A 504,886-nucleotide genomic window follows, 5' to 3' on the forward strand; every position below is an offset into this window, starting at 1 on the left:
GGGATCGACAATGACAACTTCATTAGGTTGTGGGGAGTTCAATGAAATAGCGCGTGTGAAGAACCTAGCATAGGGGGCGGGAACCGTGGCTCGTGAGCCAGATGTGGCTCTTTTGATGGCTGCATCTGGCTCGCAGACGAATCTTTAATAAAAATAATAATAACGTTAAAAATATAGCCTGACCTGTGGTGGCACAGTGGATAAAGCATCGACCTGGAATGCTGAGGTCGCCGGTTCGAAACCCTAGGCTTGCCCAGTCATGGCACATATGGGAGTTGATGCTTCCTGCTTCTCCCCCCCTTCTCTAAAATGAATAAATAAAATATATATATATATATATATATATATATATATATATATATATATATATATATATATAAAACATTCTCATGTATTACAATCCATTCATTTTCTACCGCTCATGTTCATGGTTGCGGGTGGCTGGAGCCAATCACAGCTGTCCTCCGGGACAACACCAAATTTTTATTGGATAATGCATAATGTACACGAGTTGTTGTATGGCTCAAATGGAATTACATTTTAAAATATGTGGCGTCCATGGCTCTCTCAGCCAAAAAGGTTCCCGCCCCCTGACCTAGCAGGTGACGAAGAGGGAGCTATCACCGTTGTTGTTGTCATCACAATGTTTAAAGACATAGGGTAAGGAGCTTTCTGGCATGCTTGGGAACTGCAAACAGTTTGGCAGAATGTAACAGAATGTAAATGTGGGGGGGGGGATCAGGAAGCAGGTGGGAATAGGTGACAGGATGCTCACCCTGCATTCCACTGAATTCAGAGATGCCCAAGATGAGGGGTCCAGCTCATACATAAGTGTCTCCACTCACTGGACCGTCAGGCTGGGAGAATCATTCAGGCCTCTGATCTTGGCTCACAGGATGCAGGTCCTCACAGAATGGACAAATCCAGGCGAAGGGAACCCCGGGGATAACGCCTAGGAAACCCTCCAGCCATTCATCACTGCCGTGACCTGCTCTGCTTCCCTGACATGGCAAGTCAAAGCCTAGTGTCCCCATCAGTTGGGGCGGCTATTACAAATACCGGATTGTGGGACTTATACAACAAACGTTTATTTCTTATGATTCCGGAGGCCTGAATATGCGAGATCAAGGCGTCCACAGAGTTGGCGTCTGGTGAAGATCCACTTCCTGGTTCATGGATGGCCGTCTTCGCAGTGTCCTCGTGTGACAGGAGTGGGGACGGAGCTCTCTGGGGTCTTTATTATAAAGGTGTTCATCTCACTCATTAAGGCTTTGCCCTCATGACTTCCCAAAGGCCCCACCTCCCAATGTCATGGGAGACATGGGGGACTAGGTTTCAATGTATGAATTGGGGGGACAGTCCATTACACCTAGCATCCTGTAAAAAGCGCTGATTTGGAGTCAGGAAGGACAGCCTACAATTTTCAGCTCTGCAACCCTGGGCGAGTCATTTAACTTCTGACTAATTTCCTCATCTGTAGAACGGGAATAATAGTATTATCTTCCATTGAGACACCATAAAAGATGATGAATATTTAATGCTTTGTAAGCTGTGAAACAGCCTGCACATTGTAGTTTCTTTCTTTCTTTTTTTTTTTTTTTTTACAGACAGAGAGAGAGTCAGAGAAAGGGATAGACAGGGACAGACAGACAGGAATGGAGAGATGAGAAGCATCAATCATTAGTGTTTTGTTACGCATTGCAACAGCTTAGTTGTTCATTGATTGCTTTCTCATATGTGCCTTGACCGCGGGCCTTCAGCAGACCGAGTAACCCCTTGCTTGAGCCAGCGACCTTGGGTCCAAGCTGGTGAGCTTTTGCTCAAACCAGATGAGCCCGCGCTCAAGCTGGCGACCTCAGGGTCTTGAACCTGGGTCCTCAGCATCCCAGTTTGACGCTCTATCCACTGCACCACCACCTGGTCAGGCCACATTGTAGTTTCAACCTTAGAATCCTGTTCCCCCAGACAGCATTGCAGTCCTGCAGTCCACACAGCTTGCAAGCCAAGGAGCCAGCTCCTTCCATCCCCAAAGCAAAGACGTGCATTCCCCTGCGGCGAGTTTGTTCGCAGAAAATAGGAAAGCCAGGAGACAGGGCGACTCAAGTTTTGTCCTGCTGGTTAGTATTTTGCAATTGAGCAGATTCCATATCCCACGAGGATAAAAGCAAACTCAGTGACATGCCACTTACCTGGCTGCCAGGGTCCTGGCACCTTCAGCCTCTCAGAATGAACAGACCAAATGGAGGAGACTCACAACCTGAGCCCGCTGGGGGCTGCTCTCTGAAACGGCAGGAGGGCCACGTGGAGGGGCTTGCAGGTGGCTCAGAAAGCCCCTTGAGGTTGGGAAATCCTGCTTTGGTAGGTGAAGAGAGGTGGAGCAGCGATCCCTACCTGGGTACAAAGAAACTAGTGAGTGATGGCTTCTGGTGACGGGCTGTGTGTGTGTGTTTGTGTAGAATGGGGGTAACTTCTTAATGGATTTGGGGTGACGAAAACCTCCCGGACTAGATTGGGGTGGCGGCGGCATAGCATAGTGAGGTAGTAAGTGCCATGAATTGCTCACTTGACAGCGGTTAACCATCGGTTATAAGAGTTTCAACTGAATTTACAGACAAGGGAGAAAGGAAGGAAAGGTTTGGTGGAGGGGCAGCTAATGAGCGGGACCTTTCAGTACGTGCTCCGAGTTTCAGTGTCTCCACCGTACAGCTGCGCAGATGACCCACCATGTCAGGATCTTAGTCTCGGGGCGCTCTGACTCCTTGTGAGCGGCCGTTTCCATGAGCGATCCTTTAACCATGGACAGTAAAAGGAATTCGAGTCGAAGGCTGCTGTTCTGGTCGTCTTCCTATGCACTTGATTCGTGTTGCTGATACAAGAGTGTGGCAAAGCGCAGGGCGGAGCTGGGGAGACCTGGAGGCAGGCCTGCCTGCAGTTCCCGTCAGCGCCAGGCCCCCGGGAGCGGCAGGTAGCCTCTCTGTGCCTCGTGTTTCCTCCTTACATACAATGGGGAGACGGCGACATCGCCACCATTGGGTTGGTGTGGGGACCAAGTGAGATAACATGATGGGGTTTCACCTGGAAGGCGCTTACTAAATGTCTGCCATTATTGTTACTTTTGTTACTAGACGACATACACAGTCTTTCAGAACATGGGTCCAGGGGGGAAACAAACCGAAGGAGTTCTCAGGGGAAACTGTAGAGACCACAAACCAGACCCTGGGCCTGGGACCAGCCCAAATGACAGACCCGCCACAGGACGCCTGGTACCCTGAGCACGGGAGGTGTCGTGAGGAAGAGGAAGCCGAGCGTGTCAGTCGGGGGCAACGTGAGAATACATCAGACTCCCTGGGACCGTGCAGTGGAGACGCGGCCCGCCCATGTCCTCCAGGAAAGCTGGGACACGTGGTGTTTTAGAGACATTGCTGTGAAACGGTTGCTTAAGAGGAAAATGCTGTGGAAATGGGTCAACTTTCACTGTCTAGAAAAAACTTAACTAAGTGGAGGGGTAGTCTTGGGTCAGTGATACGTTCAGGGAGAAGTCAAATGGTCCTAGATGATAAAGGACAGAAATGTCCCCCCTCTGATGACACAGAAAGAGAAACCACTCTAAACTTATTACGTATAAGTCATTTCTCTATGCAGAAAATGTCTTTCTACCCTGGTCCGCAAGCATAGGTGTGTGTACACTAACTAACGCACACCCACCCACGTGCGTGCACACACAGGAAGGGACAGAGTTTATGTGCCTTATTTTTTCCTAATTATGAAAGTAATACATGTTCATTAGAGAAAACACAAGAAGGCTAATGGGGGGAAGTGAATTCACTTGAAACATGGTGTTGGCCCTGGCTGGTTGGCTCAGCGGTGGAGCGTCGGACTGGCGTGTGGGGGACCCGGGTTTGATTCCCGGCCAGGGCACATAGGAGAAGCGCCCATTTGCTTCTCCACACCCCCTCCTTCCTCTCTGTCTCTCTCTTCCCCTCCCGCAGCCAGGGCTCCATTGGAGCAAGGATGGCCCGGGCGCTGGGGATGGCTCCTTGGTCTCTGCCCCAGGTGCTGGAGTGGCTCTGGTCGCGGCAGAGCGAGGCTCCGGAGGGGCAGAGCATCGCCCCCTGGTGGGCAGAGCGTCGCCCCTGGTGGGCGTGCCGGGTGGGTCCCGGTCGGGCGCATGCGGGAGTCTGTCTGACTGTCTCTCCCCATTTCCAGCTTCAGAAAAATACAAAAAAAAAAAAAAAAAAGAAAGAAACACGGTGTTGGAGGCGAGCTCTGCGGAGACCCTGGACCACTGGAAAGATGGAAGGTGGGTCCGGGAGCAAACGAAGCCAGAAAGGTCGCTGGAGGCAAACATGACAAGCCTGAAGCTTTGGGCACATCACGAGCAGGCAGGGTTCTTTGGAAGACAATAGCACTGGGAAAATCAAAGGCAGCAGGAGAAGGGGAAGACCAAATGGGAGCTGGACCGACTCCCCGGAGGAAGCCTTCCGCAGGCGTCTACAGGAGCTGAGCAGGCTGGGAGGACGGGGCACGTGGACTCATTCACAGGGTCGCCAGGAGCTGAGCAGGCTGGGCAGGCTGGGAGGACGGGGCACGTGGACTCGTTCACAGGGTCGCCAGGAGACGGAGCTGACTCAAAGGCACGTAACACCCACTCAGTCATCTGTCTCTTCTTTTCTTGAAGTTAACTGGGCCAGAAAAGTGTGTGTGCGCATGGTTGTGCGTGCACACACACACACACACACACACACACACACACACACACACACACACACGAGTTGAGGGTTCTAGCTGGAAGCATTCTGGCTACTTTAGAATCTGATTTGGTTTGCTTTACTAGTGAAAGGTTTGGGAAACAGGACCTGGCACTCAGACCCCAAAGACTCTAAACTTCAGTTTACTGAGCAGTAAAATGGGGGTGACCACACAGGAGGGATCAACAAGACAGCGCTGCTCAAGTCCTGAGCTCGGCACACAGCGCACCAAGCCTTACCAAAGAGGCCAGTGGCCGTCCCTCCTCCCCATTGTCGCTATTTGGAGAGAAAAGTGCACGTGTAAGAATTATTCTTCTGTCACACTCATGCAAAAGGACAAGCCCCCTGAGAGTTCTTAGAAAAGCGTCTGTCGTGAAAGTTTTGGTTATATATGCAAATGAAAACCAGGATGTGGCAAATGGTACAGATGATCCTCAAAAGATTAATGCCGCATGTAATTTATACCATTTACCTTTGTCTTTGACACATATGATTTTTTAAAAAAATATATTGGAATTGCTTTTCATTTTGATTAATGATTATTGATTGCTTAAGCTACTATCAAACTATTCCCTGAGCTCCAGCCTCATTTGGATGATAGGAGTAAGCGTATAAAAACAGCTAATAAAAAAGACCTTGTGATTAATTACACAGGACTTCCGAGTCTACAGAGGGATTTTACACACATTCTCTTTAACCCTCCTACCCTGGCCCCCCCTCCCCCAAGGTGAGACAGGTACAGTGCCTGACACCTGGCAGATGAGGAGCCGTGGGTCCCAGGGACCCACCCAGAGTCATCTCTGTAGTAGCAGAAGCTGACCTTGAATGTGGTCTCCAGACTCCAAGCCTGTGGTTAGCTGCATTAGGAGAACTGACTCTGGAATTCGATTCACCCACAGACACCTAGTAACCAAGTCACTGAGAAGCCACCTTCACGTGATGGTGGGGATCACCTGCAGGAAGAGGTTTTGCCAGTAAACACAGATTTGGGGGGACTTCTAGCCCAGATGGGGTAACAACAGGGACTGGATTGATCCTCCGGCCTTAAAGAACTGGAAAGAAACGGAAGAAGTACTGCTTTGAGACATTTGGAAGTAGGCAGCAAGGACAGGGACTCCCGAGAGGACAGAAAGGGTCAGGCCCCCAGCTTCTGGGCCTCATCTGGGAACCCTTTCTAACCTCCACACCCCGCTGCCCCCGAGCCCCTGAGTCTGCCTTCACTGCCGCTGTGGGAGGTGACCTCTCCCTCCTCCCCTCTCCCCCACCTCCCTCCTTCCCTCCCTCCCCGCAGGAAGAGGCAGGACAGGGAACCCTGAGTCACCTGCCATGCCCGTCAGCCCCTCCCTCCTCGGAGACAACCACTACCCAGAGTTTGGAGTTAATCATCCCTGTGTATCCATAAACAATATGTAGACTTTCTTAGATATTAAAAACTCCATGCAAGTAGTTTCATTTTGTGTGACTCCCTCTTCAATGCTCTTTTTTGCTCGACACGGTCTGTTCATGTTGCTGCCTGTAGCCCAGGCCTGTTTGTTCGGTGATTCATGGCGCTCACCCCTGGCACAGGAAACCCCTCGAGTCTCTGTCCTCCAACTCTATTCCCCACCCGCTCATCAGAGTGCGAGCCCTGCGGGAGGGGGAGGGGTCCCTGGAGGTCTCAGAGCAGTGCTTGGGGCATCGCATACGTGCTCTGAAAAATTGGCTAATTCATTCCAACAGTTCATCTGTGCTGGTGAGTATTATTACACTGTATCCACTTTTCAGATTAAAAAAAAATTATTGATTGATTTTAGTGAAAGAGGAAGGAGAGAGAGAGAGAAAGAGACAGGAACAACGAGCTGTCCTATATGTGCCCTGACCGGGGATCGAACCGTCAGCCTCTGCACTTCCAGCCGATGTTCTAACCCAGTGTCCCCAATCCCCGGGCCGCGGACCAGTACCAGTCCATGGGCCATTTGGTACCGGTCTGCAGAGAAAGAATAAATAACTTACATTATTTCCATTTTATTTATATTTAAGTCTGAATGATGTTTTATTTTTTAAAAATGACCAGATTCCCTCTGTTACATCCAAGACTCACTCTTATTTATTTTTATTTTTTTATTTATTTTGCGACACCTTAGTTGTTCATTTATTGCTTTCTCATATGTGCCTTGACCATGGGTCTCCAGCAGACCAAGTAACCCCCTGTTCAAGCCAGTGACCTTGGGTCCAAGCTGGTGAGTTTTTGCTCAAACCAGATGAGCCTGTGCTCAAGTTGACGACCTCAGGGTCTTGAACCTGGGTCCTCGGCATCCCAGTCCGACGCTCTATCCACTGTGCCACCGCCTGGTCAGGCCCAAGACTCAATCTTGACGCTTGTCTTGTAAGTTCGACAATTATATTTAAAAATACCACAGTTTTTACGCCGGTCGCATAATTTTATTTTGTGCATTTATCTGTCCCACTCTAAAGGCCGGTCCGTGAAAATATTTTCTGACATTAAACCGGTCCGTGGCCCAAAAAAGGTTGGGGACCACTGTTCTAACCAACCAAGTTATCCAGTCAGGGCCTCGACTGTATACACTTAACACACTTATTTTCCTTATGTTGCCACGGGGTGACATCTGTCCTATTCCAACATTTTGATCTTTTAAAAGTGCTTTTGCAGGGATTTTTTTCTCTATTTCCTTATACACAGGTAGGAAAGAATCTCTTTACACGCAGGGATACAAGGCTGGGTAATAGGCAGGTAGGTATGTGTGTGTAGCTTCCAATTTATTAAATATTACTACCCACTTTCCAAAGTGTTTATGCCAAGACTTGTCAACACCAGTTTAGTGTGTATATGTTATATCTAATATATAAAATATATTACACATATATTTATAATATAATTATATATAACGTATCTTAAAACCTGCAGATATATAGTTCTAGCCTCAGAACTATGGCACTCAAATCTTTCCAGAACTTTCCCGCATATAAGCCATGTACATAATAGAGATCTTCCTCTTTCGTCACATGGAGAACTTCCAACTTCTTCTTTTTGACAACTGTTAGCATTTCATGGTCATGGTGCACTTGAATTTGAAAACTCAGTCCTCTGTTGGTGGTGGTCAGGGTTATGCCCTGAAACATCATATATTAAGCACGTCTGTCTGTTCTGTAGTTCTGGTGGTTTTTCTTGTGTGTGTGGCTACATATTATTTTATTGGGAGGATGTACCATAATTAACTAGTCACATGTATTTTTAAAATCATAGCATAGTATAACTCTTTTATTTTTCTTAGGAAAGATTCCCAAGAGTTGGAGCTGTGGTCAGTGTATTAATATTTTTGTACCTCTTATGTGCTGCCAAGAGGATTATTCCCATTTAGACTAGCCCCCTCCTGGAAACGGCTTCACTTAAGTGTTGCGGGTACTGGTTTTGCTGACTCGACTCCGAGGGGCCACAGAGGCACAGATGGTGTTTATTATGCGCGTGTCCCTGGGGCCTGGCACACAGTAAGCGCACACAGTAAATGCTCCTGGAAAGAGCGAGGCTGTTAGGAAGGGGATTGGGTGCGAGTCCAGGAAGATGGGGCTCTGGGCACTAGGACGGGTGCCTCAGGCTGGGAGGAGGTGAGAGACCTGGTAAGCAAGGCCACAGTTTCCCCGAAGGCCCTCTGGGGGCCCCCTGGGGTGCCTCAGTTAGCTGGCTGGCTGGGACGACTATCGGGTAACCAGGCAAGGGCAGAGCAGTGAGCGAGTCCAACCCGCGTGCTGCCAGTCTGACAGCTGCCGGGCAAGAGAACAGGGTGGAGCTCACAGGTCTCAAGCGTGTAGTCACAAGGGATTTGAGGAAGCTAGCTAGCCACCTGGGCATCATCGGACTGAAGAATACCTACTCTCTAGCTGGGTGACTTTGGGACAGTTGTTGAAGCTCTCTGTGATAGACAGAGTAATCCCCCATCCTCTCCCCCCCAGAAGAGGTCCACACCCTTATCCCTGCCACGTGTGAATATGTTCTCCTACACGGCAAAAGAGATGTTGCCAATGTGATTAAGGATCTCGAGGTGGGAAGATTATTCGGGTGGGTCCAATGTAATCACAATTACTTACAAAGGGGAGGGAGAGGGTCAGTGTCAGAAAAAGATGTGACAAGGTAACCAGAGGTTGGACTGACACACTTGGATGATGGAGGAAGGGGCCACAAGCCAGGGAATGCAGGCAGCCTCTCAAAGCTGGAAAAGCCGAGAAAATGGATTCTCCTCTGAAGCCTCCAGAAGGAGCACAGCCCTGCCGACACCTTGATTGCAGGCTCCTGACCTCCAGAACAATGAGAGAGTAAACTTGTGCTGTTGTGAACGACAGAGTCTGGGGTCACCTGTTACAGCAGCTGTAGAAAACTATACTCTCTAAACCCCAGTGGCCTCATCCATAGAGTGGAAATAATGGTAGAACCTACTTTATACAGTTGCTTAGAAGCTAAAACACATTAAGCATTTTAAGTGTTTAGAAGGGAGCCCGGTAAGTGTTAATAAACACGTGGGTAAGAGTAAGAGTCACTATTACCTCTCTGGGCCCCGGGACACCTAAGATCAGAGAGGGTTCCACCTGCGTGTGAATGTTTTCGGGGAGTCCAGCCGACTCGGACCTCCTTGGACAGTGAGCAGGGGCCAAAGGCCCTGTGGTCAGGAGGCCCTGGAAGTGTCAGCACAGGGTTCTTCCTGCAGCACGGGGGAGTTCACACCCTTGACCCCCTTCCCCAGGGCACCTAGGGGAAGCTAACAGGGGCTCAGCTGCATTGAGAAGGAGCCCTAACCCCGACTTTCCTGCAGGGACGCATTACAACAGAGCAGCCAGGAGAGCAACAAGGGACCACCCACCTTCCAGGGGTCAGCCTACAGAGCTGTCATTCATTCACCATGCTCAAATCTGTGTGTAGAGCAGCCAGGAGAGCAACAAGGGACCACTCACCTTCCAGGGGTCAGCCTACAGAGCTGTCATTCATTCACCATGCTCAAATCTGTGTGTACGGGCACACACACTACTGTCTTACACCGCTGTCTTACTCTGTTGGGGCTGTGTCCACAGACGACCACAGACTGAGCTGAGGGGCTTATAAACAACAGAAATGTGTTTCTGACAGTCCTGGCGGCTGGCGAGTCTAAGGTCAAGGCCAGCGGATCCCGCATCTGGTGGGGACCCACTTTGGAAGAGGGTCTTCCGCTCACTGCGTCCTCACAGGCTGAGGGAGCTCTCCAGGGTCTTTCTCTCTCTCTCTCTTTTTTTTTGTGTGTGACAGACACAGAGAGAGGGACGGACAGACAGACAGGAAGGGAGAGAGATGAGAAGTGGCCTCTTAGTTGTTCATTGATTACTTTCTCATATGTACCTTGACTGTAGGCCTTCAGCAGACCGAGTGACCCCTTGCTCAAGCCAGCGACCTTGGGTCCAAGCTGGTGAGCTTTGCTCAAACCAGATGAACCTGCACTCAAGCTGACGACCTTGAGGTTTCAAATCTGGGTCCTCCGTGTCCCAGTCCAACACTCTATCCACTGCGCCACCACCTGGTCAGGCTCCCGGATCTCTTTTATAAGGGCACTGATCCTGTTCATGAGGGCTCCACCCAAGGCCCCATTTACAAATACCCTCACATGGAGGGGTTAGGGTCTCAGGCATGAATTTTGGGTGGGCACAAACATTCAGTTTATAACAAGAGCATATATATGCACACATGTGCACACACATGTGTATGTGCAAACACACACACACACACACGCACGCACACACACACACACACGCTCCCAGTAGCACCAGGATACAGACAAAGCTATGTTTGGCCTGTTTTCAAAGAAGAAGAATCTAAAACAGAGAAGCCTGGTGCGAGGCCATCCTGTTGGTTGGAGCCAAGCCAGGCCAGCACCCGGCTCCCCCTGGTTCAGCAGTCCCGCGGGTGGTGATCTCAGGGGCGCCCCATTTCTCTGCCCGGCTGCCCAGCAGTGCCCTCCTCATTTCTTCTCCCCTTCTAACTGGATGGAGGCACAAAAAGGATTGTATTGCCTGACTTGTGGTGGCGCAGTGGGCCAAGCGTCGACCTGGAACACTGAGGTCGCGGGTTCAAAACCCTAGGCTTGCCTGGTCAAGGCACGTGTGGGAGTTGACGCTTCCTCCTCCTCCCCCTTCTCTCTCTTTCTCTCTCTCTCTCTCTCCTCTAAAATGAATAAATAAATAAAAATAATTTTAAAAAGCATTGTATTTATAATAGTTCAAATGGATTTGACTTCCAGAGCAGACTGCTCCTTTTCTTTTTTTTTAATTTCCCACTGATTGGAGAGAAGGGGGGGGCAGAGAGAGGCAGACGCACCAACTCGCTGTTCCACTTAGTCCACTTAGTTGTACGCTCACTGCACTCACTGACTGCACTTGTGTGTGCCCTGACTGCGCGTCAACCCCACGACCTAGGCGTGCCCACTGACCCGCCCGACCAGGGCCAGAGACTGCTTCTGCATACCGTCCGTCAGACCGGAAAGAAAGGCAGTCACTGTAATGCTCGCGGTGTTCTTCTCGCCGCATACCTTTGGGAAGATGGGTCAGGTTTTTACTGACCACCCCCTCTTAAAAGTTTTTGAGGGCCTACTGTGTACTCCGCATGGCCGCGAGCGGGAAGAGCAGACCTCGGCTCCGCGGTGGTCAGCGGCCTGAGCCCCAGGACCTGCTGGAGGAGGTCGCGGGGTGCGGGGAGCCTGTGCAGAGACAGCACCAGCCTGGGCCGGAAGGAGCTCCGGGTGACCAGTGTGCTGACCCGAGGGAGGCGGGCCTGGCAGGGTGCAGGCCACGCCGACCTGACCACCTCTTTCCGCTTGAATATCCACATGTTACTTTGATTAAAACTATGTGCAAGTTATTTTCCAGAGGCCAGGCTGTCACTGCCCACCTAAGAGTCACCTGAATGGATCTGCCGGATGTACGGATTCCTGGGCCCCGCCCGCCACCCCCGAACTGCTGACTCAAGGTCCCAGAGGCTGGGTTTCTGGGTGTGCATTTTTCACACTCGAGTTTTCTGGTCCCTGCCCCCTGCCCCCGAAGGTGAAGTAGAGAAAAAAACAAGATGCAGAGATTAAACAGCGAGTACTGGGTTGGTTGGCAGGGGAGCACGGCGGGGGTGGGGGCTCCCCAAGGACCTCCTGCCCCCGAGGGCCCGGGCATCCAGGGCACAGGGAGCGCCGGCCCAGCTGGGTGTGTCTGGGCCCCAGGAATCCTGCCTCGCAGGCAGGTCCTCTGAGCAGAGGCGGTGCCTTCTGCTGCTATCAGCACCTCCCAGGACCCCCTGCCCCCGAGGGCCCGGGCATCCAGGGCACAGGGAGCGCCGGCCCAGCTGGGTGTGTCTGGGCCCCAGGAATCCTGCCTCGCAGGGCAGGTCCTCTGAGCAGAGGCGGTGCCTTCTCCTGCTACCAGCACCTCCCAGGACCTCCTGCCCCCGAGGGCCCGGGCATCCAGGGCACGGGGAGCGCCGGCCCGGCTGGGTGTGTCTGGGCCCCAGGAATCCTGCCTCGCAGGCAGGTCCTCTGAGCAGAGGCGGTGCCTTCTCCTGCTATCAGCGCCTCCCAGCCCGAGCCAGGAAGGGAGGGACTTCACCATGAAGGGCCCCAAGGGGCACAGATGAGGAACCTCTCTTAGAGAGGGTTTCATTTTTATTTTCACACTCACAGCTCAGACTTTGGCTGTGTGTTCATGACTCCCGAATAAGCCTGTGTGTTAAAGGGAGTCCAGCTTCAGAGCCCCCAGGAGGGGAGCCCACCTCCCCTACCCCAAGGACCCTTAGCCACCTAGCTCGCAGAGCAAACTGGCAGCTTGGGGAGTCATTGGGCTGGTGACAGGCAGGGCAGTCCCGGCTCTTCCTGTGGGGTGGGGTGGGGTGGGGTGGTGGGTGCCGGGGGCGGGAGGGGGGCTGAGAAACTCTCCCTGGGCCGAAGGGCTGTTTCCTCTCGGAAGGAGAGAAAAATGAGACTTTCTTTTGGTTTCGATTGTTTGGTAGAGTTCTTATTAATAGACCCCAGAAGCTGAGAACGCATCTGTCTCTCTTTCCTAATGACAATAATAAGCAGGAGCAGTGACAGGGCGCCCTTTCGGCCTCGGAGCGTCCCGAGAGGAAGCCGCTCGGGCGGGTCTTCTCCACAGGCAGCAGCTAGGAGCCGCCAAGGACACCCGGCGGCCGGCCGTGGCGGGGGCAGCGAGCTGGCTGGGCGGGCTCTCGGCATCCGCTGCAGGGTGAGGGGTGGGTTATCATTTCTGGAACCCTTCATATATACCAGCTACGGGTCTTACATTTTATTTTTTAGAATAGTTCTCAGGGTACAGGATGGCACACAGAGGTGTGTTGTAGAATAGGGCCCCTGAGACCTGTGTAATTATGTTAACCGGTGAATTTTATTTTATTTATTTTATTTTATTTTTTTTAACAGAGGCAGAGAGAGAGAGAGTCAGAGAGAGGGATAGACAGGAACAGAGAGATGAGAAGCATCAATCATTAGTTTTTCATTGCGCGTTGCAACACTTTAATTGTTCATTGATTGCTTTCTCATATGTGCCTTGACTGTGGGCCTTCAGCAGACCAAGTAACCCCTTGCTCGAGCCAGCGACCTTGGGTCCAAGCTGGTGAGCCTTGCTCAAAGCAGATGAGCCCGCGCTCAAGCTGGAGACCTCAGGGTCTCGAACCTGGGTCTTCCGCATCCCAGTCCGACGCTCTATCCGCTGCGCCACCGCCCAGTCAGGCAACCGGTGAATTTTAAAAATTCCATTTAAAAAATACTTGTCAAAGTAAAATGGGCAACACAGTAAAAAATGACACAGGAGGGAGTCCTCCAAAATGTTCCCTGCTGTCTGTCTGCCGGGCACCTTGTGAGGGCAGCGGAAGTGCCCACAGGTGATGGACAATCACATGTAGGGCTCAGAGAGGCCGGCTGACCTGTCCACGTTTGTGCAGCCATGGAGGGGCCGTGAAGTGTTGAACCCAGGGCCGGAGAACTTAAAGTCCACATCTGGGCTTCCAGAAAGCCACAGAGACGCTTGGCTTAGCCTGAACAACAGGGTTACCTGAGAAGAGCCAACGGCTGCCTCACATAGTTAGCTTATTTGAAGGCTTTGGGGTCTGTGATTTCTGCAAGTTCCACTGTCTTGAAGACAAGCCCGTGTTCAAAAGAACAGAAGGAAAGGACAAGCCACAGAGTGGGAGAAAGTTTCTGCACATCATATATCTGCTAAGGCACCTGTATCGAGAATATAGAACGGACTCCTACAACTCAATACCGAAAAGACATATAGTCCCAATTTTAAAATGGTCCAAGGCTCTCTCTGCCACATCTCCAAAGAAGATCTACAAATGGCCAGGAAGGAAGCACATCAGAAGATGCTCAACGTCACCAGTCATCAGGGAAGTGTAAATAAAACCACAGCCAGTCACGGCTGCATTCCCACTTGTCCCGCTCCACCAAGAACAAGGACAGGTCGTCACAAGCGGTGTCGAGGGGGGTGGAGGAATTGGGCCCCTCAAACTGCTGACGGGAATGTAACACAGGACAGGTGCTTTGGAAAACAGTCCGGCAGCTCCTTGGATGGTTCGTTACGGACTTACCCTGTGACCCAGCAACTCAACTCCCAGGTACCCGTCCGAGAAAAAGGAAAACACGTCCACACAAAAATGGAATCACAAATCTTCAGAGCGGCATTATTCGTAAGAGTCAAAATAGCCGAAACAAGCCTAATGCTCACCAGTGGATAAACAGAGAGAAGTATAATCGCACAGCGTAATATCACTTGGTAATAAAAAGGAAGGAAGTATTGATACGTGCTGTAAGACGCATGAACCTTAAAGACACGATGCTAAGTAAAGAAGCCAATCACAGAGGACCACATAGTGGATGAGGTCACCGATAGGACATTTCCAAAAGAGACAAGTGTATAGAGACAGGAAGGGGGACTAGTGTCTGTCAGGGGCTGGGGGGAAATGGGAAGCGGCTGTTGATAGGTAGGGGGTTTCTTTTTGGGGAGAAAATGTTCTAAAATTGATAGTGCTGATGGTTGCACAAGTTTGTGAACATAACAAAAACCATTGAAACATACACTTTATCTGGGTGAACTGGATGGGTATATGAATTATATCCCCATAAAGCTGTTACAAACTTAAAAAAAAAACACTGTAGGGAGGTGGGAGGTACGTAATGGGTGTTGCTAGCATGGTCTAGGCAGGTAGCTAGGACAGAAGGGGCTTACTCTGACCGACCATTAGTTTCTCAGAATTTTAGCAGCTTTATTTAAAAAAAAAAAAAACTTGCTCTGGCCAGGTTGCTCAGTGGATAAAGTGCCAACCCAGTGCACCAGAGGTTGGTCAGGGCAAGTACGAGAAGCAATCAATGGAACAACTAAATGTAACAATTAAGTAAAACGAATTGATGCTTCTCTCTCATTCCCTACCCCCTCTTCTCTCTCTCTCTCTCTCTCTCTCTCAAAACAATGGACAAATTAATAAAGTGGGTTTTTTTTATTGATGTATAACCAGTAATCTGCTAGAGCTGTTTCAATTGGTATTCAGCCACATCACCTTGGTGCTTATAATCAGCCGTGGCAAAATATTTACACTAAGCAATTGGCAAATGCTACAAATAAGGGGGAGGGAGGGTGGGAGGGAGGGAGGGAGGGAGAGAGAGAGAGAGAGAGAGAACTGGTTAAACATTTATTAACATACCACCAAGAATAACACACACACAGAAAAGTGCAGTATCAGAAGTGAATCGCTCTGTGAATTTTCACAAACTGGAAAAAACCTGTGTGACCAGTGCCCAGAGAAAGAAATAGAACCGTATCCGTAACTCTAAGATCACTCTCCCCAGCATCTCCCACAAGTTCCCCTTTGGGTAGACAGGATTCTGTCCTGTCACCATAGAGATTGCCTATTTTTGCGCATTATGAAAACTAGAAGAGGAATTATTTTGAGTGTGGCTCTTTCACTTGACATGGCCTGTGACATTCATCCATGTTGTTGTGGGTGGTTGTACAGTGTTCATTCTCATTACTGGGCACATTGTGTGAGTAATGACCAATGTATACAGCCAGTCTACCGTTGAGAGACAGTGGCGCATTACGAAGCTCGTATTAGTAGAAACAGTCCCGCTACGGACACGCTAGCACGTTCCTTTGTCCTATATATGCACACATTCCGACCTGGGAGTCCGCAGGTCCCAGGGCGCGCCTGTGGTCAGGAGTCTGACAGGCTCTCAGCTGAGTTCACTCTGTTCCTCTTCTCTGCCTCCTTCCCGACACCCTTCACTTCCTCTCTCTCTCTCCTGACAAGCTGGCTCACCAACCTGGCACCCTCCACTTCGGCACAGACAAGAGCAGGACTTGCCTGCAGGTGGGAAAGCGGCACGAGCCCGGGAGGAAAGCAGTCAGCCTGGGTGCACTGGCTACCCCGTGGGCTCTAGAGCTTTCTTACGGCAGAGACGAAAGGAACTGCAGGTAGGGAAGGGGTTGACGGGTACTCAGAGCTGGAGTGGACTGGGAGTCCCGGGGTCTGAGGTCTCCAGCCGGCTCCAGCTGAGCGGGAGCTCAGCGTGCACATTCAGACAGTGTGTTCTTGTGACCTCGGTTCAGCGGCTCCGTAAAAAGAGGCCCATTGTCCTGGCGCCTGTGTACTGGGCGGGAGTCGGCATTGTTCGTTCAGTGCGAGTGGGCAGCGCCCACGGCGACCAGAGGCTCCGGCTTTGACCCTCGGTTGGCATGAGGTGCTGCCTGTGCCTTTGAAAGTGTGATGCTCCCCAGTGTAACATCACCACCTTTTCAACCATGGGTGCTCTTCTAGAAGCTTCTGCTGGGTTTCATGTGATCACCAACTGCATGTCAAGCATTAAGTAGATTGGTGTCTGATGGTTCCCTTGTAACCAGGGTCAAGGGATGTTTGAAGTTCTGTAATTTTTGAAAAGGACAAGTGCTCATTATTCTGAGCTGCTACGAGTCCAGCGTTGGGCCAACCACTTTCGGTTTCCCACCTCATTATTATTTAATTCTCACGCTCATTCCACGACACCAGTGTTATGATTATCCCTTTGGGCAGAGGGAGAAACTGAGGCTTGGCGAGACGAAGGCTCAGTGCCTGTGTTTTTCTGATTCTCAAGCCTGACGTTTAACCTCCCCGCATCCTGCTCCTCTGGACCCTGGTAACAAATGGCCATGGCCAGCCAAGCCAGGCCCCAAAGTTGCTTCTCTTAGGGATGGGCAGCAGCTGTGGCAGGTGCCGGGGTTGGCAGGCCCCGAAAGCTGGCTCACACTGGACCCAGGAAGCCAGTGGCTGAGCCTGAGAAAAGGCACGCCAGGCCTTTTAGGAATGGGCACAGGGCACCCGGCAGGTGACCGGAGCGTTGCTCTATCTGCAAGGCCATGACCTCCAAGCTCCCTGGGCATCTAAGGAAACTGGATGTTTGTTGTATGGCTTAAGTGGTGGCCCAGGTCATATAGGGAGGGGCCAGTCCCCTGAGAGCCTCTCGATACCGGTTGGTGGCCTGGGCAGAAGGCGGACTAGTTCTACCAAACTCCAAATCCTACCTCCTGTCACTGTGCCTTAACATAGCAAGAAAGTGACTGCTGGAGGTGTGTCGGGGTGGAGCCATAGGAGGGGCCTCATTATGATTAGAAGAGGCCCCTGGGCAGAGGTTCTGAACTCTGGGCGATCCTCCCTTTTTGGCTCAATTCTGGATTCTTAGAAGCTGAGCAGTGGTCCAGGGTGGGCCTGAGCCTCCTGTGTGGCATGAGACTCAGCAGGGAAAGCTGATGAAATGCAGGTTTCTAGGCTTACCCCCACCAAGACTCCCAGGACAGGTCAGGACAGGGCCCAGGAACCTGATTTTAGAGCTGAAGACACAGGTGAAGCCGCCCAAATCCAAAAGCGTGGCCCTAATGTGGCTTCAGGCCAGCGTGCAGAGCACACATTGGCCATCCCCTTGTCCTCAAATCTGCTTGGACCCATAAGGCAAAATTTTAAATCCTGCCCCCCACAGTGTGAAGCCGAACAAGGCTTCTGTCCTGGCGGTTCTGCAGAAGGCCGTAGTTCCGGCCTCTGGGCCTCTGACCGGGGGGTTTGTTGGGTGGTAAGATTTTTGCAAAGCAGCTGTGTTTATCTGAGCTTTAATTCCCGTCTTCAGGAGCTTAGAGCATCAACGTCTGCCTCCGGGGCCGCTGTGTGCCCAGAGCGAGGCTCGCCCACTCCCGGCCTTCTCCTCGGCCACACTCTCCAGGCAGCCGGGGGCCCCGTGTGCCACCCTGACCTCCGGCTCCTCCAAAGCAGCGCAGCTGTCCAAGAAACACCCGTGGCGGGGCCCCCTGGCAGGCGCCTCACCTTCTCTGCACGGGGAACGTCACTGCGCTTCACGGTTCACACTCCCCTGGCCGGCTGACCTGTCTGTAGGCGGCGGGCCAGCTTTGACCCAGTTTCTCTTCCGAAAGGGCAGCCAGGGAACACAGTGGCTGCAGAGGTGGCTCCGGGCTACGGCTGGGAGCCTCCTGAGCCCTGACCTCAGGGTTCAAGTCCAGCCTCTGCCCTTCACGAGCAACGTGAACCTGACTTCTGGCAAGTCACGCCTGAACTTACAGAAGTCTCCTAAATGGTAGAACGGGGGACAGAAGAATTCTACCGCACAGTGTTGTCGATGGACGTGCGTGTGCTGCTAGGGCACCTGGCCCGGTGTTCCCGGGGGGGCGCGCTGTCATCAGTGCAGGGGGTGGTGCAGGCGGGGCCCTGCTGCTCCCCGCCCCAGCTGTCTCAGGGACGCCACACTGTCCCTCCCGCCTTGTGTCAGCTCCTGGCCTCACCTGCTCAGCCCAGCAGGCCTAGGATGAGCGCAGACCAGCTTTCTCCCAGGAAGCTCCCCACCCAGTAAGCCCCAGCCTGTGACCTTCTCAGGGACAGAGCGTAGGCCACGTGTTTGCAACCACAGGCCTGGCATTGCCTTAACAGAATGTTTAGGATTTTGAAACGTGGTTGGGCTGAGCTCAGCTCCACCCCAGGCCGCGGGCTGCAGAGGTCAGACCGAACAGAGAACGCAGGTTAAACATGTCTGTTCCCTCCGTCGTCCGCGGTCAGGCACCCCTGATGGAGAGGGGAGCCCATCGGCCCCGGAGTACGCACACACTGCTGAGTCTGGAAATAAGACTGTCAGTCAGGACCACTGAGCACACGTGTGGGGACGAAGTGCAATAGGTGGAGTGGAATTATCCTAGCAATGATCACTCCCAGCCACCCCAGCCACACGTACACCCACATCCTGGCAGTGGGGGAGGAGGACGCAGGGTTAGGGGAGCAGAGAAGAAAGGAGGTGGGGACGGAGGGGGAAGGGTGAGGAAGGGGAGAAAGGGGGGAGGGAGGGGAGGCTATTGCCAAGTGCGCAGAGACGTGGGCTCACACACCGCTGCCGTGACTCACAGAGACCCGGAGCGGTCGCTGCCCCCTCTGAAGACACACCTGTAGGGACTGCACCTCACAGAGCACGGAACACACGCATGCACAGGACACACGGGCCCCTCCGCCCTAAGTGCTCAAAGGGCCGAGACAGTGACCAGGGCACCCCGGCTCTCAGCATCCCTGGGAGAGGGAATTTGGGGGCCCGGTGCACTGGAGGGGCAGCTTGTAATGAGGCCGAGTCCGTTAATTTCAAACAGATCCTGCCCGGGTTTGAAACAATGCCCACGTGTTGTAATGAGATGGGGAGCTGGCTGCCCCCTTGCCCCAATCATCCAGGTAATGTCACCGGTTTCCAGGCCCAAACCCACTGCCCCGGCAGCACAGCTTGTGGAGTTTGCCCTGTCTAGTGTGAGCAGGTGTTCAAATCTACCACTTTGTTGACAGGAAGCAAGGAGATCCAACAGCTCACAATCCTCGGGGCCGTAGTCTCGGTCAGCTCTCCACCACGGCTTCTCTGGCCACAACTCTGGGACTGTCTTCCAGGTGGCAGGAATCCCCACAGTGGCCCCAGAGCTGGAGCCGCTCGTCTGGACTCCTGACGTGGTCACTTACTAACCATGACACCTCCGGCACGGGCACGGTCGTGAATCTGAGCCTCCCTTTCATGCTCCGGGGGGCTGAGGGGTACCCGCCTCTGACAGGCCTGGTGAGGACGAGACGAAGCAGGCAGGTGCCCGGCCCGGGCAGCACCAGGAGGAAGAGCTCCGGGGACACACACACAGTATGTGGCCCGAGCTGGTACCTCCTCCGCTTCTTCCTGCTCTGCTCACACAAACAGGACCAGGCGTGGGTGCTAGCAGAGGAGGTGGGAGTGTGTGTGTGTGTGTGTGTGTGTGTGTGTGTGTGTGTGGCGGACACCAAACTGCTGAGGGCCATGCTCTACAAGCCAAGAAAGCGGGTGCACACTTGATGTATGCAAAGCGAGCTTCTAATAGGAGTTGTACTGACGTGTGTACCTATGCCACGTGTGTTACCTATGCACTGACGTGTGTTACAGCAGCGGCAGGCTGGGCTTTCTCTAAGCGGGAGAGGAGAGACAACTCACAAAACGGCCTGATTTCAGATGTTGGGGATCAACTGAGAATATGTTTATTTAAAAGCAATTTTAAATATTAAAAAAAGTAGAAATGAGCACATACAGTACTGAAAAAAAACTGTCACATTACATACATGTGGAATGACAAGTGTACTGATGTTGGAGCGGAACACCCAGATGAGAACTCGGAGTTGAACTAGCACTACAGGGTTCCTATACAACAGGCTGGAGTTCTAGGCAATAAAAAAATAAATAGCAATTGCTGTTCAACAGTAAAATAAGACACACACACTATTTGCAGAACATACCTTTCCCCTCTGGGGGAAAAAAAAGAACCAATTAGCTATTTTTTCCCCCCATAAGGTTCCATACCTTCAAAATACTATATCATGTACAAAATTGCAGGTAGTGGCTCACTGAGTTTAAGAACAGTATCAGATTTTCAACTCAATCGAGATCAGCAAAGGTATTTATACCTACTTTTCCTATGTCCCACAGTAAGCTGGGTTAGCGAGAACTCAGATTCCTGGCGGAAAACAGAGACAAAACCTGAAAAACTAAAAGGCGTTTAAAAAAAAATGCGTTTAAGTTGCTGCGAAAGGGGGAAAAGGAACACACGACACTGATTCCATGCCATTTCAGGCATCTAGTTTTGTGTATGTGTTTTAGAAACCAGTTTATTTTGAGATCAGCTGCAAATACTGTAGAGGCCACAAACATGAACAGTTTATCTTTTTTTTTTTCCCCCAATGTAACTTAAAATATGTAATTGCATGAACCACGACACTCAGGAGCTCGGGACGCTGACTTCCTGACCGGACACCAGTGTGGCTTCAAGTCCTGAGGCTGCGCGCGCTGCTGGCCACACACCAGCTCTCCGGCCGGCCGGCCGGGCTCCTGACGTCCTTGTCCTGGGAGCCACGGGCGCTGGGAGGCCGCAGAAGCGACTGCGGGAAATCTCTTTCCACGGACAGCTGAGAAGATACGTCGCGGGGTCGAGGGTCTGTCATGCACGAGGTTTATGAACCAGGGCGGCGACTCCAGGTGCTCACAGTAACCACTTAGGCAGAACTGAATTAATACGCACTGGGCGCTGAGACTCGATTAAAATATGACGGCTTTTCCTAAGGGTTCGGTTGGGAGTTGTGCTTCTGGGAAATGAACAAGTCTCACTCTCTGCCAAGATGATCCTGCTTAAAACATATCAGTTTGCCAACCAAGGAATTAAACAGACGTGACGCCAGGACCACCCAAGGGGCCTCAGGTTCTGAGCGCAGCCCCACCGGTGGGGGGCGTGCAAGGACCGTGTTCTTTTCAACATTCCGACTCCCGTCAAAGGCCGAAACAGGCACAGTGTTCTGAAGGGGCTGATACACACATGGGATAAACAGAAAACAGAGAGGGGGGTCTCCTAGCAGGAAGGGCTTTTTTTCCCCCCTCACAGTGCAATTCACAGCAGCGTTGGAAACATTGGTGATGAACTGACTCGAGGGGAGTGTGTCTACTGCATGGAGCGTGAGATGGAAAAACTCGCCTACCACTGCGTTTCCTAGAGAGCCTGGAGCAAAAGCAAACGGGGTCAGCACCTGGGTGCTGCAGTGGGGAGTCTGTGTGCAGGGCTGGCTTCGACATGGGCCGGCTTCGACATGGGCCGTCCTCTCGCATGGTCTTTTGAGAGTCTGAACTAATCAAGAAACAGAAACACGAAAATAATTTCAACTGACGTGTGAGAAGAGGCTTCAACACATTCAAAGGAGACTAATTCATAATGCGATATGCAGATCCGTCCTCCTGAGAAAGCGCAAGGACCGAATGGAAACAAATACTGTCGCAACCTTATCATTTCTGCTTTAATGGCAATCAGGTTTAAAAAAACGTACAGTTCAACTGATCCACACCGTTCCTTTATAAAAGGCAGATTTTAGGTAAGCGTCTAAATGCATGCATAATGTAGTAGAGGCTAATGTTTTCTGGCAGTCCGCGGTTCCTGAAAGTTGAACTTCATCCGAGGGGTTTAAACTTTTGTCAAAATAGTCATGAAGGCTATATGTTATTTTTGCATAATGAGGTAACATCTCAGGGGCGGGCACTCCTCATAAGACGGTATAAATCCATCTGGCTAACCTGACCTGTGCGAGAGGCTTGGGCGCCGTCAAATGCCACCGAAGGTTTTGGGGCCAGTGACTATTCTGCCGAAGGAGTAACACGTTTCACTGAGCACTTCTCTGTAATAAATACCGAAGCAGGTGTTCGGAGCCGTACACCGTGCACACCGATGACTGCAGGCTGGTCTGTCACAGAGCTGAGAGTTCTACCTGAAAAGCAGGACCCACCTCTTTGCTTAACATCGCATTTTTCAGTAACGTGGTTGAGAATACTGCGTTGTTAGGAACAGAGCGTCAGTGCTATGCCTTTCGTCAGCTGCTGAGACCACGTCTATTTGCAAAGACAGCAGTTCCTACATTTCTGTTTCCTTGGAAAACAGCACAGATAAGGAATCTAAGTGCTAGATGCCAAGGACGACTTTGGCAAACCAGTAAGGCGCCCCAGGTCCTAGGCCCCCCTAATACTGGCAAAGGCAGAAGACAACAGAGTATTTATTTACAATACACAATAAAATATATCCCCTCCTGAGGTGGCCGGGTGGGTTTCTCGTTCTGTAACAGCAGCTATATACACGGTGTACAGGGTTACGGCGGCGGCCGTCTCGCACGGAGGATGCGGACAATCTCAAGGTTCTGCTTTTTGTTAGTCGGACAGGATGTGCACAAAGGATACGGGAAAGACCCCCTTCCTTTCAGGCTGACCTTCGATGTGGCCGATCTGTGGGGAGAGAAGAGAGGTGTCGATCTGCAGGCAGCCAGCAGCGGCCCCGTGCCAGGCCCGGTGGGACAGAGCCCTGGCCACGCCCGCAGACCCGGGGTGGGGTGCAGGCTTACCCTGTGCCACCGGTTGGTGAGCCACAGAGAACTGACAACCATCAACTACATGACACAGTGACAACAACACCGCAGACGGCAGTGTGCATGGTGCTAGGCACTTGTACAAGGACCTCATCTCGCCCCCACGTCAGCCCCACGAGGCCCATCACATACACGAGGGGACCTGGAGAGCACTATGCTAGGCACACAAGCCAGTCGGAGAGAGACAAGTACCGGATGATCTCACTCACATGTGGAGTCTAATGAACAGAATAAACGAACCAGATAGAAACTGACACTCAGATAGAAGACAGACAGACAGCTGTCAGAGGGGAGGGTGGCTGGGAGCTGGGTGCAGAAGGTGGAGATATGACGCAAAACAACACACCCGAACTCCAGTTACAGAGAACAGGGAGGTGATAGCGGGGGAGGGGTGGGGAGGCAGAGAGGGTAGGGGGTCCATGGTGATGGATGGAGACTTGACTCTGGGTGGTGAGCACACAAGTCGTGGGGGGAAACCAATAGGTCACCATGTCTCTCTTAAAGAAACAAAAGAACGTTCTGTTTGACAATGGCCTCGGGAGGTGGCATCCACCTGTCCACGGACTCCGGAGCCTGCACTCTGGGGGGGCTCGCCTGCCTGTCCTGCTGGGTGACCTTGGACAAAGCTTGCTAAGCCTCCCATCTGTAAAATGGGGCTGAGAAGTCCCTTGTCTCAAGCTTGCTGTGAGGTCACACATCTGGAAAGGCTGCGGTGTCCCAAGCACTTGTTTTCTGGTTGCTGTGAGGGAAAGGATATTTTGAAAGTTCGAGATCAGCTGTGGCCTAAGGCAATTTTACTGCCGGTTGCCTAAGCCTTAAGCCATGGGTACCGTCTCTCACATCAGCAGAAGTTGCATTAGAAGGAAGCCTATAGTGAGAAAACACAAGACCTGGAAACTGGCTTCAATGATAGGGACAGAGAGGAGGGTGGTGCTGAGCGCTGGCCTGGGCCAGCTGTCACTCCCTCCGTGAAGTACCCACAGCACAGAGGCCAGCTGGTGCAGGGCTGTGAGCTCAGCCCTCAGATGGGTCCGGTATTTACCATTCCGTGACCCTGGTGGTCACCCAGGCTGCTAGGGCCGGCTCTCCTGTCTGCAAAGTGGAGTTCAAGGTAAGACCTGGCTCATCTACCTCACAGGGTCTGAGTTGGCATCAGGCATGTGAGTTCTTAGACAGCCTTGTGAGGTAGGGACACTCCTGTTCCATTTTTCAGAGGCGGAAACTGAGGCTTACAGAAGAGACTTGCTTTATCCAAGGCCACAGAGTAAATGATTCACAGTGGGGGCTTTGAGGTCCGCCTCCCGCCGGGATTCTAAGCTGGCCCTCTGACAGGCTCCGTGCCAGGGACAGGCCAAATGCTCAGAGGCACGAGCACCGCCTGGGGCACCCCCAGCTCGTCCCTCTCTGACACAGAGAGGTCTCATCACTGCAGTCCCGGGTTTCTCGACTTCACTACTCCCGACATTTGGGGACACAGACTCTTTGTAGCGGGGGCTCTCCTGAGCACGGCAGGTATTTAAGGCGCATCCAGGCCTGCTACCCACTAGATGCCTGTCAGCACCGCCCTTCCCAGGTCCTGACAATCAAAATGCCCCTGGAGGGACAAACTGGCCTTATCTGGGAACTGCCGCTTCAGTCCAAGCAAAATTCCCACACATCTGTGCTCAAGAATCCAGTCACTGTCTGGCCCAAAGAAACACAAGCCCAAGGCACACACACACACGTGTGTGTGTATGTGCACACATGTGCACTGGCACGAGTGCTGTGAGCATTAGTGGTTCTCATGGCCCAACTGCGAAGCACAGGTTCTTCCTGGCAGACAGAACTGGGTTCCCTGGGCAGTGCCAAGGGCCCCTGACGTCAGATGGCCACTAGGCGAGGACACGGTGCCTGTCCTCGCTGGAGGACGGCCAGAGGTGTTCAGGCAGGAGGAGGCTGTACAGATACTGAGTCTCCGACAATTCCAGGAGGAGGGCACCGTGCCCTGCTCTGCACAGAGAGGCCCGTGCGTGGATCGCAGAGGGAGCTCGAGGTCAGCGTCGTGGTCAGTGTCGTGGTCAGCAGGAGGGCCTGCCTCCCCGCTGACCAGCCATGCGCCCCGGCAGCGTGCTTCCTAGCTCTGGTCCTGCCTCGGGAAAATCCGAACACCCCACCTGGCTCCCGGGCTGTGGTGATGAGGGCGAAGCACGGAGAACCGTGAGGCTCTGACCCAGGTCGGAGCTCTGGGGCTGCTTTCCGGAAGGGCCCGGCGGAAGGGGCGCTGGGAAGCGAGGGCAGGCGCTCAGGGGCACCGCCACTCTGCCTGCGGCACGTGCAGGGCGCAGCGCGTGCAGAGCGAGCCCGCTGCGCGGACCGACCCTCCCCAACCCACCGGGGGAGGGGCACACACACATACGTACCCACCACTCCTGGTCCTCCTCCCCCGTGACCACGATCACCTCCCCCTCGATGAACGTCAGCTCGTCGTCATTGTCCGCCTGGCAGTCGTAGATGGTCTTCACGCGCCTCACCTTGTTCTTCCCCTGCAACGCAGAGCCGGGCTCTCAGCTGCCAGCATCGGCCCACGGCAAGGGGCCCGCTGACCTCGGGCAAGTGGCGGAACCCCCTCGAGCCTCAGTTTCTGTGAATGGGGGGTCTGCTACGTGCTCCCACGTATGGGGACATCTCCAGACAGGACAGTCCCTGTCCCTCCCCCTGGCCGCACGGTGGGTGGCCGGGGAGGAACGGGCTCCACCAGGAGGCGCCCAACGCAGCCCTCCCCCACCCCCAGCTCTCCACGGTGACACGGAGGCTAAAAATGGGTCTGGGAAACATGACGTAAAGCAAACTTGCAGCTTCTGCCACCGAATGTGCAGCATAGACACATTTCTCAGGCCCTCGTGCAGAGCGCCCAGCCAGCACAGATGGCCACAGGGCAGAGCGGCCGTGCTGGGAGGAGCTGGGCAGTCCCCCGAAGTTCTGACTTCAGACCAATTTGACTGGGGCTGCTGTTTGCTGGACTTCCAGTTCTTTGCAAACAGGAAGACGGGAACAGGGAAATCCCCTTCTAGAGGATGTCTGGGGCACCCGGCTCAGTAAACAGTAATAACAAGAGCAAGCAAGTCTCTAAATGCTTTGGGTCCCCTGACTTCTCTGCTCGGCCCTCAGTGGCCCTGAGGATCCTGTTCCTTCCTGCTGCTCCGCTCCCCGGGCTGGGCGGAGGGCTCAGAGGAGCCGGTGGGACTCAGCCCGGGAGATCTGTCCTTGCAGCGCTGACCCTGGGCGTCCCAGAGATGCTCTGTGACCACTTACAACAGGAGGACGCAAGGAGATCATTAAGCAGCTATAAGGCCTGGGGCACGTACTGGAATTGTGAGCCCGTTAAGGCCACTGAGGGCGCCTGGGGTCTTGGGAATTGCACTCATACAAGCAAAGGCACCCACCATACTGATGTTTGGTCTCTAACCCGGGGCGGGGGCTGTTATCTGTCTCCCCTTTCCTTCAGTCTTGAATGGACACACTTCTATTGCAACGTCGTTTTCAACATGAAATATGAGTGGGGGCAGTCCCCGACCCGTTAGCTGTGCTCCTCAACCTGGGGTGCTCGTGTCCCTGTGGGGTGCAGCGCGCGCAGGACACATGGCCCAGGTATTTTCCTGGGGTATCACTTACCCCAAAAAAGATTGTAGGGAAAAAGAAACCCGACATTAGAGAGCAGAAAGCACTTTAACAATGATGGAATGGGAGGCTTTCACCCAATCCCACGTCTGTGCAAGTCTCTAGGCTTTGCCTGAAGTCCCCCCCAAGATGCAGGGAGGAGGGGCGAGGCAGAGACCCTGGGGCCTCACAGGGGCCGTCTGCCTGTGACCCCAGGCAGGAGGGGTCTGGCCCTCAAGGTGTTTCCTGGGCGCCAGCTAAGCGCACAGACTCGCCCACGAGCCCAGTCACTGGGCCAGCTCCTTCCCGAGCAGGAGGAGACCGAGGCTCGGGGGCGGTACCCGGCCAAGGGGGTGCCTACAGCGGGCACTGCAGCGGGTCCTGAAGCCTGTGCTCCTCAGGGCGGACCCAGAGCCCCCCAGGGAGCAAGCTCCTGCTTTTTCCTTCTTTCAGAATTTATTTATTGGCTTTAGAGAAAGAGGAAGAGAGAGGGAGAGGGAGGGAGGGAGGGAGGGAGGGAGAGAGGGAGAGAGAGAGAGAGAGAGAGAGAGAGAGAGAGAGACGAACATCTGCTCCTGCATGTGCTGTGACCAGGGATTGAACCTACGACCTTCCTGTGTGGAGACAACGCTCTAACCAACTGAGCTATCCTTTCTCTGCATGAGCTGCCCACCCCACCGGCCCCCCCGCCCTACCCCACCCCACCCTGGGTTTCGGAGGCTGCCTGGACAGTGCCCACCCACCCCGGGTTTCGGAGGCTGCCTGGACAGTGCCCACCCCACCCCGGGGTTCGGAGCCTGCCTGGACAGTGCCCACCCACCCCGGGTTTCGGAGGCTGCCTGGACAGTGCCCACCCACCCCGGGTTTCGGAGCCTGCCTGGACAGTGCCCACCCACCCCGGGTTTCGGAGGCTGCCTGGACAGTGCCCACCCACCCCGGGTTTCGGAGGCTGCCTGGACAGTGCCCACCCACCCCGGGTTTCGGAGCCTGCCTGGACAGTGCCCAATCACCCCTGGGGTTCGGAGGCTGCCTAGACATGTGCCCACCCCACCCCGGGTTTCGGAGGCTGCCTGGACAGTGCCCACCCCACCCCTGGGTTTCGGAGCCTGCCTGGACAGTGCCCACCCCACCCCGGGTTTCGGAGCCTGCCTGGACAGTGCCCACCCCACCCCGGGTTTCGGAGCCTGCCTGGACAGTGCCCACCCCACCCCGGGTTTCGGAGCCTGCCTGGACAGTGCCCACCCACCCCGGGTTTCGGGGCCTGCCTGGACAGTGCCCACCCACCGTGTTTATCTTCCTGGGCAGCGGCACCGGGGTCTCGGGCAGGGTGGGCGTCAGGTCATTGGACTCCTCGGAGGCTTGCTTTTGGATGGCGTCTCGGGCCGGCACGTTCGGGGACAGATCCACCGAGTGGGACTTCAGGGCAGTGTCAGAGGGCGGCTGGGCCTTGGGCGACATGTCTCCGGGCTGGGCCTTGGCCAGCAGGTCCGCCAGCTGCGGTTTAGGAGGCAGATCCTTCATCTGAGGCTTGGGAGGTAAGTCCGAGAGCTGGGGCTTGGGGGGCAGGTCGCCCAGCTGCGGCTTGGGGGGCAGCTCTCCCGGCTTCGGTGGCAAGTCTCCCATCTGGGGTCTGGGCGCCAGGTCGGAGGGCTTCGGGGGCAGGTCTCCGGGCGGCGGCTTCTGCGGCAGCTCTGCCAGCGGGGACGGTTTCTGGACAATTTCAGGTGGGACGTTGGCCTTGTCTAGGGAGAGATGATGGCTGGTTTCTGTTTTCCGTAGTGCCACTGCGGGAAGCAAGCACAAAGAGGGAGTCACCGGGACGGCACACGAGGTGTCGGTCGCCTTGAAGAGAACGGACCTAACGCGAGCACCTGGGGAGGCGGGGCGCGGGAGTCAGACCAGGTGTGCGCCGCCCGTTTAGACGAAGCTGGCAGCCTGGAGAGCCTCCACATTGCAGGTCCTGACTTTACAGCTCAGTTCTGTAAGGCAGGGGGATGTCCACGCTACTCCACAGCTCACAACACCCACAACCATAAACGCAACACGGAGGAGAGACAACTGGAGAGTTCAGAGTTCGGTTTCTAGGAGCCTACCACACACCTGCAGCCACTTCAAGTATTCCGCTTCCTTCTTGACATTTTAATCTACTTTCCACACATAACATTTGTATCTGGTTCTGTCTACGTCCTGTTTAGCAGGAGTGTTTCCGTGTTAATAGATTGCTCAGCATCAGGGTCTCTCCTCTCACCACACCATCAGCCTCTGATTCCATTGTGGTGGCACTGTACACGTGCTCACGAATAGACCTTACATCGAAAGTGGGATCGCAACAGATACGGTGTCTGCAACTCTTATTTCCTTCCCCTGAATACGTCAGCTCCTTCATCCTCTCTCAGGCCGAGCCATGCAGCACGGCCAGTGGTGCGGATGCCACCGTGGACCTACAGCTCTGCACGGCTGGACCCGGCAGAACTCGGGACACTAAGGATATACGTCTCCAATTCCAGCTGCACAACTTACTTGCTGTGTGACCTTGGGCAAATGACACAACCTCTCTGTGCCTCCCCCCTCCTTCAGCTCTACAATAGGAGCTACTCCATGTATAGAGCTGGCCGACAGGGCCTGGCAGATTCTAAGTATTACATTGGAGTATTCTTATTCTTTCTGTCCAACATGGTCCCCTGAGGCCTGGATTAATACTTTCACTAGTTCTTGTAACCCTGGCTCCTGGTGTAGGGGCCAGACCTTGCTCAGCAAGAAAACACCCAAGGCACTGAATGAGTCAAAAACAAAACAAAACAACTGTTATCCTAAAACGCCAACATATGCAGAAAGCTAGCCTTACAATGAAAAATAAAATAGAGATAAACCCCAGTGCTGCAAACTGCCAGAGCTGTACTGCGGCTGCTTGGCCCCAGGCTTGCCCAGGCCCCGGCCTTCTGCTGGTGCAGCTCAGCTTAAAACGCTCAAGCGGGACCGTAAGACTCCTCTCTGGGGAGTCTGAAACTCAGTCCACAGAAGTCAGAGGCAGGTAGTGATGGGGGTCAGTCTGGGGGATCCCCGGAGGCAGCGGGGCTGGAAAGCTTTGTTATGAGTCACACTTTTGGGGAACAGAAACTGTGCGTAAGTGCTGGGCAACCATAACCCTCTCAACATGCATCTCTGATTATAAAACTCGATCCTAAAAAGGAGATCTAAGCCAGGCGCTGAGATTTCTGTGCTAGAATGTTCAGCCTGGCACTATTTAGAGTGAAAAATAATTTTAAACTATGTGAATACTAAACAATAGAGTCTGCTTAATATACCGTGGTACCAGACAATGGAATAATATGCAGTCAGTAAAAAGTTATGTGATATTAATTGGTATTTAATTTATGTGATGAAAAATGTTTTTGATTTATCACATGAAAAAAATCAGCTTAAACGGAAATTTGAAAAGAGTACAGAAAAGAGCCTGACCTGTGGTGGCGCAGTGGATAAAGCAACAATCTGAGTGCTGAGGTCACAGGTTCGAAATCACGGGCTTGCTGGGTCAAGGCACACAGAGAAGCAACTACAAGCTGATGCTTCCTGCTCTTCCCCACCCTGCCCCTTCTCTCTCCTCTCTCTAAAATCAGTAAGTAATAATAAAAAAGTACAGGAAAGGGAGTAAAAGCCGCTACACCCAATTGTTCACCTTGGTGGAAAGACTTCAGGTGGTTTGATTTCTCAAATCTTCTAGAATGAATACATACCCACTCTTCGGGGGGAGCCTGTGCAACCCCTGCTACTGCATGTGCAGCTGGGCTTGTGCCTCCCTGACCAGTGGACACTCCTCTCTGACTGCGTTAACTCTGAAGGGCAGGAGCACCCCCTCCCCCCGCCCTGGGCTACAATGCGCGTCCTGCTGGAGGGAGGGCCCTCGGCACAGGGGCCGCTCAGGCCATGGCCACGAGGCAAAGCGGAACCACCTCCCTGACTGCGTTAACTCTGAAGGGCAGGAGCACCCCCCCCCCCCACCACCACACTGGGCTACACCGAGCGTCCCGCTGGAGGGAGGGCACAGGGGCCGCTCAGGCCATGGCCACGAGGCAAAGCGGAGCCACCTCCCTGACTGCTGCCCCAGCCACACCCAGGCATGGAGTCAGTCCCAGGGTCAGTCAGGTGAGTAGATCCCAGCCCCGGACAGCATTAGGAGGGATGCCGGGTGGGGGCTGGGGGTGGGGACGACGTGAAGGGGACGCAGACAGTGAAAAGGTGGCAGCAGCCACGGCAGGTCCCGGGGGGACTTGGGACTGTTTGGGTGTGAGCGGCACAGGCAGGTCGGGGGACTCTGGGAGCCTGTGATTGACAGCCAGACAGGGCGGGCCGCCCAGAACTGGGGACAGCACTGGGGAACCTGGCTGCGACGTCCGTGCGCTCAGGACAGGCCTCGGGCAGAAGTTACGAGACAACACCCAACACCTCTGGGTAAAAGCGCAGGAAACCAGGGAAGGCCCCCCCTGTGCTCTGCGGAGAGTGCCCAGCTGCCATCTGGACCCTCGTCTGCCCACACGAGCCGGGCGGCCAGTCAACGCTCCTCACAATGTATCACACGGCTGAGACGTTGGGAGACCGGTTAACTCCGGGTTCCCACCATGAATCCCGAGTTTGGCTTCTGGGGTCAAAGGTCTCCCCGCCGGCACAGAAAGCCATGGAGCAGCCGCCAAGCTCCTCCGGGTCCCCGTCCATCCCTGGCAGGCCTACGTGAGGGTGGACGAGTGACCCAAACCGGGGGCCCCGCAGCTCTGAAGCTGGAACACTGCAATGACAGACTGTGGCCGCTCCCTTCTGCTGTGACAGGAAAGGGGCACCTCGGTCCTGCCGACAAGGTGCCAGCCAGCGGGACAAAAGCAGACTTGGTCAAAGAGCGAGTGTCTCTGCCTGGCAAAGCGGCCGCTGTGGACACGGCCCCCTTGTCCTTGGTGGGCGTGCGTGTGTCCACGCTGCACGGCAGACGCCGTCCCAGGGCCACGAGCTAGGGCAGGCATGGCCAACATACGGCCCGCGTAACGAGTTTATGCGGCCCGCAATTAAACTGTTATTCTCTGCACGACGCACTGTGGAAATGAAATAAGTGGTACTTTTAAATCATTATATATAAACTACGGTATCTTCAGTAATCTTCAGCTCAACTTATATTTGTGAACAAATTTTTTCTTTAATAAATCTAAATAAAAGTACAAAGTACAAGATCAAGATGAAATGATTTACATTTGGAGGCTGTGTTAAGAATAGCTACAAGTATAGAGCCAGATATTAAAAAAATAACAGGCGATGCAAAGCACCTCAACAAGTCACATAAGTTTTTTTGTTATCTGTTGTACTAAATTACTTATTTATTCATAAGCAAATTACATAATAAAATTTTTTTTACTTAAACGAATCGTTTTTGTATTTAACATTTTTTAATTTTAATATTTTGTCTGGCCTGTGAAAAAAGTTTTCTTTCTAATCTGGCCCGGGGGCAAAAACTGTTGGCCAGGCCTGAGCTAGGGGCTTTCTGGAGCATGACCTCATTTCGTCCCTGCAAACCCTAGGGGAGCAGGGCCCCTGCCCCAATCCCAGCTGTGCAGTCAGAGGCACAGGCAGCTCCCACCCCGCCCCGCCCCAATCACAGCTGTGCAGTCAGAGGCACAGGCAGCTCCCACCCCTGCCCCAATCACAGCTGTGCAGTCAGAGGCACAGGCAGCTCCCACCCCCCGCCCCAATCACAGCTGTGCAGTCAGAGGCACAGGCAGCTCCCACCCCCCGCCCCAATCACAGCTGTGCAGTCAGAGGCACAGGCAGCTCCCACCCCCCCGCCCCAATCACAGCTGTGCAGTCAGAGGCACAGGCAGCTCCCACCCCCCGCCCCAATCACAGCTGTGCAGTCAGAGGCACAGGCAGCTCCCACCCCCCGCCCCAATCACAGCTGTGCAGTCAGAGGCACAGGCAGCTCCCACCCCCCGCCCCAATCACAGCTGTGCAGTCAGAGGCACAGGCAGCTCCCACCCCCCGCCCCAATCACAGCTGTGCAGTCAGAGGCACAGGCAGCTCCCACCCCCGCCCCAATCCCAGCTGTGCAGTCAGAGGCACAGGCAGCTCCCACCCCCTCCGCCCCAATCACAGCTGTGCAGTCAGAGGCACAGGCAGCTCCCCCCCCCGCCCCAATCACAGCTGTGCAGTCAGAGGCACAGGCAGCTCCCCCCCCCAATCACAGCTGTGCAGTCAGAGGCACAGGCAGCTCCCCCCCCCCAATCACAGCTGTGCAGTCAGAGGCACAGGCAGCTCCCCCCCCCCCCGCCCCAATCACAGCTGTGCAGTCAGAGGCACAGGCAGCTCCCCCCCCCCAATCACAGCTGTGCAGTCAGAGGCACAGGCAGCTCCCCCCCCCCCCCAATCACAGCTGTGCAGTCAGAGGCACAGGCAGCTCCCCCCCCCCCCCCGCCCCAATCACAGCTGTGCAGTCAGAGGCACAGGCAGCTCCCACCCCCGCCCCAATCCCAGCTGTGCAGTCAGAGGCACAGGCAGCTCCCCCCCACCCCAATCACAGCTGTGCAGTCAGAGGCACAGGCAGCTCCCCCCCACCCCTATCACAGCTGTGCAGTCAGAGGCACAGGCAGCTCCCCCCCCCCAATCACAGCTGTGCAGTCAGAGGCACAGGCAGCTCCCCCCCCCAATCACAGCTGTGCAGTCAGAGGCACAGGCAGCTCCCACCCCCCCCCCGCCCCAATCACAGCTGTGCAGTCAGAGGCACAGGCAGCCCCCACCCCCCCCCCCGCCCCAATCACAGCTGTGCAGTCAGAGGTACAGGCAGCTACCCCCCCCGCCCCAATCCCAGCTGTGCAGTCAGAGGCACAGGCAGCTCCCCCCCCCCAATCACAGCTGTGCAGTCAGAGGCACAGGCAGCTCCCACCCCCACCCCTATCACAGCTGTGCAGTCAGAGGTACAGGCAGCTCCCCCCCCCCCGCCCCAATCCCAGCTGTGCAGTCAGAGGCACAGGCAGCTCCCCCCCCCCCCCGCCCCAATCACAGCTGTGCAGTCAGAGGCACAGGCAGCTCCCCCCCCCCCCGCCCCAATCACAGCTGTGCAGTCAGAGGCACAGGCAGCTCCCCCCCTCCCAGCCCCAATCACAGCTGTGCAGTCAGAGGCACAGGCAGCTCCCCCCCCCCCGCCCCAATCACAGCTGTGCAGTCAGAGGCACAGGCAGCTCCCCCCCCCCCAATCACAGCTGTGCAGTCAGAGGCACAGGCAGCTCCCCCCCCCCCGCCCCAATCACAGCTGTGCAGTCAGAGGCACAGGCAGCTCCCACCCCCACCCCTATCACAGCTGTGCAGTCAGAGGTACAGGCAGCTCCCCCCCCCCCCGCCCCAATCCCAGCTGTGCAGTCAGAGGCACAGGCAGCTCCCCCCCCCAATCACAGCTGTGCAGTCAGAGGCACAGGCAGCTCCCCCCCCCACCCCTATCACAGCTGTGCAGTCAGAGGTACAGGCAGCTCCCCCCCCCCCGCCCCAATCACAGCTGTGCAGTCAGAGGTACAGGCAGCTCCCCCCCCCAATCACAGCTGTGCAGTCAGAGGCACAGGCAGCTCCCCCCCTCCCAGCCCCAATCACAGCTGTGCAGTCAGAGGCACAGGCAGCTCCCACCCCCCCCCGCCCCAATCACAGCTGTGCAGTCAGAGGCACAGGCAGCTCCCCCCCCCAATCACAGCTGTGCAGTCAGAGGCACAGGCAGCTCCCCCCCCCCCCGCCCCAATCACAGCTGTGCAGTCAGAGGCACAGGCAGCTCCCCCCCCCCGCCCCAATCACAGCTGTGCAGTCAGAGGCACAGGCAGCTCCCCCCCCCCCCAATCACAGCTGTGCAGTCAGAGGCACAGGCAGCTCCCACCCCCCACCCCCAGGACATACAGGTTGTCAGGGGGAGCCAGAATTGGCTCCCAGGTCTCTCTCATCAGGTCTGCAAAGGAAGAGAAACGGGACCTGGGGAGTCTAATAATGCTTAAAATTTTTCCCCCATTGATTTGAGAGAGAGAGGAAGGAGAAAGGGAGAGGGAGAGAGACGCATCACTTTGTTCCATTTAGTTGTGCACTCATTGATTGCTTCTTATGTGTGCCCTGACCAGGGGTTGAGCCTGTGACCGAAGTATGCTGGGATGACACTTGACCTATTGGGCCAACTGGCCAGGGTCTACTAATGTATCTTTTGAAAGAGTATCCTGCTTTTTAGGGAAAGCAAGGTGCTTTGCTAATCACAAAGTTTGAGTTTATCCGTATCTTCTTCACTGAACATGTACTGAATGGGCATCCATGCCAGGTGTCACGCCAGACATCTGTGACACAGAGCGACCGAGACAGAGAGAGACCCTGTTCCCTTAGAGGGTAGGTAGGGTGACACTCTGACTTTCCAAGAAAACTAAAAACAGAAGTCTTACCTTTCTGAGGTAGTTTAGGAAGAACTCTTGGGCCGAGGGCAGTCTTCGCAGAACCGGTGCTAATTAATAAATAAAAATCATTTAGGACCTAAAAGAGCTATAACATCAGCAGTGACAGATTATGCAAGGAGCTCACAGGTGTTTTCATGACTGACCTAAACCCTTTTCAAAATTTCTTTAGCCAAAGATTATAGTTTATTTCCCATCATTCATCTTTTCCCAGAAATGTAACATTTCTGAGAGCCCCTGGCACACTACCATGTGTCCCCAGTGCAGCCTACAGAAGTGACAATCACATGTGATCCCACGCGTGGCCTCGCCGTTCCCCACATTCAGATGAGGAGACCGGAGGGTGTGGCACTTCAGTGAGAAGGTCCGAGGCTGGTTGGTGGTGGACGTGGACGTTTAGACCCGATGCTACCGGACTCCAGAGCCCTCGTTCCCCAGAGGGAGCGGTTGGTGTGTCAGGCCTCCACTCCCCTGAGCTGTGTCTCCTTGGGGACGTGTATATGCGCAGGGGAGAGGCCCAGGTCCTGGGACAGAAGTCCACCAGGGTCGTCTGAATAAGCCCCACTCCCGTCACCACTGAAATGCCAGCACCTCAGGGGCCTCTCTGCTCGCTGGAACTCCTGGCTCCCCTTTCACAAGAGGCCACAATGCTCTCAGGACACAGAGGTGCTGCAGACCCCAAAGGCACCAGCCACCGAGTGCCCGAGTCGGCCGTGGGCTCCTTCCAACACCTCACTTCCCCTTTCCTGTCCTCTGATGTCCGAGAAGTTGGCTCTTCCATTGAAAGGAACAGGAAATGCCAACAAAAACCCAAGTCACCGAGGGAAGATGACCCGTGTGTCCTGTCTTCTATCCTGGCCCTCAAAGCCCCTTGGTATTCACGCTCTCTCCCCACTTACGTCCCACCTGCCTCCGGGCTACTGGACAGAGGAGGCTTACCTTGACTGCTGAGACAGCCCCTCAAACTTGTTCGTGGTCTTACTTGACGATGTTGGACCCATGTCATTACCTACAGGGAAAAGCAAATGCAGAAAGCTGCAGCCTCAGACGGGGAAGGGGACTGTGTGGGGCTGTGGGGCCTGGCACACAGGCGACGCTAGGTTCCCGAGTCTGAGACTGCAGCCAGAACAGCATGCGTAGCTTCACCCAGAGTCCGTTCCCAGGCCGGGAGATGCGGTTCAGGAGAAACACACACCCCACAAGCATGTGACGTGTGAACACGGTTCGTTCACTAAGCACCTACTACGTACATACAAGGCATGACACGGAGCAGGAGGCACCAAGCTAATCAGACGCCACTGCTCTTGCTGAGTTGACGGTCTGGCCAGGGAGACACAGAGGACAAACCGCACGGTGGCGCGGCGCAGGCTGGATGCCGCCTAGGCTGGGGCTGTGAGAGGGAGCCAGTGTCTGAAGCGACCTGGTCGAGGGGCAGGGGCGGTGTCTTTGGGGAACGTGCCCGACTGCGGAGCGCTTTCTACCGGAAGAGCGCCGGGAGCAGCACGTGCGCTGTCCCGAGGCAGGGAGGGTGGCTAGGACCAAGGCAGCTCCTCCGTGCCCACTCCCAGGAGGAGGCAGGGCGGCACGGCCAAGGGGCCGGGCACCCAGAGGAGTCCTCAGGAACCTGCTGCTCTCTCCGGCTCGTCTACTTCCTCGCCTGCCCTCCAATGACTGCTCTGGAAACCCCGGTGCCCTCGATCAGCAGACCCCTCTCCTCCTGTGCCCAGAGGCCCATGACACCTCCCGGTAGCTCAGGGAAGGGCTGGACGGGGAGGCTCAGGGCAGGAGGGCTGGCGGACAGCACAGGGCCGAGCACACTGCTCTGCTGCCCCTCGGCCCGGGGTCTCCCTCCCTCAGCCTCACAGACAAGGGGGTCTCTCTCCTCGTTGTGAAGACGGAAACGAGGGTAAGTGAATGAGCAGCCCCAGGTTACGTGGCTCAACGGTATACCTGGAAGTCCTGACCACAAGTCTCCATGCTTTTCCTTACCCACCACGACTCCCTAAGAGCGACACTGACCATGGCAACTGCTGCTTCCTGGGCACTCACTGTGGGGCGGTTCAGCGCTCAGTGCCTCACGGCCATCACATTCACGAGGCACGTGGTATAATCATCCTCCATTTTACACAGGGAGAAACACACAGAGAAGTCAATCAAGCCCAAGGTCAGGCAGCTGGTAAAGGTCAGGTCCGGGAAACAGAGCCGGGCAGCCCACCTGCAGGGTGTGTACTGAACTATGCAGTTGATCACCGCCCATCCCCGGAGCCCACCGGGCAGGGATCTAGGAGGGGCCTCCCGGACAGAATGTTCTCTGGCCACTTAAGATGGCTCTCCACCCTCCAAAGACACCGTGTATTTCTGTTTCTGTAGCACAGCCCACTGTCTCCTCTTCCTGCAGTACCTGTCCCCTCCCACTAGGAGTCAAATCTCACGCAACCTTAAAAGAACATCTCCCAAGCCGACTTCCGAGAACTCCTCCCCGGCCAGACACCACTGCCTGAGCGCCCACACCCACTGATTTTAAAGAGCGGTTCAGGACGCAGAGCCTGGAGCCACACAAGCCTGGGTTCGAACTCTAACCATGCCACGGACTGGTGGGCATGAGTTTGGACTACATGGCTTTCTCCACTAAGCCTCAGTTCCCCGATCTATCAAATAGAGACAGTCCCTACCCTTCCGAGATGGGCAGGACCGTTACCAGAGATAAACTCAAGAGTGCAGAAGCCAGTGCTGGGCCTCAGGGGGCCTGACACAGGGGGCCTTGGAATCACTCACAGTTACTCGATAGGATGTAACAGAGATGATCTAACCCACGAGTGACTACCCCAGAGGTGAGGTTCTGCCTCGTTCACCTCAGAACCCTGCTGTCCAGCCCCAGCTCCGGCACGGGTGGTGACGAGGTGCCTGCTGAATGTGGGCCGGACCACAGCACCGCCTCAGTCCGCCTGCCCTCGGCCGGATTCTTACACACCTGGGTGGGCAGGCGCCTGCGGCCTGGCGGACAGGAACCCCGTCACGCTCACGCTGAGGCCAAGGCCCCCCCCGCCATGCCCGGTAAGAAAAATGCGGTTTAGAGAAAGGTCTGAGAACAGGACAGTGTCGGAGGGAGCGTGGGAAGAGGCGCAGCTCAGTCCCCTGTCCCCTCCGTGCAGTCGGGACGGGACTCGGGTCACACGCAACCGCACAGAAGAGGGAGCCGAGGAGAGCCGCTGGGCCGGCACTGGAGAACCTGTGGTCACTCTCTTCAGCTCAGGAGCTGTGGCCAAGAGCCTGCGGAAGGAGAAGCGGGCAGGGGCCCAGCAGCGACTGGCCTGGGGGCTCCGGCATCTTCCGGAACGTGTGGTCACTCTCTTCAGCTCAGGAGCCGTGGCCAAGAGCCTGCGGAGGGAGAGGCGGGCAGGGGCCCAGCAGCGCCTGGCCTGGGGGCTCCGGCATCTTCTGGAACGGTCGATAGTTAAATGAGCTTCAAAGTCAGAAATGGGTTCAAATGCCAGCTCCGAAGCCTCTGTTCTGTGACAGCCTCATCCGTACACCAGCCACAACAACTGTCTCTATCTTATAGGCTAGTTGTGATGGATAAAAAATGTCAAGCAATCCTGGCAAACAATCTCCAAGTGGCAGAAGCCATTCTTATTTCTGCGACTACATGCAAAATGGGTCGGGGGGAGTGGACAGGAGAAGAAACTGGGAAATCCAAGAAAAAGGAAATACAGGGACATTTCTAACCGCGCAAGCCAGCACGACTTCCAATAAACAGGTGTGCCTGCCGCAGTCAGACATTTCAGTTCCGAGCCTTTTCCCTGGGAAGGTCTGGCCTTTGAAATCTGAGAAGTGAATATAATTCTGGGATAGTTTTTCATCCATTATCGGCTCTACATTAAAAAAAAAAAAAAAAAAAAAAGAGCTGATATAACTTGAAGTCCCAGAGGCCTGAGAAATGTAAGTGATTTCCAGAGGTCACTCAGCCAAAATCGGTAGAACAGGATCAGAACTCGGGCTTCTAGAAGGTTCTCTCCGTGCACGCTATGGTTTCCCACAATGTGCACTGCAGATACTTCTCTGAACACGGAGCCTGCAGGTCCCGGGGGAACTGCTCTCAGGTCTGAATCACAGCTTGGGGGGCGGGGGGAAGAGAGTTCATTACCCGACACCGTGACCGATCACGAGCCGTGGGTTTTCCTTCGCTCTTGTCTTGCCTGCAAGGGCCTCAGGGCCACATCGGTGGTCTACTTTCAGCCTGTGACTGCAGGGTCCCCACTGCTGTGACGAGATCACAGGCCTGGGCTCTGTCCCTTTGCTACCCACACTCTCCCTTTGACTTCCTTTCCTTACTAATTTTATTTAAATCGTGTTCAAATATGTGTTAGCCTGTGAAAAGTAGGTTAAAAAGAAATTATTTTAACCCCAAAGGTAAGAGTGAATGACACACCACTTCAAAAATCAGGGTCCTCACAAAACCCAGACCTGCACACGGGCCCGTATATGTCCTGGTCAAAAGCCTGCCTTCGCTGTCCCCTGGGCCAGGTGGCTGTGTTCACCGTGGTCGTGGCTGTCAGTACACGATGCTGGGACTATTCTGGGGGTGGCAGACTGGTTCTGGTAGGGACTGAGCCTGGAGCGGCCCCCACCCCCGCACATCAGGGCGCTGCCGGCGGCCGAGGGCCACCACCAGGTGGGGTGGGTGGGGTGCCAACCTGCCGGCTCCCTGCTCCCGTCTCTGCTTCACGGACAAAGAAGCAAGCGCAGAGACCGGGCTGCCGATGTGTCCCGGGACTGCCCCGTGCCAAGCGCAGCGGACCAGGGACAGGGCGAGGCATGCAGGCTCCCCACCGGCCAGCGGGGAGGACCCGGGCAGGTGAGTTCACCTGTCTGGGTCTCAGTGCTTCCTACCCCATGAAACTGTGGTTAAGAATGAGTGAGGCACTGCTAACCAGACTGTTGACAGCTGGAGAAACTGAAGTATAAAACACGTCAAAGACACATGTTGAAAGTCACAGGGCTGGTGTTGGACCAGAACCCAGGCCTGCGGTGCAGGGTCCAGAGTGCTTCACGGAGACAGACACTGCGCACGCCCCCGTGAGGAGACCACCAAGCCCCTGGCGAGTCAGAGAGGCACAGAACTGCGTGACAGTCCCAGCCCAGAGGGGACACCGAGCAGGGGTGGGGGTGGCGGCCAGACTGGGGAAGGCCTTTCAGCAGATCCCTGGAGAGTCAGTCTGGAAAGGTGACGAAGCGTGAACACGAATCGGTAGAACGTTCTAGACTGAGGTCATACAGTGAGCAAAGGCTCGGTCCTAGGGGGAGAATATAGCCTGTGAGCCTGGTGTGCGGCAGACACGCCCCATCTCAGGGGTTGGCAGGTGAGGCAGAGCTAACAGGCGGTGCCAGCACCATGTCTCATGCCTGATGTCTGCCCCCCAGGTCTGAGTCTTGATCCCAGACAGTCCACGGGACCGCAGCTCAGGGAGGTGCAGGGGACCACCGAGCATGGGACAGACTGGTTCCTAGAGGGAAGCCATGGGCATCAGATGCTGCCTAGGAGTCTGACACCCCGTGGGCTTGATGAACAGCCAGCCTGGCCCCGCCCCTGGCCTCTGGAATGAAACGTCAGCGGCAGATGGGTAGGGAGAAAACTGAGCAGCCATGACCTGACATAAAGCACGGAGATCAGGATCAGAGTGACGTGACCTGCGTGGTAGAAGTCCGGCTGTGTGCACATGTGCCCACGGCGGCCAGCACCGTTTCCTAAACGACAAACCTTCCTAGTCGCTGCTCACCCTGCGCTCCAGGTAAAGGCAGACTGCTCACCCAGCACCTGGCGGGGTCCTGGTCCGGCTCTGTCTCCCAGCCTCTGCCCTGTGTCTGTCGTGGCTGCCTGTAAGTGCATCTCAGAGAAGTGCTCACACCCCGGCACAGAAGGCATGGCCGGCTGACCCCAGGATTACTACCTGGGGTTGCCCGTGAGTGACCACCAAAGTCAGCGATGTGGACGCTGTCACTGAGTGCAGACAGCTTCTCATTTTTGCCCCGCAGGCTGGTTGGAGGTGGGAGGCCCTGGCTGGTGGGAGAGCCCCGCAGACGGACCAGTGCCCACAGCTTTGTGACGCCTGAAAGCTCCCAGCTGGTGGCACTAACTCATTCTCATAAAGTGGCAACTTTGTTTAGAGAAAAATGCCCTTTAGCCACAAAAAAATCCCCAAACCAAACCAAACAAAAACACACCAGCTGCTTCGTCCTGCTGCTGAGATGTGAGAGAGGCTAAGACAGTTCTGATTCTTCAGGCAGGAAACTGAAAAGCGGCAGATTTCATGGGAGGTGGACTGTGTCTTGTAAGTTGAACGGGGGGCTTCAACCTTACACAGAAATAAAGGCTGATCGAGGAAAAGAACTAAGTTTAGTAAACTTTGAAAAGAGGGTCATTCTGGTGACACGAAAACCCGCACAGGAAACTGACCATCCACGGCACGTTATTTGGGGAAAGTACCAGATTTCCTGGTGAAATCTGGGGACTCCTGGAGGCGCTGGAAAGCGGCCTCTGAAAACGGCAGGGCTATGGGCGACAATATGTCCATGTCACACCCTGCACTGTCCTTCCCTCGCTCGTCTTCCCCGGGGATGATTTCCCTAACACCCCTCTTCCAAGAGGCCTTCTCGTGCAGTGTGTCACGCCAGAATCTCCGCATTGCGAGAACAGGTCAGCTCCCACAGAAAAGAACACGCACCCAACCCCGTCACCCACTGCCGTCCTTGCGAGCCCACAAACTCCTCAAGCACGCGGGTGCAGCGTCCCCAGCAACAGGCCCGTAGGGATGCCGAGGGGCCCAACACACACTGTCGCACGCACCCTGTGGCATCTACGTCAGCTGACAGACGGCTGTGCCAATCTGCAAACGGCATCATGGCTTTTTCCAAAAATTCCAAAAATTCACAACACCTGATACGGACTTCTGACGAGGCCTTTCGAGGAAACTCGCTGGAAGGAGGAGGTGACACGTCCAGCAAAGCTGTGTGTCCCCATCGTGGGGAACACCCTTGTGCATGGCTGACACTGTTGACAGGCTAGTGAAGAGTTCTGCTGAACTCAAGAGGTAGACAGGGATGGAAACTATGTTCCTTGTGGAGGGAAATGTGTGATGGGCAGTCCCTGTCGCTGCAACGGTTCAAGGCGCCCGCTCTGGTAGGTTTGTTCTCAGGCGATCACTGACTACCTGCTGTCTACGGGGCTCAGTTCTAGGTGCAGCCAACACAGACAAGAGCACACAGACAAGAACCCTGCCCTCCTGGGGCTCAGACAGACCACCACCAGACACAAGGTACTGGGCACTGGGGCGGGGCCCCGGAGGACATGGGTGGGGCGGAAGTGTCTTTGGAGAGGAGGGCCAGGGGCACAGACAAGCAAGCCGAAGGAAGGAGAAGGGAGCTGGGAGCAGACAGCCCCCGGGGGAGAGAGCCTGAGGCACCCCAGGTGACAGAAGCCTGGTGTGGCAGCAAAGAGGCTGGGAGACAGAGCCTGACCAGGACCCCGCCAGGTGCGGGGTGAACAGTCTGTCTGCCTTCACCTGGAGCGCAGGGTGAGCAGCGACTAGGAAGGATTTGTTATCTAGGGAAACCATGCTGGCCGCTATGAGCACAACGGATGACTTAGCCCTTCTGAGCCAGTTTCCTTATCTGCCGACGAAGCTGCCGGGGTCTGTGTGCCTGGCAGCGCTGCCGCTGTGACTGAGTGCACTGTGGAAGGCCGCCTGGCACAGTGTCTGGCGCACAGGAAACGCTCAGCACTTAGTATCGTTACGATAGTTTTTAAATGGTTCTGAGTACCTTCCGACATGTTTCTCGGCCGTTAGAGGCCGCACCGGCATTCCCATGCACACCACCCCCTGGCGTGTGTGCCATCTGCTCTGCCTGCTGCGTGTGCTGAGTGTCCGCGGCCCACGGCGCCCCACGCCCCGGCTGGCCCTGGCTTTCGGATGACTTACCCCAAGGAACAGCGCCTTTGTTTGGGGGCCCGTGAGGTAGTGGGCTGGGAGGGTCAGACAGGGTTCTCTTGTGTCCGGGCGGTGGGGGGGGAGGCCGCTTCTTGGACAGGGTGGAGGTGCCGCCAGAGGTCTGGGCGCCTAGAGGGAGTGTCGAAGGTGGGCCCGATGGACCTGGAAAGGAACCGAACGGGGCAGGAAGGTTAGTCCCGGTCGCACAGGGTAGCCAGCACGCACCCATATCCACACACAGAAGGTGGTGGGACACCCGGGGGGGGGACGCTTCTTGGACAGGGTGGAGGTGCCGCCAGAGGTCTGGGCGCCTAGAGGGAGTGTCGAAGGTGGGCCCGATAGACCTGGAAAGGAACCGAACGGGGCAGGAAGGTTAGTCCCGGTCGCACAGGGCAGCCAGCACGCACCCACGTCCACACACAGAAGGTGGCGGGACACCTGGGGGCGGGGAGACGCAAGCGCAGGGCCAGACGCGGCCACGCCCACCGACCCCGTGACTCACAGACAGGGTTTTTAAAAATTGCTGGTAAAAAAGAAATGACAATAAAGGAAAGGTGTGTGTGTTTTGAAGAAACCGAAGCCCGTCCACACAGCATGCGAGTGCGCTGAGATCTCTGAGATGCAACGGGAAAAATAAGACATTTTAAACCAGTATGTCACTGGAACCATCGCAAACGCTGCTGAGGAAAGAAGGTGCTCGGGACGGCAGTGACATCCACGGAGGAAGCGAGAGCGAGGCCGACCCTCGATGGGCCGGGACACGCGGCGTCCACGGAAGACGGGCTGCCTCTCCACGACAGCTGCTGCTTTGTCAGCAAACTCTGCCTGGGTTTTTCTTAGTGACTTTCGTAAATAATGCAGGCTCTAACGCAAAGAGTCACTCAGGAAAAAGAAAAGTCCAAAAACATTTTTTTCCTCCAACTCTGACGATTGTTCTGAAAATCATAAGCCACTTATTATACTGGAAGCCTGAACATGTTATATAAATGAGGCACTAATTTCTAAAGATTTAAAAAAAATACCATCACACTCCAGAGGTAAAGACAGAGTAGCAATAATCCTATTAATATTTACACACATATACAGCGTTACCACAAAAGTTTTCACATTTAAAAAATTATTTTCCATTGATCTGTGAGAGAGAGAGAGAAAGAGAGAGAGAGAGAGAGAAGCATCAATCTGTTGCTCCACTTAGTTGTTCCATGTAGCTGTACGCTCACTGGCTGCTTCTCGTACGTGCCCTGACCTGGAATAGAACCCGCGACCTCAGTGAGCTCTATTTACTGAACTGCCCAGCAGGGCAAAAGTTGACTTTTTTGAATTAATGTTTTAAATTAAAAAAAAAGAAAAAAAGAGTTTGTTAAAGTTGCTATGGGAACACGTTAGTTGTAGCTATGCAAAGTGACATGGACGTGCTGCTATGGCGGGCACCGGGCACTCTATTCTGGGCACTCTGACACGCATCCCTTTATGTTTATCACTTGGTAGATGTTTTAACTATGTTCGGTCCACAAGCATTAAAAGAAAAAAAAATTGGCTCTGGCCGGTTGGCTCAGTGGTAGAGCATCAGCCTGGCGTGCAGGAGTCCCGGGTTCGATTCCCGGCCAGGGCACACAGGAGAAGCACCCATCTGCTTCTCCACCCCTTCCCCTCTCCTTCTTCTCTGTCTCTCTCTTCCCCTCCTGCAGCCGAGGCTCCACTGGAGCAAAGATGGCCCAGGCGCTGGGGATGGCTCCTTGGCCTCTGCCCCAGGTGCTAGAGTGGCTCTGGTTGCAACAGAGTAACGCCCCAGATGGGCAGAGCATCGCCCCCTGGTAGGCATGCCGGTGACAGAGTGTCGCCCCCTGGTGGCCATGCCCGGTGGATCCCGGTTGGGCGCATGTGGGAGTCTGCCTCCCCGTTTCCAACTTCAGAAAAATACAAAAAAAAAAAAAAAGAAAAAAAAGAAAAAAAGAAAAAAAAATTTTTTAAAGATGAAAAACAAAGAAAAGCTCAGAACGCTGCCACACCAGATGTCTAACACAGGATGGTAGCTGCTGACCCAGCAAGGGTCCAGAAGAGCTTCTTACAGTCTGTGTGTTAAAAGAAAAGCTTCATTATTGCTGGCTTCCTACCCTAGTAAAATGTGCTTTGGTCTCTCCCGTTACTAATGACTGATCAGGGCTGACACGGACCTAAAGCACCGTTTCTCAGAGGCGGCCTCGTCCAGGAAGGCAATGTCCCTCTCAGGCAGGGTAAAATGTATTCCCGCTCAGTCCTGTCCACAATGGAAGCCTTGCCATTACCCGCACCAACGTCAAATTACAGCACCAGTCACTGCAACTGCAGAAACGGTTTTATTTCTGTAACAATCAAGTCCCTGTTACTGTAGCCTTTCACTTGTATAATGCTCTGTAGTAGTTTTCAAAATGTGTCCATATATGCCATTCCCCTTGATTTTTATGATGACCCTGTGAAGTACGTGGGTGGGGGATTACGGTCCCCATTCTGCAGGCAGGAAAGTGGGGGACTTGGCACCATTAGGGTGACCCACGCAGGGCGGAGCTGGGATCACACAGCGGGTCAGCAAGGAGTGCACCTGTCACAGGATGCTGCTGTGTCTGAACGCCAGGGCAGCATTTCCTGCTTGGCACACGAGAAAGACAACAAATGCTCAGTATGAGGTGGTGTAACCTTCCCCTCGGAAATAAACGGAGACTAGATAACCTACAATGATAAGGTTCTGCAGCAAATTCATCTCTATCGCCATCTAGGGACGTACTGAGGCACTGCATCTGAAAAGTCATTACATCAGTTCCAAACCCTGCCTGGGAACAGAAGTTGCCAGACAGAATGTTAACGGCACCATGTCTCTGAGCCAAACTGCGCATGCAGGCCATCTCAGGAGTGACTGGACCAGAGTCATCCTCTCTCCACAAACCCAGCAAAACCAAGCCTCCGGAATCCTCATTTCAAAGTGAAGAGATCAGCGTTTCACATGTCATTACAGACTTTCTTCCCAGCGGCTGTTACAACCTGTGATGATATGTCTTTATTTACATATTTATTGCTTATTTTCCTTCGCCAGACTCCAGGTCCCGTTGGGACCCCGCTCTGGTGTATAGTCAGTTGAATTTAGTAGCTTACTATTGACTTAATGGGTAAATGAACTGCTACTTCTATCATTTTAAGGCTAGTGAGTGATTCTTAAGGAAGACTTAAGTCTCACTTAGGGTCACTAATCAAAAACCAGGGAGGAAGAGAAAATAGGGCAGAGAGGGGCAGTATGAAGTCCGAAAAGGAATGTTTAATGCTATAATCTAATTTCATGGAGAATACACATCCAGACCCCAGAAATAAGAGGCCACACAATCTTCTTGGCTGGGAGGCTATGGGTTATAAGTGGCTGAAAAAACGCTGTATTAGAGCACAGAAAAAGACTTTTTTTTTAAAAAAAAAATTTTTTTTTAATTTATTTTTATTTTTTATTTATTCATTTTAGAGAGGAGAGGGAGAGACAGAGAGAGAGAAGGGAGGGAGGAGCTGGAAGCATCAACTCCCATATGTGCCTTGACCAGGCAAGTCCAGGGTTTCGAACTGGCGACCTCAGCATTTCCAGTTCGATACTTGTTCCACTGCGCCACCACAGGTCAGGCGACTTTTTTCTTTTCTTTAAGATTTCATGCGTCTCTTGACCTGTGGTAGCACAATGGATAAGGTGTTGGCCTGGAATGCTGAGGTCTCCAATTCAAATTCAAAATCCTGGGCTTGACTGGTCAAGGTGCACAGGAGAAACAACTATGAATGATGCTTCCTGCTCCTCTCCCCTTTTCTCTTTCTTCTCTCTAAAGTCAATAAATAATAAATATTAAAAAAAAAAAGATTTCACAAGCTCAGAAAACTTCCAAAATGAATAACTAGTTTCCAAGCTCCAAAGGAGATGGTTTTATGCAAAATAAACTGGCTCAATCAGGAAAGAAGCAGTTCTGGCAGGATAAAGGAAGCTAAAACAAAACAAAATAAAGAATAAACAGAATCAAACCAATTAAAGAAGGAGGCAGCTGCACAGGGCAGGCCGCACGGGGCAGGCCGCACACGGCCGGTCTCTCCCCTCAGCTCCGCCCGCCAGGCCTGTGACCGGAAGGAAAAGATGCCGTGGACGCCTTTGCACTGGTATTGGCTAGTACGTCAACTCATCTTCTAGTCCTTTTTCCTAAAAGTGTGGGTCTGGTCTTCTAAAGCTGCTAGAAAGAACTCTGAGGTTAGTCAATTATTTGAGGGTCTTCTCAGGGAGACAGCGTGTATCTCAGCTCTTTCCTCGCGTACTGGGGTCCACTGTCTGCATCTCCAACAGCCTCCTGGCCGATCCACGTGGAAATTCTGTTGTGCCTTCAACTCCTGTGGTCCCCATGGATACCCCCCCACGGACACCCCTGAGCTGTGCGCCACGAGGACCTCGATGCCATCAGCTCGGGAGGTGTCTAGCTGAGGGCCATCCCTCAGAAGTGGGCCCAGCACGTGGTCAGGGTGCACATGGCCCAGGCACCTGATGATACCGCAGCTCAGGGGCCCCTGTCCAGGCCCGCAGCCGCACGGGCAGTTGGCAGCTCAAGCCCTGTTCTGCTCTCCTGGGTCTAACATTGTATAAATATTCAGTAAAACTCCCCAAAGGCTGCAGCTCTTCCCTGGGGCTCTCCCAGGACCATTTCCTCTATTCACTGAAGTCCCTCTATAAGAACACAGTATAGTCTTAGAATACAGAGTTCGTCTGATCAAAGCCTCCATCTTTAACAACAAGGAACTCTATCCACCTAAAAAGTCCACAAAAACCTGTCCTAAAAAACCATTCACCTACACCTGTGTATAGATATTAAAAAAAAAAAAATCCATTCCTAAAATCACAATCAACATGCTTTTTCAAATCTCCACATCTATTTCCCAAATTCTCTAGAGCAGTGGCGGTCAGTGCCGGTCCGCCAGCGATCTCACCATCTGAAAGCCGCCCTCAGGTTGTACGAATATTCCTCAGGTGTTCACAGGCATTACCGAGAACTCACCTTACTGTTGCAGTGCCATCAGAACCATCATTTTTGGGGCAAAGAGACCCAAGGCTCTGAGCGTTTAGGACACTGGCCGGCCAGTCACAGCCAGTGAGTCAGGCCAGGTGGCTCCTGCCGGACTCAGCCTTGACAGGACACACACAGCGTCTCTTCCTTGAATGGCACCACTGCTCAGGGCCAAACGTCACCTGGCGGCAATCTCCTCTGATCCATCCGCTTTGCCCGAGGGCCACTGCGTTTATCTCTGAGCATCCACGGGGGCCAACGTCACTCAGTATTCTCCACCTGTGTTAGCGCTGACTTCTCCTTCTTTTCCTGGTGAGCTTCCGCAGGGCAAGATCCTATTGTCTGTCCGTCAGTGCCCGGCACGTTCTGAGCACGGGGCAAGTCTACAGTGTAAGTCAAGAGTCTATCATAATGTCTTCAGACCTTTGGTCAGCAAAATAGAAAACCCAGAGATCTTCCATACTGGAGACCGAATAAAAGTGCAGCTCATTCAAAAAACAAAAAAAAACAAGGCCCAGAACATGGCTTTAACAATTATCCTGACAACCTTTCAAAAACACTGTCTGTATAATTTCTTTCTTTCCTTTTTCTTTTTTTAAGTGAGAAGAGGGCAGATAGAGAGGCTCCCATATGTACCCCGACCGGGATCTACCCGGCAACCCCCGTCTGGGACCGATGCTCCAATCAACTGAGCTCCCTTCAGCGCCCGGGCTGATGCTAAAACTAATCAAGCCACTGGCTGCAAGAAAGGAACACAGAAAGAATGGGGAGAGGAAGGGGAAGAGAAGCATATGATCGCTTAAAAAGTAGACAGACACACAGCCATTTCCAGAAGAGCTGCATGTACGGAAACAAAGAACTGAGATGGGGAAACTGGCACAGAGAGGTGGGGTGTGCCAGACACCTCGGAAGTCAGCGGAGACCTGGTCAGGATTCCTGCACGGCAGAGGGACGCTGACACGCACCCCACAGAGAACAGGGCCCTTGCTGTTCATCTGTCCTGCAAGCTCCTCTCAGGACGCCAGGGCTCAGGGCTGGCTCCTCAGCCACCACACAGACACCTTGCGTCCCAGAAGCACACTGCCCCGCTTCCCTGCCCACACCCTGGCAGCCCCGCCACCGAGACCTGAGCCTGGGCCAGCGGTCACTGCTGAGGGCAACATCACAGCCCCTGTCTCGCCAGCCGGGTGGCCAGTGCAAGGGGACAGGTGTGTAATGATATAAAAGGACTGGGGGAGATGGAGAGAAGCCAAAAAAAAAAAAAAGATCTAATATGAGTAAAAAGCAAGAGCCCACGGGAAGCTTTCAAATCAAGCTGCTCGGATGGCTGTCTCCCCACGAGAGCAGAGGCCCTGGCAACAGTCACGGCGGCCTACGGAACAGTGCCGCGGACAGGAAGGTGCCTCCTAGGCAAGTCTGGTTCACCCAGCAGAGCACGCTCACGGCGGCAGGCCACCTCCAGGCCCTAAGGATCCCCCTGTCCCTTCCTCTCTCGGCCCTCACTGCCGTGGACCTCACGTGACAGGCAGAGACATGGTGCACAAAATGCGGACACAACGGGTCTGGGCCTCGTGCTGCCAGCACTCTCAGCAGGTCCACTACACCACCTGAGATGTCTGGTCTCGCGTGAGGAGTGTCACCTCCTGACCGCGCACGTGCTTTGGGGACACGTCCTCACTGATTCTGTTGTTCGTCCATTCAACAAGCCCGGATAGAGCACCGCCCCTCTGTGCCAGGGGCCAGGGGAGCAAGGAGGCTCCCTCACAGCCCCTGGGCTTTGGGGGTTCTGTGTGGTCCCCGGGGGAGAGAGAGAGAGCTTCTCGATCTGTCTCCTGAGCCACAAGCCAAGCAGCTCTGAGCAGCACCCGAGCTGCCCGGAAGGCACGGACGGGTCCTGATGTCTCTCCCACTGGACCGCGATCGCCGAGGCACGAGCCCTCTCCACTCCTTGCTTCGCTCCACCCAGCATCCGGGCTCCATCCCAGCGTCCTGGACTGGGTGGCGAGCTGAGCCCGCCCAGCTGGGTGGAGCTGACTCCCCTCTGCTGAGCACTCGCTCGCTGCGTGCCAGCGCTGTACAGACATCACACCCGCTCTCTGAGCAGGGGCCCCGCCAGGCTGACGACAACCCTGACGCCCCACGGGGGTTGGGGCGCCGCGGGCTCTCAGCGGCTCGGGGCTCCGCGCTTTACAAAATGCTCTCTCCATGGCCTGTCTCCTTGGGTTCCAATGACAAGGGAGGGCAATTCCACCTGCAGGGCAAGGCAGAGAGGGACCACCTTCCCCAACATGGAAAAGTAGAAGCTAGAAGACCTGGCCTGACAGGTCCTAAGGCCCATTTCCATTTTCTGTCCTATCTCAGCCACCGTGTGACCAGAAGTTCCCTCGCCTTCCCAGGCTCAGCTCCTGCGCTGTACAATGGCGTGTGGACTGGGTTCCTCTCTCAGTATCCTCCCCCCCGCCCCCAGAAAGAGAGAGAGAGTCAGAGAGAGGGACAGACAGGGACAGACAGACAGCAATAGAGAGATGAGAAGCATCAATCATTAGTTTTTCGTTGCCCCTTGCGACACCTTAGTTGTTCACTGATTGCTTTCTCACATGTGCCTTGACCGTGGGCCTTCAGCGGACCGAGTAACCCCTTGCTCAAGCCAGCAACCTTGGGTTCAAGCTGGTGTGAGCTTTTGCTCCAACCAGATGAGCCCGCGCTCAAGGGGCCACCTCGGGGTCTCGAACCTGGGTCCTCCCAGTCCGACACTCTATCCACTGCGCCACCGCCTGGTCAGGCTCTCAGCATCCGTCTTGCTCTCAGATATCCTGGTTCTACAACCTAATTTTAGCTGAAAGATGAAAGAGAAACCCACCTTGGCAAGCCCGAGAAAGTTCTAGCCGTAACAGATGCAAAGTAGGGGGGCGAGCTACTGGTCTGCAGTGAGGGACTTGTGCACACCTGAGTTTACAGCCCTGGTTTAATCCCGCTGGACTGACATCTGAAGAGGGACCAGGCGGCCAGCATCCCTGTCCAGGGCTCCGGGGCGGCGAGCCTGGGCTCTGAGGTGGCGTCTGCCCCGCGGATGGGAGCTCTGCGCCAGCACGAGGCGGCTCTGCCTGCAGGCGATGCAGGTCGCCTCCCTGCATTCTGATGAGGCAGCTGGGGTTTCCGGAAAGGGTTCCCTGGCCGGACTGAGGAGGACGCGGTCTCCTGCTCCCCTCAGTACTGCCCTGATTAGCGGAGACTCTGACAGGAGTGTCTGTTTCCGCCTCCCCGGAAGCCACAGCCCCCGGGACCCCTCTACTCACAGTTGCAGAAATGACCCCTGTGTGCAGAGAGCCTGGCCTGACTTGCCAGGGAAGAGGGGCAACCCGGGTGACCGATCGCGTCAAGACACCCTTGTTTCCATGCAGATGGGCCTGCCAGTTCAACAGAACGAAGAGGAAAACGTGGAGGGCCACCCGACAGAGGGGGATTCTCTCTGCACAGCCTCAGCTGGCCTCCAACAACGTCTCCTCAGAACTCCCTTCCACCAGCACCGCCCTGCCAAGCATACGGGCGCGTGAGCCCAGCCGGAGGCGGGACCCAGCTCGCGGCTCACGCAGGACCAGGCTGTGCCCTGCGCCTCGCCAGTGCAGGCCGGATCTCCGCTGGCACGGCCTGGAAGGGCAGTGCAGGCCGGGTCTCCACTGGCACGGCCTGGAAGGGCATTCTGGTTTGAGTCGGGAGGGACTTCTCTTTACAGTTTCAGGAATTTCCTGAGGGGGACGGCGGGGGCCGACTAGCTTCAGCTGAGCACAGTGGTGATGGCCAAGTCCTTAAAGCACCTCATCAGCGCTGGCTCACTGAGTCAATTTGGTCTTTGTCTTCTGGGCCTTTGGTAAAGGGCTCGTTGGAATTTAATCAAGGCAGGAGAGATGCTTGGCACTGAGTCAGACAGTATATTTTGTGGGTTTCTGTGTCCCCTTGAGATAAAGTTACAGAAAGAGGTGGAGGGGGCAAGGGAACCTCGTGGCCCCCCCAGGACTCTGGTGTCATTCTCGCCTTACACCTTTCCCCCCAAGATTCTCAGTTACCCACAGACTCTCTGACCAGTCTAGGCCCTGCCTGTCTCGCACGGTCCTCACTAGGAAGTCGGTACCCACAATCGGGGGACGGGGGCCCTTTCACAGTAATTCCTCCATCATTTTCATTGGCCTGGAGGATTCTCACGGTCCGCTTCTGGGGCTAGAAAGGGGAGCTCCGCTCTTACTGGGCGGGGTGGGCCTGATGGGGGTATCGCTGCCCAGGCGAGCAGCAAGGTGACGTCTCCCAGTACAGCGTGGAAACGAGAAGGCCTTAGTGATCTGAAAGGGGTCCGGATGCCTTATTGAGGTTCGCGCTAGCAAATGTGTGGTAAGAAAAACACGGGAGGTAAACTCTAGCTGCCACGTGCTGCTGCCTCATGGTCACTGGCTATCTTTGATGAGGACTGTTCATGCCCAAGCCTTCATTTCACTTTCCTCCGTTATTTTATGATCTATGAGGCCATCTGGGGTCTCTCTAAGAACACAGCTCCCATTGATAACACTATCTCAATGGAGAATAAGCTCTGAAAAAACACTGTTTTGAATAAAGCTCACATTTCCCAGAAAATAGCCCCAGTGTGATCCCAATAGGCGGGCATTGTGTGCGGAGGGGCCGAGACCGGTGTCAGCAGGAGCTAAGCACCCAGGGAGAACCCGCGTTTGGGTGTTCTGCCTGAGAACAAACCCAGAGCCATAGATCTGGGGACCTCTCAACTTCCCCCTGGCTGGGGTGACACCTGAATGGTGAAATGAAATTTCTGTGCCTCGATCTGTCCCTGTCCAGGGGGAAACGGTGACTTCTGGAGCGGGGCACTGCCTGTGGGTTCAGGACGCCGGACAAGCACTTTGCCGGTGGAGAGCGGGGTGGGACCATCAGCCCCGGCATCAGCCCTGCAGAGGCACCTGACCACGCACTGCCTACCAGCCCTCCTCGGGGGACGAGTCTGCCGCAGGGCCTGTCTCATCAGAGGACACAGGAGGGTTGGCCCAGGTCACACAGGACCTGGCCTAGTGTTCCCAACAGGAGGGCGGGCTCAGGTCACACAGGGCCTGGCCTCGTGTTCCCAACAGCCTAGAGCCTTCGGTCAAATACTCAGCCTCTGAACAACTGTCCCCTTGTCCGCATACTGCCACCGACTGAGGCAGCCACCTCATTTGTGAACGTAAACTGAGCCGGGTTGGGCGCAGGGCCCTGCCAGCCCACCATGACCACCACTGTTGCTACTCACGTCTCAGAAGAGAGGCTTGTCAGTGCAGAGGTGAGTTTCAGAGAACCAGAACTCTACCCCACATTAAAGAGGCAAGAGCCCCGGTTTGGACCTGATATGGACCTTGGATTGAATGCCAGCTCTACCACTTGCCACGCTACCTCCTTAAGCCTCGATTTCCATATCTGTAAAATGGGCAGGGAGGGCACGCACCAGACAGGACTGCTGTGAGCTAACACGGAGAATGCAGGAGGCGAGCCCACCCACCGTCTACCTGCTGCTGACCTGGGCATTACACTCTGTCCTCTGCCACTCGAAAGCACCCTGCAACTTTTACCTCCAGGCTGGGCAGACTCCTAGCCCTGAGGGTGGAGTCCTGGGGCCCTTCTCCAAGCCCGTACCTTTCCCGGCGTTTCTAGGAGGCAGCGGAGGGGCCTCCGAGGAGGGTGACGTGGGCGAGTCTGTGCTTGTGGAGACGAAGATCTGATTGGTGAAGGCGCCGTAGGAGAGCCGCTGCTTGTCCCTCGGTGTGCCGAAGCCCGGCAGGGACAGCTTGTCCTGGGGGGAGACGCTGGAGGAGTGGCAGAAGCTCTGAGGCCGCGGGGACCGCTCCTTCTTGATGGGGCTCGGCTGGCGGACGAGAGAACAGCACGGGTGAGACAGCGGTCAGGACGAGAGAACAGCACGGGTGAGACAGCGGTCAGGACGCCCCTGCAGGGCGGCTCCGGGCTCCCCGAGGTCACTCACAGGGACGGCCCAGAGCCGCCCACAGTACAGGGCAGGAGGCAGACGTTACAGTTCCGACCCTCATGTCACCATTACCAGGGTCACATCAGGGGACACCAGTTAGGGATTAGCAGTGCACAGCAGCATTAAGGTCACGGTTAGATTTAATGTTTAACCAACAAACCCCTCCCCGGGCAGGACACTTTCACCAACATTGGAACAGGTTCCCACCATCTGTAATTGACTACATTAAACCTCCCTTTCCGTTCAACCGCTAAATATTCAAGTTCTCAATCCTGACTTCTCTTCTCATTTTGCCTCCACTTTGAAAGTGATTTCATCTCACGTACAACTGTGGCTTTGACGGACACCGAATGCCGATGACTCGGACCTGTGGGTCCAACTCCAGCCTCCTGGATTCAAAGTCATTTTCAACTGCCTACGAAGTGCCCCTGAGTCTGCACTCCTGGTGATAACTTTAACATCCATGCGGCTTTCCAAGTTAGGAAGCTCAGGGTCATCCATCCAGAGCCACCAAATCGTACACAGAGAGCTCAGAAATAGCCCTCGGACCATGGGCAGCACAGGGCCCACCAGCTGCCACGGAACTCTGACTCCGTCCCAGCCCCAGCCAGTTTCCCACACTGATGGCGGAGCTGGCAGGAAACCTGGCTCTTCCGACAAGAGAGCTCTGCTGCCTTAAGACTGCTACTGATGATTACTTTGAAAAACTAATCGGCTTCATCCAAAGCCAGTGGTCACACTTGACTCCCAGCGCCTTTCCTGATGGGGCTGCCACTGTCCACCCAGCCCCTGCGAAGGGCGTCGATCCTACTCGTGCCCCGGACTTCCCGGCCCCAGCCTGACCCCGGGGCCTCTGCACAGACTGCTCCCCCTTCCTGGAGGGATGCACTCCTCCTCACTTCTCAGCCCGATGAGCTCCTCCCCACCCTCAGAAGCCTGTCCCCAGCAGCACTTCCTGGGTAGGGTCTCCACTGTTGGCCAGGAGGGCGCCACGGCTTCCCCCACTCCCCCAACTCCCGGGCACGTCTCGGCCACCTCCCCCAATGGCTACTATACTGGTGACTGCCTGCATGATGACCTGTCTCCCCCGAAAGCAGCAGATGCCTACAGGAGGCTTTGTACGACCACCTCGGCCTGTTCTCTGCTTCCTGCCGGGAAGGGGAGACGCTCCAGGCGCCCAGCGCAAGGTGCAAGGCCGAGCCCTCCGAGGCCCGAGAACGACCCGCGGGAGTCAGGAGCAGGCCCCATCCCGGGTTGGCGTTCACCAGCTTGGAGACTTCAGGTGAGTGGCAAGATTTCCGTGCATGTCTGTTTTCTCCTCCACAATGCAGGGCGTGACTACGCCACAGTGAGGACAAGGGGGCCGTGCCTGCTGCAGCCTAGGCCGTGTGCAAGTGCTCGATAAATGTAACTTAGTCGTTATTCATTAGCTGTGTTGATGGTTAATTTTATGTATCAACTTGGCTGAGCTATGGCGCTCAGGTGTTTGGTCAAACACCAGCCTTGAAGGTATTTTTTAGTGTGATTAATATTTGGATTTTTAATAAAGGGGATTATCCTCCACAATGTGGGTGGGCCTAATGCAATGAGTTGATGGGCTCAGGAGAAAAGACAGAGGCCCCTCCACTGCGCAGGAATTCTGGCTGCCGAGTGTGGCACTGCCAGCCTGCCCCACCCATTTTGGACTTGTCAGCCCTCCTAAGTGTGTTGGCCAATCCCTTAGAATAAATTCCATGCTCTCTCTGTGCACACACACATCCCCTTGTCTCTGCTGCTCTGCAGACCCCTGCCTAACAGCTATCACATGGTGCCCAACAAGGAGCAAAGTTTGAGCCCAGAAAACAGCCCTGGTACACCAGGTCATGAGGCCCCAACGACCTCGCAAAGAACGAGTCTGGTCCACACTCACTTTATCATCCAGATCATCGTCGCTCTCATCCATCTCCTCCTGTCGAAGGTTCCATTCGTATTCTACGTGGACATGTGGGTTGAACTTTCCCGCCTTGGCCTGGGAAAGCTGGAAGTGACATCAGGTATAACCAGTTCAATCTGAAGGCCCATCACCCCAATGTTGCAGCTACACTGAGCAAACCCCACCTCCTTCCCGAATCCAAATGAACGCGAGTAGCTACAGTATAAGCACGACGGTGACTGTCCGGCTGGACCACCAGCAGACAGGCTCGAGACAGGCTGCAAGGGGCTGCGGGCACAGCTGTTTTACTCTGATGACTTCTCTCCGAAAAGAAGAGCTTCCTGAAATATTATTAAAATGAGCCTCAAAACTGCAAATTCTTGGCTGGAAGGCACAATCAGAGCCAGTGAAGAGTAAGGGGTGGCCCTGCCCTTTAAGTCAGGCAGTCCCAGTTCAGCCCGTCCCACTTCTCCTGTCCGCAGCGGGCAGGGACAGCCAGGACTCCCTCAGAGGAGTCCTGTAAGAACAGAGAGTGCAGTGCAGGCCCGGGTCCGGGCTCTCTGCAGAAGCTCAGGGGAATGCAGCTTATCTCTCCTCTCTCATCTCTTCCCACGGGTAAGAAAACCGTGTTCTGCCGAGGCCGGACTGTCAGCTGGAACTAGTAGGACCAGAAAAAGGTGAGTGCGTACAGAGGCATGGAGAGGGGAGGACAGTGTGTTTAACAATGAAAAACCACTGCACTCTGGCCCTGGCCGGATAGCCCAGTTGGTTAGAGCATAGTCCCCATACATCAAAGTTGCAGGTTCAATCCCTGCTCAGAGCACATACAAGAATCAACCAATGAGTGCATGAGTAAGTGAAACAACAAACTGATGTTTCTCTTGCTCTCTCTTTTCTTCTCTCTCTAAAATAAAAATAAAACAAACAAAAAAATAAAGCACTGCACTCTGAACTTTACTTGGCCAACCTTTGGAACTGGCTTCCCAAATAAGTCTTTAAGTTACAGAGAAACCCGAATGGTCCAGCAAATAAAAAAGCATGACCTCGATCCATAAGCCTGCCTGGTAATAATACATCTCACACGCCTCCCGGCTCTGACATCGTAACTGCACTCAGAAGACAGACGGATGATAAATTTACCAATTTTTTCAAATGTAGCAACAGTGCCTGCCTGAATTTCTTTAGCCAATGTTCAACACCCCCCCCCCAAACCCCCCAGATTCTACTTCTTCTGTCTCCAGTTCCAGTTCCTGAGACCGACACTCTGGAGCGGCTGGTGTCTATTCCAAACCCCACCTCCATTTCTGCTCACCAGGTCTTCGCACTGGCTGGCTTTCAGCCTCTTGGCGACGTCGAGGGCAGTCTCTCCAGCCTGGTTAGCTAAAATCAGGGGAAAAGAGGTGCACATTAACTGTAGGACAGATCTTGGAAAGGCAGGAAACAATCGTCAGGTGACACTGCCACACGTGCCTCCCGGGCTGAGCTGACAGAGGCTCGCAGCGCAGTGACTGGGCCGCGCTCTTACCGACATCCACGGTGGGCTTGCTCCGCAGCAGCAGCTTCAAGCACTCAGGCTTCCCGTACAGGCTGCAGTAGTGCAGAGCCGTGTTCCCCAGGGCCGTCTGCTTATCCAGGTTCCCACTGAAGCACGACATTGTGAGGGAAAAAACGACCTGTTCTCCTACTGCACGTTATAGATGGACCCCTTGTTTCTGTGCTCACACCTGGGTCAAATCTCAGGCTCCAGTATTATAAAATTATGATGTGTCTAACATTACGCCCAACCTTATAAGCCACATGATGACAACGGCATTTATGGAGTGTGTACTACGGGACAGACATGGATGCTGTCTCTTAGCTTTTCACGTCTTAGCTCCTTTCATCTTCACAACTGCCCGGTGGGGTTGGTGCTATTGCAGCTTTTATTTCACAGATGCAAACACAGAGACAGAGCACAGAGAGGATGAGGTGCCCGTAGTTAAGGTCATCAAGACACGGAAGATGGAGCGGGGATCTGAACACAGGCAGCCTGCGTCCGGAGCCAACGCCCTTGGCCGCTGCACCTCTGAGGAGGGGGCGTGGGCATCTGTACGGCTTGTGTCACATATGCATCAAACGCCATCACTATTTGGCTCATTCTCCTTCGGATGAGCTCCAGCTCCTCATCATAAACTGTGGCTTGCAGACCTACCCAATAAAGATTCCAGCCACTTCAAGCCTCCTGTGTTTAATATTCTACTCCTATCAGTATGCCCCCAATTTGCACTAGCTGTCGAGTCAGCCACAAACACTGCTGTCTGACCAATGATCATGTGGCCTGTGCTGTTTTCTCTTTTTCAACCCCCTATGCGTAGCAGGTTTTGGACTCAGAGACAGGCTTTTACATTTTTATCCAGGTGTTGGTGACAATGGTGACAACTTATAGTCTGAAGGCTGTATCTGGCCCATTTGTTTTTGTAAATAAAGTTTTATTGAAACATGACTATGCCCAGTCATTTGCATATCATCTATGGCTACTTTCATTGACAGAGACCTCATGGCCTACAAAGCCCAAAACAGTCTGGCTTTTTACAGAAAAAGCCTGCTGCTTCCTGATCTAGGCCACTAACAGGACCAGTCTGTGTCAAATCACAAGGCACATTCAGAGCAAACAAAAACCATACCAGTTTTGTACAAGGAAGTCAACCAGATGGAGAGATGTCTGGTCTGCAGTTCGGATTGCAAGGTGAAGGGCTGTCTCCCCGAGCTCCTAGAAAGGACAGGATGAGTATAAACAGGGCGGTCACATGTCCTACTCTGTCCAGAGCAGCTTCCTTTACTTTCGTTACCCCAAAGTAATTATCGATAGCACCTCCTCGACTCTCAAACTGCCCTGACTCAGACGGGGTCACTCAATGTGCTAGGGTCACCTTGGAAAGGGACCGTCCCCATTCCTGCGGAGCCTATGCTTCCAGGAAGGCCTCACCTGCCCGGACTCCAGCAGGGGCTCCATGAGCTCCACGCCCTCTGCATAGACTTGAATTAGTGCAAGTAAATCCCTGGATCTGATGGCCTCGAGCAACTCGTGCAGCTTCGCAGACGAAGACGAACAGGTCTTCCGCGAAAACTTATGATCTACGTACTTGGCCGTGATATATTCTTTCCGTACAGTCCTAAAACGCAGGAAAAAGCAAGGCAAAGATTTTTTATTTTATTTTCCAAGAGCTAAGAAAGAGTCGCATTTTTTCCAAACCAACAGTTCTCTTCTGGGAAGAATTATTTTAATTACTTCTTTTCGACACTCAAACACGCCAGGTTTTAGACCAAGTTATTCCAATATGAACGGAATGACGAACACAGTATTACGCTCACTAGTGAGGGCGGGCAGTGCGCAGGTACAAAGTTAACGGGCTAGATTTCCGGCAGGTTCCTTTCCCACCTTGAGCAGCAGCGTGAGAAACTGGCTCTTTGCTACCACTTCAAACTCAGACACATGTAAGTATATAAAGCAAATGAAAAACTGAAGAAGTTAGGCAATTCTAAAAGGCCAATGAAGTTTCAGAATGTCAAGGAAGGGTTTTAGTCGTTGGACATAACTGTGTTTTAACAGGTAAGGAAACCGAAGCTCAGAGAGGTTGTCCTTAAAGCCTTAATTCTCTGCACGTGTGCTCATCTGTGTGCTCGAGATACCCAAGCAGGTTCCGTGCTACGCTGATGCTTGGGCACTGTTCTCAAGCCAGACACCCCCAGGTTAGGTCAGGGTATTCCATGTGTTCCCAACACCCCCAACTCTTCCTCTGTGACACCACAACTCTGACCACAGCGCTAACTGCTGAATTTCGGGGTTATAACCTGTCTTCCCCTCTAGATTCCAGGTGTTGTCAGACAGGGTTTACATCGCACGTGTGTTCTGCTGTCTCCCCAGCAGCCAACACGACACGAGGCAGAGAGTGAACGTGTGATCCATGTTTGTTAAATTCAAGTCAAGTCAACTGCTAAGGGACCTAACTGGGAGATTTTATTTTATGACTTCAGACTGAAAAAACAACAACAAACATGTTCCTTAGATGTTCCCCGTAATAGTTTTACGGCTTTGAAAATCTGGTGCTTGAGTAACCACCGCGGGGCTGGGAAAATATTTAGGCAGGCAGGCAGGCATTGATGTCACAAAATCTTCCCCAATCACAAGTTGGAATTAAATCTTTCTTCCTGGTCATCCACAGTATTGGCAGACTTTACGTGCAAATTCAATGTAAATGTCTGAACGGGTTTAAGGAGTCACATGACCCATAAGTAAACATGGCATCAAAGGTGTTCATGGAGCAGCCTCGCACACTCACTCCACGGCAGGCACGGGTGAGTTTCCTGTGGTTTTTCCCCGTTTCTTCAAGCACACACTATTTCAAATAAATACACTATTTATGTATTTGTCACTGTCCAAATACACCTGGTGTCTGAGTCCAGATAGTTGACAGTGGGAGGTCAAAGGTGAGGAATTTAGCAGCAAGTCTACCCAACGTTCAGCTCCCGAGTTCACGGCCCGGGTGCATCGAGGGACCCGAGCCCGGCTCCCACGCCTCCTTGCCCAAGGCAGGAGTTCGCACTGAGCTCCGCTCCTTGCTGTTTCCATCTGGCAGCAATCCTGGAGATCGTCCCAGACCGGACATAAGCATCCTGACTCTTACATGTGGCTGTGGCGCTGAACCGTGAACTACTTCATCAGATGCTTAGAGATGGGCATTGTTTCATTCCTAATCTTGCTTTGACACGGAACAGGAATAAACTCCCAGAGCTGGGACTGCTGAGTCAAAGGTAAATACATTTCTAATTGTGACAAATGGCGAATCCCCTCCTCACGGGGAGCGTACAATCTGCACTCCCACCAGCCACACCGGAGAAGAGACTCCAGCATGTCCGTTCCCCCCAGTCGCACTGAGTGGAGCGGGCTGTTAAGTCTCTGGACACGTGCCGATCTGGCAGGCGCCTCCCACCGCCTCTGTGTGTCTCCTGCTCGTCACACGGCCTTGACTCAGAGATAATCGTCCTCGTGAGGAGCTATCCTCCGAGCAGCTATGCCTCCCCGGAAGGTGACGCTGCCGTCTCTCTGTGCATTCCAGAAACACGTCAGATACCTCTCTGGGCTCCGCTTTCTCCGGGGGCGCACAGGGGGCTACCACAACCACTAAGAAGATACCTCCCTGGGCTCCGCTTTCTCCGGGGCGCACAGGGGGCTACCACAACCACTAAGAAGATACCTCCCTGGGCTCCGCTTTCCCCGGGGCGCACAGGGGGCTACCACAACCACTAAGAAGATACCTCCCTGGGCTCCGCTTTCCCCGGGGCGCACAGGGGGCTACCACAACCACTAAGAAGTGTTTCGGGAGGGCTGAAGACAATGACAGAATGGTAAAGAATTCAGTCTATTAGAAATACTTACATGTCGCTTGATGGGGTGGGTTTTGGTGAGGGGCTGGGTAAATTTGCTTCCATAATATCATTAAAACTATTGTTTCCTACGTTCTTGGCCAGCTGCAACAGACAAAACACAACAGAGCAAACTCTTTACTACTGGGTTAAAGTTTCCTGTTGTTTGCTTTTGAAATTGCTGAGTATGTACTTTGCCCTCACTTGACTCAGAATACAAAGCATCCATCCATCGGGTCAACAACATTTGCTGAGCGCTTACTACGTGCCAGGCTTCAGGGCCCTGGAAATACAGAGATGGTAACCATGTCCCCTCCCACAGGAGCCAACAGGCTGGAGGGGCCACTGATGAGAAAATCTGTACAAATACCGTGTGAAAAATGCCAGACAGAAAAGTTCCTACCTCCATCTAATTCAGAACTACCTGAATTAGACACAGCGGGTTCCACATGTGAATTAGATTAAAAACTTAACGAACAACAACATTTTACACTGCGAGATTTATCATTATTGGACAGAAAGGAATTTAGGATTCTTTTATAGTTGGGGTACAAACTGAGAGGCGGCAGGCGACTAATGAAGCGGCCCCAGTAAGCATTTTGCTTTCGGGTTCAATACCCGGCAACAAACAAACAAACAAGCAGACTTGTCCTGAAGGTCCTGAGGTCGTCAGGTAACTTGGGGATCAAGGCGCAGCTTAAGGGACATTCACTCAATCAGGTGTCTGGGGGGGGCATCTTGAGCATATCACATGGCAAGCGTTAGGATTCGACTCTCCATGTTTCTAGTTGTCTAACTGGGTTTTATTGATACAAGTCAAGGAGCCAGGTGACACCGGTCCCCAACTAAAGCAGGAAGTTGCAGATATTAGCTCTGAGCCTTTGCCCTATGGTGCTGAAGTGACCAGGGACCCCGAGATCAGTATACCGTCTCAATTTCCTAGTTCCTAAGTCAAGGGGCTCCTACAACACAAGACAGACCATCACTGCTTGAAGGACGCCGAGACGACAAAGGCTGCTGGCTGGGTGACCAACTGCTCTGACTCGGGGTCCTCTTCTCCGGACAAGGCTGGTGACAAGCGAGGCTTTCAAGTTTCTGCAGCCCGGGCCACCCAGGTTTGGCTCCAGGGCCTTCTGTGGGAGGTGGAGCCCTATTTTCCTCACCCTTTTGTACTTCCAGCACTTCCATTATCTGTACAGAGAGGATCTTCCAGCACCACAGGTTCAAATTACGCCAGACAGGGCTTATGACCCAAGGCATTGTGGGAGATGCCCAATGGGCCTTCCCCACTTCTGTGTACTGTGGGGACCGATTTAAGTTGGACCTGGTGAGGGCTCCAAGTTTGGGTGAGCCATGACAGGAAGGGTAGGGTTACAGCCATTTGCGTGTTCGTGACCTTTTCCCATATAACGAAGCCAAGCCTCACACATCCACACGCTTTTCCCCTTACTGCCTAAAGAGGTCATGGGGTCAGGAGTGACTGAGTCCAGGACAGGCGCTAAGAGGCCACTCTCAAGTCACGTGGACTTTTATAAACCTACAAGCAGTAAAAACTGAGAAGAACTCTTCAGTCGTTCTTTTTAGTAACAGAAGCCCCTAGGTCAAGTGAGCACGTGAGTTCCACACCAGTTAACTCCCTTGACCGCTTCTCAGTGAATCAGATAAACCTGATTCCAAGAGAAAGACGCAGCTTTGGAAAAGCCCAGAAGCCGAGTCCGTTCGGCTGAACTAATTATGGAAACCTACGATTCACCAGTTCTTCACACAGTCAACATCACACAGCACAACATTTACACTTTAAATACCCATGAAATTAAACAAAACTCAGGAATGCGAACTCCTTGTACTTAGCAGAAACAAAACCCTCAAAGCAATACTTTCAATACATTCACGACAATAAACTTAAAAGTTCTCTTCCGAAGCACAGATCACTACTTACCAAGAGTTCAGAGGTCCCCAGTTTGTCTAGCTCCAAAGACTGAATGCGAGAGATGTGAACGCCCATTTCCCTGTGGATGCCGGAACATTCTATACAGGTCAAAATGCCCAGGTTGGTTGAAAGCCAGGTGGGTTCTGTGGAAAGTTTTTGAAGAAAATGAAGAAACAAACATAACTTCAGAGTGCCAGCGACAGAGGAAGCTGAAACAACAGCAGTACAACTTTTAAAGAATTCTAAGGGGAAGATTTAAATGGAAGACGTAGATGCCTGTGTTTGGGCCTAGGGGCTATTGTAAAAATCGAAAGTTTGTTAGCAAGCAAAAAGTGTGATAAGACACGTTTTTAAAAATTTCCTTGCCTGACCTGTGGTGGCGCAGTGGATAAAGCGTCTACCTGGAATGCTGAGGTCGCCGGTTCGAAACCCTGGGCTTGCCTGGTCAAGGCACATATGGGAGTTGATGCTTCCAGCTCCTCCCCCCCTTCTCTCTCTGTCTCTCTCTCCTCTCTCTCCCTCTCTGTCTCTCTCTCCTCTCTAAAAATGAATAAATAAAAAAAAAATAAAAAAAAAATAAAAATTTCCTTTCAACACTGAATTGAAAACGAAATTCTGTTTTCTTGTGGAATGCGAGGGGACTTCTCATGGGTGGTCCCGAGGCCCCGTGAGTGGTCTCCCGCCCCCAGGACCACCCCTACAGTGACGACTGCAGGCCTGTGAAGTGAGCTCACAGGGGACCGTGGTCCACAGCTCCCGTTAGCCTCCAGGTCACAACTCGCCTTCACCCACCGTCTTTGTTAGGGCTCCTCCATGAGAGCCTCTTGGTAACGGCTGTAAATACTGAACAGCCACTGCTTCTTTCAGAGACCTGAGCCTTTTCTACCACCCGAAAGGGTCTGCACGGTGGGAACAGGTATCTCTGTGACCCAAACCTCCAGGTTCTTGCGCCGCGCAAGCCTCCTTTCCATTGGTTAAGACCCGAGTACTTACGACTCCTCTGCCACGTCCTCCCCGTGAGTCACGGTCACTCACATCGCAAAAATAGAAGATGTGAGATGTGTCTCTGAGGTGCTGATGGCAGGTCATACAGAAAAGCCCGTTTCACAAGTCTAACGTCACATGTTCTATGCTGAAGGACACCAGGTTCGCATCCATGATCTGACACCTCCTAGACTGTGACCTTACACAGGTCCCTTAACTCCTGAGTCCCCCCAGTTTTTTTCACTGGTAAAATGGGGGCAAGATTAGCATCTTGCTCTCAGAAATTCTGTGAGGATTCAGTAAGACAGTACGAGCAGAACAACTGGCATCATCCCTCTGAAGCCCTGAATAACAGCTATGTAAATTTCTAGGTAACATAGACAGACACCACAGGAAAACCAGTTGAGGGAGAGGTGACACCACGTGACACGGAGGCTGGGGACCTTTCACGGGGCAGGAAGGAAAGGGATACACCATGATTCAGCCACTGTGTACACTATTTCACTAAGTCTGCAGGGACTGAGTTTCGTTAGCCCATCTGTAGGGTGAGGAAACTGAAGCTAGCACAGTTAAAGGACCCAGCGTAGGGCTGTCCAGGCTGTGAGTGGCAGGTAGACGATTCAAAATCAGGATGACGAACTCCATGTCCAGTGCTCTCTCCACACTGTCCCCGGTGCCATTTAATTGGACCCGACTAGAAAAGGGAGCATTGCGGCAGGTGACCACTTAGGGAACCGGTGGGAGCTTTCCAGGTACAGAAAACAGCATGGGTCATTCAAGTTGGGAATACGTGCTGGGCGCGTCCAGAAACAGATAAGGGTTTGAAGTCACCAGCTCAGTTCTCTTCTGCAGGGAAAGATGTTTAACAAGCCAGTCCACTTTGGGGACAAATACCTGACGAGCCACAGTCGCAGCAGACTTCGTTGCCGGGGAGCCGCTGGACGTCCTCGATAATGGCTTTGGTCAGATCCTCCAGGCTGTTCTCCCCCGCGCTCTGCTCCCCCCGGAAGGCCATGGTCAGCGCCTCCTCTTTGCTATTGGTCAACACTGAGATCCATCTGTTGTCAAAACAGGAGGAAGCAGACACTGTTTTCTCCCTACGGCAACCAATTGGTTTCCACCCAGAAATACCAAAAGACGTCACTCCTCTGTAACAATAAAGAAGGAAATGAAAGAAATCGAACCCACAGGAAAGACAGTTCAAGAATGGAAGCCACATGTCAGAGAGAAACAGATGGGAGAGCTGAAGGTCACCACCGCCGAGGACGTGCACGAACAGGCGGGCGCTCGCCTTCCCATTTGGACAGAATAAAGCGCACACCAGAATGAAGAGGCCCGGGCGAGGGGCCAGCCCACCGCGAGGTGAGAAAGAACTGGTGAGAAACAGACCGGAGGCAGGAAAGAGCCCAGCGAAAGGCATCTGTTCTCCGGAGGCCGAGTCAGTGAGGGCACTCGAAGTGAAAATAAACAGGGTAGCCCTGGCTGGATAACGTGGGCGGTTAGAGAATAGTCCCGAAGCACAGAGGTTGCCGGTTCGATTCCCGGCCAGGACACATACAAGAAGAGATGGATGTTCCTGTCTCTCTTCTTCCTCTCTCCCTATCAGTAAAATAAACATTTTTTTTTTAAAAAAAGAAAATAAAACAGGGTATTTCATTAACAGCTATGAAAATTTATGCTTATGAAAAAGGTGTATCACTAGCATGGACACACGCTGGCATTTTAATATAAAATGGAAAGTGAAGGCTATTAAATTACATATTCAGTATAATCTCAATATGTACTAAATGAAATAATCCTCTTCCATCAACCTATGCAGAAAAGAACCTACATGCCCAACAACAGGGGGCTGATTAATAGAGCATGAAATGACCACAAAGTGGAATAGGTCACGGCAATTAAAAGTTAGGTTTGTAACTAATTTGTGAATGACACTGGGGAAATGCTCACAATACATTTTGTGAAACAAACGGGAAAAACCATTATATGCTATAACCCTAAGTATAACTGTATGGATGGCTTATGTGTTTTTGTTTGGGGTAAAAAAGGCCAGAAGGAAATTCATAAAATGTTAATACTGGCTGTCCTGCGTGGGCTTCTGTAGGAAAACGGACGGATTCCCTGACTTGTGCCTTTCTGTAATTTCTATACCTATAGAGAGCGCGGACTACTTTCATGAATGAGGAAAAAGAGCCACGCTAGTTTTTTTAAGAAGAAAATGTAAAACATTTCCGAAACAATGTTTGTTCTTACCGACTGCATAGACAGGTAATAACTATTCTCAGCAGAGAATACAGAGGCCCAGAACCGAGTCTCTATTTTCTTTGATGTCTTGTCGGATCAAACGGATATGAAACAAAGGACTATCTACAAAAGGTTTTGAATTAGTAATAGAGACAGCAAAGGGAATTAAAAGGACAAACCCACCTGGAGGACCTGACCTGCAAGTCACACCACGGGCTCTAGCTGGTGCTCACCTCTAGCTGGCTGCGAGAGATACGCGGGCACAGCTTAGCTCTCCTACTGAGATGCAGGACACACTACAGCTCAAAACCAAGTCTCAGTGGGAGGGTCATTTAATGCATTTTAAATTAAACTGTTATTTTTTCCTATCATTTAGCCTCAAGTTACAAACTGGAAACAGCTTTGTTAAAAACAGTCGGAGGAACTGGATTCAACAGAACCGGTCACAGCCCCTTATCAGTGGCCCTGGTATGGCGGAAGCTTCCCCTAGGAATGCAAGGTCTCCGCTTCGCTCTCCGGGGGCATTATGCTATTCTGCCTATTTAATATCACAAATGTCTGCAACGTGCTAAGTGCTTATATATAACTTTTAAAATGTAACCCTCTAAGCAGCCTCTGAGTTAGGGTCTGTAATATGTTAGACAGGAACAAGCTGAAGCCTTGGAGGTCACGTGACTTGCCCGGGGACCACAGCTGGGCTGCTGTCGGACTGGGATAAAGAAACACTTATAATGACCGCCTTTTTTCCCCAAGTTCCTTCCATAATGCCATTCTTGCCTTTTTATCAAGAGCTCATGACAAATAAGTCTGTCATGATAATCAGAAAAGTCATGTATAAAGAACAATGTATTTTCCAGAGGAACAATTCAAATTGGGTGGAATGGAATGGCTGCATTTCAAAAGCGTAGAGAATCAAAGTGCTATGTCTGACAGTTAAAAAAAAAAGAGTTTAAATTATTTTAAAGCAACAGGCATACAAAATATAGGAAACAAAAAATGCAATTGTATTTTAATACTTTAAAAGTCACTTTGCATTTATAGGATTTAAAATGTTGGCACTGCAGAAAGAGCTTTATACATTTTATCCCAAGTCTCAAAATCCTGCAAGCAAGGTCCACAGTGCCCATCATCCCGGCAAGAACCCAGAGCGGGAAGGGGGGGGTCGGCCCACGGTCAAAAGGGCAGCGGTCGTGCGGGCCTGCCTTCAACACGCAGCTGCTCCTCCTACTGCCCTGCCGCCTTCCTTGGCGAGGAGTCAGTGCTTCATCTACCCTCCCTGGACACCCTCCCGTGAGCAAGACACCCAGAGGGGCAGGGAAGCGCCCTGCATGGCACTTGGAGGCGAAGGAAGACCTGAGCAACCCCCCCCCCCCCCGCACATGCTGTCTCTGCCACTACCTCCTACAGCACTCAGAACCGTGCGTCCCTGTCACATCGCCACCAGCACCCCGAGAATTCCCGCTATAAAATGAGCCACATCTGTGGAATGGGCCAAGCAACCCTTTCAACTAAAAGGTGTGAGGTTCAAGCAGGACACCAATGCCTCTCTGACCAGACTGAACTGCCTGTGAGTCACAGGAGTAAGTAAACTACTCAAGGCCTGGGTGTGAGATACCGGGAACGAAGAAGTGGACACGTCCCCTGATCGTGTACCTGTCCTCCCAAGGGCTTTCGGGAAGGAAACAGAGGAGCAGAGCATGAGCTACAGGGAAGGGAAAGCAGTATTCTGATGGGATTTTGGAAGCGTCATGGGACCTGTGTCAGGGCTGTGCACACAGGTGACAGCCTGTGTACCTTTCCTACACCCTGTGGACTCTCCGTCACGGAGCCGAGCACGGGTGGAACCCATGTGACGAGCTGGAGGCAGCACAGGCATCAGAGCCAGACTCCCCATCACACATCTACTGTTTTGTTTTGAGTTTCATCATCAAAACAGGAGTGGCCGTGCCAACCTTGTGGTGTGTCTCACGGGATCAGATACTGGAGGTGAGCCCTGCTGCCTGGCTCCTGACAGACGCCAACACTGAGGGCAACTGGACGTCCACTGGTGGACTTCTTTCTCCAGCTGGACCATAGGCTCCCGGGACATTAGAACCGTGGCTGCGGGCACCCTGTGCCCCGTTTTCTCATTCCAAGCCCGGGAATACTGTCCCTCCTTTCTGAGACTGTGAGGATTACCAAGGGGTGACGCGGTCTTAGCACAGTAAGCCTGCAAAAGACACTCCCTACTTTCGGGGTAAATAGTACCTCTCCCTGAACCTGAGGGTGGTAGCCCTCCTGACTTCCCAGTCTCCTGGTTCTTAGTCCCCCTCCAGCTGGCCAGTTCTCTCCCCATAATGTCTAGCCATCCATCACCTCCTTCCTCTTCCTCCCTGCTGCGTCTGGGCCAGCGGCAGCCCCGACCTGGGCGCAGGGATTTATAACCTTCCAGCACCTCCCCAGCCAGCCCCTGGATGCTGACCTTCCTCTTGGCAGTCATCTCTGAGCGACACCCCCAAGAACTCCAGAGAGTGTGCGCCCCAGTCTGTGTTCCATGGCACCTGCCTCCTCCGTCCCTGCACCGTGTGCCCTGCCCTTCTCTTCCAGCGGGGACCGAGTTCCTTTGGGCAGGGGCTCCGGCCACCTTGGTGTTGTCTTCGCGAAGCTCTGCACCGGTCTCTGAGCGTCGTTGGCTTTTACCAAATACCCAGATGGGCGGATGACCTACAGACCTTTCTCCGCCCCCCTTCGTCCCTGCTACCTTTTCTCTCCGCTTTTTTACTGTTTTCCCAACTCGACGTCCTTTGTATGAATTTCTTACTGTCTCTCTAGTAAGAGAGATGGGGGAGGAAGGCTCTCCAGAGCAGGGGGCAGAGAGAAAGGGAGAGGAGAGAGGAAGGGGTGAGTGTGGCAGAGAGAAAGGGAGAGGAGAGAGGAAGGGGTGAGTGTGGCAGAGAGAAAGGGAGAGGAGAGAGGAAGGGGTGAGTGTGGCAGAGAGAAAGGGAGAGGAGAGAGGGGAAGGGGTGAGTGTGGCAGAGAGAAAGGGAGAGGAGAGAGGAAGGGGTGAGTGTGGCAGAGAGAAAGGGAGAGGAGAGAGGGGAAGGGGTGAGTGTGGCAGAGAGAAAGGGAGAGGAGAGAGGAAGGGGTGAGTGTGGCAGAGAGAAAGGGAGAAAAGAGAGAGGAAGGGGTGAGTGTGGCAGAGAGAAAGGGAGAAGAGAGAGGGGAAGGGGTGAGTGTGGCAGAGAGAAAGGGAGAGGAGAGAGGAAGGGGTGAGTGTGGCAGAGAGAAAGGGAGAGGAGAGAGGGGAAGGGGTGAGTGTGGCAGAGAGAAAGGGAGAAGAGAGAGGGGAAGGGGTGAGTGTGGCAGAGAGAAAGGGAGAAGAGAGAGGGGAAGGGGTGAGTGTGGCAGAGAGAAAGGGAGAGGAGAGAGAGGAAGGGGTGAGTGTGAGGAGACAATGTGAGCAGAGTTCCGGGCTCCGCGGAAATAAGGAAGGAAAGGAGTGTTTATGGTGTGCTCCTAATGAGACAGGAACGAAGAAACCTGAGCACCACGGAGAGAGTTAACCGTCGGCTCTAACACAACATCCTCTCTCATGCGGCTGAGACTGAGACGGCAGAAGTCACACCCTGCTGTCCTCTGTCCCCACAGGCAACAGGAAGGAAGAGGGATGATGATGGTCCCAGGTCAGGGATGATGTGAAAAAGGGGACCACCTAAGGCTGCACACCTGGTCAGGTGAGGGTAGGACTCCAACCCAGGAGGGAGTGCCACCAAGCCCAGCAGTTCCCACCACACCAGGCTCCCCTGATGGAGCCCCACCCCCCACAGAAGGCTCCAGCAACACTGTGCCTTTAAGGGCCAGGCCCTCCTGCACCCCTCACCAACACAGCAAGGATCCTGGCAGTCTGGCTGACGTACTGGGCCCCCAAACACTGAGCATACCCCTCTAAGAGCAGGCGACGTGATCACAAGAGGAAGACATCGTCCCTGCCCTCGGGAAGCTCTCGGTCTCTATGGGGCTCAGACTGGACCAGGGGGTCCCCGGGGTGAGAACAGGCTTCGGGGCTGGGAGGAAGGAGCAAAGCCCTGGATGGTGAGGCTGGAGCAGAGCCTCACAGGAGAGACCCGAGTTTCCTGGGCACCCCGACAGAGGGACAGTGACCCGTGGAGGCCCGGAGGAGAGAGACAAGCAAGGGGGCCACCAGACGGGGCACTCAGTCAGAAGAGACCCTTGCGACATACCGTATAGAATGGAGGACAAAACTACTTACGCTATGTAATCCTGCTCATCTTCTGCCTGAAAGTGATACGTCCTATTATCTAAAATGCAAAGAAGAAAAAATAGTAAAACCTTAGAAAGCAGGATACCTTGAGAGCTAATGCAAATTTTTCAAATTCCTGAAAAAACAAAACAAAACAAAAAACCAAAAACCCTACAGTAAAAGTAGGATGTTGGAATGACTTCGTCTCACACCATTGTGTTTTAGCAGTTAACAACCCACGCACTCAACGCTGCTTTTCAGAAGCGCCGCAGGAACACAACAGAGTCACCAACCGTAAATACCACGCAGTAGCTGGCACTTCTGAAAGTATGTGCTTGGGTACCGGACCTACCTGATGGAGTGGATTTTGGTGACAAACTGCAGAGTGCCAGCTGCCAACGCAGTGTTTTACTTTTCATTTCCAATTTGACTCTTATTGTGTTTCCTTTAAAAAATAGCTTCCTTCCAAAAAAAAAAAAAAAAAAAAAAAAAATAGCTTCCTTCCAAGAAATGATTCATGACTCGCAGGACAGCTCTGACAAGGGGCGGAGTCGCCCCCGAGAAGCAGGGACTGCCCTTGGCGGAATCAGGCTTCAAGGACGAAGGCCCCAACGTCCACGCTAGGGCCACCTTCAGGCGGCTACCAGGGAAGGAGGGGGTGGTCTCCTGTGAGGTGTTTACGAGGGAAGGTCTTCCTTTAAGACTCAGAATCTGCTAGCATGCTGTAACATACTCAGGTCAAACTAACCGTTACTTAATAGCAGACACGCACTGCAGGCCCCTCCAGGCTCGGCACTCACACGGCCGCCTCCTGGAGCAGGGGGCGGTGTGCACGTCCCAGGACGCGCTCCGTGGAGAGGGGAGCCTGAGTGTCTGCCGCCTCCTGGAGCAGGGGGCGGTGTGCACGTCCCAGGACGCGCTCCGTGGAGAGGGGAGCCCGAGTCTCTGCCGCCTCCTGGAGCAGGGGGCGGTGTGCACGTCCCAGGACGCGCTCCGTGGAGAGGGGAGCCTGAGTGTCTGCCGCCTCCTGGAGCAGGGGGCGGTGTGCACGTCCCAGGACGCGCTCCGTGGAGAGGGGAGCCCGAGTCTCTGCCGCCTCCTGGAGCAGGGGGCGGTGTGCACGTCCCAGGACGCGCTCCGTGGAGAGGGGAGCCGAGTCTCAGCGGGATCTCGGCTTTCACGCTGTCGCCCTTGTGGAAGGCACTGGGCCTCTCTGAACCTCAGTTTTCCGCCATAGGAAACTGAGGACTTTGGTGAGGATTAGCAATAATGCGTATAAAGCACCTAGCACATATTAGATGTGATGTTCAGTAACTGATGACAGCAGTTACATAGTTTAATAACCTGCAGGTTCTGAAATCTAGAGATTCTTGGCTTTTTGAAGTCATATAAATCTAACTTTTGATTAAGAACCCAAGAAATTGCTTGGTCATAAAAGTCACAGGGGATCTGACCGTTAAGAGACGTGACACAATCCAGCTCAGACCCCACGGCTGAGCCGGTAACGGCACCGGGAGGACGGCAGGGTGGAGGGTGCTTTGTGCTCGGCAGAGATCGGCCTGCCCGGGGCGGGGCGGGGGCTGGGGCGGCTGAGAAGGAAGCGTGCCGAAGGCAGTGCTGCAGGATTTCTGGGTATCCGCGGGAGTCACTGTGCCGGCACAGCCCTTACAAAGACTGTCCCCTCAGCTACGTGAGGGGCACAAGTGCAGCCACGGGACCAGTGCAGCGCAGCAGAGGGAGCCAGCCCCCAGTGACTCCCCAAGACCATGAGGACACAGGGGAGGGGGTGGTGGGCAGGCCACTATGCCCCCACTTCCCAAGAGAAACTCACACTCTGACCCTTGGAGTAGGACAGTGACAGAGCAGTGTCACCCAGTCACGGAGTCTGAAGGCAGTGACGCTTGCTTGGAGGCAAGGGAACCATTCTTCCTTTAAAAGCTCATATTTGCAGAGATAAAAGTCTAAGCAAATCAGTTGTTCCCATAGAGTGGCACACCTGCCTTTCCAAGTCCACACTGGTGCTTCTTAACCACAGGCACACCCGAGAATCACCTGGGGACTTCCTACCAAACACCTGCGCCTGGCCTCACACCCACAACTGTGAGCCAGCCGGTCTAGGGCAGAAACGGGATGGACTCAGAGAAATCGCTCCAAGGCGACAGAGATATGGAGCAGGGTCAAGAAAGTGTACCGTACAAATCTAGGTTCTGTCCCAGGGCGTGTCCGAGCTGACCCGGCTCTGCTCTCACTCTGAGCGGGTGAGCTCGGGGCAAACTCAGAGACCGGAGGATCTCCCCAGAGCCGCGCGGGCAGGGACAGCGAGAGCCCTGCTCGGAGGAGCTGCTGCCCAACGCCCAGAGAAGGAGAACAGGCAGCTGGGGGCATCCACAGTCGCCGACACGGACAGAAAAAGGACTCACGTGAGATCAGGTCAAAAGACTTCTTGTCCTCAGCGTTCGGTTTCACCTGGCAGGTGAGAAGGTTCAACTTAGCCGGCTGCCTGTTGGACTGCAACAGAGAGAATGGAGACGTTACCTGCAGCACCTCCCCGCACCGGCAGGGCCAGGGCCCTGGAGGGCAAGTGTGTGGTTTCAGACAGTGAATCTGATCAAGTCTGGCCCGGCCTGTGGTGGCGCAGTGGACAGAGCGTCAACCTGGAACGCTGAGGTCGCTGGTTCGACATTCTGACCGTACCCAGTCAGGGTACACACAACAAGCAATCGATGGACAACTAAAGTGAAGCAACTACGAGTTGCTGTTTCTCGCTCCATCTGCTGTAAAAGCAATAAATAAAATCTTAAAAAAAAATTGGTAAAGTCTTATTCAGCCCATTAGGATTCTGAATCTCACTAAAGAAGGAAAAAAAATTGTTGTTGGTTCACTAGATGTTTTTTAACTGTCCATAAATAATATCCTGGTGATTAACTGGAATGGAACCAGGAAAATCCACCTTTCAAATGAAGAGTGGGCTTGGTCCCTGGAAATGTGCCTTTCAGAAACACACACACAGCCAAGCACGAACAGCTGGCACTTTCAACACTGCACCTCGCTGTGAGCGGTTGGGCAATATGTCTCATTCATTCATTCATAATCCCTGCTGTCCCAGGTATCCACAGACTTGGTTGCAATATGAAAGTTACATGACTTCTCTCAAGAGTACAAGGACACCTACTACCCGTGAGACACAGCTTAATGAGCCCCCAACTCTGGAGAGACAGAAAACTTAGCCAGGATTTCATATCACTGATTATCAGCAAATCTGGTAGTCACATATACACATATAATTCATACACACCCTGGAGATCATATTAGTTTAGGCTTTGCCTAAATGAAGCCTTGCCACACAATCATTCTGGTCAAATGTCGTCCTTGACCTCCTGCCTGCATGTGTCCAAGGTCATACGTAGGCCGACGCTGATGCCAGCATGCCCGCCTCCCGCAGGGGCTTACCAAGAGCGAAATGTCTGAGTGCCCAGACTGGGCTGGAACTGAACAGATGCCCCCTGAAGCCAGCCCTGGAACTCTTTACCGGGCCCGTGTGCCCATCTCACAGTCATGACTCTCACAAGCCCCACGCCTGGCACACGTCCACCTAAGCCCACCCAGGTTTCCAGGGAAGACAGAGGGGAGGCGGTAGGGAGACGGCGCCACGTGACCAATCATTCAGCCCTGAGCAAAGGTCTGGCATACAGTCGAGGCGACTTCAGCGACACGCTGCCCTTCACGCTGCCCTTCTCGTTCTCAAGAATGAGCAACGACCCTTCATTTCTGTCCACTGGTGTCCTCTGGACAGTTTTCAGGCCCTTCCTCCCTCCGGGGTTTCAATGAGATTAGACACAGAAAACAAGTGCCTGTCCTGTACTTATCTGTCCCAAAGCAAGCTGCCTGGGGGGGGGGGGTAGAGAGAGGCCCGAGGGACGGACGTCCTGCTCGTGACACGTGCACTGACTTAGGCACAGAGACCAGAAGCAGAGCCCCGCACAGGAGGGTTCTGCCTACGAGGAGACTGTTGGGGTCCAGACCCAGACGGGGAGGTCGTGGGCCTGCACGCGTTCCTTCGAACAGGCCTGGAGTTCGGGATGCCAGCGGCCTCGCGCTGCAAACGAGCGGCGTCACCACAAACCCACGCCGGGGCCACTGCGAAAGGAACTGGCAGTCCTGAAGCTCATCTTTCTGGATATCGATAAAATCCCTGGATTTCCCCTATGAATGACAACAACATCCGATAGCCTGAGAAGGTGGCTCTCCCAGTTAACTCACCCTCCGCAGACTGCTATGCTCCAGTTTGGCATCCACATTTAGAGAAGGATGTAGAAAAGCTTAGGGAAGACGGAGAGATGATTAAAGGACTGGAAAATGGGAACTTTGAAGATGGGTTCAAGGCACTATTTATTTAGTCCAGGGGAAAGATGGCTAGCGAGTGACTTAATAACCATCTTCAAGTACATGAAGGTTGTTACGGGGGAAGGTTGGGCAGCTGTTTTCCATCTGCACAGATCAAGAAGAAAGGCACTCAAATTGCAGAAGATCTGAGCCAGACATAAGGAAGAACTTCCCAAGCTTAAGTTGATTACGCATAATAAGAGGTTTCAAGTTTCTTAACCCAAGTAGAGAAATCTCTTTGAAAAAAAATTTTTTTGACACCAATCACATTTGAATGTGGCAGAGGGTTAACTAGACCATTTCTTCTTTTGTCCCTACCAACAGATACAACCAATACAAAACAAAAAACTTTACAAAAGGAAAACATATCCAGGTTCAGTATTATTAATTCATTCAGGAACATTAAACAGCAACATTCTCCTCTAGGCATGGCTACTTCAAAGCACACCACCAGAAAGCTTCTGAGGATAAGAGTTTCAAACGGTTTAAGTCATTTCGTGATGGACCCACAACTTCGAGGACAATGACAGATGACCCAGATTCCCTGGGAACTTTGTCAAGTCCCTGGACTTCACTGGACACAGGCACATCTCTCCCCCAAACGCCAGCGAGACATCTGACAAATGACCTCTCACCCCAAAGTGACTTTGAGGGGCTAAAAACAAACCATTTTTTTTATTAAGCAGCGGACAGAGCCAGTACAGAACCAGGGGACAGGAAAAAGTGGGGTGGGCTGCTCAACCCCCGTCCCCAGAACAAGGTCCCCCAGGGCTCAGGAATCACTTCAGTAATAACTGTAATTCCAGACCTGGACAAGTTTCCAAGAGTTCAAAGTGCTCTCTCGACACTCAGCGCTAATTTATAGGTACACTGATTAAAGACAGTACGATCTTCCCTGGCGGTCCAGCAGACTGAACACACAGCAGAGCTAAATGACCTGCCCTGGGCTACATCACCGTGGAACCGTTTAGAAAGAAAAAAGGGAAAAAAAAGGAAAATAAGGAAACGTGTCTTTACCGAGTCCTTCCTGTTGAGAAGTCCTACTCCGTGGAGAATACAAACCTGCCTCCACCTTGACCTCCAGGCTCCGCTGACTGCAGCTCTGGCCACGGTACCCGCTGCGCCCCCTGCTGGGCGGGGCGGGACACTGGCCTCCCTCCCTACGGGGACCCACACTCTGCCTGCCCCCTCCCTCCCTACCGGGGACCCACACTCTGCCTGCCCCCTCCCTCCCTACCGGGGACCCACACTCTGCCTGCCCCCTCCCTCCCTACGGGGACCCACACTCTGCCTGCCCCCTCCCTCCCTACGGGGACCCACACTCTGCCTGCCCCCTCCCTCCCTACGGGGACCCACACTCTGCCTGCCCCCTCCCTCCCTACGGGGACCCACACTCTGCCTGCCCCCTCCCTCCCTACGGGGACCCACACTCTGCCTGCCCCCTCCACCTCCCTGCGCAGTCCTTCCGGTGGCTCTCAGACAGCACGTCCTCAGAATGTTTCCAGGCCTGACCGCTGTCCCCTCCCAGACTGTTTCATGGCTGTCCAGGCTATTATTCCTTACTCGCTTCTTGTCCTTCTTCCCACTAACAGCACACACTTCTCTGTTCTGTTCACTAAAATGTGCCCAGTATACAGCAGGGTATACAGCAGGCACTCTATCGATACTTCTCAAACGAATGACTGCATTCCCGGTGCCTCACACAGACTTCCCGTGAGGGAAGTCTTTCTAGTTCCTTTCATTCATTAATTCAGATGATGGAGAGACGGAGGCCCGGAGAGGTGAACTACGGTTCCTATAGTCTCCCAGGAAGGAGACGGCAGGGCCCGGGCCTCAAGCAGATAGATGTGAGTGGCCCAAAGGCCCATCCCTTCGCCTGCGTCCACCGTGCAGGGCAGGCTGGACAGACAGCCGGGCGATGTCCCCAGAGTGGCAGGAGGCCCGGCACAGGGGAACGTCTCTGTCAGAGAAGAGTAAGGGTTAGAAACACAGAGAGCAAAGGGGCCAAAGATTAACTTCCATTTTAGTATCTTCTCGGGTCATTTGATACCCCCTCAATTACTTTCATAACTGATGAGAAGAGAGATTGTAGAAGGCTATTTGAAATCCCTGCTCACTCATTCACTGACACGATTCATATGAAGCCTCTGTACATTCTAAGCGCGTATGAACAGCACGTGGTCCACGCCAGCAGCAGCTGTGGAAGCAGACCTGACCGTGGACCGTGGACCGAGGACCGAGGACGGGCCCGGTACCCGAGCTTGAGAGTGCACCAGGGGCGTCGACGGGCAACGTGGGCAGCATCAGCCCACGGTGAGAACGCGGGGGGAGAGGATGAACAGGGCGGGTGAGTGGGAGGGGGCGGGGGTGGGGCAGAGGGGACCAGGGCGGGAGCGACGCTGATGGGGACGCAGGGAGGGCAGAGCATGTGGCAGTAAGAAATTCACCTTCTTGCCCCAGGAGCCCTGGCATCTACCGCAGGGGGTTAATCAGAGAGCGACCCGTCAGACGCACGTTCAGAGGCCGGAGGGTCACACTGAGCAGCGCCGGGCTGAACGAGAGCTGTGCTCGTGCTGCTGGGGCCGGGCCCTCGAACACAGCTGCAAGGAGGCTCTGAGGAAGTCACTGCCAAGGGGCCCCCGGGGAGCACGTGGACCGCCCGGTCTGGGCACCGGAATGGCGTGGGGAGGGCTGGCGGCACTGTCCCCACGGGCTCCACTGGAGAGACCTTTCAGGAGCGATGCTGACTCCTCTGAGATGAAGACTTCCAGGGCTCTGTTCCTGAAACTCTGAGGCCTGTCCTTTTCCAGGTGTCACCTCTCACTACAATAAAGCATATTCGCTGAAGAAACACGGGGGACAGAGTGCAGAGGGGACACCGAGCACCGCCAGCCACACCCATGGACAGTGGCTGTACGCACCTTGATGTTCAACAAGATACACGTGTGAGAAAAGCATAGAGCTCTTAAAACATAAATGTTTAAAAATAAAACACGGGTTGGATCCTCTTGTATGTGTTGTTTGGCAAATTGCTCTTCTCCAATTAACAACACATACACGGACGGATGTGTTCATGGGACACACACTCAAGCTTTCTGTTCTGGGGGATGTTTCCACCAGGGAAGCATTGGCTACGGTCCCCGAACAGAAGCTATTCCCTCTGACACGACGCCCCGCCACCCAAACAGAAGATGGCCACCCCGCTAGCAGAGTCCCCGAGACTTCAGCAGACACGCACGCACGCAGGCGGAAACAGCACGAGTCACCTGTGATGAATGTCTCCGGGCTCCCGCGGGAAAACAAACGCGCACACATGTCCTACGACAGATCGGCACGCACCCACGTGGGTGTTTCTGCCGGGAGTTAAAGCTGTGGGCGCAGGCGTGCTCCTCCACTAGCAGAAAACAGCTAGGGCGAGTATCCAGAAAAGACACCTTCCCCCCCAACTGCTCTGCTTCACAAATAAGAAGTGAACGTCCTTGATTATTTGGGAAGTAAGCCCGACCGGCCGGCCAGGCTGCACTTGCCCTGGGGAAAGGGTAACTATGATAAACTAACACAGCTCTTTACTTTCTCCACCAGGGCTCAGCAAGGGAGCCGCACAGATTATGGCCATTTCGTTCCCCTCGATAAACGTTTATTCAGACACCTGCTCTGCCCTGGAGGGACACACATATTCGGCAATCAGGAACCACAATCACCTGCTGCAGGAAGTCAGGTACATGCCCAACACCCACCACTGCACAAAGGGCACGGCTCCACAAATTTAGCCCCAGTACTAAGAATGCTCTCAGCAAGCACTGTGGGGTATCTGCGAACAGTTCTCATTCACGGTGCGCGGCAATGGTCACGTACCGTATCTCCCATGTATAAACGCACCTTCCCCGAGAAACTTGGGGTCTAAAAACTGGGTGCGTCTTATATGGCGGTTGTAGATTTTTTTACTTGCATTCCCGCTTTTTTGTGCTTGTTTTTGTGCTCATTGTTGAAGACAGTGATTCGTCATCAGACACAGATGAGGACAAGCTAATAGATGGGAGTTTTGACACTAAGGATTTGTATAAATTTTATAATAAAACCTGAATTCAATAACTTTATGTAATACATTTTTTTTCAAAATTTGGGCCCCCAAATTAAGGTGCATCTTATACATGGGGAAATACAGTACTTCCTACAAAATTTTGTTACTGAGTTCCTGCAATAACCCTATGAGCTCGGTCCTGTTGCTATACCCACTTCTCAGCTGGGAAACCCAAGGGGCCAGCAAGGCTGAAGTAAACTGACCACTGTGTACCAGAAAGAGGAAAGCAAGCCGAGATGTGAACAATTTCTTCCCAGAGCGCTTCCCATTTCTCACACTGTTTCTCTGAAGAGGCAAGCCTTTGGGAGCATTTGCAGAATAAGTGAGAACATCTTTCTTCCCTCTCGGATTCTCCTGCCCTTGAACGGCCGGTTTCCTCATGTTCCTCGAGATCAGTGAATATTCCTGCTGAGACATCCCACCCATTCTCGACACGCTCCCGAGTTCCAAAATGACCATCCTGCAGCCAAAATGGAAGCTCTGGAGCGGACCATCTAACTCAGTGGTCCCCAACCTTTTTTTGGCCACGGACCGGTTTAATGTCAGAAAATATTTTCACGGACCGGCCTTTAGGGTGGGACGGATAAATGTATCACATAACCGAGACAAGCATCAAGAGTGAGTCTTAGACGGATGTAACAGAGAGAATCTGGTCATTTTTTAAAAATAAAACATCGTTCAGACTTAAATATAAATAAAACAGAAATAATGTAAGTTACTTATTCTTTCTCTGTGGACCGGTACGAAATGGCCCATGACCGGTACGGGTCCGCAGCCCGGGGGTTGGGGACCACTGGTCTAATGGAAGTAATTCACCCTAGCGTGTGGATGACTGTGAACTCCTCAGAGCCCCCCAGCCACTGGGCCCGCAGGACTGAATCCCGGTGGGCAGAATGTGTGGACACGGAAGAAAGGTGGATTTGAAAACAGGGACTTTCTTGAAAATCTTATTTGCAGTAAGGAACCTGTCAGTCTACTTTTGAGAATCAACATTAGACAATGTTGCAATGTAAAAGGAAAATAAAAAGGGAGTGCCTTGGGGCACCTGGAAGAAGTGGGGGTGACACTGTCACTGCACCGAGGACCACGCTGGAGGCCCCCTGCCCGGCTTAGTCATCCCACAAACACGGGTGGAGCGCCTACTGTCCGTCAGTCCACAGAGCCCCGCAGTGCAGGAAGAACTCTGAAACTCGCGCACTGCGGGAACAGAGGGCCCGCAGCAAGGCAGCAAGTCCCGCTCACAAACGGAGGCAGTGTGCTCGCGGCACAGGGTCCGCGGCAGAACAGAGAAACGCAGGTTGATCTGGAGGCAAGCACACCTGGGTTTGAGTCTAGGGCCAGGCATCCACTAACAGAGCCATGAACGGGCACCTCTGCCCTGCCAGGTGTGAAGTCTTCTCATTGCAAAGAAGGAAGACGATGCCCTCCCTGCCCACTAATGAACTAAGGCAATGCAGACACGGGTCTGGAGCCCCGCCTCCTGTGGGAGGCTGTGGTCCTGCCCTTCAGCCTCGCGGGTTCCAATCGGGCTCTCGCACCTGGTGGCCGTGTGACTTCAGACTTCCTCCCCTGGACCTCACAGGACGTGCTGAAAGCAGGAACACACATAAAGCATGTAGCATGTGGCCCGTGCTGCTCTGTAAATGTTAGCTACTATTTTAGAGTTACTAATTATTTCCCAAATGTTTCCTGTGGCGTGTCCACACAGCTGATACATGCAATTCTACCATTACCAACCTCCCTCTTCTAGATTAAGGCGGGATGCCTTGTTACAATGCACAACCTCTAGGAGAGTGACTCACAAAGCCACGCAGGTTCAGGGAGAACACCAGATCTTAACAGGAGGATCAAAAGGGTGAACTGCAGCCTCACCAGGCAGTAGTGCAGTGGATAGGGTATTGGCCTGGGATGCTGAGGACCCAGGTTCAAAAACCTGAGGTCACCAGCTTGAGTGTGGGATCATAGACATGGCCCCATGGTCGCTGGCTTGAGCCCAAGGTCACTGATGTAAGCAAGGGGTCACTGGTTCAGCTGGAGCCCCCCTCCTCGGTCCAGGCACATTTGAGAAAGCAATCAATGAACAACTAAGGTGCCGCAACGAAGAACTGATGCTTCTCATCTCTCTTTCTTCCTGTCTGCCTGTCCTTCCCTCTGTCTCTAAAAAAAAAAAAAAAAGGGTGAACTATAGGCCACAAGCCATGGACAGTGTGCAGCAGAGGGCTTTGGCAGATGTGAAGACGCAGAAGGGGCTGCTGGGTGGAGAGAGAGGAGCCAGGAGGGTGCGGTTTTACCCTTCAGCTTTGAGACTGATACATTGTTCGCCACAGACTTGTTAGAATTGGTATTTTGAAATGAAAACATCCTGTTCTTCATTTAGACCATATTAGATGGTCCATAGATGCAAGCTGCTATCAGTTATTATCGTAATAGCAGATTAACAGATTCTCACTGAGCTGGGTTCCCAGAGATGCATTATTTTGAATGGTAAATGAAAAACATGTATGTCTTTGTAGAGAGGTGAAAAGCAGTGAGTCTGCCAATCAGACCCTTTGGGACGCTGCCCATTGTGCAGGGGCACAAAGAAATGGATTTCCTTCTAGAACAGTGAGCTGGGGAGAGAATGGCCCCTGAGGCAGATCACGAGGGTGGTCATGCCAGCAGCCCAGGCCTTCATCTAAATCACACTCGACCCTCTCTTGAGTCACTGTGACAAGAGCATCTGCACAAGTGTCACTGATGGGAGGCCCTTCAAAGCAGGAGGAATTCCCAGGTGTTAAGAGGTCCCAAACAAAGGCCCCAAGTTTTCGACAACAAAAGGCTTTTTGATCTACTTTTCCAAAAATCACTGAGCTCCATATGTTTTCCCAGGAAACTGCTGGTCTCAATTTTCCATCTGATTCCAAGTAATCAATGGTGTTTGCAGAGTCAGGAAAAGCCAGCTCAAAACTGGCTACAGAGACCTTTCTTCTGAGCAGGATGTGACTACAAGTGATGTCCCTGGCAGCAAAACCAGTGTGGTCTGAAGCCAACAAAAAGTGGGGACGAGAACATAGCAACTAGTGTGTGAGGGGGAACCAGAAGGTGGGTGGAGAGACCCATTTCCTCTGAGCTGCTCTGGGGGCAGGAGACGTGGACCCCCCCATCTGCAATGTCTGCAGTAGGAGAGGCTGCCTGTCACTCAATTTCAGGACTGCCCGCGATAGCCAATGAGGTGACAGCAACAGCAATGGCTGCTATGAGCGAAGTCCCCACACCCAGCCTGGGCTTTCACTTAATCCCCACTGGAGTCCTCACACAGTAAGTACCTTTCTCAAGGCCACGCAGTAAATGTTCGGTGGGGACGCAGACGCAGCCGTGACAGATGCATGGTCCATTCTCACAGCCATGAAACAACACGGCTGGTGCCCTATCTGCTGGTGATTAGGGCCTCACGAACTCACAGAGCTCTTGGCTTGGCCACAGTAATATGTTTGGCAGGAAGGAAAAAGGGAGTGTGGAAGAGAACTTTTCTTTAAAATTTTAAACAAATTGCACAAGTCATAAAACTACTAGCAAGCATTGCCACGGATGCTCATCAACTCTGTGACATCCCAACTCCCTGTGCTGCCCAAGACAGGCAGCTACGCACAGGGTAAGCCACACGTGACTTGGCAAAATGCTCCCTGAGGGCTGTCCCAGCCAGACGAGTGCGAGGGAAGGGGAGGCAGAGAGCAGGGCGCACACAGCGAACCCCCCAGCCACTCCTGATCTGCATGCAGTCCAGTGGTCAGAAGAGCTCACCTGTGTGGGACCTGGACACGACCCCAGGTACAGAAGTACTGATATTCCTGCTCACCCACCGTTCAGACCCAGCTCAGGGCCACCCTACTTACAGCCATCAGCTAATGACATCAGAACAGGGTCAGGCACGCATCTGGCTCCAGGAGCCGACTGGGGACCAGACGCACTTGCATCCGGGCAGCTGCTGACCACACGTTCCAGCTAACCCAACAGGGCTGCAGCCGACACCTCTCTCAGGACAGCGGTTCCCTGGAGAGCGCCGGCCAGTCCCAGGGAGGCGGATGGAAGGTCTGCAGACCATGCTGACGCTTCTGGATCTCGCCCAGCGATCGGTCAACCTTGTAGCTCCCTGGGACCTTTGACCCATGAGAGGCTACACAGACGCTTTTATCCCAGAAGTGCAAGCCTGTCAGTACTGTACTGTCCTTACAAATGAGTCCCCTCTCGGGAGTCATACCCTGCTTAGGGCCACCAGAGAATCGGACCTGCACGTCCAGTCCATGCCTCCCCCACACCGACTGCTGGGCCCTCCTGGGTCACGGCTAACTGTGTCTGTGACGGCAAGACCTGGGACCCCAGGCTTGGGAAGACTGGGCGGGCTGGTAAGGGGCAGTGTGTCTCGAGGTCAGTGGGAGTGTCTGAGAACGGGGTCCTGGCCTGTTACCAGGTTCCCGGCTGGGCCACTAGCAGCTGTGTGACCTTGGTAAGTGGACCTCTCGGAGTCCCAGGCCCCTTGTCCAAGACATTGGGGTTCTGAGGGATGAGCTGAACGCACCCAGGGGGCGTCCCTGACTCTGCCACAGACCAGCCAAGTCACGGTGCGTCCCCCTGCCGTCGTGTCCTCATATGTGATGAAGTGAAATACATTTTATGATGCATTTGGCATAAAGAAGCACTTAAATAAGGGGTGTTTTCTTCCCTCCTCAATGGAGGTAAATCTAAACGTGCCCGTGAATAACAAAAAACTGCCAATGTAATCAGTGCTCACCGCCCAGTTCGACTATCTCATTGGCAATGAACTGCTTCTCCCAACTGGAGGACGTCACTGGGCACGGAATGCTGAAATCCGCCCACGAGCCTTTCTGCACACCGGGCCCCCGGGCTAACCTGCACGCACCGCTGTCAGCATTCTCCGTGTATTCGGCCATATCCTGCCTGATACATTCCATTCTAATTTTTAAGACTAAAACGTAATTTCTCACTAGCTTTAAAGGGCAAACTCATGATTACTGGTTTTACTGTGCATGGCTTTACCATCAGGAGTGAACCTTTTTGACAAGTGCATGGATTGTTGTCAAGACAGGACTTTTCGCTGGAAATGGTGATACAAAAAACAAACGCGAAAATCCTCGACAGATCCCCGACATCAACAGGTGCAGAGCGCATTCCCGTCCCCAGGACACTCGTGACGTCGGTACATACACAGTCCCACAGTCTGAAGACAGCTGGGATGTAAGTGTTAACAGCTTAACTACTTTCTACTTTCTATTAAACTGCCTTTATTACTAATAAGAGGGAAGTCCTAATGGAGGCAATGTTATTATTCACTGTTTATTTATAGACTCCTTAACATAACGAGGGACTTCCTGAGGAAGTTCAATAAACAGTAACAATAAAAACAACTGGGCCTATTTTACACGCACCGTTTCGCTTCCTGCGTGACTTTTTCATACAAAGAACATCCTCTGTCATCTTTATAACTCAGAAAACTAGATTTTCACAACAACCAATAATATTTCCCAAAGGATAAGATGATTAACTTTAAAAGAATTCCTGATTTGGTTTGAGAGAACACAGATAAGCATTTCTGGTGGAGCGGCAGAACGGAGCAGGACAGACTCCCCAGGACAAGGAAGACCAGTTTCTTTTGCAAAGGGAAGTCTGAAAGGCTCGGACCCCCCCCCCCATGCCTGGGGACCACTCCAGGGCCGGTGACATCACTGCTTGCGCGTTCCCAGTGCCCAGGCCGGGCGGCAGAGCGGGGGCAGCGTGTACCCAGCGGACGCACTCACCGTAGCGTGTGAGATGGTCAGCATCCCGTTCTTGACGGCACACTTCCTTCTCTGCCACACTTTGCGGATCCTGCAGAGCGAGTCAAACACAGGCTGGCTCAGGGCTGGTCCACCCGGGACGTGCAGTCACGCAGGGTATGCACAGTCATCATTACAAAACAGAACAACCCCAAACCATAGATCCACGCAAACCAGAACGTGTTGGTTTGCCTTCCACTAGCCCAGGTGGAGGTCACTCAGGAGCCAGCGTGTACAGGGTGCCCCTCACCGCGCCGTCTCCGACAGCGAATGGGGCGCTACAGCGACAGTGGGCATCTACAGCAGGAGAGTGTATACGTGCACTGCCGTGACCCTCAGACTCCAGGGCACTGGGGAGGAGTTTAAAAGAAGAAAGGCTACATCCCAGAGATTAGTAGGAGAAATAGTTGCAATTTTAACAAATTAAAACAAAAAGTGGATGTGGCTTCAAGCCAAGGAGCACATACCCACAAGCAATCAGAAAACAAGCAGCTTTGATAGAAGAAGGACAATAACTCAAGTGCATGGCCACAGCGCTACTTATACATTACTGTGAAGCAGGGCCATTTGTGCAAACCACAGAGAGCGGGCCAGTGTGGCAGGACCGAGGAGCAAATGGCACAGAGGGGACGGGCGAGAAAGGGGGGTCAGGGACCCCGCGGGGGGGGGGTGGCGCTGAGCATTCCAGGGTGGGAGAGAGCTGGCGTGCTGTACGTTTGCAGAAGGCTACTCTGGGCGCTGGGTAGTCATGACCGGAGAAGGGGACAAGTGAGTGACAGAGACCGGTTAGGAGGCTGCTGAAATAGTGCAGGGCAGCTGGAGGGGGCTGGTCCTGGAGCGGGACAGCAGAGACGGCAAGACAGGGATTCTCTCATTAGAAACAGAAGGGGCTGCTGTTGAACTGGCGGGATGTCAGAGGGAAGAGTGGAGGCAAGGGTGACTCCCCAGGTGGGGGTCCGGGCGGCTGGGTGGGCGCCCCAGGCAGAGAATCCGGCAATGAATGAAAGGCAGAGGCAGGTGAGCCCCAAGTCGGCCAGCCATCTGCTCGCTTCGTGTTCTGCTCGGTCCCTGCCTTCCAAACACTGTGTGTCCCAAGTCACGGGTGCCAGTTAGGGACCACAGAACAATGACTGCTTCTTCTAAAGACAGCAGGCTCAAGCTCAGACCCACCCTAGGAAAACCGGAGTGCCTGGAAAACCTGAATGAGTGTGTTCTCCTGCGTGAGAGGCGGGAAGAAGCCCGCAGGCCACTAGTGCTCAGGACGCGTGCTAAGGCGCCTGGGGACCCGGGGACCCGGGGACACGGGCCGGTACGCACCCGTCACTTTTCTTCAGCAGGTAGCCCTTCTTCTCGCTGCCGTACTCCTTATTGCCCTGGAGCTGGTGCATGCTGTAGCCCCCCTGGCGGCTCTGGGAGTCCTGGGGGGACAAAGCACAGGTCACACGCCTGCGGGAGACACGCCCGGGTCCCTGAGCCTGGTCTGCCGCTGCGCCTTGGGCCGCCGGCGGGGGCTGAGGGAACGACCGGACTTTCCGAGCAGTCAGGTCCTCGTCTTTATTTCGGAGGAGGAAGCCGGCCGGTAACCAATGGGCAGAGTCACAAGCAAGTTCAAGGCAGAGCTGGGGCCTGGGGCCTGGGTCTCGGGCTCCTGGTTGAGAAGCCAGCTTGACTTCAAAGCCTGCGGGGGAGACTCTTCTACGGCTCAGCTGGTTGACACCTGCCGCCCCGGCAAGCCCAGGAAGGGCTGCAGACACGGCCGGGGACCACACACAAAGCTCATGCAGCCTGTACACAGTGCTCTCTCCTGGGCACACCTTCTGTCCCTTCACGTGCTCTGCTGAACACCCACGGGAAAGAGTGCACCTTCTCAGGAAGGTATTAAGCACTGTTATCAAGGTCTTGTTTTGCAATGAACTGGAGCTCTGCACAATATGCCTATAACCATGCTTTTAGTGAAGAAAGAGGACCGTTGCAGTGGCAAGTGTATTATGTAATGAAAGGGTGACGAGGGTCGGCAGGACAACACAGATGCCAACAAGCCTGACTCAACACTGGCACCCCACTAACTCCCCACCGCTGGTCAGGACCGCTCGACCCGCCGGGCGTCCCTGTGGAAATGCGGGACACCCTCCAAGGACGGGGACTGTACAATGAGAACACGGGTGTCAGACACGGAAACAGGACAATACATTCTCACAAAAAGGAATGACTTACTCTCCTAGACTTCGATCAGGAAGGGCAAAAGCAACAGAGAAAAAAAGGCAGAACATTTGAAAATAGAGTTAATTTCATGGATGATCTTATTGCTTATAATTTAAGCACTTTATACAACACACAGAGAAAACACCATTATAAAGATAATATGAGAACGAACTCAGACACACACAGCTTTAGAACCATGATAAACTCTGGTAAAATAAAATATCTGTACTGTTTCATTTGGGGCCATTGAGGACAGGAAAAAGGAACGGGGGACACGAGGGACACCTCTCACCAAGGCAGCACGGCTGACAGAGCTCCAAGTGTGTGCACAGCAGTCGCCACCTCAGTGAGCCCTAAGTGAGCTCCTCAGAACATCTACAAGAGCCATAAATCTCAGGAGGATCTTCCTGTTTGGTTTTTGTGAGCAAGAGAACATTATAAAAATAAATATCCAGCTCATGAGCAACACCTGGAAGGCGGTGGCGAGGAGGCAGGAAGCTGAATAAGCCACCCTGATAGCCGGTGAGGTCAGGTCGGCTGCCTCCTGGCCCTCAGGCACGACAGTGCCCCTGTAAGGCTGTCCCACCCGCGATGAGTTCTGTGTTCAAAAGCATGTCCCAGCCTTGGCCGGTTTGCTCAGTGGTAGAGCGTCAGCCCGGTGTATGGAAATCCCAGGTTCGATTCCCGGTCAGGGCACACAGGAGAAGCGCCCATCTGCTTCTCCACCCTTCCTTATCTCCTTCCTCTCTCTCTCTCTCTTCCCCTCCCACAGCCAAGGCTCCATTGGAGCAAAGTTGGCCCAGGCACTGAGGACGGCTCCATGGCCTCCGCCTCAGGAGCTAGAATGGCTCTGGCCGCAGTGGAGCAACGGCCCAGATGGGCAGAGCATCGCCCCCTTGTGGGCATGCCGGGTGGATCCCGGTAAGTGCATGTGGGAGTCTGTCTGGCTGCCTCCCCGCTTCTAACTTTGGGGGAGGGGGGAGCATGTCCCGAACCTTGACCAGCCAGGCACCATGCGGGGACTGAGGACACTGGGGGACACACTGGCTCTGAGGTGGATGCTCACCCCCCACGCCCTGTCCTCCCTCCCACGCTGGCCACGAGAGCAGACTGCACCTTCCCCGGCAGCTGGGTCTGCTCTGAACAGGTCACACACTCTACTCATCCTCTTTGCTGGAGTCATTTCTGTGTGTGTGACCGGCCAGATTCCCTCCCCCTGCAGCAAAGCGGGCCCCGAGCCGACAGCGACTTCCTGAGCTGCTGACTGAGCACAGGCAGAGAGCCGCCTCCTTGACCGGAGCCTCCAGGGACAGTCCTGGTAACAACAGCTGGGTCACACATGGCAGCAGTGTGTCCATACTAATGAAGGACACTTAGGACGGAGAGCTCTGAGGTGTGGGAGAAACACGAGGCCGGTCACTGAAACCCACAGAACTGTCTGCCTGAACCCAACAGCTGTGTCCGATCGCTCAGCGATGGATTTGGGCTTGGGCATTGTTAGGCAAATGAATTTATAAAATTTGTATTTTTTTAGTTAGCTCACTTTTAGTGTTAAAAAATGGCACTGGGCAGCGCCAGGTATGTGATCTGTGAAACTGCAAATTACCTTCCTGCTTGGGAAGGGCCACTGTCTTGCTCATGTTTGCTGGAGAGGTTTTCCAGCCAGAAAGTTTTAAAAAGGAGGAGAAGGGACAAGGAGAGAAGCAATGTTTGCAGAGAAAGAATGCAGGGTGCTGAGGAAGAAGCCAGTTTTTTCAGAAAGAGAGAAGGTGTGCAGGTGGGGAACCAGAGCTGAGGGGCTTTGTGAGCTCCGCTGAGACTGGTGTGGCCTTTGATTCTAGGAGGAACCGGAGAAGATTCTCCTGGTTGTGGAACCGGAGAATGTGTCAAGGATTTGTGAGCTCTGAATGAAGAGGGAAGTGTTTTCCCTGTGTGTTGGCTCCTCGGCTGGTGCGAGACTTGCATAAAGGAATGGCCCACCATTCTTTGGCTCTACTGTTTCTTCACTGTCCCTCTGAGTCTAACGGGAACCTGCATGTGAATGGCAGCGAGGACTGTGACTCACTGTCCCTCTGAGTCTAACGGGAACCTGCATGTGAATGGCAGCGAGGACCGCGACTCACTGTCCCTCTGAGTCTAACGGGAACCTGCATGTGAATGGCAGCGAGGACCGCGACTCACTGTCCCTCTGAGTCTAAGGGGAACCTGCATGTGAATGGCAGCGAGGACTGTGACTCACTGTCCGTCTGAGTCTAACGGGAACCTGCATGTGAATGGCAGCGAGGACCGCGACTCACTGTCCCTCTGAGTCTAACGGGAACCTGCATGTGAATGGCAGCGAGGACCGTGACTCACTGTCCCTCTGAGTCTAACGGGAACCTGCATGTGAATGGGAGTGAGGACCGTGACTCACTGTCCCTCTGAGTCTAACGGGAACCTGCATGTGAATGGGAGTGAGGACCGTGACTCACTGTCCCTCTGAGTCTAACGGGAACCTGCATGTGAATGGCAGCGAGGACCGCGACTCACTGTCCGTCTGAGTCTAACGGGAACCTGCATGTGAATGGGAGTGAGGACCGCGACTCACTGTCCCTCTGAGTCTAACGGGAACCTGCATGTGAATGGGAGCGAGGACCGCGACTCACTGTCCCTCTGAGTCTAACGGGAACCTGCATGTGAATGGGAGCGAGGACCGCGACTCACTGTCCGTCTGAGTCTAAGGGGAACCTGCATGTGAATGGGAGCGAGGACCGCGACTCACTGTCCCTCTGAGTCTAAGGGGAACCTGCATGTGAATGGCAGTGAGGACCGTGACTCACTGTCCCTCTGAGTCTAAGGGGAACCTGCATGTGAATGGCAGCGAGGACCGTGACTCACTGTCCCTCTGAGTCTAAGGGGAACCTGCATGTGAATGGCAGCGAGGACCCCGACTCACTGTCGTCTGAGTCTAACGGGAACCTGCATGTGAATGGGAGTGAGGACCGCGACTCACTGTCCCTCTGAGTCTAAGGGGAACCTGCATGTGAATGGGAGTGAGGACCGTGACTCACTGTCCGTCTGAGTCTAACGGGAACCTGCATGTGAATGGCAGCGAGGACCGTGACTCACTGTCCCTCTGAGTCTAACGGGAACCTGCATGTGAATGGGAGTGAGGACCCCGACTCACTGTCCCTCTGAGTCTAAGGGGAACCTGCATGTGAATGGGAGTGAGGACCGTGACTCACTGTCCCTCTGAGTCTAACGGGAACCTGCATGTGAATGGGAGCGAGGACCGCGACTCACTGTCCGTCTGAGTCTAAGGGGAACCTGCATGTGAATGGGAGCGAGGACCGCGACTCACTGTCCCTCTGAGTCTAAGGGGAACCTGCATGTGAATGGCAGTGAGGACCGTGACTCACTGTCCCTCTGAGTCTAAGGGGAACCTGCATGTGAATGGCAGCGAGGACCGCGACTCACTGTCCCTCTGAGTCTAACGGGAACCTGCATGTGAATGGGAGTGAGGACCGCGACTCACTGTCCCTCTGAGTCTAAGGGGAACCTGCATGTGAATGGGAGTGAGGACCGTGACTCACTGTCCGTCTGAGTCTAACGGGAACCTGCATGTGAATGGCAGCGAGGACCGTGACTCACTGTCCCTCTGAGTCTAACGGGAACCTGCATGTGAATGGGAGCGAGGACCGCGACTCACTGTCCCTCTGAGTCTAAGGGGAACCTGCATGTGAATGGGAGTGAGGACCGTGACTCACTGTCCCTCTGAGTCTAACGGGAACCTGCATGTGAATGGCAGCGAGGACCGTGACTCACTGTCCGTCTGAGTCTAACGGGAACCTGCATGTGAATGGCAGCGAGGACCGTGACTCACTGTCCCTCTGAGTATAACGGGAACCTGCATGTGAATGGCAGCGAGGACCGTGACTCACTGTCCCTCTGAGTCTAACGGGAACCTGCATGTGAATGGGAGCGAGGACCGCGACTCACTGTCCCTCTGAGTCTAAGGGGAACCTGCATGTGAATGGGAGCGAGGACCGCGACTCACTGTCCCTCTGAGTCTAAGGGGAACCTGCATGTGAATGGCAGCGAGGACCGTGACTCACTGTCCCTCTGAGTCTAACGGGATGTGAATGGCAGCGAGGACCGCGACTCACTGTCCCTCTGAGTATAACGGGAACCTGCATGTGAATGGGAGTGAGGACCGTGACTCACTGTCCCTCTGAGTCTAACGGGAACCTGCATGTGAATGGCAGCGAGGACCGTGACTCACTGTCCGTCTGAGTCTAACGGGAACCTGCATGTGAATGGCAGCGAGGACCGTGACTCACTGTCCCTCTGAGTATAACGGGAACCTGCATGTGAATGGCAGCGAGGACCGCGACTCACTGTCCCTCTGAGTCTAAGGGGAACCTGCATGTGAATGGCAGCGAGGACCCCGACTCACTGTCGTCTGAGTCTAACGGGAACCTGCATGTGAATGGGAGTGAGGACCGTGACTCACTGTCCCTCTGAGTCTAACGGGAACCTGCATGTGAATGGCAGCGAGGACCGTGACTCACTGTCCCTCTGAGTCTAACGGGAACCTGCATGTGAATGGCAGCGAGGACCGTGACTCACTGTCCCTCTGAGTCTAACGGGAACCTGCATGTGAATGGGAGCGAGGACCGCGACTCACTGTCCCTCTGAGTATAAGGGGAACCTGCATGTGAATGGGAGTGAGGACCGCGACTCACTGTCCCTCTGAGTCTAAGGGGAACCTGCATGTGAATGGGAGTGAGGACCGTGACTCACTGTCCCTCTGAGTCTAACGGGAACCTGCATGTGAATGGCAGCGAGGACCGTGACTCACTGTCCGTCTGAGTCTAACGGGAACCTGCATGTGAATGGCAGCGAGGACTGTGACTCACTGTCCCTCTGAGTCTAACGGGAACCTGCATGTGAATGGCAGCGAGGACTGTGACTCACTGTCCCTCTGAGTCTAACGGGAACCTGCATGTGAATGGCAGCGAGGACTGTGACTCACTGTCCCTCTGAGTCTAACGGGAACCTGCATGTGAATGGCAGCGAGGACCGTGACTCACTGTCCCTCTGAGTCTAACGGGAACCTGCATGTGAATGGCAGCGAGGACCGTGACTCACTGTCCCTCTGAGTCTAACGGGAACCTGCATGTGAATGGCAGCGAGGACCGTGACTCACTGTCCGTCTGAGTCTAACGGGAACCTGCATGTGAATGGCAGCGAGGACCGTGACTCACTGTCCGTCTGAGTCTAACGGGAACCTGCATGTGAATGGCAGCGAGGACCGTGACTCACTGTCCCTCTGAGTCTAAGGGGAACCTGCATGTGAATGGCAGCGAGGACCGTGACTCACTGTCCCTCTGAGTCTAACGGGAACCTGCATGTGAATGGGAGCGAGGACCGTGACTCACTGTCCCTCTGAGTATAAGGGGAACCTGCATGTGAATGGCAGCGAGGACCGTGACTCACTGTCCCTCTGAGTATAAGGGGAACCTGCATGTGAATGGGAGCGAGGACCGCGACTCACTGTCCCTCTGAGTCTAAGGGGAACCTGCATGTGAATGGCAGCGAGGACCGTGACTCACTGCCCGTCTGAGTCTAACGGGAACCTGCATGTGAATGGCAGCGAGGACTGTGACTCACTGTCCCTCTGAGTCTAACGGGAACCTGCATGTGAATGGGAGTGAGGACCGTGACTCACTGTCCCTCTGAGTCTAACGGGAACCTGCATGTGAATGGCAGCGAGGACCGTGACTCACTGTCCCTCTGAGTCTAACGGGAACCTGCATGTGAATGGGAGCGAGGACCCCGACTCACTGTCTGTCTGAGTCTAAGGGGAACCTGCATGTGAATGGCAGCGAGGATCCCGACTCACTGTCCCTCTGAGTCTAAGGGGAACCTGCATGTGAATGGCAGTGAGGACCGTGACTCACTGTCCCTCTGAGTCTAAGGGGAACCTGCATGTGAATGGCAGCGAGGACTGTGACTCACTGTCCGTCTGAGTCTAAGGGGAACCTGCATGTGAATGGCAGCGAGGACCCCGACTCACTGTCTGAGTCTAAGGGGAACCTGCATGTGAATGGCAGCGAGGACTGTGACTCACTGTCCCTCTGAGTCTAAGGGGAACTTGCATGTGAATGGGAGCGAGGACCCCGACTCACTGTCCGTCTGAATCTAACGGGAACCTGCATGTGAATGGCAGCGAGGACCCCGACTCACTGTCCGTCTGAGTATAAGGGGAACCTGCATGTGAATGGCAGCGAGGACCCCGACTCACTGTCCGTCTGAATCTAACGGGAACCTGCATGTGAATGGCAGCGAGGACCCCGACTCACTGTCCGTCTGAGTCTAACGGGAACCTGCATGTGAATGGCAGCGAGGACCGTGACTCACTGTCCCTCTGAGTCTAACGGGATGTGAATGGCAGCGAGGACCGCGACTCACTGTCCCTCTGAGTATAAGGGGAACCTGCATGTGAATGGCAGCGAGGACCGCGACTACTGGCCCCACAGGCATCTTCGCCACATCTCTACCTCCGAAATGTGAGACACAAAATCTAAACCTGGCTGAGATACTGACTCTTATGAAAAGAAGAGGCCTCTCTTTGTTGGAACCCTTGCCATCGAACTAAACTTCTCTTCAACTGCTCACGTAATTCCTGGTCTGTCTGCGTGCTTTAAATTCGTGCCTCTCTAACCCTGATCCATTTGCTAATCTTTAAAATAAATCCTGTGTTTTAAAAATAAAAGTATTTATATACTTAACAAGAATTAATCAGACACTGGCAACTTAGAAAAACTATTACATTTTTGTAAACGTACCATAAATTCCTTACATATATTTATTACAAACCTAAATAATCTCTAAATCTTGAATAACAGATTGAATGGGCCTTGCTTTACATAGGACAAAGATGCTCTTCAAGTGTCTGAACTCGAGGCTCTGACCTCAGAAGACTATCTCATTACACTAAGTAGTATTTTAGAAGTCTAGCACTAACAATCCTGAATTAACTACTAATGAATTTTATGGCTTAAGAAAGTCATATGAAGTGTTGTTTCTGCACTTTTAGAAATAAAGGTCATTCAGCTTGCTTAGCAGGGCACTCCGGACAAATGACAAGAGGGTTTTCTTTTCTGCAGAAGTAAACCTCAGCGAATCGTTAACACTAAAACAATGGAAAACAAAAAAAGATAACAAAAACAAAAAAAATGGAATGAAATAGGTTCTGAAGCCTTTGACAGCATAATAAAAAAAATCAACATGTATTCAGGAAAGAGAAATGCACACTAAAAAATCACTCAGGCAAAATAACACAAAACTAAACTTAAACAGTGAACTTAAAACCTTTGGGAAATTCCATGATGTTAGCCAAGAAATGTAAAATAAACCATGGTATTATTTTTTTTTCAATTTCCCATTCTCTAGTAGCAGCACAAATTACCCGACTTCTGTATTAGAAAACCTTAGAATGCATTATTTAAGGAGAAAAATCTCAAATCTTTTTAAACTGCAAGCAATTACACACTCACTGGTTTAATGGGGTTATAAATGTCTCTGGCACCCCACGTAAAGCCAAACCTCTAGTAAAGAAGCTTCCAATGGCGCGGGCAAAGGAGTCTTTCTGTTTCTTCTTACTAACTATTGACTGAGTAGCTTTCAGGCACCCAGCAACATGGCAGGGACTGTGAAGACAGGTGAGCAAAACCCAGAATCTGTCCAACCTGCAAGCCACACTACGATGGGCTATTAGGAGAGACACGAGCAAAGATCTGGGCTTTGTGGAATGATCTATGGACACCATCTTTAAAAATAAAATAGTTTCGCCTGACCAGGCGGTGGCGCAGTGGATAGAGCATTGGACTGGGATGCAGAGGACCCAGGTTCGAGACCCCGAGGTCGCCAGATTGAGCACGGGCTCATCTGGTTTGAGCAAAAAGCCCACCAGCTTGAACCCAAGGTTGCTGGCTCCAGTAAGGGGTTACTGGGTCTGCTGAAGGCCCGTGGTCAAGGCACATATGAGAAAGCAATCAATGAACAACTAAGGTGTTGCAACGCACAATGAAAAACTAATGATTGATGCTTCTCATCTCTCTCCATTCCTGTCTGGCTGTCCCTGTCTATCCTTCTCTCTCTCTGAAAAAAAAAAAAAAAAAGTTATGCAGCAAATAGTTCTTCAGGGAGGTTAGCCTATTGTAAAAAGGTTAAGATAATTTAATGTCACAGAACACTTGTCACAAACCAAGAGAATGTTATTTTGATGAGAAAAAAGAAACATGAGTCTACCAAAAATCTGGGGGGTCCTATTTACCGCTCAGAACTTTGAAGCTTCCTTTAATGGAGTCAAGTTCGAGCCGGGGGTGGGGGTGGGGGCGAGGTTGTCAGATGATTTCTTGGGTGCCTTACTCTTTCAGGTCACTGACCTCACCCTCTTCTGGAATAGCAGCACGATGGTGAGAAATCTCTGGCTGATAATCTCCTTTCGTATTTAACAGAAATCACGGAAAAGCCTTGCCTTCTCAACATATTTTGCAATGAGAGGTGGTAAACAGCATAAGAGTGGACTAGGCATGCTGTGAACAATTTTACTTGTAAAACACTCTGGACATGGTGCTGATGAAAGCTCATCGTTTATTCATTTGGCAGGAAGTTAAAACCACTCAAGCCACGTGCACTTCCGCATGTACAGAGTCCTCTGCATTGTATGCAACTCTGTCCTTCAGCTGGCAGGAGCGGACTGCGTGGGTTTCTATGCAAAACGAAGGGACTGTAACAGGTAGTTTTGTAAAGCTTCCACACATAGGACGGAAGTGATCATGTGTGACAAAACAAAGGTAGGAAGTGGTGAAGGCATACCAGTCAGCACAAAGCCTTGCAGATTTCTCCCCAGACAGAGATGTACCTCTTTCCCCACCATGTGGATCCTTATACCGCTCTGAGGCTGAGCAGTCACTCGAGGAGACCACTTCTAGGATGCGGACGCCAGTGGTAAGCACCCTCAGGGCCTCCGAGCCGGGTTCTGCGAGGCGTGGGCGCATAGCACATTCTGCCCTGGCCACCGACGCCTCCATTCCCAGGTCAGCAGAGGCCCAGTGTCAGGGGCTACAGATCTCTCTCCCTTCACATACCCCAACGTGTGTGTAAGGACTGCAGGCGGGAGAGGCCGCAGGCGCTCAGCACGGGGGCCTGCAGCGCTGCTGCGGGGATCGGGCGGCAGGGGCGGCCTCTGCGTCTGAGGGCACGTGCTCTCTTTTGTTTCCTTTTGTTTGGTTCGCTTTGTTTTATTTGGACTCCTGAACCCCTTTCAGAAATTTTAGGAATTTACAAAAAGCTTGCTATTGAGAGACAATATCATGGGACTTTAAAAAGTAAAAAAAAAAGCCTGACCAGGCGGTGGCGCAGTGGATAGAGCGTCGGACTGGGATGCAGAAGGACCCAGGTTCGAGACCCCGAGGTCGCGAGCTTGGGCGTGGGCTCATCTGGTTTGAGCAAAAAGCTCGCCAGCTTGGACCCAAGGTCGCTGGCTCAAGCAAGGGGTTACTCGGTCTGCCGAAAGCCCAGGGTCAGGGCACATGTGAGAAAGCGATCAATGAACAACTAGGGTGTCACAATGAAAAACTGATGATCGATGCTTCTCATCTCTCTCTGTTCCTGTCTGTCTGTCCCTATCTGTCCCTCTCTCTGACTCTGCAAAAAAAAAAAAATTTTAAATAAAAAGTAAAAAAAAAAAGCTATTATTTTATGATTATTATTAAACACTACATTTAGATATTACACTTACATTCAATGCAGAATGGTTTCCCAATCTAAACAGGCACACTTTCACCTCCCATGTAACACAAGGTGCTCGCTATTTAATTCACCCTCGGCACGAACCCCGGGCCCTCCACGGGTGTCCGAGGCGCCGTGACCAGGCCTGAGGTTTCACCCCAGAAACCTCACGCCCCGCCTCCATCCCCCTCACCCCAAACCGTCGCCTGCTGGAGGGCTGGCAGTCTGCGTCTGAGTCTGCGATTCCCCTCTCCCGGTATGGGCTCTATCTCTCTCTCTCCCAGCATCCAGACCGCTTTAGGACGACGGTCCTCACGGCTGACTCTACTTTCCACCAGATAACGGCCTCCTGAACGGCAGGGACTCCCGCGGACTGCCCGGCACAGTTGTGGCACACAGTAGCACTAATCACATGTCTGAACAACAGATGGACAAACGGGATTTATAATTAAAGATCTGTGTGCGGCCCCTACCATCTCCCGTACTTCCCACACTCCGTGTCAACATCCAAGGGCTGTCTCACCTTCACTTTCCTATCTGGGGGCTAAATTCTCTAGGACCCCGCCTCAGACTGTTCCTCGATTTCCCAGCAACATGAGACAGCACCCCACCCCCAAGCCCCCGGCTGCCCAGACGAGCTAAGAAGATGGGGGCTGTGCTCTTCACTGCCTGGTCTTCACCTCTCCGAGAGGACCCTCTCCTGACCACCCCTTTGCAAACCTGGATCCAAGTCTGGCCATGGAGTTGTAGAGCAGGGCGCAGGACATCTTTTTTAAAAAAATTTCCACAGATGACAGAGAAAAAGAGAGGTATCAACTCATTCCACTTAGTTGTGTACTCATTGGTTGCTTCTCGTATGTGCCTTGATGAAAGATCAAATCTGTGACCTCAGCGTGCCAGCATGACCCCCTGTCCACTGAGCCATCTAACCAGGACACCTTTTCTACAAGGAGGGAAGGGAATGACCACACGGTCTCTACCTTGGTAGGTGCACACTGTGTGTCCCCTCTCCTCTGTCCCCACACCCACCCGGGGAGGAGGCTGCCACATCCCCGGTCTGCAGGAGGCTCGCCTGCAGGTAGCCCTGCTGGGAACAAACAGCACCTACCTCTTTCTGATCCAGCTGGAGAGAGGATTTGATTAAGTCTCGGAGTGCAGTCAGCTGCTTCTTCTCTTCATCCTGCGTCTGTTTTATCTATGAGAGGAAAGAAGATGACGTCTGTCCCTCCTCTTTTATACATTTACGAGCAGAGTTTAATTCACCCAAACAGACCACTCATCAAACAAGCCAATGATATAGCTGATTTCCTTCCTCAAATCCTTTACATGGGCTTGTGTTTGAAATGAGAGGCACAGTTTTTCATTATGAAGGTACCAGTGAGTTTTGAAATGAGTGAATAATGCAACATGCTTTCTTATTAAATAACATATCTAGGCTAGATAAAGAACTCTAAAGCTCCATTTTAAACAAGAAATAACATTGAGTCACTTGCTTCTGGTGTTTCAAAAGACAGTAGTGACAATACACAATGAGATTAAATGGGCCAGAAGAGAACCCTAAGGACCAAATCCAATGGGCTCATCTCATGCACCTCTGAAAGTTTACAAAGTACCACACGAGGGCAAAGGATCATTGCTCTTTTAAACACCTGGAACTTAATCACAACCAGAAAGAACCACGTGAACCATTAAAAGAAAATCAGAAAAATATATACAGCTGTATACTTTTTAAAGTTACATAAAGACACATGGTATTATCTGTAACTCTAAAACCTTATTTGAACATGTAGTCACACTCATAAAACACATACTTTTAATATGATTCATCGCCAAGTGGTTTGTGGGAATCAATGCATTTAGTATTTTTCCTCGAAAAAGCTTTCCCTTTGATTTTGCTATTAAAATACAAAACAAGCAGCCCAAAAAACCCACTTTTTTTCATAAACTTGCCTACTCAGAGACAGTCACTTACTTTTTATCCTTCCATGACCAGACATTCTTTTTGCAATGGCTGACCGAAGGGCACCCATGCTGTTACTGAGCCCTGCACAGGTCATCTGGAACCAGTGGTTATCCTCTCCTCCCTGCTCCTCCTACGCTTCCAAAGCACACTCCAGAATATTCCATCACTGAGGACTTCTCTGAGGGAGACGGAAGGTTTATCTATCCCTAGGTTAACTGCTTGGACACATCACTTAACTGCTCCTCTTTCTTGAACACCCTTCTAATACAGATCTCAACCTTTCTGACACTTCTCTGCAAAGCAGGTCACAGTGCACACATTTGATACAGAACTTACGTTATATAAGTCAGCAGCCAGTTTTTCAATGTACTGTTTCAGTTTATCAGCCGTTTTCAAGCCATCTTGAAAGAAACTACAATGGAAAACATCCGAGATTTACAGACGCATAAAAAAACCCCATGATTACCCCCCAAATCCAAAAATACTTATATATTTACCCTTTACCATATATCTACACAAAATATGTATAAAATGAATTTCAAGTATTTTATAAAGATATACCAGCAAACACTATGGGCACTACTACATATATGCTAGTAGACGTCACATAGACAATGCAAATTATAGCTGCTGTCCCGATGCAGTGACTGCACGGTGTGTATGGCCAGCTACACACAGAACAACTCCTCCCGTTTGTGCCTTCCGGGAACTCAAAGAGAGACAGACACATGAACCAGTGGGGTGTCATGAAGCTGAGCTGGTCTCTAAGGAGAGATGAAATGGAAATGGGAATAAAGGTCAGAGAAAAGTCAGCATTCGTTCAGTTCCCCAAAGTCCCGTGTTTGCACACATACACACGACACACACATACACACGACACACACATACACACGACACACACACACACGTGAGACACACACGTGAGACACAGGACTTGAATCAGTGGTACTGATGGAGCTGGAAAGCCTTACGCCACCACGGATATAAGTAGGTTGCCTTCTATCACCCTGCCTGGTAACAGGCACTGACGTGGGTTGAACACCTGCACTTCCGTGAGTTATTCAATGCACTCCTCACAACAGCCCCAATCAGTTCACAGGTGCGTCAACCGCACCTACCTCCATTGTAGAGGGGAGCCGAGGCACGGAGTGAGCACTTAACTTGCGCAAGTTCCTCACACGACTAGAACGTGGCAGAAATGGGATCCCGGTCTAGGTTCCGATTCTGACACCCCTGTTCTTAACCACCAGGTGAAGCCGTTTCCTGTCTGAGCACTTCCACTCAGGAGCCCATTTGTTTCGTGTCTAGAACTTTCTCTACCATGTGTACCGAGGGTTCCAATGTCTCCACATTTTTTTTCCTTTTTAAGAATGTTATCATCAACTATATTCTCTGTGGTGTACTCCACATCCCCACAACCACTCTGTGATCACCAACCTGTGCCTCCTAGTGCCGGCACCTCTCCCACCTGGCACCCATCAAAATGTTCTCTGTACCGCTGAGTCCGTTTCTCTTCTGCTTGTTCGTTTATTTTGGTTTTTAGATTCAAATGTTGATAAATATGTATTTATTCCACTTTATTCCTCATATTTTTTATTCTTTTCCTTCTTTTTTTTTTTTTAAAGGTTTTTTCTTTTAACTTTTATTTATTTATTTTTTACAGAGACAGAGAGTGAGTCAGAAAGAGGGATAGACAGGGACAGACAGGAACGGAGAGAGATGGGAAGCATCAATCATTAGTTTTTCATTGTGCGTTGCCAACACCTTAGTTGTTCATTGATTGCTTTCTCATATGTGCCTTGACCCCGGGCCTTCAGCAGACCGAGTAACCCCCTGCTGGGGCCAGCAACCTTGGGTTCAAGTTAGTGGGCTTTTGCTCAAACCAGATGAGCCCGTGCTTAAGCTGGCGACCTCGGGGTTGCGAACCTGGGTCCTCTGCATCCCAATCCAACTCTCTATCCACTGTGCTACCACCTGGTCAGGCCTTTTCCTTCTTCTTAAAGACTCTTCAATGTTTCCTATGATACTGTGTTGTGGTAATATAGTGTTATGGTGATTAAATGTGTGGAAATGTGGAGAAATATGGAAGTTACATAAAATAATTAGGATATAATATTAAAAGCAATTAAGGAAATTAAATAAAGTTATGCCATCTGGATAGGAATTAATATAGCGTGTAGAAATATGATAAAGACTCTGCCTTTCGTGCAGGGCTCAGTTAGTGTGTGTGAAGTTATATATAGGTAAGAAGTGGCTCGATGTCATAACTCTAGGTTAACATAAACAAGAAGCTTCCCTAGGAACACCCTAATAGTGGCTTGATGTGATATTTCAGTAGATTAACATAAAAAGGGCTCCCTGGGAGGAACTCCCAAAAAGGTGGTTTGAGGTAATAATCATGTAGATTGACACCTGTTAGAAGGCGTTGGCCAGAAAAGGTACTAAAGCTGAGGGGCGCCCTGCTGCGGTAGTCGCCCAGAGACCAATGTGAACGGTGGACTCTCTCCATGCCACTCTGAGCTCTGACCAAAGACAGCTGAGAGGAGCACGCCGACAGGGCCCCCTTAAGCAGTACCCAGGCACACCGGAAGGATTTGTGAATAATAAATTGCCTGTGAGATTCTTGCAACTAACTTGTGTGTTGGTTGTGTCTTTCCTCTGGTGGCAGTTAGTGTCGGCACTGATCAGTAGCATCCTCATATCCGCCTCTCCTCCCTGTCTCCACGTGGCCTCTTCTGGAATTCCCTGTATCCGCCTCTCCTCCCTGTCTCCACGTGGCCTCTTCTGGAATTCCCTGTGCATATCCGCCTCTCCTCCCGGTCTCCACGTGGCCTCTTCTGGAATTCCCTGTGCATATCTGCCTCTCCTCCTGGTCTCCACGTGGCCTCTTCTGGAATTCCCTGTGCATATCCGCCTCTCCTCCATCTCCACGTGGCCTCTTCTGGAATTCCCTGTGCGTATCCACCTCTCCTCCCTGTGTCCACGTGGCCTCTTCTGGAATTCCCTGTGCGTATCCGCCTCTCCTCCCTGTGTCCACGTGGCCTCTTCTGGAATTCCCTGTGCGTATCCGCCTCTCCTCCCTGTGTCCACGTGGCCTCTTCTGGAATTCCCTGTATCTGCCTCTCCTCCCTGTGTCCACGTGGCCTCTTCTGGAATTCCCTGTGCGTATCTGCCTCTCCTCCCTGTCTCCACGTGGCCTCTTCTGGAATTCCCTGTGCATATCTGCCTCTCCTCCCTGTCTCCACGTGGCCTCTTCTGGAATTCCCTGTGCGTATCCGCCTCTCCTCCCTGTGTCCACGTGGCCTCTTCTGGAATTCCCTGTGCGTATCCGCCTCTCCTCCCGGTCTCCACGTGGCCTCTTCTGGAATTCCCTGTGCGTATCCGCCTCTCCTCCCGGTCTCCACGTCGTGGCCTCTTCTGGAATTCCCTGTGCGTATCTGCCTCTCCTCCCTGTCTCCACGTGGCCTCTTCTGGAATTTCCTGTGCGTATCTGCCTCTCCTCCCTGTGTCCACGTGGCCTCTTCTGGAATTCCCTGTGCGTATCCGCCTCTCCTCCGTGTCCACGTGGCCTCTTCTGGAATTTCCTGTGCGTATCTGCCTCTCCTCCCGGTCTCCACGTGGCCTCTTCTGGAATTCCCTGTGCGTATCTGCCTCTCCTCCCTGTGTCCACGTGGCCTCTTCTGGAATTCCCTGTGCGTATCTGCCTCTCCTCCCTGTGTCCACGTGGCCTCTTCTGGAATTCCCTGTGCGTATCCGCCTCTCTTCCCTGTGTCCACGTGGCCTCTTCTGGAATTCCCTGTATCCGCCTCTCCTCCCTGTGTCCACGTGGCCTCTTCTGGAATTCCCTGTGCGTATCCGCCTCTCCTCCCGGTCTCCACGTGGCCTCTTCTGGAATTCCCTGTATCCGCCTCTCCTCCCTGTGTCCACGTGGCCTCTTCTGGAATTCCCTGTGCATATCCGCCTCTCCTCCATCTCCACGTGGTCTCTTCTGGAATTCCCTGTGCGTATCCGCCTCTCCTCCCTGTGTCCACGTGGCCTCTTCTGGAATTCCCTGTGCGTATCCGCCTCTCCTCCGTGTCCACGTGGCCTCTTCTGGAATTCCCTGTGCATATCTGCCTCTCCTCCCGGTCTCCACGTGGCCTCTTCTGGAATTCCCTGTGCATATCTGCCTCTCCTCCCGGTCTCCACATGGCCTCTTCTGGAATTCCCTGTGCATATCCGCCTCTCCTCCCTGTCTCCACATGGCCTCTTCTGGAATTCCCTGTGCGTATCCGCCTCTCCTCCCGGTCTCCACGTGGCCTCTTCTGGAATTCCCTGTGCATATCCGCCTCTCCTCCCTGTGTCCACGTGGCCTCTTCTGGAATTCCCTGTGCATATCCGCCTCTCCTCCATCTCCACGTGGTCTCTTCTGGAATTCCCTGTGCGTATCCGCCTCTCCTCCCTGTCTCCACATGGCCTCTTCTGGAATTTCCTGTGCGTATCCGCCTCTCCTCCCTGTGTCCATGTGGCCTCTTCTGGAATTCCCTGTGCGTATCCGCCTCTCCTCCCTGTCTCCACGTGGCCTCTTCTGGAATTCCCTGTGCATATCCGCCTCTCCTCCCTGTCTCCACGTGGCCTCTTCTGGAATTCCCTGGTTGCAGGACTTCCATTCAGCCCGATTTCAGGGAGTTCTGAGTAACAGCTGTTTTGTAGTTTAGTTGTCATTTTGATGTGGCTGTGGGAGGAGACAAGTAGCTCATTTACTGATGTCTCCGTCTTGACCGGAAGTTTCTACATTCTCACCAAGACTTATTTTCCTTTACGTTGTTTTTAATTATAACCATCTAAGTGGGTGTGAAGCGGTTATCACACTGTGGCATTTCCCTACTGGCTAATGTTGAACATTTTGGTTCGCGTGCGTTTTGGGCATTTGTATATCCTTTCTAGAGGAAACGGCTACTCAATTCTTTGCCCATTTTTAAATTGGGTTGTTTATTTTTTTTGTTGGTGAGTTGTAAGAGTTCGTTATACATTCGGGACACTAGATCCCTATTAGATAAGATAAATGATTTCCAAAATTTCTCCCATTTTGTGAATTTTTTTCACTTTTTTTTTTTTTGGTTGTATTTTTCCAGAGTTAGAAACGGGAGGCAGTCAGACTCCCACATGCACCCGACCGGGATCCACCCGGCATGCCCACCAGGGGGCGATTCTCTGTTGCGGCTGGAGCCACTCTAGCGCCTGAGGCAGAGGCTATGGAGCCATCCTCAGCTGCTGGGCCAACTTTGCTCCAGTGGAGCCTTGGCTGCAGGAGGGGAAGAGAGAGACAGAGAGGAGAGAGAGGAGGAGGGGTGGAGAAGCAGATGGGCACTTCTCCTGTGTGCCCTGGCCGGGAATCAAACCCGGGCCTTCCACACACTGGGCTGACGCTCTACTGCTGAACCAACCGGCCAGGGCCTTTTTTCACTTTCTTAATATTATCCTTTCACTCACCAAAGTTTCAAAATTTGAAATCCAACTTATTTATTCCCCCTTTGGTTCTTGGGCTCTGTCTGTTCAGGCACACGGGTACTGTACATGAGTATCTGCTGGGCTCTGTCTGTTCAGGCACATGGGTACTGTACATGAGTATCTGCTGGGCTCTGTCTGTTCAGGCACATGGGTACTGTACATGGTACCTGTGGTGAGGGATGGGCTCTGTCTGTTCAGGCACATGGGTACTGTACATGAGTATCTGCTTGGGCTCTGTCTGTTCAGGCACACGGGTACTGTACATGGTACCTGTGGTGAGGGATGGGCTCTGTCTGTTCAGGCACACGGGTACTGTACATGAGTATCTGCTTGGGCTCTGTCTGTTCAGGCACACGGGTACTGTACATGAGTATCTGCTGGGCTCTGTCTGTTCAGGCACATGGGTACTGTACATGAGTATCTGTTTGGGCTCTGTCTGTTCAGGCACACGGGTACTGTACATGGTACCTGTGGTGAGGGATGGGCTCTGTCTGTTCAGGCACACGGGTACTGTACATGAGTATCTGCTTGGGCTCTGTCTGTTCAGGCACACGGGTACTGTACATGGTACCTGTGGTGAGGGATGGGCTCTGTCTGTTCAGGCACACGGGTTCTGTACATGGTACCTGTGGTGAGGGATGGGCTCTGTCTGTTCAGGCACACGGGTACTGGACATGGTACCTGTGGTGAGGGATGGGCTCTGTCTGTTCAGGCACACGGGTACTGGACATGGTACCTGTGGTGAGGGATGGGCTCTGTCTGTTCAGGCACACGGGTACTGGACATGAGTATCTGCTTGGGCTCTGTCTGTTCAGGCACACGGGTACTGTACATGGTACCTGTGGTGAGGGATGGGCTCTGTCTGTTCAGGCACACGGGTACTGGACATGGAACCTGTGGTGAGGGATGGGCTCTGTCTGTTCAGGCACACGGGTACTGGACATGGTACCTGTGGTGAGGGATGGGCTCTGTCTGTTCAGGCACACGGGTACTGTACATGGTACCTGTGGTGAGGGATGGGCTCTGTCTGTTCAGGCACACGGGTACTGGACATGGTACCTGTGGCGAGGGAATGAAGGAGTGTGACTCTGGGCAAGCCGCTCTTCATAGCTGAGCTACACTCTCCTGACTACTCTTGATACATGGTAACTATTACCCGTAAAATGAATAATAAAGTAGTGCTTGTAAACACTCTTTATTCTGCAGATCGTAAGGATACTTGCCAGGCGGCGGAGGAGTGGGTGAGCACCAGGATAACATGTTTGTTTTGAAAGCAGCATGAAAATGACGAGTAATTGGTGTGGGTGAGCCCAAACGGGTAACAGCAAGTCAGAAGCTCTTCTCTCTGCTCCCTTTCTTCCCCGCGGTAGCAGCTGCGTCCCCAACGGGGTGCTGTGACCACACAAGGGATTGCGGGAGCCAATCTGCTCTGGAGCACGACCTGACCTTGTACTGAATATCATTCTGGGAACATGAATAAGTACTTGAAACATGAAATCTCTCTCTCTCTTTTGACTTTAAGTGGAAGATGCTTTATGGGTCCGCTGCATGTCTGTGAAGCGTGCGGAGGCTTGACTGGAGCAGGAGAGAACAGAGTGGTCCTCAAAAGGAAATGATGGGCTTCTTGCTGTGATGGAGTTCTTGAGGTTCCGCCGTGGGGCAGCCAGGGTTGAAACTATTATAACCCCATCCTATGTCTGATGTCTCTGAACACCTGTCCCCGCAAGGGGGTGCAGTATTACTGTGCAGTGCTGCCGTCCGCTCGCCTCTCTCGGCCCTGGCGGTAGAGACCCTTCAGCACATTCGAAAGGCCAAGTGCTGCCCGTCTTCCCAGTCCAAGCCCAAATGCCACCACCTCCTTCAGTGAGCCCTCCTTAGTCTCTCTGGCCGGAAGTCTCCCCTTCTCTTAATGACCCCCGCTATCAGTCACTTCCTAGCCCTATTACGATTACTGATGAACCCGACGTACCCCGGAGCCTAGCAAAGTACTTGGCTTTTGTTAAGAGATTAATAAATATCTGTGGCGAGGGAAAAAAGCAGGAATAAAGGGAAGATGCGTTTGCCAAACAAGTTTGAGTTGCTCTTTTTTTCTCCGCTTTTATTAACAAAGGCCATTAGTATACAAAATAGCTCACATTTTGGAAAACTTGTATTTGTGTAGGTTAAACTCTCCTCTGTGGACTGAGAACTTGAGATCAAAAGATATTTCTAAAATCAGCTAAAATCAGATTTGCTGCCCAAGTGTTGTAATTATAAAGACTGAGAGATTCACTTATTTCTATAAAAGTTTCAAAGCAATGCTATGCTTCCAGGAAGGCTAAAATTGAGGAAAAATGAAAAACTTCAGGCTAAACTAAAACCAGGGACCACCACACACATTTCAAAGTTTCATCCCCCACCCCCCACGATACTACACAGCCCCAGGTCAGTCTAGGTCAGGGGTCGGGAACCTATGGCTCGCAAGCCAGATGTGGCTCTTTTGATGGCTGCCTCTTGCTCGCAGACAAATTTTTAATAAAAAAAATAATAACATTAAAAATATAAAACATTTTCATGTATTATAATCCATTCATTTCCTACCGCTCATGTTCATGGTTGCAGGTGGCTGGAGCCAATCACAGCTGTCCTCCGGGACGCCAAATTTTTATTGGATAATGCCTAATGTACACGGGTCGTTGTATGGCTCTCCCGGAATTACATTTTAAAATACGTGGCGTTCATGGCTCTCTCAGCCAAAAAGGTTCCCGACCTCTTGGCCTAGGTCTTCAGTATGAGGCTTCCAAAGGCAAATTCATCTCATAAAAGTGACACTCTTTCCACTGCAATATACTATTTTTATATCTGGTGGAACTTACTTTGAAGAGAGGATAAAAATTAAATCAAACTTACATAAATAACAACTTGCTCATTACAAAGCTTTTACCTGAAGAGAAACAGCCCTGTATAAGGAAATGCGTTTACGAATGATGCCCGGCCACTCGGAATATCACACGGCGAACACATTCGTGCTGCGGGCACCAAGTGGCCGCAGGCCTCACTCTCTCATTTAATTCTCACGTCCTTACAAAACCCGCAGCGGGTCTAGAACCTTAACCCCACCTGACAGAGAGGACCTGAGGTTCAGACATGCTCCTGGTAAAGATCACATCGTTACCAGCTGCAGAGTCGGGACCTGCACTCACCACCTAACGCAGGCCTGTGCATCTCCCACAGTATTAATGCTGACCTCCCGAATGTTTCACTTGACTGCAAAAGCCTTCCCAGATACAACATCATTAAAAGGATTAAGAGAGCTAATCAGAGGAAATGATAAATTCTAACTTTTCAGAGAGGAAGCATCCTGTCTAGTCCTATGACCTTCACGAGTCCACTTATCAATACGAGAGCGACCAGAGAAGCCGCCGAGGCAGACCTGACAAGGAAGAAGTGACTAAGCAAACGGGGTGCCGCACCCCCTCCGGCGACACACAGAGGCAGCCTGGCCCTGCGCACACACAGAAAGGGGCCAGCCCAGAGCCACAGGGTCTCTCAAAACACACCAGCAACCCGGGTACAAATGCAGGGTATTCTCAACGCCAAATTATTAATTTTGTTTAATTTAGATGCTAAAAAACCCAACAAAATCTCGAGTAGGAATATGTGATACAAATGACCCAATCATAGGCAAGTTGCCAAGGAAGGGTGAGGGTCACCAGGAAGGCCGCTTTAGTGACAGGGACACGGCGTCTGAGATAAGAGGTCCACAGGTGATCAAGGCCAACATTAGGCTTTCTAAGGAACACAGCATTTTCAAGGAGCCAAAGAGAGGCGTGGGTCTGAGTTACTGATTTACAGAAAACACAGAATATGGGAGACAATACTGATGCCTCTCCTTTGGCCATGGAAGACCACTGATATCACTATACGGTGACCAAATGAAGACCAGGAGGAGGAAAGGAAAACCCAAGTGAAGGGCCCTTCCTTGGGCTCGTGAGGACGGTGACGATACTTCACTTACTTGCACTGTGCGTGATAATACTTGATAAGGTTCTGCAGCAGATCCACACCCTTTTTGGTCTTGATTTCGTTAACTTTAATGAGATACTGTGGAAATAAAACAGAATTGGATGTTGATCACTACAGAGAGGGCTCTTTGGTCACGGTTTCGGGTGGCAGGCCCCCAACCGTGAACCCACACCAGTCACGGGGCTCCGGCTGTCTTCAGACAGTGTGAGCTTAGTTTACGGAATGCTGACCCGGCTCAGGCACAAGTGCACTGATCAAACTGGTTAGCACGTTAGCATGTTATAAACGCTCAAGATTAGTTTAGGAGGTGAGCAGAGATCAAACACAGCAAAGCATTCTGGGACAGCTGATGTACATCCTCTGGTGCAGCGGCTCTCAAAGGGAGTCCACATGGCCCAGCCCTGCAAGGTGGCTTGCTCTTTGCAGAAAACGAGTGAAACAGCAATCTCTCCAAGGACTATGCTGTAAGGCATGAACACTTTCAGACCAAGGAGGTAAACCAGAAAGAATTTTTGCTATTAAAAGTGAAAGAATAAAAACAACGCTTCAATAGTTTATGCATGAAACGTGACTGGCTCTGATTTTCACACTGGCTCAGGATTTTGGTGGACATTTGCTTCTTATTCACTTGTTTTATTGTGTCCACGAGCAGACAAGAAAAGAAGGAGCCAAACTTTTATGGGGGGAGGGGAATAACAGAGGAAAAGAAAAAAAAATTAAGAAAGAAACAACTTAAAACTGAGGCAAATCTACCCATTTTCATAGTTTGCAAAAACCTCAAAAAGAATTCCACTGCCCAGTGGGAATGCAAGGGGGGCTGACCCCAGGTCAGGGAGGGCCGGTGTTCCATGGGAACACAGTTTGAGAACCACTGCTCAAAGTTGACGGTGGCATGCTTCTCATGGCACTTGCTTTTTATCCATTCCCAGACTTTCTTAGGATCCACTCCATTTAAGCTGTCATTCAAACTAGACACACGGTTAAAGAATAAATGAATAAAAACGTGCTTTAAACCTGTACCGGTAAAACCTATTATTCACCAGGGCTACCTCTCACCAAAAGAAATGTTTTTTTTTCCACACTCATTCACAAGCAACATTAAAGTTCTCACCAAAGAATCCTGCTTTGGCTTAAAGAGCCCCATAGGCCCCAGGCTCAAAATGTAAGACCACAGTGACATGGGTGATCCCAAAGGCTTGGAGAAAAATGAGATTAGAGTCCTTAAGTAACAGTCCCCTCCTCGAATAATCACACACAGCCTGCTTTTCGGCGTGAACACGGCCGACCCGCAGGGGGCGGTCAGGGCGGATGGAGGTCTGGACCAGCAGCGCGAAGTCTCTGCTCTCACCTCGCACATTTGGAGCTGGAAGAGGCGCCGCTCCTTCTCCATCTCCTCCGCGATCTCGGCCCCGGTGATCTCGGTGCGGATCATGCCGTGCTGCTTTGCGTGCTCCCTCTTCTCCTTCTCAATTTTTGTACTGCAACGAGAGCGGATGTCACGTTAATGCGCGCGTGCGCGCGCGCCCGTCTTCCCACGGCGAGCACCGCTGGGTTACTTCCCAACGACCAGAGTTAAGCCGCAGGAACGCTTAAACTGGTAAAACGGCGATCAGAAGTAAAAGTCTCAGTTTAAAGAGAACCAACACACGGGTTGGATTTTCACCTGGGAAACGTCTCGTATTTAACTCTGATCTCACACAGGATGGATTCATACAGGTACCTACAATTTGGCTGGCATGAAGAAATGTTGACAGCTTACTACTTCTTGGGTAAAGTACTTTACAATGAAAAAAATCAGAAAGTTGAACAGAGGCGTATTTGATTTCCAACAGATGAGGCTTAAGAGTTATTTTTACTTAAGACAAAGTATATAAGGGGGTCTTTGTGGGTATGTACAAAAAGTACTCAAAAGTAACTTCCAACATTCCTCTAAACTTGGGCTGTGGCCATATCTTCATAACGTATTTTAGACATTTAACCACCTGGCACTGGATTGTACAAAGTAAGGATTGGGAGAAATCCCAATCTGAAATTTGGAATCTATGAAACTTTCTTCAGTGGGGAGGGGACCAGAAAAGTCAGAAGGAAGAGGCCCCACTCCTAACCTACGGTACCTGAGTCTAGAGCTCAGCCATGCTAGATGACACACTGTTAATAACACCAACTGTCACAGTCCTCTTTCCAAACATCCATGTCACTTGAAGACAGACGTCTAATTTCAGAAAGAGCCTGTAACTTCTAGCTGTGAATGCAAAGACTAAGTGACTTAGCCTTGAAGTCTTCTTATAAAGTGTGGTGGTGAAAAATAAGACCCCAAACGAAGCCAGTATCCTTGTGTCTGTACACAAACAGCGGAAGATCAACCCAATCAATGGAAAACGCATTACAAGCCTGGTTGGGATTCATGCTGATACCTTCATGCTACATCCAAGCAAGTCTTTCATCCTGCCTCTCGGCAGTCATTCTGGTAAAGGCAGGGTTTTACGAGGAAGAAAGTAAACCTCAGCTCTCTCCCCACCAGCGTGGGTGGGAGAAGAAACAGAAAGCTGCAGACACTTGAGGGGCAGGAGAACTTAACAGGAACAGCAGACCTCCAAGTTCACATGGCGAAGTGATCTCACGAGTTTATTTCTTCTTCGTTCAGCAAGCCCACGAACATGACAGTAAAGTCATTAAAAAAGTATAATGTCCCAGAGACAAGAACAGAAGACAAAGAGGGCTGCAAGAATTCTACAAATAATTGAATGAGCAAGTAAAAAGAGGGGAGTCTGCCCCCCCAATGACAGGCACCTTGCCTCCCCTGGCCTGTGCACCTTCCACAAGGAAAGTTACCATATGTCGTCCCTAGATGGTGGGCCCAGAAGACAGACCTGCAGGACTAACATTTAGAATACTCCTGAGGGAAAAGCTGTCCCATAACTTAAAACCTACAAGCTCACTGCTTTCTTGACAAGCCCTGCTTTCCATCAACATCTGGGTGCCCTGCTCTGAAATAGGAACAGGCAGTCAAGGATTATACATTAATTCAGGAAAGGCTACAAAATGAAAGGGAGAGATGAAAATAAAAGCCGGCCAGGGTGGTGGTGACAGAAACCGGAGGTACCAGGGAGTAGAGAGTTCCTAAAATGTAACCAAACCCTCAGAGCCGCAACTGTGCGTCCACGGAAGAAGAAAAGAAACTATTAAAAGGCAAAAACTCCCAACTCAACCCAAAACCAACCAACGAAACCAAACCCCACACAACGAAACCCAATTAATTGAGAAAAAGAGCCTTTAGAAGTTTAAAATATGACAGCTAACAATACAGGTCAACTGAAACAGAGGCTAGAAAGGTTAAATAAATAACCTAAAATATAGCATAGACAATAAAACAGAGGAGAGAATTAGAACAATCTAGAAAATCCACATGATATGATGAGGTATTTTAGATGAATGAGAAGGAAACACAGATGAGAAAAATTTCAAGAACATTTTCCACAACCAAAGAACAAAAAATTGCAAACAGAAGGTCAGTGTGCAGACCATGACCCAGGAAGAAACTCTGTGCAACCTTTTATGAAAAGAAGACCACATTTCCTCACTGAAAATCACCGCTCCCCCACCAACAAAAATAAAACCTGCATGTGTCACAGAAAAATGAATGGGAATCGGAGAGGCATCAGATCTTTTCATTACCAACAATGCAGTCATGCTTTCAACATTTTGAAAGAAAATAGTTATGAAATTAAGATTATCCATGCAGCCAAACTCTCCTTCTACGCAATGGCAGAATGCAGACAGTCTGGGGCATGCCACAACCGGGACATTTTACCTCCTTTACCAGACTCCCCTGGAAAGGGCTGGAGGCGGTGTGCCAGCAAAACGGGGAAAGAGGAAGCAGGGACCTACCGCTAGGGGGCAGCCCAGGGTGAACCCCACTCTGATCTCAAGCGCTCTGGAAGGATGTCTCCAGGAGGGAAAGGAAGGAACTGGCAGGAAGTACAATAACAGATATATAATCGTTACAATAGCATATACACGTGTTTCCTAAACATTATTAATAGGTGTTGGACATCTGTTGAAACAGATAATAAAAATTCACAGAAGATTCAGACAGAACTTAAGCAAAGGAAGAAATGAGGTAATGATTTCACTAAGAAAAAGCAAAAAATTAGACTGTAAGAATGGAAATTCAATCATCATCCATCACCGAGACTGGCAGGGACTACTGACACTCAGCACAATTGTATTAATCATACTGGACGAATGGGTGGCAAGCAGGAAGGGAGAGAAAGAAGACAAGGGAGCACTGAGGAATGGGGACAGAAACCAGGGAACAGGTGGGAGCCGGAGAAAGGAGAGAGACTGGAAGCAGGGGTGGGTGGGCAGACAGCTATTGAATTTGTTCATCAGAAGCTCACTGTGGCCTACATAATACTCACTCCCCCTCCGTCATTAGGAAAAGAGCCCTGTATCATCAGGCATAGCACAAACTCACCGTGTTTATACGCTGAGGACAATAGACATGTGACCAGCCACACAACCTGTGTGTCAGGTTGAGAAGCGTGATGAAGGGTACTTTTTATGTACATGTCTTGTTTTGACCAAATAATATCTGATCATTAAAAAAATCTAATTCAAATAATTTAAGTGTCTACTTTATGCTCAAGAACTATGACAATCATTTCAACACATTCCCTTACCTTGTCCTCAAAAACTTTGAGAAGTAGGCAATGCTTATGTTATTGTACAGGTGAGGACCATGAAAGTTCAGCTTCTCCTGCAGATCTCATTCCCAAGTCTGTGATCTTCACACAACCTCTCACTCCTCTGGAGTGCTAAATGGAAGACCACAGACAACACCCCCCACCCCCGTTATCAAAGCTAATAAAGTAATATTTTTCTTTTGCATGAAGTCATTTGGTTTTCTGTAACTCACAATGAAACGAGCCCTACTCCAACAGACACATTTGTTTTCTTCATGCACCACTATACGTCAGGGAGACAGCCTATCTAGGGAAAATAATTTGTTGACGGGGATTTATTAACACACACAGACAAAACGAAAACTCTTCCTGGTGAGGTCGCAAAATCAGGACCCACTCAACTCACAATTCCTGATACACATTTCCAGGTCTGGATAATTCCTTTATTCCTTCAATATTCCCTGTGCAGAACTGCATGCCAATGACTCCGGCAGGCACCGGCAGATTGATACTGCACACAGGGCCCCCACGGCCACTGTCCTCGCCAAGTTCAGATTCTAGAGGACAATATGGACAACTGAACAGGCAAATCCATGTGTCGTTTGACAGAGGTACTGTCAATGGCACCCAGGTCATTTTACAACATTGATGTTTTATGATACTCATAATTCTGACCACCAGACACCTCTGGGTCTTCAACCAGCACACAGATTTTTAAATAAATACAGCTGCACCACCGATATTTGTAGTCCTTTAGCTGATAAGGCATGTATCTTGTGTTGCTGTTCCCATGTCCTACAGAGGAGATAACACAGAATCCACAGAGGAGATTCCACAACAAGTCTAGAGCAAAATGCTTCTCTCCCTGTTCAGTGAGCTCCCACCTGCTTTGTAAGTACTCAGTTCTATTTGGTCCAAGTACATGTAGTTGCTTCCGGGCAGGGCCACACTGAGTCACGAGTGTGAGCATTCACAACCCACTCTCAGAGAGAAAGACGAGATGGCCCACAGCGTTCATCGACATCAGTTGACCATTTTAAGAGCCTTTTTGTTCTCAGCTCCATTTGTAACTGTCAATGCACAAAAGAATTCCTAACCCAGCAAGTCTCTAACAATGGACTTATTACGTAAGCAATTAGGAAAGTAATTTGGGAGAAAAATATTTAATCCTAAATTTTTTCTTTTGCGTTACTGCCGCCTACAGAAATGCTTTTATTCTTTTATGTTTATAGTTATCGAGTTTTCAGCCAAGATTTTTATTAAATGCTTTAAAAACACATTTCTCCTCCCATCCCACCCCACTGCCCGGTGTCACAGAGGTCTCGGGATGATAATAATAATAATAAAGGAACGAGTCAAATCCGCACGGTCCGCAGACGCTCCAGGCCCACGCCACGTGCTTCGTGCAGGTCCCCTCCTCGAGCCCTCCCAGTAACCCTGCCGGGTGGGCAGCCTCTCGGCCCTCACAGCAGGTACTCAACAATGTTTTGTCCGGAAGAGGTAGTAAGGGCTCTGTCCTTTCTCTACTCATGCTTTTTCTTAGGAAACTCACAACAATATTATAAGAAAAACTCAAACCAAAAACAAACAAACAAACCCCCCTCCCCCCAAAAAGAAAAAGACACTTACAACTTTGTCTCATAATCTTTCCAAGCTTTGTCGAATGGCTTCTTGAGATCCTTAGAAAAGAGAAAACAAAATTGAAATCGGATATACTGTTGTTTAAAGGTGAGTAAATTAATTCTGAAATAACATCTTAGCAAAAATGTTTTTCTGTATAGGACACTTGAAACTATGTAAGACACTGGCACGCACATCACATGCTATCACAGACAAGAGGCCTGGGAGCGCGGGCAGGGCGAGCGTCCGGGCCACCACGGCAAAGGGAAGCGGGACCCAGCTGGGCCCACGGGCCACCAGGGATGGACCCGCCCCTCACCCGGGGCTCTCAGTCCTCCTCACTGGGTCTGATCTTGCTCCTCGGTCAATAACGTTACTAACATTACGTGAGGTGGCCCATCTTTTCCCGTGATCATTTTCCAACCTTTTTTATGTTAAAAACACCCAGAGCGCCTTTCAAATACAATCAACACTATGATCTTAAAAGAGAGAGAGGAAAAACCAAAAAACCCCTCCAACCCTGTCAGGTTACAGTGAACATCAGATTCCTGAACACTTACCCCTTTGACTCCCTTCAGGTCTCCTTTCAGCAAGGAATCCAAGGTGAAGATCACATTGTGGCTCAGACCCTGGAGCTGAAAATCAGAGTGAAGGTGAGGACATTAGAGTAGAGCGCACACGGAGCAGCGGGACCGGCGCCCAGCATTTCCCACACACCGGCTCCGGGTGCGTCACCGCCCCCCCCCCCCCCCCCCCCCCCCCCCGCAGCTGCGCAGGAACTCCTGCGCGGTCAGGGGCCTCCGGTGCCCCGCACCACAGCGGCGGGGGCTGAAGAGCTGCGCGGGGACCCGGGCAGCGTGTCCTCAGGGCCACGCGCTGAGCCATGGTGCTGCCCTGCGCGCTCGTACAACGCCTCGGCTCCCATTACAACCAGGTCCCCGTTTCTCCTACCAAAACAGCGGATCTTACGTTGACTTTTCTTCAAGTGCCTTGGTCAGGGTACACAACTGGCATTTACCACTTCCTTTGTAGAGTCTTTTAAAAAATATTTTTAATTTTTATATTTCTTATGGAATTTATCATGATCGAAAATTACCGTTTGCTCATCTGTGTATTTTGTCTCCCTGACCGGAACATGAACGCAATGAGGGCAGAACCTTACTGTCTTGCTCACAACCGTATCATCAGTGCCCAGATTTCGTGAACGAGACAAGGTATTTGGGAAGCGCCATCTACAGGTGGGGTGCAGGTTTTTCCACCCTCCTGAGCCAGGGGCCGGGTCTCTTGGCTGGTAAGATGGTATAAAGAGGAGGCTACAGCGGAGTGAGGGAAGCTGCCCCCCAGTGCAGACAGGGGTGTCAGGGAAACCGGGGCGGGGGGGGGGGGATGGACAGAGCAGAGGAGCAAGCAGCCCAGGACTCAGAGCCTGGACAGTGAGTCTGTCTTCAAGGAGGTCCCTACCACAGTAAGTCCTCACTTGCCATCACCAATGGGTTCTGTGACTTCAAGCCAAATGAGACACACGGAACCAATCACACCACAGGCTAACTGATATAAACAAGGTCTAGGTTCTCATGGCCTCTCGTCAGCACTGCAATGCGACGCTGCTCAGCAAAGCAACGTTGTTATGCGAGGACCTGCTGTCCTTGGTGAAGTCAGTTTTAGTAGCGTGGAACTAAGACCACAGCCACATGCTGAACCAGGTCACAGATGGAGGGTTGGTGGGTTCCTTCATTGAAGAAATAATTTTACTTATGTGTGAGCATATTCATTCATCCGTCCATCCATCCACCTGGATGTCCATCTACCTGTCCATCCATCCATCCACCCACCCACCCATCATCATTTACCAAGCACCTGTTCTCTGACTTCCTCTGTCCCAGGGGCTGGGGTGGCAAAGACAAACAAAACACCATCCCTGCCTCCCGAGAGCTCGCGTCCCGGGGACGAGCCCAGCCGGTGCCCAGCCAGCAAGCAGCCACCACGTTATGACAACATTGCGTGTTGTATCAGAGGTGGGGGAGACGGGGTGTGAGAAAGACCAGCGCTGACACACACAGGCTTTGTGTGTGACCCCCTTAACCACATCTCTGAAGCGAGGCTAGTCTAACCTCCCCGATGGCGGCTGTGAAACGGTGTGAGTTAATGCGTGTGAAAAATGCACGCTTACTCGCAAACCTACAAGGTGCTGCACACCTGCGCATCTGGGCGGGCGGGGGCCTTCCTTTGGCTCGACTTCCGCCGCCTTTCCTGTGCGCCCCAGCCCAGGCCACCCACGGTTTGCAAGTATCACACACCCCTGCCCTCTCTGACCCCCAATTTCACACAAATTGTCTTTCTTATTTTTTCTTTATTTTTATTTTATATATGTTTTTGAGAGACAGACAGGAAGGGAGAGGGATGAGAGGCATCAACTCACAGTTGGCACCTTGGAAAGCCACATGCCATCATAATATCTAAAGGTTCTTTTTCACCCCCACCCTCCAAGAATCAGTGCCCTAGAGCCCTGGTCGGCAAACTGTGGCTCGCGTGCCTCATGCGGCTCTTTAGCCCCTTGAGTGAGTGTGGCTCTTCCACAAAATACCATGTGCGGGCGCTGCCTTGATAAGGAATTTACCTATTTATATAGTTTAAGTTTAAAACATTTGGCTCTCAAAAGAAATTTCAATCTTGTACTGTTGATATTTGGCTCCGTTGACTAATGAGTTTGCCGACCACTGGGCTAGACTGTTACCCTAAGTTGGCACCTTAGTTGTTCACTGATTTCTTTCTCAGATGTGCCTTGACCAGGGGGCTCCAGCCAAACCAATGGCCCCTTGCTCAAGCCAGTGACCTTGGGCTTAAGCCTGCTACCTTGGGGTCATGTCTACAATCCCGCGCTCAAGCTGGTGAGCCTGTGCTCATACCGGTGAACTCAGGGGTTCAAACCTGGGTCCTCAGTGTCCCAGGCTGACGCTCTAATCCACTGTGCCACTGCCTGGTCAGGCATGAGTTATGTTTTCCAGTACAAACCACCAGAGGGCTTGGATCAGAAAGAACCAACTCTTTCTTTCTCATGTCAAAGACAAATAGATTCCTACCAAGAAAACCCTATCCATGCAGTCTCACCACCAGCCCAGCAAGGAAAGCCTGGCTGGCAGCGGGCCCGCAGAGCAAGGCTGAAGATTCCACCCGCGTCCCGTGAGGGTCTACGGCAGCGAGGATCAACTTTCCGCATCTCACAGCACATACACTGATCTCTAAAACTCCGCAGCACACCAAAAAAATATGCTTGGCCGGTCTGACCAAAAAAAAAAAAAAAGTTGGTATGATTTTGATTCATTCGTACATGATGGCTGTTGTTAGTGGGCTGTTGTCATTTTTTAAATTTGAAAATCTAAAGGAAAAGAGGTCAGTGCCTCTGACTAAATAGTCAGGTCATGGTTTACCAATTCTTACAGCACGCTGAATGACAATCCTGGTCTAGGACACCGGTTCTTGGGGAGCAGGGTGAAAAGAATCTTTAGATATTATGATGGCTTGTGGCTTTCCAAAGGGCCACGTACATACATTAATATGGAGAATTAAAATTGCATGGGGGAAGTAATTAGGAAGAAAACATCTTTAAACAGACTCCTTAGAGTGAGGGTTTGCAGGTGGTAATAATAAAAAAAGATCAGGTTGGAGAACACTGGTCTTGGATACAAGAGGATTAAAATGAAGACCAGCAGGACTCCCGCTCTGCCCTAGATGGACAGAGGAAATCGTATTTTGCTCCGGGTCCCCAACGACCTCCTTCCCGGGATGTGAGGCCCCTGCAGCGGGCTCTCCTGTGTGTCTCAGGTCGGGGAAGGTGGCTCAGGGCAGTGGTGCCCGCCCCGCCCGCCACTAACCAAGCCAGTACCCAGCCTTCCTCTGTTCGTGGAGATGCTGGCATTATTTTCCTCAAAACTCTTCCCATCCCTAACCACCTAGACACGTGCTTGCTTCCTTACTGGGGTGCTGTGTCCCCAGTTTGACTGCGAGCTCTCGAGAGTACGGTCTGAACGCTCACTTGCTACGTTTCCAGAATTGAGAACACAGCCTTAGCACAGAGTGGGCGCTCAATAAATATTTGAGGAATGAGGGAAACACAGAGTCAGGTGCCTAAGGTTCTTCTCTACAAGACTGCTCATCCTGGTGACAAGGTCACTGTTTAGCAACAGGGGACTGATGAAGAAATGATGAAAGTTCTCAACAGCCATACAAATGAGAAAGCTCTTTCTTTCTAACTTTATAAATACCTGCAAGACAAGTTGTTGAGAAATATAAGCATGATGTAAAACAGTTTTTGTGGTGTACAAGGATTTGTATAAAAAGAGAACAAAATACATTAGGCTTCAATTATTTCTGAAAGGACACAGTGTACACTGCTGACCCTGGGTCCCTCCGGAAACTGGGTGGGCCAGGGGAGAGAAGCTTTTATTTTTTTATTTATTTTTATTTTTTTTCATTTTTCTGAAGCTGGAAACAGGGAGAGACAGTCAGACAGACTCCCGCATACGCCCGACCGGGATCCACCCGGCACGCCCACTAGGGGCGACGCTCTGCCCACCAGGGGGCGATGCTCTGCCTATCCTGGGCGTCGCCATGTTGCGACCAGAGCCACTCTAGCGCCTGAGGCAGAGGCCACAGAGCCATCCCCAGCGCCCGGGCCACCTTTGCTCCAATTGAGCCTTGGCTGCGGGAGGGGAAGAGAGAGACAGAGAGGAAAGTGTGGCGGAGGGGTGGAGAAGCAAATGGCCGCTTCTCCTGTGTGCCCTGGCCGGGAATCGAACCCGGGTCCTCCGCATGCTAGGCCGACGCTCTACCGCTGAGCCAACTGGCCAGGGCTGAGAGAAGCTTTTGACTCTGTACTTTTCTTTTGCATTTTTGAAAAGTTTCGGTAACATGTATTACAGTGTTTATTCAAAAGAAGTAGGAATTCTAAAACAAAAAAATGAAAAGACAATGATTATAAATCATTTTATTTTTTAATGTTTTATTTATTTTTGGGAGGGGGGAAGAGAGAGAAGAAGGGAGTGAGGGAGGAGAGAGATGAGAAGTATCAATTTGTAGTTGCGTCCCTTTAGCTGTTCACTGATTGCCTCTCATATGTGCCTTGACAGAATGGGAGGCTCCAGCCGAGCCAGTGACCCCTTGCTCAAGGCAGCGACCTTGGGCTTCAGGCCAGAAGCCTTTGGGCTCAAGCCAGTGACCATGGGGTCATGTTGATGATCCCACTCTCAAGCCAGTGACCTAAGGGTTTTGAACCGGGGACCTCAAGTGTCCCAGGCTGACACTCTATCCACTGCGCCACCACGGATCAGGCTATAAGTCATTTTTAATGTTTAGTCACCAATACCTCTAATCCCTTGTGAAATGAAGCAAAAAAGCCCCCCAAAACCAACAGTAACAAACCCCCAACCCGTAATGTTATTGCCACCTTCATCTGAAAGCTGCATAAGAAAAATAACTAAGAGAGTTACGAAATTCTGTGGTGAGTGCTGAGTGCGGGGGTTGCATGGGAGGAAAAGTCCCTCAAAGCCCTGGACTGACCACACAGCACACACGAGACGTCTCCCCTCTCACTGTCGTCATCGTGGTCAGGCCTGGGCTGCAGGCGGTGGACTGGAGGCGCAGTGATGGAAACTCCCCCAAATTAAGAATTTCTCTGTGGTTCTTCACACATTTGCTTGGGGCTGATAAGAAACCAAGAAGGCAAAAACTGTGTATTATGAACCAAATCTTCCCAGTGACAAGCTATATAAAAATGCCACAGGAAAAGAACTTAAAAACCTACAAACTCTTCTCCACTTCCTTCCAGGGAAACAGTAGGCTCATAGATAAAAACTGGCAAAGGAGACTGTTTTAAGTGAAAAGTGAATCGTAACTACCTGTCATCATAAAGATACAGGTAGCCGGCCAAGAGAAAGCAGACGGATCTCAGGAGGGGAAATGTTTAGGGAATTACTTATTGAGAGGTAAGATAGCATCTCCTCAGAGGCCCTGTGGAGAGGGGACCTGTTTTCTCTGGCATCTTCAGGTATTGCTTTGTGACAGAGACAAGTCATGTGACTGCACAGGTGGAGGCTTCTGTGATTTTCCTATTTAATATTTATTTTCTCGCCTGACCTGTGGTGGCGCAGTGAGTAAAAGCGTCGACCTGGAACGCTGAGGTCGCCGGTTCAAAACCCCAGGCTTGCCTGGTCAAGGCACATATGGGAGTTGATGCTTCCTGCTCCTCCCTCTGTTCTTTCTATCTCTTTCCTCTCTCTGTCTCCTCTCTCTAAAAAAATGAATAAAATGTAAAAAATTAAAAAAATAATAATATTTATTTTCTAGTTCCTTCAGGAGCACTTTTCTCGGCCTAAGCGAGACTTGCGAACCCTTGTGTAACAAAAGCATCTTCACAGGCAACTGCGATGCGGCCAACACAACACAACAGGGGGGACAGCCTTCCTGGGCTCTCTCGCTATCTTCAACGGCTTTGTGCTGAAGCCTCGCAGATCTATCCTAGAGTTACTGCCCACTTATTTTACTACAGTTCTAGACTCCATTTCCATTCACTCAACTGTGATCCATTTCCGTCCCTCTCATGATAAAGATGAATTAAGTCCATGGCAAGAGGCTGGCGAGCGTGTTTTTACAAGGACATCCTTGCCCGTTTTCTGAGCCGACAGCATGGGAATAACCCTTCGGGAGGGATGCTCAGGTGGGCGGAGACATCTGCTTCCCAAACACACCGCCGCTCCTCCCGTCCTCACGACTGGCTACTTCTCCCGCGAGGACGGACGGCATGCCGGGCCAGAAATTCGGGATAAATCAGTCTGAGGAAGCTGAGGTCTATCCTTTCATTATGCAGAAATGACTTGTGTATGCAAATAAACTGTAATTAATACTGGTTTTGATCAAACTAACCATTTGTTCCTTACAATTGTTCAGACACTACCAGACTTGGTGATGACTTCAGTTTTCCTCCGTGGATATAAACACACACACACTCCCCCTTCTGTCCTGCTTTACCACAAGATGGAAGGAGCTCATTTATCTGTTCACTGACTCACCACCCATCTCTCCTCTCCAGAGCGGACTGCTTCTTCAGGGAGGCGGCTCGTCCATTCTGTTCCCTAACTGACCAGATCCCAATGCGGGGGCCAATGCAGCCGTGGGTCACTGTCCCGAGGGTAGGTGTCTGTGCAGCCCTCTGGAGCCCAGGCAGAGGGACGGTGACATGGGAGCGAGGGCCGCAGAGTACAGCCCTGCGACAGCACCTCCACCACGTCTCCACGCCACCGCCTCGCTGAGCGAGGACGTAACTGGCTTGCTCTGTCGTCCTGCATTAATCCTGACATTCCCGTCTGCTGCCCCTGGGTTCTCTCATTCTCTCTCTCTCCTTCCCCTTCGCGGACAGAGACGGTTTCGCTGAAAGTAAAGCTAATGCGAATCTGCTGACTTGCTCAACATGTTGGAAAATCCAATTAAAACAATGAACCAGCTTCCAGCAGTTGAGTCGACATTTCCCGGGCATAGATTAGTACTCTATCGGGTGGGTTAACTCCTTCGTGCCCCAGGGAGCCAGTTACCACCTTCAAGCTACTAAAGCGGAGCCTGTTGTCACCGGGCCGTTTTCCAGGGGACTAAGGTGCAGAAGAAAGCGTGTTTGGCAGGAGCCAGGGCCCAGGGGCATGTGGCCACTCAGCCCTCCAGGCCTGGGCGACTCTGGTGAGCTGTTATCCTCACTGACTCAGTTTCCTAATGTTAAAGTGGGTGTTCCAGCACCTTCCTCAACCAGCCAGTGTTGGTGGAGAGGGTCCGGGAGAGCGGCAGCACAGGCTGCCCACTCTTACACACTCAGCTTCATGGCTGCTCCTGGTAACCCGCCAGGTGCTGCTAGGTAATCTCTTCACACTCAGCTAGTTAAGTGGAGAGGTCAAACCACAAACCAGATGTAACTCCAAAGTCAATGAACCACTTATAGCACCATCTTTTTGCAGATATCAGAATGTCTTCACGACTTGAGTGTACCATATATACGGATACGCAATTATCAGCGAGGACTGACCGCTGCAATGAAGCCTTACTTTACCTGGTCGCTTTCACATGAAGGGGAATCGAGAACGTGATCACAGGGTGAGGGCGTGTACTGACTCAACGCAGCCAAGCGCTGGGGTTACCACCCGCCTGCTGCCCAGGGGCTCGAGGCTGCAGGAGCACCCAGCGCGCACATGGCGTGGGTGACATTTAGAGACTCGGCCCCTCTGCCTACAGTGCAGGAGCGATGAGGCCACTTGCGTCTGCCGCTGAGTGGATGACACGCAATCCAGATAATGGGTGCTGTGCACGCAAAATGCCTGGCACAACAGAGACTCGAGAAAATGTAACAACATTGATTTTTTTAGGACTGTTTCATCCTTGGAAAGCTCAGCAGCCGTGGTGAAAAATCTTAACGGCAGCGTTCCAGACAATGGAGATCTTCTGAGGCCAGGAGTGTGTGGGGTGCGGGGACCCTCGAAGTCCTTCACAGGGCAGCATGTCCTCTGCGGCGTAAGCCCCCTGCTGCTCACTTGCCGGCGTCCGTTGGCAGGACGGTCTGCAAACTCCAGTGACGCATCCCATTACCATGCTCACCTGGGCAGAGCGGCCGAGTCTGAGTTATTAAAGTGACAGATGGCGCCACGCCATGCCTGTTTTCTGAAGGCTCTGCGCACCACCACTCTGTGAGATGGGGCCTGGTGTCACCTGATTTATGAGGAAACAGGCTCAGAGAGGTTAAGTGCCTCGCCCCAGGTCAATCAGGAGTAAGCCGGTGGCCAGGTTTTTAATTAAGGTTTGTACGGACTCCAAAGAACACCCTGATTTCCTGAGCGCTGGTCTCTCAGAGTGATTATCAGATCACATCACTCTCCTGCCTGAACCATTCGAAGGCTCTCCACTGCACTGGATACAGATCCAACCGGGCTAGGGCTGGCCTGGCAACCCGACCCAAGTCCCCTTGGCCACCCCCACGGCCCTTCCAGCACACCGGCCCCTTTACAGCTTCTAGACCCACCGAGCTCTCCCGTCTGTCTGGACCGCTCCTCCTGGGGCTCGGCCGAGAGTCTGCTTCTAGTCTCCACGTCACTTCCTCAGTGAGGTCTTGACCCTTCTATCTCGTCCCCCTTCTGTAATCTCCCTTAGTCTCAACCAGACAAGATGGGCTCCCTGTTGGGGAGCACTGCCTTTTACAATCACTTGTCTTGTTTCTTTACTGTCAAAGCAAAGCCTCTTGAAGGCAGGGGCTATATCTGTCTCACCACTGTGTTCCATCAAAGCTCTAGCACCTTACAGACACACTGTATATGCTCAATAAAACGCTTGGTGACTGAGTAAACGGATGAACAAATGAATCCTCCTCCACATCAGGAAAGCCATCCTGAGACTCAGAGGCGCTACAGAAGCTGAGCCAGTTCTGGTCTTCTTGGGATGCTCGGCACCGGGGTGGGAGGCAGGAGAGGGGGCGCTCTTAGGGAGGAATGGGGCGGGTAGAGCTGCTCCCTGGACATGGTTGGGGTGGGAGACCAAGGGTCCCCTGAGCTAGCAGGCGCCAGGCTTTGGCCCCTGGGGGAAAACGGTGCTCTTGACTCAACCTGCCTCTATCTGGCTGTGTCAGTTTAGGCCGATAACTTCTCATTTCTGCCCGTGATAAAATGATAAGTCTATAAGGTCTATAATTACACCTTCCAGTTATAATATAATCCAATAATCTAAAATGAGCTACTGCGTTACTATTAAACACAGTAGGAAGAATCCAAGCCCTCTGGTGGAAACAGCTACGGGGACACACTCAGGCTGCCTCAGGAGCAGAGGGTGGCCCTGTCCCTCTCAACCCCCAACAAAGTGACAAACGCACAGTCACGAAACAATTCCTTACTACTGCTGCATAGTTAGAGGGGTCACTCCATCATTCCTATCAGAACCCTACATTTTTTGGTCTAGTCCAGTGGTCCCCAACCCCAGGCCGCGGACCGGTAACCGGTACATGGGCCATTTGGTACCAGTCCGCAGAGAAAGAATAAATAACTTACATTATTTCCGTTTTATTTATATTTAAGTCTGAACGATGTTTTATTTTTTAAAAATGACCAGATTCCCTCTGTCATATCCATCTAAGACTCACTCTTGAAGCCTGTCTCGGTCACGTGATACATTTATCCGTCCCACCCTAAAGGCCGGTCCGTGAAAATATTTTCTGACATTAAACCGGTCCATGGCCCAAAAAAGGTTGGGGCCCACTGATCTAGTCCACAATGTCCCCTATAAAACTTTGGCTACAATATAAAGACAACCTTCTGAAAAAGTCTAAAATCTCTCAAGAAAGCGAGCTCCGTAATTTGACCCAAGCCAGGACTCACAGGGCCACGGGTCCTGGGCCGCAGGCGGTTTCTGTCCCTTTCCTAAGTGGCTCAAGCCACAGCAAGTATCACTGCAAATAGGGAGAACATGGAAACAATAAAAATGTTCAGAACAGGAGACTGAGTGAGTGAGTTACGGTGGCAAGACGACATTCTACACGCTGAGAAACGAAGTCACAGACAGCACCTCTGGGCTCTGCAGCCCCGGGGGGGGGGGTTCTGCTGGGCAGAGGGCCCCAGCCTGCCTCCACCACGGCCGCTCTGCTTTAGGGGACCAATTACCAATGAAGCAACGGCTTGTAGGCTATCATACTTTACAAAATAAGAAAAATCTTCAAAATATATAAATGAAATAAAAAGTGAAAATTACGTTATAAAATAGCATTCCAGTTTGAACTCAATGTTGTTAAAAATGTACAGTTATGGATGCACCCGGAGATTATGACGCTGAGTGAAATAAGCCAGTCACAGAAAGACAAGCGCCGTGTGATCTCACTTAGGTGTGGGATCTAATGAACAAAATGAACTCACAGACAAAACAGAAACAGACTCACAGATACAGAGAACAGACTGGGAGCTGTCAGAGGGGAGGGGGGATGGGGGGTCAGGGGCTGGGTGGAAATGGGGAAGGGACTGAGCAGAGAAAAGAAAACTTATAGACACAGACAGCAGCGTGGGGATTGCAGGAGGGAGAGGGGTCGGGGGGTGGAGGAGGACGGGGGGGGGGGTGGACGGGACAGAAGGAGACTCGACTTAGAGTGTGAACAAACAGTGCAATGTACAGATGATGTTTTATAGAACTGTACACCTGAAACCTGTATGATTTTATTAGCCAACGTCACCCCCATAAATTCAATAAGAAATAAAAAATAAAAAGATTAATAATACTGTAGCGAGCTAAAAAATTTATGATTAAAAATACACATGAAAAGATATATGTGTAAACAGAAAAATGGTAGAGGACATATAAATATAGATCTATCTCAACACCTTTGCAGTGCATTGTAAGATTACTGGTGATTTGTGTTTTAGCCTTTTCCTCCCGTATTTTCTAACTTTTCAACAATGAACTGGTATTATTTTTGTATTCAGGAAGCTATTAAAAAGAAATATGGGCCCTGGCTGGTTGGCTCAGTGGTAGAGCGTTGGCCCGGCGTGCAGGAGTCCCGGGTTTGATTCCCGGCCAGGGCACACAGGAGAGGTGCCCATCTGCTTCTCCACCCCTCCCCCTCTCCTTCCTCCCTGTCTCTCTCTTCCCCTCCCACAGCCAAGGCTTCATTGGAGCAAAGTTGGCCCGGGCGCTGAGAATGGCTCTGTGGCCTCTGCCTCAGGCACTGGAATGGCTCTGGTTGCAGCAGAGCGGAGTCCCAGATGGGCAGAGCATCACCCCCTGGTGGGCGTGCCAGGTGCATCCCGGTCGGGCGCATGCAGGAGTCTGTCTGACTGCCTCCCCGTTTCCAGCTTTGGAAAAATACAAAAAAAAAAAAAAAAAGAAAGAAAGAAATATGACACAGATACACAAGGGGGTGATATAATCAACCAGCAGGCTATTTCTCATCCAACCTGTGGTTTCGATTTAATACATGATACAAACCAGAGGGCGTGCATATAAGTAAACATAAATAACTAGGTAGTGAATCTGGAGGAACAAAGGCACAGCTCCTCTGTAACACTAGGGAGCTCTGGGTCTCTGTCCAGAATGACAATTTGTATTAGTGGTTCTCACAGTGTGGGCCTCGGGCCGCCAGCAGTGCTGGTACCATCTGGGAGCTTGTTAGAAATGCAATCTCAAAACCTAGTTCATCAGACCCTCTGAGGGCAGGGCCCAACAACCTATGTTTAAACAAGCTTTCCAGGTCAAGTTTGGGCACCACTGCCTTAGTCTACGGGCATCCGAAGTCCCCTTGGAGGAAACCACTTCTATGGGCTAAGTCGACATGACCACCGCGAAGAGGGGAGCTCGGGGCTGAGAGACCTGGTCAACCTGCGGAAAGGTGGGAAGGCAGCTACAACATTACGTGAAAGGCTTCAGGAACCGACAAGACGGAATCCAACAGGAAGTCTGGTTCTACCAGAAGTTTCACAGAGAAAAATGAGTAGGTGTAGGCGTAGCAGGGGATCTGAGACTTCCCTAACGCAGAATAATGCAATTACACTTGGTCTGCTTCAGTTTCAGTAAATGACGGGCTCCATTCAACATCTCCCCGTGTCACATGCGGAAGTGGAAGACTCTTTTCCTTTGCATTCCGTGCAGTGTCTGGTTCCATTTGCAAATACGGATCAGAAAAGGGGGAGCAGCTAAGATTTACAAGACCAAGATAAACGGGAAAGCAGAAAGAAAAAAAAGGCTCTCTAGCGACACCATGGTTTAAAAGAGATATCCCGACCCTAAGGACTTCATTACTGTGCTTGAAATGATGAATCAATTCGTTCATGATCAACTGTCAGACCTTTAATTTCATTTCCATGCATGTCGTGTATAATTTGCTATGTTTAAACCAGAACAAAACTGTACTGTACGTGGTATCCAATCACATTTTCCTTGCCTTCGCTGAATGTCTTTATCACAGTTATATGTTTTACAACAACAAACTTTCACTAAGGAAGTACCTTCTCAACACAATTTTAAAAGGTAATAAATCAAATAAACAAGCACCCAAGGTTTACTCCATATTGGAAGAACAGCCCTGCCTCACACTGCCTTCATTTCACTGATAAGCAGAGACACCTGCCACTCCCTGCACGGCCCTACTCCGCTTGTTTGAAGACTCACTTCACCTGGTCCTCATGGAACACTTCAGAATTCAAAAAAATGATCTCATCTTCAAAATTCAAAGAAATGAAGCCACCATCCACTGATGTATCAAGGCCACCTTTGCAGAAAAAGAACCTTCTTCAATAGTACGCCTATGATTCCGACTGCTGCCAGGAAACCAAGTAAGTTTTCTCCACTTGTGGGCAACAAACAGCAGGATGTCCACCTTCTATAAAAGTCAGGAGCGCTCTGGTGTAAACTAGTCAACTAGTCTGCACAAGCCATCCCTTAGACAGAACGTGACAGTCTCAGCACAGGGCCTGGAATGGAGTGCACACTTAGTAAGTCCTGGCTAGGTCAAGGCCAGAATTTTAAAAGGATTTTCTTTTTAAAATACTGAAGTAGAGACTTTTACTACTCTCTAAACATGAAGTGTATCAACCAATGTGTAATGCTCTTTAACGCGTCTGTTTAAGGAAAAGAGCTTCTAAAAGGCCAAGGGAATAATTTCGTAAGTATCTATTAATTACTGGTGGCTCAGCCTGAGGACTCTGCCCTGAGGCCTTTCTTGATATCCTTGTTTTCTGGGTGAGTGAGTGAGTGAATGAGTGAGTGAGTGAGTGAATGAGTGAGTGAATGAGTGAATGAGTGAGTGAGTGAGTGAGTGAATGAGTGAGTGAGTGAATGAGTGAGTGAGTGAGTGAGTGAATGAGTGAGTGAGTGAGTGAGTGAATGAGTGAGTGAGTGAATGAGTGAGTGAGTGAGTGAATGAGTGAGTGAGTGAGTGAATAAGTGAATGAGTGAGTGAGTGAGTGAATGAGTGAGTGAGTGAATGAGTGAATGAGTGAATGAGTGAGTGAGTGAGTGAATGAGTGAGTGAGTGAATGAGTGAGTGAGTGAGTGAATGAGTGAGTGAGTGAGTGAATGAGTGAGTGAGTGAATGAGTGAGTGAGTGAGTGAATGAGTGAGTGAATGAGTGAGTGAGTGAGTGAATGAGTGAGTGAGTGAATGAGTGAGTGAGTGAGTGAATGAGTGAGTGAGTGAGTGAATAAGTGAATGAGTGAGTGAGTGAATGAGTGAGTGAATGAGTGAATGAGTGAGTGAGTGAGTGAGTGAATGAGTGAGTGAGTGAGTGAATGAGTGAATGAGTGAGTGAGTGAGTGAATGAGTGAGTGAGTGAATGAGTGAGTGAGTGAATGAGTGAGTGAATGAGTGAGTGAATGAGTGAGTGAATGAGTGAGTGAGTGAATGAGTGAGTGAGTGAGTGAATGAATGAATGAGTGAGTGAATGAATGAATGAGTGAGTGAGTGAGTGAGTGAATGAATGACTGATCCGAACTCAGTTTTATCTGACTTCCAAGTCACGGCACCTCTGCCACTCCCCACTTCCAATGGCTTGTCCCACCTGGGACAAGAAGAGAGCCCATTATTTTTAGAGGAAGATGCAGAAAGCTGCTCATTCAACACTGAACGAGTGGGCCACTGCTTCATGTTTTAACCTAACGGTACCAAAGGCACCAAAGGTTATATATACATATAATAAAAAATAAAGAGGACAAGTGTAAAAAGGCAACCAGCCAAAATATCAGAAGTTCCATCTTGAAATGTCAATAAGAAATCGATTCTGGAAGTGTAGGTGAGACACAGGGTCAATGAAAGTAAACAAAGAAAAGGTCCACCTGACCCAGCGAACCCCCTAGATCGGCATTTCTCAAGGCGGCTCCACGAGGAGTTAATGAATGCTTCTTACACACCAAGGGTCACGTCAGTTAGGAAAGGTCGCTGGATCCAACAGGTCTCTCTATTGTAGGAGGTCTTCAGGCCTTGAACACAGAAACACGCACTGCCAAGCCCCAAGGGTGACATGCAGCGCTTTCCAACCCAGAACTCTTGTCCAAAACAAGGCAGGGGATTCCTTTCCAAGAAAGCCCTTAGGGAAAGGTGTCTCACACTCTGAAACGCCTGTTCCCAGGCAAGAGGGGCCAGAGCGCTGGGCCTGGAATGGACACTGAGCAGGCTTGGCAGGGTGGACGCGGTGGAAGCACCCAGCTGGCCTGTCCAAGGGGAGCCCGAACCCCAGCCAGGAGCCAGCTGCTCCCAGGAGCCGGCTGCCAGCGGCCCGGAAAGCGAGGCTCGGCCTGGGTGCAGTCCCTGTCCCGGGGTCTGGTCAGGGCGTGGGGCCTTGGCTGTGGGCTACAGAGAGGGCAGGTGAGGAGAGATCTGCAGAAACAATCGCAGACGAATCCAAATCAGCTTGAGGTCGAGCACTGAGCCTGCAGCAGGCTGGCGGATGGCAGGGCCCAGGGGAGAGGCCGCGGCGGGGACGGAAAATGGGAGCGGAGAGTGTGAAACACTGAGCCTGCAGCAGGCGGGCGGATGGCAGGGCCCAGGGGAGAGGCCGCGGCGGGGACGGAAAATGGGAGCGGAGAGTGTGAGCCGAGCTGGGCAGGATGCTCTGAGCCAAGGCAAACACCTGCGCTGGCTTCTCACAATGTGCCTCCGGATCGGGGCCCAGACAAGGAGCTCTGGAGGCTTCTGGGACCAGGGTCTGCAGATGGTGGGCTGTTAATTATCTTAGAACAACAGTGTCTGCCTGCTTCTTACAACATCTGTGCCACTGTGTTACTTGCTGTTACTGAAATCAATACTTTTTTTTTTTTCTGAAGTTGGAAACGGGGAAGCAGTCAGACAGACTCCTGCATGTGCCCAACCGGGATCCACCTGGCATGCCCACCAGGGGGCGATGCTCTGCCCATCTGGGGTGTTGCTCTGTCGCGACCAGGGTCATTGTAGCGCCTGAGGCAGAGGCCATGGAGCCATCCTCAGCACCCGGGCCAATTTTGCTCCAATGGAGCCTTGGCTGCGGGAGGAGAAGAGAGAGACAGAGAGGAAGGAGAGGGGGAGGAGTAGAGAAGCAGATGGGCGCTTCTCCTGTGTGCCCTGGCTGGGAATCGAACCCGGGACTCCTACACGCCAGGCCGACATTCTACCACTGAGCCAACTGGCCAGGGCGAAATCAGTATTTTTTACTTAAGTAAATTCAATAAAAATAATACGTTAAATAGACTTTGTATTATGTTCCTAAAAGGAGAAGGCACGGACGCTGGGAAGACCACACCGTCTGCATGGCAGGTCTGACAGCTACTTCGCGCTCTGTGACGCAGTTTTCTCTGCTGTTAAATAAGAGTAATTGCAGGTCCGAGCCGGGAGGGTTGATGTGAGGAGTAAATGAGGCTATAGACGTATGTATAATACAAGGTCGTTTCTTCTTTTTTTTATTTTTTTTTTATTTTTTATTTTTTATTTTATTTTTTTCATTTTTCTGAAGCTGGAAACAGGGAGAGACAGTCAGACAGACTCCCGCATGCGCCCGACCGGGATCCACCCGGCACGCCCACCATGGGGCGGCGCTCTGCCCACCAGGGGGCGATGCTCTGCCCACCAGGGGGCGATGCTCTGCCCATCCTGGGCGTCGCCATATTGCGACCCGAGCCACTCTAACGCCTGGGGCAGAGGCCGAGGAGCCATCCCCAGCGCCCGGGCCATCTTTGCTCCAATGGATCCTTGGCTGCGGGAGGGGAAGAGAGAGACAGAGAGGAAAGCGCGGCGGAGGGGTGGAGAAGCAAATGGGCGCTTCTCCTGTGTGCCCTGGCCGGGAATCGAACCCGGGTCCTCCGCACGCTAGGCCGACGCTCTACCGCTGAGCCAACCGGCCAGGGCCGTTTCTTCTTTTTAAAAACGACAACTACAAAAAGTTAGTTTAGCAGCAACACCTGCTGTGCTCTGATTGCATTAGGTGGGAAGTGCCGACTTGAGTGGGGGGCTCCTCAGAATCCACCCCACTTTGTGTAAATATTCCCATATTTCTCGGCAGAGGGAAATAGTTTTTAATGATAACGACCTGCCTAAGAAGTCACCAGAGGGTGTTACATTGTAATACTCATTCTGTCACTCTTTTGAAATCTGCAGACTTCTGAACTTTGAAGCACATCTCACCCAGAGGGTTTTGGATACGAAACTGTGGACTTGGATGATATAGCTACAGTGTCTCTGTCTATAAATGTATGAAACTGTTTCAAAGGACGTACTATAATAGCACTGAGTGAGAAGTTAGACTTATTGGATGATCTTGATTTTATTTAATTTACTTCATGTTTCTGAAATTTTTTATGTCTGTAACAGAAGGAAAAAGCCAACCTCCCTCTATCCCCGCTGCCCCACCCCACACGGATGGCTCTCATTTCACGGAATGTCCCACAACACGGACTGGCAGTGAGGCAAATCGGGACACGAGGGGACGTCTGCAAGATCAAATGTGAAACCATCCTAATGACGGATCAGCATTCTGCAAAAAGATGAGCTTTCTACACGTATGATACAACCCAGGGCACCCAAGGGGCTACACCCATTTACCGCTGAGTAAACCCAAGCTTCCTACAATCTTGAGTGTTTCAAATACCTTGAGGAATAATCTAAAAATCTTGATCCAGCCCGCACATTGCCAGCTATTCCCCTTTGAGGGGGAAGAAAAGAAGAAAAAGTAAAAAGAATCCTCAGCCCCAAACCACAATTCCCTGCAGTCAGAGAGGGCAAACAGGAAATGTTCTGCAGCTGGAGAAACCTCTGCTTTGCTTCAAGAGCGCTGAGCAACAACTGCCCTGTGATGGCCGGGAGGCTAGGGCCATCTGCAGTTGCACCCCGCGCATAGGCTTTGGGAGGGGCCGGAGGCAGCCACGGTCCGGGCTGGGCACTATTTTAAAAGAGGTTTTACATATATTTTTCTAAAACAACTGCTATATTGGGGCTCTTGGTTTCAATGGTTTTCCTCTGCCCACTGAGAATCTATTTCAATCCACCAGTTTCCGGTCCCATTTTGAGGTTTGGTAATTAAATGGAGGCAATTCTCAGTTGACTCCTAGCGTCCTGGCCAGCGTCACAGGCCACGGTGGCCGGACATGGGGATAGAGTAGCACAGGCAAAGGCTTCATTGCTGTCCTTGAAATGGCTGACAACAAAGACTGAGCCTAAGTTCCGTGTTGTCTACGTAACCAAAGGAGTAACAGAAAATACTTGGAAAATACTTGGAAACCCTACAACTCAATAGCATCCTTTCTTTTCTCTTTTATTTTTAGACAGGGAAGCTGCATTATAAAGAACGCCTTTATCATTACTACAGTAACTAAATAAGGGCATTCAGAGTAGAAAAACAGATGACATAAAGGCATGGACACAATAAAGAGCCCCTGCTCCAGTCAAACAAGTCAATTGTTATGTCTGGAGATGGCTTAGATTAAGAAGGCATCTTTGATTGGAGGAAGGATGGGTTCACAGAGATTGGTAAATCCACAAAAGGAATATTTATAATAATTTTTTAAAATGATAAGCTCTACTAGCACATACTATGAATCAAACCTATGATAGGTACTTCCCATAAAAGCCCATAAACTTAAAACCTTGCCACAAAAACATAAACATCAATGAAAGAGATCCTGCCCATGTTTCTCTGCTTCTCACCACTAGGGGGCAGCATTCCCTCGCCATACCCACACATGACCAACAACAGACTCGCCTCTGGGAGGAAACAGCTAACCGCTTCACCTCCGGGGAACAGCGACCACATAAAGGACTGAGCAGAGGGAGAAATTCACTAGATGGAGAAAGACTGGTTTAGAAAACCAACACCAGTGAAAAGGAAGTGAGATTACAGATCAGTGGTCTGAAGGAAGACAGGAGTGCGATTCGGACTTTTGCTCTGCACATTGGTTTATACTGAACTGTTTACATAGCAATAGCTGTATTATTAATGATTTCCTCTACTTTCTCTCCTTGGCTAGAATTTGATCATTTACATGTTTATTTAACCTTTTCATTTTGAAAAAATTAAGAGACTCCCCAAAATTGCAAAAATACTACACAGAGGCCCCTTGTACCCATCAACCAGCTTCTCCCAACAGTAGTATCTTACAAGTGCTCTCTCTCTCTCTCTCTCTCTCTCTCTCTGGCTATCGTATATTACTAAAACCCAGAAGCTGACACTGGCACAAGACAGGCTGGTACAACCCTCACCTGGACGTCACCAGTGTCTGCATGCACACATTTTTGGCATGTCTTTGTGCACAGTGCAATATTTTACCACACGTATTGATTAATACAATCACCACTGCAATCCAGACAGAGAACTGGTCTACCAGAGCAGAGACACTCCCTGGGCTACTCCTTTATAATCACACACTGGCCCCCTTCTCCATCTCTATGACTTCAGATGACCTTGACTTTCATCAGAAAAGTACACAAATGGCAATATGATCTTGTTACAGATGTAGAAAGAACATGAAGTAAAATACAAGAGACCTCCTTGTATGTACCTGGGAAGTCCCAGTGACCCTCCCCCAGCCCCAGCCCCTGGTCCCCACCAAGCAGAGGTCCCAGCCCCGGCTCCCCAGAAGGGAGGGAATGAGACTGCAGTGTGGAAGAGGGCTGGACAGCCAGGATGGGGAACTTCTGAATCTGTAACTTGTCCCAGCTAGGGAAAGTGTGTATGCCAGCACTAAGTGAGATCTAACAAAACACACAGTTGCTTCGGACATATGATTTCGTGTGTTTGGGGGAAAAAAAACCATGCAGAAAAGCAAACTAGAAAGATAACTCCCCAATATCAATGTCTAGGAGAACAGGAAAGAAAAACAGCATGTTTTCCTTTTATAGTAAGAAAAAATACACAAATAAAGTCCCCTGCAGTGGCTACTAATACCCTAACCACCCCCTGTGTGGGACTGTGGGGCAGGTGCAGGATCTGGTCCTCACACAGGCAGGAGGGCAGGTGGAGGAAGTGCTGCTCTTCATTCTCCTGGGGTGGGGCGGGGGGGGGGGTTTCACGCCTCTCGGTGAGAACCTACTGGCAATGCAAACAGCACAGAGTGTGAATCAAGGCGCTGTCCCGACCGACGTCACCCTGGGCCGCATGCTCGTGCTCTCACAGCAGGAACAGGAGAATTTCATGGAAGAATGTCCATGGTGGCTCAGTCAAAATCACTGACTTTATTACACATCAACCCCCAAGTCTGTCTTTTTAGTACTGTTTCATGAAACAGGAAGTATGCATAAAGTACTTCCAAGGCAAACTGGAACGTGGCAGTTTATCCGAAAAAGCACTTAAGTAATGTTTTGAGTTACAAGCTAAACTAACTGGTTTTGTAGTTTTCAAGTGGAACACTATTTTTTTCCTTTATTATTATTATATATTATTATTTTTTTTTACAGGAACAGAGAGAGAGAGTCAGAGAGAGTGATAGATAGGGACAGACAGACAGGAATGGAGAGAGATGAGAAGCATCAATCATCAGTTTTTTGTTGCAACACCTTAGTTATTCATTGATTGCTTTCTCATATGTGCCTTGACCGCGGGCCTTCAGCAGACCGAGTAACCCCTTGCTCAAGCCAGCTACCTTGGGTCCAAGCTGGTGAGCTTTTTGTTCAAGCCAGATGAGCCTGTGCTCAAGCTGGCGACCTCGGGGTCTCGAACCTGGGTTCTCTGCATCCCAGTCCGATGCTCTATCCACTGCACCACCGCCTGGTCAGGCCCTTTATTATTATTATTTTTTATTTTTTTTAGACATCATTTATTTAATTAAAAAAATGCATCGTGTTGATATGGCCTCAAGGGTCCCACTCAATATAAGACCATCTATACACCACATCATTGTTTTTTCCCCTGAAAGACTGATAACTTTGGTACTGAGACTTGGGTACCTAGCAAACATTTTCTCTAAAATGAAAATAGTGAGCTGGTCACTGCAAGGCAAACAAGGGACAGTATTTGTGGCTAATGTTAAAATTGGAGCTTTCAGAGAAAAGGTAAATTTTTGGAAAGACTTCTGTCACCACAAGCTGGACAGCTTCCAACTGCTTCAAGTCCATTTACATATGATTTCAGATTCATACTCCTACTACCTTTTAAGAAATGAGCACTTGTGTAATTTTGATGTAGTAACAAAGAAGAATATCAAGAAGACTATTTCCCAATATTAAGACCTACGTGAGACTTTCTTTTTTTGGTCTACTTCAGCCAAAACAACATATTGCAACAACATGAATTAATAAATTTAAAAATGTCTCAGTTTCAAATTCTGATACAGTCCGTATTAGAAACAAACACACTCTAGTATCCTCAATTGTTTTTAAAATTGGGGTCCAAAACATCTCAAAACTCCTGGCTAACACTTTCGCTCTTTCCAATATACAGCTTGCCGATGAGGTGAGTAGCAGGGGTAGAGCAGGTAAGAAAGTGCTGTGCTTTGCAAGCTAAACACAATCAGGAGTGTGATGAGCACCTGTACCGGCTCCAGCCCCGCGCCCGGTGGGGCTGAGCGCAGGCACGCAGTCTACAGGGCAATGGCGTTACTCTGCACTCTGGTGGGGGTGGGGCTGAGCGCACGCAGTCTACAGGGCAATGGCGTTACTCTGCACTTTGGTGGGGGTGGGGGTGGGGCTGAGCGCACGCAGTCTACAGGGCAATGGCGTCACTCTGCACTTTGGTGGGGGTGGGGCTGAGCGCACGCAGTCTACAGGGCAATGGCGTCACTCTGCACTTTGGTGGGGGTGGGGCTGAGCGCACACGGTCTACAGGGCAATGGCGTTACTCTGCACTTTGGTGGGGGTGGGGGTGGGGGTGGGGGTGGGGCTGAGCGCACACGGTCTACAGGGCAATGGCGTTACTCTGCACTTTGGTGGGGGTGGGGCTGAGCGCACGCAGTCTACAGGGCAATGGCGTTACTCTGCACTTTGGTGGGGGTGGGGCAGCCCTGCTCAGACAGAGCTTGGCCCGATCTGCAGTCCAGGAAGATAAGCTCCGGCCCGAACTCCACTGCCTCCAAGGAGTATGACGTCTTTGGAGATTTGGTCCACCTGGCTATAAAATGAGACAGGACTTTCCATACCTGCCTGTGCACTTGGAGTTACCATAAAGATCAAATGAGAAGGTGTGAGTAATAATAAAAGCTTGTATTTGTGAAGGAAATCCACCTGTCAGGTGTGGTGCTTAATGATCTACTTCTAGGGTCGCAGTGAAGTCCCACCACGACCAAGAAACAGACTATTAGTTCCTTTCATAGAGCAGGACACCGGGCAGGAGGGAAGTGGAGTGCTTTTCCTAAGGCGACAGAGCTAGGAAGTTGGGAGCTGAGATCCCAGGTCTGATCGAAGCCCCAACCCATATTCCTCCCTCCGCCTACATTTCACGGGCCGTCATCGTATGTGACAAGGTAAACATTTCTGGGGTCAAACAGCTTTTTACAAAAATCACTTGTGGATGTGAACGGGAGAGGCAGTAAGACGAGCGAGGCGCCTTCACCCTGACTTGGTGTGTCGACTCTGAGAGGCATCAGCTGCGGATAAAACCCTCCCTGTGGTCCCTAGACATTGTCGGTGTAGGAAGCTGATTGAGAAAAGCCAGCCTCAGCCCTGTCTGATGTTAACAGGGACATCTGCGCAGCTCCTGGGGGAATTCACAGACTTCCCGCTGGGTCACCACCCTCCCACAGTCATGAAAAGTACTGAAAAGGAAAAAGAGAAACAGCTCAGTAGTGACGGAGAGCCCCCGTCACTTAGGGGTCTGAAGCTCTCAGCACCAACCCTTCAGAAACTGTGAAGCACGGAGGCCTGCAAACCCGACTGCTGAGAAGTAACAAGAAGGATGAAAACTTCCCCCTATCTTGAGTGAGTCAAAAATCGAAAGCTAGACCTGACCCCAAAATCTACCTTTCGTTTTCCTCCACAAAAATACATAATGTTTTAATATAAGCTATTAAAATTCCCATTATAAGCAGCATCTTAATTAGCAAATGGAACACAGTAGACATATGGTATTTGCTGGCTGAACTGAGGATACAATTAGAAAGTCTAAGAAATAGAAATGTACTTTTAAAGAAAAACAACTCACTTTCTAAATCTCAACTGTATACAGCATTGCTTAACATCCCCAGCCTTTACTAGCCTAAGTGAATACAATTGCAGGGGATCCTCTGAGATATGCTGGTTCCCAGGGGCGTGTTCCAGAGCTTCGACAAAGTAGGGTGCCCCCCCAAGTCCTCAGGCTGGGACTCTAGGTGCCGCAAGCTGACCCAGAAGTCCCTCCCTCGCTCCCTGGGGGCCTGGCTTCCTCTGCACCCTCTGCTCCAAGGCGGGGCCCCATCAGCCTACCTGCTGGGCTCTTCCCTTTCCTGGCAAACATAAAAAGGGAAGCAGTAAGCTACGGACTGTTGTAGGGGTATATCAACTCCTGGGACTGACTTTTTATTCAATCAGAATTGCGTTCCCTTAGCAACCAACGACAGTACACACTGAGTCTTCCCGGGCCCGCCCCTCCAAAGGGATGCCGCCACTATCTTCAAAGGGAAAATGTTGCTGTTTATATTTTTAATGAAATGAATTGGGTCTTCTAGCAATTTCATTTAGATCCTTCTTAGACTTCTACTTCTTAAAAAAAGAACTGATGTGCAAGAAGGCGGCCTGCGGCTTGGGCAGGCGCAGGGGCCTTGCTAGACCAGCACTTCTAGTCAGGGAGACAGGCCCAGGGCAGGAGGGGACCAAGGAGAGCCGGTGGCAGGTGGCCAAGACAATGGAGGCAGAGACAATGTCCGGTCACATCTACTTATTAACAGTGTGCCTGAGCAAGTTACATCATCTCACCGTGCCTCAGTTTCCTCATTCCACAGGACTGTTGCAAGCTGTTAAATATGAAATTCACACAGTCTGCACACTGCCAGGTTCAGGAAAGTGTTCAGTAAACATCAGCTGTGTCGGTAGGGCGGTAAGCAAATGCAGACAGTAACTGATGCTTGAGTGGCTACTAACTTGCGTGGAGGGTCCGCACGCACACCCACCCACACACTCAGTGGAGGAAACTACAGCGGAGGTAAGTAGGGAAACGACTGGACCAGGAAACACGGAAGAGATGACTCTTGGCTCAAGCCAAACACATCTGGTCTCCTGGAAATGGAAGGTTAGCAAGACGCCCCTGTGAGAACACCGGCCCGCGAGCCAGAGCTTCCTCACACAGCGAGCTTCGTCAGAGTTACCCAAGCGCACTGCCAGGGTCTGGCCTCACTTCCTGCCCGCCCACCACACCATCCTGTGAGCCATGCCACCAGGAGAGGCAGGGGAAGCTGAGAGGAGGAGAAATGGGAGGATCCCCTTCCTAATAAAAGAGATTTAAACAATCTAAGATTTATAGAAATATCATGGATTTATCCAAACCCCCAAAGTGTAGAAATATGTACATGCTAAGGCCAAATGATCCTTCCTCAAGTTTTTGAAAATGAGACATATTTCTATCTTGGACCTTTATTTTCTTTACGATGAACTGTCACTGAGTAAGACTCAATCAATGGCATAAACCACCAATTAGAATTAAATTGTCAGGAAGACAGACAGACACCCAGATGTATTTATCTAGCATGATAGGCAAAAATATTCTGATTGGTCAAATATTCAGGTTAATATACTAATGAATGTTTTCGTTATTCCAAAAGGGTGTATTCATCTGAAAGTCAGCCACCTGTATGTACCAGATAGATTTGTGACAAGGTTCTTGCCTGGGGCCTCAGAGCCGGTCTGATCTGTGAGTAACCGACCCAAGGTCAAGGCATCTTGAGTGTGAGTTCTGGCTCCTCACAGGGGGCCACGGAGCAAGGTGGGAGACTGGGGGAGAGGAAAAGAGGAGCGAGCTGAGGAAGGGACTCGCTCTCCTGGGCACCTGTCAACCCCCACACTCCTCTCTCTTGCGGTCTCAGGAGAAACGGGACCGGATTAAATTAGCTCACGGAATGGACCTTTCTCAGGATGGGCACAGTGCGAGGCTGGCGGAGGGTGGTGGGCAGAATCTGGGGTGCCCAGATAAAACTGCCTGATAAACAGGCCCCCTCCCCAACTCTGTGTCTGCCTCCTAGGGTCAGCACCTCCAGTGTTGTGGATTTTTAGGGACGTTTCTCGTTATCTACTTGTGAAACCCCAGATTCACTGAATCTCAAAATCTTTTTCTTCAGAGTGGGTTAACAGGGTGTGGGGAGCGGGGAGGGGTTAATTATCTGTCAATCAGGCATCGAAATGCACGGCCATCTTCACACAAGTGAGATGGACCATGTACGTTTGACACAGAAGCCGTCAGAATGGTTTCAGCTAATTGAAAGGCAAAAGTTGCTGAAAGTCCTCTAAAACAGAAACAGAACAGGAGAATGTGGGAAGGAATTCAGGATAACTGTTGTTTCTCTCAGACTCAACACATCCACTTGGCTATCAGCTGGGCCAGGAGCACAAATTCTAGGAATTCTCTTTACATGTGACTCTATACCTAGGATAAGAAAGGCTTTTTGGTTGGAATTGAAAAAAAAATCACGTATGAAATGGCTTACCAGATTTTTCAGCAGTGTGGACAATTCCTTTGTAAGAGTAGAAAATTTGACGAAAGCAGTGCCAAGATCGGGGTTGTCTCGGCTTAAAAAATTACTCCCAAACTTATCCAGAACTTGTGCATAGTTCTCTTCATTTTGTACATGCTCTAAAAAGAAGAAAGAGGAGTCTGAGCTATCATTTGCCAGTTATTTGAACATTGACTGATTGCTAGAGCTATTTTAAACATTGACTGATCACCAGAAACTCTCTCAAAAGGAAAGCAGAGAGAAAACATCCATTATTTATTGAACACGTCCAGAAGGTGGTTAGCAGGGTGCTGAGTGTTTCACTCTATTATATTAAAGCAGGGTTCCCCTTTCTCTTTCATAGCATTCAGCTCACTTACATCGTGACTAAGCCATGGACTCCCCATAGGACGAGGGGGTCAAATAATCCTAACATTTTAAAGCAATTTAGAAGTGATGACGATCAGAAAACAAGGAGAAAATTCTCCTTACAGAATCAACCTTGGCTTGCAAAAGAAAACTGCCTGTGTTCTAACATGTCTCTTTCTCTGCGACTCATGTTAATTTCCTTTCATTTTTTTCCCTAAGCCCTGGGGAGCGTTTCCACGATGCTTTCTCACACCCCATCTCCCCAAGTGTGCAGGCGTTGATCAGACCGATACAAGGTTTCAGGTTTGGTTTCACCACCTGACAGCTTGTGACCTTCGTTTTTCAACTTCCATGGCTACGATCCTAGCTGGCACATAAATCATGTTAGTAAAATATTTGTGAATAAATTTCCTCACTATGATCTTTGGTTTTCTGACCTATGAAAAGAGACTCATATCCACCTTAAAGGCCGTGGTACTGATGAATGAGTATAAAGCTGTAAAAAAGAAGGAAATCTTACCTTTTGCAACAGCATGGATGGACCTGGAGAGCATTATGCTAAGTGAAATCAGCCAGTCAGAAAAAACAAGTACCATATGGCCTCACTTATATGTGGAATCTAATGAACAAAACAAACTAACAAACAAAATAGAAACAGACTCATAGAGAAAAGACGGAGCTTTTGGAGGGGTGGGGGCTGGGGGGCTGGGTGTAAAGGTGAAGGGATTACAAAGGAAAGAAAAAGAACTCCTAAGACGGACACAGGACAGTGATTCCCAGGGGCAGGGGAGGTAGAAGAGGGTGAAGGGGAACAATGGTGAGGGCCGGAGACGTGACTTGGGGTGGTGAGCACACAATACAACATACAGATGCCGTATTAATAGAACTGTACACCTGACAGCTATAACTTTATTAACCAATGTCACCTCAATAAGTTAAAAAAAAAAAAAGATACAAAAGTTTCTCAAGAGAGTGAATGCTCCATAGTAACTCCTAACTCCTTAAAACACTATTTTAGTCTTTTTTTTAAAAGATTTTACTTACTCAATTTACAGAGGGTGGGGAAGCGAGGAATATAAACTCATAGTTGTTTCCCTTTAGCTGTTCATTGCTTGCTTGTCGTATGTGCCTTGACCAGGCAAGCCTGGGGTTTGAAACCTGCGACCTCAGCGTTCCAGGTGGATGTTTTACCCACTGCGCCACCACAGGTCAGGCTTTTAAAAAACGGAATTTATTGAGATGACATTGGTTGATACCATTCTGTAAGTTTCCAGGGTACAACTCTATGCGCTACACCATCTGTATATTGCATTGTGAGCTTACCACCAAAATCAGGTCACCCGTCATCACCATACATTTGATTCTCTGCACCCTCTTCAACTTCCCAGCACTGCCTTTGTCTCTGGTAACCTTCCAGCGCTGTGTCCTGAGTCCGTGAGAACGTTCTTCACCTGGCTTCCGTACATCACGCTGTTCTCCCTGTCCTGCCTCATGGCTGCGCCTCCCCACGGACTCAGCTGGTCCTCCGCTGCCCTGACCTCATCACGTGCAAGAGCCGTGGCCTCCGCCTTTGGGGCTTTATTCTTCTCCGTCAACGTGCAGTCTTGGGATCTCACCTCATCCAACAGCTTTAAATGACTTCCATCAGCCGACAAGCTCCACCCAGCTACCGTGCCCAGCCCAGACTCCCGGCCCCTGAAATACAGACTTCTACATCAACTGCCTGCTCAGTCCGTCCGCGAGATGCCCAGTGACCGTGGCCAACGTTAACGTGCTAAGCACAAACCCTAATGAGCTGCCCAGCCCGCCTTTCCCTGGGGTCCCCCACATCTCAGTCACTTACTGGCAAATACAGTGCTGTCCCTGCTCAGGCTGAAACCCACCAAGTCATGCTTGGTTCTTCTTTCTTGTATCTCAGATGCAACCCACTGGCAAATCCTGTTGCCCCGACCTTTCAGATAGATCCTGACTCTGACAGCGTCTCGCCATCCCCATGTTATCCACCTTGTCCAGGATCACCTCTCCTTCCTCTCTGTCTCTCTCTTCCCCTCCTGCAGCCAGGGCTCCATTGGAGCAAAGCTGGCCTGGGTGCTGAGGATGGCTCCATGGCCTCCGCCTTGGGCGCTAGAATGACTTCGGCCGCTGTCAGAAAAAACAAGTACCAGATGGCCTCACTTACATGTGGAATCATGCACTGCAGAACTCCCTGCAGGAGTCTCTTTATTGCAGCTCTTGCTCCCCTACTGTCACCCACACAGCACCCAGCATGGTCCTGCTGAGCTGGGCCTCAGAGCACGTGACCATGGCAGACGTGCCCACTGTCACGGACAGCGAGGTCCCCCACCTTCGCAGGGTTCTGGAAAGGAGTACTGCACCACAGCCTCACACCCCGAGGTAACAAGGCGTGGGCGCGACCTGCACAGACCCAGGCAGTGTGAGGGGAGGTGACATAGACCCAGGCAGTGTGAGGGCAGGTGACACAGGGGAGCAGTACAGATGCCCGTGCTCAACTCTCCACCTCTCTCTCCCTCCGTCGTGCAGTACAGGGAGGCGTGAATTAGTACGGAGGCTCAAAGGAGATGTGTAATGTGTACTGAATGAATGAACAAATTCGTATCTAACAAAACCCTAGCTATCAACCTCCTGTCTTCCAAGACTCAATTCAACACCTTTTCCTCTATAAGGACTTCCCTTAGTTGGCAACGGTCCTTCCTTACCCATAATTCCCTGTACCTCTCTGCACACCCACCTGTACCCACCACATTGTATCATATTTGTGTAAGTACGGCTCCTTCCCGGCCACCAGACCTTGAGAAGAGGCAGGGGCTGCCTCCAGCTTGCCTCTGTGTCCCCACCCCTCAACACCACTGGGTGTCTCGGTGAGCTGGGCTCAGCAAGCCAGGGCTCAGTAACTATCTGCTGACTGAGATCTGTAGATTCCCTTTTTGGGAATTTAAGAAGCATTTTCCCTCTTTTTTAAATTTTATTTTATTATTTTTGTATTTTTGTGAAGTAAGAAGCAGGGAGGTAGAGAGACAGACTCCTGCATGCACTCGCCTGGGTTACACCTGGCATGCCCACTAGGAGGCGATGCTCCACCTATTTGGGGTGTTGCTCCATTGCGGCTGAAGTCATTCTAGCGCCTGAGGCGGAGGCCATGGAGCCATCCTCAGCACCCAGGCCAACCTGGCTCCAACGGAGCCTTGGCTGCGGGAGGGGAAGAGAGAGGCAGAGAGGAAGGAGAAGGGGAGGGGTAGAGAAGCAGATGGGCGCTTCTCCTGTGTGCCCTGGCCGGGAATCGAACCCGGGACTTCCACACGCTGGGCCGACGCTCTACCATTGAGCTAGCTGACCAGGGCCAAGAAGTACTTTCCCTCTTACACCCCCTAGGCTGTTTGATAATTGAGATGAAATTTAAAATCTGTCCCCCTCAAAGGCCCCCTCCAAGGCTGCGCAGGCGCAATGGGCAAGGAGGAAGAGAACGCGGGGTCTGGACGGGGAAGGTGGTCTCAGCACAACCATGGGAACAAGTGTCGCAGCGGCCTGCTGCCACGGGACGAGGCCCACAGCCGCCTTCTCGTCATCACCACGTTAAAAATTCACGATGCCTACAGTGGACGTCAGCACTGCGGGCTGAGAGATGGGAAACAGTAAGACACGGCTCCAGTTACTGCCCACCCGGAGACTGGCTCAGAGGGACACAGAAGAAAGGCCACACCTGCCAGGCAGACAGGATGCACATGTCTGACCTCCCACGGCAGCTGCTGCTAGGCCCCCACCACCTCCCGCCCGGGGCCACAGGGCCCCACTCAGCACTGACGCCCGCCCCACCGGACACCACCTTCTGTTTTCCGAGGCCAGCAAACTAACAAACAAAAAGAATTCAGCTGCCTGGATTCCAACTGCTTTCAAGAGAAAGGTCTCAGTAGTAAATAACACATAAGCATCAGGCTTTTTGTTTTGTCTGCTTGAAATGATAACATATTTCAAATGATAGCTATAAAAATCTTCAGGTTAACAGACTACCCAGGTAGCCACTGACCAGTGCAAGAAGAATCAGAGAACTCCCACTCTCCCCACCTGTCCCGCCCCGCCCTCCCTAGGCTCAGCACTGTCCTGAAGTGGGAGTTCCATGCGGGGGTTAGAAAGGGTTACGAGAGGCTCTGTCTGCCAGGCGTGACGGACTCATCGGCAAACAAGATGGGCCGGCCAAGGCCGAGAACAGCCACAGGAAGGGAGCACGGGCTAAGAACCTTTTCTGCCCCCAGTGCTTCTCACAGTGTCATCGTTAACCTTCACTAGCGCTCTGCAAGGGGGAATCGTGCTTACTGGGCCGGGGAAACACACACGGGACCTGAGAGAGGCAGAGGGTGAGACCGGGTCCCTAGCCACAGGCCAGGTCATGGGTCCTGTGCGCTCTGCTAACGCTACAACTGACTGATCACACAGTCCATCCACCACATTTCCCCATGTATAAGACGCACCCTTTTCTGAAAAAATTTGGGGTCTAGAAACTGGGTGCGTCTTGTACAGTGGTGGTGGCATTTCAAATGCCATAGATGGAACTGAGGACGAGGCAATATATATGAAGACAGTGATTTGTCATCAGACACAGATGAGGACAAGCTAATGGATGGGAGTTCTGACAGTGCTGAGGAGTTGCATGAATTTTATGATGAATAAAACTTGAATTCAATAACTTTATGCAATTCATTTTATTCCCTCAAATTTTAGGCCCCAAAATTAAGGTGCGTCTTATATTATACATGGGAGCATTTTATCGCTTCATGTTCATTTTGAAATATCCCCTAATTTTTGTGAGCAGTACATACACACACACATGTATGTGAAATTTCCTAGTGTGGACACGCATTTTAAAATATAAGGGCTCTTTCAGGGAAGTATACCTTGGAATAATACTAATAATCCGAAGGAGGGGAGTAATGATGGGAATTAAACGTAAGTTGCTTAGAATAGTGCCTGGCATGTGGCATGAACCCCCCCCCCCAAATCAGACATTATTACCTCTACATCCATGATCAGTTACAACATGGAGAGATGTACTTAATATCAAAGAGAATAGTAACTTCTGCCTCACATTTCAAGTATTTTTGTACAGACCACGCTGTAAATCTAAGGGTGACAGTTCACTGGAAAGGGGATATAAACACGCACATCCCTCTGTGCAAAGTGAGGGGTCCACGGAGCAGGAGCTCCACGGGCACGGAGGGGGGGGGCCGGGTCCCACGGAGCAGGGTCTCCACAGGCACGGAGGGGGCGGGCCGGGACCCACGGAGCAGGGTCTCCACGGGCACGGAGAGGGCGGGCCGGGTCCCACAGAGCAGGAGCTCCACGGGCACGGAGGGGGCGGGCCGGGTCCCACGGAGCAGGAGCTCCACGGGCACGGAGGGGGCGGGCCGGGTCCCACGGAGCAGGGTCTCCACGGGCACGGAGGGGGCGGGCGGGACCCACGGAGCAGGAGCTCCACGGGCACGGAGGGGGCGGGCCGGGTCCCACGGAGCAGGGTCTCCACGGGCACGGAGGGGGCGGGCGGGACCCACGGAGCAGGAGCTCCACGGGCACGGAGGGGGCGGGCCGGGACCCACGGAGCAGGGTCTCCACGGGCACGGAGGGGGCGGGCCGGGACCCACGGAGCAGGGTCTCCACGGGCACGGAGGGGGCGGGCCGGGACCCACGGAGCAGGGTCTCCACGGGCACGGAGGGGGCGGGCCGGGTCCCACGGAGCAGGAGCTCCACGGGCACGGAGGGGGCGGGCCGGGACCCACTCTCCTGGTGGAGGGAAGCGCAGGCCTGGGCCAGGAGGAGGGACCAGTGACAGAGTACAGCACGCAGTCTGAACAGAATGTCAATTCAGGGGTGTAGGAAAGAGGAGAAGAATGAAGGGCCTTGGTGGGGGGTGGAGGACAGGAAGCACTGTCACAGACAGGGTGTGACAATGAGACCAGACAGGTGAGGCAGAACGCAGCCCTGGCCCGATCAGTTCAGGCCACTTCAGAGGGCAGGATAAAGCCCTGTCTTAAGATCTTTTACCACGTCCAACTGCGAGGAGACTTCTGGGAGGTTGGTAAGGCGGGGGCTGGGGAGAAAGCAGGAGGCTAGAGACTGGGCAGAAGAATAGGGGAAAATCCAATGTGTCTACTGTGCAGAGCCACGCTCTTCAAATATCTGTATGGACTTTCTGGCATTCACGGCATTGTTATACAGAAGGTAAGACGATTCTAAGAGCTGGGTGACTCCAATACTAAGAGCTGGGTGACTTCTGAAACAAGAACAAGATAGTATCATTTTCCCAAGCAAACCAAAAAGGGCCACTCAACCTGGATTTCAACTGCTGGCATTCCTCTGGAGAGGGGCCACCCTGCACTAATCACACAGCTTGCTCCACGCGGGCTGAAAGGGACCCGTACACCCGTCCGGACGCTGAACCTCGCCGCAGTCCCTAAGCAGACTCACTGTCCCAGTCCTGACAGTGACCACAGCTAGTCTGTGCAGTATTTAGTATACGCCCGTCACTGCACGTAGCACTTGTTATTACTCCAGTCACTCTAACTAACCTGTGAGGCGGTGAGCACTATTACCATCCTCACTGTGTAGCCACACGGAAATGTGCCCACGGCCGTGCAGCTCATCAACGGGAACTTGAAAACCGAAGCCTTTCTGATCTCAGAGCTCGGGCCTTTCCCCAGTACCCTAACGTGGGCGCAGACCTAAGTCCACATTCCAGATCTAGCCCTTACTCAGTGTGGTTGGTCAAGGGACTTCCCCTTTGAGAACCTCATCTCCTGCTAGCAAATGAATACTGGTATTTCCCTCATAGAGGTATGCATTGTGGAGATTAAGACACTGCTTGGTACACCATCAGCTCAATAAATGTTTTTGATGACAAGGACAACAATGACGATGACACCACGGGGGGCCAGTCCGGGCCACTGCAGCAGAGACAGCCAGAAACTGCCAGGTGGCAGGGCCCCAAATACTCTATATTGCTCAGGGCTGGCAGTCACACGTGCCTTGGGAATACATTAAAATTCAATATTCTTTTTAAGATACCTTATCTATTCCTCCAGTGAGGCCCTCCTCTGAATGTTCAGATCACAGCCATGATTAAACAGGCCTTTCTCTGGGAATGGGGGATTGTCTGTTGGCCTGTCACCCTGTGTCAGACCTTCCCAAACCGGGAAACGTCCACAAAACTTCCCACCGGCCTGCAGACCCAACCCCTGGTTCTCTGTCCCCGTAATTACGACTGCCCTTTATTAAGCACTGACTGCTGGGACCCATCCTGCTGATTATCCCGAACTCCTTCAGGGAAGCCCTATCGCTGATGAGAAAGTGCAACTCAAGGGTGAGCCCAGCGGAGAATGCAGCTTCCTGCGACTCCAAACCCCCTCTTCTAACACTGTCCAAGGTCAGATGGAAGTGGAGCCTCCCGCACGAGCCTGGAGCCTGTCGTTCCCTCTCTCCTGGGCCCCTTGCCCCGCCCAGTTGCCAGCGTCCCCTAACCTGCTGTTGTACACCCAGTTCCCAGCGCTGCGCTGGGTCCACAGTGCTCAGAGAAATGCTCCCTGCATGTAGTGGAGTCTCTCAGAACAAGTCTTTTTCTTTCTTCAAAAACTACTTAGCGTTGGCCCTGTGCCGGGCATATAAAATACAATGAGCTATAACTGCAATAGTAAAGCCATGTAATACGAGCCATAAATTATAGTGCCTGCCTAGAGGGGGAAGTGATAAATTCTTTTATACTATCCTATACATGCTTTGTAGTACTGATCACACTTCCAAAATCCTAATTCCATTTGCTCTCAAAATTACAAAGGTAATTCACATACTACTAAGATGTAGAAAGATAACAATTATGTCCCTTTCTCTTCCCCAATCCCATCTCCTTGAAATAAGAAAAACTAATAATCCTGGAGTGTATTTCAGCAAAACTTTCTGTATGCTTAAAAAATATAAACACACACATAGACGGTTTCTCTCCCCTTTTCTCACTTAAAAAAGCAAACAGATGGAATATTATTACAAGACTCTGTGGTTTGCTTTTCTCCTAATGAATAAAGATCAAGAAATTTTGGCACAATTAAATCTGATTAGTTATTTTAACCATGATTATATTCCATAATAAACTCTATTGTAATTTATAGAACTATCTACCTCCTGAGATACTTCCAGTTTTTGCCACAAAAAAGCAAAACTGCAATCAATATTCTCATACGCTAGCTCTTACATGCAGTGATTTTATCTCTGAAAAGATATAGTCACAATAACAAAGTTGCTGAGGGAGACGGTGTGCATTTCAAATGTTTATTAATATTGCCACATTCCTTTCCTTGGGCTATGATCACATGTCCAATAGCAATGCAAATATAAAGGAGTCTGTTTCTCTGTAACAGGGGTCGGAACCTTTTTGGCTGAGAGAGCCATGAACGCCACACATTTTAAAATGTAATTCTGTGAGAGCCATACAACGACCCGTGTACGTTAAGCATTATCCAATATAAATTTGGTGTTGTCCCGGAGGACAGCTGTGATTGGCTCCAGCCACCCGTAATCATGAACATGAGCAGTAGGAAATGAATGGATTGTAATACATGAGAATGTTTTATATTTTTAACATTATTATTTTTTTATTAAAGATTTGTCTGCGAGCCAGATACAGCCATCAAAAGAGCCACATCTGGCTCGCGAGCCACAGGTTCACGCCCCCTGCTCTATAACCTCCCCAGCACACAGGTGTCTTTTTCTAAATCTTGTGAAACACTGGACTACAGGAGGATAGAGTATCTTTCGGTGTCTGGCCGCCCATTCACACTTCCCTTTCTGCCTGTTCCTGTACTTAGCCTAGTTTTCCATTGCTGGTCTTTTCTTATCAATTTGTAAGGACTGTCTTGCATAAGGATGGCATGCTTTAGTAATGCATGTGGCAAATAATTTTCTCTCATTTGTCTTTTAACATTGTGTATGGTGTCCTTTGCCTTACAGAACTTTTGAAACTTTACATAATTAAATATACCAAACTTTATTCAAAAGACTCGGATTTCCCGCATTTTTTATGTTCCTAAACCTTCTAATGATCAGTTTCAACACACGACACACACACACACACACACACACACACACACGCACGCACCTTCAATCCAATGTAATGTATTTATTTATACAGCATGAGGGAGGGTTCTGACATTATATTTAAAGTATGTTCCTAAACCTTTGAATATTTAGTTTTATTCCCTGTTTAATATTTGAACACTTTATCCATCAGCAAGAGACTTACCTGCATGGCGGGAGGGAGAGTTCTGGCCTGCCTTTCCTCTGTGTGAGACCACACTGCCCACTGCGCACGGCCACTGCCCAGGCACCCGTCTCATACCTCACAGGTGGACACAGGGCAGCGCCTGGACCGAGCAGGCCAGGCTTCACGAGGCCGTGACTTAGCAGCACTTGTAGACCACATCGGGCGGTAACAAGTCAACCTGGCTAAGGTGCAGTCCAGGTAAGAGGTGACAGCGTACCATGAAGGCACCATAAAGCAGCCGGGGGCACAGACGCCAGCGTCTGCCTGAGCGGGCAGAGACGCAGGGACTAACACGAGGGCTCTGCAGAGCTCACCGACCTCGATCTAGAAGTTGGTAGGTTAAGGTGGAGCTCAGAGTGGGGCCCAGTCCCTGTGAGCCACACCAACCCATGAAACGAGCAAGCCCCACCCTGCGGCCTGAACACAGTCTGTCCTGACTGCACAGACACCGTGTTAGCGGGGGGTAAGGGCTGGCTTTAGAGCCCAACTCTGTGTCTCACTTAGACACGGCGTTTGCCAGTCTAGACATTACATGTATGTGGAGATGAGCTACATATTTCACGTCCCTGGGCCTCAGTTTCCCCACCTGTTCCCACTACCTCTCACTGCGTAGAGCTCTCGCTGAGATGAACGGCAATATCCCGGGAGCGAAAGTCCTGTGCACTTTTATAAAAACTGCCTTTCTCTATGCCACTTGGGATGAGTCATTCCTCTAACATTTCAAGGTCACTTTGAATTTGGAGATGTTCTTTCAAAATTCTAGCCCAGCCTCTGCAAGATCCGGCCCCAACCACTGGGCTGTTTGTTATCTGGGAGCTCAGCACCAAGCTCCCATTTCTACAGGTCCATTAACAGAACTCCAAGAAAAGACGCCTGCTCTGCCCGCCCAGCTCCACGGGCCATTCCTTGGCATCTGAATGACACCGTTGCCCCTCTGTTGCAGGGGCAGAAACGGCCCCTCTTCCGGCTCCACCACGCAGGCTTCCCAACTGCCAGGTACGAGACACACCACACTCTGGTCTGCCGAGGGCTCTCTGGGGGGTTTTCATGCTTTGTGACTTGGCCCAAGAGGGGAAACAATCAACTCCTAGCCTGCTCCCATCTCCCACAGTCCGACTACCCATCACTCAATGGAGCCAAGCTCACCTTTAAATAGGAGTAATTCAAGAATACCATTCCACCTGTTCTTTTTAACTCATAAGCTTTCACCAAGCACCTATACTGGGACACAAAGGTTAACTAGGCTGTCAGGTTTGTGGCTTGGGTACATCCCTAAGTCCTTTCCAGCTCTGGCTTCTCAGTTTAAAAATCATGGGTTCCTGTCCCAGTAGATGCCGTAGCCTGGGACAGGACCAGGCCGGGCAGATAGCCTCCAGATGTGCCTTCCAAACTATTCTGCATCATCCTGAACTGTCGCTGGAAAACATTCTAAAGTACACATTTCCAATCAGTTTACTTAACTGCTTATTCATATATTAATACTATATAAATCATATGCAGGCCCTGGCTGGTTGGCTCAGTGGTAGAGCGTTGGCCTGGCGTGCAGGAGTCCCGGGTTCGATTCCCGGTCAGGGCACACAGGAGAAGCGCCCATCTGCTTCTCCACCCCTCCCCCTCTCCTTCCTCTCTGTCTCTCTCTTCCCCTCCTGCAGCCAAGGCTCCACTGGAGCAAAGTTGGCCTGGGCGCTGAGGATGGCTCCATGGCCTCTGCCTCAGGCGCTAGAATGGCCCTGTTTGCAACAGAGCAACGCCCCAGATGGGCAGAGCATCGCCCCCTGGTGGGCATGCCGGGTGGATCCCGGTCAGGCGCATGCGGGAGTCTGTCTGACTGCCTCCCCATTTCCAACTTCAGAAAAATACAAAAAATTAAAAAAAAATCATATGCAAAGATTATGTACTAATGTACTATTTGTATCAATCTACGGTTCTGACCTCCATTTCAGGGGGTCCAAAACTGAAAAATTCTGCCTTGCTTCCTAAGCCTGCCGTCTGCAACTCAGAATATACACAATGAAAAAGAACTGAAAAAGAAACATGGCTGATTAGTGTTTTCTTCTTTTAGCTCATCCAAATTTTCTAGAGCATATGTGCTAACACACATTGTACCTTCACAACGAGAAGAAAAGAGAACAAACAAAAACGCCCATTAGAAAAACTATCTCCGGGTGTTCCAGAGTGGAAGCCCCCTGCAGTTCTCCATAAAGAAAAAGACCATGTTGGATCAATTATCAGAAGCATGGACAATCTGAAGATATCCGTCTGGTATCTGTGAGAACAAGTGAGAAACTGGCCAAGCAAAGTCATCCTCCCTCAGTCCCTAATCCGTCCTCTTACAGCATTCATTATCCATGAAAAACACTTCAGAATCAATAACCACTTGCTTGATTTCCACACCCGAACAGCGCATCAGATAATCAATAAGCAGTTATCCTACTGGCGAAAGCTCAGCTCAGGGGGAGGGGAGAAGACTCAGCTAGAGAGTCCCTCCAGTCCTGGAAACAGAGACTTTAAAAAGCAGGGCCACAGCCACATCACAAACTGAATTCCACATGCACGTGACTGCTTTACAGAGGCACAGCATGGTTGCCTTTAGATGGTGTCTATGTGAAGACCCGTCAGTCATGAGTTTGCTTCCCACGTGACACCCCATAAGCTCAGGAAAGCACATACCCGTGAGGTTGGATTTCAGCAAACCAGGAAGAATATCACACTCAGAAATAAAACCCAAGTCCTTCTATTCCTCCAGACTTTCTGCTGCAGTTTAAATGCAACATTTTTACACAGGAAGTAGCAACCCTACTTTGGTGAGACATACACCATCCACAAGTGAGGTCACAATGCAGTTTGGGGTAAGAGGCAGCAAGCAAGGTGTAGGCAGGCTGCAGAATCGGGACTGTAACTGTTAAGGAGGGTCTGCTCAAGGCACAAAGATGGTCCTTAAAGAAAACTACAGCTAGTCACTAACCCGAATCTTTATGTACATAGCAAAAAGGATTAGTTGAGAACAAATGGAAACCCCAATGGTGTCACGTACCTGTGCCTTTGTGCCTTTAAGTAAATTGACAAGAACCAGAGAGAGAGAGCAAAATCAATGCGAACAGCACTGGGGCCCCACTCCAGTCCCTGAGCACGTGGGGAGGGCAGCAGAAAGGCTGGTGTCAGCCTGTCTTTCTCACCTGCTCACAGCGGGAGCTTCTTCCTGGACTAGGGGGTCACTGACTCAAAGGTGTGAGTGTAAGTGTGTGTGTGAAATACCAGGGATTCTAAAGGAATGCCAATATTCTGTATGCACACCAAATAAATTCTATTTTAAGGGTACTTCACAGACCACTCAAAGATGTTCGAGGGCTGTTTAACTCCATGGGGCACCTCCTATACAAGCATGCTTCATAACCTAACGGCAACGTGTGACTGGAAGGTAAATACATTTACTTTACATGGAACTGTAAGTCAAAGAGTGCAGCAATCACTGCTTATTCTATTAATTCTATTACTCACTCACCTCTCCTGCACTGAATATATAGTTGGGACCAAATGAATAAAATGCCAACTTTCTGGGTTGAGGTATTCGAGATCCTCCTCGAACCTGAGCTAAGGACATACCTTTCTCAGGTCACTTTCAGATACTGACATATATTATATACAAGTCCAATTACCCTAAAACAGTAACCTCCCTGTGAGCTAAGAGTGTTCCATCAATCCCTATAGCTACATGCTCAACAAGGGCTTAATAAATTAATTACTCATATATAACTTTCATAATTATAGGTCTGTGGTTGATCATTTGACAGAGTAACTTGTACCAGGCTAATGCATCTGTCAATAACAATTATAAATGGTGGGTAAAATATTAAAAACAACCATTTGAAGCCACTAGAGAGCAAACAAAAGCCGGCAGAGACAGAAGGGGATAATTATTACCCTTCAAGGAAGGGAACAATACTAGGGAAGACCATATTTTACTGGCTTTTCACTGAAGGGCAGACCTCATTCCATGATTACCCAAAGCGGGGGCACCCCGACTGGTTAGTTCAGTCGATTAGAGTCGTCCCAAAACGCTAAGGTTGCCAATTCAATCCCGATCAGGACACATATGGGAAGCAACCAATGAATGCACAACTAAGTGGAACAACAAATGAATGCTTCTCTCTGTCTCTGTCCCTCTTAAATCAGTCAAGCAATAATAATAAAAGGACTCATGCAGAAAGTGGCATTTTATTGAGCTGACATTCCAGAGGTCAGACAGAGTTTGGGGTTGATTTAGCAGCTGGAAATTGAGGGGGGGGGAATTCTAGAAAGGAAGAAGTTAGAGAAAGAAGAGCCCTCAAATCTGTATACATTCTCCCTTCAAATACCTGGCTGACCCTGAAATACGCAAACATGAATGACACTACAGGAGCCCGCCAGAAAAGGACAGCTAAAGAGCTAAGCAGATTTCAGAAACTTCCCAACGCTGAAGAAAAAGTTTGGAATTTAAGTCCCACAAAGTTAATAGGGCTTGGTAAACACTTTGTACTGAAAGCCTAGATCATGCCTTAGAAGTATGGTATGTTGCAGGACTGAAGGTTACACCCTAGGATTGTGACCAAAACAAAATAAACTTTCTCTTAAGAAAGCCTTTTACAGAATCAAGGTGCTGGTGATTACCGACAACTTAACTGTATAGAAGAACAAAACACAAACTACTTCATAGGATGATAAGAGAATCCAGAGTCTTTTCAACATAAAACTGACAATGTCTACCTCGCAAACAGAAATGATTAGACACATAAAGAAACAGAAAAAAAAATGTAGCTGAAAATCAAGAGAGAGAAAAAGAAAGAAAAAGAACCACAGGTTACTCAGATGTTGGGTTTAATATAGAACAACTTCAAAATAAATCTTACAAATATGTTGAAGAATCTATTTAGAAAAAGTCAGATAAAATGAGTGAAGAGATGAAGAATTTCAGGGGTGATAGAAATTCTAAAAAAGAACCAAATGGAAATCCAAAAACTAAAAAACACAGTATCTGAAATAAAAAATTAATTAGATAAGACTATTAGCAGACTAAACATTGATGAAATGAGCAGTTAAACCTGAAGACAGGTAAGTAAAAATGACCCAAACTGAAGCAAAAAGAGTACATGAACTAAAAATAAAGTCTCATGACCCGTGGGACAATATCAAATAGTGTAACACAAATGCAACTAGGGTCTAAGAAAGAAAAGAGACTAGAAGATTAAATAAATATTTTGAAAAACATTGGCTAAAATTTTTCCAACTTTGACAAATTTTTTGCAATTAATTATAATTATAATTAGCACTGATGATTACTATGTCCAGCATCATATTGTACATTTTAAATATATTTTATTCAACTCTCACAAGGTTGGTATTACTGTTCCATTACAGAAATGGGAAAACTGAGGCTTGAGGTGGGAGGGGATAAGGCACAGCAGCTTCTATCGGCGTGGTAGTGGATCCAAAATGACAAACTGAGTTTGTTTTGGAACTTTCTCTACTATTTTGGAAAGTGTGAGTTGATAGGGATGAAGGTAATCACCACAATTACCAGACACCTGCAGGTGTTATGTTCACAACAGTCCAACGTGGTAGAAACTACTTTGTCTACAGAAATGAAGAAATGATGGCTCCAAGTATTCTCTGATAATATGCTCCCCAATCAGGGGCTAAATCAGCATTTGATCCCAAGATGGAAGCAGACACTATAAAAATTAATTCAATTTAAAATTGAGACTACTCATTCCAGACCAGCGAACCGGAGAAGATGTGTACACACACAAATACACAAGCACACACACAGACAGCGTCTTAGCTCAGGTAACAGAATAGTTGAGTAAACAGCTAGAATACAGAAACTGGAAGTTCCTATAGAACCTACAGCTCTGAGATTATTCTGGAAAGAGACTTCAATTTTCTAAAGGCAGCTTTAAACATTCCGCCACATAATTTGAGGAGCAATACCCTCCCGGATAAGTATAACCCCTTTTGGAAATAGCCTCCTTCCATGACCATTCCAAAGGAACTCATCATTTCAATTTGCTTCACCTCGTATGGAGTAATAATAAGAGGCCACAGAATGCAAAATGCCTCGAAGGCCCAAAGTCATCTGTAGACTTTGCTCAAATCACTACCACTGTCAAAAGGTATTCACAGTATTTTAATCTAAACCTTTCTACTTCTGAGGAATTATTATTATTATTTTACTAACAAGTTTACTTTAATTCAAAAAAATCCTCCTTAAAAAACAGAAAAAATTTCCAAAACACAGACCAGCACTTTTTGCATACCTTTGACAGGCCTCCGTCTCTTTCTATTACAATTCTAATTTATTTTATCTCTTACCTAGTCACAGTAAGAAACTTCTTCTCCCCACTGAATACCACAGGATTCAAAATGACCATGCTACCACACCAACCTTAATTTCCAACTCTAGTTACAATTCATTTCATACTGTATCTTTTACATTTGAGAAAATGTTAATTAAGATATAAAGTACTTGGATAAAAACATTCACCTCCCATCATCCATTGATGAACTTAGCACTTTACCTTTAAAAGAATCTTAGATCTCATCATATACTATAAGCTATTTCTCTCTCTCTCTCTCTCTCTCTCTCTATATATATATATATATATATATATATTTATATATATTTATATTTATATATGCTATTTCTTAAGATAGGTAAATTAAAAAATAAAAACCTGGGTCAAACATCACATTAATTCTGCTTTAAAAAACACGCATGTTCTTATAAAACTACTTAGTATGTAATTCTAACTGAAAGGGGGGACAGAGGGAGGCCAATAGAAAACCAAGCACTTTCTTTCTGGAAGTGAACTTTACCAGGTATGTGTATGATCAGAATCACGTTTGTAGTAGCAGATCAAACATTTTCACATGTTTACATTGTTTTCGTGTTTGTATTTTATTAAGGGGCTGTTTTGTACTTGTCAAAATAAGAGCTACGGAACTGATGGAACTGTTTACGACCATCTTGCTGAATTTTGGAAATAAGATTCTGTACCATATGCTTGTAGCCAGATTACACACCAACATCCTTTTTTATTCACTAAAATTAAAGAGTCCTGACTTTCAGACTGACACTGTTCTAGATTTCTAGAGGGCACCACAAGTTCCTAATAAGCCAAACTGTTATTCCAAATATATCTTGGGAGCCACCATATAATAACACAATACACATTTGGATTTGTGCAGAAAAATATTAACAGAGAAAAGATGTAAGAGCAAAAATGGCCTTGGTCTCTGCTCCCAAGTGAAAGTGTGCACGTGTGTGTTTAGGTAGTGACAATAGATCATTCAAAAAGATTAGAGAATTCAACTCAAGAAAGTCATTTGACAGAACAATGAATTTGGTGCATCCATGCATACTACGAATCATGCGTCTCTCATTTTATAAAAACACACAGTGTGTATTGCCTTGTGACAGCCATAAGCTCTTCTTTCTCAAGAGACACTGACTCACACGGGGCCTAGGATACGTCAGCACGTGCTGTGCTTGCAGGAATCCTATGAGGCCGGGCCAGCCCTGCCGCTGTTCTGACTGGGGGTCTCGCACAAAGACAGAGAGCAAGATGTCAGCCAGGGCTGCAGTCGCCTGAAGGTTTGACAGAAGCTAGCATGTCTGCTTCAGTGGTGGTGGTTTCTGGTGCGAGACCTCTGTCCACAGGGCTGCTTGAGTGACTTCCCAACATGGCGGCTAGCTTCCTTCAAAACAAATAATGGAGGGGGGCACCCAGGTGGAAGCTATCATTGAATGAAGTGGTCTTGGAAACCACTGGTATCAGCAGCCCTACATCCTGTTCATTAGAAGGGAGCGATAAGCCCGTCATACATTCAAGGGGAAGAGAACCAGGCTCCATCTTTTGAGAGGAAAAGTGTCAAAGACTGCAATTTATTTTAAATCCTCGACAGAGTTCCAGAAACTACCAGCTTTGTTAAGCATCTACCAGGGCAGAGAGAGAGAAGGCGGGTGTGGACAGGCACAGAGACCAAGGCAGAGTTCCTAAATGATGACCCTCTTCTCAGACCAATAATGTGACGACTTCCAGACTCTGAAATGACACAAAAACTGAACGGCTTCGAAAAACTTCCCTGGATCCAAGCAGTCCACAGAATTCAGGTTTTTTGTTTGTTTTTAAAATGTCCTCACGCAGAGCAGGGACAGTAAGAGAAAGAGACTAATTCCCAAAGCCATTTTCAAACAAAAGGGCTTCCATGGAGGTGATCTGTTTTCCTAATAAAATTTCTATTATCCTCTTTACCAATTAACACTGATACCGCCTCTGTGTAACAGTAAGAAGTGGATTTTAAGAGTAAGACCCTCCCCCGTTCTCCACCATCTTTTGAGTTATCCAAGGTGAGGTGGTGGGGGGTTGGGAGACTTGGACCAGAAATACAGAAATGTGTCTTAAATCTTTAAAGAACATCAGATGGGTTTTGTGTCACTTGAGCACTGTGAGAAAACAAGAAAATTATGAAAACACATTGGGAAACAGATACCAGGGTTCAGCCTCTTGTGGCTTCTTTGGACGAGGCCAAAGCCCTTTGGACAGGAACAGCTTGGATTCCACGGAGCATGTCTCATGGAAATATCTGCAGCACCACTGTTTTCCTCATCTAGCTATTTTTTTTTAAAGAATTAAATGTCATAGCGCTGCCCACACAACCTGACCAGACACCCGTGTGGGTGTGCGACAGTCGTCAGAGATGGCAGAGGCACCGCCCGGTTCCAGCGTCAGTGAGCTCTGACTTTATCCCCACATTCCAAGCCACCTGGGACCACCAGGGCCACCCCATGGGTTACACTGCCGGGAGGTTACCTGTGATCATTGTGTTCATGCATACTCACAATTCGTGAATAGTTAATAGTCACTCGTGGAGAGCATCTCAGGGACCTGTCCAGCCACCAAGCAGCCATTCATTCATTCCACAGCTGCTGAGCCCCGCCATGTGTCAGTATAAGCAATACACTATTTACATTCTATGATGTGTCAGTATAAACAATACACTATTTACATTCTATGGTGCACGGAGCGCCTGTACACAGCCAAGTGGGCGTCAGCCAGGCTCTCGCTGCACTACTTGCTAGGGGTGGCCCCTGCTCAAGTTCGCCCGGCTCTGTAAGCTCCAGCCTCATCATCTATAACAGTGGTCCCAACCTCTGGGCCGCGGACCGGTACCAGTCCATGCGCCATTTGGTACCGGTCCGCAGAGAAAGAATAAATAACTTACATTATTTCTGTTTTATTTATATTTAAGTCTGAATGGTGTTTTATTTTTTAAAAATGACCAGATTCCCTCTGTTACATCCGTCTAAGACTCACTCTTGACGCTTGTCTCGGTCACGATACATTTATTTGTCCCACCCTAAAGGCCGGTCTGTGAAAATATTTTCTGACATTAAACCGGTCTGTGGCCCAAAAAAGGTTGGGGACCACTGGTCTATAAAACGGTCACGGAGACCTCTCTCCCTCACGGCTTGTCCGGCTCAGCTCAGTGGGGCATCAGCACCCAGCAAGCTCCGTGCCCTCCGCGAGGCACTCCGGAGAGCTCTCTCCCTCACGGCTTGTCCGGCTCAGCTCAGTGGGGCATCAGCACCCAGCAAACTGCGTGCCCTCCGCGAGGCACTCCCCTCAGGACCCTCCTCAAGCTCCACCGGTCCCCTGTCGTTTCCCTCTGGACCTGGACACTTTCCTTTGCAGCGCTTCCCAGTTCCCAATTATAAACACTTCCTGGTTCGATGGCCCGATACAGCTCTAACGCAAGAAGTGTATCACAATGGGAGATGATGGGACACACGTTCCCCTACAGCGTTCACCGTCCTGCAACGGTCAGAGGCCCTGCGTCTGCCCAGGGCAGGACTATAGAGCTCGTCACATGTGATAACTGCGCACATGGAAGGTGGCTACAGAGATCGAGGACCCAAACTTAAATCTTAAAAGCTATACGTGAGCAGCAGCTACTTTCTCAGCTAGCACAGGCCCAGGGTGAAGCACACAGGAAAATCAAGGGTGGGGAGGGGTCATCAATGCTCACTTAGCTGGGGCCCAACCACAGCAAACGGCAACCGAATCGCACGCACCTCCTGCATGCTCCACCTCGCTCACATCCAGGGACAGCCTCTCCCTCCTGCCATATCCGGGACAGCAGTGACCAAGGAAACCCTTTAAAGAGCAGAATGAGGTCCTGGCCCCGAGTAAAAGAGCCCGTGTGAGCTGCTGAATGACAAGGTCATTATGGCAATGGGAGGCAATGCGTCTTGAGCAAGGACACTTGGGATAAAGGAGTCACATGGCGCCTAGAGCCCGGTCAGTATGGCAGCTCCTCACAGCTGCAGATCTGTGGGGCTCTCAGGCTCAGGGCCTGGAGCATAAACCGTCACATTATGGAGAAGTGACACCTAGTCCTCAGGCGGATAATGGCTCATTAAGCTCTTTATGAAATCAGACTGGCCCAACGTTATCTGTAGAGGGACTGAATTACTAGAGAAGGGACCCATGCTATTGCTCCCCCTTTCAAGTGTTAAGGACCCACTATGTGGCAGACCATTCGTTAGAGGCCTTAAATATGACGACCTCATTGCGACCGGACAATACTCTGCAAGTTAGTTAGCACTTTCTCATCTTCCGGTGAGGCAACTTACCGTTCACAGAAGTTGGATAATTTGCCTGACTTCACCAAGTGCTGACAAAGCCAGGGTTCCAACTCAGGTCTATACGACCCGAGCTTCTATTTTTATCAAGGCTGCGAGTATTCTCTTCTGTAATATACTATTGTTTATTTCACAAAGGCCCATTATTTTGGTTTTCCAAATCATAATCAGTGCTTCCATGAACCTACTTGTATATAAACTTTAAGTACACTTTCATGAGTGCATCTGCACACACATACACATAAAAGGGAATATAAATCCTAAGTGTCGTATTCGGTAAGTTGCCACAAAGTGGACACGGCCATGGAATCACCTCTCAGATCACGCAAGAGAACAGCAGCAGCAGCAGCTCAGGAGTCCCCGTCACCGCCTGCTTGCCTGTCCCCTCCCCTCCCCTCCCCCGAAAGCTACTATCTACACAGGGCCAACCACACGTGGGGGTTCATCAAAAGGAAGCTGAGACAGAGTGACAAGCTGAGTGTATAATTTAGGCCAAGATTTATGACAACTTTGGTCACTACGTAACTAGCCAACTCTCACTTATCAACGTTCATGAGAAGTGAGTGTTCTATTGCATATAAAGAAACGAGAGAGGGCTCAAGGAAGCAGGGCCCACACGGTGTTAACAATTGAGGTGAAGTAGTGCAGTAGGCCCGGGCTCCGGGGGAGGCAGGAGGCTATCAGGTTCCCACTCAGGGAGCCTCCGATCCCAGTCTGATAAGGACAGGAGGGCCACACGGCAGAGGGTCGAGTTCTGCCTTGTCCAATGTTTCTTTCAACGCTACAACTTTACGACCACTACGCATAAAAATAAAACATAAAATGTACACCCAGTATAAATGTATGGCGCTCACTGAACCCCCACGGTGTGGTAGGCTCTGTGGATACCAGCTCGTTAAGTCCCTTCAACCACTCGGAACAGTACCACACCCCCGTTTTACAGGGGAGAACATGGATGTTCTGTGAAGTCCCGTGGTCCCGGGGCAGGGCGAGGATGCACACCTCCGTCTGCCCACCTCTGGGGCCGGGGCCCCTTCCATCAGACCCCGCTGCGTCCCCCTCAGGTTTGGTCCTGGTACAGACGACTGATTTCTTCAGAGGCCCGTCCTCTGGGTACCGAGCTGGAACGGCAGCAACGACACCACAAGGCGGGAGGCAGAGACCGGGATGCTCCTTTTCCATTTCCCAGCCTCTGCTTCCCCGGGGCGCTGGGACCTGGGCTTTCCTCCCGGTGTTTACCTTCATCTGGTTTAGTTCTTCTTCCCACTGACAACACACTTTTGTCTCCAAGGTGACACAGTCACTGGACTAAAGCGAAAGCATTCAGTCACACAGGTTCCTTGGCACGCCCTCGGCCACAAAACAAGGCTGTCTGGCAGGTCCGCCCGGGTCTCCACTGACCCTTGCTCGTCCCCTTCCCTCTCTCACTTCCACACGTGCTGTCACCAACGCTGACTTTCAAAGGCGGACAGGCGTGCTCCAGAAAGGAAGGACCCTCCTGTGTCTAATGGAGGCCACTGAGTTCCACGCTGACCAACCACACAGATTTTCCACCTCATGTCACTTGTGGCAAAATCATCTACAATTCTACTAAGTATTTTTGAAAGTTTAAAAAAATTTTTCAGTTACAGTTGACATTCAATATTATATAACTCCCAGGTGTACAGCCTAATGGTTAGACACTTCTAGAACTTAAGGGAGGGATACCCCATCTCCTAGGTTTTTAACTGGATAACACAACCCGTGGCAACAACGTTCTCTCTTTACTTCGGAAACAGTGACACGGCTGGACTGACAGGAGAGACAGAGGAAAGGACAGGGAAAAGCTGAATTTCCTGGACTGACTGACTTTTCCATTTGGATCAAGTCTTCTATAATCTTAGCATCTTATAGATAACAGAGAAAACTGCCGACACTGTATACAGTTTGTGCTATCGGATCTGTCAAGCACTCACCTTGACCAGAATTATATATTGCTTTGACGGACTTCTTCACTTTCTGTAGGGCTGTTCTATCTTGGTCGAGAGCCTAAAAGAGAAAAACAGAAGGGGGTTGATAAAAAAGATGTTGAGAAATTTGGTAAGTTGAAAAATAAAAACTCATTTGTAACAACATTTGTTCCGCCGAGTACCAAAGCAACAGCAAAACGGACACATGTATGAACAAGGCACCGGTTCAGTGGCCGGAAGCGCCAGGACGGGAGCAGTTCTGTTTTCAGGGACAAACGCTGCGTCTTCCAGAAGCCCAGTGTTGAGTGAGGTGGATACTGTGGTTGGCGGTCAGTTACCACCCTACACCACCCACAGGGGAGAAGACACAAGACGCCCGAGAGACCTTAAGACGCGTCTCCTTCTTCTAAGAGAGTTTCCAACCCGGGGAGGGAGAGAGACAAGCTTACCAAATAACTGACACCCAGGCCCCGGGAACGGAATACATCTTATCACCTGATGGTAACTCCAGCCGGGAAGAAAACACTTAAGGGTTTGTGAACAAGCCCAGAGTGACCAGAAGAGCTTTTCACAACACTTTTAAATTTGAGGATCTCTTTCAGTGTTAAAAAAAAAAAAAAAATCTTATGGCATAACGCCAGCTGTATTTTAAAATTCTGTTTACTGAACAAGCACAGCATGGAAAATGCTACCGTGATGCTGGTAACGCTTTTACATGATTTCCCATGTGGCGAACCCAGACGACAGCAGTCTCCTCGTGCTGTAAGTGGTGGCCCTTCTAGGGGACTGTCATTGCTGTTCCTCACCCAGGTGATAAATCCACAAGTGCACCGAAGAATTTCAAAGTGTGCGCTTCAAATATGTGCTATGTCCATATGTGCATTCCACTTCAAAAGCAGGTTGTAACAAGACTGTACTTAATGAGATTGTATTTAACATAGACGGTGCCCCTCTCTGCTTCTCCAAGATCTGTGATCCACAGGCTGGGAAGCCCTAGGTGGTGCATCAAGATTAGGGGGGCATGAGCAGTAGCGGCAATAATTTAATCAACTTGTATATGTAAAACTAAAAACATTAGTGCACACACACAATCGTTACATCATCTAAACCTCGAAACTTCAGAGGAGGAAACGGGACCCCCGAGGTAAGTACTTCTTTCCCCGAAGGCCCCCCCCCCCCCCGCAGCTGTGCAAGGGGCAAATACAATGGCACCAGGCACCTCTCGGCCCCCTTTCTCCTGGAAAATGGTCCTTCCCAGCACCAGAAACACGTAGTTCAACTGGGTGCTGCCCTTTCCTTTGGCCCCTGTTCTCTGGACACCAGTGGCTGGCTAAGTGGACACCTGACCCGTGCTGGGCTCAAGGTCCTTCCTAGGATTTTTGGGCTTGGGAACAGAGAACACACCAGGCAGTCCCTTTCTGGGGACCAGCAGTGGTGACATTTCCAGACATGTGAAAGAACCTGACCAGACAGAGTGACATTACCAAGGACAAAGCTCCAGGGACAAGAGATGGGGGAGTCCTGGTGGCATCTGAGTCCTTAATTCCAGCTAAACCTGACAGTCACCATTTATTTCTTAATCACACATCATTGCCATCTTTTATTTTCCTGATGAACACCTCTGGGCCTTAGCGAAGTAAAGGAGTTCGTCAGGTGTCACGCAGCAAGTAAGAGAAGACGACCCCGCCTCTGCTATTTCCACCACATCACTTCCCCCGGAAGGCATGGCCTCGTGTCCCCTCATCCCACCATTCAGTTATTTTGGAGGAAGGAAAAAGGATCTGCGTCTGGAAGAGAAGACCCTATCAGCTCAGGTCTGGGGAGTGATGGCCACGTGGGGATGGGCCGGGGGTGGAGGGGTTAAGAGTGAGCATCAAGGCATGTTGAGAGCTACTGACTCCAAGTGAGCAAAGGACTCTGGGAGATTTCAGCCATGACCCTTTATGAGACAAGCTATCTGCTACCCTTTTTGTTTTGTTTTGTTTTTTTTATTTTATTTTTTTATTTTTCTGAAGCTGGAAACGGGGAGAGACAGTCAGATAGACTCCCGCATGCGCCCGACCCGGATTCACCCAGCACGCCCACCAGGGGCGACACTCTGCCCACCAGGGGGCGATGCTCTGCCCCTCCGGGGCGTGGCTCTGCTGCGACCAGAGCCACTCTAGCGCCTGGGGCAGAGGCCAAGGAGCCATCCCCAGAGCCCGGGCCATCTTTGCTCCAATGAAGCCTTGGCTGCGGGAGGGGAAGAGAGAGACAGAGAGGAAGGAGGGGGTGGGGGTGGAGAAGCAAATGGAAGCTTCTCCTATGTGCCCTGGCCGGGAATCGAACCCGGGTCCCCCGCACGCCAGGCCGATGCTCTACCGCTGAGCCAACCGACCAGGGCTCTGCTACCCTTTTTGTTTTTCCTGAGAAGTCTTCGAATCTATGTTGAATTTTTACCAACTCATCTATAAACTGACAGGGTACAAAGGTCACATAATTACTTTTTTAAAGGTTATTAAAAACATCCGCATTTGACAGCTCTAGTCACAGTTAAGTCTGGGTGACACCTCTCTTTTTACACTCTGGTATTTCGCCACTGGCAAAAGAAGCCAAGGAAAATGCACTTTAAAGGGCTCTGTGTTTAAGAGAGCCCAGGGACACTGCCGTGCAATCCAACAAGACTCCCTCCAGAAATAACACGTGTCTTAATGTGCAACCAAGTGCCACGCCCTCCAGGGCCAGACAAGCAGCACGTGCAGTGACATCCTTCAAAATGTCATACACATAAACGTAAATAAAGGTCGAGAGGAAAGTGGCAGATAATCTGGGCTGTAAAATTATTAGATCTCTTGACCCATTAAAGGTATGTTACAATTGCCTGCATTTCTAAGTGAGAATCTGAGGCTGAACATTCAAAAGGGCGTGTGCGCGCGCGCATGTGTGCTTGTGTGCGTGCGTGCGTACGTGTGCTTGTGTCTGTGTGCGTGTTGACAGAGGGAAGAAGGATGAACTAACGAACCAATCCAGGAGAGTATGTGCATCTCTAATAAAAGGGGAGCATTATCCCTTGACGGGGAGCCTCGCAACTTGTAATTCAAGCACAGTCCTAACAAGCGCGGTCACCTGAACACAGGGAAGACACAGGCCGTTGAGAGACAGCTGGAGAACCACACCGACAGAGCATGATGTGAGAGGTGGCAACTGGAAGGATTCAGGAAAACCACACAGACATAGGATCAGAAATTCCTTAAGGGTCTGAGGCCATGATGTTCTCAGAGACAACCAGGGATCCAACCACACTTGTTCCCACCACAGGGCATTTGCACTAGCTGATTCCTCTGCCTGGAACTCTCTTCCCAAAGCTCTTTGGATGACTGGCTCTTTCTTCTTACACAGGCCCCAGAGGCAGAGCCTCTTCCTCTGAGAGGCCTTCCGTGGTCGACCTAGAGCAGCACACACCCTCAGCCCACCTGGCTACTCTCTAACACATGCCGCACACACTACCACACCTGAAATGATCCTGGTTCGGCCGGCTTACTTCTATGTATTTATCTTCCTCCACTTGAGTAAATGAGTTCCCATTTCTAGCACCCAGCAGATGGTAGATGCTTAAAAATGCTTAGGAAACAAAGTAACAAATGACTGAAGAAAATCAACTCCTCAGTAGTCTCAGCTCCACAAAACAGAGCAGTATGCAAAGTAAGACCTGCCCTGAAAATGGTTGAATCAAGTTCTGAACTCAAAAGACGTGGCTCTCTGTAATTCTTCCCCTAATGGTTTTGCTTAGCCAAAGTGTAAATATATGTATAAATTAGTTAATAGCATAGGGAGGACTTACACATTTTAAGTTAGTTTTGTACCTTAAAATAGTCATTCTAACAAGTTAAAAAAAAATTTATTGAAATATAATACTTATGTTATGCCTGAACAGGCAGTGGCGCAGTGAATAGAGCGTCGGACTGGGATGCAGAGGACCCAGGTTCGAGACCCCAAAGTCGCTAGTTTGAGTGTGAGTTTATCTGGTTTGAGCGAGGCTCACCAACTTGAGCCCAAGGCCACTGGTTCAAGCAAGGGGTCACTCAGTCTGCTATAGCCCCCTGGTCAGGGCACATATGAGAAAGCAATCAATGAACAACTAAGGTGCCGCAATGAAGAATTGATGCTTCTCATCTGTCTCCCTTCCTGTCTGTGTGTCCCTATCTGTCCCTCCCTCTGACTCGCTCTGTCTCTGTCAAAAACAAACAAACAAACAAAAATACTTATGCTAAATAAGCAATGGAATACTATTGTTATTACTCATGAAGATGCTCAATTTTTGAATTACTTCCTAAGTCTTTGGCGCCATTTTTTCAATATACTCCAGTGGGATAAACTGTTCTTATTCTGGGTAGATGTGATTTTTGAAAATAAGCATGAAGTCTTAGGAGTTAAATCTTATGTGTATATGTACTTATAGAGAAAGGACAGAGTGGGTGACAATAAACAGCACAGAATTTCTTCCAGATACGCCGAGGTGAACAGACCTCTTGGCCACGTTCCAGGGACATTGAGCATGAAATGTAGTGTGGACCTGCAGAGGTCAGCACAAAGCCCCGCACAGAGCAGGTGCTCAACACCGCTCGCTCCCCTCACTCCCACCTGAAGGTGCTGCCAGGGGGACTCCAGAAACTCTGGGAGCAGTCACAGCTAAACCGCAACAAGTACTCCTACAGCAAAGTAACTTCTTCAATGAAAAGACTTTTACTCACTTGGGAAAAAAAAGAGTGTTTCTATTTTATTACTTTATAGTTGCACTCAGAGAGGTAATTTCAAAATTGCACTTTAACAGGTGCATTTGTCCCATAATTGCCACAAAGCAAATGCTCATCCACGTGTAATTTCTTCAGCAGGGGAAGCAGAGGGCCGGTGCTTGGGCCCCGCCTGGGTTCACCCGCTGACTGCTGAGCAGGCGGGCTGCCCGGAGCTGCAGAGGCCGGCTGCCTAATTCACATTCTGAGGATGAAACAGACATCAAGTCCCCCTGCAGCCTCACAGCCAAATCAATAAAGGACTTTCCCATCCTGAGGCGCCATGGACCACAATGTGTAAGTGTATCACTATAACGTAAATAAAAAATAAGCTCAGAAAGAAATTCAATGTGACAATGAAAAACATGTGAATAAAGGTACCAGAAGACAGACTGACAGAGAAATATGAGCACTGCCTCAAAAAAGAGGAGTGTGGCTGCGCCTGCGAGTGAGTCTTTGCTCCGAGGACTAAACTTGGCTTTTTACTATTTGCTTGCCTGGCCTGTATAGAAAACTGCTCGGCCAGGCCCTGGGCTCAGTGTGCAAAGCCTACACTGTATCTCCTTCCGCTTTGACAGCTGCATGCCCCCCGCGGCTCCCTGCACACCGCTCCCTGTCTCTCTGCATCTCCCCTGGCTTCCCCAGCTGCACGCCCCCCCCCCCCCCGTCTCTCCCTGCATCTCCCCTGGCTTCCCCAGCTGCACGCCCCCCCCCACCCCGTCTCTCCCTGCATCTCCCCTGGCTTCCCCAGCTGCACGCCCCCCCACCCTGTCTCCCTGCATCTCCCCTGGCTTTCCAGCTGCACGCCCCCCCCCCGTCTCTCCCTGCATCTCCCCTGGCTTCCCCAGCTGCACGCCCCCCCCATCCCGTCTCTCCCTGCATCTCCCTGGCTTCCCCAGCTGCACGCCCCCCCACCCTGTCTCCCTGCATCTCCCCTGGCTTCCCCAGCTGCACGCCCCCCACCCCGTCTCTCCCTGCATCTCCCCTGGCTTCCCCAGCTGCACGCCCCCCCACCCCGTCTCTCCCTGCATCTCCCCTGGCTTCCCCAGCTGCACGCCCCCCCACCCCGTCTCTCCCTGCATCTCCCCTGGCTTCCCCAGCTGCACGCCCCCCCACCCTGTCTCCCTGCATCTCCCCTGGCTTCCCCAGCTGCACGCCCCCCCACCCTGTCTCCCTGCATCTCCCCTGGCTTCCCCAGCTGCACGCCCCCCCACCCTGTCTCCCTGCATCTCCCCTGGCTTCCCCAGCTGCACGCCCCCCCACCCCGTCTCTCCCTGCATCTCCCCCGGCTTCCCCAGCTGCACGCCCCCCCACCCTGTCTCCCTGCATCTCCCCTGGCTTCCCCAGCTGCATGCTCCCCCACCCCATTCTCTCCCTGCATCTCCCCTGGCTTCCCCAGCTGCACGCCCCCCCCACCCCATTCTCTCCCTGCATCTCCCCTGGCTTCCCCAGCTGCACGACCCCCCACCCCGTCTCTCCCTGCATCTCCCCTAGCTTCCCCAGCTGCACGCCCCCCCACCCCGTCTCTCCCTGCATCTCCCCTGGCTTCCCCAGCTGCACGACCCCTACCCCGTCTCTCCCTGCATCTCCCCTGGCTTCCCCAGCTGCACGCCCCCCCACCCCGTCTCTCCCTGCATCTCCCCTAGCTTCCCCAGCTGCACGCCCCCCCACCCCGTCTCTCCCTGCATCTCCCTGGCTTCCCCAGCTGCACGCCCCCCATCCCGTCTCTCCCTGCATCTCTCCTGGCTTCCCCAGCTGCACGCCCCCCCACCCCGTCTCTCCTTGCATCTCCCCTGGCTTCCCCAGCTACATGCCCCCCCACCCCGTCTCTCCCTGCATCTCCCCTGGCTTCCCCAGCTACATGCTCCCCCACCCCGTCTCTCCCTGCATCTCCCCTGGCTTCCCCAGCTGCACACCCCCCCACCCCGTCTCTCCCTGCATCTCCCCTGGCTTCCCCAGCTGCACGCCCCCCCACCCCGTCTCTCCCTGCATCTCCCCTGGCTTCCCCAGCTACATGCCCCCCCATCCCATCTCCCTGCATCTCCCCTGGCTTCCCCAGCTGCACGCCCCCCACCCCGTCTCTCCCTGCATCTCCCCTGGCTTCCCCAGCTGCATGCTCCCCCACCCCGTCTCTCCCTGCATCTCCCCTGGCTTCCCCAGCTGCACGACCCCCCACCCCGTCTCTCCCTGCATCTCCCCTAGCTTCCCCAGCTGCATGCTCCCCCACCCCGTCTCTCCCTGCATCTCCCCTGGCTTCCCCAGCTGCACGCCCCCCCACCCTGTCTCCCTGCATCTCCCCTGGCTTCCCCAGCTGCACGCCCCCCCCACCCTGTCTCCCTGCATCTCCCCTGGCTTCCCCAGCTGCACGCCCCCCCACCCTGTCTCTCCCTGCATCTCCCCTGGCTTCCCCAGCTGCACGCCCCCCCCACCCCATTCTCTCCCTGCATCTCCCCTAGCTTCCCCAGCTGCACGCCCCCCCACCCCGTCTCTCCCTGCATCTCCCTGGCTTCCCCAGCTGCACGCCCCCCATCCCGTCTCTCCCTGCATCTCCCCTAGCTTCCCCAGCTGCATGCTCCCCCACCCCGTCTCTCCCTGCATCTCCCCTGGCTTCCCCAGCTGCACGCCCCCCCACCCTGTCTCCCTGCATCTCCCCTGGCTTCCCCAGCTGCACGCCCCCCCACCCTGTCTCCCTGCATCTCCCCTGGCTTCCCCAGCTGCACGCCCCCCCACCCTGTCTCTCCCTGCATCTCCCCTGGCTTCCCCAGCTGCACGCCCCCCCCACCCCATTCTCTCCCTGCATCTCCCCTAGCTTCCCCAGCTGCACGCCCCCCCACCCCGTCTCTCCCTGCATCTCCCTGGCTTCCCCAGCTGCACGCCCCCCATCCCGTCTCTCCCTGCATCTCTCCTGGCTTCCCCAGCTGCACGCCCCCCCACCCCGTCTCTCCTTGCATCTCCCCTGGCTTCCCCAGCTACATGCCCCCCCACCCCGTCTCTCCCTGCATCTCCCCTGGCTTCCCCAGCTGCACGCCCCCCCACCCTGTCTCCCTGCATCTCCCCTGGCTTCCCCAGCTGCACGCCCCCCCACCCTGTCTCCCTGCATCTCCCCTGGCTTCCCGAGCTGCATGCTCCCCCACCCCGTCTCTCCCTGCATCTCCCCTGGCTTCCCCAGCTGCACGCCCCCCCATTCCATTTCCCTGCATCTCCCCTGGCTTCCCCAGCTGCATGCTCCCCCACCCTGTCTCCCTGCATCTCCCCTGGCTTCCCCAGCTGCACGCCCCCCCCACCCCGTCTCTCCCTGCATCTCCCCTGGCTTCCCCAGCTGCACGCCCCCCCATCCCATCTCCCTGCATCTCCCCTGGCTTCCCCAGCTGCATGCTCCCCCACCCCGTCTCTCCCTGCATCTCCCCTGGCTTCCCCAGCTGCACACCCCCCCACACCCCATTCTCTCCCTGCATCTCCCTGGCTTCCCCAGCTGCACGACCCCTGCCTCTACCTGCTGCAGCAGAACAACGGCAAAAGCTTCACTAGCATGATAAATGGGAAGCCTGGTGCCGCTTTTGATAAGATCGATGAAGGAAGTTATTCATAAAATATTAATCCTCAGTAGCTGGAGGCTTTATGCACACTTCTCATCCCATTCCACGCTTTCCCTTGTCTATTAGGTGTCTGGGTATCTGTGTCTCTTCCCCACTCAATCAACTAAAAGTTCCCAAAGGATAAAACTTATGTTTGTTTCCTCCTTCACACAGAAGAGGCTCAGTGAGAATCTGCCAACTTGACTAGGAACACACACACACACACACACACACACACACACACACACACACACGAATTCCTTCTCATTAGAGTAACATCTAGCGCTCATGACTGCCTGCAGGCTCTCTGTGGTCCTGACTCCTGTTCCCACACTTTCCACGGCACATGTCTGATCTACACCCACAGCTTTTCTGAACCCGTCAAGTCTGCTGCAACCTCAGAGCCTTTGCAAGTGCCGACCACTTTGCAGAAATCCTTTCCTCAACACTCCCCCAGATCTAAAGGGGCCCGGCCTGCTCCTTCTCGCTCTCTCTCCCCCTCCCCCGCCCCCCAGCACTGGGCTCAGGTGCTGGAAGCAGAGCACCTATTTCTTGGCGAAGCTGAAGTAGGCACGGGGCGCTGAGGGCCCAGTGACAGCCCTACACCACCCCTGGCGCAGTGACACTCAGTCACCAGGCAGCAGCAGACACCCTGCGCACAGGCGGCGGTCGCTAGAGGAAGGGAGGAAGTGCAGATGCTATCGCCTGTTAGTTTCAAGATGAATCGAAGTGAATGGGGCTGCTACACAGGGGAAATGATCGGCCTAAAAATATTCTGATTTGCATAATGCAGCCAAAAAATGGAAAGTTGACATGTCATCCTCTAATATAGAATATAAGCTGCTGCCTGTGCTATTTTATTTTATTTATTTATTTATTTATTTACAGAGACAGAGAGAGAGAGAGAGTCAGAGAGAGGGATAGGTAGGGACAGACAGGAACGAAGAGAGATGAGAGGCATCAATTATCAGTTTTTCGTTGCAACACCTTAATTGTTCATTGATTGCTTTCTCATATGTGCCTTGACCGCGGGCCTTCAGCAGACCGAGTAACCCCTTGCTGGACCCAGTGACCTTGGGTCCAAGCTGGTGGGCTTTTGCTCAAACCAGATGAGCCCGTGCTCAAGCTGGCGACCTCGGGGTCTCGAACCTGGGTCCTCTGCATCCCAGTCCGACGCTCTATCCATTGAGCCACCGTCTGGTCAGGCAACCTGTGCTATTTTAAACCAGACAAAGAGTCCTTAAGATTCATGTTCTCCTGTGTGGGCCCCCCCTGAGACGTTCCTTCCCAGTTCAGACCTGCAGCAGAAAGTCCACGTAGCACCTTCAGAAATGCATCCTGAACATTCTAAGGACCAATTCCATCCAGGCAAGAAAATACCACCAACTTATCAACCTTCCAAGCCAAAGAAATGGCAATTCACAGAAGTCCCCTCTCCTGTGTTCTCATGAGCTACAGGTGGTGTGTCAGATCTTGGGGGCAGGACCCATGCGAGGCCCGGAGCAGGGGTCAGGTAGTACCAGTCAAATGAACCTGCCTCTCTATTAAAAGCATCTAGAATTAAAGGTGCCGGAAACAAGACTGGTACTCACAAAACACTGCTGTTTAAATTCCTCACTTGCTATTTACTTTAAAAACTCAAGTCAATAATTATTCCAACCGCTTGAAGGAAGCGCCACTCTAACTGAGATCAATACAGCAGCATGGATTTGTGACATGGTGACAAATGTAGAAATAGCCATTTTCTAACCTCCCAGGGCTCAGCCTGCCTTTCAAAGTCTGCCACCTCTACAAGGTACCAATGACGAAAACATTCTATCTTCCCTGTGAGGGCCTCGGTCCTGGGTGAGACCCAGGGCCCCAGACGCACGAACCACTCCGAGGTTGTAGGCAGAGGAAGCTGCATGGGGTGATGGCCCTGACTCCCGCCCCCACTGTCCCTGCTTCCAGAGGGACAAGCAGGCCCGGCGAGGAAGGGACTGCCCTCTGGGTGAGCCCAGGACGAGCGAGAAGGCCAAGGTCGCTTTCAGAATCGATGCTCTTTGTGCTGAACCACCGCCTCTGGCACTGTGAACAGAGAAGGGGATCAAGTCCTCGTTCAGGACCCTTCACAAACCTGTCTCCCCAGAGACACGGCCTTTCCGTCCATGCTGAGTCCCACTTTTCTCTGTGAGGCTTGTTCTCTGCACTGAAGGCTGGGCCCCGTGCTGGCCCCCCGCCCTCTGGCCCTCGCTACCCCCGGGGGGCCACAGTTCCATGTGGTCACCACTTCCAGCACCCACGACCACTATGTCCTGGTTTTCATCCCGGAACCCGGAAGAAGCTGGGCCCTGCCCGGGAGCCAGGTGTCCCCTCGGGAAGAGTGACGCTGAGGCTGAGAGCACCGGAAACCTGGCGTCACCTCTTGCTGGCTCCGCGTGTCGTGGTCACGTTAGTCATCCTCTCTGACCTCGTATCTTCCGCACACAACACCTGGCACAGACAGGTGCTTCCTTCTCTTCCTTTCCTATCCACCTGCCCTCAGGCTCTTACAGTAGCCAACTCTCGCCTCCCGCCTTCTGATGATGATGATAAAAATAACACGACTGTCTCGTACGTATGATCACACTTACCTCACGTGTACTCAGTCACAGAGGCTGGGATGGCTCTAGTTCCTGCAGCCTGGCAGAGACAGAGCCAAAGTTCACAGCTGGGTCCTCCTGACCCAAGGGCCTGGCTTCATAAGCACTGTGCGCCCCAACCTTCCAACGAGACACAGGGGGGTCCACTCAGTAACCGGGCCGCTGAAGGGCTCCAGCCGCCCACCAGCCACTGCGCGTCGGTCCATCGGCTAGCCCTTGCGCTTGGCCCGGCGGGCGTGAGTCAGAACCACCGAGAAGCCTCCCACCAGCTTCAGGGGCACCCTGGGAAGAGCAGCCTTCACAACACCACTAACCGAGAGCTACGGACTGGACACTGGGCATCGCTGTCACTAGAACTGACGGCTGCCATGGTGCCCGCACACGAGAATCAGGATTAACATTAAGAACTGATCTCAGTCACGAACGCACAGGCTTGTGACAGCTTGCAGGGACACTTCAAAAGATCAGTGGGTCACTGAAAAACACTACCGAGAGCGGCTGGTGGGTAAATCCCGGAGATGTAACTGGCTCATCCCTGGGACCTGTGAAGAAAACGGGAGCTTATCTGAAGAGGGCTAGCTTCGCTGCCTGTACTTCTAACCCAGCTCTGGCCCAGAGAAAGGCCACTCTGGGGGCTAGTCCCAGAAGACAAAGAGACGGACAGGGGCCACGCCCCGCTGGGCGGCAAGGCCCAGCAGGGACAGGAGCGTGGGCTTCCTTCTGCGGACACGGGTCAGCTGAGGGCAGAGCCACCGGGGCTTCAGAACAGGGTGGTGCCCAGCCCTGCCCTTTGCAGTAACGACTCTGACTGGTGTGCTGGGGATGGAACGAAAAGGAACAGGACAGGGAAGAGCCCACAGGCTGGGTATTTCACAAACAGAACTTCTCTTTAAGGTTTTCTGTCGTGGCTCAATCTACTTCCTCTTCTGCGACCACACCCCAAACTTCAGGCTGCCTCCAAGAACACTCCTGTGCCCTCCACAGCCCTCCAGTACGTCAGCGAACGGCACCGAGAAGCCCCGCTGCACCCGAGGCCATGCTCCTCCTGCTTAACCCTCTGCACCCAACAGGCCACCCGGTCCTGCCAATGCCACCCCACAGCTCCCACCCAACAGGCCACCCGGTCCTGCCAATGCCGCCCCGCAGCTCCTGCCTTCAGAGCGTGGTCACCCCAGCCGGCCCCTCCGTCAGCCTCCGAGCTGTCCCCACGCTCAGCCTCCACACCAAGGCCAGGACCACGGCTGACGAAGGCCGTCTCAGCTGCACCCCCACTGCTTTTACCAGCTCCCTTCCGCAGGACGCCCACCGGAGCCCTCTGACCTTTCACTTGACATCCAGATTAATGGCGCCCGACAACACACCAAGCCCCTGTCTGGCCTCTGTGGCTCGGAAGATGCTAATTCCAGTAGTTAGAATTCTCTATTTTTCTCAACAATACCTCCGTCTTTTGCCTTTTCTTCACCACCTGTTAATTAATCTTACAAACTCAGGCTCAATCTTTAAGAGTGGGTTTTATCAGGTCTTCTGCAAAATTTTCCCCTTCCCACCACAAAAGTCTCTCTTCGTCCCCTACTGCTATGACAGCACTTACAAGAATGACTCTTTTTCTTACATTTCTACCTCCAACAAATGGTAGCTATTAATCTTTTGAGATACTGCATATGTATTCACTTCCTTTCCCCCGCTAAGAGCCAGTTTCCTAACCCCCTCACCCCCAGGGCTGCACTGTGACCAGGAGACCTAGACAGTCACAGTGCATAGCGAGAACCCCGGGCAGACTGGGGTCCCTGGGCATCTCAACCCAACCCCGCCCCTCAGACCCCGCGGGTTCCCAGCTCCCTGATCGTAAACTTGGAACACTGGACCAATGTGCAGTCTCTCCTGGCTCTGATTTCCATAAACCAGACATTTTTCATGTCCTAGAGTCACTGTGCGTCCGGCTTCAACAGACTCATTTAGCGTGTTAGACTCTGTTTTAAATGGAATACAATTTCATCTTTGGAAAGTACACCGCAGGCATCAGCAGAGAGAGGCCCCGGGGAGGAATCTTACATTTAGATCTCTATGCAAACAGGGTAAACTACAGCCGCCACTGCGGACTCGAATGCCAGCCGGTTCTGTGTCCCTTCCTCACATCCTCTGTCCTCCAAGAAAGTTCATCTGGAATGTGGTCATCAAAGACTCTATCAGGCATAGTCAACAAGCCCTAGGAATGCCTTTTATAGAAGAAGAAACCGAGTCAGAGCAAGTCCAGGGCCAGGAAACTAGGAAATGGCTAATGCAGCCTTGTTGCTCTGGAAAGTCTAACTCCACAGTCTGTGTTCTTTCCATCCCATCTGATGGCCTCCCCCTTACAAAACATGCTTTATTCCACTCCCATCATGCCCAGGTATGCCATGCTCAGCTCTCCACAGGTGCTTGTCTCCCCGTCTTCCGAGGACCCCAAAACACCCTGAAAGCGGCTGACTGCACAGCGGGTCATTAGTAAGGAACCCTTCTCATTCAGACAGACAGACAGACAGACAAACCTAACTTGACAGAGGGAGACCAAGAGACCCCAGGCACACATTTGTATGAAGATTCCTAAAAATTGACCACTGAAAAGGCTGACCGGCGGTTGAAGAACACGTGAGCTGAACCAACACGGCACTTCTTGTCCCATGACCGGCAGAAACCTTGTTTCTGCGAGCTGCTTGCTGGGAAGCGTTGTGGGGAAGGAAGAGGCCGGGACAGATCTGTAAGACACATTCCGGGCCAACTACACCTTCCTTCTGGACACGCAGCGCACATCAGAACCTGAGAAAGGCTGGGAGATTTTGAAGAAAGCTATGCAACTTTATAACCCAGCATTTCTCAACTAACACAACTTAAATGAATCATTAAAATCAGAATGCTGTTTTTCCTTTTCGCACACCTGTAGAACAGGGCATCAATATAGGAAACTGTATTAAAAAAATAAATCTAACAAAGTTAAGCCTCAAAAAATATACTATGTATTATCAGCTAAAGAAGTCTGATGACTTTCTAATGTCAACAACAGGTAACTATCAGGAATAAGATTAATGACTTCAATCAACTTTAACAAAATAACAAGATAAAAGAACCAAGAGGAACCATAATTACATCAACAACAACAACAACAACAAAGGAAAAAAGTTGGCATCTGTAAGATATAATTAGAATGTATTCTTACTTTGCTGGTACAAACAGCCAGAAGAATAAGGATAAAATACCTTCACACAAGAATTGGAAAATAGTACATAAATGCAAATAATTTCAGTCACATTGATAATGTTTACATTTCAAGGAAGAGTAGTACTAAATTGTATCTTAACCCTTTTAAAGCTGCAACAAATAGAAAAAATAAAAACAAGAAATGGAGAAGCTTCAGAGAAACAGTCACAATCAACAGAAAGGACAAAATGCATCCGTCACACAAATGCTCTTACATTTAACACAGGAGTCCCCCTTCTTATCAATCCTAGTGGAAGTACCACCACTCCCTCAATAAAAAACGAAAAGGAGATACTATAAAACATGCCACCGGGTTTTAAAAGCAGTATAAAAAGTTAAAATAACCCAAATCCAGTAACAAGGAAATGACAAAACAAGAAGCAACAGCTCTGGCCGGGTGGCTCAGTGGCTAGAGCACCATCCTGGCATGCTGAGGATGCGGGTTCAATTTCTGGTCAGGGCACATGGGAGGAGCAACCAAGGACTGCACAACTAGATGGAACAAGTAAGTGGAACAACAAATTGTTGCTTCTCTCTCTCCCCTCCCCAATCAATAATATCAATGGAAAAAGTTTAACAGACAAAAAACCCAGGAAACAAATAGGAGGACTCAGTATATGGGCATAAAAATGATGTATATGCAATTAGAAAGAACTCCCATTTACAGAGTGTTTGTTATGTGATACACGTGCAAATACATACTATGAAGTACCTTTAGAATATAAAAGTACACATATATATAGATGTAAACTGGCCCTGGCCGGTTGGCACTGCGGTATAGCCTTGGCCTGGCTTATGGACATCCTGGGTTCAATTCTCGTCAGGGCACACAGGAGAAACGACCATCTGCTTCTCCACCCCGCCCCTCTCCCTTCTCTCCCTCTCTTTCCTCACCTCTCCCCAGAGCCATAGCTAGGTTGGAGCAAGTTGGCCCCAGGAGCTACAGATAGCTCCATGGCTTTACTTCAGGTGCTAAAATAGCTCAGTTGCCAAGCAACGGAGCAACGTCACAGATGGGCAGAGACAGCAGTGACCAGTAGGGGGCTTGCTGGGTAGATCCCAGTTAGGGCACATGCTAGAGTTTGTCATTGTACCTCCTCACTTCTCACTTAAGAAAAAGTAAAAAAAAAAAAAAGGTAAATTATCCAGAAGTATAAAGTTTAGAGAGATATACAGAGATGTTTAAATGTAGTTGTTAGCTAGGACCATCTTGATTAGGAAATTAAAATAAAATAATAATTCCATTATACAATATCATAGGGTTGATTTAGTATTAAAATTTTAAAGCCTTTTAACAGTGTCTTGTAATGTGGTCAACATCTGCTTTTTCCCCAGCAACTGCAAGAGACCCAAGATGGTAACTTTCATAGAAAATGAGGAACAGTACATACACTCAGTAATTTCCTTGCTGCCTTGCAAACTGTACATTTAAAAAATTAGTGGAATATTGTGTTTCAAGAGCTCCTGTCTGGGGCCAAAGAGAAAACTGTAATCACAGCAATTACCTTGTGAACCTCTAATTTCTGTTGCAGTTCTGAAGTTCAGCGTGGCACACCACCCACAAGTACCACGGCTTTTTCATCATGAAGCAATTTCAGCTCCGTTCTTAGGAAAATAATAATTATAAGTACAACAAGGTATTTAAATACCAAAAAAAAAAAAAGTCATGAAAACACCACTTCTATGTTATATTGTAATGAGAGTTCCTTAAAAGAATTAAAACCTAGACCAGTAAGGAGTTTCCTGAGTAACATCTTTTCAGGATCTTTAGAATTTACCAGGAATGTATCCCACCTTGTAATGGAACAGTTTTGCTGGCGAACGTGCAGGTTAGGAACCACTGAACTGTTGTTATAGTTAGGCTTGTAGCTTCCTACCAGCTCTGAGGCTCTATATATAATGTCCTACTAAACTTGTATGTCTGTTCTTGACCCAATGATTCAAAATATGGTACTGATGGCTACAGTCTTTTACACATAATCACACAATTTCACCTAAATTGGAGAAGCACGTAACTGTTGACTAGCTGCTGGGATTTAAATGCGGTATCTGCCTGACCTGTGATGGCGTAGTGGGATAAAGTGTTGACTTGGAAACACTGAGGTCACCGGTTCAAAACTCTGGGCTTGCCTGGTCAAGGCACATATGGGAGTTGATGCTTCCTGCTCCTCCTTTCTGTCTGTCTGTCTGTCTCTCTCTCCTCTCTAAAATGAATAAATAAAAAATATTTAAAAAAATAAATAAATAAAATAAACGCGGTATCTAAGAGCACAGAATTTGGAGCTCCGCTACTAACTACACAACTGGGCCAGTTATGTAACCCAACTGTGCCTCAGTTTCCTCCTCAGTAGCCCAGCTTACAGAGTTACGTGAACTGAGGTACCCCTGTAAATTAAGAGTTTAGAATGTGTCTGGAACAAGAGGCAACTCTCAGCAAATATTAGCTAGAATTTGCAGAGGGCAGTTAATTTGATTTTTCTTTTCCTAAGGCTCCCAGGAGGTACGGAGTTAGCAAGCACCATTTTGACGTGGCTCGTGGTATCACTATAGAAGGAAACGGAAAGGGACTTGCAGGCGGAAGACCATCTACTCTTGAGATTGGTGGTCTCCCTAGAATGTACCCATCAGTCCACGGTGCTGTGAGAAGAAAAATATTAGAACTTCTCTTTGTATTTGTTTATGGTGTATAATTATACAATAGCAGCAGAGAAGAACATGTTTGTGTAGATACAAATATACATGTGAAATGCAAGCTCAAAATTGTGTTATGAGGAGTGCAAAACCGCTGCCATTAACGAGCGCTGAGTTTTACTTCACGTAACTGTGACCCAGGCTGTGGGAAACGCAGATTAAGAATGCAGGAATGCAGCCAGGAGCTGTGTGCTTGCTGTCGGTGGCCAGAGAAGATGACCCCACTGTCCCATGCTTGGAAGGGCACCGACAACAGTCCAGTGGGTCTTTCTGAAGTGGCAGCAACCCTCTACAGCCACCAATACAACCATCGATGTGGAATGTGTCAAGTGGTTACTCCACAATAAAACGACACTTTTTTTGCCTAACCAGGCGGTGGCGCAGTGGATAGAGCATCGGACTGGGATGCGGAGGACCCAGGTTCGAGACCTCGAGGTCACCAGCTTGAGCACAGGCTCATCTGGCTTGAGCAAAAGCTCACCAGCTTGGACCCAAGGTCACTGGCGCAAACAAGGGGTTACTCGGTCTGCTGAAGGCCCACGGTCAAGATACATATGAGAGAGCAATCAATGAACAACTAAGGCGTCGCAACAAAAACTGATGATTGATGCTTCTCATCTCTCTCCGTTCCTGTCTGTCTGTCCCTATCTATCCCTCTCTCTGACTCTCTTTTTGTCCCAGTAAAAAATGAATAAAAAATAAAACTTTTATTTTCTTCTCCCTTTTACTATTTTGTATCTGATTTGCCCAAGTGCCAAAATATCACCATGACCTTTCCTTTCTGACGAAATGAAGGCTCAGTGAGGCGAGGGGACTTTTTCTAAGACCACTCAGGTAATAAGTATTGTCTCAAAACTTACATCTCCCAAATCAAAATTTAACATTTAAAAAGCTACTCTGTTCACAGGTGTTCCACAACCTTATAGCAATTTCATTGTTAAAAGCAAATAAAAATAATAGATAATTTCTCCCCCATTCTGGTGTCTCCTGCCATAAGCACTTCACTGGCTACAAGAAAAACTTCAGAAAATTTTGTTTTTGGTTAACATAATACCAAGCAAATAAAAAATTTAAACTTCATCCATAACTCCGTGACTCTACATTTTTTATCTCGACTTCTCGTCTTTTCCCACGATTTCTGTGTAACGAGGGATGGTTGAAGGCACGTGGACTCCGCTTTCCTTACTCAACACCGTTTCGTGCTGCCCACGGGCACAGATGTGACCAGTGGCTGCCCAGTCACCGGTCTCCCGTGCATTCCTGTGACTGTAAGTTAACTTAATGGCCAGTGTTTTCACTTCCATAATTAAAGTATTTGTTTCTAAGACCACCTTTCCGGCATGGTTGTCAAATAAGTTTCTTTGAAGTAAAGGGTAATTTTAAGTTGTGGATATTTCTATACATGATTATAAGGTACTAACGAGCAGGTACTAAGGATACCTTTTAGTGCATTCATAATTCACATGCCCCTAAGTCACAACCCTGACAAACGGTCTTTAAGTTTTTGACTTCACATGCCAGAAATGTCACCGAGATCTAACTAATCCTCTTGCAACTCACAGTTGAATACAACTTAAGATAGTGGTTCACTCAAAGTGTAGACATCTTAAAGGGTACAATGGCCAATGTAGACCATCCTCCACTCTAACCTGTCTCTCTCTCTCTCTCTCTCTCTCTCTCACACACACACACACACACACACACACACACACTGAGATAGCTTGGTCCTTATCATGCACCCTCTCAAATAAAGCTCCCTACAGACAGGCAGTTCAGACAGCATGTATTATTGGTAGGGGGACGCTCCCAGGCGGGGATCTGATTCAATATTACTTGAGGACGACAGGGATGAGGGCACAGCAGGCTCTGAAGCACACGTGAGTACATGCTCCACGTGCTGTCTGTCACAAAGGCAAACACTCCTATTTGCAACAGCTGAAGTTTTCTATAAACCAAAATGCCTTTGGATGAAATTTTCTATACACCTTTGAAATGAAGTCTGATTTCCTTAAAGGTACACATTAGCATGTCAGAGATGCTTTCCTCAAACAGGTGTCAAGTTCTGTCGCTATTTCTTCGGAACGGGTCCCTTTGTAAATAAATGATCACCTGGCTACAGGCAGACTTGTGTACACCAAGCCGACTTGGAATGTGGATGCGGCTGCAATTATTTGAAAAAAGAACATCAATCTCCATTCTGTGAATTCATTCATCTGACAAATATCCAGTGGGAATAACAGGTCAGAGTCAAGCACCGCAGACATGATTCCTGACCTTGGGGACTGGGACAGATCACTGCCATCACATTTATTAGGTAGCTAGATATAAACATTTTTAAACATGAAAGCAACCCTGTAACATGACATTTGGGGTCTGTTTGCCAAGGCAAACTGTATTCACCTATAAGTGAAGCATGTAGTAAATTTTAGAAAATACTTAAGGAAAAAATATAGCTTGAAGGCAGGAATGATAAGGAAAATTCAACGTCTTCTTGATAAATACATGTAAAAGGTTTTATTCATTTATGTTTTCTGCGCTGAGTTACATTGTGAAGGGAGGGGGTAGATTTCCTTTGAATGGTTCTTTAACAGAGTATTGGGAAGAAAATTAAAGGAATATTAATGGTTTAAGAAGTGGTTTCCACTTCAAATACCAACGTTAAACAAATGGAGCCAGAGGACTCTAAGGAAGTATCTCAGCTTATAATCGATAATGTTCAAAAAACTAACTGTTCCCACACATCCACACGGATTCTTTAGTACTGTATCATGTTCAGTGGGCGCTTGGAGCTGGGCGAGCCCACGCAGTAACTACAACTCTGCAGTAAGGAAAGCACCCCCTGTAGATACACAGTAGCTGTCATGGTGACCCTCAGCACAATGCCAAGTGACATTTATTATCAGATACCCCAGACATCCTCCAAATGACTCCACCTCTCAAAAGTGAACAAAGAGCACCCTCATTGGCCAACGACAAGGCCCACTGTGGACAGATGAGTGGTTTGAACCCAGTCCCGGTCAAACCACTGTAAACCGTGTCAAGTTCAGCTAACGTTCCACACAGCATGACTCTGGACGACGTGGCATGAGTAGTACTTCCCAGCGCACATTTCACTCCACGAGCCTTCTCATCTGACAGGCAGATGCGTGGTCAAGAACAGGGTTTCTGGGTCTTTCTTCGTGTATTTAGAAAATCCTTACATCTGAAAACTATTCCCTTAGATCAGCATTTCCCCAAATCTGTGCCGACTGGCCCAATTAATACTGGGAGAAAAGAGGATTCATCTTAAGTTTGGGCCATGCCCTGCACTATACTGTCTTCTGAGGATGCATGGAGCACCAAGGTCATAAAAGCCTATGAGATTCCTGGTTTTGTTTTGTTTTTGTATTTTTCCGAAGTTAGAAGTGGGGAGGTAGTCAGATAGACTCCCTTTCACATGCACCTGACGGGGATCCACCCAGCAAGCCCACCAGGGGTGATGCTCTGCCATCTGGGGCGTTGCTCCATTGCAGCCGGAGCCATGGAGCCATCCTCAGCGCCCGGGCCAACCAACTTTGCTCCAATGGAGCCTTGGCTGCAGGAGGGGAGGGGAGAGGAGGGGAGGGGAGGGTGGAGAAGCAGAATGGGCGCTTCTCCTGTGTGCCCTGGCCAGGAATCGAACCCGGGCCTTCCACACGCCAGGCCAACGCTCTACCACTGTTGTTTTGTTTTTTAATTTTAACTTTGTTTCACTTAGTATTTTAACTTAGTATTCCCCTAACTTATTTGGTTTCCAAAGCATACTTCCTACCTCTATCCTTTTTAATTTTTTACTTATTTATTTATTTTTTGGTATTTTTCTTAAGTTGGAAATGGGGAGGCAGTCAGACAGACTCCCGCATGCGCCCGACTGGGATCCACCCGGCATGTCCACCAGGGGGTGATGCTCTGCCCATCTGGGGCGTTGCTCTGCTGCAACCAGAGCCATTCTAGCACCTGAGGTACAGGCCATAGAGCCATCCTCAGCGCCTAGGCCAACTTTGCTCCAAAGGAGCCTTGGCTGCAGGAGGGGAAGAGAGAGACAGAGAGGAAGGAGAGGGGGAGGGGTGGAGAATCAGATGGGCACCTCTCCTGTGTGCCCTGGCCGGGAATTGAACCTGGGACTCCTGCACGCCGGGCCGACACTCTACCACTGAGCCAATCAGCCAGGGCCTTTCTATCCTTTTTTAGAAGTGCTTGCTAACATCCCAGAAATAGTTCTCCACATTTAAGAGACTTTGGGGAACACAGACGTGGATCATAAAACTCCAGGGACTCTCTTATAGTTTATATTACAGGAAGCAAATGGGTGACTCACCACTTGCCTGTGTTTGTTTTTAATATCGTTTGCTTAATATCTTTAATAAATATCTGAATTAGCTTCCAAACATTTCAAAGTTGTGAGATTTAAAATAAAAATGTCGAAGTCCAACCATCCCTATAAAACGCCTTGGTCAGGCTGAACTCTCCTTTGCCCAGTAACAACGGCAGGGCCTATAGAGGACATGCCTGGCTCAATTCTCTGGTTGCCCCTGAACCAGGGAGTCCGTGGCAGCCACTGCAGCCTGGCTCCGTGGTGGAAGATGCTTGGCCACACCGCAGAGGTCTGAGGACAGGATGTCAGTCTGCCCATCCCCCCACGCTACCTCCTTTAGGAAGCTCATCACTCAGGGGTCTGCCAAGGACCACCCTGTTCACCTTACTGCCCGGGCACACCCTCCCTCGCGCCCTATTTTGGATAAACTGTATGGTCACCCTCACTAAGCCCCCAATATATCTCAGCACCTTGGTACGCCCTTCACTGACACAGGAGCCCCAATGACCCGGGTCTGATTCTGGACGCTGCCTCGGACTGGCTTTGTGAGTATGGGCAGTCTGTGACTCCCTCCCAGGCCTCTGTCACACTGCTTCTCAGAGCCAGTGGGGGGACCAGGGACGCGGCAGGTGCTTGGGAGACTGCGGGTGCTTGATAAACGGTGCGTTTCGTACCGGGAACGCGAGTCCATGCGCTGACGGCCGCGTCCCCACTGTGCTGCCCCATGCCCGCGGCTCTGAGCTCTCACGGGGACAGCTGATGACCACTGCCTGACTCGCTGACTGCTTCTTTAGAAACCCTAAGAGATGACGGCCGTGTCCCCACTGTGCTGCCCCACGCCCGCGGCTCTGAGCTCTCACGGGGACAGCTCATGGGTGACTATACTGCCAGACTCGCTGACTGCTTCTTTAGAAACCCTAAGAGATGACGGCCGTGTCCCCACTGTGCTGCCCCACGCCCGCGGCTCTGGGCTCTCACGGGGACAGCTCATGGGTGACTACTGCCGGACTCGCTGACTGTTTCTTTAGAAACCCTAAGAAATGTCCAAATTGTCTCAATTCTCCTGGTTTCTCCCTCTCCCCCCCCCCCAATTATGGGGTAAGTGGCAGGGGAGCATTTTTCTTATTTGTCCCATCAATTTCAAACATAAATTCCAGAAGGGCATCTGTCTGTTTACTTATGGAATTTTTTAAAAATGTTTTGAAGGTTGGGATAAGAAGAAGAGAAAAATACAATTCTTCCCACTGAATATGGTTCACAAAATTCGTGACCTCAGTTAATTTAAGAAATAACAATCTGCCCGTAATTCAGAGGAATAAAGTGATGACTCACTCACTCAGAAGGGAGGAGTTTTCTGCCTCCACGCCTTGGGATTACTAAACAGCAGAGAACTCTCCACTGGGATTTTCCGCAGAGCCTTTATTTGTCCCCAACAAGCTTCAAATAGTCTCTTATTTTCCACTCCTTTTAAATGTGTCCTCTTTCATTTCAGCTAATAACTGAAGTAATTTCTCACGGGTTACTGCTATGGCAAGGAAACCTCAAAGTGGACGTTTAAGTGCTTAGAATTCCCTTTCAACGCTTGCCAGCCCCCAGTCTGTGAGACCCCACGCGGTCATCCGGGACGCAGGCCTCTCCGCCACCTGACTTCTCCCAGGTCCGCAGCTCGTGACTGAGGGCGGGACGGGCGAGGGAGGCCCAGGGAAGCAGGGCTCCGATCCAGCAAGCGCCTTTTATGGGCTGGTTATGACTCTGCAACAGTTTCCAGCAAAATTAGCATAAATGAGAAATGCTGTTCTTAAATCAAGCCTAATGAACCGTCATTATCTTGTCATGCTCGGTTTCTGACTAGCTATGCCGGGCTGTCTCACGTGACTTCACACATCTCAGTTTCTTATAACGGACAGGAAGGGGGAGGGGGTGGGAGTTCTTAGCCTCCCTACGACATCTTCCTTAGTGCGGGCCGCCAACCACTTCATCTGGTGCGCAAATGAACAAACGGTGGACTAGGAGGAAAATGCAGGCCAGTGGGCGTGTTAGCCACACGGATCTTCCTGGGTCATTTTCAAGGGTACTGCTGCCTCTGTGCCCCTTTCACCTACCATGATGACCTCATCACCCATACACCCAGCCCTTCTTCCAGGGGTTAAGTTTGAGAAGGGCTAGGAAGAGAGGTGTAGTGATGGGAGGCTTGAGAAACACTGGGATGGGGTGCTAGGAAACATGGGGGTGGGGTAAGGGTGGGTGGGGAGGTTTGGGGACCCCAGGGCATCTCTGATCATGACAAAAGCCTGCCAGGAAGACTTTATACATGGGATGTCTAATACCCACTCTGGTCTGTCCAAAGTAGATGCTGATAATGTCACCCCTCAGGGGGAAGGACTCCTAGCCAACCACGCAGTTGACAGAGAGTAAGCATCTCGGACACACAATAAAATCTCAAGAGTTCATGCCAACGGCATGTGTAGAGGAGGCCAGGGGAGTGGGGGTGGGGGATTCTGGAGGGGACATGATTCTACTCAAGGACCCTTCCTTCCCGCTCTCTTAGTTTTTGTTCTTAATTCTATTACTACCAATAGTTAAACCTCAGCAACTATCCCAATTCTTACACATTGTATATAAACAATAAACACCTGTAGAACGAATAAATAAATATGGTTGACAGGTATAAGAGGGGGGAAATGCACTTTATAATTACTGCAAAAAAAAAAGAGGACTATATTCTCCCAGAAATCAAATTGCTAGACACAGACAACAGAAACGATATACTTTCCTCATTAGCTAACAATCAGCATGTGAGGAAAAAATGTATTTCATAGATGGTCTTCATGTTTGCAGTGCTGCTTAGGAAAAAAAAAAGAGACCGTGTGGGATTTTGAATAGGTTACAGAAGGCTTACTGCTACCCTTTTCAGTAAGTACTTAGATAAAAAATAATTATTAAGTATGAAGAAAGTAGCCTTTGATTGTCAGCTGGAATTTCTCATTTCTCAAATGTCTTTAATATTTAGATTGCAAGAACCCCGCACTCTCCACGATCCATGTTGGGATAAAGGGTATCACAAAAATTCGAAAATATTTATAAAACAGGCTCCACTGAAAACTCTCCCAAAAGCTCTAGAACAGACCTCAAATACAAGTTTATCTTCCAATGAATTATGAAATGCTTCAAATTTTTTACTTCTGCAGAAGGATAAACAGAGAGGCCTGCTCCATGACCCCAAAGCCAGGATTTCCTTGAATGACACGCTAATGAAAACTGCACGCCAGTGGAAGTCTTGACTCATCATACCCGAGTTTGTTACATTCCAACCAAAGGTCTGTCTTGCACCAAGAGAAAAGGAATAATTTCTGGAACCAAAAGTTAGCCATAACCCTCTGCCTCAATATTTCTGCTTCGGCGTCACATGGAAACAGAACAAGATGTCCCAAAATATGTAATGTGTATATTAACATAATTCACCTGGAATATAGCATCTGGTTATGCGTGTTGATCACTACACCGACTTTGAGAAAGCCTTAACTCCAAGATCACGTGAGAGGGAGCCAGGTTTTGTAGCAAGGGACCACGCTTCTCCTCTAGCTGTTGCTAACTGGACCAGGTAAGGAAGCTGGACCCGGGGGTTTCCCAGCAACCCATGATGTGGTTGGAGAAATGAAAGATGAGCTGGGCCCATCAGATCTGACCCTCTCAGCAATTCAGAATAAAAAAGAGAACAGAGAAGACAACAGAGGAACGGCCATGATGGGCCCATTACCTATGCCTTAAGGAAGCCACACAAAACCACGACGAAGCAGTAGAGGCTTAACGATACACAAAGCACAGACAGGCAAGCCCAGGCTAGGCAAGAGTGTGAGGAGGAGGCAACACAGAAACACACGAAAGGGGAAGTCACTGAGAGCTCACGAGGCGGTCGGGACCTGAGCCCCCACCATCACCACTTCTCAGGAAGTTCCAGTGAGCCTCTGCTCACTGGAGAGCCGAACTGAAACGGGGCCCTCTTTCATTTACATCTCAGCCCGGCCCACCGGCCCGCTTCACCTCTGCAGACCACACAGAGAGTAAATCGCAAGGCCAGAGAGAAGAAGTTCAGCAATGTCTTGCTGCAAAGCCTAAGGCTTGTTATTCACCAGAAGCTAGATGCTTTCCTGAGCAACTCTCAATTCCGAGTGCCTTCTATGAGTCAGACACGCAGATATCTGATAAAGTTCATCATTTTTAAAAGATTTTATTTATTCATTTTAGAAAGAGGGGGGAGAGAGAGAGACAGAGAAATAGAGAAAGGGGGGGGGGAGCAGGAAGCATCAACTCCTGTATGTGCCTTGACCAGCGACCTCAGTGTTCCAGGTCGCTTTATCCACTGCACCACCACCGCGGGTCAGGCTCATCTTTTTTTTTTTTTTTTTTTTTTTTTTTTTTTTTTTTTGTATTTTTCCAAAGCTGGAAACGGGGAGAGACAGTCAGACAGACTCCTGCATGCGCCTGACCGGGATCCACCCGGCACGCCCACCAGGGGGTGACGCTCTGCTCACCAGGGGGCGATGCTCTGCCCCTCCGGCGGTCGCTCTTTTGCGACCAGAGCCACTCTAGCGCCTAGGGCAGAGGCCAAGGAGCCATCCCCAGTGCCTGGGCCATCTTTGCTCCAATGGAGCCTCACTGCGGGAGGGGAAGAGAGAGACAGAGAGGAAGGAGAGGGGGAGGGGTGGAGAAGCAGATGGACGCTTCTCCTGTGTGCCCTGGCCGGGAATCGAACCTGGGACCCCTTGCACGCCAGGCCGACGCTCTACCACTGAGCCAACTGGCCAGGGCCTTTTTTTTTTTTTTTTAAACAGCCTTGCAAGGTAGGCATTACTCACTATTTCTTATACTATAAGGAAGCTGAGGTTCAGAGAGGCCACACGGGTAAGAAATGGCAATCCTACATGTGCTCTACTAGCCGCCCAGCCTGGGCCTGCCGACGATGCCAACTGGGAAATTCTTCCCCCGCTAAACCCGATGAGAAGGAAGATACCACCGCCACAAGCAGAAACGCGGAGGACTCCGTGACTGGGACGGACACCGTGTGGAGATAAGCAGAGACAAGCGTCATTTCTTGAGGGCTCCCTCCCACTGTGGGAAGAAAAGACAGTAAGTCCGTCCTGGGAGCACCGGGCTGAGCTTCCCCTAAAGGCAAATCAGATTGGCAACGCCCTCCAGACAGCAACACTAACCGACAAAGTCTCTAAAACTGCTGGTGTCCCTTCTCGTCTTCCCCTTCCCCGTGTCCCCTGGTGGGAAGACAGCGATGGCAGTCCTGTGCCCACCGGCACCGTGTCCAGGTAGACACGCTTCTCAGTTCCTCGGTCAGCAAAGGTGGTGCTGCCCCAGCAGCTGGGCCGGCCGCTGGGACTTCCCTCCCCGCTGGGACTTCCCTCTCCGCTGGGACTTCCCTCCCTCGCGCTGCCCTGAGCTGCGGGGCCTTGGAGAGCGGGGCCAAGGAACACCTCCGACAGAACAGTCAGTCCGCGTGGTTCTCTCCTTTCAAAGCTGGAAAACACCACTTATCTAAACCACTTCTTGTTCTTGACTAGATAACTGAATTCCTGAAGTGTTAGTTATTTGGCTATTCATGCACACTAATACTTCATTCCACTCGGGAATTGATTAAGTGCTTAGTATGTGCTGAGCAGTGTGCCTGTCCCTGCCTGTGAGTACCAACATGAGAAAGGGTGACTCCTCTCCTTCCGGGTGGTGGCAGTGCTGCTGTGGCCCGAGGGAACTCCGTACGCACCGGGCCCTGGCAGCCATGCTGGGGAGGTCAGGGGCGAGGTCTCAGCCGCCTTTGAAGAGTACATGCTTCCCAACCTCAAAGGAAAGGAAAGAAAGCTGAAGAAAGAGGGTGAGCAGGGGGGCAAGGAGAAGCTCCGTGGATGAGAATTCCGGCTGTGCAAGGGGAGTGGGGGAAAAAACAGTACCCGAGGGGGCTCTCTGGGTAGGATACGTCTCCTTCCCGCGAGCAGCGAGCTCAGCTGTGACTGATGGACCTTCTCCTCGGGAAAACCTCCTCCTAAGAGAGGCTGGGAAAGGTCCTCTCTCTCTCTCTCTCTCTCTCTCAATCCGGGAAGCCACCAGCCCTGAGCTAGCCAGAGCAGCAGCAATTAAGTCTTTCCAAAACCCAGGACTCTGGCCAGTGGAGCTACCCAACACTCTGACAAAGCAACATGGGGGCGCCAGGTTCAAGAGATGGCGTTCCATTCCTATGTCCAAGACTCTCACTACGTGCCACCTCCCAAAGTCCCCTCTCCAAGTTTCACCTAGATGTGAAGATCATCTCAGCTTCGTGGAGAAAATGTAGGCTTTGATCCCAACGAGAGCATTCAAAAGGGAAGAAAAATGACTAGCGACTCAAGTGGGTTATTACTCTGATGGTCTCAGCCAAAATGCAGGCAATCTTTGGAGACCCAATAACACAGAAATGGTTTGGTGAATGAAGGAACAGCTGTATGGCAGTATTACGTGGCCCTTAAAATAACAAAGGTGGCAAAACTAAAGAGGAAGATTTGTGCTATTTTCTGAAGTGAAAAAGCAAACTTCAAAGTGGCAACTGTTTAAAACAGTGTGTGCAAGTAAAAAGGACTGAATGGTAATAACTAAAAAGTTAGGTTAGGGAGGCTGGATGGTGGGTGATCTGTACTCTCCAAATATTTAAAATATTCCTTATTGTTACACGGTGGACTAAAGTAAAAAAACAAACAAACAAAAATAACCATTTGGCTTCTTGGTAAGTCTCCGATACAGGAGACTCATCTGCAGTCTCCACAAAATTACACTGCTGTTTGTGAAAGTAAATTCTTTTCCCCAACAATTTTGCCAATGTTAGCTCCCATCATGCAGGACAAGAGCAATATCAAGTTCCTTAGCATGATGATTCAAGAAAGCTGCGGGCCGGTCGGGGGAGGAGGAGAGGGCGCAGTCAGAGGCCCTGGAGCCACTAACAAATGCAGTACTGTGCTTGTGCATAAAACCACCACCGGCCTCCACGAGGCATTATCAGTCCAATAATACATTTCTGTTTTAGACTTTTTTAAAAAGTGTACTTGAAACCAGAACAGGCCTTGAATTTCAAACACACAAAAACTAAAGGAATGCCACGGAGGGAGAATTAAGGTCAACTGAAATCGGCCTTTTGTCTGGGACGCATTCTTCCAACTTAGGAAAAAGGCCGAGTTTGGTTGAGCTGTGGACGAATTTGAAAGTAAAATCGAGGTTTTCAGGTTTACCCACACAGCCAGACACAGAATGCCAATGCAGATTTCTGCGATACGGTTTCCAAATAAAATAGCCATTGTGTGACCTAGCCTGGACCTCTAGCTGCAAGGAAGAGAACAAAAAAATTGTTAACAGGATGTCCTGGGAATGCAGGTAGTGACAGTTCAGATGCCTGTTTACACACACTGGAAGGTCAACGGCAGGAAAGACACAAGAACGTTCAGCATGTGCCAACACGCTAACCTGCAACTTGGCTATCACAGCTGAGCCCTGGTCGGCCCCGCTGGAACTGTGAGGGTCAACACTTAACACCATTTTCTTTTTCAACTGACTGGAGTTCAGCTGACGTGCACAGTTCAAACCCGCATGGTCCAAAGGCCAACACAGAGGTTGGGAATCCTGCATGTAGCATACCAACTGGAAATTTCGAGTTAAGACTTCCTAACCCCCATATTTCTAAAGGGTCCACAGTATATGCCACCAACCAGGGTCTCCTCTCCACGTTCCCCCCTATACGGCGATCATGTCAGCTTCGTGTGGAAAATGTAGGCTTCGGTACTGTGTGTGAATGGCTCTGTCCTTCTGGGCAACAGGACTATCTGTTTCCTAAGGACAGGTCCCCACCCAGACAACACGGTCACTATCAGCTGAGTCACTCTCTTGGGAGAGTTGAAAGGTTCAGAAAGGTGTGGCCACTGGACAGAGATCAGGTCTCTGTGTTCTTATCAAAGCAGAGTTATTTTTGATTGTTGCGTTATTTGGTCTCTGGACTAGATAAACAGGCCAAGTGTGTGTTCCAAGAACCTCAGAATCACAGTATTTCGAGGCCATTACTTCAAAGCATGAGAGTTTATCAAACATCTAAGACAGAAGACCTAGCCCAAGTCCCTCCCTTATTTGGACCTATGTTCCCCCTCCAGTAAGATGAGACTTTTGGGGGGGGAGGGGAGTAAGGATCACACTAAGTCATTTCATGACCCGTTACTGCACTGTGACTGGTAGTTTGACCAGAGTATTTCCAAGTTTCCTGAACTCCTGATAGTGCCTGATCTTTAACATTTTTCAGTCCCATTTCTGTGATCTCTAACCCAGACGGGGCTTTGTATATAAAAGTATAAAGAGATACCTACCCTCATTGACAAGATTCACCGGGTAAGTAGCTGCACAGACAAGTTTCTTATATATTCAAAGGTTTTCACTGGAAATAATCTACCAACTCAAACATGCATAAGGACATAAAAATTAACTAGGCAACATCTTCATTCTGTTATTCCTTTGGAGACGGCAAATTAGTCCTGACATCTGAGTTTAAAGAAACAAAAGAAAACAAAAACAAAAACCCAAACCCTCTTCAAAACACAAAAGTAGCTCAGGAAGGTCATTTTGGTCCAGCATGTAGAAGCTACCAGGAAAAAAACAGAAACAAAACAACAACAAAAAATCCAATACTATACAAGATCACCCATTTTATGCCGGTTCTCTCTACCTTTAAGTGCCGTTTCCCTGGTCCCCTCAAAGTATTTTTTCCTAGCGATTCGCATTCATCTCCCTTGTTTGAAACAGAATCTCCCCTTTAACCATAACCTGAGGAGCCATTCACTGGTGTCACCTGATTCACCAACACCTAGAACTGCTGAACACTCCGGCTGGCCAAACAAATCACTGTCCCCTCCCCAGACCCCCGTGCTGGCTGGGCGAGGTTCGAGGACTACACTGTCCTTGAGCAAGAACTGCTCCTCCTGGTCCCCAAGACACCCTGGGAGAGCAGCCCAGCCAGCGGCTCGGCCGTCACGCCCCGTGAGCGCAGCGGGCTGTGGTCCGTTCCTCCTGGTCCCCTCACTTCCCATTCTTCCCACCAGAAACGGGGCTGCTCTTAAAAGGCTCGGCCTAAGGAGCTATCTCCTGACCAGTGCCCGTGCCCCGAATGAAAGGGGATCCTTCAGCACATGTCCTGTCAAAGGGGCAGCGTATCCCACATGTACCTTCAGCCTTACTCTGCTCCTCTTCTAAAACAATAAAATACACGTTTTAGTGAGGTGCTACGAAGACACTGCATCGCCTGTACGCCTCATCATCCAAGAAATGATACCTTACACAGTTCCGGTAAAAGGAACACTTACTGCTTCAAAGAGAAAGAGAGAAGGAAGCCACAATCACAGGAGCATCTCCCCTGCTTCTCCAGGCTGACAAGCTCAGAGCCTGGAGCTCCTCATCCTTCTCGGAAGGCAGCTTCCAACCCCTTCTGACCCACATCTCTGCATCTCTTGAGACTTTATTGTTAGAGAATGGTCCCCGGTGAAACCTGGTGACCCCCACTCCTAAATCACAACATCTACTCGCCCATTCTCCCGTCTCCAGTTCACAACTGTGTCCTTTGTTTGGGTTTCGTTTGTTTGCCACTTTGTTATTTTCATGATGCATAAGACCCTGATGGGAATAGAAGCTGCATGTCTTTAAATTGGAAGAGAAAGGAAAGTAAGAATTACTAAGTTACTAACAGATTGACCCTTAATTATCCAATTATTGGAGGTGCAGTGTTCTCTCATTCTGTTTTGTGGCTGATGGTCCCTTCTGGTGGGTTGTAGGGAAGTATGCACCTCAGTGCGTTGGGATGGCCTAGTTCTAATTTAAATGTACTTTATGCAGCCCCTGCACTTATTTCAGAAAAACAACAAAGCAAAAACGTTTCCTCCCAAAGCAGCAGTTCAGACCTGTGGTCTCAGAATGGTCCGTGTCAGAAAGCCTGAGCTGATTCCAAAGGATGGTTCCTAGTCAACAGGATTTGTTCAACTCACACCCCTCTTCTGACCCTACCCTCAGTCTCCTGAGCCAAGAGCTTTACGTGAATACTCGCAATCCCTAAATAGTCCTCCCTGTGTAGGAAGGAGGTTAGATTTATTTTATAGTGAAGAAATAGAGGTAGAGACAGTAAGTGACTTGCTAAAAGTCATCTGTAAATTCAAATATCACTTTTCTGTTGGTTTTCCAGGACTGTTCATTTTCCTTCCGTCTCCAACATTCGGAAAACCCAACTAAACCATGGTGTCCAGTGCACCCGGCTATAATGAACCCGCTGTGTCCGGCACTGCACAGAGATCAGGACCTTGCAGACCGGTTACACACCAGAGCAACGCAAAAGTAGAGCTGAAAGAACTGGGCCCATGCTTGTTTAAAACCATGTGACAGGGGTCACAGATGGCAGCAAGGATGGAAAGGGGAGGAAGACACCCAAGACCACAGCTCTAAAAACTGTTTCCCCAAGCCAAGCTTCACTACGTCTCTGATCTTACTGTCTTACACAAAACGAATGATGCCAGGGCCACATATAGTAAGTGAGCCAGAGATTTGCCCAAACACAGAAAAGAGGGAATCGAGCGGTTTTTCCCTTGGAAATGGGAATTTTTCAAATGTCAAGTTTCAAAAGGTGTCCGATGAAAATGCATTTTGTGATCGCTTCCTCTTGGGAGAAGGGGAGTGCGTGCTGCCTGGGCGCTTACATTGTGTTCTTTATCTGTGGGCTACTACTACACACAGCAAGAGGGCATCCATTTTTGTTTGTTTTATAATAAGCACAACACAAAATCCGAGGGCCAGAAAGAAAAAGGTTTTAGATGTGCTGAAAGTGAAAAAAACTCAGAAGGGAAAATAGTTGTTCCTTCTCTTTTAGAGAATATTCCAAATAACCGGTAGCACGTTAGTGTAGGAGCCCCGCTTTGTGGGATCCTTGCCTACAGGAGCACAGAGGGAAAGACGTTTTCTGGCCTGTCCTGTGCTGGTGCCTGGTGGTATTTCCTGTGCTGCTGCAAAGGGGAACTTCACAAGATAAACTCAGAAAAAGGACGGTCTACTGGAGAAAGACACCATCCTGCCACTTACTCACCAACAAACCAATAGGCGTTCCTTTAAAAAGACTCATTTTAGTGGTGTAATCATCGCTCGTTGCTTTAAAATTGATATGAAGAAAGCCTGTATTCTAAAGCGCTTTCTCTTTTGAAGAACATCAAAAGCAATCTAAACCTTGAGGCTGAGAGGCCCGTCAAGGCGGGGTCACGCCTGCGGACTGCCCTCGCTCCAGGATTCCCACGGGAGGGCGCAGCCCGGGGTGACCACGCCGCCCTGTGCAGGGGCAGGTGGCCCGCAGATGGACCTACTGATCTTGTCTGCTCTGATCACAGAGCCCATTATTCTCACCCTCAAGATGTGTTGGAAATCTCACGACCCCTGGTACCCTCCGTGGGACAAAGTGGGTGGGTGGGGGGCACGCAAAGCTTGAACCTTAGAGCGAGGAGACCTGGGTTCTATAGACTGGGGTCTTGGCTCGGCCACCAACAGAATTCGAGATCTCAGCAGGCCTTTCTTTTGGTCCTCAGTTTCCACATCTACAAAAGGGAACATTTGCAGCCAAATTCCTGTAGGTATAAAATTCCATAATTCATAATACCTTAGACATGCCTCGTTCTTCTCGTGGTAATGTGCACCTCACTGCTGACACTGCGCCTCACTCGGGGAAGACAAGTCAAAATGGCAAGTCTCGAGATTGTTAGCGGACAGGAGTTTGTTACAATTATAATGGGGGAGTGGCCCCCCATCAGCAAAACATAAAAAAAAAAAATGGGTGACGGGCCTTGCTGGCATTTTCTGAGGACTTTTCAGAGAGGCTACAACTTCACCTACACCGCACAATGGGAGTGTTCCGGGGTTTTTAGGGGGGGTATAGAAATGAGGAGGTCACATTCTTTTCCTTGGTACAGAGAAGATAAGATCTGGTTGACGGAGAACCAGGCTGAAGAATCAGGAAGCTGTGGCTTCCGGCTTGAGCCCTTGCACTGACCACTCAGTCTCCCCAAGACGTCACGTACCTCGAGGACGCCCACGTGTCCTAGATGGAAAACATGGAAAGAGATGCCTACGCCCCTGCTTTGTGCCAACGAAGGCCTCTCTGGTATGGCAACATCTCACGTTTCACCTCCTGCGGCATTCACTGTCAGGGATGTGCTTTGGGCATTCGCACTTGACGGTAAGACGTTTTATTTCGTTCAAGTCTGACCGACAGAGCCCATTTCCTTTGGGAGCAAGAGGGGAGAATGGCAAGGTCCTTCTTTTCCTTAGCGGAGGGCCGGCGCAGAGCAGATGTGTGCTCCAGTGAATGGAAGGGGCCAGGTGCTCTTCACAACACCCTCAGCGCAGAACACGATCGGCTCTTAGCCACGCCCACCGTGGTCTCTATCGGCTCTTAGCCACACCCACTGTGTGGGGGTCCTTCGCCCCGCCACGCCACACGTGCATGCAGAAAGGCCAGGTGAAACCTCCTTCGCTTTTCCCCATACTTCCCTACCCTTAACTCGGAACCAAGACGCCCGTAGACTCTTGAGACCACAGCTCCTTATCAAAATACTGACCATGCACTTTGCAGCAGGGTGATGTTAGGCCATTTCTTTTTTCTTTTTTTAACTTAGACTTTCACTTTAGCTACAAAATAGGTAGGGATAATCATAGCCATGTCTAGAGTTTTAGAGACTGAACTCAGAGACGACACAAAGCTCTTAGCATGCAGGAGAGTCAACAACTGGCAGCCCCTTCTCCTCTTCCAAGTGCTTTGAAACCAGAGCTGGGAGATTTCCGCACATGGAGTTATATTTCTGGCCCTGGTGAGAGGAAACAAATGAGTGAACCAACGAAGCCTGTATGGGGCTTTCTGCAGGCTTGCCGGGAGCTCGAGAAAGCCCACTAATTCATTTATCAAAGGTTCCTGGAAGGCAGCAGTAATGGCTTTGGGCTGCTACCCACTTAGGCACATTGAACTGATGACCGCAGGTCAATACCCCTCTCTCAATTACCAGTCCCCCTGAGACACCCTGGCCGGCTTGCCTGCAGACGTTGTCATCGAGGCCCGCCAGCACGGGAGCCAGAAAGCACTTTCGAGAAGGGAGCGAGCAGTGAAGTGCTCACTCTGAGAAGTAAAACGGTTACTACTGGAGCCACAGCAGGGCCTAGCTAGGTCTCTTTGGCTTGCTTTCCCCCTTAACTCTCCATTGAAAAAGGCATGTGGAAAACTCCCTATTCCTCATGAAGACCAGCACAACGGAACCGGCAGAGGACATAGGTACTAACGACCAAGCTGATGGCAACTGTAGCTCATCCTGGGCTCCGAGAACCAGGGATGCCAAGACAGTGGTGAAGGGAAGAGACAAGTTCCCAGGAGCAAGTTTCTCTGAAGGAAGGAGAGTGAGAAAGGCTCAGAGCAGGACCTCCTATAAAGGAATGGGTGCTTTACACTGAGAGGTCATCAGGAGAACTCCGAGGGCCCGGCTTCTGGGTCCCACAATGCTCTTCATAAGGTCTAGTGTCCCTAGGCACCAAACTCCCAGAGCCCATTGTTAAAATGAAAGGGGGGAGGGGATCAAAGTATACAAGATGAGTAAGTTCTGGAGAAGTAATGTCCAGCATGGTGTCTATGGTCTATTTGAGATTTGCCGAGAACAGATTTTAAAAGTTCTCACCACAAAAAACAAACAAAAAATTATGTGAGTTGATGGGTGTGTTAACTAAACTTATTGTGGTAGCCATTCTGCAACACACATATATATGATCACCACGTTGCACACAGACTTACACAATGTTATATGTCAATTACATCACAATAAAGCAGGGGAGGGTCACCAGAAAAAAAGGGGGGGAAAGGGACTGCACTTCTCTAGCTATAACAACTTCCTCCTCTACTCTGTACAATATCTTATAAAGCGGTTCCAGGCATATCCCACTCGATACCGAGACAAGCTGTGTGAGCACCCATTTTAAATATAACGGAGGGAGCTGAGTTCCAGAAAGCTTAAAAGACTGACCCTAAATGTCACTTCTGACAAGTGGCTGACCTAGGACTGGAACTCATAACTGTTAATTAAAAATTAAGGGTTTTTTTCTGCTATATCCAACCATGCATACAAACAGTGCGCTGCTAAGACACCTAACAGTCTACAGCACTGACAGGTACCCTGAGAAAGAAAAGAGACCAGCTCAAGTATCCTGGACAGGTGCATGGCAGGAACTTCTGTGACAGTACCCTGGCTACAGTTGTGACTATCTGGAGAGCACACTGACCTAAATTATGACCATATAGGGATAAATGTGATTTGCAGGCTCAACCTGAACTGAGAAATATAAAGAATATGGCACTTAATTATATACATCTATTGACCCTGAGAAAGAAGATAGCTACCTATGAAGGGCTCCTGTGGCTAACAGGTCTCAAATTTAAAAACAGAGCCCAGCAACCATTTCTAACCTGAGCCCTTTCACACAAACCACACTTCTGGGAGAAGCCTGCACTGAACTTCCTGCCATCGGAGTCAGCCCTTTATAGGGAGTTCCCGAAATCCTATTTCAACCAATAGATTGAGGACTTTCCTTGTCCAATCAGAGTGGTGCAGCTACATTAGCATCTTCACTGACCAATCAGAGAAGCTACATTCTAACCAATCAAAACAGTGCATTTTGGACCAATTAAACCACAAGGATTTGGAGTCAGTACCGATTTTTGAGGACACACCAGAGGACCCTGAGTAGGGACTTCTCTCTCTATTAGTTAGCTCCCCTCTGGCTGAGGGCCTGCACTCTCCCTGTCCACCCAAGGCTGAAGGCTGTGTTCCCTGGCTGGCGCTGACACACAGAAGACGTCTTGCGGGAGCGGAGCAGAGCAGACCAAAGCAGGGCACAGCTGTCTGGCTGGAGATGGGTCTGTTCCCCAGCCGTGCTGTCTCACAACTGAGCTGACTACATTAACTAAAGTTTCCTTCTTCACTGCACCTTAAATCGAGGATTCCTGCTGGTGCTGAATTGGTGCTAACAGCCATTGGCTGACACGCCTAGATAGAAGCACGCACGCGTGTGCGCACGCACGCACACACACACTATAGCAGCATAGGTGACTCTCAACCCTGCGGTGGAAACTGAGTCAACCAAGGCAAGGAGAAGTAGAGGAAAGTGCAATTTATGGATAGCGCCAGGAGCAGTGGTGGCAGAGAGAGGGTCTAATGACCCAGCGGCTGAGAGCGGAAGGGCTCTACCTGCTGCTCAGGGAGACCAGTCCCTAGGATAAAATGAACCTTCCCAGTTCCTCAAGTGTGTTCCCCCTCTGTGAGGCCTGGTGGGCTAAAGGCAGGTCTAGTCCTGCCTGCCTGAGCCCCACCCACACCCCTCCACATCGAATCTCCCCCATAAGTGCTCTGAAATGCAGGCAACTGGGTCCCACATGGGCCTCCCTGTTCAGAATCTCCAGGTGGGACGCTGAGTAGGAGACATGCTCCACTGAGGACCCCAGGCCACAGTCCTGAGCGTGACTCAGGAGAAGGCAACTGCCCAGCAGGGTCAGGGAGCAAGAAAAACCGCACTGTCGCCGTCTCCTGCGGTCTGGCTGTTCACCTCCAGTGTGGTTCTCCGTAACAACCACTTGTAGCAAGGATGTAAGGAGGCGGCGAGAAAATGTCTGCAGACAGCAAGGGAAAACACCAGCAACCATAAGCCACACTGTTTCTCTATGGCCAATGAGTTTAAGACAACAAAAGCGATCAAAGAGTTGAAACTGAGTTGAGGGGAAAGAACCAGAAATTTCAACACAATAAAAAGTCAAAATACCAGTTCCGTTTTTGCAACATGGAAAAAAAATGTTTAGAACATAGGATCTCTAAAACTGTAAGCAAAAACAAAAATTTTGGAAACCAAAAGGCTCTCACACACAGTAATCAATGTGATGCTAAGTGTTCTCAAGACATAGACCCAGAATTGCTGTCACAGTCCTCACAATCTGACAGCATGGCACCAAAAACGAGATGTGATGGGAGGGGACAAGGAAGTACAGACACAGAAATGTGCTGTCGCATGCTTTCGGGAACATCACAAATGGGCAGCCATTAGCTCAAATCTGAAAAGGATTTCTGTGAAGGATTTCTCACGGCAGCTTCCAAATTTGTCCCCAGATTATATAAAGGCCTTGTCTGCTCCTGATGTGCCTGCTGACTGAGACCTGGAGGCATCTGCGGGCCCATCACACTGGACTTGACAGTTCGGTTTTCCAACTACTAATGGCCTACTGAGATGGAAGGAGGCCCTCCCCACTGAGTGGAGCTGCGCAGGGCCGAACTCAGCAGCACAAAAAGGAACAAATCCTGGTTCTCGATGAGACTGCCACGAGAAAGGATCTAAAGAGTGTTGAAAGCCTGAAAAAAAAAATCAAAAGGCCATGGTAACGTATGTAAATTACCACCAACATCCTGAAACTATGGGCTCCTTCCTTCTACAAGTTAAGTTAATAGATAGCATAAAGGGAACGAGCAGAGTAAATAATAATTAGGCGCTTGTCACTGTAGTTACACGAGCAACTCCAAAAGCGTTTTTCTGAGTCCAGATCTACAGAAAACCGCAGTTGCATCCATATTCTAGATGCATTTCACTTTTTTAGAGAGGCATGGCAGGTAGAATCTATTCCTGCACTCAACGGAAAAAGAAAATATGACTCTCTCCAAAAAACAAACTACATTTTTTGCTGACATTAACAATGTCAGAGAGGAAACGAAGAAATAAACCAGAGACATGCACTGGCTTCTGTTTCATTAGAAACACATGAAGAAAATGTCTGCCAGTGAGAAAACATTCTTCTACTTTGCAAAGGTCTCCCATGCAAACGAACATTTCTTCTTTCTTTCCTTCACTGTACACGTATTAAGACTGAGACACAACCCTGGCCAGAGAGCTCAGTTGGTTAGAGCAGGGGTAGTCAACCTTTTTATACCTACCGCCCACTTTTGTATCTGTTAGTAATAAAATTTTCTAACTGCCCGCTGGTTCCACAGTAATGGTGATTTATAAAGTAGGGAAGTAACTTTACTTTATAAAATTTATAAAGCAGAGTTATAGCAAGTTAAAGCATATAATAATAATTACTTACCAAATACTTTATGTCGGATTTTGCTAAGTTTGGCAGAATAAATCTTTATAAAACAACTTACTATAGTTAAATCTACCTTTTTATTTATACTTTGGTTGCTCCGCTACCGCCCACCATGAAAGCTAGAACGCCCCCTAGTGAGCGGTAGGGACCAGGTTGACTACCACTGGGTTAGAGCATCATACCGAAGCACACAGGTTGCCAGTTCGATTCCCGGTCAGGGAACATATGGGAACAGATGTTCCTGTCTCTTTCCTGTTTTCTCCCTTCCCTTCTCTAAAATCAATAAAATAAACATTAAAAAACCCAAAAAACTCAGACACATGATAAAAGAGATGAGAGATAAAGGACCAAAGACCCAAAATAATTCCCAGGGCATTTAATCCTCATGCAGGAAATGCCCTTGCCAATAATATAAATATGGAGGGGTCAAACAGGAGGGACAACTGTTGTTTTGGGGTCACCAGCATCTGTTCTCCCGACCCAGGAACCAAGTTGGGGGCAGAATCGGAACTCCAGTCTAGATCTTTTATCTCATACTTGAATGTCTGTTCATAAAAGACCACATTCGAGGGTCTTTGGCATGTTCACGAAGTCCTTCCCGTCCATTAGTTGATTCAAAACAACCCTTTGAGACAAACAAGGCAGGAACCCTCAAACCCACTTCACAGATGAGAAAGCTGGAGTGAGGAAGGTGTTCTAGAAGGTCACACAGCTAATAAGGTTTCCAGCTCTGTCGAGCTGCCTGTCAGGTAAAAAGCCAAACGCCCAAACCCCTCGCACTTGACTTGCAACGAGGCTGAGAGGAAAAAAATGAACAAGCACACAGATCCTACACCTTCCTCTGAACTCTGTGGTCGCTCTCTCCCAGGGAGACGTGGGGGCGGCAAAAGAAATGACTCTTCTCTCAGGTCAGGTCTGAATCATGCGCCCAGGGCCGGGGCTTCTGAAGTCGCTCAGACCCTCTGCCACACTGTTTCTCTAGGAGGCGTCAGCTGTCCCACATCGGATGGAGCCTTGACCAGGACAAGCAGAGAATGTGAGGACTGGGCTCACACCACAGTGGCAACGGCAGCTCTTAGAAATCCACTTCTGCAGGGATGTATACCCATATTTTCAAAAGGAGGTGGGGGAGCCCCATCCCAATGGGACCAACATTTAAAGAGCAGTGTGGTGTGGTGAAAACAGGTCTTTGGAAAATGAGCACTGTGGGCTCACGAGACTGCTGCTCGCTCGTGGTATGCCCGAGCTGCTTCGTCCCCTTGTCTACACAACCAACAGATGTGACTAGATGATTTTTAGATCACTCTCGACTATAAAAACGTTCTATAATTTCTAAAAAGAAGATCAGAAAAAACACGAGATGAAGCAGTGGAGGGAAAAAGAAGAACAGGAAGGCAGGAAGGACGAGCCTAGGGCTCTGGGTGGGAAGCGGGTCCACTGAGCAGTTTGGGGCGTTCATAACAAACAGTGGCCCTACTGTGTGTGGAACCCACTGTCCCTCTTGAACCAAAAACCCAAGGCTAAAAAGAGCAGGTAGAAACTGTCAGTGAGCATCAGTTGTGGACCAGATAAGAAACATGAGTCCATGTCTCAGTTCAGTAGCTTCCACTGTTAGTAGAACATACAACACTGGCACTTGTATGTTCCTTATTTTACTTGGTTATTCTAAAAGGGATGGGCAGCCGACGTTCTTGCTTTCATCTTGTGCACGTGGAAACCATCGTCAGATGCTTTCATGTTGTGCACGTAGAAACCATGGTCAGAGGGACCAGAGGGCCACAAGGCCAGTGAGTAGCATAGCTGGACCCAAACACACATTATTTTACCAGTGCCCTAATATTCCTTGCTGTCCCTTTCCTGCCTGCTTTATGCCTCATCCTTGGATATCAGAAGAATCCATACATTGGTATCAGCATACAATGGTAATTAACCTCTGGCCCAGAACACCGGTTTAGAACAGTGGTGTGCTATATACTCACCGGTGATTACCATTCCATGACAGTCTAACTGGGGTAATATTTATGGTGCCTTTTGACAATCAAGTCTTCACAAATCAATATTATTACTGGAAGGAGTTCTCAATGTACATTCTACCATGACTGACAGGAGGTCAATCATGTCAGCATTTTCAGTATCTGAACTAGAACTTTCTTAGAGCATGATTCATGCAATATAATTTACTCACTCTAATAAACTCTTCCAGCTTTGAGACAGAGTTATTTATCCAAGACAGTAAGATACATAAATACTCATCAGAGAGCCTGTTTAAGAATGAAAATTGGTAATGAAATAATAAAAATCATCCAATTACTTAAAATTCAGAACAATTAATTTTTCAAAGCTAGGAAAAATACCAAATGTTAATTTAATTTTCTGCACTAGGATTCAGCCACATTTCAAGTTTTATTAAAAACAAAACAAGGAAATGGGAATCTGTCAGTCATCGACTACGTTGGGTAATAATAGCACCATTCCACTTAAAGTTACCCAGAATACACATGGTGTAACAGTCACTGGTTTGTCTAAGAATGGGTGAATGAATATGTACATTTTTAGAATCACTTTCTCCAAATAATACATTAAAAAAACCCAATGTGTTATTCTTCCCAATAGCAAACAGGTTTAGACTATGAGTGTCTGTGCACACACAGGAAACGCAACATGTTTGGCAGTGCAGAACAGAAGAAAAGGACAGAGTCAGACAACCTGGGGCCCTGGGCCCTGGGTCGGTTCTTTCTGCTCAGTGGTACCTCGCTTGTAAAACGAAGATTGATACAGACCCCAAGGGTTGCTGGAGGGAAGAAATAAGCCTACCCACTCCATAAAAGGGGACTACAAGTATTAGAGACCTACAGATCAAGGAAAATAACGTTTCCTTACCATTGATGGCTTCTCTGCCGGCTTTTAAGCTTTTACCAATCTCTTCATGGTCAATGCCATTACTGTTTCTAGATTTGTTGTGCGCCTTCCCCACCCCGCCCTCCGCCCCAGAACACTGAGGTATGCTTATTAACTGGACTCGACACTTTACTACTGGAGGAGGGGGAGACCCTCTTTCGTTCTTGATTTCTTAATTAGGCCAGAGCTTTCTGAGAACAGGGGCTTGTGAAGCTACAACTAATGCCCTGGTTCCATTTTTCAGATGGCAAGGTTTATCAAAAGTTTAAAACATACGTTTATATTTTTTAAAGCAACTTGATTTCTTCTATTCTGTGACACATCTATACAACGGGGGGTATTTTTGTTTTTTTTTTAATGAACTGTACCGAGATACACAATCATGGTACCTGTCAGCTCATTTTTCTCATTCTGCATCTCATATACAGTCTCTATTTTGCAATGCTGGTTAATTATAATCCTATTTGCTTTAACCACACTGTCATAGCAGATGTATCTATAATCCTTCAATTACAGTGTTCCAAGGAGTTACTAAGCTATCTAGCAGATCATCACTTCTCTACTCACTTGAACAAACAAGGAAAAACAGAGAAACATAAACAAAATGGTACTGTGTCGCCGTATTTTAGATGTCTTAGTCAAAACTGAAAGTTTCATCTGTACTTTGTATATTAATCCTTCCCTTTTGAAAAATGACTTATCGGTCTATTTGCAAACACCACTGAATAAAATATTTCACCTGAGAATCGCTTAAGATCTACCAACAGCAATAAACGGTGCTGTCTATACTCTGCATGGATATCCGTGATTGATTTGGACTTGTGAGTGTAATTATTAACACTAAGATAACCTTTTCGGCAGACTCAAAGATTTCAAGTGCCTCTCCCCTTTCTGTACTAGGAACCGCTGGCCAAAGGGGAACAAGCCCGCTCCCACCCAGGGCCACACGAGAATTTAGCCAGAGCGAGGCAAACGGGATACCGAGAAGCTGGGGGGAAGAAAACACAACCACACATGCGGCCTCCACCCAGTGTTTCCTGAACGCCTGTCTTGTTTTAGGCACTAAAAATACTCAAGGAAGTAAACACATGCCCTGACAGCAGAGAGCCCACGGGTAGGAAAGTGAGAGCGCAGCTCCCGTCTCGCGGGCACAGAGGGATATAATCGAAGGGGCCCGGTATGGACGAGTGGCGAAAGCCTCAGATTTTGCAATCAAGACAAATCAGGAAGCTTATCACTTAACTCCTTGGCTTGATTTCCACATCTGCATAACAGGGTAAGAGTTGCTACCGCACAAGACCGTTGCTCTGCCCAGATGAAATAAAGCATGCGAGAGGAACAGCTCAGGAAGTGCCGTGGGCCCCAACGAGAGCACGCCTCAACCGGCCCAGAGGACCTAGAGACGCGGGGACGGAGGCCGGGACACTCACACGGAGCCTCTTTCTCTCCCTCTGCCCAGCACACCCCCTTCCCGTGGCTCTGCGCTCCGGCCGAGCCTCGGAGACGCCGAGATACGGTGCACAGATACGTTTGTGACGGCATTAGGGCACCGAGGCCTGCAGATGCCGCCAGTGCCAGATGTGGTACATTCAAGAAGAAACCATTGTTCTGTCGTGTATACTTCGACCACAGCATTCAAGCTAAAGGATCAAAACCACTTCCTGACTGGGTGAAGCAATTACCCGTCAGAGTATAAATACCCTTGGGGAAATTTTATATATATTCAATATATATGTATATGGATATGGATATGTATATGTATATGTATTTATTTACTTATAAAAGTTGCCCCCTCACTTCTCACAAAAATTACACGAGTAACACTCTGAAAACAGAAAGAGGGTAAGGTAGAGGATGATACCGCCCAGTAGCCAGGAGATCGCAAAGGCAATGCTGCCGGGCCAGGAGGAGAATGCTGGGAAGTTTTGTCACCACGGTGAGAGGGAATGACTGCGGCCAAATGACAACATGGTCATTTAGAAAAGCAGCCACTAATAATAAGTAGCTTTAGCTGGCTTTTGCTATTCGAGAGAAGTAAGTTCAGTTGTTTTCAGATGGTCTGATTTTTTCAAAACGAGCCAGGAATCCAATATTTATGTGACCTTTCCTGAAATGTAAATGACAGCAAGTAGGTCAACTTTGGTACAGGATACACAACATGTGTGTTGTCTGTGGCCGGAGGGCCCCAGTCCGTGAGCCCTGCAGTAACTGCCGCAGGAGAGAAGCCTCTCTCCACGCAGGCTGCAGCTGGGCCGCTCTGCAGACGGCAGGGGAGCAGGGAGCAGCTGGAACAGCTGGCAGGCTGCAGAAGGCTGCAGAGGAGGCTGGGGAAGCAGAGCAAAGGCGGGGTGGGGTGGGAACAATGTTCCGGAGCAGGGAGTGCAGCCGGGTAAGAACAGACCTGAGACTGCTAGCGGGAGGGAGAGGCAGGGAGTGGGGACTCAGCACCAGGCAGAGGGAGCCGGAGCCAGTGTGGCGGGCAGAGCAATCCCTGTCATCAGCTGCCCAAATGGGAGAGCCACGGTCACCTCCCACAAAGACCAAGGGCCTAAAAGACAGTGCCACATCAGAAGAGAAAGCCACGTTTGAGTGGAGGGTGAAGTTCTCATGAGCACATCAGTGTGAGGAGCTTCAGGAGAAGCAGTTAGAATCTTGTCCAATGCAAGGAATCACTGGAGACCCTGAGGAACTGGTCGAAACAGCCTACGTACGAGTGGGTATTTCACGGACTATTTGGACGACGACCTCCTGTGGGACTGAGCATGTGACTAGATGGCGGTCAGACTCACCTCCGTCAATCACACCATCCTAGATCACTGACCTGGAGGGCAGAGGCTCGCCTGGACAGGACCCACCCCGGGGAAGGAGCTGAGACAGCCAATCCAATGTGCAGTCTCCTGAACATTCTGGGAGGCCTAAAATGTGCCTTAAGCTTTTCCTATGTATATAAGACACAAAAATTTAGTGATCATACTTTAAGATCTCGAAATACTGAAGCAATTAGAGTAGAAAAATAAAAACTGGGCAGACAAGACTCCTAAAAATAGCCAGACCCCATAAATTGTACATACAATCGAATTCAAGTGATCACAGTGTCATTCAGCCCACAGGGTGTGAGCTACCACTGAAGGCCAGAAAGGCAGACACACGAGCCACAGTGTGCTAACGAAGCCCTTCCCTACAGGTGAGGGACAGCCCGGGAAAGACCCGAGCAGAGTCCGGTGGGCTGTGTTTTATGAGGAGCCAGCCCTAGGGGACCGGGCTGAGAACACGCGGAGAGGCAGGGAGCCAGAGCACAGCCGGGATTTATGAAGACAAGCTTCGCCACTCGGTAAGACCAAGGGCTTCCTCTGGTTATGCCTGGGAACCAGTGACAATGAACCACGGTGACCACACACAGACTGAGACGTGGGATGCAACCACTGGGAGGGAGGGGTAACTCAGCAGCGCAATTAGAGGTATCTTAGCAACCACTGACAGGGCATGACAGCTTTGCAAAGCACAGAGCATCTTTCCTGATATCCCCTCCTCCCACGAAGAAAATGTTATCTCCTTCGGAGGTAACGAAAGTGATCATTCTTCTCCACACCCTTCACCCACTCATCACAAGGGGGTGGCAGCCCACAAAGACTGGTCCCCACGCCTGTGAAAGGGAACTAGAAACTCTCCCCACCACCCCACATGCTGTTCAATACCCAAGAAAGTACAGACCAGTCTCTTAAAATGATGGCCCTAGCACTTCTGAACACTGGAGTCTTCGTTGATTACAAGGTCTGGGGACACTAGACCAAGCAGAAAAGGAAGGCTCAGTCACCTGCTCATTTTCCTAACCAGAGGCACGGAGGGAAAAGATTAGCCAAATAAATACTCTGACATACCAGCCTGTTTTCCTTACAGAGCTTCCAGAAACATACACAAATAAATGGAATACACAAGGAGTTTTGAACCATTAAGTTAAAAAAAGAATCTGACTTGGCGCCAGCCCGTGAGCACTAGTGAACACGGAATTTCATGAATGAAGAGAATTCTAGGTGTATCAGCCAAAACAAAGTGATCTTATCACTAGAATCAATTTTGGTGGCCTAAATACAGCCCAGGGCAAATGGCATTTTAATCGTATCTACCTATTCAAGAGCCATCCTTTTTTCTTTCTTTTGTTTTTCTAACTCTGTTCTCAGTACCGAAATGGAGAGGAGTCACATCCACGTGGCGGCTAAAACACGCAGCCATCCGTAACCCTGAAGTCTGTGGACAATGAAACCCACACACCAGGTTGGTTGTGAATTCCCGAGCGCTCCGGGAGGGCACCGTGCCCAGTGTCACTCTGGCATTCGCTGCACTAAAGCTGACATCAGTTTTTGTGTTCCACAGGCCGTCCCCAGACTTCCTTTAAAAACTAGAAATGTTTGTTTATGCGTATCACTGGAAGGCTGCCTGCCTCTGGTTTCTGCTCTATGTTCACCATGTTTTATCTCTGCTGAGACAAGCACCAACAGTGCTCCAAATATTGATTTAAAAATAAACAAAAACAAAAGAAGTAGCCAAGACTGTAGGGGCACAGATACAATAAATAATTCAGCACCTGACCTCAAATACAAACTCACTTCCTGATAATGCCATTAGTTACTAAAACCCTCCGACGTGCCCGGCACGCGGGGAGAGACCATGGGCTATCTCCCCCCGCACCCTCACGAGAAGTCCGCCGGGCAGCGTTCCTGTCTGCTCTGCAGATGAGGGAAATGGGGCTCAGGAAAGCGCAGTGATCTGCTCCAGGTCTCGGCATCAGAGGGCAGAGCACCGTTCTGAAACCGGAACCACAGAGGTCTTATGTGAGCCCTGGTGAAAAGGGGGCCATAATATAAAGCCACTACAGAACGAACTGACAAAGTTATTCTCAACGAACTAAACATGACGCTGGCATTCACTTCGCGGGTGATGATCTCTCTGTGTCTGTGAGGCTCCACTTCCACTCGGGGTTTAAGCCCTCCACCCTATGAGTGGCTTAAACTGAGAGTCACGACAAGTGCAGCCCGCTTCCGGCACTGATGGTGTGGTTTCAGAGAGTGCCTGGGGGCCAGGATTCCTGAGGTTTCAATGCTGTCTGAGCCAGACGCATACACTGTGTGCTTTGTTTCCTGCTCTGTACAACAGGGCTGACCCAGGACTCGGGTGAGCTGACTGGGCAAGGAGCTAGGAACAGCGCCTGGCACAGGTAAGTGCTCAGTCTGGGTCGGCCACCACCTCCCTCGCGGACTGCGGTGGGTGATCCCAAGGCAGCGCATCCATCGTGTTTACTGAGTTTTAAGAAGTGTTTGCCTAACCAAAGGCACAAATGAGCCAACACCCTTAACGTCTGTGCTCCTCATGAAGAAATAACATGGAAGCAAAAGTCCATGCCCTCAGGGAACCCTAACCCAGGCACCCATGAATTAACCAGATAAGCTAGACTAACACTGTGACAAAGCAACTCAAGAGAGCACAGACCTTCATGCGACAGCAGTGGTTCTCAAAGTCTGTGCCAGGGCGCAGTGATGCGCCCTAGAAGATCTCCAGGTGCGCCCTATGGTATTCCAGAGAAATATGTGCATGTTGGGGACCAAAAAACCAACAGGGTTTTTGGAGTTTAGATTTTTGGGGGACAGAGGTGTGGGGAATTGGCTGTAAGCTGACAGTCTGCCCAACCCCCACCTCACTTGCCTGATTAGGTTGCAAAAGGCTGTTAAAGCTGTGGAGCTGGATTGTTTACACTACCCCCCATGTTCCCCAGAAAGACTGGAGGCCAGTTTCTTCTATCCTTTGTTTGGTGTAAAGTTAAGATGATATGTATGGTGGGGCTTTTCTGCACTCAACACAGGAGTAAAAAGAGAGAAATTCTTCAATGTATTGATGAGGAAATGAGAGTTTGCCTTTCAAATATATGCCCAAACATTGAAGAAATCACTAGGACACATCAGGCTCATGTTTCTCATAAACACAAGAATGAAAAAACTTAACACATTCGTGCTGGGAGCTGCCGAATTTACTAAATCTTACTAAGAATGTATCTATATCTATAAAAAGAGAACTTTTTTTGTTGTTTTTTTATTTTTAACCCTTCTTTTTTACGAATTCTAGAAAGTATAACAAAAAATGCAACATAGGAATGTTTTTTAATGTCAGAATAAATTTAATTTTATCATATTTATTTCATTTGATTACCATAAAAGCACGCTTGGACTTTATATTTTTTTCTTTAATATCTGACTTAATTATTATAACATATTTCTCAGAAATTTGTATATAGTACGCCTACAATTATTTGTAGGATTTTAAATGTGCCCCGACTTCAAAAAGTTTTGAGAACCACTGTGCGACAGACACAAAAAGGGCTGCAGGAGGGAAGGGGGAGTCACCGCACAGGAGGGGAGATGTCCCCGAAGGGCAGTCTGGAGGAGGGAAGGGGGAGTCACCCCACAGGAGGGGAGATGTCCCCGAAGGGCAGTCTGGAGGAGGGAAAGGGGAGTCACTCCACAGGAGGGGAGATGTCCCCGAAGGGCAGTCTGGAGGAGGGAAGGGGGAGTCACTCCACAGGAGGGGAGGTGTCCCCGAAGGGCAGTCTGGAGGAGGGAAGGGGGAGTCACTCCACAGGAGGGGAGGTGTCCCCGAAGGGCAGTCTGGAGGAGGGAAGGGGGAGTCACTCCACAGGAGGGGAGATGTCCCCGAAGGGCAGTCTGGAGGAGGGAAGGGGGAGTCACTCCACAGGAGGGGAGGTGTCCCCGAAGGCCAGTCTGGAGGGAGCCCTTGAGGGGCTGTGCAGGGAGGGGCTGTGCAGGGAGGGGCTGCGCAGGGAGGGGCTGCGCAGGGAGGGCTGTGCAGGGAGGGGCCGCGCAGGGAGGGGCCGCGCAGGGAGGGGCTGTGCAGGGAGGGGCTGTGCAGGGAGGGGCTGCGCAGGGAGGGGCTGTGCAGGGAGGGCTGTGCAGGGAGGGGCCGCGCAGGGAGGGGCCGCGCAGGGAGGGGCCGTGCAGGGAGGGGCCGGGCAGGGAGGGGCTGGGGGTGCCTTCCTCGCAATGGGACCTCCTCTCCAGGAGCAGACAGAGAAACAGGATGCGCGTGGCAGACAGACAGAGCGGAGGCTGGAGAGGCTGGTGAGCAGAGTTACGTGATTCTAACTGAACAGAGCTGGATCACATAGCACCCAGAGGTCAGAGACCGAACCTCCTGTGTCATCACCATCTTTGTGTATTTCTGTCCAAGACAGCGCCTGCACAGATGAATACAGGCTAGGCGAGTGAAAGGAGAGGGGACCACTTGGAATATACTTGGCAATACTAATAGATAAGATAGGGTAGGTGAGGTCACTTCAGATTAGCAGGGCCTTGAACAGATGGAACAAGTACCAACACAGTGGGTAGTATGCACTCCCTCATTTGGTCACACCCTCCTCTGGGGAATATGGTGAGCATCCTGTTTGGTCAATCTCATCTATCCATCCACCCACCTACTCATCCACTTACTCATCCACCCACCCACCCACCTATCCATCCACCCATCCATCCATCCACCCACTCACTCATCCATCCATCCATCCATCCACCCACCCACCCACCTATCCATCCACTCATCCATCCATCCATCCATCATCTATCCACCCACTCACTCATCCATCCATCCACCCATCCATCCACCCACCCACCCATCCATCCACCCACTCACTCATCCATCCATCCATCCATCCACCCACCCACCCACCCACCTATCCATCCACCCATCCATCCATCCACCCACTCACTCATCCATCCATCCATCCATCCATCCATCCATCCACCCACCCACCCACCCACCTATCCATCCACTCATCCATCCATCCATCCATCCATCATCTATCCACCCACTCACTCATCCATCCATCCACCCATCCATCCATCCATCCATCCACCCACCCACCCATCCATCCATCCATCCATCTACCCACCCACCCATCCACCCATCTATCCATCCATCTACCCACTCATCCATCCACCCATCCATTCACCCATCCACCCATCTATCCATCCATCCACCCACTCATCCATCCATCCATCCATCCATCCACCCCTCATCCATCCATCCATCCACCCATCTACCTATCTATCCATCCATCCATCCACCCACTCAGCCCACTCACCCATCCATCCACCCACCAACTCATCCATCCGTCCATCCATCCACCCATCCATCCATCCATCCATCCATCCATCCATCCATCCATCCACCCATCCATCCACCCATCTACCCATCTATCCATCCATCCACCCATCCACCCACTCATCCATCCATCCATCCATACATCCATCCATCCATCCATCCATCCACCCACTCAACCATCCATCCATCCATCCACCCACCCACCCACCCACCCACCCACCCACCCACCCACTCACCCACCCACCCACCCACTCACCCATCCACCCATCCATCCACCCACTCACCCATCCGACTACCCACCCTCCCATCCAGCTGATGTTTGTGGGGAAGCCTGGGCAGGCTGATTTCTCAGTTCAATGCAATGATGGGATATAAACTAAGCACCAGGACTGACACCCATTTCTGTGGGCAAATCCCTCAAGTCCTCTGCACTGAGTCTTACACGTGAAAACTAGGAATTAGGCCTATCTCACCAACACCGGAGCCTTCTTAGAAACGGTCATAGCTGATTGTTCAAGGGCCACAATCATGTCATGGTTTACAGAGCACCATTAACTAGCTAGTTTGTGTCCTTTCGCTGAGTAAACGCCAACAGGGCCACGTCTGAGTTTTGTCAGATCTGACCTCCTAGCCCTTTGTATTCAGCCCAGCATAGAGAGGGGCTGATAAATTGGCCTGAAATTTTAAAAAAAATTTCTGAAAATTTCAAATGTGTCCTCTGTGGCCCGACTGGGTCCCTGCAATGACCTTCCTCCTGTCAAGGTCCCTCTCCCTGGGACACCCCCACCCACACAGGTAGTCCGGCACCAAGCAACAGGGCCTCCTCACACCCAGCTGGGCACCAAGCTCTGCTCCAGTTCCCTGTGCTGAGCCCCAGCCTTACAGACCACTCAATCAGAGCTAAGTAATGCAAATGTGGGAAGCTTATCTCCTCAGGCAAGCTGGAAAAGGCCCGAGACTTCTCACCAGGGCTTTTTTTTTCCTGATAAGGCTGGGCCTCAATTTCTAACCTTTCTGGTTCTAGCATCTGACTTCAAGGACACCAGCCCTCAACTCTGTTTCCCAGAACTTAGTCCTCAGAATAATTCCATTCTTTTGAAACAGTTACTACAGAAAAAAGCACCCATTGTTGAAGCAAAATTGTTAATAAAAAGGCTATTTTAGGGAGGACACAGAGCCCCTCTGACAGGTATGAGGTCCCCGCCGATATTGATTAGGAAATATTCACTTGGAGCTGCAGGGTCCTGTGTGTGTGTGTGTGTGTGTGTGTGTGTGTGTGTGTGTGTGGTCACACAGCTCCACCAGCCTTCACTCATTATCTCCAGGATCAAGGGGGAAAAGGGCATTCAGAAGTCTGGCCTCTGTATCAATTCAACAAATATGCATTCACCCCCTTCAGCTAGAGATCCGTTTGAGACTCCCCTCTCTTCCCAGGTTTTAACCACAGGCTGTCACGGCACAGCTTGGAAGCAGGGGCACACACACCTAGGCCAGGGCTATGGGACGCCTAGGGAACTTCATAAACAACCTCTTCCGTCCTCCTGGCTGTTCCTCATTCCAAGGTGGTCATCCCTCCCCGGCTGCAGGTCTTTGAAAACATCCGGCCAGTCCACCAGTCCGAAACCCCTTCCTGATCTGGACCTCGAGCCAATTCCCTGCAGGTGCTCTGAGCCACACCACACCTGCATTTCACACACAGGACCTCTTCACTTCTTCCTCTCCTTTCGCCAGGAAGGAAGGCATGACCCACTTTAGCACCCTATCAAGTAGACTGTCTCTCTTGCTCTGCTACCCGGTCGAGCTGATGACAGGTGGCTGGGTTAAAGGGAGGAAGGACGATCAGAACTACTGATACAGTCGATGCGATGCGTCACTCCAGCAAGACCTCCAGCAGCAGGAGCGACTTACCTTCTCACCCCTCAGAGGATGTTGCAGGCTGGGAAACAGAACAGATGAGCTGCCAAACTACCATTTCGGGAATCCAGTTATCTTGACGTTCCCCCCTGGGGGCTCGCCTCTGTTGAAGCTAAAAACTGTACCTCGGATTCTTGTCTCTGTTCACACACCCCTCTAGCCAAAGAAACGAGGGCAAGCGGTATGCAAATGGAAACATTACAGAACACTCCTAGAACGGGAATGTCAAATCTCCTGCTGAAAACACTCAGAGCTGAAACCAGGATTGACACCCGAAGCCAAAGTACCAGAGAGCCGAGTGCTGGCGTGTGGATTCCAAGCGGATTAACTCCAGGGGAAACAATTAATGTAAGACCCAGGCCAGTTTCTGGTTCCCCTGCCCCTGCCTCTGCCCCCGCCTCCACACGGCTGGCCCCACTAATGAAAAGGTCCGAGCTAGTCACATCTCCTGCCGCTCCCCCCTGAGAAAGAAAAATGGCAGGTCTGAGATGGCAAAGCCCACACAGCAGAGACAGCTATTGTCTTCCCGTCCCCCACAGGGTCCCCGTGAGAACAGAGGAGGGAGCAGAGGGTGGGGGGGGGGAAGGGGGGGGAGGTAAGTGTGCCAGATGAAGGAGCTCGCAGGAGTAAATAAACAGATGGTGGGGATAAATGAATGCAGGGCATTCACGCCTTGGGAAAGCGTCCCAAGCCCCCACTGACTTAGCAGGAGGTTAAGTCATGAATAAATTCACTGGACCCTAAGCCACCACAGGCTCAAGTTCTCCAAACCGTGGAAAGCCCGACGACTGGTGGGCTTCCTAGAACGTCCCCCGTCAGTCCACAGCTCCCAGGGGAGAGGAGAAGAGATAATGTGCGAGACCGGTCCAGGCAGACACGCCGCAGTCGATGCTGGTTTATTCGCCGCGATGGACCGGATCATCCTCACGCCCCGAGTGAGACTTCCCTTCCTTCGAATGCTTTCCCAAAAATGGCTGTAAAGGGGCCAAACTAAAAACCTTAGTTTTATCTCCCATCTGTACCCCTCCCATCCCTCCCTACATTCAGAGGCTATTACAAATCCACAGAAGCAGACAACAGAGGGGAGAAAAGACGGGCAGAACAGTGCCTGGACCCGCAGGCACGCATCTGTACGTTTCCCGGGCAGGAGAGCCCGGCTCTGGGCTGCAGTGAACAGGGCGCCCTGTGGATCCGCCGGGGCTCACGGGCAAGCAGGGCAGGCGGGTGCTTAAGACAGGTAGTTAAGATACAGTGACCGCTCTGTAACAGAAGCACGAAGGAAACACGAACATGAACGGAGCCACCAACTCCGTCCCCCACCCCAGGTAAGGTTTTACAGCGCAGGGGCCCTGTGAGCTGGGCTGCACAGAAAAGCCGGAGGGGACAGTCGACCAGGGTAGGATAGAAGTGGCTTCTGTTCTGGGCTCTAACTCAGGAAGAGTCACGAAGTGGATTGCTGCAGAATCCACTCCCAACCCAGATTCTTGTCCACCTACAGCCGCCTCCCGCCCCAGGTGCACACGCACAGCTGCACAGAGCCACGGCGCCGATGGAGGACTGTGATATCTCGAGTTGGGAACATCAGATGATGGGGGGGGGGGGCAAGATGTGAACTTGGAGTTTTAAGACCTTATTTCAAATGCTGTTACTGGGTTTACTGTGTGGCTCTGGGCACGTCCCATAACCTTTCTGTGCTTTCAGTTTCATTCTCTATAGAGCAGATCCAAGACTGTCTCACGAGACTCTGTGGGATCAAAGGAGAGGATGCATATATACACACACACACACACATATATATCTCCACATATATGGTTTTTAACTCTAATGGGCTATTGCTTCCATAGGCAGTCATGCAACTTTACGCAGGTAGGAGCTCGGTCTGGAATTCTGTCACTTAAAATCCTTGGCAAGTATTAAAAAGTGAGAAAACTTAGATCTAATCGGTAGCGCTGCACAAAGCCCGACACTCGACTCCAAGCAACGTCCTCCTTCCTAGGCTCCACTTGGACAAAACCGCGCTTGGTTTTCCAGCTGTGGCTCCCCACGCCGCCCACGAACACCTGGAGAAGGTACCCAAGTTGGGGGTCCGAGTCAATGCACCTGGAGGCAAGGCACAGACTCAGCATTTCTAAGGAGCTCCCAGGGGTGCTGACGCTGTTGTCTGCAGACCCCACACTGAGTAGCAAGGAACTGAGGGTTCCCCGAGCCCTCTCAGACCAGTGAGCGGATTCGGTCACCCTGTGCGGCCGCACTCTCCTTTCTGGCTCCTCCCTACCTTCTGACATCCCTCCCTCGCGCCCCAGCAAGCCATCGCTTCCTCAGACCGAAAGGCCTCACAACACATTAAATCACCCTTCAGTCACAGAGAGGCCACAGGACATTTTCAGGTCCAACCCAGCTTAGAATGACAGCACCAGGTCCAATTCTGACAGCGAAAGCGGAAGTTCTGGGGACCCTCTCCCCCCAAGACAATCAGCCACAGGGCTGGGCAGGGATTTAAAAACCCAGCTTTGCATTCCACAAGCGCAAAGGTGGCCCCCTGACAACCCCTCGCCTCTGGGCCACCTTCCTTGGATTATTTTGGTCAATGACCATAGATCTCACGGGACTTTCTAAACGCCTCTGGTGTGATGAGCGCCCCGTGTCCTCCGCTGTCGGGCACCAGGCTAGGTGCTCAAATATCTGTGTAGTAAGTGAAGGGGGGAAATGAATCAGCAACCAGCAGTGCTTACTGGACATGCGCCCTGTCTGTGCCCTGCAGACCTAGGTGCTAAGAAAGCCGGGACGGGTGAGACAAGCTAGGGGCAGCCCGCGGAGGCAGGCGCTGGGTGCCGCTCGGCTCTCCCTTCTCACAGCCACCGTCTGAACGGGCAGTCACGTCACACAGTGCCCAGGGGGAGGCGGCCAGCGCCAGCCGCGTGAGAACATCCCGGGGCCACTGCAAGCAGGTTTTCTCTCTTAATCAGCCACAAGGGGTTTTCCACCTGATCACCAAACGAACTGTGGTTTGCCCACTCTGAGCTCTGTGACTTGGAAGGGGTTCTCAGTCCCTTTTAAGGTTTTCCTGGTGCTAACAGGAAGTGTTGGGTGGTGGGTCCTGACAGACAGGACAGACACAGAACCAGGAAGGCAGCCCCGTCCCCCCTGGTGTCTCAGTCCCTGGGCGTCCCCAGAGCCCTGTCCTCTCGAACCACCCAGCCGCGTGCCACACACAGAGACAGGTGATGCAGTGCTGGTCAGAGCTGGGTGTGGGTCCCACAGCCACCATCAGCCGTGTGGTGACTTCAACGCCTTCTGTGCCTGTCCCCTGAGAATGCAACGGCACCTTCATGAGGCCATTGGGAATAGGACACGAAATGACATACCTAAACGTGTTTGATGCGTTCAAAGTGTCCAACGCATGCGGACTGCCCACACACCTGAGCTCTCTTCCCCCTCACAGGACCGCCGCTTTGCCAGTGACGTGAGAAAAAGCACCAAGAGTCACAAGCCCGCGGCTAACAAGAACAGAGAATGACTTTAACACAAGTCAAGTCAGCAGAAGGCCAACTCCAGCGGCCATGTAAAGTCCCAGTGCCGTCACTGAGGCAAACTACACGGGACGCTTTGGTTGAACCCAAAAAGGAAGTGAAACCACAAAAAACATGAGATGCCTTCCTTTAAAACGAACGTGTCTGCAAGTCCCTCGGACGCACAGTGCCAACATGTGGGAATGTGGAAAGGGCCTAGCACAGAACAGGAAGGGGAATATCACAGAATGTCCTAAATTCTCTCTTAGAGGGATTTAAAGTCCTGAAGGTGACTCATTTGGAAGAAAGACTGGACCACAGCAATTCCCAGGAACCGGTGTGGTTCCTGACTCATACAGTGCTGGGGTCTCTAAGTGCCAGCACTTACAGCCGGTGACCATGGGAAAGCGATAAAAAACCCCTAGCCCCAGGCTCCTCAATTATAAAATTGAGGAATAACAATACCTGCCCTGCAGTTACTGTGAGGTTTAAACCAGAAAATGTAAACAAAACATCTGGCACAAAAGCAAGCACACAGTGAGCGCAGCTGTTAATTACACAGGGCTGGTCCCGGAGCGCCCCAAAGGGGGGAGCAGAGAGCCTTCTGGAAAACACTGCAGACCGCTGACATGCAGGAGGGGGCCTGATGCTGGGCCAGAATCTGTGTTGCCACTGGTTTCAGAAAGGTTCCTAAAATTACCAGGATGCCACGGCACAGAAGGTTTTTTAAAAGCAGTCCTTCACCAGGTTTCACGGAGCTTTCGGAAACATTTTCGGACCAGGTCCGGGCTGTGCCACGTTTTAGTTAACTATGTTAAGTTTGGGAGCTGGGCTTTACGATATGGAAAAATAATTTTTTTTTATTGTCCCATCTTTGCCTCCCCTCCTTCCGCTTAGTTCTCCAAACACCAGCAGCCAAAAGGACTGCTGGATTCTCCTGTAATGAGCCGGAGGTCCAGCGTGCCGACCTCTGAGACCCGAGAGGAGCGGCACCCGCGCTGGTCAGCCTTTAGACCCCAGCGATTCTCAGGGCCGCCCAGCCTTCCCTGTCTGTCACGGTCTTGCTCGGGGTACCGACTTCCCAAAGGACAAGACCCCGCTCCCCCAGGATGGCACTTCTCACCAAGTGACGATGAATCTGGTTAAACACCAGGTAAGGCTGATGTTTGCATCTGGAAGCTTCTCTGTAGAGAAAGCAGGTTTCCTGGCTCACGAGTCCCCTTCACTGCGAAAACCTTGCTTGACGGTAGCCCTGCCGTCCCTGGACAGAGTCCCGCGGTGCTCTGCTTTACTTAACGACCCCGCCTCACTGTCCTCTCTGCTTGCTGAGCCCATGCTGTCACCCGCTGAGCTGAAGCCAGAGGCTCCTCACTCATTACGTGTCCTTGTTCTGGCCTCAAATATTAACCTCCCGCCATCCCCACATCCGACGTCCGGGAAGGACAGGTGGCTCTGTAGGATTCACTTCTATAGAATGAGTTCATTTCTGTAGAATAATCTCTACAGAATCCATTTCTTTTCTTTTTTTTTAGCCCTTTCTTTGTAATCATTCATGTGTCTCTTCAGAGAACAAGAGTGACTACACACGAAGTTTAAAAGAAAAAGTAAGCTAACTTCCCAAGCAGGTGCAGGTGCACCCACCACATTCTGCCCAGTCCCCTGTGCGGCCCTCCGCGTCCAGTGGTCCCACCGTGTTTCCAGTCTCGTAGCTCTCAAGGTTAAGTGACATGGGTCAGAGACGGTGAGAGAGACAAGGAGGCTGAACTCAAGACCCCACACTCCTGAAATCTCATCAAGGACTGGGAATGAGGGCAGCTGGCGGTGGTTAAGGCTGAACTTTGGAAAATGGCAGTGGTGGGACAGAGAGCAATAATCCCGTATAAATACGGGTATCATTTAGTGAGCATCAACTATGTGCCAGGCACAGTACCGAATTGCTTACTACATATCAGCCCTTGGAATCTGCAGTCTAGTTAGTTTGGGAGGTTGGTCCCTATTTCTCCAGTGAGAACCTGTCCCGTGGGCACGTGGCACAGCTGGAACTGAGACCCAGCCTGCCGCCCAAGCCCGGGCTCCTGGCTGCCAGGCTGCCAGCCACAGGCAAGCAGCAGGACCCCCTGGCAGCACAGCAGAGCTCCCTGCCCCCCACCAAAAGCAAGGTGAATCCAGGGCCCGAGTTCACCGCTCAGCAACCAGGAAACAAGGAGCAGTGCTGGTGGGGAGGCAGCGCGAGATCAGGACACCTGTCCCTTCTGGAGAGGTCCGGGGCCTGGGCAGAAGGAAACACACCCGGGACCCAGCGGCCTGGACGGACGGACAGGCCACTCCCTTTTAGACCAGTCCACTGCGGCTGGCAAAGGTGGGCGACGGAAAACAGGCAAAGGGGCACACTTGTAGTCCACCTGGCCAGAGACGACCCATCTGGTTCCAGGCCCAGTTCTCTGTGGGGGTTGGAGCATGTCACCTCCCTTCCCTGGGCCACCAAGTGCTCACTGCTAAAGAAAACAAATGTGGGCGGGGGGTAGATGGGGTGACCTCTGGGGCACCGGTCTGCTCTGAGTTCTGGATGCCTGGATTCTAAATAACTGAGTAAAGGTGGTGAGGATCACTACTGTGCAACCAACTCCGAGCTTTGGCCCTAGGATCTGGAAAGCAAGAGGGCAGGGGGCATGTAACAGGAGCTGTATCCACAGGACGTCCTCGTTAGTAGGAATACATGCGACGTCAGCTCGCAAACACGTGGCACACAACGGAGATGAAGGCCCAAGGTAAGAGAGGAAGCTAACGGGCGACATTAGCTCGCAAACACGCGGCACACAACGGAGATGAAGGCCCAAGGGAAGAGAGGAAGCTAACGGGCGACGTTAGCTCGCAAACACGTGGCACACAACGGAGATGAAGGCCCAAGGTAGGAGAGGAAGCTAACGGGCGACGTTAGCTCGCAAACACGCGGCACACAACGGAGATGAAGGCCCAAGGGAAGAGAGGCAGCTAACAGGCGACGTTAGCTCGCAAACACGTGGCACACAACGGAGATGAAGGCCCAAGGTAAGAGAGGAAGCTAACATGCGACGGTAGCTCGCAAACACACGGCACACAACGGAGATGAAGGCCCAAGGTAAGAGAGGAAGCTAACATGCGAAGTTAGCTCGCAAACACACGGCACACAACGGAGATGAAGACTCAAGGTAAGAGGCAGGCAGAACAAGCCCCGTTTTCAGGGGCCAAGCATCAAGTTTGTCCCCAGATTGCACTCATGGGTTAAATATTTCTTGAATCCCTCTTTCCAGCCTTCTCCAACTCAGCTGCCCCTCCGAGGCCAGGCCACCAATAGCCCTGGGCGGGTCACCTCTAACAATCTGCAAACACCTGATGCCCTTCACTTAGGCCTGCCCTCCCCAACCTCCTCTTGGCACTGCAGGCACAGTGGTACTTCCAACAGGCGAATCAGAGCATGCCAGCCCCCTGCTGCCAGCCCAAGGCCTTCTGCTGCCCTCAGGACAAGCCCTGCTGTCTTTCCATCTCCATTAGCACCTTCTCTCCCCATCACACCCCAGGGCTGACAAACATGGCTTCTGCAAAGCGTCTGGTCTCTGCCCCTCCACCCTTCAGGTCCCAGCTGAGCTGTCGCTTTCTCTGCACGCTCCTCTGACACAGCAGGCTCCCAGGACCCCAGCCCTCTCCCATCATAGTGCTTAGCACACTGCACTGTGAACCCCTGTCCCCTCCAGACCCCCCGCCGGACGACAGGTGTCAGGGCGGCAGGAGCCATAGCTGCCTTGTACTCCCTGACATCCCAGCCCCCAGCAGAGTGCCCGGCGGAGTATGAACGGTAGAAATAAACCAACCGACCAACAAAAACCTCTGCTGACCAAACAAATGGCCTCCTGAGGGGGCTGTGGACAGTGGGGACAGCGGGCAAGCCAAAAGAGGCTGAAGAGGAGGAGGGGGTCGGCTGGGAGCCCAACACGGTGTGTCCGGGCCTCTGCACAGCCGCTGAGGGGTGGGGTGAGAACACGCGCGTGGACGCAGGGGCAACGGCAGGGGCTGTGGGCCGTCCAAGGGCGTGCCGTGCGTGAGCTGTGTGCAGATGTGCCCAGGGACCCCCAGAGCACGCTCAGTTATCTTTCCAGCGTTTGGCAGTGTCAGCAATGAGAACATGTTTTAGTGCCACTCGTATGCATGGCAGCCTGATGACGTCAAGTGGGTCACAAAGGAACTCAGCAATGGCTGTAACCTGGCATCACTAACAAATCCATCTACCACCCTTTCGGCCGTGTGCCAGGCCCCCCCCCCCACCTCCTTTTAAAGGACGCGCATCCAGATAGGAAAGGACGTTCGCTAGAAAACAAAGATCTATGGGTCTGGTGGCTCCATTATTTAAATAGACAACTGCTGTCACTCTCCGTAAATTGTGACAAGACAGAAAGGCAGACTTAAGTGTGGCACTTCAGCAGCAGGGCAAGATGCAAAATGATTTAGGATTTAAAGAGACAGTAGTCAAGAAGACAGCGACATTTTGCGGAAACTTTCCAGGGTCACCTAAGTTCAACGTCAATAGGAACAGCAGCAACAACACAGGCAGCTCAGGGGGAAGCACCTTCCTATTGAAACACATTTACCATCACTACATTTCAGGAGGAGAAGCAAGGGGCTTCAGAAAAACAAAAGCAGAAATAGATGAGGGACACTCTTTTTCCATTGCAAATCTTCTCCAATGGAATAGAAAACCGCTAAGGGAGAGAGGGTGGATTGTGAAATGAGCCACATATGCAGGAGATGGAAGTTAATTAAAGGAGGATGCAAGCAGTTCCTTGAAAAACAATTTAGCCAAAACGAAGGAAAAACAAACAGGCTCTAACACATACAGTTTCTTGGCCAAAGAAGAAAAAGAAAAGTACACACACACACATACACACCCCCGGCACCGTCAGTACAAAAGAGTTACAAGTTCCCAGAACTTCCCAGTGATCCCGCCACGGGGCAGGCCGGCAGCAGATGTGATGTGGCTTTCTGTCATAATGAAATGTGGGGCTTTAACATCAAACCGCATTGGACATCGAAATGAACTCAGCCTGTCATGGGTTTTTCCTTTTAAAGGAAAGGGTAACGTTTGTGTATTACCCCAATTCTCTCCATTTTAGAAGGTAAACACTCTGCCCCGCGTGGCTGGGACAACCATCCAGGAGAAGTTCCGTGTGGGCAGTTTAAAATCCGGCCACCCAGCACCTCCCCGAGAGTTTCTGATTTAACTGGTCCGGGGCGTGGCCTGGGGTTTTTAATTGTTCCCAGCACGGCTCGTGAATGTGCAGAAGAGGTAGAGAACTACAGTTACAGCATGTATCAAACGAGCAGGGCAAGTTCTCAGTTTCTGGAACCGATAATGAAGTTGAAGGAACTGAAACTCAACTGTTCTAGCAGAAGCCTCACTGTCATTTCTTAAAAGGAAACATCTTTCCCTGTAGTCTTTAGTTATCTCCTGTATAAACAGCTGGGTTGTTAAAATACAAGCCCACCCTTCGGTCGGCCCCTCTGGCCAAGGCAGGGAAGAGGGGACACCATCCAATCCTTTACCTTCTGTCTGGTCCGGGGGGTTTCAGCCGACGAGCATCTGTCAGAGAGATGATTCATCTCTGAGAGGGGGCTCCTGCACTTAGGGACTCACAGGGCCCCCCTCTCGCCTTGCCATCCTGCGTCTGGAAAGCACGTAATGCTATCGCTAAATCAAAACCCTGCCTGATGGGGCTTCTTAGCAGAGAAATGCATTCCCTATGATGCAGTGAAGGAAATGATGCCAAGAAGCCCATTAGTTCAGAGGAGTGTATGGCGAAGCAGCATAAACACAGGGCATGACACGAAATAGTACCTTCTGTTTTATCCAGGCTACCCGAACGGTAAGTGCTTGCATAAGTAATTAGGCTAGCTTTCTCCGCCTCCTTACTATGGAATGACACGTACCAGTGCTGACCCTTGGAGAAAACCTCCTTCCCTCTATACACAGAACACAGCGGCCTCCTTTATTCTACCCGCAAACAAAAGAGCATGCTCTGCAGATGGAAATTCCGGGGTGACCCTAATAAGCCACAGACACTGCTGCTCCTTCCCTGTTATCTGGCGGCATTTTATACACATTTCCATTATTCAACAGAAGTGAGTCGGAATTGCGCTCTAGAGGGATGCTCTAAGAAGACAAGGGCTTTATTGTGTTCACTGCTGAGTCTGAGCCCCTAGAACAGTGCCTCGCCTATAGCTGGCACTCAATACGCAGCTGCTGAACAACAAAACAATTTCCGCTTACTGAAGGGTCCCTGCTATGTACCTGAGCCCAACAGTGCTTCCTCCTGCTCTGCTTCTTTATTTACAGCAACATCAAAGGGGATTATCCTGTGCTGTTCTATAACCTGTTTTTTTACTTAATGTATTCTGACTACCTTTCCACACTGACACCTACACGGGCACTGCTGATCACTGTATTCCATTCATAGAGTTCCCTAACCGCCTGTAAGAGTGTCTCTGTTTTCCCAATTCTAAACAAAGCCCGCGGATAGGATACACTCTGCAGAAGCAGAATGGCCGGGTAAGAGATGTAATGAGAAGACTGTGACTCCAGGAAGGCAGAGCTGTCCCCAACACCTAGAGCCCAGGGCCTGCTACTTGCCAAGTACTCAACTATGCAGTAAGTCAGTGGTTCTCAAACTTCTTGAAGTCGGGGCGCATATAAAATCCTACAAATAATTGTAGGCGCACTATATACAAATTTCTGAGAAATATGTTATAATAATTAAGTCAGATATTAAAGAAAAAAATACAAAGTCCAAGCGTGCTTTTATGGTAATTAAATGAAATAAGTAAGACAAAATTAAATTTATTCTGACATTAAAAGACATTTTTATGTTACATTTTTTTGAGTTATGCTTTCTAGAATTCATAAAAAATGGGTTAAAAAAATAAAAAATGACAAAAAGTTATCTTTTTATATATATAGATACATTCTTAGTAAGATTTAGTAAATTTGGAAGGTCCTGGTGTGAATGTGTTAAGTTTTTTCATTCTTGTGTTTATGAGAAACATGAGCCTGATGTGTCCTAGCGATTTCTTCAGTGTTTGGGCATATATTTGAAAGGCAAACTCTCATTTCCTTGTCAATACATTGAAGAATTCCTCTCTTTTTACTCTTAGTTGTGTAGAAAATCCTAATTCACATAAATAGGATGTTGAAAATTGTAGTAAAATGTTCAAAGCTTTTTTAGATATTGCCACATATTCTTCTTTTAAAAAATCCAAAAGGCTTCAAAAGACAATTCCTTATGTTTAATCATCAATCCAAAACCCGTACCATACATATCATCTTAACTTTACACCAAGGGATAGAAGAAACTTGCCTCCAGTCTTTCCGGGGAACATGGGGGGTAGTGTAAATAATCCAGCACCACAGCTTAACAGCCTTTTGCAACCTAATCAGGCAAGTGAGGTGAGGGGTTGGGCAGACTGTCAGCTTATAGCCAATTCCCCACACCTCTGTCCCCCCAAAATCTAAACTCCAGAAACACTGTTGGTTTTTTTTTTTGTCCTCAACAGGCACATATTTCTCTGGAATACCATAGGGCGCACCTAGAAATCTTCTAGGGCGCACCAGTGTGCCCTGGCACACACTTTGAGAACCACTGCAGTAAGTAATCAGCTCTGCGCCCCAGGGGTTGACATTCCAACAGGAGAGAAAGGCATGTGAATAAGTACTCTGGCCATGGTTCTGGGCTAACGTGTGTAACATGTGCATGCACGCACAGACTGACACTTGTTTGTGCCAAGTTTGAAAACCCACACATACCTCTTCCCCTTAACCATTGAAAAGGCACTGCACCAACCTTAGGTAAGAAAATTATCTGAAGATCAAATAACGTAACGGGTCAGCCAGGACTGCTAAAAAGTATATTCTAGAAGGGGTAGGGTGCGGTGTGTGTTGGGGTGGGGGTGGGGCTCACTTCCCCCAAATATAGACTATTTGCCACTGTGAACCGCTATTTCCACAGCTGAAAAAGATGAGAGAGAAATGCTAAAAATGAACAGGCAAAAATCCCAAACAAATAAAAATGCTGGCTTTTAACCCAACACTGCCAGCTGTTCTTCAGGGAAACAGGAAGACCAGCCCGCAAGGGCAGGCTTCTGACGGGCACCGAAAAGAACAACCGACTTCTTTATCCTGGTCAGCTGCCATCTGCTGGGGGACCAAGAGGCCGGCCACAGGGAGACAGGCTCCAACGGGCTGTGGGACGAGTGTGGACACCTAAAGGTCCCTTAGTTTCGTTAACCAAACGGCTCTCTGGAGAACACTGGTTTTGGGGTCTGAGACTAGGACAAGCTGAGTCACCAGAGGACATGTGTCACTGCACCTGTATCTTCTGGGGCAGCCACATCAAAGGGGAGAACACTATGAAGAAGAAAGCCAGAGGACAACTAGACAGAATGCTCCCGGAGGACCGAGTCCGCGGCTCCCGGAGGACCGAGTCCGCAGCTCCCGGAGGACCGAGTCCACGGCTCCCGGAGGACAGAGTCCGCGGCTCCCGGAGGACCGAGTCCGTGGCTCCCGGAGGACCGAGTCCGCAGCTTCTGTGTCTTCATAGCGGCCACCGCAGTGAGTGACCCAGCATGCACTCACAGAACTTCCACCGAATCGAAGTGAAAGGTCTACAGGACATTTTAGCCATCAAGGAAACAAAGGAAGAGCATTTGGGTTAAAAACAGAAGAATCCCCCAAGTGCCATACTTGGGCGTAGAGACAGAGCCACTGGAGCTTACCAGCAGAATGACCGGAGGCCACTGACTAGCAGCTACTAGCCGGCTTCTCCACCCGCAGGTTACAATAAACCCGGCTCCTGGGGTTGCTATAAGGCCGAGGTGCTCCAACTACGTTTTAGTCCCACAAACTAAAGTGTCTGATTAAATACTTCGTCTACAATATTTAAGATCTGTTTAGAACTGGGCTCCTCAAATCAGCAATAGTGACATTCTGAGCTGATGAGTCTTTGTTGTGGGGGTGTGGTGGGGGTGCCCTGTGTACTGCTAAACATCAGTATTTCTGTCTTCTTCCAAGCTGGTGACAACCAAAATCAACTCCAGAGAAGCGACCAACATGTCCTTCAGCAGGTGAATAAACAAACTCGGTGTACCCAGACATACAATGATATGAAGAAATGCATTGTCAAGCCAGAAAAGACATGGAGGGACCTCGGCATATTGCTACATGAAGGAAGCCTATTTGAAGAGGTGACATACTATGTGCCTCCCACTCTATGGCATTCAGGAAGAGGCAAAACTATGGAAACCGTTAAAAGACCAGTGGTTCCAGGGGTTATAGAGCAGAGAGGGCAGGGTGAGTGCCTGGGGATTTTCAGAGCAGTGAAACCATTCTGTGTAATAGAGTGACAGTGGATACATGCCACAGATCTGTCACAACCCACAGCATGTGCAACACAGAATGAAGTCTAATGTAAGCTGTGGACTTCGGTTAATAACGATGTACTAACGGTAATAGTAATGTCACTAGGAGCTGTTTCGTTGTCTCCCACAACAACCTAAGAGCGTGCCCTAAGGGTCATCACCAAGAACCTCACATCCAGTCGCCTCCGAAGCTATTTCAAGGCCCTCTATTAGCTAGGTGGGCTCCTCTTACTCACAGTGGTCTCCTTACTCATAGGCATCACTCCTCCCGAGACAACATTCCCACTGTGTCCTCGGCTGACAGTCCTCACATCCTCACAGGAAGCCATGCTTGTCGTGATTAAGCAGGACTCTTGGGTCAGAAAGACCTGGGTCCAAGTTCCATTCAGACACCACGACTGACCATGAAACCTTCAGCAAGAAGGTTAATAATTAGTAGAGCCTCAGAATTCTCACCTGAAGAACAGCAAGGACAACAGCAATATAATGGGGTACTTGGAAGATTCAGGAGAACTAGGCATAGATAGGCCTCGTGACTGCAGGGAAATTTAGCCACGAGCAAGTGCTTGCCCTGCGTCAGCCTTCAAGGATCATTATTTAACAAGTCACCGTGAATGCATGTCATCCCCGACTCCCTTCCACCAGCCATTTGGATAATGGCTTCTTTTTAAGATCCCTCTCCCCACACTGACAATCCCTTTAGCCTTTGATAAATGTCCTTTTTTTAAAACCACAAAATCAATTCAGAAGCAAAGACAGAGCCTTATCCATTGTCATTAGCACAAAGCCCCCGAGGATTCACAGGATCAATGGGTCAAAGGTCTGAGCAGAGCTGGGCCTTCATCTCCTCGGAAACTTTTAACAAGAGCCCAACAGATAGAGGCCGATCACCCTGGTGGCACAGCAGAAGGAACAAAGCCAGCTCTCGGAACAAGGCTACCTCAGCAGGCGTAAAGAGGAAGGAGTGGAGCTGGGAAGCTACTTCATACACGTATTTAGGGTACACTCTTGACGTAAACTCCAAAGCACCATGTAAACCCCTTCGCACTCATAACGTACCAACCATGAGACTTAACGTTTATTTATAGTCTCCACCTCTATGGTGCTGTTTCTCCTCCAATTAAAAATGTAAGTCTTTCAGGGCCGAGAGCAGAGAGCCAGCCAGAGCTAGAACACGAGTTCCCGACAGTCGGCGACCCGGGCGCTCAGAGGCAGCTCTGGGGCTGTGCTTACCAGGACCACCCACCCTCGCTCTCGCTGTCTTTCTCATAAAAGCTGTCAATCACTACCTAAGCTTGTCTTGAACTTTTGTTTGCTTGTCTGTCTGCCCCAAACACACACTGAGAATTCAGGGTTCTGTCTTTGTCGTCCCACTGCTGTAGTCCCCAGCACCGGATTGTGACCCACCAAGCGCTAAATGTAACACTCCCTGAATAAATGAGTCTAGTAAGTGTTCAGTCATATTGAACGAACCAAAGGTTACACATTTTTATCTGATCCTACGGCAAAAAAAAAAAAAAAAAAAAGAATGTCCCCAAATGGGGGCTGTTGACTCATGGCAGGGACACAAGATAGCAACGAGGTCAGAAAGTTTAGGTCTAAGCCACAGCACAAAGACCAGGAATGCCTGTCTGCTCCTCTTACCGGGGTTAAAAGGGAACTAGAAGTCCTGAGCAAACTGCTAAAACCTTGTCTGTTGCCTGCCTCTGCCTTTTCTCTTTCCTTTTTCTCCCCAACACCCAACACACAACCTTCTCTCTAAAGGGAAAGACATATCTATACACGTTTACAGTACTCCAAAATTCACACATCCCTCCCAGCTCTCGTGGGACCTTCTAACTGCCTTGAGAGGCAGAAGATATGGGGACACACACCCCCATCTCCCAGGTCCCACACTCTTCGTTTGCCAACAAGGCTCAGGGAGGTAAAAACACTAGATCGAGGTCACAAGGGAGCAGGCGGTGACGCTGAACTTGAAATCAGGCACCTCGGACTCCCAAAGGCCTCCTGCTCCTACTGCAGCAAGCTCCTTTCCAAGTACCTGGAGTGGATTTTAAAACAACTTTACTATTCAAATACACTCGAGAGAAATAACGTCAGCGCAGCTTCAGTGGGTACCTTCTTCCCTCAAAAGATGTCTCCATTTCCTGACAGAATGTTGATGTTCGCATTTTAAATCCATAACTCAATTAGCTCCTAGCAACGCATTTTAAATTTATAATGCTATTACAGGCTTCTTTAATTACTACAGAAATATCTTAAACACACATAACTATCCATCTTAATATATTTTACAAGTCATATCGTTAAAATTCGACTCCAAACTTAAAAGATATTCCACAAGCTAAGATTTTCACAAGTGCCCAATTCAAAATAGAAGATACTAGAGGGTTTTCTCCAATTGGGTTATAAAAAATAGATTCTCGACTCCAAACTCAAACTAAAAATAACCAAGCCCGTGTTATGATCAAAATGAGAAGTCTAAATAGAGGCAGACCCAAGAGATGAAGTGAACTACCAAATAAATAAAATGGGAATAAAACAGATAAAATTGAGTTGTACGTTTATGGTTCTGTATGCGTGTCTACTTACAAAAATCACTGAACTCTTTGAAATAAGACAGAAATGTTCTTTTAGAAGCTATTGTGGGAGCTTACGCAAAAATTCAGTAAGTGCAAGATCTTCTGATTAAACAACACAATGCAGTCAAGTTTATTTAATGTCACCATCAGGGAAGAAAGGGAGGAAGGAAACCCCAAATACACAGAGTTCAGAAGTCATTCTTAGGTTTTTTTCAGCAACAGATTTAGTTTTTCAAACAAGTATTTTTTTGACAGATATAAGGAATAATTTTAATTCCCTCAGTACATTTCAACTAACATGGAGTGACCGTGCAGAATGAGGAAAAGGGGTCTACAACCATCACAGCCAAAGGGGAGAGAGCCATGTGGTGCCTAACCTTTGCCACAGATGACCACACCACTGGAACTTGCACGCAGAGAAGCAAGAGGTCAGAGCTGACCAGGGTAGCCTTACCCTGTTAGTACTTCAGCCGTCGGCAAACGTGGACCGCAGCGCCCGCTGTGTATCGGGGTAAGTGTGCGGAGGACTGGGCTTACCCATTCTTGGAGCACCTACTATTTAAAAAACACAGAATGTGCTTTAGGATCCAGTCCATACTTTTAAGAAATTCACTCTTGGGGGGTGGAATGGGGCAGAGAGAGACAGGTGAGCAATGTGTTCCAATGGAGTAAGGACTAGAGCACAGGAGTACAAGCTCTGTCCAGCGGCAGAGAAGTGCTGACCAGCGCAGAGGGGGAGGGGGGAGGCTCGTGGAGCATGAGGGGAGACGGTGGGGGCTCTGACCCTCAGGCTGCCTCCTCAGGGTGAGGGGAGTGGCAGGGACTCAGGGCGGGGAACAAGCAGGTAGCCGGCCTGATGGGAATGACTGCTCCGCGCATCACGGGTGAAGCACAGGTGTGTGTGTGTGTGACTGCCGCTGGGGACAGGTGAGATAAGCAGCTGGGACGGGCACAGCCAGAAGGGCCCTATGGGCTGTGCCAAGAGGTGCGGCTGTCACTTTCCACGTGCTGAGGGCCACCAAAGGCTCTTTGTAGAGTGGCAGTTGGGAAGGCTTCCTCTGGGACCTAGCTGGAAACTCCCGAGACCGCATTCGTGAACGAGCGCAAGTGGAAAATCTCATGGCAAACGGAGTCTGGCTGCAAAGGAAGCCCGTCAAAGCAGACGCTGGTTCCTCCCAGAGCAGACCTTTCTCATCAGTGAATCACAAGGTGCGCGCCCCATGAGCTCATGGCCTCGTCCACAACAATGGACAATGGGACCGAGCCAACTCCCTATGTCTGGCTGAAAATCTCAAACCCCAGTGCTCCACATGGGCCTTCAGACTTCCAGTCCAGGGGTCAACGCTAGGGCAATCCCAAGAGTCAGAGACTGCAATGGCACAGACGCTATTTTCCAAGCTGTGATATCCCACCCGTCTCCTTTCCTTAGTGGGGTGGTCCCAGGCCTGCCATTTACTTATAAGGACCCAGCACATGCTCCCTATTATTTCTTTGCCCCGGTTTCCTCATCTGCAGAAGGAGGATAATAGTCTCTGTCACCGGAGGGCTTTGGGGAGGGAACTGTCCGCGTGGTGAAGTGATGGAATAAATATGAAAATAGTTCACAAACTCTAATTCTCTACAAATGAAGAAATAACGAATGACTGACTCAGCTGATCGTATCACAGCCCAGAAAACTATCAAAGGAGGAAGGAGATTTAATGCACTAAATAAAATTAAAAGGACTGTTTTAATTAAACAAGACAGACTTGCCCAGACCGAACAACCACTTATTTTTAATAGCATAAAACCACCTCTCAGCCTCTCCCTGACCCCAGGAGTCATCAAGCAAATCCTGGGACAGACAGGGGCAAACAGGGTAAACTGCACGGTGATGGATATGTCATGAAGTGAATTAAACCACAAAGGCAATTAAGTCGTAAAAGCAGCGGAGGCGACAGAACTGGACAGGAGGTTCAGAGGCTCGTCTCTGAACAATCTCATTAGCTAAACTGCAACGTCCTGCTGAAAAGCACACCCACAATAATCCAGTTAAAAATGGGTCACTTTATTTATAGATTCCATCACCAAATCACATATTCCTCAGCTGGAGAAAAAAAAAAACCTGTCTCTGACAACTTTCTCGAACAGGCAAGTGAAACAGGTCTGCTTCAAGCCCGAGAAAGGAAAGAAGGAAATTATCTGTGTACATTCTGCCCACACTCAGCAGAACATTTTCTTTAATGGACTCCCGCAGACGCTTGTCCCAGTTTCCCTATACGTCTGAGCCTCGCTGTAAATAAACAAGCCGCACACGCCGGCGCAGCGTGGAGGTTACCGTCCGGTCCCCGGAGAGCACACTGTGCGGGTCGGGTCGTGCGGGGCAGAAGCCCAGCTGGCAGGGATCCTGCTTCCTCGTAGAGGTCCCGCCTGGTCCCCTGTGAAGGAGGCTGGTTAGACTGGGCAGGGGCTCCCGCGGTGGGGAGAACAGGGACCTCCTGACAGTCTGGAGGGAGGCAGACATTCTGAGAGGTGCCGCAGGCCTGGGGGACAAAGCACAGGCACTGCTCCACCCTCGCCCCGCAAGGACCACAGGCAGGCGACGCGGCGATGGAGCGCTGAGTGCTGGCATCGGGCGATCTTTCATTCATCCCATTTTACTCCACTTTCAAGTTTTTCCCCAAGACTATACTTTGTAAAATTAAAAATAATAATCCAGATACATAGGAGTTTTGGAAAGAACAGAAGGCTAAAATAGCAATGGCCAATTCTATCACCTAGAGACAGTGTCCACCAACACAGTTCTCTCTCCCTTACCCTTTCTGAAAGCATTATATACTTTGAAAATTTATTAAGCCATTATTTAAAAAGGGCAAAATACGCAATATGTGTTTATAGGTTTCCTATAACAGAAAACAAGTGCTCATAAGCGAAGTTAGATGATTAAAATTCTATTTTCAAACTAAAAAAACAAACCCCAAACACTAGCTAATAATGGCAAAGTTTTAAAACAACAGTAATCTAAATATGATCCACAGGGATTTGCTATTAATTGTGTTCCCCTTAAATGAGGAGATGGGAACTTGGTCTGGAACAGGGATGTGCAGGTACGTCTGGACCAAATTCTGAATGACCGCCACCCACTATGAAGAGGGACGGGACCTGCCCAGGGGCGCTGGCCACCACTCCTGCAGGATCCCGGGGCTGAGCCCTGGCCACGGACGCTGCCTCTGAGAGGCGGCTTAGACACTACCCAGGCCAGAACACAACTTCATCTAGCATTCTAAAGCAAAACATCATTAAAAGGAGGAGAAAAAAGAACATTTGGAATTCTGGTTCAAAAAGAAACACTACAACTTGCACTCGTGCCCAGGGGGCCCTCTCTTTGAGGGGAACATCCTCTTTGTTAGGAATGTTTCCAGGGTTAAGACACAAGTTGTCTAGTCAATCATATTAAATGGTATTTTGATCTAAGAGGTCCTGTGTGTATATATATGTCCATGGCTAAATGTTTTCAGGCAGAGAAATGGGGCCTTGTCACCAGTCCTTTTAAAATATATGAATGTGTTAAAGAGACCAGTACATACAAAGCACCTGGCACGGGTGCTGGCACCTAGCAGGCCACCAGTGAGTGGGAGCAGATATCAGGGTACACAGTAGTACCTCTCTCTGTGTCCCACAACCCACCCCCAAAGCAGGGGCTGCTCATGAACAAGGATGACACTCCTGATCACCTCAAACCATCTATCTCCTCGGACGGTTTTACTCAGTCACAGAGCTGAAGTTTTCCCTCCATCGCTGGGCTCTTTCAGCTACCTTCCTGGAGCCACGGACGCCCAGAATAACTGGATGCGACCTTCTTAATTTCCACAGTTTGTATGATCCCTGGACACCTGCTTAATCTCGCTAAGCCTCAGTTTCCTCATCTGTAGAATGGGGGTAACAATGGCACCTGCTGTTTTGCAGCGAGGATTCAGTGAGAATGTGTTAGTACAAAATGCTGATCAGCACAGTGGCCGGTGCAGAAAAGGTGCCTGACAGAAAGCAGCTGTTTCCTTAGTGTGAGCAGCCTCGTCAACACCTCCGCCCCCTGGGAACCTAAAGCCCTCGTGCTGGGGAAACACAGATCTTCAAACAGGGTGGGAACCAGGGATCTGTCCAGGCTGCAAGGGAGACCACAGGAAGGACCGCTTGCCACCACTTTGTACACGAAGGCTGCTTCCCCACTCTGGCCAGGTGTCTCCCTCCATGTGATGGTGCCGCACTGAGGGGACACCCGGCCTTCCCCTCCTCCTGTACTAACTCCGTCCTCGGGGAGGGGAAGGAACAGGCCAGAGGGAAGGGGAGCGGAGCCGGGGTCCTAGGGGAGGGGGAGGAACAGGCCAGAGGGAAGGGGAAGCGGAGCCGGGGTCCTAGGGGAGGGGGAGGAACAGGCCCGAGGGAAGGGGAGCGGAGCCGGGGTCCTAGGGGAGGGGGAGGAACAGGCCAGAGGGAAGGGGAGCGGAGCCGGGGTCCTAGGGGAGGGGGAGGAACAGGCCAGAGGGAAGGGGAGCCGGGGTCCTAGGGGAGGGGGAGGAACAGGCCCGAGGGAAGGGGAGCCGGGGTCCTAGGGGAGGGGGAGGAACAGGCCAGAGGGAAGGGAAGGGGAGCCGGGGTCCTAGGGGAGGGGGAGGAACAGGCCCGAGGGAAGGGGAGCGGAGCCGGGGTCCTAGGGGAGGGGGAGGAACAGGCCCGAGGGAAGGGGAGCGGAGCCGGGGTCCTAGGGGAGGGGGAGGAACAGGCCCGAGGGAAGGGGAAGCGGAGCCGGGGTCCTAGGGGAGGGGGAGGAACAGGCCAGAGGGAAGGGGAGTGGAGCCGGGGTCCTAGGGGAGGGGGAGGAACAGGCCCGAGGGAAGGGGAGCCGGGGTCCTAGGGGAGGGGGAGGAACAGGCCAGAGGGAAGGGGAGCGGAGCCGGGGTCCTAGGGGAGGGGGAGGAACAGGCCCGAGGGAAGGGGAGTGGAGCCGGGGTCCTAGGGGAGGGGGAGGAACAGGCCCGAGGGAAGGGGAGCCGGGGTCCTAGGGGAGGGGGAGGAACAGGCCAGAGGGAAGGGGAAGCGGAGCCGGGGTCCTAGGGGAGGGGGAGGAACAGGCCCGAGGGAAGCGGAGCCGGGGTCCTAGGGGAGGGGGAGGAACAGGCCCGAGGGAAGGGGAGCGGAGCTGGGGTCCTAGGGGAGGGGGAGGAACAGGCCCGAGGGAAGGGGAGCGGAGCTGGGGTCCTAGGGGAGGGGGAGGAACAGGCCCGAGGGAAGGGGAAGCGGAGCCGGGGTCCTAGGGGAGGGGGAGGAACAGGCCAGAGGGAAGGGGAGTGGAGCCGGGGTCCTAGGGGAGGGGGAGGAACAGGCCCGAGGGAAGGGGAGCCGGGGTCCTAGGGGAGGGGGAGGAACAGGCCAGAGGGAAGGGGAAGCGGAGCCGGGGTCCTAGGGGAGGGGGAGGAACAGGCCCGAGGGAAGCGGAGCCGGGGTCCTAGGGGAGGGGGAGGAACAGGCCCGAGGGAAGGGGAGCGGAGCTGGGGTCCTAGGGGAGGGGGAGGAACAGGCCCGAGGGAAGGGGAGCGGAGCTGGGGTCCTAGGGGAGGGGGAGGAACAGGCCAGAGGGAAGGGGAAGGGGAGCCGGGGTCCTAGGGGAGGGGGAGGAACAGGCCCGAGGGAAGGGGAGCCGGGGTCCTAGGGGAGGGGGAGGAACAGGCCCGAGGGAAGGGGAGCGGAGCTGGGGTCCTAGGGGAGGGGGAGGAACAGGCCCGAGGGAAGGGGAAGCGGAGCCGGCAGAGCCGCCCACCCCCTCGAACCTCCGTCTTGGGGGAGAGCACGTGCTTGTCCTGCTCTGCTCCCTGCTGCTCCGCGGCTTCCCACCCAGGAGCTCCGCGTTAGGACGCCCACCTGCCCCCTGAGGAGCCAGGCTACCCAACACAGCCCTTGCCCATAATACCGGTGGTCTGTTTGGCATCCACTTGCCTGGTCCCTTTATCTTATTTCGCAGCTGAACTCAACACTTACGACATGCAGAACTGTCTCGTTGGGTCTCCTCCAGTCCCAGTGAGTGTGTCAGACCTGCCTCATGGTTCACCAAGACTGTTTCTCACACTCTCACTGAACAATCACAGTACACACAAACATTCCGGCTCACAGCCATTTTCGCAGTTTTAATTTTTTTATATCTGAACTGATTATCAGTCACAAGGAAACCTGGAGCCAAAGGAGTCGGCCAAGGGGCAGACGGCATGAGCCACAAACCCGTGGGCCACCAAGCACTTGGACCGTATTTCTTGGTGTGTGCGTGTGTGTGTGAAATAAATGGAACTCCAGCATGTCAGAGTGGAATCAGCCCCACCTCCTAACTCCGACGTGAGAAGCTAGGTCAGGGGGGTCAGACAGCGTGCTGGAGCTCACAGCGCTGTGGTCCCGTCCACTAGCTTTCCGCACGAAGAGACGAAGGCCGGCCGAGGGGACAAAGTGGCACAGCTGAGACAGAAAGTGCAGACTGCTGACCGCGAGGCCGGCGCTGCCTCCACGACATCACCCATCTCTCCATCCAGTTCTTCCCGGCCTCACCGGACACGGGGACACAGTAACCCGGCACCGGATCCCACAACGACCTTGTGCTGAAGGGCAGACATGCTGACTTCTTTTCCCACGCTCTCCGACCTATAAAAGCTGTCTTGCCGTCCTTAAACGCTCTGGACACCAACACGGCCGGGGCTCACCTGCCACAACGGCTGGCAGACCTGGGGGGCCCTGAGGAGGTCCCAGTCCCCGTGGAACGGGGCGCGGCCTTTTCCTCGGCTCTCATTACTAGACACTTTCTGGGCCAACACAGCTTTGCCCCTGTTCAGCATGGCACATTTATTCACCGTGTGACCTTGAGGAAGTCCCTTCCTCTCTCAGGGCCTCCGCGACTGGTTACATAGTATTAAAGGCCCTTCCTGAAAGAATGTTCTACTACATTCTGAGAACAATGGCATTCACTCTAGTCCAATGTGACGTGTGCACATCCACATCTAACTCAAATTCTCCATAGAAATATGCCTTGGTCTCCTGCTTCTGTTCTCAATTGAGCAGATCTGTTTTTAACCTTTATTTCAGAAAATATGAAGATAGTAAATTGCTTGGTCTCAGACAGCCGCACAGCTGAACAGTGCCTCACTTGTGTGCGTGTGTGTACACACACGTGTGCATGTCACCAGCCAGCGTTCACTCTGTAAGTTCCTGATTTCTGCTGCATCCCACTGCCTGCCCAAAAGCACTATTTGGGCACATGCTTCGTGACAATAAATAGTAAGCAGTACAGAGCCAGCGTGCCTGAGATAAACGGAGAGGCACTCAAAGAAAGTAGCTATCCTAGGGATGAGACACTAACACGAAAGAAATGCAAGAGCAAAGCCTCTGTTGACCCCACAGCACAGCACAGACAGTAAAACCATCGCTGTGGGGGGAGAGAGCACCGGAGCGGCCCACACTCACCTGAAGTAGGGTATCAGATGACCCAGCTCACACGGCCCTGTGTTTCATTCCTCCTGAAAGCTGCTCCACAAAAAGATACATCAGATACAACACTGGCCTACTGGTCAATCTGAGCACGAAAAGAGGGTGGGAATGGACACACCGGGCATTACAGCCTCTTGATGCAAGTGAGCAGCATCACCTGGGCACCGCTTCTGCACCCCCGACTCCTCCCCCCAAATACCCTGAATCTGATTAAGTCTCTAGACCTGTTTCGGGAAACCCTGGGGCTTCCCTAAATGAGTTCAAAACATCCCAGGGGTGCCATCAGCAACATCCCAGCAAAGAATGTGGAAAACTCTTTAGAACAAACAGTGGCTTTAACAAATAAATTATAAAAAAAAAAAAAAAAAAAAAAGACATGGGAGAAGGGCACCCCAAAAGAAGTATCCCTCGAAACAACTGCACACTGGTTTAAACAAACGAACATATGAGACCACAGAGGAAATCCACACAGACTATTTAATGTTATCAAGGAATTAAGTTTTTAAGTGTGGTAACAGTACTGTGGTTACTCTTTGTCCCTCCGAGATGCACAGGGCACTCCTCCCCCAGAGCCATGGGGCTCCTGGGACACGCAGGAGAAGCCCCTGCAGGGACCCGGTGGGACGGCAATGCAACAAGAGTGGCCCTAACCGAGCACCGCGAACACTGGACGCTGAATGCAAGAGGGAAGGGCTCATTCTCCCTCTCTGCCTCTGTGGATTTGGACATTTTCCAAAATAAAATAAAATAAAATTTTAATTATAGACACAGGTGTAGGTGTGAAAGTTCTGCCCAAATCACAAGGGAAGGAAAACAACATCACAGGCCATCAGTAACAGCCTCAGGTGGACAACTCCTCAAGCTGAGGCTAAAGACCGGAGGTGTGGCCTCTCCACTGAATCCACGTTACATCTTGCTGCTGCTGTTTGTTTTTAATCTAGAACATTCAGCTGTTTGTGTTTCTTGGCTTTAAGAGTGGATCCTCCTGAATGGTCTCGAACCTCACACAGCAATTGTTTCCCAGGTGGAAGGAGCTCTCTCGAACCTCACACAGCGATTGTTTCCCAGGTGGGAGAAGCCCAAGTGGGAGAAGCTCTCTGGAACCTCACACAGCGATGGTTTCCCAGGTGGGAGAAGCTCTCTGGAACCTCACACAGCGATTGTTTCCCAGGTGGGAGAAGCTCTCTCGAACCTCACACAGCGATTGTTTCCCAGGTGGGAGAAGCTCTCTCGACCCTCACACAGCGATCGTTTCCCAGGTGGAAGGAGCTCTCTCGAACCTCACACGGCGATCGTTTCCCAGGTGGGAGAAGCTCTCTCGAACCTCACACAGCAATTGTTTCCCAGGTGGAAGAAGCTCTCTGGAACCTCACACAGCGATGGTTTCCCAGGTGGAAGAAGCTCTCTGGAACCTCACACAGCGATTGTTTCCCAGGTGGAAGAAGCTCTCTGGAACCTCACACAGCAATTGTTTCCCAGGTGGAAGAAGCTCTCTCGAACCTCACACAGCGATTGTTTCCCAGGTGGAAGAAGCTCTCTGGAACCTCACACAGCGATGGTTTCCCAGGTGGAAGAAGCTCTCTCGAACCTCACACAGCGATTGTTTCCCAGGTGGGAGAAGCTCTCTCGAACCCTTCCTGCTTATCCCAGTGGCCCTCACGGGACGGCCCTGGACCAGCAACAGCAGCACCTGGTACCTGTTAGAATGGCAGGTGCTCCGGCCCCAGCCCACATCTCTGACTCACAAGCTCTGGGGGGGTGGGGTCAGTTAAGGGGTGCTCCCCAGCCTTCCAGGTGATTCCGCTGCGCGCCCCAACCGGGGACCACGGCTTACTGTGTTTGAGAAAGGCCTTGCCTACGGTGAGAACCGGATGGGTCTGGCACGAGAATGACTATTTAGCTTCCAAACCAGAGAAGGACGGAGGAGGTAGGGTTGAGCGGCTCCGTAGGTGCTAAACTGATGACAAACGGGTGAAAACCCTTACACCCTGCAGGTAATCCCTGAGTAATTTTGGCGAGTCCCCAAAATAAAATATAGCCTCCATTCCCACCCATCGCCACCTTCCACAGCAATAAACCCACCTGAAAATAACCCGGGGACCCTCCCCTCCTTGCCCACCCCCTGCGGGACTCCCTCTCAGGGAGATCACATATTGTATCAATCCGGCCTTCCTCCCACATCTCCTGCCTTAGAAAGGAAACTGCTGTCTTGCTTTGCAACCATGGATCAAAGAAAACTGTTTCCAAGTAATGCCTTCGTGCAAATGTACCGTAGGGTAGGGCTGTCTGCGGAGCAACCGGCTAGCCTTGCGGTGTTCTCAGATTACAGCTACGCTGCCCAACCTGGCGACACCATTGGCAAATGGGAAGCCCTGCTGGTGGCAGCACACACAACCGCCAGCCTCGCAGAAAACCGCGCTTCCGCTGGAGAAAAGAAAACATGAACTCCACGGCCTCAACCCATCAGCCTCAGAATAGTCCAAGCTTGTGAATTTTCACCTTAAACACTGTCTACGTTCTGAGTAAACAACAACCACAAAAAACTCTTAACACCATCAGCTCTGACCATTTAATAGCCTTTGTGGAGAGAAAGGTACAGGGATCCCCCGATGTGACGCCTCCGTCTGCAGTTAATGCCACCTCGCTAGCCATGAGGTCCCCATGTCCTCCTCTTCCTCCACGCTTGTACAGCCCTGGGGTTGCTGGCTTGGCTTGTACCCCTAGGATGGCAGGCAGCCCACCTACCCCCAAACTCAGTGTGACGGGAAGTCAACGTGAAAAATCAAAGTAGTGCGTTTGAACAAGCACCATCCACGACAGAAGAAGTCACCTCAAGGCCCCCTGGAGACGGTCAGGAGAGGACATTTTTCAGATAGAGTCATCTGCAAAGCTCTCGCTCTGGGTCACCACGGTGAGCTTGCTCCCTGAGCTCACTCCACACACTATGCTGCGGAGCGGCAGTGTTCGGGTCCCGACATCCTTGCCTTTATCCCCTCACGCCACTTTTTACGAGGCTCTCTCAGCATTCTCAGAAGAGGAAGAGGGGGGTAAGGTGGAACGAGCATTAAGTGCCAGCTCCACTGTGAGGCACGCTGCTGAGCTCTCGCCTATTTAATCTTCATAACACTGTCAAGTGGGTGTCGTGACGCCCAGTTTATAGATGAGAGAATTGAGGTTTGCAGAGATAACAAACAGTCCAAGAACTCGTGTGTCTGCCCCAACTGCACAACGGGGAAGCAGAGCCCAGAAACACGAAGTGGTGTGTGTGCCCAGGTCACCGAGCTCACGCCCTCGCTGGGAACACCCCCAGCCAGGCCTGTGCAGCACCAGAGCCTGGGCCGGCTCCCTGCACAACAGCATGCCACGCTCCCCGGGGGCCCCGTGAGCTCGGGACCTGCGCATAAACCTGCTTAACCTGACCAGGACAGAAGTGCCACAGAGACGGAATGCTCTACTACAGGGACCAAACAATGACAAAATAGTAAATGAACGGTGCAGGGTCCCCAACACAGCTATGAAGAACAGGCCAGAGGGACCGGAGGTCAGTGCTTCCTCATCTTCCATTTAGAAGGGACCCTACTGAATATTCCAGGACCTACCGCTATTTGTACCTCGTGTATCTTTAGACTTATTCCTATTTTGCTTTTAGTTTCATATGTGATTGTTCCTTTTAAACCTCTATAGCTGTCTCTAGTAACATTTTAGGAAAGTACCCCAAATATACTGAAACAAATCATGGACCAAAAAAATGTGCATCAACTCTGAGTTTCTTCTCATAAAATTCAAATGACTACTACTCAGGCAAGTGAGGGTTCCTTTCAGTCTTTCCTCACCCACCCGACATCATGACCTGCTCACATCGGGCAGCCCGAATGGTCACGATACCCCCCTCCTTCTCAGCCTGGCAAGAGGAGCGGCCCTGTTGGCTCCTGCAGGAGAAAGACCAGCAACCGAAATGCCCTAGCACACTGCCTGCCGGGGTTCCGACTGCAGGAAGTGGAAGCGGGCCGAGCTCTGTGCGCCACTGAGCTGCCCGAGTGTCTGCAATTCCACCGTGGACCAAGGCAAAGCCGGGTGAGGCGGTCAGACCTCCTCTGCACCGGGGTGAGCCATGTCCTACCGAAGGCTTTGCACAGCCTCCTCCCCCAAACGGAAAAGTCAAGCCCATCATTTCTGCCTCCTGCACAACCTGTACAGGTACCATCCTAACACCTCCCACAGTTTCCTTTAACCTTGAAACCGGTGACCTTCACCGTGAGCTTCTGTGGCCCGGGGCTCCGCGGCCGCCCTGTCTGTGACACTGGTGCGAAGGGGGTCGGGAACACAGAAGTTCAGCAAGTGGTCGCTGCATAAATGGGCCGAGGTGTGATGACTAAGTCAGTGAGCCAGGGGACCTGTGCACCTGCTCCTCTGGCCTCACCCCACCCCGTCCTCTACCCACCACCTCTCAGCCTGACAGTGACAACTGCGAACCGGAGCACACTGGCTGAAGGGGTGGGCAGGGGACAGGCGGCCCTTTCCTCAAAGAACGAACGAGTCGCCACTGACACAGCAGCAAGAAAGAGCCTCTAACAGCGGGGGTGGGGAGGGCGGAGGAAGGACTGTGAAGAAATGGTTGCTGCGCCCTCCATTACTTCTACAGGCACAGCTAAAATGAGGAACAGGAAACTGTTTGCAAACGGGTGTGCAGAAAGCACCGGCAGAATTTCTATGACAAGATAAAAAGGCAAAGCACTTAATAGTCTAATGGAATCCACAGAGCAGATAGATGGTGCTTTTCTGATGCGGAGCACCTGCTGTGAGGTGGGGGGACAGGTGGGTGCAGGGGGAGCTCTAGGGAGACACACAACTCCGGGCACTGCAGACTAGGGTGGGCACTGCAGACTGGAAGCGGGCACTGCAGATGCAGGGGGGCAGGCACTGCAGCGGCCACTGTAGACTGGGGGTGGTCACTGCAGACTGGGGGGCACTGCAGACTGGGAGCAGGCACTGCAGACTGGGGGCGGGCACTGCAGACCCCACGTGGGCACTGCAGCGGCCACTTCCTGAGCAATGGGCCACAGGTCAAACAACCTGCCTAAGGGCACCTGACGGTGGATGAAGATGCTCACTGTTGACTGCACCTTCCTAGCTAATCCTCCCAACAGCCCCGTGAGCTCTAGTGTCACTTCCTTTCACACAAATAGCAAGTGAAAGTTAGGTTCCTTTCCTGAGGTCTTAAAACGGTTACCGTAAGAAGAAAAAATAATTCCATTGTAACTATATAGGTGATGGCTGTTGACTAGACTCACTGTGGTGACCATTTTGCAATGTATAAATTATCAAATCACTTATGTTAGTACACATGACACTAACGTCTGTCAAATATACCACAAGTAAAAACAAAACTAGTATGTGATAGGGTTGAGGATCAGCCCATGTTTGTCTAACTTCAAATAAGAACCAAACACTTGAGTAAGCCTGCTCTCTCCACCTTAGAAATAAGACACGGGGTCAGACCGGAGGGGGAGCAGGCTGATGGAAAAAAGACGGGCAGGTCAGAGCGGGGGCGCCAACAGGGCTCACTGGGCTGCCCAGGGCAACACTGGCCAGTTTCTACAGAATTGCAAAGGTAGGAACCCAAGCAACTGGACAAGCGAAAAGGAGAATTAAAAGGCCAGGCTCCTGCTACATCTGAAAAAATGAGTAAGAAAACAAACACCCTTTATCAGATCTGAAGGGCAGGCACTCCACAGTCGGCCGGAGTGCCAGGCTCCCCAAGTGTTTGCTACAACTGCACTTCCGCCCTGGCAACCGCTGCGGTTACTTGCAGGGGGGACAGCACAGGCCCTGAGCACCCTGGTGAGAAAGCTGAGAAGATGGCAGGAAAGCGTGCACAGCCAGGAACAGAGTGGTACCGTCACTGAAGTCACTGTCACACTGCAGTTTTCGGCCAGGAGTAGTCCCCAGCTGCGCCTAACTTTATGAAAGCCATTTCTGTCCTTAAAAAAAAAAATTAAAGGAAGGAAAGTATGTTGAGAAAAGTGCTGGGCACTTCCCGTGCGGATGAAGCTGGCAGGGGGTGAGGACTGAAGAGCGAGGGAAGAAGCGGCCGACTCTCAGGGTGGTGATGACGTCGAGGCAGGGACTCGAAGGGTGGTGATGACGTCGAGGCAGGGACTCGAAGGGTGGTGATGACGTCGAGGCAGGGACTCGAAGGGTGGTGATGACGTCGAGGCAGGGACTCGAAGGGTGGTGATGACGTCGAGGCAGGGACTCGAAGGGTGGTGATGACGTCGAGGCAGGGACTCGAAGGGTGGTGATGACGTCGAGGCAGGGACTCGAAGGGTGGTGATGACGTCGAGGCAGGGACTCGAAGGGTGGTGATGACGTCGAGGCAGGGACTCGAAGGGTGGTGATGACGTCGAGGCAGGGACTCGAAGGGTGGTGATGACGTCGAGGCAGGGAGCCACTGCGGTGCAGGAGGCTGGGAACCCGGAGGCAGCCCGGGACAGAGTATTTACACACCCTGAGAATGGGGAGTCAGAGCCTGCCTCATCCGCCAAGAGGGGACGCACTCGTACCCCGCTGGTGGAACTGATGTGACTAACATTTCTGGGAAGTGTTTAGCAATGTGCCAAGAAAGCCTTAAATCCAGCAATGAAGATGTCTTCCTACAGGGGTCATCGGAAAGATGAGCAGAGGAATGCATGCATTAGGACAGTAACAGAGCCTAACGTGGTGGCACAGTGAATAGAGCATCTACACAGGACGCTGAGGACCCAGGTTCAAAACCCTGAGGTCACTGGCTTAAGTGCAGGCTCACTGGCTTGAGCGAGGGGTCCGTGGCTTGAGTTTGGGGCCGCTGGCTTGAACACACGATCACAGATATGACCCCATGGTCACTGGCTTGAGCAAGGGGTCACTCACTCAGCTGGAGCCCCGCGGTTAAAGCACATATGAGAAAGCAATCAATGAACAACTAGGTGCTGCCACTATGTATGAGTCGATGCTTCTCATGTTTCTCTCTCTCTCTCTCTCTCTCTCAAAACAACAACAAAACAGTAACAGAATGGGAAAACCAACATCAGTAACGGGAATATGAACAATAAAGGAAACATATCTACCCAATGGAACATTATGCTATTATGCAGCCACTACATCAAAGGCTAAAAGATTTTAACGAGATGAGGAAAAAACTCTAAGTGAAAAAAGCAGAACGTGAGCACCAGGCCTGCTTCGTACAATAATTACTCCATGTGCTATGTATCACCTCAACTATCACTACCTGAAGTCTCAAGATTACAGTAGGCAAGTTTCTTTATATTTTTCTGTATTTTTATCATAAGGAGACATTACTTTTACAATTGGAAAAGTCAACGTATTTTATGCAGAAACCAAATTTATCATGCCTATCAAGCGGTCTGGTTTCACTGCCCAAACAGAGTATCAACGACGAGCACATGTCACATGCTCCCGGGATGTGTGATCATAACAAACGGGGGCCAGGGGAGGGAGAGAAATAAGACCTGACAGCCAGACGCAGGCGCTGAGAAGACTAGGACTGTCTGAGGCTGGAAGAGTAAAAGAGAAAATTATAACCAACCTAGTTCTAGCTTTCCACAGTATGGGGACAAGGACCTTCCCCGCCGGTGCCAGGCAATAACACAGTAGAGAAAACCCATAGCGTCTCACAGAGTCTAGCAGGGCACTCTGAAAGTGGAATTTATCTATGGAAAAGAGTACAATTACCTATCCAGAGACACGATCAGGTCAGCAGACATCAACACCATCGCCCTAGTTCACTTCGCCAGGAGAGCAATACGCCCAGTCTTCAGTTAAAGGCAGCACAATAAAATAAGTAAACAACTAACAGGCTAGCCACCTGCCTAACTTCAAATAGAGAAAACCTGACTGTCCCGTCCCATATACATAGAACAAGAATGCTGGCCTAGGAGGCCTAAGCACCCTTTCAATGTTTAAATCCTGTGATTACAAGATATAAGTTTAATTTCTGGCATATAAATCCATCTTGTCTTAGAAGAGCGGCTAATTAAGTCTTCCAAAGGGTAGTCGATTCCCTGCAAAAATGCATGGATCCTAGTGGAATACAGTATAAGCTTGATGGCCACAGAGACATTTACAACCTACTCTGTGTCTCATTTTGCGACGATGCTGTGAGTATGACTGACTTTCAAGTCCAGCTCCGTCTGACCAGCTGAGCTGGTAGATTTCTGGTCCTGACTCAAGCCTCCGATGGGCAGGGAGAAGCAGGCCATGCGGCAGGCTCAGGAGAAGCAATGCGTTGGGAGTGCGAGTCCCACCTCGGCCGACAGGGACGTGAACTCGGAGACGACAGTGTCAGGCCCACTAGAACAGGGACGTGAACTCGGAGACGTCAGTGTCAGGCCCACTAGACAGGGACGTGAACTCGGAGACGTCAGTGTCAGGCCCACTAGACAGGGACGTGAACTCGGAGACGTCAGTGTCAGGCCCACTAGAACAGGGACGTGAACTCGGAGACGTCAGTGTCAGGCCCACTAGACAGGGATGTGAACTCGGAGACGTCAGTGTCAGGCCCACTAGGACAGGGACGTGAACTCGGAGACGTCAGTGTCAGGCCCACTAGACAGGGACGTGAACTCGGAGACGTCAGTGTCAGGCCCACTAGAACAGGGACGTGAACTCGGAGACGTCAGTGTCAGGCCCACTAGACAGGGACGTGAACTCGGAGACGTCAGTGTCAGGCCCACTAGAACAGGGACGTAAACTCGGAGACGTCAGTGTCAGGCCCACTAGGACAGGGACGTGAACTCGGAGACGTCAGTGTCGTGAACTCGGAGACGTCAGTGTCAGGCCCACTAGACAGGGACGTGAACTCGGAGATGTCAGTGTCAGGCCCACCAGAACAGGGACGTGAACTAGGAGACGTCAGTGTCAGGCCCACTAGACAGGGACGTGAACTCGGAGACGTCAGTGTCAGGCCCACTAGAACAGGGACGTGAACTCGGAGACGTCAGTGTCAGGCCCACTAGAACAGGGACGTGAACTCGGAGACGTCAGTGTCAGGCCCACTAGACAGGGACGTGAACTCGGAGACGTCAGTGTCAGGCCCACTAGACAGGGACGTGAACTCGGAGACGTCAGTGTCAGGCCCACTAGAACAGGGACGTGAACTCGGAGACGTCAGTGTCAGGCCCACTAGAACAGGGACGTGAACTCGGAGACGTCAGTGTCAGGCCCACTAGACAGGGACGTGAACTCGGAGACGTCAGTGTCAGGCCCACTAGAACAGGGACGTAAACTCGGAGACGTCAGTGTCAGGCCCACTAGAACAGGGACGTGAACTCGGAGACGTCAGTGTCAGGCCCACTAGACAGGGACGTGAACTCGGAGACGTCAGTGTCAGGCCCACTAGAACAGGGACGTGAACTCGGAGACGTCAGTGTCAGGCCCACGAGAACAGGGACGTGAACTCGGAGACGTCAGTGTCAGGCCCACTAGAACAGGGACGTGAACTCGGAGACGTCAGTGTCAGGCCCACTAGAACAGGGACGTGAACTCGGAGACGTCAGTGTCAGGCCCACTAGAACAGGGACGTGAACTCGGAGAGGTCAGTGTCAGGCCCACTAGGACAGGGACGTGAACTCGGAGACGTCAGTGTCAGGCCCACTAGAACAGGGACGTGAACTCGGAGACGTCAGTGTCAGGCCCACTAGAACAGGGACGTGAACTCGGAGACGTCAGTGTCAGGCCCACTAGAACAGGGACGTGAACTCGGAGACGTCAGTGTCAGGCCCACCAGAACAGGGACTCCCTGCGACTCTCTCACAATGTACACCTTCCTGAGGGGACATCCTAAAGCACTTACTCTAAGTACTATACATAATCCTAACAAAGTCGCTGTTTTATCACCAATATTCATGCATGTTTTGCAATCTCTTCCCTATTCTATATACTTCTAATTTAAACATGCTGGTTTAAATATAAAAGAATTTACTGGCGTGGAGGAGAGATGCTTCCAAGACGTTACCACTGCAGGACCCTCAGGTTAGATCCAGTGGAAGCAGAGGCTGCCAACCCCTCTGCGATGCACTGGATGTGGGGTTCCTGAGACTGGCCTCTGACCTCTCCTGGGCAGGCAAGGAAGGCGTTTTCCCTTATCTGGGGTGGGTCATGCCCCGGTCCGCCTATCCATCCTCTATGACCCTTTAGTGCCTGCCACATGGAGTGGAGCACACCCTTGTCGTCTTGCCACCGCCCAAAATGTGGCTCATATGTAGGGCCCCTTAATAAACTCTTCATGTCATAATGCTGAGTCAGTCTCTTCCTCCGGTCTCACTCCCTGGGGTCTCACTCCCTGGGGTCTCACTCCCTGGGGTCTCACTCCCTGGGGACTCACTCCCTGGGGTCTCACTCCCTGGGGAAATTTACGTAACAACTGGTCATTCCAATCGCCTCAGCTTGCAGCCCTACCCCCACCTCTGAGTAAACCCGACACTCTCGGAGGACAACCACGCTTGTCCTGTCACATCTGTCACATCCCTCCTCTCGTCTGGTTTACACATAAACCCCCAGAGAACTCACTCTCTAGTATGAGATGCATGGCTCCTAATAATCATAAAATTATCTCCATTAAAACTTTTTATGACAAAGTAAAAATAATGTAGGTGCCTGACTCCTTTCAGATGGTCAGAGGATCGAAGCTGAATCTGAATCTAATTGATGTGTTTTCTTTACCAAATTAAACTTTGAAAACATGCAGCAGACCTCCGTGCGCCGGGACAGCACAGCATAAACACTGTGTCGGGGTGACCCGGCCCACACCAGTTCTTCACCTCCAGACTCTCTCGTTGAGAAAAGTGAGGCGTGGAGGAGACAAGGGACGCAGTGAGTGAAACGTACAAAAACAACAGGAGCATTTCGGGGACTCGGTAGGGAGGCGCCGTGACAAACGGCGTAGGGACCTAAGAGATATAAATTCACACTCGAGTTTAGTACCATGAAGAAGTCTCACCGCAGGTGAACCGGATGCCGTCTGTGGCAGAAAATGAAAATGCTGTAACTAAGCGTGATTCTTCCGTTGTCTTAGCTGCAGATAAACGATGGCGCGAGCGCAATCTGCCACTGACAGGCGCAGTGCGCTGTCTGTCCCCCCAGCGGCCTCGGCTCCCCTCGCACCCTGCTCTTCGGGCCGCCATGCCCTTCACGGTGCGGACGGAACCCAGAACTGCCTGAACACAGACCCGAGGGCCAGGGACTGGATAAGTAAAGTAAATACTGGCCTTTCTAAAACCCAGGCCTTTCTGACTTAGCTCAGAATAAATAATGCTGCCTGGATTCCGTTCGACAAATATTTATTGAGGGCTGATTACTGCAAATCCTGACGCTGGGGGCCATGAAGAACACGCAGACGCGCATCCCGGCGAGGTGAGTTTACGAGCTGGCGGGAGAGACCGAGGGCACACAGACGTAACTAATGGAGGGCAGAAAAGGGTAATGCGGTGAAAAGAGAGATACAGAGACCCGTGCTGCAGAGAAGCAGGGAGAGGGAGACTGAGACCGTTTCAAGGAGAACGCAGCAGCTATGCCGGGGCTCTCTTACGACACATCCGTAGGACCGGCACCACGCAGACTTCGCGATACAGTAGGCACTTGTGGGCTCAAACTGGATGAGAAAGACCGAGACCAGAATGGGCATCACCAAGAAAACACCAGTGCATCTGCTCCGAAGAAGGGTTGTTAACGACAACCACGCACAGAGGTGGATGAACGCTGGTGTCTCCGTCAACTCCGACAGCCAGCACTCCTCGTGCAAACATGGGAATACCAAGAAAGTTCTGGCCCAGCACCACGGGTTTGGCAGGCACGTCTCCTGACACCGAAGCAAAGGCAAGCATGACTTGACACTCTGGACTCTCATTCAAGGATATCTACTGAAAAAGAGGGGTGGGAGCTCTTGGGGTTTGTAAACATCGGTATAGAGAAGCAAGAGTTAACATATTTCCCTTGGTCCAGTGTTCTGAAAACAACAAATAAGCTTTTAAAAGCCACAGCCAACACTGAGACTGGGGAAAGTCATTGTTAACTTGTCCGTCTCTGTTGGACAAATGCGTGTCCCCTCACGGCACGAGTTCCTGCTTGCTAGCCCCTGTGGGGCCGGGTAAGAAAGCAAACACATTATTGCCCTTATCCCCCGTCCCCAGCCAGAATGCCTCCCTCTCTTCCTCCACCCCCCTAGCTCTTTGCTGAGAACTGCTCAGGGCTGTGTTGGAATTACTGCGTCAGATGTATATACATAACACAGCCGGCACCATGCTGGGCACTCAGCAGAGGTGGGCACCTCCCTTCACACCCGCAAGGTCCTGGAGGGCCTGCTCTCACCTTTCTGTCCCACATCCTCACAGAGTACCGGCACAGAAGCCATGTATCTGAATAAGGACCCAGGAGCACTGAGCTCCTCCCTCCAGCACAGAAACCGTGTGTCTGGATAAGGACCCAGGAGCACTGAGCTCCTCCCTCCGGCACAGAAACCATGTATCTGGATAAGGACCCAGGAGCACTGAGCTCCTCCCTCCGGCACAGAAACCATGTATCTGGATAAGGAACCAGGAGCACTAAGCTCCTCCCTCCGGCACAGAAACCGTGAGTCTGGATAAGGACCCAGGAGCACTGAGCTCCTCCCTCCGGCACAGAAACCATGTATCTGGATAAGGACCCAGGAGCACTGAGCTCCTCCCTCCGGCATAGAAACCATGTATCTGGATAAGGACCCAGGAGCACTGAGCTCCTCCCTCCGGCACAGAAACCATGTATCTGGATAAGGACCCAGGAGCACTGAGCTCCTCCCTCCGGCACAGAAACCATGTATCTGGATAAGGACCCAGGAGCACTGAGCTCCTCCTCCGGCACAGAAACCATATATCTGGATAAGGACCCAGGAGCACTGAGCTCCTCCCTCCGGCACAGAAACCGTGTATCTGGATAAGGACCCAGGAGCACTGAGCTCCTCCCTCCGGCACAGAAACCATGTATCTGGATAAGGACCCAGGAGCACTGAGCTCCTCCTCCGGCATAGAAACCGTGTGTCTGGATAAGGACCCAGGAGCACTGAGCTCCTCCTCCGGCATAGAAACCGTGTGTCTGGATAAGGACCCAGGAGCACTGAGCTCCTCCCTCCTGCCCAGGGCTCCCAGAGCTCCCACGACCGCCTTACAGTGCCACCCCTCTATTCCTCCAGGGACTGAAAACCATGCTGGGTCTTCTCCTTCCTGCCTTCTCAGGTCTGTTAGATGCCAACTAACCAAACCCTCAGGGTCAGTCACCAAATCAGCAGAATCCACTCTCTGTCAAGGGGGCCGGGAGCTTCTCATCAGGAAGGTCTGGCTGGTCGGGGTAGGGCCCTCCTGATCCTGCGAGAACATCCCTCAGCCCCCTTCTCAGGCTGTCTGCTCACTTTTCCGGAGCACGAGAACGGAAGCCTCCGGAACCCGTGCCCGGGGCTCTGGGAGAGCCGTGAGGGCCCTCGGCCGTCCTAGAAGCTGGGACGGGTCCCGAGATAGACTCCCACGCCCAACTTGGGAGCTGGTTCCGCCGGCAGAAAAGTCGTTTTTTAAAAAGCTACAGGTAAAAAAGTCTTTAAGGATGCTCTAATCTGACCACTTCTTTCTCTACAAGAGAAAAGAGAGGCACGGCGACACGAGCTGACGCGGGGACTCCCTCGGATGGGAAGCGAGGACATCCGACAGCCAGGAGCCCACAGCACACACACCGGATGACTCACGTGTTCGAGGAGAATTAATTAGATCCTTTTCCACACTATATCAATTTAGAAAGCAAAATTCATAAATTCAGTGAAAATACAGGCTTCCAATTTTATAGATTCCTGAGTAGGGCTATGAAATTTCAGGGGAACTTACAACTTCATCTGTTTTCACCAGATTCTTGTAACAAACATGCAAAAGGCCTACACCTTAACCACTCAGCTTGCAGAGCACAGCACCCCTTTCCAAGAACAAAGCCCTGGGCTAATGACAACATGCTTCCTCAGCTGGTGGCCAAGAAGGGTGGCCATCTGTGCTAGAAGCCTGAGGTGTGTCTGGAGTCGGCTCTGGGACCCCGAACTCCGCAAGAGCCAAGCACGGGCGGCCAAAACCTGGGAAACACGGGTGGACAGCTGAGAGCACACACCTCCAAATGCCCGAGCCCAGCAGCTGTCCCTGGCAGCCCGGCTCTCGGGCCCTAACAGGGACCTGCACCTTAACTTAGGGACCAGAATGCCAGACATGTTGGGGGTGGGAAGAGCCAGGACAATAACAGCAGTCGCAGATAACGTGTGGCCTTCCAACCCTTCCTTTCCGGAAAACCCAGACAAGTTTATAGCTAGCTCTTTCTTGGGACCAAATGCAGCAGCTTCTTTTTAACTGGGAGGACAACTTGACAGGTCGGAGAATTCTTGCAAAGGATTCCAAAGTCAAACAGAACGTCTGAGTCTTGGCTCAGGGAGTAGGGATTTCTGGCACTGTGGCCAACGGTGACTAGGGCACAGTGAGGAAGGCCACGGCTGCCCTGGGCTGACCTGGTGTGGCTCTGGGTCACCTCACCACAGGCAGCCCTGGTGAGAGAGACATCACGTTTTGTTCTCTCTCTGAGCATATTAAGAGGTACCTGTTAAACTACGTGCCCCGTGAGTGCAAACACGCCTGTGTCAACGACCATTTGTTGGTGAGCCAGTGTGCTGAGCTAGGCATTTGGGGACGAGGATGAAAGCATAGCTCCTGCTTTAGGTCGACGATGGGGACCAGCACACTGGTAACCAGGCATAGAACACAAAGCAGATGGGAGCGCTGTAACGACCACACGCTCACGGGCCACCTGCCTGACGGGTCAGGAGCGGGCTAGGGCTCCCCAGCACCCAGTCCCAACCCCCACTCCTTATGGAACTGCTGACGGGTCAGGAGCAGGCTAGGGCTCCCCAGCACCGCCCCACCCCCCACTCCTTACGGAACTGCTGACGGTCAGGAGCGGGCTAGGGCTCCCCAGCACCGTCCCACCCCCCACTCCTTATGGAACTGCTGACGGGTCAGGAGCAGGCTAGGGCTCCCCAGCACCGTCCCACCCCCCACCCCTTACGGAACTGCTGACGGTCAGGAGCAGGTTAGGGCTCCCCAGCACCGCCCCACCCCCCACCCCTTATGGAACTGCTGACGGGTCAGGAGCAGGCTAGGGCTTCCCCAGCACCGTCCCACCCCCCACTCCTTAAGGAACTGCTGTGGAGATCAATATTTGTGTCCTGTTCTAGACAACAGAACTGAGGCTCCCACGGGTTTCAGCGACTCCAAATCCTAACAGTTTAACAGCAACCACTGTAAATTACGGGCCATTACGCCGGAAACCGTGCCGTGTTTCATGTTACATGGAAGCATCTCATTCCATCATAACAACCCTTTAAGTAAAGCACTATCATTATCCCCAACTCACAAATGAGGGAATGGACAGAACTTGCAGAACCGGACGTGGCAGGGCTGACCCCGACCCCACAGTGTCCTGCTGACCCCACAGTGTCCTGCTGACCCACAGTGTCCTGCTGACCCCACAGTGTCCTGCTGACCCCACAGTGTCCTGCTGACCCCACAGCATGCACCCTTGCCCCGCCGTCTCCGTTTCCGTTTCCCCGTGGCGGAGGCTGCGGGGAACAGAGAAGGCCCGAGGAGGGTGGCCCGTGCTCTGTAAACCTCCCAGAGCACAGCCTTTCCTGCCGGGGACCGAGCGATGGGAGAAGCCCCAACACGCTCGTGCACAACGACCATGCACAGGAGCGTGGTCTCACAGGCCCGCCGTCGTCATCCTGGCCACATCCTCCGGTGCCTGCTTGCAAAGCCTGAGAACTCAGTTGCCTGCAAGGCCCACACTTTTCTACTTACATTCCTTTATTTTATAAAACAGCCAATGATGCACTAGGGTCCCCAAGCACAAAAAAGCTAAAATGCCTCCAGCAGTTTTCCACCCCAATTAAAATACAGGTTTCTGTGCACAGCACGCACAGAGAGACATACTCGAACGGCCGTCTGCGCGGCACTGCCGAGCTCCTGTTGCAACAAGTTTCATTCCCGCCTTCCCTGGGAGAGGCCTGACCGGCCTCCTTGCCACGCATCGAACAGTGTATACATCTGGAGACCAGCAAAGGAGAGAAAACAAATGAATGTAAACTGTTCTAAACTTGAATGTATTAAGAGAACCAGACGGCAAATGTGCAGAAATAGATTCTCCTACGAAAATCCCGGCATTGAGCAGAGCGTGAACTCGGTGCAGCTCTCTGTAGCGCGTCTCCGCCCTGGGACTTGAAGATGACCCTCAGTGGAGACTCAGAGGTGAGTCTCTATTTCCTCAGATCCTATTTCCTCAGGATCTTTCTTTCTCAAGCCATCTCCACTTAAGCCCTTTAGATGCTGGGACATCTTCTTACCCCCCCACACCTCCCCCAACATTGGTCTTTACATCACAGGAGATGGTTTAGAGGGGCAATTTTCAACTGTTTTCATCTTATGGCATACAAAACCTAATTACTAAAATTCTGTGGCCCTGGCCGGTTGGCTCAGTGGTAGAACATTTGCCCGGTGTGTGAATTGTCCTGGGTTTGATTCTTCTTGGTCAAGGCACACAGGAGAAGCGACCATGTGCTTCTCCACCCCTCCGCCTCCCTTCTTTCTCTCCTCCTCCCACAGTTATGGCTCAACTGGTTTGAGTGCACTGGCGCCCGGGCACTGAGGATGGCTCCGTGGAGCCTCTACCTCAGGCACTAAACATAGCTCAGTTACGAGCATAGCCCCAGATAAGGGTTGCTGGGTGGGTCCCAGTCGAGGCAAATGCAGGAGTCTGTCTATCTCCCCTCCTCTCACCTGGAAAAGAAGGAAAAAAACCACATCTCTGCGGCACACCAAACAAATACTTTTGCAAATATGACCAAAAATATAGGTATAATTTTGATTTATTCATAACGGATGGTGATTGCTGTGTTGGCTGTTGTCATTTTTTCATCTGACAGTCTAAAGGGAGAGAGGTCAATGCCCCTGACTAAATAGTCAGGCAGCGTATGTTTTAAACATGTCTGCGGCGGCAGACCAGTTGGAAATGGCTGGTCTGGACAGAAGCGGATGGGTGCTCCCAGAGGCAGGCGTCAATCCATCTGTGCAGACCCCACTAATTCCACCTGCCCCCTGGTTCCACTGGGATTTGTTCTGGCCCATGAGACTGTGGCTCCATTTGAAAAATTGGTGGCCCTGTGCTTGGCCTGTCTTCCAACAGCTTTGCTCAGTAAGTCAGTCGTTCCCCTGTCCCTTGATGACTGCTGCCGCTGTCCCCTGAACAGCCACATGGGACCTGGGCTGGGGGCGGGGAGAGGCTGGCCCAGTCGTCCTTGGCCGTCACGGGCGCCTCTGACAGCACAGGCCCGAGCACCACACAGGTGGGGAGTTCATGTTACGTCTTCATTAGAGTGTGTGGCTCCCAGGGGACGTGACTGCACCAGTGAACCAGGCCCCACAGGCACACCGCCTGTACTCATGGAAATAACTTGAAATGCCCAACAGCATGGAATGGTTGCTAAATTAAGGTACATCCGCATAACCAAACACTGTGCAGCCATTTAAAAAAATGGCTTGGAAATGTCCAGAAAAAGCAAATTCAGAGACAAAAAGTAGATTAGGGAGAGACTGGGGGGGTCTGGAGGAAAACGGGATATGGCTGCTCACAGGCACAGGGCTTTGGGGGGTTGATAAAATGTTCTGAAATTAACTGTGCAACTCTGTGAATGGACTATAAACCACTGAATTGTATACTTCAAATGGATGGAGTATGCCATGTGACTTCTCTTCCAATAAAGCTGCTATAAGAATGATGGTTTGGGAAACGAGTGACAGGAACGCTCAATATATAATGTCAAGAAAAACAAGGCAGGTTTTCAAACATGACTTAATGAATCCCCCCTCTGGAAAAATAAAATTTGCACACACAGAGGTTTATTATCTTCCACGATTCCAGTTCTCCGACTTGACTGAGCGTGGAAACTGTGCACCAGACACGGGCGTGTGTGTGTGTGTGTGTGTGTGTTTTACATGCATTCCTCATCCGCTGTCTCAACCACTCTCTGAGACTGATACTATGACAGATGAGGAAACGGCCATGACACACGAAACAAAGGAGCTTGATCAAGTTCACACGTGATGGTTTGAGATTCCAAGCCAGGATGAGCAGACCAAAGCCCACATGCTCCCAACCCTGGTGCCTCAGAATACAGCGGCCAACAGTCTTCAAAGTAATGAAAGGAGACTGAGCCTTTCTTTGATTTTTATTCCAATAAATCTGTGTTAATTTTCCAAGTTAGGGAGAAAAAAGTACTTGTAATTTTGCCAAATAAAAGCAAGAAGGTCTAGCAATTGCCTTTGATGAACACCTTGGCCACACAACTCGCAGCAGTCCGTTTCCATGGGGGAGAGGAGCAGTGTGAAGACAAAAACCTGTGAAAACCCAGTTGGTCCGTTATGACTCAGTACAGAGTCTTAACCCCGGGCGGAGGCAAGGCCTCCCAGATCACCTGGAAACCCGGGTCAGCCCTTCCCGTGACCGGATTTCCGACAGATTCTGACAGCGTCCTAAGTCGCCCGCGGAGGCCCCTAATGCTCTCTGAGGAACCTTGTTTCCCTGCAGCTGGGACACTGGGCGGCTCTTCCTCACAGTGAAGCCGTCCTGGGGACGGCACGGTCTCCAACTTAGCCTGTCTCGGAGAGCCAGCATCACTACTACTTCTTGGGGCAACACCGTGATAGTTCCTCACCAAAGGCAGCATCTGGCTACAGTGCAGACCTGGCCGGGCGCCTCCCTCGCTGAGGACACTAGAGCTCCCCAGCTGTGACTCCAGTTCCTCCACTTACGGCTGTGTGAACGCACACAGCTGCCACATGGCCAAGTGCAGAGCACGGACCCACGACCTTGGTTTCATTCCTCCCACTTCCGAGGGGCTCTTGTGTGAGGACCCATGTTTACTAATCAACCGAGCTACACAGCCCTGTTTTCTGAAATAATTTTCGAGGCAACACTCCCAGCAGCCCTAAATCACCACCTCCCTCCTGCCCTGCCGGCAAAGGGGGGACGTAGATGTTACAGCTTGTGCCCTGGTGTCCAGGGAGATGCTTGTAATCTAATTCCTCAATTTGTCAAATAGGACATTTTCATTGCAGCTGGACCCAGCTGGAAATGAATCTCCCCCACATACAGCCCCAACAAAACATAAAACATAAAAAGCATTTAACAGAGAAAGACAGAGAGAGATTGATTGCTACATCAAATCAAACCAAACAGCCATGAAATAAAGCCAACAGCACTGCCATGAGCATGCTGACCTCTACCACCCACCTATAGAAGTCTCCGTCCCACCCCGTATGTCCCCACGCGGGGCCCTGCTCAAAGGGTGTCCTCTGCCTGGACTGTGCCGTTCACCTGTCCCTCACGGGCGAGGTCGGGAAGGAGCTTCTCGGCTCTCTCCTGCTGGAATCAGTGTGGCTTCACTTGGACTCTCAGAGGAAGCTGAGCGACCCTCCCAGCACCTACCGCCATTGATGCAGCGTTACAGCTGACTCTCCCCCCAGCCCGACGTGTGAACACCACTCCAGCACACATCCCGTCTAGTTCATTCTGTCTCCTCCCTCCCGGCACCTACCGCCATTGATGCAGCGTTACAGCGCCTCTCCCCCAGCCCGACGTGTAAACACCACTCCAGCACACATCCCGTCTAGTTCATTCTGTCTCCTCCCTCCCGGCACCTACCGCCATTGATGCAGCGTTACAGCTGCCTCTCCCCCAGCCCGACGTGTGAACACCAGTCCAGCACAAATCCCGTCTAGTTCATTCTGTCTCCTCCCTCCCGGCATCTACCGCCATTGATGCAGCGTTACAGCTGACTCTCCCCCAGCCCGACGTGTAAACACCACTCCAGCACACATCCCGTCTAGTTCATTCTGTCTCCTCCCTCCCAGCACCTACCGCCATTGATGCAGCGTTACAGCTGACTCTCCCCCAGCCCGACGTGTGAACACCACTCCAGCACACATCCCGTCTAGTTCATTCTGTCTCCTCCCTCCCGGCACCTACCGCCATTGATGCAGCGTTACAGCTGCCTCTCCCCCAGCCCGACGTGTGAACACCAGTCCAGCACAAATCCCGTCTAGTTCATTCTGTCTCCTCCCTCCCGGCACCTACCGCCATTGATGCAGCGTTACAGCTGACTCTCCCCCAGCCCGACGTGTGAACACCAGTCCAGCACAAATCCCGTCTAGTTCATTCTGTCTCCTCCCTCCCGGCATCTACCGCCATTGATGCAGCGTTACAGCTGCCTCTCCCCCAGCCCGACGTGTGAACACCAGTCCAGCACAAATCCCGTCTAGTTCATTCTGTCTCCTCCCTCCCGGCATCTACCGCCATTGATGCAGCGTTACAGCTGACTCTCCCCCAGCCCGACGTGTAAACACCACTCCAGCACACATCCCGTCTAGTTCATTCTGTCTCCTCCCTCCCAGCACCTACCGCCATTGATGCAGCGTTACAGCTGACTCTCCCCCAGCCCGACGTGTGAACACCACTCCAGCACACATCCCGTCTAGTTCATTCTGTCTCCTCCCTCCCGGCACCTACCGCCATTGATGCAGCGTTACAGCTGCCTCTCCCCCAGCCCGACGTGTGAACACCAGTCCAGCACAAATCCCGTCTAGTTCATTCTGTCTCCTCCCTCCCGGCATCTACCGCAGACCGGGAACGCAGCAGGCGCTCAACCAATGTCAGAACCAAATTATACTGAACTTGGTCCCACGTGAGGCCTTCCTGAGCATTTAAGACTTACACTGCCAAAGGGAATTTGTCCTGTAAGTGAGCTTGATGACGGTTCACTGTTTCCATACCCACGTTAAAGAGATGTCTATACGGGGGAGGGGGGAGTATAGGGCTCTATGAAATATGTCCATGTTATTTTTGTCATCTTCTGGAATTCTGCCTGTCTTTACATAGAACCCTTCTTGAGTCTATAAAGTGCCCGAAATGAAAGCTATACATGAATCCCTGAAGAATATGTTCAATGCAATTCGACAGCCCTACGGGCTATGCTTGAAGGTGCGAACAAGCCGACTGCCAGGCCTACACTCCCCCCTTCCTCAGAACTGTATTGGTATGGCATGCCAAAAACAGGCTTTAGCCTCAGAAAGATCAGGGTTCCAAAGCAGCTGGTTCTTAGCTGTGACCTTGACCAGACAAGCCTTTCCAATGCTCACTTTCCTCAGGAATAAAATAAGGGCAAGAACACTCCCCAGCCGATAGAGGTCAAGAACTGACAGACTACGCAGAGGGCCCAGACCCTAGCAGGTGCGTACTCAGTGGCAGCGCAGCTTAAGTTGAGGCTGCTGGGCTCGTGTGAGGGAAGAAGGGGGGATATTCTACTCGAGGAGGAGGTGACGGGGCTGTGGCTATTCTGAAGGACAAGGAGGGCCCCTACCACCACTTGGACCACATCCTATGAGGTTAGCAAATGTTACACTGTCATCTTGCTCCTCACCCCTTTGAGCTATGGTTACTTAAGTTCTCAATCCAGAGCTAGGGTTCCAGGGAAGAACCCTGGCTCTGAGCACTCCTTACCCCCTAAGCCAACCTGGCCAGGTTACCTCCCCTCCCTGGGTACCAGCTGAAGAACCAGAGCCGGAAGGTAAGTAAAACAAAGCCATGCGATTACTTAGCATTCAAAGCCTAACTCCAAAGGGTGACTCCTAATACTCAACTCTCCAGGAAGCCCCCGACATAACTCACGCTGAGGCTGTAGGGAATGAGGCTCACAAACATGGTGGGTAAGTCCCCAGATAGATTCTGGCAGACAGGAGACCCCACCTGACTTCATGCCTTTACTAGCGGAGACAGTGACTCACATTTCTGAGCCTCGGTTTCCTCATCTGTAAAAATGTAATGCTCCCTGTTATCAGGCTATTTTGAGCAAATTATAAAATACATGTGCAGATAGTTGAACTCTGTGACTGGTAACTAGTCAGGAGATGTCAAACCCTCAGGACTGTAGCTATCGTTACTATTAACGGTATGAAGAATAAGTACCAGCAGAGCATTTTAAAAATACAAATACACACAAAACCAACAGAGATGTACCTACACACATGCGTGCACACACACACACACACACACACACACACACACAATGTACATCAACTGGAAAGAATGATCAGACTCCACAGAAGCTGGAGACTGAGTCCAGAAGCCAAAGACTCCACAGAGTGGGTCCCTAGAGAGTTCTGTGGTCCCAGGTCCAGGTTTGCTTCCAGGTTCTGAACCACTGAATCCAAAGACAATGTGATGGACTGCCCTCCACCCTGAGGCTTCTGCAGGGAGCAGCAGGTGTCACTGTGACTACTAGCTCGAATCCAAGAGCAAAGGCCTCTCTTTGAGGCTTCTTCTCTGTTTACTTCCTTTTGGGTCACAGAGTAAAATTTTCAGAACCCCCATCTGGGATTTTTCATTCAACTCTTGATAAAACGATCTGATTTGTCGTGGCTTCTTGTGTGATGTCCTGCTCTGCCCTTTTGAGGTGTTTTCACTGCAGTCACTGAATGTTGGGTGTACACCGCGTCACCAGCAGCAGCGGGTTCCACGTGAACACTCCAGCCCCCTCGCCCCCTGCTGAGAAAGGAGACCTCCTTCTGCCCATGAACACAACCGCACCTCCTGCATTTTGAAAACATCCAGTCCCATTTCAAATTAAGTAACCACTTTTATACTCTAGTAGTTTCTGTGATTTTCTAAGTGTAAGCTAGTTTATGTTGTTACTTGTTCTCTGTAAAAAAAAACACCCCAAAAAACAAACAAACAAAAAAATCCCATGCCTAACCAGGCGGTGGCGCAGTGGATAGAGCGTCGACCTGGAACACAGAGGAACCAGGTTCAAACTCCAAGATCACTGGTTTGTGCCCAGATTCACCAGCTTGAATGCGGGGTCACCGGCCTGAGCTTGGGATCACAGACATGACTCTATGGTCGCTGGCTTGAAGCCCAAGGTCGCTGACTTGAGCAAGGGATCACTGGCTCAGCTGGAGCTCCTCGGTCAAGGAACATAGAAGAAAGCAATCAATGAACAACGAAGGAGCTGCAATGAAGAATTGACGCTTCTCATATCTTTCTCCCTTCCTGTCTGTCTGTCCCTATCTGTCCCTCTCTCTGTCTCTAAAAAAAAATACAAAGAACTAGTTTTACTTAAACACTTAAAAAAGAATTTATAATTCCAAACCCAAAATGGAATTACACATCAATAGCAATGCTTTTGAAAGTCTTCCAGAATGCAAGAACTTTTTGTTTTGGTATTTAATGTCTTTTTTTCTTCTATAAATGGCTGAGACTAGAATAAAAAGCCTGCTTTCCTAGTTAATTCCACCCTAATTTACTTTCTGTTTCCTTTAGCTGGTCTTCCAAATAAAACGGTGATCTGGATTAACCTACCCCCAACAGGAGAAGTCCATTAACATGCTAATGACCATCAATAACTTCAAGGCACCAGCATAATTTTCACCTCATTTTTATAAAAATACTTTAGAAAATATTCTTACATAAGCATCTAAAAAATGTCTGATGGCTAGAGAGGAATGCTCATTAAAAAGTGAAAACATAAAGTGATGAATTGTCTAAGGAAAATGTATTCACATCACAGAAAGAACCAGCGACAACAACATTCTTAAGGAATTTTGGCACAAAACCATTCAATTTTTTCAAGTTTTGTTCGGAGGCTAAACTATGTCATGCTCTGTTTTACAAAAGTGGCTCTCAAGTAGCAATTCGAATAAAACATCTTCAGACTACCTTCCTAGCTACCCCTCACCGCCTAAGCCTCAACACAAGCCAGTTGGATTACTTAAAAGATTAGTTCCCAAAGAATTATACACCAAAATGTTAACTCTGGGCATCTTTAGAGGATGGGGTTATAGGTGATTTTTATTTTCTTCTTTATTCCCATAATAAATAGGCATGGCTCTGTAAAAAATAAGGTAGGGCACTTTCCATCCCGGAGCAGAACGGTTCATACTCAATGGTCACAAAACGAAAAGATGAATATTTTCACTGATCACAGTGAAAAAATGAAACTGTTGCAGTATTCGACGTGCTTACTCATTCCGCCATATTTCTGGAGGGCTCCGTTATGCGACAAGCACGGTCCGGGGCTGCCCCGCAGACACGGGAACTACAGGAGTCACCCATGGCCACCAACGAGCAAATCCCATGATGCACCACAGGCACGCACAAGGCTGGGGACCCAGGAACAGCAGTGAGGAAAGGCCACCTCGAGCCAGTGACATCTGAGCTCAGCCCAGCAAGGCCAGTGCTGACCGCTCAGGGGGAAGGCAAGGACACCCGAACCAGCGTCCCAGGGGCGCCCGCACCTTCCGGCGGCGGGGGACGGGGCAGAGGTGCAGGGGACAGTCTGGAGGTTTGGCTGCTAAGGGGCGGGCCATCACCCCATAAGCCACGGAAAACTCCCACCTCGAGGGTGACACCTTCATTTCCAGGTAACAAGAACCGGGGTATCGCGTTCGCTTGCTGGGTAATGGAAACAGAAAACCTAGCAGCAAGTCCAGCCCTCACCCGTTTACTACTGAGGGTGCAGCCTCCGCCTCCCAGGTGCTCCGCCGGTGCGCTGCTCACTCAGCCCGAGCTCAGGGCGGCGCGCGTCTGCTCTGTGTTTCACTTTTAAACCAGAAGACGGGGAACCGCCAAGCTGGAACAGCGCTTCATGCCACGAAGCAAAGACAGCTATCTTGATATTACTCCACAGTTCCTCACAACCACGCTGACGGCTTAAAAAACGACTTCAGGCTGTAGCGCGTGACCAAAAATAAATTTTTACTTAACAATTTGGAGGAAACAAAACACAAAATGAATGAAAGATCTGTTCTATTTCATGCGAGGAGCGATTTCCTGTTCCCTGTGACTTGGCAGCCCGGTGCCGTATTCACAGAGTACTTCTTATACTACAGCATCAACAAGATCCCTTTCAGACGCCAGAGGAACTGGCATCTCGCGCAGACACCAACAGCTCTCCGCTTACTAATACAAAGTAGCAATACGATGAGGCACTCTCATCCCGAACAAAGCACTTCATTAATTACCCTTCCCGTTAGATTACCCAAACGCACAGCAGGCTTTCGCTCCGCCCTCTCAGAATACCAAGCCTCTCTCTCCTTTACCTCACTACCTTCTTGTGCTCGCTCGCATTCCAAAATCCCCCTTGGCCACCCTGCCTTGTCACTGACCCAGGCAGCACCATGCCGGCTGGTTTCCTCTCTGCTCCCTGCACCGTGAGCTGGGGCCCTGAGAACTCGAGCACTTTCCTGACCGTGGACTCCTCCCCGCCCATGTGCCTTCCTGTCCCCAAACTATCATCTCAGACTTTGTTCTCTTCCTTTGCACTGACAACACTGACTGCCTTCATCACCAGCAGAATGACCACTAACTGGACGCTGGTCACGCAGCAGACCCTGCAGCAGGCATTTAAGTAGAATTACTTCATTTCAGCATGTCACTCCACGAGGTCAGTGGAGGAGCCCTATTTTACAGATGGGGAAACGAAGACTCAAAGAAACTGAGGCACACCAAGGTGTTAACTGACCGACAGTGAGCAAGGCAGCCAGGATCCGAACCCGGGCCCGTCGGATTCAAACCAGGCTCACATGTCCTTCTACTCACAAGTGGCAAAGTGAAGGACAGGAGTCAGCTTCCTCACGCGCGCTGGGACGTGCAAGGACCGTGATCCTAAGCCAGAACCACCAGTGTCTGAGCGTCTTCAGCTGCCCACGTGGAAAAGAAGAGAGGGTGAGAGAACTGGGAGGCAGATTCTGGGCCGGCCTTGGCCGCTCCTGGAGATAAAAGGACACAGCAGGCCCTGCTGTGGGGGTTGTGTCCCCCCCACTGGTCGTCCCAGGCTCCTGGGCCACAGGCAGACAGATGGAGGTCAGCTGGGAAACGCAGGGCGTGAGGAAGCCCCGCAAACACATCAGGGTGACAACTTTGCATGAGCCTAAACGAGAGGAAACCGATTTCTTCTATGTGCTGCTGAGTGAGTCCAATGACTTACGGTAAGTTCTCGGGATGTTAAAAAATGTGCAAACTCCAGGCACCTTAATGACTATGAAGTGTGGCTACTGGGAAATGAGCTAAGTGACACCCAGGGAATGGAGGCCCAGGATGTGGGCCAGCTCCATACAATGGAAACTACTAACTCCGGTCACTGCCCACCAGAGACGGACACCTGGGGCTAAAATACGACAAAAAGAAGCCTCAGAAACAGCCCTCTGAAAACAATCAGGCCTCCCTCCTTGTCCGTCCCAAGATAAATGTCTGCTGAGAGAATCATCAATCAACCCGAGGCAACGATTCTTGCCTCACAGGTAAAATCCCAGTAGGGAAGAAGGCAAAGTTAAACGAAGGTGTGTGCGCCTGGGCGGGTGCCTGCGTGTGCACGTGTGCAAGGTCGGCTGGAGAGCAATGTCCCGCCCCTGCAGGTCACAGCACGGCCTGTCCACCAGCAACGGCGGTGTCACCTGAGAGCCTGTTAGAAAGCGGAATGGGGAGGCTGACCGCGACCTGCGAAGTCAGAATGGGCGTCTCATCAGGCTCCCCGGGCAACGTGTGCGGGCACTGTAGTCTGGGAAACACCAGCCTAGGTCTATGAAACACGGTGAAAGCAAGCTGCAGAAGGAGAGAGCAATACACTACAGGAACTACCGCGTGATGAATGCCTCCTATGTACCCCAGATGGTATTTAAGGAAAATCATACAGAACAAAGCAGGATGAACGGTGTCAGCAGCTACCGTGTGATGCCAACAGGAGTCGGAAGCCCTGCAATAGCCACGATCTGGGAGAGGCAGCCAGCCAAGGGGAGACACGGCCCTTTCTGGCAGTCCTCAGTTCCGTATTAGTTACAATAATAATAATAATAGTAATAATAAGGCTGTTTGTATATTTGCGTCCTCAGTAAAAGAGGCAGGGAGGCGGAGTGGGGAATTTTAGTCTGCACTTGTCAAACCAGACGTGAGACCCAGAACAGCTGGGACGATGTTAAAACACCAATGAAACCACCAGAGGACGTGTAGGAGGAACTACTCGAACATTTCCAGTGAGAGAGGCAATGTCTGCTTGCCTCTCACAATAAGGACATGGCACTAACTAAGCCCCAAGTGGCTCTCAGCACAGTCCCTGAGGGGGTGGGCGGGCGGCCCACAGCACCGATGGCTCTGACCCAGCAACAGGGACAAAAGTATCTCTTCCCAGTCAAGTGGCTTACTCCTGTTGGCCAAACCCGCCTTCGGTAAAATAGCAATAATTAAATAGCACTCAACTGAAATTAACAATGCAGTAAATGGACCCTGATACAGAGCTTCCCACTTACTTTAAGGGGCTTGAAAAATGCCCTGTGGGGGGCTTGAAAAATGTTATCAAAGATGACATATATATATATGTATATATTGTAACAGCCAATGCAAACCCAAAATGCAGAGCTGTCTGCTCATCAAAGTCTGCAATCTGGCACCAGAACAGGAAAATTCACAATGTTTCTAATATGAAATCACTGCATCTTCAAAACAAACAAAATTTGCTGGAAAAATCACCCACAGAGAAGCCACTAGCAACTAAACATATGGCAGCAAACTTGAATCACAAGGCCAGTTCCAGGGAAATGATTCAGTGGCCAGAGCATCGCCCACCACCAAGCAGCCTTCTCTGCTGGGGGGGAGGGCACGCAGTCTGCTCCTCCTCGTGGCTTTCTGTCCTGAGCTAATGGAAAGAGCGCCAAGTGGAGGGTCAAGAGAGGAGAACTACGTTCCAGCTCTACCCTCTTACACTGAAGCTCCTTGGCTCTGTGCGGTTCCTAGAATTTACTCATCAGTTAACAACAACTACACACTACGCCGCCTGGATCAGAAAGAAAAAAGAGAAAAGCAGAGGTGAGGGGAGAGGGAAGGAGGGAGAGACCCCAACTTCTCCTCCAGCAATGGGAAAGAACTACAGAAATAGCCTCCTCTCCCTCCCAGACTCTAGGGCCCACGCCCCCTGTGGCAGAGGCCCCTGGGACCTGCTCCCTCCCTGTCCTCGTCATCCAGAAAGGAGACCCCCTCCTTTAGTTCTAGCTCTTCTCTGCACGGTCAAGGTCTCCCCAAGGTGCCACACAGCTCATCAGATCAACTTCCTGCTCTAATGTGCTAATGAGAACAGCCTGGATGCCATCCAATATTCCCAAGCAATACATACACACTGTCATTCGGTCTAGCTTTGGGTTGTGATCCAACCGCTTCCTGGGTGGGTGCTGGGCGGGGAGCAGACCGCTGGGAGCACCTGCAGGAAGGGAATCAGTACAGAAATGCAGACACACTGCAGTCGATGTCTGTGGGCACCCGTCTGTAACTGCGCGGGACTGACCCCAAAACGAGGGTACGCCAGCCAGGCCAGTGCTCAGGGCACACGTGTCAATGAGCACTAAAGTATACTTGGAAAGTGTCATAACTAAATAGATGGAAAAAATATACCCTCTTCTTTCCCTGAGAGGAGTTCCAATCCAAGGGTAGCTGGGAAGGTCTGAGTGGTAATCTCTCAGAGCAGGGTGAGGAGAGCCCCACGGGGCATGTCAGATGGATACATGTCACGAACCCGCCTGCTCCAGGACAGGGGAGCTCACCAGCTGCAGGCCTCTTGTTTGGTTGAGTGAGGTATGCAAGTTTGGGGCCAGAGCAGAATTGCTTGGGACCAGAGAGGAGAGGTGGAAGACTGAGAGGGCTCCCTCGTCTCAGGCTGACCCCCCTTTGGAGAAAGAGGTCATGCAATGAATACTTAATGAGCCACACCAGATCTTTAGACACTGGGTAAGTATACACACAAAACCAGCAAGACATGGGTATTCTGTAGGTCCCAGTCTAGACAAAGGCAGGCCTATAAATCAGCAACAAAAATGGAGGGTGCTGGGTGCCTGGATGTTTACCAAGGGCACGGGTCTGAGCCTCCAGGAAGGCTGCACCAGGAAGGGTCACAAGCTGTCAGAGAGAGAAGAGGCTTTGCAGAGATCAAACCACCCCTTTGTCTCTCTTGGTGTCCCCCCACCCCCACATTCAATACTATCTTAGTGTGTATTAGTTTCAGGTGTACTGCACAGTGGCTAGACAATCTTACACTTGACACAGTGTCCTCCCTGATATTTCTAGTACTCACGTGGCAGCATCCACAGTTATTGAAGTATTATCGACTACATTCCCTACGCTGTGCTTCACATCCCTGTGACTGTTTCCTAACTACCCATTCTGTACTTCCTAATCCCTTCTTCGTATCAGATGGAAGCTGACACTGACCCGGCCCTCTCCTCTGTGGTCCACACCTCTCATATCTGTCAGAAAAAGGAAGAATTTCAGGCCAGAAGAAAAGGGAAGGGGGTGATGGGATGGGCTCATGGGAAACCTCTGAGAGGAAGGAGGGCAAAGGGAAGGGGAGGCGGTCTGGACGGGCCGGTGGTGCCGTTAGAATTCCACCACGCAGGCCAGGGCCACTCCACAGGAGAACAGTCAATTCTGTAACAAAAACCACCAGAAAAACTGCAATGTCCAACATTTCATCTCATGGATGGATCGTGGAATTTCTGCAGAAAATCGCTAACTCTTCAATGCCTCGTTTATTTTCGTTCTGAAAACAACTCTTGCAAAACCGTTGCCGGAAGGAATCCAACTCCACTACACCCCGTCCTTTCTCTCCGAACTCCTCACGTGGTAACTGAGGTGAGGGCTATCACAGAAAATACGCCACCCTCAGCTGACACCACTGCATCTACAGGAGGGGAAGGTCCCTGGCGGCAGGGAAAAGACACAGGCTCGGTGGTCTGTCCAGGACCCAGAGGGCAGGGTGACTGCAGCAGTGTGCCCCTGCTGGGAGATAGAGCCCGAATGCTCTCTGCCCGGGGTGGGCACCTCAGACCAGGGCGACACTGACTCATGGAAGGGTCTCCCACTGGCTGGCCAGAGTGACCCACCAGGGGCTGCTGTGGAGGGCTTGGCCCAGCACAGCAACGGTTCTCAAATATCTTAGTCTCCGGACCCCATTCTTCAGAAATGAGAAGATCTCAAAAAGGTTTGTCACTGTTTGAAAGTGGGTTCTACCCATTGACAGGCTACAAGAGAAATTAAAACGAAGAAATTTCACACTGAACCGGCCGTCTGAGGGTGACGCCGTCACAGAGCACAGCCTCGGGGGAACTCCACCCCACAGCTCCCGGAGAACAGGAGCAGACAGGGCGAACAGTGCCTCGGTGTCATTATAAAAATAGCTTTGAACTCACAGAGTTCAAAGGGTCTAGGCACCACCACAGGCCCCAAGACCTTATACTTTGAGAACCGCTGTAAGAGGAGCGACGGCGAAGAGCTAAGCAGTCAGACAAACTCACTCTGGAACCAGTATGAGCAAACATGAAAAGGCTTGGCCAGTCTACCGAGAAAATAAAGGCAAGGCTGGAAAGAGGAGGGGACTGAGCCCCCCAAATTTTAAAAGGCATTCATGTGTTTCCCAAATGAAATCATTTTTAAAGTTTGATTTAGCATCTACTTAATGCAACTATCATCTTAACTCCAAATGCATGGTGCACGCTTCAGACAGATTACAGAAACAGTAACAGATATAAATCCCATACAAAGGGCACAGGGGTTTGTTCCTGCAGCACCCGTCCCTCGTCTCCAGTTCCTCACTGAGCATCAACACAACGCATCCCCGTCTCAGCAGTGTCTCCGCAGTGTAATAAAAATGAACACACCCCAAAGAGCCTGTCTCATAACTGCGATCACAATTATCAATTCTAAATGCTAATTAAGCATGCTAGTCCTCCCCCAATAATCAAACCCTAACATGCACATGAAAATTAAAAGAACAAAAACTGCCTGACTAGGTGGTGGCGCAGTGGATAGAGCGCTGGACTGGGATGCAGAGGACCCAGGTTCGAGACTCTGAGGTCACCAGTTTGAGTGCGGGCTCATCTGGTTTGAGCAAAGCTCACCACCTCGGACCCAAGGTCATTGGCATGAGCAAGGGGTTACTCATCTGCTGAAGGCCCACGATCAAGGCACATATGAGAAAGCAATCAGTGAACAACTAAGGTGTCGCAACAAAAAACTGATGATTGATGCTTCTCATCTCTCTCCATTCCTGTCTGTCTGTCCCTATCTATCCCTCTCTCTGACTCTCGCTCTGTCTCTGTAAAAAGAAAAAAAGAACAAAAGCTGTTATTGCGGTGGACTGGGTGTTTGTATTCCCCCAAATTCCTAGGTTGAAATCCGAACCTCCCAACTTGAGCGTACAGGAGGTGAGGCCTCCGGGAGGTAACTGTTTCCTGGGTGTGGGGTCCTCCCGACTGGGATCAGTGCCCTTATGAACGGGGTCTCAGGGAGTTCCCCCGACCCTTCCACGGCGTGCTGACAGGAGAAGGAGCTGGCAGTTCACAACCCAGAAGAGGCGCTCAGCGGAGCCTGGCCACGCTGGGCCTCTGCCCTTGCACTTGCAGCCTCCAGCACAGAGAGAAACAAATTTCCGCTGTTTCCGAGCCGCCATGCCCACGGTGCTTGGTTTCAGCAGCCGGCACTCAGACAGAAATATAATCCTATCAGGAAACAAAAGCTGGGTGTGCATGGAGGTGACAGTGGGCGGTGTCCTTCCATCCCATGAAAATTAAAGAAGTAGAGGCTGGCCCAGCCTCCGCGCAGCTTCTCCGAGCGCTTGTGCACCACCTGTGTTCTGGTACTTACTGCCTTTGGCTTTTAGAACCATCTTGAACTTTCCTCTCTCCCCAGCCTGAAATCTCTCCTTTCCACCAAATCATTTGTTCTTCTTAGTTTAAGGAGAGAGCAGCCAGGGGCCAGCCTGGCTAACAGGACCCCTTGGTCCTATAACCTACACACACAAGGGTGAGAACCAGCTCCCCATGGAGACAGTGAGTTTACGGCTACTGTTTATATCGACTATTTACTGTGCACCGAGCAGAGCAAGGTGCCTAACAGCCATAATCTCACAACGATCCTTCCAATAGGTATTGTACTCATTTCACAGATGAAGAAACAGGCCCCGAGGGCTGGGGTGGTGGCCCTGGGTCCCACCCCGAGGCCCTCACTTCACGGCCTGGCCGCCCTGTGCACAGGACGGAGCAAACACTACAGCTGAGAACAAAGCACGGATTCACAGGGGATGCCGGGAGTGGGCACCTACAGCACAGAGACCTCAGGTTAGCAAGTGGGGATGGCAGGTGCTAAACAGCACCTACCTTAAACGGTGGTTTCACGGTTTACGTGAGTGGATGCAGTTAACTTGGAGTGGTAGCTGACACACAACAAGCACTCAATGAAAACGAGCTGCTCAAAGTACCATGTACACAGGAAGTGTTTGACCAACAGCAGCAGCAGCAGACGTGCCCGGTAAGTGATGGCCATTATCCCAGCCTTTCTGGAGCAGCTTTGGTGCCCACAGCTGCCGCCGCCACCACTCCGCAGCACCTCCAGTGACTCTAGCTGGTCATGCTGACCAGTGACACTTTTTCAGTTCTGCTACTATGCTATGGGGGGTGGAGAGAAATGTGCGTGCTGGGTAGCAGTGGCCCCGGCTCTGTCACCTCCTGACTGCACCACATCTCTGAGCCTGGGTGTCCTCGGCTGCGAACTGAGGACAATTCCTGCCCGAGGAGAAGAAAGAAAATGAATCTTCAAGTTCAAGGAATTCTAGGTAACCTTAACAAACACAGACGGAGATGCTTCATCGGGGACTTTAGAAGACACATATATATGGCATTTGTCATGGAAAAAGCCTTGGGCACCTGTGTCTTCTCACTAGGAATCAACACTTAACCAGCACGGATCCTCTGTGAGATTTTTAAGGAAGTTCCCTTCTCTGGGCTATGGGCTCTTCATCAACACCCCACAGAGCGGGGTAATTCTTTGTAAACTGTAGGGTGCTGACAAATACAGCTGTTACAGAGCTCCGCTGTGGAGGAGGTGTGGACAGGCGATGTCGGTCTTTGTAAAGAACAAGTCACAAGAGTCAGCAAACTTATAGGGGAGCCCGAGCGGAGCAAGGGGGCGCAGCGGAAGTGACGGTGGAGACTGGGAAGTGGGCAGGGGAAGGCGCGGGGCTGGCCAGCGTGCGGTCACAGGGTCGGCATGTGGCACTTCTCTCCCCCTTGAAGGCCGCGTGCTTCCAGACTTCCTAAAAACTGTTTGTCCTTCCTGACAAGATGATCTCGGGGCTCAAACACAAAACCAAGTACTTTAAAACATACAACACGGTGTGATGACCCACAAGTGTTTACGTGGAAAGTAACACTGACTGAACGAGATCTGTCCGGTGCTGTGCCCGGCCGCAAACTCGGGGCTGAGCAGAGATCTCAGAGATCTGAAAAGGGGGTGTTGGACCTACGTGATCTCTGAGGCTCCTCCTGGCTCTAAAACGACAAGTTTATATTCTTTCCCTTGAACTCTTACAAGTCCTGAAATTCCTCCCTTGTCAGTCCCACCAACAAGCCTTCTCCCCAATTCTCCAGATCCTCGGTTCTTCCACGGTTCACCTCTGCAGTTCACCTCTGCGTAAACTCAAGCTCCCCACCCCCACGCTGCGTGTGTGCCCCTGTACACGCCCGTGTGTGCGGTGTGCATGTACAGGTATTTGTTTGTTCATTCCAATGCCGGTCCTTCTCCTGGCTCCTCGGCTTTGGAGATTAACAACGGTTAGGTACCGGACTCGGAACCCACATCTCAGCACGGTGGTTCTGAGAGAGGACACGGCTGAGCTGGTTGCAGAGGGCACTGACCTCAGATAATTCCTGCCTTCCCAACGTCACACAGTCGTGATGAAGGATGGGAGGCTCTGTGGCAAAGGGGAACCCAGGGAATAAAAAGCCACTTGCTCCTCTCCAGGGGTCAGGCGACAGGCTAACACGGCAGTTCATCCCCCTAAGAGAGTCAAACCAGGTGAGGCCCTCCCGGAAGCAACCACTGCTGCTTTCAGAAGCAAACACAAATGAACTCACCCTGGGTACCAATTCAGGCTGTAGTGCTTCTAGGGGAAAGAGCAGGAGCAGAAATTAAATACCCGGTGAATAACATTTGTGGTATTCATACTCTTGTACTCAATGCACGCAATGTACATACACATTTAAACTGTGACCTGTTACAAACTATTCATTTAAAGATGTGAATTCTCCTTCCAGGGCTGCTTTCGAGCAGGCTCTGAGGCCTAAGGCAGACGGTGACAGTGGGAGCCACACAGATCTGGTTTGAGGCTTAGCTCTCCTGTCTGCCAGCTGCGCAAGCTGAGCATTTACTGATCTGCTCTGAGCATCAATTCTCCCCCTATAAAGCGGAGAAACTCCTGCCAAGCCGTTTTAAGGATCAGGAACGCGCAAAGAACTTAATACAACAATGCGCTCCACAGAGGAGCTTACTAAGTTGTGGCTATTACAATATTCTACTGGTTCCCGAATGCTTCTTAAGGCTGTTCCATCAAGGTAATGAGGTCTGGGACACCTCAGGCTTCCTAGTAAAAGACCAGGTTTGTTTTATTGGGGGGGGGGGTCACACAGTAGGGTTTTGTTTTTTAACCAACATCTAACATGATTTAGTAATGCCACCTGATCACCAGGCTACTAATAAATCAAATCTAAGTCACTGAATCGATACGATGCATTAGCGCAGAAGTGAACTTGACACTAAACTCTAGACCAGGGGTCCCCAAACTACGGCCCGCGGGCCGCATGCAGTCCCCTGAGGCCATTTATCCAGCCCCCGCCGCACTTCCGGAAGGGGCACCTCTTTCATTGGTGGTCAGTGAGAGGAGCATAGTTCCCATTGAAATACTGGTCAGTTTGTTGATTTAAATTTACTTGTTCTTTATTTTAAATATTGTATTTGTTCCTGTTTTGTTTTGTTTCTTACTTTAAAATAAGATATGTGCACTGTGCATAGGGATTTGTTCATAGTTTTTTTTTATAGTCCGGCCCTCCAATGGTCTGAGGGACAGTGAACTGGCCCCCTGTGTAAAATGTTTGGGGACGCCTGCTCTAGACTGACAGCTTCAGAGGAACACACAGCCACCAGCCACAGCAGGCCCACTGAGGCGCAGGGCCCCAGGAAGGCCACCTTGCTCCCCAGCATGGATGTGTGATTCAGGAGTCACCATGTCAAGCTCCTGCCCGTTACTCATGCATGCAAGAGTCAGTCTGGATGCCGCGCGCACGGTGTCCAGCGCCACGAGTAGGCTGGACCGAGCCACAGCTGGGCGACCTTGAGTAAGAACCACAAACAGCAGAGACCTGGAGACTCAGGAGACAGATCCCAGTCCGGACCTTGGTGTATTCCCTTCACTAGCACAACCAGAGCCAGGAAAATGGCCCACTACCACCACGCCTCAGGCTCTTAGTCTGGCAGTTCAAGTGTCCCGTCACAGATCTGTTCTGAAGAGTGAATGAGAAGCGATACATCGAGAACCCGGCAGCACTCGAGTCTCTGTTTCCACAGTCTGTCACACACGTGACCTGGGAATCCACCTCCTGAGGCTGCTGCAAAGATTCGGTTACGCAAGGTCTTCAAGGTGGCATCGATTCTAAGGGTTCACTGGACCGAGCTATGGGGAGAGACCGCTACACTGTGCAGTGCGAGGGGACCCGCATGCTCGACACCTACAACCACCTCCCCACTGCCTCCCCACGAAGCCCGGAAGCCCACAGCTCTCCTGGGCCGGGAGTCACGCACTGCCACACGCCTTATCTGGCCTTAAAGCCTATCAGTGAATCATCAGGGAGATGTTCTTCTAGGGGAAAGACTCTGGTAAGGAAGATACACAATAGGGCCCAAGCCAGAGCTACCACAGTGGCGGGGGAGGAGACTGTCCTGGGACCTTAGCGGAAACCAGAAGTCTTAGAGGGGCACGCAGGATGAAGAAGGGAAGCAGATGGGTAAGGATGACACCGCTCACGGGAGCAGCACGGGCCTCATAGACACATACTGCGGCTCCCCACTGCCTGCACACCAGGGTCAAGTCACTGCATCTCTTTACACTCAATTCTGTTACCTGCAAAGTGAACTTAATACTGTTTACTTTCCAGGGTTCTCTGAGGATTCTTTACGATACATCTAAAGTACTCAGCTTGAAACTCAGAACATTCTATGAAGAGTCAATCCAGACTTAAAGAAATCCACTCTAACCTGAAATCCCACTGAAAAAACGCCCCAGAAAGCCAAGTCTGCTGATGGGACTCCTTAAGGAAGCAGAGGCCCGACATATTCAGAGGAGATCTCAGACTTAAGAACAGACCTCCTCTAAAGCCTTTGGAACTGAGAAAGTACCACCCCAGAAAAACATGAGTGGGTGGGTTTCCAGGCTAGCCCTGGAAGCCTCCTTAGGAACCCATGATGTCACAAATTCACATGACGCTGATGGGCTCCCTAGCCAAGGGCCAACTCAAGGACATCTGAAATACAACTGGCTTCTTCAACAATTATGTGTCAATTCTCAGTAAGGACAAGTTAAGCTGCTTCTGACAGTTCTCCCCCGCCCCTGGCCTTCCTTCCGGTCACTCCCCAGGGGCCAGGGCCTGGGCACCCCTGACTTCTAGAGGCGCCCCCTCTCCGATGACCTCCCCTGCCTACTTCTCAGCCAAGTGGTAAGTAAGAAAAAGTGCAACCAGCTCACTCAAAACCACGTGCGAATGACGTGGCAGCACTTGGGTCTGCAAAAGGTACCTATGGCGACAAAGGGGTCTCCTGCCTGGAGAACTGCCCTGCGAGTCAGCAATGAGAAGGGAAGGAGTCCAGGCAGCAACAAGAGAACGCAGAGGAGCTACCTAGGCCAGGCGACTCTCGCACAGGAGCCCTGAGAACTGCCGTCTGGGTTTCTACACCCCCCTTCCTAGGAAGTGCTGCTTCTTTATTCCTCAGCTGGAAGGGCACAGGCCTTCACAACTTGCTTCCCTGATAAGCAGTCACCACCGAGAGGCTGGCGGGCTGACAAGGCCCAGCGGCCCACTTCCCCATGACACCGAGCTGCCCCGGCCCTGAGCTGGCTCCCCACGCTGCTGAGCAGTCTGCAGCCCCCCACGCTCCCTCCCTTCCCCCGCTGCCCCTCACAACAGCTTCCAGATCAACGCGAACAGGAGCGCGCCAGCACACCCAAGTCCAGCGTGTTCCTTCAGGTCAAGGCCTCGCTCAAAGCTGTGTCCCTGTGTGGACAAGTCCCTTTCACAGGCTGCCCAAGGCTGGGGGGTAGGGGGGTTGTAACGTGGCACAGACCACTTTTCTGGGCGAATCTGGCAACATGACAACCGTTATCAGAAATATATGAATACACCTGGCTCTGACCTAATGATTCCACTTCTAGGAATCGATCAACATGAGGGCAGACAATGATGTATTCAAACAGTCACTGTCCTCTTTTTAAAAGGGGGCCCCCTCTTTGGGGCAACCGCTGAGCCGCTGCTCCTCACTTGGAGGCAGCTGAAGGGAAGGAGGAGAATCCTGTTAGTACAAGGCGTGTGTTATAAAATTGTCCTGAAGATTTTCTCACGATACGGGCAAATGCTCCCAGTGCTGAACGAAAAGGATCAGACCTTGGGTGACGGGCACAGAACACAATCAACAGCTCAAATCCTGTAAAAATAAGTACCTGAAACCTATGTACTCTTATGGATCAATGTCACCCCAATGAAATTTAATTTTATAAATAAAAGTTTTAAAAATAGAAAGAAAATAAACAGGGCATCGATCCATCTGGAAGAAACACCCGAGGTGACAGTCAACGGCCACCTCCCAGCTTGTGGGACTAGGGACGCCATTCTTTTTATTGTCAACGGCCACACCACCCTGAACGCACCCAATCTTATCTAAATTTTCTTTTTTATGCTCTTCCTAGTTTTTCAAAATGAAAAAATTATTCGGTGCAAAAGTGTATTAGGAGGAGACTGGACTATATGTTAAGTGACACCAGAAAGATACAATCAACACTGTCCAGACTACGAGACAGGCCACCCATTTCCTCAACAAATTACAAGGGAAAAAAAGAAAAAGACAAAGAAAAAGAAACAAGGGGGGGGGGTACCCATAGATTAAAAATGTTTTTAATAAGTGTCAGTCAATTTCAACACATAGATCTCATTTGGATCCTGATTTGAACAATTCGTTAAAATAAATAAATAAAGACAGCTGGGGAAATTAGAATAGTGACTGAATATTTAACGATATTGAGAAAATATTCAATTTTTTCAACGCGGTCATTGTACTGTGGCTGTTTTTCAAGTCCTTATCTTTCAGATACACTAAAATATGGATGAAATGAAACAGTATCTGGGTTGATTCAGAAACACCAGAGCTGAGGGCAGAGATGAGCACGAGACCGGCCAACGCAGGCCGGTGTGGAAGCCGAGTGACAGGGACACAGACTCTAACTGTCCTCTCCACTTCGGTATACGTGCGAAAGCTAAAAGCAGACCGACCAACAAGCTAAAACAAGCATATGCCCAAAGTAAAACACCACCTGAAGGGCTGAGCTCCTCAGGAAGAAAAGGACTAGACCTGGCACGTGTGTGTGTACGGAGGACTCCAACGCTGCGAATTTCTACAAAATTATCCAATAACAGAAACCTTTTTTTTTTTTAATTCAAAAAGTATTCTTCAAGGTAGAAATCACTTGACAAAACATCTCATGAAACAGGTGTGTTTCAAATGGTGTTATTGCAGGGTGGGGGCGGTATGACACCAGTCTAGAAAGCAGAATGGACCTCAAGCTTCAGCGTGTCAGTTCGTCAGTCCTGCAACTTTTGACAAGTTACTGTAACTTTACAAACTCTCCTTTTCTATCAAATGAGGAAATCCCAGCTCTGCTGCCTTACAAAGTGTCATGTGGATAAAATGAGTTGATATACAGAAGAGCTCTCTTGCCAGTTAAGAGCACTGAAAGGCCAGAGTCAACCCAGAGCACAGGTGCTCACGGAAATCATCGGATTCACTACTTACCATTTATAACTGAGAATCAGAGAAGCCAACACTTTGTGAAATACCAAGTCTCTCCTTTGTCCCTCCCAATGCCACATTTCATGAACTGGCTGCTCCGGACGGCAGACACAATTACTGAAATTTAAACACCTCCCACTCAGCTTAAAGGAAATGAATGAGGAGGAAAATGTTTTCCTTTTGGGCTGGCAGAAGTGCCCTGTTTGCGTGTGTACATGTGTGTTTGTTTCCACAAAGAGAATAAACGCTAAGGTGACTCTCGGATGCCAGGGGAGGGGCCGTGGAGGCAGCTGTGGGCCACAGAGCCCCGCAGATCCAGGTGTGACTTCTGGCTGCATCGCTCACCAGCTGGGTGACGTGTGGGTAAGAACCACCGACATAACATGCTCAGTCCAGGGCTGGAATTCCAAACAGGGGGGGCCACCCAGTTCCAGGCAGGGCAAAGCCAGTGACAGACTGCAGGCTGTAGACACCAAACAGGCAGACCAAGAATTTGGCTGGGCATCCAGGTTTGCCATGAACCTGGGACATTTTAGCAAATGCATTAACTGAGGGCTTTTCCGATGGTTCTGTGCAACTGGAAGGCACATCACTGAAGTCCAGAGGAGTAGATGGCAGTATTTGGAAAACCTTTACCAGCTCTGCCTTCAAACAATTATAAATCAAATGCAATTTCACCATGATAGTCATTATTTCGGTCAAATTTATGAGTGTCAACTAGGTAACAAATGAAGAGGGGTTTATCCATGCGCCTGAGGTACCTTAAATCTAAATCTACTAACGTGAAGCCATGTATGAACATGAATAAATACATTGTTTAGTTCATTAGCCAATCAACAACAATTATCCTAAAATCAAAGGGAAGAAATGCTACTTCCTGGCCATCCATTTGGTATGTAAATATCCTGCCAGGAACTCTAACCTAAATGTTTCATGAGTCAGCTGATGCCTATTTCCTGATGGTTCTATTTCATTAGCTTTCTATTCACAACATACAGCATTTTTTCTTGAGGACGAGTCACAGGTAGACTGAGCATGGGCTGGGCCAAATCCTTTCTAAGCCTGGCTCGTTGTCTGTAAAACGAGAAAAGCACCACCCCACAGAGCTGCTCGAAGGACTAAATTAATTAAATTAAATGAGATGATGTACGTAGGACATCCAGCACAGCACGCAGCACACAGTACAAAGCAGGTGCTTAATTGGTGTGTCCAAACAGCCGGGATTTGTTCAAACTCTTATCACAAAATGCAGATGCCTTGGGATGGTGCCAGCGTGGTTTGACCTGGCTCCACGGTATGTCCTGGGGGGCAGTGCACTCACCTGCCCCGCTATGCAAAAGGTGGTGGACACTTTGATTTGCACTTTGTGAAAAGAAAGAGTATCTAATTTTATCTGAGCGCTATTAATGCGAACAAACACTATGAGGTAAAGAAAACGGGCTTCATAACAAAATGATTAATGAAACACAGAGGAAAACTCCCCAACGTTCTGAGGAAATGAAGACACTCGGATTCCATTCTGAGTGTCACTGGTCAGAGGCAGCCACATCGTGGAAGGAAAGCTGTTAGCCCTCGTCAGACCTCCAGGACGCGTCTGTTATTTAACACGGAGAGGAGGCCCGTCAAACCAGAAACCTCCCCCGACACCGTCTTCCGATCACCCCCACCATCTACGGAGGGCTATTTCTGAGCGCGTGTGACCGCTGTGGATGTCGGCGGCAACGGGGGGTTTCCTCTCTGCCCACACCCTGTGTGGAATGTTGGTGTTTCTTGACCACATCAGGAAAGCTACAACTTAGGCAGCACAGTGCTCTGACCACAGCCCTTCAAAGTGTCCCAAATGAATACAGAGCAGCGAGGTCGAGGGGAGGCGAACATGGCAGAGACGGGCAGAGAAACTCACATGCTCCAGGGCCGCTGGGTGCCAGGCCGGCAGCTGCCCGACCTTCCCTGTGCGATCCTGGCCTCTGCACTGAGCTCTCCCTCCAGAGGAGGATGGGGGTGATGAGACCAGAGACCCAGATCCCAGGCCCAGCCTCACCGGTGCTCTGCATGGACAGAGGGTGCTTCTCCCTGAGGACCACCACCACACCCCACTCCCTGCTAAGGGGAAGGCTTAGCTTTGCCCGCCAGGTCACTCCACCAGCCCGGCCAACATGCTCTCCTGAGCCACGCTGGCCCGGTCTGATCCTCCCTCCGAGATTCACTGGCATAGGGCACTGGCGCTCAGGGCATGGAAGTTGCTCTGCCATTTCCCCAAAAGAGAATATCCTCATTTCCTACTATTCTTGCCACTCACTGTCCCTGAGTCCTTCCAATAAACCTTCATGGCGCCTGAGTTGGCTGCACTTTGTTTTTTGGGGTGAGGCGGAGCCTGTCACTTACAATGAAGGAGTCCAATGCCCTGGGGCTTTCTGGGCCTCAGCTCCCTGTCCAGGGAAAGAAGGGGTTGGACCAGATAATCGCGAAGGGCCTTCCCAGCTCTGTCGAGTGTCTTTCATCATAATCCAGTCATCGTGCCGGGTGCCAGGCTGTGCACTGGGGATGTGGCCGTCCTTGCCCTAGCCTAGCCTGAGCACAGTGCTACAGAAAGACAAGCCATCCAGACTGCACGCATAACACAGACAGCGTGGAAGAGCTTCTATCTTCCTCCATCCGAAGCACATCTGGGTGCCTGACTGTGCACTGGGGATGTGGCCGTCCTTGCCCTAGCCTAGCCTGAGCACAGTGCTACAGAAAGACAAGCCATCCAGACTGCACGCATAACACAGAGAGCGTGGAAGAGCTCCTATCTTCCTCCATCCGAAGCACATCTGGCAGGCCTCGCTCCACGAAGCCAACTCTGCGTCCTGTGATCACTGGTCCTAAAAATGCAATCGGTTTCTTGGGCTTTACCTCCAGGGTGCATGAGGTTCTGCTTTAGTTTCCTAGCTCTGGCTGGCTAAATTGGGTGCTGTCATAACAAAGGGACAATATTTCAGTCCTTTTGGGAAAATTATACCGTAGCCTCAGCATTAAAAGTCAGTTTTTACGTCAGTGGCCGCAAACGGCACAACGCACCCCGGGGCACGAAGAGCCCACAGTGAACTCCCAATCTGTTAAGACCAAATGGGACCACACCCCTGCAGGTCAGACCTACCCCCGCCCCAACAGGTAATTAAACCTCATTTTCCTGACACTGAAAGGAGTCATGAGGCACACTGAGCCCCAAGTTCAAGGATAGGTCCTTTGCACTTTAAGGCGCCTGACTCCAAACCAAAACAGAATTCCTTGTGGTCTCAGTGCTTTGAGCTGTAATCAGGAACGCACACAACCGCCGGCCATGCTCCGTCCAGCCAGGGCCAAGGCACACGCTTCCCCAGCGCCCTCCACAAATAACCATACATACCTGCCTTCATTATGCAGCAGAGAAAGTGGCTCGCTACCCAGAAGCCCCGGCGGAAATCCCAAGGGCCAGCACTGTCCTGGCTTTGATGCACCGGTGCAGGGGACAAGGCGGAGTGGGGTGGTGGAGGGAACAGAAAGAATTAGACACAAGAACGCAGGGACAGTGAGGTAGAGCCCATCGGGCTGGCCTGGGCCAGAGGGACAGCACTGGTCACTGGTTCCCTGACTTTGGAGCAGCACCCGCGAAGGACTGAGTGTATATAGTAACCCTGAGTTGACAGTCTGTTCAGATCAAACTGGCTTTGACCATGACCCCCGACAGTCCAAGTGTTTAGTGTTGCCTCCCATCCCCTCTGTGCCTCTTCCCTCAGGTCCCTGAAGGCACAGAGCTGGCTCTATCATCTGACCTCACACTCACCCTCACCCTCCTGAAAACAGTCTGCCAAGTCTCCTCCTCATCATTCCGCATTCAAAGGTGTGGTCCAATAACAATAAACAGCGACAGCAAGGAGGATCAGAGGGCTAGTCATTCACTGAGCAAGCACTTACCATGCCAGGCGCTGCTCTGAGCACTGTACATATACTGACTCAGAGAGGCAGGCACAATCTCCACGAGGGATCTGCGACAGCGTGGGGGCAGTGCCCTGCCTGACACACACTAGCAGGTAACAGGCCTGCAATTAACCTAGGCAAGGAAGCTTCCTCCTCAACCCAAATGCTAGGCTGTGCACTCGGTCCAGAGTGGAGAGAACTCTGCCCATCTTCCCATCAAAAACTGCTTCTCACACCCCCCTCCCCCCCGGCCCAGGGGAGGAAGGCTGACTAATGTGACTGGTCGGGCCCTGACCTTCACAGGGCCACATCTGACACGGGAGGAAGGCTGACTAATGTGACTGGTCAGGCCCTGACCTTCACGGGGCCACATCTGACCAGTAATGAAGTCACCTGAGTGCCTCACGTACATTACCTCCTTTAATACTCAAAACAACTCCAGTTATCAAAGGAAGAAACCGAGGCTTAGATGCCCAGTCATCTCTGGGCCATCACTTACTCATGTTTAAATAACACGTGTGGGAATGGCCGAGGCCCCGGTCCGTCCAGCTCTCGTCCCCAAATGACTAGGTTACGTAAATGGAAACCATCTCTCCGAGGCTCCCTGAACTCCCAAACATAAAGGCAAAGATGTGGGGAGTGTCTGAGCACCCACACCACATAAAGGCTTCTAATGAAAGCCTCTTCCCCCCACATCAGTGAGTCCTATATTCCACACGGTGGCCTCGCATAGATCACAGCATGTCTTGTGAGAGGACAGGCTAGCTAGCAAGATCAGGTTCCTAAATTCAAGCTGACTCCCCCATCCATCCTACTTGGACGCAAGTTCTAGGGAGCAGCAAGGGAAGAGGCCCCACCCACACACAGTAAAACCAGCCTCCACAGCCTCTGGGGAGCAGAGCACAGAGAGGCTCATTTCCTTCCCATCTTTGGGCCTCAGTCTCCTCTCCGAGCCTTGGTTTGTGCACATGTAAGAAAATGACAGAACGCTATCAGACAAGTGTGTTATGAGGCAGTAAGTGTGGAAAATGGTTCCTAAGCCCTAAACATGGCAGACACAGGGCAAGCAGCATTCACTTGGAATACCCGGCCAACAGGGGCCAGCACTGGTTTGGCACGAGCACGACTTCTGGTACAGAAAGGACGTGTCCTTCTCTCTTTTCTTCTGTGGACAAATGCACCCTTCACCCACTGACCTTTGCTGATGATTCCCCAAACACACACCTTGAATCTCTCTGCACTGGGTCAGAGGTCTGGGCCACAGAGCCCAGACTGTGTGTGGGAAGCAGTATCGAGAGAAGGCTTGTTCGCCTTTTGCTGTTTTTATCTTCAGGGGACCAGGGACAAACAAAGGACACGGTCTTTACCTTAAGCAATGCAGAGGGCCAGCCTCGATTTTAGGTAGCCCTTCCCGAGACTAGTTCTTCAGTAAGACTACAACCAAGGTCAGCAGCTGCTATAGAAATAAGCGCTCCCTATTAAGCTGATCAGCTCTCAACGTTTACAAGGAGGAACGCACCTGCATTCTGGAACCCTGGGAGCGTTAAGAGCAAGACCATTGCTCAAGCCCTGGCCACAGAGGTCCTGTGTGTGAGGCACCCCGGAACAACACTGGAAGACCTACACGCATTTACTATAACATGGAAGACGATTCCCAAAGGAGCATGGTAAAAAGTAACAGCTGGAGAGCCAGGAAGCACGAAAGGGCTCTGACCCGCAGGCAGGAGATGCCACAGACAGGGGGTTAATTCCCACATCCACTAATTACTGTTGGTGTGTCCATGGGCGAGGACTTAACTGCTGTAGGCAGGGGGCAAATAATACTAGTAGGGTGAATTTGAGCATTAAGTGCCAGTATGAGTAGGCTTGCACATAGCAGAAACACTAATAACTGGTCACTACTGTTATTATGAAAGAATAAGTCTTGATAATGAATCTACATTCCACATCTTCACTCTCCACTCAGCCAAACAGTTCTATGCCCTCACAAAGGAATGGACACATCACCTGCATATGGTAAGCCAAGCTAGCCTCTAACGCAAGACCGCTGTTGACAGTCAGCCCCTTGATGAAAACTCAAACTGTTCTCCAGGGCAGGGCTGCTCACCTGCGTATCCCCAAGGCCTAGCATACTGCTGGTCACAGAACAGGCCCTGGACAGCTTCCATACTGACTGGGCGGTCACGGGAGTGACTTCAGCTTGTACTGCTAGGGTACAGCTTCCATACTGACTGGGCGGTCACTGGAGTGACTAGGGTATAGCTTCCATACCGACTGGGCGGTCACTGGAGTGACTTCAGCTTGTACTGCTAGGGTACAGCTTCCATACCGACTGGGCGGTCACGGGAGTGACTTCAGCTTGTACTGCTAGGGTACAGCTTCCATACTGACTGGGCGGTCACTGGAGTGACTAGGGTACAGCTTCCACACCGACTGGGCGGTCACGGGAGTGACTTCAGCTTGTACTACTAGGGTACAGCTTCCATACTGACTGGGCGGTCACTGGAGTGACTTCAGCTTGTTCTGCTAGGGTACAGCTTCCATACCGACTGGGCGGTCACGGGAGTGACTTAAGCTTGTACTGCTAGGGTACAGCTTCCATACCGACTGGGCGGTCACTGGAGTGACTTCAGCTTGTACTGCTAGGGTACAGCTTCCATACCGACTGGGCGGTCACGGGAGTGACTTAAGCTTGTACTGCTAGGGGACAGCTTCCATACCGACTGGGCAGTCACTGGAGTGACTTCAGCTTGTACTGCTAGGGTAAAGGCCCTATGTCATTTCCTATGAACTAACTGCCCCTTTCTATCCTGTGAAGAGTGACAGCCCTATTTATCTCTTTCTCAAAGACCATTCGTTTCCCATAACAAAATCGAGAAAAGAACCCCAATACCTCACCCAGGCTGAGCAAAGTGACTTGAAATTAGCGGGCACTCCAGAGAGACACGCTAGGTGAGTGCAGTTCCTGGGTTATGCCCAAGTAAGTTCCCACGTTTGAATCTGAAAAACCATAACCAAATATTTGAACGCACTGGGGGGAGGGGGAAACAGTGTTTCTACGTGTTTTAAGTACTGCAATTAAGAACTCCCTGGAACGTGAACATGAGGAAAAACTAAGCCTCATGGGGCCGCAGGCACCTCTGCTTCAGGAGACAGAGTAGAAGGTCCATGCCAGTGAAGCCTTCCATGGTCTCTACAAAGCCAACGAAACAGACTTTTGTCGACAACAGGATGTCTCTTTTCTACCCTCGCTGCTTAAGGATTTCCGAACAGCATTTGCCTACTAGCCCTTTGACCCAGAGACAAATCATTTCTTCTCCAGGCCTCAACTTTCCTCTCTGTGAAATGGGAAGGAGTGAGTGTCCCTCATTCCCAAAGCTCCCAGGAGGGGGACATAAGAGCATGCCTGCCATCTGTCTGCCCAGAACAGGCCTGGCACAGAGAGGCTGCTCGACCAATGGGCAGAACACGCCGCCTCCTTCCTCACCACAGACGAAGTGCTGGCCCAATCCGAGTTAACCAAGCAAACCTTCACTGGCTCCCCCCTTTCACCAGGCACCAAGACATGATCGAGCCAAGCCTTTACACAGAGGGTCTCTCCTACTGTTTCCCCTGGAATGCCTGCTAGCTCCTCTCTCAGGAAAACGCCGTCTCCTAGCCTTCTAGCCATTTACTCATAACTTCCAAATGGTCACGAGTGAAACAGCACACGTCAGTGTGCTCTGGTTGCTGAATAAGCAAAACACTGGCTTTTCACTTGGAAAACACTCACACACCAGGATGAAACCCTGGCAACCACTCCGTTCCCGCTTCCCAAGGGCAGCCACTCGCTGCGTGCCAGCCACACCATGACTCCCAGAGTCACGGGGTCCCCTCACCCGCGAAGGGGGAGCCCAGAAGTAAACTCTGCCTCTCTTACCGTTTTCTGACCCACTTTCTAGAGTGCTCCTAACAGAAAGATTTCAGTGAAAGCATCAACATCTGCAAGGCCCAGCACTGTTTGCCAATGACAGAGAAAGGGAGAGAGCCTGAGTTCATCCCGCATCCCAGGCTCGGAGCTCTAATACAGTGTTTTGTTGTTGTTGTTTTTACTGAGAATTAAACATGCTAATTAGAAACCCAAAAAGCAAAAAGGTTTGTAAATGAACAAGAAGACATTAAATTACCAGAACTAGACAAGATTTTTTTAAATGAATTCCAAGCTGAACAAATTAATTCCTATTCCTGAGTTTCCACATCACCAAAAAAGTATCTAAAAGTTCTATTCCTAAGAATAATCACAAGATAGGACAAACAGTGTCCTAAAAGGTTCCAAATATCTCACTTGCAAAGCACATGCCAAAAAGATTTTGTGGTTTGCCCTGAAACTTTTCCTTATATTTTGAGGATAATAACCTTCAGCCCTTTTTTTTTTTCTGGTATTTTCCCAAGTTAGAAGTGGGAGGCAGCCAGTCAGCCTCCTGCATGCGCATAATCGGGATCCATCCGCATGCCCACCAGGGGGCGATGCTCCGCCCATCTGGGGGCGTTGCTCCATTACAGCTGGAGCCATTCTAGTGTCTGAGGTGGAGGTCATGGAACCATCCTAAGTGCGGGGGCCAACTTTGCTCCAATTGGGCCTTGGCTGTGGGAGGCAGTCCCATATCTTTTAAGAAGTGAATTCTGACCACTTAAGATATTTATAATAATGATTTATAATAACATAACCCTGCCATATATATATATATATATATATATAAGCTTAGGGGGAAATAAAAATTCAACTGTGATGGTTATCTATAAACAAGAAACTAAAGATATATTTCACATTTATGCAAATAGCATCACTCAAGAGTCTAACCTTACAGAATATGATTTCAGAGTTAAAAGATACAGACTGGGGACAATGACTTCTTGACTAGTATTGTACTCCAGTTCAGGAAAAAAGTTACATAATTATTGTTCCTTTCTGAGTGAAACATGTAAGTGTTATATTTTTGAGAACATGAGAATTATCAATGGGGTAGAACACAGCACTTTTAAATTTCTAGCCCAGTTCCAATTCCTTCTCAAGTTCACAGGTGACTACATTTGTATTATGATTGGAAGTATTTTTCTCCTTAATCTTGCAAAACAGTAATACACGTGCACACATACAAATGCATCTCTTACATTTTTTTTTTAATTTAGTTACCTCAAACTAAGACCGAGAGCAACAGCACATAATGCAAGATTAACCCTATCCTCTGCTGCTGCTGCAAAATATGGACACGTCCCCCTACAAACAGCATCACCAACTACTTAACCTTATCACACCCCGCCCAAAAAGAATGCAGCAACACTATCTGAATGTGCAGAAAGGGAAAGTTAAAATAACTGACAGCTCTATTAGTAGCCACTGAGGAAGTTATCTAGAAGGAAAAGACCCGTTCAGTCTAATCAATGTCACATCCTTTAGAGGCACATACAATTAGTACTGGAAAAGGATGCAAAATGCTCCTCTATCAGCAGGTTCCAATTTATCTCCATTAAATGAAGGGCAGACCCATTATGGGGTGGAATGCCCGGCAACTCCATTTAATCCTGGACACTAAGCATCAGGCTAGCGCAAGACTGACAGTTCACAAAGACCAAACAAACAAACAAACAAAAAAAACCCCACATTTATTTCTGGCTTTCAAACATATTGTAGATAGGTGCTAGTTCTCCAAATAAATTCAAAATGCAGTTCTATACCCCAACATGAACGTCAGAAAGAATCTCAGAAAAACGTCCTCAACTGGCATAAAACATTTAGACTAATGTGCTGTACCTGGCAGGCAAGATGGGAGCCAGTACTCACAGAAATCCCACCCCTTCTAAAACACAGCACCCCTGCGCTTTAGAATACCAGACCTACATGGAACCTAGTCTAAAGAGCACCAAACCCCCTGTCAAGTCAGTCTGCCCACAGAAACTCGAGCTTCTCAATATGGAAGAGGGCTGGCCATGGCAAGCTTAATCAGAAAGAGCTGCCAACCTCAAATAAACCAAACCAGGATAATCCACCCCGAAAAACGACCTGTTTTCCTAACTTCCCCCAATGCTGTCTTTGCAGCTGCAAGGTTCCTCTTGTCTGGAGGGGAATGCTGCTTTACGGCACTTACAGACGGTGCCAAGTTCCAGGGCAAATGTCCTATTTCTACTGATGTTCAGAGGCTTCTGCAGCTCTTGGGCTTGTGGGTTCCACTCCACCCTATCACTAATGCACTTCAAATTGTAAAGGAAATCGCTATGCCCTTGGCCCCATCCCCACACACTCTCAAGGGTTCCCTGGAGGGTCTAGATAGGAGGAGCTGTTCTTCCTGCAGTCTCTGGCCTCCCTTCTCCGGGTCTGGTCAGCGCTTCCAGGCAGCAAGGGCCTCAGGTCTCTCTGTTCACAGCTCTGAGTGCCCTGCGGGCAGGTCTTGCTGGCGCAGCAGCCTCCAGCATAACCAAACCCTAGGACGACAGGAGCCGGGTGGGGACCTGTCTGCACAGATCTCTTTCCACCCCGGATATACGCGCGGGGACTCAAGGGTAGGAACCCTGGGTGGAGGCTTGTACCAGCCTGGGTTCCTTCTCATTCCTTTAAGATTCTTCCTCTCTCCTTGCCTATGCGGCTAAGCCTGTCTGGCCAAGCCCTAGGGAAGTGCATTCACTGACCACCTCTCTGTCCCTTGATGGTGACCTTGGCCACGTTGCTTCCCCTCCCTCTGCCCTCAGTGGCCTGACGCCACCTACTTCGCGGGTTATGACAGGGTCACTACGATGTGGAAGGCGTCAAGCAGACTGCCTGGCACCGAGAAAGGGCAAAAGATAGGGAAAGAACGTTCTTCTTCTTTCTGGGGGTGCCCAGACTTCGCTCAGTCCTCTGCGCACATCCTGCCTTCGGGCGCTGCCGCCCGGGCACACGGGGCACCGGGCTGCACATCCGAGGTCTCCCGTGCACCGGGGAGCGGGGCTTTGCGGAGGGGGTGTGGCTCCCCAGCCCCAAACATCCCGGGCTCAGGAATCAAGGCTGCGAGCGGGACAGCGAGGGGGTCCCCGGAGGGGCGCGCGCGGGGGGCGCCGGCCGCGACCTACCTCCTCCAGCAGCGTAACGGTGTTCCTGCAGTTGTGCAGCCGCGTGGTGAAGCTGGACGTGGTGGGCGAGTTGTAGTCCTCGGTGGTCTCGGCGATGAACTCGGAGACGGAGATCTGGTCCGGCATCCTGCCGGGGGGGCGAGACACAGGCGGAGGGTGAGTCACGACGCAGGCTCCCGGGATCGCGGACCGCCCGGCGGCTCATGAACGCCCCGCGCAGCCCGCCACCCGGCGCCCGGCCTGGCGCCGCTCCCGTCCCCGGTGGCGGCGGCGGGAGAAAGGGCGGGCGGACGGGCGGAGCAGGCGACGGCGGCCCTTCAAACTCCGAGCCGCGCGCGAGGCAGGGGGCTCTCGGGGACCCGCCTCCCTGTGCTCATGCCGGCGGCGGCTCCTCGGCGGCGGGGGAGGGGACGGGGCGGCGCGGCGCAGAGGGATCGGGCCGGGCGGCTCGGGGCGGCCGACGCTGCCTCCCCAGACGCTCTGACAGGCAGCGGCGAGGACACCGACACACTGAGCACACACGCTCCCGCCGGCAGGCAAGCGGGCGGGCGGCGGGCGGCGGCGCTCCCGCTACAGTCACGGGGACAAACAAGGAAGTGCTCTGCGCAAGCGCCGCCGCCCCCCGCCGCGGCCCCCGCCCCGCCCCCGCCGCCCGCCGCCCCGCCCCCGCCGCCCGCGGCCCCGCCCCCGCCCGCGCCCCGCCTCCCAGGCCACGTTCCGAGGCGGGCGCCGGGCGGGGGCCGCCCCCGGAGCGCTGGCTGCGGCAGCCTTGGCTAGAAGGGGGATCAGAAAAAGTTTTACGCGTTCTTTTTTAGTCCCGTGTGGGTGCAGGACGCGAGCGGGGAGAGCAGCCTCCCGCGGGAGGGCCAGCCAGCCCGGTGCCCCGGCTCGCGGCCCGGCTCCCGCCCTCACTCCCTTTGCGGGCGCGCCCCGCCGCTGAAAGCCTGATTTGTGCAGTTTGCGTAGTCGCTAATACGCTGAGAACAAATGAAAGGGTTTTGATTTTTTACAACTGTCTAATCTTTCATTACCGATTCTTCCCCCCCCTCCCCCAAGAGGAAAGACAGGGTCCGGGGATAGAAAACGCATTTCCCGAGGTGCAAATGGTGCACAACGCTAAGCAGATGTCAAATTTCTGCGGAAAACGCACCAACAGATTGCTCATTCCACGGCCCCGGCAGATGGCTAGTTTTCTCACTAGCTCAATCTACTTAGTCCAAAGAATCCATTTAATTTCTCACCATTGATTGCGGATGAAACTGGTTTAAAAAAACAACAAAAAAACCTAGGCACTTGGGAGGCAACACCCGATTGGCTCCCGTAATTGGAGCCAGCAGGAGCCTTCTACGGCCACCTCAAAACTCATCACCTAAATGCGCCCCCTGAGGGCAGAAGGCAGGCCCTGTCGCCTCCCCCAGGATTGAGTTCCTGCTGTCTTAAAGGGTTAAGTCTGGTTTATAACCCCAACTACAACGGAGTGCCCCAAGGCAGGGACTTTGTCATTGCATTGGGCCTGGGGCAGACTAGTAGTCAAGTGGTTGTCAAATGAAAATGCATCAGCACGCTTACGGTCAACAAATATGTACTAAGTGCCCTGGAGGCTCTGTAGTGACAACGCCTCTGCTCGGGTCAGCTTACCTCCTAGCAGGGCGACAGGTGGCCAACCACTAGGTCAGATCACCTGGATCACTTACAGAGTAAGAAAGTGATGGAGGTGTAAGGAATGTCCAGAGAAGGCCTCTATGACCAGGTGACAGCTTGAGCAAAAATGAGAATAGCCTAAGTCCCACTGATACCCTGCTGGCTAGGGGACCCTGGCCTTCGGTTGCCTCTTGTGAAGAGGGAAGAGAAGGGTACCCACCCTATGAGACTGTTAAATGATAATGAGGAGAAAGTGCTTTGTGCACAGGAAAGCCATTATGAGAGTTGGAGGTGTTTTGTCTAACCAGGTCATCCTGCAGGAAGGTTCTGTGACTTGGAGCAAATATGGCCCCTACTAGCTTGGGCTAATTAAGTTCTCTGAGCCTCAGAGACCCCGTGCTATGCCACAGAGCAGTTAAGACCTCCATCCACTCCAAGAGGGCCTTCCTCTAGGCTGGAAATCAATTTAGACTTTGACTTTGCATTTATTCTATTCTTCCCTCTATTCCAATCTGTCATTTAATGCTTGTCACTTCTGCTGGGCTGGTAGCTCCTTGCATCCTGCGCGTATGGCTTACGGTAAAAGCTGTACTAGGGCTCAGTAAATACGAGCCGTTATTTAAAGCCTAGAGTCAGTGAATAACTACCTGCCTCCATTCCGGGAGCCCTGGATGCCAGAGCTTTCTCTCTTAAGAACTGATGCTGTCACTTTGGGCCTTGGTGCCATCACTTGTAAAATAAAGGTGGGACGTGTCAAGATGACCGTATAGCTCTCTGCCAGCTGGGGCTGTCTGAGCATGCCCTGAGCGCTACAGGTGCTGTAATAATAAAGATTGTGACAACACGCTGAGCTAACTGTGGTGGTAAACAGCCAGCTATTTGTTTCTTGACTGAATTCACCAGAAAGCCCAAACGTGCTGTCATCAATTAGTGTTTCACTTTCATTTGAAGATTATGTTATAGATCTGCTCCTCCTCCCATCTCCTCTGGCCAAGAAAGGAACTTGTGGACAATGTGATTCTGTGCCCGGGGAAGGATATCCCACCTCAGACAGGTCTGCAATTAGAATTTCAAAGGTTCACAGACCATAAAATCCTCTTTAAATTTGAAACCATGCCCTAGTGCAAACCATCTGCACCTCCCCCATTTTATCCAGGACCCTGAAAACCACTCCTGGGTCTCTGAAAGGGAAGAGAGTCTGACAGGGGCAAAATTTTAAACGTCGTTTTGTTTGTTTGTTTTCGTCTGTATGCGTGTGTAGTTCCTCAGAAATAGCCAGCATCCCTTCCAGAGCCAGGAGACGCGCATGCGCACACACACGTATATACATGTGTGTGCCCAGCTTTGTATAAAGCGGTCATCGTCTTCTTCTCATCATCATACTCCCCATCAAAGACTATTCAGCACCCTGGGACTTCTTGGGGCAGTTTCTTACTCTGAGCACAGCTAGCGGGAGGCAGATAATGGTCCTTGCAGGATGCTTTTCATCTCCTTGAAAAGAGGCAGTGAGAACAGTGGTGGCTTATCCTCAGGGACAGCGGTGGCACTACTGGCCCCACTGTCATCAGGGAATTGGCTAAGTTATATTTCCAGTTGCAGGCACCACTCTCACCCATCTGCCTAACAACCAAGGGGGTGCACTAGCAAAGGTTGACAAGGTACCAGGGGTGGAGAGTGGGGGTGGAGAGTTTGGGGTGCTCTCTGGGTGCAAAAAAACTAAGAGGAGTTATTGGTGCTCTGATGGGCAGTGGTCGCCGGCATGCCAATCTGAGGGGAGGGGATTGCAGCATTCATCAGATGGCCTCCATGCTTTCATGGGGCAGAGCAGGGGTCAGTGTAGGCAGAGAACATGTTTTGTGTTACATGGACCTGGGTTTGACTCTCTACTCTGTCGCTTACGAGTCTTGTTTTCTCACCTGCACAATTAGGGTAATAATAAAATGATGTATGGGTTGTTACATAAAATAAAATGAGCAGATGTGGAGAAAAGAGTTGATGCATAGGGAATAAGTGTTGGTTCCTTTGGAACTCCCCTTTTATGTGCAGTATGACTATAAATACATGCCTCTGCATTCCAGGACTCAGATAGGTCTCTAAATTAGTCACCTGGAGGAGGGAAGATGAGGGGTAAGTGGAGGCTGCACAGCGATTCCCAGTGTTTGGGATCTCAGATTTGGGAATCGTCTTCAGAGGCCTGGCTTATTCTTATAAATAGCCTTTGTGAGGCAGATCCATTAGCAATGGTTTTGGATTTCAGAAGTAAATAAACAGTATCTGGAGAAATAGAACAAACACTAATTGAGACCAGAAATAGATTGAAGCCATAATATGAAAGCCTCATTTTCACAGAACACAGTTCCTGTAAAGAAGGCTATGCTGAGCAAGGCAACTTCGGGAGGATAGAACAAGGCATTTATTTCCCGGGAACATGAAAGTTATAGGCTGACTCTCATATGAGAAAAACTTGGGCTCGCATCTCCGCCACAATGTAGCTATTAGACCTTGTTAAAGCAATTAAAATCCCTGAGCCTCAATTTTCAAATCTGCAAAATGGGGGCAATGAATAGTAGCTATCTCTGAGAATTCAATGAGCCTATGATATAAGTAGTTAATACCTTTCAGATAATATGGGATATCAAAAGTCTTATCTGGAGATATGAATTCTGATATTCCTCACTAAAAACATTTACTGAAATCTATGAACACGTTTTTTGCTAAGTATAGATTCTGGAAACACATATTCCCCTTTAAACTTCAGGACAAGTCATAAGGTAAGTATAATTATCCTAAACTTACCAGAGAGAAACCTGAGGCTACAGAGATCTAGGATCCTACTTTCTGAGCCCCTATCCCGGACCAGGCACTGCACAGGACCAGGCACTCACAGGGCGCCTGAGCTCATTCATGTGACAGTCCTGATCCGGGAGTGTTACAGTAGTGGAGTCTGAGACACAGTGCAGCCTCCCCGCAGGCTAGCGTCCCTGCGCCTGGCAGACTAAATCCAGGGCTTCTGCTACCACCGGCCACATCGGTCCTCTTGACTCTACTTCATCTTGTGCTTCTGTTAGCTATGTATTTTTCCCACCCCAGGCAGCCAAAGAAAGGGTCCTCGTTTCCTTATTTCCATCTGAGAAGGTAGGAATTCGTTTCCTAGCCTCTTCATGAAGTCACAGAAGAGAGGAAGGCGCAGTGGGGGCAGGAGGAAGGCAGGATGAGGGTGACCCCTGGGTCTCACTGCCACACTTCTATTACCGTGGTCTACCTGAGCTAACGACTGCTGTTTTCGTGTGCGGTTTCGGTGTGCGTGCTTCCCAAGTGCACTCATGCACTGTCATGTAGTAACAATAATAATAATAATAATAATAATAATAATAGTAAGTCGAGTCTAGTCCTAAATGTACTCATTTTAAATACTCCGGGTAAACCGCTAGAGTGTGCTCAAAAAGAAAGAGAGCCCTGGCCGGTTGGCTCAGTGGTAGAGCATCGGCCTGGCGTGCAGAAGTCCCGGGTTCGATTCCTGGCCAGGGCACACAGCAGAAGCGCCCATCTGCTTCTCTACCCCCCTCTCCTTCCTCTCTGTCTCTCTCTTCCCCTCCCGCAGCCGAGGCTCCAATGGAGCAAAGATGGCCCGGGCGCTGGGGATGGCTCCTTGGCCTCTGCCCCAGGCACTAGAGTGGCTCTGGTCGCAACAGAGTGACGCCCCCCCCCCAGAGGGGCAGAGCATCGCCCTCTGCTGGGCAGAGCGTCGCCCGCCCCCTGGTCGGCGTGCCAGGTGGATCCCAGTCGGGCGCATGCAGGTGTCTGTCTGACTGTCTCTCCCTGTTTCCGGCTTCAGAAAAATACAGAAAAAAAAAAAAAGAGAGAGAGAGAGAACGTGGTTAGTTTGGAGAGACAGAAACCACTCAGTGTCACCTCCCTGCTCCCCGATTGTCCCTTCTGCTGGGGACAGCAGGAAAAGAGGCCGGCAGAGAGCTGGGAGACCCAGCGGACTCAGCTCCGTAGTGCAGCTATCAACAGAATGAACTCAGAAAGACGTTTCTGTTCTGTCTCGTACAAGGATGATGTCGGCTAACCAGTGCTGTGTGTGTTACATGCCCCGCACTATTCTGGGCCGTGGCGGGCACGGCCTCACTTGGCCCTCGCAGCAAGCAGGGTAAGCAGGGTCCCTATCACTCCCATTGCATTCAGGAGGGGAACCTGATGCACAGCGGTCACCTGGGCAGAGGTGGAGCCGGACTGACCAGTCCGAGTTCCCAGCCCGTGTGACCAGCCACCCTGTACTAGTGCTCATAGGGAGACAGTGGGTCCCCAGCCCCAGGATACTTTTCTGTTAGAGCCTATGTGTTATTTTTTTTTTCCTCAGGGGGAACTCATTACAAGCCCAACTCCCATGCAAGCTTGCCTGGTCTGGAGAGCGCTCCCTTGCCCCCTCCCTCCAGTGGGGATTCATCTCTGCGCGGGTGTTTGCAGTACAGGCTCTCTCCCTCTGTGTAAGCAACTGGAGGGTGTTGGCACTGCTCAGAGGGACGTCAGACTTCTAGGCACAGGGACAGACAGAGAGGCTCCCCAGTGACAAAGAACTCTGCCAGTGACAACACTCAGCTCCGAACTTGGGTCTTCCTCCTCTGCGTTCTGCGCTACATTCCCAAGGCGTCAGTTCCCTGCAGCACTGGGGAATAAATCCTGTGCGTCTGTCCCTACATCCCCTACAGCCCCCAGGAACTGAGGGAGGGGCAGGAGGAGGTTCCCACAGCTCGGGCTTGGGACTGACAAGCACCATTTCCTGAAGTCTGCCTGAGCCTAGGCTGGGGTACCGCACTTTCCACTGACAGAACTCAAAGACATGTACAATCTACTCACGGTCAACGGCCACCAAGTGGAGAACTGCTGCTCACAGCCAGTGAGAGTCCCACCCTGCAGGCCTTTTCTCTCCCACAGAAGGCCCTGCCTAGGACAGGTCCCCTGTGAGCCCCCAATAAATGTGATTTGGATTGAACCAACTAACTCCCTTTTATGAGCTGTATCATTGTAACGTAAGTAAAACGCCTTCCAGTGAAAAAAAAAGTACGGTGTGACATGGAGTTCCTAAAAGCTTGCAAGAGGTTTGAAATCCTAGTTTGTTTATTTATTTATTTATTTATTTATTTATATATTTTTTATTTTTTTGTATTTTTCTGAAGCTGGAAACGGGGAGAGACAGTCAGACAGACTCCCGCATGCACCCGACCGGGATCCACCCTGCACGCCCACCAGGGGCAATGCTCTGCCCACCAGGGGGCGATGCTCCACCCCTCCGGGGCATCGCTCTGCTGCGACCAGAGCCACTCTAGCGCCTGGGGCAGAGGCCAAGGAGCCATCCCCAGCGCCCGGGCCATCTTTGCTCCAATGGAGCCTTGCTGCGGGAGGGGAAGAGAGAGACAGAGAGGAAGGGGGGGGGCGGAGAAGCAAATGGGCGCTTCTCCTATGTGCCCTGGCCGGGAATCGAACCCGGGTCCCCCGCACGCCAGGCCGACGCTCTACCGCTGAGCCAACCGGCCAGGGCCCTAGTTTATTTCTGAAAAAAAAAATTATTCTGAAAAATGAGAAAAACTTACAAAACACCCAGGTTTCTTTTCTTTCTTCTGATGAATTTTTGTTTTCAGTTTGGTTATCATGCTTGGCCACGCCCACATCTGTGCTCTCAAAACAGAACGTGCCTCTTCCTTGGCCCTTTTCCAAGGTACCATTTCCCAAATATTTGTGTTTTTCCAATTAGACCGTGAGCTCCTTGAAACCAAGGGGTTGTCCATCCACTGTTAACAGCCTCAGAGGCCCAGGTACTTAAGAGATAATTATTGAATAGAGGGAGGGAAGAAGGAATGAAGGAATGAGTCAACGGTGAAGGAAAGAAGGAATGAATTGACATTTCTAGAGAGAGGAATATGAGAGGAATCAGAAGAGGACAACTAGAAAGAGGAATCCTGGTTCTGAGAGCCTCTTCCATCAGCTAACATCATCATCCACGACCAGGCCCAGAAGGGTTTTCGAGGACAGTGTGGTGCCCAACCCTTCCACTTTTCAGATGAGGAAACTGACTCTCAAGTGGCGGACTGACTTGCACAGCACGCCCAGGCCCAGGCAGACTGGCGGGGGGGCAGCAGGGCCGGATCCCAGGTACCCTGGTTCCCAAGGGCAAGTCAGTCCGACTCGTTCACCTTTCCCAGTTACACTCCAACGACGGGATTCAAGACCGTGTCTTCGGAAAAACATCTGAAACTCCCACTGAAGAACGAACGGATCATGCTGGTCTTTGCATCACGGTAGCAAGGATCCTCTTGAGGCATTTGCCTGCTATTTAAAAACTGTAACCATATAAAACTGGGCACGGGCTCACCTAACCGATGGCCCTGATTTTGAGCAAGAAGGCCGTGAGTACACTGAGACCGGAGTAGGACTCCTAGCTCTTTTTTCATTCTCTTGCCTTGTTTTCTTCTTTCCTGCTCTCCAATGCCCATGAAGCTGGGGAGCTTGAGGGCCACCCATGTCAGTGGATGGACCATCTGAGTCCTCCACCCACCCCTCCCCCTTCCTTAAGAGCGTCTTTATAAAAGGTAAGAAGGCAGAAGAAATAAGGATAGGGGGTTTTTGGTTTAGGGTTTTTTTCTGGTTTTTTTTTTGTTTTTTTTTTTAAGAGTAAGAGAAAGGGAGGGGGGAAGAGAGCGAGAGAAGCATCAAGTCATTGTTCCACTTAATTGTACCACTGATTGCTTCTCTTATGTGCCCTGACCAGGGCTTGAACCAGTGCCCCCGGGATGGAGCCCGTGATCCCGGGAAGAACAGGAGACCTTGGTGCTCCAGGATGACACTCTATCCACTGCACCACTGGCCAGGGCCAGAGAGAGATGTTCTGTGACCTTTAACAGTGGCAGTCAATCATGACATTTTTGTAAACAACCCCCCCTGCCCCTACCCCCGCAGCCAAGTCCACTTTCCTCTCCTGATTTGCAACTTCCTGCGGACATTCCCCACTGGGTGCAGACGTATTGGGTTGGAACCCGTCAGTTCAGTTCCATCCCACAGTTGCTAAGCGGCACTGTAACCTTTCCAGTGGTTAAGAGCATGCAATCTGGATTCAGATTGCTGGGGTTCAAATCCCAGCTCTGCCACTCAATAGGGATTATTGACTTTAGGTAAGTTACTCAATGCCATTTTCTTTACCTTTAAAAGGAAGATAATGCGATCTTTCTCTTATAAGGTTGTTGTATAAAAGAAATAATCCATGTAAGATGCTTAGCACAGTGCCTGGGATATAGTAAAAGACCAGTGAAGGGTAGTTTCTTTTTTTTTCCTTTTTTTTTGGTATTTTTCTGAAGTTGGAAACGGGGAGGCAGTCAGACAGACTCCCGCATGCGCCTGACTGGGATCCACCCGGCACGCCCACCAGGGGGTGATGCTCTGCCCATCTGGGGCGTCACTTTGTTGCATCCAGAGCCACTCTAGCGCCTGAGGCAGAGGCCATAGAGCCATTCTCAGCGCCCGGACCAACTTTGCTCCAATGGAGCCTTGGCTGCGGGAGGGGAAGAGAGAGACAGAGAGGAAGGAGAGGGGGAGGGGTGGAGAAGCAGATGGGCGCTTCTCCTGTGTGCCCTGGCCGGGAATCGAACCCGGAACTCCCGCACGCCAGGCCGATGCTCTACCACTGAGCCAACCGGCCAGGACCGAAGGGTAGTTTCTAATACCATTATTTGTCTTACAAACAGGTCTTATGCTAGACCCTTCGGGAGTCAAAAAGATACCTAGGACATAGCCCCCGTCCTCACAGGGAGGCAGAGACAAAGTTTTCAGCACAACTGATGAAATGCTCAAAGAATTCAAACAAAATAAATGTGTATTTCAACTATGTGACCTATGAGGGTAAAGTCCAAAAAAAAAAAAAAAAGGTCATTTCATGTATGGACAACTCTCTGATTTGCCCAAAGCCCAATCAGACCTATTTATATGAGCGCTTTTCAAAACTGCTGATCAACTGAAACACTAGCCAGTAAGAAGAAATGGGACTAATGGCCGCTCTCTGTGACTTGCGCACTGATTGGCGCTGAGCTGGAACACAGGGCCATTCCCTCAGACCAGTCATCTCACCTGCGGCTTCCTTCTCCTTGCAGTTAAAACCAGAGTCTGGGTCAGACGCTCTCTGAGGTTCTAGGGAGCTAACATCCTGTGATTTGATGAATTCCTTTTGGACATCAGTGTTGCCACCAATGCCAAACGCCATGCAGCTAGCTCCCTGCTCCGCCTCAGGAGCTACTTGTAGGCCAAGAAGAGTCTGGAGGTCATCAGTTCTGGCCCCTAAGAGAGGGCCGATAGTATATGAATCTATCATAGTGTCGCTTGTTGCCTGTCAAACACATGCTTTCACCTGCAAATGCTTATGAACCTACATAACAATAAGCTGACATAACTTTCTGTAATTGTGTCAACTGTGGGGCGTTGTTCCATCTGCAGAAGGAACACTGCCCACCCCCTGTAGAGTTCTCTTAGTATATGCTATTTGGTTAATATCTTTCTCAGAGGTGATCATTCTGAATCTCATTAGTGGCTCACATTAAAAAACAAAAAAACAACTTCTACAATTGCTCTCAAACCTTTTGACAGACACACATCAGCTTCTGCTTCCAGTTTTTAAATTTGTTTTACGTTGTTGAAAAATGGGTCTTGTTGCTTCAGCCTTAGAGATTTAGAGGTATTATACAAACTAATATATAAAATTACTAAGTTTAAACGGACAGCAGAGAACTTGGTGTTGCGTGGGTCTAGAGATAATTCCTTTCAATATCTCTTATTTCTCTTCTGTGAACCAAGTGACTTTTCTCCTAATATTTGCTTTTAACCCCCCCCCCCCCCAACTAATCTCAGCATCCTGAACCTAGCAGTTCAGACCAATCCTTAGGACATGGACTCGATTTTCTGTCTGCCCTACACATCCACTTCTTTAAGGAACTGTACCCTCCCTAACTCCACACGATTCTCCTAGAGACGTCAGTCACATGTCTCCACATTCCCAACCAGAGGGCTGGACCCAGGCTGATCAAGCACCCCAGAAAGCAGCATCGATGGGTCTTCTGATAGGCATTAAACTCAAGCGAGGCCGATCAGGGAGCTCTGTGGAGGTCTGAGATGCATGCTCGGGTAAAGCACGATGTCCGTTTTTTCTAGAAGTTCCAGCTCAAAGGACTGAATAAGCCTTCAGCTCCTGGTGACCATAGTTGCCACACGTGAGAGAGCTTGTCTAAAAGTGATGCCAGTCAAAAGATGGCAGGGTCTGGGGAAAGGGAGGAAGGCGGAGTGACTGCCAGAGGATACAGGGTTTCTTTTGGGAAGTGATGACAATGTTTTGGAATTAGACTGTGGTGATGGTTATACTGCTTTGTGAATACACTAAAAAGGACTGAATTGTACACCTTAGGGGGGTAAATTTTCGTTATGTAAATTACATGTCAATTTTAAAAATAACCACTATGGCAATACCGTTTAAAGCACAATTTATCCATTATCCATTAAAAATAACAACTATAATGGCTACCATTTAGTACCTATTGCGTACAAGGAAATTGACATGAATGATTTTGTGTAAACCTCACAACAACTCTACAAAGTAGCCATTACTCTCCTCCGGTTTAATGGGTAGGAAATTTGGACTCAGAGAAGTGGTCCTGCAGCGAGTAACTGAAGGAGCCAAATAGGATCCAAACACAAGTCTGTCTGATTCCAGAGTCAAGCCCTTTCTTCTGCACGACAGTCTTGGTAGAACGAGTACCCTGCTGGATGTGGCAGGGACTACTAGTTATGTCCCCTCTCTCTGGTTTCCTTTTCTTCGGTAACAGAACTTCATTTGACTTAGTGCAGTGATGTGTTCAGCTAAAAGACTCATCTTCCAGCCTCCACCACAGCTGGTATGGCTGTGTGCCTAAGTCTAGCCCCGTGAGATGTTAACCCAAAGTGCTATGTAGGATTTTGGGGAAATTGCCTTGAAAAGAGCTAATTCGGCAAGAGGAAGACCGCTGTTATCCTTTCCTCCTTCTTCCATCCTGCTTCCAGTAATGTGGATGTGATGGCTGATGCTCCAGCAGCCATTTTGGACCATTAGGTACTATGATAAGGATAGCAAAACCATGGATAGGAACAGCTCAGTCCCTGATAACCATGGAGGGACCATCTGATTTTGGACTATCTCCAGAATTCTTTGGTCTGAGAAAGAGAAGAAAAAGCCCTACTCGCTGATGTTATTTGGATTTTTGTTGATATGCAGTTGCCATCTAATCTTAACTTATCCTGGGCCTATGAACATGCTGGGCCAACCAAGACTGAACCAAACACAGGCTACTCTCAGAAGTGGTCAAATTAGAAGAATTCTATCAGAGTCACTGTCCCCAACTTGTCCTCTGTGTTTTAGATTCTATATCCAGACGCTTAGACAGTCTATTGAGTTATGCTGAGGAGAGTCGCCACGGCCTGTTTTGTGAAGTTATGGAATCATTGAAAAGACTGCTCTCAATTTACCAAGCCCAGACCAGACATATTAGAAGCACTCAAGTGTCATCTCAGGAATCGATTCAGAAATACTACCACAGAGGAGCCAATGGGCTCCCAGAGTGGATTTCTGAGGAAGCAAATTTATTTACACAACCTTAGCACAATTCGATTAAGGGAGAAGAGACAGGGAAGATCCCAAACGGGAAGTTAGAGGACGAAAGAGCTCAGACTCCTGTATTTTAAAATCAATGTTCTGTCTACACTTCCAAGGGCCATCCCAGAAAACTTACTAGAGTCCTTTCCCCAGACCGTGGGTGGGACTTTTACTCTGCTTTTTCCTTTCCTGACATGCACGTCTCCGCAGGTGGACACACACGCCCTATCTCCTCTCTTCTGGAACAGAGGAACCGGGAAGTAAAGAGCCACGCAGATCCCCAGGGCGCCAAATCCACTTCTACCAAGCCCGGGCACCAAAGTCGTGCATTTTCATCGCAGGAGCGCCCCCTGCCCAACGCCCCAGCTCTCCCTTGCTGGTGTTTTCTCTTACTTTACACTCAACTCGTAACAAGTTTGGGAGCTGGGTTTTAGGCTCTTAGCAAACTCAATAGAGCAGCTATGCTGGGAATAGTGAGAATGGGCTACGAAGAAGGGGAAAAAGACAACAAAATCTGTAGAAATTTGCTATCACACCCACCTCCACAAACATGAGGTTCTACACATGGCTGCCAATGAGGGCACACCCCTCTGCTCAGCGGACGGCGGCCTCGGTAAGAAGTGAAGCTGGACAAACCTTTCTCATCAAGAGCAGGTTTGACGCACGATGCTCTATTCTAGGCACCTTGCCAGGAGCGGGTCTTTTAGAAGGGTTTTCAATCCAACCAGCAAAAAATAACCGAAAGTCAAAAGCATTCGGCGCTCAAAGGCTTTGCAGAACATGCCAGTATCATAAAAAAGGAAGCAACGGCCAAGCTGAGCACAGATCAGGAGTCCAAAGACCTGGAATCAAATCCTGACACTATCATTTCCAAGCTGTATGACACACGGGGCACAAAACTCAACCTTCCTCATGTCGGCAATAGGCCTAATGGCAGAAAACTTCCGAGGTCGTCGCAAATACTAAATAAGCTAATACGTGTGAGCATACACCGTCTGTCCCCCATCAGTGTTCATTCAATCCAAAGAACAGAAATTTTGCTGTCCATGAATCTTCATTGCTTAATTATAATAATTATTATTTCCTTTGATGGTGTCAATTCAAATGAAAGATTAATACGAGCCAGCAATTTCACTCCGGAGTGTATACCCAACAGAAATGCATACATATCTTCCCCCAAAAGAGACACACAATAATGCTCATAAAAGTACTGAATACATAATGATATATGCACAAAAAGCTCAGGAAGAAACCTGTCATTTCAAAGGAACAACTCTCTAAGATCCTGAGGTACACACAGCTCCACCTAGCTCTTCTATTTCAGCCTACCTGTGGTCATGAATGTTACGCACATATCTTTCCACTGATTTGTATATTTTATAATGCAATTTGCCGTATTCTCTGAGGGGCACAGTAGAGTATAATTACATATATACATGTGTACACATACACACACACACACACGGAGAATATTTGGCCAGGGCTGTCATTTACATTCAATGCTTCTAAAAAGAGGCCACCTCTTCTAGCCAGAAAAGAGAATGGTCCCACATTCTGGAACCAATGGCAACTCTGTCCCCAGAACTTCCGGATCTTTGCCAAGGTTGATTCCAACACACATAGATTCACAACAAAGGCAGACCAATGTCAACCAATCTTAAGCAGGGAGAAGCTCAACAGATTAAAATAAGAAGGAAATTGGTAAGCTTAGCTCTTAAAACGTAGCAGGCAAGGGGCTTGGTGCTGTAAAATACTTCTCATTTCATCCTCAACACACCCCGTAAAGACAGCATCGCTGTGGAGGTTAAGAAAACCGTCTACTACCACGTAGCTACAAAGCGCTTTTGTCTACCCCTGAATCTAGTTCTTTGGATTCCAAGTTCGGATCTCTTTCAACCATACCACAGTTAAGGTCACCAGACAGAAGAGACACGGGTTCACACTGGACCAGGGACAGACTTGACCTGGGCAGCAGTTAATGTTCTAGTGGTTAAACCCGAGGTCCTTCTACTGCAAACCCCGAGACGGCCAAGTTTTAGAATTACTTTCCCAAATACTGCTGTCTCCTCTTCAGAATGCAAAAAAGCATTTAGTTAGGGGCAACCTTCTGGTCTACGGTGGCTATATTATTTAGGTGTCATTGCTTTTTAACAAGCTTATATACCTGTGGACGTCAATAAACTGCCCCACTCGGCAAATTGGCTACATCGTCACCTGGTTCCTGATGGAGAAGCAGCAGAGATGTTAAAGTCCAGTCTGAATCCTAGCTCCGGGCCAGGGCTGGCCCGTATCTTAACAAGGAGGTCTGTGTGACCGCAAAGCCAGTACTGGTTTTTAACATCAGCTGTCCACAGCATCTCGCCGGCAGACATCCCTGAGACACAATAAATAATTGGGAAGCCATAAATGCCTACTTGACCCCGATGCCCTTGGAGAGGGAGTTAATCTCATCCCTACCTACCCCTGCCTCTTCAGAGACACAAACACATTTGTTCATACATGACACACAAATTGAAAAAAAAAAAAAAGAATTGGAATCAATTAGGAATTACAACTTTCCTTTCGAGCCCTTTCACGCAGCCAATGCGGGCTCCCAGACGCACACCGCACAGTGATGCAGGTGTGTCCCTCTGGCTAGGCGCTCTCTTCAGAGATTCCAGTCTGAAGGAACAACGAGAGCCTGGTGACCCCATGGCGTGGGGTGGCCACAGCGCTGGGCCGGGGGCCAGCACCTCCCACGGGTCATCCTTCCTTATCTCAGGAATTCAGGCAAAGGCTGAGGCGCTGCGTGGTTATCTCAAGTAACCGGCCGCCCGCAGCCAGCGGGAGGTCGGGCAGCACGGCGTGCTTCTTCGATTAAAGAAAAAAATAATCTTATTTTCCACTTTCACATCCGAGTTCAAATGGGGCAAAGGGTGGGGAATGTTTCCTGTGAGCCACCGAAAAGAAGCAGACAGCGTGGGGATGGAAGGGCTTCGCCCCCCTCTTCCCACACAGACCTTAGAGACGACATCAACAGACACACACACACCCACACACTCAGAATACAGTTCAGTCCACCCGTGATCGGCAAGCAGACACGGGGAAAGCCGGCTTCTTCTGAAGACCAGTCACTCATTGTGACAGTGGCTAGCTGTAGAGCAAGGCCAGGCTGGGCCCTCGAGGAGCCTGCAGACACTCAGAGAGTGGGCCCGTGGCCTGCCCAGGCCACTGGCTACCTCCCCTGCCCTGCTCCGGACCCCAGGGGCCTGAGCCGCTCCCACCATGTTCCAGGGCTCCTTGGTCCTCCAGCTTCGGGTTGGGTTTGGCTAATAGGATGTCGGGGGTGGCTGGAGGGATAAGAACATGCAGGGAGGGGCACTCCCCCTCCGTCCTCTGCCCGCTCAGTGCCTCTGAGCGCCCTCACCCACGGCCTCTCTGGCTCCCCCTTCCCAGAGGCATCCCCCCCCCAACCCCCCTTCAGACCTCAGAGAAGCCTGGAGCGCCCCACCATCCCCTGCGGTTTCCCGACCCTATTCCCACACATCTCGAACGAGTCCTTCATTAAACTCGGCTCTGAGGATCCCATTCTGAGTGTGCCCTCTGCTTCCTGCTGGGACCTGGACTGACTTGGAGGCAGAGTAAACAGAGTTGCAAGATAATGCAACAAAAGGCGCTGTTGTTCCCCAATGAAGTACAGAGCTCTGGGGTCTGACTGCGTGGGTTGTGCATCCTGGTCCCTCACTTACTATCTCTGTTAGCCTCATGAAGCCTCAGTTTCCACCTCTGAGAAGTGGGGTTACTACCAGTATCTGTTTCATAGGGCGACATGAGGATTAAGTGAGGTAATACACGTATTGGTTAGCTCAGTGTCCAGCACTTCATCTACGCTGACGGAAGAGGAATTCTTAGTTACCTGTGCCGCCCCTGCGACATAGTAAGTGCCCGATATGTAGCTGTGGAATGACTGAAGTGCTAGGGAAAAAAAGTACAGGAGACATGGAGAATCAACAGGGCAATGGTAAAAAGAGAATCTGGGAAGACTGCCTGGAGGAGGTGATGCTGAGCTACCTGCTAGAGGAGTGAGCTGGCAAAGGGTGTTTCAGGTAGAGGGAACAGCAAGTACAAGTGGGTGGAGGTATAGCAGGTGCATCAGATGTGGGGCCCTGCAAATAGTTCAGTTCAATGACAGTAAAGAACACTTGCTGGGAGGGATAAGAACCAAGGGCAGAGAGAAAGGCAGGGGCTGCCAGGGAAGGCCTTGGATGTCATGCCAAGGAGTTGGTCTTGGCCATAAAAGCGAATTGAGCTTCTGAGCTGGCAGTGGGCAAGAACAGGTGTGGTGCTGAGAAGGTTCGATCTGGCTGCAGTGTTGGCCCTGCACAACACGAGCACACAGTAGGCGCTTTGTGTGCTTGTTGAAGAATGGACATACATCAGCAGTTCAATACAGCGAGATTAACTGCCTCCTGCCCTTCCTCTTTCCAATGCACATGCCCACACGTAACATGCCATGATCCAGGCAGCTCGCCAGGAACAGGTCTTCCCACGTGTTCTTCTTCTTCTTTTTTTTTTTTGTATTTTTCTGAAGTTGGAAACGGGGAGGCAGTCAGACAGACTCCCACATGCGCCCAACCGGGATCCACCCGGCATGCCCACCAGGGGGCGATGCTCTGCCCATCTGGGGTGTTGCTCTGTTGCAACCAGAACCATTCTAGCGCCTGAAGCAGAGGCCATAGAGCCACCCTCAGTGCCCGGGCCAACTTTGCTCCCATGGAGCCTTGGCTGCAGGAGGGGAAGAGAGAGACAGAGAGGAAGGAGAGGGGGAGGGGTGGAGAAGCAGATGGGCGCTTCTCCTGTGTGCCCTGGCCAGGAATCGAACCCGGGACTCCTGCACACCAGGCCGACGCTCTACCACTGAGCCAACCGGCCAGGGCCACGTGTTCCTCTTCTGAGTGTGTTAATATTATGCCCCACTGCGGAGTAATAAAAAATATACTTGGTTTGTCCTGGTTCCCGGCACAGAGCTAACACCCTTGGAATCTGCAGAAAGTAAAAGGGTCTTTAGCATGCTAATGAGAGGACTTCCAGGTAGGGGGCTAAACAGCTTCCAGATGGTGACCAGAGAGACCCCCAGGGAGGGGAGAGGGGCTGGAGTTCAATCACCAATGGCCAATGATTTCATCTATCAAGCTTATGTAATGAAACCTCCACCAAACCCCTAAACTACAGGGATGGGGAGCTTCCGGGTTGGGGACCACATCAATGCACTGGAGGGCAGGGACCCAGAGAGGACACAGAAACTGCGCACACCCCCCGCCCAATACCTTGTCTTCTGCCTGTCTTCGATTTGGCTGTTTCTGAGTCGTGTTCTTTACAATAAACCGGTCAGAGTAGGTAAAATACTTCCCTGAGTTCAATGAGTCATTCTGACAAATTAATGAACACGGAGGGGGACGGTGTGTGGAAACCTCTGAATTTATAGCCTGTCAATCAGCACTACCCCTGGGACTTGTGACTGACAGCTGAAGTGGAGGCAGTCTAGTGGAACTGAGCCCCTAACCAGTGGGGTCTCCGCTAACTCTGGTAGTGTCAGAATTGAATTGATGGATACCCAAGTGCTGTCCAGAGAGCTGCAAAGTTGTTTGGGGTCAGAGCTGGTGTCAGAACAAAAAGACACTGCACCCATGAACACTCAATTCCATGGCATGTGCTGGACACCCCTCCATCCTTCCAGCTGAGACACTCCCAGGACCCATGGCCAGGGTCACATGGAAGGAGAGAAGTCATCAGGGCCGCTCTGTCCTCAGGGATGCAGCTGCTGACTCCACTGGCCTCTGGGTGTGGCAGCTGGAAGCACCTGGGCCCTCCAGACACCATGCCCCAGGCATGGCACAGTGGCTTTGCTCCTTGTCCTCTGGTTCTGAGGCCCAAAGGCTGGAGAAGCCTGGTCGGGAAGCCCGTCCCCCTGCCCCTTGCCCCTGCACCTGTCCCCAGGGATGTGCTGGACAGGTGCCCCCTCTCCTCTCCTTCTATTAAAGCACCCGTGCATCTCTGGCTGGGGCCCCCAGAAGCAAAGCCCGAGACAAGGATTTAAGGGAAAGATCCCAAAAAAATGGGTCAGAAATAGTTGTAAATTTTCAGTCACCCCATTAACAAAAGTAAAAAGAAACAGGTAAAATTCATTTTAATAATAAGTGTCATTTAACTGACTTTAGTCAAAATACTAGCATCTCAACATGTGAGCAACAGAGAAGCTAGTAATATCCTACCTAGCTGATATCCTTTTTCTTTTTCAGGCAACGTCTTTGAAAACCAGTCTATTTTATATATACTTCCAGGGCACTCAGTTCAGACCAGCCACAGTTCAGCTCTGCAGGAGCCCCCCGGGGCGCGTGGCTACCCCCCGGGAAGCACAGTGTTTGAGCAGTAGTGAGAAGCGCTGGCTCAAAGCCAGCAGAATTACGACAATGGCTTCCCAAGGCACTTGAAATAAAATGTAAGGCCTCTTCTCAACTCTCTGGACACCTGCTGGCCTCCAGCAATCAACTCAATCCTGATACCAGGTCTTACAGGGTCTCAGGGTTTCACCTGGCCTGGCCCCTGACCCTCCTTTCCAGACTTCTCACTCCACAGCCTGGCTCCTTGTCATTCCCGGGTCATGTCACCCTGGCGTGCCCGCACTCAGATGTCTCCACGCTTCCTTCCTGTCATCCTTCCTGCCACACCCCACAGGCTTCCTCCTCCCACCCACTCCCCATCTCTTGCTCTCTTTACCTTTATTTACTTTATTTTATATTAGTTTCAGGTGTACGGCATAGTGATTAGACACCTATATAATTTATAAAGTGACCCCCCGCCCCGATCAATCCAGTGCCCACCGGGCACCATACGTAGTCATTACAGTATTATTGACTATGTTCCCTATGCTGCACTTGACATCCCCGGACCACTCTGTAACTACCAATTTGTACTTCTTAATCCCTTGACCGTTTTTACTCCCCAACACTCCCCCTCCCCAATCTGGCAATCTTTATCTTTGTTTATTTTGTTAAGTTACAAACCATCGTCAATGATCTTTTTTTGTAACCATTATAGTAGCCCCTACTCCTTATCCGCAGTTTTGCTTTCTATAGTTTCAGTGACCCGTGGTCTACCACGGTCCAGAACTCTTACGTGGAAAATTCTAGAAGTAAATGACTTTAAGCGGTGCCCCATGCTGACTACCTCACTGCACCTCACCATGCACGCCTTGCAGCGTCTCATCTCGTGCCATCACAAGAAAGGCGAGGGCAGTGCAATGAGATGCATCTTGAAAGAGAGAGAGAAACAATATTCACATAGCTTTTATCACAGTATATTGCTACAGTTGTTCTATTTCATTGTTATTGTTGCCACTCTCTCACTGTGCCCAATTAGTCGATTAAACTATATCACAGGTATATATGGATAGAAAAAAAACAACATAGTACTTATAGAGTTCAGTACCATACCATCCACAGTTTCGGGCATCCACTGGGAACACTGGAAAGTACCCCCTGTGGATAAGGGGGGGACTACTGTATTAATTTTACTGTCTTTTCCACTACCCACTGAATCCCTGGCTCCCAGAGCAATGTCTGGCAAAGGAGAAGGTGCTGAATAAATATTTGTTGACTAAATAAATGAACAAGTAAACTGCTCAGATAGAAAAGAAACAGCAGAGGGGAAGAATCAAACTAATTCTGACATAGGCACCGTGATGTCCTCTCTTTTGTATTCCCAGCACAGAGGGCCACCAGTCACCCAGCAGATGCTTGTTTCAAAGTGGAAAAGCAGTTAATGAGAGGGGAAGAGGCTAGGGTGAGCAGTGAGAGTGGTTACTGTGGTCAGGGAGGGCTTCAGGGAAGAAGCGCTGGGTCTTGGGGGATGAATGGGAGTGTGCTGGGTGTGAATGGCATCCTTGACAGAGGGAACAGCATGTGCAAAGGCACAGAAGAGTCTGTCACTGTGGCCGACACAGTAATGGCCACCCTCTCTAAGTATCACCCCCTGACAAAACAAGGGTTTGCAAGGCTCTTTATTCAGTCTTCCCTGGAAATAACATCCCACTCTTGTCCAATCTAGCAGACAAGACAGGCTGCTTGCTTCTCAGACCTCTTCCCCATGGGGCTCCCCAAGCTCCAGCCACCTGGTGAAGCAATTCCTGGCTGGTGGCAATGTCTACAGCCCGTGACCTGAGACCTATGTCCACATTCCTGACAGCTTTTGGGAAAGAGAAGCTCTATTTCTCTGAGTGCCAGACCGCTAGGGGCCAGCGAGGGGAGAAAGCCTGAGAATGAAGCCAGCTGAGAGAAAGGCAGAGCTGAAGACCCACTGTGTGCCAGGCACTGTGCTGGGTGCTGTCCTGAACTAGCTCATTGAATCCTCTCAGCAGGAAGAAACAGAGGCTGGGGGGGGGGGGTAGTGGCTTGCCCAAGGTCACATAGCAAGGAGGTGTTAGACGGGTGACTCTACATTTACATAGGTATACTGTAACAGATGAGGGACCGAGTCCAGATGACCCTAGTGGAATCTCTGGGTCCAGCAGTACCTGAACTCAGCTCTCACCTCGGACTTTTCTTCCTGTTCCACTCTGATACAGAACAGTATGCTAGAGACACGAAAGAGCTTGCCAATCTCCCCCTTGGTCCGGGCAACACAGAAGCACCCAGGTCTCCTGAAAGCCTGCCAGACAGACCACCTGGCTTTACAGCACTCGGGGAAGACGGCCCTTCACGCCCACGCCACACTCATCCATACTGTGATTTAAGCCCCCGGGAAGGGAACCAGAATCTCCTAAGATTACACATGCTAAAAACCTGGGAGGTCAGCTTTCTGTCATGCCCCTCCAGGTCCCGTCAGGCACTGAATAAAGACAAATCCAAAAGCGATAAAATAACTCAAACCAGACGGGACACTGTAAGATGAAATGGAACGACCTCTAGTTCCCAGTAGGGAAGGTCTCCTCTGATTAAAATAAAAGCATGAGCCGCTCTCTCTCCAAGCATCAGACAGACACGCACGGAGGACGGGACAATTACAACTTTTCAGACGCGGCATCAAAGCTGTCAGCATCGCTGTGTAATTTACGCCCTGGTCTGTAGACTAGCATTCATTCCAGGTTTTAATGGCCACCTTCCCTCTCCTGCTACCCCGAGCACCTCACCTCCTACCTGGCGATGAGGAGGATGGGGAGGGAGGGAGGGAAGGGAATTCAGACAGCGGCTCGGCCACCACGCCAGCCACCAGGCCACCGACGGAGCGCAGAGCCTTGCCCATGCTAGACGCACAACCACTTGCAGATCTCCTGGTGAAAACAGCATTTCCAGTCTCCCCCCGCCACCAAATGCCCCCTGTTCGGACACGTCTGACGGACAATTACTCAGGCTGGAGAAGCAGCTCGGAGCAGACTCCCCTCAGGCACCCTCTGGGGCTGGGAGGGGCTGGGAGGGGCTGGGACTCTAACAGTCTATTACGTCTCTGCTGACGGAGAGGCGGCACCGTGATGAGGCCCGCGGAGCTCGGGCCAGCCAGTCACGCTAATGACCCGTCTGCAGCGCCTCCGTAAACCTCCACGGCCAGTTCCACGGCTCAGCCCACACCGCCATCCTCCACTTCCCTTTGGCAGGCGCACCCCCTGCCCTGGCAGCGATGGCACGGCTGGGGTGGGTATCAATTCTCGGGAAAACCTGCCTCGTCGGGTTTTGAGCACCAAACCCCAAATATTGGCAGAGAAGCCCTCTCAGAAGCTTTTGGCATTATGGTAACCCACAGAGCATTCCATCTCTCTCTCTCTCTCACACACAGAGAAAATTGTTCTCTACTCAATTCTGTAAAATGCATTAGCTCACAGTTTCCATTTTAAACCCAAATCAAATCAACTTGAACATGGACTGGGTACCCCAGACTGGCGTCCCCCCCGAAGATGATCTCTGCTCGTGCTAACATGTTGATGGCCCAGCACGCAGAAATGAGACCACGGTGTGTACAAAGGCAGGGCCCCCTCCAGCTTGTCCTCTCTTCTTTCATTTTTCACTGAGGTAACCTCGGTTAACAACCTTTCAGGTGCACAGTGTTGTAATTTGGTATCTGTCTGCACTGGAGTGTGCTCATCCCCAAACGCCTAGTTTCTGTCCACCACCATCCGTCCGACCCCCCCCCCCATCTGTTTCGCCCTCTTCCCGCCCTCCTTCCTCTCCAGTAACAAGCATTCTGTTGTCTATACCCACGAGTCTGTTCATTCGTTTCCACCCGATGTTCAATCGCTTGTACACACATATCAGGACCGCCTGGCTTGTGAAAGGATTCTTCCACAAGAAACAGGCTGAGAGTCAGCATTTTATGCTCACGATCGACTTAGCAGGGGCCACTGAGTTGATTTCGACAATAATATGCATTCACCGAACATGCACTACGGGCCAGGCTCTATGCCAGGTTCCGGGGTGCTGTTAGCAGACAAGCCGTCATCGTCACCGTCTGCTGGGAGCTTGTGGTCTGGGGTGGGGGGCGGCAGGCACAAGGGGACATGCAAATGATTCCAGATCATCACAAGTGCTAGGAAGAAAGCCTACGGAGAAAGCAAGGTGGGGAGGGAAGAGCTGTCTGAGGAAACAGCATTGAGGCCGAGACTCCAGGATAAGGGTTGTCACTCTTGTGAAGAGCAGGAGCTTGGGGGACAGGAGGTGCAGGGAGAGGGGCCCTGCGGGTGGAAGAACACGAGGCAGAGTCCTGACACCGGAGAGAGGCCAGTGGCCGAAGCCCCGGAGGGAAGGGGTTGGGGACCAGATCGTGAGGAGATCTGGATGGAAAAGGAACAGAGATGGGGTTTCCTGGGTGAGGAACCCGGGCTTCACTCTAACTAACGGGGGCAGGGGCGATGGGTCCACTGCTGGGGTCTAAGCAGAGGCGTAGCATCTCAGGAAGGAGCTGTTGGGAGAAAAAAAATCCACGTCGGGTGTATTAAGTGTGAGGTGGCTGCTAGACTTCCAAATGGAGACGTTAATTAGGCACGTGGGATCATCGCGCCTGGAGCCCAGAGGACAGGTGTAGTTGGAGATATAATAATGTGGAAGGAGTCAGCATTCAGATGGTCTTCAGCAAGAGCGGAAGGTGGCTGGAGCGAGGGTGAGCCGACTTGGAGACCGAGGGAGAGGACAGAGTCACAAGGAGGGGTCCAGGCAGGCTGGGTGCCCGGGGAGCCGAGAGGAAACGGGGTTTGTAGCGGGAGGGAGCGGTCAGCGGCATCAGACGCCTCCCGGAAGCTGAGTTGATTATAGAATAATTCCAAAGCTTTGACGTTTGGGGTGGGGTTAGGGTGGGGGGAGGCTATCTTAAAAGGCTTTTCTTCACAATTAAAATAATAATAATAATAATAATAATAATAATAATAATAAGGCGGCTTTCCTTAGAGCCCAGAGGAGATAGAATAACGCAGTGAGTTGATGCGGGAATTCCAGACTTCCAGGGCCGGACTCCCGGCGACTGAATTCAGTTCTGCCGCGCTCCAGCAATGTGGCCTTACAGCTCTCCACATCTGCATGAGCTTGTCTTTACAAGGGAAAAAACCCGACAGTACCAGCCCTCCAGCCTCCGGAATTATGAGACAATACACTTCTGTCAGAGCCACTAGGTAAGGGCAGCCCTAGGAGACAAACACAGGGGGGTCTCACCTTTCCGCTCCATCAAGACAGAAGCTGTGCTCTGCCCACCTTGGCATCCCAGCAGCCGGCATCACCCCTGGCACACCGGAGTTGCCCAGACAGTGTGTGTTGAGTGAGCAAGTGAAGAATCAAGTCTAAACTCAGCAGGAGGAGGAATGTTTGTTTGTTTGTTTTTATCTCTACTGAGAGACTGGAGCAAATTAGAGGCTCAGTAAACATGTGTAGACTAAACTCCTTTAAATAAAAGGAGAAAAGCCCAGGCAGACTTTGTAAATTTGCCTTATTCATCTGTTCTCTCAGAATTCCGGGGGGGGGGGGGGGTGGCACACAGGATCCGCTGGATACATGTTGAAGGATAGAAGGAAAAACAAAGGGATAGAAGGAGGGCAGGAGGCAGGATGACAATTCCCCAATTCTCAGTCCAGAGAGAAACGCCCTTCCTCTCTGTGCCTGACCGAGGAATGTCCGATGTCTTGGCCTTCCCCGTTGAACCTGAAACAGCGGCAACGACACCGGAAGGGCTTTCACGGTAGAACTTGAACATCAGTGTTTTTTCTAAACCCCATCTCTGCCCCTTTTCCATCCAGACATCAGAAGGCTCTCCAGCCAGCCCTCCCAACAATGCGAGCAATGCAGCTCCGAGGGGAGAGGTCAGCGCTTCTGCGTTCAGCTCAAGGGACACATTTCCCATCCATGTGCGGCCTTCACTCCTGACCCCTGTCCTGAGGCCAAAAAGGGACATCAGCTGCGCTCGCGGAAATTCAATTTGGGCTGACAGCTGGCGGCATGATGAGGAGAGGGTGTCTGCCTCAACCTGGGCAAAGGCAAAGGCCGGGGGTGGGCTGGGGCGCAGCCCCAGAGGTTTCTCCTGGGCTGGGTGGAGGGGCGTCTCAAGTTTAGGTCAGTTCCTTTCCACCTCTGGACAAAAATCCTAAATAGAAGGTGAACTCGTTTCTACTGCAGGCTCAGAATTCAATTCAGCTTCCACGAGCCTGTCCTGCCCTTCCTGTTCCTCCCCGCCCCCATCCTGATGGCATTTGCGGTGAATTAAACAAAAACCAAACATCTTATTCCTTAGTCCCCTGGACTTGAGCTTCCCCAGGGATGACAACTGCACTGGGGTGGGGGGTGATTTTACAAACTCATTCATTCAACCACTCATTCACTCCTTTGTTTCAATACCCAAACAGAGGAAGAGGTCCCCAGACTTCACGGAGCAAGGCTCTGCTCCAGTGAGTTACCCCTCTCGTCGACCGAACGCCAACACCTGTCTGCGCCACGGACGCCAGGTGGAGGTCAGGATCTGTCACAGTGACACACGAGGAAAGGGGAAGCTGACCCTTCTCTGTGCTGATTGACAGCGAACAGAGGGAGACCGCTTTATACTTTTATGTAGCCTTTATGCAATTGATCGCTAATCTTACCAATGGATCTCCCTATCAAAGGAGTCCGTGGAGGTGGGGGGTTGGATTGAGGTGCCCCAGGGCGACCCACACTGAGCCTAACCCAGTGGCTGCCAATCTCTCTGATACCTTCATCTTTCCTTTCCCTCTAGACAGAAAGCCCCGTGAGGACAGGGCCCTGCCTGCTGCTTGAGTCTTTTTATCCCAAGCACCCTTGCCTGGTTCCTGGCACATAATAAGCAATTGATTGATCTATGTTATAGGAATGAGCCAACAAACAAAGAAATAAATAAAAAGAAATAAAGGTGTGGGGCCTTCCGCCAGAGTTAAGAGAGTGTGAGTTTTGCTGTACGAATATTATATTTCAATATAATATAGATACAGATCCTCGGTTGACATCATTTCATTATAACAGTAATGAGATGCCGTTGGAACTTAACTCTTGATTATATCAAATAAGCTATGGTTAAAGTGGCTTTGCTGCAGGTTGTTTTGCTTAAAGATACAGGACCTAAAGACAACGTTAAATAAGGACTCACTGTACATAGAATTGTGTGTGTCATAAGTATCCCATTCAAGGAATTTTTACAACCATGTAACCAGCACCCAGACGAGGAAACAGAACACCCAGAGACCCTCCAGAGCCCACCCCACGCTCCCTGCCGGTCACCTCCCTGCCCAGGAGTAAAGCCTGGGTGTCTCATGCATTGCTATAGCAGCCCTGTGCCACCTGGGCTTGAACTTTTAGGTAAGAGAGAAATGTACTTCTATCTTCTTTGAGCCGACGTTCTTTTAAGATCATTCATAGCAAAACCTCACTCTAAATTACGCACTGAGTTACTGAGTTATTGCATTATAATTCACATCCCCAAAAGGGACACCTGCAAAACTAATGTCACCTTTGTGTTGGACTCTTGATTTAAAAAATAAAACATGTCTTCAGGTAACCCCGTCGTGATCAAACTTTGAAAACAAGCAGGTAAAGTCTTACCATCCGGGAAAGTGGTAACAGTCCCCTACGACCTCATGCTTGGGTCACACCCAACCACGCCTCTCAGGACGGCCTTTCCACCTCTAGCCAAACTCCCATCTCGCGCCCATCCTGGGCCCTTCTGCTTGTCTAGTTACCCTTAAAAATCGCGTTTCTCCTGAAACGTGGAGTAATTACAATACTCTGTCTGCCTAGTGTATAGAAGACACAGCAGTGTATACTTGTTTTTCTGTTCACACAAAAAAAAAAGGCCTGAAAAATAACTCTCTCCTCCCTTTCATAGATAAGAAAATAGGAGACCCAGGGGTTAGTGACCTGCCTGAAGTCCGTCCACTGGGGGCAGAGCCAGGAGTCAGCCACCCCCTCCAGCACCCACACTCTTCCCACCACTCGGCTGGCTTCCGGGAAAGGCCGGCCACCGCAGGTCAGCCTTGTGTCAGGCACCCTGGCGGCTTCAAGCTTCTCTCCACTCCACGCGCTTCCTCTGCCGACTTTCCACGGCTCTTCCTGCCCAGCGGGATTTTTTATCACCCTCTCACACAAATCCCCACCCATCGAGGTCAGGCTCCTTAGACGCCACCCTGTTGCCCCTATACGGGGCCTCGGTCTTCCTAGCTGCAAAGTGGGGCAAATCATATTCTTACCAGGAGGCACCAGGGCACAGAGGGGGAAAAAAAGGCAGGGGACCTGGAATCAGGAAAAACTGACTTCAGATCCAGCCGGACAAGTTCTTTATCTGTGACATGAATGGAGGGATCACACCTAGTGGGATCGCTGGGTGGCCTGAAGGAAGGAATCTATCTGAAAAGCCACTGGGCTAGAACAGCGCCCATTGTTGTTGGCGGGTCCCTTGTTGTTGCTACTTCTGACGTCACTGTGGTGCCACCTCTGCTCCCCCACCTTCCCTTGAGCATCACGGAGACAAGTCCCATGCTAGGGAGCCCTCTGGGAAGTCTACAGCTCCACAAGTGCCCCTAGCGGTCACCAGTGTCCTCACACCCCGGAGTCTCTGTCACACCTCAGTGCTTGAGTATGGTCAAACTGTGCATTTCAACACCCCCCCACCCCCCCCCGCCCAGAGTCCCTGCCCACTTCCTGGGCTGGGCGCTCTGGACAGGGTGGGCTGGGACTCACCGATTCCATAGTGTCTCTCTCGTAGAAAAGCTGGAGAGTCTGCAGGCTGAAGATCTCATGTCTCAGCTGTCACAACCGAAAATCACCTGGGAGGGGGAGGGGGGAGGAAGAAAGAGACAGGAGTCATCCAGGGGGACCGGGCAGAAGATACTGTCTCAGATCAATCATGTGATTTCATTGGGACGCCGGCACTCTTGTCAGGAACGTCCCCACAGCACAGGGTGGCTGTCCAGGCATGGGAAGGGATGTGGCCAGGAAACCACCAGCTCAGCAACCCACTGCGGGGCCGACATCGCCATCGCTGAGTCCATCCGCGCAAGGGCTCAGGAATCACCTGCGTCCTATTTCTAGCTCTACATTGGAGAGCAACCTACAAGTCATTAACTTCCCTAGACCTACGCTCCTGAACAAGAAATTAAGTGTGCTGACAGGTGCAATGGACGGACACCTGCAACTGTGCACCCATGGGAAGTGGGGGTGTTCCCCTGCCCCTCCCCAGCCAAGGGAACCAGCCCCAGGAAAGAGGTAGGCATAGATGAAAAAAAAGGTATTTTCAGCCCCTCGGAACCTGAGAGAGTATTTTAATTAATTCGTGCATATCAAAGCTTAATTAATTGCTGAGTGCACAGAGTGCAGGAAGTCTGGGGTGCAAGGTGTCACATAGGGAACAGCTTTGATATTTGTGCATGGACGGGAAGTCGAGGTGGAGTTCTGAAAACAAGATGAGCTCAGGAAGGGACCCCCGTGGTCCTTCTCCAGTGATCCCCCCAGTGGCCCTTCCATCTGGGACCAGAAACTGAGGGACACTCGCGATCCAAGACCAGCTTAGATCAGCCAAACCACACCAGATCCACGGACCCATGAGCATGAAAATCAAAATGCACTCGAGCAAGCCGCTGAAAGTCGGAGGATGTTGTTACTTGGCAGAAATGGACTCCCACACGTGGGAATCCTAACTGATGGACTTCGATGGGGATCAACATGGGTTGGAACAAATGAAAGCCAATGTGTCCCAGACCATGGGTGGCAGAAGTGGTGTTCCAGCCCAGGCTGTCTAACTCAGCACGCCCCAGTCAGTCTTCCTTCTACCATAGGGTCTTCAGATACTCAGACACAGCTGTCACCTGAGTCCCTGGTTCACCAACCCAGCCCAGCCCTTGTCCCACTTCCACACAGGGTCTTCATGAGTGGCTTTCGGGATAGAGCGCCAAGGCTGCTGGGCTTCAGGTCGGATGCCCTGAGCCGCAATCCAGCTCTGCTCCCGAGCAGAGCCTGGGCCTGGCCGCGGAGCCTCCCTGGCTCTCAGGTCCCCTGGTTTGTGACATGAGGCCGCTAATCTTAGCCTGGCCTCCGTCACTAGACTGGCGTGAGCCTCCGGGGGTGGGGGAGGGGTGAGGAAGGGCTGTGTGAGCTGTGACACTACAGTCAGTCCACATCCTGCTCCGTCGACTGTGAACCCACTCAAACCAGGTTCGCCTCGACATCTAGGTCAGTATCGTACCCACGCTGCCTTGGGGCCCGTTTATGCTTTGAGACTGCTTCTCTTTCTTTTTCTTCAAACAGAGATCATTTCTTTCCAGTTAGGAAAGTCACCCAGGTCCATCACGAAAAAGAGTAAGGCATGAAGCTAAAATCTTTTACTATCCCTGACACCTAGAGATAAGTGCTGTTAGATTTTAAGGCTATTTCCCTTCTGGGACTTCATAAGGGTGAAGTAAATAATGCATTTCAATTACCATCACTTTCTTAGAACCAAGGAACTACCAATAACTAAAAAGTGCTCCATTTTCCATTCATTCAGCCAATACTTGTTTCGTACCTGTCTTATGGCACGGACTCTTCCAGATGCCTGCGGAAGAGCCAGGAACAAAAGAATGTCTGTGATCTCAAGGGACTAAAGTCATCCATTCGCTGCTTTTTAAATAAAACAAATATGGCGTCCCTACGATATGCTGGGCACTTGCCAATAACAGTAACACCAGTGGCTTCCTTGCTAGATCCTATACGCTAACATTTCGTCTTATCATTACACATTTGTCCTTAGAACAAATGCATCTGGGTTAGAACTCAGGTTATGGCTCTTTGGTGAGTTATTTATCCTTTCATGCTCCACTTTCCTCATCCTTCAAATTGGGGTCATTGAAGAACACACCTCACTCAGTCACTGGGAGAATCAGAAAGGCAAGGAAGTTAAAGCACTGAGCATAAATGATTGCTTCCCAGTATCCAGTGAATACACGGCACTGGTCATGATGTGGTCATGATGGTAGCGATGATACTCATTTAATCTGTACAACCATCCCCCGAGAAGCTGAAAGTCACAAGGTTAAGGCACTTGTCCAAGGTAATGCAGGTTACCGCTTAGGATCCTGGTACACAATCCCACCTGGGACCCTCTGAGAGCAGAGAGCACACCTCGGAATTGTGCCACCCACAGAGGGTTGAGGGAGGAGCTGGGGCATTTATGCACCGATGCTCGACCATGGCCCGGGGGTGGGCTCAGACAGAGACTAAGAAAGGCCTCCTGAGGAACAGGCACTGTCTGTGCCTTCCAGGGTGGGCTCAGGTTACGGGCAGGGGACACACAGTGACTATGGATAAGTGCCCAATCCATATGTCAGTGAGCATGTGACACCAATCCCTGTGCTCTTGCCAACACCCTCTCATTTTCCGCCGCCACCAGGGATGACAGATTTAAAGTGTCTACCTGCTAGAGCAAACCAGAATTCATTACCATCAACCACCATATTTTTCTTTTTCACCCACCCACGTCTTTGCTTTTTCATTGAAATTCTATTCTGTGACTTACGGTATGTCAGTCAGGACAGCAATTCCTGCATGCCAGGCAGAAATAAGAGACATAAATCATTCGGTACACAAACTCTTCTTTACTGCCAAATCCCCAAATAGGTGCTGAGTTTTATTCAACAGAAGTGACTTCACGGATGCTGGGATTCGCATCCTTTCACAGAGGATGTTAGGAACTCCTGAGTCATCCACAGCTGGCTACAGCTTGGACAATTTTGTTTTTCCCATATCACAGCAAACAGTCTTCCTAGGTACTGATGTGGTTCTTTCCTGTTCTATGGAAACTGTACTTTGAAAATCAGGGGCCTAAAGAAGACAGCCCAACATAGATTTGTGCCAATCTTCCTCTTATCCATCTGAAGCCTGACTTGTCTAGCCCCCCGCCCACATCCCCCTTCTTCCCCAGCCCAACAATCTGTCCATTCTGAACTCTTACTAATAGTCTTACTAAAAACAAAAACCATAGCGACCCCTTAGTGAGCAATCCCTATGTACCAGACCCATTCTAGGCATATCCACTATGTTACTCAAGCCTCATCATAACCCCGCAAGGAACTAGGATTGTCTGAATTTTATAGCTAAGGAAACTGAAGCTCCCAGAAGTGATGGAACATTTCTCAAGTCACACGGCGAGTTGGCGATGGCACATTCAGGATTCAGACTTGGAATGGCTGGATGTCGAAATTCCAGGCTGTATTCCCTATGCTAAGCAAGGCAGTATGGACCATGATTGAATACACCCTGTTCTGTATTATTTTCTGATTGTTCCAAACAGGTCAAGTCAAACCTCCTTTCCTGCGGTGATTCTTGAACAGTGAATCCCCAGATGTCTGAGTTGGCTGTGGGGATTTCATATCAATTACTAGGTCTCTCAGTTCCACATCCACTAGCAAGCGACATGTCCTGCTTCCCTACCTGCCCCGAGGAACCAGCCACAAGTTCTACACCTGTGGCCTTTGGCCGGGTAACTCTGGACTCCTGCCATTTCTCCCGATCCTGCTTCCCCTGCGCACCAGCAAGTGTTTGGGATGGGCAGCTCCTACTGAGGCCTTCCCAGGACGGCCCAATCAAGGCATGGTACAGAAGCAAGCAGAGAGGTCCCTGCAGAAACCCCACCCCAAGAAAGCCAAGAAAGGTGGAAGGGTCCTGTCTGACAATGCAGACACCTCTGGACATGGGGCCCTGCCCTCCACCTCACTCACTGGTTAGAATAACAATCAAAGATACTTTGGGTCCCTCCTCTCCACAGAAGTGGTCACTGTGAAGGACCCATGATGAGAAACACTGGAGCCACTGTCTGGTTGGATGATAAATCACTGGAACTGTGATCATGCGACTTGCATCCTATTCCCCGATCGTACTGCACACCGGGGCCAGGCAGTGAGGAGGTGACAGTCCAGGCAGGGAGGGGTCACAGGTTTAGAAACAATAGACAGGATGAACTCTCATAAGTGATTTAATCCGGGTGTGAACACAGTGTCCTAGGACTTGCCTCGTAAACATTTACTGAGCGCCTTACGCGCGCTATCTCCCATCCCCGGGGACATCCCGTAGTGAGAAGACTCTGTTGGGGAAATGCAATCTGTTCGTTCATCCATTCATTTATTGGAAAAAAACATTTATCAAGCTAAACGGCAAGGATATAATGATGGTTAGCAAAAACAGATGGGCTCTGCTCTGAGCCCATGTTTAAGAGACTCAGACCTTAATCAAAGAACCTCCCAGGTGATGAAGAAAGGACCATGTCCCGGATGTCGTGGGCACCTACATACCAGAGGCAACGAGTAAACCCTCAGCATTTAAAAAAGTTGCATCCTAGAATTCTGTGAATCTCAAAATAAGCGAATGCCATAGAAACAGGCCCAGGGACACAAGGAGAGAACAGCCAAGTGACGGGGAGCCGGACACCGGGAGGCCAGCTGGGTTCACGCACCAGCCACACGCCCTGCCCCGCCCCGCCCCACGAGCCGGCAGAAAAGCACTCAACTCAGTCTGGGCCGCTGCAAGGTGACACGTTTCCTTCAGGGTCCCCTAGGAAGAACGGCAAGTGTGAAACGTGAAATCTCCGCAGACTTGCCCAGGGTGTGTTGTGCTACCAACTGTTTTAATAGTGCGATCAAGGTCCTTTCAAACAATCGCGTGTTTACCATCTGAGCGGCTATCGCCCGCCCCCCCCCGCCCCCCCCCCCCCCCTCCCCCTCCCCCTCCCCCCCCGCCCCCCCCGCCCCCCCCCCCCCCCCCCCCGCCCGCCCGCCGCCGCCGCCGCCGCCGCTGTGCTCGCTGTGCAGGAGAGGGCAGCTCGGTGCTGGGGGCCTCTCCCACGCAGTGGAAAGCGGAGAGACTCTGGGGCTGGGAGACAAACATCCCCACACTGGCTCTCCAACATAACTGCCGCGTGATCTTGGGCAATGGACTTCACCTCTCTGAGCCTGTCTCTTCTTCTGGATAAAAGGAAATGGTAACATGGTAAGAGACTCTGACATCTCCCACACACATTGTCTTGTCGTTCACAAGTCCATTAAAGGCCAAGTACAGCCTACTGAAGTCACACTTGCTCTCAGCCACCGTGGGGCAGGCTGGAGATGCCAGGGACCTAAGATTCCCAGGTATAGCCCCCAGACAAGGAAAGGATCTGAGAAATGTCAGCATAGAGCAGAGGTATGGTGGCCAACTGCCACCACCATGACAACTCACAACTAGCAAGGACATCAGCAACCCAAGGTCCTGACCCAGCAAGGCTAGCATCAGGGATGTGGTTTCCGTAGCTGGTCATCATGCTGCTGGCCACTGGCCACTGGCCACTGCCCCAGGGACCACCAGGGAGGATGCAGCTGAGGCCTAGAATCACCTTCCAGGAGCAGCACCTCAGTGCCCCCCCCTCCACCCTACCGAAGAGAAAGGGAGCCAGGATGGAAAGGGCTTTGCACGGAAAGGTGCTCACTTCCTCCAGGAAGCCCCCATTGCCGAGTGCCCAGTGGGCACATGCAGGCCCTGTGTGGGCACAGCCACCATGGCAACTTCAATGACACTGACCCTTCACCCAGCCCCAAGCAGTAGAAGCACAATGGTCAGGAAGCACCCAGTCTCAGAGGAGACATCAGCTCTGACTGCGCCAATAACCGAAAAGGGTAATGTAGCTAGCAAAAACGGCATGCTTCCTTCCTGTGTGGATCAGACTCCACACAAGCGATAACTGCTCAAATCCTCCTAACAACCCAAGAGGCAGGTCTGATTATTGTCCCATTCTACAGAAGGGGAAACTGAGGCTGGACAGGATGAGCACCTTTGCTAGTTTTCACAGCTAGTAGGTGGAACCTTTTGTGTCTGATTCCAGAAGACACCTCCGTCCTGGAAATCCCACCAGCCTTTCAAATCAGGGGCAGCCCAAGGAGAGGGGTCTCTGCTGTGTGGACTGTTCCCCTGGTGCTAGGACGAAGGAAAGACCTGTGACGAGCTGGCGACACCAGCCTCGCCCGCCACTCGAGCTCCCTCCGAACTCCCTGCAGTAGGTCCAATCAGCACCACCCACCCGGCCACCCAACACCCTCTGTCATCACATGCTGCCTTCCCTTCCGTTTGGTGACAGCCGTATTTTCACATTTTACCATTTCTGAAACAAAATGCACCTTCCTATCAATGGAACCCGTAACCTGGCAGGGCTCATTTTCACCTCTGATGCTTGTGATGATGTCAAAAACGTATGCGGCCATCACAGGCACCTCCGAATCAAGGGAGGAAAAGCATGTCTCAGGAATGTACAAATCGCATCATCTGGTTAAAGCCCAGCGCTGTCCTTCGAAAGGTTGTAAATTCAAGAAATGAGGAGCCTAACTAAGCTCCTTCAGACCCAAAGAATCCATCAAAGCACACCTGCCTCTGCCTGAGATTCACCCCGTCGCCTCCCGTCTGTGGTTCAGAAATCCCAGGCTTGGAATCCATCAATATTTGCACTTATAATAAGAAAAGGAAGGGAGGTCCTGGCCAGGTTGCTCAACTGGTTACAGCACCATCCCGATATGCCAGCCAAGGTTGTAGGTTTGATTCCCAGTCAGGGCACATACAAGAATCAACCGATGAATGAATAAATAAGTGGAACAACAAATCAATGTTTCTCTCTCCCTCTTTCTTTCGCTTTTCCTGGCTATTGCTCTAAAATAAATAAACAAACAAACTAAAAATGAGAGGAAAAAAGGAGTCCCTCACTCGTCACGTCTACAGGGCACAAGATCTAATGAATGCCCACTGTTTTATACAACTATGAAGTAAATATTTGACCCTATAATCTAGTTTGCCATTCATCTATTCACTCATTCATTCGTTCCTGCAACAATTCAACAGCTGCCAATTCATTACGTGCCAATCCCACGTTGGGCACCTTCTCCACTGGAAGGCAGAAAAGTAAGTCAGTAGCTGCTGGTTCCTGCAGAAACTTATAAACCTTGGATGAAGCGAAGAAACAATACCCAGGCTTGATCACAGAGTGGCTTCCCTGGGGGACGTGGCAATAGAAGCAAGTTTAGAGGGTTGAATCGGGGGGATACCAGATAGAGATGATGAGAAAAGAGACTTCTGAGTCCCCAGAGTGATAAGTTCAAAGTCACAGCCAAAGAAAGAGCTTCCGCAGGGCAAATGTTTGCTGACCCGTCTACCATACCCAAGACACAGCGCTGATACCTGTGCGGCAACATCTGGCCTGCTGGACGATGCCCCCAGGCACCTCGCTCCCGCTCACTGAGCCACTCCCCGTCCGTGTGTCTCAATTACCGCCACCGCAGCCAGGCCGGCCTCCTGCTCCAGGTTCTCAATCCTCCCACCCTTGGATACTGTTTCTATTCTGGGGTCTGGCCAAGCCCTGTCACCTCTCAGTTTCCACTTCCTTGTCCACACGAGAAGGACAGGCAGCAGCTAACTCTTGGGGTGGTTGTACGATTCCTGGCACATAGTCGGTGCTGACTGTAGTAGATTACCAAGGAAGTGCGGGCCCTTGTCTGGCTTGTTCACCAGAAAAGTCTCAGTACTTGTAAGGACTGGATACATATACTTCTTAAAGTATTTTAATAGAACTCACCATCTTCACCATTCTTAAGTGTAGAGTACAGTAGTGTTAAATACATACATTCTGTTGTGCAAACCCTCCCCAGAACTTTTCCATCTTGCAGAACTAAATCTCTGTAGCCATTGAACAACTCCCCACTGTCCCTCCCTCCAGCCCCTGGCAACCCCTCGTCTACTTCCGGTATGACTCTGACCACTCTAGGCATCTCACATACGTGGGGTCACAAGGTCCTTCATTTTTCTGTAACAAGCTTAGCACATGTAGCATAATGACTTCAAGGTTCATCCATGCTGTGGCATGTGTGACAATGTCCTCCCTTTGTAAGGCTGGCTAGTATCCCCCCGTCGGGATAGAGCACACTTAGTTTATCGATTCCTCCACTGATACACAGGGTTGCTCCCGCCCTTTGGCTACTGTGAGTAACGCTGCCGTGAACAAGAGTGTGTAAGTCTCTCTTTGAGATCCCGCTTTCCATCTTTGGGAGAGAGCCCCAGAGTCAAGTTATTGGATCACCTGGCAGTTCTACTTTTTCATTCCTGAAGAACTACCACACCAAGTTCCACAGAGGTTGTCCCGTTTTACCACCCCACCAACAGTGTGCAAGGACTCCCGGACACCTCTAGGACAGGCGATGTAGTGGAAGCATACATGAGTGACATATGTGTTGAATGACAAAAGTACACAATAAATACTTTTTGACGGGCTGACACTCTCCCTTGGGTGACTTGCTGTCTCAGTGAGTACACCTACAAACAGGAAATAAGAACAAAATGCCACGTGGATGCAACGGCAGGAACACGTTAGGAACCTCCACACACAAAGGCTAATTGTTCCTGTGACCTCACTCAGTACCAGATGTTCCCCCAGGACAGGGACCACAACTTACTCCCCTCCGAATCTCTGACCTTGACCCCCAAGGCCCGGCACTGGGGTAGGGGTACAGCAGGCTCACAGCAGTTATTTGATGAAATATTAAAGACGGGCAGGTTCAGTCAAGGAAGGCTTCCTGGAAGAAGATGGCTTTGAAAGAGAGAGAGTACAGTCTGGCAGAGAAAAGGAAGAGCAGGTGACTGACTCATTACTGTCATCGCATTCCTGAAGGCAGAGGCAGTTTGTGGCTAAGACTCAACACAATAATCAAGTCACCTGACACAATGATGCAGCAGGATTTATAGGGGCTCAGTAAATTCCTGGTGACTGAATACATGATCGGAACAAGATTAAAAAAACAAAAAAGGGAGCCATCAGAGGCCCTGGCCGGTTGGCTTAGCGGTAGAGCATCGGCCTAGCGTGCGGAGGACCCGGGTTCGATTCCCGGCCAGGGCACACAGGAGAAGCGCCCATTTGCTTCTCCACCCCTCTGCCACGCCTTCCTCTCTGTCTCTCTCTTCCCCTCCCGCAGCCAAGGCTCCATTGGAGCAAAGATGGTCTGGGTGCTGGGGATGGCTCTGTGGCCTCTGCCCCAGGCGCTAGAGTGGCTCTGGTCGCAACATGGCGACGCCCAGGATGGGCAGAGCATCGCCCCCTGGTGGGCAGAGCGTTGCCCCTGGTGGGCGTGCCGGCTGGATCCCGGTCAGGCGCATGCGGGAGTCTGTCTGACTGTCTCTCCCTGTTTCCAGCTTCAGAAAAATGCAAAAAAAAAAAAAAAAAAAGGGGAGCCATCAGAAAGACTTTTGTGTGAGTGGTCACATGAGAAATTGAAGTTTCTTTTAAACTATAGGAAAATACTCATGTGACCTAAACTCACCTTGTCCACCCCCCCACCTCCCGTGGAACAGGAAGCCCTAGAAGAAGCCGTCTTTCAGCCCTACTCTGGGAAGCCTGTGACCAGGGGCACCTCTGTTGGACTGACAATCCCAATCCTCCCACTTCTTTCTGGAAGCCCATCTCTGCTTCTTAGGAATTTTCCTGCCTGTTCACTTACAAGACTCAGCCAATGTCTCCAGCACTTCTTTTGAAAATAAAGTTTTCCCAAAGTCAAGACTCCTTCCCTCTGACGAGGATCAGAATCTTTTCTCTGTCGCAGTTTGCCTCCAAAGTGCTGCAGGTGCTACCTGTTTTGAAGACAAAACCATCTGACGAAAAGTCAGCTGGCTCCTGAAAGCCTCAGGGGTCACAATGCCAGGGTTCCACAACAATCGTTCCCAGGAGAATGGAATTCAGAACATCAGGGGCCTGCCGCTCTGGAAACACAAGAGGCTGAGCTGACGGAGGCTCCGTCCACCTTGTCACAAACACATCAAGTCTTAAATGAGTGAGACTCGAGTGGTTTACAATACATGGCCAAAACAGAAAGAGAAACAGGGGGACCCTATGGCAGAAGAAAGGTCACAGCTCCCAAAGGAAACCGCAAAGGGACAGGAGGGAGAGGAAAGGGCAGACAGAGGGAGAAAGGGAGGGAGAGAAGGAGGAAGGAAGGAAGGAAGGAAGGAAGGAAGGAAGGAAGGAAGGAAGGAAGGAGGGAGGGAGGGAGGGAGGGAGGGAGGGAGGGAGGGAGGGAGGGAGGAAGGAAGGAAGGAAGGAAGGAAGGAAGGAAGGAAGGAAGGAAGGAAGGAAGGAAGGAAGGAAGAAAGGAAGAAAGGAGGGAGGGAGGGAGGGAAAAGAAAACATGGTATAAGCTACATATCATTTTTATTATTACGGAATATAGTAGCAGTGAACTTCAACTTTAAGTTAGACGAAGTGAACAGAAGCAGACCAAACTTTGATGTCTCTTCCTTTCTGTAACAGCCTTATCGAGATATAACTCACATACAATCCGATTCACCAATCTAAAGTATACAGTTCGACGGTTTTAATATAATTCACAGGGTCGTGCAACCATCACAACTGATTTTAGGCTATTTCCACCACCCCCAAGAGGAACCCCATACCATTAGCAGTCGCTCGCCATTCCACCGCTACCCAGTCCCAGCAAAAACAGCAAACACAGTAAGCTTTCTTCACAGAGTCGCCTGTTCTGGAGATTTCATCTATATGGCATCCTACAATAGGTGGGGTTTTTAAATTCCTTTTTTGTGGAACATCTACAAGCAGATTCTGTTTTCCAAACTCCTGGTTGAACTCAGGCCTCTGGTTCTAATCGAGTCAGGCCTCATTATAGCCCTGGAATGGTTACAATGGCCGTGAGCCAGAGGGGAGATGACAGGGGCTGGACAGCGTCACGGGAGGCCAGCGCCGACTGGAGATGGCACTCTGCCCCCCGCCTAGCCCAGCACAGCCCTGCAGCAGCAAGGGCACCAGCAACTCCGGGCAGCCTCCATCCCGATCCCGATCCCGGCATGGTGCGTGGCGGGAAAAGCACGTGTTTTTGTCAAACAGATGTTCGAGGAACACCCCCGGGAAGCCAGTGGGGGTTCCCCCCAGCATCTGTCCTCATTCTTGAGTTCAGCTGGAAGTCCCCTTCTTCCAGGAAGCGCATGTCCCTGCAGTTCCCGGGTGTGGGCCCAACCGGTTCAAAACCCTCCCGGAAATTGGCCAGGAACTGCTGCAGGGGGTACACGACCCAGATCGGGTCGAGGAGACTTGAGGCTGGAGGTTTCTGGGACGGCTGTCTCTCCCATCCTCTACAGGAGGTTCTGGAAATGGTACTTTCTCTCTCCCTCATGGGGTGTCGCGATGGAGATGTGAAACTCGGGGGGACTGCAGCCGGTGTCACCACCAGCCTCGGGGAGAAGCCTACGTGAAGGACAGACACGAGGACACGAGGACGACGGGTCGGGGCCGGGCTGCTGGAGCGGAAGCTCATTCCGGGTCCCACTGTGCCGCGCGCCCCTCGCGCTCCCCGCCCCTTCTCCGTGCCCCAGATCGACCCTTCGCGGCTCATGGTGCAAGGGCTTCCTAGCCCTCTGGTTTGCAGGCTGGTTTTAGCCAGCACGGGGATGACACAGCAGGGAGAATGAGGGCTGCACTCCGCTACCATCCCCCACCCTCTGCGGGTCCCTGTGCACTGCCTGCCGGGCCCTTGCGCACAGCCCTCGCTGTCTCCAGGTTCCCGTACCTGTTCCTTCCCCACCCCTCAAATAGAAACGACACAGGAGCCCCAGGGTCACGTGCCCTGGCCACTGCACCATCCCTGGAGACTCGCCACACCTCCTGCCCACCCCTTCTCGGCACAGGAGGAGAGGCTCAAAGGCATTCATCAGGAGGAAAATGCAAGTCAAAACCACAGTGACATACCACGTCAGACCCACGCGGTCAGCCATGATGATGATGATGATGATGATGATAACAATAATAATAAAATAACAGGCCCTGGCCGGTTGGCTCAGTGGTAGAGCGTCGGCCTGGCGTGCAAGGGGTCCCAGGTTCGATTCCCGGCCAGGGCACACAGGAGAAGCGTACATCTGCTTCTCCACCCCTCCCCCTCTCCTTCCTCTCTGTCTCTCTCTTCCCCTCCCGCAGTGAGGCTCCATTGGAGCAAAGATGGCCCGGGCGCTGGGGATGGCTCCTTGGCCTCTGCCCCAGGCGCTGGAGTGGCTCTGGTGGCAACAGAGCGACGCCCCGGAGGGGCAGAGCATCGCCCCCTGGTGGGCAGAGTGTCGCCCCTGGTGGGCATGCCGGGTGGATCCTGGTCGGGCGCATGCGGGAGTCTGTCTGACTGTCTCTCCCCATTTCCAGCTTCAGAAATACAAAAAAATAAAAATAAAAAATAACAAGTGTTGGCGAGGCTGCGGAGAAACGAGAACCCCCAGCCATTGCTGGACAATGTGAAATAGCTCAGCCACTTTGGGAAGTCTAGGAGGGCCTCAAAAAGTCAAACATCGAGTTGCCAGACGACTCATCGATTTCATCCACCACACGTATGTACCCCAAAAGATTGCAAAGTGGTTTTCAAACAAATACTTGCACCTGACTGTTCACGTGGCACGATTTATAAGAGCCAGAACCTGGAAACAACCTTCATGTCTATCAACAGACAGCTGGACAAACAAAATGTGCTCCCTCCGTACCGCGGAAGAGTATCCAGCTATAGAAAGAAATGAAGCCTTGATTCGTGCTTCAACATGAAACCCCCCAAAAAATGATGCTACGTGAAAGAAGCCAGGTACAAAAGGTTACATATGATACGATTCCATTTATATGAAACACCCAAAATAGCTAAATCCATTGGGTAAAGGGTTTCCCTTGCGGGATTAGGCAACGTATCATACTAAACAGCACTGAATTGTATAATTTAAGAGTAGTTAATGGTCAATTTCATGCCAGTTTTACTTCAGTTTTAGAAAATTCTTTTATGAAATTCTGCTTGAATGATCTCAATCCGAAGGTGCTATGGGTGACCTGAGGGGCCAAGGACTGTCTGCCCCCCACCTCGCGGGTTGGCAGCTCTGGGGGTGCACTTCCTCGCTGTCTCATTTACTCCAAACTCACTCTATGCCGCAGGAACTTTCCTCACTGACGTACCCGCTCAACCACACGCCGGCCGGTGACCTCAGGTCAGCGTCCGAGCTCCTCCGAGTCCTAGTTTCCTCATCTGTAAAATGGGGTTAATAATACCAACTTCGCTGGCTTGGTTTAGGATTACTGTACTATTCATTTCTCTTAACACCAAGTCATGAGTCCCCTCCGTGGTGAGCACACCGGCTGGTGGGCCTGGTATCAGGCTCCCGTGAAGAACACACAGGGGAGTGGAGCATCAGGCCAGGCTCTGTCACCCGCTTGCCAGAGCCGGCACCTCAGCTCCACCCCTTACCAGCTGTGTGACCCTGGGCAAGGGACTCCTCCGAGACTCCGTTCACTCGTCTATAAAATAAGGATAAATGTAAGTGAGGATTAAACATAAAGCCCTCCGCATAGCTGTTGGCACGTATCAAGCGTCGGATCAATGTTAACGTAATATTCGCTACTGTGATCATCCTTATAGAGCTATTCTATATCATATTAATATATAAATATATATATTATATATATACGCGCACACAGAGTCCCAATAATTGGCCCAGCCTGAAGTTCAGAGTTGCTTCATCCTTTGCTCCCCTCCTCACCCCCACCAGCAACAGCACTTGGAGTGCGTTCTGTATACACTGAGTGCATAATAAATAGAACCACAGCATCTCGCGTCAGGAGGGACTTTAGATCTCTCTAGACAAAGAATTGACAAACTATGGACTGTGGTCACAGGTATCACTTTACTAGGAACCTTGCCTCCCCGGGCCAAACAGTCCCCTTTCCTTCAAACAAGCATAAAGTGACAAGGTTTGGAGGCCCCCTCACCATCCGTGGCAGGGACTGCTTGCTGTTCTTCTTCCTGGCTGTACAGCTAAACTACATTTCCCAGACTCCTTGTGGTGAGATGTGGCCATGTATCAGAGTACCTGCCAAGGGACGAGGGTTGAAATGCTGTTGGCCATTCCTCATGTCAAGCTTTTAAGAAGCGGGATGCCTCCTCCAAACTCTTTATCCCTCTGCCAGTGGGTGCAGACAATGGCAAAGCCCTTGTGGGAGGACAGGGCCACAAAGGTGGGAGAAGCCTAGGCCTGTGAGCCACCACATGGAGGGAAGCCATCCACTGAATTAGAAATACCCATTTTGGACTTTCACACAAACTAAAAAAAAGTCTCTTATTTGAGCAGTTAACCATACGGGACTATTTGTTATTGCAGCTATGATAATTGTACTACTAACCAATACACCAATCTAATCTCCTTAGTGTGAAATAGCCATTAAATTGAATTATATCTTGAGCACAGGCTCAGCCGGCTTGAGTGCAGGCTCACCAGCTTGAGTGTGGGATCGTAAACACAACCCCATGGTCAATAGCTTGAGGCCAAAGGTTGTTGGCTTGAAGCCCAAGGTCGCTGACTTGAGCCCAAGGTCGCTGGCTTGAGCAAGGGGTCAATGGCTTGGCTGTAGAGCTCCAGTCAAGGCACATATGAGAAAGCAATCAATGAACAACTAAGTTGCTGCAACAAAGAATTGATGCTTCTCATCTCTCTCCCTTCCTGTCTGTCTCTATCTCTGTCTCTGTCTCTCTCACTAAGAAAAAAAAAAAAAGGTTGAAAAAATAAATCTTCGGTGGAACATCTATGGTGTACCAGATCCTATGTTAGATCCTGTGGGTTCCAAATAAAGCAATGCTGTAACAATATCCGCTCTTACTTGGGAAGCCATGATACAGTAAGGAAGACAGAGATAGAAACAAAAGAAGTCACTAAAATGGTTCAGATGTTGTGTCAAAAGCCTATGCAGGACAGAGTGAGGGACAACCAAGGATATAGCCAGTTCTGTTGGCAGCCAGGCTCATCAGGAACGGCGCCCTGGAAGGGGAGATACCCAAGTTCAGGAGAAGGTGTTTGTCAAGTAGGTGGACGTTACAGTCACTCGAGGCAGAGGGACCAACCTGAGCTAGGGTGTGGGGCCCGGGACAGGGAGGACAGGGTGAGGAAGATTACCATGATCTGAACCAGCACTTTCCAGACGAGGCCTCGTTTGCTGACGCAAGGCGAGGGTGCCCCCCCTGCCGGTTCACCTTACACAGCAACCAGCTCGGCCTCACTTGAGTTTTGTTTTTTAGAAATAAAACGCATAAATCCAATCACTAAAATAAAGTCATTTCCTCTCTCTGGACCCGTGTTTTCATTGGTATAAGCAGGTTGGCGAATAATATCACTATGTCATAAATAAATGGAAACTGGCATAAATATAGATTATAGTCATTGGTTTTTACAAGTTGGAATTTGCAAAGGTGACCTCAAGCCCCCCCAGTACCTCCGGGCTCCTGCACCTCGTCCCGCCCGTTCCTCTCCCCACTCCCCACGGTGTGTTTTTCTGCCTTATCAGTTATCTTGGGCTTCCCTGCGGCTCCTCCTAAATTCTTTCGCCCAGATTCACCCCATTGTCCTTAGAAATGCAGACGCTTCCCTTGCCATCTTCATCCTGCCTCCTTCTCTGTCCCCAAAACTCTCTCCCCAAGATCAGCCTGTTGGAGGGGATTCCCCGCACCGCTGAGGTAGCCTGGTGATGGACAGATGGTCCCGGCCCATCACGGTTCGCTGTCCAGAAAAGGGGCGGGGAGCCGGGGAGAGAGCTGGGAGGCACTGGGCCTGGGTTCAAATCTGGAGGTCACTTGTTCATTCTGGGACCTCAAGCAGGTCAGTGGGCAGGTGGAAGCCTCCATCTCCACCCAGCTGCTTCTTTCTACTCCTCGTGACAAGGAATAACAACGGTGAGGCTGGAAATAACCTCGAGGTCCCCGGTTTCACCTCCCACGTTGTACGGATGAGGAAAGTGAGCCCTCAGAGGGTGAGCACGTGGTATGAGGTCATGGTTGTTGGCAAAACCAAATCTAGAACCCATCTTCGAGAAATTGCGGTATTCGGTCAGTTTGCAACAATTATAGTCCGTGTTCATGCCTCTTTCTATTGAGTGCATGACATTCTGATATTTAAAGAAATATTGCATAATATCTAAACTCAATGATACTAAATAAATATAGGTGGACCAAAAGTGCTACAACTACCAAAAAAAATCATAGAATTCTCTTTATTTTGATATTGCTAGCCAACATTCTCATTATACAGCTGAGAAAACTGAGAAGGGAAAAGGGTGTGCCCAAAGATACAAACTTAGTTGGGCGAACATTGGGATGCAAACCTAGGATCAGTCACCATCCCCCCCCCCACCCTCCCCCTGCCACACACTCACACCAAATTCATTCTGATCACAAGATAAGCTAGCTGCTGCTTTTCTCCAAATAATTCAGAATATCTTCAATAGAAATATATACCAGAATAAGGTTCTGAAGAGGTGGTAAGGCAACATTCATATAAAAAGAACTACCACAAATCAACAAGAAAAATATATATACCAAATAAAAATGTAAGCAAAAGACGTACACAGATAATTCACAAATGAGAAAAACTGATGGCTAATAAAGAGATGAAAATATTTTCCATAATAAGAAAAGACAAATCGAAACAACATTTGTCTTCAGTCAACCAGCCATGCAGAGATGAGCAGAAACGATAACGCACAGGACCTTATGCAAGGGTTTGAGGAAGTATGCACTCTTGGAAAACTGCTCTTAGGAATTACATTGTTAGGCCTTTCTGGAATGCAGTTTGGTAATATCTGACACTAAAATGAGCCTGCCCTCTGACCCAGCAAGTCTACCTCTAGGAATTTGTAATAAGTAAATATTTGGACGTTTTCCTGCATTATAGCAACAACCTCCCTGCTTTGCTTCTATTCCTGCCCCATTCAACCTATTCTCTACAAAGCAGACAGCAGGATCCTGGTTTTAAAAAAAAGTAAGCCAAGATCATGTCACTCCTTTGCTCAAAACCTTCCAAGAGCTTCTTTTCTCAAAATTCTCAACAAGATCATGTCCTTGCTCCTACCCTATCAACCTTTTCCTCTTATCAGTGGATTCCCATTATTCATTCCACTCCCACCACACTGACCCGCCACACCTTATATATGTCACACATGCAGCTACCCCAGTGCCTTTGCACTGGCTATGCTCTGTCCAAAACACATTTTACCCCACACTGTCACATACTCACTTCCTCAGCTCCTTTGGGTCTTTGCTTAAGTGTTGCCTTCTCAGGGAGAGCTCTCTTGAACACCCCATCTGATAGGACACTCCCTCTCAGCACCCTCCAGCCTTTTTGGTGACATTTTCCCCATACATTTAATGTTTGTTTGTTGTCTCTCTCCCCAAGTTGGAATTAAGCTCCATGAGGACAGGGATTTTTCTCTATTGTATTCACTGCTGTTGCACAACCCCTAGAATGATGCTGGTTGGTATTAAATATGAACGGAATAAATACCCAATATCTCACGCCTGGGCAGAGAGGCTGAGAGGTCATGGGCACAACAGCTTGACTGAGCTGTGTCCAGGGACTAAGCCCCCTGGGAGCGAGAAGCCTTTACCTTCTTCTCTGTGATATTTTCAGACTTTGGAGAGCGATGAGGACATCAGGATTATTCCTGCCAATAAGGGGTTGCTAAGGCCTTCCGGGAGTCCCAATGTTTCACCCCTTCCTCCCAGGGACCCAGCCCCTCCTGTTAGTGACAGTGAATTTGTCCCATGAAGTGCAGGTCTTTTCAGCTCTCTCTTTCCTCCTCTGATTATTGGGTTTGACAAGCATCACTGAGCCTTATTCCAGAGTCTCGCATGTAAACAGGGTTAAGTGGGGAAGAACTGACTTTTATTTGAGGCCTCTCAGGTGCCACAAACTTGTCTTATATGATTTCATTTTTATCTCCACCCTGCAGTGGACGTCAGCAGCACAAGCAGAAAGGTGGGGAAACTGAGGCACAGAAGAAGTAAGTCGCCCAAGTTCCCCAAGCAAGAGCTGGAGCTGAGATGACCACCCTGGACTCTGACGCAGGACCACCTCGTGCCCAGCTGACCTCTTTTCTACCACGACACATCGTCTCTACAACACCGGAGGACCCGGGCAGTCACTTAAAACGTGGGGGTCAAGTTCAAGTTCACACACAGGTCAGAGACGAAGGAGGTACAGCTGAGGTCCATCGGGGGTCCCCAAAGCCCCGAGCCACAGATCGCTCCTTCCTGGCTGCAGGACTGAAGCCCAATCTCCTTCCCCATCTTGTCCTTTTTCAAGGTGCCCTATTTCCCGAGCTCCCTCCCGGACCCCCACCGCCTGCCCCCCCCCAGACCACATCAAACACTCCTCCGACCACCCCACACACGCTACTGTCCCGTGCTGCGCGAGTCCCCGCCCCCGGGCCCAGAGCGCCCCTCCTCCCTGGTCTGCTCTAGGGGCCCCTTCCCAACACAGTCACGCAGCGTGCTGAAAGTCACTTCGCTTCCCGAGGGTCTCTCTGCTCCTTCAGGCTCCCTCTCTCCACTGTCACACTGGGAACAGTGACTTCTAGTTTAACAGCAGGGAAGTTCTCAGCGAGTGTCATTTGGAGACGTGGCCAGAATATAGAACGGGAAGGTATACCCACGCATCAACCCTACCACAGTCAGACATGTGTGGCCATCCTTTTGTTCAGTGTTTAGGCCAATGATGATGATGATGATGATGATGATGATGATGATTCTTCTGGAATCAGCTTAGTTAATTACAGCTGCCATAACAAAGTACCAACAACTGACTGGCTTAAGGCAACAGAAACGTATTATTCTTACACAGTTCTGGAGGCTGGAAGTCTGACACCAAGGTGTCAGCAGGGCCATGCTCCATCTGATGTCCCTGGGAGAGTCTTTCCTTGCCTCTTCCTAGATCGTGGTGGCTGCCAGCAGTCCTTGCCTGGGAGATGCATCACTCCAACCACATGGCCACCTTCTCCCTCTGTCTTCCCATCATCTCCTCTCTGTGCATGTCTGTCAGTGTCCAGACTTCTCCTTTATAAGGACACCAGACATACTAGGGTGCCCACCCACCCTAGTGACATCATTTGAACTTCATTACCTCCATAGGGACCTTATTTTTAAATAAGGTCACATCCTGAAGCACCGGGGGTGAGGGCTTCCACAGCTTTTCTGGAGAACCCGATTCAACCCGTAACAATCCTCCCCGGAAGGAGGACTCACACTTCCACTGGTGGTTCCCACTTGCCAGGCACCCTCCGCTCTGCTACCCATGTGCTACCGCCCCAGTTCCCGCTCACAACCCCGGGAGACAGGAGTCTTAGCCTCTCCACTTGACAAATAGCAAGACCGAGGCTCAGAGAGACTCAGCACCTGCCCAAGCTCAGCAAGTGGCTACTAAAAGGCGGAGTTCAAAATCTTACCCAATCATCTACCCCACGAAAGCCCCTTCCTTCCTTCCTTTCCTTCCCTTCCCTTCCCCTTCCTTCCTTCCTTCCTTCCTTCCTTCCTTCTTTCCTTCCTTCCTTCCTTCCTTCCTTCCTTCCTTCCTTCCTTCCTTCCTTCCTTCCTTCCTTCCTTCCTTCCCTCCCTCCCTCCCTCCTTCCTTTTTCTTTTATAGAAGAGAACATTTATTTAGAAAGTCAGAGAAGCAGAAGTGAGCCGTAGAAGAAACGGGCTCGGGACACAAGTTGCGGAGGCAACAGGAGCTGTTTTCTGATGCGGAGACTACCCTCTGCACATTTTCTATTTCAGCTCCGACACAGTTCCCATCTGCAAGTGCTCAGCGCTGTTACTTCCTTCAAACTGCACGTCTAAAATATCACCACTGAACTCAACTTACCCCAACCGACTCCCGGCTTGTTCCAGGATGGGAGCACCCCCCACACACATATGTTATGTCCATTAAGATTCGTTCGGGAAGAAGGTGTGTATTCCTCACTGAACTGATTCATGCCGCCCTGCTTATGCAAACGCTAGCATTTGCTGCTGTCTATAATAGCTGCCTGGAGGGCCCCCCTTCTTCAGGATGATACATCCAGGAACCCTGGCACCTGCCCCAGCAGGTGGCTCCTGACTGCCCAGGAAGTCAGAGGGTGGCCGACGGAAAGAGCGAGGGGCATGGGGTCCAGAAGCCACACTGGAGTCTTGACTTCTGTTGCGTCCTCCACATTAATCCCCCTTAGTATCAGAGTCCCACTCCTTCTGGTCCTTGCGGGACCGCGTGAAAGAATTTCTCAAATGTATCAAAAAAGAGATGGTCAAACTCTTAGCTGCAAGAGCCTGAAGAAATAACTCATTCATCAAACACGAAATAAACATCTGGTCTGCCGTGGGGCGGGCACTAGGGAGTCACTGGGATGAATGGCACTGTGGGGGAGAAAGAGAGATAGGGAGGGAGGGAGAGAGGGAGGGACAGAGAGAGAGAGACAGCGTTTCAGGCAGGCACTTCTCATGCATCCTTCACCTCATTTCACAGGTGAAAAGAGTTCGTAGGCTCAGCAAGTTAAGTGACTTGTCCAAGGGTCCTCAGTGAGTGGACCGAGTCTGGCCTGAACCCAGGTCTGAGCAGCTCAAAAGCCAGGCTGTTTTGTTCCTCGTCTGACCACCTAGACACTGGAGACAGGGAATGAAGCTCGTCAAGTAGGAGGGTGAAGCTCATCTGAAGTGTTAAGGAGATTCCCTGGCAGTGGCTTGGAGAAGGGACTAAGGTGGGGAAAGTGAGTTAAGAAGAGGCTAGATGGCCCAGGGGAGGTCACATGGAAGCCCAGCCTGAGGCCAGAACCGTGGGGACATGCAGAACGGACTAGACTGATGAGGCTGGGATAGGCTTGTCCACAACTGGCTTGGTTTGGAAGAGGAACAAGAAGAAAGCGATGAGCAACAGGCTTTAAGAAAGCCCTCCCTCTTCTCAAAGCTCAGACCCCGGAAGCCAGGAAAACCCCGTCCAGCTCCACTTCCTGTTCCACTTGAACGGGAACCGAAGATCTGAAGCTGTGGGAGGAGAAGGAAAGAAAGAAGAGAGGAACCGGCTTGCTCCTTCGTCACCCCATCTTGCTCTGAATTGCAGAACCCAGCTGTCGAGGGGATGCAGACCGGTAGGACCCGGCCCCCGAGGAGGTGGCGGTCTTGTGAGACACAGATGTGACTCAGCCTCACGAACAAGCCAGACAGCTCAGTGCCATCAATGGTTCTCCCTCCTCCCCAGACCCCTCATCCGATTAGTCCCCAAGCAAGGCCATCCTACTGCCTAGGTATCTTCCCCCCCCCCCCCCATCTCCTGGGCCACTCACTCCCTCCATTCCTTGCCTCCTACTCCATCTGGTCCAGTATTGCCAGAACCATCTTTCTAAAGGGCAAGAGTCCTACCACTCCCCTGCCTTAAGCCTTCGATGGCTCCTCAATGACATCAAATTAAAGCCCAAGCTTCAGAGTGTGGCTCCCACCTTCTTCTCTGACCCCAGTGTACCCCACTTCAAACCCTGGGGTCCCACCCTATTGAGTGACTTGGTTCCCAGCATAAACTGGGCTATTTCTACCACCCTTGTCCTTACTTCGGTGGCCCCTCCCACTTAGAATTTCCCTCCCTTCCCTTGGCTTTTCTTCTGGCTAATTCCCATTGATTATTTAACAAGCCTCTGACCCTCCCTGCAACGTGGGGTCAGGCACCTCTCCATAAGCACCCGTCTATACCTTCTGTTCCCATACAGTCACACAAACCACACTGGCTCACAATTTGCTGTGCACGTCTCCCCCTATTCAGCAAGATGGGTGTCCATGCTCAGTACAAGAGCTGGCACACAGTAGGCACTTCATAAAAGAATCAAAGGGGAGGCAAGGGAGGGAGGGAAGAACAACAAATGTCATGGTACTCAAAGAAAAAAAATAATTACAACAGGAAGGATCAGGAAAGGCTTCACGGAGAAGGTACATTTGAGCCATACTTTCAAGAATAAGTGGGATTTTTTTAGGTGGGGAAAGGGCAACTCGGCGGAAAAACTAAATAGCAAGACTGCAAAAGTATAAAACTATTATTTGGCTTGACCTTTGGTGGCGCAGCGGATAAAGCATCGACCTGGAATGCTGAGGTCATGGTTTTAAAACCTCAGACTTGCCTGGTCAAGTCACATATGGGAGTTGGTGTTTCCTGCTCCTCCCCCCCCCTTCTCTCTCTTTCCCTCTCTCTCTTCTCTCTAAAATAAATAAAGTCTTTAAAAAATTACAATAAAAGTGTATGATTTGGTGGTGGCTTTCTAATTCAGCGGTAGCTACAGCAGGGGGAGTGGGGAAAGGTGCAAGGGACCCAGAATTGTCTATCAGATGAAGTGTCCATCCCATGTGTCTTAGTTAAGATGTTTTTTGGGCTACAACAGAAGACTCAGCTCAAAACAGTCTAAAGGTAGGGAGTTTAGTGTCTCGTTTCTTCCATCATTCTAGTCTGTCTGACACACTCAATATGCTCTCCCTAAGCAAGGCTTCCTCATAGTCCCAAGATGGCTGCAACAGTACCAGCTATCACATGCCAATCCCACTATGTCCCATAACAGATGAGAGGTTTTTAAATGACTCTTTTTCAGATGGAGAAAAAGACCTTTCCCATCCACCTCCAGCAGACATCCTTTCCTATTTCAGAGCCAGAGCTGTGTCACATGCCTATGCCTAAACCAGTCACTGTCCAGGGGGACAGGATCCCAGTGATTCGCCTGTGGGACTGGGACCGGGTTTCTGAAGATCCGTGTTCTATCAGCAAGGAAGAAGGAGAAAGGGGGGTTGATAAGCCTCCGCCAGTGTCCACCACACTTTTTCATCCACTTGTCTCCAAAGTAAGTCGCTCACCAGAGCGTAGCAGGCAAGGATCCGACACTCCACCCTTCTGGCGGTCTATTTTAGGTCTGAGGAAGTAACTGTCCTAGGAGAGGAAACTCGCTCAAGGCTGTTATGGAAAGACCTATAAACAAGACCGCACGTAGTTCGGCTTCCAGACCAGGAGTTCTGTGATGCGGGCGGGCTGGGGTGGGGGTGGGGGGTAGGAAACGGCCAGGATGACTGCATTCCAGAGGGAAACCCCAAATGCCGCTCTATTTTAACTCAGAGTTTTACCTTTCCCCTTGGACACGTTTTCCTTCGACCTCCAAAATAATAACCGGTGCATTCCTACCATAAAGACTTTGACTCATCTCTTCTCAGCCGGGACTACCCTTCCCCACTCTGTCCACTTACTGAGATCCTGCCCACCCGGGAAGAATAAGATCGGTGGCACCTCTTTCCCCAAGCTTTCTCTGACTACCCTTCCGAGATCACTCCCTCCCTTCCCTGTACACTCATGGCTATTTTCTTGTAACTTTCCTGCAGCACGGACATCGGTCCAAAATTATAAACAGTTACACACCTTTCCCTTCCAATCGACTGTAAGAGAGTTCAGTGCATGGGCTAAGTTCTTTATCCTCGTATCCTGGGAGCCTGGCACAGAGGAGCTCTTTGCAAGAAAAGTTTGTGCAGTCAAGACTCTTTAAGTTGAATTAGTTTTTTCGTGTTTCCTCTCGTCATTGATCATGCAAATGAGAACTCTTATCTTGTTCGGAACCCACTCACTTTTGTTCAGTACCAATTATGTGCCTGGCACTCAGCAACTCACTGTGTATAATGCTTTATTTAACACCTTTTTAGAAAAGCTGCACGCTTTCACAAAATTTACATGAGAGGAAGCTGACGCTCAGAAAGGCTGCGGACAGGCTCTCCCCCAAAGCCAAATGAGAAACAGGGGCATGGAATTCAAGGTCAAGTCTTTAGGGGCAATACTGTGTCATGGTCAAGGGAGTGGGTACTGAACATGGGTCACCTTGCTTAAAATCTTGCTACCTGTCAGTCATATGACCTTGGGGATGTTAGCTTCTGTACATCTCCATTTCCTCCTATATAACATAAGGATAAAAGTGATGCCTATCTCATAGGGTTAGTATGAGGATTAAATGAGTTCATATAAAAAAATCTGCTTAGAATAGTGATTGACATGTAGTAATACACAGTAAGTGTTAGCCATCTATGGATTCCAAGGCCAGTGGTTTTCCCATTGCTTCATGACAAATGCTTCTACCCTCCAATGACCAAATCCATTCAAATAAGAAACAGTGGCCTGCCTGACCAGGCGGTGGCGCAGTGAATAGAGCATCGGACTGGGCCATGGAGGACACAGGTTCGAGACCCCAAGGTCGCCAGCTTGAGCGCAGGCTCATCTGGTTTGAGCAAGGCTCACCAGCTCAAGGTCACTGGCTTGAGCAAGAGATCACTTGGTCTGCTGTAGCCCCCTGGTCAAGGCACATATGAGAAAGCAATCAATAAACAACTAAGGTGCCACAACAAAGAATTGATGCATCTCACCTGTCCTGTTGTAGCGCAGTGGGTAAAGCATTGACCTGGAACGCTGAGGTGGCTGGTTCAAAACCCTGGGCTTGCCGGGTCAAGGCACAAATGGGAGTGGATGCTTCCTGCTCCTTCCTCGTCCTTCTCTCTTTCTCACTCTCACTCTCTCTCTTCTCTAACATGAATAAATAAAAAAATATATTCAAAGAATTGAAGCTTCTCATCTCTCTCCCTTCCTGTCTGTCTGTCCCTATCTGTCCCCTCTCTCAGACGCTCTCTGTCTCTGTCACACAAAAAAAAATAAGAAAAAAAGGAAACAGTGGCCTGGCTGAAGGACAGACCACCAGACAGATTAGGAGTTCCATTGTCCAAGGGAGCCACCTCAGAGGACAGAAGGTCAAGGGTCAGGAAGGCAATGCCATGCACAAATTCCACCCCACAATGGCCCTCAGCTACAGCTCGGCCCTCATCTGTGGGGTCCCAGGGAGAGAACTTGTAAGGGTAAGAAGATCACACGAGACAGGGGCCAGCTCAGCTCTCCAGTGCCCAATTCTTGACCATACACCAAAGAGCAATCCCTTAGTGAGAATAAGCTGTGAGGACCCTTCCTTGGAGAACCCAGTGGCCACAATGGTTAACAGGCGGTCAGGGGAGGAAATCTCCTGAGCAAAGGGCCACTGGGGGACACACTGTCCCATAAGCCTCACAGACAAGAAAGACCCTAACCTCACCCCCCCCCCCCCGCCCGCCATGTCCATGATCTCGCTGTGCCCTAGGGGAAGGGGAGTCCAACAAGCTGTCACCGCCTTTACACAGGTGAGGAAGTGAGGTCCCCAGAGGGTAAAGGTCACAAGTCAAGACCAACGCCTGGCCTAGAACTCAGGACCTCTGAGTCTCCATTCAGTGCTCGTCTCCATTATTATATCCTGTCTTCTGCCTCAGTTCTTGTCTTATTCAACCACATTAATTTCCTCCCTTTCTTCCTTCTGTCCTTTCTCCCTAAACATTTGTCTTCTCCGTGTTGGGGGGTTACAAGGATGAACAAGTCACTTTAAGGCCTGGCTTCGCTTGCTCCCTTCCCCCCTCCCCACCCCCACCCCCATTCTGCAGGGTGAACACAGGGAACGTACTCAGTGAATCCTTGCTGATCTGAATGAGATCTTTTTGCTGCTTCTATTCTGATAAGGATTCTAATTTTCTTTTCTCAAAATGGCAGTTTTCCCTTTTTTTTTTGGGGGGGGGGGTAAATGTTCTCTCTTTTCCTAGTCCAGAAGAGAAAACGCAATGCATCATGCCGGCAGGTTTCGTTGGTATCTACCACAGTGACAAGGGAGCTGAGGCCCCTCTACAAAGCCAGGATCCCCAAGGGATCCCAGCCTCCCCCGAGCGAGGGCCTGGACTGGTTCTCCCATCTGCGCGGAGAAATGGTAAGACTTCTGCCTGCCTCAGGGGTCCGGACGGGGAAAGAAAAAACTCCTATGCAAACTCTAAAGCCCTAGGCAGAGCCCAAACACACACCACCGGTTCTGGGGGTAAAAGGCTGGGACCCAGCAGTTACCAGGGAAACTAGTCCAGGACGCAGGAGAGGGGAGACTCTCGGGGGGGGGGGGGGGGGGGGGGGGGGGGAGCCACCACGCTCCAAACCGGAAGACACAGGAAACACGAGAACTCACGTAACAGAGCATCTGAAAGACGACGTCAGCCCGTCTAGACAAGAAACTCTAATGAGAGGATACCATCCAAGGATCACAGGCCAGCATGATTTGAAAGAGAACCAAAGAGAATTTCTAGAAGTAAAATGGAGAGTCGTTAAAAACTCAACGATGAGAAAATTCAAGAGATGTGGCAACGCAGCTGAGAGGTGGAAGCCAGGGCGCTTTGGTTAGCGCCTGTCATCTGCATGTGCGGGGCACAGGTGGCAAGAGGAATGACACAAGGCCCCTCGTCCCTGCCCAACCCCCTTAAAAGATGCTCAGTCTGCAGGTGAGGCGACCATGTGAGCAAACACACTTCCAGACAAGAATGAAGCCCTTGTGCGGGGTGCTCCCCCCCCCCCCCCGTTCCCCTGGCTCAGAACAGAAAGTGCGAGAACAGACGGCATGTGGGCTCCGCGGGAGACCCCAGAATCCTCTGGTTTCCTGTCCACTGACCACTCAGCCATCCTGTTATCCATCAAGGTCACATAGTCACATAACAAAGGAATAGTTGAGCACTCACTTTGTTTTCTTGAATTTGCAAAAAATCTTTTTATTTGGAAATAATTTCAAGAATAAGAATAGTACAAAGAACCTCAATATGCCAAGCTCACCTATTATTAGTTTACACCATAGCTTTGTTTTCTCTTTTATTCTTACTCACCTATACTTTTTATACAATATATCATTTGTTCTGAACCCCTGGAGGGCAAGGTGCATCTATCAGGGCCTCTCACTAGATTGTTTTCTGCATTTCCACACAAAAGGGTAATTATTTAGATACAAAACTACCGTGGAATAGGCACCCAGCATTGCTACATGCAGGGAGGGTGTTATAAAGGCAGCATCCTCGATGGGAAACTCTTGATTAGCCCTGGTGAGGGAAATGCAAGCTATTCCACAGAAGCGATGTCTTGACTCTCTCCTTCCTGTTCTGCCCACGGGCACCCTGGACCAGCTCGGTCTCCGGAACTCCCCGCCACATCTGGGGGAAGCGCTGACGGGCGCTTTTCTTTATTCCTGTTTAACCTGACTCCGACTGGGATCCCTGTGCTGGAAATGCGCTGCTTGCTAACTTTTCTGTTTTTCTAACTGTGCACTTTCTCATTTCCTGCCTTAGAGCAGGAGCGGAAGAGGAAACGCCAAAAATATTACAAGACAAGCTAGTTCGTGACAGTTCCAAGGGATGGGGACAGAGGGACCTCAGGCAGCAAGGGACCTTGTGCTCTTTGCAGCCCAGCAGTCTGGTGGCCAACAGCGCTAATGGGGCTCTCCAGAGTGCTGAGGGTCTCAGGGAGCCATCTGCTTGTGGGGAGTAGCTGAGACAGAAGCCCCCTTTCTCCAAATAACTGACAGGATGTTTGAAACCTGGTCTTCATTACCCCCTCACAGCCTCACGGCTACACACACATCATGGTGCGTTTCCGCGTTTCCCTGACGCACTCTTAGGTGGGGCCACCTGCCACACGCCACACGCCACACGCCACACGCCACAAGCCCAGGCCCTCGAGTTATTTTTTCCCCTGATGGATAGGATGGATTCATCCTGACTGAACCACACGCGCTTTCCAGACCTGGCTAGCTTTGGGAACGGGACCAGCTGAGGGCGAGGACATGAGTGGAGGCTTCGGAACCTTGGTTTCAGCTGTACAAAAAGCACAGGTGTCAGAATTCCTGATGCGCAGGAAATGACCACAGCACTTTTAAAGAGAGCACCAACCCAAACCGCCGCTCACTCCGTCCTGGGAGTGGGTACAGGGGAGGTGGGCTGCCAGAGGGGTTTCATGGGTTGGTGAATTTCATCTATTCATGAGTCGGGGTGGGAAGAGTTAGCCTCCCTGGGTTGGTAGTAAACCATCTGGCCAGCAGCCCGAAGAATGCAATGAAATGAATCCTCAGCTCCAGCTGCTCAGGTAAGGCCCAGCATGGAGAAGAGCTTGAATGTGGGAATGAACACATCTCAGTAAGGAACAAATTTGGGGAGGGCAGTCAGGACACAAGTGGAAACTGGCCCCTACCCACGCATCACTACCGTTACGAAGATTTCCCCGGCCTCCACGCCCTAGGGTTCCTGTAACACCTTCCCTTACCAGCTCCCAAAGATGGCCCCATCCTAATCCCCAGGACCTGGGGGACTGTGTTAGCCTACTTGGCCCATGCTGAATTAAGGCTGAACATGGAAGTAAGGCTGCCAATCAGTTGACCTTAAAACAGGGAGATCATTCTAGATCATACAGGTGACCTGATGTAGTCGAAAGGTCCCTTTAAAGTGGAACAGGAGCCAGAAGGGAGAACCCAGAAGACAGCAGCATGGAGACTAAGTCCAACATTGCTGGCTTTGAAGACGGAGGAAGGAGGGCACGAGCCAAGGAATGCAGGAGGCCCCTAGAAGCTACAAAAGGCAGGCAGACAGAGTCGTACTCAGAGCCTCCAGCAGGAACTGAGTCCTGCCCACACCCTGATTTCAGCCCAGGGAGACTCATGTCAGACTTCTGACTTCCAGCACTATACGAGAATAAGTCTGCATTGATAAAGCCACTAGGTCTGTGATAACTTGTTACAGCAGCCAGAAGAGACAAATACACCATTTATTATTATACTTATCCCAATAAAATTCTTAATTATAGGCCTCTCTAACACTCCCCTCAATAATGATGACGATAATTGCAGCTCACATTTGTTGGGCATTTAGCATGTGGCAGCTTTTCCAAAAGTCCTACCAAGTTTTTTCATAGATGCAAGATCCTATAAAAAGGTAACTTCAATAGAACACCAGGAGGAAGGTAAACACAGGGGTCTGAGAGTGGGGGAGGGAGCTAGAGGCATCCTCAAGGGGATGAAGACACAGGTATATTTTAAAAGATGAGTAGGCGTTAGCCTGGAAAAGAGAGGAAGAATAGTCCAGGCAGGGGGAAGAACAGAAGAGAAATGAGACGCAGGACATGTGCCGGCAAGCTCTTCGGTGGCTCAGCTTCAGGCTGATAATTTCTGCATTAGTATCTCCAGCCCGGAAGTCTTCTCTGAGGTCCAGAGTCACATGCCCTCCCATCTGCCCACAGTCTCCACCTGGATGCCTCGCAGACATCTCGAGAAACTTGGCATGGCCAATATGGAACCTCACTCTCTGCAGAAACACGTGCCCCCTCTAGTCTTCCCTGTCTCCCCAAAGGACACCCAGCTGTTCAAACCAGAACCCGGGAGTCATCCTGGAGTCCTTCCCCCTGTCCCGCCCCATTCAATCCATCACCAAATCTCATCAGTTCTATTTGCAAGGTCTAACAGGTTATACTCACTTCTCTCCACCTCCACTGCTACCACCCTGGTGCGAGCTATCTTCATGTCTTCAGGATTAGTGCAATGGTCGCCCTGCTGCTACTCTTTGCCCCTTGTGATCAACAGTTCATAAAGCAGTCATCATCTCTTAAGACTGTCAATCAAATCCCACTCCTGAGCCTACACTCAGCAATGCTTCCCTTTGTACTGGTGAAAGGAACCTCCCCAGCATGGCCCAGAACCCGCTGTGTATTCTGGTCCCTGTCTCCCTCTGAAACTTCACCTAATGCCACTCTCTCCCCACCACTTAGACTCCGGCCCCCAGCTTCCCTCACTCCCTGGAGCACATCATGCTCTTTCGTGCATGGAGGACTTTGCACATCCTGATCCCTTTCCCTGGAATGCACTCCCTTGCATACTCTCTGCCTGGCCAGGTCCTTCTAAACCAGGGGTAGTCAACCTTTTTATACCTACCGCCCACTTTTGTATCTCTCTGTTCGCAGTAAAATTTTCTAACCGTCCACCAGTTCCACAGTCATGGTGATTTATAAAGTAGGGAAGTAACTTTACTTTATAAAATTTATAAAGCAGAGTTATAGCAAGTTAAAGCATATAATAATAATTACTTACCAAGTACTTTATGTTGGATTTTCGCTAAGTTTGGCAGAATAAATCTTTATAAAACAACTTACTATAGTTAAATCTATCTTTTTATTTATACTTTGGTTGCTCCGCTACCGCCCACCATGAAAGCTGGAACGCCCCCTAGTGGGCGGTAGGGACCAGGTTGACTACCACTGCTCTAAACTCTTCAGTCTCAGAGAAGTCTTTTCTTAGCAACCGGGACCACCCCCACCTCCACCCCACCTCACTTTGGTCAGGATTTCCATCCCTTGTGCATTTCCTTCATGATAAGAATCACCGCCTTTCATCTGTTAGAAGATCCCTGCTGCTTTCTTTTTGCCTAGCTCCTCTGCTGGAATGCAAGCTCTATGCGGGCGGGGCCAGGCCTATCTCGTTCATCTGCACTTCCCACAATGCTTAGCATGGAGCAGGTGCTCAATACAGGCCTGTGGAGTTGATTCATTACAAGAGAAAGGGTGAGGCTGACACTGGAAGATGAGGCTAGAAATAGAAGGCCTTGAACACATAGCCCCATTCCTTTTTGCACCACCTGACCCTCCCACAGTGGATCTACTCAGCAAATGTATCCTGGGCGAAGGAAAGCACGCCGTTCTGGCTGAATCTGGAAAGAGCTGACCTTTCTGGGCAGGGCTCCCAAAGGAGCTCCCTCTCCTCCTTGGGACTCCTGAGGAGATAACCTGTCTAGGGCTCACAGCAAGGGCTCAGGAACTGCCGGCTGTCATTGTCACTATTGCTTTTGTGGGGATGATTTGCGCATCCCATGGAAAAGGTTTCTTCGCAAGCCCATGCCAGATTCAGTGGGTGGGAGGGAAGTGGGAGAAAGCAAAACAGGAGGGGAAACGAGGACGGGATGCAGGATCTAGTCAAAGTCACTTCTTTCCTCCAGACTTCAGCCACCTGGGTGTGTTGTGGGCATGCCAGCTGGGAAGAGGGTCCATTCGTTTGGGGTCTGCAAGGCTCCGACTGATGTTGAAAATCTGGCTCACTATGGCTGGTGGTGAGGACTGGGGAGGTGGAGCGAGTTTCAATTTCCTTTACCAAATGGCAAGCTTGTGAAAAAGTCCTCTCTCTCTAACATTATCACATGCTAAAAATGAAAACCAGCCAGTCGGAGAATAGATGGGCTGCTTAGCTCACAAGGTACAGGAGGGCTGCCACTCAAGTCTGGAGAACATCATAGGGTACATTATGTGCTAAGATACTGCCCTTTTTTGGACCTGGAAGTTTCTTTTTTTCACAAAAGAATGGGAGCAAGAAAATTAATTCCCTAGATAATAATGCACCCACTTTATATTCCAAATCTGTCTGGTGGCAGAATCTTCAAATCCATTTAGTGGCTCAACAGTAGGGGTTAGGGAATTATTTTTTAACTCTATCTCAAAATATGCAGTTTGAGATATCAACCTATTTTAAAAATAGTAATAGATCAAAGACAGAACAAGAGAAGGCATAAACAACAAAGATTAATAAGGCTAAAAAGACATTTCTAAATGTTACAAGGCTGACATCGAGAAAAGAGCAATGGTCTGGGAGTCTGAAGGCTGGTTCAGTGACCTTGGGTAAGTCATTGCATCTCTCCCAATCTCATCTGTAGAACAAGAAGGGGCTGAAACAGTTGTTCTCAAAGATCCCCTTTTCTTTGTTAAATGTTGAGATTTGATGCTTCCAGAAGACCTACATCCTCTTACCTCGGCTTTCCGATTGCAAAACGGAAGGGCTGTGGGGTAAAGGTTGCAATAGAGATAAAAGCTGGCCGCCGCACTCCATTAGCTTTAGTCCCAAACAGGAATTACTCAGCATCCCAGCCCTGCTGTCACCCAGAACCAATGATGCCAAGACAGCCTGACCAACTCTCTGGGAAAAGGGGGAGAAAGTTCTTGTTCTTTCTGATTAGTGCAGGTAAAGCTGAGGTCACGCTAACGATAATCTGGACTTGGCTCTGCATTCCCCTGCTTAGTGGAAAAATAAATTATTAAAGGAAACCGCTTCAGGAATGCCCGAGAACTCTCGGGATGTCTGGAACCGCAGAATGCCAGGCGCCAGTGAGTTTCTTTTTTTCCTTTTAAACTTCAAGTCACTCTCAGAAAATGCAGCAGGTCCCCAAATGGAACAAGCGTTCCATCACAAGCCACTTCCCAGTCTTCCCGGGAGCAAACAAACACCTAGCCCCGAGTGGGAATCCTTTTTTCTCCTCTCTGGTTTCATTTGCTTTAAGCAAGTGGCCTGGGGGCTTGCCGGGCAGCGCCGCGTCCAGGCCGGGCCGGGGGGCTGGGGTCCCGGGGCCCGGGAGGCCGGGCCAGCCCTTCCAGGAACGGCGGGGAACTTTCCTCCGCCGCGCCAGGGAGACAATGCCAGCGCCCGCGCTCCGCGCCGGGAGGGCGCCCCAACGGCGGGGCCCCGCCGCCGGGCGCGCTGCCCCGGCCCCTCTCCGGTGGACCCCCGGAGCCACCGGGGCCCCACCCGCCGCCCCGCGGCACCTCCTCTAGGGATCAGACCCGCCGGGCCCTGCAGATCCCGGGCCGAGCCCTCCCCGCGGACATGGGCACCCCGCTGGGAATGCAGCCTGGAGCCCGCCCGGCGTCCCGCTCGGGCTCCTCTCCACGCGGGGCCCGGGCCGGGGGCGCCACGACCCAGGGCGACCCCAACAAGCCCGTCCCGGTGCCCCGCAACTCACCGGGACCGGGCGGGCCGCTGGGCATTATTCCATCGCGCGCTCGGCGCCGGCTCCGCAGCGGCGGCGCAGACCCCCGCGTCCCGGCCCCCTCGGCCGAGCGATCGCGGCGCTCGGAGCGGAACGCGGGGCGCGGCCGGGAGCGGCGGGCGGGGCAGGGGGCGCGGGCCGGGCTGCCCGAGCGCGGAGTGCCCGCCCGCGGCGGCGGCGGCCAGGCGAGGCGCGGGAGGCGAGCGCGGCGCAGGGAGGGGCGGGCGACCATGTGCCGAGGGGAGGAGGCCGCAGCGGCGCGCGCGGCTCGGACGATCCCGCTCGGCGGCGGAGGGCGCGGGTTTCAGGAAATCCAAACACTTCGACAGGAAATCGGGATCCTGACTAAGCATTCCCGTCCGGCCGCCGCTCCGCGCCGGGGGCTCCCGCCTCGCTTAACCCTTGGCCCGCCAGCGCGGAGGCGGGGTCTCCGACACCCGGCGGCGGGGCTCCACGGATTCCGGCGAGCGAGCTGGACCGCTGTCGGCCGTCCCGCCCTCCTCTGCCTCCTCCTTGCCCAGGGCTGGAAGCGACGGCATTTGTCCGCTTAAAACCTTGGCCTTGGGAGATGCCTTTGTAAGGCCCCCGACTGCTGGAAAGCGCCTTGGCCTCCGTCTCTCCTACCTTGCAGAGGGTAACCCTGCCATCTCCAAGCTCTTTCCTGGATTTTCAATAAAAGAACTGACTTTACCTGGCTGCCCCCTTTCACTGCTTCCGCTTTGCTAATCTCCGCAAACGTTGCCCGGTGCCAGGGGGCAGAAACGATCCGAGACAGGACAGTTTAGTAATAGTACAACAGTACTATATGGACTTTGGACTCTGACCCGGGTCAGAACCCGGCTTTGCCTTTTTTCCAGCTGTGTTTCCTTAGGTAAGTCACTTAACTTCTCCCAGCCTCCCTATTTTCAAATGTTTAATGAGGTGGTAATACCGTCCTCACAGGTTCAATTTAGAAATGCTCAAATAAATGATAGCCGTGGCTGTCCTTATTCCCATAAGGGACCTCAGAGAAAGGAGGGTTTTTAACACGCGGGATGCGTACTGGACGCATCCTTGCCTACGCACAAAGCCTTAGAACTTCCTTTTCCTCCTGATCGCCAAGTGATTCTTTTTCTTTGCAGCATTTCAGAAACTTCTCTCTGCAGAGGAAAAGGTTAGTGGCTGAGGCAGACCCCCTTCTGGTGAAATCTGAAACTCAGTAAACCTCCAGGAATTGAGGCTTTTGCTCTTAACCCGAGAGTCAGGACGCTGTGGGGGTTTGTGGAAAAGTTTGGAGAGGCTATACGGAGTTGCAGAAAACCAGAGTGAAATCTCTGTCCGGTCAGGCCTGGCCTAGGCGGCCAGTGGGAGTGATTCATTGTGGTTTCCCACGGAAATGCCACATTTGGGGCTTTTCTACGTGGAGGATGCAGCTTGGTGGTTTTGCTGTAAGTGTTTCAAATTCTTTTAAAACCCAATCGGACTTTGAAGAGGGTGCAACGTACCCACGAGTAAAACCAACATTTGAAATGAACCTGCTAGGAACTGAAAGTTGGGTATCAGCTCCTCTACTCCACGGAAGGATCAGACATCAGTTTTAGATCCAGGTTTGTCTCTTTTGTGCAACTTTTCTTCCGTGGTCAGAAGCAGTGGGAGCTCCAGGCTTGGCACCAGGAACACAGGGTCCTGCCCCAGGCCCTTTGCAGCTGCTGTTCCCTCTGCCTGGAAGAACCTCCATTTGGCTGTTCTTGATACTCAGCTCACAATTCAAAAATCACTCCTCAAAGGAGGCTTTACCCAAACATTTGGTCTACTTGTCTTTGGCGCCTATGTTCTTGCCAGCAGCTTTCCCCACACCACACACCCTATTTCATTGCTCCATAGCCTTATCACTATTTAATTTTTCCTGTTTATCTGGTTGCTGTTTATCGCCTGTCTCCCCTGCACAGGCAAGCTGCATTTGAGCCGACTGCTGCTTGTCTCCATCGCTCGGTGCCAAGAACAGCCCTAGCCCATAGGAGACCCTCAATAAAGACATGTCCAGTGAACGAAGGAGGCAGACCAGATAGGAGCTGCATGTTCACCGGCCCCTTAGCTCCCTGTATCTTCTGCTTTGGCCAAGAGGCTTTCAAATGGGAAAACCCGGTGTAATGGAAGACATGCCTGTCGGCTTTATTAGTAGTTCTGGAAAGTGAAAACTATAAGTAATTAAGACTGGTGGACGACACAAGTGCAGTCTCATTGGTACAGTCCCAATTAATTGTTCCTCCTCTGTGCAACCCCACCTGTGCAATATGTTCCACTCATTTAAAGAACATATTGATTGCAGTATATGCTTGCTCGGTAAGTGCTTTCCTAAGTCAGATGGCGAACTCTCTGAGTTGGAGAGAAAGAAAAGAAGCCTGTGTTTATGACCACTTACTCTAAGCAGGGCCCTGGGCAAGGTGGATTTGAACTCATGAAAAGGCATTGGATATGTGCCTATGTTGGACTTAAGAACCTTCTGGGCACTAGATTGGCAAAGATACAACCTCTTGGTTTCTAAGAAAGAGAAGAAAGTTCTATTTAGAAAGCAGAGGCCCTGGCCAGTTGGCTCAGCGGTAGAGCATCAGCCCGACATATGGAAGTTCCAAGTTTGATTCCCAGTTAGGGCACACAGGAGAAGCGACCATCTGCTTTTCCACCCCTCTCTCTTCTCTCTCTCTCTCTCTCTCTCTCTCTCTCTCCCTCTCTCCCCTTCCCACAGCCATGGCTCATTTGAGCAAGTTGGCCCTGGGCACTGAGGATGGCACCATGGTCTCACCTCAGGCACTAAAATAGCTTGATTGCAGAGCAACGGAGCAATGGCCCCAGATGGGCAGACCATTGCCCCATAGGGGGCTTGCTGGGTGGATCCTGGTCAGGGTGCATGTGGGAGTCTGTCTCTGTGCCTCCCCATCTCTTACTTAATAATCAAAAGGAAGAAAGGAAGGAAGGAAGGAAGGAAGGAAGGAAGGAAGGAAGGAAGGAAGGAAGGAAGGAAGGAAACAAGGAAAGATGATAACTCTGGAAGAGGTCTGTCCAGGGTGTCATGGGGCTATGGAGATTGGGGAAGGGTTCCTGTATCAGCATGGAGGGTGTCTCAGTCTATTCAGGCTGCTCTAACAGAATACCATAGATGCAGTGACTTCTAAGCCACATGTATTTATTTCTCAAGGTTCCAGAGGCTGGGAAGTCTGGCATAGGTGTGCACAGATTTGGTGAGCACCCGCTTCCTAGTTTACTAACAGCCATCTTTTCACTGTGTCCTCACATGGTACAAGGGGCAAGGGCAAGGTTTCTCCCTGGAGTATGCTTTATACAGGCACTAACCCCACTCATGAGGGCGCCACCCTCATGACCCAATCACCTTCCAATGCCTCACCTCCTAATACCATCACTTTGAGGGCTAGAATCTTTTTTTTTTTTTTTTTTCATTTTTCTGAAGCTGGAAACGGGGAAAGACAGTCAGACAGACTCCCGCATGCGCCCGACCGGGATCCACCCGGCACGCCCACCAGGGGGCGATGCTCTGCCCATCCTGGGCGTCGCCATGTTGCGACCAGAGCCACTCTAGCGCCTGAGGCAGAGGCCACAGAGCCATCCCCAGCGCCTGGGCCATCTTTGCTCCAATAGAGCCTTGGCTGCGGGAGGGGAAGAGAGAGACAGAGAGGAAAGCGTGGCGGAGGGGTGGAGAAGCAAATGGGCGCTTCTCCTGTGTGCCCTGGCCGGGAATCGAACCCGGGTCCTCCGCACGCTAGGCCAACGCTCTACCGCTGAGCCAACCGGCCAGGGCCTTGAGGGCTAGAATCTTAATATATGAATTTGGGGTGACACAAACATTTAACCTATAGCAGGAGGTTAGTTTCAAAGAAGAGGTAAGGTTTATTTAGCTAGATGAGGAGGCATGGGCCTGCCACCCAGAGCAAAAGCTATGTGTGCTGGTGGTGCTCAGCTCTGTGTCCCCTATGTCCACCTCTGAGCTCACCTGCAGCTGTAATTTTTGCTATCTATCCAAGGAACTGTCCACCCGAAGCACACACCTCTTTGTTGAGCCCTTTCTCCAAAGCTGTGGGATCTTGGCCAGACTGGAAGTACCCAACAGCCTTAGGGTAGCACCTAGCCAACCAGTGGATAAATGTCCCAGCCTCCCATCCCGGGGGGACAGTCCTACAGGGCTTTCAACACAGTCCATCAGGTGGGTCATCAGCAGTAACTCTCTTTAACGCACACTTTATGTGTATGTCTCTTCCCTGCCTCACTTTCTCACTCCCTCATTTGTCCTTCCCGGGATCAATCCCCTCCCAAATAACCTAGCTGCACCCAACTCTTCGTCTCAGGATCTGTTTCTGGGGAAACCGGCTCCAGGAGAGCATTCATTCATTTATTCACAGATACTGACGAGGCACACCTGAAGGCCTGAGCTAGGCCTGAGCTAAGACTGAGCGCGAGCACATACTAGATCCGGGCAACTCTACACGGTTCAGCACAGTCTGAGGAAACAGGGCGTGTTCAGACACGGAAAGCAAGGAAACCAGAAAGCTCTGCACCATCTTACAGTTGACAAAACTGAAGCCCAGGAGTGCTGAGTACCTGGCCCAAGGCCAAACAGAGCATAGAGTCGCTTTGGGCCCGGCCTCTTAACCACTACCCCATGCTTCCTTTCCTGGTGGTCAAAGCTTGGGTGCAGGCTGCAGGGGAGCACGCGTATGGGGAAGCTGTGGAGCAGGGGTCCCCAAACTTTTTACACAGGGGGCCAGTTCACTGTCCCTCAGACCATTGGAGGGCCGGACTATAAAAAAAAACTATGAACAAATCCCTATGCACACTGCACATATCTTATTTTAAAGTAAAAAAACAAAACTGGAACAAATACAATATTTAAAATAAAGAACAAGTAAATTTAAATCAACAAACTGACCAGTATTTCAATGGGAACTATGCTCTTCTCACTGACCACCAATGAAAGAGGTGCCCCTTCTGGAAGTGCAGTAGGGGCTGGATAAATGGCCTCAGGGGGCCGCATGCGGCCCGCGGGGCCCATAGTTTGAGGACCCCTGGTGTGGAGTAAGGTGATACCGGGATCAGGATTGAACCCCAAGGGACACTGTAGCTGGCAGAGGAAGAGGTGCCCTCAAAGAAGGCAGACAGGGAGTGGCCAGAGAAAGGAAGTGGACGAAAACCAGAGGTCAAGGTACAAAATTGCTTCTAAAAGGAAGGAATGGTCAATAGGCTCAACCTTCCCCCCCCCCCCCCAATTCAATCAAATAAGGATTGGAAAGCAAGTGTCCTCTGATCCAGCAATGAGAAGGCTGGTAACTTTTGCCAGAGCCGTCTCAATGGAGTGGAGGGATTGGGAGCCAGATTGCAGTGGGTTGAGGACTGAGTGGGAGACAGCAAGTGTAGACAATTCTCTGCAGAAACGTGGCCATCTAGCTAGTGGGAGGTAAGGGCGGAGGATTCTTTAAAGGGGGTGGGCGAGGGAGCATCTGTGGTTGATGGGCAGATCCCAGCAGAGGGGGAGAGGCTGAGGAGGAAGGACAGGGTCGCGGATGGAACAGGCCCTGAGGGTGAGAGGGGCTGGAACCTAGAGTGGGGTGGGGACGACAAGCGCTGGACTGGAGGAGAGCCACCGAGTCCATGGGAGCGGAAAGCCAGACTGAAAGGGTGCGAACTCTCAAGTTCCATCATGCTCTTACCCTAGATTTATAGACTAGGAGTGAGGTGGGCTCTTAGGGACCCCTCCCCCACCCGTCATTTAATTTAATTCCTCAGAAAACTCATACTCTAGATGCAACGAATTCATGCAAATGTCGACGAATAAAAAGTGACTTCAGCCTCATCACTGGTAAAGAAATAGCTTAAGGAGCTATTTTGGCCCAAAGTAGGTTAGGGAAGTAGGAAAGAGGATGAGCAGGAGAGACCCGGGAGCCGGGACAGACAGAGCAGGATGACTGACAGGTGGGGGGGGGGGGGGCGCGGTGACAACCCGCAAGGTGGGGACAATGGGGCTCACCTGTGAAGAGGAGGAGGAGGGGGCTGGGGCTGATTTGAACCGTGATAGAGAGCAGGGAGAGGAAGGTTCTGAGGAGGATGACAGTGAGTTCCTGTTTGTGCTTTGTGCTGGGAAGGCAGTGTGGGTGGCTGTGAGAGGCTGCGGTTTTGCTGGGCTGGGGAGGAGGGGGTGGTAGGTTTGAGGGTGGTGGGAAGGGGGAGACAGGGACCTGCACAGTTGGTGAGTGGGGGAGTAAGCACCTAAAAACCAAAACCCTTTGTGCTAGCTATTCAATATTGATTCATTGCCATTTTTCTAATTCTGGGTTTCTCCACCTTGGCCCTGTCAACATATTGAACCAAATCGTTCTTTGTTGTGGGGCCTCCTGTGCTTTGTAGGATATTTAACAGCACCTCTGGCCCCCCCATCCCCAGTTGTGACAGCCAAAATGTCTCCAGGCCTTGCTAAATGTCCCCAGAGTGGGGGAGGGAGGTGGCACAATTAAAGCCAGCTGAGAACCACTGCCCTATCATCTTTTCCTCGTGTTACTTTAAAATCGTTTAAAACGTGCAAGTTTGGGTCATCGTCCTTAGTAGCAGCGCCTAAGCCCAGCTGTGGAGCCGGCTGGCCTGGGTGTAAGTCCTGGTCACCCTGTGGGTTTCATGGTTGTGTTCTTTTCCTCTGTAAAGTGAGATAGAGAGGATGAAGAGGAGATGTCCCTGTAAGGTGAGTGGCTCAGGGTGGAGCACACCGAGTCAGTATCCCATTGTCACTGATGTCGTCGCTAATATTCGGAAGGGTGGGTAGGCCCAGCTGAGATACCTAGCAAGCATTTGAAATGTGGGGCCTGGAGATGTGGACGTGACAGAAGCATCACAGACAAGAAGGCCCGCTTAGGGCCGTGGACGTCTACAGATGTCCTGGAGAGAGAGCGGATAGAAAGAAGCGAGGTTTAAGCATGAGCCCTGGGGGACTCTGCTCAATTTACTGAGCAGCTGGAGGAAGAGGAATCTGTAACTGAGATTTGGGTGGTCAGAAGTGTAGACAGAAAACTAGGTGCATCTGCCACCACTAAGCAGCACCCCTGACCTTGGGGGGTGGGAGGTTTGTCAGCTGATCGCCGTATTGTGGAACGGTGATGAGGATGTTGTTGCAATCTTTGAATGCTCACCTTGAGTCAGATGTCATATAGATACTAATGCTCCCTGACCCCTCTGTCTTTTGCAGCATTATTTACAATATCCAAGACATGGAAGTGCCCATCAATAGATGAGTGGATAAAAAAGTTGTGGTACCTGTATTCAATGGAATATTATTTGGCCATAAAAAGAATGAAATACCGTTTGCGACAGCATGGATGGACCTAGAGGGTATTATGCTAAGTCAAATAAGTCAGACAGAGAAAGACAAGTAACGTGATTTCACTTACATGTGGAATCTAAAGAGCAAACTACGCGATCAAACAAAATGGAAACCCTCATAGACACAGAGATCAGGCTGCTGGTTGAAGAGGGGAAGGCAACTGGGCGGATGGGTAAAAGAAGTGAAGGGGTTAAGAAGTATGTATTGATAGTTACAAAAGGGTCACGGGGAAGTCAAGCATGGCGTAGGAAATCTAGTCAATCATATTGTAACAACTGTGGATGGTGCCGGGTGGGTTCTGGAAATATCGGGGGGGGGGGGACACTTTGTAGAGTATATGGTTGTCTAACCACTGTGCTGCACACCTGAAAGTAAAACAAAATGATGTTGAATGTAATTTAAAAATACAATTGAAAAATGAAATTAGCCTGACCTGTGGTGGCGCAGTGAATAAAGTGTTGACCTGGAACACCGCGGTCACCGCTTTGAAGCTCTGGGCTTGCCTGGTCAGGGCACATGTGGGAGTTCATGGTTTTTGCTCCCCCCACCCCACCAAAAAATGAATAAATAAAATCTAATTTTTTTTTTTAATTTTAAAAAAAAGGAAAAGAAAATTAAAAAAAATACTCATTGAATGCCCACAAAAAAAGCTCTGACTGAGGTATACTTATTACCCCCATGTTGGGCAAATTAATTTGTGAAATTTGTATTTTTTGATTTTGCTCACTTTTATTGTTACAAAATGGTGCTGGGCAGCGCCAGTTATATGTGGTCTGTGAAACCTCAAATTACCTTCCTGCTTGGGAAGGGCCACTGTTTTGCTAATGTGTGCTGGAGGAGAGTTTCACACCAGGAAGTTTTGAAAAGAGAGAAGAAGAAGAAGAAGAAGGAGAAAGAAGCCATTTGGCAGAGAAGAGCAGAGGGAATGCAGAGTGCTGAGAGAGAAGCCATGTTGGCAGGGAAGAAGAAGGGGTGCAGATGTGGAACCAGAGCTGAGAGACTTTGCGAGCTCCGCTGAGACTGGTGGGGCCTTGGATTCTAGGAGGAACCGGAGAAGATTCTCCTGGTTGTGGAACCGGAGAATGTGTCAGGGCTTTGTGAGCCCTGAATGCCCTGTGTGTTTGCTCATCGGCCGGTGCAAGTCTTGAATAAAGGAATGGCCCACCAGCTTTTGGCTCCACTGTTTCATTACCGTCTGTCCGAATTCAGTGAGAACCTGCATGTGAATGGCCATGACGGCAGCCACTACTGGTCATACACCCCATTTCACAGATGAACAAACTGCCACGTAGAGAAAGGCAGTGGTGAAGAGGGTGAGTTCATCGGAAAGGTAGGGTAGAAGGAGAAAGGGCCTATCACACAGAGAGGACCACACGTGCAAAAGCAGAGCTCAGAGCCCCTGTGCGTGCATCAGCGTCGGTGGAACACAGATGTGAGGGGCTGGAAGGCAGGAGACAGGCCCCGCCCCCAGGGGGAACGTCAGCTGTGCCCGGTGGAGCCACACTGGAGCCCAAGGCAAAAGGAAAACTTAGTCATCCTGACCCTCTCTTATATAAAAACTTGATAGTCTGGGCCCTGGCCAGTTGGCTCAGTGGTAGAGCGTCGGCCTGGTGTGCGGAAGTCCCGGGTTCAATTCCCGGCCAGGGCACATAGGAGAAGCGCCCATCTGCTTCTCCACCCCTCCCCCTTCCTCTCTGTCTCTCTCTTCCCCTCCCGCAGCCAAGGCTCCATTGGAGCAAAGATGGCCCGGGCGCTGAGGATGGCTCCATGGCCTCTGCCTCAGGCACTAGAATGGCTCTGGTCGCAACAGAGCACCGCCCCAGATGGGCAGAGCATCACCCCCTGGTGGGCATGCCGGGTGGATCCCGGTCGGGCGCATGCGGTAGTCTGACTGCCTCCCCATTTCCAACTTCAGAAAAATACAAAAAAACCCAAAAACAAAAACAAAAAAACCTTAAAAACTTGATAGTCTGTTAATTTCACAATTTTTACATTGATTCTTCTTTCTTTCTTTTTTTTTTTTTTAATGATACTGCATCAAAAAATTTATCTTGATTACTGACTTGTGGGCACCCACTCGGATAGAGTGAACAAAATGCCAAACTCTTCCGGCCTCCTTGACTCGCTGCTTACAGTTCAGATCCAGGCCGCGTAGCTCCTGTAGCTGCTGTCCCTGAACTGTCCCTTAACCAGGAGAAGGCCGGACCCGAGTCCAGCCCCACAGAACGAGCCAATGGGGAAGAGGTAAGTAACTCCACCGGAAACAGAGCGCTCTTAGGAAGAGGAAGTGGATCCTGGGCAGCCAAACCAAACAGATGTCCACTAGGAGAGATTCTTGCTTGGGTGCAGAGAAGAACACGTGGTGGGAGGGGCAAGCGGGTGCCAGCAAGGCTGGGAGGTGGAGTCAGCACGCAGGAACATGCCCACACTGCCATCCGTAGCCTGGGTTTAAATGCCGGCACACCTAGTGACGGTGTGATTTTTGCCGGGTACCCCAAAGTGTTCAACCTCTGTCTCCTGGCTATAAAATGGGGATAATAAAAGTACTCACATCAACGTTAAAAAAAAAAAAAAAAAGTACTCGCATCATGATGTTGTTAGGAGGATTCAAAGGATTAAGCTACCTAAAAGTGTTTGCATATCAAAAATAGTCATTTTTTTCTTTTCTTTTCATTGTGGTATCGGCCTTTGTATTATTACTGTTTTTCTAGCTATAGAATAATGAAAGAGAGAGGGATGGAATAGTGACCGTAAATGTAATTTAAAAATACAGTTGAATATGCGGATTCTAGGGTGTGTTTGCGTTGTTTTTCTGTTTTTGTTTTTCCCAGTTGGGAGAGCAAGAGAAGAGGAGACAGAGGATCCGTGGAGAAGGACAGACAGAAGCAAGCTGTGCGGTGAGCTGGGGTTCCCCCCTTGAACCATGAGTATCTGTTAAACGTTCTCAAGTTGATTTTGCCAATTCACACAAAAGTTAATGGCAGGAGAAGCGTCACACATGCCTGGCCAGGTAGGACAGGACAGAATCCAGATGTTCTAATGGTTGGGGAGGTGTTTCCCCATGAAAACTTGGCTTTGCTATATCTAGCCATTGTCAATTATGGAGCTACCATACTTGAGCTCAGGCAGTGGCGGGATTCAAATAATTGAACAACCGGTTCTCTGGTCTAATGACCGTTTTAAGTATAAAAAAACGATATACCGAAAGGCAGTTGATTATTTCATGCATTTTATACTTAAATAAGAACAATAAGGGAGGTACACAAAACTAGATTGTTATAAGAAAGAGTTTTAGAGCCTGACCTGTGGTGGCGCAGTGGATAAAGCGTCGACCTGGAAACGCTGAGGTCGCCGGTTCGAAACCCTGGGCTTGCCTGGTCAAGGCACATATGGGAGTTGATGCTTCCAGCTCCTCCCCCCTTCTCTCTGTCTCTCTCTCCTCTCTCTCCCTCTCTCTCTCCTCTCTAAAAATGAATAAATAAAAAAAATTTTTAAATTAAAAAGGAAAAAAATAGTTAAAAAAAAAAAAAAAAAGAGTTTTAGAATATTAGTGAAAAAATATTAAGTAATACCTGACAAACAATAAAACTTATTTAAGATATTTCCACATTGCTTCTTGATTGGCATCTTCACTTGCAACTTTTTTCACCTGTGGATGGAATGAACATTATTATGGGCGCTTAGAATACGCTGTTGTGCAGATGAACTTTAGAAAAGAGTAAGGAATGTAAACGTGTGATTTCTACATTGGGTGGCTGCCCAGTCGTCCATCTTAGAAAGAACCCTGATCACAAGTGCCATTTTCACTACAGGTTTGCCTAACTCAGTGGTTCTCAAAGTGTGCGCCAGTGCACACTGGTGCTCCCTAGAGGATTTCCAGGTGCGCCCTTTGGTATTCCAGAGAGATATGTGCCTATTGGGGACCAAAAAACCAACAGGGTTTTTGGAGTTTAGATTTTTGGGGGACAGAGGTGTGGGGAATTGGCTGTAAGCTGACAGTCTGCCCACCCCCCACCTCACTTGCCTGATTAGGTTGCAAAAGGCTGTTAAGCTGTGGTGCTGGATTGTTTACACTACCCCCCATGTTCCCCGGAAAGACTAGAGGCCAGTTTCTTCTATCCTTTGTTTGGTGTCAAGTTAAGATGATATGTATGGTAGGGGTTTTTCTGCACTCAACACAATTAAGAGTAAAAAGAGAGGAATTCTTCAATGTATTGATGAGGAAATGAGAGTTTGCCTTTCAAATATATGCCCAAACATTGAAGAAATCGCTAGGACACATCAAGCTCATGTATCTCATAAACACAAGAATGAAAAAACTTAACACATTCGCACTGGGACCTGCCGAATTGACTAAATCTTACTAAGAATGTATCTATATCTATAAAAACGACAAAAAAGTCATTTTTTTACCAGCTCTTTTTTATGAATTCTAAAAAGCATAACTCAAAAAATGTAACATAAAATGTTTTTTAATGTCAGAATAAAATTTAATTTTGTCGTATTTATTTTGTTTAATTACTATAAAAGCACACTTGGACTTTATATTTTTTTTCTTTAATATTTGACTAGTTATTATAACATATTTCTCAGAATTTGTATATAGTGCTCCTACAATTATTTGTAGAATTTTAAATGCGCCTGACTTCAAAAAGTTTGAGAACCCCTGGCCTAACTCAACAAACAATTAGGTATCGATTCTGCAGAGATAGATATATTTACTTATCCACGTTTTAACTCTAGGCATGGCTTTCAGCCTGTAAATTGCTTACCTAGCTGATGATAGCTGCTAGGAATCTTCCTGGGGCCATTTGAGGGGAATGAGAAAGCAAGAGGACTCCCTCAAAGCCAGCTGTTACCACCCCAGAATGATAATGCTAACAGTTAAGAACTAACATTGGTGCAGTCCTTTAAAATTACATATCCTCAGAGATCGGCTTGCCTAGTTTTTAATTCCCATGGTAGTGAGAGGAGAGGATTGGTGTGAGGGTTATTATTTTAAAGAAGAACCCTAAAGCAAAGCCTTGTTTCCTCCAGGGCCACCACATCGTCCTTCATTCAGCAAATCTTTGGTGAGCACCTACTTTGTGCTAGGAACCGTACCAGGTGATGGAACGTAACGGTGAACAAAACAGGCACTGTTTGGATGCAGGAAGCTTATGGTCTAGTTGAGGAGAGAAACCATAATTAAATAATATACCCAGATAAAGGCAAAATTATGACTGCTGTGCTACCGGAGAAGCAAAAAGTTCAATGTGAGCCAAAAATGGAAGGATTTACTCTAAGGAAGATAATGGAAAGCTTTTCTGAGACAGGATGAAATAGAGTTAATTAGGCAAACAAAGGGGGAAATGTGTTTTAACCAGAGGGACCAGCATGCATAAAAACCCTCAGGTCGCCTGACCTGTGGTGGCGCAGTGGATAAAGCTTCAACCTGGAAATGCTGAGGTCGCCAGTTCGAAACCCTGGGCTTGCCTGGTCAAGGCACATATGGGAGTTGATGCTTCCTGCTCCTCCCCCCTTCTCTCTCTCTGTCTCTCCTCTCTCTCCCTCTCTGTCTCTCTCTCCTCTCTAAAAATAAATAAATAAAATAAAATAAAAAAACAAAAAAAAAAACCTCAGGTCAAAGGGAGTGTCTCAGTTAGCTTTTGCTGCCCAACAAAGCGCCCCAAAACATAGTGGCTTAAACAACAACCATTTGGCCCTTAATTGTATGGATTGGCAGTTCGGCTAGAACCACCTGGCAGATTTCCTCTGATCTTAATCACTGTGGTCATCTCCCAGGTCAGCCGAAATGGCCTCTGTTTTGTGGTTGCTCATCCTGCAGCAGGTCGGTCCAAGTTTGTTGAAAAGAACAAGAGAGGAAGAAGCTGCAGAGACGAAACGTAGTCTCTGGACTCACACAACCTCCCTTCTGCCACTTCCTATCGGTTAAAGCAGTGGTTCCCCAACCTTTTTTGGACCACGAACCGGTTTAATGTCAGAAAATATTTTCATGGACCGGCCTTTAGGGTGGGATGGATAAATGTATCACGTGACCGAGACAAGCGTCAAGAGTGTTATATCTTAGACGGATGTAACAGAGGGAATTTGGTCATTAAAAAAAAAAACAAAACATCATTCAGACTTAAATATAAATAAAACAGAAATAATGTAAGTTATTTATTCTTTCTCTGCAGACCGATACCAAATGGCCCACGGACCGGTACCGGTCCGCAGCCTGGAGGTTGGGGACCACTGGGTTAAATCATCTCTCTCTGTCATCGATAGGGTACAGATATAAGTCATGGAAGGGAATGTCAGTGGAATCTTGTCCAGGTAACAAGGAACAGGTGTTTATCAAATGTTACTTGAATGAATGGAAGGATGAACAAACCACACTCAGCCTATCTTCAGCATCTCCCATCCATGAAATATTGCACGAATACCCTGGAACTCCGTTCTCCACCTTGGGTTCTTTTTGACTCCCTGTTTGTGCCCTCTCCACCGTGACGTCAGAGCAGTTCATCTAAAATGTAAACCTGACACTTGAACCATCAGCAGTTCCCCAGTGCCTGCCAAGCCTATTGGTAGAATCACCAGCAGAGACTGCATGACTCCGGCCTCCTGCCTCCACCCTAGATTCACGGTAATCCGTATTTCTGGGCTTGGAAACGGGGATCAATGTTATTTAAAATGCTGCCCTAAGGAATCAGATGCAACTGATCCAGCTTTTGACAGCCACTGGCTGCAAGGTAGTTCAGACACAAGTTTTTCCAAAAAGGTTCTCTAACATTACTGATCTCATCAGCTCAGACGATGGCTCTTTAAGAAGTAGTCCCACCCATCCCTCTGTTCCCTCCTTCCCCCGCAGAACTGACATCTCCCTTCATCGTGTACCCACTTAGGTCCTGTACAGACGTTTTACCATTTCATTATTCAAAAGCTGTTATTAAAATCTGTTTGTATACCTGCCACATTCTCATCCCCGGCCCCAGCCCTTCTTCCCACTCCCAAGTGATTGAGAGGCCCTCAGAGATCATAAGTCATCATACTAACTTCAGGGCCTACCACAGGACCTGGTACCAAATCGGTCCATTTTTGGATCAGTTGACTCAATCCAATGGATCCAAGCGTCCATTGATAGATGAATAGGTAAACATATATTATTCAGCCATAAAATGGAAGAAACTTCTGACACATGCTACAACGTGGATGAGCCTTGAGTGCCTTACGCTAAGTGAAATAAGTCAGTCACAAAAAAGACAAAAACTGCATGATTCCGCTCCCATGAGTGTCTCAAGAAGTCAAACTCAGAGACAGAAAGTGGAATGGAGGTTGCCAGGGGCCAGGGATAGGGGTCCGGGGAAGGGGGAGAGGGGAGTTGTTATTTAATGGAAACCGAGCTTCAGTTGTTCAAGATAAAATGAGTGCTGCAGACGATTGGTGGTGACGGCTACACAACAGTGTGAATGTACTTCATACCACCGAAATGAACACTTCAGAAATGGTACAGCATGAGAAAATCGAAGATGGCAGATCTTTTAAGTCACGTGTCTTTTACCACAATGACACATTTTTAAGAAGACTCGAACCGCCGAAAGTACGGATGGTCACCAGGCATTTGTGGACACGTCCAGGATTGGGAGCACTTCCTGACACAGTGACGTTGCCAGGGACCAGCTCTCGGCCTCTATTATAACTTGGCTTCTCTCAGATAATGGCTCTGCGTGTGTTTTACAGAGCCGCTGGTGGGTGACGCCAGCTGAGGCTGGGCCAGGGCTGCTGATCCGCGCTCTCTATCTCTGCCCGGCTCCTGAGGCTTGGCCGCGCTCCATTTCCCTCTGCAGTCCTGCCTGTGGGCTTGGCGCCGTTCTCTCTTGATGGCTGGGCGCGGCCCCGGCGGCCGTCTCTGCCCCAGACAGACCCAGAGGACTCGGCTCCCAGCTCAGGCCAGCCTCGCTGGAAGAAAGAATCAGATCAATTTCTTTCTTAAACAGAGCCAAGGCCTCTGTCCTTGCAACCTTTTCCTTCCTGTGCTCAGAGTCTGCCTTCCGGAACAATCCAGGGCGAGCCCAGCCCCTCTGTTCATTCAGCAGCTCCTCAGACACTCACACAGCTCTCATCATTTCTCCCAAGGAGTCCTCAGACCTTCAGTTTTATAGATAACAGATTTCTAGATCCTTCTCTCCACCCAGTTGCCCTTATCTGACCCCGTGCCAGCTCCTTAATGTCTTCTTAAAACACGGCTCTTGGAAGTAAATAAATTCTGCAGATGGTGTCTGACCCGTGCAGAGAAGAGCAGGGTTCTTATTTCCATGATGTGGACCCCAATTTGCTGAATCCTGAAAGGAATCCAAATAGCCATTATGTTTTTAAACTGAGCCATAAACTCAAAGTCAGCTTGTTTAACCACACGTTCCCCCCATCAGCCCAGTGTGCAAACAACGAAGGAACATCGCTAGCGCTACAGATGGTCTGAAATATATAGTTATGTGCCCTACGCACCGAGCGACCATGGAGCAGCCATTTCGATTGTTTTAATATCATTGCATTCATTTCTTTGAAATGTGAGTGAATTTGCATCCGGAATTTCTCTACGCCTTGCCTCGTTCACAGTCACATCTCAGACGGCACAGGCTGTTGTCCCAACTGGCCAGGTCTCCTTCCTTCCCCCTTAGAATCTGAACCGGTTATTTCTGGGATCCCCAAGGGTTCTCATGTGGGCTCTAAACAGACCTCTCCAGTTCGGTTCAGACTCCAGGCTCTTTGTGGCTGTCCCTCTGCCCTTGAAGCCCTCTCCCCAAGTGCCTGGTCCTGGCCTGATTTCCAGCAGCAGGCACCAAAACCAGGAGTCCCTGCACAGACTGATGTCACTCTAGGGCCCCCAGAGCCACAAACGGGACGCTTGGTTCTATTCATGCCTTCATCTCATCGAGCCCCTTCTGCCACAGTCCCCTTCTGCAGGATGACCACAGGGGCTCCTGTCCCTTCCCTCTTCGTCAGTCACCCCCAATCCAAACGCAGGATGTTAAGAGGCGGAACGAACAGGAGCCTCTTCAGAACGCCATGCCGTTTCCGATCTCTAACACAAATTAAATAAAAACAGCCCTCTGAGCGCAGCTCTGGAGCCCCAGAAATCACCGAGCACATTTCCTGTGCCCCCATGCCCCACCCTGTTCACATGAACAAGCTGAGACCCCACAGAGAAAGTTATTTAAGCAGAGAGATAGGGTGAAACTGTTAAAACCAGAAATAAATTTGGTCTCCTGAGATCCTCCCCCACCTGCAGAAAATCATATGCCCCCCCCCCCCAAATTCCTAATTAAGTTAGGCACCTTTGTGGAATGAATCTGGAAACTTCAAGGTATTTTTTAAAAGTCATTACAAAACTCTGGTTTGTGTTAAATCCCAATAGGGCACCCAGTCTATCTCTCTCCCTTCACCCCCATCCTGTCCTGTTCATTTCCATGACATGTCAACTAGGTTTCAGTTAGGGAAAGGCAGCCAGCAGTGATGTTGCTAGAAAACATGAAGTCCTTAAAAAAAAACCCCATAAGTCGAACAAGTTTTTCCTTGAGGGAAAATGCTAAAAAAAAGATTCACAGGTGAATCTCATATTTTTCTGAGACGGAGAGCCGATATTCCTTTCCTACGGGATTTGCTATTGTCTCTGAAAAGGGTCTCTGAGCCTGTCTTCTACTTGAACTGTGGAAAAATCATTACTCCCGTCTGTGCCTCACTTTACTCAGAGGTAAACTGGGCTTCCACGGAACCTCGAAAGAGCTCTAACGGGAAAGTGGTACCCGGTACGCCAGGTGACAGTATCATCCCGTCCACCCCCATTCCTCCACTGAGTCAGGGATTCATTGGGCATCACCTCGGTTCACTCATTCGACAAGCATTTTGTGAGCCCCAGCCATGTGCCACACGCTGTCCTTGGTTCTTAGGATATCCCAGTGAACAACGACAAGAAAGAAACAAAAGAGACAAGAATACCTCTCCTGTGGGGCTCCCATTCTAGTGGGGAAAATGAGCATAGGACATTGACATTAGTAAATGACATAATCTATGAAAGCTTGCAGGGTCCACGGGGCAGAACAAAGCTCCACGGGACAGGATGGAGCCAAGGCTGCCATTGTCCTTTCTATTGTGGTTCAATACACATAACAAAACATATCATTTTAACCATTTATAAGTGTAAGGTCCAACAACATTAAATGCATCCTCATTTTGTGTGTGTGTGTGTGTGTGTGTTTTTCTGAAGTTGGAAACGGGGAGGCAGTCAGACAGACTCCCACATGCGCCCGACCGGGATCCACCGGCATGCCCACCAGGGGGCAATGCTCTGCCCATCTGGGGCGTTGCTCTGTTGCAACCAGAGCCATTCTAGTGCCTGAGGCAGAGGCCATGGAGCCATCCCCAGCATCCGGGCCATCTTTGCTCCAATGGAGCCTTGGCTGCGGGAGGGGAAGAGATAGAGAGGAAGGAGAGGGGGAGGGGTGGAAAAGCAGATGGGCGCTTTTCCTGTGTGCCCTGGCCGGGAATCGAACCAGGGACTTCTGCACGCCAGGCCGACGCTCTACCACTGAGCCAACCGGCCAGGGCCATGCATCCTCGTTTTGGCGTAACAATGACCACCATTCATCTTCAGAACATATACTTATTTATATATTTATTTCCCCTCATTTGAATGTTTTCTTATCATCAAAAGAAGCTCTCCAGGCCCTGGCCGGTTGACTCAGCAGTAGAGCGTTGGCCTGGCGTGCGGGGGACCCGGGTTCGATTCCCGGCCAGGGCACACAGGAGAAGCGCCCATTTGCTTCTCCACCCCTCCCCCTCTCCTTCCTCTCTGTCTCTCTCTTCCCCTTCTGCAGCCAAGGTTCCATTGGAGCAAAGATGGCCCGGGCGCTGGGGATGGCTCCTTGGCCTCTGCCCCAGGCGCTAGAGTGGCTCTGGTCGCGGCAGAGCGACGCCCCGGAGGGGCAGAGCATCGCCCCCTGGTAGGCAGAGCGTCGCCCCTGGTGGGAGTGCAGGGTGGATCCCGGTCGGGCGCATGCGGGAGTCTGTCTGACTGTCTTTCCCCATTTCCAGCTTCAGAAAAATACAAAAAAAAAAAAAAAAAAGAAGCTCTCCATCTAATTCTTTATTCCTGGCCAAGTGTATGAAATCAATGGTAGATTTTATAATTTTTTATAATTAATTTCCTCCTTTGGTTCTGGCCGGTGGCTCAGTGGATAGAGCATGGGCCCAGCATATGGACATCCCAGGTTTAATTCTGGTCAGGGCACACAGGAGAAATGACCATCTGCTTCTCTCTCTCTCTTCCTCTCTCCTTTCTCTCTCTCTTGCCTTTCTGCAGCCAGTGGCTCGACTAGTTCGAGCATGGCCCTGGGTACTGAGGATAGCTCCAATGGAGTACATCAGCTTCAGGTGCTAAAAATAGCTCGGTACTCGAGCATCAGCCCCAGATGGGATGGCTGGGTGAATCCTGGTCAGGATGCATGCAGGAATCTGTCTCACTACCTCTCCTCCTCTCACTTAAAAAAAAAAAAAAAAAAAAGTTTTTTTTGTCCTCCTTTGCAGATAGGGAAACTGGGGTCCAGTAGGGCTTCATTCCTGTTGTACAATACAGGATGGTGAGTAAGGACCAGGGCCTAAAGTTGAGACAGGTGGAAGGGGGTGCATCCAGCAAAGGTGGGGCAGCAGGGTGGAATGCTACCCCCAATGTCTGAGATTTACGGGGTGGGATGTGGGGTTTTCTACCACACATGGGATGGGGATTTGGGCCAATCTCAGCTCATCTCAAAATGACCTCAGCTGACCATTGATTGATGGTAAATTATAGCTTACATTCATTTTTGTTTAATTCTTTTAAATGTAAGGTGCTAAATATTATCTGTATTGTTTATATTTCTAGTTTTCTTTTAAAAAGTTTGGATCACACTTCAAAACAAGATCAATCTTGACATTTTTTGAACATGAGGGAGAAGCACAGAGTTAAAAAGAGACGTGTGTGTTCAAGTCTGCCACAATGATGGTAGATTTGTCTATTTCTCTTTTTAGTTCTACCTACTTTGACTTTTTGTATATTGGAGGCAATATCATTAAATGCTTCTCAATTTCGACTTGTTATAACTTCCTAGTGGACTTAACATTGTTTACCTCTTGTAAGTGCTTCTCTTTTTTTGACCTCAAGTTTGTATTTTCTGATACTAGTTGAGCCATGCCAGCTTCCCTTTGGGGAGTGTTTACATAATTTTTCTATTTTGTTATTTTCCAGTTTTCTGTCTCTTTAAAGTGTGTCTCTTGAAAATAGCGTGTGCATAGTTGCTTTTTTAAAAACCCAGTCCTACAATCTTTATCTTTTAATTGGATTATTTAGTTCACTTACCCTTATTGTAATTATTGATATATTTGATTTTGTGTATGTGTGTGTTTAATTTGCAGTTTATCAAGCTACGACAACTGGCCTGTCATTATATTTTGAAACCTCGACCTTGACTCAGTTTTCTACAGATAGAAAACAGAGTTGATGCAGTCCTATGCAGTGCAAATTTAGAGCAACATGAATGAGTAACTCTGTCAGAGTGAAACACTAGAAATAACACAAAGGTCCATAAAAAATGAGACTGGACAAACATTTCAGTAAAGCCATACGACTGAGTGTTCGCGCTTGTGGGCCTCTCGCTCTGTTGATGACCTAAACCCTTTTCTTAGTACGTAAACTAGGTCTGAAAAGTAGAATAAAATGAAACAACAAATGTGATTGTAGTGTGTCAACTGTAAAGAACCAAGCCACAGGAAAGGCATTATTATTACTTTAACAAAAGGCAAAGGCAACTAGTGTATGAAATGCTCAGTTATTTTGAAACATTAAATAATTTAAAGCCATGCTTTTCAAGGCTGTCTAATTTTGAAAAAAAAAAAAAAAGCTATAAACTCTCTTGGGAAAACAACCATAAAAATAAAAGCATGACATTTCAAAATGGAATACGAGTCAGGAATGACTAGCTCGTGGATGGTTATTGTAACAGAATTGTTATTTTGGTTTAATGGGACACTTTAAAAATACAATTAGATCTTTAGACTCTGGCAGAATAAAAGCACATAATGAAATGAAGATAGCAGGTAGATTGGAAGATAATGTTATATATGGAAATGACTTTGGTGAACTTTATTTGAATCAGAATGATTCATAATTGTATAATTAGGTGCTTCAATTTAAACATGAAATGCAGTAAATTACGCTAGTAGCAAACAAAGCACCTCTCCTGGTATTTCTCATTGAAATATATTAACAAGACATTGGGGGTTTTTTCCCCCAGAGAGCAATTCGCTATTAGTTGACAGGTGGTGTTTGCAAGCATTTCCTCTTAGTTTGCAAGGTGAACCTGCAGGAAACCAGTTCTGTATTCACCCACCCTTCCCTAAGGGGTGGACCTCCTTGAGAGCTCACGTCGTGGCCATGACACTCAACCTGGAGATGCGCGAGTGACCATGCAGCAGTGCATTGTGGGAGCTACTCAGAACTTGCTGGGGTCTATGGGCAGGGTCTTTGCCTGCAGAGACGAATAGCTTCTGGTCAGAATGTCAGCACTGTGTCTGGAATCAGCCTGGCTTTCCTGTCCCTTCTTCCTTCCATCTTTGTTCAGCTGTTCCAGGCAGGACCAGTTTCAGGCAGAGGCACGTCGATCACCCAAGAGGTGGCAAATTCATCCTTTGGAGAGTAACTTTTTCTGCAGTTTTACAACTTGTAGCTATGGTGCCTTATTTGAGACTCCCAATCATACTAAGACTAGGTACTGTCTTAGTATGCGAATGAGAAAACTACAGAAGGATGGTTACATGTCCAAAATAAGTCTCATTATTGGTCCTTCTGATTAGACTAGTCCATATTTCCTCTTCCTGCCTGTTACATTTCTGAAAAAAACAAAACAAAACAATTTTGTGCTTCTTAAAAATAGTCAAGATGCCCCTGAGGCCGTGAGACAAAAGCCAAACCCCTTAGCAGTCAGCGGCAGGTGTTTCACAGTCCAGTCCAAACGGACCTGGCCACTCTGACTTGGGGAAAGGGGGAGGGAACCAGGGGTGATGGGGAGACTACCTGAGAAATTCTTCAAGCTATCCAAGTCCTTAATGAAGACCTGCATTTGTAGGTGACAGTGGTCCCAAGGAGGACAGTAAGATGGACCCTAATCCAATCTGACTGGTGCCTTTATAAGAAGAGGAGGTTAGGAATGACACGTACAGAGGGAAGACCACGTGGACACAGAGGGAGAAGACAGCTATCTGCGAGTCAAAAAGAGAGAGGCCTCCAATGAATCCACCCCTACCGACACCTTGACCTTAGACTTCCAACCTCCAGAAATATATGTCTGTTGTTTAAACCACCCAGTCTGTGATACTTTGTTATGGCGGCCCCAGAGGACTAATATATATATATATTATGTCTACCTGATAGTCGTGAGCTATAGAAGAGATAATAGTTGTGGGAGAACTTTCACTCCCTTATTCTGTCCACAGTGATGTATTCAGTGCCTACTACATGCCACTGACTGTCTCAGACACAGAAAAACGCAAACATGTGTTGGGAATATTATAGTTATTAAAAAGAGACAGGCTGGTGGGTAAATTTTGTCATATCTTTTTATTTAAAAATGGCAACTGCAACATCTCTCCCTTGGCCTGACTCACTAGGGAGCATGAGAAGGATACAGCTTCATGCATAATTATAGGCTTCTCCTGCCTCCATTACCTCAGAGCCTTACTCCTCACTCCAGAGGCCATAAATCTCACTCCTCATGAGGTCATCTGGATGGAGTGAGGTCCCCGAAGACCTTACCAAAAACCTGAGGCCAAATAATCAATGACGCATTTTCCAACAAGAGCTCTTTGATACAAGACCTAGTTCTTTCCAGTGAGTCACCCACTGGATTGCTTGACCCTGAGCTTAAGACCAGTCAGGGAGCTCCAAGGCCTTGGAGAAGGGACCCTCTGGGGCAGCCCCCAATGTCAGGGTTGGGAATTTCTCTGAAAATCCATCATCTGCCTGGGCCATCTCACTCTGAGACAGATGCATTGCTCCCCCACCGAAGCCCTGCCCCGAGAGACATGGTCACCTACCATGATTAGTGGAGGGAAAAATCAACAACCTCTAGATCGCAGGACTGACGTGTCTCCCCTGGATGAGTCATCTGAATTCACTCTGTTTCCAATTCCATCACAGCGAATGCAGTGCTTCCTAAGTGATAGGCACAGGGCTGGCACTGGAGTGTGAAAGTGAATTAGACAGCCTTTGCCCTTGAGGAGCTCGCTGTCTAGTGGGTGAGACATGAACACACAGCCACGATGCACCCCAGCAAGGGTTATAAAAGAGGCAGACGGAGAGTGCCGTGGGGAGAGAGCTAAGACAGAGTCATTTCGTTTGGGTGTGCGCGCCATGCAGTGGTGTCTGTCAGTGATGGCTACCGATGCTTCCAAGAGGCTGCGGACTTGAGCTGTTCTCTGATTCAATAGCAGCTTCTGGGGAAACAATCAGATGTGCTCCATGCTGAGTGTTCGCATCGCGTATGAGATGCATTACAGAAACGTTCTCACTGTGAAAAATCACGCTCCCTTTCTGCTAAACCTGGAAGCTCCCACCCTTGGGAGCGGACTCCAAAAGTCTGTCCTCAGCCGAGGGGTCAGCAGGACCGGTGGAGGGGCCCAGCTTAGAACACAGAGAGATCGGAAGACAGGAGGTTCACCAGCCAGGAACCAGAACATGACTGGCCGGTGCTGGAGGCGTAAGGACATGAAAGAAACAGTCGTTCCTGTGCCCCTTCCAAGAAGAACACAGTCCGTGGTTGAAAGAAGTATTCCGGCAAGATGCTCACGGGGGAGATCTGTCCCAAGTTGCTCAGGCTGCTAACTGCCCTCCAAGAAAACCCACTTGTAGGGCAGGAGATGACCGGCCTGCCAGAGGCCCCACTTGTTTCCTCCCAGTTCTGGCTGAAAAAGCAGCATTCCAAAGCAACTGGTCAACCCAGTGGCTGGGTGCGAGGTGGGACCCGGGGGGGAGGCTGTGACATACAGAGCAGGCCAGTTCAGAATGGAGGGGCAGGCAGCCCTGGAAACGTTCCCGGGGCTCTGAAGCCTCCTGCAGGGGCTGCACAGGGCTCTGTCCCAGGGGTGGAAGGAGCTGTTCAGGGTGCTGAGGTTATTCAGAACACACCCATCTGCTCCAACGGGAGCTGCGGCCTCTTAACCACCAGCTGGTGGGTTATCTTCTCTGTTACCACCAACTACCTCTCTAAGTCCCCACCTTTACCAGGTGTGTGTGTGTGGACGGGGGTTGGCAATTGGAGGTTCAGCAATGGGGAGGAGAGAAAGGAGTTTGGGAATGTTATATACAGTAGCGCATCCCCTTTCAGTCTTGAAGGTACTGGCTGAAGAATGAGGTTCCCTTCGCATTACGTTGGTTGCTGGACTGTGGTTCTTTCAGTGCAAGGGGACCCAGAAGCCAGCCACAGGGCTCTCAGGATTTATTAGCCTTATACAAATCATGAGTGTTCTCTGTGCCAGGAACTGGGTGAGCAGTCAGGGATACAGAAATAGATAATAAACAGCCACAGCCTTGAGGAGTGCACAAGTTAGAGGGATTACACACACACACACACACACATACACACACACACACGCATTGGCTCCCATGCTATGGTAGAGAGTTGTGCAAAGTGTAATGGGGGGGGGAGTCAAGGAAGGCTTCATAGAGGAGGTGCCATTTGAACTGGATCTTGAAGGGGAATGTTTACAATGGGGGAAAGAGGCCCAAGTCCTTGTGAAGTTCACAGCTTAAAACGAATTATAAACATGTGTATGTGTGTATAAGTGTTGATGTTCACACATAATGTGGGATATGCTCTAGTGAGCATGTGAGTATGGTACATAGGGAACACAGGCAAAGGAGGGGCTGAATCAGCCTCTAAAAGCAGGGAGAATGCAGGGGAGATGACCCTTAGTCTGGGTTTTGAAGGATGCATAGGAGTTTACTGGGTGACGATTGTGAGGAAAGGCAGCAGAACCTGGGCAGAAGGCTCAAGTCCCTTGGTCCCATGGATGGACTGTGTGCTTTCCTGAAGATTATCCTGGCCAGGCTGTGTCTGAGCAGCTGGTACGCTGGGGTTTCAAGGGCGGATGAGAACAGTCCAGGCAGACTTTATTTGTCACACTGAGCCGTGTTCTCTCAGTGGTGGCTACACCCAGTTCCTTTCTGGTGACGAACAATGTCACACAGTGAAGATACCTTTCCAACAAATTAATACCACCTGAGTTTGGCTCTGCATATCCAACCCGAGAAAGAATTTATTGTCAAAGAATAAAGGTGGTGACATTTAGAAAACCTGCAGCGCTGAAACCTTGACACCTCGTCCAACTAGTGGGGGGCTTTCTGAGGGGAGGTGTGGAAGTGAGACACAGCTCCGGCCTAGACTCAGCACCAGCCCTTCCCAGGGGAGGTGTGGAGGTGAGACACAGCTCTGGCCTAGACTCAGTACCAGCCCTTCCCAGGGGAGGTGTGGAGGTGAGACACAGCTCCGGCCTAGACTCAGTACCAGCCCTTCCCAGGGGAGGTGTGGAGGTGAGACACAGCTCTGGCCTAGACTCAGTACCAGCCCTTCCCAGGGGAGGTGTGGAAGTGAGACACAGCTCCGGCCTAGACTCAGTACCAGCCCTTCCCAGGGGAGGTGTGGAGGTGAGACACAACTCTGGCCTAGACTCAGTACCAGCCCTTCCCAGGGGAGGTGTGGAGGTGAGACACAGCTCTGGCCTAGACTCAGTACCAGCCCTTCCCAGGGGAGGTGTGGAGGTGAGACACAGCTCTGGCCTAGACTCAGTACCAGCCCTTCCCAGGGGAGGTGTGGAAGTGAGACACAGCTCCGGCCTAGACTCAGTACCAGCCCTTCCAGGGGAGGTGTGGAGGTGAGACACAGCTCTGGCCTAGACTCAGTACCAGCCCTTCCCAGGGGAGGTGTGGAGGTGAGACACAGCTCCGGCCTAGACTCAGTACCAGCCCTTCCCAGGGGAGGTGTGGAGGTGAGACACAGCTCTGGCCTAGACTCAGTACCAGCCCTTCCCAGGGGAGGTGTGGAGGTGAGACACAGCTCTGGCCTAGACTCAGTACCAGCCCTTCCCAGGGGAGGTGTGGAGGTGAGACACAGCTCCGGCCTAGACTCAGTACCAGCCCTTCCCAGGGGAGGTGTGGAGGTGAGACACAGCTCCGGCCTAGACTCAGTACCAGCCCTTCCCAGGGGAGGTGTGGAGGTGAGACACAGCTCTGGCCTAGACTCAGTACCAGCCCTTCCCAGGGGAGGTGTGGAGGTGAGACACAGCTCTGGCCTAGACTTAGTACCAGCCCTTCCCAGCATTGCCCAGCACATTTCTGTGTTTCCCTGGTTTCAGATGCCTGCCTCCTGATTGCTCAGGTGATTTTCATTATAAGGATCTAGAGGAACCAGAGGCGGCCAGGCTAGGGCAGCCAAGGGGGGCCTCTTAGGTGAGATGTGATTCGACTCAGGCCTGGAGCAGAGGTGCAGTGGGATTCGTGGGCCGGGGGAGGGGAGACACGTGACTTAACTTGATTCAGCCGTGCTGTGTTCATCTGTAAAACGGGCACCGTCATATTTTATAGACTTCGTCTAAGGATTAAGAGAGATGACACAGTCCTACTCTAGGTCATGAGATGGGTAATACTAGCCCCATTTTATAGCCCACCCACAGCAGGCACTCAGTAAACAGCAGTAGTCGTGGTTGCCGTCACCGTCGTCATCATCATGAGGACTCACGAGATGAAGAGCGGAGGTGTAAGAGGTTTCTGACCATCTCGTTCACTGCTTCCCAGCCCCTGAAGCCCACCCACAGCAGGCACTCAGTAAACAGCAGTGGTCGTGGTTGCCGGCATCGTCGTCATCATCGTGAGGACTCATGAGATGAAGAGCGGAGGCGTAGGAGGTTTCTGACCATCTCGTTCACTGCTTCCCAGCCCCTGAAACAGCACATGGAAGGCACTCAATAAAGAATTCTTCAATTAACGAAATCCTAGCTCCTCCATTTATCACTCCTGTGACACTGGGCAAGCTCCTTAGCCTTTTCCGGTCTCAGTTTCCGCATCTGTACATTGGGGATGATAATGGTACCCACGCTGAATAATTGAGAGGAATATAATTGGGCCTGACTAAGTACTCAGTAAATGTTCCCTGTTTTTATTACTCCGCAGTGGCGAAGACTGTCTGATTGGAGACTTATATCTGGTCTGTTACATGTTCAGTGATTTAAGAGATGTTTTCCCATACATATGTTTTTAGAGCACCCCTCCCTCTGAAGACCATGGCCTGAGAGTTGTCATGATGACCTCTTACCAGGAAGATAAGGGCCAGGACTCGGGAAGGCTGGTGGTCAGTGAGGACCTTGGGCAGTGTGTATAATAGTTAGGGACATTGGTTATGCACACTGTGAATGCTGACTGCTGTGTGACCTTGGGCAAGTTACTTGACTTCTCTGGGCCTTAATCCCGTAGCTCCAAAATGGGAATCATTAAAGCATCCACCTTATAACTTTGGCATATAGTACTCATGAAACTGCAGTGAAAAAAAACCCCAAAACCAAAAACACCTGGGTTGGGGCAGCAAAGGACAGGCTCCTGTGCTCCAGTTACTTTTGAATGAATGGTTTTCCCTCTGTAAGGGGGCCAGCAGTCACCGACAAAGCTAATTTAATTATACTGTTGGCAGTTGTTACACTGAATTTTTGGAGACGTAGGTAAGAGGTTGTTGGAAGGGACACCTTCTGGACCGTTGCTCAACCTCCCTCTGAGTCGCTTTCCATTTGTTTTCTGCCAAGGTTTTTTTTTTTTAACTTCACCTCCATAAAGAAGAGGCTGACAAGATCTCGTAACAAGAAGCAAATTATCCTGCTTGCAAACCGCACAGGGATATGTTCAGACCTTGGATGTGTGACAAGGATCCTGTTGGCTTTGGCAGAGACGGAAGACCCTGGCTGCAGACAGGTGAGGCGGAATCTCTGAGCCTCTGAGTTCAGCAGTTCAGCCAGCATTTCCTTGGCTTCTCTTCAATGTGCGAATCCTCGGAGAGGTAGAAACGGACTAAGACGTGGTCCCTGCCCTCAAGGAGCTCACAGTCCAGCAGGGAGGGAGAGATACAGATACAATTCGAAGCCTTGCAGAATAGAACACATACAGGACAGGAATTCCTTGAGTGACCAGCGCGGACCAAGAGCAGGGAAGCGGCCTGCCTCCTCCAGTTGGGAGGGGACATTCCACCCCTCTCCCACGTCCTCTGAGCTCCAGAGAGCTCCCAGCGTCACCTCCCTGATCAGTGCATTTCTGTCCTCTGAACTTTCAGACCTCCATCCTTACTCCAACTTGTCTCCAAGAGATGTCGGCCATGCCTTTGACTGCGGACTTATTATTTGGGTTTTTAAAGATTCAGGTGTATTCAGTCAGTAGACAACCATTGAGCCCGTGATCTGGCAGAAACATGGCCAATGGACCAAGAGGAAGAAAGACCCCAGGGGGCAGAGGCTAGAGAAGGACCCTGCACTGACCCAGGGCAGCTGACAAGGACGTGAACCAACCCTGCTCTCCTGGGCGGCAGTCGACACTTTGACCCATGTCCCAGATCATGCTCTGCAAACGTTTAGTGAGCATCTACTTAGTGCCTGGCCCGCTGCTAGGGGTGGGGGATACAGACGTGGCTAAGACTCAGTCGCTGCCCCTGGGACTTCAGAATCTGGTGGTGGTGGGGGGGGCAGACAAACAACTCAGCACGACTACTGCCGGCATGAAGGCAAGGACAAGAACAAATGAAGTACTGAGGAGGGAGGCGGTAAGGCAAGGAGATGTGTTTGCAGAACTATAATGTGGTCTACATGCCCGTGGGCGTCAGGGAAGAATGGGAATTGAGGCTTCAGGGGACAGTAGGTACCAGAGGAAGTTGTGTTTCTCCAGGTGAAGCAAAAACATTCCCCAAACCCACCCACTGCTAGGTAACAACCACCAAGATCTCTGTATACCAAGGAAGGCATAGTGGACACTGGCTAATGCCGCCCCAAGGCTGGTGGTAGAAACCTACCAGACAGGAAGCAAAGCCACAGCCCTCAAAGCTCCTTAACCTCAAGTGCCAATCAGCACTGACAAAGGTCCCGCTCTGGACTGCATCCTCCTGGGGGCCCTGTGACACTTCTCATTTTTCCCATTCCTCTAATAAGCTGATTGCATTTAATTTTCACCTTCTCTGCATTTAACTCCCCCCCCCCCCCCCCCCCCCCCCGTGTTCGAGGAGAAATTATCATCAGAACAACCTGCCAGCCGGGCCCGGTGTTTACTCAACTCTATTGCCCAGCGATATTCATCTTTGGAAATCCCATTCTCATAAATGCACAGTCATTTTTAACAGAGTGACAAGCTTGGTGCTTGGTATGCACAGACACGGAATCCCGAATCATTCTCAGGCATCCACGTCAACAGTCAAGACCACTCTCTCAGCACTGATGGAGCGGCGACCAGGGACAAGGCACTCGGCTAAGGGCTGGGAGAAGGTGGGAGACACAGACGAATTAGGCACGGAGCTTAACCAAGGAGCTGAGGTCTGGGAGGGGGACAAAACCATGAATGACTGCACCGGCAGATCACCGCACGCAGCCGGTGCTGAGGACCTGAAGAGAAGGGGAGAGAGTGCGGCTTTGCCACTCAGAGTGGGGATTAGTTCCGGGCCAGGGAGTCGGCAAAGGTCTTGTGGCTGGTTCTATTGAAATTGAGCTTCTTAGGCCCTGGCCGGTTGGCTCAGCAGTAGAGTGTCGGCCTGGCGTGCTGGGGACCCGGGTTTGATTCCCGGCCAGGGCACATAGGAGAAGCGCCCATTTGCTTCTCAACCCCCACCCCCTCCTTCCTCTCTGTCTCTCTCTTCCCCTCCCGCAGCCAAGGCTCCATTGGAGCAAAGATGGCCCGGGCGCTGGGGATGGCTCCTTGGCCTCTGCCCCAGGCGCTAGAGTGGCTCTGGTCGCGGCAGAACGATGCCCCGGAGGGACAGAGCATCGCCCCCTGGTGGGCAGAGCGTCGCCCCTGGTGGGCGTGCCGGGTGGATCCCGGTCGGGTGCATGCGGGAGTCTGTCTGACTGTCTCTCCCTGTTTCCAGCTTCAGAAAAAGTACAAAAAAAAAAAAAAAAAAAAAAGAAAGAAAGAAAGAAAAAGAAATTGAGCTTCTCGGTCATTTACTCCACGAATCTGTGCCTTATGTGCCTGCCTGCCATGGGGACTTGATTCTGCCCGGTGCTAGACACACACGGGTGGTGCTGAGTGAGGCTGAAAAGGCTGCCCTCACAGAGTTTATGTTCTCCTAGTGGGGAGGGGGACAGATAAAAATACAAACGAGCCAGTGTTGAACAGGGAAATTTGGATAAAATAAGTGCAACAATGAAAATGAAACAGGTGATGCAACTGCCCCGTCTAGGGCAGACAGGCCTACTTTCGATTGTGTGTGTGATCAGGATAGGCTTGAAGGTTAAGAAAGAACCAACCTTGAAAGGGTTCGGAGGGAAGGACTTCGAGACAGAGGAAACTGCAAGTGCAAAGGCCCTGCGGCAGAGATGATAGGGGTGTGGTTGGGAGGTTGGTGGGGCCCATGGACTGTAGGAAGGAGTTTGAACTTTACTGTAGGTGCAATAGGAGACCATGGGCGGGGTGGCCAGGGGAGGGGTGCAGTAGTTGTATGATGATGAGAGGGGTCTCATTTAGGCAGGGGACAGGCATGATCATATTTGAGAACAGGTGAAGAGGCCATTTTAGAGAAACCTAATGGGACCCAGATCAGGGCCCTATCCAGGTGGCCCTTGAATAACAGCGGTTTGGCCTCTGGCCCTGAGAAACATAACCAGAGATGATTAGTCTGGAGGTTCTGTCTCTGTTGTAAACAGCCACCTGCGAGTTGTTCCATCTCCGTCTGCACGTCTTCTCCAGAAGGGCTCAGTCTCCTCAAGCTCTGAGTTCTCTCCGGAACCAGTGGGAGGTGCAGTGGGTCATCAGCGGCAGCCCCGAGCCCAGGGGACAGGGTGGGCCCCTGGCCTTTCCCTGTGAGCCCTGGGCGTTTTCTTCCTGCCTCCCCCCTTCCACACCCCCCCACACACGTTCACACACACGTTCACACATAGTAAAGCAATGCACATATTTGTGAGCACACTTGCAATCATTAATTCACACACTTGAAACAGGTAAACTGGATGGCACATGAACTATATCCAAACTGTTTAAGTCCCAGTCTGAACTGAGACCCCAGAGGGAGAAGGGGCTTCCGGACAAGGATGTAAATGCCCGCGTGTGGTTCCCTTTAGTGTTATGGTATATCAACACTTTCTTTCAACAACAGATATTCACCTTCGCAACCACCTTTACAGGTAAGAGTGGCCATGAGACCCAGTTCTGACCATTAATATGTAAGAAAACATCTGCTGGGAGGAGACTTCTACATCCCGCGTGGAGGGCAGGGCCCCTTGGTGGAAAGGACCCTGGCCTTGGAGTGGTTGCTTACGTCCTGAGAGGCAGAGTTGTCTCATCTGTGCAGCTTCAACCTGGCATTTTGGTGGCAATATAATGCAGTGATTAAGTGCATAAGCTTAAGGTTCAAAGTGCAAAAGGTTGAGGCTCTGGGTTCAAATCCTTGCTCTGGTGATAAAAATAGTCTACAATTAATTGTGGTGACGGTTGCACAACTGTGGATGTAGTAAAACCTATTAAATTACCCATTTAAGTGATTGAATTATACAGTGTTTGAATTATATCTCAATAAAGCTGTTACCAGAAATGTCTGCTTTTCTTTTCTTTCTTTCTTCTTTCTTTCTTTCTTTCTTTCTTTCTTTCTTTCTTTCTTTCTTTCTTTCTTTCTTTCTTTCTTTCTTTCTTTCTTCCCCCTTCCTTTCCAAGTGAGCAGAGGGGACATAGAGAGACAGATTCCAACATGCCCCCAACTAGGATCCACCTGGCAACCCCTGTCTGGGGCTGATGCTTTGCCCATCTAGGGCCAAGCTTGCAACAGAGCTATTTTTAGCACCTAAGGCGGAGAAGGTTCCACAGAGCCATCCTCAGCACCTGGGGCTGATATGCTCCAGTCAATTAAGCCATGGCTGCAGGAAAGGAAGAGAGAGAAAGAAGGGGAGCGGGAGGGATGGAGAAGCAGATGGTCACTTCTCCTGTGTGCCCTGACAGGAGATCGAACCCAGGACATCCACACACCAAGCTGATGCTCTACCACTGAGCCAACTGGCCAGGGCCTCTGCTTTTCTGTAGTTGTACCCTTGCTAAGCCTGGGCAGGAAGGCACAGGAACTGGAAAGTGTCCCCAAGGAGAAGATGGACAGAACACTGGGTTCCGTCCTCTGCAGTGAATTTTTCTCCAGGATATTGGCTCCTCAAACCCTGGTGACCTTGGTAGCCCTGACATCCCATTTCTTTCCCCCAAGTTCCATGGCTCTGGTAAAAACGCCCATCAGCTGTGTTCTACGCGGCCTTTCAGCATCTCAGGGCTTAAACACGGGCTGATGCCTCAAGGGGGAAGCAGGAAAGAACGTCAGACCTGCCACAAAGTATTTCTTTGTCTCCAGAGACTCGGCCTCCCCCATCCCGGGTGCCTTGGTGGCTCCTCTCGGCCAGCATGATTCAGTGTGGCCCTTAGATCAGCCCTGGCATCATCTGTGGACTTGTCAGGAGACCAAATCCATGAGGCTGAACCTGGCCCAGTGAGTCAGAATCTCTGGGGTTGAAGCCCAGGAAACTGGTTTAGCAAGTTCTGTTTTGTCCAGGAAAGCTGGAGAACCAGTGTCTTCTGCTTTCACACAACTGCTTTTTTTTTTTGCCCCGACTTTATAGCTGTTCTCCACAGGAGCTTCATGTGATGCAAAACCAGAGCTAGAGATGCAAGGTGCTCTCCAAGGGTCATCGATCTCCGTCCGTTCTCAAGAATTCAGGCAACTGTCACTCGTGGTGGCGTCCCCAGCCCCTGGCACAGTGCTGGGCACCTGTGTCAGTGCTCAGGAAGCATACGGTGACCACAGAAAACTCGCTGATGTAGTTTTTATTACTCTCATTCTACAAATGAGACAATGGAGACTCAAATGAACAAAGAACTTGCCTAAGGTCACCCAGATAGCAAGTGACAGAAGTGAGGAGAGGCTGGAGCCAAAGATGCTAATGTGCATGCTATCCCTATGGTGATACAGTGGCCCTGGGCGCCCAGGGTCTGGGCACTGAGGGAGGGCTCCCAGGTGCAGGCGGAAGGAAGACCGAAGAGCCTCCAACCAGATGGCGCTGCAGACTCCGGGACTCGCCCACGGCGGGCTCCGCCCCTGTGTCGGGATGGAGTGTTGGAAACAGGCCCGAGTCCTGCCTCGTCCAGGTGGGCATGTGGCCCTCGCGGTCTGAGCTCCACCGGGAGAACTGACAGTCAGTCCAGGACCTCTTTATGAGGTTTGGTCCTCTAGAGCTTGAGGGCGTGGCTCCCCGAGCAGGGACAGTGGAAAGTTCCTTCTGTATCTAAGGGACAAGCCCGTACCTGCGAGACAGGAGGGGCCTGGCGCCAACCAGGAGAAAGCTGCCCGGTGTGGGCGGAGCCGCTCTGGAGTGGGCCTGGCTCCCCAGGGCGTCACCTCGGAGGGCCACCTGGCCCCGTTTCCGTGCTCCAGAGTGCCCCAGAGGCTACTGGGAAATCTCTTTGGTTTCAGCGGGTCCAGGAAACTGAGTCACTGGAACGTGGGCTCCCTGGGGAGGGGAGGAGCCTTTTCCTGAAGGAAGGCCTTTTCAATACGCTGCTGTCTCTCATCGCCATGGAAATGGCAGAGAGGCCCAAACAAAAGCAGGCCAACTGGGATGGTCTAAGAACAAAATTTAGGTCTGGGTTGGAAGAGGCTTCGGAGAGCAGCTGGGGCCTGGAGTGACGGGACTTGCCCAAGGCCACACGGTAGCTCCGGCTGACTGGGATGAAAATCCCACCCGATGGTGCTATTTTCTAGTCCAGAGTGAGCCTTCTTCCATCAGAGCAACAACGCGAATTGAAGCTGATGTGTACGGAAGGCTCACCATGTGCCGGGTAAGTCACAGCATCTAGTGACTTCTGATAGTCACGTGACAGTTATCAGAGTCACAGCGTCTCAGTGACTTCTCACAACAACCCTGAAAAGTACGTACCATTGCCCCCAGTTTACAGACAAGACAATGACTCTTAGACAACCTGAGGGTACCAGTCAAGGTCACATAGCTGCTAAGTAGCCAGGCTGGTACACACACTAGGGCTTCTGACAGTAGACCCCGGGCCATAACCACCATTCTTTCCTTCATAGTTCTGCGCCTTCTGTCTCCTCCTGTGCCCTGACTCTCGGCCCTCCCCTTCGAGCCCAGGGTGGCTCCCCGTCTCCGTGCCAAGTATCTGTCGGTTTCTGATGTTCAAGTGCACACCGGGAGCTGTTCTGTTGTAGAACACCATAGCAAGGAAGATGCCTTCGGCTTTTTTTTTTTTTTTTTTAAATAGCTGTCTAGATTAATAAAACCAGTCTTGTCTGATTGCCAAAGTAATATCAATGCTCTTTGCAGAACACGGAGCAGCTGTGAATAAATAAAAAGAAGGCCGTGTCTTCCGGGAATGGTCCGTGTCCTTGTCCACGTAACCCTGGACAATCTCCTTGATTTCCTTATCAATTTGCTCAAGGACAGCATCCTTTACGCCCACAATGGCGCAGACACCTCCCCCCTCCCCAATTCGCTGTTTGTTACTGCCTTTTGAGAGACGCTTTTGGAAGTTGGAAGTGGCTGCCTGGATCCAAACAGACTTGGTCGTGCAGATGCCCACGGACGGTGCTGGAGCCGCCCAACTGGCAGCGGTGGGCAGACGGGCCTCGACGCTGGCCGCAGCCAGTGTTTGCCCACGGCTGTCAAGACTCCTCTCGACCAGCCTGACCTAGAAAAAAAGCAGTCCTGCCCTCCAAGGCCCCAGGGCGCCAGTCAGAAATGACATTACCATTTATTTTTCTTTCCTGGGAAGTGCAGGGCTCTGCCCTGTGGGCTGGGAGCCAAGACTCGCAGACTCAGGGAGTTCATCCCGCCCTCCTCCTCGGAGCCTGTTGTGTTACCCCAGAGGGCAGTCGGAAGGAAAAGAGCCCTGCAGCATTGCTCCCCGTGCCCAGAGCTCCGTTCGGGCCCCGCTGCCTAGGGAGCTGAAGGCACCCTTTCACGCACAGTTTGTGTAGCTGGGTGGCCATCAGCTGCCTTAACTCCTCCTGGTTAAGTTGCTGTTTAGAGAAAGTGGTTTTCACATCCACCCCAGGAGGTGGGCAAAGCAGGTTCCCATTAGTATACTTCGCAGATGAGAAAACCCAGGCTCAGGACAGGGGCAGGGACAGGACTAGACTCTGTGCTCCGGGGGGGCTCTTGTGATGAGAGAGGAGGTGCGAGGCGTGGACAGCCAGGGCGGACCATCTGAGAGCGTGGGAGACGAGGACAAAGGAGAAGGAGGTACCTCTGTGGGGGCCTGGGCTGGGGCTGCAGACTTCATCTATTTCACTCATTTTCTGGACCCGGTCAGCCCTCCGTCTGTTCCCCAGGTCTTCCCTTCCCCCAGTCCCAGCTGTAAAAACAACCGGGCACACACCGGCCATGGGAGGGGGAGTGGGGACATACGCACCATGTACTTAAACATGAACCCCAGTGGTTCCCTTAAAGTTGGGAACAGGACATGTCCATGATGCCTGTCACTGCTTGACAACGGTCACAGGCATAGCTAATGTGATTAGGAAGGAGAAAGACTAAGAAGTAAACATGAACGAGGTAGCCAACACACTCTCTGGAGACGTGACTTCATTCCCACAACACCCAGGATATTCATTTAGATGACATTACCAATAGAATTCAGTAATGTTGTCTGGGTAACAAAGCCAGTATCTTCCAACATAATGGACAGAAAAATATAAGGAAAGAAAAAAAGCGTATTTATAGCAGCTACAAACAGATTACACAGTCAGCAAGTTATGTGGAAGATGTTAATGAATGAAATTTGAAAATGCTGCTGAGGAATACATACAAACACCTGAATGAATAAAAGGACACCCAGAAGGGAAGAAGTGACATTCTACACACAAGCCAACTGTCTCTAAATTAATATTTAATTCAGTATCATTTATTCCATATCACCTCAATTTAAAAATATGACTTATTTTTCCCCTGGAATTACACACGCTAAAATTGATATGAAAAAGAAACAGATGGGAATAATAAAATTCAGAAAAATAAGAGGTGGTCTAGGCCTGAAAGAACTCAAAATACATTATAAAGCTAAAAGAAACTAAACAGTTTAGTGATGGTGCGTGAAGATATAGACCGAGAAAGCAGTGTGGAGAGTCCAGAAGGAGATTCAAATAGCCACAGAAATCTAGTTTATGATGAAGAAAGAGGTCGTTTCTCATCCGTGGGAGGAAAGGGGTTATTTAATCAATGGTGTGATATTTAGACAAATGGTAGCCATCTAAAACAAATCTTAGATTCCTTCTTAGATCCTTATACCAAAATAAATTCCAGATGGAGCAAAGATTTAAATACAAAAAAAAAAAAAGCCCATAAAAGTATTAAAAGAAAACATGGGAGATTTTATTTAAATAACATCGAAATGAGGAAGGACTTTGTCTTTTTAAACATCACACAAAATCTGGAATCCATATAAGAAAAGATCGGGACATATGATAGCATAAAATTAAAATTTTTCTGCATTGCAAATGCCAGACAGAGAAAGACAAATACTGTGGGATTTCACTTAGATGCGGAATCTAAATAACAAAACAAGCAAACAGGATAGAAACAGACTTACAGATACAGAGAACAGACTGGTGGATGTCGGGGGACGCGTTGGGGGGCTGGCTAATAGTCACAGGGATGTATAAAGTACAGCATAGGGAACACAGCCAACAATACTGTAATAACTATGGATGGTGCTAGGTGTGAACCAGTCTTATCAGGGGGAACACTCTGGAGAGTTAGAGGTAATCATTATCTCTAACCGTTATGCTGTACACCTGAAACTAATACAAAAGAATATTGAATGTAAACTGTAATTGAAAAGTAAAACTTAAAAAAAAATTATAAAGTCAAAAGATAAGCAACAAACTTTGTTTCCTCGATTCTTACTTAAAACTCCTACCGATAAATAGGAAAGGCATCAGCAGAAGGTTCCAAGTTTATGGAAAAATAGACACCCGTGCCTTTTAATCACGTGCAATGTGCTCACTCTCACTTATAAAAAGATGCAAACTAAGACTCCTGTGAGATGCCACAGTCACCTATCAACACGGCAAAACTGAAGACGTTTGCTCACACGTTGTTAAGGGTGGAAAACAGCATTTTCCAACACGGCTGTGGGCGTGCAATCCGCGTTAACTCCTTTGCAGGATCGGTATTGAGTCTTGGTCGTGTGCAGAGCACTGCGTGTCTAGGGCAAAGGGTTTGCCAGGGTTCGATTTCAAAATGCTCAACACTGAGCAGAAGCTGGCAGCCCCCCCCATTGGGTATGTCCCTTTCTCTGGGACCTTAGAGCAGCTTTTACCAAACTGTTTCCATAGGTCACCTACCGGACCGAATCGTGGAGCAGAGAAAGCCACCTCCCTACACACCCTGCAGAGAGAAATAAACGCTTCCATCTAGTGTAAGCCACTGATGCTTGGCCTCAGCGACAGAGTATTAGTCAGTGTCCTAATTAGTATCTAAGGACATATGGCCCAGGAGTCACTGCAAGGACAGGGTGACAGCCCATCAGGGATGTCCCTCATTCCACCGCATGGGATGGAAGCTCAGCTTTGCGACTGTTCCCTGAATTCGCTGAAGCTCGGGTGTGTGTTCTGCGTGTGCCCCTCACCCCTGCCTCTGCACCTGCCCTTCCTCTCGGCCTGATTAAGAGACAGAGTGTTCCAGATGGGCAGATGTGCAGGTAAGAGGCCAGAGAGAGCATCACGCTGCCTGGGAAGGTGACAGTGGCTATTTTAACAGGTTAAAAAAAAAAACAACAACTGCTGTCCATGACGTTTTATTTTGCCTTCACAAGACTGAAAGATGTCGGCAGGTTGGAGGGAAGGCTGCCTCTCAAATGCTAGGCTGTTGCTGTTCGGGGTGGGACACAAATGTCATGACAGCACATCCATAGGGGCCTCTATGGCCTGGCAAGACCATGCCTAAATTCTTTTTTTTAATATACATTAGAGGGCAGGTTAGTTTTGCTTAACTTATTTTTATAATACGGGGAAGTTCTAACATACGTAAAAGAAGTGAGAATGGCCTCTTGAATCTGACTGAACCCACCTCTGACCCAGGCCATGAACTTGTGATCAATTCTGTCTTATTCCCACGGCCATCCGTCCCCCTCCATTCACACCAGCGCAGGGAGCAGTGATGAGGAGGAAGGCACAGGCGCTAAGACCAGCAGAGTAAACTGAGGAGCTGGTCAAAGCTTCGTCTACCGAGCCCTCGTCTAGTTCCTGGGGTGCGGGACTGGAAAAGACGGAGCTTCCCGCTGCCCGCTGCCCTCCGCCCTCTGCGCTCAAGGACCTGGCTCCTGGTAGGGACGAGAACATGCTCTAAGCAGGTAGACAAAGGAGCAACCAACAATATAGCTTGTGTTGAGTTTTGAGAAGGAAATAGAGTAATAATCTACTGGAGAAAAACTAACTGTGGTGGGGGAGCTACTTTAGTGGGTGATCAGGGAAGGCTTTCTGGAGGAGGTGACATTTGAGTTGAGCCCCGCAGGACGAGAGAGGTGAGAAGGATGAGGACTCCAGCTGCAGAGGAGCTTGCGGAGGAGAATTCCAGAGACCAAGGACCAGAGCTAGGAAAGCGTCAGCTGGCAACCTCAGCCTTACTTTACTCATCTGTACAATGGTAGCAGTGGCACCCGCCACTGCAGGTGGTGTGGCTGTCCTTGTCAAGATTATGATTATCTGTCGGGTCAGAAGTAACTTCAACAAAGTAGATGCTTTTCAGTAAGTCTGGGAAACAGATCCACTCACTACATGTGTGTTTCAGTGGAGAATGTGGTTTAGGCCCTGGAACTGGTAAGGACAGCAGGCTTACACACAGGCATGCACGCACGCACGCACACACACACACACACACGCATCCTTACAGAGGTACACACCCATGCGCGCGCACAGCCCCCACAGGGGATTTCAGCAGTGGCTGTAGGATTTCAGCTCCCAGACTCCACCGCAGAGAGCGCAGATTTTGGCATTTCAGGCTCTCCAACGTTCAGCTCCCTTTGCAGCGGTCTGTGGGAGGAGCCGGCTGTCAGAGGCACAGAAGGAGAAAGAAGGGCGAGGCTGTGGGTGGGGACCCAGCCACATAATTAGCATACTCGCTCTGCGCTGGGAAGCCTTCTCCAAAGTTCCTCTGCACCATTCCTCGGGGAGGCAGAGCCCTTCGCAGCCAAGACTTGATACCTAGAGGTAGCACCGAGCCAGCCAGAGCACGGGCAAGGAATCCCGTGTGAGGTGAGAGCATCCCCTGTGGCGTGGGGAGACGCAGGTGTTTCCTGGTGGGAAACAGACGCAGGAAAAGCAGGGGAAAGCGAGGACTACACGAAGAGCAAAGGGAAAGAAGAAAGAAAAAAACCGCAGAGATGATCCCATCTCTTTTTATCATGGACTCTCTCCCGGGTCTCGGGATTTAGAGGACCTTCCTGTGTGATGAAGGTGCTAGGACAGGGGGAAGGGGCACGCACGGCATTCTTCTGTCTGCTTTCCTCATCTCGGTTCCTAGCGACACTATCCCTCCAGCGACTCAGACCAAAACCGCACCCTCATCCTCCACTTCTTTTCTCACCTCCCACACAAGAGACAGGACCTGACCAGACCACTTCTCCCCCACTGCGTCGCTGCCCACCTGGGGAGTGAAAGTGTCCCTTCGCTAGTCCCCTGTGTCTACCCTTGTCCCTCTAAGAGTCCGTTCTCAACACACGGCCCAAGTGACCCTGTGAAAGGTACGTCAGGTGGGGGTGAATTCACGCTGTACCTGTGGGAGCCTAAGTCTCAGGACCCCTCACTTTAAGAGGCTCTTGCAAAATTCTGGGAGCAACATCTTCCTATGTTCGTATATTTTTGTAAAGTCTGCAAAAGGAAGAGCTTTAAACCGCCATTGGCCAAGACTTCTGTCTCTTTTCTTTCTAATTCCGCTCCCTTTCAGTTCTCAAGTTGGATCATGTTGGGAGAACTCTGGGAATCTGATCAAGACTCAAGCACCCATGAGCTGACATGCATTTTTTTTTTTTTTTTGGAGGGGTATATTTAGGTGGTAACTTCCACATGGAGTAAATTTATTACTAGCTGCCTCAGTTTAGAATGACTTTTAAAAGGACTCTCTCTACCCTGGTACCAAAACTGAGCTTGTTGGGTGACATGAGTCTGTCCCATGGTACTCAGCCCAGAGTACGTGGGTGTGAGATGGTGTACTAGCTTCCTATTGCTGCTGTGACAAATGATCATGACACTAGTGGCTTCAAACAACAGAAATGTATTCTCTCATAAATCTGGAGGCCAGAAGTCTGAAATCAATACCACTGGGCCAATCCAAGGTCTTGGCCGGCCATCCGCCCTCTGGAAACTCTAGGAGAGAATCTGTCCATTGCTTCCTCTAGCTTCTGGTGGCTGCCAGCATTCTTTGGCTAGTGGCTATGTAACTTCAATCTCTGCCACCCATTGTCACATTGCCTCCTCTTCTTCTAATCTTCCTCTGCCTCTTATGAGGACATTTGTCATGGGCGTTCATGAGGCTCACTCAGATAATCCAGGAAAATGGCCTTCCCATCTGATGGAGGGGGTGCACCTGAGTCCATTACTCACACACCCAGGTGAAGTGGTGGTTGGGGTACCGGGGCGGAGTGAGATGTGGAGGAGTCGGGCAATTCAGGAAGGCTTCTGGGAGGCAGCAATGTTGGCTCTGAGACCCAGAATAGACACGGGAGTGTATGAAGTAAAGAGCAATTTAAACAGAGGAAACTAAGCGTGCAAAGGCCTGTGACAAGGGAGTTGTGGACTGAATGGTGTCCCCTGCCCCCACTGTTGAATCTCTAACCTGCAATGTGACTGTATTTGGAGATAAGGCCTTTAAGGAGGTGAGTAAGGTTAAATGAGTCATAAGGGTGGGGCCCTCATCAAAGAGGACAGTGTCCTTATAAGAAGAGACAGCGGGGATGTACGTGCACATTGCGAACGCCATGTGAGGACACAGAGAAAAAAAAGATGGTCATTTACAAGCCAAGGAGAGGGGCCTCAGGAGAACCCAAGCCTGCTGACCGTTCAGAACTGAGAAAATCCATGTCTGTAGTGTAAGCCGCCCAGCGTCTGGTATTGGGTACAGCCGCCCCCGCAGAGTAACACAGAGTATCGGATGTCTGGAGAGAGACCCTGGGAGGACAGAACGAGACAAGGTGGAGGGTGTGGAGGGGACCAGGCCCCAGAGGGCAAGTTAGGGATTTTGGTCCTTATTTTTGGAGCTATTGGAAGATGATTCGCTGTTTTGACAAGTATGTAAAAATTAACCCACAAGTAGAAATTGATGATCACTGCAAGAAAGCAAGAGCCTGCTGAATCTTCCGTTACTGTATTGATGGTGATGTCTGTGTTTCACCTCCTGCTAGATTGTCAGCTCCGTAAGAGCAGGGACCGGGCCTGTCCTGTTTGTTGCTGGGTCTGCATCGCCTCGAACGGAGTTGGACAGACTCACTGGCGCTTGATCACTATTCCTGGAGTGAAGAAAGGAGAGATTTACCAAGAAACAGAGTATTAGGAGGGCCCCGAGGGAGAAGAGACTGCTCTGTCTGGTGGGCTGGTGATGGTTGGAGTCAGGACCACGTACATGGTTTTAGAGGCCCGGTGCGAAATGATCAAAATTGATGAAGAAGTTCAAGGTAGAAACAGCAGAGCATTAGCCCAAGCACAGGTCCTTCTGAATTCAGGGGCCTGTGTGACTGCCCAGGTCACAGGTATATGAGACGGTTCTGGTGGGAGTGGATCCTGGGAAGCTTCATGGAAGAGGCGGCCTTTGAGCTGGGCCTCGGGAGGGGTCTTTTCAGAGAAAAGAATAAGATGGCGTAGGCAGGGAAGTGGTCAGGCATGCCAAGGGGAAGTGGACGGATACTTTCTTTAATTGTTAAAAAATAAAAAAGAATTAAAAAGGACTAAGTCTCCTCTCTCTGAGCTTGATTTGGGGTGGTTTTCATTAATCGCAGATGAGCTCCAGCCCTGGGGACAGCAGAGAGAATGTTTCGGTTTCATTGGCGCTTGATGAGATCTAAGCGCCATGCAGAAGCTCGGTCCCCACCCGGGCGGGTTCTTTCCCGTTCCTCTGCTTCACCACGAGTCAAAGGCATCGGCACGGAAGAGTCTGCTCGCACACAGCCCCCTGGCGAGGGGCCCAGTGACGTGGGCAACCGTGCCACCTGGCACCTGCCGGGCTGAGGTCCTGGTGCAGCATGCCACCCTGTGTTTGTCATGCCAGTGATGGTACGACAGACCCAGCATTGAGGGGAAGGAAAACATGACTGGGTGCGCTGTTGGGGGAGTGGGGTTTGGGGGCTCGTGTGACGGGGAGTGCGGCGAGGAGGCGGCCTTGTGGGCAGAAACAGGATGTGGACCACCTGAGCACGCTGGGGGTAACCGGTCACAGCCCCCTACACTCCCCCCTCGCTTCCCAGGGCTGCCGTCACACAGAACCATGAACTTGATGGCTGACGACAAGAGAAATCTATTCTCACTGTTCTGGAGGCTAGGAGTCCAAAATGGGCCAGGCTGGCTGTGCTCTTTCTGCGGCTCTGAGGAGGAATTCTTCCCCGTCTCTTCCGAGTCGGAGAGCGTGGCTGGCGTCCCTCGGCTTACAGCTGCGCCCCTCCAGCCTCTGCCCCCCTGTCACATGGCAGCCTGCTGTCCGCCTCTGTGTGTACATCTGTCTTCCTGTAGGCTCCTCGTCGATGTATTAGGAGCCGCCTTAACCCAGTGTGACCTCATCTTAAACTTGGTTAAACCCACTAAGTCCCTCTTTCCAAATGAGGTCACTTTTACAGGTATTGGGGGTTAGGACTTGAATGTGTCTTTCTTTGGGCGGGGGTGGGGGGGACATTATTCAGCTCATAGTCCAAGGTTCTTTGCTTCCCAGATGTTGAGAGCCCTGAATAACACCTGGATAGGGCAGGGCACTTTTCACATTGATTCCCTAAGGCCTCTCCTTTGTCCCATTTACTTAGCAGCTCTGTCAAGTAGATTGGGAGGAAGTGCTATGCCCATTTTACAGTTGGGAAAATTGAGTGGCAAGACATTACAAGTGACAGGCAAGGGCACATGTGAAGCTGTTAACAGTACTCAGGGAAAAGATGGGCATTGGCAGGAGGAAAGGAGAGGTGAAGTAGCTAATAGAAATGGAGAAATGATATTAGCCACATATCCCACGGGATGTTTCTGAGAAAGGTTTTGGGATCACATTCTTATCTGCTTAACTCATCAGCAACTTAACATTTATTGAACGTTTACCATGTGACTAAGCTCCTTACCTGTATCTGTTTATCTCATCCTTACATCAGCCTGGTGCTGTGGGCACTATTATTCCCTGTTTAGAGGGAGGGAGCTGAGTGAGGGCCATGGAGAAGCCGGGATTTGAACCCAGGCAGTCTAAGTTCCAAGCTCGCTCTCCCTGGCTGGGCCATTCTCACTCCCGGCAGGGATCAGGCAAAGGTTTGGGTCAATCAGAGTCCCTGTAGGATGCCACACTCTTTGGCAGGGCGTTACTGTGGACGGGCTGAACTCGGAGTACCACAGGTGTCTGTCAGGTGGGCTGGAGAAGTGGGTGATGAAAGAAGGTGTAGAATGGGCTACAAACCTGCTGTCAGAGGTAAGACACATGGTCTAGGCCAGGGGTTAACAAACTTTTCCTGTTAAGGGCCAGACCGTAAATATTTTAGGCATTGCAGGCCATATGGTCTCTGCCACAACTGCTCCACACATAATACACAAATGAATGAATATGGCTGTGTTCCAATAAAACTTATTTATCAACACAAATTTGAATTCCAGGTCATTTTCTTTTTTTAAATTAATTAATTAATTTTATTTTTTTAGAGAGGAGAGAGAGACAGAGAGGGAGAGAGAGGAGAGAGAGACATTGAGAGAGAAGGGGGGAGGAGCAGGAAGCATCAACTCCCATATGTGCCTTGACCAGGCAAGCCCAGGGTTTCGAACTGGCGACCAGGTCATTTTCATGTGTTACAAATACTATTTTTTTTTATTACTCCCCCCCCATCACTGGAAAATGCAAACACCACCATCCTTAGGCTAACAGCTGTTCAAAACCAAGCAGCAAGCTGGATGTGGCCGGCGGGCTGTGGTCTGCAAACTTAACAGACTCAAGCTGGTGCTTGTTTGCTGCAACACGCAAGGACTTTGCCTCTAGGGAGGGTACACGAAAACACCGTGAGGGCCTCAGACTTTCCGTGAACACGGTGACAAGAACAAGAGGGGCCAGGTGAGTAGCATGGTTTCTGAGGGGTGCATTTTACCTAGCGAACCCCCAGAGCTTCTGCACTATAGACGCGAGAAAAGCGAGAACTCTGAGCCAAGCGAGCAGATCAGCGCCCCTTCCCAGAGCTCTGCGGTTGGCAGCACCCAGGTTCCTGGGCTGTAAGCAATTCCCACTTTAAGCAAGTCTGTCTCCTAGTGCCCGCCAGCGGTGCATGGTGAAGGCAGGATGGGAGCCAGGCGTGGGGTGCCCTCTTCACACCAGTGGTTCTTGGGAGATGCCCCAGGAGGTTGGTGGATGCTGCGGTGCCGGGACCCAGACCTGCGTCCCCAGGGCCGAGAAGGAACGTGTTCACAGCGGCGATGGCGGCAGAGAAGCAGAGGACAGGCTGCGCCCAGTGCAGTTTGGGCAGAGGAGGGAGGCCCGGAGGGTGTAGCAGGAAATAGGGGAGTTGGAGCCCATTCTGCGCAGTGGCTACTGGGTCCTTGGACCCTGGGCCAGGCCCTAGGTACAGGAGGGTGAAAAAGAGCTAGCTCCTGCCTTCACTTCCCAGGCCTGGCATTAACGTCCTGGGTGAGTTGCTAAACCTCTCTGAGCCTGTTATCTGTATAAAAAGATGGGCAGTGACCCCCTGAATGTAGGATTGCTGGGAGGATTTAGTGGGATGTCACACGCTTCACACACACATAGTATGTGCCCCTGAATGGAGTTAAGGCAATGATATGCCACACATCAGCCAAAACTCAGGCTCGACTTTTGTCGAAGGTCACCGAGAATCTGGCCTCAAGGGAAAAATCCTCTGCCACCAAATCTTGGAGTTGAATCTCTTCCTCCTTCTTGGCTTCCAGCGCTGGGGCAGGTTTACTTTGTAACTTCTCTTTGGGGTGAAAAGTCCCAGCCAGCTGCCTCTCCCTCCCCCTGTCTCATCCCTTCCTGGGGCAGGACACAAGGAACTCATCAGCCATCAGAGGGACCTACATATTTGCAACAACTGAGATGCAAAGTTAAAAAAACAACAACAATGACATTAAATCCAGCAATTAAGTTCTAATTGCACAATTACTACACTTTGTGGCTGGCGCCAGGGTTGGGAGACTCCCTCCCACAAGTGATGTTTTTGTGTGAGGTTGGGGAGGGGGAGAGAGGGGAGAGGGAGGGACTAAGGAGGTGATACCTGGCGACAAGAAAACAAAGGCATTGATAAATGAAGGCATCTTGCCAACAACCCGATGCCAGCGTTCTGCCTGGTGGGGTGTGGGGTGTGGGGTAGGCTGGGCAACCCGGGGGCCTTTTCGGAATGAAAATTGGGCGACTACCCTGAGCTCTGGGCTTTCTTTAAGCAATTCCCACTTTAAGCAAGTCTGTCTTCTAGTGACAGCACCTCTCTGCAGGCCCGGGGTGGGGACCTTCTCGGTTCATACCCGGGGTGGTGACCTCCCTGCAGATCTAACGTAGGGGCCCCTCTCTTCACACCAAGGGTTCCAGGGTCCTGCCCCTGGTACTGGACAAGGAGCCCTGGCAGTGCCCCGGCTGGGCCATCCTGCAGGGCTCAGTCCGCTGTGCGGATCCATCTTCGTGCCCGGAGAAGCGTTGGAGGGAAGAGTCTGCTGCTTGAATCCGTGGCTTCCTGGGGCTGCTTCTCTGCCTCTCCATCCGTGCACTCACTTACTCACTCACTCACTCACTAATTCTTCAATGAATATTCACGGTGTCTCCCATTTGCACAAGGCAGGCTACTTGACATTATGGGAAACAAAGCAGGTGTGAGACGGCTACTGCCCCCAGGGGATTAGTGTCCTGCTGCCCCCAGGGGATTAGGGGCTTACCCAACAGCTGATTTGGTTCTTGGTGAGAGCTCTTTTCCTGGTGGAGGGGGGAAAGGAGTAGAGCAGGGGTCTCAAACTGAACTCAGCATGTGGGCCGCAGAGCAAGATCACAGCCATTCGGCGGGCCGCACTAGGTCTACAAAAGGCAACTGTTACGCAACACTTTTCTCACTGCAGTTGAAAACAAAAAAAAATCAGTACAACAAGCACAATGGTACATGCAGTTTACTCAGTGTCACAAAATGACCAGAAACTGTAGTTCGCATCACAACTGCTGTTAACTAAGCTAATATCTAGCTAGGATGCTAGAGAAATGAAAAATACAAGTAGGCCCCTAGGCTTACTTAATTTTATCCAAAATATTTTGAACTTCGTGGATTAGTCTGTGGGCCGCACAAAATTGTTCGGCGGGCCGCGAGTTTGAGACCCCTGGAGTAGAGAGAGAGAGAGAGAGACAGAGATAGAGACAGATCTCGCGTGTTTCTTCTAATAAGGACACTAATCACTAAGACCTGTGCAAGATGACCTGGTTGTTCCCCTTTTGTTGTATTGTTTTGTTTCCTGGTGCTGAGAATTTATTCTGGGTCATGCTCTTGGTGGTCTCAATTAATGGTTGTCTCCAAACTTTATTAATATTTAGATATTCATTAAAATTTTTTTTTTAAATGCTTATTTTAAAATAAAGTTTCTATTTTTTGTGAATGGAAGACAAATGAAAACTTCCATCTCGAACCCTGAAGCTGCAGCCAGGCACTGAATCGCTGTCCTGAATGCTCGCTGTTGCTGGTACCGGCTCTTCTTGTTTTCATTGGTGCAATTTTGACATTGGATTTTCTCCTCCTTTCTCAGATGAAGCTGAGACTTAAAGAGGTTACATCACCTGTCCACCATCACACAGCGAGTAAAGCTGAGCCAGGTCTTTCGTCCAAAGCAGAGCTCTCTCCGAAATCTCTAGTCCCTTTCGGGAGGGGCCCGGCTCACCAGCTCTGCCCTCCGTGGCCACCCGCCAGGCAGTCCGAGGCGATGGCAGGCTGTGAGCGCCCTCGGAAGGCAGAAGCCCCGGTACAGATGTGAATCTGGTGGCCCCGCCGCTCCGTCTCCTGCAGTTGCTGGAGGCCCTGGGTCAGCCCTCCACGTGGCCCACGGATACCCACCAAGCGTGGCTGCAAAGCCCCCGGATGTGGCTCCTGGACTTCTTGGCAACGAGTTGGATGCTCCTGAGGATGCTGGTGACGCTGTAGATGCATCATTTCTGCCCCCTCAGCCCCTCGGCTATCCTGTGATCTGGTTCTTGAGGGCTCGCTGTCTTAGCTCGGGCTGTCCTAATGAAATACCAGACTGAGTGGCTTACCCAACAGCTGACTTGGTTCTTGGTGAGAGCTCTTTTCCTGGTGGAGGGGGGAAAGGAGTAGAGAGAGAGAGAGAGATAGAGACAGATCTCGAGTGTTTCTTCTAATAAGGACACTAATCACATTGGACCAGGGCTCCGCCTTCATGACCTCATCTAACTCTAACTACTTCCCCAAAGCACCATCTCCGAATAGCATCAGAACAGGGATGTGGGGGGGTTGGGGGCTTCAGCATGTGGATTTGGAGGAGATGCAAACATACAGTTTACACCACTTACTATGTGCCCAGTGTTACCCCTGGTGCTTTCCACAGGTTATTGTTAAACCTCGTAGCATCCCTCTGAAGTACATATCACTATTACCGCTACTTTGCAGATGGGGAAATGTTCCCTTCCCAAGGTCCTGTGATAAGACAATCTGAAAGATCTGGGACTGGAACCCAACTGAGTTTTGACTCAGGAACCTGTGACCTTTTCATGGCCTTGAAGTAGAAGGTGGTATGTGTTTCAGTGGAGATGAAGCCATACCAGCCGTGATGGAAACAGTCTGAAACAAAAACATGGCTGTCCGGCTTTCTCCCTCCTCTCAACAGAAGAGACCCAAAGTGAAGGGAAGGTGGGGAATGAAGAGGCTACATTAGTGATGTCACCACCAGGGCGGGCTGGGCCCTCTGGCAGGCCCTGGGCACCTTGACCGAGCAGCAGGCAGGGCAGCCTTGGGGCGTCCTGGGCTCGCACCAGCTGAGCCCCACCACATCGCACAGCCTGCCAAACTCCCGCTCCAGTGGGTTGCCAAAGACGAAGAATTGCTCGGGAGGGAAATTCCACATTATATGATGTAGCCACCACAAAAGCTCCAGAACTCCCGCTATAAAATAAATCAAACGCAGGTGTAAGATCTGCCTACAGTCACCATTCCAAGGAACCTTCCGGTCCAGAGCCGCAGAGGAAAGTGGAATGGAGAAGGGAAAGAGCTCTCTTCCCCGGGATCACCTGACCTCCCCTGACGTGTCCATCCTGTTCTACTGCAGTGGCTTCTCCAGATGTCGCTGATGCTTGGCCACAAGGAACAAATCGCCACACCCACCTCCCCTCCCAGACACCCTTTCTCTGCTTGTCAGGCTGGTGGGCCCACTCTCCAAGGTCCTGCTCAGGAATCACCCCCTTTGGTGGAAAGCTTTCCCCAACGACATCCTTTCCCAGGACAATTGACCGCTTTCTTTCCTATGACTAGCCCTGGGGCACAGCGGTCAAGATCATGGGCTGAGCCAGGTCTGGGGCAACTCCCAGCTCTGCAACTTGCTCTATGACCTTGGACCAGAGACCTCGCTTCTCTGAGCCTCCGTCTCCTCATCTGTGTGTGGAGAGACGATCAGAGAGCAGTCTCAAGGGGCTGTTCTTCTCAGGTGGACACTTCCCAAGTGCCCACAGTGTGCCAGCAGTGTATTCTGAGACTCTGACACAGTCACTTATAGAAAGGGCTTAGCACTGGTCCTGGAACTTAGTAAGAGCCCAATCAGTCGTCACGACCGCTGTCCTGCACATTTCTGTCTGGACTCTGCTACGACAGTTACTGCACAGTCTCGGAGCCCCTTGTCTATGTGTGTTCTCCTCTGCCGGATCTGAGCTCCCCAGGGTAGGCACTGTGGTTTATTTGTCCCTGTTTTCCCGGTGCCTGCCCAGTTTCTGACTTGGGATGAGCTCTGAAGATGGCAACCCAGCAGCTGTGTGTTCTCCGGCTACAGAGGTGGCTGGGGAAGAGTTGTCATGAGAGATAAGGGTTGCTAATGGTTCCTGTGGGTGTGTCCTGGTGCCAGATGAGACTTTTATTTTTTTTATTTTTTTATTTTTGGAACTGGAGTGAATGCCTGTGTTCTCCCTTTTCTCTCTGCCCTGCTCCAGCCTCCTGACATGCTGCACATCTGGATCAAACCACAGCTGGGCTTTTCAGTCCTCTGCTCCAAGCAAAGGTCCAAGAGAGAGGAGAAAGGACTGAGCACTGAGGAAAGGGGTGAGGAGGCGTTGGGGGGGAAGGACGAGGAGACACTAGAAGGTGACAGAGAAGGGAAGGAAGAAAGAAAGAAGAAATGGTGCACAGGAGCCTCTTCACGCGCAGCCCAGCTCTCCTGGGAGGAGGCAGGACGTGGCTCCGCCCCCTGCCCCTGCCACCACCTCTGCCCTGGCGCAGCCCTTCCTCATCTCTCCTGGGCCCTTCTGGTGACATCTCTTCCCTGGGCTCCTGGTCACAAGGCTTCCCCCCCCACCCCGCCCCCCACATCCAGGCCATCTTCCACCCTGCCGTCTGTAGAAATTTTCTATGGATATGGTAGACCATGGTCTTTTTCATGACAATCTAGTACCGTGGTTCTCAAAGTGTGCACCCTAGAAGATTTCCAGGTGTGTCCTATGGTATTCCAGAGGAATATGTGCATGTTGGGGACCAAAAAACCAACAGGGTTTTTGGAGTTTAGATTTTTGGGGGACAGAGGTGTGGGGAATTGACTGTAAGCTGACAGTGTGCCCAACCCCCACCTCACTTGCCTGATTAGGTTGCAAAAGGCTGTTAAGCTGTGGAGCTGGATTGTTTACACTACCCCCCATGTTCCCCAGAAAGACTGGAGGCCAGTTTCTTCTATCCTTTGTTTGGTGTCAAGTTAAGATGATATGTATGGTGGGGGTTTTCTGCACTCAACACAATTAAGAGTAAAAAGAGAGGAATTCTTCAATGTATTGATGAGGAAATGAGAGTTTGCCTTTCAAATATATGCCCAAACATTGAAGAAATCGCTAGGACACATCAGGCTCATGTTTCTCATAAACACAAGAATGAAAAAACTTAAACATTTGTGCCAGGACCTGCTGAATTTACTAAATCTTACTAAAAAGATTTAGTCTTTTTTTGTTTGTTTGTTTGTTTGTTTTTTTAACAGAGACAGAGAGAGAGTCAGAGAGAGGAATAGATAGGGACAGACAGACAGGAATGGAGAGAGATGAGAAGCATCAATCATTAACTTTTTGTTGCGACACCTTAGTTGTTCATTGATTGCTTTCTCATATGTGCCTTGACCGTGGGCCTTCAGCAGACTGAGTAAGCCCTTGCTCAAGCCAGCGACCTTGGGTCCAAGCTGGTGAGCTTTGCTCAAACCAGATGAACCTGCGCTCAAGCTGGCAACCTCGGGGTCTCGAACTTGGGTCCTCTGCATCCCAGTCTGATGTTCTATCCACTGCACCACCACCTAGTCAGGCTTTTTGTCATTTTTTAATTTTTTAACCCCTCTTTTTTACGAATTCTAAAAAGCATAACTCAAAAAATGTAACAAAAAATGTTTTTTAATGTTAGAATAAATTTAATTTTGTCGTATTTATTTTGTTTAATTACCATAAAAGCACGCTTGGACTTTATGATTTTTTCTTTAATATTTGATTTAATTATTATAACACATTTCTCAGAAATTTGTATATAGTGTGCCTACAATTATTTGTAGGATTTTAAATGCGCCCCGACCTCAATAACTTTGAGAACTACTGATCTAGTATCACCATTGCCCTAAAGAGCCCTCAATGCCACCCCCCCAGTCCCCTTCAGTGAAATTCTGAGCTCCTTGGAATTGCACTGAAGACTCCCATGCTCTGGCTCCTGCCAACATCTGGCTCTGGCCATCTCTTACCCCACTGCCACCCCCACTTCAACTCTTTGATCCACCTGGTACGATATGTTCCTGTCATTCTCACCTTTCTGTAGCTTCCTGAATGCATTTCTTGCTTCTCCCTTCCCTTGTTGGCAGACATCTACTCATTTTTCAAGACTCTGTTCAGACATCACGGTCTCCTTGAACCCTCTGCTGGCTCCGATATCCCTGCCCCCCATGTGTGATTACCCACTGGAACCAGCATGAAATCTCTGCAGGGCATCAGTAGCATTGGAGTACACTTTGTCATAGCAGCTAGCCCTTGCTGGGGGCCTGCTGGGTGTCAGCACTGAATTAAGGGCTTCACATCATGATTTACTCGTAGCTGCAAAACCACTCAAGATAAAGGTGCTGCTACTACCATCTCCACGGTGAGAGGGGAACCAAGAATCAGCAAAGGTGATTAACTTGCCCAAGATCACACAGCTAGTGAATTCAGAGTACTTATTTGAACCCAGGCCTGTCTAATTCCACAGCTCATGCTCTTAACCACCGTTCTCTGGAGTGGACAAGTCCAGATGGTGATCTCTTTCAAGTCAGGAATAAATTTTCTCTGCTCTTGTGTCCTTAGCACCTAGCACAGTATCTAGCATCCAAGAAGACATAATACGAATTAGTAAAATGAATTAGTAATTATTATGCCTGTTTTACAGATAAGGAGACTGAAGCTCAAACTTTTTAACCAATTTGCTCAAGGCCACCTCGCTACCAAGTAGCTGATCTGTGGAATTAGGGCCCAGGTCTGTCTATGTTCAGATGGTGCTGCTCATTTTACTACCTCACTCGACCCACGAGGTGCTTCTCCCAAATACAGGAAAGCTACTATTTAGGATTTTAAAAAACAGCAAGACCAGGCGGTAGTGCAGTGGATGGAGCATCGGCCTGGGATGCTGAGGACCCAGGTTTGAAAGCCCGAGGTCACTGGCTTGAGCACAGGCTCATCCGGCTTGAGCAAGGGATCATAGACATGACCCCATGGCTGCTGGCCTGAAGCCCAAGGTCTCTGGCTTGAACCCAAAGGTCACTGGCTCGAGCCCAAGGTCACTGGCTTAAGCAAGGTGTCACCAGCTTGGCTGAAACCGTCCAGTCAAGGCACTCATGAGAAATCCATCAATGAACAACTAAGGTGCCACAACTACAAGTTGATGCTTTTCATCTCTTTCCCTTCCCGTCTGTCTGTCTCTGTCCCCCCTTCCTCTCTCTCTCGCTAGAAAAAAATAGAAATACAGTATCAACAGTAACAATAACCACCATCACAACCACCAAAAATCTCCCTTTTCCATGTTTAACCCCAATGCCGTGAACGCACGATGACAAGGCTATAGGAGTGAAAGCAAGGAACCAGCCCCGGCATCATCAAAGTCAGCAGCATCTTAGCAGCAATATCGACACCGACACTGATTGCTCTACAGGAGAGACAGTGTGCCAAGTCCCTTATTAGCGTGAAAACACCGAGCCTTCACAACCAAAGGGACTGTTTGAATCATCACAAGAAGAGCTAACTGAGGGCTAAGGAAAGTGCAGTAACTTTTCTGGAGTTGGTGGAAACCCAGGTGTATCTCTCTGGCTCTAGCACCTGTGTTCTTAATGCCATGTAAACAGTTTTCTTTCTCTGCTGAAATTTGCCATCAGCTAGACAGACCCAGTGTCAGTGCTTTGCCACCGGTGTAAGATGAGGCCACCCTGGTAAAAGTAGAAACAGTTGTTGTGACCAGCCTTGATTCTCACAAGGCACCAAGGAGGGTGATATTTCATGGGGACACTGCTGTTGTTCTGACCACACCAAAAACACTGTACGGAGACAATATGTGGTCATCCCTGGGGAAAAGGTGGCAGTGTGTGGGGGTCTTTTGTGGGCAGAGAGATACTGGACAGTAAGAAGGGGGGAAATTAGGAAACACACAATCAGTGATCTTTAATTACATACCATTCCCAAACTCTGTAATAACAAACAGAGCTAAGAAGAGAAGGAAAATGTGGCCACTGATGTCCACCTAGTTAAGACTTCCCAGGGACAACCTTCCGGCCCGGTGAAGCCGCTCAGAGCTGGGAATCCCTGGTCTCTCCTCCCCCCTCCCTGAAATAAAAGCCAAGTAGGCAAATACACCCTTGTGACCACTCACTGATCCCTGAACCTCCCTTGCCCTGAACAGAGTCTACCTCTTCCCTGTCAGCGATAGGTCGTTCTTTAAATTGGTATTAAGAAAAAAGTAATGCGTGTACTTTATAAGAGAAACTTAAACAGCACAGAGACGTGCAATGAAAAATCAATCTTCCTCCGACCTCAGATCCCGTTTCTGAAGCCCGACACCCTTCCCTAGGGGGAGCAGGGATCTGGGGAAGCCTCGGTTTCAAACCTGCAGGAGAATAAGTTCCTACTGCTTTACGACACCCCCTGTGTGGTAAAATGTTACCACAGCCACAAGCAACTAAGGACTGAATATGTTAACATTGGTAAAGAACTTATAGGTTAACATTGGTAAACCGTGTGTTTGTTAAATAAATTATTTTTTCAGAACCTCACAGCAACACCCTGAGGTAGGTGTTATTTTTATTCAGAGGAGGAAACTGAGCCTATGGTAAAGCTCATAAATAAATGACGTTGACTCTCTGTTCTGTATTTTGTTTTCTGACTTACCTGGAATATATGATTTGAAAATTCAACAAGGGCTTCTTGAATGTTTAGTGCCACCCTGTGCACCTGACAGAAAGCCTCTGTTTTGTTCCGGATGGGCCAGGTGTGCTTACGCTATAGGAGGAAGTCCACAGTCTCGGTCTGTGTGTGACTCTGACAAAGTCTGGTGACTCTGTGGGGCAGTTGTCCTGCCTGCAGGGATTCCCTGAGCCAGGCCACCACCTCAACCCTTGGCTTTCAATGTCGGGGGTGGGGAGAAGAGCTGGTGCTTATATATGATCATCTTTGCTCATAGCCCATTGGCCTGAATTGGTCACATGGCATCAGCTCACATATAAAGGTATCTGGGAAATGCAGTCTTTCCACTTGTCCAGGAAGCGGAGAATGAAGCAGGGTTTTAGGAACCCTCGGCTTGGGCTCAGCCACACCCTCTGGACGTCCAAGCTATACTTTCGGAGGCAACTTGGCTTGACAAGTCTCCATTGTGGAACTGTTTTTTTGGTTTGGATGAATCCCTTCCTCTTAGACAAGGTGGGGGTTAGGGGTGCTAACCCTGGCGCAGTGGGAAGTCCCGTGTAACTTTTGATTCCCCAACAAACTTAACTACAGTCGGCCCTCAGCGTCTGAGGATTGGCTCCAGGACCCCGAAGAAGTCCCTTATATCTTATATTTAATGGCACAGAACAATGCACACAGTCGGCCCTCCCCTTGTGTGGACTCCCAGCCACGGACGGAAAATAAGTGTTTTCAAGCTCCAGTTGACTGAATCTGTGGATGTGAAACCCAGGATTTGGGAGGCCCAACTGCGTCTTTATTGGGGGAAAAAAAAATCCATGCACCAGTGGAGCTCATATTGCTCAAGGTCAACTGTCCTCCTGTCCCTTACTGGTGAGCAGACTCAGAACCACTCATTTACCCTTGGGGTCCACTTGCTCCAGAAAAATGGAAGCTGCTGCGTCGTAATGAAGCCCGAGGAATTGCTTTTCTTAATTACACCTGGAAGGTCAGTATTGCAGGAGGAGAATGTTGTAAACAGGAGTGAGAGGGCGGGTAATTAAGGGACCTGATTAGGGGTGGGAACTGTAGTGACTCAGTTAAAGAGATGAATTTTAGTGTTCAAGGAGGGCTTGTCCTACAAGTAGCAAAGGACTTTATTTTTATGCCTGTGAGCGCATGCAGTACCACCAGTGCTTCAGGGAAGTTGGGGCTGGAGGCATTTCTCAGGCGCTGGTCCTGTGGGTGCTGGGGTGATGGTAGGCTGGCGGTGTTTTGCAGTCCTGGATCCTTTCTGTGGATGCTTGGAAAGTGTTAGTAAGCATTTGTTAGCACTTGCTGTGTGCACAGAGAAATACAGCAGGTGCTGCAGAGATAGAACTGCATTTATTGAGCAGCTTTTATGGGCTATGAATAAACACCTCAAGCTTTCCTGTCCCCATGAAGGACCATCGAGCAAAGGAGCAAACTAATTTTCTTGCTGGGGAGAATCATATTCCAGTTTCCAACTCAGTCTGCTGTCTTAGGTCTTGTGGCAGGAGATACAGAAAGCATTAGAGCTATGATATCCAGAGGAAGGTTGAGGTGTTTGATACAATTCTTTATAAGAAGCAAGGAGAATACTTTCTGGTTGGAAAAACTAGTGAAATTTAAGGTCAGGAATCCTAACTTGGTATTCAAAATGAAAATGGTTGCAAAGAACTATTATTTATAGAACCTTTGTACATTGGGCCCCTATCAGCTATTCAGCAAGTATTTTTTTGGAAGGCAGATATTTTTCATTCAGCTCTATCAAGTTATTTATTGAGCATCTACTATGTTTCAGGCCCTGTTCTAGACTTTGGGGATTAAAACAGGACAGTTGTCCCTGATATGCCCATTACATCCCTTGGTCCACCTCTGGTTTCAGCTGTAGATGTTAGACAGACACGGTCCTACTGCGGGGTTTTCTGTTTGTCCTGTGCACAGTGCAGCCCAGAAGTGTGGAAGAAGTACCATGGTGAGAGCAGCCCCACAGTGGGAGATTGGTGGGCGCTGGTGGATAAAGCCCGCAGCTTCCTGGGTCTCGATAGACAATTCTGGGAGGTATTTTCTGTAACGTTGCAGGAAGTCCCCATAGAGTGGACTCCCTGTTACCAACAGCAACCTTGATAATGAACACTCATATTGACTTCCTCTTCTTTTTCGCTCTCCCCAGTTCCTCCCTTCTGCTTCTGGTACCACATTCTAGAACAGGGGTCTCAAACTCAACTCAGCATGTGGACCGCAGAGCAAGATCACAGCCGTTAGGCAGGCCGCACTAGGTCTACAAAAGGCAACTGTTATGCAACACTTTTCTCACTGCAGTTGAAAACAAAAAAATAATCAGTACAACAAGCACAATCGTACATGCAGTTTACTCAGTGTCACAAAACGATCAGAAACTGTAGTTCGCATCACAACTGCTGTTAACTAAGCTAATATCTAGCTAGGATGCTAGAGAAATGAAAAATACAAGTAGGCCCCTAGGCTTACTTAATTTTATCCAAAATATTTTGAACTTCGTGGATTAGTCTGTGGGCCGCACAAAATTGTTCGTCGGGCCGCATGCGGCCCGCGGGCCATGAGTTTGAGACCCCTGTTTTAGAATAAACTGCAGGCTCTCGCGTCTGGTTTCTGCTCTGCCATCAGGGGAGCCACGTTCTGAAGGAGCCTGCGTTTGAGCATGGCGCTGTCTAAAGGACACCCATGGTGAGCCATATAGGCAATTAGATCGTTCTGGTAGCCACATTAATAAAAGTAAAAAGAAACAAGTGAAGTTAATTCTAATAGTATGTTATACTTAATCCAGTATACAGTCAGCATTATAATTTCAGTATCAATATGAAAATATATTCACGAGATACTTTTCATTCTTTTCCCCCCCTGTGTTCAGTCTTCAAAATCCGAGGTGTAATTGACACTTAGGGAACATCTCAATTGGAATGCTAGAGTTTCATTGGAAAAGCATGATATGTATTTCGATGTCATAAAGTATATGGTTGGAAAAGTATATTCCCTTATGAACATTTTTCTAAACACACTTAAAAGTTTTCCAATAACTAAAGTGTGTGTGCATTTTAGAACTGAAATGAATGGAAATGAATTGGAGTAGTGCAAGCCTCGCTTCAAATGCCCAGTAACCCCATGTGGCCAGTAGCTACTTTATTGGACAGCCCAGTTCTAGTGAGTTTAGCAGACAATAAATAAAATAAATAACACATGTGATATGTTATATGGTGATATGTATTCTAAGGAGAAAAATGAAAGCAGGGAAGGGGGTTTACCAGTATTGGGGCAATGGTTACAATTTTAGTTAGGGCTGCCAGGCTTAGCAAATAAAAATACAGAACACCTGGTTAGACTTGCACAACAGGTAATGTTTAAAGTATGTCTGCCCTAGGCAAAAGTGTCCCAAATATTGCAGAGGACATACTTATACTAAAAAGTTACTTTTTGTTTATCTGAAACACAAATTTAGCATCACGTGCTCTCACTTACATTTGAACAGGATCTCTTGAGATGCGGTGTTGGGAACAGACTGAAGGAGCCCAGTGGCAGAAGCAGGAAGAGTCAGGAGGCTGTTGCGGTAATCCAAGGGAGTGGTTATGGTGGCTTGGACCAGAAGCAGTAGGATGCAGGATGTATTTTGAAAGCAGAATCAGCTGCGTTTCCTGATTGGATGAGGGCATAGAGAGGTAAGTCAAAGACTGTTATTTATTTGGCCTGAGTCTGGAAGGATGGCGATTTTGTTTCTGGAGATAAAGGTGCGAGATTTAACAGTTTGTTTGGACTGGTGAAGTTGGTGATATCTGTCAGAAACACAGGTAGAGATGCTCAGTTGGCCAGCTGGGGTTCAGGGAAGACATCTGGCTGGAGATAAGATGGGAGATGGAATTTAAAGCCTTGAGACTGGATGAGATCTTGAAGGGAGCGAGTCTGAGTTGAAAAGAGGAAAAGTCTGTGGACTGAGACCTGGGTCATATATACCAGACACACAAAAACACATACTGTATGTACGAGTTCATTTACATGAAAGGCCTAGAATAGGCAAGTCCATAGAAACAGGAAGCGAAAGAGTGGGTGCGGGGGGGGGGGGAGAGGGCGTGGGGAGGGACTGTGTCATGGGGGTATGGGGTTTCCTTTTGGGGGTGATGAAAATGTTCTGGAACTCGATAGTGATGATGGTCACACTACTCTGCGAATGTGCTAAATGCCACTAAACTGCACAGTTTACAATGATTAAAATGGTGAATTTTATGGTTTATGTAGTTTAGCACAATTTACGAACAATCAAAAACAAAAAGCGCACTCTGGCTTACAAGTGCAGGGAAGGGACCTGGGGAAAAACAGATATTTCCCCCAGGCCCTGCCACACGGCTTGGCGGTTGCCTTCCCTTCTCCAATCCTTCATTCATAACAGTGAATTGTCACAAGCCCAACGCCTTCGGCTTGGTGAGAGCCTTAGAATAGTTTTGAAGGGATTCGGAGCTCAGTCCAGTGAGCTGGTTGGCTGCTCTACCTTTTATTTAGGAATTTGGATACCATATGAGCCAATGAAAAAGCTTGTTGGGGGAAAAGGGCATCTGATTGGCTTACCTTGGGCTCAGTGACCACCTCCTGGGCAGGGAGGTCACCTTGATTGACAGGCCCGCCAAGAATGTGGGAGGGGTGATTCCTCAAATGGAAACTGGGGGCTTTTTTTTTTTTTTTTTAACCTGGAGAAGGAGCAATAGATGCTGGGTAGGGAAAACAAGACATCGATTAAAATAATCAAAGCACAACATTTTCTGTGTACGTGGCTATCTGCAAGGTTCTGTGAGGACGTGAAGTGAAGCAAAGGAAGTCTTGATGCTGAGCGTTTTTGATTTGTATTGCAAAATAAATTAAAAAATAAAAGGTAGAGCAGCCTAATGAAGGAGCTGTACTGTGGGGTTTCTACACTTGGATGCTGTTTAATTATACAGTGTGTTGGGTTTGCCTTTTGCTTCAAATGTGTCGGGTCTGCGTGTTTGCTTCAAGCTCCCTCTCTGCAATTAATGTGATTAATTAGGCGAGTCTGGCCTTGCCTGGCGCAGGGTGGGAACGTGCTGCGGGCTCTCCTCGACACCCCGCCCTGCGCTCCCCATTTTTGTAGGGACTGAGGACTCGGCGGAGCTGACGCTGGCGGGGGCGCCTGCTCCCCTGGTCTCCGCACCCCCCCTTCCCTGCTCCGAACTGCCTGGTGTCAGAAACCACTTCTGAGTCATCCCTCTGTGACCTCCCTGGGGACAATGGTGACCAGCTAGCGTTCTTTCATTCTCAGGGCATGTCCTGTGATGAACGCAAAGGAGAAAGGACAGGGGGTACATTCCGTTTTTCCTTTAGGCTTATAGATTCTTTGGCCAGATATTGCATTAAAAATAACTTTTATAGTCGTTTTTATGAGTACGAAATATTAGATACAGTCTCATTATGAGGAACAAGAAAACAAGACAAACAAATAAAACAAAACACACAAGAACAGTATCAGGAAGAAAAGAAATACAGTGTTACCCTTGATCCCATCATGGTCCTCCCATGCCATGTCATTTTGGGGTCTGTTGCTGTCATTTTATTTCAATGCACATATATGCCTGGCCATTTTTCTAATTAATAGGTATTAGTGAATATTTATTATTATTGATTTCTGGTATCTGTTAGTCAATTGTCATTGGTGAACCCTCAGCATTACAGTCTTGGTTTGGCTAAACAGAGGATGAAACACATTGTTAACATGCGTTGTGAGGATGGGAAATTAAAACTGAGGCCCCAGTATCATGATGGTTAAGAGCTTGACTTCTGCAGCAATAATAGCGAACATTTATATATGTGCCAGGTACTATTCTAAGCACGTTTTGTACACCAACTCGATTATTCTTCACAGCAAGCAACGGGGTAGGAATGGTGACAATCATTTTCATGTTACAGGTGATGAGTTGGAATAACCACTTCTGTTTCTCCTTTACTGTCACACTCCCTACACTTCTGTTACCAAGAATCTCTCTGACCCCTGCTGAGTACCCTACAGTTCAATTCAGTCCTGACACTAACAGGAGTTAGCACAGACCCCACAGGTTAAGGGACCTGTCCCACAGTGCGACCGTATCTGGAGATAGGGTCTTTAGGAGGTAACTGAGGTCAAATGAGGTCATAAGCATGAGGTCCTAGTCTGGTAGGACTGGTGCCCAAGTAATAAGAGACACCAGAGATGTCTCTCTCCACCATGTGATGACACAGAGAGAAGGCATCTACCTGCTTGGCAGGAAGAGGGCTCATACCAGAAATCAAATCTTGATCTTGGACTTTGCAGTCACAAGAACTGTGAGAAAATAAATTTCTGTTGTTTAAAGCCATCTAATGTATAGTGTTTTGTTACAGCAGCCAGAGCTGACTGATACGCATGGCTGTCTCCATGTGGCTTATTGATGGCTGGAGTGTGATCTAGATAGTTGCACATCTGTTCTGATTGGTTGCCTTCCACGCTCTTCCAGTTGTAATATATTTTGAGTATTACTCCTGCATAGAATTATATGATAACTTACCCTCCTCACCCTGAGACAGGGATCTGTTTGCGGCAAGAATGTGCCTTACTCATCTATGTTTCCCAGGCCCCAATAAATGTTTAGTGAATGACTGAGTCCCTCTTATTCTTCCTTTATAAACAAAAAGATCATTGTCTTTAAGGACATAAAGCCCTGGGTATCCCTGTGTGAGTTAATATCCCTGTCCTCACCCTGACCTTGGCTTGCTGGGTGGGTATCTCAGTATGATTCTATCCTTGGTCACATAGTCTGGCCTCATATTAAAAGTATGACTCAAGAAGCTTAAAAGACATAGGATCTGGGTGAAGGAGGTTCAACTGTCATGTGTGTGCCTATTCATGTGTGCACTGTAATCAACTCCTATTTAATGATTAGAGAACTAGAAACTTCAGAAGTTAGAAAAAAATAAGTATCAAAGACCTTATTACCTAGAGAAGTGGGGTGAAATAATAGAAAAAATATGGACTCCAGTGTCAGAAGGTTTGCATTTGGGTCCTGATTCCACTGCTTACAAGTTTGTTATTATTAAATACATTAGATACATAGGGTACATTAGATACATTAGGGTTCACTCTTCATATGGCCCATTCAGTGGATTTTGACCAATGTGTCATGTCTTGTATCTACCATCACAGTACCATGCAGAATACTTGTTTTGCCCTAAAAATTCTCTATTCTTCACCAATTCATCCCTACCTCTCCCCAAGTCCCCAACAACCAGAAAACATTCCATCCCCAGAGCCTGAGACCTGACCATTCCTTTCTAATTCCCAGCCTGGGTGGGAATAAGCAACAAGGGCAGCATAGCATGTCCCTCTCCTAGAGCTTTCATTGCTTCCTCGTCTCCCAGAGGACCACAGAGAATAATAATGTCTACCTCCCAGGGCTGTCCTAAGGATTACATGTATGAAAAATAAAGACCTCTACAGATGTTAACTATCACTGGAGTCTCTAATTTTGATTTTGATTAACTCCTTCAGAGATAAGTTAGTATTTATTGTACTTTAATATGCTAAAGTCCTTGCTAAGCAAGTCCCCGGAGGGGACTGTAGGGGAGTGTTTAACTTAAAGAGAATGAGCTTTTGAAAAACAATCAGCAGCTGCTGGTTGTGAATGAACGTGCCACCCACTGGGCCACTCCCCCAGGCTCAGTCCACACCTTCTGCTCCCCGCCCTCCACTGTCATCAGCTAAACTCATTTATCTTCTGTGGCTTCTCTCTCATTTCTTGTTGGATAAATTCCAAATCTGTCAGCAGTACCTACCTGTCACCTGAGTCATGGTCAATGTCTCCACTCACATGTCCTGCCTTCATCTCTCTCCCTGCCTGTCTTTCACTCTCTCAAAACAAATAAACAAACAACAAAAAGGACAGCAACCAAAGCCCTCAGAAAACCTCTAGGATGAGCTTCAGTGCTGTGTAATACATGGGAAAGAGTTCCATAGTGAATAAATTTGGAAACCATGGAGTAATGTATCTGTGCGGGGATACGGAGTTTGCATTAGGAAATTGAAGACCCCAAGGAACCCTGCAGTAAAGAAAATTATTTGGGTTGGTTTAATCTAATAGTTCCCAAACTAAGAAAATATAAAATATATTTTATACATATATTTGAAAAGAGGAGGGGATTTTGTATCTCTCTCTCTCTCTCCTTTAATACTATGAGTTCCCATTTAATACCTCCAGTTTCAGCTCAACAGCAGTGGGTTTGGTCTAACCTTCCTCATTCTGTATTTGAAACTCTCTTCCCTGACAGTAAGCAACCCGAGTCTCGTTCATTTAATCCTAGAACACATACACTCTATATCATTGTGGCGAAAAAACAAGCCCCCTGCTTGAGGTTCCACACTTGGATTTAGTCAAAAGACGTGTTCAGGATTTCCGTGGGTCCTTTTTTATTACCCTTCGTAAGTGTGGTTATGTTATTCACTTGAAATATGATTAGGTTCATTTGTTTTTATTTGTGTTCTGTTTTGATTTTTCTGCCTGACCTGGCTGATTGATTCTTTACCCCCTGATTTTGCGGAACACAATACATTTCTTAAAGTCAAAACTGTACAAAAAGGTACATGCAGAGAACTGTCATCTCTTATTCTATTTCCCTTCCCCCCAACTTTTCCGTCCCCCCATCTATTAAGTCCTCCCATCCTATCCATCCCCTTCCCACCTACTCCTGTATATAACTGATTTCATTAGTTTCTGATTTATACTTCTGGTGATACCTTCTGCTCAAGCTAGCAGATAGATTTTTTTTTAATCTCCCTTTCTTTCTTGTAGGAAAGGAGACATGCTATAGACAATCTTTTGCACTTCCCTTTGTTCAATTAACTATATTTTCTGGAAGTTCCTCCATTTTAATTTTGCTTTCATAACACATAACACGTCATTGTGTGCACGTACCATAGTTTCAGCCAGTCTTTTACATGTGTGCATTTCAGTAGTTTCCAACACGGAGCAGTTACAGATGCTGCTGCAATGAAGAACCAGGTGCGTACCTGTCTTTGTAATGTTGGAGGTTATCTTTGGGGTGAATTCTCGAACCGGGGACTAATAGGTTGAAAAGTAAATGCCTGTGTACTTTTCTCAGTTGTTACCCAAGTCCCCTCCAACAGTGCTGTGCCTTCTCATCCTCACGGGGAATGGGTTAGAGCGGGGTTCCCACAGCCTTGCCCAAAGGACGTGTTAGCCTTCCTTTCAGTTTTGCCCTTCTAGAAGGAGAGACCTGGTTATCTCATCGAACTTTAATTTGCTTTTCCCAGTCTTGAGTGAGTTGGAATATCTTTTTATATGTTTAAGGGCCATTTTTATATATTTCTTGACGAAGTCTCTATTTAAGCTTGACCATTTTTCTATCAGATGTTTGGTCTCTCTCTCCATTTTCAAGAGTACTATGATGGTAGTGAGCCTTCTTTTTTTTTTTTTTTTTTTGTGACAGAGAGTCAGAAAGAAGGACAGATAGGGACAGACAGGAAGGGAGAGAGATGAGAAGCATCAATTCTTTGTTGCGGCACCTTAGTTATTCATTGAGTGCTTTCTCATATGTACCTTGACCATAGTGCTACAGCGGAGCGAGTGACCCCTTGCTTGAGCCAGTGACCTTGGGCTCAAAGCTGGTGAGCCTTGCTCAAACCAGATGAGCCCTCACTCAAGCTGGTGACCTTGGGGTCTCGAACCTGGGTCCTCTACTTCCAGTTCACGCTCTATCCACTGCACCACCGCCTGGTCAGGCGCAGTGAGCCTTTTATCTGTGTTAAAGGTTACAACTATTCTCTCCCACTTTGTCAGTTGCATTTTAACTTTGTTTATGGTGTTTTGGTTATGCAAAAGTTTAAAATATATATAAATATATTTTGTGTAGTCAAATAAATTGATCAACCTTTTCTTTTATAGAAGGACAGACAGACAGGAAGGGAGAGAGATGAGAAACATCAATTCTTTGTTGTGGCTTCTTAGTTGTTCATTGATTGCTTTCTCATATGTGCCTTGACCAGAGGAGCGAGTGACCCCTTGCTCAAGCCAGCAACCTTGGGCTTGAAGCCAGCGACTTTGGGCTAAAGCCAGCAACCTTGGGCTTGAAGCCAGCGACCTTGGGCTCAAGCCAGCAACCATGGGGTCATGTCTATGATCCCACACTCAGGCCAGCAACATTGTGCTCAAGCTGGTGAGCCTGTGCTCAAGCCAGGGACCTCAAGTTTTCAAACCTGGGTTCTCAGTGTCCCAGGCCAACTTGCTATCTACTGTACCACCACCTGGTCAGGCTTTCAACCTTTTCTTTTATAGAGCCTGGATTTCAAGTCATAATTTGAAAATCTTTACCTACTCCCAAGTTATCAATGAACTCATCCTTTTTTTTCGCTACTTATGTAATTTAATTTTTTTACATTTAGCAGTCTGATCCATTTGGAGTTTATGTTTGTGCATGTTGTGAGGTACGGATCTAATTTTGTTTTTCTCTAGATGGCTACCCAGTTGTCTCAGCACAATGTATTAAAATGTTAATTTTTGCCTTTGAGTGTATTTTTAAAAACACACCCTAAAACCACATTTTAGGATAACCACTCTGGCTAGGTAAAAACACTTGGTCAAAGTTTCTGGCTGGAATGTACCCTCCAGATTTATTTCCGCCCCGGTTGAAGTGACTGTGACTGCTGGCTGGCTGGCTGGCACCGTGCAGTCACACTGAGTGGGCTTTGTGATGACACTCTGTGGTAGGGCATGGCCCTGGGGTCAGTTTCAGCATCAGCACTCTTCAGCCTGGCCTTTGGATGGGACCCTGTGGTAGCATTCCAGTCTCTTACCTCTGGTCATTTCTCCTCATTGAATAAAACTGCACTAGCTTCTCTTGACCCTTGATCACCGTGCTGTATTTTCTTCTTTGGTCTCTAGAAACACAGGGTATTCTTTCAAACATTAATTTCAAAGTTTGTTTTGCATTATTATTCTTCTAAATTTGCACTACTCTATGAAATGAGGAAGAGATGGAGGGGCCAAGAGAGGGAAGTATATTCTTTGACTCTCTTGGAGTTTTTCTTGCTGGGCTAGACTGATATTAGATTAGAGAGACAGGAGGCTCCTTCATTTCTTTATACAGTGGGCACTTACTGAATACCTACTGTTTGCTAGTTCCTTGGCTAGCCCTGGACGTAATAGCGACAAGGCATGATCCTGATCTCCTGGTGCTCATGGTCTAACGGGTACCTTTCAGATGGCAATAGATAATGAAGCTAATAGATAAAGAGATAATAACAACACGACGTGTCAGCTCTTTGGTAGATGTATGGAATACTGGGGAAAACATAGAGTAATCTGTGGTTTGAGCATATACAAGATGGGAATGGAGGCTGGGGAAGATATGCCCTTTCTGATGATAATAAAAGGAGATACTATTCTAATTAGAAAGCCCTTTCACCTCTCTTTCGCTCTTCAGAGGACCATCTAGTAGGTATTAATGTCACCCCCATTTTGCAGGTGAGGAAACTGAGGTCTGAGTTTCCTCATCTGCAAATTATCAGTGTGTAAGAGCTCCTGATTTCAGTGTGTGTTGTCCCTCTTCCATGGACCACCCTCGTCTATTTTCCCTGGGATCAGAAAGGGGGATGTTGGCACTCACCAGCTGAATTCTTTGAGGGCGTGGCTCACTCTCCCTGACCCAGTTCTGAGCAGGTAGAAACCAATTAGCAGTTCGTTTCCCATACTCTCCCTCACCCCTCCCTGTCTGCACTTCTTTCTGGTCTCAGTTTTCTCCTTCATTAAGTGGAAATATTAATAGCAGTAAAATCTGTTTCAGGGGGCTGATGGAGAACTCAGGGAGGAAAATGTATGTGACGTACGCTGGAAATTATAAAACACTGTTTCAATACGGATGATTATTGTAATGATCTCCAATGGCATGTGTTAACAAAGAACAGGCTCCAATAGCTGATGATAGCCACTATGCTCCAATAGGCTACTGGGTGCCTGTCGCTCCATCAAGCACTTCATCCACAATCTCTTGTTTAATCCTTGTAACCAATCCAGCAAGGGAGGAACCCTCATCCTCATTTGAAACATGAGAACACCTAGACTGGGACAGGTGAGGTCACACAACCAGGATTTGAATGCAATCTAACGTTGAAATCTGCTCCCCAGAAATCTGGAGCACCTGTTGTATTAGATATTGGTAGATAGCACCATGAGAGAAACAAATTCCACAACCTTTGCAAAAGTTTGTAAGCTCGTGGGAGAAACGGACGATTATAAGGTAGAGTATAAAGTACTAGTAAGATAAGGTGAGCGCATGGAGACAGCTCACACAGCCCTGGAGGGCGAAGGCTCTTTTCAAGGTCATAGACTTCTGGTTGTGTTTTTACATGGTGGAAAGGGGCCACTGAGCTCTCCTTGGACTCTTGTGTAAGGGCGTTCATCTCATTTCTGAGGGCTTTGCCCTCAGGATCCAGTCACCTCCCAAAGGCTCTGCCTCGTAATTGTATCACATTGGACATTAGGATTTCAACATAAGAATTGGGGCGGGGGGTACAAACATTCAACCCATAGCAATCATTGATTTAAAAAAATCTAGGTCTGATTTAATTTATGCATTGGGGAACTTATCAACTAGGATGACAGCTTCAGATTTGTTAGTAAAAGAATTAGAATACCCCCCAAAATGTGGGCTACTGTTTGGTCTCCTCTTCAAGTTATGGAAGAAATGATATTAACATTCATCAGGAGAGTCACAGCAAGAATCTCGGAGCCTGTTCCGTTCCATATCTCTGTCAGTTTGTGAAGCCAACTGCAAACAACAACAAAACAAGCAGGCCTCCTGTGGCCTGAAGCTCTTCCGATTGTCATGATGAATGTGAAGGCTACAGCTCAAAGGACTGTGGGGCTGCAGACCAGATGACACTGTCAGGGGAGGGCCTGTGATGGCTCCAACCCCCGGAGGACATATTCCTGTCTTCATCCAAGACACGTTTCCATTCCAATTCCTTCTCATCAGAAGTGTGAGCTGCTAGGACAGCACCACTCCATGCCAGCCCAGGGCTGCAGCTGGGTGACTGTCTCACGAAGGGATTCTGGAGGAAGCGCAGCCTCGTGTGCAGATGGGCTGTGCCCTGTGACAGTCTTTCTGGCAGGCTCCCATGGTGACTCTTTGCTATGAAGTTGGAGACCCATGGATAGCAAGCCACAACTCTACCCAAACCATTGCGAACACGAGGCCAGCCTGACTTGTCAACAAATGACTTACAATTCAAACTTAATAACCCCGACGTTTTCGCCACCCTGAGCGGCTTTAGTCTAGAAGGCGAAAGGAGGTACCGGGTGGCACCTGAAGTCAGTGGTGAATTTCATCACACGGTCTTGAGCCTTGAAGGACTACCTCCTAACACAGGACCCGTGACCTCTCAGGACTGCAGGTGTGAGCCGGAAAACTGCTGAGCTAATGCAGCCAGGGAGTTCCCCGCAGTCTTTACTGATGTGTGGGTTATACCCCGCAGAGTGGGGAGACACAAAGCCCCGTAACCAACCAACAAACAGACAGATCTCCATATTTCACTCCCTCAGTATCACGCTTCTCTTTGCTCTTCTGAAGGAATACTCTGGCTTTCTTTTTAAATGTCTATTTAGATTTCTTGCTAAAGGTGTATGTTACCTGGTTTACTCCTTCCCTCCATTTTGATCTACAGATGAATCACCTTTTCTGCGTATGTAATCAACCTCTTGATATTTGCACTGTGTCAGTTCATGTCCACATTTCCCGGAAGATACCAGAACTGTTCCTGGGATCGTGGTGGTGGTGGTGCTGGCCCTCGGCTTCTACTCACGTATAAATGGGAATCTATGAAATTGATGTGTTAGGAATCGAGGTTAAAGAGTCCCTGGCTTTATTCTGGTTGTTAATGTTATAAAGTAATCCTGCGAGTTACATAGAGACACCAAGATAGGTTATAGAAGAAATTTTAGAAAGAGCTTTATTATTAAGCCGGGGACATGCATGGGGCATAATCCCAAATTATGCAGTATGGTTCACAGTTCTGAGGCTGCTTTTATAGGAAAGATCACATAGTAGTTGGGGAAAGGGAGGTGGAGCATGGTACAAAAGTCATTTACTAACAAGCTTATTGTATTTTTGCTGTCTTGTTACAAAGGTAATCTATAGGATCTATCAAAAGAAAAACAACATTCATTCCTACACACTAAGACCATAAGATAACACAGTAGTGATGAATGTTTTACTTACCTGACAAAGACATTCCCAGACCTTCTAGGATTTACAGCCTATCCCTGTGGCCACAATAGTAGGAAATGTTTAGTTTTGGATAAGGAGAGAAGCTAAATAAAGTTACTTTTGCTAAGAGTGTTGGGGATAGCTTATTAGGAAATCTAAAGCTAGTCCCCGCTTGCTTAGTTTACAAGTTTTGTACATACAAAGAAATTCAAAATGATGGTTATTAGAAAGCATATAAAATGTTACAGAATATAGGTTTTTCATGCACGGGGGCGAGGGGCTTGTGATCCCTTTGTCTAGAGCAGGGGTAGGCAACCTTTTTATACCTACTGCCCACTTTTGTATCTCTCTTAGTAGTAAAATGGTCTAACCGCCCACCGGTTCCACAGTAATGGTGATTTATAAAGTAGGGAAGTCACTTTACTTTATAAAATTTATAAAGCAGAGTTACAGCAAGTTAAAGCATATAATAATAATTATTTACCAGGTACTTTATGTCGGATTTTTGCTAAGTTTGGCAGAATAAATCTTTATAAAACAACTTACTATAGTTAAATCTATCTTTTATTTATACTTTGCATACATAGAAATTACATTAGTTAATTGAATTATTAGTGGGATCCCTGAGGCTGATGCTTGGAACCTAATATTGAATATCTGGTTCAATTTTTGTGAGGAACAAACGAAGATCTCCCCTTTCAGAAATATTCAGGCGGTTTCTTTTTTTCGTCATAATAAGATTAACAGCACTAAATCCTGATTCCACAAGATATGAGGTAGGGAAAGGTATCAATAAACTGAATACCATTTTCCACATATTTGGATATAAGACTGGCATTTTTTTTATTTTGCCATAGGTTTTCATATCCACTACTGTTGAATTTATATTTACTTTCTTCATCATATCTAATTTCTAACAGTTCTTCTTGGCAAGTTGTATCAGCCTCTTCAATATTTGCAGTAAAAGGATTTTTCATCCATTCATATACCTTCAATTTCAAAATATCTTCAAATCGTTTTTCCATGTCCAATTTAAGTTTGTTGAGGTGGCTGCTGAATCTGTTAATATCCTCTAGACGAGCAGTGATTTTCAACCTTTTTTGAGCCGCAGCACATTTTTTACATTTACAAAATCCTGGGGCACACCACCTACCAAAATGACACAAAATGACACTCTAACACAGTACATATTATACATATAGTTAATAATATAGTTTCTAAATGTATTTATACTCACTTAGTGTGAAACCTGGGCCTGTTTTGATGAATACAAAAGGGATATCCTGGCAGGAATGGTAGAAAGACACACATGAAACTCTTCCTCAACAGTTCTCAGTCTCTCTCTGTTTTTAGTTTTTATCGCAGTCAAGCTTGAGAAGCTCAGCTCATATAGATATGTGGTTGAAAATGGGAGCAATGTCAAAATAGCTTTGTTGGCCAGAATGGGGAACTCCTTGGCAACAGATAACCAAAAACTATCCAAAGGAAGATCAGCAAACTTCAGCTTTAAACCACGATCTTGTTTCAGTTCAATGAGTTCCTCTTGCTCCTTTAAAGTCATGTCCTTTCCAGCAACAGATACTGAGCTGTATGGGTCCCTAACCCAGCCAAGGCATTCTGTGAAGGCTGAAGAGAAATAAAATGACAACGTCTTCTCAAGAGTTTTCAAATGTCTGCCAATCACCTCGCACATTGCAGCAGTGTTGCCATCATGCTGTTTCTCGGTGAGCGGGAACATCTCAAGGTTGCCACGCTACACATGTTGTTGCCAGAGCTGCACCTTTAAATGGAATCCATTCATTTTATCAGTGCTTGTAAGCAGGTTTTCATTTCGGCCTTGCATCCGTGTGTTCAGTTCATTCAGATAATAAAATATATCAGCCAGGTATGCCGTCTTTGCATACCACTCATCACTTGCAAACAGCTTTGAGTAATCGGACCTCTCGTTTGTCAGAAATACTTTAAGCTCCTCTCGCAACTCATACACACAGGCCAGCACTTTGCCGCGCAACAGCCAGCAGACCTCCATGTGGCGCAATAAGATTTTATGTTCCACTCCCATTTCTTTACACAAAGACGCAAATAAGTGACATCTCAAAGGTCGCGTCTTCACAAAGTTCACTGTGTTCACAATATCATCCAACACAGGAGCTAGATCTGCTGGTAAGGTCTTTGCAGCGAGGGCCTCACGGTGCAAAAAACTGTGTAACAATAACATCTGGGTTTCTTTCTTTGACCCTACTTACGAAGCCTTTGATGCACCCGACCATGGCTGCGGCTCCATCAGTGCAGACGCCTGTGCAGTTTTCCCATGTAAGCCCGCTTTTATCAAAATATTCTGACTTGACCCGAAATATTTCCTCTCCTGTTGATTTTTCTGGCAGTGCTTTGCAAAATAGGAAGTTTTCTCTAATGGCTTCTCCATCCCCAAAATGCACGTTGGCCAAGAGCTGACAATGTCCACTAATATCCATCGACTCATCAAGTTGCAAGGCAAATTTCTTACTGATGCGCACCTTTTCCAAAACAACAGTTTCAATATCCGCAGACATGTCATCAATACGTCTGGCAATTGTGTTCTCTGAGAGAGGCACTTTAGCTATCTCTTTGGCCGCGGTAGGCCCAAGCATCTCATTTACAATGGCTTTACAAGCTGGCAGTATTAATGTTTCTGCCACAGTGTGGGACTTTTTTTGATTTAGCTACGAGTTCGGCAACAAGGTAGCTAGCTTTGAGGGCTCTCTTGTTTACCTTTGTGGTTTTTCTCAAAAAAGTTGCCCATTTCTCATTGTTTGTACGTAAGCGTATAAAATAGTCCATCAGCTTGTTTTGAACGGAAGGGTGTTTCGTTTGGAGATGGCGTTTAAGCTTGCTTGGCACCATGGCGCTATTAAGCTTCTCACCACACACCAAGCACAGCGGAGTCGGTGCTGTCTCATCCCCGGTGAAAGTAAATCCAAATGAAAGATAGCTTTCGCTGTATTGCCTTGAGCTCACCGTCTTGTCTTTTTTCTTTTGTCGACCACTCATACTAGGGCCTTCATCTGGGTCAGAATTTTGTCCAGGCCCTGTTCGGCATTTGCATTTTCCCTTCTCAAAAACTTCTCCATCACTGTCACTTGCTTGTCTTGCTGAGATCCCAAACTGTCACGAGAGTGAAATATGCCTGGCAGAGGTCCTTTAAATAAATTACATTTATTAAAAAAAAAGTTAAGGCTCTGGCCGGTTGGCTCAGTGGTAGAGCATCGGCCTGGCGTGCGGAAGTCCCGGGTTCGATTCCCAGCCAGGACACACAGGAGAAGCGCCCATCTGCTTCTCCACCCCTCCCCCTCTACTTCCTCTCTGTCTCTCTCTTCCCCTCCCGCAACCAAGGCTCCACTGGAGCAGGGTTTGCCTGGGCGCTGAGGATGGCTCTGTGGCCTCTGCCTCAGGCACTGGAATGGCTCTGATTGCGGCAGAGCGATGCCCCAAGATGGGCAGAGCATCGCCCCCTGGTGGGCATGCCGGGTGGATCCCAGTTGGGCGCATGCAGGAGTCTGTCTGACTGCCTCCCCGTTTCCAGCTTCAAAAAAATACAGAAAAAAAACACAAAAAGAAAAAACAAACAAACAAAAAAAGTTAAATAAAAAAGGATAACCCCCTCATATATACAGTCCCATGTAACATCCCTCATATATACAGTCCCACGTAACATCCCCTTATAAATACAGTCCCACGTAACATCTCTCATATATACAGTCCCACGTAACATCCCCTCATATACAGTCCCATGTAACCTCATATATACAGTCCCATGTAACCTCATATATACAGTCCCATGTAACCCCTCATATATACAGTCCCATGTATCCCCTCATATATACAGTCTTGCTAATAGATACTGGAGCTTTCATCAAGGTTGTGGGTTCAAATCAATTTGGCAAATACTCTCTCTATATAGAGACTGGACAAAATCAATTTTAGAAAATGTTGGGTACTTGTGTAACATCCTAAGTCCTCAGAGCATCTCTACTGTCAGATTGAGAAGTTTGCTTTCTGGTAAGGATTCTGATAAATACTAGAGTTCTCCCTGAGGTTGTGGGTTCAAATTCCATGGTCAGCTGGGTGCAGGGGCCTTTGTCTGTTTTGATGGTGTATATAGAGATTTGAGCTCTTTAAGAAGATGACCCTTCAGGAGGCCATATACAATATAGATAACATTGTGATGCATTGTATATCACCCTCTGCGGGGGGCCTCTTTTAAAAAGAAAAAGGTCAAATATCTATATACATCATCAGGATAGACATAAACAGCTGAGGCTGAGGCTTCATCTAGTGGTGGCAACATTTACCTCCAGTCCTGACCAGGATTAGAAATCGGACCATGGGGAGGAGTGGCAGCTTCAACTACTCGCTGCGGCCACACAATGACAAGTGTGCAGCAGCCCGAGCGGGGACCTTCCTGGGTGTGGATGAGAGGCAGCCTACTATTGGTTCATTGCTAGTGGTCAGGATGAATCCTAGAAGGTGATTGGTCAGTGAGCATTCCCTGTGCCTCCACTCTTCCTGTCGCTGATAGCTGGAGGGATTGTGAGGGGAATGTTTATGTTCGGATGGAGGCGGCTGGTGGCGGGCTGGATAAATAGCCTCCACGGGCCGTATCTGGCACATGGGCTGTAGTTTGGGGACCCATGTTTAATTTCCCCACGGCACACCTGACCATGTCTCACGGCACACTGGTTGAAAAACACTGCTCTAGAGTTACATCCTCTTTTACAGATGATAATTGAGGAAACTGATGAAATTCTCTCAATAGATTATGACCAAGTAGTTCAAGTTTGTCAATAAATAATAGCACAATACTTTGGCAACCTATAAGAATTTTATTAGCTCCTTGAAGCTGCAAATTGACATAGTTAAATCTCTAGAAAATATCTGCCAAGTAAAAGGCATCATTCTTTACTGTTTTGAACTGTTGACATAGATTGGTCTCATTATTACTTTCAAAAAATTGTATGACACTATCATATAATGCTACAAATCTAGCCAAAGATGTCCCCTTGATAGCCACCAAACTTCTGTGTGCAAAAGTAACTTAATAAAATCTTCATTATTGTCCTGGCAAAGCTGCCAAAACATTCTATCATTCTTTGCATTGGATTTGATCTTGTTTACAGCTCGAATTATTATAGTTAATGATGAATGGAGACTTGTACTTAGATGTTTTCCTACAAGATGTTGTCTGTGCACCACACAATGAATACATAAAACATTTGGCACTTCCTGCTTCAAATAAGCAACAAACCCATGATAGCGACCTACCATTGATGGTGCTCCATCAGTAGCGCATGCAACAATATTATTCAAAGGAATATTATTTTTTGTAAAGTATGTTCTCACAGTATTAAATATAGATAATCCTTTTGTATCTGTGATGAGATTTATTGCGAATAGCATTTCTTCTCATAATATATTGTTTTCATCAAAATAGTATACCATCAATAAAGCATCATTATCTGCAATGGTAGATTTGTCCAATTGCATGGAAAATGAAGAGTTTTGGAGAATACTTATAAGTTTGTTTTCAACATTAACTGCCATTTCTTCAATTTGTCGCTTTACTGTGCTATCACTTAGGGGCAACGTTTTTAAAATTTGAGGTATATCCTGATGCATTACTGTTGAGATAAATTCTTTTATAGAGGGTATTATTACAGTGTCTCCAATATTATAGCTTTTACCACTTTTGCAATTATTTGTGAAATGCAATAAGTGGCAATTAATCCATCTTCATTCACTGTATGTTGTTTCTTAAATGATGCAATGATAGTTGAACGATTTTGGAATTTTTTATATATTTCCTGAAAATATTCAATGGGCTTGTCCTTGTCATTTGGATGCTTTGTAGAAAGATGTTTTTGCAATTTACTTGGCTTCATTGCCTCATTGGATAATGTTTTATGGCACAATAAACACATTGGATGTTGTTTATTTGCAACAGATTCTATGAAACCTATCTTTAGATACTCTGGTGAATAGCCGCATGTGTATTTTTTTTGAGACAGGGGCTCACGATATTTCACAATATTTTGTTTGAAGCTGTAAGCACGTGCTTGCTCTCAGAAATCTAATGACGTACTGACTTTAGTTTTGATTACATAACAATTTAGCTTCACTTACATAACGTGAAAAAAACTTATGCGTTTGAAGTCTGTGGCGTGGTCGCGATGTGACAAGTGTCGCGGTTGAGCGAGAGTTTGTCGAGACGAGACTAAGTTAGTGAGTATCCTTGGTTGTGCGTTTTATAAAGTTTTATGTAGCGGATGTTGGCCAATGGCATCACTTCTTTGCAATCGGGGCAAAGTAGCGAGACATTGGCTAGTTTTGGCTGTCCAAGGGGGGGGGGAGTTCCTAGAATGTCACCCTATTACTCTAAAATCCGGGAATTGAGACAAAAATATGAATTAATTGGTGTCTCCATTGTCCAGCAGTTTCTGTCATAGAAAGAAGCATCGAACCATGGAGTTCTTTGTCTATAGGGTAATAAAAGGACGAACTGCTAGTTTTGGGGCAACCATAGCAGTCATAAACTGCCCAATGGATCGGGTGGTGGGTGTGGACCTGGAGTCAGGCACCTGGCTGCTCACGGATGTGGGCCAGGTGGTCGTGAAAGAGGCCGGGTGCGGTCCCAATACAAATGCCCCGTCACAGAGTCTGATCACTGTCCTGATCTTGACTGGTCAGCAGTTAGTCGATTAGTATGTAATCGCGGTGCTGTTTGGTTGCCCCGCTACTGCCCACCATGAAAGCTGGAATGCCCACTAGTGGGCGGTAGGGACCACGTTGACTACCACTGGTCTAGAGGTATGGTTGTTTTAGGGAGGCAGCAATTGTCATCACCTTCACATTGCACATACTCCTTCCTATTGGCCAGAGCTTGCTCATGTGGTCGCATCTAAATGCCAGGGAGGTTGGAAAATATAATGCTTAGATGGGTCGTTACTTGTTCAACTAAAACTCCTATTATGCAGAAACACTGGGAAACAGACAATGCGGGGAGAACAGGGTTAGCTACAATGAACTACCCATACCATTATCAAGACCAATGCTAACAGCTAGCAATCCCCGAGGTCTCCCGATGTGCCGTGCACTTGATAGGAATTTTCCCATCGATTATCTTGCTCAAAACACCAAGAAGTAAGCACTATTATCATCATTCCACTTTTACTGAAAACTTGTAGGCACGAAGGGGCTAAGGAACTCGGCCTAAGTCACAAAGTTTGCCAGTGGTGGCACTAAGGTTAGGTCCTGGAGGTGGCTATAGAGTCCAGGGAGTAAAATAACATAGAGAGAGAGAGATACACGGTTTTGACTGAGCTATCTTGGGAGGGTACTAGGGATATTAGTCTTTTATTGTTAGATAGCATATTACCACACACTTAGCAACTTAAAACATTACACATTTATCACCTCCCCATTTCTGGAGTGAGTCTGAGCATGTCTCATATTTGAATGGGGACCCAGGGACCCTGAGCTCAGGAACTTACCAGGCTGCCGTGCAGCGGGCAGCGGGGCTGTGTTCTCACCTGGAGGCTTGGAGGGGGGAAGAATTTGCCTTCAGGCTCATTCAGGCTGTTGGCAGAATTCAGCTGAGGGTCCCAGCATTTTGTTAGCTCTCGGCTGAAACCGCCCTGCAGCCCCAGGACTGCCCACAGTTCCTCACCATGGGAGCCTCCAGATGAGCTGGTCAGCCGGGCAGTTTGTCTCTTCAACACCCGTAGGCCTGCCACGCTTCGGTTATGGAATCTTTCATAACAAAATGCAACCACAGAAGTCGTATTACTGTAGTCAAAGCAGCATCCCATCGCCTGGGCCACATCCTCAGCGAGTCCCAGGCGAGGGGACTGTAGAAAGGCATGCCTCACTGCGGCAGGGTCCCCTTAGGGCGTGTTTGTTACACTGGGTTAAGAGACAGATGACCTGTATTTTGCCCCAACTCCATCGTTCACTGGCTTGTATGTCTTTCAGCGACCCCTTTTGCTTCTCTCGATAACGTAGCTTCATCTCTAAATTGCAGCTAATAATTTGCTCCCTGCCCATGTCACCGTTTCTGGGAGGATTAAATCAGCTGATGTATGTGCAGAAGCTACAGAGCTGTGAGGTTACTAATAATGTACTAATGAACATGAACCGATTACCCAGATGGAGCCTTTATTAGTTGTCTTCCTTGGAACTGAATAAATGTTGGGCTGCATAAATTTTGTATCTGTCGTCCAGAGCTTAAATGTACTTGGAAAACAAAAGACGATGTTTAGTTTTATAGGGACATTCATGGCTTAATCAATTATGCTAATGGGAAATGTACATGCAAAAATCTTGACAACCAAGAAGAGTCTCTGGAGGGTACTTTTCCAGAATTATTTTAAAACATCATAAATATAGATTATATGACTTATGCATAATATTCTGCTAGCCATCAGGATCTGCCAAGTAAATGCAAGGCTGGAGTCAGGCAATGAATTATGGGTGTAAAGAGCAAACTTCTGAACCTGGTTAGCCAGAGCCACAGAATGACACTCTGACCTTGGGGAAAGGGATTTGCTACATCCTGACTCTGTGACCTCATTTGTAAAAAGGAGGAGGGGGAGCTCCAAAGCCTCTGAGATGCCTTCCAGCTCAAAGGTACTGAAGACCATGCTGACATTGCTATTACCGGATTCAACATATTTAAGCTTTCTGGTCTTAGTAAGCAGATCTGACTGTCAGGTCCGTCTGTTGTGAGAGTCTGCCGGTTTACACAGCAGCTTGATTGGAGGTTGACTGTGTATGGTGGGTGCGCTGGGGTGTTGCCCCGTCTCCCCTCAGGAGCAATGCACTCATCCCTCCAGTGGCTGCCTGTGTTGTCCTCAGCTGAGTTCCTCCCCAAACGTCACTCTCTGTAGAGAAAGCTGTGTGGCTCACGGCCACGCCCCGCGCTCCGCAGCAACTCATACCCAATGACTGGTCAATGCGAGAGTCATCAAGTAGAAGCGCAGAGGCCACGCCCCCTGCCTCCGTTTGGGGTGGTGGGCCATGCTGATATTTAATGAGATGCTAAGTTAAAACCCAAATATATCAGTAATCACAGAAAATGTCAATAGAAAACGTGTTCCTTTAAAAAACCAACCCTGTCCTATGTTCTTGAAAAGAGTCACACCTGAAACGTAAGACCAAGACCGTGTATGAAGCAATTACAGCAGCAGAATGGAGGATGCCAGGCAGGGAGCTGTCCAAGCAGATGTCAAGGCAAAGAATTGCAAGGCAGAGAAGAAGGAGATTGTGTGATAAAAATAGGCTCGGTTTGCCAGGAAGATACATCGCTCCTACATTGTGTCCACTCACTAATACAGCCTCAAATATAGGGAGTGAAGTTTGGCGAAGTGGCAAGGAAAAACACACAAATTTGCTACCAGAGTCAGAGATGTCAACACTTTGCTTGGTAACTAATAGAATAAGCAGAACATTTTAGACTATTTTTTTAGGCGAATATAAAGACAATTTAGTTCTTTTCTCTAGGGAGGGTTGATTGAAATTTGCTTTTTTAAATATTTTTTTCATTGATGATATTTTTCAGTAAAGTTCCTTTTGGCTTCACAGTTTTCTGTTGGTGATGTTCACATTGGGAAGCTCTCCATCAAATTTCTTTCATAGATGAGCCGTAAAATTAGGAAGGATTTTCCACAGACTTGCTTTTGTACCTCAGTTTTTCTCCATTACCCCATTTTTTTTTGATGCCAGTTACTATGGAAACCATTTCTATGTTGATAAACGATTTCTGGCCCTGGTCATTATTTGTGTCATGACTCTGGGTGAGATGGTGTAGTGAGCAAGAGGAGGGTTTCTGCAAGTCATTCCTTCCTGGAGCAGTGGACAGTAATGTAATCGTACATGGACGCGGCTGTGACCACAGAAATATATCCCACCCTGGTCACACTGAGTGAGTCCACATCTCGGCTTGAGCCGAGTTCTCCCAGTGATGCAATTACTTCTCACATCAACCAGCATCAGGGGAAGTAGGAAGGAGGGATGGCCACAGTGGAGATGGTGGTCTTAACTGATTATGGATAACATATTTTTTATAAACACCTGTGACTGGTGGGAATCCTTGGAAGGAGGCCTATGTGAGTGACAGGCCCTGAGAGTCACAATTGATTAGCCTTATAACAACTCTGTCCTTGCCTGGCACATGCAACCTCAGCAAATATTTGTATAATGAATGAATAAAACCCACGAGACTCAGATTCTTACTAATGGGAACAGATGCTACCCATAAACAACCAGTACAGCTATCCTGGTGAGCACCAGGGGACCGGTGCTGTGACACCACTGCCCAGTGACTGCTTCAGTGGGATCTCACTAGAGAGTTACTTTGGACCAAGAAACTGCCTCTTAAAATATGTTCACCTACGTCGAATGGCTTTAGGCGACCCCTGTGTTTTGGTCGTTCGACCCCCGCTGGGGTCGCGACCCACAGGTTGAAAACCGCTGATCTATGTCCACCAACTTTGTTCTTCTTAAGATTATCTTGGCTATTCTGGGGGCTGTCCATTTCCATCTAGATTTCAGAACCAGTTTATCAATGTTTACCAAAAAAAAAAAAAAAAGCCTTTTGAGATTCTGATTGGAATACCATTGCAGCTATAGATTAACCTGGGAAGAATTTACATCCTAACAAAATGAAATATTTGAGTACATTGATACAATATGTCTTTCCTTTTTTTATCCCTCTTTAAATTTTCTTTCATTTATCTCAGCTATGTTTCATGGTTTTCAGTGCAGAGGTCTTCACATCTGTTGTTCATTTCTTCCTAGATACGTGTGACATTTCTTGGTTTATCAGAGCTTCCTTATTGTTACAGCTAGTGCAATGGTCTTCATTACTTTTCACATCCTAAACATCAGCGGAATCTGGCCACAGTATGGCTTTAATACCTGTATTACACTTCATTTTAGGTACATTGGATACTTTACTTAAAGAGTCCTTTATTGTTGGAGATTTGGGTTATTTAAATTCTTTTCACTTATAAGTAAAATTGTGCTGAGCATGTAAATGAATATGTTGAGCCAGATACCACGCTTGCACTGTGTATCAGTTTATTTAATCCCAAGAAAAGCCATGATGCTGACCTCTGACTCCTTCCCGGGGACAAATCCCCCTGGATTTGCTGGAGAGAAGGGTGTGCCCGTTTGCAAAGCCCTGGCAGAACACTAGGACCTCCGTGCCAGGTCAGTTCAGCACAGCCAGGCTCACAGTGTGTCCAGTCTGCACACGCGTGTCCAGTATTTCAGCTTAAACATCCCAGCCCCCAGGCAGCCCCACAGTAAATCTTTATCTCATGCGTGAGAGGGTGAAGGAATGTTTAGAATGAGCTGTGGTTTGTTCACCTGCATTCAGAAACTTCAAACTGAAAACACAGATGTCAAGAGAATCCACCTTGGTGAACAACTGATCCCTGGCGGCTAATTAACATTTCCTTATTAGAGATGCCCTGACTTTCATCACTGGGGAAATGGGTTAGGACATCATTGTACAAATCCTGCCGGCGTCTCCTCTACTCTAGCTTAGATTGCACGCTCATTTCCATACTGGTTTCAAAACCCTGGATCACATTTTACCTTTCCTCGAGAGAAGCCAGGTGCGTTCCCTGTGTCCCTGGTACCAGCATGCAGGACAAGGCGTAGTAATCTTCTAAAAAGTCTCCTGGCTTTTGACTTCATAATGCCGCTATAATGAGCCCAGCAAGGCCGTGGCTATTGAGAACCTATGACCCAAATAACAGACCACAGAGGTGGGAGGGACAAGGTATTGGGAGTCAATTTTTCATAGGTCCTTCAAGTGTCTGCACATCTGAGCAGAGGCCGTGAACGCTTTGGTTGTCACCAGTCTTTCCAAGGACGTTTGTAGAACAAATAGCCCTGGAACAGAGAGGTAATGTCTCCCTCTGGGCTAGAGGGCTGATTTGTTTGCTGACCAGGAATGTCTCTCTCCAGGGCAAAGACTGGGCAGCTTTGCTTACAGCTCCTTTCAAAGGCTGGGGTTTCTTGAGCTTTGGATTCCTACCCTAGAACAAACCCCGCTGTGTGTGCAGGAGTTACTGGCCCTCACTGCATTGCCCTGTGGGAGCTGAGGGTCAGGGAACCAGCACCGGCGATGGCATTCTGGCTACTCATGTTACTGGGACTAATAAGCTGTCTTTTGTCTCTGACCCGGGAGTTCCGCGTCTTCTGCCAGCATCTGTGAATTGTTGCAGGGTAACTTGTTAGATCTCAGGTAGGGTTCAACCCAAGATCCTTCGCAGTTCTTAATGCAGAGTGGGATTCCAGAGCTGAGGGCGGGGCGGAGTTCAGAGCTGGTAGTGAAGGTCAACATCGTGAAGAAGCATCCCGGGGCTGAGTCACTTTCTGCTGTTTTCACAGACAGCTCAGGCCTTCGGATAAGCCCTGGTCTCAAACTGAAGGCCACTGCTGGCTCTCCTGGGGGGTGGGGTGGGGGGCTGAGGGAGGCATAGGAGAAATAAAACGCAGGTAGGAGCTGTCAGACAGAAGGTAAGACTCAACTCAGTCGATCCTTATTGCTGGTGGTCAGTCTCCAATAAAATCAAACCAGGATGACGGTGGGGGAAGTGGTGACGGACTCGGGGACACATTCTGGCCCTCCTCTTTCATTCATTCATCCATCCACACATTCAGTGCATCCTCCTTATGTGAAGGTTGATGAGCGGCTGCTGTGTGCTCCCTTCTCCAGGCCGGGCTGAGGCTCAGAGGAGAGGTATACGAGAAAGCTCTAAAGCAAGAGGTCAAAAAGCGAGGCCATTGTTCTTGCACACTGCCTGGTGCTTTGTTCACGGAAATCATTACATCTAGGGCGAGGCTGGAGATAAGAGTAGCCACCATTGGTGGGGCTCTGATTGTTCTAGTTGCTTCTCCAGTCAGGATATCATTTCATTCTCCGCACCAGCCCAGGAGGAAGGGAACATTACTACCCCGCGTTAGGAGTGAGGGGAAGGGGTGAGTGGGCTCGGAACGCAAAGAGAAGATGTGGTTCAGTGACTAAAACGGGAGACGGCACCACGGAAGGATCTGGAAGTGTCTTCCCCTCTCCCGCCTCTTGTGTTTGGATGTCACCTTCCCCTTTCTAACTCCTTCCGAGCTGCAGCCGTAGGAGAGAGGCCAGCTGCATGACCGGCCGTTCTGGAAAGCGCCCTCCCCGTTCTATGCTAGGTGGCTTCCCACTGTAGAAGCCCCAAGCAGGAATCTGAGTTCTCCTCATTCCACCTGTCTCTCTCTCACCCTCTGAGCATCAGGGGGCCAGGGGCGGCGTCTCCATCCATGAATGTTCAGTGGAGGCAGGAAGGGACTCCAGGGTAAGACGGGGAGGTAAGAAAAAGCAGGCAAGCAAGGACGGGAGCTTGGTTCTGAAAAGTCACATTATGGAAAAGGGGTCCAGTGCCAGGCTGGCATGAATATAAGAAGCAACATCTGCTCCCAAACCCCGCCATCCACCTGAGAGTGGAGGAAAGGAAAGTCGAGGGCGGGCTGGGAGGTAAGGAGGCTCTTCCTGCTTCCATGACTTTCTGGAAGGGAAGGAGAGAACCTGCTGGGCCCCTGGGGGTGAAGCCCTGCTGTCTTCAGAGCCCATCAGGAGCAGGGCACTAAGCTGCGGACGGCATGGGTGAAAGAGATGAACTGGAGCACGGTCAGAGGAAGGGTCCCCACGCTGTTGTCTGAGAACTGGTGACAGATCCTGGAAGAGGAGACAAGGGGGATAGGACCTTAGGAGACCCACCTTGAGGAGGGGTGGATGAGAGGATCAGATTGTGTGTCTTCAAGGGGGAGAAGATGCCGAAAAGGAAATTTAGACCAGTCTCCAGAATTCTGCCTCTCCTGGCCCTCCTGGATTCATCTTCAGAGCGGCCCATCCAGGATGGTGTTGAAAGGGTACAGGAAATGGGCATCAGCTGAGGAGGCAAGGGGGTATGAGATTTGGATCCAGAGAGATACAGGTTCAAATCCAGGCTTCAACACTTTCAAACTGTGTGATCTTGGACTCATAGCTTGAGTTCCCTGAGCCTCTAGTTCCTTGTGTTTGAGGGTGATAACACCTACCTTGCAAAGTGGGTTTTTTCCCCCCTTAAGTATTAGAGATCATGTAAGAAAACTATCTGGTTCCCAGACAAATTCTAGAAATGGTAGCTATAATTAACCCTCATGATGCAAAGTGGATGTTAGCATCAGCTGGATGAGGGTGGGAAGGTAGGAATCAGATAATCTTTCATGTCTTCTCCAATATTCCAAAGAAATGAACTTCCAATGTGACCCTGGACTGTTTGTACTGCCATTCACGCCTCATCATTGTCATAACACAAGATTATTTTCTATATATTTATGTTCCTTGTCATTCCACAAGGCGTTCAGTTGGCTAAGAATGGGGGAAAAAAATAAGATATGCCAAAGGGAGGAGAAAATATAAATAAATGATTATGGCCACAAAGTGATGGTTCTAAGGGTGACAGGTGCTATGCAAACACTGATCCAAAGAGGCATCTTGGACCTGGCTGGGCGTCCAGTTGGCAGGGACTGTCTCCTCTCCCACGTCGGCGCCTGGCGCCAGCTGGCTGCTGTATTGGTGATGTAGAAGGCTCCATTTGGCTCCAAGTTGAACGAACATCATTAGAGAAATGTAAAAGGGGTGATAGACGACTTGGATGAAGTCACAGAAAGAGTGCCAATCAAATTTGCATCTGACTCAAAGCTGGGAGGGAGAGCTGAAACGCCGTGTGACATGAGGTCCTTCAAGATCGAGGCAGCCCGCCATAATGAATTGAAATGGACCGGGTCAAACTTAATAGGGGGTAAATCAAGGTCCTACACTTAGATAATAAAACGAGTCAAGTATTGCAGCCGTAATGACGAGGATAGACGCTAAGACGGAAAAGGCTGATGAATTGGCCCTAACGAGCTATAAAACACATGCACGTCAACGACACTATAAACAAGATGAAAAGGCAAACAGGGAAGTGGGAGAAATCACGGCAACACAGATGATCGGGAGAGTGAGTTGATTTGTTTAAGAGGTCTTTCCAATCAATAAGGAAGAGAAAAAATGCTCCACTAGAAAAATAAAAAAATGAATGGAAATAGGTAGTTTAGGAAACAAGAAATCAAAATGGTGAAACGGCATGTGAAAAAAAATGTTTACCCGCAGTATTTTTTAAAAGTGCAAATAAAAACATGAGCGGCATGCTTTCGTCCCCCATCAGATCAACAGCGACTTGGAGGAGTAATGAGTATCTGTGTCAGCAGGACTCAGGAGGAGCCCACAGGCCTGGCCACCACATGGGAGTGTGACCTGGCACAGCCTTACTGAGAGGCTAGTTTGGTGGTGTGCGTCAGAAGCCTTAAAAATAGCCGAACGCCTTGCCCTAGAATTCCACTTTTAGGAATTTGTCCCCTGAGAAAAGTCAGCGAAGAGTCCAAAAATGTACCGTATTTCCCCATGTATAAGATGCTCCCATGTATAAGACGCACCTTAATTTTGGGTCCCAAAATTTGAAAGAAAAAAAAAAAGGATTACATGAAGTTATTGAACTCAAGTTTTATTCATCATAAAATTCATACAACTCCTCATCCATGCGAAGAGCCGGAAATGCAAGTAAAAAAAAATCTACAACTACTGTATAAGACGCATCCAGTTTTTAGATGCCAAATATTTTGGAAAAATGTCTGTCTTATCCATGGGGAAATATGGTTATCTACAAGGGCATTCATGGCAGCATGATTCGGAACAGCAGAAAGTTTATAACAGCCTAACGCTCGATAACGGGGTGCTCATCAATGAGGGCGATCAGAGCAGCGAGATACCACGCACCCCGCAGGAGTCACTGCTGTGAGAAAATGCTCACGAGTATTGCTGTGGCGGACATGGACGTGTACCGCTCAGATCCAAGTTCAAGGGAGGGCTTGCACGTCCAATAGCCCCTTCGGGGTTTGCGGGGGTTTGCGGGGTTTGCGTGCACTGTGGAGAGCAGGCGTGGCCAAGGCCCGCATCCAGTGACTGCGAGAGGCGGGGGATAAAGCCCGACCATTTCCGCCCCGTGCAGACCGACCATTTCCACCAGGTGCAGATTGGGCTGGCACACCATCAAGGCTCCGGAGCGTCCCACGAGGTTGGCCCAGGTTGTGCCAAGGCTGCTGCTGGGAGGTAATTCTCTGTGAACATTTCCATACTGTCCGCATGGTCTGGGAGTTTCAAGCAAAGACCACTGGCACACTTAGCTGAAAGATGACCCTTAACCCAGAATTGCCTCCGAGGTTACAGACAGCATGTTTTTCCAAAATGATTTGGAGACCCAGCTGCCTCCCTTCAAGCCACGTGCTCAGATTGCGGGGTAAAGAGCCTGCGGACGGCCCCCCTCCTTCTGCAGAAACGTGTATTTATATTCTAGAAGAAAGATGTCTCTTTTTCGAGAGGAGAGGATGGGCAGATGCATAGCCACCCTGTATAAACTCTGAGTTTCACAAGTTTGGGGTTGTAGCGTATGGTGCAACCTGCTGAGTGCACAGGGCAACGTCTGCCCCTCATTGCGTCGCTCTGCGGGTTTGGGGAATGGGGAGCCAGGGCTGGTGAGCTCTGTGAGTCAAAACCGGTCTGTCCTCTCAACCAGAGAGTTCACGTTTCTCATCGGCAGCTCCCTCTGTCTGTCTCTCTATCTAAATCTATCTATCTATCTATCTATCTATCTATCTATCTATCTATCTATCTATCTACCTACCTACCTATCTATCTACCTATCATCTATCTATTGCCTATCTATCATCTATCTATCTATCTATCTATCTATCTATCTATCTATCTATCTATCTATCTATCTACCTACCTATCATCTATCTATTGTCTATCTATCTATCTATCTATCTATCTATCTATCTATCTATCTATCTATCTATCTGCATGTATGTGTGTGTGTGTAGATAGTCGTATATATAAACTTAACACCTGCATTGAAGCTGAACTTCTGCGCCCAGTCCTGCTTCCTGCTCCCCCTGACAGGTGTTGGTCCCTAGCAGACACCCAGCACACCTCCCAAACTGCCTTGCTCTTCGCCGCTGGAGAACCTAGCCAGTAACAGTTGCCAAGTTGAAAAGCAGTCTCTCACAGAACCATATCCAACCATGATAAAAATCTATGTACTTTACAGGAGGCAGCATTGGAAAAGAGAAATGACAAAACCACCGAGTATGAGGGATGGTTTGCTTTGGGTGGTGTAAATATGAATAATTGTTTTTTTTTGTCTTGGTGGCTTTCTGGGATTCCAAGTTTCCTGCGTTGAGCATTTATTGCTTTTAATGGCAGAGTCTGGCAGAATGCTGCTGTCACCAGCCACATTTAGCAGGAAGTGAGGGTGGGGACGGGCACGGAATAGCTAACATTTACAGGCTACCAACTCCGTGGCTGGCGTGCTCTCAGCAGCTCACATTTAATTCCGCCTTCCGTCCTCCATGCCGTCTTGCCGGAGGTATTATTATCTCTTCCCCACACACGAGGGATAAATAGCTCGCCCACAGTAGAGGAGTCAGGGTATGAATCCGGGCTGCCTGTCCTTGGAGCCTGGGCTCAAATCTTCTCGGTGTTTGTATCGTCACCTTATCCCCGAGCACATGTTAGGTCCCGGGATACCTTCCCTGGGAAGTCAGTCTGGATGACTCCTCTTTGTCCAAACTCCGAGTTCCTTATGTCACTTACAAGGCTCTGTCTGACCCGCCCCTGCCTCCATGTACAATGCCCCCTCTGCCCTTCTCTGTGCTCCTGTCACTTGGCCCTGATACCGTTTTCCATCCTTGGAGCCCCGCCCTTGGTTTTCCCATCACCAAGGGTGCTCTTCCTCAGCTCAGTGTATGGCTGCCTGCTGCCCCTGACCGTGGGGTTCCACCATCACTGTCCCCTCTTAGGAATGCCCTCTGGTCACTGTCAGTGTTTCTTTTCTCTCCTGCGCCCCCACCGCCGTTATCCTGACTCCACTTCTGTTCGATGGCAGCCCTCGCCTTTGGTAGAGACGCCCCTGCATTTGCTCGTCTGGAGATGCACTATTACGGACACGCGCTCTCGCACCCGGCTTGCTCTTTCCTGATCGTGCGCCGCTGGGCAGGTACCCTTTCTCTTCTTCACACCTCACGTAGACCAGGGGTCCCCAAACTTTTTTACACAGGGGGCCAGTTCACTGTCCCTCAGACCATTGGAGGGCCGGACTATAAAAAACTATGAACAAATCCCTATGCACACTGCACATATCTTATTTTAAAGTAAAAAAACAGAACGGGAACAAATACAATATTTAAAATAAAGAACAAGTAAATTTAAATCAACAAAACTGACCAGTATTTCAATGGGAACTATGGGCCTGCTTTTGACTAATGAGATGGTCAATGTCTGGTTCCATATTTGTCACTGCTAGCCGTAACAAGTGATATGATGTGCTTCTGGAGCTGTGACGCGCGCGTCCTGTGTCAACGGAAGTAGTACTGTACGTGAGCCATGCTGCGCTTTGCGGCGCCACCACATACAGTACTCCAGGAGCACAGGGTGCGGATGCATCACTGACCACCAATGAAAGAGGTGCCCCTTCTGGAAGTGCAGGAGGGCTGGATAAATGGCCTCAGGGGGCCGTAGTTTGGGGACCCCTGATGTAGACATTTAACTATGACACTTTAGATCACCACATATGTGGAGGCTTTCCCCCATGCCAAGCAAGTCTCTGCAATACCAGCTGGGTGTCCTACCATCCAACTCAACTTGGATACTGTCTACCCAGAGATAGCACTGGAGCCCACAGGTTAAGGGCTCGTCCTACAAGACTGCCTGTCCACCCCACTTCAGACGTCCATTACAAGCTCCGGTCATCAGCTGTGCTTCTGATCAACTGCTCAAGATCAGAGTTTCCAAGGACCCCCTCCTCGGGCTGGATTAATTTGCCAGAGTGGCTCACTGAACTGGGGCAAACACTTATGTTAATGAGGTTATTAAAGAGTGTGACAAAGGATCCAGGTGAAGGGATAACACAGGGTGAGGTCTTAGAGGGTCCTGAGCTCAGGAGTTTCTGTCCTTGTGGAATTGGGGTGTGTCACCCTCCCTGTGTGGATGTTTCTGACAGTCTGCAAGCTCTCTGAAGCCCGTGCTATTGGGATTCTATGGAAGCGTCACTATGTAGGCTCGATCAGTTATCAAGTCCATTTCTAGCCCCTCTCCCCTCTCTACAGGTTGGGGTGTGGGCTGAATATTCCAAGCTTCTAATCATGGCTTGGTTTTTCTGGTGACCAGTCCCCATCCAGGAGCCATTCAGGATACCCAAGTCGCCTCCGTAGAAAACAAAAGATGCCCCAAGTGCTCTTATCACTTGGGAAATTACAAGGGTTTTAGCAACTCTGTTCCAGGAACCAGGGGTAGAGACCAATGTATAGTCCCTATTATTAATAGTTCACAGCATATTGGTTAACTTTTCTGTGCCTCAGTTTCCAGATGCATACATTATTTATTTATTAGAACACTGAGAGCCCCATTGGCCTATGAAGTCCAAGATAGCAGGGACTACATCCCAGCCTTGCGTCGGGCTCCTAACACCGTGCCTGGTACTCACAGGTGCTCAGTAAACAGTTTTTGAATGAAGAAGGAACGCGGAGGCTTGAGACTCATAAATGCTTATTGAGATTTTAACACTTCATACTTTCCTCTGTCCGGTCACAACTGTGTTGAGGGAACACTTCTTGTTCTAAGCTGTGTACCTTGCCGGAGGAGAGAGCCGATGCAGCGAGCCGTGCAAGGCTTTGCCTCCAGGAACCGCCGAGGGTGTAAGCATGTTCTTTATGGAGCACAAGTCTCATCTATACACTCCAGCCCTGGCTCACAGTCAGCCGTCCAGGTCCAAGTGCATTTTCCCTCCATTAGACTTAAACCTTTGAAGTGAGATGGATTTGGAAAACCCTTGCACGGGGTTTAAGGCCTCATCATTCAAGGAGGACCACCCACTCTCTACCCTTAGGCCAAAGTCAATACCTAACACCAAGAGAGCTATACAAACTGTGGTTTTAATTCCCGTTTCATTTTTCATGGGTGACACAATCTTTCGTTAAAGATAATCTCTCTCACTGCAGTGGGTCCTCTATCCATCTCCCCCCTTTTAACCACGATCTGCTTGAGTTCAGAAACTGCTCCTCATTCACAGTGCCTGGCACACACACACACAGGGGGCACTTTGCCCTAAATGGCTGAGTGAACGACTCAAGAGATGAACCAATTAATAGATTAAAGTTCGCTAAGGACAGGACCAAGTTTTTCTCATCCTGAATCTTCAGCAGTTGTAGCATAGTAGATGTGCCAGGAACTCACACAGTCAGATATTTATCAGTCATTCCTGAGGGCCTTGTAGGCTCCAGGCAGAGTGTAGAGTTATGAAAACAGTGATGAACTCCACAAGCATTTACTGTGTCCCCAGCAGGAAAACACAAATGAGTGAATGAATTGCTTGGCTAATTGGACTCTCTTAGTTTACAAAGCGGCAAACACCACGCTCAATCCTGAGGGCTCCCTGGAGAAAAGCTGGGGTACTGGCAAGGAAAGAGGGGCGTGCTCGGCACTGGATAGTGAAGTAGAAGAAACTGCAAGACACAGACAGAGTAAAAGGGAGCTGGGAAGGTCTGCTGTTTGCAGAGGGTGCAAACTAAAACCAGAAGAATGAAGAAGAATCAGGACAGGGAACAGAGGGGCCTTATTCACCCAAGAACGTGGCCAGGGTCGGGATGAAAGGAAGGATGTTCAGAAATATCAACAGTTGGGGTGGTCGGGATGAGGCCAAGACAAACTCTGTTTGGCCGCAGCAAGTGGCTTTGGACACTCTCTCTAGCTATGGTTGCGATTAGTTCACAGTGAGACCACATTCCTTTTAAGGCAGCAGTGTCCCCATTCTTCTGTGTGACACGTCCTTCACCAAAGTCATTCACTGTCTCATCAGGAGTTCCAGGGTTCCAGGTGTTCAGACCCTGAGCATGAGGGTGTTCTTTCCTTGGTTACTGGCTCACAGGTGAAATGCATGGAACTGTTGAGTCTTCCTACAGGTTGCACGCTGCTGTTTCACTCACCCTTGCTGACCTTCCCAGTGGAATGCCCCAGGATGACCTTACCAATAGCTGAAATACTGAAATAAGTCCATGCTAACTGGTCAAGAGCCACTGTCTGCGCCACCAACACCCCTCCATGCAGGCCCCTTCCCCGCCGTCCAGCTGGCCCGCCCTTTGCTGCTGGACCCCTTAGGGACCAGGCGGGGCAGGAGAGAGGTTCTTCGGGACTCTGCAGTAGCCTTCCAGTCTATTGGGTGGGTGGCCATTGGATACTAGCTGTTAAATATGCTGAATAGCCTCTCGCCTTCATCACATCAATCACATTATGTTACTGGTCATTGTTTCTGTGTCTCTCTCACCCCGGATCGTTTTTCCAAATTGCAGCCAAGGAACCTTCCTAAGATGTAAATCCTACTCCTTTGCTTGAGCGACTTTGAAGGTTTTACACCGGCCTCATTTAAGACATCCGGACAACCTAGCCTGTCTTGCAAGGCTCTCCACGACCCTCCCTACTTCTTCCGTCCCCCTGAAGCCCACCCCCCTCTCCCACCTGCTACCGCAGATCTCTGAACTTCCTCCCAGTTTCGAAAGGCTTCTTGGTCTCTCCCCTTCAGACTGCTTTCAGAACCTCCCTCTCCCTCCCTGTCCTGCTCCGCTCCACTCAGAAGCCTCAACATTACCGGAGAGCCACTTCCTCGGTGAGCCCCATGCTGCAGGATTCTCCCTACCAGAGAGCTCTTACCACATTTATTGTTAATCCACGTATAATATCTGTCCTCACCCCTGTACCCTCCACGAGGACAAAGTCATGCCCGCCATGTTCACCATGGCATTTCTCCCATCGACCGTAGGTCCAAAAGTACAGTATGGTGAAATGTCATTTATTTGGCAAATATTTAGGTTGTAAGTCCCTTGGGATCCTGGGTCTTCTAGAAGTGCCCTGTTTTCTCCCCTTGCACGGGCGTCATGAAGCACTCAGTGAATATGTATTGTACCTCCAAACAGAAATAGACTTGGGTGCAAGAGGACCAGGTTAATTCTGTGCCTGCTTAGCCATCATCCACCGAGAGCCGATTCCGTGCCGAGTGGTGGGTCCTCACAACAACCCTTTCATATGCTCTAGTCATAGGTACAGAGATAGAGATAGAATTTTCTGGCTGATAATGAGGACAGTAAACACGGAGAACGTAAATGACTTACTTGCTCCAAGTCCCTCCGCTTGTAAGGGGTGAAGCTTAGATCTGGACCCAGTTCTGTCTGCTTCCTAGCCCTTTCCACTCTACCATGAGTACAGCATTGAACCACAGCACAAGTGCTCAGCATCCAGGAGGTGCTGGGAGTGTGGATGTCAACAAGAAGCACTTGCCCTTTAAGGACCTCTTGACAAAGTCAAGAGCATAAAGTGGAGGGGCTCACAAAAAGCACAGGGATCGATACGAAGCCCTCGCAAGGTCCCCGTCGTTTCCCTACAGAGTGCCAAAGCAGAAATATTTTTTTATTGATTTTAATTTATTGTGTTTACATAGATTCTAGTGTTGCCCTGAATGCATCCCCCTCCCCCATATTCCCCTCAACATCTCCCTTGCCCCCCTCCCTATAGTGCCCTCCCCCCTTCCCTTCTGGTTTATCCCATCCTATCATCCCCTTTCCCTCTGTCCTCTTTTCCTCTGGTCCCTTTGATCCCTCCTCTGTCTCAATTCTGTTCCTCAGTTCACATTGTTCACTGGATTCCTCAAATGAGTGAGGTCATATGATATTTTTCTTTCTCTGCCTGGCTTATTTCACTCAACATAATAGTTTCCAGGTCCATCCATGTTGTCGCAAAAGGTAAGATTTCCTTCTTTTTCGTGACCCCATAATACTCCATTGTATATATGTACCACTGCTTTTTAATCCACTCGTCCACTGACGGACACTTGGGCTGTTTCCAGATCTTTGCTATTGTGAACAATGCTGCCATAAACATGGGGGTGCATTTCTTCTTTTGAAACAGTGCTATGGTGTTCTTGGGGTATATTCCTAACAGTGGGATAGCTGGGTCAAAAGGCAGTTCAATTTTTAAGTTTTTGAGGAATCTCCATACTGTTTTCCACAAAGGCTGCACCAGTCTGCATTCCCACCAGCAGTGCAGGAGGGTTCCTTTTTCTCCACATCCTCGCCAGCACTTATTCTGTGTTGTTTTGTTGATGAGCGCCATTCTGACTGGTGTGAGGTGGTATCTCATTGTGGTTTTAATTTGCATTTCTCTAATGACTAGTGATGTTGAGCATTTTTTCATCTTCCCAAAGCAGAAGTATTTTTGACCTGCAGTCTGACGCTTGGGGTTCCGCTCTCAGCCCTGCCTTTATTGGCCGTGTGACTCCGAGCAGGACACCCCGTCTCTCTCTGAGCGTTGGTCCCCTCCTGAACATTGGGATTCAATGAGATAATGATGAGAAGTGCTTGGACCTCAGTGACTGTTCAATAATTGATATATAAATCAGGTCAGCAAATTTAGGCTTGGGATTTTGGCATCCGCCATCAAATGGACAGAGTTGTTACTTGGTCTTTTCCCCATATCCAATTTCTTTCTGTTCTTCCCTGAAAGAAAACCACAAGCAAATGCAAGGAGCGGAGATGCAAAGCAGACGTCAGCTCTCCCTGCTGGAGCGCCTTCCAAGATTATTAGCTCAGCCATTTTCCTCGAACAAAAATAAATGGCTCAGGAACGAACATCTGGGCCACATTCGTTGGGAGTCCGCTCTGCGCTGGCTTTTTGCTTTTGAATCCAAAGTTGTTGGGACCACGGTGATGTCCTTGAGAAAAAACAAGGGTCCCAGAGTCCGCCAGGTCCCCCTGGGCCCATCTCTTTCTTCATTTTGGGAAAGCCCTGAGGCGAAGGCAGCCAAACAGTGTTTGGGTGGGCTTGTGAAACAAGAAAATTCACTCCTGGCTGCAGGTGTCACCTTGTCTGCGGACTGTCAGGCCTGTGCCCCCTGTCCCGCGTGCACGTGGGCTGGTAGTGGGAACCGGAGTCTCACGGTGCCACAGGGGACAGGCAGCCGATGACATTTCTCGCTCAGAAGGCAGGACGAGGGGGGTGGGTATCCTCTACCACGTGAAGTGCCCTCCTGTCCTCATCGCTCCCAGGTCCCGAGTTCTCCATAGTTCATTACAGTATCCATCAGCTGAGACAGCGACTCGGCCGATCGCGGTGGGTCCCCTGGGGGATTGATGGCGTCTAGAAGTGCTCTGGTGGGCGCTGCGGGGGCTGGGGGAAGCGAGGAGGATGCTGTCGTTGTCCACGGACCTTCATCGGCCACCTGACTCAGCCCTCCACGGGGGAGACAGGAGGAGGTGTCACAATTTGGAGCAGGTGTCCCCAAACTACAGCCCGCAGGCTGCATGCGACCCCCTGAGGCCATTTATCCAGCCCCCACTGCACTTCCAGAAGGGGCACCTCTTTCATTGGTGGTCAGTGAGAGGAGCACTGTATGTGGTGGCCCTCCAACGGTCTGAGGGACAGTGAACTGGCCTCCTGTGTAAAAAGTTTGGGGACCCCTGATTTAGAGAATGGGTTGTCAGAAAGGGAAGGTGCCCCTGAGGTCATCTTACACGAGGTTCCAGTTTGCTGATGGGGGACCGAGGCCCAGAGAGCAGAATTGTGTTGCCCAAGGCCACACATCCAAGGCTCCAGACCAGGTCTTGGGACTCTCAGACTGACCACCTCAGAGCTCCCAGGAGAGAACAGTGAGGCCGCTAAGGAATGGTACTGTGCCAGGGCCACCACAGGCTCGACCCAGGTGCTCACAGACCTGCTCCTTCTGCTTATGTTTGCTCAGATATGGTGTCTGATCAATCTGACTGGCGAAAGGGGAGCAAGGACTCTCGGTAGGTGTTTTAGTGTGTGTAGGTATGTGCATGGCGCATGCGTAGGGGATCACACGGTGAACGGATAACAACCACTTACTATTTTCCTGATGATGGAGATCCTGGGTGGCTGGGGGAGGGGGGAGGCGGGGGTGCAGTTCAAGGGGAGCAGCGCTTAGGGATCGATTAGATGAATAAATTCTGTTTTAGCTTTTCTGTGAAATGACTTGATTTTACCTGGATTCTGTGAGGCCGCATCAGGCATGTGCAGCCCCACCACTCAGCGTAGGAGAAGCGCACCAGCTAACAGCTGGATGGGATGAATTCTCTCTCCCCTAGACGGTTCTGCCAGTTTGCTGTTTCCTGCCTCAAGCCCTTCCGTCCTCTGAAGTCACCTTCCTGTCTCTGTCTGCCGATGTCACACCTGCCGCCAGGGACATCTCCATAAAGTCCACCTCCCAGGCTGCCCCCCCCCCCGCCCTGTGCAGCGGTTCCCGTAGCCCAGGGAGTCCAGTCTGGGGGGAAACGTCCTTCTGGCCTCTGCAGCTCATGGTGCCCAGCTCCCTGCCCACAACCTCCTGGTGGAGGACGGAGTCGCTGTTAGAACTCCCCTTGGATCGCTGAGTACGTGGAAGCGCGGTGAGGCTGAGTGCTTAGCACCTGAGGGCCACCCGGCTCCCTAGCTCTGCTGACTCCCAGACCCCTGCTCACCTGGTCTGCTCCCACGTTCTCCAGGGTGAGGCTGAGTGCTTAGCACCTGAGGGCCACCCGGCTCCCTAGCTCTGCTGACTCCCAGACCCCTGCTCACCTGGTCTGCTCCCACGTTCTCCAGGGTGAGGCTGAGTGCTTAGCACCTGAGGGCCACCCGGCTCCCTAGCTCTGCTGACTCCCAGACCCCTGCTCACCTGGTCTGCTCCCGCGTTCTCCAGGGTGAGGCTGAGTGCTTAGCACCTGAGGGCCACCCGGCTCCCTAGCTCTGCTGACTCCCAGACCCCTGCTCACCTGGTCTGTTCCCACGTTCTCCAGGGTGAGGCTGAGTGCTTAGCACCTGAGGGCCACCCGGCTCCCTAGCTCTGCTGACTCCCAGACCCCTGCTCACCTGGTCTGCTCCCATGTTCTCCAGGGTGAGGCTGAGTGCTTAGCACCTGAGGGCCACCCAGCTCCCTAGCTCTGCTGACTCCCAGACCCCTGCTCACCTGGTCTGCTCCCGCGTTCTCCAGGGTGAGGCTGAGTGCTTAGCACCTGAGGGCCACCCGGCTCCCTAGCTCTCCTGACTCCCAGACCCCTGCTCACCTGGTCTGCTCCCGCGTTCTCCAGGGTGAGGCTGAGTGCTTAGCACCCGAGGGCCACCCGGCTCCCTAGCTCTCCTGACTCCCAGACCCCTGCTCACCTGGTCTGCTCCCACGTTCTCCAGGGTGAGGCTGAGTGCTTAGCACCTGAGGGCCACCCGGCTCCCTAGCTCTGCTGACTCCCAGACCCCTGCTCACCTGGTCTGCTCCCGCGTTCTCCAGAGACAGACCTCATTCATCAAGTTCCAAGGCTGGCCATGCCACCTGTGCCAGTGCCTCCCCCACTTTCTGACCCCTTCCCTTCTGCCTGAGGAACTCCCCTGACCTGAAGGTCTCTCCTAGCATCCACACTCCCATCCCCACCCCTCCCAGGCCTCACTGGCTCCCCAGCGCTCAAGGCGATGAATTGTTAATCTAGCTAACCTATCCAAATTGAAGACATCTAGCGCCAGTATTGACCCAGCTATTCAATCCTGAACTTTAGCTGGAAAGGACATCCCAGGCAGCCGCCGGACAGTGGACAGAGGAGACTGGGCCTCGGTTTACCCTTCCAGGGAGGTGATGGGTCCTCAGCCTCTGCTCTCCAGTCTTGCTTGATGGGGCTGTCGTGGGAAAAGCACTGAACTGGGAGTTGATTGACATGGGTTTGGCTCTGTCACTTACCCAGTCGTGACCTTGAGCAAGTCATTCGTCTCTTCTCTGCCTCAGGTTTCCCCCATCTCAAAGGAGACATGGCCGAGATGTTTCGCTGGCAGGCCCAGGTGCATTGGATCCACAGCATCTGTGAGCTGAGGTTCCTGGTTGGTCCTCCAGTCTCCCTGCTCTAGGACCCTCTCCAGGGTCACCAGCTGCCCTCTCTTCCCCAGGAAAGATCTCAGCCACCAGGCCTCCATCCTGGCAGCATCCGTGGGTGGACTTTCCTCCAGCGACAAGAGCCAGAAAGAGATCGTGCCCTGCTCCATGATCAGTCTGTACCTGCTGTTACTCAGAGAAGACAGCAAGATCAAGGGCATGTAGGGCTGCAGAGGCTCCTGGGTCCTGACCCTGGGCAGGGGCCCCCACAGGCTCACGGCCAGCGGCCTGGCTTCACTCAGAGCGTTGTTTTCCAGATCGAAATGGAGCCCGCTTCATGCCAGAGCATGGTAGGTGGCCCTGGTTCTCAGATCATACATCACTGGAGGTGATTGTTTTTGCTGGCCCCTCTTGTGGGCCAGTGTAACGTTACTGTGATTGGAAGGGTGACGGAGAAGAAGGAATCTCCAGTTCTCGGGAACTCGGAGATGCTGGGGTACGGCGATCTCAGTACTGTGAGAGTCTCAGGGGTCACCGGCAATGTTGCCGAGAACAGAGACAGTTGAGCCCTCTGGGTCCCGGTGTAAGTTCTGTGAGACCTGGGGCAACTCTATTGTGCTTTCTGAGCCGCATCTTTCTCATCTGTCACAGGAGGAGCTTGAATGGGTGGCTGTCTTTGGCTCCTTCAGCTCAAACATTGTGGGCTGCAGTGATTTGGTGGTGAAAGGTGTTCCTGGAATCTGCTCAGGGACCGAGTCCGCTGCTGCTGTCGACTTGCACTTTGGTCCCCACCTGTTTTTCCATCTCCATGTCCAGCCACCCCGCCGCCCACCTCTCTTCAGTGCGGCCGGCGCTTCCACACATTCAAGCTCCGGCGCGAGCAGTTGTGTCTCCTTAGGGTACCACTTAGTCCTTCTCCGACGTGTGAACCTTTTTCATCCTTCGAGCCCAGTTTCCATGGCACTTGCTCTGTGGAGTCTTCTTATCTCCCTCTGGCTCAGAGATGAACGACTCTCCTCTGGGTGCCCCCCAAACCGCAGGCAAACGTGTCTTCGTTAGCATTTACGTCAAGTCCCTGGCACAAATGAGACCCTGCTATGGGATGAATCGCCCCCCTTACCCAGTGTGTATGCTGACGTCCTAACCCCTCAGTACCTTGGACTATAACTCTGTTTGGAAATAGGGTCTTTAAAGAGGTAACTGAATTAAAATGAGGTCATGATGGTGGACCCGTCTTAGACGCAGACACGTACAGAGGGGAGAACACTGGAGGGACGGGGAGGAGAAGACAGCCATCTACAAGCCGAGGAGAGAGACCTGGAACAGATCCTTTCCCCACGGCCCTGGGAAGGAACCCACCCTGCCATTGTTATGTTTATATGGAAATCTCAGATATTTTCTAGTCCCAGCTCACACTCCTCCCCCGTCCAAGTCCCAGCAGCTCTGCCCCCTCCTTTATTTCAACCCACAGGCCCTACAAACTGATCTTCTTCTGCTCCGCCCCTGCCTGGCTCTGTCTGTGTTCTCCAACATGGAGCTTTCCTTTTCAACCATGGACAGAAACTTGGACATTCCCCCTACAGTCCAGGGCCAAAACATCTCTTGGGGCCCATGGGTTGTTGACATTATTCCTTCCCAGCAACAGCCCTCCCTGGTTGAATTTAAAATTGATAGCACCTTTGAAAATTACATATGGAAACCATGCCAGCCCCCTCTCCACCCTGGAAGGCAGGCAGGCAGGCCATGAGATGACCAAGCATTCTTTTCGGTTCCCACACCATAAATTGCAACTCGCCTGGGCCAGGGGGTGGAAGACGAGGCAGTAAGCTGATTTACAGAATAATTTTCCAACATGTGCTGCTAGCTCACTGCTGAGGCCAAGAGAGGACCCAGCGCCCTGGTGCCTTTCTCATCCTTGTCCCCCGACGGTGGCTCCTGTCCCTACATCACAGCCCGGCTTCCTCTGTGGGGCCAGCAAGAACTTATCTGTGCCTTTTCAGGCATGAGTCACTGATCCTTTATCACTGTTCTCGGTCTCTTTTGGGAACATGGTAATTACTGAGGTTGAGATCATGGCTGTCCTTGGGGTGTTCGCTTGAGTCATCTGGTCCCCAAGATGTTCCCAAGTTACCTTTGTACCTAGCAAGCCTTTGCGATTGCCCTGTGAGTTCACCCCAGCTTCTCGGAGACTGTCTGCTCATTGCCCTTGTGGTGCCTTTGGCTTTTTCTCTCCCATTATCTCCTGCATTATCTTCTACCTCATGGTGTTGATGTCATTGCATTAGGCAACATCCCAGAAGCAATGGTCATCGATATTTTTAGAGGAGGCCATGGGATATTGTGAGAATAGCCTGCAGTGTTCAACCTTCCTGGCCTGGGATTCGGATCCTTGCTCTGACATCTGCCAGCTGGGCAAGTGCTCTAACCCTACAGTGCCTCAGTTTCCCCATGAGCCCAATAAGCATAATTATACTGCCCCAGAGTAATAGTAATTAAATGAAACAACCTCTGTAATGTGCTTAGAGTAACTCACGGCACTTGGCAGAGCCCTCCCAAGTTTGTTTACTTCTCCCCGCCCTTGGGCTTTTACTGTAGCATCTTATTTGTAGAGAATTACAGTGCAGCCGAGATGCTTTCCTGTGGAGCCACGGGGCACTATTTCTGCAGTAGTCTGTGACGGAGAGTCAGCCTGGGGACGATGCTTAACACATTCCCGGTGACACGGCGCTGGGGTCAATTACCCGTCCTGGTTCCACCATGTGGCTTGGGGAAGGGATTGCAGATGTGGCTGCCCTCAGACGCTGCATGGCTTTCTGTCTCTGTGTGGTTCCCACCAGCGGTAGGACCAGCTGACTTTCTGTAGGTGCCTGTCATCAGTAGTGTCAGAACCAGGCAGGTGGTGAGGGCTTGAGGCACTTTAGCCACACAGCACTTGGTGGTGAAACCGCACGGGCTGTGGAGCTGGGCGGGCCTGGGTTGAATCGTCCTGGCCGGAGGTCCGATTGGCCTGAGCAATGCTGCTGGATCGTGTTGAAAGAGCAGTAGAATCGGGCAGGTGTAAGGCGTCCAGCAGCCCGGCACCTGTTGTTTCACCAACACGCGAGAGGCAGGTGCTCTTGGTGCCTCCGTTTTTACAGGTGGGGAAACAGAGGCCAAGAGAATCCTGGGCAGTTATTCAGCTGGTGAGTGGTGGAAGCCGGCTCTAGACCTAGGCGGTGTGGGCATCACAACCTGGGGTCGTATCCATCACCTGCCTCTCTGGACGCACAGTGCTCAGGGGAGTGTGGTCTAAAGGCAAAGCAGAGACCAGCAGCCTTCACAGGGATGCAGATAAGGCCCTTTGGACACAGGGCCTCACAAGCACATGGCTATGACATTGTAGGGTGGCTTTCTGAGCTCTGAGCCTGATGCCTCCTCTATAACATGGACAAAGTAATAACTACCAATTAGGGTAATAAGCAGACTTGATCAGGTGCAGATAAAACATAGTTTTCAGGCCTGACCTGTGGTGGCACAGTGGATAAAGTGTTGATCTGGGAATACTGAGGTCACCGGTTCAAAACCCTGGGCTTGCCTGGTCAAGGCACATATGGGAGTTGATGCTTCCAGCTCCTCCCCCCTTCTCTCTCTCTGTCTCTCCTCTCTCTCCCTCCCTCCCTCTCTCTCTCTCTCTCCTCTCTAAAAATGAATTAAAAACAAACAAACATAGTTTTCATATCACTGTAGCTGGCAGAGAAAAAGTGCTAAAAATTAGCTATTATTTTGCTCATATCTGCTTAAACATAATATATAGTTATATATAATGTAGTTATATATTTATAATTATTATATTTAGTTATTATATTTATTATAATTAGTCATACATATTATATTTATGTATGTATAGTTATCTGTTAGTCTCTCCAAATGTATGTAGATATATGTCCACACAGTAATTTCCTGCCAATGATTACATCACTCACAAATGACTGGAAAATTTTTCATTAGCTTTGTAGAGTTTGGGAAGGGTTGACTTAAATACTGACTGTGTAATATCCTTGGAATCCACTTTTGGGGTCTCTGAGAAGAACACCCCAAGAGCTAGCTGAAACGGTGGCACAGTGAGAGGCTGATATGGCCGCTGGTGAGAAACAGGGCACCGTACATGTTACAAGGGCATGGACAAGAAAGAGAAATACCGGCCCTGGCCGGTTGGCTCAGCGGTAGAGCGTCGACCTGGCGTGCGGGGGACCCGGGTTCGATTCCCGGCCAGGGCACATAGGAGAAGCGCCCATTTGCTTCTCCACCCTCCCCCTCCTTCCTCTTTGTCTCTCTCTTCCCCTCCTGCAGCCAAGGCTCCATTGGAGCAAAGATGGCCCGGGCGCTGGGGATGGCTCCTTGGCCTCTGCCCCAGGCGCTAGAGTGGCTCTGGTCGCTGCAGAGCCACGCCCCGGAGGGGCAGAGCATCGCCCCCTGGTGGGCAGAGCGTTGCCCTTGGTGGGCGTGCCGGGTGGATCCCGGTCGGGCGCATGCGGGAGTCTGTCTGACTGTCTCTCCCCGTTTCCAGCTTCAGAAAAAAAATACAAAAAAAAAAAGAAAGAGAAATACCAGAAGTGCGAAAGAGGTTTCCAACAGGAGCCCCAAGTGCGGAGCCCGGAGGCAGCCCTTCTCCCTGCGGGCACGGGTGTGGACCACAGAGCGGGCGCGGATGCGGTGGGGAAGGCCGCACGGAGGAGGGGAGGGCCGTTTTGCTCTGACCATGTACACAGTGGCGATGAGCGATGGCGTTGAGTGGCCTCGAGCAGTTGGTCCCTGGGTGTTGGGGCTGGGGGGGGTGACGTTACAGCAGATATGGGCTGATGGGTTGGGGCGTTGGGATTCAGGACGCGTCAGGGGTAAGGGAGCCCTGAGCCTCGTCACACTTGGCCGCTGGCCGCAGGGGAGCAGCCCTGTTCACATTTTGTTGCAAAAAGCCATGGATTCCTTCTTACAGACCAAACCGGACAGATGCTGGGTGGGAAACTGCTTAATGAGTTCAAATTTCAAGCTTCATCCAAGGCTTTGACATGGCACTACCCAGAGCAGGAAGCTCTTTGAATTCATCGTGTGTTGGTTTAATGTCAATATTTTCCCCACCAAAAACACCTATAAATATTTCCCTGTAGTAAACTATTTCCAAAAGGGCTTCCAGTACATTGACTTTATTAAATTACCCCCCCCCCCTTTTTGTATCAAATGACTAGCTTGCTAAGTAGAGCAGATATAATTCCAGGCAAAAGCAGAAAAGGCTATTCTAATCAGAAACCATAGGGTGTCCTTGCCAGAATTTTTGAAATGTCAAAAGTGGCTCACGTAGCTTATTTCTTCCTTCCTGGCACCCAAATCAGGGAGCGCTAATAAAATAAAGAAGAAAAAGCTGACGCAGCGTTTTAGCGAGCTTTATGTCTTTATCTATTGACACAGCAGGACATAGACATCTTGTGGCTATACAGAAATGGAGAAAAATGTCTAGGATGGTTAGATGTGTCCACTTGGCTAGGGACAGGATCCAGTTATTTGATCAGACCTCATCTACGTAGATGTTGCGGGGAAGGTACTTTGTAGGTGTGGTTAACATCTTCAATCCGTTGACTTTAAGTAAAGGAGATGACCCTTTCTAAGGTGGGTCATCTTTGGGCTCCCAGACTCCTGATATTTCCACGGTAGCTCCCAGCAGTTCCTGCTTTGGTCCTCGATAGTGCTGTGGACGTTTGGTGCTAACCCTGCCGAGGGCTACATGCCCACTAAGTGCGGAAGTCTTCACTTTTGCTCGAGTTGGCTCCGTCTTGCAGACAGAATGAAGGGCTCTCTGGGAGTCTGTGACCTTTCAGTCACTGTGCTGTGGCCGAGGTCGGAGGCTCCGCAGCTCGGGTCCCATTTCTCAGTGAGATGCAGGCCCTTCAGTCCCTCGTTCTGCACTGCGAACAGACCATCTGTCCTGCTCAGACACCGCACCTAAGGACAAGATGGACCGCCCAAGAGATGCCCAGAAATGCCGACTGGGGTAACGGAATGTGTGCTGCTCTTAAAGTAAATATAAATCAGTGGTGGATAGAAAATAGAATACTCAGAATAATGGGATAGCTAGAAATCTGACCACGCCTGAACAAGCCAAAGGATCCTAATGCACTGAATTAATCATCAATTTGTATAATATATTGGTGGCAGGCAACACCAACACACACATCAAAGGAAGGGTGGAACAGTCTCAGAAAGCCTTAGCTAATCAGAATGAGTAAATCCATTCCAAGGTGACAGTCACTTTATGGGAAAAAAAATTAAATTTTCCTAAGTGCCTGGGAGCCCGGGTCATGTCTAGCCCGGCACCCACAGCCCGGAGGCGTGCAAGCACCTTATTTGCTAAATGAAATTGAAACCCTGGTTAAAGTCTCATATATTGCTGTGACACCTTGCTTCTCTGTTCTCGACCATTTTCCAGATAGAGAAAATCATCCTTGAGGTGAGTGAATGAAGGGCCTGGTTCAGGCAGGTCCACCAGGAAAACGTTGATGCATCCACGAAGGCATGAGTTGCGTGTTCATACGTACCCTGAGGCAACCCAGACATTCTTCTCGTCAGTGCACATTCCTTGCGCACCTGCATGCGGACGCACCACCGTGCCAAGTGCTGGGATCACAAAGGGAAATTGGGTGAGGTCTCTGGTCTTGAAGGAAAGACAGAAAGGGAAGTATTTATCACACTCCTGGAGGCAAGGACCTGAGGGACCATCTCTGCTCTGGAGGCAGGAAGTATGAGAGAGGAGGGGACCGCCTGGAAATGCTACCTGTTAAAGGGACCTGGAGTGATGGTTATCAGACCCCTCCCACCAGTCAAATGGCGGGAAGGAGAGAGCGAGGGGTGGGGCGGGAAGCCGGACATGTTTCTGCGGTGGAATCCACCTCCTGGAAATGGGAAGACTGGGGAAAGAAATCCCACAGACATTGAGGCTCTGGGCAGGTCTCACAGCAGGCCGGAGAGTCAGACTCTGCAGGACGCCCTCTCCCCTATCTCTGTCCCTCTGCTGTGCTCTCCGTGCTGGGACCCTCGTCTCTCCTCCACATGAGAGTTCCTGCCTCCAGCTGGGGCAGATGGCAGCCAGCATGTCCAGTGCCTCACCATCCAATCCAGTGACTCCAGTGAGAGAGAAAACACCATTCTCCCAGAGCTGAGTGACATCCCCTTAGCCCAGTCCCTGTTGCCAAGGGTGTGGAACACACAGCTGTCCCCAGCAGAGTCCTAGCCAAGTGACTCAAAAAGGCCATGCTCGGCTGTGAGCTTATATGGAGCAAGGGGAACATTTCCTCAAAGGGCAGATGGGTGTTAAGATAAAACAAGAAAAAAACAAACCAGAACAACAGAGGAAGGTATTGGGGAGGTAAACGATAGAATCAAATAAAAACAAACCCAAAGTAGATTGTCTGCTTCCATAGAGAACCAGGCCTACTGAGACATGGAGAGGTTGAGACGCTTTGCTCTGGCCTCTGTTAAACCAGTCCTCTAAGCCGGGCTTCCGAATATTTCCCCAGCCCCGGGGAGCGCTGGGCAAGGTGACTATGTTGTCTGAGAGCAGAGAGGCTTGACATCTTGGCCGACTTATTACGTCAAATCAGAAGGTCCTGCTTGATACTCTCTTTTAACCTTAAGATGCTAAATAACATTAAGCCAGTACTGGTCCCTTGTTCTTTAACTGCCTGGTGGAGAGAGAGTGAAAGAACTTTGAAGATGGGGAGAGGCTAACACTTTCTTTTACTCACCCACTGGTTCAGGGAAAAAGGCAGGAGAGTCACCTTTCCTGTGGTCGGGTATTTGGAAGCCTGGGGCAGATACTAGTTCAGGCAACAGAGTAAATACTCTGGACAAAGACAGAGGAACACGTTGCAAAAAGGTTGAAGGATGCTGTGATCTAAGCACCTTCAAGTGAGGGGCAGGCCACTGAAGTTAGGGTCTCTGATGAGAAACCAGTAACCAGAAGGCAGCAGCCCAATTTCTATCAGCAACAGAGACTTCTTTCTGAGGCTGGACTTTTATATGTGTTCAGAAATACGTTGAAATACGTTGCAGGGTGAACTACTGAATGCATCGGAAAGGCTGGGAATAGAATAGACACATGGCAGATTTTTGTAAAATAGGAATTGAGCTCTTTAGATAAGTTATCTTCCTTTACAAACCTTTCCTTTCTTTTCTCCTTCCCTTAGCTCCTTCTTTCCCTTTCCTCTTCTCTCTCTCTCTCTCTCTCTCTCTCTCTCTCTCTCTCACACACACACACACACACACACACACACACAAACACCACACACAAACACACACACAGATAATGCACTAGGGGAGAAAAATACTAATCATATCAGTAGATGCTGAAAGTGACATTTTATAAATGTGATGACACACAGTAGGTACGCAAGCAAGGTAGTTCTTATCACCCACTACCGGGCCATGATCAATTAGCACCAGCTAACTTATCGGAAGACATGGACTTTTATAAAGATAGCAGTTATTTCTTGGAGTATTTCTGGAGCTGGATTTCAAATAGAAGCCAGTGTACTTGACCACGTGGAGGACATAAACATGCTGATTTTATTTGGTTTATCTGACCCCCATCTCACCTGCTTCTCAAGCCAAGAGGTACTTTTGTGCTCTCTAGGACAGTTGTCCTTCCATCTGTAAATTGGAAGTGAGAATGTATCTCCATCACAGGCTTGCGAGGATCAAACACCACCATCAGTGCCCTAGTGGTGAGCACATTGCCTCCACAAGGCAATCGTTTACATGTCCCCGTGTCCCCTGGGAGTGGCCTTTGTTTCAGCCTAATTTCTCTGAGTAGTAATACGAATACCTGATGGCAGGTCTCTGTTCATGAAAATGAAAGGGCAGACAAGCGTCTTTGGTGGGAGTTGGTGTGGCCCACACGACCTCTAGATGGGGTCAGATCTCAGAGGCTAGCAGGCCGGTCCAGCCCAAGGGGAAAGGCACGTATGGGCATCTTGCAAGGGACCATCGAAGACAGAGGAAATACTATGATATGTTGAGAGTTCTCAGGGGAATAGTAAGAAAACAACTTTGGCGTAGACTAATATTGTAGGAAAGACTTAAGGAGACATTCCTAAATTGTCATCTCTCCTTTAAAGTATATGACCTCAGTGCTTCTCAAAGGAGTAGTTTATTTTATTTTATTTTTTATAGTGACAGAGAGAATCAGAGAGAGGGATAGATAGGAACAGACAGACAGGAATGGAGAGAGATGAGAAGCATCAATCAATCAGCTTTTTGTTGCGATACCTTAGTTGTTCATTGATTGCTTTCTCATATGTGCCTTGACCGTGGGGCTACAGCAGACGGAGTGACCCCTTGCTTGAGCCAGTGACCTTGAGTCCAAGCTGGTGAGCTTTGCTCAAACCAGATGAGCCCGTGCTCAAGCTGGCGACCTCGAGGTCTTGAACCCGGGTCCTTCAAAGGAGTAGTTTATTTTTCATTTAAAAATATTGAAATACTTTCAAACTTCTAGAGCAGTAGCAAGAACAGTATAAAGAACTCTCCACATTCCCTCCTCCTAGGACGCCACCCCAGTTTTGGAAAATGTCCCAGTAGCACCCTGGGAAGCAAACAATCCAATTCAGAATCACAGTCACCTTCGGTTGTCCCGTCTCTTCCATCTCCTTCAAGGTGGAAGCATTCCTCCGGTCTGCCATGACATTCATGACTTCAGCATTTGTTTCTTTTCCATTAAGTATGACATTCTTTTATTTAGATTTGCAGCAGTGATTATTCTAATAGTAATAAAGCTTATTAGTACCGGGGGTGGACGCTGGCCAAGTTCAAGGTTTATTATAAAAATTTGACGGGTAGAAAATACATTTACAATCTCTGTTGTTTCCTTGTGATTCATTGACTTCCTTGGGTGATAAAATTTAGAAGAAAAAGTACTTGCTAAGCCCTGTATGAGATTTACTTTGTAGCACGTCCTTCAAGTTGAGTTTTTGGCAGTAATTTCACACAAGTGACTCTATGATCTTGTCTCTGCCCACGATCCTGTCACTGTCACACGATGCTGCTTTTAACTTTCACTGATATTGTGAACTTTGATCCCTCCATCAAGGGGCGGGGCTACTCCCCTGTGAAGTTCCCCAGTTCTCCCTTCTATTTAATGAGCATTTTCGTGAGGACATACTTTGAGACTATGTAAATATCCCTTTCAGCGTTCACTTTCACCCTCCCCTGGTATTAGCACCTATTGGTGGATCTTGCTGAATTAATTTTTATGGTAACAGTTGCCAAAGTGTGATTTTTAAATTCCATAATTCATCCTATGGGTATTGGTTGGCAGCCTAGTGAGAGAAGGGCTTTCTATTTTTCCCATTTATTCATTCATTTATTGATTTATATATATATTTTTATCAATGTAGAGGTATAGATCCTTAAAATTTTTTTTTATTGATTGACTTTAGAGGACAGAAAGGGGGGAAAGAGAGAGAGAGAAAAACAAACAAACATTGATCTGTTGCTCCACTCATTCATGCATTCATTGGTTGACTACTGCATGTGCCCTGATCAGGAATCGAACCTACAACCTTGACGTATTGGGATAAAGCTCTAACCAACTGAGCTGCCCAGCCAGGAAGGGTAAGGATTCTTATTTCTTCAGTGGCAACTGATCTGCTATTATCCTTATTTATTTTGGTATGTAAATTGTCCTGGACTTGGCCAGGGACAGCCCCTTCCAGCTGCATCCCGTGTCCTTTTTATGTGCCCCCTGCATTCTGGGAGCATTCTGAGTATATTTTTGTACAACAAGGTATTCCAGGCTCATCTTCTATTTATCCTGACCCAGTCCTGGAATGAGCCATGTCTCTAAGAGCCTTAGTTTCATTTAATGCAGTGTGATTTTCAAGACCAGATCTGGGCAGGAGGTGTACACATTGCTACCTGGGTGTTATTGCTCGCAGGAGCTCTCAGTCTCTAACCTTATACCACACGTGGTCATTCAGCTTTCCCTTTTTCTATACAGTAATGCCTTGGTTTTCGTTGACTTCGGTTATCGTTGGTTTCAGTTTTCATTGATTTTTTTCCACGAAAATTTTCTCAGATTGTGTCAGCGTGCCCACGTGACCTTGCTGCTAATTTTGTAAAAACAAAGGGTGACCCACACGTTCTCCTGCTCAGTTTGACATTGTTTCTTGTTGTGTGAGCCTCACCCCGCCCGTCTAGCCAAGCAATTCCATTGCTTTCCAGTGTTTTTGTGCTTTTCTTTATTGATTGCGAGTGCTAATACTACGATTACATGTAAGTGATTACTGCATACAGTAATTGGATTTACATTGATTCATATGGAAATAATTGCCTCGATTTTCATCGGTTTGGATTACGCTGATTGTTTTCAGATGGATTACCGATGAAAACCGAGGTATCACTGTACTTGTAATTTCCTTCTATAATATATAATATATAATATGTAATATGTAGTATGTAGTATGTAATATATAATATATAATATATAATATATAATATATAATATATAATATATAGAAGCCTAGCTCCCGTTCTCCCCCAAACTTTACTTATTTGTTCACCTCCTCCTGTAGCTAGCCAAGATCTTGCTGGGCTGACACCCTGCTTGGCTGTTTTCCTCACTTGAGTCCCAAGCCCCATGGGGCCATCTATCAAATGGATTTGGGGCTGAATTATTCATGAAGGAAGAGAGGGAGAAGGGAAGACAAAGAAATATAAATATATATTTTAAATAATAATCCAGTTTATTCCTGGATAGGAGGATGTGGGTGTGTTTATATGTAGACAGAAGAATATATTTGTACACTGTTTCTGTCTTACAAATGATGCTCAGTTTCTATATACAATACAGCTGATAAGACGTACACATACACACACGCATTGTAATGCTCTTTGACCTAGAAATTTCACTTCCAAGAAATAACGCTAAATAAACAGATAACTGAACAAGTGTAATAAACATCAATATCTGTTACAATATTATACATAAGAGCAAAAACTGAAAATAAAATGTCCAAGAAACTAATGGTTCATTGACATAATGCATCAGATAAAAGTTGCATAAATTTATGCATTTGTCATCAAAAATGTCGATAATCTGTTGTTGAATGAAAACTTGAGTTTAAAAGAGTAAATACCATTCCCTTTAAATACACATGCACTCGAATATAATTATATATGGGGAAGAATCCCAAAGGCTATTAATCAAACACTATGTTTGCTCTAGGTTGTAGACTTCTAGATTGTTGTGTTTTATTATTTTATTTTTCTTCTTGCTTACTAGCAAGTCAACAATGAACATCTGTTGTATAAAAAAAAAAAAAGACTGAAAACAAGACTTAAAACTCAATATCCATATCCTGTCTGAAAAACTGGCATTGACTCCATGAACTTGAACCAAATTGACATCATCCTACTACCCACCACTGGGTGATGGTCACTAACAATCCCCACAGAGCTCGTGCCCAGGACGGAGTGAGAACCAAAGAAATCATAGACTTGGCAGCCATAGTTATCGCTAAGGTGCTGTGAAAATGCTCAGTGCTATTAAGATCATTGTTGTTGTTGTTATTGCAATCGTTATTGATTTTAATTCTTTCTACTGATCCTTGTTTTCTAAATTCAAAGGAGAAAATGCTAGCCTCTGGCTATTTGGAAGTCAGATGAGAAGCATTTGGAGAGGCACATCCCAATACGTTCATATCTCTCAACAAAGAGGACCAGGCCCCGCCCAGGGAGAGATCCGAGACTGAGTCTACTTCTGCCCATGGGCTGAGGGGTCAGTGAAGGTCCCAGGAGGCTGCAGCGCACACTTTTGTTAGACGCTGATGGTACATTGTTAATTGCTTTTCAAATGCTGTAACTGGATTTCTTCACACTTCATGATGAGTATGAAGTGCGATTTTAGAAACCAATTAGAAGGATAAAAATGAGGCTGAGCATAAAATCCACTTTGTTTATATTTTTAGAGATCCTGCATAGCTTAACAGGCTCTAAAACCCATTTTATCCAAGACAATAATATCCCCAAGACAGATATACGAAAGGGTGGGTGGATGTGTGTTATCCTCTCTGGTTCCTGTCTTGGCATCAGGGAAGAAAAAAAATCAATCTCATGAATAGAGGCTCCACCTAAAGGCTGGGATTTTGTTGGTTTTGCTCACTAAGAGAGTCCAAGTGTCCAAAATAGTGTCGGGCATGCAGTCTGAGCTTAATAAATACCAAATAAATAAATGCACTCTGATGTTAACTTTTAATATGCAATGAAGTTACTTTTTCAAGTGCACTAGTGGAGATTAGTAATTAAAAGTGTGCTTGACTAGCACTCTTACGTGTGAGGATTTCACGGGATTTGATGTTCATCCATGGAAACCAGACCCCATCAATGCTGGTCCAAGAAACCTCAGAAGATCAAAGTGTAAAGCCTCAGAGAAAAATTTGGCATCTGGCCTCTATCTTTCAGGAATCAGATTTCCAGATTCCTTAATTTCCTGACAGTTCTTCCCCTTTAGGAGGACTAATTGACATTGAGACACAGCTTCTAAAACTTTCCCACGAAAATGCCTCGAAGGGCCGAGGGCCACATTAGTGTTGCAAAGTTTCAACCTGTTTTAGTCTGAAAAATAAGTGATTTCCCCCTTTGATCTATATTATATTTATGTTTATTTAAACATAAAGGTCAGGAGGCTTCCTCTCAAAATATTAATCTAAAATTAACTTTTCAGAGGCCCCTTATTGCCCTCAGAATATAATCCAAATTCCACCAGGGAACTTAAAAAGCTGCCTGGTCTCTGCCTCCCTTTTGGTGTCCCCTGTTGTCACTTCCTTCCACCATGTGCACTCTCTTCTCCAGCCAGAGGTGACTTCTTTAGTTCTCGTCTACCCCTACTATCTAAGTCTCTTGATATCTAGTCTTCAGTTTGCTGTTCCCTCTGCCTGAAACACTGATCCTGCTTTTTTCTTTTGGCCAACATATTACTCATATCAAGAATTTTTCCTATGGCCCTTCCCTTTAGAAAAGGAAAGATGTCCCAATGTCTTCTGTTTTGTGCAAAACGCAGTACATTTTGTTGTTACTGCTAATTTCGTCATCCTTCTCCTCCGTGGGCTAAGTTCTATGGTGTAGGGCTCTTGTTGAGTTTTCCTTCCATTAGTCCTCACTGCCGAGCTTACTGCTGGACACAGTGGCCTGTCTTGTTCCATACTTATTCTGTGCTTCTAATCCTTCCGCCTCTGCCCTGACACCAGGCCTTCCGGAGAACTTGTTATGGTAATGGATTTACTTTATGTTTGGGTTAAAAGGCATATTTGGATTGAGTTTAGCCATTAGTAATAATTTCAATAGAAGACAATTTACCTGATTTGTTTCTAGATGAATAATACTTCTGGAATTTAGTTTTCTTAGCTTCCAAAAGCTTAATGGTAGATACTGAAATTGCCAAAACAGATAAATAGATAATGGCTGAAAACAGTTCCCAAGAACCATCATCAGAGAAACCTTTGTGTTATCTTTGCGATCATGCATTTCCATCCTGCCTAATGCCTTCCAATGGCTCCGATCAGCAGCTGGGTGTGTCCCCACCCTTTGCAGCACTGTAGCAAATTGCTTTTCAATGACCCAACTAGCACCCTGTTTAAAATGGATGACAGTTGAAAAATTCTATATGGATTACTTATGTCGTTTGGGTTCTTCATGAATGTCAGCTCCCAGATAAAACAATCTCTTCCTGCGTGAGATAGCATACCGCATTGGAACTGTTTACAGCGCTGAAGAGGACAATCATTTTTTAGCTTATGCCTGGTGCTTTCATAATGACTGTAATCTTGAGACAGTATTGACTGAAGTTAGAAACGGGATCCCTGGAGGTTCAGCCAGGAATCGATCGCCTCCTAACAGGCAGTAATGACTGCAACAAACACCGGAGAGCTCAGTTGAAACGCACAGATAAATACAGTTGTAGCAGAAGATGTCTGTGACACACTGAGGACAGGGGTACCTAGAGCCGTCAGCCAGCTCCTGTGTCTCTTTGTCCACGAGGGGGCTTCCAGCTACCAGAGCCTGCTCCCTGCAAAGACTGAGTGCCTGGGAATTTATATCACCCGGGAGACGGATTCTGACCAGTGCTGCAGGAGGCAGGAGGCTCCACACTCCAGCTCCCTGTCCTCTGTGTGGGACAACCCAGATGCGAGCTGGGCTGTCTCCAAAGCTCCCCTGCGCAGTTCAGCCCAGGTTCCTCTCCAGGGGACTTCCTGCTCTCGAGTCCTGCTTTGCTCCCTTCCCTATCTCCGCACTCCCAACACCCTATGGGATTTTCCTGCGAACTCTTCCTAATAAGTCACTTTCACACGAGCCTTTGTGTCAGCTTCTGCTTCTAGGGAATCTGACCGATGACAACACTAACACAGAACTGGAAACATGGCCCCTAAAATGGGTGGTTAGCTCCCTGCCATGAGCATTAATCCAGGTGGGCCTTGACTGGGACCTTGTACAGTCTGCACAGCAGCCGACTCGACCCATAAGCACTTGCTTCCCAAGATGCTGCTACCCAGAATGCTCTTCCCTCCCATCTTCAGTCGTCCCCTCCCCAGCTGCATCTTCCCTGACCGCCTGCTCTGAAACAGACCCCATTTGCTCCATTATCTCCACGTGAGCACCTTGCTGGGTTCCTTAAGAGCACGCGCCAACTGACCATGGTCTCTAATTATTGCTTGTATTTGTCCTGTCCTTTGGTTTTGTCCATCTTCACCCCAGAAGGGTAAGCTCCATCAGGCCGGGGACCCCATCTGTCATGTTTCCTTGTGCTCTGTGCCAAGCCCATGGCCCGTGGACAATTTGTTGACCATGTGTGACTGGAATGTACTAACCAGTAAACAGATTGTGCCTGACAAAAAGCCCACTTGTCCCCTGAGCCCTTCTGCATGGCGGTGCCCAGTGCCTCCAAATCAGAGGCTCCCGAGGTGACAGTTATGCCGCAAGAGGGAATTTTCTTTTTTGTGGGTGTACATGAACCCTTTGGTACAATTAGGATCTCTCCAAAGTAGTGAACATGAGGTGAATTCTGAAATCTTCTACCCATTTAGAGCAGGGTTTCTCAAAGTGGGTCTCCCAGAATACCAGAATTGTATGGGTTGCAAAATATATTTGGAAGGAGTCTTTAATAGGTTAAAATATTTTGTTCATGACTATGGGACTTATGTGATCATGAATATTTTCTTCATGGGCGATGGCCCAGGCAGCGCCGCACTCGGGATGGTCTGACACAGTTACTTCACTCTTGGTTGTCATGGCTGGGCGCCCTATGCTTCCAGCCTGCAAAAGGTCTTCACCCTCTTCCACACGGACTAGCTCAAAAGCCCGTTGCACTACTCGCTGCTTTGTATCTTGTGCTTTTTCCAAAATCAGAGTATCCGCCAGTGCCTAACCCTTCTGCCAACTTCCCTCCCTGCTCTGGCTTTATAGCGCTGTGTAACAAACCATTGCAAAACTCGAGGGCTCGAAACAGCAGCCAACATTTATTTAGCTCTTTGTGTGTGTGTGTGTCAGAGAGAAATAGAGGGACAGATAGGGACAGACAGACAGGAAGGGAGAGAGATGAGAAGCATCAATTCTTCGTTGCGGCACCTTAGTTGTTCATTGATTGCTTCTCATATGTGCCTTGACTAGGGGCTGCAGCAGACCAAGTGACCCCTTGCTCAAGCCAGCGACCTTGGGCTCAAGCTGGTGAGCCTTGCTCAGACCAGGTAAGTCCGCGCTCAAGCCGGCGACCTTGGGGTTTTGAACCTGGGTCCTCCGTGTCCCAGTCCAATGCTTTATCCACTGCACCACTGCCTGGTCAGGCTTATTTAGCCCTTGAATCTGCTTTTCGGGCAGGGCTCAGCAGGGAAGGCTCATCTCTGGTCCATGCAGCCTCTGCTGGGGCTCCTGAGCTGGTGCTGGAGGAACTGCTTCCAGGATGACTCAGATGTCTGGTGCTTGCTGCTGGCTGGTGTGAGCTGTCCATTGGGACACTCAAACATGGGCCTTGCCCTGTGATTCCTTGGTTTCTTCCCAGCATGGCAGTTGGGTTCCAAGGGTGAGTGATCAAAGACCCAGGAAGGGGAAGTCTGGGTTTCTTAAGGCCTGGGCTGGGAAGCAGCTCGGTTTCATTTCTGCTGCGCGCGATTGCTCAAGCCCCCACAGGACGCGGATTCCAGGGCAGATGACATAGACTCCCGTCCTGGAAGGAAAGTGTGACAAAGGCTTTGGGCGTTATGTTTTAAAATGGCTCTAGCAGCTCTGTGAATATGCTCTTCAGATTCCCTCTGCCTTTGGTGTTTCTTTACCCCTCCCCCTACCTTGTCTCCTGGAAAATGACTGGTTCTCCAAGGCCCAGCGCTAACATCACTTGCTCTGTAAAAATGTTCTTGTTTCCACTTCCCGAGCACGTTGTTTTTATTGCTAGTCATATATTTCACACATCATATTAATGTTGGTTGTGTGTGAGGGCAATGTTATCCCGGTTCCTAGCGTAGGGCCTGTGCTGAATGAATTGACTAATTTTCCAACTGTTATTATCATAACAGCTACCATTTCATAAATGTTTACTGTTTAATAGGCCCTAAAATATGCGCCTTACAAATACCATCTTATTGAATTCACGTAAGTGGGAAGCTGTTATTGTTTCTATTATACAAATAAGGAAACTACAGTCATAGTAAATTTTCCAGTGCCACGCAGCCCGTAAATGGTAGAACCAGGATTCAAAACCAAGTCCAAAGTCTGATCTATGTTCATAACCAACATGTTCTTACCTGAATAGTGAATTAGTTAAAATAGCCACTTCTATCTTTCAACATGGAAATAACCATGAAACTCTCTCAAGTAGTTAATCTGTGGACTCGACTACATGTTGTTCTAAAGGATCCAAATATTTGAAGAACTATTATGTGGAGTGGAGATTTGGACTTGTGGCTCAAGACGGCCAAAGTAGATATAATAGCAGGAAGGTAATGAGGAAGAGGCAGATTCGGGTCCAACATAAGGAAGAACTTTTTATGGGTTAAGACTGACAGTAGGTGGAATGGTTTGTCATTGGAAGTGCTAAGTTCCCCATCACTGACAGGAATCCAAGAAGATTCTGGATGACCATTGCGTCATCTCTGAGAAATGGGCTAGATATCTACGATGAATTGTGATGAATTATGTTGTTTTAGCTCCCCAGTAGCCCTTCGCCTGTCTCCTGATAATTATATACAATTTTTCCTTTGAGAAGTACTCTCTCCCTCACTCTCAGGTAATGGGTTTCAGGTGACTTTTAGGTGGAGCGGACTCCATCCCAGCCCCTAAAGCGGTCACGTGACTCGGGCCTATCCAATCAAAGTTTTGCATTTCTCTTGTCACGTTGATGACTTCAGTGATAAGTAACAATCATTCATTCAGTCATTTATTCAACAATATATATGTTGATGATTTCTTTGAAATCATAAAGGATTGACGTCTATAGGAATGTTCTTCCCAGTGTGAACAACTAGAAAATAAGTTAAATATATAAAACAACTGGTTTCAGACATTATGTTCAGGTAGTAACAGGAATGTGATCTCTGGGAGGCAGAAAACAACAGAGGGGAGCCCTGTGGTTGGTCCAGGTTACAGGCTAGAGACAGTTTCCAGGACACAGTGCAGGAGCAGGGAGTCCGAAGAGAGGCTGTCAATCTTTCTGAGTTGGAAAGACGGGGCTTGGCCTTTGAGGATGCCAAGTCAGCTAGAATGTGGGACAGATTTCTGGAGAGGAGGAGCCTATGCAAAGGGAAAGTTCCAGAAACCTGCCTAAGAGTTTCCTCCAATCTTTGGCTGGATGTCAGTCTATCGTGTATAAGATGAAACCCTATAGGGCGTAGCTTGTCTTGCAAATTAGTGCAGATTAGATTCTGGTATCGACTGTATTGCTAAGGTTTGCCTGTCAGTTTTTAAATGCATTGGCTGGGCTTGATTTTAACATCCCTGCTCCCTGTTTCAACATTTCTTTGCCACAGCTTTTACAGTGGTTATTAATCCCAATATAAGGACAGCAGTGGCTCGACCGCTTTGCGCTTGGTAGTCTATTGTTCAAAGTTCAATATTGCTAATATTAGTTATAGTAACATCATATTAGTTATATATCAAATAATATTAAGAAATTTAACACAGGGAATGACAACAATGAAAAAAAAATGATGTCCACTCCTTTTTCCTAAAGTGTCACCCAGTGGATATACAATGATGTGACAAGGACTGCCCGCCCTTGGAGCGCAGCCCATTTCTCTTTGTCTGTGCAGCTGGTGACAGAAGGCAGAGCCAGACCCTGATTCCGGCAGGCAGCCCCTGAAGCCACGCCTCACAGGTGCCCTGGAGCCCCACCTGTCCTGGCTACCCCCGGGGAGAACCTGTGGAGGGAGGAGGCTCCCGACTGGGTCGCTCCCGACTGGGTCGCTCCTGAGCAGTCACGTGACTCGGGCCTATCCAATCCTGCCCATCCTCCTTTCCCAGACTCTGCCTAGGAGTCCCCGACAGGGACTCACAAGTCCCCCATTGGGAGCCCCACTAGGAGAACAGAACTTTGCCATAAAGATTTCAGCCCTTAGATGTGAGATCCTAAGAACAGGGCCTGACATGCAGTAGGCTTGCGATTTGGGTGAGGGAAGAAACTCAGGTTTGGAGTCATCGTGTGTTAGAATGGATGAAATTTAGAGAGATGCTTTTAAACTACTTGTTAAGCTTCCCTTCTGAGCTGACTGTATTTTAGAATTGTCTGTCTGTTAAGTGCATCAGTTGAATTAAGACTCAGGAAAACAGAAATTCCTCCTCCTCCAATCTCTTCTTTCTTTTTCTTTTCTTCCCAGTCAAGAAGCCACCTATCTGATGGTGGACCGGTAAAGGTTTAACAACTCTGTCTTTTTTTTTTTTTTTTACAGAGACAGAGAGAGAGTCAGAGAGAGGGATAGATAGGGACAGACAGACAGGAACAGAGAGAGATAAGAAACATCAATCATCAGTTTTTCATTGCAACACCTTAGTTCAGGGGTCGGGAACCTTTTTGGCTGAGAGAGCCATGAATGCCACATATTTTAAAATGTAATTCTGTGAGAGCCATACAATGACCCGTGTATGTTACACATTATCCAATAAAAATTTGGTGTTGTCCCGGAGGACAGCTGTGATTGGCTCCAGCCACCCGCAACCATGAACATGAGCAGTAGGAAATGAATGGATTTAATACTTGAGAATGTTTTATATTTTTAACATTATTATTATTTTTTTTTATTAAAGATTTGTCTGCAAGCCAGATGCAACCATCAAAAGAGCCACATCTGGCTCGCGAGCCATAGGTTCCCGACCCCTGCCTTAGTTGTTCATTGATTGCTTTCTCAAATGTGCCTTGACCATGTGGCTACAGCAGACCGAATAACCCCTTGCTTGAGCCAGCGACCTTGGGTCCAAGCTGGTGAGCTTTGCTCAAACCAGACGAGCCCACGCTCAAGCTGGCGACCTCAGGGTCTCGAACCTGGGTCCTACACATCCCAGTCTGACACTCTATCCACTGCGCCACCGCCTGGTCAGGCACAACTGTGTTTTCAGAAGAAAAAGAAGCCCCGATGTGTAGTGCTTCGCCAATTCCTGTGTTGTATATTAATATCCCCACAATGGCCGATTTTATGCTGCCAATATGATGTCACTGAACATGGAGTTGGGACATGCTGTGTAGGGTCAGCTCTCTCAGCCAGAATAAGCTGGATCAAGCTGTCCCTGCACAATGTGTCTGTGGGTCCAGGTTTTGAAGACAAACAAATCTGATACAGGTTCTGAATCTAACTATCTAACCTTGGGCAAGTGCCTTAATCTTCATGCATCCCAGTTTTAATTGACTGATATGAGAGAGAGAGAGAGAGAGAGAGAGAGAGAGAAACATCACTTTGTTGTTCCGCTTAGTTGTACATTCATTGGTTGCTTCTTGTATGTGCCCTGACCTGGGGCTGAAATCCCAACCTTGGCATACTGGGATGACACACTAACCAACAGACCTCCCTGGCTACCCAGCCAGGGGCAAGTTGTCTTTGTATTTAAGCTCTTATAATAGAAAAATTGCTTAAGTATCCATATATATTTTTTTCCATTCGGACTCATGGTTCTGAGAGCAAAGTCTGGGCTTTGCTTTGTTTCTCATTCCAGATTTGGTGGGCAACGTCTGGTTAGTGGTGGCAGGGGTAAGGGGAGCAGTCTGTCACACAGGGAAGGTCAGGACTGATTCAGACAGGGAACACCAGACTGAGAAGTCACAAGTCTCTACCCAAGCAAGTCACATTGCCCCCAGGGTCTGTGGGAGCTAGGTAGTGGGAGCTGTCCTGTGTGGACCCCATCGGTGATGACCATCCCACTGCCAGTGTTCAGCGACATTCTCCGGTACCCCAAGACTCAGCTCACCCTCCTTCCAGCAGCTGAGTCCCCAATCCAGGAGTTCCTTCACCTGCCTCCCACATCCCCGGACACACATACCACACCCCCAACACACACCAGCAGGGAGAACATGGTCACCCTGAACGGAGACGCGGGTGTGAGAGTATCAAGTGGTGAGTGGGTCAAGGTGACCTACTGAGGCAGAACAGTGGTGCCAGCTCACTTGTTGCCTGAGAGCAGATGACAGCGTGAGTCAGATGCCGTGTTAGGGCAGCTTCCAGAAGTTCTTTGCGGCCGGGGCCCAGTGGGCATGTGGGTGGGGCGGGGGAGTCACCGGAGACAGTAGGAGAGTCAAGCTGACCTCAGTCTGAGCAGGGCCATGTGAAATAAAGAGGAAGGACTTCACAAGGAGGAAGTGGGCACCATCAACGGTGCTTGAGCTGTGGCCGGGACGCAGTCAGACTGTGTTAGGGACAGATGGTTCTGGATGCAGAGGGAAGATGGGTGGAAGGGGACACACTGAGCAGTTCAGTAAGGAAGCCTAGCACGAGTCTGGGCAGCAATCAGACAAGTGAACAGGACGGTAGTAACAAGGTCCCCGGGAGCACGAGGACTTTCTCCGTCATTCAGCAGGAAGGGCAGTCTGAACCTGTAGCTGAAGGAAGCCGGATGTGGAGGCTGATTGCCCGGTTGAAAGAGAAGGCAGCTGGGTAAACGGTGCCTCTGATGAAACCGAGATCCTGGGGAAGGAGTCTGGGAAGATCACGAGTTAGAGGCTCGGTCTTCCCCAGGGCAAGCCCCTGTGCCAGGTAGCCCAGTGAGGATGCAGGCTCAGTACGGGTACCACCTGGGCCCCCGCACCTGGCCGAGGGACCTGGCCTGCAGCTGGCCTGTACGGGTACCACCTGGGCCCCAGCACCTGGCCGAGGGACCTGGCCTGCAGCTGGCCTGTACGGGTACCACCTGGGCCCCAGCACCTGGCCGAGGGGCCTGGCCTGCAGCTGGCCTGTATGGCACAGGGTCACTGAATGTAACTTAAGTAAAACTCGATATGGAAACAGGGCCCTGATTTCAGCCAGAGAGGGCAACAATCCCATTGTCTGCCAGCAGCACTGGTCTGTCAGTTCCGGACCTGCCAGACGGCCCATCTCTCTCTGAGAGGGTGAAGTACAAAGCAGAAGAGTGGGCACCAAGCCTCCTTTCGGAGGGGCGACGCTGCCCCTTCCCCCCCCCCCCCCCCCCCCCCCCGTTTCTGGGAAAGTGCGTGCAGGTGGGGGCGGCTCGGAGGCGGAGCCACACTCCAGCTGTGACCACTGTTGGTAATGGACACGCAGGTGGCCCGGCGCTCCAGGAATCCGCTTCCCTGCTTTGTCTGACCTTGCGCTGCTATCAGCCCTTCAGAAACAAACACAGTGTCCGTGACGATGAACATCTCTCTGGAAGGGAGGACTCGAAGGGAAGCAGTTTGCAGCAACTGGGTCTGTCTGTGCCTTTGGGCAGCTGCCACAGGAAAACATAAGTCCACTGGAAAGATCCTGGAGACGTTCACACTCAGGTCAGAGTTCTGCCTGCCGTCCTTTTGCCTCCCGGAGTGGGGCTGCTCTGGCTGGGCAGGCTGCAGAGCCTGGCGGGCCTTCCCGGGCTCACCATCGGACCAGCGGGGCCCCATCCCGGGCTCACCATCGGACCAGCGGGGCCCCTTCCCGGGCTCACCATCGGACCAGCGGGGCCCCTTCCCGGGCTCACCATCGGACCAGCGGGGCCCCATCCCGGGCTCACCATCGGACCAGCGGGGCCCCTTCCCGGGCTCACCATCGGACCAGCGGGGCCCCATCCCGGGCTCACCATCGGACCAGCGGGGCCCCATCCCGGGCTCACCATCGGACCAGCGGGGCCCCATCCCGGGCTCACCATCGGACCAGCGGGGCCCCATCCTGGGCTCACCATCGGACCAGCGGGGCCCCTTCCCGGGCTCACCATCGGACCAGCGGGGCCCCTTCCCGGGCTCACCATCGCGCGAAGGCCATGGAGGCCTGGGGCTGGGAGAGCGTTCACTCCAGCTGTCGGGCTCAACTCTGTCCGGAACATGGTTTCGGCAGGTAAACAGGCTGTCGTCGAGGGGTCGCAGGCTGGAGTGTACCTGACAATGGATCCTCTCCCGGAACCCACGGATCGCTGATATGTTAATGCCAAGTGGTGTGTGTGCACGTGTGTCAGGGGAGAGGCATGCACATGTTCCCAGATGGGCACAAGATGATGACAGATCGCAGACCTAGAGGCAGCCTAATGGCTTGCAGTCCACATTCCATGGTTTCGTGTGTTCAGCCAATGTGTTTGGAGCGCTTGCTCTGTGCTTGGTGCTGGACCAGAGCCCGGGTGGGGCGGGGCTGGGTCAACGACAAGGAAAGCTAACGTTTGTCTAACACCCGCCGTGTCTTGAACACTGACTAGATACTTTCTTGACTATCTAGTACCTAGAGTATCTAGAATTATCTCGCGTACCTAGATATTGTTGCTTTATAATAACCCTGATCTCTGTCCCAGATGCTATGTATGCTAAGCAGTTAAGTGTCCATTGCCTTGAGCCTTGCTAAACAAACCTAGGGGGGAAATGGGTCAGTGTCCATGTCACAGATGAAGAAACTGAGGCTCAGGCTCACAACTCGCTGAAGCCACGCGGCTGCCCCACTCTGATGCCCGCACCCTTAGCTGGTCCACAGAGCCACCTCCTTGTCTCAACCACGGGGTTACTAATGCCGCCTTTGTCCGGCGGGAGATAGTCTTCGTTCACTCCGAGTTAACCTTGAGGAGAACCCGATGATGTCTGTGATGTTCTCAGCCCCAGGAAGCACGTGGCAGGCCCTCGGCACAGGGCATTCTTCTGAAATTGCTCTGCGGTTCATCAGACGGGTCCCAGGCCTCCGAGGGGGAGGCCCGTGGGGTCCAGCCCCCTCCCCCTCAGCCCCTCCCACCAAGGTGCCCCCCCCCCCCCCCGCCTTCCTCTCAGCCATTCCAAGTTGAAGGAACATGAAAACCAGGCCCAGGCCTCATGTTAGGACTGTGATGGCTGGGGCTGTATTTTTTCCATCTATTTCTCCAGAAGGTTCTGGAATGGGTGCATCTTATTCACTATGAACCGCTGCGGTTCCGAATCGCGCACGCTTTCCGCCTCGTGGGTCACAAGGGTTTCTTCGGCTCTCTCTACCACGCCCTTCGCCACTATGAGCTCTTAGGACCCCATGTTGTCCTGGGGTCGGGCCTTCGTGGTGGCCGTCGTCATCCCTGTGTCTGTATCTGAGTAGACAGAGACTCACGGAGGGGCCGACAGGTGACCGGTGGCACAGAGCAAGGACAAGGCTCTGGGAACAGCACCGCGTCTGGGCCGGGAGCACCTTCCTCCCCTGTGGGTGGCGAGAGGCGTCTGGCAGGGCTGGGGGGTGGCGCCCACCTCCGAGCCCCCTGCCGCTCTTGCCGCTTTCCCCTCCTCTGTGGTCTCCGGCAAATTGCTGCAGTATGTGCTCCCTGGCACCAGCCCTGAAGACCACCCAGGCTTCGAGGCAAATGCGAAACGCAGCCCGGACCTCAGCCGGAGCGGCGGGCGGGCGCCTCCTGCAGCCAAGCACGGCCTGTGGTCTCCGGGGCCGGGTTCCCTCCTGGGGAAGCTCCAAGCAAGTAGGACCAAGAACACGGTCACACGTGCCAGGGGAGGAGCTCCAGGGGCTGGAGGGGGTCGAGATCGTGCTGAGGACCCCCAGCACCATGCTCGCCCGGCCTTGGGGTGGCTGAGTTCCCACGCAGCCAGTGCCTGTCTGCAGAACTGGGTGAGAAAAAGGAATTCTTGCACATCAGAAAGATGTGTAGTCAGGAGAGCTGATGCTTTGGAAGGTATCACCCTGAAGTTCTTCTGTAAAGAGGGTTCTAGCCCTAATGTGCCCTCTTTATAGATCCCGAGGTCGACCTTTGGGATTTGCCTTATTTCAACCCCCCCCCCCCGGAGCCCCACAGATTTAGGGGGCAGAAGACCTTGGGGTGCAGCTCACTCGCTGTTTTCCCTTGGTCTTGGGGAAATCACGTAACCTGTTAGACTTGCTATGAAATCAGGCAGTACATTGAAAATGCAGTGCTGACCACGAGTGAAGCACCCGGTCCATGGTAGTTTAGGGGGTGAGGGAGGCTTGTCGTTTCCTCCCCAGCAAAAGGAAAATGTTTTCCGACCTCATCTCTTCTTGCGTTGTCGAGAGTTGCTGCAGGTCACTGTGAAATTCAGATGTTCTTCAATTATTCATTCAACACCCATTTTTGAGCGTCTATGAGACATGTATGTTCTATTTGGAAATAAATGGCCACGGTTCAGCTTGGTCACTGTTTCCATGGAAGTAAGTGGAGAGCAGAGGGGACATGAAGAGTGTGCCTTGTTCTCCCCAGGGGAAGCTCAGGAGTCTCCGCAGGGCAGATACACGTAATGCCTGGTATTGATTGAGTTCTGACCACGTGCAGGACACCACCAGTCTGCCAGGCGAGTGAGCACCGGAAGAGAGTGTGTGCATTTTGCCAGTCTCTTCGAGGGGAAGTCAGAGGTTCAGAAATGCTGGTGAGAATCCCTCTCTTCCCCTCTCTGAGTGGGAAACGTTTCCAAGAGGGTTAGCATTCAGAACGAGGTCTGCTGTGTGGGGCGAAGCCACTTGTCTGGAGCCAGCTCTGTCTTTGGGCCACCTGGGGGTTGCACAGCTCCCCGGTGCTGTTGTCCCAACGGCGTGCGGTTTTCCCGATCGAGGCCCGAGGCCCTGTGCGTCCTCTGCCCAGGGCTTTCCCTCCCACTGCTGTCGTGACCGCTATCCGAGCGTGCGTCACACCGTTCTTGCACGTGTGTGTTGACCACCTGTGAGCTGCTCTCATTGAGTGTGAATGCTCCGAGGGCAGCCTCCCCACCCCCTTCTCTTTCTGCCCTGGGGAGTGCCCAGTGAATGCTTGTTGGGGGACGGCGTGAATTGAAGGAACAAATGAAGTGATTTAGATAACTTGGCTTCTAAGGGCAGCCGTAGATGGGTGGCTTAGACATATTTATTTCTCATAGAAGGTCTTCATCTTCCAGTCCGAAGACGATCCTAGGGAGAGATTTCCTGGTGTGCTGACAGGCTGAGCACCGACTCCCAGACCTGACTGGCAGGAGGGGGCTCAGCTGCTCGATGAGCGCTCATCGTGATGGGAAAATAATGATACTGCTCAGATCCACGGCCAGTTCCCTGGGTCGCCTCCAGGGTGGGGGGTGGGGTGGCGCATCTTCCCCATCTGTGGGGAGATTTGACATATATGCATATATATTTAATAGACATAAATCACTCAGAACTTCTTACAAAATAAGATGGGGAAGTGCTCAGAGACACTCTTTTTGGCTCTCCAAAGGAGACGGAGGCAATAAAACCGATTTTCTCATTTGGTTTGTAAACCGGCTGGATAGAAGTAATTTCCAAAGAAACATTCCAAACATGTACTGAGAAAAAAAAAAAAAGGCCTCCTTAGAATAAGCCTACGGCTTGGGAGGAGAGGAGGAGATGGCGTTGGAAGGGCCCGCTCCCTTTTGCAGGGTGAGGCCTGGCATGTCGCCTTAAAAGATCAGCCTCTGTATCTCATAAAGCAAATAGAGCGTTTATAGCAAATTTGCAGAGGACTTAACCTTTCAAGGGACTTTTGCACTTGTTACCTTTCTGGACGTCACACTACTTCTGTAAAATTATCAGGGGAAAATATTTTCAGCCCCACCCTGCAGGTGAGGGAACTCGATGACTTGCCAACAGGTGACAAAGCTGGAAGGCAGCAGAGACAGGCCCCCCTGCCCCGCCCCCTGAACTCGTGTGTCATCAGAAGACGTACAGAGTGCCTGACCTGTGGTGGCGCAGTGGATAACAGCATCGACCTGTAATGCTGAGGTCACCAGTTCAAAACCCTGGGGCTTGCCTGGTCAAGGCACATATGGGAGTTAATGCTTCCTGCTCCTTCCTTCTCTCTCTCTGTCTCTCATTCCTCTCTCTCTAAAAATGAATAAATAAAATCTAAAAAAAAAAAAAGACATACCGAACCTACGAGGCGCACGCACACAGGAGATCTGAGTGATTGTTTCAGTGCCCCCGGTGGGCCTCACTGAGGGGAAGAAAGGGAAATGCATACTTCCCAAGAATCTGTTGTGCGTTAAATTTTATCTGCTTGTTGGAGAAGCATGGTAGTTTCAAGGTGGCTTAGTCAGTCTGGGCTGCTATGACAGAATACCAGACGGGGTGGCTTACCCAGCACACATGCGTTTCTCAGAGTTCTGGAGGTCACAGTACCAGCAGGTACAGTGCCTGGTGAGGACCCTCTTCCTGGTTCTCAATGTCCACTTCCTGGCTGTGTCCTCACACGAAGGCAGGGGCAAGGAGCGCTCTGGGACATCCTCTTACCCCCAGAAGAACATGCACCCAGGTAGCCGCTGTTCCGTCAGTCTGGGCCCTGGAATGAAGACACATGAAGACCTGGACTTAACCCGAAGCCTGGGGTCCTGGCTAGGCTGATCTTGGAGTGTAATATCAACATTTGTTGTGGTAAGTTACTGAAATCTGGGGATTGTTTATGCATTGTTATAACAAGGAAATAACAGTAACAACAAAACCCAGCTGATGTACAAGTTAAGGTAGCCTAAGAGGTAAAAACGTATGGGTTCATGTAACAACTCTGCTTTGGGTTGGAGGCTCAAGTCATGTTGCCTTTCTCCATCCACACACGCGTGCATCTGTCCGTATATCATCCATACATGCATCTGTCCATGTATCTGTCCGTGCATCCATGCACCCATTATTCATGCATCCATCCGCTTGCCCATTCACTTTTTTACGCCTGTCTGTCTTGGCTCCTCTTCGCATGTGACCTCATTTCCCTCTTATGGAGGTAGGTCCATGTTGTGCATTTGCTGAAATGGAATTTGCAGAACACAATTCCTGTAAGATGCTCTGGGGGAAAGAAAGGTTCCATGCTCCAACAGATTTGAGGAAGAGTATGTACTACATTTCAGCTCTAGAGATTCACAAAGCATTACTGGCAAACCAAACAAAAATAGAAACCAAAACAAAAAATGATGAGAAGTTCTTCTAGTACAGAAAATAACTTAATGTGACTTATTTCATGCAGCACTTCCTAAGTTTCTTTGACCATTGAAAACTGTTGATTTCTTGGTGTATATTTGTGGGTAATGGTGGTGCATTGGGGAGACCACTGGCTCGGGAGGTTGAAGACTCTTGTTTCAGTCTTGGCTCTGCCACACACAGACTTGCTCAGCACTGCTTCAGGGAATCGCTTCCCTCTTCCTGGACCTTGGGTCATTCATAAAATAGAGGAGTGGCATTTGTGGGCCTTTTAAGACTCTGCCGAGGCCAGTAATCTGTAATTCCAGAAGTACACTGTATTTTATGGAAGACATGGTGATATGACCTGCAAAAGAATGGTTCACTGTTGGCCAGGGAATCACCATATGGAATTATGGAGAATATTCATTCAGTTCTTTCTGGTTCAAGCATTATGGCCCCACACACGTAGAGGAAAGAGGGTGGTGGAGACTCAGTGGTGATGCCCTCGTTTGTTCATCGTGTGCACGGATGTGGAGCCTTGGTCCCAGACTCCTCTTGCATCCCGTCACCCCCCGACCCCAGGTCCCTCCTCCCCTGGACAGCCTCTGAAATGGGTTGTTGGTAATTGTCAGTGGCGTTCGGTTCAGCTGCTGGGAGGGGGAGGAGGGGGAGGAAGAGGGAGAGAGTCTGCTTTGAATCCCATAGTAGTCAGGATGCTTTTGGTGGCAGAAACAAAACCCTGACGCGAGCTGGCTGGAACAATAGGGGACTGATTATCTCACAGATGAAGAATTCCAGGGGCAGGGCAGACCCAGGGCTGGCTGAACCGCCCATTCAACAGTGGCATTTAGAGCAGGTTCTCTCTCCGCTCTACCACCGTCAGCTGGCTTCTTTCTCAGGCTGGTGACAAGATGGTGACAGCAGTTCTGAGTATCAGTCCATACACGAGAAGATCTAGAGCAGAAGGGGACCATTTCTTTCGATGGCTCTTTCTTAGAAGCAAAGACTTTTTCCCCAGAAGCCACCATGCCTCCACTCACCCCGGGAGACTTCCTCTCATGTTTCCTTTACGAGAGTTGGGGGATGACCATTCCTAAGCCAGACGGTGGCAGAGAGAACAGGATTGTTCTCTTGACTGACTCCCTTAGGTCAGTCAAGCCCAAGCCTGGAGCTGGGAGTGAGGCCCACTACCATTCGGTCTGACGTGGGAGAGAGAGAGAGGACACATCCTGAGTTTGGATAGGAAGGAAGAACGGGGATGAATGTGGGGTGGACCATCGATAGGAAGCAACTAAGAGGAAGAAGGAGAAAGGACGATACCCTTGGAATGATCTGGCTTCAGTTAACGCTTTTTAAAAAATATTTTAAAGTTCCTTTTTCCAATGACAGTTGACATACAATATTAATTAGTTTCAGGTGTACGATATAGTGATTAGACATTGATATACCTTATTAAGTGATCAGCCTGGTAAGTCTAGCACCTATCTGACACCATACACAGTGACTACAATGTTACTGACCATATTCCCGGTGCTGTGCCTTGCATCCCTGTGACTGTGTTGTAACTGCCGACTTGTGCTTCTTAGTCTCCTCACCATTTTTACCCATCCCAACTTGTATCTGGCAACCATCAATTTGTTCTCTGTATCTGTGAGTTTGTTTCTATTTTTGTTGTTGTTTATTTATTATGTTTTTTAGATTTCACATATAAGTGAAATCATATGGTATTTTTGTCTGTCTCTGCCTGACTTATTTCACTTAGCATAACACCCTCTAGGATTAGCTGTGTTGTTGCAAATGGTAAGACTCCACTCTTTTTTATGACTGAGTAATATTCCATTGCGTATATGTAACATATGTTCTTTATTCATTTGCCTATTGATAGACACTTAGGTTGCTTGCATCTCTTGGATATTGTAAATAATGCTGCAATAAACTGTCAGTAGGACTAATTATAAGTTGGTGTGGCCATAATTAAACTTTTTAAACAACAAATATTAACCTATAGTGCTACCATTTATTTTGTACCACATTCTATTAAGAAGGTCAGCCTCCCTCCATAATTTCAGTGTAACTCTCTGAGTTACATGGCAAAAGGCTCTCTCTTCCTTCAGCATCATCTGTACTTGCCCAAGCCCAGGAGAAGAGGTGGGGCTGGAGCATGCTCAAGCTGCCTTCATTTAACAGCTCTGTAGACCGTGAATGTTTTCCATACGTGCAGTCTTACCCACACTCCATGTGGAATAGCTAGTCTGCCCGTCTGTGCCCTACATTCCGGAGCTCACTCTCCGTGGGAGTCAGGGCACTAGGGCCCTATTCCAACAAAGCGGGGGAGGGGGCACGATCCGATGTGGCCGCGGGGTGCTCACACCTCCAGGTTACAGGCCGGCTGGTTAGGGCTGGAATGGCGCCCCTGCCGCTTCCTAGGGATGGGAGCTCGGGCAAAACGGCGAACTTCCTTCCGCCTCAGTCAGTTTCTCTGTAACGGAGAGACACTAATAATAATCCCCGCTCCATACAATTGTGGTGAAAATTAAAGAAGGGGTGACACGGGAATGTCTCGCGCAGGGGATGGGCCTCATAGCTATTGACTGTTACTTTTGTGGTGGTGGGAATATGATGACGTCACCTAGAAAAATCCCGAAGCAGCCAATAGAGTCAAGCGGACGCTTCCGCCCCCACTGCAAGCGGGCTGTGCTCCTCCTGGTGGCACTCCATCGCCCCCCCCCCCCCCCCAGTGACACAGCATCACGTGGCAGGGGGCGCGGAGCCGAGAACTAGACTGGCACTTGATTCAGCAGAGAAGCCCTGGCTGCCAAGTAGGCTTTTGGGAAAATTCTTGCTCCCCCTCCTGGAGCATATTTTGGACGCCTACTTGTCATATTGCAAAGTGTATGCGACAAAACAATCTGGGATCTCGCTGACAATTATTCCCTTCATGCCGCTGCTTGGAATCTGCGGGCTCGCGCGTGCTGCCGGCCTCCAGGACACCCCGGGAGGCAGCCCCACTCCGCCGGGGGAGGGGCCTGGGCTACTCCCCATGGACCCCCTGCTCTGTGTCCCAGCCCAGGCACCTCACAGAAGTTCGCCCCCTTTAGACGGTGGAAGGTTTTCCAGTGGGGCAGGGCAAAGCAACAGATAATAGGAATAGTGTACATTTATTAAGCCCTTTATTATTTTCCTAAAGGATTTTGTAACAAATTATCCCAAAGGTGGTGGCTTAAAACAATAAATGTTTATTCTGACAGTTCTGGCCTCCGGAAGTGTGAAATCAAGGGGTGAGCGGGCACGCCCCCCCACCCCACCCCTGCTCCCTCCACAGGTCCCGGGGAGAAGCCTTCCTGGCCTCTTCCAGCTTCTAGGGGCCCAGGCGACCCCTTGGCCTGGGGCTACATAATTGCAATCTTCACTTCTGTCTTCACAGGGCCTTCTCCTCTGTATCCCCTCCCCTCCCCTCCTCTTCTAAGGTCACCTGTCCTTGGTTTTAGGTCCCAAGCCACTCCAGGATGATCTCATCGTGAAATTTTCAAGTTAATTGCATCTGCAAACTTCCTTTTTCCAAATTCAGTTGAACCCCAAACAACATGGATTTGAGCTGCACAGGTCCAATTGCACGTGGATTTTTTCAATAAATACCAGTACCGGTTTTGATACGTGGTTGCGAGTCCACGGATACGGAGGGCTGACTGTGTACATTGATCTATGCCATTTTATATAGGAGACTTGAGCATCCTGGATTTGGCTATCTGGGGGAGTCCTGGAGGGACATTTTAAGTTTTTAGGGAGTCAAGAGTTATACGTGGCTATTTGACTGTGTCAGGGTCAGCCCTGCTACCTACCATGTTGTTCCAGAATCAAATGTAATGCCATATCTTGCATTCCGGATGGACATATCTTTTGTAGGGGCCACCATTCAACCCACTGCAAGCCCTTTCCATGTGGTAGGCGCTAGACCAAAGAGATGTGACCTGGCCTCATTCACACAACAACTCGAAGAGTTGTACTGTTTTTTTTTTTGTTTTTTTTTTTATTCTTTTTTTTTTTTTTTTTATGAAGCTGGAAACGGGGAGAGACAGTCAGACAGACTCCCGCATGCGCCTGACCGGGATCCACCCGGCACGCCCACCAGGGGCGATGCTCTTCCCACCAGGGGGCGATGCTCTGCCCCTCCGGGGGGTCGCTCTGCCGCGACCAGAGCCACTCTAGCGCCTGGGGCAGAGGCCAAGGAGCCATCCCAGCGCCCGGGCCATCCCTGCTCCAATGGAGCCTCGGCCGCGGGAGGGGAAGAGAGAGACAGAGAGGAAGGAGAGGGGGAGGGGTGGAGAAGCAGATGGGCGCCTCCCCTGTGTGCCCTGGCCGGGAATCGAACCCGGGACTTCCGCACGCCAGGCCGACACTCTACCACTGAGCCAACCGGCCAGGGCCAAGAGTTGTACTGTTTTTAATCTCATTTCCAGATGAGGGCCCTGAGCTGTCCCCAGCTCTGGGTCTCTTGCACGGTGCAATGTTGGTGTGTCTGCAGTAAGGGTGGACCTGCTTCCAAGCTCACTCACATGATTATTGGCAAGATTCAGTTCCTCCTAGGGCCTAGGCTGTCTGATGGGGGCCTCACTTTCTTAGCACACGGTCCCTTTCCTGGGGCAGAGCACAACCTAGCCCCTGGAAGAAAGGGGGAGGGTGTGAGGAAGATGGAAGTCACAGCTTTATTGGAAATTATTTTTATTATGGTAAAATACACGTAGTATCTACTATTTTAATAATTCTTACGTCTACAGTTCAGTGATATTTATTTTGTGCTTAATTAGAACGAAGCTGTTGATTAACTAGTGACTAATGTTTACTTTAGAGTGTGTGGCATCTTTGAAGTGGTGACATTTAACCTGAGTTCTGGATAATGAGAGGGGTCAGCTATGAAAAGATCAGGGGAAGGGGGAATAGGCAGGGGAAGAGATCCTTAGAGGGAAATGAACCTGACCATGTATAAAGAAAGCCAGAGGTCCAGGACCAGAATCCAGGGTGACCAAGAGAGGAGGCCACGGCCAGGTTCATTGGGAACTGCCTGGAACGGGCAGCCCCTGGGGAGTGCAGGGCAGAGGACTGACAAGGTCAGGACGCAGGTGATGGGGAAAGAATGTTTCCGGGGAGGGGTGGCTGTGGGCGGGAGGGCCAGCTCACCTGGGTGACCTGTTAAACCACATACTCACCGGGCCTCTGTCTCCTCATGGGAGACCGACTGGTCTTTGCAACCATGGAGTTCTTCCCACATCACTGTCACCTGTGTATACTAGCTCTAGGGGTACCTTCTAGTATCCAACTCCATTCATCCTCCAGAGTGTTTGATACATTCAAATCAATGAGATAATAAGTTGAAATAATAACACCTAGGACTCACTCTGTGCCACAGGCTCCTCTACGTGCTTTGTGTGCTCTGTCAGAGAGGTGGGTGCTGTTATTGCTATTCCCACTTCGCAGAGGAGGAGAATGAGGCCCAGATCATCAACTGATAGGGGCAGAAGCAGGATTTGAACCCAGCCAGTGGGGACCAGAGTCTGTGTTCTTGACCCCTACGCTGTAACATCAGCATCATTTCTCAAGTGCTGGCTGGTGCACTAGGATCCTGACAGGCACTCAGTCACTTCATTTGTTTGTGTTTTTTGCTCAGTTTTATATCAGGGCATGAGAACTCTGTTATTAGAATAAATTGCCAGCTTAAACAAGGTTGACTCTATCTTCTTTGGCCAGGGCCATTCTGGGCTCTCTGTCCCATTCACAAACTATGTATTCCTCAGGCCCCATAATTACGTGTGTTCTAACATTTTTAGCGGCAATAACGATAATTAGTTTATACCCAAATGATGTGGCATGGTTTGTGTTTTTTATGGGATGTGGAATGGCTTTGCTTCAAAGTCACAGAGAAAACCTACAGGTAGAAGGTAACTTTAAACTTCCTCTTTGGGAGACGTCACCCCTGGTAATCACTGCTCTCCGTTCCCGGCTGAACACGAGTCCGTAAATCCCCTCAGGCGTTAGCCATAAGGAGGCAGGACCATCCGAAACCCCGTGTGGGATAGAAAAGCAGCCCCGGCTGGGAGTTGGGCGTGGATTGGAGGGGATGCTCCACTGTTCTGCAGCCCCCAGGGTCCAGAAAAGGCCTCGGGGACTGTGTGTCCACGTGTAGCGTCTGGACCTGTGACAGCCAGCTTGGACCATGAGGTGTACCAGGTGACCGAAGAGAATGATGGGAAGACGCCAGGCCTCGATGATGCTGTCAAACTGATTTAACAGACTGGGAAGGTGCCTTACTTCCAGGTGTCTTGGTACCTGAGAAAATGGGTCCCTTATAGTTTAAGCCATTTTGAGTTGGGGGTTCTGTTCCGTGAAGTTAAGGGTCTGTTAATGGATGTGCTGGACACTTCTGAGGAGCGAAGGGTTTTTACGTACATTTACAGTGTATGTAAAACATTCTGTGCCTGTCTACAGAGATGTGAGTGAGGTTGGGTCAGGACCAGCTGAGCTGCCCAACCGAGCCCGGACTGAACATTATATAGAAGCAGGCACGCAGTGATGGTTGCCTTTGCAAGTTACTAAGTGTTGAGGTGGTTTGTCACACAGCCACGGAGGCTGACTGGTATGGATATTTTGCAGAAAGCTCAGTGCTGTTTCTGACTAGGCAAAGACTGCTGCTAAATAGAGATACGTACTTTGGCCAAGAGCGCATACCAGTTAGGAAGGGTGGATAGCAAATAAGAAGTCAGGTAGTTGGGTTCTGTATGCCTTTTTTAGGTTCTGAAATAGCCCAGACATTTCTAGAAAGGATGACAGACCTGTATTTAGGAATCTGTCCTGTGAAGCCACCACTCCATCCCTCCCTGGTCTCGGTAAATTCAGTTATCATGAGGGTGCCATGCAACAGGCTTCCTCACGCTGAGGGGAACGTGAACAGACACACTCATCTTATTCACTGAATAAATATGCACTGAAACATACCCTGCAGTCGGGCACTGTAACGGGACGAGGTTCTAGGATGGAAACATACAGCTTCAGGCCCCAAGCAGTCCACACTTTATCAGGAGTAACAGGCAAACGATTGTGACACCAGCTCATCTATAAAAATGAAGTATCGGGAAGGAATTGGGCAACATATCAAAGGCCTTAACTTGTTTTTGCTCTTTGGGACAATGATTTCTCTTCTGCAAAGATATCTGGAAGGGATGATCCAAAATGAAAAAGGAGGCCTAATTCACAAAATGTTCTTCCTTCTCTATAAATGTCGGTGAAATGGATTACTTACCAACAGCAAATTAGTTCTAATATACCCACTTGCTAGAACATTCAGGGACATGGAACTTGGGTTTAGGAAAAGGCTGTTGTAACAAAAGAATTGTGACATACTATGGCATATGCTAAAAGCTCTGTTTTGACCAAGGTCTTACTCTTTCCTCCTCTGTCCTCTCTGTGCCACACTCTGCTGGGGTAAAGGATGAGCGAGGTAGTTCTTGTCCCCGTGTGTCATATTGTCACGTTGGGACTCCAGCTGGCGCCCCTGCTTCCTGGTACAGCCCTTTCCCTTCGCAGTGACTTGGGGAGCTTCTTCCCTCCAATCCCCAAACCTTCCATCCTCCAGGCCCCCGTTCCCTGAATCCTGGCTCTGTCACTTACTCTCCATGTGGCCCTTCCTTTTGTCAGGCCCACTCTCTTCATCATATTGAGTGGGTATTGATGTCCACCTGACAAAGTATGGGGGGCACAGGTTGTATTTTTCTTTATTTTTGTTTTTAAGTAAGTGGAGGAGAGATAGACTGTTGCATATGCCCTGACCTGGATCCACCCAGCAACCCCTGTCAGGGGCCGATGCTTGAATGAACTGAGCTATCCCCAGTGCCTGAGGCCGACACTCAGACCAACCCAGCCACTGGCTGCAGGAGGAGAAGAGAAGTAGATTGTTGTTTCTCCTGTGTGCTCTGACTAGGAATCGAACCTATGCTCTATCCACTGATCCAACTGGCCAGGGCCTGTATTTCTCAAAGACAGCAACACCAGTGCATAGCCCATCCCTCACGCTCTTCCTGTGAGGTGGATTTGACATGCCTCCATTGAGAGGTGAGGTCTATGTTTCCTTCCCTTGAACTTCGCTGGACCTTTGAGATGGCCTTGACCAACAGACTAGACAAGGGACTCCTCGTGGTGTCCAAGGCCAGGTCATGAAAGGTAGTACAACTTCTTCCTGGTGTTCCATCTTGGGACGTGCATGTGGTGAGCCCTGAGATGATCTGTAGTAAGCCCTGGAGTGCATGCAGATTAGAGAGTGCGCGCGCGCACACACACACACACACACACACCACGTGCAAAGAGCCCCAGTATTCCGTCCCCCCTGTTCAAGTCTTCCCAGATCAGGAGTAAAGGAGCTTTTAGTTGATTCCAGCCTGAGCCTCAGGTTGAGCCAGCGACACTCAGTGGAGCCGTGATGAGTGTTTCTACTGCACTCGGCTCTGTGCTGCACATGCTGCAGCAAATTCATGTTTTTGTTTGAGGCCATTACTTTTTGGAGTGGCTGGTCATGCAGCTGTGGTACCTGGTGCAGGGGGAGCCTGCTCAGAGCCCGAAAGGGCTGAGCTCTGGGCTTGGGAAACCGGGTTTATGTGAGGTCACCGCAGCAAGCCGGGATGGAACCACCTCAGGTCCGTGAGACGCGGGCTTCTTGTTTTAAGAAATCAACATCGGAATTTATTTTATTTTATTTTTAAATTTCAGTTGCTCAACTCCTCTAGAGGTAGCTTTTAACCCATTTCAAGAACTACAAGCCCACAGGAATGCAAAACTCAGTTCAAAACACACCCATAAACCGACTCCTTTTCACAAGACTATTAAGAAAAAGTTGAGCACATGCTTCGTTTTCTCTGGGCTTCCAAAAACAATAGGGAACTCTTTCAAATGGAGCCATGTGTGTGCAGATCCGTCTGGAATCCAAAGCCTCCCCTCACTTAGTTAAACCTAAGGAAAATTCCTTTGTTCCGTTGAACCTGGAGGCAGAGAAAATCGCTGGGCCGGGGAACAAGCCCGGCCCCATGGCGGGGAAAGCCAGATCGGGCGGAGATCACTGAGCCAGCGAGGCCGTTGCACCCCCAGTATCTTGCCCACCTTCCCTTCTAGGCCTCAGTTGTTTAAAATGTCCTTGTGACTTCAGATCGGATGACCCCCAAAGGGGTGGGGGAGGGACAAGAGAATAAGCTGAATCCTTTTGTTGTGTTCAGAGTGTAAAGCAGGGGTCCCCAAACTTTTTACACAGGGGGCCAGTTCACTGTCCCTCAGACTGTTGGGGGGCCGGACTATAAAAAAAAAAAACTAGGAACAAATCCCTATGCACACTGCACATATCTTATTTTAAAGTAAAAAAACAAAACGGGAACAAATACAATATTTAAAATAAAGAACAAGTAAATTTAAATCAACAAACTGACCAGTATTTCAATGGGAATTATGCTCCTCTCACTGACCACCAATGAAAGAGGTGCCCCTTCCGGAAGTGCAGCGGGCGGGGGCCGGATAAATGGCCTCGGGGCCGCATGTGGCCCGCGGGGCTGTAGTTTGGGGACCCCTGGTGTAAAGAAATGGTCGGGACTGGAAGGATTGTTAGGGGTCCTAGAGTTAAAGCCCTTGGTTTCTGTCAGTGAGAGACGGGACGCCCGCCGTGAATGAATGTGATCCACAGAGCCGGTTACAGAGCTGGGGAGGGAACGGAGGAAGCCCGAGAATCTCTCCTGAGACTCACGGCAGCCTCCTGGCTGTTGCTTTTGGGAAACTCGCCTTTACAGGAACGCAGATTCTCAAGGAGGCACTGAGCAGGAGAGGATGGGAGGGAGGGGGAAGGCAGGAGGGACAATGGCAGTCAGAAGAGCAGCCTGGTGTTTCCTAAAATTCCCCTCCCTCGGCAGCCTGGAGGGCTTGACTTGTGAAGGCTGGAGGTGGGCCAGGCGGAGTGTGTTTGTGCCAGGGGTGCTGAGTGGAGGGGACGGAGACCTGATGTGGAGACACGGGCGTGACTGATGTTCAAGCGAAGGACCTACCGGTGAGCTGTTGGTCGAGGGAATGGAACGCAAGAATCTTTGGGCACTGACAGTGCTCAGCAGAAAGGGAGCATGCAAGTATGAAAAGACTCAAGGGAAGAGCGTTCTGGGCAGAGGGAACAGCAGGGATGAAGCCTAGAGGCAGGGGAACAGACTGAGCACTTGAGAGCAGCGAGAATGTGGGTGTGGGGGAGCCAATGCGCCAGGAGACCTCACAGGGGATGAGGTGGGAGGGAGGCTGGGGTCAGTCCCCCGGGGCACGCTGCAGACCCTGGAAGGAGCTTGGGACCTGCTCAGGGCCTAGCGGGAAGCTTGTGCGGAGGGTGTTCTGCTGGGGAGTTGTGAACACAGCAGGGACTGTGTCTCACCCCATTCTCCTACACCTGATCTTAGCACATAGTCCAGAAAGCAGAACGCAGCCGCCCTGAGACGTAAGACGGAAGAAGCTGAGGAGAAAGAATGGGGACAGTGGGGCCATGTCAAAGTTTCCCCCTGGTTCTTATTTTAGCTGTTCAGTTCCTGGGCCCCATTTCCTACTCATTCCACGCCCGTCACTGAGCTGCGAGGGGACTATCACCTCTATTCTTGTACAGGAAACCCAAGCTACAAGAGGTTGACTTGCTTGCCCCAGGTCACTGACAATTACGGCCAGGCTCCGGGCTCCGGGCTCCGGGCTCCCATGGGAGCCCCAGGCCTCCTGACCTCCAGTCTGGAGCTCTCCTGAAGCCCCCAGGGTCGTCCTCCGGGGAACTGACCTCTTCCTTTCTGATCCCCGGATGCCACCATCATGGGCAGACCTCGGGAGGCTCCTTCCTACATGTCCACCCCCTGGAGACGTCACTGCCATCCACTTGGGAGGAAGCAGAATAAATACGTGGAGAGGGGCCCGGCGCACTAAATACAGATTGTTCCCAGCGGCGCACCGCCCACAGGGAAGCCACCTGCGTTCTCAGAGTGGCGGAGAAAGGGCGTCACGTGCAGTGTGAAGACTCGTGTTGGTGCAGACGCCCACTGCTCAGGCATGTCCGCCCGAGGCAGCAGGCGTGGGTCCAGGCTCAAGACCTCGGGTGCTAGAAACGGAGCTTTCTCTGTTCCTCTGCAATGACATCTAGTTTTGATTGCGAGTGTCCGTCTAGTTTAGGTGGCGGAAACATCCTTTCGGTCCGTTTGGGCATCATCCCCTGGTGACGTGTCCAAGCTCGGGGAGGTGTGCTGGCCTCCACGGAACGGAGTGAAGGGAGCATAGGATTGTTATCGTGGCAGGTGACATTCCCGTCTCTCCTGGAGCCCAAGTCTCCTTTCTGGACCCTTCGGCTCTCTCAAAGGGAGAACATTCTACAGCCTTCTACAACAGTGTTGCCCCGTTCTGCCCCTAAGGAAATGCCACCTCCGGGCCCTCTCAGGACGTGGGGGCCCCTGTGTGGCTGCCTCTGTGGGTGCCCCAGGAGCCACCTGCTCTTGGGTCGTCTAGAGTCTAGACCTCTTTGGGGCTGGGGGGTAAGCACCTCACATCCCCCTTGAACGTAGCTCAGCTGCTTTATCATGTAATACCTGGCTGTAACACAAGTCGAATAGCCGTGGAAGGTTTTGCTTTATGAGAAAATACGTAGTGTGTTTGAGCTCTGGGAGCCCATTATCATTTACGGTATTTATTCCCTGTGTTTTAGTATGTGCTGTGAGCCCATTACTGCTTTTGCTGCGGGAAGGAAGCACCAACGGTCTCCGATACTGCCACCTCGTGGTGGGTCGGAGTGATGACCAGTTCCTTAGGGAAAGGAGGTTATTCTGTATTTATAAGGGGAAGAGAGCTCTCTCTCTCTCTCTCTCTCGCCCCTCCACACATGCACAGCAGCAAGACCATTTGAGGGCACAGCGAGAAGGTGGTCACCGACAAGTGGAGAAGGGAGACTGCACTGGAAAGTGACCGTGCTGGGACTCGGATCTTGGACTTCCCACCCTCCAGAACTGTGAGAAATAAACTTCTGTTGTTTAAGCCGCCCAGTTTCTGTGTGGCAGCCCCAAAAGACTAACACAGCGGGGTATTCTGACTTTATTTTGTCCTGTGACTCACAAATATTCAGTGGATTTACATAATATTTATATAGTTATTTACAAATCAGTAATATTTAATATAATTTAAATAAACTTACGGATGTCTGCTGGGAGTCAGTATCTTAATGCAAACCAGATAAGTGGCTGAGTTTGAGTAACATGGGTCAAGACAGTGACAGCAAAGGTGGATATAGACACGGACCAGAAGCCCTCACGAGAGCAGCTCTGGGAAGACAGGACATCACAAGAAGGGCTCTGGGTTTCCGCAGACCACAGAGGGGGGATTTGCGTTAATTTTGCTAACTCCTGTCAGCATACCACCATTATCTGGGTGACCAGCAGCATCTCAAGTTACAGACCTCCCCCAACTTCAGACTGGGTAGACCCTCTTTGGGAATTTCAGTTAAGATTCTTGTGTTCAGATGGGGAAAATCATAACAGCACCTCCCAGAATGCAGTTTTTACGTAGCTCTTTTCCTTCTGAGCCTGCTGCAGCTTATAGAATACTTTGGAAAAATAATAGTGAAGGCATTTGAGTTGCCATTTCCAAGTGGCATAGAAATGACCAAGAATCGAGGGAGCGCCAGCTTGAGCCTAAGCCGTGTCCGCTGTGGGGAATTCCAACACAGGTGGGCAGCTCAGCTGGCGGGGCACAGGGGCTGCGCAGGGGCTGAGGAGCCTTCTGGGAGAGAACACATTCGTGTGGAAGCAGGACAGAACGCAGGAGGCCACGGGGCTCACCTCGGACTTGACCCAAAGCTCTAGAACAGTGATTTTCAACAGTGCTGCAGTAGGCACCTGGTGTGCTGCAAGAGTTTTTAAACCATGCACTGGCTTCTTTTTCCTTAGACTGTTAAATAAAAAAGATGACAACAGCCAACACAACAATAGCCATCCGGTGTGAATGAACCAACCTGGAGGCCTGGAGGCCTGAACCGGCCCCGCCCCATCTCGTGCTGCTCTGCACCCCTCCCTGCTGGGTGGGCACTAGCTTCCTCTCGCTCGTCATTGGTCAATGCTCCGAGAGCACGCCCCTCCCCTCGCTAGACCTTTCTCCAGATCAGAAACCTTGGAGTCATACTCGGGACGTTCGTCCTTCTGTCCTCATTCGCCAGGCAGTGACCCCGGGTCCTGCCAGTTCTTCTGTGGGAGCTGCTGGGTTTGGTCCTCTCTCCCAGCCCAGCCAGGGTACCTGTCTCGGCAGCCTCCCCACTGTCGGCCCCGTCCCCAGTTCGGTCTTCTCGGATCCCTTCTCTGCAGTCACCACAAGGATCTTTCTGAAACACAGGCCTGACTGCACACCCCCTCCCGGGAGACTTCTGGTCCTCAGAGGCCATTTCCCGGGAGAGGGCGCCTAGCGGAGCCACGCTGTAGCCTGTGCTCCTCCTGGTCTGGCGGCCGAAGGCGGTTTTCACCTCCTTGCCAGCCTAGGTCTAAGCAACTCACTTAACACCCTAGGCCTCTGTTTCCTCAGCTGTGAAGTGCAGATAATAAGTGCTCAGTACACAAGATTGTTGTGAGGGTCAAATGGAGTCAGGTCTATCCAATGTTTACAGACTGGGTCATGCATATTCCGGTGTGTGTGTGTGTGTGTGTGTGTGTGTGTGTGTGTGTGCTTGCGCACGCATGCAGCAATGTGCCAGGGAGCACAGAAAATTGCAGGGTAAACTTGAGGCACTTTCTTATATCAGTTTTACTCAATTCTTGAGACCCAGTATTTACTTATTTATGTATTCATTTATCCAATATACAGTGTGTCTGTAAAGGAAATAAAAGGAAAACCCTCCCAGTTTCAAACTTATTCAGTGCAGTTCGATGTGGGCTCATGCACAGATTTTTTAGGGCTCCTTAGGTAGCTATCCCGTACAGCCTCTACAGACTCGTCACTGACTGATGGCCTACCAGAACGGGGTTTCTCCACCAAACTGCCGGTTTCCTTCAACTGCTTATCCCACCAAGTAATGTTATTCCTATTTGGTGGCGCTTCGTTATAAACGCGCCGACATGACATTCATGTTGTACTTTGGACACGGATTTGAATTTAGCGAGCCACAGAACACACTGAACTTTCCTCTGTACTGTCCACAACTCGACTGGCATGGCCTTGGGCTGCTCCGCTGTATACATGGTGTTACATCATCATCAGCGCACGCGCACATGCTGCTACATCATCCTACAGAAATTGGGAGGGTTTTCCTTTTATTTGGTGCAGATTTCATATTTCTATCGTCTTTTGTTGCTTTCCTGTGACTGGTCAAAAGTACACCATGACTTTACGGACACACTGTACAGTATTTTTTTTTTATTAAAACCTGGGTGTATTATGGAATCTATGCCAATTTTGCATCCATGTAGAGGGGAAATGAGAGCTCCAGCGGGCACAGGTGGGGGCTTGCCCACACCTCGTCCCCTTTACATGCTGGGTCTCACCACCCCGCCCCAGGCAGCGCCACATTTCTCTGCAAGCACAAAACCCTCCTCCCACCCCATGTAGGCCAGCAGGCCAGGGGACGAGCCACCTCTGGTGGCAGCCCTCAGTCACTAGCTCCAGAGTTGGAGTTTCAAACTCCAAAAACAAGAAGCAACAGCTCTGGCCGGGTGGCTCAGTGGATAGAGCATCATCCTGGCATGCTGAGGATGCAGGTTCAATTTCTGGTCAGGGCACATGGGAGAAGCAACCAAGGATCGCACAACTAGATGGAACAAGTAAGTGGAACAATGAATTGTTGCTACTCTCTCTCCCCTCCCAAATCAATAATATCAATGGAAAAAGTTTAACAGACAAAAAACCCAGGAAACAAATAGGAGGACTCAGTATATGGGCACTAAAAATGATGTATATGCAATTAGAAAGAACTCCCATTTACAGAGTGTTTGTTATGTGATACACGTGCAAACACATACTATGAAGTACCTTTAGAATATAAAAGTACACACATATATATAGATGTAAACTGGCCCTGGCCGGTTGGCACTGAGGTATAGCCTTGGCCTGGCTTATGGACATCCAAACCAATGGTTGTTTGTTTGTGTCAGATTGGCAAAAAATAAATTTTTTGGTGTGCCACAGAATTTTAATAATTAGTTTATGTGTGCCATGTGACAGAAAAGGTTGAAAATCATTTCTCTAGGCAGCGGAAGGGAGGGCTGACTTGGAAACCAATATGGCGCCCATGTCTGGGCTTCTGTCTCTGGCTCGCAGTCATTGCCTTGTGTCTGAGGGCCCTTGGGGGAGTGTGCAAGGGAGAAATGCAGGCTGTAAGTTCAAAATTGGGAGAATCTTTTTTTGTTTTTTTTCTTCATTAAAACTCAGAGACATCTGAGCCCTGGGGAATGCTGTTTTGTAGGTCAACAACCAGAGAAATACACGAGGAGAGAGGGTCCTTCTGTGGTCCGCATCCCTGGACCACGGCCCCGGAAGGATGGACGGAAGTTAAGAGTAAGAATCCGGAGTTCAGTCGACTTGGCTTCGAATCCATGTGCTCACACTATGTCGCATATGATTTTAGATAAATAACAGCCTTAGTTTTCTCTCCTATAAAATTGTGGATCATCAGAGTTTCTGGTCATAGTGTTATGTTGGTTAATAAATGCACTGTGCCAGGAACATGAGGAGCAAGAAATTTGTGTTAGATGCTTGGAGAGGCTCTGGCATCCTCAGTGGTGTAAGGTTTTAGAGTGGTAGCCCAGGATGCCTGGCGTGTATGGTGATAGAGGAGAAGTGTCTGGTGGTGGCAGATAGATGCCCTCAAGAAGTGACTGGAGTCATTGTTCCAGGCCGAGTGCACTAGTATAGCGTCCTTGTACTCACGGGGTCTCTGTAGCAGCAGCCATGGTGTGGGACGTGGCAGACGCTGCCGATTCCTTACCCACAGGCACTGCCCCGTCCTCAAGGAGGGCCGGTGCCCAGCCCAGGGACTGAGTCATGATCAGTCTAAGGCAGTCACGTCCATTCCACAGGCACTGCCCCGTCCTCAAGGAGGGCCGGTGCCCAGCCCAGGGACTGAGTCATGATCAGTCTAAGGCAGTCACGTCCATTCCATTCCCCTTTGTGAATGATTGGTTGAGGGGCAGCTGTGTGCCCTCTGTCTGTCTCTCTCTCTCTATCTCGCTTCTTGCTCTCTATCTTGCCTCTAAGGGTGAGGAAACAGATCTTTTTTGGACTGTGCTAATATGTGGGGACTTATCATGATTAGAACCCACAGCAGGCGGGTCCTTATTAGGACCGCGAAGTCCCGTGATCGTCTTGCCTCCTTGTATGCCTCCCCAGTCTTCAGGCGAGCCCAGGCACGCTTCGCCTTCCCGGCCCTGTTCTAGCCTTCCTCTGGAGCCCCGCCCCTCCAGCCCTTGGCCAGATTCTGTTCTTCATTTTTAGCTAGCTTTTGGAACATATATTAGTAAATCAGTATGAACTATAAACTTAAACAATTTTCTTATTGATTTGAAAGAGAGAGGGAGTGTGTTGGTCAAATAAGTTTGTAAGATATGATTTTTATGTTTGCTTGCTTATAGTTTGCATCGGGGGGCTGAGCATAGCCAGGTATGTGTGGTCTGTGAAATTGCAGATTACTTTCCTGCTTGGGAAGGGCCATTGTTTTGCTAATGTGTGCTGGAGGAGAAATTTTCATGCCAGAAAGTTTTGAAAAGAGAGAGAGAAGAAGGAGAAGAGGCAGAAAGGAAGCCATGTTGGCAGAGAAGAGCAGAGGGAATGCAGAGTGCTGGAGAAGAAGCCATGTTTGAAGTGAGAGCAGAGGGAATGCAGAGTGCTGAGGAAGAAGCCATGTTGGGATTGAGAGCAGAGGGAATGCAGAGTGCTGGAGAAGAAGCCATGTTTGGAGTGAGAGCAGAGGGAATGCAGAGTGCTGGAGAAGAAGCCATGTTTGAAGTGAGAGCAGAGGGAATGCAGAGTGCTGGAGAAGAAGCCATGTTTGAAGTGAGAGCAGAGGGAATGCAGAGTGCTGGAGAAGAAGCCATGTTTGAAGTGAGAGCAGCGGGAATGCAGAGTGCTGGAGAAGAAGCCATGTTTGAAGTGAGAGCAGAGGGAATGCAGAGTGCTGAGGAAGAAGCCATGTTTGAAGTGAGAGCAGCGGGAATGCAGAGTGCTGGAGGAAGAAACCACGTTGGGAGGGAAAGAGAAGGTGTGCAGATGGGGAACTGGAGCTGAGGGGCTTTGCTAGCTCTGCTGAGACTGGTGGGGCCTTTGATTCTAGGAGGAACCAGAGAATCTTCTGGTTGTGGAACCGGAGAACGTGTCAGTGGCCTTGGGATCCTTGAGTGAGAAGGAAGTGTTTTCCCTGCCTGTTTGCTCGTCGGCTGATGCAAGACTTGAATAAAGGAATGGCCACCATTTTTTGGCTCCACTGTTTCTTTACCCTCTGTCAAATTCAATGGGAACTTGAATGTGAATGGCCGTGATGGTGGCGGCCCCTGGCGCTACAAAGAAAGAGAAAGAGAAACATTGATTTGTTGTTCCACTTATTTATGCATTCACTGGTTAATTCTTGTATGTGCCCTGACTGGGGATCACCTGCAACCTTCCTGTTATCCAGATGATGGTCCGACCAACTAAGCTACCCAGCTGGAGCATGACCCATAAACGTTTGCAAGTTAATCTGAGTCTAGTTCGACTTTCCTGGTGGTAAGTAGATTTACATATTGAAGAAATGAAATCTTTTTTTATCAGCCTGTAATAATAACTCTTGTGCCCTCCTCCAGTTGGAAGGGTAGTTGGTGGGTAAAGCCGAACCTTTGTGATCAGACTGCCCTTGCCATCTGGGCTCTAGGGTCATTCGGGCTCCCGTCTGCGAGAACCCCAGCCCGTCTCACCTTCCCTCTGCTCTTCTCTCATTATTGTACGGGTCGGAAGGCTAGCAACTGCATTTTCTTTACTTGCCTTCTAGGCGTGGTTACAGGCATGGTGTAGGTTTATCCAATGAGGTGCACGTGCATCAGACTGAAGGAAGAACGGGAATAGAAGCTCTTTTTTTCGGCCATTCTTGTCAGCAGCTTCTGTATTGCTGTAACTACTGTTTCCACTTTGCGGCTTTGGAGGACCCTTCCTGTTTGTCTCCGTCTTTGGTGGCAGGCCTCATTCCCCAGCTGCAGTGGCAACCCTGAATGGGAGTGATGGGCAGGACCCTCCCTGGGTGGGGCCCTCCCTGGGCGGGGCCTTCCCTCACCCCCTTCCCCCCTTCCCCCCTTTCCTCCTTCCCTTTTCTTCTTGGGTTCCTCCAACAATGGCGGGGCAGCGTTGTAAACTCCTAACGCCTAGTTCGGGTGAGCACCTCTAGTGGTTTTCAATGTAAAGCGCCTAGAAGACCATTTTCAGTTTGCCTGACCAACCCCTAGCTGATATCACGCTGACCTGCTTTTGACATCTTGGGCAAGACACCTCACCTTTAAACCTCAGTTTTCTCATCTGTGAAATGAGGCCAAGGCCTCACAGAACCCCTGTGAGGATAAACAAATAATGCCTGTAAGGTTTCCAATGCAAGCTAGGGACCCAGTACTATTAGAATTCGTTTTCACTGTCTGCCCCACCCTCCTGCATTTAGGGACATCTTCACTGCCCTCTTTTAGGTCCAGCCCCCCCCCCCATAATTGATTAGAAAGCTGGAGAGCCTCTCGGAGCCTGGGGTGCGCTCCTGCAGCCTGCCTGTTTTGACTGGACCTGGCACTGCCTCCTGTCCCAGTGTTGGACTTTCTGGCCCAGATTCATCACCTGCCTCCTATGCCAAGGGTGACTGATCTGCCAGCATCTTTTTGACCATGAGCCGGTGAAGTTTTCCTGAGCCCAGCAGCCCTTTCCTTATGCACATCTTTCAGAGGCATTTTTAACTCCGTCTGAGAAATTCATCTGGTCCCTAAATGTAGCAAGTAAGCTCCTGGCCAGAGGAGCAATCTCCTGAGGGGAAAGTGGAGTATTGATACTTCCTAGTCTGCTCACAGGAGTCCACCTGCTGTGAGTCTTGCCTTTGAATTTGGAAGAGCCCAGCATGCAGCCCTCTCAGCTTGGGGGTGGCGGTGGTGGCAGCGGTGGTGGATGGGGCCTGTGGTGGGATCTGCAGCTGGCTGAGAGGCCGGAAGCCAGGAACTGCAGCTCCTGGGCCTCCATGTCCCTCCCTCCCACAACTGGTAGGTCGAGTCTCTACAGGGCTCCCCACCGCTTGACATTCAATGAATGAGCAGGGGTTCCCTGCGTCTCTGGGGCTCCTCTCTGTGGCTAACAGAGGTTTTTGTTTTTCAGCTATTGCTCCTTCTGGCTCTCTGCCTGTCGCCCTCCAAATGGGGATGGGACAGACCCTCCAAAGATTGTTCCTTGAACACCCAAGGCTGGATGGACAGACCCATCCTACTTGCTGCGTGGCCACGGGCACGTTTCAATGGACTCACTTGTATAAGCGTTTATTAGGTACCCAATACGTGCCAGGTACAGGGCTCTGCGATGAGGTTGTGGGGGTGCAGCAGGAAAGACGGGCATGCCACGTGCCATCAACACCGTTGAATGATTGGTGGCCCCCGGGTCCTGGTGCGCCAGCACAGAGGTCCGTCTGGTCTGATAAGTTGCGGGCCAGGACTCTGACCCCATGCATGTTGACCCCGTGAGGGGAGATGAGAGGCAATGTGACATGTGCTCATAGAGAGAGTTGTCCACGTGGGAGAGAAGCACAGAGCAGGCTCCGGACTCCAGTGTCGAGAGGAGTGTCATGGCGAGCTTTGGAGGGGGGGCAGTACCACCAGAGTTGAGTCTTGCAGGCTGAGGGAGGGGTGGCCAGAGGAAGTAATGAAAGGGAGGAGTCCCTGTGGCTTTGGGGACGTTGCTCTGACTGGCCTTCAGTTCCTCATCTATAAAATGGGCACAGAGCACTTTCCTTCTGCTGTTGTGTTGAAGATTAAATTTATTACACTTGAAAAGGCCTTTGAGCCGTGCCTGGCACATAGTAAGTGCTCCATAGTGCTAGCCCTTGTTTGTTTATTTCATTGACTTAGAGAGGCACCTTTGCTTTTCTTTTTTCTTTTTTTTCCCACAGAGACAGAGAGAGAGTCAGAGAGAGGGACAGACAGGGACAGACAGACAGGAACGAAGAGATGAGAAGCATCAATCATTAGTTTTTCGTTGCACATTGCGGCACCTTAGTTGTTCATTGATTGCTTTCTCATATGTGCCTTGACCGCGGGCCTTCAGCAGACCAAGTAACCACTTGCTCGAGCCAGCGACCTTGGGTCCAAGCTGGTGAGCTTTGCTCAAACCAGATGAGCCCACGTTCAAGGTGGCAACCTCGGGGTCTTGAACCTGGGTCCTTGGCATCCCAGTCCGACGCTCTATCCACTGCGCCACCGCCTGGTCAGGCTCAGCGCCTTTTCTTCCGTAGTAGAACATCACTCAACTTTGTGCGTGACTTACGGTGGACGGTACTTCTGGGTCGCTGCCAGCCACCTGGCGAAAGGGCCGGGGTTGTCTCTGTGCTCCTGGGAACTTGGGCAGGGCTGCCGTGTTGCTCTGATTTCAGCTGCTTGATGCATATCGTGGACGTAATGGGTATTGAATCCAGCTGCCTTTTAACATGATCTAAAAGAATACGCTAAGATTTGGTATCGGATTTAACAAGTTACTCTGTCTGCTGAAAGGCATGGAATGAGAGGAGCAGAAAGCAGATTTGAAATTAGTGAGACAAACATTTATGGGCAGGGTAACAGTTCTGTGTGTACTTGCAAAGCAGAACCCAAGGGCCTTGCAGGCTGTGAGCAGGAAGACACCTACCAGAGATGTTGCCGCTATATTTAGTTACCTCGAGACATGCAAGAGGGATCCCCAAACACAAAGCACTGCAACCGATGGACACAGAAACAGCCAAGTTCCTCAACATGGATGAAGAAAAATCTCCAAGCAGTAAGCTGCTGGTGTAACCAAGCCATACATCCCACAGGTCTATGGGTCCTAGTTTAATTGGCAGGTATATTTTTTTCTTAGAGGTACAATTTCTAGCTGAAGGCAAGTTGGGTTTGATGAACTACAATGTTGCGGGTGTTGTTATTTATAATGATTTCGATTCCGTGGCCAATGGGGAGCCTGTAAGTATGGGGAAGATTTGTCAGAGTTGTGTCTTAAGACCTTGGTCATCAGTTCCGCATCTGTGCTGTGAAGGCGTGGGGTTGGGTTCTCTGGGGCACCTCCCCCCTCTAAGAGTCCCCGTGTCCCCATGTCGGTGACGTCTCAGGGCTGTTTGATGAGGTTGGAGCCGTGCCTGGTGCCTGTCCCGCACAGCACTCGCAGGCTCCCGAGTGCTCAGACCTGCTCGCTCCCTCCATGGATGTGGCTGTCAGACACCTATTGCTGTGAAAGGCAAGGTGAAGGGTGGCCTAGAGGCCGCCCCACAGGCACAGATTCTGCAGGTGGAGCGACAGGCATGGATCTGCAGCTCCCTGACGCCGGGAGAAACAGATGTGGTCCCTTGATAAACGATGCTGGACACATGCCTCAGTCGGGAGGGCCGGGAGCAGATTAGCCTCCTCCAGTTAGAGCCGGGACTAGGGGATAAGTAAATCTCTCTAGGGAGGGGCCCAGAGAGCTTAGGGCGGTGAACCCCACCAAACCCAGAATCTTAAGTGAGCTAAGGTCCATCTGGGCAGGCACCCTCCTAACACCCGAGGGGGCACGAGGTGGATTCCAGGCAGCTCAGATCCTGCCACGTTCTGCTGGGTGACCTGGGCCCTGTCTCTGAAGACCTCTGAGAGTCCTTCTCCCCATTTATTCCATGGGATCAATACACCTAATTTAAAGAGCTATCGAACAAATTAGGTCTACCCAGCAAATTGGCTGACATGTACCACTAGTCTGTACCAATCGATTCCCTTCTGCTTTTTATATTCTGTCAAGTTCCTTTTTCTTTTCTTTTTTTCTATTTTCCCACCTAGAATTAGACTGGATGGAAAACAGAAGAATCTAGAATATCCTACACATCAGTAATAAAAACAAACATTCCAGTTAAAAGTGGGCAAAAGTCTTGAACAGGTATCTTATAAAAGAAGATATCTGAATGGGCAATAAGAATATAAAAAAAGGCTTTTTTTATTGTCAGTCATGATGAGGTATCCCTGCACACCACCAGAATGACGAAAATTATAAAGCGTGGTAACATCAAGTGTTGATGAGGAAGTGGAATACTTTGCTGGTGGGAGCTAAATATGGTACAAACACACTGAAAAAATGTTTGACAGAATATAAAAACAGCTCCTGTATTTCCCATGTATAAAATGCACCCTTTTTCGAAAAATTTGAGGTTAAAAACTGGGTGCTTCTTATACAGTGGTGGTGGCATTTCAAACGCCATAGATGGAACTGAGGACGAGGTAATATATGAAGACAGTGATTCGTCATCAGACGCAGATGAGGACAAGCTCACAGATGGGAGTTCTGACAGTGCTGAGGAGTTGTATGCATTTTATGATGAATAAAACTTGAGTTCAGTAACTTTATGTAATACATTATTTTTTCAAAGTTCGGGTCCCCAAATTAGGGTGTATCTTATACATGGGGAAATATGGTAATATTCCCTATCCTCATACAACCCCTCTTCTTCATATTCATGAACTTGAATAGCTTTTTATATGTGTGTGTGTGTGTGTTATTCCAGATTTTTACACATATACATATGTGTTTCTTCTTTCATACGTCTGTGCGCGTGTAGATTTATGTACATATTTGTATATGTAATCTTCCTTCTTCAAGTGAAAAATAGGATGATATCTTATACATTACTTGCTTTTTTCCCACTAATAACTTTTTGCTACTTAATAACATACCATGGACATTCCTCCAGGTCAATACACACACACACACACACACACACACACACACACACACACACATTTTTAAGAGCTACATAATATTTCAGAGCATAGATATCAGAGTTCTTCAACTGATTTCCTGTTGATCAATGTGGGAGTTGTTTCCAGTGTTTGGCCATTGCCAATAACCGCGCAGTGACTATCCTTATATAATTTGTACTTATACAATGAATTCTCTCAAAATAGTGCACACGGTGGCGGAAAGCATGTGTATTTTTATAGAGAGGCTACCAGACTGTTTTCTAGAAAGGGAGTTTACACCCCCTTCAGCAACGTCTGACTGTGTCCATTTTCCTCTGCCTCAACTAAGAGCGGATGTGCTAGTTCCTAAAAATGTTTTGCAATCTCAATCTCCCGTTACTTGTCGATGAGGCTTATAGGGAAGTCATCACCCTCTGCAGCCCTGGGGCCTGAGAACGGACAGACACATCCCCCCTCCCTTCCAACTTTGCACAGGACAGATAAGCCCAAAGAAAGTGTGGCCTCTAGCGCCCTCTGCAGCACAGTGTGCCCCCTGAGCACTGTCCCAGTACAGTTTGCTGAGCGCTAGTTCCTCTCCCTCTAACCTTGCACAGCTTGGGAACGGGAACATATGGACCTTCGGCAGGAAAAGCGGGAGTCTGGGTATCGAGTTGAGTGGCATGCTGTCGGTGGGGGGTGGGTGGTATTAAATTTGCACTGATTGCTGCACCTAATGGCATTAAGAGGGGGGCTGGTGGGTTGCATCTGCACTGTCTGCTCATGGGAAGGACAGATGGGAGGGAGAAGGAGGGAGTTCTTCTAGAAATCCAAATTGATGAAATCAAATTGTCCCTGGAAATGGGTATTCTCCTCTAGGGCTTTGGAGACATCTCAGATGTTTCTTCATGCCTCAGTAACCAACGATTTCTAGTTTTTCCTCCCAAACTGAATCCTGCATTTACTGCTTCTCTGGACCGAAAGTGATATGGGAAGCCCCTTGGTGAAGCGTCAGGGAGTTCTGAAAAAGACTGTTGAAAAGGGAGCTCTAAACTTGTGCTTTTCTTTTTCTTCAGATTTGTCATTTAGAGGTCAGCGAGCTTACCCACAGGGCTTTGTGGGCAGCTGGCTCTGGGCACGAGGGGGGGAAGGAACTTAGGGTGGCCAAAGAGGTCTTGCTCGTACCTCAGTTTTCCCAGGAACGTATACAAATGACTTGAAGAATGTAATTAATTTAAAAATAAACTTATTTCACCTTTCTCAAATTTTCAGATAATAGTCTAGAAACAGATTTGCACAGAAAACTGAGAACTTGAAATATGATGGAGATAACAGTGGGGAGAGGACTACTTAATAAATGTTTAATATGTAGAGTTGACAATGATTAGCTTGTCAGCAGGAGAAAGTGGATTCCTAGTTTACACTATTTATAGGAAACAAATTCTAGAAGGCTTGAAACTCTAAAAGTAAAAGAAAAAAACCCCAAACATTTTACAACTTAAAAAGCAGATACCAGGTAATAAGTTTGGGGCTCCCAGGATGTGCTAGTTAATAAAGGCTAGGCAGACCCTCCTGGGATTAAGAATAAACTAAGAGATGATGGTGGTCTAATGTAGTAAAACAAGTCTCTCTTACTCACGTCACAGTTCACCTGTGGGCTCACACCTATGCCAACCTTTCTAGATCTGCTCCAGCAAAGTGGTGCCTTGCCCACTGATTCCTCTTCTATCAGTTACCTCAGTTCTGAACTCATGTCTCAAGTGAGCAAGACTGCCAGGCAGCCCTGAATCACATCCTGAACTGTAGCTTCAAGGGAGTCGGGGAAATGTGGTTTTCACATTTCCGGTCTCTGCGGCACCAGAAGAGACCTTGGGAAAGGGTTGGGACAGAATGTGAGCAGCCGGACTCCCTGTATCAGCCACACAGATCTGACCTGATGATGCCTCCCTTCCAACTCCCTGCTCTGTTCTTTTGTTCAGGCAGTATTTTCTCTTAAAGCCACTCCTGCCCACCACCACGCTCTTCTCTTCCACATTCAGCTCAGGGAAAGAGGAAGGGACCACCCTCTTTCAGGGGCTACATGAGTGACCAGTTCAATAATCTTCGAGCCCTCTGATTTGTCCACTCAGCCCTTATTACAATTGCAATTATATAATTATTTAAAAAATATATTGCTTTACTATCTCTCTGCTAGACCAGAGATCTATGGGGGCAGGGACCATGTCCCTGAAGTATTCATTGTTGTCCCTAGCACCTAGTATATGACTGGCATTGATACGTAGCATCTCAATACATATTATTTGAATACATGAATGGAAAAAAAATGACTGCGAGGGTTGTGCTTTCTTATTGATAAGTGGATATTTCATAAGGGTATATGGAACAAAGCAACCTATATTCAACATTACTTTTGAAAATCAGGACAGTAAACGAAAGGTCTGGTTTAAAGTGACTAAATTATTCCACTGAGGGAACGTGATATTTTTGGCTCCTGCTGTTAACTAAGGACCGCTGTTTCCAGTCCTGGGCTGGAATGGACAGGAGTGAGCCAGGCAGGCGGCCGCAGACAGGACTTGAGAATAAAAGCAACATGGTCACTCCCCGTTCTGATCAGTCTGGGGAATCTGAAATCGGTGTGTTTTGTGACAACAAGAAAGATGGAGTGCTCTTGTCTGTGAGATCTTACTGAAGGGTGATTTCAAAATAATTTAAAGGAACAACTACGACCTTTGTAATTGGGAGGTTTATTGTACTAGACTCCTTGTAAGGTCTGCTCAGAGTTTTCATAAAGCTGACTCTGAATAGCTACAAACCTTAAATATTAGAGTGGGGGCCACTAACAGTATTTGAGCTATTTCATGTTCCAAACAGTGTTTTTTTTTTTTTTTAATTTAATTTAATTTAATTTAATTTATTTATTTTTTTATAATAAATTTTTATTAATGGTAATGGGATGACATTAATAAATCAGGGTACATATATTCAAAGAAAACATGTCTAGGTTATTTTGTCATTAAATTATGTTGCAAACCCCTCGCCCAAAGTCAGACTGTCCTCCGCCACCCTCTATCTAGTTCTCTGTGCCCCTCCCCCTCCCCCTAACTCTCTCCCTCCCTCCCTCCCATGTCCTCCCTCCCCCCACCCTTGGTAACCACCACACTCTTGTCCATGTCTCTTAGTCTCATTTTTATGTTCCACCAATGTATGGAATCATGTAGTTCTTGTTTTTTTCTGATTTACTTATTTCACTCCTTATAATGTTATCAAGATCCCACCATTTTGCTGTAAATGATCTGATGTCATCATTTCTTATGGCTGAGTAGTATTCCATAGTGTATATGTGCCACATCTTCTTTATCCAGTCTTCTATTGAAGGGCTTTTTGGTTGTTTCCATGTCTTGGCCACTGTGAACAGTGCTGCAATGAACATGGGGCTACATGTGTCTTCACGTATCAATGTTTCTGAGGTTTTGGGGTATATACCCAGTAGAGGGATTGCTGGGTCATAAGGTAGTTCTATTTTCAGTTTTTTGAGGAACCACCATACTTTCCTCCATAATGGTTGTACTACTTTACAGTCCCACCAACAGTGAATGAGGGTTCCTTTTTCTCCACAGCCTCTCTAACATTTGCTATTACCCGTCTTGTTGATAATAGCTAATCTAACAGGAGTGAGGTGGTATCTCATTGTAGTTTTGATTTGCATTTCTCTAAGAACTAATGAAGCTGAGCATCTTTTCATATATCTGTTGGCCATTTGTATCTCTTCCTGGGAGAAGTGTCTGTTCATGTCCTCTTCCCATTTTTTTATTGGATTGTTTGTTTGTTTGTTGTTGAATTTTATGAGTTCTTTGTAAATTTTGGATATTAGGCCCTTATCTGAGCTGTTGTTTGAAAATATCATTTCCCATTTAGTTGGCTGTCTGTTTATTTTTATATCAGTTTCTCTTGCTGAGCAAAAACTTTTTATTCTGATGTAGTCCCATTCATTTATCTTTGCCTTCACTTCTCTTGCCATTGGAGTCAAGTTCATAAAATGTTCTTTAAAACCCAGGTCCATGATTTTAGTACCTATGTCTTCTTCTATGTACTTTATTGTTTCAGGTCTTATATTTAGGTCTTTGATCCATTTTGAATTAATTTTAGTACACGGGGACAGGCTGTAGTCGAGTTTCATTCTTTTGCATGTGGCTTTCCAGTTTTCCCAACACCATTCAAACAGTGTTTTAGATATAGTCTCTCTTCTAGTCTTTGGAATAAGAGGCCCAGTTCATAGCACCTATCATAGGCCCTGGCACACCATGGGTGTCCAGGAATGTTGGATGAACTCATCTGAAAGGATGAAGTTAGACTCTTTCATGTTGCCGATGGGAGGGAGGCCCAGAAATGGACTTCTTCATTCACCTTGGGGTAGCATTGTTTTTCTGAACTTCTGTCACGACCAGAGACCTCTGTCAGGGGACTGGATGAAGCCCTTCAAGTTTTCATCACCTGTGCCCAGGTAGGGAGGTGGGGACAGAGGAGAAATGGAAGATGCTGTTTTTGTTGGCTATCCAGGCTCAGAGTGGCATCAACATGGGTCTGGGAACCTGACTCTTTCCGTTCATCCAGGTGAAATGAGTTTCAGGGTCCACCCCACCCCATCCTAACTTCCAGGAGCCTGACGGATGGCCTAACACGCCAAATCCGCCGTTTCCTCTGTGACATGGATGTGACCGCACATTGGGGCAGGGAGTGCTCACAGACCACTTCCTCCTGGAAGAGACGTCACCTGCAGAGACCAAACCACCGGCCACAATGATGTTTCGGAAGTGCAAAATTAAACCTAGATATTTAAGAAAGGTGTGTGCATTGAGGCACTGGAAGAATTATTTCCCTCTGCTTTAGAGATATTTCCCTCACTTACTTACTCATTCTGTATCTCTTGAGCCTGCCCTGTGCAAGGAACCGGGAATACCAGAATCAATATATTTTCATTTTTGTTCTTAAGAAAGGTTTTTGTTTTGTGAGAAAATGGACAAAAAGGAAAAAAAAAAGAGTACATTTGGATCTACTTGATCCTCAGATGTTATTGAACTTGAGACATCCTGTTCATCTACTCATAGTTTATGAGAACAAGAGAAATACCATATTAAATGTACAAGTGTTTTTAAAATGGATCTCTATTTCAGAAGCATTTATTGTGGAAGAAAATGTACATCTTAAAAATGAGGATGGTGGTTCCCACTATAGGACGTGCTGAGGTGGCAATGTGAACCCCAGACAGGAAGATGGGAGGGGATTCCACCCTAGGGGAGTGCCCCCGTTTTCTCTGGGGGTGAGACCATAGGAGGACCATTTGTCTTTGTGCTTTGCGACTCTGTCTAGAGACCGGGGACGTCTGGAAGTAGAACTCTCTCCCAGGACGGTGCTGGGAGCCGCAGACACGCGTCCTGTCCGTGGCCTCTTTTGAACGTCCATCTCTAACTCCAGAAACAAGCCAGGGCATAATGTAAAAAGTCACTTCAGCAGTTGCGAGGCAGCCTAAGCATGTCACAAGGCTAGCTCAGGTAAAAAGTGTGGGGCAACCGGCCCCTTCCTTGTTATTTTTTTTATTTTTATTTTTTGTATTTTTCTGAAGCTGGAAACAGGGAGGCAGTCAGACAGACTCCCGCATGCGCCCGACCGGGATCCACCCGGCATGCCCACCAGGGGGCGATGCTCTGCCCATCTGGGGCGTTGTTCTGTCGCGACCAGAGCCATTCTAGCGCCTGAGGCAGAGGTCAAGGAGCCATCCCCAGCGCCCGGGCCAACTTTGCTCCAATGGAGCCTCGGCTGCGGGAGGGGAAGAGAGAGACAGAGAGGAAGGAGAGGGGGAAGGGTGGAGAAGCAGACGGGCGCTTCTCCTGTGTGCCCTGGCCGGGAATTGAACCCGGGACTTCTGCATGCCAGGCCGACGCTCCACCACTGAGCCAACCGGCCAGGGCCCAGCCCCTTCCTTGTGATAGGGAGACCCGCACAGTGATGCTGGCATGTGTGCTGATACACTGATAATGTGGCAGCTGTTTTAGGAGCTTACTATGACTCCAATATGTGTGTGCTTGAGGTTGTCGACTATGAGGAACCTGGGACAGGAAGGAAAGTTAGCTAATTGAAAAAAAAATAAGGTTATATAGTAGCTCATTAAGTAAAGGTTTATGATACTTATCCCGCTGTTTTCTCCACACCCCGGGTCTGACCTGGGCAGGGCTGTGACACAGAGGCAGGTTCCCTCCACCCAAGCTGTCGTGGCGTCTTCACAGCGAGCCTGTGATGAGGGGATTGACCTCCGGGACACAGATGCTCACCAGCGTCTCAGAACTAGTGCCGGCTGAGAGGGAGATGAGACAGCCTGTTAAACAGTCAGCAAGTTGGAACAGCAGAGCAGGGGACAATCGAGACGTTCAAACTCAGGGATGGAACATGGATGGTTCATCAAGATGACATTTGAATAGGTCAAAGACGAGACTTTTGTAAATACCAAGCAGCCGCCATATTGTTTTTCTTCTATGTGGCTCATAGCATTTTGCTGTGCTGGGGACGTGGGCTAAGGTTCCAGTGTGATCCTGGATAATAACTTGGCAATGAATTGGTGAGACATTTCAGTTGCTTTAAAAGGTATATGAAGATCTTCACGTAGTGCCTGACCCATGGCAAGCTCTTAACAAATGACAGCCATTATGTTATGATTACTGTTTTTAGTTTAGCCACAATTCTACATATTGGATGTGTTTGGTTTTCACCCCTCTGCTCACCAAGATGCTCCAGCCCCATGAGCCTGGCTGTCAGTCAGTCAGGTGAGTGAGCCCCAGCTTGAGGGAACAGCTGGGAGGGGGTGGAACGGAGGTGGTGAAGTAGGAAACAATCTGTATCCTTCCTAAAAATAGCTCTCATGGGAGAAAATGACTAATCACCACCATTCCTTTGCACCTGGTGTTAATTTTTTCAGGTAAAGGATGCTAGAAAAGGAATGTTAAGTTCTTAATTTAGAGTGCTTGGGTCCGGGGGAGGTGTTCATTTTATTAGTCACTGCTCGGACTTAGAAGAGCAAAAGTTTAGATGTCGAAGGAAGGAGCTGACTTGGGGAAGGGTTAGGAGAGTTTTCCTTTGAATACCTTTCCCTGGATTTAGAAACAGGGGCCCCTCCAGGTTTTAGAGGTGTTTGAGAGAGGAATGAGGGTAAGCACGAGGAAGAACTTCCCAGTTACATGGACTCTTGCAGTCGCCTTCTAATGGTTCCCGCTTCCACTCTACTTGTCTCCAGTCCATTCTCCGTAGGGTGGCCTGAGCGGCCCTTCCAGAGTCAGAGGTTGACACTATTCTCATCAAAAATAAACTTCTGTCACTTTGGGTAAGACCCCGTTCTTCCTTTAGGACTTCAGGTCAGGGTCTGCTTGTGTCTTCAGATGCGTCTCTTGTCTCCTCTCTGTTGACTAAGCTCCGGCCATGTGGGTCCCCTTTCAGCTCTCTGCACCTGCAGGGCCCTCTCTCTGTCAAGTGAAGCTTGCTGTTTTTGCCAGAATTGGTGCTCATGTTGGGCTGTTGTTCTTTGATCCACCCTGTAGGCTCAGGGGATATGAGGGCTGGAAGAGAGCATCATGGCCAGCACTCTTAATCTCACAGTTAGGGAAGTTGAGGCCCAAAGGGATTAGTTGGTGCAGATTTTATGGGTGAGTTAGCCAAGGAACTGGGACTCACAATAGGACTCTGGTTTCCATTGTCATGCACTTTCTACAGCAGCGGGGAGGCGCCCCTGCTGGCTGCCCTCACTGGTACCCTAGCCGCGAAGCGAGGCTAGCAGAGACCGGCCGGAAGGAAGGGGTGACGGCAGGACGCCTACCCTGTGTACCACGTCCTCGCTCTGTTCACACTTGAACACTGGGTTGTTATGGTTGGTGCAGCAAAACATTATTGTTTGAGCGCAGCCATGGGGCTATCCCAGAGAGATGCTCAGTTGGCATGTCCCAATGAAGGTCCCTTGATGAGAATCAGGACACCATCATTCATAGCTGCAGTTAGTACTGGAATATTGATTATGAAGCAGCGGTCTCCCAGGGCTTGACCGCTTCCTGACAGTCGTATGCAGTGAGCACTGTGATGATCCCATGGACAGGTCAGAAACCGAGGCGCCAGGTTCACCCGGAGGGTGAATACTGGATCTGGGACGCTACTTGCGCCCAATCAGGATGCAGAGGGAACCTGTAGGGAGAGTGAGAACCTCCTGGTCCCCAGGTCCCTCCTGTAAAATGGTGGCCCCCAGACCCGCCTGTGAAATTAACACGCCCAAAAACGCAGTGTGGTGTCAAGGGACACGTTACCAGCTCCTCCCTCTCTTGCTTCCTTTCCTGTTTTTGATGATGAAAAACACGCACTTTTAAAAACTGTGAAACGCAAGGTGCAGCAGTCAATCCTCTGATGTTAGACTTAGAAAAGCAAAAACAAAACAGAAAAGAAAACCATCGTTTTAAGACATTACTAAGACAACAAGGGAAATTTAAATATTATACTCATGCTAACTTTCCGGAGCGTGTTAGTTGTGTGGGGTTATTCCTGAGATCTTAGGAGTTAGAAGAACTTCTGGTTCAAGGGCCATGATATCAACTACGATCAAGTGGTACTAACTGGTGAACCTGGCTGAAGGGTAATAGGCATTCACTGTGTAAGTTTTACACTTTTTCTGTACAATTGAAGTTTTTTCCATATTGAAAAAAACCTCCTCTTGTGATGGCGGTCACAAAAGTCACAATATTTTCTGGTAGAGAATTCAGAAACGTTGTGAAGAAACATGAAGATGACAAGCATATGACCTTGCCGCCTAAAGCACTGGTTTTCAAAAAATTAAACGGCTCTTCACAGGCAGAAATGGACATTGCACTGTGGCCCAGTCACACTCACATTGTGTACGTGCGACACAGATGAAAATGTCACGACATTACACCTGTCCTTTCTCTGTGCACGGCTGTCTATGTTTCCATTCAAATCCTCAGGGCTGCTGACTTGACTTGAAAACCCAGGCAGCCATGGTAGCTTATGTCACGTGACCTAGAGTAAACCCCTGTTAGCGGGCAAGAGCCCTGGACCCCGGGGTTCCTCTCCGTAATCTGCCCGGTGTCTGTTCTCTTACCCGAGGTCTTCCTGGGCTTCCCAGGATAATTTAGGACAGAAACCAGCCTGCGCTCCAGAACCCTGTCCGAGTTTCCTGACTTCGTGATGCCCGGAGGCAACGGTCTCCAGGTGGGCTTCGCTGTGCTGCTAGGGAATCGACTTTTCACAAAATCTCCCGGAGACCACGTCCCCCTTCAAACGACAATATCTTCCCTCCCCCACCCCCTTTCTGTCAACATCACCAACACAGCCCACATCTCATTATCGGTTAGAGAAACGGACCAACATAATCTACTCTTCAATGCAGAGGAATTTGCCCCCACAGAGCCAACTGGGGATTTCTAGTGACCTTGTAACGTCAGCACCTGAACGCTGGGCCAGACCGTGCGCATTTCCCAGGGCCCTGGCGGTGCTTGCAGCCCTACCGTGTCCTGGAAACAGCCAGCAGCCAAGGATGCACTAACCAGGTTACATATACACTACCATTCACGGGTGGGGAGAGCGACTGATCCCAGCTCTAAATATCTAACAGGAGCCTGAGCGCGGAGGAAGCTAGTTTGCTCGTGTGTGTGTGTGTGTGTGTGTGTGTGTGTGTGTGTTTAAGAAAATAACGTAGCCTCTTGCATTTCTCTCCCTGTGGTCATCATCCTGTTTTGTTATAGTTACTTGTTTTTTCTGATAACATGCGTAGGGGTTTGCAGAGGGTAAGGCTGTGTGAGTGGGTTTTTCCTCTCTCTCCCTTTTGTATTTAAAACTTAGCAGAGAGTCCGCAGTGATCTGTTCAGTGAATGAATGCGTGAGTCTTGGGGGTAGTGATACAGCTCCAAGGATATATGAAGAGACGCAGGCAGTCGGGGGGCGATCGAGGCCCCGGCAGGAGACCTCCGGGGAGAGAAGAGCAAACGACGTATTCGTGGCCCTCAGCCCCTCCAGCGGGGTGCTCAGGACCGTTCCTGCCCGCCCGCTGTGGGCCGCTCTGCTGTTTGTTTGCTCAACAGTCACACGTGGATGGACACCAGACATCTGAGTGGTGTCCCGGCCGTGGCCCTAGCTCCCTCTGGCTGTGCCGCTGCAGCAAGCCCGTCAGCCGGGTTTGCTGCTGGGAGGGGCAGGGGTGGGACGACGGGGGTCCGGGGGTCCGCCTGCCGGGCCTGCAGTGAGAGGAGGCGGCAGGGGTGGGACGACGGGGGTCCGCCTGCCGGGCCTGCAGTGAGAGGAGGCGGCAGACTGGCCCTGCCAGAGGCACATCCGGGCAAGGGGTCAGTGGCTTAAGGGGACCGTGGTGACAGGGACGGAGAAGGGAGCATAGATGCGAGCTAGTAGAGTTAGGAGGGAACAGGAGGGTCTGAGGAGTTTGGAAACGGGGAGGGCCCGATCAGGCTGGTTTTGTGGGAGAAGGGAGGATGTCCTTACACTGATGGACCGACCATGGGGACTTGAGGTGCACGGGGGTGAGAACAGGGGGACGGCCCGAGGGGGCCGGCGGCAGGGAGAGCGGGAGAGATGGCGAACGGTAGAGTCAGGCGGCCTGGGGCTGTCTCAGTGCAGAAAGGGCCGGAGGGAACAGGGAACAGACAACAGACTCACCGGCTCTTGGCCACCCATGCGGGGCGCTCGACAGGTGCTGGCAGTGGAGCGAAGAAACCATAACAGGGCCCGTGAGGTCTTGTTACCCCTTTTTGGCAGGTGATCAGAAACACTCTGCGTTCTTTCTAAAGGCCACACAGCCAGAGGGAATGGCACCAAGCAGGACCCTGTCTCAGGGCCCTGCGGGTCTCTTTCTTCTAAGCATACTGCTGCTCTCCTAAG

General features: G+C 50.1%; 1 protein-coding gene and 1 non-coding gene across 5 annotated transcripts; one reads left to right on the top strand and one right to left on the bottom strand.

Annotated features, from left to right (window-relative positions):
• Positions 1–20,287: 20,287 nt before the first annotated feature.
• On the bottom strand, positions 20,288–347,940 carry ASAP1 (ArfGAP with SH3 domain, ankyrin repeat and PH domain 1). 4 transcript variants are annotated; one of them, XM_066379533.1, is made up of 30 exons: positions 347,746–347,940; positions 314,948–315,033; positions 287,456–287,582; positions 162,953–163,025; positions 140,626–140,771; positions 115,633–115,707; positions 115,082–115,131; positions 110,116–110,245; positions 108,760–108,845; positions 99,609–99,684; positions 98,409–98,504; positions 86,645–86,745; positions 85,310–85,379; positions 73,474–73,561; positions 71,063–71,111; positions 65,464–65,627; positions 63,595–63,728; positions 61,669–61,760; positions 59,218–59,404; positions 58,916–59,001; positions 57,778–57,893; positions 57,565–57,632; positions 56,250–56,357; positions 53,992–54,220; positions 43,274–43,444; positions 36,237–36,306; positions 35,289–35,347; positions 28,141–28,640; positions 25,620–25,742; positions 20,288–23,080 (listed from the first exon to the last, which is right to left on the bottom strand). In XM_066379533.1, the coding sequence occupies exons 2-30, from the start codon at positions 315,004–315,006 to the stop codon at positions 23,006–23,008; spliced, it is 3,408 nt and encodes a 1,135-aa protein (XP_066235630.1). In that variant the 5' UTR covers positions 315,007–315,033; positions 347,746–347,940; the 3' UTR covers positions 20,288–23,005. The 4 variants fall into 4 exon arrangements, with proteins under 4 accessions (XP_066235630.1, XP_066235631.1, XP_066235633.1 ...); XM_066379534.1 differs by having other exon boundaries at positions 98,418–98,504; positions 347,746–347,939; XM_066379536.1 differs by lacking the exon at positions 43,274–43,444 and having other exon boundaries at positions 98,418–98,504.
• Positions 347,941–356,698: 8,758 nt separating this feature from the next.
• Positions 356,699–356,774, top strand: TRNAT-GGU (transfer RNA threonine (anticodon GGU)). Its single transcript has one exon. It is a non-coding gene; the product is annotated as a tRNA-Thr (tRNA).
• The last annotated feature ends 148,112 nt before the right edge of the window (positions 356,775–504,886 follow it).

The sequence above is a fragment of the Saccopteryx leptura genome, chromosome 3 (assembly GCF_036850995.1).
Source record: "Saccopteryx leptura isolate mSacLep1 chromosome 3, mSacLep1_pri_phased_curated, whole genome shotgun sequence".
Lineage (NCBI taxonomy): Eukaryota > Metazoa > Chordata > Mammalia > Chiroptera > Emballonuridae > Saccopteryx > Saccopteryx leptura.

Bases quoted from the DNA above. Each gene is read 5' to 3' on its own strand.
- ASAP1 (XM_066379533.1), bottom strand. From the start codon at position 315,006: ATGAGATCTTCAGCCTGCAGACTCTCCAGCTTTTCTACGAGAGAGACA. The intron at 98,505-99,608 runs GTAAGTTCTGTA...TTCCTCTCATAG, and splicing joins TGGCTGCTGACTTATATAAC to ATAAAACAGACGCAGGATGA. The intron at 57,633-57,777 runs GTAAGAGCGCGG...CCCTGATTTTAG, and splicing joins CAAGCCCACCGTGGATGTCG to CTAACCAGGCTGGAGAGACT.